The following is a 576,716-nucleotide window of genomic DNA, read 5'->3' on the forward strand; positions in this document are numbered from 1 at the left end:
CTTTGGGCCTGGAAGGTTTGATAATCCGACCTCTACATACTGCGTCCAACAACTTGCAATACTTGTTACTACATGCTCAGTATAACTTGCACTGAATCCACATGTTAATGCACCAACTTGCACACCTCAGCCGTTCTCACCATCCACATTAGGCCAACACACAAACTTGCATCAGTCTGTTGTTCCTCTTCTCCACACACTCCACATTGTGCTGATCACTTCACACTGAAGCCCAACAAGCAGCTGACTTAGACACAATCAGTGTGAATGACGTCTGGTATTTTTATCATAGGAATGTCTATTCCAAATGTTCACTCACCTACTCAAAGCCTTGATTCCAGAAAGCTACAACCTTCAGCCCTTGGATCGACCCTACAGAAAGAAAGGTAACATTTTGGTTATTCACTGATGTTCATAGCCTTGCATGCTCCATCAGCAGCATTTGTTTTGATCTACTACAAGCTCATCTCCTAGCAGTTCCTGTCAGCAGCTCAAATCATCACTTTACCTCTAATCTACTCCTGGATTTATAAGCTTCATCTTGCCCTCTGAAATGGCTGATTTAACATAACAGTATCAACCAGCTATTTAAACATCTTCCCTTCTGGTTTCAGCCTCTCAGTCAACTCACCCAGCTTGACCATATATGAAGGTTTTCCTTTATTTCTGAAGAATACTGACTTAATATCGCTTGCCATACTGTTGATACAACAATGGCAATATCCTGGATATCATCTGCTTAACCATTACTAACCACACCTGCTGTGCCCCACCACACAAGGAATGGACTGACTCTGTTGCCCTCGACCTGATCCACTCCACACCCACCCATTGAGCACAGCTGACAACAACCAAACCGTTTTGCTCAGTCATGGAATTTAATATCAGCGCATTTCATGAGAACCAAACTCTCTCGTAAAATCTTTAGACTTTGACACAGACTCCCTTGTTCTCCGATTTTAACCATTGGATTATTGTGCTTTTCATAGCCCCACTGTTCGAAAATCAAGTCCTTTACACCAGGGTGCACTCCATCAGAACACGAGAGAAGAATAGTATCCAATATGAACGAAACGAGACAGTATGGCTTTGAAGAATTTCTATTGATCTTGCAAGAAGCTTAACGTTGAGGCCTATTTGAACTTACAAACCACAGTCCTGAGCGATTCCTCCATATGAAGCAGAGTACTGTTCAAGGACATCAGTGACTGCACATCCTACCCAAGCCCCACCTCTTGGACAATTCACATAAATGGGCAGTTCCTTCATTAATCAATCAATCAGGATTTATAAAGCGTGGCTAATTACCCGATAATGGGTATTCAGGCGCTTGCACGTCCTAGTGGCTTATTCGAACTGCCAGGTCTTGAGGGCCATTCAGAATTCTGGAAGTGAGGTGATGGTCTGGAGGTGCGTGGGGAGGCTGTTCCAGGTCTTTGCTGTGATGTAGGAGGAGCGTCCTCCACTTCTGCTTCGATAGATGCGGGGAGTATGGGCAAGAGAGAGGGAGGTGGGGCGTATTCTTCTCGTTGTTTGGGGGAAGTTGAGGTAGTGATTAATGAAGTTGGGTCCTTGGTTGTGTAGAGCCTTGTGTGCATGGGTCAGCAGCTTGAATTGGCATCTCTTCTATATGGGGAGCCAGTGGAGTTGCCTGAGGTGGGATGTGATGTGGGTTGGTCACGGAAGGCCGAGGAGGAGGAGTCTGGCTGCAGCGCTCTGTATGGTCTGAAGCCTCTGTAGGAAGTGTGTTGCGAGTCCTACGTAGAGGGTGTTGCCGTAGTCCGGTCAACGAGTGATGAGGGCTTGTGTCACCGTGCATCTCGTGTGTAGGGGTAGCCACTTGAAGATCTTGCGTAGCATGCGCAGAGTGAGGAAGCAGATGGAGGAGATGGCGTTGATCTGTGATTTCATGGTGAGCTTGTTGTCCATGATCATTCTTAGGCTTCTGGTGTGGTTGGAGGGAGTGTGTGCGTGTCCTAGGTCTGATGGCCACCAGGAGTCATTCCATGTTTAAGATAAGTACTTCCGTCTTGTCTGTGTTGCGCTGCAGGCAGTTGTTCTTCATCCAGTCTGCATCATTTGTCATGCATCTGTGGAAGTTGGTTCTGGTGGTGGGGGTGGTCGTGCTGGGGTCGTTGGTGAGTGAGGGGACGAGTTGGGTGTCGTCTGCGTAGGAAATTATATTGAGACCATGGGATCTGATGATGTTGGCCAGAGGCGTCATATATGCATTGAAGAGCGTGGGGCTGAGGGATGAGCCCTGTGGAACACCGCAGTTGATCTCCTTGTGTTCAGAGGTTAAAGGTGGGAGGTGGATCCTCTGGGTCCTTCTGGTGAGAAAGGTGATGATCCATCTGAGCATTTCCCCTTGGATGTGGTGGAGTCTTTTGATCAGTGTGTGGTGGGATATGGTGTTGAAGGCTGCCGAGAGGTCGAAGAGGATCAAAGCTGCAGTTTCTCCACGGTCGAGGAGGGATCAGATGCCGTTGGTGGCTGTGATCAGAATGGTTTCAGTGTTTTGATTGCTGCCGAAGCTGGATTGGGAGGAGTAGAGTAGCTGGTTCTGCTCCAGGTGTGTCATGAGTTGATTGTTGATCTTTTTCAGTACCTTCACTGGGAATGGGAGCAGGGAGATTGGCCTGTAGTTTTTTGAGTTCTCTGGGGTCGACAGAGGGATTTTTGAGTAATGGTCTACTCAAAACCGGTGGAATCAAGAGCCAATACTCCATGAATCCCCATGTAGTGCACCCACATGGTCTCTCTTCAACTGCCCACAGGCAACCATTCAAACCCCCTTGTTTCTTATGAGCATGACCTCATTGTGTCATTAAGTCTAGAACTGGGGAATGTCTCTGACCAATACTCAACGTGGCCAACACCGCCTATATTTGAAGGGTCTTTCCAGACATTGAGACTAGTCGGAGCCACTGCTGACCCAAGCCATCATGGCTATGGAAGATTTTGCTGCCAATCATCCAACTTTTCTTCCTAGGGAAAATAATTGAAAAAGCCATCTGTACCCAGATTCTTTCAGAACAAAACCGTCTTTCTTGACTCTTTGTCTGATTTCATGCCGCAGTTCAGCAGTGGTTTTCATCCCAACTGAACAACAGATTCCAGTTCACCTATTTTTTGCTTTTGTTTTCAAGTGTTTAGACACAGGGCTAACATGCTTATACTTCTGAGTCCTGAACATCACAAAGGCAGAAGGCTGAAAAAACATAACAGCTACATAATATCGGTTTAGTGATACCACAAGCATGCATAGGTTTATCACACTGGATTTTGAAAGAAAGAACATAAATACAAGTTAACAATAGTTTTAGTGCTAAACTGTAAGAGTACACAGATGTAGCGGTGAACAACGAAAAACAGATTTAACCTTTGGCCAAATTGCATTTACAATAGGTATCTTCAAGAGTATTGTGGAAGGCTTAATGTATTAATAGCATACTGAACTTTCAAAGACAGGTAATCGAGTCAAGCAAGATATGCTGAGATATGTTGCGGAGGAAACAGGTTGTTGGTTGTAAAACTGAGTCGACAGGGTGAGAACAGTTTAGGGAGACACATATACATGCCACCTGCCCACTGGTGCTAACCCTGTTTCATGCCTAGAGGAAGAGATGCAGAGGGAAACCGACAACTCCTGAGATATTTAAATTGGAATTGTTGATTGAATTCACTGTTGTATTGGTAGCCCAGAAGTACCTGTATTTTAGGGCTATCTGTACTTTTTGTTTTCGCCCCACTGCTAGAAAGCCGTTTCACATGGTTATTTAAAGTGAAGTCTCCAGGGTTTTAGTTACATTGGTTAGAAAGCAGAGTGCCCCTGTTTTTTACAGCTCTCTGTAGTGTTGCCCGCTGCTGCTCTTTGCATACCGGTTAAAACACTCTCCTGTTGTGCGGTCAATCAGATTCTCACTGGCTCAAACTCATCCCCAGGCCTGCATCCTGACCCTCCCCTCCCCTCTTTCCTGGTCCTGTCAAGTTCCTGTACCATCTTGTTGTGCTCATCCCATAGGGCCGGATTGGCCATTTTGGTGCGCTGGCATTTTCACGGTGGGCCGTAGGCTGTGCTGTTTTAAGAGCAGGATGGGCATCCATGACCCATACATAGTCCCAGCCTCCTGAAGTTTGGGTTTGAAAGTTTTTTGTCAGGCTGATTTTGGTTTCCATTTTGCCCCTGCTTCACTCCTCCCCTTGCTTCACTCCTCCCCCTAATCTGAGTTAATTTAGTCCGGCCCCCCGAGTATCTGCATTGGATATCAAGTTGCAGGCTGGATGTTAAAAGGGTGACTTTCTTTGAAAACTTACCTGCCTTGGCCAGTAAGTGGCTTGGACTAATGCCAGAATACTGCCCTCCTTTCAAAACATCCAATTTTCTACCCTTCTTTACCTAACATCTTTTAAAAATGTTTAACATCCTTTCATAGGATATACAGTTATTACATGCCCTCCTCTTTTACCCTAGTAGCACCACATCCTTTTCTGTGAGCGGCACTGTTACTACTTTTAATTGCATCCCATAGACCCTTTGCCAATGTATCTGCGGATGGTGCTCCCTTCACTCCTGGATGTAAAAATATAGATCGACTGTTTTGGGGGGTGGTTGGTGTCTCTGAGTGAGCTATGTGTTCTCAAATTCATGGTGGGCCCCATAGACCGTCCACCGAGGTGAATGTGCAGTATCTTTCCCTTGCCTTTACTGTGGTATCTGTGGAAATCCTTGGGCCATGCCTACTCTCCCCCAATTACATTCCTTCTGCAGATTTCTCAAAGCTCACCCACACTCGTGGGTTGTGTCTATGACTGATTCTAGGTGGAGTTGATATACCCTTTACTGACTTATTTGTGGAGTGAAATCTCTACAGTGGCTAAGTGGGTCACCATAAACACTCTGCAGAGGGGTCTATGAATTTCCGTGGTTGCGCCTTCACCGCTGTTGGTTGAGTAGGACCCTGTAGAGACTTTATTGAGGTCTCTGCGGATAGTACCGCCACCACGTTTGGGTTGTACATCTACTAAAATGACTCTGATTCTCCTTCATTTACAGCTTCACCTACTCTATGTAAATGCCCTAGACCCTCTATTAATGTGTTTGTGGTAAACCTATGTGTTGCTTCGCCACTGTCTTGGTGGCACAACCTAGACTCTCTACTGTAGTGTCGTGAATTTGGGTTGATCCTTCAACTACACTGGATTGGACCCTGAACACCCTTTACTGAGGTTCTATGGTAATCAATGTGTCCTCCCAGTGCTCAGTCTTAGTGCACCCATATAAACTAATTATTTGGTATCCATGGTATTCCTTGAGTGTTGCTTCCACGGCTCCTCGATGGAACCCTCAGGGGTGAATGTTATGTTCGAGGCATGTGGGCTGCTGAATTCATATCTGTGCATAGATCGCCGCCTAGTGTTGGGTCCAGATGATTGCATATTGTTGTCCTGGAAGAGTCTTCGAAGTATCACGAGATAGGTGGCTTCTCCCTTGGACTACAGTGCGCATGGGCATCCTCTCCATCCCCAGATTGTTTTTTTCCGCCATTGGGTTCAGATGTACTTTCCAGTTCGGAATCGAAAGAAACTTTTCGAAAAGGCCTTCGGAATTGTCGGTATTGTTTGCTATCGGTACCAATAGGTTTTCTTCAACATTTGCTTGCACTCCGGTGGTCGAATCGGGCCGTTAGGCCTTCTCGACACCACGTGGACCGACGGTCGATGGAACGAAGTCCATTCAAATATTGCCTGCAGTGCAACTCCAAGTTCCCGCACACAGATAAGCATCCCGTGTGCAAAAAATGTTTATCACCAGATCATAATGAAGATAATTGCCTAGCTTGTGCCCAATTCCGGTCCAAAAAGACGATCCGGAATCGGCGGGCGGCAAGGCAAGAAATGCAGAGGTCGGCACCGGAGCCCGAGAATATCTTAGACGATGAGGTAGAACTAGCTGACGCCGAAGACCCGGATCAAGAGGAAGATCAATACTCTGAGCACGACTCTGAATATTATATCGACGAGGAAGAACAAATCGTCGATGTCGAATAATACGATCAAGACATCGTAGCTGTCGAAGACGACTCTGATGACAATGGGGGCGAACCGTGAGTACACCGCCCCCTACAGACACTACACCAATATCAGAGACTCAGGTCGAGCCATCGCCAGCAGGCCTTAGCCAAGATCTAAATACTGGTTCTATAGCCCCGCCATACCGCCCAGCTAAGAACATACAAAAAGAGCCTTCTGAGACACGTAATCCGAGGCCGGTTCATTCGAAACCGAAACTCATCGACACAACAGTCTTCGGACCGAATGTCGTCAAACCGAAGGTGATAAAACCAAAGAGCGCCGAGCCGAAGGCCATCGTTCCATATAAACCTTTGAAGCCAAAGGCCGTCGAATTGACCAAATCGAGTTTGACTGCAGAAAAAGTAAAGAAGCCCGTCGACGAAGGCAAAAGGGCTACGCCCAAGGCGGTCGTCAAACCGAAACCTAAGGTAGACCATCCGAAAGCGGTCGAGCCGAAGCCCATCGATCCGAAGAAGGGCATCGAGCCAAAGCCGCAGGCTCAGAGGACACCTCATCAGCCAAAACAAGTTGCCGAACCGACGAAACCGATCGGTCCGAAAAACGTGGTGCAACCTGTAAAAGACGTCGGACCGACAAAACCTGTCGGAAAGCCTCAAAAACCGACCCAGCCACCAAAAGCTGTCGATCCCATTAAAGGCATCGAACCGAAAAAGGTCAAACCTAAAACTACGGCGCCAAGGCCAAAGACTGTGGAAGAGGAGATCATCCATCCAGACCCCTCCACAGAAGATCAGTCCAAGCTATATATTGACCTGAATACTGGGAAAGTGACTGTTTATACAAAAAAGAAAAGACCAGTGCCTGCTGAAGACTTTTCTAGAATTCCACTAAAAAAGAAAAGAGACTGTGCAACCTCTCCTATTCTTTTCCAACCTATCTCTCCAGCTATGCCTACTACTCCATATGCACCATAGACACCTGCACGCTCTGACTACAACCCAGATGAAGATCAGGACGCAGATGTGGGTTTTGGCTATCCACAAAACCCATATGTAGACCCCAATTCACAGCCATGGGGGGGGGGGGGGGGGGGTGTGAGCCAGACACTGAGGGGGCTCTACCCATGCTCTAGACATGGCAGATACAGCTGCCAGATCCATCAACACAAGCGTACTACTTAGGAGGCACGCATGGCTTCGCATATCTGGATTTAAGAATGAAGTACAGGCCACAATTCTTAACCAGCCTATAAATCCTGATTTTTTTGTTTGGTCCAGCAGTTGACTCAATTCTGGACAAAATGAAAAAGGACACGGAGACTGCAAAGTCCATGGGAGATCTTCAGTCCCAACAACACAGAGGCTCCTTTCGTCGCTCCAACTATAGAGGAGGAGCGCGAGGTAACACATTGCAGCAATCCTCCACATACAAAAGTAGCACGCAGACCACATACAATAAAAACACAAACAGGGGTGGATACAGAGGAAATAATAACAAGGGCAGAGGTCGTGGAGGCAATGCCAATAGATAATTCCACTGACACCAAACAGTAACTTCTTGGCACTACCCCCAGACCATATAACACCAGTCGGGGGAAGACTACAAAAGTTCCTGCCAGTCTGGTTAAACATCACTACAGACAAGTGGGTCAGGCAAATTATCCAACATGGCTATTGCCTAGAACTCACATCTACACCACCCAACATACCACCCGTACACCGTCCAATGTCAAAGGAAGATATAACATTACTGCAGCAAGAGGTCATCAGTATGCTGCAAAAGGGGGCCATAGAACCAGTCCCACTCGAACATCAAGGAACAGGAGTATACTCACTATACTTCCTCATTCCAAAAAAGGACGGTTCTCTCAGACCAATATTGGACCTCAGGCCCCTCAACCTGTACATTTTATCAGAGCATTTTCACATGCTCACTCTGCAACAAGTCTTACCACTGCTACGCCAGGGAGACTTCCTAGCAACTCTAGACCTCAAAGACGCATACTTTCATTTACCAATACACCCTGCTCACAGAAAGTATCTGAGGTTTACTATTCAAGGACAGCACTACCAGTTCAAAGTCCTACCATTCGGAGTAACAACAGCTCCACGGGTGTTCACCAAATGCCTAGCAATAGTGGTGGCACATCTCAGGAAACAACACATTCATGTGTACCCATTTCTGGACGATTGGCTAATACACCCGCCATCGGTCCAGCAATGTGCCAGCCACATGTTAGAAACCATTCATCTCCTGCACAGTCTAGGCTTCTCGCTGAACTGCCCAAAGTCACACCTACAACCCTCCCACGTCCAACAGTACCTGGGAGCAACAATAGATACACTAGCAGCAAAAGCATACCCAAACGCAGCACGGATCAACGCAATGCAAATGTTAATCCAAAGGTTCAAACCACAACACTCATTGCCAGCTCGAGTGTTTATGCAGCTAATAGGCATGATGGCCTCATGCATATTCATAGTCCCTCATGCCAGACTACACATGTGTCCGCTACAGGAGTGCCTAGCACGGCAGTGGAACCTGGCTCAGGGACAATTAAAAGACCTAGTGTTGGTGACCAGTCGGGCATACAGCTCTCTGCATTGGTGGAATCCACAAAACCTTTGCAAAGGACGACTGTTACAGGAGCCTATCCCACAAATCGTAATGACGGCGGACGCATCCCTGCTAGGATGGGGAGCCCATGTCCTGCATTACACAGTCCAGGGTCTATGGACAATACAATAAAAGAAGATGCACATCAATCTACTAGAGCTGATGGCGATCTTTCTAGCACTAAAGGCGTTCAAAAATCACTTATGCAACAAGACTGTGCTGATCCGGACAGACATGACGGCTATGTATTACATTCAGAAACAGGGAGGAACACATTCCCCACAGCTATCGCATCTAGCTCAAAGTGTGTGGAAATGGGCCATTCAAAGGAACATGTTCCTCATGGCAGAACACCTCCCAGGCAAAGACAATCAAATAACCGACCTGCTCAGCAGGCACAGTTAACAGAGGCACGAATGGGAGATTGACCCAAATGTGCTCCAACCATTCTTCCGGAAGTGGGGACACCCGGAGATAGACCTATTTGCCACAAGCGAAAACGCAAAATGCCAGTACTCTGCTGCCAGGTTCCCACATCCGCAGTCGCAGGGCAAGCGATATGGATGAACTGGTCAGGCAGATTTGCGTACGCTTTTCCCCCAGCTCCACTAATACCGTTAGTGGCACGAAAAATGCGCCAACATTCACTGACGCTAATCCTAGTTGCTCCCACATGGGCAAGGCAACCATGGTACACAACGTTCCTAGAACTGTCAGTGGTGCCTCATCAAAGACTGCGACTCACACCCAGTCTTTTAACTCAGAGCCATGGAGAAATCCAACACCCAGATCCGCAACAGATTAACCTGGCGATCTGGCTCCTGAAATCCTAGAGTTTGGATACCTAAACTTGCCTCCAGACTGCATGAATATTATCAAAGAGGCAAGAAAACCCACTACAAGAGCATGTTATGCAGCAAAGTGGAAACGTTTCGTCATTTACTGCAGAAACAATTACATAAACCCATTAGATGCATCGACACAAAACATCATTTGCTATCTCTTGCACCTACAACGCTGCAATTTAGCCTACTCATCCATCAGGATACATTTAGCGGCACTAGCAGCTTATCTCCAAAACAGGCAACACCTCTCACTGTTTAGAGTGCCAGCAATTAAAGCATTCATGGAGGGATTTAAGTGAGTAATTCCTCCAACGCACCCACCTTCACCAGTCTGGAATCTAAACATCGTTTTAACCAGACTTATGGGACCACCTTTTGAGCCACTACACTCATGCGAAATACAGTTTCTTACTTGGAAGGTGGCTATCCTTATTGCCATTACTTCACTTGGAAGAGTTAGTGAGCTGCAAGCCCTAACTAATCAAGAACCATACATTCAAGTACATGCAAATAGAGTAGTTCTCAAAACTAACCCTAAATTCATGCCAAAAGTGGTATCCCATTTTCATATAAATCAGACAATAGAATGCCAATGTTCTTTCAAAATCCACAAACAGTAGCAGAAAGGGCCTTGCATACGCTTGATGTCAAAATAGCTCTGCTATACTATATAGATAGAACTAAGGCATTTCGAGAAACAAAACAGTTGTTTGTTGCTTTCTCACCGCAACACAAGGGTAACCCTATTTCAAAATCAGGTATAGCCTGATGGATCGTTAAGTGCATTCAGATATGTTATTTAAAAGCAAAGCGCACATTAACAGTTCCCCCCTAGGGCGCATTCTACATGCAAACTAGGGGCATCCATGTCTTTCCTAGGAAATATTCCTTTACACGAAATTTGTAGAGCAGCCACATGGTCAACCATACATACATTTACCAAACACTATTGTGTAGATGTACATTCCAAACAGCAAGCTGCTGTAGGACAGGCTGTTCTCAAAACTCTTTTTCAGACTGCTGCAACTGGCACAGGCAACCACCGCTAGGGGAGATACTGCTATACATTCTATGCACAGATATGAATTCAGCAGCCCACATGCCTCGAACGGAATATGCTACTTACCAGTATGCATCTGTTCTTGGCATGTAGGGCTGCTGACATTCATATCGCCCACCCACCTCCCTGATGCCTGTCGCAGCTGTAGCATTCGCTCTTTGCATGGACATCTCTTACTGTACTATACTCCATCTCTGCCACAATGGCGAAAAACAATCTGGGATGGAGAGGATGCCCATGCGCACTGTAGTCCAAGGGAGGAGCCACCTATCTCGTGATACTTCGAAGACTCTTCCAGGACAACATTGTGCAATCATCCGGACCCAACACTAGGCCGTGATCTATGCACAGATATGAATGTCAGCAGCCCTACATGCCAAGAACAGATGCATACTGGTAAGTAGCATATTCCTTGTATACGCTGGGTCCTTGTTTAGCATCCTTCACTTGTGCCTTGAAACATTTGCTTGTCTTGTTTTTCTACAATCTTAGGTTTTGTAAATCTGCATGTCCAACTACACTTGGAGTCCTCAAAGCCTGTAACTATTGCATGCCTGTGGTGTGCTACCCTGTCAGTCCCGGGTGTCCTCTGAGGAGCAGTTGCTAAGGTTACATGCGTGGCAATTACTCTGCTCTTGAATAGACTCTTTACATCATTTACAGTTGCTGACTTTATCCAGTGGATGTCCATATGTCTTTAGCCTGTTACTTCGTGTTGGACCCTATAGACAATCCACTGTGGCTGCCTGTATCCACAGCACACCTGGGTGTCACTCCTAGATAAACCCTATGAGGCAGTTATCCCGAGTGCCTGTAATTAGTGCTTGCCATGAGCTGCTGCTCTTTATGCCTGAATTCACAATATAGAATATTTATTCTGACTGCCTGCAACCAGTGCACTTGTGGGGGTTGTTCCTCTGTCCATCCAGTGTTTTTCTGGCTTGCATACCCATGGGCTCCCCTCATCACTCCTGGATGGACTCTGTTAATTTACCATTACTAAATGTATACAGTACATGGCTAAGGGCCCGCTCACCTGTTGGTCTAGTGAAAATACGGGGAGCCTCCACCATGACAGTTTCTATCTAGTGCTTGGGGTGGGCAGCTCCTCTTGCATGGGTTCCATACAGACATGATCAATCAAGCACAACAATCGCACACATCGGTGCAGCAACATACAAGATAATCGCAACTCTGTCATTCATGCTCAACACCAAAACACTTCCTGTGTGGGTCAAACTGGAGTTCAGTCCTCTTCAACCAAGCATTCCCCACAGAGTAGCATGCTACCGAGCCATGAATGTGCTTTGGCTAATAGTCAGCGGTATGAAGCAGTATATAATTGGAATTACAACAGAGTACTATACAATAAAGATACAACACTCACAGATGAAGCCTGGCTTGCCTGGTGTTTCCATGCTGTCTTACCAGAATGCATTTTAGGGTTTTGATTTAAGGTAGATGTCTTTTCTCAGCCTTAGCTAAGACCTGAATTTGAACATGGAGGTTACGGTTTCATTAAGTATGTATCACAACAATGTGGCTGTTGCATACATGCTAGGAGAAGAAAGTCATACTTTATGGAATCATGTTTTTGATGCTTTTGTCACTTCCAATTTCTCGTTCTTTCCGGGTGTCTGCCCCCCGTTCCTCTCCCAGACCCACTCCATTGGGCAGGGTGGTCATACGCAGACGACACGCAGCTTGTTGTCACCTTAGCTGAGAGGCCCTCTACAACGGCCACCAGATTTAGAAATGGGATGGCGGCGGTAGCAGAATGGATGGCCACCAATTGTTTGCAATTAAATGCTAACAAAACAGAGGTTTTGTTGGTTGGAAAAAATGCTACATTGTGGAGTGAGCATTGGTGGCCATTGGCCCTAGGAGACATGCCTACGCCCAAGACAGTGGTTAAAAATCTTGTTGTCTGGATGGACTCTACTCTTAGTTTCCAGACCCATTCAAAGAACGTAGCTGCCACCTGTGTCGGTCTGCTACGAGGTCTTAACCCTCTTCTGAAATGTTTTGATCCGTCAGTACGACAGCTAATCGTGCAGGCAACTATATTATCTCGTTTGGACTATGCAAGTTTCCTTCTTTTAGGGGCTAATAAAGCGGAGATACTTCGGCTTCAGCGTGTTCAAAACTCTGCAGCTAGAATGTTGGTGGGTCTTCCACGCTCTTGTCCTGTGGGTGCCACTATTCGAGGGCTGCACTGGCTTCCTATGGAGAAGCGGATTCATTTTAAATCGCTATGTCTATCCTTCAAGATCTTGAAAAGTGCCAGTCCTGAGATACTGAGCGACCTTCTGATTCCTTATGTCTTCCCCCCCCCCGTCAAGCTATGCCGTGTAGGTGGGCGTTCGTTCCGTTGTCTGACCGCCAGGCTATGGAACTCGCTGCCTGTACAAATTCGGGGTTTGGACTGCTTGCTTGCTTGCTTTTAGGAAAGCTATTAAAACCTTCCTCTTCCCTTCAGTGTAGTCTACTGGTCCGGTGACACTCGCTACGACTTGACCTGCTGTGTGTGTATTGCGATCTCTTGCAGCGCCGGGACGCCTCTTTGCTGGGGCAGCTGTGCGCTATAGAAAACTGTTTAACATAACATAGCAATTTTGTTTAGAGTCCAGCTTGTATTTTTAGTGACTCAGGAGAATCCACTTTAAGATTCAGATGTGCATCATCTGCATGTAGGTGGAATAAGATGGCAAACTCGTTCAATAGTTTACTAAGAAGTACCAAGTACAAGTTTTAAAAGATGGATGACTTTGGGAGCCCTTGGGGACATCACAAGGCAATTTTAATGAATAACAGGAGTTTCTAGTTTTTTTCCCGTTGAGTGCTTTAAATAAGTAAAAGCTGTCTCTCCTTAGCAAAATGCCATCCATGCCTATACTGTTCCTCAGAACGTCTAGGAGTGTCCAGTGGTCAGCAGTATAAAATTCAGTTGTGAGGTCTAATAGGACAAGTAGGCAGGGATTGTGCTGTCCAGAGTTCCTTAATACGTCATCAGTTATCATTAAGTTTGCTGATTTGTGCTATGCCCTAGCATCTGCCCCAAATGTTGTGTGCCTAGCAGGTTATTTTTTATGAATGTAATCACTTAATTATATGCCACACATTTTTCATTGAATTTAAATGTAGGGCAGTAGGTTTCAGTGCTGTTTGGATGTAGAGTCTAACTTTTTTTTTTAATAGTGGTTTAATGTGACCTGTTTTGTGTAGTTATGGCTATGCCTTTTAGCAGTGAAGCATTTGTTTATTTTAAAATCTTTTTATTACTCTTTTTATTTTTTTAACATAAGCAAACAAAACTTAAAATACACTAAGGAGACACCTATACACAGGTTGACCAGACATAGAATAGTATGGTTATGGTAAAGAAACATGGTATCCATGATTTGGATTGGACTTCTGGGTTGGAAAGTGTTAATAAAATCATCATACAGTAAACCAACAGACATTGCAAAGTTTAAGTATCCTTGCAGAGTCAACAGCAGGACCAAAATATTTTATAAATCTGACCATTATTCACAAAGGGGTGGGCACTTAATCCAAAGCAGAGGTAGAGGGTGACTCATCAGTTTTGGTTAGATGCAACATCATTTCCTGGTCACCATATATCCTCAGGCCTCGTCTTGGATTTTGTAATGCTAGCTATATTTCCGCCTGTTCATGCAACATATCTTATAGCCTATAGCCTGCCGTAGTGGGCTATACTGGCCATTAAAGGCCCGCTCCAGCGTTAAAGGACTGAGCCGAAGGCAACAGTTTAGTGGACTTGTTCTTATTAACTATCTTTCTAGACATAGGGGCTATCACTTAGCGTGGAGTTATGGTCTTTTAAGAAGATGTGAACTTTATTAGTTGAACGCCGAGTATGATATATTTGAAAATATTTAATCATTGTCTATCTTTTTAAATGTCTCACGCAAGCATCTTCTCTAAAGAGTTGAGTTTTTTATGAGTGGTTTGTAGCACAAGATGAAAAAATGTACAAGGGAATTGTCTGATCAGTTAATAAGTATAAGATCCTTTGTCAGAACTATGTTTTGTTTTTCATATATGCAATCTAGAATAGAATGAGTTTTTTTTATTATAGCTGTAGTGGGCTGTACTGGCTATTAAAGGACCGCGTGAGGGCCTTTAACAACGGAGCGGGCCTTTAATGGTTGGTAGACCCTGCTACAGAGGGCTCTAAGGCAATTAGAACATTCTGCCCCTAGAGGACAGAACATTCTAATTGGTAAAACAAAGGCCTCACAAAGCCGTGGGGATTGAAATCCCTCTAGCTCTTTGAGGCCTTTGTTCACAGCAATAGATGTGACCAAACATTGGAATGTTGGAGCTCCAGGCTTTTACTGGCCATTACAAGCCTGGAGCACTCCATTGTTTTCAGTGAAGCTCCCAACATTCCAATATTCTAATATAGCCTTATAGCCTGCCGTAGAGGGCTATACCGGCTAGTAAAGGCCCTCGAGAGCCTTTAACAAGGGAGAGGGACTTTAATAGCCGGCATAGCCCAGCTACGAAGGGCTATAAGGCTATTAGAACATTCTGCCACTAGAGGGCAGAATGTTCTAACAAAAAAGAACAAAGCCTTATGGGAGTGCAAGGGGATTGGAATCCCCTCAGGCTCCCTGAAGCCTTTGTTCACAGCCAGAGCTGTGAACAAAGAAACATTGGAATGTTGGAGCTCCAGGGTTATACCAGCCATTATAAGCCCGGAGCACTCCATTGTTTTCAATGGAGCTCCCAACATTCCAATGTTCTAATAAAGTTTTGTTAAATGTCAAAAAGTGGGGGAAAACCAAAATGGCAAAAAATAGTTACTACTGTTTCAATCACCTAAGAAAAGGAAATGGCAGAAGTAAGAAGTGTGATGTAACATGTTCAGTGTGTAAACGAAGGTTGAATTATTTCCTGTCGGAATGGTAGATAGTGATGAGTCTCAGGTTAACTCTGAATTAGATGGTCACCTCAGATGGAACTCTTTCAAAGGATTGAAAGTGATCATGGATACCAGGAGTTTACTTTTTCCTCCTTTCACATTCCATATGTTGGTCTTTCCTAATGCAATAATTGTGAAGTAGAAGTAGGTTGAGAGCTTGGAAGGGTACGTATAAGATAGCTCTCTATTAAGATCAGTCTGTCAAGATTATAGTTTAATATTGTATCTCAAATATTTATGCTGTTGGAGGCAGTGGATTTATTGTTGAACAGGGTGCAGTTTAAGTTGCCTGTTGATGATCAGTTCTGAGAGAGTGCATTTTTAGAAATAAATATATTAGTTTTTAGGTCTCACACCTGGCTGTCTTGCCTGCGAAACCTATAGTCATCGGCTATGCTTTCAAGGAGACAGGGGATGGGCACGCGCCGCATGCCAGAATCGGATCAGGTCGTGCCCGTGAACACGCGCTCCATTGTGACTGTGAACAGCATGCTGGAATCAGATCAGGACACACACGCACAGTGGCGGCTGGTGACATTTGAAAGTGGTAGGGCGTAACGGTTCGTCACTGAAACATTGACACCTGAATTCATCTGTCTTTGTCACTTAATAATACTGACGCTCACTCACTACAGCTCGCTGTCCACACTAACCATGCTCTCCAACATTGCAGCCCACCGATGGAATACGAATGAATGCTCCTGCAGTCCGTAAAACGTAATTAACTAATTAATAAACTGCAGTCCGTGTAGCTTGTAAAACATGAGAAATAGAGAGGAATTAAAAGAAAGGGAAGATTAGACGGACCCACGAGTCTTAAACACTGAACGCGGATCAGAGCAAACTCATCTTGCAAACGAACGTGAGGCAACCGAAATATTAAAGACTCAACCCGGGCAAAGCTCCACCTCGTCGGTCTCCCCTCCAAAACTCGAGCCCGACCAGCCTCGGCTCCAGGTTCTCATTAGAACAATTCTGCCTTCACTTATCTAGCTAGCACTCTGCTCATCAAAGGCAAACTTGCTACCAATACTGAATACACGGCTCGCTCACAGTGGGGGCCAGGGGGGTGGGGATAAATAAAATAAAAAACTTACCTTGTCTTCACTTGACCGGGTCCGCACCATCTCTGCTCTGGGGTCCCGTTGGCGCCTAGACTAATTAGTAATGGCTGCCAACTTGCCGAGACACAGTAGTAGCCAATCCTGATGCTGCTCTCTTTAGAGGAGAGCTGCTCTCTAAAGAGAGCAGCATCAGGATTGGGCTGAGCATTAAAAAAACGTCGTTCGTTTTTTCAGCAATGGGGTACGTTGCATTAGGCAGGCAAACCCCTAATCGGTTGTTTTTTTGAAATCCACCTAGTTTGCTAGTTAAAGAAGCCCTGCCGGGCAAACAGCACATGCGCAGTGAGTGCGCACTGTGCCGGCACAGTCAGTCCAGCGCCACCCAGTGTCAGACAGTGCATACTGTCCATGTCCATGACACACACCACGGCCGCAGGGCAATAATTATCGGGCAATTTATTCGAGCGGCGCGTTAATTTATAAAACTTTTATTAACGCGCCGCTCGAATAAATTGCCTGATAATTATAGGTGGGGCAACGCCCATTCGCCCTAATGGTAAAACCGCCACTGCACACGCACACACACACACAGACACACACACACACACACACACGTGTGCACACACCCCCTCCCCCCCACACCCCACTCACCGGGCTACAGGCTCCCTCACTCCGCTGCATCACCTGGCACACGCTGCTCTTCCTGGAAAGTAAAGGTACAGCCTACCACGCTGGTTGTCCCTCTCTCCCTCGTCAGCGGGTCAGTCTCGGCAGCAGGTGGGGCTCTCCACGAGCACGGGAGCCCCGTTAGCTGACACGCTCACTTCCGGCTGGCTTCACGGGCACAGGAGTGCGGGGTAGGCTCCCGTCTGCTTCCTGTCTTTTTGTGGCCCCGCCCCGTCCCAACACAGGTTGCCTGGCTTCCTGTCCAAGCCGGACTGCGGCGGTGAGTTCCTCAATACGTGACTTGTGTCTTTGGTGGCTGGTGCAGCACGTTTTCGCTACAGGCGACTCTTTTCTCTCGCGGATGTCATCATGGCTGCCAGCCACTAGTGTCGCCGCTCCCTTTCTGCTTATGTTCAATCTCCAGGAAAACATGGGCAGTGTCCTTCGCCACTGACACTAACTGCAGGGTGAGTTCTGCAAAAGGAAACAAGAGGCAGCCAGCGTCCCCACCCACAGGCGCCTGCCCTGCGCAGGGAAGGTGAAGCAATCTCACGCTTATGTTCTCAAATGCTGTGGCTCCCAGTGCCTGTTGAAACAAAGATCGTGGAAGTGCCACAAGATCCCCACTCTTTTGTCACTCCTTCTAGAGTTATCTCCGTTACATTGGTGATCATTGTGCGTGCCTAAAAGCAGCGCCATGTTCTGTAGCGCTCTGCCATCCAGGAATGCGTGTGTACAGCGTTGTAGAATGCATCTGATATCAGTGGAGCAGCTGCTGGCCACGAGGATCACTAACTTAGACCTCCTGCACTGTCGCCCTCTTTTAGCTTCGGGAACCAAGCTCGCAGCACGATGTGTAAAATCATGCAGAGAGCCGAGAATTCACAGGCACAACGGGTGGTTTGTTGTTGTTTTTGAACTGCATTTGTGCTGGGAAGCTGCCTACCCGGATTATAATTGAGCCTTTTAGAGCCCCATGCCGTTTGTGTCATCTACACTAATTGCAGTGGTGTTGCTTTAAAAAAGCGTGTTTCAAAATCACTCATACTTTGTCACGTTTTTTTGTTTCTGTGGTACATTCACGCACTCGATTTATCGGTGACAATAGGTCTTTAAAGATTCTTACAAAAGGCCACATTGTCAGTCCTGTAGAGGCTATCATTATTTCCTAAAATGAGACTGTCCATGCAATGGAATTCTAAACATTTACAGTCTTTTAAGCAGCTATGTTTTGCTGCTTGCTTTTAATGTATATCATTTGACAATATTGTAGATTTTACCTTTCCTTTGTATGCCCTAAACAAGCATTTGCAATGCAATACGTCTCGCAGTTATGCAAGTTTAAGCTATTGGCATTGTAAATGACAATGGCATTAATTTATGTTTATAAAAACAAAAATAAAAGGAATTGTCATTTGCAATGTCAATAGCTCATACTTGTTCTTTTAAGTCTCCTCCTTTTTTATTGTAGGACTATGCTAAGTTAGAGCTCATACTGCCAGTACACAACTGGGAGGTGCTATTTCAATAGAATTGGAATCTGTGAAATAAGGGGTACAAACAAACATCATTGCAATAGGTGTGTTAGCCCATTTATCCATGACTATAGTTGGAACCTGTGATTAGTTCTTTACATACTCTTGAGAGAGGAGGGAGTGCTAACTAGGCTGACTATGATCTAGTCTGCTTCAAGGGGGTGTGGTGGAAGATCTTGATAACGAGAATGGGTAACTGGTGATCAGAGCATTGAAGGAAGATATCCAAAAGTTACAATCCTTGCTTTAACAACTTGCAAACTGTGCAAAAGGTTGGTGTTCTTCCCCAGCAGACATGCATTCTGGAGTCTCACACCTCTACACAGAGCAGAGACACTTTAGCAGATGCCCTCTACAAAGACCTACACACGCTGTTGACATCCCAGAGCACAGAACCGCACCTGCCTGTGCAAACAGACACTCCTACACAAACATCCTTGCACTGAACTTCCGCCCGCCTTGCACAGACTCCTCCCTGTAGAGATTTGGACAAACCGCACCGGCACAATTCAGCCCTATCCATCCTGCAGATAGATACACATACATCCTGTAAAGGAAGGGGGCACACGCTCACTACAATCAGAGAGACCTCCTTGCTTGGCTTGATATATCTCAAGTAACGTAGCACAGCGCAATTTGGTGCAAGAGCAGCACATTGTGCGCCAGTGCTGGGAAAAGACAAGATTGCGCTGTAATATGTTAAATACAGCGCAGTCTTACACTTTCCCTATAGTGCAGCGAGGTGACGTGTGTGATTTTTTAATTTAAATAAAGATGCCTCTAAAGCTTCTTGTCCTCTGTAGAAAACAGCATGTCTCAGCAATACACATTGTTTACCCCTGATTGGAGGGCATCCTCTTTGCTGCAGCCCGTCAAAGGATTGTAGGGGTTTAACTCAATCACCATTGGAGGTCTCTACTGGCTTTTTGTACTGGCCTGTATCAACTTAAGAATCTGCTGCATCATCTTCAAGGTGGTCAACTCAATATCCATAGCATACCTGGTAAGTAGAATGAAGATCTTCAGTGGACTATTTTGCAGCAGCAACACCAGGCTTCAAACCAAAAATTACAGAAAGGAAAAGACTTTGCGACAGGTGTTCCCCCATTATTTACTGAGGATCTTCAACCGCTCCCCCTCTCAGATCCCCAAGATCCCTCCTTCCGGTCAGAATTAATGTTTTCACCCAAAAATGTTGAGTACATATTCAATGACGGTCTTTCGCCAGGGGATTATCTTCTACCAGTATGCTGCCATTTTTTGCCTGTAGTAAGCCCACAATGGAATTTTTAAAACAAAAAACAACAGAACAGGACATGCACAAAGTCAGGCAAGCAAAGCACCTATAGATGCTGTTCCGGGCTTAAATAACCCTTTATTTGTTTATAGTCTTGCTTTGGATTGTGAACCAAGTAGTTATATGCTATAAAGTGTATCTTCACAACTTCATTATTGCCAGTCTTCTGACCTAGTAGTCCATGCCTGTGTATTGTTATAGTATTATATATAGGTCCTCTTGATGCTGAATGCACAGAATTGTTTCATGTCCCTGGATCTGCAGGACACCCATTTCCATCTTCCAAAAGCACTGGATTCAAAGTGGTGTCACAGCATTAGCAATTTGTGGTACTGATTTTTCACTCCATGAGTCTTCACCAAATTTGTGGTGATTCTCTCAAGAGGTCATACTTGGATGAATGGCTGGTGAAGGCGGGTCCCCCCTTTGTGGGTCTTTGACCATCTCGAGGACACTGTGACCAGATTTAAACTCCTGAACGTATCCATACAGCAGCATACATTTCAGCTAGCTCCATCTCAAACATTGACCGTTGACATTGAGAGATCCTGGAGGCGACCTGCATAAGAATGTTTCCTTCATCCAGCATATTCAGGATATGATTTGGATGTTTCAGACTTCAAATCTAATTCTGGTATTGCAGAAACTTCACTAATTGAACTTGATAGCCACTTGCATCTTTTTGGTTCTTCACAGCAAGTGGCGGAAGAAGTTCCTTTGTTAGTGCAACAGGAGGCAGTGGCTTCAGTATCCGTGGAGTCTATGTGAAGTTGGAGATGAGATCTTTGGCTCTGTCCTTCTAGACATTCACTGTTAGGTGTGCCCTTCCAGCTTGAACAAGCTGTACCCCGCTGATGAGACCATAATTAAGATGAAACCAGTCCTGGGTTGTTTGGAACAGGGTCAAGACTTATTTACATATAGGTGGGACCAAACTGAGGTGGCATAGTGTGCAAAATAATGATGGATTGGGATGCGGCCCAGAATGTTTACCAGTGGCTTAGATTAATTCAAGCATTCCATTCATCCCTGTTTTGTATACTTTGGGATACCATGGAACAAGTTTTACTGGCTGTTCCAGATGATCTTCCGGCGCCCGTTACCCAAGCTATTTAGAATGGTCATGAGGCAGCAAAATTTGTCATTTTCAGTAGATTGGATACAACTGACTTCTTGGGGTGAGCAATGGGTATTCTAAGGCAATTCTGGGTGAGGTCTTCAGGCTTTTCCTGGGATGTCCCGGCATCAGTTGAAATGCAGTTTGATGGCTCTTGTATATTCTGTGGAAAAAATGACTTTGCCTTGGACGGTTGAAGGAGAGCAGAGCAACAGCATATTCCTTGGGCCTTTCTGCTCCCACAAGACATTTTCACTTGTGCTCTCGCCATGCACAGTAATATAATTTGAGATGTGGTTAGGGATGTTGTCAATGCAGTCATTGGACATGTCATGAGTGATGTAATATGTTAGGGTGTGAACAGTGCATTCAGAGAGTTCGAGCAATAGTTCATTAGCTCACAAGTTCTAGTTACTTGAGAGTTTCAGTGGTTTTGTTAATTTAAAACATTGTTTTAACTGACAATGTCACCTAACTATATATTTTATAGTTTTAGCATGTATCTGTTTTTTTTAAAAATTCTTTTTTCAGGACACATGGCTGAGTACCCGATACCTAATCTGGTTGGCGCAAAATCTTAGTTGCTGTTGTGGCAGCTAAGCATATCTTATGATCTGCTGTGTCTGCAAATCTTCCATTGCATGAAATATACATAAACCATAATCCTTAATTTCACAAAAAATGCTGAATGGATTTACACCGAATCACAAACAGCCCACTCTCTGGGTAAAGGTATAGCTGTCTGCCAAATTTGGTATAATTCCGTTCAGCCTTGCGGCTGTAGCTGTGTCGAAAGTTTCTATGGGGAAAGTGCATTTTGAGATCTTTTTTTCAGCCTTCACTTGAAAGATCATCACAAAATTAAACAGGACGGAGCTGGAAAGTTTCGTGAACGTACGTCAAATGGTACTAAAGTTATTAGCAAACCAACAAATCCATTTCTTATGTAAACGTGGTCCTAATACATATATATTCATATAATATACGTATTACACAGTGGAGCTACCATTGTGTAGTCAGTCATTTTCCGTAGGAAGAGGATTTTTTTCTTCTGCCGTTTGAAGAATCTGCACAAAACATTAAAGAAAATAAAGTTCATCCACCTCTGTTCCCTCATTAAAAATGTAGATGCTAATCCGTCAAGTGAGGGTCAAGAAAATGAAAAGTCACAAATGTGCAATTTCCAAAATTAAGTATCATAAGACAGTTTGCTCTCCAATATAGGAAAGAAACTGCTGAATGAAATTACACCACGTTTGGCAAACCGAACTTTACTCAGAAAGTATGTTTCTGATGGATACTTCTACCTGTAGCTTCTTCACCTTCCCCTTGAGACTGAATCCAGAAACTTTTTAATAGTTCTCTACAGCAATAAGGGCACTGGCTCCACTTTAGTGCCAGAAGTAGCATCCTTGTGATGTCATTGGAGCTATAAAGGCCCCCCATTGGCATATTGACGTCAGTTTCCCTTTTTCTGCACCATCATCAAGAATCTGAAGTTCAAATGGCACTTGAGATCAGATCGTTATGTAAAGGTATGTGTCTCAGCGCAGTATGCACCCCAAGGGCGTTTAGGAGAGGAAGGTCAAGAAGTTCAGGGCTGCAGCAATGGATGAACGTTGAGAAAGCCTCAAATCCAGGGTGAGGTTGAAAGCGCCAGGGTCTCTACCGTCGTAGAAGAAACCCAAAAAGAGATGAGACCAGCATGAACTCGCCACTCCAAGAGTAAGTCACCAAGACTCCCTCAGTCTCTGCAAGCATCCACATCGGAGCCAGAAGTTGTGGGGGATACGATGGAAGATCTGGCACTTGTGGGTGTCTCGGACCCAGGGCTGGGCCCAGATCCCTCTACCGATTGCGGCGCCAACCCTGTGGTCCCAGACTGATGAGCCTTTCAAGGAGTACCCTGGGACGAATCTAGCTATGTTTCTGAATGCAAAGCACATCATGTTCTGAAGAAACATGGTCCTCTCTGGAGCAGAGACTGGCCCCATGGCTCCAATAGGATTCGCTTTGAGATCTTTTCAGACGCTGTACCAACCGGCTCGCGTTGATCTGTTCCATCCCTGCTACCTGCAAGTTTGTTGCCATGACCAATGCCACCTCAGCTCACTTTTCCATTGGGATCAGCTCCGGATCACATTACCTCACTGGAACCGCTGCAACCTGTTGCTCTAGCTCCACAACAGATGCCAGCAACTTTGCAACGGCTGTCTTTAGCCCCACAACCAATGCCAGTGGTGGTGCAGCCGACTCAATCAGAAACATTACCCCCATCTGAATTATCTCAACACCGTTCATGCCAGGACACTCGCATGTGACAGAGCCATTTCACCCCTTTAGTGGTGCCCTCATAGAGCCCACCTTGACAATTTGGAAGACACCTACGTCCTCTACTGAAATCTACAGAATGATTGCAAGACTCTACAGACTGGCTACTGGAGAACCAGCTTTCCTTTTGTCTAACCCATCACTGGAAAGAAAGCCTGGTGGTTCAGGTAACTTGTTCCTCAAAGCTGTTGCCAGGCGGCTTCCCTACCTCCTCGTGAGAGAAGGAATTTAAAGATGGAGCAATGTGTAAAGGAAGCCTTCTCAGCAGGTAGTATGGTCCTCACGTTGCTAAAGGGCACCTGTCTCCTTGGATGCTATGTATACACTCTCTGGGACATGGCATAGAGGATTCTCCTCAATCTACTAGATAATCTGGAACCCCATTTTCGGAGTTAATAGGGGATGTAAAAGCTACTGCAAATCAAGTAAGCTAGTCTGGACACTGTAGAATCTGTTGTCAAAGATATGGGGTGTGTATTTCTTTATGTTGCCACACATGGTAGAGGAATTCAGGATTATCCCAAGATTGTCAGACAACACTTCTGGACCTCCCTTTCTTGTGGTTCACACCTCTTCCGTGCAAAGACTGATTCTGTCTTCAAAAGAGTTAAGGAAACTAAGGCAACAGCAAGATCCTTGGGTCTTCAGACACGGCGGAGGGATTACCACCAATTTAAGTAATGTCCCTTGTTCAAGAGTTTTTTTTTCCTTTCGGGCCGTTAGCAACAATCTCTGCACAGAAGGCATACCTGCTCTACAGACCATACAGAATCCAGGGCAAATGGGGAAAGCAAGCATTACCACTTTCTTCCCAGCCATTGCAGGGAAGCAGCCCTAGTTTCTTCTAGCAGAGCACACGGAACTAGTTGGGAGACATGTTTTCTCTTGTCCATTATATCAGACTAGTGGGTGGAAAGGGATATGCCCTACCCTTTTATCAAGTTCCTGTACTCTTCTCCCCCCTCCCCCACCCCCTCTGGGTCAGCAGCACGGCTGGACAACCTACACGTCCTGCAACAGAAGGTGGATGTGTTACTCCAAAATGGTGCAGTGGAGTTGGTGTCAGAGCACTGAATGACATCCGGGTGGTACTTCCGGTACTCCCCGTCCCCAAAACAGATAGCGGCCTTCTTCCAATACAAGAACTAGGGGTTCTGAACTGGTTCCTCAAGAAAGAAAAGTTCAAAATGCTGTCCCTGTCTGCTAGAAGCTGTCCATCAACCTGCAGGACGCATATTTTTACACTCCACTCCTGTGGTCGTACAGGAAGTATCTTTTCTGTACAGTAGGGTCTGAACACTATTAGTTTGTGGTCCTTCCGTTCAATCAAACTTCAGCACTACGAGTGTTCACTAAAGAGTCTGCACTGGTAGTGGCCCATCTCAGACTGGTGAGAATCCCGGTATTCCCTTACTGGCATTATTGGCTCATCAAATCCAACTCTTCAGAGATAGTGTTGTGCCACATTGCTGTGCAATTTGGGCTTTTCCATCAACTTGCCCAAATCCCACCTGGTGCCCTCTCAGCACATCCTGTTCATTGTTCACGGCAGTACTGGACACCACAGTGAGTCCCCATCCCCGAAGATTAAGAACTCAGGCTTTGATTCTGATGTTTCAAACAGGAGTGCACATTCCAGTCCTGACTAACTTATGCCTGGTAGCTTCCTGCACTTTGTTGGTCAGCCATGCACTGTGGCACATGATGGCCCTCGAGTGGTGCCTTTGCAAACAGTGGTTCCAACACAACGGCGTTCTTTAAAGATTTATCATGATCTCCAGGGATACTGCAATTGATTAGCATTGGTGGAGTGTGGAAGGCAATCTGTCTCAAGGAAAAAAATGTCAACCCCCATTAGCAGTGGTAACAGTTATCGCTGATGTACCATTCTACGGTGGGATGCTGGAGGAACTGAAGATCACAGGCCTGTGGTCTCCAGAGGAGCAGATGTCCACATCAATCTGCTGGAATTATGGGTTATCTGTGTGGTTCTAAAGGCCTCCGTCCTCTCCCTTTATGGCAAGCCTGTCCAGATTTTAAAGGACAATATGACCACAATGTTTTACTTCTTTAAGCAAGGAGTAGTAGTTTTGCACCTTCTCTACCGAGAAGCTCTATGACTGGTCCTGTGTTTAGACCATCAGATTTTATTGGTAGCCAGCTACCTAAATAGTTTACCTAATGCATGAGTGGACAGTCTGTCTGCATCATCTTGCCGATCATGAATGGCACGTACATCCGGAGGTAGTATAACACATCTTCAGCATCTGGGAAGCACCTCTCGTGGACCTTTTTGCCACTCAAAAGAAAATTCACTGCTCGAAATTGGGTGCCCTCCAGTATCCGATGCAGGGGGTGTTGGGGATGCATTTTGCTTGAATTGCAACTTTCGTCTTCACTATGCATTTCCTCCCATATCCTTGATTCCTCTGGTCTTGAGGAAGATGGACCTTGAGTGGGCGTAAGTCATTGTGATAGCCCCTGAGTGGCCATGAACAATGTGGTATGCCCTCTGCCCTTCACCCTGTCTCCCTCACAGGGGAAAACTCCAGAGTCTCTACTTTCATACTTGGAGACAGGGGGGAGTTACCTGAAATAATTTTGATTACCTTTGACACTCCTCCAAAATGATGTACTCCGGTCAGGGCCGGACTGGGAACCGAAACCGGCCCTGGCAAAGTGCTCGGCCGGCCCCCCCCCCCCCCCTGGGGGGTTGGGGGGTGCGACCGCGCTCTTTGCTAGGGCCGGTTTTCGGCCGATTTTGTTACAGTGCCGTTTTTGCAGCTATGCTGCAAAAAACGACCCTGTAACAAAACCGGCCCCCTGTGGCCCAAAACCGGCCCCCACCCTCGCGGCCGACCGGGGGATTGCCCGGTGCCTGCAACGGCCAGTCCGGGCCAGACTCCGGTAGATGGAATGGGTTTGTAAAGTGGTATCGGAATAACTTTCAGGTCTGCCTATCTGACATCCTGCATTTTGCCCCATGACTAGAGTGTGTGCCACTGGCACATTCAAGCGCTTATTGGCTTTGTTAGACTTACTCTGTCTCCCTGATCAGTTGTCCCTTTTCAAATCAGCCATTGTTATGAGGCTTTTGAAATGTCTCACCAACAAATTCCCGCGGTCACCATTTATAATGCATCAATAGGACCTGAATCTTGTTCTCACCTTTTTAATGTTGTCTCTGTTTGAACCGTTGCTCAGTTTCCCCTTGCGACTGTTTATTTTTTTAACGGTTTTTCTCATTGCCATCACATCAGTAAACACTTTGCAAAGCAATACACTTGGACATGGAAGTGCAGAGGGAATGCCAATTTGCATACTCAGGGGCATATTACCAACAAGTAGCGATATTTATAGCTAAATAGGCTTAGCGACGATTTTTTTATCACTGCCTATCGCTGGATATGTTAGTGTAGAAAACATGCTATTAGCAACGTTTTTCTCCATTGTGATAAAATATCCAGCTATAGCGGCGAAATGCGTGAATATCACTGAGAATACAGCGATATTCATGCATTAGCGACGAAATGCTCTTAGCCATGTTATCCACCTCCCATTGGATAACATGGCTAAGAACTGGTCTGAGCAGGCGTTGTTTTTTGGCGATAGCGGGAATATTTCCATCGCTACGCCTGCCTTGCTAATAGGGGATAGCGACGTTAGCGACTGCTTCCAGTTGCTAACAGGTTGGGTATGCCCACTTTGCATGTCATTAGCGATAAATAGCGCTGACATGCAAAGCGGGCCCCAAACCACTCGCTATCGCCTAAAAGCTGTCGTTAACATCAATTAGCAACAACTTGCTAATAGAGCGGTGGAATTATCGCCGCTTAGCGGCCTTGGTAATATGCCCCTCAATCCTTAAGGATGTTTTTGGTAGAACCAGTCATACAACCATCTCCTGGTCAGATACTTCTAAGGGAATCTATTAAAAAAACAAAGAATCTGCAGATATGTGAGAAAGTGCCATCTTTCTTGCCTTGGTATGCCCCCACTTTTTTTCTGAACTGCTGATGTGCTTTGACTGAGTGTGCCCTGGGTCCCTGCCAATCAGGTACCCAGGGCCTGTGTTCCTTCCCTAAAAACTATACTGAAACAAAATACCCAAATGGCATCTCTGGCCCCCTGTCAGCCCCTAGTAAATGGTACCCAGGGCATGGTGACCAGAGAAGACCCGTGAGGGCTGCAGCACTGATTGTGCCACCGTCAGGGGCCCTGTACCCTGGTACCCACACACTGCCTCTGCAGGCTGAGTGCCTAAGTACAGAACTAAAACAAGAGTCGACATGGCACACATCCCTTTGTGCCATGCCCACAGAACCCACTGCCCTGGCATACCTCAGTGACCCCTCTAGCTGGGTGCCCTATGCCAGCGGTGAGGGCACAGGTGCATGAGCCCTGTGCCCCTACAGTATCCAGGACCATTCCTGGCCACTGTAAGTGCAGTAATGCCATTTAAGAGTATATGGTGCTGGTGGAGAGCCCCCCGCTCTACTGGGTCTGCAACAAAGCACATCCTGGGCGAGGTGCTATGTCTCCTCCCCCCAGGATGGACAGGGGGAAGCTTCAAAGGCATACCGCCTCAGAGCTTCTCCAGACCATTTGCTGTACCCAGCAACCAGCCCCCCACCAGTCCTACCACCAATCTGGCGGGAAGACTGGCGGGAAAAACTACGTCAGGAAGGGGGGGGGGTGCGTGCCAACCTGTGCCAACTCCGCCCCTCAGGTGGAGGAGGCGAGGTGAAGCACGACACCGGGCTCCAGCCATTTTGTAGAAGGGGAGTCCTGCCCAATCCCAGCTAGGCTCCTGCCCCCCCTCCCACAGCAGGCTAGGGGGTGTACTCACCCCAGGACCCTGCCTTTGCCCTAACTGTAACGCCCCTAAATTTAATATTTAGGGGCTCCTTGAACCTTCCTTCAGCAGATCCCGATATCGAAAGAAGAAGACCCGCCGCGCAGCTGCTAACAGGACAACAACAACTGACTTGACCCCAGCCCTACCGGCCTGTTGATCCTGGAAACTGCTCCTGCCTAATCCCGGCGACCTCCGCGGACCGCAACCTGGGGACACCCAGAGGACCTGCCTGCCTTGACCCTCTCGAAGATTGGGACTCCCATCAGCAGAGGCTCTGCTGCAACAACCCACCTGGTGTTCACCAGGAAGCTCCGGACCAGCCCACTCTGCACCAGCCGAACCCGGGCCTGGCCAACCCGAAGCAAGACTATGAGGACGTACCCCCGGCGACTGGGACCCGAAGTCCAGTGCCCAAAGACCCTCCTCGACGAACCAGCCGATGCCTGCAGACTCAGAACCAGGGGCCACCCCAACCGCAACCAGCCGAGGGTAAGCTTTTCCAACCCCCAAAGACACCCCGGCGCCCCGCGGCCCCCTGTTCCTCCCTTTGGGGTACCTACCTGTGCTCTAAGATCCCAACCTACCTCTCGAAGTGCTGGTCGCCCCTGGAGAGTCACCGCCCCCGAGCCTGCAGCCTTTGTTCCTTTTTCAAGATCCTCATTGGCTAACATTGAGCGCCCAACGGCTCAAAAGCACCCTGCACCCAGCTGCCCGAGAGCCGCTGGCTGTGACCTCTTTGCCCTATCCTACTCCCCCCCCCCTTGCCCAGAGCCAGTGACCAGGAGCCCAGCTCCCAGAGCTGCGTGGCCTGCTAGCCAGCAGCCACCAACCGAAGGCCCCCTTTCCCTCATTGGATAACATTGGGCCTACCTACCTCTGCACCCGGCCGCCCCTGTGCCGCTGGGGCTGAACTAACTGTACTCACCTGACCGTGGGGGACCCCCAAGTCTACACCCAGAACCCTAACTTCACCAATCAAGTACTCACCTGGAAACCGGTAATTCACTTACCTGCCATTGGATAACATTTACCCATTTTTGACTCGAAAATGTTCTAAGTGCGAAGTTTTGAAAACTGAAAATATTCCTATAAAATCAGCCAAAATCCAAATTCGAAAATACTCACCTGTGATCAGGGGAGAAGCCAGTACTGTACCTTTCAGCCCAATACTGAACAGCAGAAGTAATCCCTAGCAGGTTCACTAGTAACCTGGATTTTCTCCATAGGAACCCATTGTCTGCTTTTCTATGAAATTTCTTCTAAGTGTCTACTTTTGAAAACTGCAAATATTCTTTAAAAATAGTACGAAATACTGAAACGCAATTACCTACCTGTTTTGAGTTAAGCCCCCAGTGCTGGCCCTAGGAGACTAGTGCTGGGTTACAAAAGTAACGCAATCGTACTTTACCTGTAACCTGAATTTCCTCCCATTGGATAACATTGTCAGAATCATCTTGAAAAGCTTCTAAGTGCGAACTTTTAAAACCGCTTTATATTCAGGAAAATTCATCATAGTAACTCAAACGTTTTTGCTAATCTGGGTTTATCTTAGACCCCAGGACTGAATCTAAGATCTAGTCCTGGAACTACCAAAGTAATCCATAAAGTAATCAACTGTACTTTCCTATGAAAAACCCATTGAGCTGAATGCTAAAGTGTGTTTCAGAACTGTATTGCTTATTGGCTATCCTGTAATTATTGTGTGTACAAACGTATTGCTCTTCTGCAAAGTATTTACATGAGAGTACTCGTATTACGAAAAGTATATTTTTATAACTGTTGGTTCTAAGAATAAAACACCTATATCTGAAGATATAATAACAATTGGCCTGGGGTTCAGTTCTTGAGTGTGTGAAACCTTTTGCTGACTGAGTGTGTACAACAAATGCTTTACACTGTCCTCTGGTACTGCCTTACTGCTCGACCAAGCTGCCACTTTGGAGAGTAAGGTCAGTTCTGACTTTAACCTCCGTTATACCTTTGGGGTTTGTGGAGTCTATACACACTGTACTGCCTTATTGTCCAGTATATATAGAGCCACTTTCTCACATTGGTGGATCAGCGGTGGGATACAAACTTGCATTTGTTGGACTACTTGGTTACCATCTGATCACACGACAGAACTCATAAAATGCCTTTAGAATTCTGAAATTGGTCTTTTCCAAAAATACTAAAAATCTGATAGGGCCTTGCTTAAGTCCCATTAGAATTTTGTGAAAATAAGTCACTGCAAGCTAGGGTAGAGGGTTAGAACTATCAGGTTAGAATGTCTCAACAGAACCCAGCTGTTAGTGAAGATACATGGTGGAGGAACTCAACCTCACACCTTACTTGCACCTGGACTTCAAGGAATTGAAGGCCCTATGCAAAGTAAAGAAAATAACTGTAGGTCTGCATCCAACCAAAAGCTCCAAGAGCTCCTGACTGAGTATGCAAAAAAACACCCCTCTGAGCAGGGAGACACCCAGCCAGAGGAAGAAGGAGTGGATGAGGAGGATGACACTGGTAATCCCCACATCATTCCTAGGGAGGAGGGGGTCTCTGTACCCCTGACTCCAAGAATCAACATCTGGGAGCCTAGGAACTACACAGGTGGACTAGTCCCCAGAGAACACATTGGGGAAAGCCCCAGTGAAAAGGACAGCTTCCTAGCAAAGTTGGTCAAGAGATTAGACCTAGAGACCTCCATCTCTGGTGGCAGCAATACCAATGACGAGGGTAGAGAGCAATCTTATGACCCTAAAATCCTTAAAGGGATTGTCCCTAAATTCGAGGAAGGTGATGACATCCCCAAGTGGTTCACATACTTTGAGAGGGCTTGTGATATCAGACAGCTAAAGAAACCTCTCAGGGGGGCACTCCTGTGGGAACTCTTCTCTGGTAACTGCAGAGACAGACTTCTGACCCTCTCTGGGCCAGATGCAGGGTCCTATGATCTCACGAAGAAGACTCTGATTGAGGGATTTGGACTCAGCACTGAGGAGTACAGAATTAGGTTCAGGGGGGCACACAAAACCCAGACCCAATCCTGGATAGATTTTGTAGACTACTCAGTAAAGACACTGGATGGTTGGTTAACTGGACACAATGTGCATGACTTTACTGGACTGTATAATTTGTTTATGAAGGAACACATTTTGAGTAATTGCACAAATGAAAAGTTACATCAGCATTTGGTAGACCTAGGTCTAATTTCTCCCCAAGAATTGGGAAAGAAGGCAGACCACTGGGTCAAGACTAGTGTGACAAGGACAGCCACTGGGGGTGACCAAAAGAAGGTGGTCACAAACCCCCCCCCCCAGGGGAAAGGTGGTGAGAATCCCCAAGATAAAAAGTCTGAGTCTTCCAAAGGGCCCCAAAAACCTGTTCAGGTGGGTGGGTCCCAATCTACTCCCTATGTGCCTCAGCCCTATAGGGGAAGAAACTTTGATCCTAACAAGGCCTATTGTAACAACTGTAAGAAGTAGGGACATTTAACTGTAGACAAGAACTGCCCCTACAACAAAGCCCCTAAGGCACCCATTCCAGCTACTCCAGGGACAGTAAATCTACAGATGTGAAGAACCGGGTTATTTAAGACCCAGCAGCGCCAGGGGCACGCCCAAAGTCTTCGGGTTCACCTGTCTTAGAATACAGAGACACGGGATACTTCTGAGTGGCGTCAAAGATCAAATTTATTGGCTGCAGCCAGTAACAGAAGTCCTAGAAATCATCACGGTATGAGTTCTCAGGAGACTGCTCAATTTTACAAAGCAAGTCATCCCTTTTTATGCCAAAAATCACATTCCAGACAAATACCTAACATTTACAAACTGTCCAATCACATGTATCCACACCAGAGGTATCGCATGACAGTAAAACCCACTTTTCAGTTGCCCAGCCCATGATCAATCATCGGTCAAACCCAACATTCTTCTTTAGACAGGTCGAACGAACCCATAATAAAAAAGGCCACAACCCAATCATAAATAGACCATAAAGAAAGGAGCAGAAACAGGTGAGAGTAGGATAAGGCATATTTGTGTGCAGTAAAACGTTATGATGTCCTGTGCTCTGATCCTTAATCTTGATCAGCTAAAGGGCAGGAACTGGTTTAACAAGGTCAGCTTCAGGCAACAGGGTCAGTTCACTCAGGTCAAACAGGAGTCAGCACAAACTCGAGCTAAGGTGTACATGTCCTTAAAAGACTAGTTCAACCACAGTCATCGGCCTATGTGAGGGCAACCACAAAATGGCTGCCAAACACAAAATGGAACCCAAGGGTTCAGAACGAAATCCCTAAATACGTAGTGAATCCATCGGTCTAACATGATGAAAACACTCATACTTGCCGCACTAATTAGTTACGGTTCGCTAATATCAAATTCGTAACGAAACCATGACTTTTATGGAACGGGTTCAGAATTCACGGAACCTCAGACCCTCCTTTTGCCCTTACATAGGCAATAACCTAAACTCACGTCAATCTGAGTCCAGGTCTATATTCATCAGATCATTAAGATGTTGCTGGAGCATAATCTGGAGCATAATCCTATTACTTAGTACCTCTCTTGGGACAGGTCTCCTTGCACACGTAGTAGCACAGAGGCCACATATAGCAGGAGTGCACTGCACACAAAGATAGAACAGGAAAAGAATCGCTAAAGCCATCCCAATGATCATCAAAATCTTCCATCCCCAAGTGGATAACAATCCCCAAAACCATCCCATCAACGACCAATCTCCTTCGTCCATGTGTACAGACTCGGAGATCTTATGTAGCTTGAAAATGGCCTGGTACACTGTAGGAGCATTGTCTGGAATGAAAATGCAGCAGCTCGATTGAATCAATTTACATACCCCTCCTCTGTCTGCAAGTATGACGTCTAGCAACTCGATTCTGCAACGTCATAAGACGATCCAATTGGAGCTCAGCAGTCAAATTACTAAGGGCACCGGCAGTCTCAACTATGGTGGACTCAACCACTCTCGTCAATTGCCGTATGATCCTACTATTAACCATAGGTCCCCAAAACGGCAGGAAACCCTTAAGAAAATCTCCCAATTCTTGTCCTGAAGTATCTTCCTTACTGAAGACACCTCTAACTACTCTGGTTCTGTGGTAATCTGCCGCTGCAGTATACGTAGGGGGCAACAGATACGAAACATAACATGTTCCCGAAAAATCAGGGGGCAACCATGTATATGCTCTATCATAGCACACAAAATACGTACCCTTAGCTGCTAAAAACGGTGGGGAAGTCTGGGATGCAGAAACATACGTCTCAGTACAAACACTCTTCCCTAACTGAGCTCTCGGATTCTTGCCATTACCTTGCAGACAGAAATGACCACGATGGGGCACGATCCAAATCGGGGATGATTTTTCCCTTCGCTGCTTTTCACTCAGACTAACACCATATCCAATCACGTTCCAACTAATATAAGCTAGTGTCTCATCTTTAGGGATAGTCTCATAGGAATCGATTCCTCTAATCATATCTACTATTCCTTTCACTAGAGCACTATTACTTGGATTATCTTTCATAGAACGCAGGGGGTAAACTTCATGGGCATAAATAAACATCGTCCTATATGCCCATACAGATCCATTATAGCTGAATGGCAGAACCAGGTAAGGAATACCCTTATCCGTGGTATGAGGCATAAGACCACACACCCAGCAATTAGTGGTGTTCACTACTAACTGATGCTGATGCAGAAGCTGCACAAAGGAATTATTAACGAATTCCAATCTTCTGATAGATTCATGTTCAGGTAAAGGATGAAAAGAATGCGAAGAAGTAGTAGTAGGAAAAGACATAGGTTGTATGGTGGGTGCAAAAGTCACTTGGAAAGAAAAAACAAGATATCCCACTAAGAACATCGTTATGCTAAGTAACATTAAAAGACATGTTATCAAAAAACATTTGCTACTCATTAGTCTACACAGTCTCGTCTTAAAGTTCATTTCTACAACAGCTCTCTCGATCTCAAAAAACTCCATCCTCTAACCGTGCTGTTCACGGCGGTTGGTTTTCTTCTGCTAAAGAATGCTTCTGTCAGCCCAGGGAACTCCCTTAGACCAACCAGAACGGTCGACCTTGCATCTTCGGCTGCACTCTCTAGTCTTTACACCGTGACCCTACAGCTGAACCCGGATGGTGGTTCACAAAAATATACCAAAAAAGTTTCTTGGCTGAGAGAGTTCAGTTCCAAAAATCAAAAAGGAATTATTCACTTTATTAGTTCATTGTCCCTAGGTCGTAGATTATAACGGTCTTTTCCAGGCTTCGTTTGACTTTGGAATAATAGTTCAGGTTCAGTAGTGTCCAATCTTAGAGACAAAGGCACAGCTTCTTGCAGAACATAGTCATCTTCTTTCTCGGAACCTCTCCATACCAACTCAGCATCGCTAAACGGTGCAAACTTCGGCAACCTTTCAGTCTCGGAATCTGCAATACCTTCACGGACCCACTGGTCGTACGGCAGAGGCAACCGTGCTCTCTTACAATGTACGCTGTGGATCCAGTTCTTTTTCCCGAAAACTTTCACTGAGGTCCTCGTAGACAACAAGACTTGGTGTGGGCTGGTCCAGCGGGGCTGATCATTCTTGGTTCGCTGAAAGTTCTTCACCAAAATCCAGTCACCAGGATTGAGGGTGTGACCTGGATCCACAGAAGCTTGCGGCAATTTATCATGAACCTGTTGATGCAAGACACGTAATTTAGTCGTTAAGTCATACAAGTAGTCCACTAGCATAGGATAATCGATGTCACTGAACTTCGTTGGCCTTGGCACTCCCCACACATTTGCCAGACGGCCAAAAACTATCTCATAGGGATTAAGGCCTATTCGGGAATGTACTGTAGTTCTAGTTAACAAAAGTGCCAACAGTAAAGCATCGGGCCATTGGAGACCAGTGCTCGCTTGAATCTTGGCCAGTTTCAGCTTTAGGGTGCCATTATAGCATTCCACTAAACCAGCCGATTGGGGATGATTCGCAGCGTGAAACTTCTGACAAATTCCCAACCCTTCACACACTCTTTTCATCACCTTCCCCACGAATTCACTTGCATTATCACTCCATACTATCCTTGGCAATCCAAATCTAGGGAAATATTCTTTGACCAGGACTTTGGCAGTGGACGAGGCAGTATTATCTTTTAGGGGGTATGCTTCTACCCATCTAGAAAAGGCACAAACAACTACAAGGACGTACTTTAAGCTATTGCACCTTTCCATGTGGATGAAATCCAATTGCAAAACCTTGAACGGATACGTCAGAGGCGCAAAATGACCAGATGGAGTTGGAGTTCCCTTGCCAGGATTATACATCAAACACACCATGCAATTCTAGACCACATTCTCCGCACATTTGGGAATTCCAGCATTCTGCCATACTGGAGCCAACAACTTACAAATCCCTTTCACACTAATGTGAGACAAACCATGTGCCATCGTAACCACCGCAAGAACATACGCATCTGGCAACATCCATCTTTGGTGTTCTGACAATTCAACCCAACAGCCAGTCGAATCCAATCTACCCGTAGTTTCTCTCCAAACATTCTTCTCACTATCAGTAGCTTCAGCCTGTATTGATTTCACACTCTCAATCGTATCTTCGCACATTCCAACATCACCAATCCATCTCGCAGGGCCTGCAACATACATTCGGCTCATCAGATTTCTTGCTGTGTCTTTCGCAACTTCATCCGCAAATGCATTACCACGGCCAACATCATCCGTAACCTTCCGATGAGCACTACACTTCACAATCGCAACTTGCTTCGGCAAAGTAAGTGATTCGAGAAGCTCATTCACCAACTGTCCATGCTGAATCTTAGTCCCATGGGATGTCAAGAATCCCCTTTCTTTCCACAAGCGTCCAAAACTATGAGCAACACCAAACGCGTACTGGCTATCGGTATACACATTCACTCTCTTTCCTTCAGACAAAACACGCTCTCGTTAATGCAATCAATTCCGCTGCTTGTGCTGAATTATAGCTCACTCGTGCAGTCTCAACAACTGTGCTTAATGTCGTGACGGCATATGCTGCAGTCGTATCACCATTCGGAAGCTTGTAGCATGAACCATCAACCCATAACGTACCATCAGGATCCGGAAGAGGAGAATCTTTCAAGTCAATCCTACCCTTCGTCTCCTCTTCCGTCCTCAAAAAACAATCATGCTGTTCCTGACCATCTGTATCCACAGACGTCGGCAACAATGTTGCTGGATTCAATACATTGCATCGCTTGATATGCACATGACTAGCCAAAAGTGTCAACTCATAACCCGACAACCTCGCACTAGTAAGGTGCTGAGTCTTGGTACAATTTAACAAGGTATCCACTGCATGTGGAACCAACACAATCAACGTATTATCCATCACCAGTCCAGCAGACTGTCGGATAGAAACAGCCGCTGCCGCTGTAGCTCTCAAGCAACTCGGCAACGCTCTAGCTACCGGATCTAAAGTTGACGAGAAATACGCACATGGACGCTGCTTATCACCAAACTGTTGAGTCAAAACTGACAGTGCACAACCCTCTCTCTCGTGGACATAGAGTGTAAAAGGCTTACTGTAGTCAGGAGTACCCAACACTGGAGCAGAACACAACGCATCACGCAATTCAGAAAAACTTTTCTGACAATCGTCGGACCAAGGAAGAGGATTCGGTGTATCCTTACAAGTCAATGCCAATAGAGGTTTTGCCAGTAGAGAGACATTTGGAATCCACTGTCTACAATACAACGTGATACCCAAGAAAGCACGCACTTCTCTCTGTGTACTTGGCACATTCATTCGAGCAATCGCTTGAATTCGTTCTGGGGTCAACCTTCTTCCCTCCTTCGACAAGAGATGACCTGAGTAGGTCACTTCTTGGCGACAATACTGCAACTTAGAAGGTGACACTTTATGATGCAAGTCCGACAAATGTCGCAACAAAGAAATAGTAGCTTCTTTACAAGTTTCCTCATCATCAGCAGCCACTAATAAATCGTCAACATACTGAATAAGAGCAGTACCAGCAGGCAGTGCAAGAGTATCAAGCGGAGTCTTCAAAGCCTGGCTATGAATAGAAGGACTTTTGCAATTGCCTTGGGGAGCTCTCTTAAACCGGAAGCTTCGGCCTCCTAAAGAGAAGCCAAAAATATCTCTACTTTCCTCGGCAATTGGAATGCTGAAGAAAGCATTCTTCAGATCTATAACCGAAAACCAGGCAGCTGAAGCAGGAATCAAAGTCAACAAAGCAGTAATATCCGGAACAACGGGAAACTGTGGCACGACAATCTTGTTAGCCTCTCTAAGATCGATCACAAACCTATAAACAGGTGGCTGAGTAGAGTCAGTGCGCTTCAGGACAGGCAAAACGGGACTGTTACACACATTACCTCTCGTTTCTTCAATCACATCTTTCTCAATCAAATCATAGATAATCGCTAAAAGCGCTCTTTCACCATCACTCGAAATCCGATATTGGGGAATACGTGGCAATTTAACATTCGATTTGAGCGTAACATAGGGTGGAATCTCCAAAAGACCCACATCATTAGGACCAGTAGCCCAAAGAGTATCAGGGAGAGAACGCAATTCCGGTGGAAGCCGATCTTTAGACAAATACATCGGAGAGATCACTTTCTTACCCAATGTAAGCTGTACTCCCGAAGGAGAACAATGCAATGTTGCATGCAACCTTTTCCACAAATCCAAACCCAACAAATTCTCACCACAACCTGTCGTTAAAATGAGGTGCTTCCAACTCACAAGGCCCTATAGAAAGAGACAAGGGACTAGAAACTGGGTTACGAACTGGGGCGCCAGAGAATCCTACTGAAACATTAGTTAAGCCAGACAAAGGTGCGCTAGGGAGTTTAGAGTGCATGATAGAACTCTTCGCTGCACCAGTATCCAAAAGAAAAGGATCTACCACACCCGATGTGGCTACTGCAACATAAGGCCCACTCTGATCTACTGGAACCGACACTACTCCCTCTCTTTGTCCATGGCTGTCCTAGCAATCATTATAGTCAGCATTCTCACTCTCAACATAATAGTCATCAGCATAGTACTGAGTCGGATGACCAGATGCAATTTTCTGTTGATCAAAGCAATTCATAGAATTTTGTGGGGGAAAGGAACGCTCGTTCTGAGGAAACGCACCACGTCCTCTACCTCTTGACACGTGCTGAAAACCACCACGGCCTCTCGGGGCCGGCATACCACTCGCGCGTTGTCGTAAAACAGGGCACTCATTTTTATAATGACTTTCCTCCCTACAATACGCACACTGATTTAAACCCAAGGATGGTCTTGGAGGAAAATACCCAGCGTTCTGTTGCGGTCTCTGAAACTGTGGAGGTTGCTGAAACTGTGGGCGTTGCTGTGACTCTTGCTGATTCGAGCGAGGCGGATACGCCTGCTGTAAAAGAACCTTTGTCTTTAAGTCTTTTGTCTTTTTCTCTGCTTTTTCTTTCTCGTCCTTATCCCTATTCTCATAGTACTGTGCAGTTGCCAATATCTGGGCCGACGATGAAACAGCCCAAGAACTTTCAGAATCTTTCAACTTATTAGAAAGTTTAGGGAGCAAATTAAAGACAAATTTGTCCACAAATAATCTTTGCCCACCTTCCTGACCACTATGATCTATAAATGTTTCTTCAAACCTAGTGAAGAAATCAGATACACTTTCATCTTTCTTCTGCTTACATGCTGCTAACTTATCCCAATTCACTCGTAAAGCAGGCATCATCGTCTTCATTAAATTAATAATTCTACCTGGCAATTCCGTAACCAAAGGTTCAGGTTTAGCACCTCCCTGTTGTCTACCATCTGCAGCAATAATATTCGCCCAAGTATCTCCTAATTCTGCCGCATGATTCTCATGACGAATCTTCGCCCACAAAGGTTGCGGAACTACATTTCCCATCAACATGTCGATGTCGGCTAAATTCATAATACACGCATCTACTGTCTGAGACAATTCTTTGTAATAACCTGCAGGATTCTTACGAGGATCAGGTAAGGTCTGCTTAAGAGCCAAGACCTCTGCTCTCTTCCAAGGGACATGTACCCATACTCGCTGAAAATGAGCCGGTGCGGCAACAATACCCTGATTTACGTTAGCCTGAACTGCTTCCTTCCATACAGGAGGAACTTCTCTCATGGGATACTGTCTCGCTTTTCTTCTAACAGAGGAATCAGGTTCGTACAATGTCTGAGGCTGAAGGCTAGATCTAAAAGCCAGTATCGTCTCTACGGCATCTGTAATATCAGATTCCACTATCATCCTTTTAGCAAAATCCGACTCAACATCAAGTAGTTCCTGCGGGATCAAACCCAAATCATTATCTTCCCATTCCTGACGCAGAAACATACACATTACATTAAAAACATACCTTTGCTTGGGCGGTTCCCACTGAAAGAAAACATCCATAACCGCTGGCAAACTATACCTTGAGGCATTCATAATCCATTTACGAGCTAACAAATCCAACACAGCCCGTTCCTCGGAACCAGGAAGCTGACTACGACTCTGCCTATGTCCCGAAACAGGGGTCATATTCAATGACCCAAACAATGCAGACAATAAACTAGAAACAGTCTCTGTCATTCGTTTTCGAACAGAAGGAGAAGAAGCAGACATAAGAACAGGAGAATAAGTATTTTGAGGTAAAGAAGGTGTAGGAATAAGAACAGTAGGAGTCTCAGATGCAGAAGCGGAAGGCAAAGGAGTTTGAGGCAAAGCTGGTAGTGAAGCTTGCGACCCTAGAGCGGGTTGCGCAGGAAGAGGTAAAGCCATCTGTGGAGTACCGGGTGGCTGAGCAACAGCAGGAGGTTGAACCACAGAGGGTGGAACAACCGGAGGTAATAGAGGTGCAGTAGCACCCTGCACATAAGGAGGTGGTAATCTCAGTAAATGAGACATCAAAGGATCTTTTTCAAGATCTTCAGTCGCTTTTGGAGGAGGAGACGGCAAGGCCGGATAACATTTATCTATGGCCATACAACGCTGCCTATCTGAAACTTCACTCGCTCGCTCCTCTCCATCATCCCTATACTGCCTAGCAGCTTGTAGTACCGACATATTCCTATCTTTCCTATCTCGTTTAGCTTGTTTGATTTCTCTCTGTTTGGCTTCTTTATGCCAAAGGCGAAAGGAGTCAAACATTGCCGGCCGGGCTTTCTTCCTAAACAATTTTGTTTCTAGATTATCTAAAATCTCAGTATCAAAACTACCATGTTGGGGCCATCGTAAAACCCCATCTTTCCTAGTGCAACGGACCCATACTTCATTAAACGAAATGGGGCCCACGCCGAGTTTAGAATAGAGCTCATAAGTCGGAGTTCCAACTGGAGGTATCGGGCATGAATCCTCCAATCGGGAATCCCTGTTACAACCACAACAGAATATTCTCCCAATTTTGCTAAGACCAGGCATCTTCGCTCACTAATCTAGCTTCAAACTTCAAGGGATTATCTACAATGATAGTCTCGCAAATATACGAGTCCCTCGACTTTGGAAATTGCAATTTTAAAATCAAAACTAAGGACCAAACAAACTAAGAACCAAAGATCCAAAAACTAAGGACTGGGAGCGACCCACTTATACTTAACTGAGGTCTCAGTCACGCCACCAGAAGACCCGTCTATCGTCTCGCCGTACAAAGCATCACAAATGGGTCCAAGACAGGGCGACAGACAGGGCGACAGTCAGGGCAGCAGTCCTTCGTAGCCGTCAGGAAAGCAGGAAGCCTTGCAGAAAAGACTTTCAGTCCACGTTCGACATGCCGGGGTCGATGAAGTGGTGGCCGTCCTCCAGAATTTCCTCACGAAGCTCCTCACGATCTTCAGGCTTGGATCGGTACCGCTGAAGTCGGCCCACGTTGGAAGCGCCAACTGAAGAACCGGGTTATTTAAGACCCAGCGGCACGCCCAAAGTCTTCGGGTTCACCTGTCTTAGAATACAGAGACACGGGATACTTCTGAGTGGCGTCAAAGATCAAATTTATTGGCTGCAGCCAGTAACAGAAGTCCTAGAAATCATCACGGTATGAGTTCTCAGGAGACTGCTCAATTTTACAAAGCAAGTCATCCCTTTTTATGCCAAAAATCACATTCCAGACAAATACCTAACATTTACAAACTGTCCAATCACATGTATCCACACCAGAGGTATCGCATGACAGTAAAACCCACTTTTCAGTTGCCCAGCCCATGATCAATCATCGGTCAAACCCAACATTCTTCTTTAGACTGGTCGAACGAACCCATAATAAAAAAGGCCACAACCCAATCATAAATAGACCATAAAGAAAGGAGCAGAAACAGGTGAGAGTAGGATAAGGCATATTTGTGTGCAGTAAAACGTTATGATGTCCTGTGCTCTGATCCTTAATCTTGATCAGCTAAAGAGCAGGAACTGGTTTAACAAGGTCAGCTTCAGGCAACAGGGTCAGTTCACGCAGGTCAAACAGGAGTCAGCACGAACTCGAGCTAAGGTGTACATGTCCTTAAAAGACTAGTTCAACCACAGTCATCGGCCTATGTGAGGGCAACCACAAAATGGCTGCCAAACAAAAAATGGAACCCAAGGGTTCAGAGCGAAATCCCTAAATACGTAGTGAATCCATCGGTCTAACATGATGAAAACACTCATACTTGCCGCACTAACTAGTTACGGTTCGCTAATATCAAATTCGTAACGAAACCATGACCTTTATGGAACGGGTTCAGAATTCACGGAACCTCAGATGGGATCAGAGGAGTGCCCAGAGCAAATCTGGGAATACACTGAAGCTAGTCTAGTCTGCTTGGGGAATATGGAGGTTGCCAGTGTGGCTGGGTGGCCAACCAACTGTAACAAATATATGCAATACCCCTCCACCAATGGAACCAGAGTAGAAGCCCTGAGGGATACAGGTGCCAGCATCACTATGGTAAGGGAAAAGCTGGTTTCCCCAGAGCAATACCTGAATGGGAAAACTTACCCATTCACCAATGCTGACAGCATTACCACCCAACGCCCCCTAGCTATGGTAACATTAGGATGGGGGGAGGTCACTAGCCTGAAACTGGTAGTGGTCTCACCATAATTGCCAGCTGACTGTCTGCTTGGAAATTACCTAGAGACCTCAGCCTGGGCTGAAGTTGAGCAAGTAACCCATGCAGCCATGCTGGGTATCCCTAGACTGGTGTGTGTCCAAACCAGAGAACAAAGCAAAAAGAAGAGTGAACAAGTGGGGTTGGAGCCTGAAAGTATGGCCCAACCAACCAAGAGAAAAAGCAAGGAGACTGGGGGACCAGCTTCTACACAGCCAGCCTCTCAGGACCCCTCTCCTCAGGGAGAGGACATGGAAACCCTAAAGGGAACTAAGCCTATGGAGCTTAAGCCTTACCAGGCTGGACTCCTGGGCCCAGGGGGACCCACTAGGGAAGAGCTGTGCCAGGGCCAGCGAGACTGCCCCACTCTTGAAAGCCTGAGGCAGCAAGCAGCTGCAGTAGCCAAGGGAGATGTCAGTGGTACCCACAGTGCTTATTGGGAAGAGGGATTACTGTATGCTGAGGCAAGAAACCCCAATCCTGGAGCTACCAGGAACGTGGTAGTGCCACAGAAGTACAGGGAGTTCCTCCTAACTTTGGCTCATGACATCCCCCTAGCTGGACACCTGAGGCAAACCAAAACTTGGGAAAGGTTGGTTAGCCACTTTTACTGGCCCCAGATGAACCAAAAAGTGAAGGAGTTTGTGAGCTCCTGTGTTACCGGTTAGGCCAGTGGCAAGACAGGTGGCAAGCCAAAAGCCCCCCTGATACCACTGCCAGTGGTGGGGGTGCCCTTTGAAAGGGTAAGTGTGGACATTGTGGGTTCACTGGAACCTCCCGCAGCAGCAGGGAATATTCATTCTAGTAGTAGTGGATCATGCTACTAGGTACCCTGAGGCAGTTCCCCTTAGGGTGACTACAGCTCCTGCAGTAGCCAAGGCCCTCCTAGGTGTCTTCACCAGGGTAGTGTTTCCTAAGGAGGTGGTTTCAGACAGAGGTACCAACTTCATGTCTGCTTAACCTGAAACACATGTGGTAGGAGTGTGGGGTGCAGTACATGTTCACTACCCCATACCACCCACAAACCAATGGTCTTGTAGAAAGGTTCAACAAGACATTGAAAGGTATGATCATGGGGCTCCCTGAAAAACTCAAAAGGAGATGGGATGTCCTGTTGCCATGCCTGCTTATAGGGAAGTGCCACAGAAGGGAGTGAGGTTTTCACCCTTTGAACTTCTGTTTGGTCATCCTGTAAGGGGACCACTTTGTCTTGTAAAGGAGGGTTGTGAGAGTCCTCTCCAAGAACCCAAACAGGACATTGTGGACTGTGTGCATGACCTAAGGTCCAGAATGGCTGAGTACATGGATAAGGCATCCAAAAATCTTGAGGCCAGCCAGGAGCTGCAGAAGCACTGGTATGACCAAAAAGCTGCCATGGTTGAATTTCAACCTGGGCAACAGGTGTGGGTGTTGAAGCCAGTGGCACAAAGGGCTCTCCAAGACAAATGGAGTGGCCCTTACCCTATCCTAGAAAAAAAGAGTGAGGTCACTTACTTAGTGGACCTGGGCACCAGCAGGACACCCAAAAGGGATATCCATGTGAACCGCCTCAAACTCTACAATGACAGGGCTGACCTCACCATGCTGATGGTGACTGATGAGGAACAGGAAGCAGAGAGTGAACCCCTTCCTGATCTCCTCTCTACCAGCCCAAAAGATGGGTCAGTGGATGGAGTAGTCTTTTCAGACATCCTCACTCCCCAACAGCAGGCTGACTGCAAGCAAATCTTGCAGCAGTTTGCTAGCATCTTTTCCTTGACCCCTGGTCTGACCAGCTGGTGTACCTATGATGTGGACACTGGTGACAGTAACCCTGTCAAAAACAAGATCTATCGACAATCAGACTAAGTCAAGGAAACATCAAAGCTGAAGTCAGCAAGATGTTGGAGCTAGGGGTGATTGAACCCTCTGAAAGCCCCTGGGCCAGCCCAGTGGTTTTAGTCCCTAAACCTCATCAACAGGGTGGAAAGAGAGAGATGAGGTTATGTGTGGACTATAGAGGGCTCAACTCTGTCACCAAGACAGATGCTCACCCCATTCCAAGAGCAGATGAGTTGATAGACAAACTAGGGGCAGCCAAATTTCTAAGCACCTTTGACTTGACTGCAGGGTACTGGCAAATTGGCATGACCCCAGGAGCCACAGAGAAAACAGCATTCTCCACCCCTGATGGGCACTATCAGTTTACTGTGATGCCTTTCGGGTTAAAGAATGCCCCTGCCACCTTCCAGAGGTTGGTGAATCAAGTCCTGACTGGGTTGGAATCCTTCAGTGCAGCCTATCTTGATGTTATTGCTGTCTTTAGCTCCACCTGGCAGGATCACCTGATCCACCTTGGAAAGGTTCTGCAAGCCCTGCAATCTGCAGGACTGACTATCTAGGCATCCAAATGCCAGATAGGGCAGGGCACTGTGGTGTACTTGGGCCACCTTGTTGGTGGAGGCCGTCCAACCCTTACAGGCCAAGATCCAGAGCATCCTGGACTGGGCAGCTCCAACCACCCAGACTCAAGTCAGGCATTCCTTGGCTTGACTGGATATTACAGAAAGTTAGTGAAAGGTTATGGGTCTATTGTGACTCCCCTCACAGAACTCACCTCCAATAAAATGCCCAAGAAAGTGAACTGGACTGTTAGCTGCCAAAAGGCTTTGACACCCTGAAAGAAGAAATGTCCTCAGCACCCATTCTAAAAGCACCAGACTACTCCAAGCAGTTCCTAGTGCAGACTGATGCCTCAGAGCTGGGAATAGGAGCAGTCCTCTCCCAGATCAATGAGGAAGGCCAAGACCAACCTTTTGCTTTCATAAGCAGAAGGCTATTCCCCAGAGAGCAGTGTTGGAGTGCCATTGAGAGGGAGGCCTTTGCTGTGGTTTGGTTCAAACTATCCACAGACCTCTCAGATGGCTAATGCAAATGAAAGGGGAAACTCCCAAACTACTGAGATGGTCCATCTCCCTACAGGGTATGGACTTTGATGTGGAACACCGACCAGGGACTGCCCATGCCAATGCAGATGGACTTTCCAGGTTCTTCCACTTAGACAATGAAGACTCCCCATGGCAAGGTTAGTCTCATCACCTTTCGTTTTGGGGGAGGGGGGGGGGGGTTGTGTCTGCCAATCGGGTACCCAGGGCCTCTGTTCCTTCCCTAAAAACTATGCTGAAACAAAATACTCAATTGGCATCTCTGGCCCCCTGTCAGCCCCTAGTAAATGGTACCATAGGTACCCAGGGCATGGTGACCAGAGGAGACCCCTAAGGGCTGCAGCACTTATTGTGCCACCCTTAGGGGCCCTGTACCCTAGCACCCACACACTGCCTTTGCAGGCTGAGTGCCTAAGTACAGAACTAAAACAAGAGTCGACATGGCACACATCCCTGTGTGCCATGCCCACAGAACCCAATGCCCTGGCATACCTCAGTCACCCCTCTAGCTGGGTGCCCTATGCCAGAGGTGAGGGCACAGGTGCATGAGCCCTGTGCCCCTACAGTACCCAGGACCATTCCTGGGCACTGTATGTGCAGTGATGCCATTTAAGAGTATATGGTGCTGGGAGGTTGTCATTACGAACTCCACAGCACCATAATGGCTACACTGAAGACTGACAAGTTTGGTATCAAACTTCTCAGCACATTAAACCCGCACTGATGCCAGTATGAGATTTAATGTAACATGCAGGGGAGGGCATGTCAGAGATGCCTTCCAAAACCTGAACCTACAATCCACGTCTGGGCTGAATGGCTGCAGAGGCTGCCACACAGCAGACATGTTGCTGGACCCCTGGGAGGAGAGCCACCCGCTCTCCTGGGTCAGCAACAACGCACATCCTGGGCGAGGTGCTATGTCTCCTCCCCCAGGATGGACAGGGGGAAGCTTCAAAGGCATACCGCCTCTGAGAGCTTCTCCAGACCATTTGCTGTACCCAGCAACCTGCCCCCCACCAGTCCTACCCCCAATCAGGCGGGAAGACTGGCGGGAAAAACTACGTCAGGAAGGGGGGTGTGCCAACTTGTGCCAACTTCACCCCTCAGGTGGAGGAGGCGAGGTGAAGCACGACCCCAGGCTCCGGTCATCTTGTAGATGGGGAGTCCTGCCCAATCCTAGCTAGGCTCCTGCCCCCCTCCCACAGGAGAGGAGCAGGCTAGGGGATGTACTCACCCCAGGACAGGGCCCTTGCCCTAGCTGTAACGCCCCTAAATTTAGTATTTAGGGGCTCCCTGAACCTTCCTTCGGCAGATCCCGATATCAAAAGAAGAAAGAAGATCAAGAAGAAGAAGAAGAAGACCCGCCGCGCAGCTGCTAACAGGACAACAACAACTGACTTGACCCCAGCCCTACCGGCCTGTTGATCCTGGAAACTGCTCCTGCCTAATCCCGGCGACCTCCGCGGACCGCAACCTGGGGACACCCAGAGGACCTGCCTGCCTTGACCCTCTCGAAGATTGGGACTCCCATCAGCAGAGGCTCTGCTGCAACAACCCACCTGGTGCTCACCAGGAAGCTCCGGAGAAGCCCACTCTGCACCAGCCGAGCCCGGGCCGGGCCAACCCGACCCAAGACCACGAGGACGTCCCCCCGGCGACTGGGACCCGAAGTCCAGAGCCCAAAGACCCTCCTCAACGAACTAGCCGATGCCTGCAGACTCAGAACCAGGGGCAGCCCCAACCGCGACCAGCCGAGGGCAAGCTTTTCCAACCCCCAAAGACACCCCGGCGCCCCGCGGTCCCCTGTGCCTCCCTTTGGGGTACCTACCTGTGCTCCAAGATCCCAACTTACCTCTCGAAGTGCTGGTCGCCCCTGGAGAGTCACCGCCCCCGAGCCTGCAGCCTTTGTTGCTTTTTCAAGATCCTCATTGGATAACATTGAGCGCCCGACGGCTCAAAAGCACCCTGCACCCAGCCGCCCGAGTGCCACTGGCTGTGACCGCTTTGCCCTATCCTACTCCCCCCCCCCCCTTGCCCAGAGCAAGTGACCAGGAGCCCAGCTCCCAGAGCCGCGTGGCCTGCTAGCCAGCAGCCACCAACCGAAGGCCCCCTTTCCCTCATTGGATAACATTGGGCCTACCTACCTCTACACCTGGCCGCCCCTGTGCCGCTGGGACTGAACTAATTGTACTCACCTGACCCTGGGTGACCCCCGAGTCTACGCCCAGAACCCTAACTTCACTAATCAAGTACTCACCTGGAAACCGGTAATTCACTTACCTGCCATTGGATAACATTGACCCCTTTTTGACTCGAAATTTTTTTAAGTGCGAAGTTTTGAAAACTGAAAATATTACTATAAAATCAGCCAACATCCGAATTCGAAAATACTCACCTGTGATCAGGGGAGAAGCCAGTACTGTACCTTTCAGCCCAGTACTGAACCGCAGAAGTAATCCCTAGCGGGTTTACTAGTAACCTGTATTTTCTCCATAGGAACCCACTGTCTGGTTTTCTATGAAATTTCTTCTGTCTACTTTTGAAAACTTCAAATATTCTTTAAAAATCGTACAAAATATTGAAACGCAATTACCTACCTGTTTTGAGTTAAGCCCCCAGTGTTGGCCCTAGGAGACTAGTGCTGGGTTACAAAAGTAACGCAATCGTACTTTACCTGCAACCTGAATTTCCTCCCATTGGATACCATTGTCAGAATCATCTTGAAAAGTTTCCAAGTGTGAACTTTTAAAACCGCTTTATATTCAGGAAAATTCATCACAGTAACTAAAACGTTTTTGCTAATCTGGTTTCAGCTTAGACCCCCAGGACTGAATCTAAGATCTAGTCCTGGAACTACCAAAGTAATCCATAAAGTAATCAACTGTACTTTCCTATGAAAAACCCATTGAGCTCAATGCGAAAGTGTGTTTCAGAACTGTATTGCTTATTGGCTATCCTGTAATTATTGTGTGTACAAACTTATTGCTCCTCTGCAAAGTACTTACATGAGAGTACTTGTATCACGAAAAGTATATTTTTATAACTGTTGGTTCTAAGAAAAAAAAACACATATCTAAAGATATAATAACAATTGGCCTGGAGTTCAGTTCTTGAGTGTGTGAAACCTTTTGCTGACTGAGTGTGTACAACAAATGCTTTACACTGTCCTCTGGTACTGCCTTACTGCTCGACCAAGCTGCCACTTTGGAGAGTAAGGTCAGTTCTGACTTTAACCTCCGTTATACCTTTGGGGTTTGTGGAGTCTATACACACTGTACTGCCTTATTGTCCAGTATATATAGAGCCACTTTCTCACAAGATAGAAGTATCCATCAGAAGAAAAAGATACCTTCGGTAATGATCTTTCAAGTGTATGCACCATTCTACATGCAGATTCCTCACCATCCCACCTACCACTGCTTTATGGCTGGCTCTTAATTAGGTCTGCATTCTATATCTCCAACTGCACTTGTATTAACACTTTCCGTGCTGATGACGGAACCGCTCCGCCATCAGCCACGGTGGCGCTGTGCTGATGACGGAGCGGTTCCGTCATGGCCCGCCCGACGCGCCTGCGTGGCGCTGATTTCGCGCTGCGCGGCACTTATTTCGCGCATGCGTGGCGCGTTCTATTAAGCGGGAGGGGCCATGACGGAACCGCTTCGTCATGAGCACAGCTCAACCGCGGCTGGTGACGGAGCGGTTCCGTCATCAGCATGGGCGCGCCGCGCGGCCCCCACGCCCCCCCTTAGCGCTGCGGCGGAATAGCCGCCGCAGCGATGCGGTTAATGTCATTCTCATCCGTCTGCCTTGAAGGCATGTAAAACAAATGATGGAAAAATTGACGTCTATACACCAACAGGAGCACTTTATGGCTCCAAAAATGTAATAAGGACACCGCTTGTGGGGCTGAAGTGTAGTTTGCACTCATTACTGGCATGGAGAGCTATTGCAAAGTTCCAGATTCAGTTTGATGCCTGAGATAGTCAAAAGATGAGGATTCTGCAGGTAGATAGAGCATCCACCAGAAAGATAGTTACTGAAGGGAAGTAATGTTTTAATTTTGTCATTTGTTGTAAATCATTTCAGTCGTTTGAGAAATTAGCATTTAAAGAGGGATTCAGGGTGGGTGTAAAAGGGGTTAATGATTAGAAAAACCTAGGTATATCATCTGGAAGGTTTCTTTCCCGGTACTTACAAAAATGAAAAACGGGGCCTTCTTGGCTGAGGGAGCTTTTTCTCACTTCGGTCATTTTGCTACCATGATATTAACACTGGTACCGTAGTATGAGGCAGAATGATCGGATTGATGTTATGGCTGTCAGTAGGGAAGTTGTTCCCCGATTTTTGTTGTTTTTTCAGCCCAGAAGGAGGTAGAGTGGGCACACCCTGACTCCCAGGGCCTCGTACGGAAGACGGGGGCCCTCCCTTAAGTAAAATAAAAACAATTCAGGTCACCAGTACTACCGCACCTCCTGCGGTGCCAAATAAAACCCTAAAAAACCACAAGGGTCTAGTCATTGACCCAGACCAATGGAGAGGGAGAAAAACTGAAGAGTTTTGGGCAGTTGGCGGAGTGATTGGATGCAGGGTGTGGCGGGGGATCAGACCAATTGGCACTGTCAGGTCTTGGTTTTGCTTTGCTGATATTAATATTCCGATAGATACTTCTGCCTTTAGATTCCTCAAATTTTTAATATCCCCAGGTGCCAGACTGGCTACAGAAAGGTTTGCCAGTGCTTGCTTTTGCCGGTCGGTGGCATCACTGCCTTCTCTATGTCAAATGCAGCATGGAAGTGACGTCGCTAGAGCTACACACCACCACCCAAACTCCTCTAGGATGATTCAAAGATTTTTGGGCACCAGAGCTGGTTTCTGAAAATGTTTCACATTAGTGACTTGTTGCAGTGCCTTGGATATTACTTAAGAACTAGGGCTACGGTGCTTGTGACAGGGGAAGCTGTCCTTTTCTGACCCTCACAAAATGTTGGTGCATGTGGTGGCAGCACAATTGTAAATTGTGTGACAATTGCAGCATCGTGGACACATAGGTGACAGAGCAGTGGTAGGTGAACCTTTTAATAGCATGTATAAGTGATGAGCAGAGAGCTCCGCATAGATGCCGCATAGATGCCGCTCAAGGTAGGAATAAATGTTGTCTCTTCTAAACATAGGAAGTGGAGAAGACTGTATGACTCCTCTTCAAGACTCCACTATGGATCAAGAGGAAAGTCTCTCTGATGCTCTCCACCTTCAGCTGTTTCCCTCCTACCTGAGTTGGTGGGCATTGCACTAGGGGAAGAACTATTGTTACTCCATGGCTCAGACCGAGCCCTGAGTCCAGTCCTGATCTGATGCCAGCACCCCTTCCAGCCTCTCTGGAATTTCTGGTGCTGAATTGGTGAAGTTCCTGCATGGTATGATGATGGAGTTGTTCAGGGATGCTTCGGTTCTCACTGTTGCGCGTAGGAACCTCATGGAGCTCTTTGGGCTACTGACTGGGCAACCTGTGGCGGATGTTCCTGCTGATGCAACCTCAACCAGCATCTGCACGCTTCTCCAGGGCTGTTGGCCCTGATGTCTACATGGTCACTAACTCTTGCCCCTCCTCAAGGACCTTCCATGCAGTTAAAAGCTATATTGATGAAATTCAGCAGGGAGGAGTAATGTTTCCGCAGAGGAGGCCAAGTACAGGGAAGGAAGTGAATCTGGGTCTCTGCCGAAAACAAAGTACTGGTAAACAATGGAGGATATTTTTGGGGCAGACTGACCAAATGCTTGTGGTCTGGACGCCTTGCCAAAATTGGAAATAGAGTGGCCCTTGGTGGTAGCACAATCAGAGATAGCCTCATTTACAACAGTCTTGAGGAAGTCAACTGAGGTATTAGAGTTACCCACACCCCACAGTTGAGGCCAAATCAACCATCCTCAATGAGATATTGTAACCCACTTCAGTGGCTTCCAAACTGCTTCGTCTATTTTTTTGTTTAAATTGGTCTATTGAATTTTAACATTTTTGATACAATTTGATAAGCTTCTGCTTAAGTCGTATGCATGTGTACATTGCACAATAAAACATATACTGATAGTTAACCTGCATAGCAAGGGCATGCATGTCCTACTTGCACGCGCGCTGTGTAGCATGTATTGTGTGTGTTAATGTTTTAGTGAACAGGGAATACACAAACTGGGACAGATTGGTGTTGTACCACTTGACGTATGTGGCAGACCCTACACGGGTCGATTCCCCGCTGTCCACCAAACTGCTTCTTCTAATATGCAAAGTTCTAATGGAGCAGCACCAGATAAGCTAAACACACTCATTGCCCACCAGTATAGACTCGGACTGGAAGGGATTCAGATATACTCTGTAGCCATCATTTGCCATGAAGTTTGATCCTGCAAGCCATTCCTACTCCAAGCAGAATCTGGGAGTTTTTCTAACCTTGCCTTCAGAGAAGACATGTAAAAAACTGGGAGGCCAACCAAGGCTCTGAAGGTGTTCTCTGCTGGGGTGGACTTGTGCACCGGTTGGTGAGTGCCATGTGCTTGCTAGCCAGGAACACCCATGCACTTGTGGAGATGGTGGACATTTTAGTGCCCAGTCTGCTTGCCCACTTAAAGGACAGTTTTGATGAAGTGGTCAGGATGCCTTCGGACAGATTTCCAGGGCAGGCCTGGCCACTTTGGATTAGGTTGCCAGAGCCAGGAGCTCATCTGTTGCCTTAAGGACGTGTGTCTGACTACATTCCACTTGTTTCTTAGGTGCTGTACAAGCAAGCCTGGTGAATATGCCATTTTACTGCCTCTTACCTATTTGGCAAAAAAAGCATTTTCGCCCCTGGACCGATTTAAACTCCTAGCATCTGTACACCAGACATCTTATCCCATCCTACAGCCGAACAAATTTCTTATCCATTACAGAGGCCAGGGCAAGCTGAAAGGGAGGAAGGCCAACAACCACCCTTCTGCCCTTTGCAAGAAGTACAAGATGCTGTTTCTGGCGTACATGCTTTTAGTGCTGGAAGTAGAAGGTGGATGGTGCCTCTCAACTTACAATATATGTCTTTCCATATTCTGATCCTACAATCGTACAGGAGTTCTCTGTGGTAGGCTCCTACCACTTCACAATCCTCTCATTTCTGGTGGTTCATTTTTAGAAAGGGCATAACAAATCTTAATGCAGACGTTGATCTACTACGACGGAGTCCTCTTCTGGACTGCTTTTCGCTTCTTGTTGCCCACACATCTAATAAAGAGCTGATCGCCAGATCTGAACACCTTTGGCCTATCAACATAAAAGCTGACTGTCCTATGAGGGTCCCAGCAATGTTACTTATCCTTCTCTTTAGTGGGATGGGGAAGGGGTAAAAACGTATCAAACGTATTGGGCTGCCCATATGAAACATGGAAACCACCGTAGGAAATTGCACAAGAGTGAACGTATCGACTTCAGCACCGATGAGGGTAGTATGCAGGGCAGAGGGTTTATGCGTGGTTACATGGTTTTCTTTCATGCATAGCATTATTGCTAGAATTCAGAGGTGAGAAGAGACAGTCATTTTGCTTATTCAGTACTGCAGAATTTTCTGGTCCGACTACTCTTTCAGTCCCACCATCTAGGAGGGGGTAATGCACTGGTATTTATTCAAAAGATGAGAGATCTACAGGTAGTTATCAATCAGAATAATGTTACTTATCTTTGGTAACAATAGTCCTGGTGGATACTCTACTTACATACAGACTCCTCCTCGATCTGGGAGCCACCTCCCAGGTCTGAAGGAAGGTCTTAGGATTCTGATAAAAATAGTTCCAATTTACTACTGTTACCACAGGTAAGTAACTTTTCCAACGTGAATCAAGTTTCTCATCTCTTAAGGAAGGCTGCTATTCTCTTGTCAGTTTTGTGTAGCTACACATACCGTGCATGTGAAGAACTGCATGCTGGTCAAGGGGGCGCTACTTCATTCTGAGGTTGATAAGGAAGCAAGCAGATTCCATCTCAGGTGGTCTTCTTTCCAGCTTTCGGCTATTTTCTCCTACTGGCCTGGTCTCATTTGTCTACTAACTCCATCACACAGCTGCAGGATTCACCCTCTCACCTTTGCATGGCCTCAAGTGTTGTTAGGTATGTCTGTCTGGGGCTGTCTGATTCACAGGCATTCACCTCAGCAAAGCGCAAGCCCAGTGGAAAATATATATATATAAAAATAGGAAGTTCAGGTGTGGCAATGGGCATACAACTATGAAATAGCAGTGCAGATAGTTAATATTGGGAAAGCAGAAAAAGCAGTCTTCTTCTAACCCAAATCAAGAGGGTCTCCATTTTAGAAGCAATTGAGTTCAGTTGCACACAGACATGTATACAGCTTGTTTATGTACATTTTTTAGAAAGTTTTTTATTGTTTTATTAGAAGAACAAGTCACGTTCGTAGTCCTCGAAAAGCCCCAAACCACACCACTTCCAATCGGGAGCAGATCCAGTATAATTAGAGCATTACATAAGGGAATAACAATCATTATACATATTGTAAATTTACAGCCACTCACTGCCCACACCCCGACGTCCCAAACCTTTGCATATTTAGTATATGAGGCACAGGGTTGTCCTGCTGGCTTCTCCTGTTGAGCGCACCAATCTAAGCCTCGTATCCACGTTAAGAGCCATGGTACTTGGAAACCTTCCAGTGAGTCGTAGTGTCTCTTTTAGCAACCACCAGCAGTACCCTGTCGGCCAGTGAGCCCCCCGCCCCCCCCACTCCACTAGCAAATCCCAACAGGATCAAGAGGCTTGTGTATGTATTTAATGGCATATTGTGCGATCATCATCGTGGGTTCCTACGCACAAAGTGGAAGATACCTTTTTGGAGCCAGCTTAAAAATGGAGCCAGCTTAACAGAAGAGGCCATAATTCTCCAGCAAAGCATTCAGTCTAGGACATGGGTGCCCCATGTAAGTCATGTGGCCAATACTTACCAACAGAATAAGTTACTTACATTCAGTAATAGTCTTTCAAGTCGATACTTTTTTTAACTGCAGAATCCTCACCTTTTGAATTTCTCCAGGAACCAGACAGACTACAGAAAACTCTGCAATAGCCCCTGCATGCGTTGGTACTGCTGTCCTCCGCCTTAACTCTGTCTCACCTCCAGATGAATGGACATTGACCTGCATAAAGGTGCAACTCAACCAGGCTGATGTCAGTTTATAATGAACATTTTCTGCACTGAAAGGCACAGACCTGACAATTTGAGAAAATGTGCGAAATTCGCATGAGATCTTATAACCTACCAAAAGTTCACGCCTCAGAACGTGGAGAAGACAGAAATTGATGAGAAATCAGCTGCTACTTTTGGTAACAATCTTTCTGTTGAATACTGTAAGTAACTGATTCTGCTGATGGATATTTCTAACTGCATATTCCTCACGTTTTGAAATGATACCAGAACAGTACCTGACATGGTAGTTCTATAGAGTGAACTTTACACCGGCTCCTACCTTTTCCTGCCAAAGTCATCGAGAAGACCGTCAACAGACAGCTTGCCGCCTTCCTCGAGACGAACGGATCCCTCGACCACTCGCAGTCCGGTTTCCGAGCCAACCACAGCACCGAGACCGCCCTCATCGAAGCCACTGACGACATCAGATCCCTGCTCGACAACGGGGAAACAGCGACCCTCATCCTCTTGGACCTCTCCGCAGCGTTCGACACTGTCTGCCACCGCACCCTAGCGCAGCGCCTCAGCAACATCGGAATCCAAGAGAAGGCACTGGAGTGGATCATCTCGTTCCTCGCCGGAAGAACCCAGAGAGTCCGCCACCCCCCGTTCAGATCCGAGGCCACCGAAGTCATCTGCGGCGTACCACAAGGATCATCACTCAGCCCCACCCTCTTCAACGTCTACATGAGCCCCCTCGTAGCCATCGCACGCCAACACAACCTCAACATCATCTCCTACGCCGACGACACCCAGCTGATCCTCTCCCTCACCAACGACCCCGCCACCGCCAGAACCAGCCTACACGAACGGATAAAAGACGTCGCCGAATGGATGAAGAACAGCCGCCTGAAACTGAACTCAGACAAGACGGAAGTCCTCATCCTGGGATCAGCGCCCTCCGCCTGGGACGACTCCTGGTGGCCCCCTGCCCTGGGCACCACTCCCAAGCCAACGGACCACACACGTAACCTGGGCTTCATCCTGGATTCCTCACTCTCGATGACCAGACAAGTCAACGCCGTCTCATCATTGTGCTTCAACACCCTGCGCATGCTCCGAAAGATCTTCCGATGGATCCCCACCGAAACCAGGAAGACGGTCACCCAGGCACTCGTCACCAGCCGACTGGACTACGGAAACACCCTCTACGCCGGAACCACAGCCAAACTTCAGAAAAGACTCCAACGCATCCAGAACGCCTCCGCACGGCTCATCCTGAACATCCCCCGACACAGCCACATCTCCGGACATCTGAGAGACCTGCACTGGCTCCCTGTCAGCAAGAGGATCACGTTCAGACTCCTCAACCACACACACAAGGCTCTCCACGACCTGGCCCCAGGTACCTCAACAACCGCCTGACCTTCTACACTCCCACCCGCCAGCTACGATCGACCAGCCTCGCCCTCGCCGCCGTTCCACGCATCCGCAGAGCCACCACCGGAGGAAGATCCTTCTCCTACCTGGCAGCCAAGACATGGAACTCCCTCCCCATCCACCTCCGGCTAACCCAGGACCACCTCTCCTTCAGGAAGCAACTCAAGACCTGGCTTTTCGAGCAGTAGCGGACCCCTCTCCCCCAGCGCCTTGAGACTCCGGGTGAGTAGCGCGCTATACAAATGTTATGATTGATTGATTGTGTCCTCTGGTGCCGAGCAGGCAAAATGCCCTCCCCGCATACCTTAGAGTGGATACAGTAACGCCTGCTGATGATGTGTGTGAATTCATGGAAAACAAAAACTGAGAAACCAAATCATGAAAAGCCAATTTTAAGGAAATACAAAAAAAAAATTTAAAAGGAAACATTTTAAGGGAAGGATAATTAAGGAAGAATGCAAAATTACATTAAACTTGGATAGAGTTTATAACTACTGTGGGGTTTTTGTTTTCAGGAATGGGTAAAGCTTAGGGTTATGAGGGTTTTCTAGGGGGTCAGGAATAATTGTGAGTTGAACCCCTTAATAAATCCTTTTCTATGCCAAGATGGGTGGAGTTTAGCAATGATGAGTGGCTTTTAGGGTTCAATGGTATATGAACCGATGCACTTGTGGTATTTATATTAAACTCTTTAAAAATAAAGTTTGTGTCAATGTTTGTGGGATTTGGGTATGTGGGTGCTCGCCTTCTGTCCTCAGGCGAGATAGTAAATCAAACATTAAATCTGCCTTTTCCGACGGGATTAGGTCAATCCACAGACTCGCTCTCAGCAGTAAAAACGCTTTCATCCAATTTGTAGTAGATTTCAAACACAATTTATTTTTCATTGGTTTCAAAAGTTCAAATCAAAATGTACTCCTTGTATAGTATCATTGTATTTTTTCATTAGTTCACATATTTCTCGGGTCTTCCTTATTTACATTGCTTCATCATAGGGTATTGGATGCCCCTATGCATTTCGGGACCTGCCCTACATCAGGGGGTTTACCCTATAACAAAAAGTGCAAAATATATATTCAATGAGAACAATAACCTGTGTTAATGCGTGTTTCTAAACTGTGCGAAATTCGCATGAGATCTTATAACCTACCAAAAGTTCACGCCTCAGAACGTGGAGAAGACAGAAATTGATGAGGAATCTGCTGCTACTTTTGGTAACAATCTTTCTGTTGAATACTGTAAGCAACTGGTTCTTCTGATGGATATTTCTAACTGCATATTCCTCACGTTTTGAATTGATACCAGAACAGTACCTGACATGGTAGTTCTATAGAGTGAACTTTACACCGGTGTCCTCCGGTGCCGAGCAGGCAAAATGCCCTCCCCGCATACCTTAGAGTGGATACAGTAACGCCTGCTGATGATGTGTGTGAATTCATGGAAAACAAAAACTGAGAAACCAAATCATGGAAAACCAATTTTAAGGAAATACAAAAAAAAAAATCGAAAATTAAAAAGGAAACATTTTAAGGGAAGGATAATTAAGGAAGAATGCAAAATTACATTAAACTTGGATGGAGTTTAGAACTACTGTGGGGGTTTTGTGTTCAGGAATGGGTAAAGCTTAGGGTTATCAGAAATAAAAATCCCAAGTCTACTGTAGCAGCACATTTTGTGGAAAAATCACATAATCCCAGCCAACTGAGGTATATGATTCTTGAACAAATAGAAATTAAGGAAGGACGAGACAACAAGAAATTCTTACTTCAACATGAATTATTTTGGATTCACAGACTGAATGCGACACACCCTAAGGGACTCAATGAAAGATTGGACTTTAGTTGCCATTTATAATAGCTGATCCTGTACTTAATCAAAACCATTATTTGTTATTTACAACTGATTATGTTGCTTTATGTATCTAAATGGTTTTTTTTTACCATGATTACCATTTGCATATTTTCCGGTGAAACTGACACACAAGTTGCTAAATCACTGATACACACGTTCACCAGAGGTATCGGAATACTTCCATAGCCGGGGTATTTCTTCTATGTCTACTGATGACCCGCATTGAGAGAAACGAAACGAAAAAAAACACTCTATAAATCTCTCTGTTGTTGAGAAATATTATGACCATATTTTGGAGTGTCATTAACAACGTAGGCTTACAATTGTCCTTTACTAAAACATTCATATACACATAATTACCGCAAACGGGTACCGGAAGTAATATTATACATAACCCGGAAGCTATCGACACACGCACTATTCACTGAAACGCTCACCCGACAGTTGGATGAGCCATTCGGAAAGATTTAACGGACTAAACAACGCCGAATAGACATCAACGGATTCCGAGACAAATCTTGAAAGCTTCACAGGTACGCTATAGTGAAGACTTGCGTGGTACGTTACGGGAGCACTATTTCGCCGAAAACGCGTAACACCGTTAGCCACACATCCCCTCTCTATCCCGAATAGCACATGTAAAGAGTATCTCTACACATTTGGCAATCTCACTCGTAATGTGGGAAAGTAATGTGAAGTTTTTCACGATATACGCGCGATTATGATTATCCAATTGACCCGCACTTGTAATACGCCTACTAACATCGTACAGTTCTCCACATTCTGAACAGTTCTCACTTCCAGTGAAATACCTCTTTAAAAGTCTTCTTAAAGATACCTTGACAGAGCACTATATTAACTTTGAGTTTTTCACTTGCATATACTAGACTCAACGCATTAAAGTGCACAATTTTAATTTATGCCAAGTTTAGAAACACGCATTAACACAGGTTATTGTTCTCATTGAATATATATTTTGCACTTTTTGTTATAGGGTAAACCCTCTGATGAAGGACAGGTCACGAAATGCATAGGGGCATCCAATACCCTATGATGAAGCAATGTAAATAAGGAAGACCCGAGAAATATGTGAACTAATGAAAAAATACAATGATACTATACAAGGAGTACATTTTGATTTGAACTTTTGAAACCAATGAAAAATAAATTGTGTTTGAAATCTACTACAAATTGGATGAAAGTGTTTTTACTGCTGAGAGCGAGTCTGTGGATTGACCCACTCCCGTCGGAAAAGGCAGATTTAATATTTGGCTTTTGGGGTTCACAGAAAAGTGGTGTTTAGGTGTGTGAGGTGTTTAGATTTCAAGGAGGGGTAGAGGGTGTGTTGAAGGATATTAGGGTTCATGGATGGGTGCAGTTTATGGCTGGTGAGGGTTTTTAAAGTTCAATTATGGGTAGGAGCTGTGGGGTCTTTGCTGTAACCTGGGCATAAGCAGAACATACAGAGATTCCTTCAGGGGCAATTGTTTATAGTTGAAATGTAAGGCCAATCAACAAACACCTGTAGACAACAATGTTTAGCATGACATTTTCACAATCAATTTATTTTGTATATAATTATGTAACCAAAATTGTTTGATTGTGAATGATACAACAAATTGTTGTATACAGGTGTAGATTAATTGACCATGCCTATCAACTATACACGTGACCCCCTAAGAAACCAAATTGTTTTCCTATACCATCTACTGCCTCTTTCAAAAAAGAAGTGAAATATATACTCATGGCCAAATTTACCTTATCTATATATACACCTCTTAATATAGTTGCTTGCGAGTTTTAGTTATTACTCTATATTTGCTTGCGAGTTTTAGTTATTACTCTGTATTAGACACAGCCATATTCTTCACTATATTTTGTCCTGTTTCTTATATATGTCTTGTAAAGCGCTCTGATACCCGCAAGGTTCTTGTTAGCGCTACATAAAACCTTCAAAATAAAATAAATAAATATACATATATATTGCCTGGATAATCGGGGTTAAAAGGCCTGCCACATGGTTGTACCACATGTACCCAATACTCCTTGGACTCTGTTGCTTGAGTCCAGTGCCTCTTTAGGCATTCCTCAAGAAAACATATTTGTAACCCGGCACTATGAACAAATGTGATATGAGAAACTGTCATCCCCAAAATTGTGACCACCTTTGTTTTCAGCTGATGTGATGTGTCAAAGAGTAATCGATTTCTGAAATGCTCCAACTCTTCCTGCAGTCAGCAAGGTTTTTTGCCACAAACGAGGTTTGCTCCCAGAGAACTTCATGCAACAACAATTCAATTATTTCCCCCAATTTGTCTTGCATTCAATTCTCCTTCACCAGGCAGTTATCCTGGTGTGGACACATCTACACTCTCTCTGTCAATGAAATTGTGCAGATGCAACAGCTAAACATTGGTAAACACTCTGGGCTAACTTTTTGCGGAAAGGCAGACCTTAGAACTGGTGGTATATGGCAATTCCCACAAACTGCAGGTATTTGAGATGGACTGGATGCATTGTATATTGGCCACATACTACAAATCTCGGGTATATGTGATTGGTAATAAGAATCGAATATGAAAATAGGCATCCAATGTAGTCTTCACTCCGGCTTTGGCATGATTTGTTATAGTTAACTCTAGAGATCCGACACATTTCTATAGGAGACCCAAGTCTAATATAGCTCTCAGCCAGCTGCCCGTTTAAGGTATGAGGAAGTGCACGGAATGGACACCTTTCGATATCTCAGACACAGGTACCTCTTGAATTGCCCCGGTGGACAAGGGGGTGAGCATTTCCTAACAGCAGAAGTCGTAAATGATCTTTGTTGGTCTGGTTTCTTCCTATCGGTTGATTGCCAGACAGTTTGAAATTCTCTGCAATACCCTTTTTGTATGGTTGCCAACACCCACTGATTTCAGGTTACTTCCCTCCATTTAGTAATGTTAATCGTCCCCAGAAAGGTGTTGTTTGATCTGGGGACAAGTGAATGTAGTCAGTGCTTGTAGGCAGAATATCTTCTGAGCCCTCCTAGCTTTTGAACACCAGTTGCATGGAAAATGTCAGCAGCTGTATTTCGGAGTTGTGCCAAAGTCATGTTCCTCATCAGAAGGTGTGCTTAAAACTCTGGTAGCACTTCAAGCCTAAGCCCTTAAATTCAGGGTGAAGCATAACATTTTAAGTAAGTGTTCATTTGTCTGCAGTACAGACCTGCACTATCTAGGACACAGATAATGTCCACATTTGAAATGGTCTTTTTTCATAGATAATTTCTTATATCCTCTTTCTAATGGGCTCAGGAATGTGTTGCAGAATATCTTCCATTTCCTCTCGTGCCTGTGTCCTAGCTGCGCACCTTGTCACTGCTGCTCCGGATGCCATCCTCTTGTCAGCTGCATCCATGTACTTGATCTCCTTATCTGGCATAGGTTAAGAACCACCATGAAGTCTGGAGGACACATCTACGCATGTAAATTAGGTCCAGAAGAGCAGCTTAAATGTGCTCTCTATTGAGGAATAATAACCCTGGCTTCTACAGGACCCTTGAAGTTTTCAGCAGTTAATTTTGGACCGGTCTTTCTATGCATGAGGCACAGGTCCAAATTTAATAAAGTTTTGCATACAACTGTGTGACATAAGTGGCACAGTGCTCTACTATACATTATAAAACCCCACTCAAATTGAGCTTCGTCACTCTAGTGTCTATGCAAGCTTTGTACATTTAGGACAGAGTTTCTATAAAGAAATAGTCTTCCTCTTCCTGAACATGGATGGTTTACCCATACTATAAACACACCCTCTAGATTACAGCATTGTACGAAGAGGTTTCATCTGGTTAGGAAGCCTTAATTGGAGCTTTGTCTAAGAATTGCACTTATCGTTCAATTACGTTAAAGTTGATCTCCGTCCTGCTGTAATTCCTCCTCTGAAACAGTGTGCTGAGGGGAGGTAGGGTTAGGTAGATCAGGTCCTTTTAACTTTTTGGCATCTATGGAATGGGAAATTTATGAATTCCCTTCAAAATGTTTCTTTTAAGGGTTAGTTTCCTTTTTTCCATGGAAGGTCCGCAATAGAAAGAAGACTTTTTGGTGAAATAGTCCCACAATGTATCCTATTTCATGGTCAATATGATTTTTTTTGTCAAAATGCCCACGGACTGCTGGCAGCCCAGGTTGTCTGTAGAAGGCCTTCTTTTTTTCAGAGTTGAAAATCCCTTTATGAAAGTCCGGAGCTTTCCTCCTGTACCATGTCCTCTGTTTGAGGTTGATTTTTAAGGCAAATACATTTTCGCATATCATGTTGAGGCTGAACCAGTTGGTCCCTGCTTCAAGGTTTTTTTGGCTTCAATCCTGCATACGACCCCCCGGTAGCGCCTTGAGACCCTCACGAGTGAGTAGCACACTTACAATTTCCCCAATTCATTGATTGAATCCTCTTTCCAAGGATGATACACCTGGTATGCTTGATCCTCTTTCAGAGATTTGCCTTCCTATCCATACAGATCCCCAGGTCGCTGCACAGTATGCAGCCAGTCCTGTTGTCAAGGTTGATTAGGTTTCAGGGTTAAGGTTTTGGAATAACTGTTAATGTTCCTATAGTACACAACCCAGGTGTAGTGAATGATATAGCATGTTTCTTTGGAGTAGTAGGTTTGCAGCCTCACAGTTCTCAGCCTCTAAACGATCCGCACTCTGGCCTCCTTTTTCAGCTAAATACTCTAGTCGGTCTTATTGTTTTCTTTCTCCGAAATGCTTTACACACAAGACACTCTTTTGGTCCCTTAGCAAAGAGGGGGTACAAACCGCAAGGATGTTAGCTAAAGGAAAACAAATGTTATACGAAGGACAGAATTTACATTGCCTACATTCCATAACCAAGCCGCTTTGAGTCATTCAGGCGACAGCTGATACGAATGACCATTAGATGGCAAATTTAAAAGGTTCCCTAGAGTATCTGGCTTCATAATCTGCCTTTGCCGGTTTGTTGTTCATTGTAGTTTGTCATACTTATTGGGTATGAATCCGATGGCAAAACTGGGTGGGTCTGTGTTCCTGTTCATTGGAGGATACAGAGGACACAATTACGAGTTATGTCATGCATAAACCTGAAACTTAAACTTGGAAAATAAACAATTTGTACTATTCTAAACACAATTTAAGAAGCAGGAGAGGACTAATCCAGCGATCTGCAAAAAAACATGTTGCAAACTTTAAGTGGATATCCTGAAAAATGTGATGAACCAGTCCCTCCTGGACCCATGTTACAGTTCCAAGTCATGCGGTCATTTAGAGAATTTGTTTTGGTCAACACTGCAGCAGAATTTACAGAAAACAAGGCATGTTAGGGGCTCATCTTCTTTTCTAGTGATTGCACAACAAATGTTTTGAGGTTAAAATTGAAGATGTATTGTATCAGAATTAAACAGCAAATAGGGAGAAAAGAATAAAGAATGAATGCAAACTATCTCCTGTTACAAATCCAGCCATAGTTCAAAAGACTCAGAATGAGCTTGGTAGGCCTATGTAGACAAATAACTTTTACCTGACCAAAGAACATGAGAATGCAAAGACTGATTCTGTCCCCTGCATCCTGGTTTAAGGTGGAAATGTGGATGAATGACGAATAAAGATTCACACAGTTATTTTATACAAATGCATTTTTATTGGTTTGAGATTATTTGTAAATACAGCACCTGCTTTTCTTTATAAACAAAGTTAGGATAGTGGTAGAACATTAAACATGAAGACGTGATTCTCTAGAGCAGCCCCATGTCCTTTCCAGATCCTGAAAGCACCTAGTCGCCCCACTTTACATTTTTGCATTGCCTATTAGCTACATTGGGTTACATTCTGCTGACAGGATGAGGCATGTGAAGCAGGAAACACTCTACTACAGTGGTATGGGAATATTAGGTTTTTGTGACTGAAGGGGGGTGGGGAGGGTAGTAACCACATGTAATCTTAGCCGTAAATGTCAGAACGTTTAAGGGCTCCTCAGATCCCATGTATTAGGCTTTCAAGGGAATTGCACACCCTTCCTTAAGATGCACCACAGGCTATTTTTTTTGTTATACATTCACTATCCGTGAATGTATCAACATTTTATATCCTCTCTATGGAAGTTATACCTGACTTGGTAACTAATCGTCTTAAACTGAATGCAAAACACCCAGATCCTTTTTGTTCTGGCCATCTGAAAGACTATTGCTTCCAGCATCGACTGAGCATTAGGTTCTTTTTTCACAGTAGAAGGCATGAAAAGGCACAGCTCTGTTTGGAAAATGACACTTATCTCGGAGAAAGATAAAGTCTGGCTAACCTTTTGTATGGTAACAGTCAATCATCTTGAGACTAAAAAGTACTACTAACCAGAACTAAACAATGGCAGCCATCTTGGAACCAGGAAAAATCTGACAGCAGATGGGAGCCATATCTGCTGTCTGTAAACAATAAGCAACCATCTAAGAAGTATGGAGGGAGGGGCTTCACATTCACTGTGATGAGAACCACTCCAAGGGCTTTGGCCGAGAAAAATAGGGAGCAGAAAAGCACAGACTGTCTACCACAGTCTAGTAAGCGCTGAAAGGTTTAAAGGACCAACGCATTGATACGAACGGGATGAACTGAGGCACATGACACCCGTCACCCCCCCAACGGGTTTAAATAATACACACTTCACGTGATCTTTGGCATCAGATCCATCTTGGATCTCACATGATAAAGGCATTACTGTGGCATTAGTATCAGTTTAATATCTCAACTGACAGCTGTAGCACACCATCACAGTCACAGAGGCCTTTGTTCTAGCATGTATTTTGGAATTCGGAACACATAGGCACTTATGTCTGAAGCGTCACCACTCCCCAACTGAATTCCTTTGGCTGGGTGAAGTAAGAAGTTCAATTTTCGTGAAATTATGTACTGTTACAGTCACATTTCCACCTTTAAATGGTCTACTGAGTGTGTTTAGCGGGACATACGCCACACATCTTAGCATTTGTTAATAATCGACTAAACCACTGCTGTTTGAATCCCCTCTCAGAAGCTTGCATTGCAGTTTTTTCCTTACAGTATTCATTATCAAGGCTGGACATGACCATTCTTAATAATGGGAGAAAGGGAACGGCAATAAAACTGAAGGTTTAATCAAACATTTACCTTGCTAATATACACAAAATCAAAAATGCAAAACAAATGTCCATGTAATGATTATAAAGGATGGAAACTATAGGAACAAAGAAAAAAAATTACCTTGCTGAAACCGGCGGGACAAGCGCTTTAAGAATAAGTGGAAAGACCTGGCTTGTATTTGAGGGCTGGTTTCAAATGTCAATCCCTCCACGATTGGATGTCGATAAAGTGGGGATGAAGTACAAACAGAAAGTAAACCCTGCATCTCGAGAAGAAATTGTGTTCCCCACTTCCTCCCAGGAGTCTGCGTGTGATACTGAAGACCACTGGGCGAATTATTTGGATCTTTTAACAAAATCTTTGAGAAAGGATGTAAGATTCTGTAGGGGATTTCAGATTATAGCAGCTTTTTTTTGTTTCAAGTGACAATAGTCTTGACCAGGTTGTAAATTGTACATTGCCTTGGGAAGCCTAGAGTGACGTGGATGTTGGCTAGAGTGACGTGGCAGTGGTGCGGATGCACTCCATTGGAAGAAAGTTTTTCCTGACTCAAGGTCAGCAGAACTGTTTTACCCTATGTTTTTATCCTTGGCTGATATTAGCTTCAATCACTGAATATGTAACATGATCCAAATATTTTAAGAAGAACTGAAATTAAGATTTGAGCTAAAAGCCTCTGTGATGTTGCCTGCAGCTACAGCTCAAACACGTCTATTGTCGGTCTACTTGATACACAAATAAGGACTCTCACTAGACAAACAGGCTTATGATGCCCATCTCAAGGTATTTAGAAGGAAGACCTTTCAATAACTATTTATTAGAAAAGATGAGCATGGATTTCTATACCTAAATGAAACCATGGTGCAGATCAGAGTCTTGGTGCTGCCAGGGTATCACCCACAGGTCTAGCTCAGAGACTTTGAACAAAAGGTGAAAGAAGGGCGGTACATTTGTAGCACTACCCAGGTAACAGACTTCGAGATTGTTTAAGCAGGCTACATACAGCACAGTCTAACATGGGCGAGAAACAGAATTTAAAGCTCTTTAGGGTCTTGCTCTCTTTGCCATATTTGAGCCCTGGTGAGATGGGTACAAGTGAAAAAAATAAAAAATCATGATAGTACCATTATGATAAAAAAGGCTTAGTGTTCATGCACAGCCAACATAGGCTCATCTTCTGCAGGTAATGTCTAAACCACTTCAGGTTGTGCACTCCTTCCGAATAGAAAAACACTGCTTTTATTTTTCATGGGGAGGGGGTGGGTTTGGGGTGGGGGCAATGGTCTGTTACCAAAAAAAAAATATATATATATTTCTATATCCGGTAGTGTCTCTTACGTTAAATCTAGCTACAGTGACATCGGTAAGCAGAGCGCTGTGATGCACAGTTGTGTGCTAAAAAGAGCAAAAGGGTTTGAGTCTGCTTCTGAAAAAGAGTGTGATCAGTATCTCACTTCTAAGGGAGGACAGAACAGCAAACCTTTGGGAGCATGTCCCAGCTTTGTGAGAATAAATACCATAATTTGTTCATTCAAAGTCATCAGTTTAAATTTATGATTTTATTATATAGATTTCTATACCTGATGCCCTTAGAATGGGCACCTATTTGTTACTTTAAAAAAATGGCTAATGAGAGGGTTGCCCTCCCCATCAGGCAGCCACGAGGGTCCCTGCCCGCTTTGTGGGTGCCATACAACACCATGATCATGCACCCTTCTCCAAGTGAAGGCACTTGTGGTTACTGGTACCACGGTGTTTTGCGTGCCCAGCGCAGCGTGAAACCCGCATCTGTCCGGATCTTGATAGAAGCTGCCTCGGCCTCGCGCACTGTCTCTTTCACCGACTGCATCAAGTTCTGCGCATTGTGCACCAGCATTTCTGTGGCCTGTAAGGAAGAACACAAAGCTAGTAAGTGACCAGAGGGAGTGGGTGTCTATATGACAGCAAGCAAGGATAGTTGTACCAAGGAGAAAGCAAGCTGAAGGAAGGTGAAAGAATAGTTACATTACTTTGAGTGTTCAGGTTCGGCTCTCTCTCCAGGTGTTGTATTTTAATCGGCAAAGCCACTAAGATGGCACCCTGGAAGCTTTTCAAACGATCATGCTGCATGGCCCATTGTAGTTTTCCCTATGTTAGCCTAAATGTGCACATTATAGCCCTCATTTTCTTTTGCACATGTTACTATATAAACACACTGGTTTCTGTGCCACATTGTACTGTCACAGGGAACCTGCATATGTTTTCGCTTTCTGTTCTTTTCCCAGGATTTGGTCTGGACATCAAAGACCAGGTCAAACAACAATGTCCCTTGTTATTCTTTCTGGCCACGCACTAGCATCTAGACATAACAGAGAAATGCAGCTGTTTATGAGCACACATGTCTCCTCATATAGATGAGAACAGGAGCAAAAAACACACTCACATGGAACAGGAGTTCTGAGACAAGATCACTGCATCTGCTGAAATGTAGAGCATCCATCTGTGTATGCTAAGGTACAGGGTCTGCCACTAATTTCAGAGATCTTTTATATATAATCATTTAGCTTCAGTAGCAGGGGAGGGGGGTTTAGGCTACTCTGTCCTATATAATGACAGGGCTTTTCATGGTATACGGTTTAACAATAACAGTATTTTTAGTATGCATTTGTTTTCTAATTATGGCACAAATATTGCATTTCAGAGCACGACAGTTTAAATAAATATTTTAAACTTTCTTTGTGTCTCCTGGTTATCTTATTGTGGACAAATACGAATGAGAGAGTGAAAGACTGTGTCCTGTTACAGAGATTCCTGAGAGGGTCGAGAGTATTGTGCTCTGGAGTGCCAATTCACTTGTTTCTCTGGTAAGGTTTGGAGGGCAAGTGTGGCACTATAGCTAGTCTGACTCGGGCTCATGGATACCAAGGAGGAGGCATGGTGACTCAGTCCCTACATACTGATGTTATATGGTCCCAAGTATAGTTCTGTTACACAACAGAATCCCTGCAACAAGGGCCTGTGTTACGGTGCATCTCGTGTGTAGGGGTAGCCACTTGAAGATCTTTCATAGCATGCGCAAAGTGGGGAAGCAGGCGGAGGAGATGGCGTTGATCTGTTATTTCATGGTGAGCTTGTCAATGATGATTGCGAGGTTTCTGGAGTAGGTGCAGGTTCTAGGTCTGATGGCCACCAGGAGTTGTTCCATGTGTTGCTGCTTTTGCCAAAGATCAGTACTTCCGCTTTGTCTATGTTCAGCTCAAGGGAGTTGTTCTTCATCCAGTCGGCGATGTGTCATGCATCTGTGGAAGCTAGTTCTGGTGGGATCGTCGGTGAGTGAGAGGATGAGTTGGGAGTCATCTGCGCAGGAAATTATGTTGAGGCCGTGGGATTTGACTATGTTGGCCAGCGGGGTCATTTATGCATTGAAGAGAATGGGGCTGAGGGATGAGCCTTGGGGGACACCGCAGGTGATCTCCTTTGGATTCAGAGGAGAAAAGTGAGAGGTAGATCCTTCAGAATCTTCCGCTGAGGAAGGAAATGATCCATCTGAGTGCGTACCCTTGGACGCCGATGCGTAGGAGTTTTTCGATCAGTGTGTGGTGGGATACAGTATTGAAGGCTGCCGAGAGGTCGAGGAGGAATAAAGTTGCTGTTTCTCCTCAGTCGAGGAGGATTTGGATATCATCGGTGACTAAGATCAGGGCGGTTACGGTGTTGTGATTGCTACGGAAGCCAGATTGGGAGTTGTTGACTAACTGGTTCTGCACCAGGTGTGTCATGAGTTGATTGTTGATGATCTTTTCCAGTACCTTCACTGGGATTGCGAATGGAGAGGATGCCGACCCCCCTTGACGAGAAAGCAAAAGACACACAGATGATGGACTGATTGCAGAGCAAATCAAACTTTCCCTCCAGTCAAGAGATCTGGGTTAAATCCATTGGTCTTTTGCTTACCATGCCACCCCAGTTTACACCTAGCCATATGCAAATCAGTCTTGACCCTGTGCCTCATGGGAACAGTCCAGCCTGAACTGCCAAGCCAGGTCATCCATGGACCGGAAACAACCATCATGGGACTGGTTTCGGGTATCACCCCATATCAGCCAGGCTAGCTTGAATCCAGTGACTGCCGAAACTGGTCCTGGGATGCTTATTTCCAGTGCAGGGCGAACCTGGCTTGGCAGTTGGGCTGGACTGTTCCCATGGTGAACAAGGTCAAGAATGATTTGCATATGGCTGGGTTTTAACTGGAATGGCATGGGGAGCAAAAAAATGATGGATTTGGCCCAGATCTCTGTACTGGGTGGGGTGAGTGTATGACATTGTTCTGCATTTGGTCAATCAATTGTTGTTTTTGCATTTGTCACCCCGAGTGGGACAGGTATGTCCAGACGTGGGTCCCGTGCTCTCCATGCCACTGCAGTCAAGCTATCCTGGCTGAAGAGGGGTGAAACCCCAAAACCGGTCCCAGGATGCTTGTTTCCAGTCCAGAGAGGTTCTAGCCTGGCAGTTCGGGCTGGACTGTTCCCATTGGACGCAGGGTCAAGACTGATTTGCATATGGCTGGTTCCAAACTGGAATGGCATGGTGAGCAAAAAAACGATGGATTTAGGCTCAGATCTCTGTACTGGGTGAATGTATGACATTGTTCTGCATTCTGTCCATCAATTGTTCTTTTTGCATTTGACACCCCAAGTGGGACGGGTATGCCCAGAAATGGGGACGTGCTCTCCATGCCACTGGAGCCAAGCTAGCGTGGCTGATTAGTGGTGGAACCCCAAGACTGGTTCCAAGATGCTTGTTTCCAGTCCAGGGAGGTCCTGGCTTGGCAGTTCGGGCTGGACTGTTTCTATGGGGAACAGGGTCAAGATGATTTGCATATGGCTGGGTCTAAACTGGAATTGCATCGGGAGCAAAAAATGATGGATTTAGGTCCAGATCTCTGTATTGGGGTGAATTTAGAACACTGTTCAGTATGTTCTTTTTGCAATTGTCACCCCCCTTGACCAGGGCCATTTGGTGCCTGGATTGGGAGGGGGGGGGAATAGATATGCAGGAGGCGTGTTGCACTGCCTGAAATAGGTATTCTGACACTGGGTGATGCCCACTCTACAAAGGAAGTGGTCATCGAGGGGGTGTAGTGACCGCAGGGGTAAGTAGCTCATCGGCACCACTGCTCCACGGGGTGGCTCGAGCCTTGAGAAGTGGACCAAAGGTGTCCCTGAGTGCCCGAGGATCTCAAGACTCGAACCGCCCTGTGTGTTCTCCCGGACTGGTCCTCAATCCCAGCTTGCAGCCTCTTTGTAACAGGGCCATTCTCCCATTGAAGTGAACGGGACACCAGACACACCTCTGCACCTGGACGCCCCAGAGTCTCCCAAGGTGACTTGTTGCCTCATACTCACCTGAAGTCCTGAAGACCAATCCTGTAAGTCGTTGTTGCGTGCCCGAATGCAATAAATGTTTTTCCTACATAGGATAACATAGCCGAATCAGAAAAAGCACGGTTTCCATTTTTGAAAACTGTAAAAATTCATATCTCGAAACGTACTTGGTATCTAAATTTATATAAAAGTATGTGTTATTTTTAAAAAACTGCCGGCTGATTTATTTATTGAGTGTGGTCTCACTTACTGCCTTTGCGTGAGTGTGATAAATGATTAGCACTACTCTCTGATATACCGAACTGCTGGCCCATTCTTTCACAAAAGAGAGCATTTGGGGTGTCCTTTGTGCCACTGTAATACTTTGGGGTTTGCCTGAACTCTTTACAGTGTACCTCTTTTTGGTCCACTATATAAAGAGCCAGCTTCCTACACCTGGCACAGACATATTTATTGGGTATATTTTCTAAGTGTCTTGCGGAAGATAAGGTGGTTTGTCTGAGTCCTCCAAACTGCTGGGCATACTTCAGTAACCACTCGTCTTGACAATCTGACAGAAGTTTTGTTATTCTAAAAATATGTGGTCTTGTGCTCACCAGACAAAATAACAAGCTATCTTGGTCCCTAAAAACGTATGCAACAGCCGTTCAAGATGCTAGAACTACTGCATCCACAAAAAGCGAATTAACTGTAGCTTCAATAGAATGTACCAAACCCAGTGACTGGGGCAAAAATAGTGATGTAAGCTTTTTTTTGTAGAAATAGGTGTCATACCTATAATTTCGACCTCCCTATGTTCTGTATCCTTTCGGGAGGTTAAAAGACAATCTCAACCAGCTGTACCTGATGCCTACCAATGATCTAAAGTGCTGCCAATACTCCTTCTTATGTGGCATCTTTTATGAGCCAATTGCTGAAGTGGTCTTTACATCCTCAGCTTTGCAGCATACTTGGCGAGACAATATACTAGCTGCTAACTTGGAACAGTTTTACTGCTTGAAACTCTTTCAGGTTCACTTTTTGTGCAATATGCTGTCACTTAGTGGTTGGCTCTGGAAGTTTCCTTTCTGTAGCCTAGCATGTTTCCGTTTGGACATCGATGGTAAGAGGAGCCCACAATGATCAAGTATGTGGCCGCCTTTTTTTTTTTTTTTTTTTTTAGAGTTTTATATAGCGCGAACTTGAACCGAATCAGGTTATCAGAGCGCTTTACATAGCACCAGTTACGTTACATGAGGACACACATTCATATTTTTTTTTTTTTTGTGTTAGGCACGGGGAGATTAAGTGATTTGCCCAGAATCACAGGATGTTTGTTTGGCGTCGTTACCGAGACTCGAACCCAGGTCTCCAGGTCCGAGGTCGAACGCCGTAGCCGTTAGGCCAACTCTTTCTTTCAGATTCTTTGTGCACTTCACTGCTTGTGTTATCCTCTAGTATGAATTCCCTTTTTCATCAATTTCCCTACTGCAGCAGGAAGGTTAGAGGGCCATACATAAATAGAGAAGCGCTTCAAAATGCAGAACTAATGTAAGTAAGCAGGGGGTGCCGCTCGCCTGAGGTTTCAAGTGTCTGAACTTTACCCATTGCTACAGGAGTAGCTTGTTTGTTTCCCAGCTGTTTTCTGCCGACGGAGGGAGGAGGAAATCATTCACGAGGCCGCAGAGGAGGTGAGAGGCGCGGCCCCGGGACTGCGAGGTACAGCGTTCAATACCACCAGCTGTTTCCTCTTCCCGCGTGAGCCGCGCCCCCTCCCAGTGCCCGCCCCCACCAAGGTCTTCATAACCTCTCGCGGCACCCGCTACGCGGGTGCCGCTCGCCTGAGGTTTCAAGTGTCTGAACTTTACCCATTGCTACAGGAGTAGCTTGTTTGTTTCCCAGCAGTTTTCTGCCGACGGAGGGAGGAGGAAATCATTCACGAGGCCGCAGAGGAGGTGAGAGGCGCGGCCCCGGGACTGCGAGGTACAGCGTTCAATACCACCAGCTGTTTCCTCTTCCCGCGTGAGCCGCGCCCCCTCCCAGTGCCACGCCCCCTCTCCCTTTACACAGACTTAAGCAAGGCCATTAACGCGCATAGCGGGACGCGCGCGGGTCGCAGCCCGGGGCGAAGCCCGGGCAAAGGGCGGGCCCTCTGTGGCCCTCCGAGGCCTGAGGAGCCTGGGCCTGGGCCTGAACCCCTGCCCGATTCACCCCAGCCTAAAGGAATAAGTGCTCACAGTAACCGTAAGTCGGACGTCCATTCTTACACTACTTCCATTGACTAGGTCACTTTGCCATCTATATAGGGGTGCCATGAACTCCCGGGAAACCAGAAGCATGGCCGCAGCAGGCACTAAAAAACTAACTGGGACCCTGGATGATTTTATTGTCCGCACCAATGCATTAATCGACGAGGGAATACTACTAATGGACAGGAGAGTATCCCAGGACCTAGCTAATGCCAAGAGATCTTCGTTGGGCCTTATTGCCCAGGCACACACTCCCAATATTAACTCCCGTCATAATATTCATAACTCAGTCGATCACACTGAGGTTACTAGGGAACTAGATGTTTCAAATTCACAACTGGACTTGGAAGCTACCCCTAATCTCAACATTCTGACAGAGAGTGGATCAAACGCTACTGAGCTCGTTAATTTTCCCGTGGTAACTAACGCAAATCAAAGGGGTTTGATAGAAGGGGCAATCCCCAAACGAAGGGCAAACAACCCTACCACCCCCAAAGGGAAAAAAGCTCAAACAGCGCAAACTGTTCGATCTCAACAACCCTCAAACGCAGATCCGGGTATGGTTAGCAATAATTTGCCAGTTCACTCAAATGATATAGGGGGGGGTGCATCCCACAAATCTTGGCTTACCGATTAGTCTTCCAGACGATACTATCCTAGATAACAGTCTGGAGGAAATTCTGGAACTCACTGGGGAAGTCACCAATCTAGCCATACAGAATCAAGATGGCCATGGGCAGAATATGGTCAATAATATAATTTTTAACACGATAAAAAGCCTACTGGAACCCATAGAAGCTAGACTACGCGGCTTGGAGACCATCCTGAAGAATATCCACAAGGAGATAAGCGCTCCATGCTTCTCTACGAATACCAAGACACCTTATGCTGCGAGCACAGCTAACAAGCCATCCTTGGGTAATAACGTCACTGCGCTCAAAACTATACCTCCCAAAGACCCCAGTAGTACTCTAAAACAGGGAGGCACGAAAGCAAAGACCTCTGTTCTCAATCTACAGGCGAACACATCTAATGCTAAACAAACCCCCCAAGCTACTAAACAAACCCCCCAAGTTACAGCAAGCGTTCCCACTTCAGTAACCCTAAATCTCGATCAGGCCCCGCGAACTAAGGCTGTGGCTCGCAGAAACATCCATCTTCCGCCAGACGCCTGTTCCTATGTAGTGATTCTTACTGGAGTCACTGAAATTCCCCCATCGGAAGTAGAATCTCATCAGGCCCTTAAAAACAAGGTGTGTCATTGGCTCACTAAAAACCATCCCCTCCCGCCTAACATTCCTAGTAAAATTCTAATGGTAGAAAGAACTCCATGGGTGGGCGGGAATAGAAAAAATCTGCAAGGGGATTGTGTTGTGGTCACTTTCGAGAATACTCAGGTTGTAGAACACATATGTAGTAGAGCACCTAGACATCAAGCTAGCACTGTTATGGCTAGGCCCCTTTCGTATTTCTATCTACCGGGGAATCAAACAGATAAAAGATGGAGCTGGCTAAGGGGTCTACATGATCAAAAACCTAGACAGAGGTTTACCATCCCATGGGAGGAACAATCATACGGATGGGAGGAGGAGGGTGATGTGGGCTGGAATCTAGTGAGGAGAAGAAGAGGCAGACCACTCCAAGGAGGTTATGTGGTAGGGCCCCAAAATAGTTACCCACAACAGTATTATCAGACTGCAAATGGGCAAGATAACTATTTTGACTTCCCAATTGCTAATCGTTATGAGTGCTTGTCAACCACGGAGTGGGTTGACTGACATACACAGGGTTCACTAGGTGGTCAGCGGTGCCATAATTCCCAGACTCTTGTGTTAAAAGAAGATAGCATCGTGGATGTGCAGAAGACTAACTTAACTCTCTCTCCTGATAATTGCTTGGAAGCTACTGAGGTTAGAGGAGTGCATAACCCGCATAATTCTAATAAACCACTTTGTAAATTCCTTACCTGGAATATAGCGGGTATTACTGCTAAGGCCTCAGATCCTAGCTGGCAAGGGTTTGTTAAACAACACGACATAGTGGCACTTCAAGAAACGTGGGATACATCAACCTGTTTCTCATTAGATGGTTTTCACAGTTTTTCAACCCCAGCCGTATCAGGTGCGAGAGGGAGACCCAAGGGTGGGCTTCTCACATTCTCACTGAATCTGGCTGGGTCTTTTAAAAAAAATAGAACCTGCTCCCAGGAACACGTTAATAATTGAGTGGGCTATTTCGGACCATCAATCCTTTTTAATGATTAATTTCTATAATTCCAGGGATGGTTCCTTTGTAAATGAGTATTTGACTACTCTGTTAGATTTTTTGTCAGTCTATAGACACGATTGCACTTCCGTCCCAGAGATGGTTATCCTGGGCGATTTTAATATTCACCCCTGTGATGGGGACTGCTATAACGACAGGTACGGAGGATCATTGGTTGAAGGGATCCCCCATTTTGAACACACGAAGGAGGGGGAGGGGCTTGAGAGCTTTCTTGCCACTTTAAACCTATTTGAAATGGGCTTTGGCACAAATGAGATCAGAGCACCCACATTCATCGGGAGAGATGCTAATACCATCATTGATTACATTTTTGTATCATCAGGGGTGTTAGCCAGGGCTCATGAATATAGAGTGGTGACCGCTGTCTTTAGCGACCACAACCCTGTCTTGCTGACCATGGACTTGGACTGCCTCCTGACTGGGAGGGAAACAGGGGTGGTAGCCCCAAGGGATCTCACCTCTAAGGAGCAGGGGAGGAGGATAAAGTGGGAGAAGATTGTCCCCGAAAACTTCTTCCAAACACTAGCACAGGAAACAGAGGCAAAGATGGCAGTTTGCCTTGATCCTACTTCCTTGGGGCCTGAGGTTGTGGCCGCCTATACTGAGATATGTTTAAGTATCTCCAAGAATCTGGAGTCCAGGAATGGCCCGCAAGGCAATAAGTATATACACAGATGGTTCGATAAGGAATGTTCGAAAAAACACAGCGCCCTACTGAAAGCACTCAAACAGAGACCCAGAGACAGGACCCTAGTGGCAAGTCTGCGACAGGGATATAAAACTGCACTTGCCAATCGCAAGACTCAGATTAAGGAGGAAGCTTGGGAGAGTTTACTATCTGTAGATATACTGAGAGACAGTAAGAAATTTTGGGCCATCATCAACCAGCCCTTTTTCACTGAGGATGGGAAATCAGACATGGATTGCGTGATTGAAGACGAAAGATGGCTTAATCATTTTAAACAAATCTATGAAACTGAGGTTCCAATCTCTCCAGCTAGTGTCCCTTCGCGGAATACCATGATCATGGATTTTAACATTTTTGAGGTTGAAAAGGCCATTAAAGACACAAGTAAACATAAGGCCCCGGGACCCGATGGGGTACCTGCTGATCTTTACATGCAGTATCCCCAATTCTGGTCCAAAATACTGACCAATGTTTTTAATGCGATACCTTCGGCAGGCTTTCCGTCTTCTTGGTCCACCTCTATAATTGTCCCGATTTTTAAGAAGGGGAACAGGGGGGACCCCGCTTGCTACAGGCCAATCTCCTTGCTTGACTCTGCTGTTAAAATCCTGGGCAGAGTCATTCTACAAAGACTCGGGGATTGGCTTGAGGGGAGTGGGGTCCTCTCTGACCTTCAGTATGGTTTTAGAGCTCACAGGGGGACCATGAACCAATGCTTAAACCTCCACCTCATTATTAGTAAATACACTGTGGTGAAGGAGGGGCATTTATATCTAGGGTTTATGGACTTATCCTCTGCTTTTGATTTGGTTAATCGCTCTAAACTTTGGTTTATTTTGCGGGATTTGGGTTTGGACACTACCTTGGTGAATTTTTTACATGACCTCCATCAGAATTTGTTTGCTTCCGTTAGGGTTACAAGGGAAGGTAGGTGTACTGAAATATTTAGATCAGGGAGAGGGGTCAGACAGGGTTGTATTCTGGCCCCTCTTCTATTCACACTGTACATTAATTCCCTTGGTAAATCACTAAATTTAGCCACCTTGGACGTCCCGCGTATGGGAGGGTCTTCCATCCCGGTCCTCCTGTACGCGGACGACGCCGTCCTAATAGCTCGTACAGGCACGGGCCTGCAAAGACTGTTAGACCATTTCGGATCTTTCATGGAATCTTTAGATTTAAAGATCAATACACTAAAATCCCATGTCATGGTTACTGGCTCACGTAGGAAAAGCCTGAAGATTAAAACTTTTAGTTGCAATGAATCACGAATCTCTAGGGTACCTTTCTTTTGTTATTTAGGTGTCACCTTTGACGAAAAAGGATCCTGGGGACCTCAACTAAAAATGAAGGCAAATGCAGTTGCAAGATCTACTACAGGCCTTATGAACTTTTCTAAAAAATTAGGTTCCAGGCCCATGGAGGCCATGATCCGTATCTACAAATCCAAGTGCCTGGCTATCGCATCCTATGGGGCTGACATCTGGGGCTATGTTCCTTCCCAAGGCATTCAAATTGTAGAAAATAACTTTATACGAGCTTTGCTGTCACTCCCAAAGTCATCTCCTACATACTCTATTCATAGTGAAGTCGGTTTGGGCCACATTGCTGACCTTCTAAAAATGGCCCCCCTGCTATGCTTGGTGAAAACCTGGACAAACGAGGAGATCACGTTGAACCATCTCATACTCAAAGACTGTATGGCCTTGGATAAGGCGGGTAGTATTCCCTGGCTAGCGTATGTTAGAGCGGCATGCGTGAAGCTAGGGCGCCCGGATATGTATTCTTCACCACAGGGCCTCAAGAAAGAAGATGTAGGGTGGGTAAAGTTGCATCTCCGGAACTTGTTGGAGTTAGAAAGGGAGGAGTTTGAACTCAATAAACCCATGGTGAGAACAATATATCAACTATTTCCTCAGTTATGGAACCTTACCTAAAATATGTGACCAAACCATACCATCGTTTTCTTTTATTGAGATTTAGGTTCAACCTTATCCATTTAGTGCTTGGTACTAATATAAAGTGGGGGACCTTTGAAAATACCCCACCTTGCACATGTGATAGCTTCTCAAATCAGGACACAGTTCACTTTATGATGTTTTGCGAACACTATCTGGAGCCCCGAAATTTTTCTTTATATCCCATTCTGAAGGAACTTAATTTTGTCCAGGTAAGGCCTGCACTTTTACACCTGCAAATGCTTAACTCTGTGCAGGTCACATATGGTGTAGCCAGTTTCTTGGTGGCGGCTGCCCGATTAAACAAAACAAGACTTACCCAGACAAATACACATTCTGGTTGATACTTTGTCAACTTTGTTCTGGGGCACTGTATTAAGATCAGTGGGACTTGGAGGTGCCTGTTTTCTCTGGACTCTACCTTATAGTGAATCTATTTTGTATTCAAACTTTTAAAAATAACCTCTTTTAAGGAAGCATTTTAGGAACTGCAACAGGTGTACAAATTGTTTAATTGTTAATTTTTAATCTATTCGTATGGTTTTTTATCTTTAAAAATGAATTGTGTATTGCTTTTATGGTTTTAATCAACCGAATAAAGATATTTGACTGACTGACTGACTGAAGTAAGCAGTTTCTTCTGCAGTGTGAATCTTGTCTAGAATCACATGGACTGTATCAATTCGGTTGCGGTATTAAGCCTTCATGTAGGTGGCAGGATGTGAAGGTGTATCATTTTGCTTTTCCCTCTGTTGTTTAATTCAGGTCTTTGAACAAACAGGTCTACAACTCTTTGGCCTAGCCACATTCACTTGACACTACTTGCTGCCTTCTTCGCCTGTTTACCTCTGTGTTTTGCTCTCGTGGTAAAGGAATTGCACCCATAACTATCCTAGGCTGGCTTAGCCCCAAATCTCCTGTGCTAGTTTTAGGAGTATGTAGGATCTCAAGCCTCTCTAATTGTTCACTGACCTCTGATCATCAGTTTTGCTATGTGTGCACCTCGCCTTGCTTAATGCATCAGTGGTAAGTGGCACCAAGAGTGATGGGCTTTGAACTGTCTGCCTCTCATCATGTTTTCTTGTGACCAACACTTTGTATTTTACTTGTGTAACCAATGGATCGTCCCAGTCCACTCTTCTTTATTATCACTGACGAAAAAAACACTTTTATATGGACATTATGTGTAGTCTTGCCAAGGGTATATATGGGGATCCATGTCATCATAATACATAACCTCATTAATGTCCTTACTCTGAGACATCTAGTACGCCTGACCTGTAAACCACATCCTGTAATTCTAATGCAGCCTTTTGTATGGAAAAGGTCGTTGACTTGACAGTGTCTAGTTCTGCCACCAGCAACACATTCTGCTGTGATGAGCGAGAAGCATTTTTTCAGATTGACTGTGAAACCCTTGCTAGCCAGTCATCTATATACAGGTTTTATTTGGACCTTGTGTGTTCCGCTACCACCACCAGACATTTTGTACAAACACTTTGTGCTGACTATATCCCAAATGGTAGGCCCGTGAGTATGCCCCATCACAAATATGACTTATTTCTAAAGTTCCCTCTCCCACTCTTGAGAGCTTGAGGCAGCAAATTGTTGCAGGGGAAAAGGGTGGTATCACCGGAACCCACAGAGTCTATTGGGAAGATGGGCTACTATACACTGAAGTCAGAGCTGCTAAACCTGGTGCTACCACACGAGTAGTAGCACCTCAGAAGTTTAGAGACATTCTTCACACTGTGGCCCATGATATCCCCTTAGCTGGGCAAAACATGAAGAAGATTAGTCAATCACTTCTACTGGCCAAGGATGTCCTAGAAGGTGAAGGACTTTTGTCAGTCCTGTCTCTCCTGCCAAGCCAGTGATAAGGCAGGAGGCTGCCTGAGGCCCCCTTAATTCCACTTCCAGTGGTTGGGGTATCCTTTGAAAGGGTGGGGGTAGACATTGTTGACCTCCTAGACCCTCAAACAGCCTCAGGGAACTGATATATTCTGGTGGCAGTGGATCATGCTACCAGATATCTTGAAGCTATTCCCTTAGGTCAACCACTGCCTCTGCAGTGGCCAAGGCCTTCCTTGGTATCGTTACCAGGGTTGGTTTCCCTAAGGAGGTAGTGTCAGACAGAGGTACAAACTTCATGTCTGCATACTTGAAACACATGTGGGAGGAGTGTGGAATGACTTACAAGTTCACTACCCCATACCACCCACAAACCAATGGCCTAGTTGAAAGATGTAACCAGACATTGAAAGGCATGATTGGTGGACTCCCTGAAATACTCACAAGGAGATGGTATGCCTTCTTCCATGCCTGCTTTGAACCTACAGGGAAGTGCCACAGAAGTGGGTGGAGTTCTCCCCCTTTGAAATTCTGTGTTGGCTTCCTGTTAGGGGGCCCACTGAGTATTGTGAAGGAAGGATAGGAAAAAACCTCTCAAGAGCCAAAACAAGACATAGTGGATTATGTGCTTGGCCTCCGCTCCAGGATGGCTTAGTACATGGAAAAAGCGAGCAAAAACAATCAGGCCAGCCAGGAGCCCCAGAAGCACTGGTATGACCAAAAGGCTGCTATGGCTGTGTTCCAACCAGGGCACAGGGTAGGAGTACTCGAGCCTGTAGCCCCTAGGGCCCTCCAGGACAAGTGGAGTGGGCCTTAACCGGTTCTTGAAAGAAAAGGGGAGGTCACTTACTTGGTGGACCTTGGTAGTTGCAAATATCCCAAAAGTGTTATACAAGTTAACGGCCTGAAACCCTACTATGATAGAGCTGATGTGACCATGCTGATGGTTACAGATGAGGGACAGGAAGCTGAGAGTGATCGCCTCTGCAGCAATCTAAAAGATGGGTCTGTTGATGGAGTAGTCTTGTCAGACACCCTCACTGACCAACAGACGGCAGAGTCCTAAATCAGTATATTGAACTCCTCTCTATGGCCGCTGGTCAGATTAGCTGGTGTACCCATATGGACACTGGTGACAGCCTACCTGTCAAAAACAAAATTTACAGGCAGTCTGATCATGTCAGAGAGAGCACCTAAGATGAAGTAAGAAAGATGCTAGAATTTGTGTCGTTGAACCATCAGAGCGCCCCTGGGCCAGTCCAGTTGTATTAGTCCCCAAACATCACTCCACAGGTGAAAAGCAAGAAATTACATTTTGCGTGGATTATAGGGGTCTCAATGCTGTGAAAAAAACAGATGCGCATCCAATTACTAGAGCAAATGAATTGATTAACAAGTTGGGGGCAGTCAAGTATCAGAGTACATTTGATCTCACATCTAGGTACTGGCAGATTAGTCTGACTCTGGAGTAAAAGAAAAATCTGCATTTTCCACTTCAAGTGGGCACTTCCAGTGTACTGTGTTGCCCTTTGGATTAAAGAATGCCTCTACAACCCTCCAGAGGCTGGTGAATAAATTCCTTGCTGGATTGGAATTCCTGAGTGCAGCCTATCTGGATGATGTTACTGCCAATCGCTCCACTTGGTAGGATCCCCTGATCCACCATGGGAAGGTCCTTGAGGCTCTGAAAAGTGCAGGCCTCATTATCCAGGCAAGCAAGTGCCGGAAAGGTTGTATATTTGGGCCAACCGGTAGGTGGAGGTAAAGTTCAGCAACTCCAATCCAAGATTCAGATAATTCTGGGCTGGGAAGCTCCAACTACCCAGACGCAAGTCAGGACATTCCTTGGCTTGACTGAGTATTCCAGGAGGTTTGTGAAGGATTATGGGTCTATGGTGGCCTTTCCTCACGGAACTCACCGCCAAGAAGAGGCCCAAGTGAACTGTCAAAAGCCTTTCGACACTCTAAATTATGTAATATGCTAAGCCCCAGTCCTGAAAGTTCCAGATTACTCCAAACAGTTCATTGTGCAGACAGATGCTTCTGAGGATGGGATAGGAGCAGTCCTATCCCAAACATATGATGACCATGCTGTTGCTTTCACAAGCAGGTGACTACTCCCCTGAGAGAAGCGTTGGAGTGACAGAGAGGGAAGCCTTTGCTGTGGTCTGGGCACTGAAGAAGTTGAGGCCATGCCTATTTGGCACATGCTTCCTAGTTCAGACAGACCACAGGCCTCTCAAATGGCTGCAACAAATGAAAAGTGAAAGCCCCAAACAGCTAAGGTGGTCCATATCCCTAGAGGGAATGGATTTTAAAGTGGAACACAGACCTGGGACTGTCCATGCCAAAGCTTTCCAGGTTCTTCCACTTAGAAGATGAAGACTATCCAGGAGAAGGTTAGTTTAATCCTTTTGCGTATTAGTGAGGGGGGCGGGATGGATAAGTGGGGAGGGGTAGTGTGAGACAGTGCCTCGTTTGATATGGTTAGCCCCCTACATTTTGCCTGGAACTTTATTTATTTGAAAGTTTTATATAGCGCTGGCAAGAACGCTTTACATCAGTATATGTTTACAACAAGATAACGAGTGGAATCAGATCAAGAAAGTTAGCTGAAGTCCAAACAGTGGATTCGCATAGCATAGGAGAAATAGTGGGGGTGTGGTGGGTGGGTGTGGTGGGGGGAGGGTTCAGGGAGAACAGAGGGAGGGTGAATGATGATCTACTAGTTGAAGTGTTGGTTGAGGAGAGCCTTTAACAATCTCGAAGCATGAGAAGGAGGGGTCGGTCCTAATGTGTATAGGTAAGGAATTCCAGATTGTAGGGGTGTTGCTTGAGAAGGCGCAAGCCAAAGTGTTTTGATTTTTTACTTTCGGTGGGATGAGGAGCATGGTGTTAGGCTTCTGAGGTTTCTAGTCTGTTTGCCCCTTTGAGCTTATAGGCAAGGTAGGTTAGTTTTCCGGTGTGCAGGGCTGTGTGGGTGAGACAGGCTGTTCTGAAGCTGCAGCGAGCTTCAATTGGGAGCCATTTAAGTTCTTTCAGGGCCAGGGTGATGTAGTCATATTTTTTGATTCCTATGACCATTCTCGTTGCTGTATTGAGAGTGGTTATGATGGGCGCAAGGTGGGCTTTGGCTGTGCCTGTGAGGGTGGCATTCCCGTAGTCCATTCTAGACAGCACCAGCCCTTGTGTCGCAGATTTGAGATCTTCTCGCAGAAGATAGGGTTTGATTTTGTTCAGGAGTTTAAGTTGTAGAAGTCACTATTCTCTATAAGATCTTTCATGGATAGTTTGGAGTCCACAGTGGTGCCTAGAGATTTGATGGAGTTGGCTAGAAATATAGTGCAGTTTGGAGCATATATGGAGTTTATCTATTCTAGCATCAGTGGGGGCTGCTCTCTATGATACAAGTAGAATTTCTGTCTTATCTTGATTTGCTTTAGATCCTTGTGAGATAACCAGTGTTGGACTTCATTGAGTGTGCCATCAGTGGATGTCTTCTAGCGAGGAGATTTCCATGTATGGCTGGGTGTCCTCAGCATATAAATGGAAGGGAATTTTTGCTTGGTTGCGGATGGCAGCGAGAGGTTCCATCTAGATATTGAATAGTGTTGGTGAGAGGACAGAGCCTTGGAGGAACCCATGTGTTATCGCTAATGTTTCAGAGGTCTGATTGTCTATTTTTATTCTTGGAGCGCCGTGTTTTAGGAAGGATGCAAACCAGCGCAGGACCACCCCGTCCGCACCAATTCTTTTTTGGAGGGAATCCAGTAGAAACTTGTGGTCGACCATATCGAAGGCCACCAATAGGTTTAGGAAATCGAGTAGGAAGCATTGGTTCTTGTCCAGGGATTTGTACAAGTCATGGACGTGGACCAGGGTCAGCGGACTCGATAATTCTCGCCTCGGTGCCTACTCTAGTCAGAAACCACAATCGGCAACTCTGGGCATCAGCTTGCCTCATCTTCACAACGGCCCCCCCAGACCGCCGGGGATGCTTGGTCGCACCTTAGAGATACCCATCAGGGACCATCTCTCAGGGTGAGCCAGGATGGGTTCCCCAGCGGTCGAAGCGTGGAGATACTCCTCCGGGAGTCGATTCCTAGCGCTATATAAACCCACAATTAAATTAAATTAAATCTATTATGTTCAGGGTGAACGTCTCCGTGCTGCATTCCTTCCTGAAGCCCGACTGGTGAGGGTCCAGGAGATTATTGTTTTCCATGTGAAGGTTAAGTTGTGCAAGAACACCTCTCTCCAGAGTTTTGGCTAGGAAGGGGAGACTAGAGACAGGTCTGAAGTTATTGAGGTCGTTCACATCTGCTCAATTTTCTTTTTTTTTTTTTATTATTGGCGTGACTTGACTGAGTTTGATACAGTCTGGCATCACTCCAGTTTTCAGGGAGCTGTTTATTATCTTAGTCCAAAGCAGAGTAAGTGCATTAATTAGGGTTTTGGCTAGAGAGACTGGGAGGGATCCCCAAGGTGAGAGGAGGGTTTGGACGTAGCCAGCAGGGAAGATATATCTGCATCCGTGAGTAAGTTGAAAACCTTCCAGCTTCTCTGGTTCATGTGGGAACCTGAGGATTGAATGTGCTCTATGTTGTCCTGTGGGGTGCTCGTTGCTGTGGGTGGACATGGAGTGAGAAGAGGCGTTATTTTTGTTTTTTTAAATGGGCGTCCTCGTTGAGGGGGCTGGTTGAGATCGAGGGAGAGCTTTGTGATTTTATCATTCTAGAAGGAGGAAAGTTTTTCTCATTGTTCTAAGGGTATCTGAGAATTTCTTAGGGCTGGTTTGGGGGTTTGTTGATTAAGGATGGTGAAGAGCACTTTTTGGCCTTATCTAAAGCGCTGCGGAAGGAGGAAGCTTTTACATTTGTCATATGATTTTTATATTTTCTGCGTTCACCTCTGAGCTGGTCCAGGTGGGCTGTGGATGGATTTGTTTGCCAGCGACTTTCAGCTGCTCTGAGCGGCCTTCCTTCAGTATTGATCTCTATACTGAATCAGGATCTTGAGGGACTGTTTCTTATCTTTTCCAGTTTCAAAAGGGGGTACTTGGTCCAGTATAGAGGGTATTGTTGAGTGGTAAAGGGTGAAGAGTTCAGCTGAGAGGTTCTCTTATAAGGAGGGTAGTAGAGACACCATTCGTTCTACAAGGTCATGTCAAGGAACTTGCCTCAAGTTTCCCTTCCACTGGAAGGTTTTTTGCTTACTCGTTTGGTGGGGAGATACTTTACTTTGTTGAAGGGAAATAGGATGATGTGGTGGTCTGACCAGTAATCAGGGAGGATGCAATCAATGGTTACTGTTTCATCCTGAGCTCTGATGGCATCCAGGGTTGAGCCTTTAATGGGGGTCTGACCTTTGCAATGCTGGGAGAGGTTGTTGCTGAGTAAAAGGTTGTTGAGGGATTGGATCAGGGTGTTGGTTTTAACGTCCCAGTGAAGGTTGAAGTAAATTAGGAAGATGTTGGTGTGTGAGCAGTGTGCTATCATGTCTGCTAGGTGTTCGCCAAATGATAGTGTGTTACCCAGTGGGTGGTAGAGGAGATGACAGTTCATTGTTAAGTTGCCTTTCATCCTTATGAAGGTGCTGATATGTTTGAATAAAGTGCAGGTGAAGGTGTTGGTTTCACCCATGTTGATGTTGCTCTTATGTATAATGGCGATGCATCCACTGCGGTAGTACTTCCTGTCTTTCCTAGTGACTGAGAACTCCAGTGGGACTAGCATGTCCAAGATCGGGTAGAAGGAGTCACCTAGCCAAGTCTCTGTAATGAATGCGATATCAATGTCGTATTTAAAGATTGTTTCTGCTAGGTCTGTTGCATGCTTGGTTGCTATCTGTAGTTTGTGAGTATGCATTTGGTCTCTCTAAAGTTAGTAGTATCTTGGGGGGAGGAGGACAGGGGAACATTGATGAGGTGAGCTGGTGGCCTGGTTGTTCATAATGGCATGGGGTATCTCCCTAGTTCCGTGGTAACCTGGATTTTCGATTGGGGGAGGGCTCGGGTCGGGAGTGCCTAATATGTGCCGGGCTGTAGGATTTGGTTAGCTCCGTCGCCTTCATCAGAGACAACATGGGGGTTGTTCTATTCGGCCTCTGGGCTTTGTTGTTGAGAGGTGTTGTGGTCCAGCTGAGTGGCCGTTTCTTCGTTCGTCTTAGAGGTTGTGTACAGTTGTATGCAGGGGGAGGAGTGCGGTTGATGGGTAGGCTTTGAACCTGAGTTTAGGTTCTTAGTGAAAATGTTGAGTCCCTGTAGTAGTTTTTCTAGTTGGTTCTATATGCAAGTTAGCTGTTCATTTAGCTTGGACAAGAGGATTTGTTTATGTGAAGAGTAATTGCGGGTAGATCCCTTCATGTTGTGCGGGATGAGGCGGTCTGCAGTCTGAATCACTGACTCAGAGAGTCTCTTCATTTTGGGGTGGGTGCTGTCGTCTAGGATCATAGAGTGCATGCCAGTGTCAGTTGGAGTCAGAGAGTTGGTGGGGGAGCAGCTGGAGGAGTTACTTAGTTCTTTGTTGATGAGGTCAGAACTGTGGATAAGTAGATTCGGTCTCTTTGCAAGGGTGTCCTCAGTGCATTGGTGGGCGCAAGAGGTGGAAAATGGAGGTTGGGTGCAGGAGCAGCTCTGTCAGCATCGTGAGAGGTCTGGGAGGGAGGGGAAGGGAGTATGGTTTAAGAGTGGGGTGGATGACAAAAGAGTTGAGGGGTTGGGGTGTAGGATTGATGAAGGAGATCTGAACTATGCTGGTGTTGTGATTAGGGCTAGTGTGTGAGTTGGTGTGGAACATGATATGGTTTTGATTAAAAGTGCACAAGGTCCCTGCCAACTAGGTCTCCTGTGCCAGAGCTCCTTAAACGGTACGACGAGTGACACAACTTCAGACACCCCCCCTGTAAGTCCCTAGTAAATGGTACCCCTGGTACCTAGGGCAGGGAGCCCTCACCGAGGCCATGCCAACTGCCAATGCTGCTTGCATGCCTTGGTGCAGACCTGTGTGCCATGTCAAAGCAGCACTGCCTAAGGCATCGGTAAGTCAACTCTCTAACAGGTTTTGCAAGCCTAAGGCAGGGTGCACCATATCTCAGATGTGGGCATGTCTGCATGAGCATATATGTCCCTACAATATTTAAGTCTATCCTTAATATTGCAAGTGCCAGGGAAGCCATAGAGAGTGCATGGGCTGGATACTCAGCAACTCGAGTTCTCCAGCACCATGATGGCTTCACTTAACCCATGAGTGTTTGGTACCAAACAATTACTCTTAATAAACCCACACTGATGAGAGTGCTGGATTTATCAAAACAAGTACCCAGAGGGCGCCTCAGAGGTGCCCCCTGAAAACCAACCAACCCATGTGTGGTCTCTAACTGGCCTTAGGCAGCCTGCCACCTCCAGACATGTTTCTGGACCACTAGATCGAGAGCCCTTGTGCTCTGAGAAACAAAGGCCATCCTGAGAGGAGGTGTCACACCTCCTCCCCAGGTAGGCACAGTGCTCGAGAGGGAAGCTTCAAAGGCCTTGCCGCCTTTGTAATGTGACCCCAACCTCTGCTGCTAGCAGCAGATGGCAGCCACCTGTTCAAACCCCCACTTCTGGTGGGAGAACCGGCGGAAAACCTAAGTGAGGACAGGAAGTGTGGCATAATAGAGGGTGTTGACACCCCAGGTAGGGAACCCATTGGTCCCTACCTGTCACTACCCAGAAACACCACTAAATTTAATATTTAGATGGCACCCCAGACCCTGAAATCATATTCCTGACAACTTATGAAGCTAGACACCATAGAGCCCCAACAGCAATAAAGAAGGACTAATGACTGGCTTGGCGCCTGCCCTGCCGGCCTGTTTGCAGCCTTTCCCCCTTGCTACACAATTCGACTCGTCCTGCATGCCCAGCGGCCTCCAAAAAACCCTGGGAGGACTGCCTGCCTTCAATAAAGATCACAATCTGCTGTGGAAAGTGAACCTGTCCAGAAAAACACAACTTTAAAGAACAAGAACTCAGCCCTGAGGAACCGCGAAACCACCTGCTGCACCCACCTCTGCACCAGATGCCAACGGCCCGTGTCGAAGTGGGCCACCGGTCCTACAAAGGTTTCCCAGTGATTTTAAGCTAGAGTCCATTGTGGGTTGATCCCTGCTGGACTCCATGTCGACGCCTGCAGCCTCTGTGTGACGACCCCCCCACAACCTCAACCTGTTCAGTAAGCTGTTCCCGACACATAAAGACAGCTGTGCACCCAAAGCCTCTGGACCTTGGGAAGCTTGACCAACAGTGTCAAAATGTCCCCTAGCATCAGAATCTACACGGGCAACTGTGGGTTTTCTTCGCCCAGCCTCCTGACCAGAGTTTTCAGCCTTTCTCCAAAACGGAACTTCTCCCATTGATTTGCATTGGGCGCCCAATGCTGTTTTGGCACTCTGCTGCCACTGTGCCACCGAGGGTGCAAGTTTGGAGTTGCCTTGTGGGCCCCCATGTGCTTAACTTAACCCGTGGAGATTGACCCCTGACACCACTTTACTTAGCTGTGAGCAGCGGGTCTTCGATCACTCCAGTCTCTATTGGTTAACATTGGGTGTCTGACTCTGAATTTGATCTCTGCACCCGGCCGCACCAGAACCTCTGGTGGTGCAGTCTTGGTGCTAACTTGAACCTTTCCTAGTGTTAACCACAGACCCTGAAGACTGGATTTGTAAGTTGTGTACTTACCTTCAAAGCTGCATTTTTGTTTTCCTCCCCTAGGATAACATTGCTGAACTGAAAAATTGCATTGTCTACTTTTTAAAGTGAAAAGTATTTTTATTGAAAAATGTACTTCCCTTTGAACCTACATCTTGGTCTTAAAATAAATCGCCAAAGAAGCTTATTTTGATAAAATTGGTGTGGATCTCCTTTTTGAGTAGTGTGACATTTATTGGTCACTGTGTGTATAACAAATGCCTTGCACACTCTGGGGGAATCTCTAGACTCTCTACATGATATAACCAATTATTGGTAAATAACTTAAAGAGCCAGTTACCTACACAGACAGCATCCACTCTAGTGCTATCCTTGCCATGAGACTGCTCTAAGGAAGCCGTTGCATTTGTTCTCATGCAACCTTTGGTAATTCATTTATCCTGGCGGTAAATTGTACTTTACAAATTTGTGCACCTGAGAGTATGCTTTGTGTATTTCAACATCCTCAGGTTTTCTGGATTTGAGGAGGACTATTCCTGAAAAGCTTTTCTGCCTTGTAAAACTTTGGGTGGAATTGGAAGGCACTGTTTTTTATAGAAGAGATAAAGCATCTAGGAGGAAACTGGTCTCTTATTGATAATCTTTTGTTTCCCAAAGGTGTCAGTATGGTGTAAGACTAAATCATCTGGTTGAGAGGGCCTAGATCCATTTCCTCCTATAATGATCTGTCTCTTATATTTTGCCAAATGTCTTAACGATCAGTCTCTCCTGTAGAGATACCTGTTTGAACTCCACAAAAAAATAATCTTGCTTATCTTTTTGTTGCTCCTCTAGGTCAGAAATTGTAGGTGGGATGTAATCCTCTCCGTTAGGTTCGAATTCCTTACTTGCCCTTTTGTTTCCTATTTATTTTAAAAGTGATTATGTAAGGGTTTTGGATCTCCTTTAAATTCTGTCTTTTATTTTTGTTTTGCAGCAAAGCAGCCATTTCGACCTCAATTAAATGTTTTCTTCTCATTGTCAATAGCCTCTTCTTTGGCTTTGACGTCAAACACTGGCATTCATCTTTGTCAAGATTGGTTGGGCTTCTATGTACTTAATCTTAGTCTCAAAGATCTGTCAAAATTGATTCTGAGTTTGGAGGCTTAGTTCCACGGATGTCTTTTTCTTTTAACTCAGTGGGGATACTTTTTCTCCCTGCTTCTCTTGGTTGCAGATTACTTTTCTGTCAGTTTCAATTGAGCTTTTTTAGTCTTAGTTTCCAACCCATACAGCTTTGAAGAACCATCTTTGCGACTTATCATATGCCTATGTGTTTTTGATGCGCAGAGGATCTTTCTTGGCACCTATTTCACCTATATTTAATTCTGTTTACATCTGAATTTTTTGATCCATATTACTCCCTCTGAGCCTTTTCTGTCTGGTTAACTAGGTGAGATGCACTGTCAGACAAGCTTACAAGTTATTTACCTTTGTTAATGCTCTTTCTGGTAGCGGCTCTATCTAGCTGAAGAAGTTTCATCTTTTGAATTTAGCCCAGGCGTCACACTGAATCAGTTTTATTTCCAGCAGTGCCTCTGCATGCCGGTAGGTGGTGCTATGCAGTAAAGTTGTGCACTGGTAGGTGGTTCTGCAATGATACCGTTCCACTCTGGAAATGACATGCGGAACCTATATAGATGCCACTCCCGCGCACTTATAACAGTTGCTTTTGAGAGTGTATGCACCCCTCTGCTTGGAGCCCCAAAAGAAAATTGGTGTGCCCAGTGCGCATATTCCTAGACTTTTGATCTTATTAATGGATGAAGGCTAACCACATTAACGGCGAGGAATCTGTGTCTAGATAGAACCTCTACCACAAAGAGTGTTACCGAAGTTAAATAACTTGTTCTTCTGATAGAGATTTCTAGATGCAGAGTCCTCACTTTTTTAATAGATATTGAAATATTACCTATTTGGAGGGCAGTCTGTGGATGGACTCAGAAGGATCAAGCGATCAAAAGGACCCTTTCAGCTAACCTAACTGTCCAAACAAATGTGCTTTATGAATGTATGGAGGGATGCTCATGTAGCTACCTGGCAGACGTCCAGGACAGGGACTCCACGCACGAACACAGCAGTAGCAGTTTTGGCCCTGGTAGTACGCAGTCCTTCTGGAAGGTGTTTTTTAGCCAATGTGTAGCAGATCGTGATGCAGTGCACAATCCAGCGGAAGATCTTCTGCACAGCCTTGCATTTTTTGCTCAATAGAACTCCACGAGAGCAGATCGTCCACCCCGTGTTCTTTTGTACGTTCTTTGTAAAAGCTATACACTTTCATGGGGTCCAAGCGATAGAGTTATGTTAAATACATTTCTCAAGCGGCCGAATACCTAGAGGCGTCTTGCCGCTAGCTTTCGCTACTATAAAATGAGAACCCAACAATGTTAGAACTAGACAGTATTAAACAACCAGTTTTTCAAAGCTTTTCTAAAGGCAAACAGGTTGGGCATGGCTTTGGTATGCAAAGGGAGGGAGTTACATGCTTCTGTTGCTCCAATCACAAAACTTCTGCCTCCCCAAGAGGATCGTTTGAACCAAGGCACTGTGGCAAATTTGGCCGCCGCGGACCATATTGTCCTACCTGGGATGTACCACTTAAAACTGTTTTTTATGAAATTCCGGGCCTAAGTCATGCACTGCTTTATAAGCAATGCAGAGGGCTTTAAAGATGATCCGTTGTCTAACTGGCAACCAGTGCACTTTCCGGATGGATTTGGATACTGAGCGGTATTTAGGAATCCCCAGCAGTAGTTGTGCCGCTGCATTTTGTAAACATCATTAACTTATTCATTAAATGCTGATGTAAGTTGAGGTACAGGTCATTACTATAGTCAATTTTTTAGAGTATTATAGTTGAGACTATCATTTTTTGCAGTGCCAGTGAGGGTCAGATCTTTTTAATAACAGCTAACGTGTAAAATTCAGAGAAACTGATGGCACTGATTTGGTCTGTATATCATCAATTAATATACCCAAATTCCGAGCCTTCCTAAATAGTGTAGGAAGAACACCCAACTCTTCCGGCCACTATGCGGGGGTCCAAAAAGAGGTCTGTGAACCAATCAACAGAACCTCCGTCTTACTCTTGTTCAGCTTCAAGCACTTTTTGTCCATCCATCCACTGACCACCAGCATGCAGTCACAGAATCTAGACCCTGTTCCATTGTCACTATTAGCCAGGGAGATGACAATTTGTTTGTCGTCTACGTAGGATCTCAGGGAGAACCCAAATGATTTTATACGTTCAGCTAGACAGGTGACAAACATTAAATCTCCACCTTAGCGGGGCAAGGCAGGCCCTAGAATGTCAGCCAGGTGATGCTTTAACCAACTTTAAAGGTGTCACAACTTTGAGCAAGAAAGAGGTCCATGTCCACAAAACCAGCTTATCTGGGAAGAAAATGATGTGCAGCAGGTTGACACACAGAACCTGCTCGCTTCCATGTTGTCTCAATATTATGGAAACGAGGAACACTGTCTTGAGGGTGAGAAGCACCAAACACAGCTGTGAAGTGGCTCAACCGGAGTGCCCATCTGAAATTTGAGGACCAACTTAAGGTCCCACTGTGGCATGACTAAGGGAGAGGGAGGAAACACATGTAAACATTCAAAAAATGCATAACACCTGGAGACTTAAACAATGAGGGCTGATTCAGTAACCCCAAAAATCTGAGAGAGCAAAAAGGTACCTTTTAACTGTGGCCAGAGCAAGGGACAAAACAAACAATAAAACATCAGCTAGCTTTGGCCCAGAGGAGGTCTATCTGTTGAGTAATGCATCAAGCCACAAATCTGTCCCAACAACAGGCAGATACTGTTTCTGTCGAGGGATGTCTGGCTGCCAAGATTACATCAAGCACCTCTGGAAGAATGTCGAAGGTGCTCAATTTCCAAGCATGAAGGTGGAGATTGCTCAGGCACGGGTGCAGATCCCTGCCCTGCTGCTACAACAGTAAGTAATCTCAGAGGAGAAGCATGATTGGAGGACAGATGTTCAAGCCCAGGACTTCTGGATTCTATACTCTTCATGTCCAATCCAGGGCCACTAGGATGACTTGAGCCTGGCAGGGATTAAACTTCTTGAGAACTCTGGGCAGGAGTGTTATAGGCAGAAAGGAACACAGGAGTCCTGAGTTCCACTCAAGAGGAAATGCGTCTGAGTGAAATGCCTTGGAAACCCGAATGCGCAGAAGTACAGACACTGTGTTCTTGCGGTGGCACCTGACTGAACCTAGGTTCTCCCCAATCGTGGAAGAGACTTCGGGTCACATCCGGGTGTAACTGCCACTCGTGATCTGCTAGTCGCTGACTGCAGAGCTGATCCCCCTTGGCATTCAATGATCCTGCCAGGTGGGTAACCACCAAGCAATTTCCCTGGAGGGCCAGCCATTTCCCGAGGCGCCAGGCCTCCTTGCACAGGGTCTGTGACCCCTCACTCTGCCCTGTCTGTCTGTTGCAGTACCACATGGCAGTGGTGTTGTACGTGAGCACCTGAACCAGCCTCCACTTGATGATTGGAAGGAAGGCTTTCAACGCCAAGCAGATGTTCCTCCGCTCCAGAAGACTGATATGGAGCCAGGACTAAGCAGGAGACCGGAGGCCTCGGATCTCTAGCTCACCCAGAAGTCCACCTCAACCCAGAAGCGTTACATCAGTCACCAGGACCGGGGCTGAAAGATCGGGATCAGAGCCTGAATGCCCTGGACTCTCTTTTCTAAGGGAAAGGCACATAACAAAAATGTGTCCAGAGTAGATTAGATGAAGGGGAGTGTCTGAAAAGAAGCCAGGTGTGACTTCAGCACATTGATCTTGAATCGGAAAGATGACAGGAGGTCTGCAGAAGTCTTAAGGTGGTAGTCGACTACCTGGGGTGAGCCCGTCTTGAACAGCAAGTTGTTGAGGTAAGGGAAAACTGACACCCCTGGCCTCTTAAGATGTGCTGCTACCACCACCATCACTTTTGTGAATACTCTAGGGGCACTGATGAGACCAAAGAGGAGCACAGCAAACTGCAAAAGTCCCTGTCCCACACAAACCGCAGGTAAAGCTGATGTGCCTTCAGGCTGAGTATATGGAGATAGGCACCCTGGAGGTCGGCAATAGACATTCTGCAGGTCCAATGTGACCATTGAGTCTCCAGAATCGGGGGAAGACAAAACATGGGCCAATGTGAACATTTTAAATTTTTACTTCCAGAAGAAAGCATTGAGAGGGCAGAGGTCTAAAATGGGACAGAGGCTTCCGTGCTCCTTTGGCACCAGAAAGTAGCGGGAATAACAACCAAGTCTTAATTCTTTTGGGGATACCCTTCTCAATAGCCCCTTTAGCCAAAGGGCTAGCACTTACTGCTGCAAAATGGAAAAGATGGTTCTCGGTCAGTCATTGGGGGAATGATGGTATGTGGAGCGGTGGACAAAGAAAGAGTAGCGTATAGCCGCTCTGAACAATTTGCGGGACCCATCCTGCCTCCTACCCAGTGGCTGTACTCAACTATGGGCATGCTAAAGTAGGGTTTCAGGTGGGGCTGTGGGGAATGGGCAGTCAACTGGAGTCTGTTGACCTAGACAGCAGGCCTGTGGGTACCATGGCCGCAAAACTGCAGGGCGCAGTGATGGATTTGGATTGGCTGACAGTGTGAAGTACCTCAGCCGAAGCCACAAATAGAATGTTTGTGCTGGTGTGGATGGCGAGGTGAAGCAGATAAGCCCATGGAGGGAACAGTGCCCTGTTCTCCTTGATCCACTCAAGAGCAGAGTCTGCCTTGTCCTCAGACTATAGCCAGGTTCTGAGCTGGGATGGGGCAGTGAGGTAAATAACGGTGATGGATCAAGCCCTGATCTTTGGACTGGGTAAGAGTGGTCTGCTTAATTCAGACACTCTGTTCATCACCACCCCCTTTTCTGAATTGTCCTCAGACTGGCGTGTCCCATCAAATGCCATGTCCATCAAAGACAACTTGAAATTGTGTGAAAATCCGGTGGACCAAAGCTAAGCGTGGTGCCAAATGGCAACACTGGTGCAAAAGTCCCGCCTGATAGAAATTGGTGATGTCTAAGATGGAACAAATTTGGAACTTGGCCGTGTTGCAACCGTCCTGTATGGCCTTGGCAAGGACTGGTCAGAGATAGTCAGGGACATCTTAAAGGAATTGAGTGACTGAGTTCCAAAGGGCATGAAAATAACACCCCGGCAGGCAGCGGGCATTCACTGATATGAGTGCCAAGCTGGTGGATGAGAAAATTAGTTTCCTGAACATCTTCACCGGTTTCCTTCGAGAGGAGTAGTCAGAAATATGTTGAGATTAGTTTTGCTTGCAGATGACTGCACCACTAAGCTTTCAGGTGAGGGGTGTGGAGATAAAAATGCAGGTTCGCCCAGGGCAAGGTGCTTAAGTCATGCAATTTAGTGGTTGACCATGGGGACCAGAGCAGAGTTTTGTCCATACCCCGAACAAAGTATTATCAATAAGGTCCTCATTAAATAGTAAGAGGGTCTCAGTAAATGTCTGCGCCAGCTGAGGATCCTCTGTGAGGACACTGGTCTTGACTTAGAAAGTGGAAAGCTGGAGGTCAATGACTTCCGCTGCCATACGCATAACAATGGCGAAGGAAGCACTTTCCTCAGTGGCAGGGCATGGTATTGAGAGGAGTTTGAAGGTATCAAAACCTCCTGCAGATCATCATACAAATTCTCCTTGTGATAAGGTTGGCCAATCTCATCAATAGAATCACCTGCATTCTAATAGTTATCTAAATACGTTCTGAATAGGGAGTGTAGGGTGTTCATTTATCATTTTGGAGGTAGATCAAGTGGAAGAAATGGAGCCTCAATGGCAGTCAAAAGCAACTTTAAATCAAGGCCAACTTGGCGTCATTGACGACAACAGGGGGCTTGTTTTTCGGTGATGACGGAGTCACCATCTTCACTGATGAGCCTGTGACCGGAGGTGGAGTCGACCTTGGTGCCGGAGACGGTCCCAACAGTGAACCTGCCGGACGTAACCTATATGGAGAACTTCTCGGTTCTGTGGCACTGGAAGGTGCACCAGAGGGAGCCGCCAAGGATATGAAGAGTTGGAGCATGGCCTTGTGGAACTCCTTTGTTGCTTAGGAGTGGTGGATGGCCCCGGAAACTAGGGTTGTGCTGGAACAAGTTGCAGGAACAGCTCCAAAGTTTAACAGCTTCAGGAGTGAGAGAGAGATGTAGGACGCCGCCCCTGCACCTTCTCAGGGGAGTGAAAATTGTGGAAAAGGGCCAAGTCTAGCTTAGATATTACCCAAAAACTTTGATCGAGAGGAAGACAGACTCCTAGAACGACTCCTGCGTCTGGATTGAACCTTCAACTTGGATTGTTCTCATTGGGGACTCTTCTGATTCTTGGCGATGTAGAGTTTTGCCTTGAAGTCTTGGATTACCTTTGGGTTAATTGACGTGCAGTCAACGCAGGCCTTTGAGTCGTGGTTTAAGCCCAGGGGCCACATGCAAATTTGGTGAGGATCTGTCACGGGCATTTGTTTGCGCCAGTCCTTAGAGGGTTTAAAACCTGTTGTTTTGAGCAGTGATGTGTCCTTTGCAAAATGTAATACAATTTTTGATCGAGGTGGTGTCTCAAAGAGACAAGTGGTAGCTCCTGATCAGCGTCTGGTGGCGCGGAAAGAAAGGAACCAACGTCAACTCATGGGAGTGGCGTCTATATGGCTCTGTACTACATTTCCTGGGTGGAATGGCATCAGTGTGGAACCGCACCACGCCATTTACCAGCATGCAGAAATATTGCTGAAACGTTTACGGATCCAGTCTGAAACCTGAGGAATATTCAAAAGATGAGGAATCTGTGGCAAGACACTATTAGAAACCACAATTTTCATGCAGTATGGTTTTACTTATTGGGTTAATTGACGTGCAGTCAACGCAGGCCTTTGAGTCGTGGTTTAAGCCCAGGGGCCACATGCAAATTTGGTGAGGATCTGTCACAGGCATTTGTTTGCGCCAGTCCTTAGAGGGTTTAAAACCTGTTGTTTTGAGCAGTGATGTGTTCTTTGCAAAATGTAATACAATTTTTGATCGAGGTGGTGTCTCAAAGAGACAAGTGGTAGCTCCTGATCAGCGTCTGGTGGCGCGGAAAGAAAGGAACCAACGTCAACTCATGGGAGTGGCGTCTATATGGCTCTGTACTACATTTCCTGGGTGGAATGGCATCAGTGCGGAACCGCACCACGCCATTTACCAGCATGCAGAAATATTGCTGAAACGTTTACGGATCCAGTCTGAAACCTGAGGAATATTCAAAAGATGAGGAATCTGTGGCAAGACACTATTAGAAACCACAATTTTCATGCAGTATGGTTTTACTTATTTTATAGTGCAGTCTCCTTAACGCTACTTCTCTCTACCTTTTACTGTCTTCGGTTGGAATTTAGTACTGGCTTGACACCAACACCCCTCCAGCTTATGTTCCTTGGCAGATATTACACATATCTTGTGTGTCCTTTCAGGCCAATATGTGCGACAATTAAGACAAAATCTTCTGGGCGAGGTTTCCATTACACTCTCTTATCAGGTTAATAAGAAAGCCAGGGATTAAGGTAGACTGAATAATTCATTCTAGGACCTTCCAGTAAAAGACGCATCATAAGAACAAGCATTGGCATAGTCAACATCACTTGTCTTCAGTACATACTGGCTTTGTCAATGGTTTAGCTGCTCTGCACAATATCCCAGATGCAAAGCTTATACAAAAAGACTACACGGCGGGCTGCATCATTTTGTAGGCACACGCACCAAGCATGCATGCGTCTACAAGATGACACAAGCAGCACTGTGGCAGGCTTTGACCTAAGAAACCTGTTAACTATGAGTGTTTGCCTGCGGTTTCAATGTATTTGCACTCAATCTTGCGCTTTCACCTATCTGCTTTTATTTTTGTACTATCACTCATGACTTCATAGATCTTCCCCACAACTTTTAATGTTCTGAATCTCAGTGGCCCTTTGATTGACTTTTGAAACCGAGCTCTCAAGCTGGGTTCTAAACTCCACAGTGCAAAAAAACAAATATATCTAAGGACAGTGACATTTGGCCTATCCTTTAAGTCATAGCGAGTTACCAAACTCATCTTTTGGGTGACTCTTGAAATGAAAATGTTTAAGTTACGCAGAGGAAGTTTACAGACACAAATACAAGATGGGGAAATGAAGCACAGCATATGAATGTAGAAGACATGCAAATAACAAGGTTCCAAAGTTAGACAAAAAACAAAGCATCCCAAATTGGTAATTAATCAACAATGAAGAACAATATGTACTGTGCAAGCTAGCAGACAGCAAATATCTAAATACATTTTGATGGAGATCATCCATTTGTCCTTGCAATGATTTTAGTAACTGTGGGCATATATTTGTGGAGAGCCAACAGGTCAAAAACAGGCCCTAGTTTTACTTTCTCTTGTTGGGGGAACATCAAATATCTTAAATAAAACCCTGTTTGATACCCTGATGTCCACTTATATAGCATTGTTTGGACTTTTTACAAGCTTTTTCTTGTGTATCCTCTGGTCTTCATTCTTGTGGTGAAAGGCAGTCTGATGGAAGCCTTGAAAGGCAGTATCACATATGATGGCTCCATTGCTTTTATTGTGACCTCTCTCTTTCATAGGAAAAGTGCAACAGTATTTCTATCACCTAAATTCTGTGGAACTAAGGGACAACAAAGGGGTTTTAATGGACCTGTCCATTACTGACTAGGGCAAGGCAAACCACCTTCGCAGCATGTCTCCCAATGTATCTATCAGGGTAAATGTTTAGGGCTCGGGTTTATCTTGGGGGTGTCAATGAAATATCAACTCCTCTATACATAAAGCCTCATGTCTGTACTGGGAGTTTAGTCACCTTGGTCTACACTCCCACTGGGAGCATAACCAATTTGTGCAAGTTTCTACAAAGCGGAAACATCTCTTTATAAGTTAAGCGTGTACTGGTTGTCAGTGGGTTACATAAAAAGAGAAGGACATCGTCAGTATAGAGTGAGATACGGTCTTCAATAGGCTACTTTACTGAAGGACTCTTAAAAGTTCACCCGGACCCACTCAGCTAATGATTCTTTTGCCAAGGGGAATAAGAGAGTGGAAGAGGAGACATCCCTGTTGCGCATCTCGTTTAATCGCGAATCGGTCGGACAATGCTCGAGTCACCCTAATTCGGGCCCATGGTGCGGAGTATATTGTTCTGAAACACTCTAGGAATCGTTTTGAAAAATGTATCGTCCTTAAGACTTGGAATAAGAAGTTCAAGCTTACAGGAGGAAAGTTTTCTTCAAAGTCGAATAAGGCCAACATATATGGCGGCTTTTGTTTTCTTGTCTGCATGGCTAGTATACTTTTACCATCCTTTATACCTCTGGTTATGCAGCCTTGTCTCATGCATGAGTGAATGTGTAGGTTGTTCCCCTAAGTGGTTACCAAGGTTACTGGGTCTTAATGGAGGCTACAGGCTTTTTCTAGTGATAACCTTCCTTCTGCTGCTCCTTCTAACCGGTTGAGTTATACTGGGGCTTTCAAGATGTACATTATCCAGCAGGTTCAGAAAGGTTCTGTGCTCTACACACCTTCAATATTACACGCTGTTTTTTTTTTTTTTTTATCACCACAAAACTTGAAGTGAACTTCAAGATATAGAATGCAAGATTCGGAACAGGCTTCTCAACTTACAGGGCCTGAATGGGTATTCTTACTTACTGAAGCACTATGACATAAGCGAAGACAAACATTGATAGGAGGGCAGTAAGAAAATCACCAGAAAAGCTGATGCCCAGTCCACCCTTCTCTGCATTCTGCCTCTGTATTTAAAGGGCGGTGGAAGGTGGGGTTTCGAATAGTACGGCCATCTTGGTTCTGCCATCACAAATGGCCATTTGGCAGAATAGCATGTGTTGTAATTGGTTTTAAATTAGTAGTCAAGTTTTAGGGTGGCCCGTCTGATGATATTTCCGAGCCGTCCTCCTGTGCGTGACTGCGACTGGAACAAAGGCTGTCCCTCACAGCAAGCTGTTTAATTGCTTCCAACGGACTGCAAAAACAACCTCTGAGCAGCAGGGAGCTTTTATGTGGGCTCTTAAAATAGCTCCATTTGGGGGGGATGAGGGTCTGTCCCCTACACTCACATCGGTGATAGCTCATCCAGTATACCACCTTGGCAAACATTTCTGGAAGTACAGGAATATTTTAAGATCTAAGCAAGAACTAACAACTGACCCAGAGCGACAGCCTGCAACAACCATCTGATGAGATCTGTTCCAATTTTAGCAGAAAATGTTGCCCCCTAACTTACTGACGTGAGTACACGGGGCACAGCAGCAAACTGTTCTTTTGGAATTTATTGTTTTGGCAGAGTTACACTGGCCACATGGATCCCAAAAGCTTTGGAGCTGGTATGGAGACGTTTATCGGTACTGGTATGAAGTCTTACGTAGCGTTTGTGTGGCTGGAAATGCTTATATTTTTGATTTTGAATCCGCTTTCTTTGCTTACAACCCCAAGCACCATCTTATGAAGGTTGTCATTCACATGACTGGAAAAGCATACTCCCGGTCCTAGAATGGTAGTTCCATAACAATGCTGGAAATTTGTTTTCAAGCCAGCTATTCAAAATAAATGGTGTTTTAAACTGTTAATTTCTTGACACAAGGCTAGCTGCAACAGTAAATAATCATATTAATTATTTATAGTAAATGATCTCCTATCTTATCAGCTTCAAATGTTCTCATCAGGTATTTCAGCAAGTTGCTAGTCAACCGCACTTTGTATAAAATCGAATAAGGACTGCAGTTGAATTTATTTTCTCCTCTGGCCAAAATGAGCAGCGATGAGGAGCACACCATTCCCCCTACAAGTTGCCTATTTCTGTTCTTGGTCTAGCGACACAGCTTGACCGGACAAAGCTCAAAGAAACCTTGCATGTTAAAGTTGTCACTACTATAAAGTCAGTAAGAGGGAAAGCTTTGAACGCAAACAGGTTAGAACCTGGGCTTGATTATTTTTATTCATGGTGACGAGCATGGTATGTGGCTGTAGCGGGGCTAAATAGCATTTACAAAGCAGGAAATAAGTCACGCAGTATCTTTGGGACAGATTATTTTGAAATATTTGCATCTCCAAAGCAAGTCAGAACTTTACTATGCTTGACGTAAGAGTTACTTACCTTCGGTAACACGGGGTGGGGGAAGCTGGGAGGGAACGGGTCACGGTTGGGGGATTCAGTACTCTATTTGTCATGAGATAAAGGAACACTTGGATTTGATGTTTAGAATTTCACGGACTGTGATGCAGGGACTGACGTATGAAGTACTACGCCAAAGTTATGTTTTGGAAAACGGAAAAGACTGACAGTATGTTAAAGATGTTCTGCACATTGTAATAACTGATCCAGTCATGAATAAAGAGTTTAAAAAAAAAAAAAACTTACCTTCGGTAACGATGTATCTGGTAGAGACGATTCTAGCCGCAGATTCCTTAACATAGAATTATCCCCAGGCGTGAGAGTGGATCCAGAATTTTTTTTTGCCACAACATCCTTGTGCATCGGGGTGACGACATCACGACACTCCGCCCTGGCGTTGTCAGCGTACGTGACGTCAGCGAGGTCACATAAGTCCCACCCCGGCGCGCCTACATCAGTTTGCTTCGGAGAACTTCTCCGCGCCACAACGCGGAGCCAACAGACAAGATTGTGAAAGTATAGGAACAGTGTGCGAAAGAGCAGTAAAATTAGAAAAAGAGGATGGTAAGGAGCAATACCATGAGGAGCAGTGCCAGACACTGCAGCACCCAAAGGCAGGGAAAGAAGGCAGAACAGAGCACAGCCCTGAACAGCAACCCCGCCAGTACGGAGATAGCCCCCCTGGAGACAAAAATTATATGAAAAAGCATCATGATAACATGTAGCAGGACTACAACCCCAACCAACCACAATGAAGGGGAATTAGTCCGGAACAAACAAGGCAGGGCAATACTGCACAACAGCCCCATCACAGAACGTGACAACTCCCATAAGGAACAGGGGCAGAGGCCCGGCCAAAAGACCCCGACCTAGAGATAGCAAGGGGCCAGAACCCCTAGAAATGAAAGGGGAAGAGGGGTGGGGGGTAGACGGTAGGCCCCAACCCATGGCAACTAGAGCACATAACATGCCTGATTTTCATAGATTCACATGCCTGAATCATTCCCCGTCGTCGGGGTGAGAGTCCCCGGTACATAACAATAGTAATGTCATATAGACATATACATACTAATAGGCCAGAGGCCTCACATTAGTAACCCATCTAAGTCCTTTTGTAAAAAGGACCAAATTTTGGCCAGGAGCCAATCCGCTACTACCACCCTCTAGAACCTTCCTGGAAGGAGCCCTAGTCCCTCAGATTTTCATAAGCACAGTGCTAAGTAGTACCTACTGAGAGAACCAAGGTGAGCCCTTCCAGGGGAGGCGGGTGGGTTGCATGTGAATCTATGAAAGATACCAATACTGGATTACTGCAGTTACAGGTAAGTAACCTTATCCAGTATTATGGGTATCTTTCATAGATTCACATGCCTGAATCAGAGTAGCAAGCAATAGTCAGCACATTTTGTCTATTACATCATGGAAGACACTTAATAACACCTTATCATTAGTGCAATCCCATGAACCTGTAAACATTATCAGTAGGAAGAAATGTGCGAGAAGGCAATAGGAAGGTGGGATGAAAGGAGGAAGGCTCACCTCTACTGAAATAGATGACGGAACACCGCTTGTCCCACTGCTGCATACTTCATAAGTTCTGAGTCCAAGCAGTAGTGCCAGGTGAACGTATGTGGCGTCTTCCATGTCGCCGCTCTACAAATGTCGACAATGGGCACCCCAGCAAAGAGCGCCATGGAAGTGGAGACTGCTCTTGTGGAATGAGCCCGAACTTTGGAAGGCAGAGGATGTCCCGTCTGTTGGTGGCAGAAGGCGATGGCCGCAGAGATCCATCTTGAAATACTCTGTTTTGTCAATGGATGACCTTTCCTGGGCCTGCTAAAGGCAATGAATAATTGGCTGGATTTTCGAAACTGTTCCGTCCTATGGATATAGAACTTCAGACATCTCTTCAGGTCTAAAGAGTGGAGTGATCTCTCCGCTGCCGTGGAGGGATTTGGAAAGAAAGTTTTTAGAACAATAGGTTCATTGAGATGAAAAGTAACAGAACCTTTGGTATGAACTTAGGATTGGTCCTTAAGATGACTCTGTCCTGTTTGAATTGAAGGAAAGGGTCCTGAATAGACAAAGCCTGAAGCTCACCTACTCCCCTTGCTGACGTGAGTGCCAATAAGAGAGCTGTTTTCCATGACAAGTATTTGATATCTGCTTTATGAATTGGCTCAAAGGGGTGTTTCATCAACTGAGCCAAGACAATGTTGAGTTGCCACGTAGGTGGTAACGGTGTCACTGGAGGGAATGTTCTGAATAACCCTTTCAGAAATTGCTTGACCAGTCTATTGGACCATAGTGACGTTCCAGACGAAGAGCGCCTAAATCGAGAGATGGCCACCAGATGGACCTTTATTGAGGCGTGGGCCAATCCCGAGTTAGCCTGGTGAAGTAAGTAAGGCAGCAGTTGCGCTGGAGATGACGAAAACGGATGCAGTTTGTTAGATTTACACCACATACAGAACCTCTTCCACTTAAGTGAGTACGTCTTGTTGGTACTGTCAGCCCGGGCCAAGACTGCTCTGCACACTAGAGGAATATCTAAGTCCTGGAACTCTCTGAACTCAGGAGCCAAGCCGATAATCTGAGAGATGTCGGATCTGGATGCTGGACTTGCCCCTGGTTCATAGTGAGGAGATTCGGGTATGGCCTGAATGGAATCGGCGGCTCCAGTGATAGAAGGTGGAGTTCTGTAAACCAGTGTTGGCGCGGCCACGCTGGGGCTACCAGATCAAGGTGCAACGCTCTGTTTTCAGTTTCCGGAGAACCCTGGGAATCAGGGGAAATGGAGGAAATGCGTAAGCAAAGACGTGGCACCATCCGATCGAAAATGCATCCCGAGAGATCTTGGCTGGGGAAGCCAGCTTGCATAATGTTGCCATTTTGCGTTGGTTTCCGTTGCAAACAGGTCCAGGTGAGGTGTGCCCCATCGGGCGAACACTGCGTTGAGAGCATGTTGGTCGAGCTCCCACTCGTGGCAAATGGAGCGTTGTCTGCTTAGAGAGTCCGCCAGGGTATTGTCTGCCCCTGGGACATACTCGTCTCGAAGAGAAATGTTGTGTCGGAGTAGCCATTTCCAAATTCGTTGTGATTCTTGAGACAACGTCAGCGATCGAGTACCCCCTTGTTTGTTCAAATAGTGCATTGTGGTGGTGTTGTCGGTTCTCACAAGCACTGGGGAGTTCCTGATCCGAGGCAGGAATGCTCGAAGAGCCAGGTATACTGCCCTCAACTCGAGCAGGTTGATGTGCAGCTCCTTTTCTGCCAGTGACCATTGGCCGTTGATCCGGAGCTCCTGCAGGAACGCACCCCATCCTTCCAACGAGGCATCTGTTATTACATGGGGTGAGATTGGAAGCAGGAATGGAAGGGCCCGGTTCAGATTTTTTGTATGAAGCCACCAGTGCAGGGCTTGCGTCATGCCTGGCGTGATCCTGATCAGATCGTCGAAGGACCCCGCGCACTGGATCCCCTGAGATGACAACGCTTCCTGCAATGGGCGCATACGGAGGCGGCAGTGTGGAATTAGTAGGATATTGGAGGACATCATCCCAAACAATGACTTGAAGAGTCGCACCTTGATGGTCTTTTTGGTCCGAACTCGGCTTGCCAGTGACTGTAGTTTGAGTTGACGCTCCTGTGACGGGAAGGCCTTTCCCTGGCGTGTGTCCAGAGTTGCTCCCAGGAAAGTGAGACGTTGCAATGGTTGAAGGACTGACTTTTCCTGGTTGAGCGTAAGTCCTAGGCTCTCGAAGAGTTGAAGACAGGCGTCGGAAGATCTGGTTACGCCTATCAGAGTAGGAGCCTTGACCAGCCAGTCGTCCAAGTAGGGGAAAACCTGGTGATGGAGTTGGCGAAGGTACGCTGCCACAGGAGACAGACATTTTGTAAAAATGCGTGGTGCCGACTTTAGGCCAAATGGCAACACTCTGAATTGGTAGAGCCGTCCCGCCACTACAAATCTCAGGAATTGCCAGTGACCCTCGTGGATCAGTATGTGAAAGTAGGCGTCCTGGAGGTCTAAGGACACCATGAAATCTTTGGAATTGAGTAGCTGTAATAACTCTTGAATAGATACCATACGGAACGATTGTTTCTTGAGGTAACTGTTGAGGTTTCTTAGGTCCAATATAGGTCTCCATTTTTTCTCCTTTTTTCGTATTAGGAAGAATCAGGAATAGAATCCTTTCCCTCTCTGACCTCGTGGAACTCTTTCCACAGGCCTTTTCTGGAGCATTAGAGAGAGTTATTTTTGAAGGAGATGCAGATTCTTGTGCTGCATAGGACGTGGGGGGTTCGGAGGAGGAGTCTCTACGAACTCCAAAGTATGTCCGAACTGAACCAGCTGGAGAACCCAGCGATCCGTCCTGATTTTTTGCCAATTGTGGATGAAGTTCGATATTTTCCCTCCAACTGCGCAATGTGGAGAAAAAGGGGAGGCCTGTGGGAGAAAGAGGTCATTGCCTTCTGGCTGCGTCCTTTTTTCCTCCTCCTCGCCCTCGAAAGGAAGGCTTGTTGTACGATGAGTGGCCTTGTTGCTGTCTCTTCTGGTATTGCGGCTTGTATTGCTGTGAGGAGCCATAGGAGGTTTTGTATCCCCGATAGCCACCTCTTGTCTGTTGTCCTCTTCCTCTGGAGCCCCGAAAGGAAGCATTTTTGTACTGGAGGGTACCCAGGGCTTTCGCTGTCTATCTTTTTTGATACCTTGCAGCATCTCATCTATATGCTCCCCAAAGGGCAGTATTCCATCGAACAGCATGTCCAGTACTTTGGTTTGTACCTCAGGCCGGAACGATGTGGCTTTAAGCCACCCCTGGCGCCTTAGGACTGCTGCCTCTGCCATCTGTCTAAATCCTGTAGAGGCTATATCCATCGCCACATCTATCATTTCCGAGGCAGATCGTTCGCCCTCAAGGAGTATCTTCTTTGCCTCTTACTTCTGGTCCTCTGGTATTGCTCCTAAATATGGGGCAATATCCGCCCACATCTAGCGATTGTATCGTCCTAAGAGGACCAGGGAGTTTGCCGCCCGGATAGAAAGGGCCGATATGGACGAAAACTTTTTACCAATATTATCGAGTTTACGGCCTTCCTTATCCGGTGGTGCAGTCAATGCGGCCGACGGGTTACTAGATTTACGCTGTGCAGCCTGTGTTATAACAGAGTCCGGTTTTGTTTGGCCTATAAGGCATGCCGGAGCCGTGGCTGGGGCCTTATATTTCTTGTCGAGCCTGGGCGGAACTGAATTCAGAGATGAGGGTTTTTTCATTATCTTTACCCCCTGCTCCCAGACGTATTCAATGATAGGGATGGAGCGCACAATCTTCTTGAATGGTTCTTTGAAGTCATACAGGAAGCAATACTGGGTTGCGGGGTCATTTCAATTTTAAACCTTGCCGCAGCCCTTTCCACAATATTATGAAACCCCCCAATATCCTCTGGGGGCGAATCCGCCTGTGCCTGGTCAGGGGATGCCGGATCCTGAATGACAGTTATTCCATTCATCATCCTGTATTTCTCCCTCCTCCTGCTGTCCCTCCTCTTCTCCTACTACTTCCTCTTCTTCATCAGAAGTAGGAAGTGGTGGTAAAGTGACAGGATCTTTACGAATGACCAGTGGAGGTGGTCTAGGGCGAGGAGGTATCACAGGTGTAGGTTGCTGTACCGGAGGAGGCGGAGTGGGCGGAAACCTTTGTTTGTAGTCCGCTATCAGAAATTGCAGGTCAGTCACTATTGATGCTGGGAGGCATACCATAGGCTGTGAGGAAGGAGGCGGAGTAATTTGACATTCCTCGTGACATTGTCCTTCATCCTGACCCAGGTCTTCATAGTCTGAGCTTTCATGGACCTTAACATGGAGTTCTGATGGACTTGTCGCAGGTTGGAACATTGAACCGTCATCAGAATCCTCCGTGTCCAGCAGATGGGTCGGTGGCAGTGGCTAGACTCTGCTAGGCGACGTCAATTCCGGCGTTATAGTACTCGTTGTCAGTCTGTAGTGTGTATAAGAGTACTTCAGCGTAGGAGACTCTGCAGTCGACGAGCCCGTCAACGGGGTGGTCGTCGACGGTGGAGCGTCAAAGGCCTTAGCAGACGACTCTGCTGTCTTCATCGACTACGATGCTGTAGACGGCAGCGTCGATGGGTCTTTCTTCGTCGACGGCAGTGTCGACGTCGGACCTGTCGTCGATGGCTTCGTCGATCTCGTCGACGTCGATCTCGTCGACGGTTGCGTCGACGGCCTCGTCGGCGCTGGTGTCGACGTCGATGGCTTCGTCGACGATGGCGCCGTCGACGGTGCCTTAGATGCCGTCAATGAGGAAATCGTCGACGACGATGACTTAGTTTTCGTCGACTTGTGAGACGTCGTAGACGGTGGCGTCGACGATTTTTTAATAGCGATGATAGATGCAATAGACCTACTCGTCGACGACGATGCCGTGGTAGACGTCATGGCAGAGAATGACGATGCCGTCGACGTAGATATAGTTGCTGTCGACGTCGTCACAGGCATGGCCGAAGTGACCAGCAAAGGCTTCTTGAAGGTGGCATCCTGAAGAGAACTCTTCCCTGCCGTGGCCTGTGGACGAACCTCTGAAGACTTGGGCGTCTTCTTCGGAGGTGGCTCTGCAGACCGGTCTGGAGATGACTGACTGGGCCTTTTGGATGAGGAGTGTGAGCTCTGAAAGGAACACTCGCTCTCACCTGAAGAGACTGTCTGATCCTTTTCCTTAAGTCTCTTGAGCCATAAAAGCAGGCGCCCCTCTCTGTCCTTCAGGGTCTTGGCAGAGAACGTGCGGCAGACCTTGCAATCCTTCGCAGAGTGGTCAGGATAGAGACAATAGAGGCAGTCCTCATGCCTGTCATCCACATGTAGTCTCAACTTGCTGCATGAAGCACAGGGTCTAAAAAGCCCTTTTTTAGGAGTGTCAGACATGGTGGACTGAAGTACTCCTCTACCAGAATAGGTTCTGTGAGAAAAATATGGAATAAATCCAGAAATACCAGAAAGCTGAGCAGAGCTCAGTGGAGACTCCCTTAGCACGACGTGCGGTAGAAAATCTGAGGGACTAGGGCTCCTTCCAGGAAGGTTCTAGAGGGTGGTAGTAGCTGATTGGCTCCTGGCCAAAATTTGGTCCTTTTTACAAAAGGACTTAGATATGTTACTAATGTGAGGCCTCTGGCCTATTAGTATGTATATGTCTATATGACATTACTATTGTTATGTACCGGGGACTCCCACCCCGACGACGGGGAATGATTCAGGCATGTGAATCTATGAAAATCAGGCATGTGAATCTATGAAAGATACCCATAATACTGGATAAGTATCTATAAACCTATCCTCCAATGCGCCAAAAAGGGAGGAAGGAAATGATAAACAGGACAAATCATCCTGTCAGAAAGAGCAACAAAATGCACTCACTGAAGACATAGCCACCCACAGGGAAGCAAATGCATAAGATCAAGCCAAAGGTCCTCGCAGAATGGGGAGGAAGGGCAGGCCGTGAAGGAATCTGCGGCTAGAATCGTCTCTACCAGATACATCTTTACCGAAGGTAAGTAACTCGCACATCTGATAGAGACTACTAGCCGCAGGTTCCTTAACGTAGAATAGATACCCTAGCCATACTCAAGGGGAAGAGGGTCTGCGAGAGGACCCCACCAACCTGGACATAATAGGGAGTCCCACAGGGGACGAGGCCAATGGACAGGCAAAAGAGCCCTGTCCCCTCCAGGCAAGGGGAACCCCTGCATCCAGAAGACTACCAACCCCAGAGGGGATGCGGGAAGACAAGAAGAGAGGCAGCCTGCTGTCCATCAGCAGGAGAAACGAGGGTAAGGTGAAAGGAAGCCAGAGCGCCCCACACCCATTCAAGGTATCAAGAACCTTCCCCAGAAGCCCCAAGAAGGAAGAGGAGCACCTAGGAAGAAAAACAACATAGAGACTTCAAGGAGAAGAGATAGAGCAATGGCAAGCTCCCGCACTGAGGACACGCCCAGTGAAGAGGGCAGCCGAGCCTAACACAGCCAGAAGGCAACAGGCCAAACAGAACGGCGCCCTCAACAGTAGGGCAGGCAGAAGCAGTCAGGGTAACCCAAGGACAGACTGCGCCCCAAGAGGGACAAGGAACTAAAGAACCAGCCCAACCCCTAGGGAGGACAGGCAGAACTGAAGGCGGGGCCCACTGGAAGAAGCGGCAAGGCAAGGAGGACTGTCTCGCCTAAGTACTAGAAGGCACAATAGTGCAGAAAAACAGTAGGACGGCACCGGCATGCACGGCCAGACGCAGACAACACCACAGAGCGATGCACTCAGGGCAAGCCAGACGCAAGCCAAAGACAGAGACCAGGAAGGCCAAGAAGGGTCCGGACACGTCCCCAAGGGAGGAGTCCACACACACAGCCCAAAACAAGTCGGACTAGGCAGAGCCAGGCCACAAGGCCGCAGACAGCAGGCCAACAACACAGCGACCCCGGAGAAAACAGCCTGGGGCGCAACTCAAGCCAATCCAAAACTACCAGCAAGTGGATCACACCTGCAACATACCTTAACGCCACGGAGAGCAGAGGCCTGAAAGCGACCACACTTCTCCAGCACATGATAGAGCTATATGATAGCTACCATCACACCACATAGGGCGTGTCACGTCCCAAAACATGGGAACCCCCTTAGGAAAAAACATTCCGCAGCAGAGGACAACAGAAAAACCTGCTGAGAACCCGCAGACTGCTTGCCAATCAGCCAATAAGAACAACAGAAGGCCCAGTCTCAGAGCCAACACAGCTAAGTAAAAGCCAAAGAAGACAGTCAAAAAAGGGCCAGCCAACAACACCCTAGTCCGAAGAAGGACTAGAATGCACAGTAAGACACAGATCACACAACTGGGGCGACCCACCCCAACGGAAGAACACTTCCCGAAAATGAGATCAACTCACAGGTCACTGAGGGGGAGAAGAAGGAGGAGGAGGCCGAAGCCCAGCCAAGAACCTCTGAATGTCCAAGTCCACAGGGGCGTGGAACAGAAGAGTGCCATCGAAAAGGAGGTCCACCAACCATTCTCGAACATTGTCTGGGAACACACTGTCTCGGAGCCAGGCATGTCGACGAAGTGCGACCGAAGAAACCATGGCACGAACAAGCACCTCCGAGATGTCTAGAGCGGAGCAAAGAATATACGCCGCCAGCTCCCGGCCATCCTACACATGGTGCCACAGATCCACACAGGCACCCTCCTGAGAAGCGGCAGACATAAGGGACTCCGCCGAGTCCCACAAGCAAGAAGTGGCTCTAGCTAAAACACACAAAGTGTTAAGAGCCCGCAGAGCCGCACTGGTGGAGGTGAATACATTACACCCCCAGGAGTCAAGCCAGCGGGCCTCCCGCGACGGGGGAGACAACAGCGGTGGCAGGGAGGGGAAGGCATTCTGCAATAGAGGGCCCCTTGTAGAAGGGTGGAGGGAAAGACACACCGGATCACGTAGCGCCGGATGGTGGCAGTGCAGAAGGTGTTGGGGCACCGGGTACCCGTGGCGGGGCCGCCCCAGAAGAGAGGAATGGAGCGAACCCTCGAAGGGAAGCAGCAGCTCCCTACCACCAGAACCCTGATGGAGGACCGCCAGAAGATGGTCCGCGGGGAAATGCGCAGCTGGATCACCCATGCGCAAGATTCCCACAGTCGTGGAAACAGCGCAAGCAAAGGCAGCACCCGCCTCTGTAGAGCCCGCGGTGGAGAAAGCAGCTCCTCAGTAGGGGACGGCTGCAAGCTAAGGCGCCCATCCCCCAAGCCAACCAGAGGAAGGAAGGGCCAGGTCCGGAAAGGAGGAAGAGGGAGACGCCGGAATGACCTCCGCCACAGTGCATGGCGCAGGAGACCGGGGCTGGGCTGGAGCCGGGGCGGCGAGGGAACGGCCCTGGAAAGGTGTCTATCCAACCTCCGACGAGGCAGCCGCCTGCGTTGAGGAGTGAGAGGGACGAGGGGACCCCCCCAGCCTCGGCCCATGACGGGACGAGAAGGGCCCTCTGCCATCCCCTGTGGCGCCGCCCGGGCCAGCAACAGTCGGCGCCTAAGCGAGATCACCTCGGGCAAGGCCACCGCCTGTTCAGAGGACCGAGAGGGGCTCGGGATGCGACCCGAGCCCCAGCGACCTCCCGCAAACCACAGGGACTCCCGGAGGAGTTTGCGGCGAAGCAGAGGCGCCGTGGTCCGAAGGAGAGACCCCCGAAGAGCCGCACCCCAACGGCACCACATCCTCCGAGCCTGGATCCGAGCCAGTCGGGCTGGAGCCACCAGCGATGCCGCGGAAGGCCCCGCACACAGCAAGGGATCTGCAGACATCCCAGGAGGGGAAGGAGGAGGAGGGGAAGCCAGCGAGGCCTGCAAGGCCGCCGCATATGTCTCCATCTGGGCTCTAGACGCCTCCACACCGGGAAACGGCGGATAGGGGGACGACACGCGGCGCCACGCCACCCGCGGAGAGCCCATGCCCCCAACCAGCCCTCGGGGACAAACTGCGACACTTACCGACAGGTGAGCGACGCTCTTGCGGCCTGGGAGAAGGGTGATGTCAAAGACGGAAGCGGCTATTACTGAAACCCTCTGTAGGGGCCGGGAGTCAAGACGCCGCCGACCTGGACATGTGGGCTGACAGAAGTTTCATCCGGCGCTCACGCCGGGACTACGGTTTCATCTGCTGGCACGCCTCACAATCAGTGGAGTTGTGGGTCTCTCCCAAACACAACATGCAGATGGTGTGAGGATCAGTTGCCGACATCTGGCGCGCACAAGACAAGCAGGTCTTATAACCCGAAGGCATTTGCACACTATTCCCACACACACAAAACAAGCAAAAGGGAAAGGCCGGAAACAGGCCAGAGCACGATCAAGATCCACGTTGCACGCGGAAAAACGGTAGGCGCCCCGGGGTGGGACTTATGTGACCTCGCTGACGTCACGTACGCGGACAACTCCAGGGCGGAGTCGCGTGATGCAGTCACCCCAGCGCGGAGGGATGTTGTGGCAAAAAAAGTCCGGATCCAGTTTCAAGCCTGGGGATAATTCTAAATTAAGGAATCTGCGACTAGTTGTCTCTATCAGATTAAAAACACAACAGCACCATTTTGCAATAAATCTGAAATACATGCAACCTGAGTGGGGGATAAAGTGTCAGGCAAGCATTAGGGTGAAAAGGGACTGGAGAAGAGGAAGATGGGGTAAGTAGAGAATGAACAATTGCTTTTAATCTGGCCAGTCACTGGGATCCATGTCTAGTTTTACCAGGCTGAATGATATTAATGCCAGCAGAGTCTCTCTTGCTCGGGGGCACCCCTTCAAAAATTGGTTGCACATGAATGGTTTAGATTCAGATATACACCGAAAAGGTTAATTTAATACTTAATCTGGAAGCACAGAATCTCTCAAAAAGCAACCCATTAGTTCAGAATCTTTCATAAGCATGTTAAGCATCATGCCTCATAGTGATGAGAATCCTCTATACATAAAGTGATCTTATGACAACAATACTGTCTTAGCATTGAAGTAGTGTCTAGAGCACAAAATCTACAATCAGATAAAGAATCTTTCTTGCTGGCTGTGCACAGTGGAGAGGTGAAACAGAGCGAGTTTATGGTATCGGTACGGAACTCATTAAATATCGTGCAGTCACACCAAATGCATACGAGGCATCCCTCCTACCTAATTTTCGGTGGGGAAGCAGTCTGGGTGTGTTCAGGACAGCACAATGCAGTAGAGGATGTTTTTGGGAAACCTTGTTTTGATTTCCAGAAATCATCATGGCTTCACCATTCACTCTTTCAGAACTTGGCTTAATTCTCCCAGTGTGGGCATACAGCAGTGTCTTGTTCTAGAAGTAAATTTAAACTCTTCGGCGACATTGTCTCTTTCTTCAGAAAGATATGCCTGAAGAAGTTCTTTGCTGACACTGAGTTACCTGATTTGAGACACTTCAATGCTTCAGGCCTTTTGTTACCCTTCACTCCCCCTCTTTGGAACAAGTGGGCTTAGACGTTGCTATTTTTGAGAGAATTGTACTCAAGAGATTTAAGGAATGTACTAGATACATTTCCAGACTAGTACCAAACCTAGAAAAGGAAGAACACACAGCCCTCAAGAAACAAATCACCGTAAAGAACAGTAACAAGGGGAAGGTATAGTGTTATTAGATATAGATCAGTAGATCAAGAAAATGTCACTGATGTTGAATAATACAGAACACTTTACCAAGATGCATTGCATTTTTAGGAGCAACCTCTCCGTTACTAAAGTCACCTCCCCCTCCCTCACTTCCTGTGAACTCTTCAGCCTCGATATCTCCAGTGAGGGCAAACCAGTATGTGCCTTACATCTCATCTATCACCCGCCTGGGGACAACCTCACCTTCACCCAACAACTCATGGACACGATCACTTCCAACACTGGTTGGCAGATCACTCAAATCTACCTGGGTGACTTTAATCTCCACTGGAACGATCAGAAAGACGCAGTGGTGAACAGTCTCAAAACTTTCCTTAATGCGCTTGACCTCACCCAAATATGCAACAGCCCAACACACGATAAAGGCGTGATACTCGATCTCATCATCACCAAAGAGGACTCTACCCAACAGGGGGCAATCCAACTTTGTGACTGGTCAGACCACCACATTATCACCTTTTTTATCAATGAAAAAGTCAAACCTACCCCGGCTCAACCCACCAAATCCAAGATCTGGAAAAGGGACATGAAGAATCTTAACCCCAACTCCCTGCCTCCCCACACCTACAGTCTCCTCCTTCCCCCTTCGGGCGCCTCTGATGTTCAATCACTGATCGACCTCTACCTCGACTCTATGAACTCAATAATCAACGAAGTCGCCCCACTGCAACTAAAGAGAGTCTCCACCAAGAACTCAAACCCTTGGTATGACGGCAGACTCAATGAAGACAGGCGTGTTATGCGATTGGCAGAGCGCACTTGGAGATCTGACCCCTCATCACTGCATCGCAAAACACTTAAGAACAAGAGAAATGCCTACTTTAGGAAAATCAAGCGTGCAAAATCTGACTTCTTTAGCCTCCAGCTGGACCAAGCAAAAAACCGACCAAGAAAACTGTTCGAACTAGTCAAAACCCAAACCAAGACGCAATCCTTACAACCAAACAACACAACAAGCGATATCCCACACTGTGAAGACTTTTCTGTTTTCTTTAAGCTAAAGACCCACAACATAAGAACTGACCTCCTCAATGATGTAAGCCGATACCCTAGCCACATCAGAATGTCTAACACTCAACCTAAAAACAACGCATCATGGACGACCTTCGACACCTACTCTGAAGAAGCAATACACAAACTGCTCGGCACCTTGAAGCCCTCTAATCACCTCTCAGACCCCCCTACCTGCTAATGCTGTAAAAGACTTCACCCCCTTGCTCCTCCCACTCTGGACCAAAATAATTAACAGCTCCCTTCAACAAGGTCTCATCCCTGACTCCCTCAAGGCGGGGCAAGTCACGCCCATACTCAAGAAACCTACAGCTGACCCGTCTGACCTAAACAATTACCGCCCTACCACCAATATCCCCACCTTGGCCAAACTGTTGGAAAAATGTGTACAACTCCAACTAACAAAACACATTGACCAGTTTGACCTCCTCAACCCTCATCAATCAGGCTTCCGAGCGAAACACAGCACGGAAACGGCCATGACACACATAATTGATGACGCCCTCCAAATCCTTGACCGGAATGATTCATGCCTCCTCATCCTTCTTGACCTCTCCTCAGCATTTGACACGGTCAAACACGAGAACCTACTGGAGCTGCTAAACACTAGAATGGGTTTATCCGGGACTGTTCTCAAATGGTTCACTTCCTTCCTACATAACCGGTCTCAGAAGTTCAAGATCAACAATGTGCTGTCCTCACCTGTGCCAGTAGATTTAGGCGTCCCACAAGGATCCTCTCACCCACACTCTCACACACCCTCTCACCCACACTGTTCAACCTCATCATGGAACCACTCGCCACCTTGCTCCAAGCATCCAATGTACACTTCCATATGTATGCTGATGACACTCAACTTTACCTAAAGGTTCAATCCCCGGAAGATATCAAACTTCTGAACTATACACTTAGAAACACCCAATCGTGGTTGGCCGATAATCACCTCAAACTAAATGCTCTGAAAACTGAGTTCCTTCTGATATCACCCCCTGCGAAAATTACCACCACCCAAATCTGGCTCAATCACCTAACAGCACTCAATGTCCGACCACCATCGTGGACTCTGCGAAATCCTTAGGCATCACACTTGACGCAAAGCTCAACATGCAACAGCACATTAGCAAAGCAACGAAAGGAGCTAATTTCCAAATCAACACATTGAGGAAACTTAAACCCTTCCTCCCAGTCAAAGACTTCCAAACTGCTGTACAAGCCCTAATCATCCCCCGCATAGACTATGGAATTGTGGCCCTCAGCGGACTCCCTCTATCAACAACCGCACCCCTAAGAGCCTCCTTGAACGCTGCCGCGAGACTCATTACTGGCTCAAGAAAACACTCTCATATATCCCCTGACTTGAAATCCCTGAAATGGCTGCCCTTTGAAGCTAGAATACAGCTGAAAATTGCCGTTATGACACACTCGGCCGTACACCACAAGGCACCCAACTACCTCACTCAAAAGTTGACTATATCAGGAGGTTCGAGATCCAATAGAAGTACAAAAAATCTACTCCTGAAACCTAGCAGATTCCGGAAGGAAAAAACTTACAAACGCTCCTTCTCAGGAATGGCACCCAGGATCTGGAATGCACTTCCCCCTGAAACCAGGCTTATCTCCTCCACTGCATTCTTCAAGAAAGAGGTGAAAGCCATCCTTATGGCCAAGTTCACCTGAACTTTATTGTTGTTGGATCAGAGACTTTGCACCGCTTTTGTATCACTGGCTACTTGACTGTTTAATGTTATCATATTCTTATTTGATTACGATCCTATTATGTTACTCATTCACTACCTATTACTATACTGTACACGTTAGTTTGTTGAATCACCCCCTTGATATCCCTACCCCTTGTTCTCTGTAACGCTAAGAAAGTGGTATATGCCATCCTTATAGCCTAAGCTCTCCTGATATCTATCGTAGTTGGATCAAAGACTTTGCAACGTCCTATATTATTGCTTACCTGATTGTCTATTGGTATTTTATCAGCACATGACTGCTATCCGATCATGCTTTTGACTATTATACTGTACCCAATAATATGTTTAGTCACCCTCCTGTTGCCATCACCCCCTGTTTCTGTGAAGCGCTCTGATATCTGCAAAGATCTTGTTCGCGCTATATAAAACTTTGAATGAATAAATAAATAAGATCATCATTGACCCAACAAATCAAGTCTCTAAAAGAAATTCAGCAACTAAATAGAGGGGTTTATGAATGCAGGTACTATCTGTACAAAAAAATATGATTTCTCATATGTTATCAATCCACGGATGGCAAGTATTTATGGAGTGCCCAAAATCGACAAAGCGATCCTCCGTATATACCTATAATTATTAGGGTCCATTACTGAGCCAAAATCTAAGTATGTTGATTCATTTTTACGCCCCGTAGCACCACTTATTAAATCATACAGCAATGATACGAGACATATGATTACATCTGTGGAAGGTATTAACTTCAATGAACATAGAGAAGGCTGGTCTCAGACAGATGCATTAAATAACATCCCACAAGAAGCAGCTATCAATGAGATAAGGTTGTTCATGCAACAACATCTGAGAGATGCCCCTAATGCCTTTATTACAGATTGTCTAACAAGTGTCCTTCAAGAGAATACATTCAAATTTGGGGGAGAACTGTGCCAACAGATCAAGGGTGTTAGGATCAAGGTTGCTTCTTGCGCCTCGAGTGTAGCCAACATTTTCATGCATCATTTTGAAGATAAACATATCCATAACAAACTTGTACCTTTCTACAAATCAGTCAATGCCTTGTCACGTTACATAATGATATTTTTTCATCTGGAAAATAGAACAAGAAGATCTGAAAGCTTTTCTTTTTAATGGCTGAATCTACGCAACCAAAATCTGAGATTTATAGCTAATATCAGTAAGGATTAGGTAAAATTCCTGGACATTTGAATCCGTCAGAAATCAGGGTAATTGAAAGTAGACATATTCGTTAAGCCAACGACACAGAATACATCTGTCTCCATTTCAACAGTTTCTTTCTCAGAAGTCAGAAACCAAGCATTCCTTTTGGCCAGTTCCTGAGGTTAAGACGCAATTGTACTAACGCACAAGTTACTACTTGTGTAACAATGTATCTGTAAGAGACATTAGTTAGTGATAGATTCCTTACCTTAGAATAATCCCCAGGCGTCAGACTGGATCCGGAAAGTTTTTGCTTAGCAGTACCCCTGCGCGTCGGTAGGTGGTGTCTTGCGGCTCCGCGTCCGTCACTGGCATCGTGAGCGTCGAGATGACGTCACAGAGACTACTTAGGCGCCACCCATGCGCGCTGACGTCAGTTCTGTACACGACTTTCCGCGCTGAAACGCAGAGCTATGCAAGAAACCTGATTCTTGGTGCATAAAACTAGGGCCCTGAAAGGGGATGACCATAACCCTAGTAATCCGTTTGCAGAACGGGGAGGATGGGCGGGGCGGTAAGGAATCTATTACTAACTAATGTCTCTTACAGATGTATCGTTACACAAGTAGTAACTTGTGCATCTGAAAGAGACACGTTAGTGATAGATTCCTTACCTTAGAATAGATACGTCAGCAATACCAACCCCGGTGGTGGGTCTGCGCACAAAATTACACCAGGAAGTCACGGAGTACAGAATGGCCGAAGAAGCCGTCTCTCCGGACTTGACTGTCAAGGCAGTATTGCTTCGTGAACGTGTGCAGCGAGGCCCACGTTGCTGCCTGACAAATATCCGGCAAGGGAACGCAGCGTCCCAGGCAGTAGTGGCTGCAGTCGCCCTGGCTGAATGGGCACGCAGCCCCACATGAGGCTCCCTTCCTGGCCAAGGAGTAACATGCTTTGATGCACAGAACGACCCACTGGGAAATGGTCCGTTTGTGCACAGCCCAACCTTTTTTGGCGCCCACGTAGCCAACAAAGAGCTGATCATCCACCCGGAACTGTTGTGTACAACAACAAAAATGCCTAAGCACACAAGAGCAAATTAGGTTCATGTGAATAGCCAGTTGAAGGACACAGGAGATCTCGTAAGGATGGAAGGAAAAAAGTCTTGTGGTAATATGAAAGCAAAGTTCAATCAGGTAGATTCTTTTTTATTCCGTTTCAACAGTGAGGGTACGTGGAACAAGCCAGCAGATACGTGTTTCGTTGCACAGTGGAGTAATGCTCCGCGACTTCTTCAGGGCAAAAGGCCGGTGATAATTCCAAACCGGCCGGGCTAAATTTCTCAATAGGGAGAAGAGGCGGATTGCATGTCAATTGAACTACCTTCACTTTCTAATCTAGTGCTGTGAACCATTAGAGTTGTAACAGCCACTTGCAAGAGGGGAAGGACCTAATTTCATCCTTTGTGCCTGTATCCTCATGCAGTGAGCCCATGCATTTAGAAATAAGACTATCAGTTTCGAGAGGCCGTAACAAACTAGAACCGGCTATTAGAAAGAGAGCTGGCAAGGGCAGATAATTTCCTTGGTGTTGAACCGTAAAATATACGAAGGAAGGTAGAGGGTTAAGTCAGAGCTCAACATCTTACATTTTATTGTTCCACTGTTTCCTAGTAATTTTTGAGGGAGTGCCACCTGAACCCCATGCAATATTGAAAGATGGATGGCTGCCAAATAAAGAAACCTTGAAGTGTAGTTTCATCCACCCTTGGATAAACTTAACATATAGAGTGCACTCTCTCCCAAACTTAGCCTCAGTCCTCGGCGGATCATAAGCACCTTTACTCATGAGTTTGACATTTTTCAGCTAGAACCTTTAAGTCCCCCCCAAGGTCCTGAATTGTGGCATTCCTGAAGAAGCCTTTAGCCTAAAGGTGCGTTGAAGGGAATCAATATAACCCACAATAGTGTGTAAAAACAATTTCACGTTTTTTATCACAGCATTTAAGCAGCAAAAGGGAGTAAAAACTGAGTTTTTGACAATACACCTGTATTTACACAGAGTAAAAGGCAGATAAAGAAAAAGTGTTGAATGTTGTAGCATTGTATAGAACCTTATGTAAATGCTCAAGATCTATGTTGTAATAGTTCTAAAACTGTTTTATGGTATGGAGGAACGTATGCAAATTGGTATGTATGTATGAAACATGTGGTACGAATGTAGACTGAATGGAGTGTTTTTAAACTGATCATTCACGTTTTCTTGTGTTGACCTGTAATGAGAATGCTGAGGAGAAATACCTATGTGGATATGAATAATTAACACATTGAGCATCATTTTGATTCACCTCTGAAAGTGTTTATACAATATACCAATAAAATGATAGAAATAACAAAATGGTTTTTTGTAGAGTTTTATATAGCGCGAACTAGACCCGAACCGAATCAGGTATCAGAGCGCTTTACATATTTCCCAGTTACGTTACATGAGGACACACTTTCATTTTTTTTTTAGGCACGGGGAGATTAAGTGATTTGCCCAGAATCACAGGAGGTTTTGGCGTCGTTACCGAGACTCGAACCCAGATCCCCAGGTCCGAGGTCGAGCGCCCTAGCCGTTAGGCCAACTCCTCTCCCCGTTGGGCATTTATGTCTGTATGTGAGGTTTATGAGCTTGGATATAAAGATAACTTTGCCAGGGAATTTTGCTCTAATGATTGTTTTGCCCTGCCCTAGGGACTGTTAAAATAAGAAAGAGGTCCTGTACTAAATATTGTTCTAGGAGTAGACCATATGTCCAACTGCTAACTTCTGTCACTATGCACATTAATCTTGAACGGAGGAGACATGGCTTCACAACGGTGTTAGATCTAGGCCTTACTTCCCAGAATATAAAATATGGGAACAGACACAGTCTACACAAAAATAAAGCAGTCGCAAAACCTCAAAAAAGTAGAAAAAATGCTTGCACAGAAAGGACAGAGATGATGAAGCATTTGTTAGTCCCAATTTTATAAAAGCATCAAATTAACGAAAATAACCCTTGGGTCGAAGTACTAGAGGGTGTTCTCTGTCTTAAAAAAAAAAGCAAAAAAAATTGGAGTGAAATCCAGTTTTGGATTCTGAATCAGATGTTGACACGGCGAATTAAAAAAAAAGTACAGATATATATTTTTTGTAACCAAAAAACGTGTTCGACAAATTATTACTTGTGTCAGAGAATTATTATAAATTTAACAATCCAAGGAGTATCATTTGCTTGGAATGTTCACCTATCCACCATACTGTTCAAAGAAGCTCACAACAGCCCAAAGATGTATAGTATGAGCACATCCTTCATTGAAAGGTCTAAAACTTAAAAACTTCAGGTTACATGAAAACGCTGTGCATTCAGTAGAGCGACGAGAGAAGGCAAGAGAGAAAGTGAAAGACAGAATGCATGTGCGTGTGTCTTGCACCACTACTCCACAAAATATAAATGTTCAGTTTTTGAAAGAAGGGTGTACTTCAATGTCCAATTTTCTTTAGCGCCTCGACTATTCCACTGCATCTTTCAGAAGGCTGAAATATTCTCTAGTTACTGGTATCCTTAGAACAGACGGTAGGGTAATTGGGGGTGGAAATGGTAAGAGAAACAAATTCAGCCTCAGGCTCATACGCTCAGTTATTTCCTAGTGCCCCAAAACTTGGAAGAGTGCGTGGAGAAGAAGGTGCAGTTTTCATCCACAGTATGAAGCACACATGCTATATTACCTGCTCGGACTCCTCCTCGCTGATGTTGGTTCTTCCCAGCATGGTCGCCTTCACGGTAGACAGAATCTTCAACTGGGTGCTAATGGTGGGAATTCGCTCACAGACCTGTGGAGGACAGAGACTATGTAAAGGCATAAAGGTGTACCCTTATTACAACTTCTCATATGGAAAAAAACATAACCTCTCTAACCTAGGGGTGGTGCCTTCCTTGCCAGAACATGCATAGAACAAAATGGATGCAGATCACAAGACTACTAAGACAACTTCGAAATACAAAAAAACAGATGACTCAACATTTTCTCAGCTGCTCCCTAAAAAGTATAGGAAGAAGTGGGTTGTGGGAGGTTGATGGAAGGTTGTGCCACAGCTTTCCAAACTCTTATTGACTACAATGCAAGGAAGGTGCAGGATTTGTTTACAAGAAGCGGGAGAGGAGGAAGTGTGAAACAAGGGCAGATACTTCAGGGATAGGATGGGGTACTGGAAGTTTAGAGAATGAACAATGGCATTACAGAGGGTTACCCTGTGGAAACTCGGCAACCCAGCTGGGAACCCAATGATGAAGCATGCCACCAACTAGGTTGGTGGGTGAGGGTTCTTCTAATAACCTTAATGGTTTACTGCACTCTAGTATCCAGTAGCAAGTAGGACATTCCTTATGAAATAACCTACAAGTTTGTCCAAGTTGTTATATTCATTACAGAGGGTTAAACACAAGGAAATGCTAGGAGGGGTGCAGAAAAGAGGAGCTGCGGACTCAAAAGAACCATTGGTAGCAAGCAAGGTTTTGGGGAAGAGGATTTAGTTGTAAGACACAATGTTTTTAGAACAGAGAAAGAGAGGCTGTCATGAAAAGGCAGGGTACAAGGTATGGAAAGAGAATGGAAGAGGGATTTAAGGGCAGAGGAGGAGAGTTTCAGATGGAAATAGGACAATGTCTGGACATGATGAAACAGGTGGGATATGTGATGAAAATCAAATGACTAGAAGACAAAGGACTCGAAGAGCTGGACAGGAGGTAGCGCTGACAGGACAAAGTAGGACAGATAGTCTCTGGTGGAGATGGAAAGGGTGGTGGTGCTGGAGAGACAAGGAGTCATGGGCAGATGATGTTGGTAAGAAGTACAGAGGGAACGTTTAGCACATTAAGACGATCAAAGGAGGCCACATAAGTTTCCATTGTGGAAATTAGTGGTGCACCTGTAAACAGGGATTGTGTAACAGACAGCACCACCATACAAGGTATACCTGTCAGCAGTTAAAAAGCAAAGTGAACCATCAGATCAGTCTCATAATCCACTCCTCCGTAACTGGCATGGGGGAATTTTTGGGGTGGAGGGGAAGTATATTGTACAGTGATTGATAACGAACTGAACATGCTCTGGGCATTAGACAGTCTATGGCGAAGATTTGACGGCCAGAACTGTAGAAAGGAAAGACATAATTACATCAGCAAGGGAATACTCAGAAGTAGACAAGCAAACCCGTATATAGGCTGGTGCAATAACACAAATGTCACTTGGCACCAGTCTAATATTGATAGCTCGAATCTTTTCTGAATTTTTCAACAGAAATTGAAATAGAACATTGTGTAATTGGTAGGTTCTACTTATAGTTCCTTGGAATTTATTGCCCAAGGTTTTTTTGACAGTATTTAAAAAACACAGATCCTTTGTTTCATGTGCTGAACCAACCCCTTCATTTGTGTTCATTCCTAGTATTAATTTCCAAACTTCTTACAAAAGTGCTGTGTCTAGCCAACACATTGTGCCCATTATTAGTAGCACATGGGGATCTCTCAAGGCTAAACATTAAAGTAAATGAACACAGCTACACAGTACCATACCTGATGCTGGTTAGGAATCGTGCGAAAACCTTGAGACACAGGAAATAGTACAATTTGTGCATATTGTGTCTAAAAATGTAACTCTTAGCCTGGAGAAAAGCCTGTCAGCAACGGTGAACCATGCTGCTTACCAAGCAGTCACACCTATACCATTTGATCTTTAAACTTATCTGTAACTTTATCAATTGTTTCATATTTAGTAGTAAAATGCTAGTATTGCCGAACTTTTTCTGGACATTTGCATTTTATATGAGCTTGATTCCTACGTATTTCTGCTGTTAGTCTAACACAAAACGCCACTGAAGCACTACTCCTGAAATGGCACCTACATTTTCTAACACCCAACAAACTACAATATATTAGACTTTTTCTGCAAGAAAAGCCTTTACATGTACAGGAAAACAACTTTTATCAAATCATTTAAAATCTCAAATCTTACCTAATAACAGCTAATAACAGCGAATGAATTTAGCTGTTTTTATTGACCAGCATTGAATTTAGGTGGCAATTCTACCACTATACCATTTTAGGTCACAACATTCCACCTTCACAAAATTCCACATAATGGTAACAATTGTACTTTCTTACCCCACGTTTGAGAGTTGGGGGTATATGTTTGAGAGTTGGGGGCATTCAGTTCCAAGAGAACCACAATCTTGTTTTCAAGGTCGTAAAACACAGGGGTGATACAGAGACACCATATCAAGTGTAATTCTGCCTAGTACTTCTAGACAATCACACTTTCGAAGGTTTCATGCCGAACCTTCTTGCAAAATTCTGTGCCCTCTGAAGAGTACCCGAAAGATAATCTGGCAAACTAAGGCACAGTCTATTGCACAAACTGAGTTTCATAAGGACACGGGCGACAACCATGGAGGCATGGTTTGTTTTAGACAGAAAATTTAGTATTTGCCACATGTAAATACCATAACTTGCAATTTCGGACCTGCACATGTAGAGATGCCTCTTGCAGTAATAAAATCTCTAATGATTTTGTTTTAGGAGCCTAGAGGTGGGGCGTGTGGGGGATGTTCCAATGCAGGAAGGGCACAGACTACCATCCCAGTAGTCAACATTATTTCCCAAGATGAGCAGTTCTGTTTTCTCAGCATTACGGTTTAAGTGATTGCAGCCCATCTACAGATGGATATCTGCCAGGTATTTTTTCAGCCTCATATTGGACCTGGGGGCATGCTTGCCTAGCCTGGTTAAACTGTGTAGCTCAGTGGCAAAGGACAGGGTGCTGCACGCAATTTGAATTAGGTCAGATAGAGGGTAGACGAACATTGAAAAGGAGGGGCAACAGGGATAATCCCTGTGGGACTCCACACTGGACTGGAGATTTGTTGTACTTGAATGGCAGTGGTGACCGTCTGAATGATTCAGACAACTCAGTAGCACACAATCTATCCAATTTTCTTCAGACTTTGGTACAAGATCTAATAGCACTCAGAGATTTCATTGGTTGAAAAATCCAAAAGGATTACTCCTAACGTATCTCCACAGTCCAAAATTATTTTAATCACAACCAGGAACAGAGAGGATTCCGCCCCATGCATTGATAGAAACTCATGCCACTAGTTGAGGACATTAAAGTCTTCTCGATAGCTAGAGAGCTGTATGGTTAACAGCCTAACATTTTTCCCAAAGGCAATAGCAATAGGATGGTCCAATGTTGTTCATGTCTCCTGAATCAGAGTGCGCCTTCTCCAGGAAGGGAGATACCACCCTTATTTTCCATATGTCTTATACTCTCCCCACTCTAAGGCCTATATCAAGCAAAAGGGCAACAGTGCCGTCTATTCTGGCAGCCAGAGAGGGAAAGATCGCAACAGGACATTGGCCTTTGGGAGAACCAGGATTTATACTATCAATGGCAGCTTTCACTTAGTTTCGAGAACCAGGAGTAATAATCAAGCATGAATCTGGCAAGGTTTTGGGGGGTAAATTGGAAGATAAAGCAGTGTTGCAATGGCATGTCACAAGATAAGTCAGACCTCATACCTTAAATTCCTTTCACCTTTTTGTACAGTCTTAATTTGTTGCAAAAACTTTGGGATTGTCATCTAGCCCTCTCCTGAATTCAGGATGCCATGTCGAATAAGTTACTTACCTTCAGTAATGCCTTATCTGGTAGCTAAAGGACCTAGCCACAGATTCCTTATCTTAGTAGTAGTAGTATCCCCAGGCGCTAGACTGGATCAGTAAAGTTTTGTATAGCAGTACTTCTGTGCTTCGGTAGAGGGCGTCGAGTGACTCTGTAGTGACAGCGTCCCTCGGATGCAACGTAAACAGAGTCCATATAAGCCCTCCCCTGACGCACAGACTTCAGTTACAAAAAAAGAGACAACTTTGTGTCAATCAAATATGAAGTCCTAAAGGTCTAGGCTAAAAGTTTACTTAGGCCAAAGATCCTGGCCCTCTTTCCATTAGTTCCAATAGGGAAAGAAAGCTAGCCATAAAGGGAAGAAATGCCTCATGGCTATAAAAGAGATTTATGATGGCTACGGGTGGAGGAGTTGTTAATAACGCACTGAAGTGCTGCAGAACTCACAAACATTTCATGGTCTAACACAGGTAAACTGAAGTCCCAAAAGGATACTGAGCAACAGAAGTAGACCTTAACATGCCCAGAAGTCATACCGTGGATGGTGCCCGTAGTACAGAGAACAAGGCAACAGTGCATCCAGACAACGCAACCAAAGTGCCCACTATAGAATAAGTACTAAGGTAGAAACACTAGCAAGAAACCAGTAACGGGTGTACATAACGGTACAAAATAACATACATCCCAGATAACTGGAAACGTAACCTGTCACTGACACAATGAAAAGAATAAAAGTAACTGCAGCATTCAGGAACACCTCACTGGGTATCACCCTAAAAGAGGGAAGTTTGAAAAGAAAAGAAAAGCTAATGGGCATCACCCTATGAATCACATGCAAATAGAAAAGGGAGCTTTCCCCCAAACAAACCTACCATGAGTGTATCAGGAAAGCAGGAAGAGTTAAGAACATGCTCCACCAAATGTCTAAACCGCCGCAAAGCAGAGTTAGCCTGTGGTTGAATAGACAAACGCTATCAAATGCAAATCAATCAAGGTGACCTGAACTGCCTCTGAAAACCCTAAGGTGAGCAACCAGTCAGGTCGAAGTAGTGTTGCTGAAGAGGCCATAGCCCGACCTACAAAATCAGTGGTGTCCATACCACAGCAAATATTTAGTTTAGCAGCTTGTTGCCCATCCCGTACAAGCAGGTAAGATAGTTTTGAGTCTCTTCCGGAAGGGAGGGCAGCAGGCGCTCCAACGAGTTCCATGATACTTGGGAGAAGCGTCCAAGGACACACAAATATTGAGAGATCGCAGTGAAGAACTGTTAGAGGCGAAAATATGCTTGCCACAGGTATCTAATTTCCTGGCTTCTCTTTCTGGGGAACATATACATATTTTGGGAAGCAAAGGAAGCCTGAACCACAAAACTATGATGAGTTGTATGTCTAAGACATGTTGGATCTCCAGAGGTCTTGCTAATGTCTGTGAGAATGCAAGCGATACACAGAGGTCCCTGTTTCAGGCTTAGCCCAAGCCCCCAACAGAACATCAAAAAGAGCCTCACTATAAGGAAGCACCAGCTCCACCCCTGATTGGCATTGGTGCAGGACACAAATTAACAGATCTGTCATTTCCACAGAGGGAAACGTCACTCCCAAAAGGGCAGAAACTTGCCTGAGCATAGTCCACCAGAGCGGAGCTCAGCCCCGTAGCCAAACCAGGAGGTGACAGGAGGCCAGGGGCTGGGGAAGAGTCCGAGCCACTACTTTCTCCTAAGCCAAACAACCAGCTATACTCTATAGGAGTTTGAATCATACCAGAAATTGGATGGTAAACCTCCAAACCCTCTGCACTACCTCCATTATCCATGATCCTTAGCAGATAAAACAGGAGGGAAGACTTCAGAAAGTACCAGCTTCATCGACGCCGCATCAGAGTCTGATGAGGCGCCATCTCGGAATGGAAAAGAGGTGGAACGTCGAGTGGCGCCGACCATGCAGTCATCAAGCCAGACCTCAATGCAGTCGTCTGAGTCTGTGGACCAGACCCCGACTCCGAAGGTGGTAACCCTGAAGGGCTGTACACTGACGTTGAAACGGTATTGGATATGGCAACCAGACTGATTTCAAGGACGAACCTGACGGCGTGGACACAGTCATGGCCTCGTGCACCACCTTGAGGCCCCAAGGACGCTCCAGGGGAAGGTGAAGACCCAAAGAAGCTTCATCCGACATTTCTTTAGTGCATTCGGTGGAAGTCATTGACATAAGTTGCATGACTGAGAGTCCTGGTGCTCCCCTGAGCTCCACATACAAATAGAGTGAGGGTTTGTGGCTGACATTTGTCGCCTACAGGATCCACAAGGTTTGAACCCCAAGGACATATGAAAGACACACTGTTCCGTTCAAAGAAAGAGTCAAGGTAGGCCGAAAACATGCCCTGGGGAACTGCAGGATCGGATCCGCATTGTAAGCGCGGAAAGGAAGAAACTGACATCAAAGAGTCAGGGGAGGGGTAATATAGACTCAGTCGACATCACATCCGAGGGAGGATGTTGCTACAAAGTTGCTCGATGCCCTCTACCAACGCGCAGAAGTATTGCTGTACAAACATTTCCAGAGCCAGTCTGGCACCTGGATAGAATTCTAAGATAAGGAATCTGCGGCTAGAGGTCTCTAACAAATTCCAAAGTACCTTGATGAATTCTTAAATGCTGAAATGCAGATGGCCTACAAACCAGGGTTCCATGCCCAGTCAGTGCTAGTAGTCTCAGATTTACACTGCAAAAAGACAGATCTGATCCATAGAGTCCTGCACCGAACCAAGATAATTTCCAGTAGTGATAGGACACAGTTAGCCTGCTCAGCTGGTCTGTAGATTCACTTTTGTTTCTGCCAGATAAGCAGTGGAAACAAAGTAATTCAATGTCAAATAATATGTCTCTATCATTTCTGCAACCCCTAAGGCCTCCTATTGGCAGAAGCTTTGCTAGATTAACAATGTTGCTTCTAGAGATGTAATTGCCTAATGGAAGTAACCCATTCATCCAATTGAACCACATTTATTAGGTTTCTGCCCCAAGGAGTCCACCTCCAGGGCAGTATTCATAAAGGGGAGGGTTGTGGCCGGGCCCCTGTTCCCGAGCCATTAAAGCCCCTAGGGAGTCCACTCTTGGAGCTGAAATTTGCATGTAAGTGAGGAGACGGTGCGGCCCCCCTCCCCAAGCCTCCGGAAATTAGTTTATATGGGGATTGGGGCTGCGCTTCCCCCTCCCTGTGCCCTTAATGGGCCCGGTGACCTCCCATCCCTTAGGGTGGCTAACAAGCTACGTCCCGGGGAGCCCATCTCCATTATGTCCCAGGGAGCCCATCTCCATTACATACATCTCCATTACATAGCAGTTTCCCTACCCACACTGGTGCGGGCAGGAAAATCTATGTTCTCTCTTGCTTGGCAGAACCAAGTCTGCTCCCAGCGGGTGTGAACTTTGAAAATGCTCCAGTCTTCTAGAAGCAGAATTTTGATCTGTTTTCCTGCCCGTTTCAAAATATTGCAACTGCTTGAGGGGAGCAGCATTAGTGCCGTCTTCGTCGGGTGAGAGCAATGCTGGCTCTTGCTGCAAGCATTTGGGAGGTCATGAGTAATGTGTTAAATTATGTCACACAACATGTCATGAGAGATGTAGTATGTGAGGTCATAAGCAGTGAATGGCGGGAGCGCAAATCACAGTTAGCTCTGTTAACTATAACTGGTGAATTTCTGTGTTTTATTTTAGTTCAATAAGTTAATGTTGTCACTGACAAATTCAACTAACTATAAAGCTACTTTAGCTTTTGTTTTCTTCAATGAATATGTGTGTGGATGTATATATCTATATATAAATATCTATGTACATACATATACACACACTTGTATATGTGTTTGTGTGTGTATTTATACACACACACACACACACACACACACACACATGCATACATACAAACACATCCACATTCCTATTAACTGGCAAAAAATAAAGAAAGTAATGTTCTAGTTGGATACAGTAATATAATTACATTACAGTAAACAAACAAAATTGAAAACGAGAGTGCTGAGGAATGACAGGCAGATAAATTAGAGCCAACCTCCTCCCCCAATCCCACACATTCCCATCTCTTCTGCATGAGAATGCAATCTACTGTTTCTTTGGCATATGTCACTCTAAATTTCCAGCACCTCACCTGGAGGAGATTGGTCCGGATCCGCTTGTCAGTGCACTGCTTAGCAACCTCCTTGGCAAGACGTGTAACCTCATCCGAAGCCTTGGCAATGTCCTTAGCACACTGGATCAGGGCACGTTTGTTTCCACTCACCCCCCTGACCAGGCGTGACATCTCTGCCATCAGCAGTGCCATTCGTTTTGCTGCTGCAATGATGTCGTTACCCTGAAGGGGAAGAGAAATAGCCATAAGTAACATCACTGAAAGTTCAAACAATGCAAAATTGTTCCAGTGGTGAAAACCGCCATGGAAAGAATTCTTGATCCTGAAATTCTGGGACAAAAAACACACATTATGGATATAAAACAAACAAGGAGAGGAGGAATTCTGTCCTCAAAAATATAGTTGCTTCTCAACCCTGGACCAAACTGCTGCTCAAAGACGTTTTAGATTGGAGTCCCTGGTTGACCAGACATCTGATGGGATATGAACTTTGATGACGAGACTATAAAGTGAGACTCTTTGCACAACATATTTGTAGATTAAGGGATTGGGACAAACACAATCTTGACCATTCTTCCAGGTAAAGAGACAAATTTGGTCTCTAGAGGCAGTCTTGTGTTTCTCTCGTTCAACGAAAGTTACAGTTTTCAGATCACACTAAACGTGCACCAAGAAAGGTTAACAGGCTGCGGAGAGTGAGCCCAGCACACTAGGCGACAAGTTTCCTCCCAGAGTCATGGTACCGAAATGCTGTGGTAAATGTGATTACCTTCAAAGCGAGAGCCGCTTTGTGTCTTTGGAGAGATTTATTTTGGGGCGGGGAACCTGCTTCTATGAAAGAACCGGAGACAACTTTGAAGGCATTTGCTCATCAGAGTGGGATTTAGAAAAATAAATACGTCTACAGTCATTGACTCACTAGTGGTGTGATGTAATTTTCTTATGTGGGGACTATCCTTATCAAATCAATTATTTCCACAGAAAAGAAAGTGCTTGATCTAGGTTTATATTTGGGAATGTTTGCATAATAAAAATTGCTTTAATGTGGAGGACTACGCAGTGAACAACCTACTTAGTCTTCTTAGGGAAGCGCGTTAACAAAATATTTCTTAAAGATTTGCTAACATTTGGCTGAGCTCTGACGAAACGAATGACAATATCTTCACTCTGAATTCCCTCTCTAGGAGACGCAGAGCAGCCTGATGAGTGCTGGGTGATTGACTTGTAAAGCCCTTTCTAGGCAGTAGGTAGAAGGATGGAAAGAGACAGCCTAGATCTCCCAACACAAAACCGGAACCATGCTTCATATCACATGAACAGACCATGTGAATGAAGGCAAGAAAGTAGTCACAAACACCAACAGAAATCCTCTTTCCTAGAAAGACAGCAAGTGACACCAACAGCAGGAGGGGATGAAGTGCAGATGACCCCGTGGACAAGGATGTTCTTTGCAGATGCTCAACTGGATGTTTAATGGAGAGTCCGAACTCCACCAGCTTGAAATGCTGGATGTGAATGAAGATTTACCTAATATTAGGGGCCTTTTTTAGGGTGAGTTTTTGTGGTGGTCAGGAATCACTGGTCCCTTGACATCTGATAGGATATTACTAAAAGCACAAAGAAAATGTAGTGCCTCGCAAGACCACAGGAAGACAAGGTTGGCAATTTTTTTAAAAAGTCATAATTTCAAATCAAATCTGGGAAGAAAGGAGTTTAATCCATGAACTTTTACTACAGGATATTAAAGGATTTGTGCTGAATGGGTGCACTAATCTACCGTCAGCCAATGGACGCAAATACAGTCAGTGGTTAGTCTGGGCCATAGGGACCACCGAACAGGGAGGTCAAGAACCTCCTGGGACGGAATCCAATGCACTTGTGCCACATCCACAAATCACCCAGCCATTGAGGTCACCCACGAGAAGAACAAGGGGAAGTAATCCAACACATCACAATCTGACACTACACACACTCACGTTCCATTGAAGGAAACAAGAACTTGTGTGATTAGACTTGCAGTTACTCAAGGCAAACATGCTCACACTGCTTTATGTGTCATATCAATTAAACAAGTGAAAGGTTAGTAGGAACAAGCTGTAAAACTCACGTAAGAGCAAACAAATGAAACATGCTATTCGTGTTCAACCTGGGGTTAGTGCTCCACACCAGGAAGAATGTCTGCAGAAGTCAGGGAATACCATTAGTTTATTGGGCAGTGTTAGGACGCAGCACAGTCTACTGATATAATATAGAAGCCTTGTTCAGGCACATCATTATGTTCAACATGAACTCCGATTCCATTTACTGTTCATCTTCACGAATATGTTGACCTTTGTTTAGAAGAACAAGTTACTTACCTTTGACAATGCCTGTTCTGGAAGAGGAGGTAGATGGCATCGCGCAGCTCCCAGTTGAGTCTGCCCTATCTCAGATGTGGCATCAGGGTCATTATATGTGCACCACTTCCACATGCTGTTGTCAGATACTTTCTGATCTTTGGGCCGTCAAATGCAGAGCCCACAGAAATCAGAATGTGCCAATGCGGAGATCTGCGATTCCGGAAGCTCATTAATGGACTGTATGAGTCCATTCCACGGATTGTGGAGGAGGGTGGGTCTGTAAAGAATCTGCTGTTAGATGGAGTGTCTACCAGAAAAGGAATTACCAAAGGGAAGTATCTTATACTTCTGATAGAGACGTCTATCCATAAAATCTTTACCTTGTGAATGGATACCATACCGGTGCCTCTCCGGCTGGTGATTCTAGAATAACTCTGACCAGGACATCCTGCAGGACAGATCGAACTAAGGGCCCATCCTACCAGACCATTCAATAGTGTTCCATGAAAGTGTGGCAGGACACCCACGTGGCAGCCTGGCAGATATCCAAGCCTGGCATATTGCCTGCCAGCGCAGTACAAGCAGGCTTTGCTCTGGTGAAATTAGCGTGAAAACCTTCTGGGGGCTGCTTCTTGATTAGCCAATAGCAGATCTTTAGGCACAATACAATCCATTAGAAGATAGTGCTTTTTGGCTCCAGAGAAGCCCAAATAAAGGAGATTGTCTAATGTATGGACTCTGGTACGATCAATTTAAAACTGAGGGCCCTCTTAGTATCAAGACGGTGGAGTTGCTCCTCTTCCTTGGACGGATGAGGTCAAAGTAATGGATTGCCCTTTGTGGAAGGGCATGACTACCTTTGAGAAGAAATACATTTTGTCTGGAGGACAGGTTTGTCTGGAAAGAAAGATGTGTAAGCTTCTTGGATGGACAAGGCCTGAAGTTCCCTCACTTGCTTTGCAGAGGTGATAGCGATGAGGAATACAATCTTTATCATCAAATGGCTGATGGGACATCTATACACTGGTTAGAAACAATGCACATCAAGTAGAAGAGAACTAAATGGGGCACTTCAAAAGGGGTTGGCAGGAACCTTTGGATCAGCCCATTCAGGAAACGTATATCAAGAAACAAATGACAACTAGGTGATTTGAAAAGTGATGGCAGATCGGGTAAGTATAGGAAGGCTATAAGGACCGAAAGACAACCCTTAACTTTTGCCACAGCAACGCCTTACTGGGTTAGAGATTGACAAAACAATAAATTGTCAGACAACTTTCCCTGTAAAGGCTGAATGTAACAAGAGGAACACCAGACAACAAGCCTCTCGAACTGTCCTGCATGTATAGTTTTGGTGGAAGGACACTTGACTGACAGGATGACACTAACTACTTTGTGAGGAAGATCGAAAGCCATCAACTGTTGCTGTTCAGTGTCAAAGGAAGGAGGTTGTAGGTTGTGTAGGCTTGGTGCAAGTCCTGATCCTGCTGTTGTGACAGGAGGGCCTCCTGAAGAGGCAGCAGAATCAGATGACATACTCATGCCAGAAGTTCTGGATACCACACTGCTACCCCAGTTCGGAGTCACCTGGATTACTGGAACCCAGTCTTTTTTTTTATCTCTTTCAATATTCTGGACTGGAGAGGTAGGGTCAGAAAGATGTACATGAGTCCCAAGCTCCAGTCCAGGCAGACGACATCTCCAAGAGAGATTCACCTTGGTAACTTTAAAGTTCAAAAGGAAGACACCCTGTTCCACCTCCGTGTGTAATTGCCATTTGTGATCAGCAAAGCAGTGTCCACGGAGTTCGTCTGCCCTGGCATTTAAAGATCCTGCCAGGTTCTGGGCAAGCAGCGAGATGCCTTGACCATTCAGCCACTTCCATTGACTTAGAACCTCCTGGCACAAGACCCACAACCCCACACTGCCCAGTTTGTTGCAGTACCACATAGCTGATATGTTTTCTGTGAACACCTGCAACTCACTGTCTCCTGATGGTCAGAAGGAACACATTCTGTGCCAAATAAATCACCTGCAACTCCAACAAGTTGATATGGAGATGGGTCTCCGCCAGAGACCAGAGTGTTTTGATCTCCACCGCTGCCAGATAATCTCCCCAACCAAGCAACAATGAATCTGTCATGACCATTGGCTCTGGGAAGGGTAGAGAGAGGGATCTGCTGTCAGTCCAATTGCAGCCAAGCAGCCACTACAGCAGGTCTTTGATGGTCTCCTCTGACACCTGGATGGACTCTTAAATGTCCCCTTGGTGCTGAGCCCACTTGGACTTTAGGTTCCACTGCATAGCTGGCACGTGCCCCCTCACATTGTCTACAAGCAGGGTGAAGGAGGCCAAGACGCATTAGAGCGGCTCTCACAGAGACCCAGGTCAAAAGTTAAAACATTGGGATCATAACCTGGATGTACTAGACTTGTTGAGGTGGAAGGAAGGCTAGGAAAACACTACATCCAGGATGACTCAGATGAATGGGTCTGTTGTAAAAAGGGTCAGTTGCCACCTGGAGGTGGTCTACGACTATTTGAGGGTACCCCTCCTTCAGCAACCAGTCGTTGCGGTATGGATGGACTGGTATTCCCAACATCCGCAGATGGGCTGTGATCACCCTCATCATCTTAGTAAACACCAGGGGTGCACAGGTAAGGGCACAGGTAAGGCCAAAGGTAAGCACAAAGGAGTGAAAGTCTCTTGGCTTTCCAGAAAGCGCAGGAAACGCTATCAACCAGTCTCCTAGATCCTCGGAATACAGAACTTGGGCCACAGCATTTCGAATTTGTCATTGCAAGGAAAAAGTTCAGAGGACAACATCTAAGATGGGGCGAAGACTTCTGTCCATTTTCCACACCTGAAAATAACAGGGGTACGATACTTGGAAAAGTAGACTTTAAAGCTCATCAAGCTTTTACTTTTTTTTCCATATAGTTTTTTTATTGTCACATTTTTCATAACTTGCAACACCACAAGAAACCAGTAAAAAATGCACACAAGTGTATTGCTAATGTATTGAACCATGCCGTCATTCAATGATCTCTTTAATACTGGGGCGAAACGCTATTCAGATAAATCATTGCACAAATTTGTATACACCGGTCAATTTTCACTGAATGAAAATCTGTCCAGCAATGGTAAATCTTTCAAAGTTAGTGTCAAAATATTCCACCAATTGTTTCAATTATTGACATTGCACAGTTTGCCCAGGAACTGCTCTGTCTGCATCTCAAAAGATATGTAGGACCCTCGTTCCACCCACCACATAGCCTAATTTATTGGCATTCAAGTGCTTCCATCCTCCTACTGTTCCAGATGACAGTCCACGAAGGTCAAGTTACTTAACTTCGGTAACGCCTGATCTGATAGAGACATGATCTAGCCCGAAGATTCCTTACCTTTGAACTTCCAGGTTTCAGGCTGGATCTAAGAGTAGATGGCGTTGGTCTACTCAGTGTTAGTCATCGGCATCGTGTTCATTGTCATCTACGTCGTCAACATAACCGCCACACTGACGTCAGTACTTATCACAACTTTCCACGCCAGAAGCGCGGAACCATAAAGTGAGTGACCATGGTGTGTTAAAACGACAACTAGGGCCCTGAAGAGGAACAACTCTGACACCAAAAACCATTCCACAGTGCAGGGAGGATGGGCAGGTCAGTAAGGAATCTGCGGCTACATCATGTCTCTACCAGAGAAGGTGTTATCGAAGGTAAGTAACTTGTCCATCTGATAGAGACATCTAGCTGCAGATTCCTTACCTTTGAACAGATATCCAAGCAATACCTTCCCCGGAGGTGGGACTGCGGAAAAGCTTTATACCACAAAATCCTGCAAGACAGAGCGGCCAAACAGGCCCTCCCTGAGAATCCAGGCAATAGTGCCTAGAGAACGTGTGCAGAGATGCCCACATGGCCGCTTGGCAGATCTCAGCAACTGAGACACCATTCTGGAGTGCCGTGCTGGCTGTCTTCGCTCTAGGAGAATGAGCCCTAAGGCCTTCTGGAGGTTATTCCTTCCCTAAGGCGTAACATATTTTGATACAGAAGATAACCAAGCGTAATATGGTCCTCTTTTGGACAGCACGCCCCTTCTTTGCTTCCATCTACCCTATAAAGAGTTGGTCATCCGCCTGAAACTTTTTGGTGCGATCAAGGTTGAAGTCTCTTTTTGTGTCCAGATGTGGAGAAGCAGAGGTGCATAGAAAGTGGGCAGAGTAACAGACTGTCCCAGATGGAAGGGTGTTAACACCTTTGGCAGAAAAGATGCCCTAGTCCGGAGTACAACTTTGTCCGGAAAAAGGCTGTGATGACAGTGCCTGCAGTTTGTTCACCCTCCTGGCAGAGTTGACTGCCACCAAAAAGGCTGTTTTGATAGTGAGCAGTCGCAGAGGGCAGCTGTGTAGCGGCTCAAACGGTGAACACATCAAGAAGTTAAGGACCAAATTAAGGTCCCACTGTGGCATAATAAAAGGGGAAGGGGGAAACAAATGGGCTAAACCCTTCAGAAATCTCTGCAAAAGAGGATTTAAAAATTGAAAGGCTGATCTGGCAGCTGAAGAAATGAAGATTTGCCTGAAAGGTAGCCCTTCAGAGTTCCCAGTGCAGAGCCCTGCTGGGCCAAGGAAAGAATAAACATGATAACATCTGAAAGAGAGGCAGTTAAGGGCTCAATAGACTTTTCTGTACAATATTTACAAAATGTGTTCCATCAGCAAGGGTATACAGACTTTGTGGAGGAACGCCTGGCTGCCAGGATAACTTTGCAGACTTTGACAGGAAGGTCAAAAGATGTCACCTGTTGCTGCTCAATCTCTACGCAAGGAGGCTGAGAGTGGACAGGTTCAGGTGGAGAACTCCTCCCTGCTGCTGTGACAGAAGATCCTCCCGAAGGGTCAGCAAAATCGAGGATCGATGCTCATGGACAGAAGCTTGGAATGCCAGACTCTCCGTGCCCAGTCCGGAGCCACAAAAATGATTTGTGCTCGGTCACTCCTGATCTTCCTGAGCACTCTGGGCAAGAATGGTATGGGCGTAAAGGAGTACATGACGCCTGAGCTCGACTCGAGATGAGAAGCGTTGTCGAGCGAGAGCCGCCTTGGAAACTCCAACACGTAAAACTGCTGACATGTGTTCTCATCGGAGGCGAATAGATCTAACCAAGGCTCTCCCCACTGTTAAAAGAGACCTTGAACCACCTCCAGATAGAGACGCCACTCGTGAACTGCAAGAACCGGTCAGATGTTGAACCACCAGGGAAATGCCCTGTTCCAACTAAGAAAAACCAAAGGTGGTGATGGACGGAGCGTTGACAATACAAACACTCACCCCCAGTCAACTGATCTGGGTTTAATCCATCACCATTCTTTAGCTCACTCCGCCACCCCAGTTCAGACATGGCCATATGCAAATCAGTCTGACCCTGTGCCTCATGGGAACAACCAAATCCAGAGAAGCAGGGCCTCTTGACAAAGGGTACACACCCCTACTCAGCCGTCTTTGTTGCAGAACTATAGGGCAGCAGTCTTTTCCATGAACACTTGAACAAGCCTTCCTTTGAGGGATGGTAAAAAAGGCTTTCAGTGCCAACCGGATCGCCTGAACCTCCAACAGGTTGGTATGGAGCCAGGCTTCCACCACAGACCAGAGTCCTCTGATATGCACCTCTCCCAGATGGCCACCCCATCCCAGAAGGGACGCATCTGTCACTACTGTGAGGTCTGAGTGGTGAAGGAGAGGGGTCTGCCTCCAACCCAAATACGGTTTGTTAGCCACTACTGCAGGTCTTTCGCAGTGCCCTCCATTATCTGAACAAGTTTGGTGAGATTTCCTAGTTGCTGTGCCCATTGGAAATTCAGGTCCCACTGCAGAGCCTGCATATTCCATCTGGCATGGTCCATAAGTTAGATGCAGGAGGCCATGAGGACCAACAGCCTCAGAGTCAATTTCACCGAATTCCAGGATAGAGGCTGAAACATCGGTATCATAGCCTGAATATCCTGGACTCCCCGCTCAGGAGGATAAGTCTGAAACTGCACGGTGTCCAGAACTGCCCCGATTAAAGGGATCGTCTGCGAGGGAGCCAGGTGCAACTTCAGCATGTTGATAGTGAACCCCGGGGGTGCAGGAGGTTCGCCGTAGTCTGGAGGTGGGAGACGACTGCTTGGGACGAGCCCGCCTTAAGGAACCAGTCGTCGAGATAGGGGAAGACTGGGACCCCTAATCTTCACAGATGGGCTGCGACCATCGCCATCACCTTAGTGAACACCAGAGGGGCACTGGTGAGGACAAAAGAGAGCACAGCAAACTGAAAGTGATCATGGTCCACCGTAAACTGCAGGTAGCGCCGATGGGCAGGCAGGACTGGAATATGTAAAATAGGCATCCTGCATGTCTAACGCTACCATCCAGTCTCCAAGGTCTAGAACAGAGAAGAGAAGACCTGAGCAAGGGTAAGGATCTTGAAGTTCTCCTTCTTGAGAAAGTAGTTGAGGGCTCTGAGGTCTGGGATAGGACAAAGGCCTCTGTCCTTTGGAACCAGAAAATAGTGAGAATAACAATCACAGCCTATTTCTGGCCTGGGAACTCTCTATAGCTCCCTTGGCCAAAAGAATCTGGACTTTCTCATAGAGTAGGGCAAGGTGATCCTCCGCCAGCCAATCTTAAGCTGAAGGCATGGGTGGAGGGGTAGTCTAGAAGGGGAGGGAGTATCCCCATCAGACTATTTGCAACAGCCACCTGTCTGAGGTGATGTCCTGCCAGTAGTGGAGGTGATGGTGTATCCTTTCCACCAACTAGACATTTTGGATTCAGGGGGATCAGACCAGGTAGGTTTTGCAGTGGGGGAGGGGATTGTGGCTTGGCTAGACTTCTGGCCGTCCAAACCGCTGGGTCGAGGTGAACTGAATCCACGGCCCCGCAAAGTCCTTAAAACGCTCAAGCGCTGCGTCTGCCCGGTCTCCAAAGAGTCAGGAGCCATCAAAGTGCATGTCTGTAAGATTAGCCTTGATATACCCTGAAACTCCAGATGTCCTCAGCCAGGCGTGGCGCCGTTTGGCCACTGTCGAGGAAATCGCTCTGCTTAGCTTGTCTGTAGTGTCCAAGCCTCAGCGAACAGTGAACTTCGCTCCATCTCTCCCGTCTGAAGTAGCCTGGGAGAGCAGAATCCAGTCATCCTCTGAGAGCCTGGGCAGCACCTGCACAACTGTATTCCATATCAAATGGGAATAACGGCCCAAAAGGCATGCGCTGTTCACCGACTGCAATGCTAGACTGGCGGAAGAGAAACTTTTCTTCCCAAAGGTTTCCACTCTTTTGGATTCTCCGTCCTGAGGTACGGAAGGGAATGTGCCAAGGAAAGTGGAACCTTGGACCACAAAGCTTTGTGGCGTGGGGTGGGCGTTGAGGAAGGCTGGGTCGCCTGGTGCAGGGTGATCGCAGTGTGCAATCGTTCTGTTAACAGAAGCCCCTGCGCTGGGCTTGGACCAGGTGTCCAGAAGAATGTCCGTCAAGGCCTCATTAAAACGCAGCAAGGGGTCCAAGGTGGAGACACCAGCCTGCATGACCTCTGTCAAGATGTTAGCCTTGCCTGCCATTGTAGGAAGCACCAGGTCCAAGACCTCCGCAGCGATACGGGCCACACTGTAAATGACACTCCCTCCTCCTTAGACAGGTATGGGGAAGCAGCATGCCAGAATCTGGGGAGGTATCCAGGCTACAGGCATCACCCAGTTCCTCATACCAGTCTATATCTTGAGGCTGTGGGATCCTGCTCCTCCTCCCAATCCTCTTAATCCATTCGTAACCGTTCAAAATAGGTTAGGTTGAACTGCATGGAGCTCCGTTGGTGCCGTCTTAGGTGGATGCCTGACGGGCTCTGCGTCATCCAGAATGATGATTGGGGAGGTGCAGCCGGTGGGCGCTGGCGATGCAGAGGCCTCGGCGTCAGACACGGGGAAGGTTACAGAGATACGGGACAAGAGCTGAAGGTCGCAGAAAGCGCAGGTCTCCTTCATCAGATAGATCTCCATTGGTCGTCACGCTGCCACCGCCGTCATGCGGAGTCGACAGACACCATCTACCAGCGTGCAGGGGTACTGCTATCAAAAATCGTCCAGATCCAGCCTGACGCCTGTAAGTTCAAAGGTAAGGAATCTGTGGCTAGATGTCTTGTTTACTAACATTCCACTACCAGAATTAACATTATGGAAAAGGGTCAACCCACCTCCAAAATGATCTTTTGCTTTATGCAGTTTGATCCTGAAGCTCTTGTCAACTTATTCTGGTCATCAACTACTTTTCACTCCAGAACTTAGCGGGATATTATATGGTAGCTACTCATTGCATTTTCAAAACATTCAGTCCTACACACAAAGGATGTCTTTTATTTTTATCAGCACACCTTTGTGTGTCATTGCTTTAATCACTTCAGAGCTCTGTCCGCATATTCACTCTTGAGCACCTGGCATAGATGGTGACTGCTCGACATAACACAAGCAGGCACAAGATAAGAGTCCGGTATTTTGAAAGTCTTTGGTGTAAATAAAGTACCACCAAGGCCACTTCAATGGAGCTCAACAGCTCAGTGCAACAGCAGCCTAGGTCCGCAATTTTTAGAGGACGTCCTTTCCTTCTGAAAGTAACAGTTCATTGGCGGAGAGTAAGGGCTTCCACCAAAAAGCTTAGTGTGAAACATTCCCAGCCTTTTTCTTTTTAAAGTAGTTTCCCAGTAAATTATCAATTTAGCACAGCAACACAAGGGTTTAAAGGTCGGTGCTAAGCTTGATGACCCATTTGGTTTGTAATATGAATCAATTACATAGAGTCCAGTACCAGCTAGTTTTTTGTTTTTTTACTTAATTATATATTTTCAAGAGTCTTGTGTAATAGACATGTCTGTCCACACATCAGCGTTTACAGGGTCCCCTGAAGTCTGTTCCCACAGCATGGTTGAATAGGGAAGGGACTCACAAATCCTAGACTGTTTACTTCACTGTCATGGAGCCATCTATCATCTTTACTACACAGATTAAATCATTATGATTTCTCACTATGATCACTCAAACCTACATCAAATGTTTGTTAATAAACTATCCAGTTAAAGTAACTGATTTCCAAACGTATAGTATCAGAAAGATGAAGGAATATGCTACTTACCAGTATGCATCTGTTCTTGGCATGTAGAGCTGCAGAGTTGTACACTTAGCAATAGATTGCCACCTGGTGTTGGGCTCGGATGATTGCAGGTTGTTGTCTTCTTGGAAGAAGTCTTTGTAGTCACGAGATAGGTGACTCCTCTCTTGGACAATACTGCGCATGGTCATCGACTCCATCCTCAGATTGTTTTTCACCATGATGGGAAATTATGGAGTTAGTAGAAGTAAAGAGAAAGGATGTCCATGCGTGTGCATCTAAGTAAGATGAGTACTGGAACGGATACAAGTCCCGTGGAGGCGGGAGGGCGTGTACAACTCTGCAGCTCTACATGCCAAGAACAGATGCATACTGGTAAGTAGCATATTCCGTTCGAGGCATATGAGCTGCAGATTGTACACTTAGCAACGATTGTGCAGCAGTGTCTCCCCGAGCGGTGATCGCTTGTATCCGTTGCAGCATACTGAAATAGTGTTTTAAGGACAGCTTGACCTACTGCTGCTTGCTGCTTGGCTTGCACGTCAACACAATAGTGTTTAGTGAAGGTGTGTATGGTAGACCGTGTTGCTGCCTTACATATGTTCTCTAGTGGTATGTTTCCTAAGAAAGCCATAGAGGCTCCTAGTTTGCGAGTGGAGTGCGCTCTAGGAGGAACTGTTAGTGTACGTTTAGCTTTTTGATAGCATATTTGAATGCACTTTACAATCCATCTGGCAATTCCTCCTTTAGAGATGGGATTGCCCTTGTGTGGGGAAGAGAAAGATACAAATAGTTGTTTTGTCTTCCTGAAGGATTTAGTCCTGTCTGTGTAGTATAAAAGAGCTCTTCTAACTTCTAAGGTGTGTAAAGCCCTTTCCGCAACAGAGTCTGTGTTTTGAAAAAACACTGGTAACTCTACTGATTGGTTAAGGTGAAAAGGAGTAATCACTTTTGGCAGGAATTTTGGATTGGGTCTAAGAACCACTTTGTTAGGGTGTATCTGAAAAAATGGTTCTTCTATTGTGAATGCTTGTATTTCACTAACTCTTCTGAGAGAAGTGATGGCAACAAGGAAGGCAGTCTTCCATGTTAGGAATTGCAGTTCAAACTTGTGTAAAGGCTCAAAAGGGGGACCCATAAGTCTTGTAAGGACCACGTTTAGGTTCCATACTGGTGCAGGTGGTAACCTAGGTGGGATTATTAGTTTTAATCCTTCCATAAATGCTTTTATCGCAGGTACTCTAAAGAGAGATAGATGCTGTCTATTTTGTAAATAGGCTGCAATTGCTGCTAGGTGCAGTCGTATGGAAGAATAAGCCAAGTTGGACCTTTGTAGGTGTAGAAGGTAGCAAATAATATTTTGGATGGAAACATCCAATGGATCAATGTGATTGTTGTTACAACATATTGCAAATCTTTTCCACTTAGCAGCATAACATGCTCTAGTGGTGGGTCTTCTAGCTTCTTTAATTATATTCATACAGTCTGGTGGTACGTTTAAGTAGCCAAACTCTAAGACCTCAGGAGCCAGATCGCCAAATTCAGTTGGCTTGGTTCTGGGCGCCTTATTTCTCCATGGTTCTGTGTTAACAGGGATGGCGTGAGCCGTAATTTCTGATGTGGAACCAGTGAGAGATCTAGTAGCGTGGTGAACCACGGCTGACGTGCCCATGTGGGGGCCACTAGTATTAGTTTGAGAGACTGTTGTCTGAGCTTGCGTACTACTAGTGGAATGAGTGGGAGTGGCGGAAAAGCGTACGAAAATCTGCCTGACCAGTTCATCCATATTGCATTCCCCTCCGACCGTGGGTGTGGAAACCTGGCGGCGAAGGTTGGGCATTTTGCTTTTTCGTGGGTGGCAAACAGATCTATTTGTGGCTGCCCCCACCTTTGGAAAAATGGTTGGAGAACCTGTGGGTGCAACTCCCATTAGTGAATTTGTTGTGACTGACGACTCAACAGAACTGCTACCTGATTGTGAATTCCTGGAAGGTGTTCTACAGTCAGGTGTATGTTTTGAGGGATGGCCCATCTCCAAATGTTCTGTGCAAGCTGGGACAGTTGCAGAGAGTGTTAATACGTAGCTGTCATATTGTCCGTCCGGATTAGAACAGCTTTGTTTTGTACTTGAAAAGTCTTGAGTAGTAGGGAAAATCACTAGCAACTCTATGATGTGGAACAGTTTTTGTTGGCTGTTCCATTGGCCTTGAGTGGTATAGTGCAGGAGATGGGCTCCCCATCCTGTGAGGGATGCATCTGTTGTTAGCACTATCTGTGGAATAGGGTCTAGGAACGGCCGTCCCTTTGTCAAGTTTTTGGTGTTCCACCATTGCAGAGTGCGATATGTACGGCTGTCCACCAACACCAGGTCTGTGAGCTGACCTTGAGCCTGATTCCACTGTTGTGCTAGACATTCTTGTAGTGGGCGCATTTGCAGTCTTGCGTGAGGAACTATGAAGATGCAAGACGCAATCATGCCTATTAGTTTCATGAACACTCTGGCTTGAAGAGAGTGCTGGCATTGAAAAAGGGAGACTAAGCTCTGAATGCTTTGAATCCTGGCTTGACTGGGATAAGCTAGAGCTGTCGATGTGTCTATGGTGGTTGTATGATTTTACAACGCATTCCGTTGTAACGCATGCCTTTACCACGCATGCGTTACAACGGAATGCAGTCACCACGCACGTCCTTTACCACGAAAATACCTTTTACACGCATACTTTTACAACGATTTTCGTTGTAAAAGAATGCATGTAAATGGTATTTTCATGTTAACGGATTTTCACCCTATAAATGTACTTTTTTAATTTAACTCCCTACTAGAACACCCGCTGATTCCTCCTTACCTCTCCTCAATTTTCCGTGGTGACGTAGTACGTCATTAAGAGGAAGCGGAAGTGTTTTTCCGTTTCCTCTTAAGACGCTGATCTCCGTCACATCTTTTTTCTCAAACAGGTGCGTCTTTTTCTTTTTAAACCCACGCTTTTATTTTGTTGGGGGGAGACCCCCCCAAGACCCCCCCTTTGTTTTTTTTTTACTTTACCACACATGCCTTTACTACGTTTTTCGTAGTAAAGGTATGCGTGGTAAAGGTTTCTCGTTGTAACCACGCATGCGTTGTAATGCATGCGTGGTTATGGTGTGCGTGGAAACGGCCGCGTTGTAGTGGTCGTTTCCCGTCTATGGCAGCTCCTAGATATTGGTGAACGTGCGAAGGCTCTAGGTGCGACTTGGTGTAGTTTATTGTATTTTGGATTATATATACTGGATGAAATGTATTTTAATTGTCTTTTTAACATGTATTGTGCTTAAGTCATATTCGATTTTGTAATTTAATTGTATTTTTATTATGTGTTTGTTTGTTTGCTTTTATGAGTAATACTCTAATAAAGCACTTAAGAATTTGATTAGAATTTGTAAACCCTAAGTCGTGTAATGTTTGTATTGTTTGTTTTGTGTGTTGTACACACTGGTTGAACGATCTTGCTTTTATGAGCCAGTCGTCGAGGTAAGGGAAGACATGTATTTGTTGTCTTCTGAGATGTGCTGCTACTACTGCTAAGCACTTTGTAAACACCATTGGTGCTGTTGTGACCCCGAATGGAAGGACTTTGAACTGATAGTGTTGTCCTTGTATGACAAATCTTAGATACTTCCTGTGCGCAGGATGTATAGGAACATGAAAATAGGCGTCCTTTAGGTCTAGTGTTGTAAGAAAGTCTCCCTGTTGTAGTAATGGGAGTACTTGTTGTAAAGTGATCATGTGAAAATGATCCGATTGTATGTAGTGATTTAGGGGCCTGAGGTCGAGAATCGGTCTTAATGTCCCGTCCTTTTTGGGTATTAGGAAGTACAGGGAGTAGACTCCTGTTCCTTGTTCCTGTAAGGGGGCCACTTGAATAGCATCTTTTTGTAGAAGTGCTAGAACTTCCTGTTGAAGCAGGGTTATGTGTTCTGTGGACATTGGACGCTGCCTGGGCGGTATGTTTGGGGGGGGGGGGTTGCTGTGAGTTCTAGGCAGTAACCATGTTGGATAATTTGTCTTACCCACTTGTCTGTTGTGATGGAATTCCAGACAGGTAGGAACTGTGATAGTCTGCCCCCCACAGGAGGGGAATGCTGTAGGGGAGGCAGAGGGAAGTCACTGTTTGGGAGTGGAAGAGGAGCGGTTGTTGTTATTACCTCTACCTCTTCCCTTATTGTTGTTGCCTTTGTACCCTCCTCTAAAGTAGCCTTTATTAGAGGGGGTTTCTGTATGTGTTTTAAAAGATGATGTGTTATCTGCTCCCGTCTGCTTGGAGCCTCCTCTATAAGAGGAGCGACGAAAAGAACTTCTAGTCTGGGTGGATTGTAATGCCCCCATAGACTTAGCAGTGTCTGTGTCCTTCTTCATCTTCTCTAGTGTGTTATCTACTTCTGGCCCCAACAACTGGTTCTGATTGAAGGGCTGGTTTAGGATGGTAGTTTGTACTTCTGGTTTGAAACCTGAAATCCATAACCATGCATGACGTCTGAGGATAACACTAGTGTTGACTGCTCTGGATGCTGTGTCAGCTACATCTAGTGCACATTTAATTGAGGCATTAGATATTAATTTGCCTTCTTGTAAAAGCTCTGCTGCCTGATCTTTGTATTGATCTGGTAGATGTTCCATTAATTTTTCTAGTTGGTCGTAGTGAGCCCTATTGTAGCGTGAGAGTAAGGCTTGTGTGTTTGCTATGCGCCATATGTTTGTTGCTTGCGCAGCAATCCGTTTCCCTGACGCGTCAATCTTTGATTCTTTGTCAGGCGGGGGTGTGTCACCAGAAGTCTGGGAATTGGCTCTTTTACGTGCATTTGACACTACCAAAGATGTCCCTTAATGTGGACTGGATCAGCTGGTGCTGGTCTATACTTTTTCTCTATTCTGGGATTTAGTACCCTACACCTTACTGGATCTTTAAAAATCTCTGGAGCATGTTTAATGACCCCTTGGATCATAGGTAGTATTTGAGTAGACCTTTGTGACTGCTCAAAAGTGTCTAATAAGAAATCCCCCTCAATGGCATCAGAGTGCACAGGAACCCCGTGGTAAAGTGCAGCTTTGTTTAATAGATGATTGAACCCAATACTATCCTCTGGAGGGGAAGGTTTTGTTGGGTAGTACTGAGGATCAGGGATGTCTGGTGCATGATTTGGTGGAAAATTATATGCATCATCGTCTTTGGGGTATTCTGGGTTGACATCTTCATCCTCATCTAAAGGGTATGTATGTGGCTCTGGTACATCATCCCCCCCACCTAAGTCATACTCTTCGTCAGTGTGGTGTGATGATGCAGGAGATTGAGCAGGAGAAGTGATAGGCTCAATATAAGGAGTGATAGGAGAGGAAGAAGGTGAAGGAGAGGAAGGGTGCATTGGAGAAGTTGCACAATCCTTTTTGGCAGGAACCACAGTTGGAAGTGGTGTGTCTGCTGGTCTTTTCTTATGAGGAATTGCTTCCACATGTCCAGTTTTTGGATTAATATAGACTTTTTCTGTTTAGGTCTAAACAGATCTTCCTCTTCTATAATCTTCCTCTGCGTCAATTTCTTCGGTGCCTATAGTGGTTGTTTAGTGTCTTTTGCCTTAGGAGGAGTGATTGAGTCCTGTGGCAATTTCTTCGGTGCCGAAGGTTGTTTAGGCTTGTCTGTATCAGGCCTTGGAGTCTTTGGTACCGCTATCGAAGATTTTGGCATGGAGACAGGTTTTGTTGGGCCTGCAGCGCCAGAATCTAACTTCCCTTCTTTATTTTTGGAACCAGATGGTTTCGGGGTCGAAGCTTTCGGGTCCGTTACGGTTCTTGGTTTCGGCACCAATGCCTATTTAGGTTTGGGTGCCGAAGAGTCTTTGGGCGCCGAAGGGCGTGTACGCTTCGGTGCCGAAGAGTCCTTCGGTGTCGAAGGATGTTTTGGTGCCAACGGAGGAGGTGGAATCGGCACATGTGGTTTTTTCGGTGCCGAGGCACCGGAAGGCGTAGTCTTTTTCCTCTGAGCCGAGCCCGAAGGCGGGGCGTCGGAGGGTAAATTTCGGTCTCGACTGGGCCCCATGGGCGGAGTGCTGACCGTTGCCTTTGGTTTGGGCATTGTCTGTTGTGCAGGGGCAGAGGTACTCACGGGTTGTCGAGATGGAATCGAATCGTCCGAGTCCTTTGCTCCCAATATGATCTGGAGATCAGGCGAGTCTTCCTCCGCGACGAGTGGAGCCTCGTCCTCGGAGATATCTTCGAGTGGGTTCTCGTCCTCGGAGACGTCTTCTTCGACGATCTCCTTCTCAAAGATGGCCTCCGGTGCTGGTGCTGATCTCCTCATCTCGTGTCGACGGGCCCTCCGATCCCGAATGGTCAGGAGGCACAGGCTGTGCAGGTCGACTCGTCGTGTTCCGGCGATAGACAGAGGTTGCAAACCTCGTGATGGTCGCTATGAGGGAATTTTGCTCGACATACCGGGTATCTCTTGAATGGAGTTCTGTCCATGAGGCGTAGGCCGTACGGCGCCGATAGGCCCAACGGCCCGCGTTGACGCACGGGATGTAGCTGGTGATGTCGAAAAGTTTATTTGATGGCAAAAGTTGTTTGTCTAAAGTTTCACGCTTCGAAAATGCCAAAAAGAGTCTTTTCTAGCCGGAGCAGAAAACTTTCATCCAAACCCAGTGGCGGAAAAAACCAATCTGAGGATGGAGTCGATGACCATGCGCAGTATTGTCCAAGGGAGGAGTCACCGATCTCGTGACTACAAAGACCTCTTCCAAGAAGACAACAACCCGCAATCATCTAAGCCCAACACCAGGTGGCGATCTATTGCTAAGTGTACAATCTGCAGCTCATATGCCTCGAACATACCTTTAACACTCTACAGCAACTTAACTTCTGTCATTCAAGCTAGGGTCATATTGTGCACTGACTGTAGGAACATGCCTTGTGGTAAACGTTACCTGAAACAATCGGTTAGCGGCCTGGAGTGCTCTAGATTACATTGTCTGCAGACTGCGTTATCTGTCATCTTTCAAACTGGTTGGCCCTACAGGGCCAGAGATATCACCCTTTAAACCTAAGACCTGCAGGAGTCCCAAACGGAGAATGAAACCTGTGACGTTCTGCCAACTATTTCTAAATTCCCATAGTCCCCAGGCAAAGGTCATCCTCTGAATAATTATTTTTTATAGGGAGGGGCATTTCTGGGGCCTCTTCTCTGAACCAACTTTGGCCCCAATGACCCCATCCTATGGGGCCCGACACATACATGTTAAGGTCCAGGGGACACATCATCATAACTGAAGGGGTCATTACATGGCATAATGCATGCTGGGCAGGGCAGGGTATATCAGCCTCATCTCCCAGCCTGCGCTCCTCCTGGGCACGGGAAGTGCAGGACTCCTGCTTGTGGGTGGGAGCAAAACAGAAACTTCTACCGCCAAGAGGTAACAGTTCTAGAGATGTGCTGTCTCTGTGCATCGCACAGGAGGTGTGCGCTCTCAAGGGGAGCTGGCTGGGACTGCAAGAGCCTAGTAGCTCCCCCCATGAAGTGGTAGAACGCACATTGCTTTGGGAGTTGTTGGTAGAAATTCTAGAATGTAGACCCTGAAAATAGAGTTCTGCAGGGCAACTGTCCCGGAGATCTTCAAACTGAGTTACATCTGAACCCATTAACCTCATGGCTGCTGGAGCGATTCCCCTGCAGTGCTGGACCGTAATAAAAACGGGTGTGGTCATGGTCAGTTGTGTGGTGTGTACTCAATGAATGCTGTTACATAGCAGGTCCTAGCAGGATATCACCACCACCCTCTTTAAGAGCTCTTCATCTGAAGCAAGACTAACGGTGGCAAAAATTCTATGATCACATTACATCCATTTTAAAAGCACTTGACACAGTCCAAAACAGCCTGCCCCACATACAGTGCAGTTCACTGCTCTATGCCTCTATCCGCGGAGTTGCTGAAAATCTTTATAGAGGATAAACTTAAAAGCAAAGACACCATAAGACTGAAACCTCCGGATGTCTAAACCAAACACGTGCTCTTCTTAGACGTTCAGTATTATGGCCACTTCTGTGACTTTATAGGCTCAATCATCTCTGCTTTTATCAGAAAGCAGTTCCAAACTTTTCTCTTTCACAAACACAATGAGAATGCCGAACTGTAATTTAGTTCTCTCTTGACTATCTCTTGACTCTACTTTTGACCTCCCTTACTTGAGATTTGCTACTGCCACCTCTACTAGGCTGTATCTGTTCTGCCCATATCATACATACTACATGCTGCACACAGGTTTAGTTCTCTTTCTTTCCGCCAGGCCTCTAAATTGATATCTTTGCTGTCTTGCATCCACTCCATCTCTTAACGCGATTACCAACTTCGGCTGCTGAAACACTTGGTTACCAGGGAACCGATTAATTGTAAGGAGACTCTAGCTCCATCTGTTTGTTATAAAGAACTCTGAGGCAGGCTGGGCCTCATCTGCATTACAGATAACAAATATATAAATAGGCTACAGAGTGCTGGCACTGTAAGGGTTTCAAAAATACATATAGAAAATCAGGAATCGTTCTTTTTAAAATGAAAAGCATTAAGCTTGATTATTTAATGGTGATTGTAAAGATAATCAGTTGCAGATTCCAACAAGCATGTGATCCTCATAAGCATAAAAGCAGATTTGCAATTGATTAAGGACATTTAACAGCAAACTGCTGCACCACTTAGTGATTTAACCATCACAGCCATATTTTTGTGTCAGACCTCCACATCGGACTGTCCTTTCATTTCTTAACTCTGGCAACACAAGAAGCAGAGAGGTGCACATCCTTCCAAAACGCCTAAGCTCAGTATCACATAATGTAGCCAGGATATGAGCATACAAAATCTTGCAAGAAAACCTAAACAGAATTTGCAAGCTGTTCGCGAGAGAGGCACCAGCAGACACTCTTCCCTTCAAGCCATTCCAAGCCATGCCCAGTGCTCAGTTAACGCTCAACAAACATAACACACACCCACACCCATTTTAATATGGCATTCTCTGGCTGAACAGCCAGGGGAAATCAGTGGAAATCTGGCCCCTGGCAGCTCTCATGGGTGGTACGTGTGGAACAAATAAGGAAAAAGACTGCCATCACAGGCCTGGAAGAAAAGGACAACAGCAATCGAAAAGCTTTCCTTTAAGTGACCAACATGAAGCTTACAAATGGCAAAAAGCTTAAAAATGACATCGGCAGAGCTGACAGACTTGTGAAGCCACTCTCAGTCCTTAACATGAAGTGCAGACAAGCTTAAAATTAATTGAATGTTGGGGGGAAATCACTCAGCGACGTATGGGACCCAGCAAGGGTCGGGGCAATGCAAACGTGTCGCCATTCCGTCTAGCCGGGCACCACTGGACGCCCAGGAGTACCTTGCTGGACCACTTGGTTGCCTCCCGATGCAAGGCCTGGGCGGCGGCAAGAATGGGCTGGTTAACAAGCTGATTGGGCGGCATTAGGAGCAGCTCAGGCTCGTAATCGTCTTCCATGTCTGAGGGCAAAGTGAACTCAACATCGTCTGCATCCTCATCATCATCCTCCTCTACCTCTGGGGTCACGTCAGGCTTTGCGGGTGACCAGGAGGGTGGAGAAACAGGGACACAGTTAGTAGGAAAAGCAGGAATTGCTCAAGAAAATGTAAAAAAAGAAAGAAAAGTGTATCAACCAAGTTTTATTGTAATGCACCCAGATTTTATCCCATACTCAGCACACAAAGCAGTAGAGGGGTTATTAAGGAAAGGAAGGCATGGGTGAGAGTGAAAAAAAGGAAAAGGAGGAGATTCAGAAAAACAGGTTAAAAGAAATCCATTCATCCATGAAGGTGGTAGGGAACAAGGAGCAAGACAGGCTCTGCCCACAGCATCCTGAGATGGGACACTCTAACTTAATCAGCTAGACAAATTTGGCCATGAAATGAACCGAACAATCTGTAGGGGCAAAGTAAATTCTATATGTACATTCAAACAAGTTACTCACCAGAGTAAGTTTTGTAGCCTAGAACTCTTCAGTTTTCACAATTCCATGTAGAGGAAGCACATCCAGTTACAGGTTTTTCTGAGCATTTTGGTGCTTGTAGTCCGTAATTCAATTTGTAATGGGATAAGCAGGGCAACAGGTACCAAAATGCAAAACTTATACTGGATGAGCACCTCACCAAGTAACCTGTGAGCTATGTTACTGTTAGTCTATATAGCTGCCCACTAATTTTTCATATTCTTGATTGTTATAGTGGTAATCAAAAGAGTACTTGCAGCATCGGCAAGGATCCTTTTCTCTCAATGTACTAGGATGACATTCTCAAAGTACTCTAGTAGACTGCTTGGTGGGTACTAAGTCTGTTGTATCCCGAGCAATAGAGGTCCAATATATTCAGAAAAGTAAAAAAAAAGTGCGTCCACGAGTAAACTTTTTCTTCTCCTTTTATTTCTTAAAACAGCATTCAATTGGATCCTAGCCAACACGTGTTTAGTCTTTGAGCGGAATACGCCATAGACTTCATCAGGGCAATTTTATCTAAAGGTGTTTCCATACGCCAAAGGTCAGTAACAACACTGTATAATATGGTGTCTAATACAGAGCTCCAAGGAGAAGTCAATACATTTAAAGTGATACGGTTCAATGTAGTAACATCAAACATCCAATGAAATTCTGTACAACGTGTGTTCACAGAGTGTCTCCTCATGTCAAGAGATTGACCTCACAATCCTGAGATCCGTATCGAGGTGAAAACGTAGCGAGCTCCAAAAAAGCGGGTGGGTGTTATCATGGGGAAGACTAAATGGCTGAGTGCAGGGTTCACTAAGATGAGTACCTGAACTAACTCTAACCACCTCATCCTGTATCTTTTAAATGACTGAGAAGAGTTGCATTCATTCATATTGTGGGAGGCTGGCAGACACAATATCCCTTAATAGTTCAAAGTCCATAGGTTTCAGAAATGCCAGCACAGAGAACCATAGAGTTTATGCAGAAAAAACAGCAGGGACTGCAGACAAATTCAAACCATTCCAAAGGGAAGTGGGAATACCACATCGGTATTTGCACACCTGAAGTATCAATAACATATGTATCTGTAAATATCTGCTGAAAGTGAAAGTCATTAGGAGACTGACCCTGAGAAATGGAGAACAACATAAGGGAATCATTTGTTCTGCCTTTGAGTGCACTACCCTCCCCCTTGAATCCCCCCCAAAACGTTCTTTACTTTGAGGTTTCCTCTGGAACATTTTATTCCTGGCTTAGATGGTAACTCGTGTTACTACCGGCACTGGAGATTATAGGCCACCTGTAATAGGTATATTCACTAGAAAGCAACTACAGTGCTGCGTGCTTCTTCATCGCAATGTCCAGAGATGTTCCCCAAATAGGAACATGGGATTTCCTACATGTGTATTTTACATTGGATCAGAGTATGGTGTTATCTTCATGTGTACACTGCCATTCAGATGGCAGTAACTGAGCCAGCTCTGTGACTGACAGAAGCACAAAGCTATCTTCATAAGTACATTGCCTTCAAATAGGTTCTCTCATTTGTTACATTTTAAACAATTCAAGAAGCGTTCTTCACCCTACTTCCTTCATCAGCTGAAAATGACACTTCTATTTATTCTATCCATTCTATTCTGCCTATCTCGTCTTCCAGAAATATTAGGAGCTATGTGCAACTCTTCCTTTTCCTTTATTCAGCACATTCATTCAGGTTTCAGGTTATCACATTTGATGTTTTAGTTATATCACATCAGAACAATATGCTCAATATTGACCTTTAAAGTTACAAAACTTTTAATCCAACTGCTGTTTTTAATTTCATGTGTTTTTTACCATCTCAATTCATGCGTTACCCCTTTTTCCCAAAACAAACAATGGTCTTGTCTCAGTTTGGAGCATACAGTTTCCAAGTAGGAAAAAAATCTTACAGCTCTAACCATACATCATTTTCTCACTTCTAAGGCAAAGCGGTCTCTAAAGGTATTATACCAACCTCAGACTAGGAGTAGATGTTTTGGTAAGATCTGCATAGTTCTAAAGTGCTGCCTAAGGAAGAGTAGGCAACAATAATCTGGCGGTGTATTCATAAAGGAAGATTTTAAAGAGAGCACAGAAGGCATTCCCAATGAAAAATGACAACACTCACTTCATCTAATTCTCTTTATCCAGCAATGGTCAGAATGGACTAAAGGTCAAGCAGGTAACAAAAACCTACTCGACCTCAGGAGGGAAAGTACCATGGTGAGGAGCAAGCAAACAGGAGAGAAGGATGAGAAGGAAAGGAATTTGTGTGCATGCTGGGCTTGTAAGGGAGCAAGAGATCAAGTCAAATGACATCACTCACATTGCAAGGTAGCCAATGGCTCAAGTGGGCTTCTCTCTGCTGTGGGGTGCGGAAGTGTCATGTGTATGACAGTTGAGTAGACTAAAGGATGAAATGTGTGTGTGTGTATATATATATATATTTTTTTTTCTCGAGAAAGCCGCGGGGCGAAACACGTCTGTCAAAGAAGGGGGGGGGGGGGGGGTCAGCACCAATAAAGCATCTTTGCTTTAGACCCTTCGTGTGTGCCTTTTCTATTTTCAAACAGCAAGAAAGTTTGACGTTGCAGAAATTATATATATATATATATATATATATATTATATATATATATATATATATATATATATATATATATATATATATATGTATATATATATATATATATATATATATATATATATTTGGTGTCTATGAATTGTTTTGACTTGCGACTGGGCACTCGGGTAAACAAAGTATAATATATATTTTTTTAAGACGAAGGAGACGAGAAGCGTGATATATATATATATATATATATATACACACACATTTTTTTCCCCCACACGATTCCAAATAATCACGCGCTCTCTGAGAAAGTGTAGCGTTTAATACTCAGTAGTTACGCGTTACGACAAACCGTCTTGATCACATTGTGTGATCAAGACTGTTTGTCAAAACACGTGCATGGACTGAAGATGGACTGTGCTATTCGGTTTTGTTTTTGACAATAAAACAGTGTTAAAACCCCGGACCGGTCTAATGGTAAGGCTTAAACTTCACAACATCTTACAAGAGAACTCCCTCAGCTCTAAGCGTGAATGCACTCTCAGAGAAACCGGAAACAAAGCTAATTTTGACACTTTCATGGCACAGAAACAAGCGGTGGTATCAGAGTAGCTCTTCTTTTTAGAAGATTTCAATTTCAATTAATATCTCAGTTCTATGTCCGAATAAGCCAACATATTATCCGACTGGAATACTTTGCCCCAAATATTTATAATAATATCGTCCTTAGATTTTCAATTACTCCTCCAATGGAGCGATATTTTTGTATCTACGACATAATACTTCTGTCAGACAAGCTTCGAAATCTGAACACACTTGAGAAGATGATATATTCCAAAGGCCTAGTAGCTGAAAAATAACAACAAATTGCCTATCCCTATGCCCGTCTTTAACTACTGGAACACCTTCACATTAGGAGTTTTCTGTGAAAAAGAAAACACAATTCCTTTTTGTTCTCTTTTATGTAAAACAAAAGTGCTTAACCTGGTTCCAACACTGTGACTGAGGTTTATATTTCTATGTAGCTGCTGAAATGGAGCTCATCTCTTTAGGTTAAGTACAAAGAAATGTTATTTTCACAGCTCTAGTCGGAGAGGGTGAAAGTAACTCGATTTCATCCCCAACATGCAAGCTATTGCCAAACGATAGAGAAGACTTTACTGGTCTCTAAGCCCGTTCAGCATTCTTGTATCCTTTCGTACTCTGGGATTCCCATACCTTTGATGAAGCAGGACAGCAGGACAGTGCCCTTTAGACAAAGGTGCAGACACAACGACTTACTAAGCAGGCAGGAAGATTTCAATGAGCAATGAGCCAATGATCGGTTTGTCTTGGGGAGTTCTGCATCTCTTGCCCATCCTTTTGTTTAATAAATTTTGTATGCCCTAGCTGCACATTTCAGGACTGATTCTAATCCCAGCAGGGAAAAAGTAGCATCTATTTGGTTTCCCTGTGGTAAGGGGGCACTCTGGAAAAACAGAGGTCATGTTTCAGAGCACAGTACAGTGCACAGCTTATATAAACCAGTGCTGCATATGTTGAGGATGAAGAAAAACATCACTACAGGATGGCTCCTCTTCCTTTGAACCTCAGGCGTACTGGGTACTGCAGAGATCTCTGTACCATTCTAGCCCAAAAAGGACAGGACACCACTTGATACAGATTCACAGGTGATGCATGCTGAGTGAGGGTGAGCTTCAAGAGTAGATGTGTTCATGTGAATCTATCCTTGAATCCCATGTCAAATGGTATGTGCCCAATGGCGAAAGAGGGAGAGATATAAAATGTAAAAATTAAACATTTCCCAAAAATATTTTACAATTAAAAAAAGTTCAAACTATATTTAAGAACCAGTAAAGAAATGGGATCACTTATCTTTAAAAAAATAAAAGTAACCACAGAGATGCTTCCAATCAATAAGAACCTACAGTGGATGTTAAAGGAGAAGTTGGTGCCTGACTAATGAAGCGATATGCAGTTGTGGCCCTTAAAAAATATATTTACCAACAGTATCTCGTCACAATTAATGATACTCCTCTGGGTGAAAATGCTAGGATAAACAGAAACATGCACACAATAATAGATTCTATCCAGCAGGAGTAGGTAGATACCCGCTCCACTAACACACAAGTTCTTTTCTCAGCATCCCCTCACCCTTTCAAAACCGCTCTCTCCATTTAATGCATCATCACATTACTCAAGAGCAGCAATGCACTGACACTTGTGTAGCATAAGACATAAAAGATTGTGCTGCTTACAGAACACATAAGGGATCAAGGCTCAACACAAAGGCAAAAACTTCCTCGATGCCCTCAACCTAACCCAAATATGCAACAGCCCGACCCACGAGAAAGGTTCTATCCTCGACCTGATCATCTCGAAAGAGGAATCTATCCAACTCGACTCCATCCAACCCTGTGACTGGTCAGACCATCATACTGTCACATTCTTTATCAATGAAAAAGTTAAAGTTAACCCGGCTCAAGTACCCAAACCCAAAGTCTGGAAAAGAGACATGAAAAAACTCAACCCAGACTCTCTACCCCCTAACAGGTGCAATCTCTTACTGCCACCGACAGGCGATACGGACGTTCAAACACTGACTGACCATTATCTCAACGCTATGACCTCTATAATTAATGAGGCTGCTCCTATGCAGCTAAAAAGAGCCTCTACTAAAATCTCTAATCCATGGTACGACGGGAGACTCGATGATAGACGAGACATGCGAATGGCAGAGCGTACCTGGAGATCAGCTCCCTCGGCAATGCACCTAAAAAATCTGAAGAAAAAGAGAAACGCCTACTTCAGGAAAATAAAACGCTCAAAATCAGACTTCTTCAGCCTCCAGCTCGACCAAGCAAAAAACCGTCCGAGAAAACTGTTTGAGCTAATCAGATCACAATCCAAGGATCAACCCCAACCACTCATCACTGCGCGTGAGGCACCATCCTGTGAAGACTTCGCTGCTTTCTTTACCCAAAAAACTGACAACATAAAGAGCGATCTCCTCATTGACGCAAGCCTCTACTCCAAACCCCAGTGCCTAGCAGCCACTGAACCAAAAAACAATGCCACATGGTCAACCTTTGGCACATACTCAGAAGAAGAAATTGGCAAACTGCTCAGCACCCTGAAACCATCCAATCACCTCACAGACCCCCTTCCTGCTGCAGCAGTAAAAGACTTTACCCCCTTTCTTATCCCTCTCTGGACTAAAATTATCAACAGCTCTCTCCAACAAGGAAGCATACCTGACTCCCTAAAAGTTGGTCAGGTCACACCTCTCCTAAAGAAACCTACAGCCGACCCCTCTGATCTCAACAATTACCGTCCCATTACCAATATTCCCACTCTCGCCAAACTGCTGGAAAAATGCGCACAACTACAATTGTCTAAACACATTGAAGAATTTGATCTCCTCAACCCGCACCAGTCAGGCTTCCGAGCGGGGCACAGTACAGAAACGGCTATGACTCACATAATTGACGACGCACTTCAAATGCTAGACCAAAACAACACCTGCCTCCTCATCCTCCTTGATCTCTCCTCAGCATTTGATACCGTTAAACATGAGAATCTACTTGAGCTCCTAAACACAAGAATGGGCTTATCTGGAACTGTTCTCAAGTGGTTCACCTCCTTTCTTCACAACAGGTCGCAGAAATTCAAGAGCAACAACCTGATGTCTTCGCCAATACCCGTAACGCTAGGTGTCCCCAAAGGATCCTCTCTATCCCCAACTCTGTTCAACCTAGTCATGGAACCGCTCACCACCTTGCTACAAGCATCCAATGTACACTTTCACATGTACGCAGATGATACCCAACTTTATCTCAAATTACAGTCCCCCAAGGACATCTTGCTCCTGAACTCAACGATCAGATGCACCCAATCCTGGCTGGCAGATAATCATCTCAAACTCAATGCCCTGAAAACAGAGTTCCTTCTGATCTCACCTCCAGCGAAGGTCTCCACCACTCAAATTTGGCTTAAAGACCTAACCGCACTCAATGTCCAACCCACCATCGTGGACTCAGCAAAATCCCTAGGCATAACACTCGACACCAATTTGAACATGCAGCAACATATCAGCAAGGCAACAAAGGGAGCAAACTTCCAGATCAGCACTCTGAGGAAACTTAAACCCTACCTCCCAGCCAAAGACTTCCAAACAGCAGTACAAGCACTAGTCATTCCTCGAATTGAATACGGCAGCATCGCCCTCTGGGGACTCCCCCCAACTACAACCGCACCCCTAAGAGCTTCTCTAAACGCTGCAGCGAGACTCATCACTGGGTCAAAAAAACACTCACATATTACCCCTGACTTGAAATCCCTGAACTGGCTGCCATTTGAAGCTAGAATACATCTGAAAATCGCCTGCATGACACACAAGGCGGTACATATAAACTCACCCGGGTACCTCGCTCAGAAACTGACAATCTCTGGAGGAGCTAGAAACACCAGAGGCACAAACAATCTTCTGTTGAAACCTCGAAGATTCCGGAAGGAAAAAACATATAAGCGCTCCTTCTCGGGAATGGCGCCTAGGATCTGGAACTCTCTCCCGCCCGAAACCAGGCTTATCTCTTCCACCACACTCTTTAAAAATGAAGTAAAAGCTATCCTCATGGCTAAATACACCTGAAATATTATCTTGACCACTGTTAGTACTCTGCACCGATCTATACTACATGTTTGACCCTTTTGATTATTTGTATGAACTGTCTTATTACTCACATGTTTGGCTTTGTAGCCACCTATTTGTACCATTCTGTACTCATGTCATGTTGGGCTTAGTTGCCACCTATTTGTATTAATTGACCTATTGATTTATCTGTTAACCATGCTCCCTCATGTACTTCTCTTTGTAAAGCGCTCTGATATCTGCAAGGATCTTGTCCGCGCTATATAAAACTTTCAAAATAAATAAATAAATAAACACTCCTCTCCTTGCTCACAGAACAACAACACAGAACAGAACATACCTTCCCACAATGCAACAATCCAAAACAACACAACTTGATAGCCCTAGAAGGGTGCCATGTGTGTGAAAACCTAAGGAATGCAGGCAGCGCTAAGCACTTCGAAAACTTCACAACTCCCATTTTGCAGATTGAAAATGTACACACCTGTATACCCAACTCAAGGTCATAGCATAACTCAATGAATGTCACCCTGAAAGACAAGTGGAGAAAGCAATACGTTTTATAGATATTTTTTTAAGTCCTTGAAGGACATTATACCCTCCTCCACAGACCGTTATTTTGCAATCCTATCAAGCTTTCATCAACAGTGCTGCCCCAATGGACTTTAAGATGCATTATTCGCTACTAATTTGCCCACGATTCCATTTGGAGAAAGCCCGACTTTCTACTCCTTGGGAAAATAGAAAACATCACCCCATAGAGAAATTCTAATCAAAGAGTAGCACTTAAGATTGCAGCTGTGCTGCACAGCCTCCTGTTTCTGGAAGCATATAGGTCCCTTTCCTGCAGCACAGCCTGCTCGTCCAAAGGGGCTCAAGAGGTTTATTTTGCTGCACATATCCATTTTATCTCCGGGGAATTCATGTGTGCCTGTTTTGCTGACCTGCCTCCCACTGCCAACCACAGGAGTGCATACAATCATTTCCTGATGCAGAGTTTTCACTTTAGGAGGGCATGGCTACTTCTCCTCCCAAAGAAAACCCATCTTCATTAGTACACTGTTTCCTCTTGCAGCACTGCCCAGTACCCTTGGAAGTAATTGTGTTTTTCAGATGCTTCCAGACCCCCCCACCCCAACACCTCCAGGAATGCATAGGTTTATTTTGTGCTGCAGGACTACCCTTTTTACTGTAGGACTATATGAACGTTTATTTCCTGTTACATAGTTCTAATGCACTTGAAGTGCTTGGGTGTCTTTCCGGCACCACACCATACTCGCAATGCCATTCAAAGCAGTTCACAGGATGTTGCAGAAAGCCCAGTTCCAGGAGGTCACGACTCTCTTCCCTGCTGAAAGACACAAGGTCTTTTGTAAGCCATGCACACCCTCCCACCGTGCTGCAAAGTCCTCCCTGCAAAACGGATGCACTGTGTCCTTTCTAGCTGCACAGCCACCCCTCAAGGAATGTGTTCCTCAACAGATCAGGGTACCCAATTTCCAGGCGTATGGTCCATCTACTACTGCACACGCAGTCACAAGTGCTTGGATACTTTCTGTAATGTATCATCCCTTACCCCTGTTGCCTCCCCCCCTTGGTCTCCTGGAAAGGAGTAGTTTCTTACCTGTAACTCCAGTTCTGTAGTAGGGGTATCTCTGTTATAGTCATAATCTAGTGAATAGTCCCGCTCATGTGCGGGGACCCTGGAGCAATCAAACATAATCTCTTAAGTTGTCTTCTTTGCAGTCCTGCATAGACACTTAAGAGAGAATTTAAAGACAAATAATGCAGCCTATACATGCAAGGCTACACTGTCCAGTACTTCAACTAGAAATGCAAAGGATATTCCACCAATATCACATTTAAACCTGTCTGCCAGGTTTCACCATGGAAAACGCTTCCCCCTTCACCAAATCCTTGGAATGATAGAGAGGAAGGGCAGGACAGACAAGCCCCCATTGGCTGCCATTATGTGGCTTAAAAAGGGATAGCGTACCTTTAAGAAAACTTTCCAGAACTCTCCTGGTATCCTAGAATGCACAGCAACTCCCTCCACTTTCAGTTCTTTTTGGAGGTGTATACAGCTAGACCTGTAGCATTCATTATATTATCCTTTCTCCACCGGGAAGGAGGGCAGGCGCTTATGACTATAACAGAGATACCCCTACTACAGAACTGGAGTTACAGGTAAGAAACTACTCCTTCTGTAGTAGGGGATCTCTGTGTATAGTCCTAATCTAGTGAATAGAATGGCAAGCCCATCCAAAAAACAACCTGGCGGTGGAGAAAAATAAGGCAACACCACTACTGTGCAAACAGATTTCTCAATGAAGCCTGCCCAACCTGAGCATCTGCCCTGGCATCCGAATCCAGACAGTAATGCTTAGCAAAGGTATGGACCGACTTCCAAGTGGCAGCCTTGCAGATTTCTGCAATGGGAATGTTACGAAGCAAAGCTGTTGTAGTCGCATTGCCCCTGGTGGAAGAGCCTTAGGCTTACCTCCTAAGGTCTTATTCGCTTTCTGATAACAGAGCTGGATACAAGACACAATCCACCTAGAGATGGACTGTTTCGAAGTAGCCAGACCAGTCCTAAACGACCCATAGTTGACAAACAATTGGTCGGATCTGCGAATGTCTTTGGTTTTATCCAGATAGAATGTCAACACCCTTCTGACATCGAGGGAATAAAGAGACCTTTCCGCTGGAGTAGAAGGATTCTGGAAAAAAGTCGGTAAAGTTATAACCTGATTAACATGAAAATCAGAAATCGCCTTGGGAAGGAACTTAGGGTGAGTACGCATAACAACCTTAGCAGCATGAAACACAGTATAAGGTTCTTGGCAACACAATGCCTGAATCTCACTCACCCTGCGGGTCGATGTAATGGCCACGAGGAACGCCGCCTTCCAAGACAGGTGCTGCAGTGAAGCCTTGTGAATAGGCTCGAAAGGCTCCTTCATCAGCCTGGACAGCACCACATTCAGTTCCCATGCTGGCGAAGGAAGCCAAACAGAGAGGGAACACCTTCTTCAACCCTTCCAAAAACTCCTTAATCACAGGAATCTGGAAGAAGGATGTCTGTGAAGGGCATTTTCTGTACGCAGTCACCGCCGCCAGATGAACTTTAATGGAATCGAAATTAAGTCCAGACTGAGCTAAATGCAGAAGGTATGGAAGGATGACATCTTCCTTGCAGGTCGTCGGATCATAGTTCTTAGACATGCACCAGATGCAGAATCTCTTCCATTTGTAAGCACAAGAGGTCCTAGTAGATGGCCTCTTAGCCTCCTTCAATATGTCCATGCAATCCTCAGGAAGATTCAAGTGGCCATACTGCACTATCTCAGGAGCCATGCCGCCAAACAACGACGAGAGGTTGGGGTGCACCATCTGTCCCCCGAACTTCGGGAGAAGGTCCAGCCTGCACGGCAGTCGCATGTGAGAAAGGAGAGACCGGTGCAGAAGGGCCGTGAACCACCACTGTCTGGGCCATTCCAGAGCAATGAGGATCATCCGCGCCCTGGACTGGGACAGCTTGATGAGCACCGCCGGAATCAGGGGAATGGGTGGAAAAGCGTACAGAAAGCTGTTCGACAAGTTAATCCATAACGCATTCCCAAGAGTCCCCTGCTGATAATACCTGGATGCGAAGTCTCAGCATTTCCTGTTTTCGGCGGTGGCAAACAGATCTACGTCTGGAGTGCCCCACCTGGCGAAGATGTCTTCGAGTACTTCGTCATTTATGACCCACTCGTGGTTTTCCTGAATCAGTCTGCTGACGGCGTCCGCCTGAGCATTCTGCACAACTGGCAGATGGGTGGCCGTTATCGTCAATCCTCTGGCTAGCAGCCAGTGCCAGATCGCCTGCGCTTCCTGTGACAGTGTGCGCGATCTCGATCCCCCTTGCTTGTTCAGATAATACATTGTGGTCGTATTGTCAGTCTGTACAAGCAGAGAGTTTGTCTTGAAGGATGGAAGAAAGTCCTTCAGTGCCAAGTGAACAGCTCTGAGTTCCAGGAAATTGATGTGGTATGTTGACTCCGTCTGGGACCACAGTCCTTGGATCTGTAACTATCCGGAATGCGCTCCCCATCTGCGGAGAGAAGCATCCGTCACGATAGTCTGAGAGGGAATGTCCTTGTGGAACGGAACCCCCTTGAGGAGGTTCTCCGCCGAACACCACCACGTCAGGGACTGCTGAGCATGCAGAGACAACTGTATCCTGTCGTCCCAGGTCCCTCGTCTCTGGTCCCACTGATCCTCCAGACATTGCTGCAGAGGCCTCATGTGCAGGCGTGCATGTGGAGTGAGGAAGATACAAGAGGCCATCAACCCCAGTAGAGAAGACACCGTCCTCACTGTTGTAGATCGAGCAGTCGTGAGAGTCTAAGCTTTCCGAAGGATCAATAAGCGTCTCTCCTCCGAAGGACACACGCTTGCTGACAACGTATCGATCGATGCCCCCAGGTATTGTAGGCACTGGACAGGAGTCGGGACCGACTTGGACATGTTGATATGCAAACCCAGCTGGTTCAACAGAGCGGCCGTCTTGTTGAAGTGTAGTTGTGCTTCCTGGAAGGTCGAGGCTTTGATCAGCCAATTGTCCAGGTATGGGTAGACAAACACCTTTTTCTTTCTCAGGTGTGCCGCCACCACCGCCATGCACTTTGAAAAAGTCCTTGGAGCAGACTTCAGTCCAAACGGCAGTACGGTGTACTGATAGTGATTGGTGCCGACCAAGAATCGCAGGAACTTCCAGTGTTTCCGTGTGATGGGCACATGGAAGTACGCATCCTGCAGGTCTATCGCGCAGAGCCAGTCTCCTCTTTGCAGCTGAGGGTAAATCTGGTGCAAAGATAGCATGCGGAACTTCTCCCTGTGAATTTATTTGTTTGCTTGACGTAAATCCAGAATGGGCCTGAACTCGTTCTTGTCTTTCTTGCGCACCAGAAAGAAGCGTGAGTAAAGACCCTTTCCCCTCTGAGACATAGGGACGTCTTCTATCGCCCTTTTCCTTAACAGGGTATCTGCCTCCGCCTGGAGCTCGCGTAGCTGGTACTGCGAGCAAACCGGTGGAATCGCTGGAGGCGGGCTGATAAAACGAAGACTGTATCCATTGCAAACAATATTCAGCACCCACTTGTCCTGAGTAATGTTTCTCCACTGTGCCAGGTAATGTTGGATGCTTCCCCCCCACCAGAGCGGGTAACGGACGAGGGAGAAGTAGCACCTCAGGGCTTAGACCCGGCCGGGCCCTTATTCGCTGCGAAGGACTGTTGTCGACCTCTCCCCCTCTGGCGCTTATGGAACGGTCGCCTCTGGTATTGCTGCTGCTGCTGTTGCTGCTGTCCAGCCTGCCGACCCTGTCCTCTGCCCTGTGCCCCGTACCGCCGTTGGAACGGGCGGTAGGTCTTCCTTTGCTCCTTCGGCTTCTCTAACCCGACAGCCGTCAGGGTCTCAGCCTCCGCCTTCATGCGGCCCATCTCCTCATCCGCATGTCTGCCGAACAGGGTAGCTCCAGAAAAGGGCAGATTGGCGACCCTCTGTTGAGCTTCGGGCTTCAGCGACGTCAGACGCAGCCAGGCGTGTCGGCGCAGGTTAATACCGTGGCAGTACCCGTGGGCTGCCAACAGCGAGGAATCTGCCGCGAAGCTGATTATCTGGTTAGAGACCATCATCCCCTCCGTGATTATCTCCTGGAAGTCCTCTCTGCGTTCCCTGGGCAGATGTTCTGCGAACTGCTGCGAGGACTCCCACAATGCTCTATCGTACCACCCCAACAACGCCGAGGCACTGGCGGCCTTCATGGACGTGGAGGCTGTACCACATACTCTCCTGCCTGCTGAGTCCATTAATCGACTCTCCTTGTCAGGAGGCACCGTCGGTGATGGCACGGTGGAATGTTTCCTTGCTGCCGTCAAGAACACTGAGGCCGGTACAGGATCCACACGCAGAAAAGCAGGGTCTGACTCAGGAGCCTTGTACTTCTTTTGTAGCCTCGACGGTGCAGACTTCGTAGAGGCAGGCGTAAGGAAGAGGTCCAAGGCTGGTTCTTCTAGCCCTGGCACCAAAGGTAGTAGAGGACGAGACAGCTGCTTTTTATGTAGAGTCTCGAATATAACTGAGGTTGAAGGCGTAGGAACCGTCAGCGTGATGCCCAGTTTTGCCGCTCCTCGCAACAAGACCTCCTGAAAGAGGCAATGTCGTCCACCGGAGACACCCTCGTCTGAGGGGAATCCGAAAGCGTCGGGGAAAGCTCAGACGTGAGTTCCTTGCTCACTTTGCCACTGGATTCAAACAAGCCGGGCTGAAGACGGCTGTAATGCCAGAAACCGGTCCTCGGAAGCTTGTTTCCGGGCCAGGGAAGGCATGGCTTGGCAGTTCGGGCTGGACTGTTCCCATGAGGCACAGGGTCAGACTGATTTGCATATAGCCATGTCTGAACTGGGGTGGCAGAGTGGGCTAAAGAACGGTGATGGGTCAAACCCAGATCTTTTGACTGGGTGTGAGTGTTTGATTGGTTCAGATGCTCCGTCCATCACCACCCCCTTTTGTACCGCTTTTGGCCGCCATAAGTGTGGCAGGGTATGCTCAGACGTGAGTCCCTTGCTCACTTTGCCACTGGATTCAAGCAAGCCGGGCTGAAGACGGCTGTAATGCCAGAAACCGGTCCTCGGAAGCTTGTTTCCGGTCCAGGGAAGGCTTGGCTTGGCAGTTCGGGCTGGACTGTTCCCATGAGGCACAGGGTCAGACTGATTTGCATATAGCCATGTCTGAACTGGGGTGGCAGAGTGGGCTAAAGAACGGTGATGGGTCAAACCCAGATCTTTTGACTGGGTGTGAGTGTTTGATTGGTTCAGATGCTCCGTCCATCACCACCCCCCTTTTGTACCGGGGAATAGTCCCTGGCACTAGATGACTCCGTGCGGCGGGACCTGGACCGGTCTCTCCTGTGACGTCGTCTGGATCTAGGAGACGACCGCCGATCATCTCTGGACCTGCTCCGTCCGGAGCGGGACCTCGGTCTCCTTGGGCTTGGCTGATCCACTGGCCGTACAGGCGCGGGTTGTGGACGCTGAGGCGGCAGCTTAGGCCATGGAGGGCCTGAGGGTAGCGTAGGTAGATCTAATGAGTAGGACCTCAGAGGAGGAGGTGGAGGTGGAGGAGGAGGAGGAGGAGTTGGAGTCCTCGGAGGAGATGTAGGTATCCTCGGGGGAAGGCCCCTAGGTAACGGAGGAGGCGGTGTTCCATGCCTAGAGGGTGAGTAGGCTTGTGAGTACCCCGAGCCCGGGGACTTACCCACCCTCTGTCTCTTTGGCTTCCGTACCCTTGAAGGAGACCTTGAGGCCGACCGCTTCCTTGACGAGCGACGGCGCCGCCGCGACCGTGAGCTCGTGGTCGAAGAAGAAAGGCTGATAACGGAGCCTTGGGACTCTGTCCTGGCATTAGAACGTCTTCGGGACAAGACTCTCTTCTTCTTGACTCCAACAACAAATGCCGAGTTGACGACGACCGTCGGTGTCGCCTCGACGGCGAGCGCCGGCGTCTGAGAGACCCCTCTCGACGTCGGTGGTACCTCGACGACGAAGTTGTCTTCGACGTCGACCTCGTCGGAGGTCTTGACGTCAATCCCCTCGACGACGACGACGCCGCTTCGACCCAGACCCCTGGGGAGAGGGGGAACACACCATGGTCATGCCTCTCGACGCCGAGGCCATCGACGTCGACGGAGAACGATGTCGTTTTCTGGCCTTTTCTTTACTGGGGAGCCCCTCAGAGGCCTCAGCAAGGGCAGAGGAAGGAGCCCCTTCATGCCCAGACCCACCTTGGTAACGCTGTCTTCGCTTCTCCAATCCTTGAAGCCGAGTCTTCTCCCTGTCCCTCAGGGTCCTGTTGGAGAACTGTTGGCAGATCCCGCAATCCTCTGGGACATGAGAAGGGGGAAGACAATGAATGCACACCCTGTGCTTGTCTGATTTGGCCTTCTTTCCAGCACACTCTGGACACCTATCAAATAGGGATGGCATATTTGATCAAAAGAGTAGCTAAACTTACTAGAAAAACACCAGCAAGAGCAGATAGGGCCAAAAGACATCGAGTGAAAATACTCTGAACACTTAAAAGTGCAAAAAAGATTAGAATAACACCCAAAAAGGGAGAGCTCAATGCTCCAGGGTCCTGCTAGCAGGAGCTGGAAAAAAGAACTGACAGTGGAGGGAGTTGCTGTGCATTCTGGGATACCAGGAGTGTTTTGGAAAGTTCTTAAAGGCACGGTATCCCTTTTTAAGCAACTTAATGGCAGCCTATGGGGGCTTGTCTGTCCTGCCCTTCTTCTCTATCATTCCAAGGATTTGGTGGGGGGGGGGGGGGAAGAGTTTTCCATGGTGAAACCTGGCAGACAGGTATACATGTGATATTGGTGAAATATCCTTTGCATTTCTAGTTTTAGTACTGGACAGTGTAGCCTTGCATGTATAGGCTGCATTATTTGTCTTTAAATTCTCTCTTAAGTGTCTATGCAGGACTGCAAAGAAGACCGCTTATGAGACTATTTTTGATTGCTCCGGGGTCCCCGCACATGAGTGGGACAATTCACTAGATTATGACTATTCACAGAGATCCCCTACTACAGAAGCGTGGTTTCCACCTGTTACAAAGCCCAACTCCAAAACCCTCCACCCAGTCCAAGAGAGAAACATGTACAACAGGCTCCCTGGGCAGAAAAGTGTTAGTTGCCATTTCGCACACCAGTAGACAGGAACAATGCTTTATGAGCACCAGCATACATCCATCCAGGTACAAACATTAGAACATAGGAAACAAAAAGGATATAGTAAGGGGAAAAAGGTGAATAATAGAAAAGCATAAGGAAGTGGACATACGGACGCAAATTAAAGTGGACTCTTTACTAGGCAGAGGGAGGTTAGGAATGCTGTGCACCTCTTAACTTTAAGGCACATGGATATCCAGATCACAGGACCATGTTGTTAGCAGTCATGCTGGTAATTTGGCATCAATTCTAATAATACTGGTATTGCTGCTGCAGCAGCCAATGAGCCAGAGGAGATCCCCCGAAATGGGCATGGGAGGTCATTTACAGGACTTCTTCAGCATTTACACTCAACACCAAAAGCCTTACCCCCAACTCCGATATTCCCGCTCTAGCTCTATTTGAAGCCTAACCAAGCATCATTCACCATACAAGACTTGAGTGAGGTGCTGCAGGACACGGATGTCAAAAATCACAAACACTTTACCACAGAAAGGTTAAGAGTATGTCATTTTTGTAGGTTCTGGTATTATCAGGGACCATGAACTATAAAAAAAATGTGTTCCACTACAGCCTGGATCTCTGGCTCCAGAGAGATGTTGGATCAATAAGCTACCTAAACTCAGTAGCCCCTTTCCTTGTCACTAGGATTTTCAGCAAATGTATTACTTCTGTGAATAGAACCCTTAGAAACAAGGAAATGCTCTTGCTTATGTTTTTGCAAAACAGAATGGCTTTACAGCAATACATTCTTTGTTAAACATGCTGCTCTGGAGCAGGTTTATATTTTCACTCTCTTGAAAGTCTCTTTGTTGCGTCGTGCAGCAGAAGAGTCCCAGACAGTCCCTTGGAATGGTGCAACGGATACCTTAGAGTATAAATTACAGAACATTCTCGATATCAGAATGGTGAATAGTAATGTATCTTCTTTACTTGAAAGTCTAAATGCAAAGAACCGGTTTACTGGCTGATACGCCTCAGCAAAGGGAAATATCCAGCACTGAAAAGTCAAAGTGGTTTGTCACAAGAATAAAAAGAAAGAGTTCTCCTAGGGCACACTATGGAGCTCTCAGAGCGGATGCAGAATTTGAAGAAACAGTACAGTCCTAATATACATATTGGATATTTGTCCGACAAATAAAGTCATAAAAAAGGAGGACGCAGCCAGAATGGCTACATCCCACCATGCAGAATGAAAGATAAACCTTTATATTAGTCGGTTAAGGCTGTGAAGCAGCAACACGAGCTCTGGGCACTGACAGGGTTTTGTTCGATGGATGAATTTGCTGAGTACTCTTTACCTTGCTAGACCACTTCCTGGCCTCCTCGTGGAGCTGCTGGGCTGCCACCATGATAGGCTGGTTGACAAGTTCCCCAACTTTCAGCTCTGGGAAATCCTCATCCTTCTCTTCGGGAGGAGGGGGCCTGGGCGGAGGAACCTCTCCCTCGGGTAGTGGTGGTTTGGGCGGAGCAGGTTCATCTGTCAGCTGAACAGGTAAAAAAAACGTTGAAGTCAGAGAAGCGCACTAGATGGAGGCGACAAGGGACTTGTGTTAATGATGGAGACAGAAGACAATGGTTACAAGCAACACATGTCTGATTGGAGCCATACGAGTCACTTACATGAAGCTGTTCAAGATCAGGAGGAGGAGGGAATTCAGGCTCTGGAGGTTGGAAGGACTCACGGACTCTAGCCACTGCTGCCAAAATCCTGTATCCAGAATCAAGGAAACCTTTCTGCAGATCTAAAAAGATAGAAAAGAGCTTAAACACACAATACAAACACTGCTCAGCCCCTAAAAAAACCACCTCTAATCTCGGCACCAATTCCAGCTGTTGGAAGGTCTACACTACAGTGTTACCAAAACACTGAAGAGCTGTGTTTAACTAGCTAACAAAAGGGTTCAGAAACTTCCAGTGAAAAAACAAACTGAAACAAAAATGATAAACAACCAGAGATCAAGGTAGGATCAAAAGTAATATGCAAGTGAACACCCAAACCAAATATAGGTGTTTGGAAGTAGTACTTAATGGCCCGAGAACATTATGGACCGGGAGGCATGATGCACATGCAAAATCAATATAACAGAAAAGAAGCCATAGGTATGTCATTGATGCTCATCAGAATGTACAACTAGACCTCTCTGGGGTGACTGTTCTTGCAGAAACAAAAGCACATCAATCTGATCATCTTTTGTTTCTTCCCCATTTTTGTTTAATATCTGTTTATTGAATACAAACAAATAAAAAGCACGTCGCAGTGAAGGAAAAACAAGGGTGAGTAGGCATCACAGGCTCGGCTACACAGTAGGTTTTAAGTTTCCTAGGGACTGTGCACTTCGTTTTTTTGCCAGGAGAGGGAGTAAAGTTTTATTCAAACAGTATTGTTAGATTTCAAGTTAGTGAGGTCGCTGGGACCTTATATGGTCTGCTAGTGGTTGGTACATGTATATACACTGATTGGTTGTTGTATCTGATGTTTCTATTGGAATAGGGTTAGTGTCCTCATTGGTTGGGTATTTGAGTGTTCTGATTGGTTTCTGGGTCTGTGATTCAATTAATGTAGGGTTTGGACTAGGGCTTGGGTTAGGATTTCTATTGGAAGTAGGGACTAGGATTTCCTGTGTTATTGGTGGGTGGGACTAGGGCTAGGGTTAGACTTTTAATTTATTTATTTATTTATTTATTCATTTTTAAAGTTTTATATAGCGCGGACAAGATCTTTGCAGATATCAGAGCCCTTTACAGAAACAGGAGGTAGGGTAAACAAACTCTTGAAAACAGTATAATATTAGGTAGTGAGAGAGTTACAATGTAGGGTAGCAATCGCATAAGAGTATACACAATAATAAGAATCAGGAAACCAATAATAAAGAGGCCGTGCAATGTCTTTGCTCCAGTAGCGATCGAATAAGATTACAGCCCCCCAGAGGGGGAGTAAACACACTGTTGAAAACAGTATAGTAGTCAGTAGTAAGTGGATTGCAAGTTAGTAGAGCGATCAAATCATAGTGTAAACCCTAATAAACAGTCTGGAAACCAGTAATATAGAATCCGTGCAATGACTTTGATCCAGTAGCAATCAAACAAGAGTATAACACGGATAAACACTCAGGTAGCCGATAATATAGTAGTCGTGTAATGTCATTGTTCCGGTAACAGTAGGGTTCAGGTGAACTTAGCCATAAGGATGGCTTTTACCTCTTTCTTGAAGAGTACAGTGGAGGGGATAAGCCTAGTTTCTGGCAGGAGTGCATTCCAGATCCTAGGTGCCATTCCTGAGAAGGAGCGTTTGTATGTCTTTTCCCTCCGGAATCTACGAGGTTTCAGGAGGAGGTTTTTTGTGCTTCTGTTGGATCTTGAGCCTCCTGATATAGTCAGCTTGTGAGTGAGGTAGTTGGGTGACTTGTGGTGTACGGCCGAGTGTGTCATTCAGGCAATTTTCAGCTGAATTCTAGCTTCAAAAGGCAGCCAATTCAGGGCTTTTAAGTCAGGGGATATATGCAAGTGTTTTCTTGAGCCAGTGATGAGTCTCGCGGCCGCATTCAGAGAGGCTCTTAGTGGTGCCGTTGTTGTTAGGGGGAGCCCGCTGAGGGCCACAATTCCGTAATCTATGCGAGGAATGACAAGGGCTTGTACAACAGTATGGAAGTCCTTGGGTGGTAGGAAGGGTTTAAGTTTTCTCAGAGTGTTGATTTGGAAGTTGGCTCCTTTAGTTGCTTTGCTAATATGCTGCTGCATGTTGAGATTGGAGTCAAGTGTGATGCCAAGGGATTTCGCAGAGTCCACGATGGTGGGCTGGACATTGAGTGCGGTTAGATGATTGAGCCAGGTTTGGGTGATGGCCTTTTTTGCAGGAGGTGAGATCACAAGGAACTCAGTTTTCAGAGCATTTAGTTTGAGGTGATTATCGGCCAGCCATGCTTGGGTGTTTCTTAGTGTGGCGCCAGAAGTTTGATGTCTTCCGGGGATTGTAACTTGAGGTAGAGTTGAGTGTCATCGGCGTACATATGGAAGTGTACATTTGATGCTTGAAGCAAGGTAGTGAGTGGTTCCATGACGAGGTTGAACAATGTGGGGGATAGGGAGGAACCTTGCGGGACGCCTAGTGTTACGGGCACAGGTGAGGACAATGCGTTGTTGATCTTGAACTTCTGAGATCAGTTGTGTAGAAAGGACGTGAACCATTTGAGAACAGTCCAGGATATGCCCATTCTGGTATTTAACAGCTCCAGTAGATTCTCGTGTTTGACCGTATCAAATGCTGAGGAGAGATCAAGAAGGATGAGGAGGCAGGACTCATTGTGATCAAGGATTTGGAGGGCGTCATCAATTATGTGTGTCATAGCCGTTTCCGTGCTACGTTTTGCTCTGAATCCTGATTGGTGAGAGTTGAGGAGGTCAAACTGATCAATGTGTTTTGTCAATTGGAGTTGTACGCATTTTTCTAGCAATTTGGCCAGAGTGGGGATATTGGTGATAGGACGGTAATTGTTTAGGTCGGCCGGGTCCGCTGTGGATTTCTTGAGTATAGGCGTGACTTGCCCTATCTTGAGGGAGTCTGGGATGAGTCCTTGTTGAAGGGAGCCGTTGATAGTTTTAGTCCAGAGTGGGAGGAGCAGGGGGGTGAGGGCTTTGACAGCATTGGCAGGCAGGGGGTCTGTGAGGTGATTAGCGGGCTTCAGGGTGCCTAGCAGTTTGTGAATTGATTCTTCAGAATAGGCGTCGAAGGACGTCCATGCAGCGTTGTTTTTAAGTTGAGTGTTAGTTATGGAGATGGAGCAGGAGTATCGACTTACATCCTTGAGGAGATCACTTCTTATATTGTCGGTCTTTTGCTTGAAGAAAGCAGAGAAGTCTTCACAGCTTGGAATATCATTTGTTGAGCTGTTAGGTTGTAGAGGTTGCGTCTTGGTTTGGGAATTGACTAACTCGAACAGTTTTCTTGGTCGGTTTTTTGCTTGGTCCAGCTGTTGGCTAAAGAAGACTGATTTCGAGCGTTTGATTTTTCTGAAGTAGGCGTTTCTCTTATTCTTAAGCGTTTTAAGGTGCAGTGCTGAGGGGTCAGATCTCCAGGTGCGCTCTGCCATGCGCATCGCACGTCTGTCTTCATTGCGTCTACCATCATACCATGGGTTCGAGTTCTTGGTGGAGACTCTCTTGAGTTGCAGGGGTGCGGCTTCATTGATTATTGAGGTCATAGTGTCTAGGTAGAGGTCGGTCAGAGAATGAACATCAGAGACGTCCGTCGGGGGAAGTAGGAGACTGCCTGTGTGGGCAGGCAAGGAGTTTGGGTTAAGATTCTTCATGTCCCTCTTCCAGATCTTTGTTTTGGTAGGTTGAGCCGGGTTTAGTTTGACATTTTCATTGATGAAGAAGGTGATAATGTGGTTGTCTGACCAGTCACAGGGTTGGATTGCCTCCAGCTGGGTAGAGTCTTCTTTGGCGATGATAAGGTCGAGGATGGAGCCTTTTTCATGTGTCGGACGGTTGCAGATTTGGGTGAGGTCAAGCGCATTGAGGAAAGTTTTAAGGCTATTCACCACAGCGTCTTTCTGGTCGTTCCAGTGGAGGTTGAAGTCTCCCAAATAGATTTGAGTGATCTGTCGACCGGCGTTGGTGGTTATCGTGTCCATGAGTTGTTGGGAGAAGGTGAGGTTGTCCCCAGGTGGGTGGTAGATGACATGTAGGGAGCATACAGGTTTGCCCTCGCTAGTAATATCGAGGCAGATGAGTTCGCAGGAGGTGAGGGAGGAGGATGGACCTTTGGTAACAGTGAGGTTGCTCCTATAGATGCATCCGATTCCCCCGCCCGTCTTGCCATTTCTGTCGAGTCTAATAATGTGGTAATTGGGGGGGGGACTAGTATGTCCATTATAGGTGTGGAGGCTTCAGTTAGCCATGTTTCAGTCAGAATGGCTACATCGAGATCCATAGATAAGATGAGATCCGCGATGCCGGAGGAGTGTCTCGGGGCCGATCTGCAATTGAGCAGGATACACTTTAGTCTGGGGGTGAGGAGAGTGGACGAGTGATCTAGGGAGAGGGGGACTTTCCTGAGATTACTGGGGACAGAGCTTCTGTTGCTCAGTGTGGGGGGCCTGAGGGGATTTGTGAGAATCGTGGGTATGGGAAGGGGTGTGGTGGGTGGGTGTTTTGTGGGACCTGGGCCATATGAACGGAGTAGAGTGTGTAAGTCTCGATCAGAGAGGGGGTTTAGGGTGCGACGGGGGCGGCCAGTGGCCTTGCAATCGGGGATAGAGGGCCAGCGTGGGGAGTGATGAGTGAAATGGTTTGAGGGGCGGGTGGTGTACTTGTTGGGCGCGGAAGTGGTGGGTAGGGGGTGTCTGGGGTGTGCGAAAAGAAGTTCTTTGATGGAGTGAAGATCTTCTTTGACTTGTAGGAGGGTGGATATGATCATGTCCAGGGTTGGATTGGGGGTGGTATTGGGACTGAGAGCAGTAGGTGAGTGATGGAGTGGGGCAATGGGGTGGGCAATGGATCGATTGGGGCGGGATGTGCACGCGACGGTGCAGGGCTCTGCGGCCGTAGTGGGTGGGGTGGCATTCGATGGATGAGAGAGCTTGTGAGTAAGGGGCATGGATGAGGAAGGGGGGAGGTTGGTAGCGTAGGTGATGGTGCTGGTGGTAGGCGGCGCAGGTGAGTTGAGGGATGAGTGTAGGCTGGGGAAGGTGGGAGTGACAGTAGGATAATGGGGGCTAGGAATGGGGGGGCTAGATGATAAGGGGTTAGGATAAGGGAGGTGGTGTGTTCCGAGAGTCTGGGGTAGTGGGGAGTGAGAATGGGGGGGGGAGATAGGGTGAGATTTGGTCATGTCGCGGGGCGTGGGAGATATGCTCAGTGCGGTGGAGGTGTGTTCTGTGAGACTAGTTGGGAGAGTGGGGTAGTGGGGAGTAAGGGGGGGGGTAGGGTGGGAGATGGACCTGTCGCAGGGCAGGGGAGAGAAAAGGTCGGTGGTGGGTTCTGCATGATTCGTGGGAGGTGAGAGGTGGGGGGTAGGGAGGGTTGGGGTATGGGGGGTGTATGACGGGGAGTGATCTTCCTCAGCGAGTGAGTGGGAGATGGTCCTGGCACGGGACGGGGGAGATAGGATCAGGGGGGAGGTAGGTTCTGCGGGACTCGAAGGAGGTGTGAGCTGTGGGCTAGGGATGGTGGGAGTGTGGAGGGTGTAGGAGTGAACTTCGCCAGTGAGTGAGGGGCGAGGGGAAGTTACCTCGAGTGGGTGACTGACTACAGCGCTGAGAGGAGAGGAGAGGTGTGTGTCGTTCAGGTGTTGTGATCTGTTAGATTGATGATTGGAAGTAGAGGGTGTTGAGTAGTCTGAGGTGTTAGGAAAGGGAGTCCGTAGGTTGGAGATATGTTCAATGAAGGTGGGGAACAGGTTGTCGAGTAGGACAAGGTTCCTATCTGTGGACTGGAGTAGGATGATCCCGTTGTTGTAGATGGTGATGGTGGCCTTGCCTGGGAAAGCTTGGGATGGCGTGATAGCGAGCGTTAGGCCATGAGCAGATTTTCTGGTGGTGGGGACAGTGAGAATGGAGAGGAACGCTTTCCTCCATTGTGCTCTCCGTAAGGTGTAGAGGATGATGTCGGTGCTCGTGGCTCCATTGATCAGTGAGAAGTAGGTGTCCACAAACGGGGTATCAGGGTGGGCCTTCAGGAAGTTGTGTTTGAAGCGTTTGGCGTTTTTTTTGGTGCATTCAGGTGGGTAGTTAATTTTGTATGTGTGCTTGCCCATGCGTTCCATGGTGGTGGAGGTGTTGGTTGGGGAGGGGGGGGGGGGGCGTGTGTGAGTGGGTGACGTTACAGTGCTCTAAGAGTGATAAGAGAGTGAAGTGAAGTGCCCCTGCATTCGATGGTAGAGGAGGCGAACGTTGGGTAGGTTGGGGAGGGGGGGTGTGCAAAGGTGAGTGGGTGACGTTACCGGGCTCTAAGAATGATAAGAGAGTGCAAAGAGAATGAGGAGATGGGGATAGCCATAGGTATGGGCAGTTTAATGAGGATGACTAGTCAAAGATGGCCACCAAGGTTGTGGACTAGTCTAAGATGGCCGCCAAAATGGAATATAGGGAGACAAGAGTAGTAGTCCTTTGTCTGTTATTGTTGGGATTTATAGGGTTAAGTTTCCCTTTCTACTCTGGGGCAGTCGAGTTGGTCAAGCTTCTATGTTGCTAGTTGGGGAGGAGAAGACCAGCTTCTATGTTGCTCGGTCGGGAGGAGAGAGCCTTATCTCCGTTTTGATGACCCCTGACCGCGTTGGTATGCTGCCTCATGGTCATCTGTGGGCAGTGGAGGCGATTTATTGCAGCAGTTAATGGCCCCCGCCATTTTAGACAATGGGGAGTGGAGAGAGAAAAGGCTGTTATGCCCGTGAAGAAAGTTTGAAAGTTTCTGCAGTTTTTTTTGTTTTTTTTAAGAAGTTCCGGGCAGAGAATGAAAAGCCGGCATGGGTGATAGAATAATAATTTGCATGCCAGTACCTTAAGAACTTCAGGGCATCGAGGTTCCCGGGTTGATGTTACACGCAGTGAGCCCCAGAGAAAAAACTCCCCGAGGCGAGCCACTGCACAGACAGGTCAGGCGATCCCCAGGGTCCTGGTCCCCAGTGCAGGCGATCTACCAGTCAGTCAGGAGGAGTCGGGAGAGCTGAGGGGCCGAGGGGCCGGGCTCGCTGTGAGCCCCCGCGAGCTCCTCGAGGCGAGACTCTGCCAAGTCCGTCTGCTCCGGCGCCCCACCCCGGTCCGGACTCCCAGAAGCCAGTCAGTAGAACGGGAGAGCCAAGGGGTCGGGATAGCTGAGAGCCCCAGAAAGCCAAGGGGTCGGGATAGCTGAGAGCCCCAGAAAGCTCCTCGAGGCGAGACCCTGCACTGCACTCACCGATACAACCAGCCAGCTCCGTGCAGCGAGGCACTGCCAAGTCTGGAAGTAGCGATTAGGGCTTCTGGTGTAATTGGTTGCTGGACTAGTTGTGGGACTAAGAGCAGGGTTAAGCTTTCTATTGGAAGTAGGGACAAGGGCTTCCTGTGCCATTGGTTGCTTTGACTTGGGTTGGGACTACTGGTAGGGCTAGGGCCTCTACTGGACATAGAGATCAGGGTTTTTGAACTGATTGGGTGCTTGGACTAGGGCTAAGATTGGCTGTAAGGTCCTGGTCTCCTATTGGTTCTAGATTTTTAGGGCTAGTGTTGTGATTGGATAGTGTTAGGGCTAGGGTTCCCATTGGCTGACGGGGTCACATGATTACTAGGGCTATAAAAGGCCAGGGTTAGAGCGGTCTCAGCCCGGGCGTCGAGGCTAAGGGCGAAGAGTACAAGGGCAGTTGCATGTTCGAGACTGACCAGGGTCAGGGCCAGAAATGCTGCCCAATTACATACCTTCTTTATGCATCTATGCACTTTCAATGTACTTACGGATCTATATATTTATCACTTTCTTCTAACTTAGCATTTCCAAAGCACTACCCTATATCTCAGCCTATATTTCTCTCAATATATCTTCTAGCCCAACTTTCTGACTCATCTCAAACATTTCTACTACTCTTTCCAATGCACTACCATATCTCCCATCCTATACATCTATCAATATATCCTCTACATCCACTCTCTCATTTATCCCAACCCCATACCACTACTATGATCCCCAAAATAACCCTTTCTATGCTCTCTCCTACTCTAGCCCTCCTTACATCATCTGACACCTCTTTTACTATACCGATCCATCCAAAAAAAACTTTCTAAACTTCCCTCTTTTCTACCCCTCCCCAACCCTTTTCAATCCAAATAACTGATTAACATATACACCACTAAAATTACTTTAATATTTCACTATACTAATTCAACACTAATCCTGACGGGTTCCAGAGTAGCGTGCTACTTGCGCTTCAAAACCCCATCAGGGGTAGCAAGCACTATATAAATACAAACCTCTTTCCCTTCACTATCCCACCACCTACCCTTCTCTACCCAAGTAACTGAATAACATATCCACTACTCAAATCACTTCATATTTTACTGTACTAATTTTCAACACTAATCCTTTATTGGTTCCAGAGTGGCGTGCTACTCGCCAGAAAAGCGCTTCAACATCCATCAGGGGTAACAAGTGCTATATGAATGCAAACCTTTTTTCCTCTTTTATCCCTCCGCTATCCTTCTCACTCCAAATAACTGACTAATATCCACCACTGAAATTACTTTCATATTTCACCATATTAATTCACCACTAATCCTTTATGGGCTTCCTGAAAAGCGTGCTTCAACACCCCATCATGGGTAACAAGCGCTTTATAAATACAAACCTTTTTTCCTCCTCTATCCTTCTGCTATCATTCCAAACCCAAATAACTGACTAACCGATCCACCACTTAAAATGTACTTGCATGTTTCACTATACTAATTCAACACAAATCCTCTATGGGTCCCGGAGTAGTGTGCTACTCGCCGAAAAAGCGCTTTGACGCCTCGTCAGGGGTAGCAAGCCCTATATAAATGCAATTACAATACAATACAATACATGGGGCCCTCCCAACTCACAATCGGCAGCGCCAAAAAGAAAACCTCCACCTGGACCAAGGGAGGGAGTATGAGAGGAACAAGAGGGCAGCAGACAACCAGGGTTCGATCGTCCAGTAGAAGGATGACATAGCACCTCAGCTAGAGAGGTGTTCTCCATTTTTAATTACACCTAAAAATGTACCTTTTCCATCACTCCAACTAAAGGCACCAGACATCCACACCAGACTCTGGAACCATAGACTTCATTCTTCTTCAGCTGGTTGAACATTCTGCACCTTACCTTAGAAGCTCAAGTCACAAAGGCTTTTTTGAAAACCACAAACGACATCCTCAAAATGCTTGAGGATACAGTATCAAACTCTGGTGAGGAATGAGCAGCTTGTGCTGAAAATCTGTAAATTCTTACTTGGATCAGAAATATTCCCTGCCACAGCTTTGGCGTCCATCACCATGGGTGAGATGGTCTTGCTTAGCTCGTCAGATGCATTTTTCACAGCTTCACGGAATTTGGGGTCCTCGGAATTCTCCACCTCTCTTTTGGCCACCAGGAGGATGCGGTTGGCACGACGGGCAATGCTGGTGGCACCTGCCACCAGCATCTGGGGCTGCACATTTGCCATGGCCACCTTGCATTTGTCAATATCCTTCTTGATGGCCTCCTCAGATGCATCCAACAAAGACTTGGTATCAATTGCTTCATCCACAAGACCTAGGTTGAGAAGTAAAAGAACACAGACTAAGAACAGTATTCATTGCAAAAGAATCCCAAACTGCATCAATGCAAGTCATAACACCTCTGTAGGGAGATTCATACATTATTTATATACGTGAAAGTTATTGATGCCAATATCACATGGTCATGCTTAGAAGAATGGCTGAGAAGAACTCTTGGCTTGGGAGGGCAGGAGGGAAGGATTTGGAGTAAGATTTAGAGGGCGGTGTAAAAAAGCAACCAAGCCTCATGGGCCAAGAAGACTCCCAGCAGCAGCTCAGGTAAGCCCACAAATACAGCCAGGAAAGAGAGCCAAGTAGATTTACACAGGGGCCACACCAAGAAACAGGAGAAAAAAAGAAAAAAAACAGCCTATGTAGGGAGTGATGGGACGAATTGTAATCCGTAAAACAGTGGTGACTTGCTCGGTTAGATTTTACTGGCCTGCCATATGATTCCTGCTCAGTCTATTCAACAATCTGAACAGTCAGTGAAATGGACATACGACAACAGAATATCTGCAAAACTGCAAAGGGGTTGGGTTACTCAAATTGTAACTAAAGCTGTAGCTGAGGTAGCTAATTATCCCTTATACAAGGAAGTGATGGGGCTGATGGTTAACGGAAGCTGAATGTCAATCCAGTGACACAGTTTGTTTTTCCTGACATTGCTGGTGGGGAGTAAGTGTGTGCATGCAACAGCAAACCGAGCATGGGTGAAGGGTGTCCCTGAAGGACACAGTTTGATGTCAGCCAGCACAGGATGGCGATTTTTCTGCTAGCTGTTCTTTCTGTGTGGATGTGACAACTTTTATATCCTTTGTTCACTGACAACAATCCATACATGGAAACTGTAGTTCTCTGCTTGTGCTACCCTGCCACACCAGTTTCCTTCCAGTGAAGCTTAACCTCAGCTTCCCGCTACCTTTGGCGTGCTGGGCATTTCTCACCTACCAGGGAAACTTGGCTTGCAAGAACCTCCTTGGCCTATCCATGCTAGCCCAAAATCCCAGACAGAGATTATAACGCCCAGAAAAGACACTTTCTGAATGAAGTAGTGCTTGAATTTTGAATGACAAGTAAACTTTGTGAAGCTAGCCTCCATGGAGCCCTTACTGAGCTTCATCCACCTTGGATGCTTCCTTAGCCAGAGTTCATCATGCAAGGGAAAATCCTAAAAAAGCTACAGGTGTTCTCTGCTACAGTAGGTAGATGTCTGTTCCTGCCTAAAAGTAAACGCCCAGCTTGCACCTCTATATGGCCCAGCTGTACATATATTGTATAAATGCAAATGTGTTAAAGGATGTGTGCAAATGTGCAATTTTAGGTAACAAATAATGAGCGTGAATTAGTAATATGATAAATAATAGTCATAACCACTGTATTAATGATGTAGCATTTGAAACAAAATTAATAGAAATATTTAGAAGTATGATTAATTATATAGTTTAAGTATGCCACATTTTCGTGAAGGCACCATTTTAATAAAATGGACGCAGTTTCTAGTGGTCTGTTAGTCTTGCTACTGCTTATTACCCCTCCCAATCAATGACCCCATGCAAGGCTTCTCTCCCCACATTTTCCACAGAGCACAGTGCAGTGTGATGGAATTGTCTGACTCTTTAGAGTGTATATATTGTGAATGAAGCTTTCCATTATGTTCCTGATGTAACTTTTCTTGGAAGGAAATTTCCACTGGTGGAGCAGATACTGGTTTGCTAGCACACTAATATATTAATTAGTCTTTTGCAAGAGAATGTCTCATATTTTTTACATTACAGGATTTCTTTTGCGGTGGAAGGTAATGGAAGATTTTTGACTTTTCATAGAAGTGGAATAGCGCTATAGACTTATTTGTGATGATCCATTTTCTGATCTGTCTAAAATGTACTTTCGCTAATAACGCTATGCTGAATCTGCAGTTTTTCTCATTGTTTATGCGTAAAAATTGTGTAACACCTGTTTTTATGTGGGGGAGGGTGACTTTTACTTTTCCACACGGAACTCTGTTCGTTTGGGCTTTATTTTTCCCATAGAACTCTGCTCACATGGGCAAGACTTTAAATGTCCTCACAACCTTGTAATCTTTCCTTTAAAAATAATGTTAGCGTTCTTTATTTGAACCTGACCGTTCTGATTTCTGACTTTGCACTTCTGTATCTGAGCCTTCATGGCAAGCATGGATTTATTTGTACTACCTATCTTAATTTGTAATAAAACTCTTCAACTTCTCCCTGATCTAGTACTCAGTTCTTGAGCGGTCCCAGTTATTACTTACTTTATTTTGGATTTTACTCTATTTATTGGGATGAATGTCCTGTTATGTTATTTATACTTGATATAGCGCACAAATCACCAGATAGCCATCTCGGCGCTGCGGTATTGAGCAGATAGCATTTGCCACCGGAGGTCACATTAGAAGAGGTACGCTTTCAATGAATTCCTGAATTGGCTGTGGTTCGGACAGGTGCAACGGAAGCCCATTCCAATTGACAGGGGCCAGGTAAGAGAAAGATCTCACCCCACATCTAGCCCGACAGATGCAGGGGAAAGCACAATAGGACTTTATCCTTTGATCGTAGACTTCTGGTGGGAGCATAGGCTTTAACTCTCTGTTGAAGATACCTAGGACCTGCTCCTTGTGAGGCCTTATAAATGAGACCGCCTATCTTGAACATGCTCCTTTTCCTGACTGGTAGCCAATGCAGTGTTCTCAATAGAGGAGCCAATGGGGTACCTGGAGGAAGATCTAGAATAAGTTTAGCTTCCATGTTTTGCACCACCTGTAGTTTTTTAATCAAAGTCTCATTTGCTGTTGCCAGTAGTGAATTCCCATAGTCTAGCCTACTAACTACCATGGTTTGAACTAAAGTTCTTCTGACCGAAGTCGGAAGATAGGGCTATAGTATGCGTAGAATTTGCATATTGTGGCAGCACACACCAGGGGTAGCCAATATGTGATCTTTCATGGAAAGAGTCTGGTCTATTTTTATGACTAGTTCCTTCACTGATTGCTTAGACAAAGGAGCCAATCCTAGCTGAGAGGTCCACCATCCACTAGACCACAGAGAGGTAGCTTTGCCAAACAGCAGGATAGCAGTCGTATCTGTATTCAATTGTAAACAATTATCGGTCATCCAACACAAAATGGCTAGCACTCCCTTAGCAAAGCGATCTTTGGTTATATCCAAGTTTGCATCAAAAGTGAAGGTCCAATGAGTAACGTCAGCGTGAGATATAATTCCAAAGCCAAAAGGCTCGACAATCTTGGCCAAGGATGCCATATAGATATTAAACAGTGTGGGGCTCAAACATGAGCCCTGTGGTACCCCTTTGTCTATGAATCTTACAAGAGGTGTAAGGGCAAAGAGTAATAGTTTGGAATCTGTCATCCAATAAGTTGGATAACCATCTAAGAGCAGTTTCTTGAATGCCTACCTCATGAAGTCTCTTCCTCAGCCTAGCATGGGAGATCATATGAAACGCTGCAAAAAAGATCCAGCACCACATGCATAGTAGGGGTTCCTGCATCCAGTAAGAGTTTCAGAGAGTCTGTGACTACCAAAAGGGCTGTCTTTGTACTATGTCCTGGTCTGAAACCAGACTGTGAAGAGTCCATCAGACGATTGTTTTCAAGATAAGCTGTTGATTGTTTATTTATTAGACCTTCTAGCAGTTTGCCTAAGAGTGGTACCGAGATATCGGATGGTAATTTGCTAGGATGCTTAGAATACAGGTTAGCTATCTTTAAGATTGGTAGGACATGCGCAGCTTTCTAGTCAGAGGGGATTTCCACGGAAGAATTAAATAGGTCATGAATGGACGGCCCATGGTATTTGGAGAGTTAAGCCATGACTCTACGTGGCCAGCTGTCAAGAGGGGAACCTGATTTAGCCGTTCCTTGAGACCTCTGGACCTCCTCCAGAGAAAATGGCTAAAACCAAACTAGAGCAGGGTCATTGCTCCTTCCATACTTATCGTGTTACACAAGATAAACGGCTTGCTCATAGTAAGGTTGTTGACATTTAAATAGATGTGGGATTTTCTCTTGAGAAAAACGTAGCAAGAGAGTCAGATGATAGATTCTGTGATACTAAAAAGGGCTGCGTACACGCCTGAGGGTTTCTAAACTTCCAAATAATCTTAGGAAGTGCTTTAGGATCATTGCCTGCTTGTTCAATTTGATGGGTGAGAAAAAAACTTGCATTCAGCTCAAATATTAGAATGGTATCTAGCCAGGGCACATTTATGAAAATCCTTGTCCTGTGGATTTTTAGTTTCACACCATTTCCTATCAAGATTTTTACAGGCCAATTTTTCCATTTTAAGCTCTGTAGAATAGGAACAGAAGCACGTAGATTAAAAGAGCACATCTTTTTTGGAGGTAATGTTTTGTCCAAAGCTTCTGTGAGGGCTGTTTTAAGATTGCCCAACAAGGCACTAACATTGGAACTACTTGAAGGAGCATCAAGCTGAAATGAAATCCTTGTTAAGGAGTCCATGGAGAATGTGTGCCAAGGTCTTTGCAGCGTATTCTCCAACCATCTTTATTTTTCAGTAAGTTAGTTTTATGTGAGGATTGAATTTGGATAGGTATTCTATAATGATCTGTGCAAATTAAAGGCCTCAGTGATTCACAAGAAACAGTCTCACTATTAGTAAATATCAAATCTAGTGAGTGGCCCAGTGACTACTTGGTGCAGACCTAAGGTTGCCATGTAAGCCATAAGCCGCTCATGGAGAGTGTTGTATTTTATCATTAGATCAAGGCCGCTAGAGAAAATTATCAACAAGGCACAATTCGAGCACATGAAAACTCGATGCAAGGTATTTCAGTCACTGAGTAACTCACGGTTAATGGGTGAATAATACACAAAGAAACCTGCAAATAGTACCAAAGATAGCTTCACACAATTATCCTTAAACCCTCGATGAAAATCAAACGACTCTCTATGGTATGTTACATTCTGGATAAATAAAATTCTGTATACTTTTTCATACATTAAACAACACACATCTTTAACAGAAGACATGCCAGAGGTCATAAAATATGAGTGATCAAGCACACAAACATAAGAAAAGTGTCCATACCAGTCATCTTCTCCACATTATCAATCCATTGATTCTTCATGGTCTCAAAGTGCTCATAGGCAGCTTGGTTTCCTGGGTTCCGGAGGAGGATACGTGCTGCAGACACCACCTACCAAGAGGAACGTATTTGTTAGTGCTGGAATGGATAGTACCTGCTACAAAAGTGAGAAAAGGTCCCAGGATACACTTATCAAGCAACCACAGCCTTATACCTTATACCTTTGATGAACCACCTCCTACCTTTGTCCCCAATGTGCTTCAAACTTTAGGGCCAAGGTTGTCTATTCTGAGGCTCCTTGGTCTACTTCAAGAAGGAAAAAGCTACCTACCAGTATGCATCTGTTGTTGGCATGTAGAGCTGCAGAGTCTCACACTGTGCATTAGATCGCCACCTTGTGTTGGGCTCGGATGATTACATGTTGTTGTCGTCTTGGAAGAAGTCTTTGTAGTAACGATAGGTGACTCCTCCTCTAGACGATAGTGCGCATGGGCATCAACTCCATCCTTATCGATTGTTTTTCGCCATGATGGGAAATGATGGAGTTAGTAGAAATAAAGAAGGGATGTCCATGTGTGTATATCTAATTAGGATAGAACTGGGAACAGATACAGGTCCCGGGGAGGCGGGTGGGCGTGTGAGACTCTGCAGCTCTACATGCCAAGAACAGAGGCATACTGGTAAGTAGCATTTTCCGTTCGAGGCATATGAGCTGCAGATCTCACACTGTGCATCGATTGTACGCAGTGTCTCCCCTAGCGGTGGTCACCTGTATCTGTTGCAGTAGTTTGAAAGAGAGCTTTGAGGACAGCTTGGCCTACAGCAGCTTGCTGCTTGGCTTGCACATCAACACAATAGTGTTTCGTGAAGGTATGTGTTGTAGACCATGTTGCTGCCTTACAGATGTCTTCTAGGGGAATGTGCCCTAAGAAAGCCATGGAGGCTCCTAGTTTGCGTGTGGAGTGCACTCTAGGAGGAACTGTTAATGTACGTTCTGCCTTTTGATAGCATATTTGTATGCATTTTACAATCCACCTAGCAATTCCAGCTTTCGAGATGGGGTTGCCTTACTGTGGTGGTGAAGAGCTACAAACAATAGTTTTGTTTTTCGAAAGGTTTTGGTCCTGTCAATGTAATAGAGAAGGGCTCTCTTAATGTCTAGGGTGTGTAGAGCTATTTCTGCTACAGAGTCTGGGTTTTGAAAAAACACTGACAACTCTACTGATTGGTTTAGCTGAAATGGAGTAATGACTTTAGGAAGGAATTTTGGATTTGTTCTTAGGACCACTTTGTTACGGTGTAGTTGTAAAAATTGTATAGTGAAAGCTTGAATTTCACTTACTCTACTGAGAGAGGTAATAGCAATAAGGAAAGCTGTTTTCCATGTGAGGAATTGCAGTTCACATTTGTGTAAAGGTTCAAAAGGGAGTCCTATGCGCCTGGTAAGAACAATGTTTAGGTTCCAAACTGGAGAAGGTGGTAGCCTAGGAGGAATGATTCTTTTCAATACTTCCATAAATGCATTAATTGCAAGTACTCTAAACAATGACAGATGTTGTCTATTTTGTAGGTACGCAGCAATGGCTGCACGATGAAGCCTTATAGATGAATATGCTAGATTACATCTTTGTAAGTGTTAAAGGTAGCAGATAATATTCTGGACAGAAGCATCCAGCGGATCAATTTGATTATCGTTGCAGTAAATGGCAAATCTCTTCCATTTCGCTGCATAGCAAGCTCTAGTAGTAGGTCTTCTGGCTTCTTTAATGATATTCATTCAGTCTGGTGGTAGGTTAAGGTAACCAAACTCTAAGACTCCAGGAGCCAGATCGCTAGATTCAGTTGATTTGGATCTGGATGTCTGATGTCTCCATGGTTCTGTGTTAGCATGGATGGTGTCAGACACAGCTTTTGGTGTAGAATTATCGAGAGTTCTAGCAGCGTTGTGAACCACGGTTGGCGTGCCCATGTGGGAGCTACTAGGATCATTTTGAGAGACTGTTGTCTTAGCTTGCGCACTACTAGTGGTATTAGTGGGAGTGGCGGAAAAACGTACGCAAATCTGCCTGACCAGTTCATCCATATCGCATTGCCTTTGGACAACGGGTGTGGAAACCTGGCGGCGAAGGTTGGGCATTTTGCGTTTTCGTGTGTGGCGAACAGATCGATGTTTGGATAACCCCACTTGAGAAAGAATGGTATGAGAACTTGCTGATGTAGTTCCCATTCGTGAATCTGTTGTGTCTGCCGACTTAACAGATCTGCTATCTGATTGTGAACTCCTGGAAGGTGTTCTGCTAGCAGATATATTTTTTGTGGAATGGCCCATCTCCAAATGTTCTGTGCAAGCCGGGACAGTTGCAGAGAGTGTGTCCCCTCCTGTTTTTAAATGTAGTACTTGGCTGTCATGTTGTCCGTCGGATCAGGACAGCTTTGTTCTGTACATGTACTTGGAGGGACTTGAGTGCTAGGAATATTGCTAGCAGCTCTAGGTGATTGATATGGAGCACTTTTTGTTGAGTGGTACATTTCCCTTGAGTTGTATGATGTAGGAGATGGGCTCCCCATCCTGTTAGGGATGCGTCTGTTAGTACAATTTGTGGAACAGGCTCGAGGAACTGCCACCCTCTGAACAAGTTTTTGGTGTTCCACCACTGCAGAGAGCGATGTGTGCGGCTGCCTACCAACACCAGGTCTGTAAGTTGTCCTTGAGCCTGGTTCCACCGATGTGCTAGACATTCTTGCAATGGGCGCATTTGCAGTCTTGCATATGGAACAATGCAAATGCATGATGCCATCATGCCTATTAGTTGCATGAACACTCTGGCTGAGAGAGAGGTTTGTGTTTGAAACTTTGTGACTAAGGCTTGAATGCTCTGTATCCTGGCTGGACTGGGATAAGCTGGAGCTGTAGCTGTGTTTAGTGTAGCCCCTAGGTATTGATGTAAATTAGAGGGCTGAAGATGTGACTTGGTGTAGTTGATTGTGAACCCTAAGTTGTGCAATGTTTGAATGGTTTGAGATGTGTGTTGGACACAGTGATTGAATGACTTGGCTTTTATGAACCAATCGTCTAGGTATGGGAAGACATGGATGTGTTTTCTTCTGAGATGTGCTGTTACTACTGCTAGGCACTTTGTAAACACTCTTGGTGCAGTTGTGACTCCAAATGGAAGGACATTTGAACTGTTAGTGTTGTCCTAGCACAAACCTTAGATACTTCCTGTGAGAAGGATGTATGGGAATGTGGAAGTAAATGTAAATGTAAATGTCATGGTACTTATAGAGCGCACTGTCACCAGACGGTCACCTTGCGGTGTCGCCTATTCGGCTTCCTGGCGCTGATACTCATACCGCTGTGGAACCTCTCCTGGCTTTCCCGGTGAAGTGTCCACTCCTGGGCACCCCCAGGGTGAAGCCAGGCATCCTTAGCGCTGTTGGGGCCGGTGTGGAGGCTAAGCAAGCTATTGCCCAGAGTTGCAGCGTGGGGCCCGTGATTAGAATAGGCACCGAGGCAAGAATTAACAGGTCCGGGGAAATTGAGCCCGAGACCCCGCCGAGGCGGGAATCGAACCCTGGTCCCTGGCCAGAACTCTGCATCAGGGTCTGCCGCTCTAACCATTGAGCCACACTCCTCCAAGTAGTAGGCGTCCTTGAGATCTAGTGTAGTAAGGAAATCGCCTTGTTGCAACAATGGGAGCACTTGTTGTAAAGTGATCATATGAAAATGATCTGAGTGTATATATAGATTGAGGTGCCTGAGGTTGAGAATTGGTCTCCGTGTCCCGTCTTTCTTGGGTATTAGGAAATACAGCGAGTAAACCCCTGTTCCTTGATGTTGTAATGGAACGGTTTCTATTGCGTTTTTTAGAAGCAATGAGAGAGCCTCTTGTTTGTGCAGCGTTAGATGTTCTGTAGACATTGGACACTGTCTAGGTGGTATATGTGGAGGGGCAGGTGTAAGTAGCCATACTGGATAATTTGTCTTACCCACTTGTCAGTTGTGATGGAATTCCAGACAGGTAGGAACTGTGTTAGTCTGCCCCCTACAGGAGTGGAATGCTGTTGGGGAAGCAAAAGGAAGTCACTGATTTGTGTTAGGGGACATAGGATTACTGTTATTTCCTCGACCTCTTCCCTTGTTGTTGCCCCTATAGCCTCCTTTAAAATATCCTCTATTGGAGGATGTTTGTGTGTTGGTTTTAAAGGAAGCTGAATTGTCTGCTCCAGCTTGTTTGGAGCCTCGTCTGTAAAAGGAGCGACGAAAGAAGCCTCTTGCTTGGGTGGACTGCAGAGCTCCCATAGATTTGTCTGTATCAGTGTCTTTCTTCATTTTCTCAAGTGCTGTGTCTACCTCTGGACCAAAGAATTGTTGGTTGAATGGCTGATTTAAGATAGATGTTTGCACCTCCTGCTTAAATCCTGAAATGCGTAGCTATGCATGTCGTCTAAGTAGGACACTAGTGTTTATTGCTCTAGATGCTGTGTCTGCTACATCTAGCGCGCACTTGATGGAGGCATTTGAGATTAGCTTCCCTTTCTGTATAAGGTAATTTTCCTGTGGTTTATATTGGTCAGGTAAATGTTGTAAAAGTGTTTATAACTGATCATAATGAGCCCTGTCGTATCTTGCGAGGAGGGCTTGTGTGTTAGCTATGCGCCATGTATTGCTAGCTTGGCCAGCTATTCTCTTGCCTGAAGCGTCTATTATCTTTGACTCCTTCTCAGGAGGTGGTGCTTCTCCTGATGTCTGCGAGTTTGCTCGTTTTCTAGCGTTTGAAACGACTAGGGAGTCTAAGGGTAGCTGTCCCTTAATGTAGGCAAGATCCCCAGGAGCTGGCCTGTACTTTTTCTCTATTCTTGGATTTATGATCTTAACTCGTACAGGATCTTTAAACACTTCTGGGGCATGCTTGATGACCCCTTTAATCATAGGTAGTATTTGAACTGACTTTTGGGAATGTTCAAAAGTGTCTAGCAAAAAATCTTCTTCTGCCTCATCCGAGTGCATTGTGACATAATGATAGATGGCAGCCCTATTGAGTAAATGTCCAAAATCTATATTGTCTTCTGGAGGAGATGGTTTGGACGGGTATGGATGTGGATCTGGGATATCTGGCACATCGTGTGGATTTGGGTATTCCCAGTCTGGTGTATCACTTGGGTAGGGAAAAGGCTCATTTGGGTCTCCCCCTCCCCTATGGTATACTCATCATCATTCTGAGGTGGTGTATGTGGAGGTGAAGAATGAGCAGGAGAATTTTGAGGTGAAAGGTTTGAAGGAAGAGGAGGTGAAGGAGAGGGTACAGGAGAAGAAGGGTGCATAGGTGATGTGGCAGAATCCTTCTTCTTGACAGGCACTGGAGGTGTAGGTGCTGTATCTAATTTCCTCTTCCAGTGTGGCATAGTAGAGACATGTCCTGTTTGTGGATCAATGTAGATCCTTTTTTGCAAAGGATCAGGCTGAAAAAGCTCCTCTTGTTGAGGAACCGCTTTCGGCGCAGATTTTTCGGTTCCTGGCATGGTTGTACCTTGTCTTTAGCCTTAGGAGCTGGTATAGAGTCATTTGGTGTAGTTTTTGGCACCGAAGATGTCTTTGGAGTTGAGGCCCGTTTCGTGGGCTTTGAGGCATCGGATGTAGGCTTTGTGGGTTTCGGCACCGAAGATTTCGGGCTGGAAGCAGTTTTGGTCGGCTTGGAAGCGTCGGAAACAAGCTTCATTATTTTCTGAGCCGTCTTGTCTTTAGGAATTGACGGTTTCAGAGTGTACTTCGGAACCAAGACTTCTTTTGGTTTCGGTGACGAGGGAGCTAGTGGTATCGGCACGTGCGGTTTGCTCGGTCCCGAGCTACCGGAAGGCTTTAATATTTTCTTCAGAGCCGGGCTCGATGGCGGGGCTTTCGAAGCAGTGTTTCGGTCGCGACTGGGCCACGAAGGCGGAGTTTTGACCTTTGGAACCATTGTCACGATACTGTGACTTTTTCTTAAACCCTTTGGTGCAAAAAACACCCACGTACATAAAAGACACCAAACATTTGTTACAGGTCATAGACAAAATGGACTTCAACCCTGACACGCAACTCCTGGTGGGGTTAGATGTGGAGAGCCTATACACCAGTCTCCCACAGGACGCAACTTTGAAAGTTCTTCACGACGTCATAATGGCATCCCCCTGGCCCTACCACACCCCTAGGGATTTCATACTGGCGTGTGCCACCCTGGCCCTTAAACGAAACTATTTCGAATACGAAGGCAACTTCTATTTACAAACGAATGGTACGTCCATGGGCAGCGTTTTTGCCCCCAGCGTGGCAGGATTGTATGTACACCACTTTGAAAGCACCAACATCGCCACGGCCACTAACCCGTTCAACCATCACATCCTGAAATGGCACAGATACATTGATGATATCCTGGTTATCTGGCAAGGTTCACAGACTGACCTTGACAGATTCATGATCTGGCTCAACACCAGGGATCAATATCTGAATTTTACAGGGACAGCTAGCAATGAACTACTGCCCTTCCTGGATTTGGACATCAGAGCAAAAGATGGGACCCTGATCACGACAACATACTACAAACCAACCGCAAGGAATGCTTTGCTTAATTTCACAAGCTTCCACCCCCGTCCTCTCAAGGAAAACTTACCGTTTGGCCAGTTCCTAAGAATCCGGAGAAACTGCACCAACGTAAGTGACTACAAATCACAATCAGCCGATCTGGCCACAAAACTAGAAAACCGTGGCTATCCCAAAACCATCGTCCGTAGAACCCAGAAAAGGGCGAGAAATCAGAACCGTGATGCCCTTCTCGAGACCCACGTAAAGGAGGATCAGGAACAACCAATCACTTGTGTTACCACCTACAATACGGCGTCAAACGAAGTAGCAAAAATCATTAAAAAACATTGGAGGATAATCAACTCTGGCCAAAGAAAGTGGGACACACCAAGATTTGCCTACAAGAGGAACAAGAACCTCAAGAACCAACTGGTGAGCACCCGACCCAGACCACCGCCCAAACAACCTATGAACACCATTTTGAATGCGTGGGGACTGCCCAAAGTCATCGGACACTACCCCTGCAACGACTGCAGTGTATGTCACCTGACCACACACACCAAAACCCTGAACCTTGAGCCCAATAAAATCTGGACCCAGCTCAACCACACCAATTGCAACTCACGCAATGTAATATACCTTCTAACCTGCACGTGTGGCCTCCGTTACGTGGGGATGACCACACGCAAAATCAAAACCAGAATCACTGAGCATCGAAGTACCATAAGATGCAAGAAAAATGTAAGCAAACTAACTAACCACTTCATCACCCACTGCCACACACCCAATGACTTAAAGTGGACAGTGATTGAGCAAATCCCCGAAAGTACCATTGAGAATGACAAGAAACTCCTGGGCAAAGAACAGCGATGGATATATCGCCTTTCAACATCTACCAATGGCCTTAACGATGCCATCCCCTGGAACTCCCTGGCATATACGTGACCTTTGGACCATGTTGCCAACTTCCCGACCCCACTAGAAACCCCTTGTATGGTTCCCCTGGACATAGGGTCTCATACCTCAAAATATTGTTGTTACAAATTCCACCTTAATCTATGGCCCTGACTGTGTGCCACCAATGTCTGAACATATCATGATATGTACCAAGGCGGCACTCATTAGATACTTAGACACCACCTCCCTACATATGCGCGAATGCGGCACTTATTAGATTATTGTGATCGCGCATGCGCGAATATATAGCGCACATACGCTCAATGAGGCGCACATGCGCGGAGATAACACCTTTCCGCGCAAGCGCAATGCTAGCGCATTGTACCACTCATGCGCGAAGCCGCACCACTGCTCCTCGCACACCTGAGCGCTCGCGAGCACGATGACTCGGCAGATCGAGTCTCTCTACCCTTTCCCCTACTATGCAGGTGATAACAATCATACAATCAACAACAGTATAAAACCTCCACCACTATGGCCATTACTCACCGGTTCTGCAAAGGAGGCACTACAGGTCCACAGCAGGCTCTGGCCAACAATTCTGTGAGTATCATGATCGACCATCCTCATCACTGGTAAGCGTTTTCTCTCCCACAGGTTTCCCCTTAATCTAAGTGGCAAAACCCTTGTTTTTCACCCCACAGGGTCAACCCTTGCCACTTCTCAACCTTGAAGTAGCACATTTCTAAAACTAGCGTAAGAAAGAATTCTTGTGTTCTTCTTTTCTAGCACTATGCACTATTTATGTACTTACCGTGTTTTAGCCACTTCACCTTCGAAATCCAGTGCGAACCCCACAATAATGGTATCAACAATACCATTACACTATAGCCGCTTATAGGCAGCACCAACAACGCTATAAAGTCGGCAACCAGATGTATACATTGCTATACAGTCAAGTGACTCTATTTTCTCCTTGTATGTTTTGTCCTTGTTTTTATATGTTATATGTACAGGTGTTTTGAGATGGGAATCCCCCACTCACACATAGAAAAACACTTTAGGGCGTGTATACACATAGTCTGAAATATACACCCACTAGTTTTAATCACACACACGTATTTTATCTGTCCTGAAGAAAGCCAGCATAGTCATAAGGCACTGGCTGAAACATGTTGACATATCCCAGGATGTGGGAGGTCGTAACCCGCCTCTAACATCCAACAGCCTTATTTTTAACCGCTGACGGTGACCCATCTATTAAAGTATAATTTGCCTTCGGGCACTGGGATCCCCGCCAAGCCGTTTTAAACTCACTTTCCATAACACTCTTCACCGCACACTCAGCGACATACCTGCTCCGCTGTAATCAGGCGTCGAAGCACACCCGGGACACGCTAGGTGTCACTGGGTGGGCCCGATGATGAAGCATGCCACCAACTAGGTTGGTGGGTGAGGGCTTCATGAGCACACCTACCAGGTGCCACTAACCCGTGACAAAGCATACTTGAGTCCTTGAACTAAAAATTAAATTAATTTTTGTTATCTTTACCTATTTCGAGCTAGTCTCTTTTTGATTAACTACATTGAGTTTTGACCTTTGCCTTCGATTTAGGTGTAGGTGCTGGGGCAGGGGCAGGGGCAGTAGTACTCACACGTTGACCCAAAGGTATGGAGTCATCGGAGTCATCTGCCTCAGATACGATTTGGAGATCATCAGAATCTTCCTCTGTGACACATGGACCTACGTTGAAGATATCCACCGGTTCCGGAGCCGATCTCTGCATATCGTGTCGACGGGCCCTCCGATCTCGAATGGTCTTCTTGGATTGAAAGGATGCACAAGCTGTACAGCTCGACTCGTCGTGTTCTGGCGATAAGCACAGATTACACACCTCGTGATGGTCGCTGTGTGGAAATTTTGCTCCACACTTGGGGCATCTCTTGAACGGCGTCCTTTCCATGAGTTGTAGGCCTCACTGTGTGGATAGGCCCAACGGCCTGCGTCGATGACCGGAATCGATGGGATGATGTCGAGTCGATAGTTATTGATATTGAAAGTTGTTTGGTAAAGTTTTTACGCGTCGAACTTCTGGAAAAGTAGATTTAGAACCAGAGCGGAAAAGTTACATCCGAAGCCCGTGGCGGAAAAAAACAATCTAAGGGTGGAGTCGATGCCCATGCGCACTATCGTCCAAGGGAGGAGTCACCTATCTCATGACTACAAAGACTTCTTCCAAGACGACAACAACATACAATCATCCGAGCCCAACACCAGGTGGCGATCTAATGCACAGTGTGTGATCTGCAGCTCATATGCCTCGAACATATATTTTCTCTGGATTGACACATTGCTCAGATGCATAGCCCCGTTTCCTGCTCACCCATTACCTCACAAATACATGATGGAGGTAGGACTGATTCAGTTTTTCCACTAGAAGCTCTATCAATCATTTAAATTTCTACTCTGAAGATCTCACCTTTACGGCAATTTCGAAGCAAGATGCAAATTACTAGAAGGCACAAATCAGTTGATATCTCCTACTGGATGCACAGGGGTGCTCAATGTGTCCCTCTTAAAGCCATGACAATCTCTAACAGAGATTATTAAGGCACACAATGTGAACTAGCTTAAGTGTGCTCAACCTGCAGTGGCACTTTCTGCTCTAGCAGAGTCTCACATCTTTTGTTTCTGAAAGTGAAACCACAACTTTACGAACCTGTCAATTTTATTAAAGTATCTATTTTCTACAATATTTTTTAATATTTTGTTTTACTTCCAGGAAGGACATTGATTCCCGTAAAGGATTAGAAAGACTTTTGGTTTTTAGCATAAGTCTTATCACTTTCAAATGGACTATTATTGGTAACGCAGTATGCCCAACAATGACAGTCTCCATTGTGTGTTTTTTACATGATTCTCTTCTTCGACCTGGCCATGAGATGGCATTGGGATGAAAGCTCCTTGGGGATTGTTTGTTGTGCCACTGTGCCCTGTATTTATATTCTCTCTGAATCTTCTCCTGGCCAAACCAGTAGGGGTAGCATCACAAGTATACCTCAAACCTATCCCATAATGAACATCCACTTGCTTAGGTCACAAATAATAAAATGTGTAAGTTATAAAACAGAAATATTCCAACTGTCTCTATAGGGTCAATTTTCATAAAAAAATTACAATAATTTATGGCATGAAGTCAGACAACTGAATATTCAATCGGTAAAAGAGCTAGGGGTAAGAGGTAAGAGGTAACGGTTTGGGCTGTTAATCTGACCCCAAACCAAGTAATTGTCTTATTCTCCATTCCTTGGTAAAGTCAATTAATAACTCATAGTGAACAGCTGGTTACTGCAAATGCAAAGACATATAGTGGTTTGTTTTGATAAGTAAACATTTTTGACTATTAAAAGATTCTCTGAATGTTAGTGTGCATGTTTGACAAAATTCAAATGTCTGGGCAGAAATCCAGAGACCAGCATTTACATCCCAAAGGGAATGTCCACTGTTAAGGGCTTACACACAAATGTGCATTTAGGAGAGCAAAATTGACATTCATATTTTTGATTTTATCTGGCATCCTCATCTGAATTTTCCACTGAAAGCGAATCATTTTAGGAACTGCAACATGTGTATAGTTTGTTTAATTGCCAATTTTAATCTGTTTGTATAGTTTTTATTTTTAAAAATGAATTGTGTATTGCTTTTATGGTTTTAACTAACCGAATAAAGATATTTGACTGACTGACTGAAAGCAGGAAAGGCCGTAATATGTTCAATGTTGTAGAACAAAGTAAGATATAATTTCTTTATTTTTTACACACATACTTCTTATTGCCTTACTAGCCCTTCTCTGCCACCTAGAGCCTTTAACCTTGTGTTTAAGCCACTTAAAGTTTAGATCTAAAATAAAAAGTACCTTATTGTTAAGAGTCTGACCTCATGAACTAGCCTAGCTGTTTTATCACAATCGCTCAGAAAGAAGAATAAAACCATATGCTTCCAATGAACATTTTTTTTAAGTGGGGAAATTTAACTGTGTGATGAGGATAAATATTCGGAGGAAATCCTTCTAATGTACAAGCATAGATGCAAAGTGGCTCCATTTTATTGTCAATGCAACAATGAAGCCCCCAGTGTGCAGTCACTGAAATAATGACAGCTCCCAGTGTAAAGTCACTTCCGCCTAGCTCAATGAAATTTGACTCCAAGATGTTCTATGAAAACAAATACAGATTATGTGGTAAAACTATCAAAAGGATTTGCTCGATAAAATGTTGAAAAAAAAAATCACATGTTCCCTTAAAAGATATAATGTGAGATAAACGGGCTCTTCACACATTTTCCACTGTACAGAAAATCAGCTGACTTTGCTAGGGTACTGACACAAAACCATATACAAACCCAGGAGATATGTGCTGTGAGGGCCAACCCACCTGGGGAGTAAGTTCTCTGGACGTCTTGACGGTAGCTTGGATGCCTTCTACCGTAGCGATATTAGCAGTCCCTACTGCTGCTGCTTTATCTGCTGTAGCTCCAAGTCGAGCTGCATGGTTCTCAAAGTTAGCGGACCGTTCGATAAACACCTATTTCAACAGAAGAAAACAAGATACAGTTATCACAAGCTGAGAATTAGAAATGAGTGCTGGGAGAGAAAAATAGAGGTAAGGCCAGAAACAAATGTCACAACAGAGAGAACGCCACTGGAGAGAAAAGGGAGGTGAGCACAGCAAGGAAGTTAGGTGATATTGCGTAGAAATGGGATAAGCAGTACTTACTTAAAATGAGAGCACCACTATTGACCTGCAGACTTTGGCTCTTCACTTTGTACTTAAGTTTTAATTTCTTAAATATGATCCTTCACTATCACTGTTATTGTACTCTTTCAATTTGAATTATAATTCTTTGGAGTAGATGAAAGGGGTTTCAAATTGTTCTGGTTATAAATAGGGCTTTTTTATTAAACATCAAGTTGAGCTTTAATGTGCCCTTTAGAGTTTATTTCGTACAGTTCATTCGTAGAGTGGCATATTGTTAGTGGTCTGAAAATTCTACTTGTGTATGTAAAACTAAATCAGATTCCATGAGCTAGAGAAGGAATCCACTCTATTTTCTTGGTTTATGCTGATAATTAAAGTGACTGGAATCCAACACTGACTACTAAACGTCGTTCTTTGGTGACCTGGAACCAACTCAGGTACTTTTGGTCTCCCCATGGAATTTCAAGTCTTGAGTTCCCCATATGTTTCAAATATCCTGTCGTGAAATGCCCATATGGTTTAGAAATTATATATGCTAGCACTCCTGTATGTTTAGAATTTTAATGTCAAGTATTTTTGCATTCCCAGAAATCATGCATTGTTCATTACTTAGCGACTCCTGGAGGATTCCTACAGCCCAGACCCAAGCTCAGCTTTTTTTCTGTGTTCTCTTCCTTGGCCAGCTTTGCTTGTATATCTGTATATTCGGAGACCATAATTCTGCTCAGTTCCTGAATTTTCCCTCTTTCATGATCAACACAGTACACATTAATTTCTTATGTAGTATCTAGGGAGTCTATCTTAGCTATAGTGTCTGTTTATTTTAGTCAATACACATGAGGTTTCTTTGCTAGGTTTGCTATATCAACTGGTAGTTGACGGTCACAGAAAGCTTTTAAGATACTGCACTTATGTATGGGGTGAAGGAAGCCAGCATTAGCAGTTGAGGGAAAGGCACAGACTCCGAGGCTTCAACTCTTCATCGCAGAGTCCTTGATATTAGTTGGGTTGAGCACAAAACAAGATGAGCAATCAACATACCATTATCAAGGACTGTTTAAGAGAATCCCTTTGAACTAGATTTAGGTTTTCTTAGGCGCAGATATAAGCTTTTTTAAATAAAATAGTCTGTTAAACTGCAATATACATTATTAAATTAAATAAACGCTATTGAAAAGTTAAGCAAACCAATTGCAACATGTAAATAAATGCATAATAAGATTCATAGTTATCTGATGTGGTAAGATGTTATATTTTATAACTAAGGGCTTCAAACTTTTTCAAAACAGTAGAGAATCCACACATGGGAGCATGTACACTTACTATAAATATGCATATACAATTCCAATTGTTCATTTTAATGGATTACACCCTCAATGGAATTTTAATAAATATTCTGTAGTCTGACATGCAATCTATCTGCGGGAAAGGTCTTCATTTTACAAAAATGGTAAAACGAATGAGATTGACGATCTCTTGGTAAGATATTCTAAATCCTTTTTGACTGATATCTCAAAGGCAGATCTTTTTGGAACACATTTGGTAGGGAATGGTTCCCATGTCTCTATCGCACTAAGTGCACTGCTCTGGTCTCTACACTCATTTATCTGAGTTGCTAAAGTCCCTGATCATTGCTTCTCACGTATTAAAACTTATTTTAAGTGTGGACAGGTGATCATTTTTAAATGTTCATTGTTGGACAAGAATTGAAAAATATTTTACCATACACCAACCCTCCATTTTTGACCATAGGATAATTCAATTTACACTTTATTGCCTGAACCATCATGCTGGAAGGCAGATTTTAAAAAGTTCTAAACTACGGCTCTCATAAAACGCAAAGAACGTTTGGGTCCCATATCAATATCTCTACTTCATACAAGACCAGCAGTGGGCTTAGGCCTCTTAAGTGATTAGGATTAGCAATGGAGATAGAGCAATATTCATGATTAAATTGAACTAATGCACCTGATGTAGTCATGGTTCTAAAAACCACAAATTATCTAAATGCTCTCATCAACTAGATTTATGGAACATTAAAAAAATAGCAGTTTATTCACAGGAAGCCAAAGAAGGTCTTTAAATGAAGAAAAAACCACAATCCTAATGGCATAGTATGCAACACACATTCGGGACGTTGTGAATTTTTTGAGATTGGAAATTTGACAGAGCTTTCAAAGACTCCAGCTGGTAAAGAGAGAAGATCTTTTACCACAAGAGAGAGGATGTAATGTAAATAACAAATAATAACATGTTTCTCTTTAAAATGATGGACCAATTGGAGTTTGGGGGGCACATTACCTATACAAACAAAATGAAATGACTTCAAAATATAGTTACTGCTAAGTGGAACAATCTGGACACCAAGGATCTACGATCCCAGTGAGGGTGCCCCATTTATATTTTCTCGGAATTTAGTTCAAACTGGTTTTATCCAATGCTGCAACACCAGTAAGGTCAGCTGTCGGGGCTACAATGATAAGTGATATTTCAAGAGACCAACGCTGCCCACATGTAGACCTCAAGGTTTAAACCACTAGACTATGAAGAGATGTATTTATGTTATGTGCAGAAGCTCCTGGCCACGCAAAACAAGTACAGAAACAGAAAAAGCAGCTTCCATTGGTATTTCCCCTACGCTTGAGTGCATCAGACAAAGCTGATAAGCTATGGAAATTATTCAATTTTCAGTCAGAAATGTACATCTTTCTGATCTTCATGTACCTTCATGGACGCATCAGAGAAAGAAGCTCTCTGCGGTGTAACCTCATAAGGAAAGTATCTATTATGTTTTACATTGCTTTTACAAAAGTATGGAGCCAGTTCTACTAAGTAATTGTGCAGGTTGCAAATAAGTCGATTTGCACCCATAAAATGGATTTCGGTTATCTACTAAACTTTGCAAAGTTCAAAATGGGCTTACTGACTTATTGTGAAACATAACTGGGAAGGGGCAAGAAAGGATCATTCCCTCAGAAGTGTGACTTGCAATGAAATTTATGAATCTTTTTTAACAGTTTCAGACTACTTAAAGGAGGAGGAGGAGGTAACTCATCTTCAAGGGGAATGCGGTCCCTGTTGTATTGCTGCCAGTGACGTCTTCCCAAGGAGTAAACTTTTTTATTTAATAAAACATCACCTATTCTTTTAAGTACCAGGAGCTGCTTTAAAAAAAATAAGTTCTAGTTGGGCAATGCAAACATGGTGATGGATTTCTGCTGTTCTTTGAAGACCGCCTTCCATGTGTTTGTAGCCAGCCACAGGTGGTGGCAAATAGTGACTTGCGTAATTAATATTCATTAGGCAGGCCTTTTTGTGATTCTCTGCAATGGTAAATTCTGCAGCGCAACTTATCCATACAGAGGCTTCATCGCAAAATCAGAGATAGTCACAAACAGTCGTACACTATTTCCCCTCTGAGTCTTTTAAGAGATTCAGTAGGCAAGGAAATATCCCATTTATTCTTGATGCTCAATGACAGTAGGCTCATGGCTCACTTTAAGCAGAACCTACCAATGTCCACCCAAGATGGACTCTTGCAATTCACCCCCACCTGTGTCACACAACACAGTTTTTATAACTTGGAGAGGCTACAGATTGGATGGCCAAGCGCCTGTCTGATCAGAGGCAAATTCTACTTCTCTTGCAATCAGTAATCTCACTCTACCGTGTGGTGAAGAACAAGATAATAGAAAGGATAGTGAGGCACACTTCATTTCAAACCATACAAAAGAGGTAGTGCACTCAGTTTCCTGTAACTAGCTTTACTTTAGGCAATTCAGACCAATGGATGCTGCTCACAGAGATAGAGGATTTAAAGGGTGAATATAGATAGGGTCTGCTCACCTCCTCCCGATTGGGAGCATCCGGAGGGGACGTAGCTGCCACAGCTAGTAGCTTGATGGGTGTCGTAGTATCACTGAAAACATCGGACACCTCCTGGGTCATTGCCTCTTGCATCTTTGCTTTCAAATCCTTTCAAGGTCAGAGAGAAAAGAAGAAAAAAATGTTACTTTTTAAGTAAAGTATAACATTTAGGATCCAAAAGTCAATTCCTTCCACACACGCATCACACAATAACAGAATGGCAACACTAAATCAAAAATATAGGACAACAGCAAACTATGGGTTGGCCAGACAACACTATTTTGAACCAAGATGGGTACTAGTCTATGTACTCTACCAGCCTTTAGCTCTGGCTGTGTATATGTCAGGCCTCTATGTGGTTGGCACATTTGGGCTGAGGGCAAGGATCTATCTCTGCTACTCAGTCATTTGTGTGCAAGATTGGCAGGCTGGGAGAGCTGACTGCTAACATTTGGGCTTGTGTAAAGCTCAACACTTCGGGCAGTACAGTGGTCTTTGCCCAACACGAGGGAGTTGTGGTGTGTGTAGCAGGCTGTCCTCTACACTTAAGATCTGGTTTGATTGTAAACAGTCTTCTGATGTCAAATCCTTTGGCATACACAACATTCACCTTTAAAGACTCCTGCAGCTGAGCTGCAACTGCCCTGGCTTGGGGAGAGTCTCCCTCCCCTCTAGCAGCAAGCTCTGCCAGATGTCCAGATAACTGCTCCACTCGGTCACACTTTGCCAGCATGTCCTGGCGGTAGGGACCCGTCATGACGTTTGCCAGCCGACGGCCTTCAGCAACTAGACCTCGGATAGCCGCCTGACCTGCAAAGGAAGAAAAACAATGTTATTGATCTAAAGATGAGGAGGATGTGTGGTTATATTTTCCTAATCAGCCACAAGTAGTAGCAAAGGGATAACAGAGTCAATCAAATGCTACCTAGAGGGAGAGAGGAAAAACATAGGATACAAGATTTGTAGATCTTATAAATAAAACAATTCTGCTTTCGCCAGGTTTTATCTCTTCTTTTTTTGGTGTAGAACTGTTTTGATTCCCTGTCGGAGGCTGACCACAGACAGACAATTAACTATGTATGTGTGCGCGACACAAATAAATAAACCTATCAAAGGCCAAAAGTTCAGAATGACAAAGCAGGGATGGTGGGTTTACCCTATAGTGGAAAAGAAGCACTGGGGTTGGAGAAGAGTATGCAATCCTTGACTAACTCAGGATGCTCCCGCACCTCATCCCGCATCCTTCCCACCAGTAGAAAGAATAACAAGATTTCTGGGGATCACCAAGGACATGGGGAGGGTAGAAGGCCCATCACATTAGACAACCAAGCTCTTCAAAGACTGTTCCAATGTGTGATGCTTGTAGGAGGCACACAGAGCTGCCACTGATGCGACTTTGCACCTGTCTGGATGCACATAAATGCACTGGAAGCAAAAGATACTTGGAGGAATAGTATTTTAGGATGCTAAAGCCTTCCCAGTAAACTACTGTGATTTAGAGGCCTGCTTTCCAGCAATGGCCTGCTGGACATGAGGTCTCAGAGGGAAAACATCTATTACAACGAAAGGCACTACAACGAGTGCCTTTACAAAGCAGTCAGTGCCATGAGTATGACGTTACCACGAGTTCCATTGCAACGCAAGTCATTACGACTTGCTTTAGGAAATGCGGTGTTGGATTTTAAGTCCAACACCTTCCCTACTGATAAACCGACTGGAACTGGAATAGTAATTTAGGCTATTCCAAAGTCCAGCGTTTCCCTAAAACAAGTCATTGTAATAAGTTGCGTTGTAATGGAACTAATGGTAACGACACAATCATGGTATTGACTGCCTTGTTAAGACACATGTTGTTTTGGCATGCGTGGTAATAGATGCTCTTCATCTCAGAGGCTGTCGAAGGCAAATAGCCAATTGCAACTTGTGGAGCACGCTTTCAGCACATGTTGAAAGAGTGAAAAGAATGCCTTTTTAGTGTCTCCATCTTTACACATGGCACACCACATTTCAAAAGCATTTTCTTCCAGGAGGCCAGGCACTCATTGAAGCTTAACAGAAATCTGTGACCGCTTGATTATTACATCCTCTTCAGAAAGCATAACACGTCTCTCCTCTTCCATTTGTTTTTGCCTCTCTTCTCAGGTCTTTTGTTCCACACATCTAGATGATGTGGAGATAAATAAAAAGATAACTATTTCCAGGCGTTTCATGGACGATGTTATCCGCACAATTCCCAAGGTAGGCTAGGCCATTTTATTGGACATTTGCTGCATGTGCAGGTTGCTGGTGCAATTAGCAGTGGTTAATTAGACCTTTTTATAGCACATTTCCACAGTATCACTATGTCAGAGGAAAAATTTAGAAATTAGCCATACTGTTTCAAAGCAGCTTCCAGAGTGTATAAAAGATTGTCTTGTGTCTCATTACTAAAGGGGCTTATTCAAAGGGAAGGAAACTGCACATGAAAACGCCTCTTCTCCATGGTAGCCACTTTAAACAAGGGGACCCCTAACAAAACATGCCACTGGGCATAGAGAAGGCAAGCCTTTATATAGCTTCACGCTTCACTGTGCACTGAGGTTGGTATTACTCCAAATACACACTGAAACACTAGTGAACCTTATTTGAAATGTTTGTCTCTAGTCAGGCCAGCAGCGAACTGTCCTTAGCTTCTCAGGGATCACATTTAGATCTGGCTTGGCAGCGCAGCGGACACTAGAATTTCTATGATCAACAGGAAAAAAGCTTTAAAAAGCTCTGTGGAGCGATAGAATTGGGCTTTGCCCACATGTCAATCTTCCTAAAGGATTTAACTGGGGAGAAAGTTGCATACATACACTGAAAAAGAGTGCTTGTGTTGCACAAAAGATGCTGCATACAGTAAGGTTAAGTTTGTTATGGTGAAAAGCCAATGATAGAGTTTGTGTATTGTTTTGCCAACTGTAATTCAGTACATATTTGTAATTGTATAACTGTGTTATATAACTTACTTCCTTTATGCATCTATATACCTTCCATGTACTTATGCATCTATATATGTATAACTTTTCTTCAAATTCAGCATATCGAATGCACCACTTAATTGCTCACCCTATACCTCTCTCAATATATCCTCTACCTCAACTCTCTGACTCATCGCAAACATCTTTCTACTACTCCTTGCAATGCACTAACCTATTTCTCACTCTGGACCCCTATCGATATATCCTCTACCTCCACTCACTCATTCATCCCAAACCCCATACCACTACTATGATCTCCAAAATAACCTTTTCTAAACTCTTAGCTACTCTACCACTCCTTGCATTATCTCATAACTCTTTCACTCATCCCAAGCCTTCTCCTACTGCTATGACCGCCAAAACAAAAAATGTCTACATCCTTCCCTCTTCTATCCCTCCACTATCCTTTTTAATCCAAATACCTTACTAACATATCCACCACTCAAATTACATTCATATTTCCCTATACTAATTCACCACTAATCCTTTATGGGTTCCAGAGTAGCGTGCTACTCACCGGCAAAGAAAGTTTCAACACCCCATCAGTAGCAAACACTATATAAAATACAATTACAATACAATACAATACATAAATGCCCTTTGCAGACTTGTTGTGCAACAGCAAAACATATGGATTTCAAGTACAAAAGAAACGTATGATTTTCTGCTGCAGCTTAGGCCTCCACGCCATCAAATGAAAATAAAATAGCATTCTAAAGGAGATTGGCTATTAAAGCGAAAAGATCTAAGGAAGCCTTAATGACATGCAAGGAAAGGGCATGCTCTAAGAAAGACTGGCATCAATAGCATGATCTAGTATGTCATATATCACAAATTTATCATCTGGAGAAGAAGACATTGGAATCTTCAACATCTTAGAGATTGATTATAATTTAGAAATTACATTGTTCAAAGTTCTTCCAGTCAGAATCAGATGAAAATCAAATTGTCTCCACAAAAACAATGACCTCATGCAATTGGTACTCTATATTTAGGAAGCGGAGATCTAGAGAGGGTGTTCCATTTCTATATTAGGCACACTTAAAAAAGACCTATAGTGTTTTGGTTTTACTTTAGAGTCCCCAAGATTTTCCCTCAAGGGATGTCTGCACATCAAACTGTTGTAGACACCATAAGTGGATTTATGCCAGGTGACAATCTTTTAGACACTGATCTTTTCCTAGTTGTAGAAGAGTGCAGAATTACTAGTATTTCAGGGTTGTGGGTCCAGACAACTAAGATGATATTCTTCAAGGTAAATATGTGCTAGTATCAATGACGGTTGCAACATAAAAGATGGTTTTATCAAGTAATACATTCCTCAATGCAGGAGTTTTGGGCACTGAATAGAGATGGTATATGTCAACTGATCCATGGAGTAGATTCCTCAATGAGTCCATGCTGGATATTGAAGGAAGTCTCAGTATATTCTGAGGGAAAGAACAGGGATTTCCTCTATTACGTGGCAGGCAGCTAAACTGAATGCTTGTCTATCATTTCCTTTTCAGCAGAAGCAAAGGGTGGTGATACACCTATGTCAGAAGAAGCCAGAGTTCCCGGAAAAAGATTAATTCTAGTGTGAATAAGCCTCCCCTTCGCTCCATTTAAGAGTTTCAAATGTAATGCATATTTACAGCTCTGCAAGTCATGTTTGTAAGAGGCGAAAAAGAAATGGAGAGGCTATTCCTTCGGCCAAGCTTCCTACCTTATTTTGAACTGTATTAAGATGGAGAATTTTAGACAGAACAAACTAAGCTTCTGAAACAGAATCAAAGGAAGTGAAGTTAAATTACAGAAAAAAAACATTAATGGGAAAAGACAGATTAAAAAAAAGCTAGGCAACATTCAAAAGCTTCCTCCCTGAAACCTCAGGACTATGAGGAGCCCAGACCTAATACCACCCTGAGACGAGGAGGGTCGGACTGAAGACTGTACGAACGTACCTGTTGCAAGGGAATGTATGAACGACCCATCTCCCCTCTCTTTCTTCCGCAGCCTGAAGCCTGGAAGGATGCAGAGCCGCAACCATATTCACGAGAAGACGACAATGGTCCGTGTTTCTTTAACTGGGCCGAGTTTTCACCAAGCCCCGCCCCCTCGGATGACGCGGAGGACGCAGGACGTTCAAATCCAGGAAGCGGATGGAGTCCCGTGTGTTCCACCACCGGAGGAGAGGAGTTCGAGAGCGTAGAGAGAGCGGTGAAGCTTAGCGAGAAGAAAAGAACAGACGGAGAGCCGACCGGAGTATCAACCCACAGTCTACTGGAGCCAGGAGGCCAACGACACTGCGACTCGCCCAGCCATACTTCCGAAGAAGCGTGGCTCACACAGGTACGATCGCGTATCTCGGGTTGGGCGGGGAGGAAGGGATTCACGAAGCCTTAATTGCCTTGATCCGGAACTCCCGATTTTCCTGCCCTGAGCACCACCATCACCTATTTGTTAGAAGCGTGCACCATGTGTCTCCTCACTACCCTTCCCTCACGCGTTTCACATTTTGAGCACCAGACTAAATCCAGTCTCTCCCTTTTCTCTTTCACGCCGGACCTCTGCGAGCCCCTGCCAACGACTACGTCATCCTGGAGTGGAAAAGACACGGAAAGAGTTGGAGCTCCTCGCTGGGCTTAATCTTCGGCCTCATATTAATATCGCCACTCATGTCAAAGGACATATTCTGGACCAGATTTGGAGCACCAATATTGACATAGCCTCACTTATCTCTCCGTGTATCTGGTCGGATCATTTTTTGATCCAGTTTAGCATTTCTGAGCCCAAAACTAATGCGACTACTAAACAGGGACTTATCAGGAAATGGGGTACTTTTGACACTCCAGCTTTTCTGGAAAGTCTAAATTACTCTCAACCGGGCCCAAACATCGACCTTAATTCAATCGCGTCTGATGTCTCCAACTGGCTCAATGTCGCCAGTGACATTCAGGCTCCTTTAAAAGAATGCAAAACCATTCGTCATTCTAATGCCCATAAATGGTTCTCGTCTGATTTGAGAGGAAAAAAACGTATTGTCCGACAAAAGGAGCGAGCTTGGAGGAGGACTTATAATACTCTTGACAGGACCAGTTATCTGGCCGCACGTGCTGACCATATGAAAACTATTTCGTCATCCAAAACCAAGTTCTTCTGTAACTTAATTGAACAGTCTAATGACAATCCCAAGGAGATTTTCTCCATTGTCAATAAACTGTCGAATCCGAGTAGAACTGAGTTCACGCCGGTTGCCAATCAAGATTTCTGTAACACCTTGAATCAATATTTTCTGGACAAAATTGCCACAATTAAATCCAGCATCCCTGCCACTACCCTTGTTTTGTCTGCCCCCGCTCTTGCCTCTAACGCTCTAACTCTGGACCACTTTCCTCCACTGGATGTTCCAGCTTTAATATCCTTATTGAATAGGGTAAAATCAGGTTCCCCCCGTGACTGCTGTTCCCCTTATATATTAAAGATGGTATCTGCCGCCTTTCCTACCCCGGCTCTAACACTTCTCAATACCTCCTTGTTCCAAGGGATAGATAGTACCCAAATCCTTTAAGGATGCAGTTTTGTTGCCCCTTTTGAAAAAGCCGGGAGTGGATCCTACTACTCTCTCGAATTACAGGCCTATATCTTTGCTCCCGTACCTGGCCAAGGTACTGGAAGCACACGTCACTTCCCATCTTTCAAATTTTATCGAACAGTTTGACGTTTTACACATTTCTCAGGCCGGCTTCCGTCCAGCCCATTCGACTGAGTCAGTCATCGTAGGGGTCCTAGACTCTTTGCGTTCTAGTGCAGACTTGGGAATCCCTCAGGCGCTGGTCCTACTTGACCTGTCGGCCGCGTTTGACACTGTCGACCACAACATCCTTCTCGACCGTGTCAGAGCCGCGGGCATTTGTGGCCTGGCCCATGATTGGATTAGATCTTTCCTCTGCGACCGCACTCAGGCGGTCGGCCTACCCCCTTTTTCCTCTCACAAACTGCATACCACTTGTGGAGTTCCCCAGGGCTCCTCACTGTCACCTGTTTTGTTTAACATTTATATGCTTCCTCTGCTTCAGTCTCTTCAGTCATTTAAAGTTACCACTTTTAACTAAGCAGATGATCTGCAACTCACTTTCACAATTGATAATTCCCCTGATTCGATTCACCAATTTCAGAACACCATGCTCCACATCTGCCAGTGGATGGATGAGAACCAACTCAAATTAAATCCGGGTAAGACGGAACTGGTTTTGTTTGGCAATAGTCAATTGCTCTGGGGCCCTCACTATTGGCCATCTACATTGCCCCCCCCCCCTGTTCCGTCTAAATCAGTTAAAAGCCTAGTGGTGCTCATTGACAGTGAGCTCTCTTTAAAACCACAGATCAACTCAGTTGTGTCTACCTGTTTTTTCCAATTGCGGAAAATAAAAAAGATCAGTCAGATGCTCACTCGACCAGCCCTGACCCAGGTAGTAAGGGCACTGGTGTTGTCTCATTTAGACTATGCCAACGCCATCTATCTTGGCCTCCCCCTCACACTCAGCAAACGTCTGCAGATGGTACAAAATCAGGCGGCTCGACTTATACACCGCCTCCCGCGTTGGCAGTCAGCCAGACCTCTTTTGAGGCAACTTCACTGGCTCCCGATTCAACACCGTGTCACCTTCAAATCGGCCTGTATAATTTTCAAATCCCTTCACACCCGCAGTCCTAAGTTTATTCAGAAACTTCTGCTCAGATACACTCCCTCCCGTAGCCTCCGGTCTGCGTCCCAAACTCTCCTGATTGTTCCTCGTTTTAAGCTTTCGCGAAAGGGAGGCCGCAGGTTTGCCACTCTTGCTCCTAAGCTGTGGAATTCTCTCCCCTTGGAGATTCGCTCCTGTATTGCTCTCCTTCCATTCAGGAAGCTTTTAAAGACATGGTTGTTTACCCAGGCCTCCGCCTAATGTTTGATGGTCTTTATAGTAGAGTTAGTCTCCTGTTGGTTAGCTCCATGAAACCCTTGGGTGAGCGAGCGCTTTATAAAACTTTGATAAGATAAGATAAGATAAGAGTTCCCCCAGAGGCCGTGATTCACCAGAGAAAAACACCGAGCCACCACTACCTTATTACAGACTTGCTACACGCAGGAAACGTATCCTAAGACCAATAAAACCCAGTTTGACCCCATCTAGTGTCCCTGCGTTTTCATCAAGCCCGCCACAAGTGGTGGAGAACGCGGGCACTGAAGTAGCAATCTGTACACCTAAGATGGAGGCCTCAATTCAACACTTGGTGAAGTGACCAGAGCAGCTCCGATAGGCTGTGGAGCAACCACTAACTTCAGCCCAAGCGGACAGAGACACTTTTAAGAACATGATTGCAGCCCAAATAGAGGGGTTACATAAAATGATGGTGGACCCACCTACCCCCACATATCGTGAACCAAGGAATCCTCCTTCAGGGCCCTCTGGGATATCCCTTCAGAAATACGTGTCAGGGGAGGACCCGGACGCCTTTTTGCTTAATTTTGAGAGAGCCGCCCTAGCTTGCGGGGGGCTGGTAGAGAAATGGCCGTTTTTTCTGGCCCCTCTGTTAACCAGAGAAGCTCAAGCCGCCTACCAGGTGGCCAATGCCACAGGGAACACCCCCTATGCCACCATAAAAACCATAATATCGGACCATCTTGGACTCGACGCAGAAGCGTACCGGGTGCGCTTCAGAAAAGAGAGGGGAGCGCCAGGAGAGAACCCAAAGACCTTGTTCTTTCGTTTAAAAATGGCAGCGGACAAATGGCTCAGCCCAGCTTCCAGCTCCAAGGAGGAGATAATGGACAAGATTTACCTTGAACAATATTTAGAGGCCTTACCTTACAATACCCAAAAATGGTTACGCCAGCATTCCTATTTAACCACGGCCCAAGCAATGGAGATGGCGTCCACATACGCCCGGGCCCAACCTCGGCAAAATCCATGGAACCTCGAAAAAACCACTTGACACCCGACAATCAAAAATGAGAAAAAAACACGCCTGAACCTTGAGACGACCACCCAGCACCCCATAAGCCAAAGATTCCCAGCTTCAAAGGACCTCAATGCTTTGAGTGTGGGGCATGGAGACACATTGCCCGACTCTGTCCTCAAAGAAAGGCGACCGAGGAGCCTATGGAGGTGGGATACGTCCCCAAGTCTGTTCTTTACTACGCTGAACTGGGAAGCGCATACCATGTAAGTGTGAATGGGAGAAAGATCAAGGCCCTCCTAGACTCAGGTTGCAAGCAGTCGGTTATACAAGGGGTATGTATAAAGCCCAGTTAAGTTATTCCCAATACCATGGTCTACATCAGATGCGTTCATGGAGATGTAAGGCCTTATCCGGTGGCTAACATACCCTTAGACCTATCTGGAGGCAGTACACATGTCATAAGGGTGGGCGTCTTAGAGACACTACGAGAAGAAATAATCATTGGGACAGATACTCCCAAGTTCCTCGAACTTTTTGCACATACCCTGAAGCTCCATGCTCCCAAAGAACCCCAAGAAGCGAGAGAAAACCTCCCAATCCCTGCTTTCATAACTCCGGAACCCTGGACATCCGATAGGAGTTTTAAGTTCACCAAAGCCAACAACGCCACCCTTTATAATGCATGGGAACAGGCACACATCACAAAGGACATCCCTAACCCAGGGTTTACCCACTTTCTCATTAAGGATGGGTTGCTAGATCGGCAGGGGAATAAGGATGGCCCACTCCAACTCCTTGTCCCTATCACTTTTAGAGAACAGATTATGTTCTATTCCCATACTCACTTATTAGCGGGCCACATCGGAAGTGAAAAAACCACAGAGAACGTGTTAAGCATTTTTATTGGCCAAGTATCTATAAGGATATGAAAAAATCATTCTCAATCCTGTGATATCTGTCAAAGGAAAAATACCCACCGTCCCCCAGCAGTACCCTTACAACCTCTTCCGATTATAGGGACTCCCTTTGAAAGAGTAGGGATGGATTTAATAGGACCCCTGCTCAAAACCAGGAGAGGGAACCAGTACGCTCTCGTTATAGTGGACTACGCCACTAGATTCCCCAAAGCCTTTCCCCTGAAAGCCCCCACCTCACGTATTATAGCTGAGAGGTTTATTGAGCTGTTCTCCCGTGTGGGATTCCCAAAAAAGATCTTAACTGATCAAGGCACACCTTCTGTATCCCGACTGATGCGGGAAGTGTGTAGACTGTTGGATCGCCGACAAGTTAGAACCTCAGTATACCACCCCCAAACGGACGGTCTCATCGAGCGCTACAATGGGACCCTCAAGTCGACATTAAAGAAGATGCTTTCCATGAATGGGAGAGAATGGGATCTGATGTTACCTTTGGCACTATAAGTAATAAGGGGGCAGACTCAGAGTAGCATTGGTTGTTCGTCTTTTGAGATGCTTTATGGACGCCAACCCAGAACGCTACTTGAGATGACCAAAGAAGCGTGGGAGAAAGAAGAGGCAGGGGAAGAATGCGGCATCCTGGAATACACCCAGACCCTAAAAACCAAATTGGGGGAAAAAAGGGAGTTGGCATATTCCAATTTGGAGAAGAGTCAGGAAAAACAAAGGACCTGCTACGATAAAGGGAAGAGATGGAGAAGACTCGAGTTGACGATTGGGCACTGGTGTTATTACCCTCATCCACCAAGAAGTTCCAGGCGGAATGGATGGGACCCTACAAAGTTACCGGGACCGTTGGAAAGACCAGCTACAAGATCCAGATATCTCCCCGAAAGACCCAAATCTATCACATAAACATGCTGAAAAAATGGATTGGGCCTCCGCCAAAGAATGCCCATCTCACCTTACCAACAGATTCTCCCTCTACATCTACCCTGGGACAATTGGTGATAAATGACGACCTCAGACAAAAAGAGAAAGAAAGCCTACATGAAACCCTGTTACCTTCTCATCCCTTTTTTCTGATACTCCTGGGAAGACATCCGTAATAGAACAAAGGATTGAGACACCCCCTGGGGCTATCGTCAAGCAACGACCATATAGGATACCCGCGGCCAAAAGGCTGGCGGTTCAAAATGAAGTTCAAGAAATGTTGCGCCTAGGGGTAATAAGACCGTCCAGGAGTGATTGGTCTTCACCAATAGTAATGGTGCCAGAACCAGATGGAAGCACAAGGTTCTGCATGGACTTCCGCGCTCTAAACAATCTTTCTTCATTCAACGCCTATCCTATCCCCCGAATCGACGAGCTTATCGAGAAGCTTGGAGAAACCAGATACATTAGCACGTTGGACTTGACCGAAGGATATTGGCAAGTACCATTACGGAAGGAAGACCGCACGAAAACGGCATTTGTAACACCAGATGGCCTGTTCGAATTTAATGTCCTACCCTTTGGCCTACATGGGGCCCCGGCAACATTTCAAGGCCTAATGAATGAAGTCCTAAGGGAGTACCAATCCTTCACATCCACCAAGAAGTTCCAGGCGGAATGGATGGGACCCTACAAAGTTACCGGGACTGTTGGAAAGACCAGCTACAAGATCCAGATATCTCCCCGAAAGACCCAAATCTATCACATAAACATGCTGAAAAAATGGATTGGGCCTCCGCCAAAGAATGCCCATCTCACCTTACCAACAGATTCTCCCTCTACATCTACCCTGGGACAATTGGTGATAAAGGACGACCTCAGACAAAAAGAGAAAGAAAGCCTACATGAAACCCTGTTACCTTCTCATCCCTTTTTTCTGATACTCCTGGGAAGACATCCGTAATAGAACACAGGATTGAGACACCCCCTGGGGCTATCGTCAAGCAACGACCATATAGGATACCCGCGGCCAAAAGGCTGGCGGTTCAAAATGAAGTTCAAGAAATGTTGCGCCTAGGGGTAATAAGACCGTCCAGGAGCGATTGGTCTTCACCAATAGTAATGGTGCCAGAACCAGATGGAAGCACAAGGTTCTGCATGGACTTCCGCGCTCTAAACAATCTTTCTTCATTCAACGCCTATCCTATCCCCCGAATCGACGAGCTTATCGAGAAGCTTGGAGAAGCCAAATACATTAGCACGTTGGACTTGACCGAAGGATATTGGCAAGTACCATTACGGAAGGAAGACCGCACGAAAACGGCATTTGTAACACCAGATGGCCTGTTCGAATTTAATGTCCTACCCTTTGGCCTACATGGGGCCCCGGCAACATTTCAACGCCTAATGAATGAAGTCCTAAGGGAGTACCAATCCTTCACATCGGCTTACCTGGATGATATCATAATATTCAGCCCCAGCTGGGAGAGTCACCTCAAGCACCTACAGATTATACTTGGAGCACTACAGAAGGCAGGCCTGCACGTAAACTCAAAAAAATCCCGAGTGAGCTATCAAAAACAGAAGTACTTAGAATATGTACTAGGACAAGAAGTCATCTAGCCCCAAATAGAGAAGATCAGGGCGATTGCAGAGACCCCTTTTCCCAGGAATAAAAAAGAGATGAGAGCTTTCCTAGGACTAATAGAGTACTATCGCCGATTTATTCCCTTGTTTTCGGAGATAGCAGCACCCTTAACAAATACCCTAAAAAAGGAGTCCAAATCTCAAGTCCATCTCCATCCCACCCCTTCCATGTGGAAAGCCTTTAACTCTTTAAAGAGGGTGATAACCACCAGTCCTGTGTTGTCCTCGCCTAACTTTGCCCGGCCTTCTATTCTCCACACTGACGCCTCGGATTATGGGGTAGGGACAGTTTTATCCCAACTTTCTCCAGAGGGTGTAGAGTATCCCATACTCTATATAAGTAGGAAGCTTTTGCACAAGAGTTAAAATACCCCACAATCTAGAAGTGCCTTGCAATAAAATGGGCTGTAGATAAACTGAGGTATTACCTCGAGGGCCACCCATTCACCCTCTACACGGACCACGCCCCTCTCCAGTTGATGAGCCGAAACATCTCTCATAATCACAGGGTCCTTTGTGGTTTTTGTCCCTCCAACCGTTCTCCTTTATGGTGTGCCATCAAAAAGGAGTGGAGAACGGCAGTGCGGACTACCTCTCAAGGTTTCCTCTCCCCGATCGGGAGAATCCAGGGGGGGTGGTGTGCGACGAGGAGGGTCGGACTGAAGACTGTACGAACGTACCTGTTGCAAGGGAATGTATGAACGACCCCATCTCCCCTCTCTTTCTTCAGCAGCCTGAAGCCTGGAAGGATACAGAGCCGAAACCATATTCACGAGAAGACTACAATGGTCCGTGTTTCTTTAACTGGGCCGAGTTTTCACCAAGCCCCGCCCCCTCGGATGACGCGGAGGACGCAGGACGTTCAAATCCAGGAAGCAGATGGAGTTCCGTGTGTTTCACCACCGGAGGAGAGGAGTTCGAGAGCGTAGAGAGAGCGGTGAAGCGTAGCGAGAAGAAAAGAACAGACCGAGAGCCAACCGGAGTATCAACCTGCAGTCTACTGGAGCCAGTAGGCCAATGACACTGCGACTCACCCAGCCACGCTTCAGAGAAGCGTGGCTCACACAGGTGCGATCGCGTATCTCGGGTTGGGCGGGGAGGAAGGGATTCACGAAGCCTTAATTGCCTTGATCCGGAACTCCCGATTTCCCTGCCCTGAGCACCACCGTCACCTATTTGTTAGGAGCGTGCACCGTGTGTCTCCTCACTACCCTTCCCTCACGCGTTTCACATTTTGAGCACCAGACTGAATCCAGTCTCACCCTTTTCTCTTTCACGCCGGACCTCTGGAAGCCCCTGCCAACTACAACGTCATCCTGGAGTGGAAAAGATGCGGAAAGAGTTCCCCCAGAGGCAGTGAGTCACCAGAGAAAAACACTGAGCCACCACTACCTTATTACGGACTTGCTATACGCAGGAAACGTATCCTAAGACCAATAAAACCCAGTTTGACCCCATCTAGTGTCCCTGCATTTTCATCCAGCCCGCCACACACCCTCATCTTTGAATTTACACCCCAACATCGGTTCTCCCTTCTAAAGACTAAATACCTTGTTTTTGTGAACTATTTCTGCTACAAGATTTGTAAAATAGACAATCTTTTCCCTCTTGTGTTTTTAGTTTAATACGGGACTCTGGATTCTTGATCACTGGCCTCGAAGGTGTAAAAGAAGCACCAAAAGGAATATGCTACTTACAAGTATGCATCTGTTCTTGGCATGTAGGGCTGCTGACATTCATATCTGTGCATAGATGGCCACCTAGTGTTGGGTCCGGATGATTGCACATTGTTGTCCTGGAAGAGTCTTCGAAGTATCACGAGATAGGTGGCTCCTCCCCTGGACTACAGTGCTCATGGGCATCCTCTCCATCCTCAGATTGTTTTTCGCCATTGTGGCAGAGATGGAGTATGGTACAGTAAGAGATGTCCATGCAAGAAAGTAAGAATGAATGCTACAGCTGCGTCAGGCACCGGGGAGGAGGGTGGGCGATAGGAATGTCAGCAGCCCTACATGCCAAGAACAGATGCATACTGGTAAGTAGCATATTCCGTTCGAGGCATGTGGGCTGCTGAATTCATATCTGTGCATAGAATGTATAGCAGTCTCTCCCTTAGCGGTGGCTACCTGTGCCAGCTACAGCAGTCTGAAACAGAGTTTTTAGAACAGCCTGTCCTACAGCTGCTTGCTGTTTGGAATGTACATCTACACAATAGTGTTTTGTGAAAGTATGTATGGTAGACCATGTGGCTGCGCTACATATTTCCTCTAGAGGAATGTTTCCCAGGAAAGCCATGGATGCCCCTAGTTTGCGTGTAGAATGCGCTCTTGGGGGAACTGTTAAAGTGCGTTTTGCTTTTAGATAACATATTTGAATGCACTTAACTATCCATCTGGCTAACCCAGTTTTTGAAATGGGGTTGCCTTTGTGTTGTGGTGAAAAGGCAACAAACAACTGTTAAGTCTTTATAAAATCCTTAGTTCTATCAATGTAGTATAGAAGAGCTCTTTTGACATCTAGTGTGTGTAGAGCCCTTTCAGGTACTGACTGTGGATTTGGAAAGAACACTGGCAGTTCTATTGTCTGATTGAACCTCGCCAACCTTGGACTCAAGCAACTGGTGAACACCCCCACCCACTACGCCGGACACACGCTCGACCCAATCTTCTCCTCCAGCAAGTACATCTCCTTGAGCCACTCCACCGGACTACACTGGACAGACCACAGCTGCGTCCACTTCAGCTTCAGAAAGACCACGACTCACCACCGCCCACAACAGGTTTCCCGCAGGAGCTGGAACAAGATCACCACCGACCAGCTCACCACATCACTGAACCAGAACCCTCCCACCAGATCAACGGACCCCAAACAAGCAGCCAACAACCTCACACAGTGGATCACCAACTGCGCTGATGACCTCGCACCCCTGAAAAACCATCCCAGCAGGCCCGGAAGCAAGAAAGCCTCCTGGTTCAACGACGACCTCAAGAACTCCAAGAAGAACGCATGACCGCCCTCAAGCACGCCACCCGCAAACACCACCAGCTGATCCACACCACCAAGAAGTCAGCCTTCAAGGACCGACTAGACAACAACGCACACAACAGCAAGGAACTCTTCAGCATCGTCAAAGAGCTCTCCAACCCCAGCGCCGGTAACAACGACATCACTCCCTCACAAGACCTCTGCGACTCTCTCGCCTCGTTCTTCCACAGCAAGATCGCCGATATACACAACAGCTTCAGCGAACAGACCATGCACCCAACCACAGAACCAACGCCCCCCACCACCACCCTACGCGCCTGGACCCCTGTCAACACCGAAGACACCATCCGCACGATGAACACCATCCACTCCGGATCGCCAACCGACCCATGCCCCCACTACGTCTTCAACAAGGCCGACTCCGTCATCGCACCCCAACTCCGGGACATCATCAACTGCTCCTTCAACACCGCCACCTTCCCGGAAAGCTGGAAGCATGCCAAACTCAGCGCCCTCTTGAAGAAACCTTCAGCAGACCCCACCGACCTCAAGAACTACCGCCCCATCTCGCTCCTCCCGTTCCCCGCCAAAGTCATCGAGAAGACCGTCAACAGTCAGCTTGCCGCCTTCCTCGAGACGAACGGATCCCTCGACCACTCACAGTCCGGCTTCCGAGCCAACCACAGCACCGAGACCGCCCTCATCGCAGCCACCGACGACATCCGGACCCTGCTCGACAACGGGGAAACAGCAGCCCTCATCCTCCTGGACCTCTCCGCAGCGTTCGATACTGTCTGCCACCGCACCCTAGTACAACGTCTCAGCAACATCGGAATCCAAGAGAAGGCACTGGAGTGGATCATCTCGTTCCTTGCCGGAAGAACCCAGAGAGTCCGCCTCCCCCCGTTCAGATCCAATGCCACCGAAGTCATCTGCGGCGTACCACAAGGATCATCACTCAGCCCCACCCTCTTCAACGTCTACATGAGCCCCCTCGCAGCCATCGCACGCCAACACAACCTCAACATCATCTCCTACGCCGACGACACCCAGCTGATCCTCTCCCTCACCAACGACCCTGCCACCGCCGGAACCAACCTACACGAAGGGATGAAAGAAGTAGCCGAGTGGATGAAGAACAACCGCCTGAAACTGAACTCAGACAAGACGGAAGTCCTCATCCTTGGATCATCACCCTCTGCCTGGGACGATTCCTGGTGGCCTCCGGCCCTAGGCAGCGCACCCAAACCAACGGACCATGCACGCAACCTGGGCTTCATCCTGGACTCCTCCCTCTCGATGACCAGGCAAGTCAACGCCGTCTCATCATCGTGTTTCAACATCCTACGCATGCTCCGAAAGATTTTCCGATGGATCCCCCCCGAAACCAGGAAGACGGTCACCCAAGCACTCGTCACCAGTCGACTGGACTACAGAAACACCCTCTACACCGAACCACAACCAAACTGCAGAAAAGACTCCAACGCATCCGCACGACTCATCCTGGATGTCCCCCGACACAGCCACATCTCCGGACACCTGAGAGACCTGCACTGGCTCCCCGTCAGCAAGAGAATCACGTTCCGTCTCCTCACCCACGCACACAAGGCCCTCCACGACCTGGGCCCCAGGTACTCCAACAACCGCCTGACCTTCTACACTCCCACCCGCCAACAGCGATCGACCAACCTTGCCCTCGCCGCGGTTCCACGCATCCGAAGAGCCACCATGGGAGGAAGACCCTTCTCCTACCTGGCAGCCAAGACTTGGAACTCCCTCCCCATCCACCTCCATCGTACCCAAGACCACCTCTCCTTCAGGAAGCAACTCAAGACCTGGCTGTTCGAGCAGTAGCGGACCCCCCTCCCCCAAGCGCCTTGAGACCCTCTGGGTGAGTAGCGCGCTATACAAATTTCTTGATTGATTGATTGATTGATATGAAAATGGTATACCACTTTGGGCATAAATTTAGGGTTTGTCCTAAGAACTACCCTATTTGCATGTATTTGGATGAATGGCTCTTGAATAGTTAGGGCTTACGGCTGGATAACTCTTCTAAGCGAAGTAATTGCTACAAGAAAAGCCACCTTCCATGTTAAAAATTGTAATTCACATGAATGCAACGGTTCAAATGGTGGTCCCATTAGTCTGGTTAAAACGATGTTTAGGTTCCAGACAGGTGAAGGTGCGTGTTTTGGGGGATTATTCGTTTTAGTCCCTCCATGAATGCTTTAATTGCAGGTACTCTAAACGGCGAAAGATGCTGTCTGTTTTGAAGATAAGCTGCAATGGCAGCTAAGTGTATTCTTATAGATGAATAAGCCAGATTGCAACGATGTAGGTGCAAAAGATAGCAAATGATATTTTGCGTTGAAGCATCTAGTGGGTTTATGTCATTGTTATTACAGTAAATGACAAAGCGCTTCCACTTTGCAGCGTAACAAGCTCTGGTAGTAGGTTTTCTTGCCTCTTTGATAATGTTCATACAGTCAGGAGGTAAGTTTAGGTACCCAAACTCTAAGACTTCAGGAGCCAGATTGCAAGATTCAGTTGTTGCGGATCTGGGTGCTGTATGTCTCCATGGCTCTGAGTGAGAAGAGTGGGTGTTAGCCGCAGTCTTTGATGAGGCAACACAGAAAGTTCTAGGAAAGTTATGTACCATGGTTGCCTCGCCCATGTTGGAGCAACCAGGATTAGTGTCAGTGAATGCTGGCGTAGTTTGCGTGCCACTAGCGGTATTAACGGTGCTGGGGGGAAAGCGTACGCAAATTTGCCTGACCAGTTCATCCATATCGCATTGCCCTGCGACTGCGGATGTGGAAACCTGGCGGCAAAGTACTGGCATTTTGCATTTTCCTTTGTGGCGAACAGGTCTATCTCTGGTTGTCCCCACTGTTGGAAGTATGGTTGTAGCACTGTGGGATGAATCTCCCACTCGTGCATTTGTTGGCTGTGTCTGCTGAGCAGATCCGCTATTTGGTTGTCCTTGCCTGGGAGGTGTTCCGCCATGAGAAAAATGTTTCTTTGAATGGCCCACTTCCATATGCTTTGGGCTAGATGTGATAGCTGTGGAGAGTGTGTTCCTCCCTGTTTCTGTATGTAGTACATTGCTGTCATGTTGTCCGTCCGGATCTACACAGTCTTGTTGCATAAATGAACTTAAAACGCCTTCATTGACAGAAAAATTGCCATCTCTAGCAAGTTGATGTGCATTTTCCTTTGTTGTGTTGTCCATAGGCCCTGCACTGTGTACTGAAGGACATGGGCTCCCCATCCTATCAGGGATGCGTCCGTTGTCAACACTATTTGTGGTACAGGCTCTTGGAACAGTCGCCCCTTGCAACGGTTTTGTGGATTCCACCAATGCAGAGAGCTGTATGCACGACTGGTCACCAACACTAGGTCCTTGATCCTGGTTCCACTGCCGTGCTAAGCATTCTTGTAGCGGACGCATATGTAGTCTTGCGTGAGGGACTATGAAGATGCACGAAGCCATCATGCCTATGAGTTGCATAAACACTCGGGCAGAGAGCGAGTGTTGGGGCTTGAACTTTTGGATCAGCAGTTGCATACTGTTGATTTTTGCAGTGTTTGGGTATGCTTTTGCTGCTAGAGTATCTATTGTTGCTCCCAGGTACTGCTGTATATGGGATGGCTGAAGGTGATATTTTGGGTAGTTCAACGTGAAGCCTAGACTGTGCAGGAGGTGAATGGTTTGGGACATGTGGCTGGCACATTGCTGGGCTGACTTTGCTTGTATTAGCCAGTCGTCCAGGTACGGATGGACGTGAATATGTTGTCTTCTTAAATGTGCAGCAACTGTCGCTAGGCATTTTGTGAACACCCTCGGGGCTGTTGTCACACCAAATGGAAGGACTTTGAATTGGTAATGTTGATTTAGTATTGTGAACCCGAGATATTTCCTGTGAGCAGGATGTATCGGTATATGGAAGTATGCGTCTTTGACGTCCAAAGTAGCGAGGAAGTCTCCTTGTTGCAGCAGTGGTAGGACTTGTTGTAGGGTGAGCATATGAAAATGCTCTGATAAAATGTATTGATTTAGGGGCCTGAGGTCCAATATTGGTCTGAGAGACCCGTCCTTTTTGGGAATGAGGAAGTATAGTGAGTATACCCCTGTACCTTGATGTTCTAATGGTACAAGTTCTATGGCCCCTTTTTGCAGCATGCTGAGGACTTCTTGCTGCAATAAGTTTAGGTGCTCTACAGACATAGGACGGTGTCTTGGTGGTATGTTGGGTGGTGTGGAGGTAAGCTCTAGGCAATAGCCATCCTGGATAATTTGCCTTACCCACTTGTCTGTAGTGATGTTTTGCCAGACTGGTAGGAACTGCTGTAATCGTCCCCCGACTGGTGTTGTATGGTCTGGGCGTAATGCTAAGAAGTCACTGTTTTGTGTTGGTAGAGGATCTGGTGGTATTATTCCCTCGTCCTCTGCCTTTGTTGTTATTGCCGCGGTATCCACCTCTATTGTTTTTATTGTAGGTGGTTTGCGTATTCCCTTTGTAGTTTGTGGTCTGCTGTGATGAGTTACCCCGTGCAGCACCTCTGTAATTGGAGCGACGAAAGGAGCCTCTATGTTGTTGGGACTGTAAGGCTCCCATAGAGTTAGCCGTCTCAGTGTCTTTTTTCATTTTGTCCAGGATTGTATCTACCACTGGACCAAATAAATAGTCAGGATTTATTGGCTGGTTTAATAAAGTAGACTGGACTTCATTTTTGAAACCTGAAATGGGAAGCCACGCATGTCTCCTGAGCATAACACTGGTGTTAACAGATCTGGCCGCTGTATCTGCCACGTCTAGGGCACATTTAATGGAGGCGTTAGTTATTAACTTTCCCTCCTGTACTAGGTCTTCAGCCTGTTCCTTGTAAGGTTCAGGTAAATACTGGAGAAGTGTCTCTAAGGTGTCATAGTGTGCCCTGTCGTACCTAGCTAACAGGGCTTGCGTATTAGATATTCGCCATATGTTAGCTGCTTGAGCAGCTACCCTTTTCCCTGATGCCTCAAAGATCTTTGATTCTTTGTCGGGAGGTGGAGCATCTCCAGTTGTTTGAGAGTTTGCACGTTTTCATGCATTGGATACCAAAGGCAGTTGTCCCTTAATATATGTGGGGTCTACTGGTGCTGGCCTGTATTTCCTCTCTATTCTGGGGTTAACGACCCGTGCCCTAGTTGTTTCCTTAAATATGTCACCTGCATGTTTAAGTACCCCTTTTAACATAGGTAGTGTATTGACAGATCTTTCTGATGTGGCAAAAGGTGTCAAAGAGGAAATCTTCCTCAATGGGGTCTGCATGCATTTCTACATTGTGATGGAGGGCTGCCCTATCTATTAGTGCATTAAAAGCAGCTGTATCCTCTGTAGGAGAAGGCCTAGCAAGGTATGCAGGTGTGTCTGGAATGGGTTGAGAGTCACCAGGATGTACTGGGTCAACCCATGGTTGAGCTTGACTGTCTTGGTCATGGTCTACTGGGTAATTGTATTCCTCATTATATTCATCATCCACCTCTTCATCTGAGTGTGTGGGTGTATATGTACGTGTCAGGCCTAGTTGGTTTGATAGTCTCAAATAGAATAGGTGAAGTAGCACAGTCCCTTTTCTTTTTGAGTGGGATGATACAAGTCTCTTTCTCAGTTTCTGGTCTTATTTTTCTTTTGTAGAGAGTGACTTTGCCAGAATTAGGGTCAATGTAAAGTTTTGACTGTTCTTCTGATGAGGGGTCTGGATATAAGATCTCCTGCTCAGTAGTTCTTGGCGTTTTTCCCCAATGTCTTTTGTTTTGTTTGTTTCGGTTCGATACCGCTTTTCGGGTCGACCGCCTTAGTTTTAGAGGAAGTTGGTCGGCCGAACTTGATCTGTCCGAGATCCCTCGGAGTTACAACAGTCTTTTTAGGTTGTGCCTGTTTCTTCGGAGCCGATGTTTTTATCGTTTCGACGTTTTTCGTCGGGTCGATAGCACCTCTCTGACCTTGTAGCGTCTTCGTAACCTGTGGTTTTGGACCGATGTTTTTTTGTCTCGGCTCGATGGCCTTCTTCGGGTCGATTTTGTTCGGCTCGATCGTTTTTGGTTGCACAGCCATTGGTTTGTCGACTCTCTGTTTGGGTTCGACAACCTTCTTCGAATCGAGCCCCTTTTTTGTGTTGTCGGCTGTCGGCGCCGATCTTAAAGGTTCGACGGCTTTTTGTTTTGGAGTGGATATAGGTGCGCTGGCCTTCAGCTCGACGACCCTTGTGTTCGACTCCGATGGATCGACATAGTTTGGTCCAAAGACCGTATTGTCGATGATCTTCTTTGGGTTCGACTCCGATGGATCGACGTAGTTTGGTCCGAAGACCGTGTAGTCTATCAGTTTCGGTTTTGTTTTTGGTTCCATAACTTTCGGTTCCGATATCAACAATTTAGGATTACGTTGATCCGATGGCTCTTTTCTAATATTCTTAGCCGAGCTGTATCGCGGGGCTATAGAATGGGTTTCGAGATCTTGGCTAAGGCCTTCTGGCGATGCCTCGACCTGAGCCTGTGGAACCATAGAAGTGTATGTTTGGGGCGTCGTACTCACGGTTGGCCCCGTTTCATCACTGGAGTCGTCTTCGACGGCTCCGATCCCTTGTTCGTCGTCTCCTACCTCGACGATGTCTTCTTCTTCGTCGATATAGTAGTTGGAGTCATGCTCCGAATCTTGATCCGACTGTTGATCTGATTCTTCAGCTTCGGCGAGATCGTCTTCATCGTCAAAGATATTTTCCGGCTCCGGCGCTGTTTTCTGCATGATTAACCTCGCGGCCCGTCGAGTCCGAAGTGTCTTTTTGGATCGGAATTGGGCACAGGCTAGGCAGTCGGATTCATTATGTTCCGGAGATAAACACATGTTACATACAGGGTGTTTATCTATATGTGGGTATTTCGAATTACAAAGAGGGCATCTTTTGAATGGACTTCGTTCCATCGACGACTGGTCCCTTTGACGTCGAGAAGGCCCGCGGCCCGATTCGACGTCCCGAGTTGAATAAACTGTAAATAAAGCTGTCGGCACCGATCGTAAACAATACCGACGAGACCGAAGGCCTTTTGGCCTCTTAGAAAAGTTTGTTTAGATTCCGAACTTCGAGTAAAGGAAAATACATCCGAACCCAATGGCAGAAAAAAACAATCTGAGGATGGAGAGGATGCCCATGCGCACTGTAGTCCAGGGGAGGAGCCACCTATCTCGTGATACTTCGAAGACTCTTCCAGGACAACAATGTGCAATCATCCGGACCCAACACTAGGTGGCGATCTATGCACAGATATGAATTCAGCAGCCCACATGCCTCGAACCAAGCCTTCTCTACGGTACACCCATCCTTTCCACAATCCTGGCATAATTTCTGCAATGTTAGTGGCCAGTCCCCCATCCTTGGTTTCTCACCCACTCCACGGTCTTCAATGCTGGGGTTGTCGATCCATCGCTGAGCCTGCTCAATTTTGCCCTCAAGGTTGACAGCCGCTTTGGCAGGACGGCTGTTAGCTACAGCCCTGTTGGTCTTAGACTGTAGATTTTGCAGGGAAGTGGCAATTTGCTTGGCTAAAGCTCGAGCTTCTGGAGAGTCTCCTTTTCCCCTGAAAAATTTAAAATAGAAACACAAAAATGCTTTAATAACATGAGACTCAGGCGTGCATTGTAGCAAAGCACACAAATGTCATGGTGCAAAGTTAAAATGTGTGGAAAAACACTGCATTCATTATTTTTTTCCTTTTAAGGACATGATCCATCCATTGTGGCTCGACTGAAGTCAGAATGACAGATGGCACTGCAGGCATAGCAAGGCAGTATGGTTGCAATGCACAGAGACAGAAGATTGAATCAAATCAGAGTGTGATCACATAAGCGTTTAGGCAACTATGAATCAGTTGGACAGGCAGAACAGAAAGTTTCTTTTTAGTGTAGTTAATTAACACCACACTTGTGGGAGGGTCTAGAGGCCGAACCCTTCTTTGAGATAAGAGACCTTAATTAGTAAATGTTGACATCTTCTCAGAAAGACTGTCTCACCTTCTGGAGGGAGAGAATAGTTTCATGGCAGCTACTAAGAAAAATGCAAGGCAGTTCCTCTTTTGGAAAACAGCAATGCCATATTAAATTAAAAACATTCAGCCCTGTGTCTACAATTATTTTATTTAATGTATTTCATGGTAACGTAGAGAAAGTCTTCTTTAACAAACAATGCCTATAGCTTTTTAAATTCTGAGGTATATATCACACCTACACTTTTCTAACCACCCCTTCCTCCCCCCGAAAAAATGGTCCTCTGGGCTCCATGAAGTTTGCAATCCCAAACATATGTAGGGGCAGGTGGCAGAGGGGTGTTGTGCAGACACCATTATACATACTGTCGCCTTAGATCAGACAGCTTGGCTGTCTGCATGGCTATTTCCCCAATTGATCGCAGGATATCTTCTCTCTCTTTGGGGTCCTCGCACAGGTCCGCAATCCTCTTTGCTTCAGCCAGAATACCTCGGATGTTCTCCTCCCCTTCAGGGCCCCCATTCGGGTCAGCTAGCCAGTTCTATAAAAGAAGAATTCGGAAAATATTTCCATGCACTGTCTTTTTGCGTTTGAGATCTTAAATATGTGTATGTTCACTCACACAATAGCACAAAGACCCCACCTAGTAACAGCCTACTGTCTTATTTTAGGATTTGAATTATATTTCTAACGATCCACTAAAATATTAATAAAAGGGTGATATCTGCACACATCCACCTCAACTTAAAGACACCATAACAAGTAATCATGGAACCATTCATTTTAGTATGGTGTGGATGATATTTTACCAATCCAAAGCTGTAATACTGTGCCTGGAGTGGTAAAGGGCTTTGGACATTTTACAGCTCGGCATGGATAGCACTGTGCTAATCCTATGCTTAAAGACCTTGTTGTAGAAATGGCAAAAAACGTTGTCACTTTCTATCTCAGCATGGATGGAACTGTGCTAATCCTATGCTTAAAGACGTTGCTGTAGAAATGGAAAAAGACTTTGTCCCTTTCTATTTCGGCGTGGATGGCACTGTGATAATCCTATGCTTCAAGAATAGGATAGAAAAGCAGACCTTTGAGGTGAGCAAATTTAGAGTGTTGCTGGTGTTGAGAGAGCTCTATACTGGAGCTGCTTTCCACCAAAATTTGAGAACTACCCAGAGTTCTCAGCTTCTTTTTTTTCATTATTTATGCGTCACTCTATGCCTGAAGGGGTATTGTTTTGACTTATACAGGGTGTTAGCTGGTGTCTGGACAAAGCTATACCTTTCTAAAGCACTCTAATGAGAGCAAAACATGAGTAAGGGGTTGCTTTTATTAATTTCAGGTTGGCTTAGATGGTATTTTACCAATGGTGCACTATCATTTGACAAAAGATAATCAAGCAAACTATCAAACACAGAAGGCCAGCTTTATGACAGTAGATCTTTTTTGGGTGGATGGCATATAGCCCAGACTGCTGATAAAATTTGATTTCAAATTTGCGTAACGTGTCAGATTTACAGAGCCTTTCAACCAACTGCAATGGGATGGGGGTTTTAGAAGCAAAGTTCAGGTAAGTGTCAATCACTTTTCTAGAGGAGGGCAAGCTGGGACACTAAAGAGATTGCCCCCAGAATGTGCAGGCTGCAAGGCACGAGTGGGCTCTTTCGTCAGTGTTATTTAGCACTGAAGACTATCTTGAAAGGATCCTGCGCCAATACTAGATTAATTTAGGCAGGTGGCAGATATTAGTGGACAGGCACATTTGTAGACACCTGGACGTGCTATGTCTGAATCCGAGAAGCACACTGGCTGTGGGATGTCCATCGCAGCGCAGGGGCACTTGAAAGGAATGTTCAGAATGAGGTGAGAATGCTAAAATAGTCATTCATAGGCACCCTTCCATGGAGCTCTTTCTCCCACAAAAAGAAAATATATGGGAAAGCTACAAAATGTACAACATATCTTCTGTGTTAGCTCAGCCAATGCGAAGGTCAGACATGAATGGATGTTGCTGATGCTCTACCTTTTCTTCTGATCCTAATTTTTTCTGGTAAGGATGGAAGTATTTTTAGACTTTTCTTGTAAGAATCTTCAAGGAAGTTGACAGCAAGGAATGACACCTTTCTTGGCATTGTGAATTTTAAGGCTCTACTTGCCTGGATTTTACTGCCCTCACTGCAAAATGATAGCTCATAAGATGGACATGTTTGTGAAATGATGGTCAAAAAGGCTCTAGTATGTGTACACACGTACCAGCGGAACCAATACGAGTCTGGGCCTGGGCCTTTTTACACTTGTTTACAACTTATGATGGGATCTTTTCAAAGGATAGACTCTGAGCCTTATCTGCTCTCTGACAATGGGCACAATGACTACGTGCAACCAGTCTCAAAATCCTGTTACCAACAATCTAAGTGCAGTAGCAGTAGACAAGAGACACTCAATGCAGAAGGAACACTTTCATGCATGAGCATCGCAGACTTTGCTGACCTTGGTACAATAAATGGCCAGCACTTACCTATTTTAAATCTCCAACATCTCAAGATGAAAGTGAGAGTTTCCCTTTGGACCTATTCCCATTTGTCTTTTGTGATGCATTGTTCCTCAGGCAACGCATGCAAAGGGAGTGCAGATTTAGCAGGTGTTTTGCATATGCAAAACTCCCAAAGCAACAGATCCAGACCTAGGTAGGTCAGCCACAAATGGTTTTTATCCACTTACTCTATGTCTCCCAAGTAGGCTGAGAGTCAACTCCCAAGCAGGTAGAGCAGCTGCCTTTGCGACGAAGGCCGAGGCAAATGTACTGCAAAAATAACTGCACGTTCTGTGAAAAAAGAAACACACCTGTGCACCAGAAAAATACCCCTGGAAAATCTCTGAAGAGGTGCAGTCCAGCACTAGTTCTAATCCTGGTGGTCAGCAGAAAAAAAGTGTTGAGGGCAGCAATTACTGGGCAGACGGGCAAATGATGCACAGTGTATGAATAGGCCTCAAGTTCTTTTCAAACTGCTTTGGCACCATCTCGGATCATAACATGTTGCTCAAGTTTCCAATATATTAAAACAGAAACACAGATTTAGACAATGAATAGAAGCTGTAGATAATCAGAACGCAGAATCATCTGTTCATCATCCCTTTTAAGCATATAATTTCTGATTGTAAAGTGCCTCAACATTCAATATGTTAAGTCATAGTTAATCTGGAAAGGATTCCCATCTCATTCATGGGTTTGTTCATTTCAGTTCCTGGCGTCAATGCCAGAACCCCAGCAAGGGGGCGCCAGTACAATAATCATTGACTTCATTGATCTGTTCGAGTATTGATTACTTTGGAATTACAGGCCTAAGCTTGAAATGCTTAGCACTCTGCATTCTAAAACGCCAAGATTTCATCAATTTAGGGTGCAGAACACTTGGTCATAAGGAACTTACTTCATGTTTCTCCGAAAGGAAACAGAAACTCATCGGCATCTTTGTTGAGAAGAGAAACAAATATAAGCTGATTAAATTAGGAGATGTTCCCTGGAGTGGAGTCCCTTGCAATGGAAGATGTAACATGTATATGCTGATGAAAGAACCACTAAAACAGGCAACAGTCATTCTTGGGCTGAATCATTGATGTAACAGACACAGCCTTAATTTATTTTACAGTAGCAGCTTATGAATATCCCAATTTAGTAGATGATACTGGTGTGGTGTACAATATTGATCAATCCTCCCAAAAATGTGTAATGAGTGAATGAATCATAATTTATCATGTCTGGAACCCACTCCTCTGCACTCAGAACCCCTTCCTCATCACATTAAGGAAGCAGGGTCAGATAAAATATTCCTTACATTTAAATATACATATATTCTAACTTACTCTGACAGTCCGGCACGCAGCCTAGAACCAAGCTTATGGGTCTAAAGACCACGCAGAGGAGGGACCAGGGGACGACGGTGACACTGTTAGCCATGCCCTAGGAGAAGAAACCCAAATGTAGAAGGCAGTCCCTCAGCTCTTCTCTCCACCAACATGCCCTTCAATTGTGGGCTGGCAGCGGGGGTGGGAGAGTGTTAGGGGGTTGTGTAGGGGAACATTGAGGGCCTATCTGAAAACACAGAACACAATTGGCAGAGTGAATGCAGGGAAGTGCTTGACTGGATTCTCCGGGTTACGTTACAGGTCCACTCATCCTCATATCTCAATTTTGCTTCCAACCTCACCTCACCTTGCTTCTGAGTGCTCTTCTTGAGGGTGATGTCTCGAAAGGAGTCTTTTGGAAGTGTGCTGGCAAGCACCTTCATAATTTCTATGGCACCTACAATTTTTCTCATCCTTACTTCCAACCTCTTTCTTTTGTTTATCTGGCTCTCTAGCACTTCATAAAATGCTCCCAGCCATTCCCTTTGCTTTATATTTTCTCTCACTTTACACATTTCCTAAACACACTGTATTCTCTCCTTTTCTTTTAGGTTTCTGAAGTGTTGCTATGTGGTTAACAAACAATAAGCTGGAGCTGTAAAAAGCCACCACAATAAATAACTAATCTGGGCAAACCACTCATCACCAATCCTACACCTGGTCGATTTCACTGGTTACCTGGCCCTCCTTTTGCACTCCTCCCATGTTTACTCTTAACTCTTCCATCACTCTGAACTTTGAAACATTCCCCTTTGTCACCTGCTCATCATCAATTCCCTAATTCCTGGCCCTATCTTACTCCCAACTCCATGTTCTAAATGCCACAGATTCCCTTCATATCTCCTCTTACCTGCTTTGGAGTTCCAAAGCACTCAAAAGAGGCTGAACAATGAGATGATATAGCTGTACGAAACGCAAAACAAATGAATGTGGGGTAAACTGGCAGTAGGGGCGACAGTGAATAAGCAAGTGAAATGAGGAGCTTTAACTGGTGGAATCGGACAGGCTCTTTGTTTGAATGAAGCCACATATGTAAGAGCTAGGGGTGCTGATATGGAGTGAGGTTCTGCAGACCTAGAAGTCAAGAATCACAGGAAAAGATGCACTAGCTTACGAGTGTTTTTCAAAGAAAGTCTCTACCTCAGCCAAAACCGTTACCCACTAAGCACAGAATGTTCCCTCGGATATGCCACTATTTCTTCTAAAACCCAGTCACTGGTCAATTGTTCTTACCACTGTGCGCTATCAGGCCAAACTACACAATCACTGAAATTCACAAATAAGCAGCTCCCAGTAAGTAAAGGTACGCTCAAGATATTAAATTGTGGAACACGGTGTCCTCTGGTAGCACATGTTCTTCACAAAGAAAGAAAGCCTCTGGCTTAGTTCACCCACCACCTATGAATGTATCCATTCATTTCTCTTTAGCTCGCGGCCCCAGCTGTATAGTCTGCATAAAGCAAATTTTACATTTTTAGGAAATCGGTCTTCGGTCACTCCATTAAGCCTTAGGGAGGAATGGTGCTGAAAGTCATTAAGGTGTGATTAGGATTTCATGTTTATGGTTTCCAACCTTCTATTAACCCTAGCTACTCTGGCTCAGGCAGTTCTGGAACAGTGGATGGTAAAAAGCACACTTAGCAGAACATCATCTATCAAGTTCCTGGGCTTGCAAAATGCACAGGGCGAGAGGTACATGCTACACGTTTTTCGGATTTAGTCCAGTCTAGGAAGGGGTTGGCTATAAAGAGACAAAGCTTGGAAAATTAGTGAATCGCAGAAGCTTGGCTCACAGAATCCTACTAAGTATATTTTGGTTTGGCAACTGGCTTTCAGTTGTGTGCCCTCGTGATACTACTCGCACTATGAGGATCAAAGCCCTCTTGTTTTACTGAAGGGGCATTTCCTACTCTGCAGGAAGCCCCTGCAAGCTTTGCACAAAAATCAATTGACAACAAACTGTCAATGAAAGAAACTAAATTCAGTTTCAGAGCAAGATTGTTGGAGAAGATTTTTTTGCAATGGTTATGCCTTCCGTCCCCTTGTTAATGCAAGTCTCAAACACTGATTGTAGATCCTGTGTCTTTTCAAAACTTTTTTAAGTACTGGAAACGCTCAACGGTTTGTTTACTGGCAATGCTTCATAATGCAAAAAATACAATGTTGAGGTTATTTTCAGTCTCACCTCGGTTTACTAACATTTTATCTAAAGTCTCGCTTTAGCAAATCTAAAACAAATCTTGGTGCAATGGCATTAAAGGTAGAAATACATAGCATTCTGCAGAAACCTATTGTCTCCTCAAATGTAGGTTAAGACATCATTTATCCCAGTAAGTCTATTCTACCCTCTTGTACTAACTCTGGTTCATTGCCTCTCTCTCTCTGCACCTATTCTAGGTCAATCTATCAGCACCAGAGACTGCTTGGATTATGCTAGCGTGCACTATAAGAAATGTAACATAGGCCACATCACCCCAGTGCTCAAATCCCAACATTGGCTAACAAGGAAACAACACATCAACTTTAAGATGCACTGCCTTGCTCATAAAGCAGTCTGCAGCTGCACTCAAACTCCTTGAGGACAGCATCCAGAGCTACAAGCTGAACAGATACGTCAATTTCTATCAATCTGCCAGCATTCCCCTTGTTTTAAGCTCAAACCTTCTAGAGGTAGATTTTAAGCTACCAAGCATCATCCCTATTAAACTCATACACCCTCAACTGGAACCACACAGTGTGCATAAAGGTGCTGAAGATTATCCTGTTATGCTCTCTCCAAGGAGAATAGCACAGCCCCTTGGATTGATCTCCTGTTAGTCTTGGCCACATCACCTTAGCTGGCAACTAACTGGTATGAGCGTACATTAAATGAATACAAATAAATGAGGAGACTGTTGTTCACAAAACGAATAACACTCACAGGGTACATGAATGTTTTTTTAGCTCTCTTCAGAGATTCACACAAAGCATCCATACCTGTGCAGCATCGATTTTCTTGGCGATTGCCTGTTTGGAGTTGGTCATGGCCTCCAGCTTTCCAGCTGCGTTCTGCACCTTCGCGGTCAGCATTTCCAACCCTTGTGCAATCTGTTGAGCTTTCTGCATGGCCGCTGGAGAGGCCCCTTGTCCCCTGGGCAGAACAGACAGAGGAGGAGAAGGAATGAATTGACAGCAGAGAGGCAAGGAAGGGAGAAAGCAAAAAATGAAACGTGAGTCCCATGAACCAGCCAGTTGTACGTAACCCCTTGACCTATATCTACAACACTCTCCTCCGTATTATCGCTTCATTTGCCTAGATCAGTTCACAGCAATGTGCTCTTCAGCTTTGCTCCTTTCATATCAAGTTAACAACGCTTAGCCCAATATTACTATCCTTTCACGTCGCTCGGATCACAACGCTTGACTTTCCATTACAGTCTGCTTACCTAGCTCGGAGGTCTGACACTTGGTCAGTCATCTGCCCCAGAGTTTTGCAAGTTCCAAGGATGTCCCTGCGCTCGCGTCCTGCACACAGCTCTCCCACTTTACCAGCTTCGTCCAGGATTTGTCTGATGGCCTGCTCCCCGGCATCTCCTAAAATACAAAAGCCATCGCACATCCAACTCTGGATTTGGAATGCAACACAACAACAAATTCTCTGCAGCGCTATATCTCTCAGTGCCAGCAGCGCTATATCTCTCAGTACCAGCAGCACAAGTTTGTGTTATTGAAAGTTAGCAATTGTATAGCACACAATCTTCCATCTGTGCAACATTGCAATGCATTACAGTAGCCCATGGTGTGATGTTTAAATACTTCCATCACAGACTGGAGGCTGATTCGGTTTTGTGGAGGTCTGCGGTCAGCTGGGTGAAAATGCTGGTTTCAGCGAGTGGCACGTTATGCTGGGGGATGCTGGAAAGTGCTCACAGATGCTTCAGGGGTATGCTAGGGGAGCCCAGAGAACATGTAATCCCTTGAGGTTCTGCAACTGTCATCCAGTCTGTTCTAGCCCCAATGGTTTATATGAGATGGGTCTTTTCAGCATTCATACATGTGCCCACATTCCAAGTGCAAGGCTCCTCGGGAGTTCCTCTGAGATTTCATTCGCTACAGAGGGAGGAAAACAGGACTTTTCATATTCTGATGCCTTCCTGCTATATAAGGGGAATTATAGAAGTTGACAGGTAGGTGAATAGTTGAGACTTTTTTTTGTTTTACTTATTTCTGGCCTGATCAGAAATAAAGGGATATCGTAACTGTTACTTAAGCTGTGCAAATACCAAGGATTTATCAACATGACGTCAAGCAGGTATGTAAAAGGATTATTCCACACGAACAACAGACAGATATAGACCGAGAATAGCTAAAGGCACTAACACAGCCACTTGGACATATCTGCGGACACTAATAAACTAATACAGAGACAGGCATGGTTACCTACAAAACAGACTGTAACACATGAGCAAATGCATGCTCAAAGAAATAAAAGAGGGGAACTGATACACAAAAGGATTATAGGCAAAAAGGCAGACAAACATGTACATTCAAAGTGGCACACACTGTACAGAGACCACGAAACTGCAAAATACAATCATACAGGCATTGGCATCTGAACCTTTGTGTGCGTGCGCGCACATACATACACATACATACATACATACACACACACACACATATACATACATATGCACGCTTATACACAAAAGAACACACACACACACACACACTGCCATGCAGACAGGCAGAAGGATTTGCTACTTTGAAATGAATGTTTAACCACTTAGAATGCTCTCCACGGCAGATTTACATCCTACATCTCCCTTTCAGAAGCAAGGTGCTCTCCATGTAATTCTGATGCCCTGTACCGTGTCACAAAGTATTGGATGCTCACCTTGGCAGCACAGAGAGCTGCCCTGCTTCTTGCGATGTATCTGCTGACAGCACAAAAAGGGATGCGTTGAAACTTTAATTAATCCCAAATGGTACGCAAGAAACCCTGGACCAGTTTGGGCCTGGTTATTCTTTTGCAGGCTACTATCTAGAGTTTTCCTCGACTGTAAATCTACTCTACACAAAAGCAGCTCTGGTGGTAATGGTGTGCATTTCACTGCAGCTTAGTGTCCAGCACCTCCTTTAGGCAACCTACATTTCCCGAGGAAGGGATTCATGGCAGCACGGCCTTTCATTGTCTCTGCTTAAGGTACATGGGGTGCAATACACTGCACTCACTGCCCACATTTTCACCTCAACCTTTCAAGCAGTACCACAGGGCACCACAGCTCTTACCTGGTTGGGCGTTGGGATCTCTGAGCCACTCCTTAGCCTGATTGATCTTGGAGTCGATGAGCGCCAGGGCCCGCTTCATTGCTTCGGTGTCCTGTAGTAAAGTCGAGAGGAGGCATCATTAGCAGCCTTACTTATCATCAAAGGAAAGGGAACTAAGGGAGCTTGTAGGTCCAACATACGAGCCCCTTAAAAGTATTAATTGTAACAAATAAGTATTCAGTTCCTTTAGACAAAGTCACAAAATAAGAATATAGGTTTGATAGGTCTAGAGTCCAAAGGGGCGTATGGGAGTCCGCTGCTTTTGGAATTGGGGCCTCCACACACCCAGTTACGGCTTGGAATAAAAGACATCCAACAAAGAGCCCCTATATGGGTGCCAGTCAGGCATTGCAGCGCTGGCCCGACGAGGAGCAAGCCTGATGATGAAGCAGAACACCCAATTGGATGTGTGCGAGGGCCCCAGAAACAAAAAGGAGCAGACTCCCATCCACTCCTTTGGACTCCAGACCGACTAAACATATACTCTCTTTTTGTGACTTTGTTTAAAAGAACTGCATACTTCTTTGTTACAATCATTAGTGCCTGCCAATCCTAGGGAACGTGCTGTGACAACACCACACAGCCAGCGTGCAGAAGAGCAACAAAACACAATACCCGCCCCACAAGAGGATCACACCACCATCCAGGGGGAGAACTGTAACCTCATCACTACGCAGTTTGGCTTAAGGGCAACACACAACACACTCAGGATGCCGCCTCCTGCCACAGGTGTAGGGCATTGACTTCATGGAGCAGAAAGCAACAAGTCACACAATGTTCGTGCATAACAACAACGCAAATCACTGCAGAACACCCCCTCCCAACCCCCAGGAATTACAGTCTCTACACTGTGTCACATGCAAAGACATTTTAAGGCATGGCCCCAGCCGTTCAAGAGGCCCCTGATAGATCCGGCTATATTCTTCACACAGTCCTGTCCTGATGACCTTGAATGATTTTCGAAACATAAGATTATTTTAAATACAATGTCCTTTCTTTTTAATAAGGTAATATGTGGGAGTCTATACAGGCATTCTACAGAGGAAAGTTGTGGGTTTTTTTCAACACCATGCAACATCCATATAAAAGTTCCTTTTAGATCAAAACAGGCCCTCACATATGAGAAATGGCAGTGGGTCTGCCGCTATATTACAAAATTGAAAATCACTATCCCTAAATATTAGATGGAAACACATTTAGATGTTGGACCAGTGTGCCTGAGCACCACTGTCAGTGACCTGGACAAAGTGGGCACGAAAAAGCTGAAATTAGATCATAAATCCAAAACTATGTCAGGCCCAGTGGCCCGAAAATCCTCAAGATGTCCATGGTTACATATTCCTACCACCCAAAATTACTGGTGCTCATTTCCTTTCCTCGTGTGTGTGGGGCTTAGCCCACTTCAAACACAAATCCATAAATCCAGTCAGAGGTGCAACTAGGGTGAAATTTCGGGGTTGGGTGGGGGCCTTATAAAAATGTGGGGGGGGTCTAATTCTTCCAGCACTTGGTGAGTGAAGATGCAGGGGCTCTAAGAAGGTATGAAAGAACAACATAGCCTCATTAACAAGCAAATGGTATCTTAAAGACCTATGAAGAACTCGGGTGCGGCTGTGTGTGGCCAGGAAGCTGTCTCAGCCCGGCTGACACACGATGGTGGGGCTTAAGCCCTTTGAGCCCAATGGGCGTTGCGCGCCTGACTCCAGGGCACGCTACCTTCAGCTGGCACATTCGCCAAGCTGAGATCTCTCCAGTCACCCAGAAGGGAATCCGCTTTATCCCAAAGAATCCCCAAGAATATCCTGGAACCCCAACTATTTCGCGGGAAGCAACCCAATGATTAACTGCAATGGTATATAGGCAGGAAAAGGTGCGTGAAAAGGCTGTGTCCGGCCATGCACAGAACTAGAGTTTCAGCAAACAATCTCCGCGTGCCCAAGAAGAAAACAAGTTACTTACCTGTAACTTCAGTTATCCAGTATTGGTGTCTTTCATAGACTCACATGTCTGAATCATTCCCCGCCGCCGAGGTGGGAGTCCCACGGTATATAAAAAAGCAGTGCCAAAAGTAAATTACAGTAGTAGGCCCTATGAGAAGGCCTGAGGCCTAGATTGTAGTAGCCTATCTACCTCATTATGCTAAAAAGACCAAAGTCTTTGTTCCAACCAAACAGCTTACAGCACCCTCTAGAACCCTCTGTGGAGAGCCAGTTCTTCTCAGATTTTCGTTAGCCCAAGTGGGAATGAGTATCCCAAAATTAGAGAACTGACTCTCCGGGGAGGAGGGTGGGTGCATGTGAAGCTATGAAAGACACCAATACTGGATAACTGAAGTTACAGGTAAGTAACTTGTTTTCTTATCCAGTATTGGGGTATCTTTCATAGATTCACATGCCTGAATCAGAATAGCAAGCAGTAAGCCAGGCAAAAGTCGGTTGCGGATGGTGGGAGACTTATTGTGGTGCACCCCCATAAACTTATGTTTAACAACCAACAATTGCAAAGTAAATGATCTACTAATAAAAACATGACTAAATTCAAAAGAGTAGTCATCTAGTATTCCACAGAAAAAGAATATTAGCATAGCGTAAACAAGCAATCTGCTAAACATGCCCTTCTTTTATATCAACAAAAATACTGAATAGTATACACACATTATAAAATGAACCAAACATTGTTACCTGAATATGTTCTTATGGAAACAGGTGACGTAAAACCGCTTGACCAACTGCCGCATCCTCTTGATTTGCTGATTGCAGGCAGTAATGTCTTGGAAACGTGTGGACATTCTTCCATGTCGCAGCACGGCAAATGTTCTCTAGCGTCACTCCTGCAAACAATGCTGTAGACGCTGCTACAGCCCTTGTAGAGTGAGACCTCACAGTCTTTTGTAGTGGTCGGTTAGCCTTAACATGGCAGAAATGGATCGCAGAGGCTATCCATATGGAAATTGTGGCTTTAGTGACCGCTTTCCCCAGTGTAGTTTGGCCATAAGCCACGAACAGCTGATCTGACTTTCTGAAGTTCTTTGTTCTTTGAAGATAAAACTTTAATCATCGTTTAATGTCCAAAGAATGTAGTGTTCTTTCCGCTGGGGTTGTAGGATTTGGGAAGAAAACCCGCAATTTCACTGGTTCATTCAGATGTAACTGAGAAGGCACTTTGGGTATGAAAGTTGGATTCGTTCGAAGAGTGACATACTCTTGAAAAAAATGTAAGAAAGGTTCTTTGATCGTGAAAGCCTGAATTTCTCCTATTCTCCTGGCAGAAGTTAGGGCTAAAAGCAGGGGCGACCTTCCATGTCAAGAATTTGAGGTCGGCTTTGTGGATCGGTTGGAACGGGTGCTTCATCAGCTGTGAGAGGACCGTGTTGAGTTCCCATTCCGGTGGTGAATGTTTAACTGGAGGATAAGTCCGGAAAAGTCCCCATATGAATTGTTTTATCAGGGACGAAGAGCATAGTGATGGAGTGTCAGCCACCTTCCTGAACCTGGATAAAGCCGCTAAATGGACCTTTATGGACGAGAATGAAAGACCGGAGCGAGCCAAATGTAAAAGATAAGGCAGAATTGTTTCCATTTGAGCTTCGATAGGGTGTAAAGCGTTTGAAGTACACCAGGAGCAGAAACGCTTCCATTTGAGACGGTAAGTCTTCAACGTGCTCTGGGCTCGTGCTTTCTTCAAGATGTCCCGGCAGTCTTGAGGAATTTGTAGGTGGTGAAATTCTAAGAAGTTAGGAGCCATGCGTGCAATTTCAGAGATTGAGGGTCTGGGTGAAGTATCTGACCCCCGTTGCGTGACAGTAGTGTTGGAGCCGGTAGAAGTTTGATCTGAGGCTCCTGTGACAGCAACATGAGCTCCTGAAACCAATATTGACGAGGCCATCTGGGAGCAATTAGAAGGAGACGGCAGCTCTCCAATTTCATCTTGCGCAACACTCGCGGAATCAGAGGGATCGGAGGAAAGGCGTAAGCATAGATCCCTGCCCATCGCATGGACAGGGCGTTCCCTCTTGACCCATGTTGTGGGTATCTGCTGGCGTAATACCGGCATTTCTTGTTCTAGTGGGTCGCAAATAAGTCCCACGTTGGTTTGCCCCAAGTCTGAAACACCTTGATCAATTGCGTGTTGTCCAGCTCCCACTCGTGGCAATCCGACAAGGATCTGCTTAGTTTGTCTGCCAGGGTATTGTGCAGACCTTTGACATGTTCCGCCTTGAGAGTTATGTCGTGAAGCGTTAGCCATTCCCATAACTCTTGAGCCTCTATTGATAGTGTAACTGACCTTGTCCCTCCCTGCTTGTTTACATAAAACATGCTGGTGGTATTGTCCGTTCGGACCAGGACTGAAGACCCCACGATTCTGTAGAGATAGGAAGATGGCTCTCAACTCTAAACTGTTGATGTGGCATTTCTTGTGTTTCTGAGACCATTTTCCTTGCACCTGCAAGTCTTGGAGATGGCCTCCCCAGCCCTCCATGGACGCATCCGTCGTCAGGACGAAGTCTGGAGGAGTTTGCAAGAATGTGAGTCCTTGTCTTAGATTGTGAAGTTGTGTCCACCATTGAAGAGCATCCACTATGCATGGGGTGACTTTGATAATGTCCTCGAAGGAGCCTGTCGCTTGCTGCCATTGAAGATGTAAAGGCCACATTTTGAGACGTGCCAGCGGAATGAGATTTATGGCTGAAGAACGCATTCCCAGAAGTGAAGCAAAGAGGCAAACAGAAAGTGACTTTCTTTTGGATAGCTTTATGGCCAATGCCTGTAGACGGAGCTGCCTTTCTTGAGACAAGAATGCCTTGCTTTGTATCATGGCCAGACAAGCTCCTAGGAAAAGTAGGATTCTTTTCGGAACCAATTGAGACTTCTTTTCGTTGACAGTGAGACCTAGGGATGCAAAGAGATTGCGGCACACTGTTATGTCGTTCTCCACCCTGCATTTTGATGGACCTTTGACTAGCCAGTCGTCCAAGTACGAGAAAACCTGGATCCCTGATGAGCGTAGTTCTGCCTCTACTGGGGCCAGGCACTTTGTAAAAATCCTTGGAGCCGACTTGAGGCCAAATGGGAGTACTTTGAACTGATAATGGCGCCAGCCACAGTGAAACGGAGATACTTTCGATGTTTTGGATGGATTGGGATGTGGAAGTATGCGTCTTCCATGTCCAAGGAAGCCATAAAATCTCCCTCGTTGAGGCAATTTAAAATTTCCGAAAGAGTGATCATGCAGAAACCCTGCTTCTTGAGATATTTGTTGAGATTGCGCAGGTCCAGGATCGGTCGCCATTCCCCGGATTTCTTTTTTATGAGGAAAAAATGGGAATAGAAGCCTGTCCGCCTCTGATGTACTGGAACTTTTTCTACAGCGTTCTTGAGGCGCATTGAATGAACTTCCTTGAACAATAAGTGAAGACAAGGGGAGGGGGACCCCTGGGCGGAGTTATTGGTGGTTTGGTGACAAACTCCAGGGTGTGACCATGTTGTACTAAGTCCAGTACCCACTGATCGGATGTAATCCGCTGCCACTGTTCTTGAAAGGCAGATATCTTCGCGCCCACAGGGAGGGAAGGAAATAAGGTTGGCGCCCGGCTGATCTCACTGTTTTCTGTGAGTGTCTCGCCCTTGATTGTTTGTGCGCTTTCGTCCATCTTGGCGAGAGAAACTAGCTGTTCCGGACTGGCGATAAGAAGACTGATAACTTTGCCGGTACTTAGGCTGATATTGTCTGCCTTGTTGGTAGTAGTTTCCTCTAGAGGAGTATCCACGTCCTCTAGCACCTCTAAAAGATCCTCTCTTATACTGCAATGAACCTAGGGATCTTGCAGTGTCAGTATCCGTCTTGATTGCCTGGAGAGCCTCGTCGATGTGTTTCCCAAATAGAGACTCTCCATCATAAGCCATGTCCAGAATCTTAAGTTGGACTTCGGGCCTAAAGGTGGTAGCCTTTAGCCAGCCCTGTCGTCTGAGAACTGCAGCTCCTGCCAGCTGTCTAAAGTTCGGTTCGGTAAAGATGGTTTCTGCAGCTGCACGTTCCCCCTCCATTAAGATCTTGCGTGCCTCCTGCCTTTTATCCTCTGGGATTGGATTAATAAAACCAGCCATCCCGGACCACATTTGGCGATCATAGCGCCCTATAATTGCTAAAGAATTTGCAGCTCTGATCGAGGAAGCAGACATGGTGGAATTTTTTTTACCAATAAGGTCCAAACGACGCCCCTCCTTATCCGGTGGTTTAGTGATGGGGGTGGCTGGGTTTTTCGATCTTTGCTGCGCGGCCTGCGAGATGACCGAATCCGGCCGCGGGTGTCCAATGAGGCATGCAGGACTAGTGAGAGGAGCGCGATATTTTTTATCAATCCTTGGTAACACTGCTGGCACTGAGGCAGGGTTTTTCATCACCTTGACACCTTCTTGCCAGATATAATCTATAATAGGAATGGCTCTTGACACCTTCCTAATTTCTTCTTTAAAATCATGAGGAAACATTCTGTCTGCTCCACTGTCACCGGCAACTGAAATCTAGTTGCAGCTCGTTGCATGAGATTATGGAATCCACCTATGTCTTCAGGCGGTGAGTCTGAAGGTTGTGGGGTTGGTGGAGACGGCATGGGAATAACATAGTCCTGCCACGGATCTAACGGAGGATTATTAGGTAACTCTCCTTCCTCTACTTCTTCATCCGAAGAAGTGTCCGGGGTCTGGGTCTGTGTAGGCAAAGCAGGTTGTGGAGTTTCCGTGAACAGAGACCTGGGCGGTGGAACTTTAGGTTGAGGAACGGGGACAGCAGGTTGGGCTGGAGGCACAACCTGTTGAGGTGGAAAACGTTGTTTATAGTCTGCCAGCATAGCCTGTAAATCTTGGATGAGGCTTGGTGGTAAATGACTGGCTCCGAAACCTGAGACCTCCTCCGGTATTCTGTATGATGATGGACTACAATGTCCTCCTGATAATAATGCCCGGAATAAGTATCTTCTTCTTCATCGTCCTCCTGGCATTTAATATTTAATAGTGAGGGATGGTGAGCTATTCCAAAAGCTCCCTCATTGTCATCATCCTCAAAAATATCCTCTTCGTCATCAGCATAAGTCTCTAGGAGATGAGAGGGCATAAGTGGCGAAAAGTAAGATTCTTGCGGTCTATGGTATGATACAAATTGAAAGGTCTTTGAAGAAAGCGGGGTAGAAAAAGCCTGTTTCACAGCTAAAGGCTTAACTGAAGCAGTATATATTGGTCTTGATGACACCGGTGATAATGGTGTCACAGTCGTCGACGACAGGTTCATCGTCGACGGGGTCGACGACGAAGGATTCATCGTCGACGGACTCGTCGTCAACCGGCTCATAGTCGATGGACCTTTGCTTCTTCGTCGACGGTACCGTAGATGACTTCGTCGACGAGGGCTTCTTTGTCGACTAGTGCTTCTTCGTCGACGAGGCTGTTCGCGACGGGACGTTGACGAGAGTTCTTTTAGCCACAATGCAGATTCTAGTAGACAGGATAGGAGAGGTGATGGCTGTAGTAGAGATCATAGCCGTCGAAGAAGAAGAAGTTGAGATGGTAGTCACAGGTGAGGAGATCAAAGAGCTCTTACTCACGGTTAACTTTGAAGATTCCTTGAGAGCTGAGGCTCCAGAGATAGAAGATGGAGATCTCTGTGAAGCCTGAAGTGGAGTGGGAGGTTTTAACAAGTTTTCTCCCCTCGCTTGGATAATCCTCTTGAGATTTCGCTCTCTTACTGGAGATAGAGGCTCTGTCTTCATCAGTAGAAGAGGATTTTAGCCATAAAAGGACTCTGGCTCCATATCCCTTAGAGTCTTAGAAGGGAAGGTGTGGCAGATCTTAACATTTGTTGCCTCATGTTTGGGATAAAGGCAATAAATGCAGTCCTTATGCTGGTTATCAACATGGACCCTTTTCTTCTCGCATATTCTGCAAGGTCTAAACAAGGCCTTCTTGTCAGACATCCTGAAGATTAGAGAAAACTGAGTCAAGACTCAGGGAGACTCCCTTCCACTCGACGTGCGGTGAAAATCTGAGGAGAACAGGCTCTGCAGAGAGGGTTCTAGAGGGTGCTGTAAGCTGATTGGTTGGAGCAAAGACTTTGGTCTTTTTAGCATAATGAGATAGATAGGCTACTACAATCTAGGCCTCAGGCCTTCTCCTAGGGCCTACTACTGTAATTTACTTTTGGCACTGCTTTTTTATATACCGTCAGACTCCCGCCTCGGCGACGGGGAAAGATTCAGGTATGTGAATCTATGAAAGATACCCCAATACTGGATAAGCTGAAATTCCGACTTCACAGGGGCTCACAGCTACAAGAAAGCAGTAGACGTAACTGACACCATTCTGCCACCCTGCGGCCAGCTACGGTTTAGCAGGAGGTGAGGTGGTGAAGAGAGCCGACGTACACTGACTGGCACGGCAGTTACCTCAGACTAGTCAAAGTATATTTGATAAAATCACTGAGGCCAGAAAAAGCACAAAGGAGCAGCGCCTTGCTGTCGGTTTTACGCGGGCAGCAGGAAGTTATCGGCAAAACAGTGCGACGCCAGTCACAGAGCGGAATTAGTTGAAATATTTTGAGATTGGCCAGTAAATGTGCAGCACTGTCGCACAATATAGTATGCCATCATCCAATTCAGGAGCCAATCAAAGGAGGGTCAGGGAGAGCCCCCTACTGGTTAAAAATCGCCTTCTAACTAGGCTTTTTTACACCCGGAACCCAGGCTTTGAAAATCATTTCACTGCATGTTAATTCCCCATACAGAGGTGACAGAGAATAGTCGGTTGACTGTAAAACGTGCACGCAGTGAGATCAACTCGCACTGCAAAAACACGCATGTATATATGTAAGCATGTTAAAAAAAAGACCCCACACAGTGCTCCCCAGAATAATCGATATTTACAGCACAATGCGAATAATGCCGGATACTGCACCATTTGCCCTCCTGAAAGGCCCTCCACATAGACTCCACAAGCTTGTGCTGGCAACTAAAGATGAGGGAGGGGCAACTCAGTGGCAGTCCCCCACTAAGGCGGAGGAGTGTCGCCCGACTGTCTTCAAGCAGGAAAAGAAAGGAAACAAGCATTAAAAATGCAATAGGTCTCGCCTTTCATTAGGTTTAAGCCATTTGCTTTGCTATACAATACCATTAGCAAAGCAAATGGCTATAACTGAATCAAAGGCAAGACCTATTGCATTTCCAATGCTTGTTTAAAGGAGGCCTCGAAACGGGTCTCTATCGGGCTCTGTTTTGTGCCCTGGCACAGGCGGTAGTTTTTTTTCCGGACTGCAGTGACAGCAGGCACATCCATGTGCGTGTGCTCACACGGCTCACTTCTCACTAGTGGAGAAGTTACGGCATGACGTCATGCCAGGTGAGCATTGTAGGGAAAGGGAAATCCTTCAAAGAGAGACATTTTCTCTCTGGATTTACCTTCTCTTTTTGAAACTCAGGAGCAGCAACATTGTTGTTGTGTCACCAGGGCTTCAAGTGGAAGCTTTTTCAATATTGTATACAAGCCATACTTGCTGCTTATATATCTTAAGCAACTAACAACCATTGACAAAGCCAATAGTCCTAACTTGCTGTAGGTATGATGTTACATGTATCAAATAGCTGGATGCAATGGCATAAATAGCAAAGTACAAGTCAGGTGGTACACTCTGCTAAGCACAGATTTTTACCTGGTGTTTCTAAGCCATGCCCATAATTACTTTGGCCACGCTCCTTTGAGAGCCCCCATGTTTTTTTCATCCCACTTAAAGCCTTGCCCGGGCCTATTTTCTTTCAGTCTCAATTCGACCCTACATACAGCAACATGTTGCACTGAGGGAGCAGAGAGCATTCTCCTTGCCCACACCTTTAAATCCAGTTGTTACCTCTGCCGCCTAAACGGAAAGGGCTCCTGTGTCAGTGACATGTGTCTGCTGTCACATGCAGAAGTCTTCCATTTTTCGCGCTTCTGTTGGTAGAAGCACGCAGAACCGAAACCAGTATCTTGTATATTGCTAAGGTGACTTTCGTGTAAACAACTGCTCTAAAAAATCCTTTTCCTAACTCACTACTGTGAGATGGTTTCACTATGACCTAGCAAAAATGTTTATGAGAACCGCTACCTGGATGACACAGAGTGCATTCGAAGAATCAATCCAAATGTGTCAGGGACCTATGAAATATGCCTGTGCTCTCACCTGGGAGGATGCTGCCTAAAGTGGCTTTAGATGGATTCATAGCTTTCTCCTCGCAGTCTTCAAATGTCCTAGTGATTTCCAGCCCTAATGTTCTAGGAATATTGGCACTTTTTATAAACACGAGCCACTGTATTCGAGTGAACATTGACCGGAAGCCGCTACGGTGCAGATACAAACACCGCCACGAGCGGCATTCAGCGGACGTGCACGCTGGTGGCTTCGGCGTCTCTTGTTTAGGCGCCTTTGTTCCGTTCCGGTGGGTTCATTGCGTATATCTATGCAGCACCTACTCACCCTTTGAAGTGCCCGTGCATCTGCACACGCTAGAGCAAGCAAACACACTTACATTTTATCTGGTTTGAAAGCAGTTTTCTCAGGTGCTGATCGCGCAAAACGGACGTGTGGACGGACGCTAATGACAAAATACCTTTGCCGCCTGCGGAGTAAAAAAAAGTTGCCAGTGTGTCACGCTGCCAGTGAAGCATCCAGTCCCCGCGTGCACATCTTCTGTCCATGCGAGGGCCTTTTGGAATCCGTATCGATTCCAAATGGCCCTCGCATGGAGAGAGTAGCGCATGCACGCTGCCAATGCCAGGAGAGACCTAAAAATAAAATGATAATGTAATGTTATCATTTTATTTTGTCCTCCTGCTGCAGCAGCTTGTACGAGGGGGCGGGCGGGGCTGTAGAGCAGGGGAGGAGGGTACAACCCTCCTGAGTGCGCAATGACTGTTTGGTCGGCCCTCTCGGGCCACCCAAAACAGTCATGCACACTATCCCTGTTCTCCATGCAGGCTGCATTACAGCCTGCGTGGAGAACATGCCGACCCCTTCAGCCCCTGGCTGAGCGCCGTGTCACAGCGCTGAGACCAATGACAACACTGCATTGCAATGCTGCGATTGTTGGTCAGGGGTCCTCAGCAATTAGGGAGATCTGAGATAAGATAGCATATAGACCACAATAGGCTGCTATATGGTTCCAATGCCCAGCCGGACATGGATTTTATTTTATGAAAGTTTTAAGAAATAGAAAAATGAATATCAATAACAACAAAAGTTGTCGTAGGGCACAAGCCTGTACCTTACTAGGGGGAGGGGGTGACAAACAACAATTAGGGTTTTTTCAGGCAAAGACTGAGCGAAAAATGGCTACTCGTTAATCAGTATTCCAGTAAGTATAGCCAAAAGTGGAATAACACAACTATTTATACACAATGGTTGGTTGTGAAACCACTAGAAAAGGTCGACGTTTCGATCCCTTGCTCAAAATTATACGGGATCATCATCAGGACATAAATATAACATTTGTACACAATATACGTCCACGGCAGAGCTGAACATGTAAATAACCCACAACACAGGCTAACACAGAGAACATCTAAAGACTGACACCAAGGCCACACCAGAGGACAAACAAAATGAGAGGCCTACAGTGGAGACAGACAGTGCAGATCCAACCACAGGAAAGAGAGGCATTAAGTACAAAATACATAAACCCACAGCAGAGGAACCACCACCAAGACTGGAGACATCAAAATCCACTGTGACTGCACTAAAGAGGAACATACCTTTTTGTAGGCCTATGCATGTAACTCCAAATAAAATACTAGAAACAAGAGTTGACAAAGGGGGCAAAACATAGGTGACACCAGAGAAACTGCAGAGGTCAAATCACAAGAGATTCGGAGTTCTGGAAGCCGGAGCATTAGCCAACATAAGGAAGCACAGACATCACCCAGAGGAGTCAAAGAACAGTATCAAGCGCAGAAGCCAGAGACATCAAGCCAAAATCAGAGGCAAACACACCTAAACAGACATCAGTCAGACACCCGAGTCCACCATAGAGGCCTCCAACAGCAGATTTTAGTGAATGATAGGCATATTTTCACAACTAAGGCCGACACTGAGGAGGAAAGCAGAGCCAGGACACTGTACACAAGAGATGGAGCAGAAATATTTTCTGAGAGGTCTTCTCCAGTTTTCACTTGTGGGCCAACAGTTTATCACTCAGAGGAAGCAGGCAGCCACAACAAAATGTAGATAAGGGGACACTCAAACTCTCATTAAAAGGAGGACATGTAACATATTACTACAAGGAGAATACATAGGTCTTCTGGGAAAATTCCAAATACAGTTTACGAAGCACAGCTACTGAGCCACCCCCTAGTACAGGCAGCACCTTTATACAAGAACAGATGATGGGATGGTGCACTTGGAAAGCATATGAGGATAGTATGGATGGATGGTTGGGCAATCAGACTTTAAAAGCCTATTGAAAGCACTGCCTCATACCCCTTTCTCTACATCAGAAAGCAGGGCAATTTGTTAGGACACTTTCCAATGTTACAGGGATTACATTTTGTCTCCATTTTAGTATTCCTTTTTAACTTAGCATCTTTTCAAGATGGTGGTTTGAACATATTTTTCACTAACGCAACAAAATGCCACACGCATTTATTATAGTTAGACCTTGTTGTTCTGTAATCTGTACTGTTAGTTTCAGGGACACCTCCTAGAGTGCAATGTCAAGGTTTTTTTGTGCGCGTAGGAGACAACCCTTTTATCCAGACTCAGTAAAGCAGTTTCTCTGCATCTCTAGTAGAATGAAAGACTGCCTTGTGTTTTATTACTTAAACAGCATCCATTTTGAATTCAGCGAAGAGGCACTTCACACTGGAGTTATCATGGATGCTACGAACAGCAGTGAATGAGATGCAGCTCCGCAGGCCTCCACATACATCATAAGAAGGAAGGTAGCTGTGTTGGCAAGCTGTGCAGGCTTGCACACTAAGACAGAGTGCATTCGTTAATGCACAGAGGCTGGCTTCCTGAGACATTACATCAAAGTATGGGGTTAGATCATTCCAACTGGGTCTGACCGAAGGATACTCCTACAATGCCCTTGCTAGTGTAATGGTATTAGTGATAGATGGGAGTAATAATACATATAATCAACATGGTCGAATTAGTCGTATGTTTCAGCATTCTAATAATGATGTGTCTCATCTGTCAAATAATAGCAGTTCATGTTTTAATTACAAGGATTGCACCTTTTCAATAAACATTTGAAAATGTATTATTGTCACTTCTCTTTGTGAAACCTTGGCCATGCAAAAGTGATACATGAAAGGGTTAGATCGGTTTCCAAAAAGTCCTTGAGAGTAAAGACTGTCATGATCGAGGTTGCCGACCCCATGTATAACTCTGGAGGTTTAGGAGTTTAGATGCAATACTGTGAGCTAGCCGGACCAACATTTACTGATGATATAAGAAGACTCCACTCAGTCTCTGTATTATGTTTTGTTGATCCAATCCAGTCCTACTAAAATCGTAGGAACCGTGTAACACCACATCTAATGATTAACAACCTTGATTTCATTCTAAAGTAAGCTGCTATAACTGCATCAATGCTTTCTTTTGACTGAGACTGAGAGGTGGGCCACCTCAGAGAGCTGGGACTGCCTGAGATCCCCACTCATAAGGAGTTGTGAACTAGTGCAGAGATGTGATTGGCTAGTAACTAAATGAAAAGCCTTTTCAAAACAGCCGTCGTAAGTCATAGAATATCTAGCAAAATGCCAGCCAGACGAACATCGTGCAGCTGTGGGTGTGTGCAAACCCTGCAAAGTCTCGAGGTCCTAGGATGCTGGTACATCCAATTGGCTCGGCACAGGATGTGAGGAAGTACAGCAGGGCGACACAAGCACATAAGAGCACTTATGTGACAACTCGGTTACCAGATGCCACACAGCTTTTGCTGAGGTCTAGGAGACTGGTATCAATAATAAAGCCAATGGTTACAGACCAGTCCTTTCCAGTAACTCCTCACTGTGTCAAATGACAGCCTACATGTGGAAGACCTGAATGAACTTTTTTCCAGATCCATAGCTTCCCAATATCCTGCCGATAACCCCTTTGCCCAATCAAAACGAACAATCCTGTAGTTAACTCAGTATGGCCTAAAACGATATGGGAATAGATTAAGAAAGACATGTGCCCACTGGTGGCTGATACGCCACAAACTATGGCATGAAATTCCTGGCCTTTCAGGGACACCCAAGACGCCTCGCCTCCAGATGTTCCAATTTAATAGTCACTCAACAGCACCCCCAACCCCGGGCACAATCATCCCGTTTCACCCATGGTCGTCATTGCTAAATGCATCTTCAACTCTTGAGAGCATCCAGCTGCTTACTTAGAAGGCCGGTGGCCAGTAGCCAGCTGGACAGAGGGGACAGGAACCTCCACCGGGTCCAGGCACTTCATGCGGTTTTTGGATCCAGCTGGCAGTCAACAGAAGAGTTAGAGGAAACCACAAACAGTCACTTTTAACGTTTTTGCTCATTCCTTGCAGTCTGCCTGGGTGACGTGTTTTGAAATATCGCTCACAGTGGTGGCAATGCTGAGGAAAGTTGGCGTGAAGCTGTCCTGCTTCAAAGCTAGACAAGATAACATACTTCCTCTATTTTCTCCTAAGCGTGCATTAAAGCGTGCATTAAGATATGGTAAATTTTGAAAGTCAAGGTCTCTAAAGGAGATGAAGAAATTGGAACCAACTTGACAGTGAAGAAAATAAAATGGACAGAATTCATTTAGCGCATACAAATATTACACCTCCCTACCGTACCACATATACTATTATTCAGTATCAATCAGTGGATATATATTTTCCCTATTGTTGTAGGTAATAGATGCTATAGTCAGAAGTAATTAAATCATTGGTTTGGAAGTATTTCTGGTACGTTGTGGAAATACTAGGTCTACAATCATTCTGGAATATATTTGTTATTATCGGCTAACATTATTGCTTAGTGACCTTCTGAAGGCGCCCTTGCTTTCTCCTCTAGTATGTCAGTTTTCCTGGACTTCATGTGTTTCATATTTCAGTTCTTACAAGCAGTACACATCCAGTTGGAAGAGTCAGATAGCAAACAGACACATTCCTCATGGTCTCAACTGCTAGACATATTCCTTGAGAAGATGGAGTAAAGCATCAACAGAGTTCTTTCATTAATAAGCACCCCAAAACAGATCATGAATTAACAAAAATAGTAAACACATTGGACCTGTAAAACTTGATATCAATATGTACCCAGAGTCCATCAACGGAGAGTTTGTGGATGTAGTTAAAAATATTTTGATAGAGGTAAAAAAACACACACACAAAAATTAAGCCCACAGATTCTTGACCACAATATTAGACAATAAAAACTCATTTGGGTGGAGTTAAGTGTTCATTCAATGTCATCAAGATCCGATTACAGGCGGTTCTTCATCTGATGCCTCTAAGACATTGCTGAACTTTGATAATGACTAATATGGATATAACTTCAAGGTGGCTGGATATGCAAAACATGAGAATCTATCAAAAATGCATGATTCAAGCAGATACATTCCAATCCCAGTAGGTTTATACATGACCTACATTAGGTAAAATGACTGGCAAGTTGTAGGCAAGAGACCTCAAACTAGATGGGGGCGTGGCCACGAGCCGAGCATGACGGGCGAGTTCTAGGCGAGCTCCGTCCACTGCCCGAGTAAACTTGCAAATTATCCTAACTTACGCCCCCCCTCGGCCGCCTCACTGCTCCCCACGATCGGAGGGACTGCCACGGACACTCGGTGGCGACGGCGGGTCCCGCACTACACGGTGGTGCGAGCGCGACACCAGGCCCGAACGGGGCCTATCATCCTGAGTCAGACCGCGGTCTCGAGTTGCGGAGAGGGCCGGCCGCGATCCATGCATTGACTCCTGGGCTGTGGCGGAGACGGCCGAGCAGGGCGACATCACGGAGTACAGTGGCGGCCGCTGCGGCCACTCGAGGACGGGCAGAACACGTGCACACGGGGTAAGACCCTTTGCAGAACGGGCGGCTCTCCTAGGCACAACGGCAAGGGCACCTGAGATAAGGCGGGCGGAGAAGCAGAGATCAGCGGCCCACCGAGCGGAGTATCGGCGAGGATCAGACGGTTGGTCGGAGGACTCACAGACCCATTGAGAACTGCAAAGGGAGCCCGGGGGTGGCCGCCTGCGAGCTGGTGCTGTCCGGGGGACCCGAGGTTGGATTGGCGTAGTCGCGGCTGACCAGGGAGAGCGGACGCCATTTTGGGCTCACCGCGCAAGCTGCGAGACACCGCTGGCCTGACAGAGAGCTGCCAACGACCAAGCGGGCGGCCTGAAGGGGGCTGCCAGATACACCTCAACACAGGCAAGGGGTGGTGCACTAAGTGGCGATTTGTAAGACACTGGACTGGTGCGATCTATTGCCCTTGCTGCCCGTCAAAGGTGAAGGGAACATTGCATGTGTGTTGCGGTGGCAAACAAGCGGAGCCCTTTGAACAGCTCGCAGCTCACCAAACGTAAGGGTCTCAGGGACAAGAGGGCTGCATAGACTTGGTGAGGGCCGGGGATTACCAAGGAACCTGCAGTGAGCGGTACGCCGGTCGGATAGGGGCGGCACCGAACACGCTATTCACAATACTCACGTACTTGGTAGCTGGTGATCAGCCTGTGCTTACACGCTCCGGAGCGCCATTAAGCCCGACTACGACGCTGGTGAGGGTGTCGATTGTGGAAACAACGCTGTAGCTCGCTCTGGGAGAGATAGGGATATCGTTGCCGCCGGCCCGCAGCTGGACATAATGGGCAGGAACAGAGTGAAGACGCAGGATCAAGGCGCCACAGCCGATATGCAATCCACTGGATCGGAGGACCCGTTGGCGTCCTCGAGTATGGAAATGATACCACCAACGGGCAAGTGTTCGCAGGACGCCAAGTTGGACCTTATCCTGGCCGAAATCAAGGCATCCAGAGAAGCGCTGGAAATGAGGATGGACAGCATGGCGACCGGCCTATCGCTTCTAAGAGCCGACCATAACAAACTGGCGGAGAAGGTTTCGGTACACAGGATTGCCCTAGATGATCTAATTCCGCAACAGACGGACCACTCCACGAAAATTGAATCCATGGAAAAACAGATTAAGATGCTCTGGAACAAGATGGACGATGCGGAAGGGCGGGCCCGTCGCAATAATGTGCGAATACTGGGTATTCCAGAACGAAGCGAGGGGAGGAATCCTACGCAGTTTGTCGAAGACTGGCTAAAGAAGGTGGTGGGCCCGCAGGAGCTTACCCCGCTCTACAGTGTGGAGAGAGCCCACAGAGTGCCAGCGATTCCGCCGAAACCGGGAGCACCGCCACGTAGCACGTCTGCTGAACTATAAGGACAGAGACTCGGTGTTGAGAGTGGCGAGGGAGAAGGCACCGCTGAGGTTTGAAGACAAAACTATCTCAGTGTACCCGGATTTTACCCCGACTGTGCAGAGGGCTAGATCAACATTCCTTGGAATCAAGCGAAAATTGCGAGATAGGAATTTAAAATACGCTCTATTGTTTCCAGCCCGCCTCAAAATAATGCATGACAACAAATCCTTGTTCTTCGACACGCCGGAAGAGGTGGCGGAATGGATGGAAGTGACTCTGACCCCGCCTGCTACACAGGACCCGCCGGAGGAGAATGGGGGGATGCAGCCTTCACGCAATGGGAGTCGTCACCGTGCCACCGGCCAAGGAACTCGTGGGAAGGACTTGTCGGCACCTGGAGGAACAGGGGCTGCCCGTTCCGGAAAGACAAAGGCGGTGGGCCAACTGACAGAGGCTGCGCTGGCTGCCCACGATGCGGGGGATACACTGACCGCGGACAGCCACTCCGGTACACACTCTGAGGGATCGGGCTCGGCTGACAGTCTGCAGCTCTTTCCTCAGATCACAGCCCAGGAGGCGCACGACTTGTGAATGGGAGTTTTGGACGAATCCGATTGGTAACGTATGAGACTTGCCAGGGGGGCGGTGGGGTGGCTAGGGGAGAAGAATAACCTTGACTATGACAAGCTGATACAACACCAACTGGCTTAGGGCAGGATGCGTGGCGCACACGTCCCCAGTGCATAGCCATGTGCCAGTTTTATCTTTGCCCCTGTTGGGCACTACTGTTTGGACCTCAAGAGGTTGTACTTGGGGACCTTGATGTTAAGGGGATGCAAGTAGTTCAGGCACTACAGTTACCGGCTTTCCGCAACACTTCAGTACTGGTCTGGGTCCCGACACATGTAATTCTCGCAGACCGCAATGGGAACGCTTAACAAGTACAAACTGTGCACCTGGAATGTCCGGGGTATGGGGTCAATACATAAGAGGCACAGGATTTTAGCACAGCTCAACAGGAGGAATGTAATGATAGCCTGCCTCCAGGAAACACACCTGAACCGTGCAGAGGGTTGAATATGCTACTTACCAGTATGCATCTGTTCTTGGCATGTAGGGCTGCTAACATTCATATCTTAGCATTAGATCGCCGCCTAGTGTTGGGTCCGGATGATCGCACATTGTTGTCCTGGAAGAGTCTTCGAAGTATCCTGAGATAGGTGGCTCCTCCCCTGGACTACAGTGCGCATGGGCATCGGCTCCATCCCCAGATTGTTTTTCGCCATTGTGGCAGAAGATGGAGTGAAAAGTGTAAAGGATGTCCATGCTAATGATTGAATACAATAGTATATCTGCAGCTGCGACAGGCACCGGGGAGGAGGGTGGGCGATATGAATGTTAGCAGCCCTACATGCCAAGAACAGATGCATACTGGTAAGTAGCATATTCAGTTCGAGGCATGTGGGCTGCTAAATTCATATCTTAGCATAGAATACATAGCAGTCCCTCCATCAGCGGCGGTTGCCCGTGCCAGCTGCAGAAACCTGAAAAAGTGTCTTGAGAACAGCCTGTCCTACAGCAGCTTGCTGCTTGGAATGCACATCAACACAGTAGTGTTTTGTAAAGGTATGTGGGGTAACCCACGTGGCTGCTCTGCAAATGTCTTCTAAAGGAATGTTCCCCAGGAAAGCCATGGATGCCCCCAATTTGCGTGTGGAGTGCGCCCTTGGGGGTATCGTTAAAGTGCGCTTGGCCTTTTGATAACAGATTTGGATGCACTTAACGATCCACCTGGCTATTCCTGCTTTGGAAATAGGGTTGCCTTTGTGCTGTGGTGAGAAGGCAACAAAAAGTTGTTTTGTTTTCCTAAAGTGTTGTGTTCTGTCTATGTAGTACATCAACGCCCTCCGTACGTCTAACGTATGGAGCATTCTTTCCGCTACCGTTTGTGGGTTTTGGAAGAATGCCGGTAAGTCAATAGTTTGGTTGAGATGAAACTGTGACACCACCTTCGGAAGGAATTTGGGGTTAGTACGTAGCACTACCCTATTTGGATGAATCTGAATGAATGGCTCTTGGATTGTGAGCGCTTGTAGCTCACTAACACGCCTCAGTGACGTAATAGCAATGAGGAAAGCTACTTTCCACGTTAGGAACTGGAATTCACATGAGTGCAGTGGCTCAAAGGGTGGTCCCATCAGTCTGGTGAGGACCACATTGAGGTTCCACACCGGAGCTGGCGGTGTTCTTGGGGGAATGACTCGTTTCAGACCTTCAAGGAAAGCTTTAATGGCAGGCACCCTGAAGACAGAGAGATGCTGCCTATTCTGAAGATAAGCTGCGATGGCGGATAGATGTATCCGAATAGAAGTGAACGCTAGATTGCACTTGTAAAGATGTAGCAGATAGCAAATGATGTTAGGGATAGATGCATCTAGCGGGTTGATGTCATTGGCTGTACAGTAAATGACAAAACGCTTCCATTTTGCAGCATAGCATGCTCTGGTAGTAGGCTTCCTTGCCTCCTTGATGATGTCCATGCATTCTGGAGGTAGGTGGAGGTATCCAAACTCTAGGACTTCAGGAGCCAGATCGCCAGGTTGAGCTGTTGCGGATCTGGATGCTGAATGTCTCCATGGTTCTGCGTTAAAAGTCTGGGCGTGAGGCGCAGTCTTTGATGCGGCACCACTGAGAGTTCGAGGAACGTGGTGTACCATGCTTGGCGCGCCCACGTTGGAGCAACCAGGATGAGAGTCATCGAGTGCTGCCTTAGCTTTCTTGCCACCAGCGGTATCAGAGGGGCTGGCGGAAAAGCGTACGCAAATTTGCCTGACCAGTTCATCCATATCGCATTCCCCTGCGACTGTGGGTGAGGGAACCTGGCGGCAAAGTGTTGGCATTTTGCGTTTTCTTTTGTTGCAAACAGGTCTATCTCCGGATGACCCCACTGCTGGAAGTACGGGTGGAGTACAGATGGGTGTAACTCCCACTCGTGCATTTGATGGCTGTATCTGCTGAGCAGATCCGCCATCTGATTGTCCTTGCCCGGGAGGTGTTCTGCCATGAGGAAGATGTTCCTCTGAATGGCCCACCGCCACATGCCCTGAGCCAGATGAGACAGCTGTGGCGAGTGGGTGCCTCCCTGCTTTTGAATGTAGTACATCGCGGTCATGTTGTCCGTCCGGACTAACACTACCTTGTTGCACAGATGTACAATGAAGGACTTGAGCGCCATGAAGATTGCCATCAGTTCTAGATAGTTGATGTGCATCTTCTGTTGCTGCGTCGTCCATAGTCCCTGCACTGTGTAAGTGAGCAGATGAGCTCCCCATCCCTGGAGAGATGCGTCCGTTGTCAGGGTAATCTGTGGCACTGGCTCCTGGAACAGTCGGCCCTTGCAAAGGTTGTGTGGAGTCCACCAATGCAGAGAGTCGTATGCCCGACTGGTAACCAACACTAGGTCTGTTAATTGTCCTTGAGCCTGTGTCCACTGATTTGCTAAGCACTCCTGGAGCGGGCGCATATGCAACCGTGCGTGAGGGACTATGAAGATGCAGGAGGCCATCATGCCTATCAACTGCATGAACACTCTCGCTGGAAGTGAGTGTTGTGGTCTGAACTTCTGGATCAGAGACTGCATGCTGTTTATCCTGACTTGGTTTGGTTGAGCCATGGCCGTCAGGGTATTGATCGTCGCACCTAGAAACTGCCGGACATGTGCCGGCTGAAGATGCGACTTTGGGTAGTTCAACGAGAAACCTAGATCGTGAAGGAGGTGAATGGTAGTCGACATGTCCGCGGCGCACTGTTGTTCCGACTTGGCTTGAACGAGCCAGTCGTCCAGGTAGGGGTAGACATGGATGTTCTGCCTCCTGAGGTGCGCTGCTACTGTCGCCAGACACTTGGTAAACACTCTTGGGGCTGTGGTCACTCCGAAGGGTAGGACCTTGAACTGATAATGCCTGCCTTGGATAGTGAACCTGAGGTATTTTCTGTGGGACGGGTGTAGTGGTATGTGGAAATAAGCATCCTTGAGGTCTAAGGTTGCTAAGAAGTCCCCTTGGTTTAACAAGGGAAGAATCTGTTGCAGTGTGAGCATATGGAAATGTTCTGACAGTATATACAGGTTGAGGGGACGTAGATCTAGAATGGGCCTGAGAGATCCGTCCTTCTTCGGAATAAGGAAGTACAGGGAATATACCCCTGTGCCTTCCTCCTCTACTGGCACGAGCTCGATTGCGCCTTTTTGCAGCATCACCACTACTTCCTGCTGCAATAAGTGCAAGTGCTCTGCGGACATAGGCCGTTGCCTTGGTGGGATGTTGGGTGGAGTGGATTTTAACTCTAGACAATAACCGTACTGGACAAGTTGTCGCACCCACCTGTCTGTGGTGATGTTTCTCCAGACGGGCAGGAACTGCTGTAGTCTCCCCCCGACAGGTGTTAAGTGGTCGGGGGGCAGTGACAGAGAGTCACTGTTTGCTTGGGGCAGAGGAGCGGGAGTTGTTGTTCCCTCTGCCACGTCCTCTGGTGCTGTTTCCTCGGTAACCCCCCTTGTTCTGTTTGGGGTACGAGGATTGTGCTCCACCTCTAGAGAATTGTGATTGTTGACCCATCTGTCCTCTGGTGACTCCACGTGCACCTGAGCGACGAAAATTGTTGCCACGAAACTGTTGTGATTGTAGGGCCCCCATAGACTTAGCAGTTTCGGTGTCTTTCTTAATTTTTTCTAGGGTGGTGTCCACATCTGGACCAAACAGTCTATCAGGATTGACTGGCTGATTAAGTATGGTTGTCTGAATGTCAGGTTTAAACCCCGATATGCGGAGCCATGCCTGTCGTCTCAGCATGACGCTAGTGTTAATGGCCCTAGCTGCTGTGTCTGCGGCATCAAGTGCACACTTTATGGCTGCGTTGGAGATCAGTTTTCCCTCTTCTATAAGCAGTTTGGTGCCCTCTTGAAACTGCGAAGGCAGGTGTTCTAAAACCCGCTCTAGGGTGTCGTAATGCGCCCTATCATAACGTGCCAAGAGTGCCTGTGTATTTGCAATACGCGAAAAATTGGCAGCCTGTGCAGCTACCCTTTTGCCTCCTGCCTCTAGCACCTTGGACTCCTTATCCGGGGGAGGAGCTTCACCCGTTGTTTGGGAGTTGGCCCTTTTGCGGGCATTTGCGACCACCAGGGAGTCAAGCGGCAACTGTCCCCGAATGTATGCAGGGTCTGCAGGTGCTGGTCTGTACTTCTTTTCGATACGTGGATTGACCACTCTCGCCCTGGTAGGTTCCTTAAAGATGTCCGCAGCATGTTTGAGGACCCCTTTGAGCATAGGCAGTGTCTTTACTGTCCGTTCAGAGACTGAAAAAGTGTCAAATAGAAAGTCTTCTTCTACTGGGTCAGCATGCATGTCCACATCATGATTAGCAGCTGCCCTTTCAATGAGTGCATGAAAACCTGCAGAATCTTCTGTTGGGGATGCACGTGCAGTGAAAGGCTGTGGGTCTTGCCCCACATCTTGGGTGCCTTGGTCACCAATGTCATCATATGAATCCGGCTGTGCATCTGGTTCATTGATGGGGAAAGTGTATTGGTCATCTTCAACATATCCCTCACCCTCAGAGTGTTCTGGGGAAGGAGTTGGGCTCCTTCTTGGAGGAGGCTGGATAGGTTCCATGAGGCCTGAAGCGTCTTGAGGAAGCCTTTTTTTCTTTAGGGGGATGACATAGGAGTCCACTGGCTGTGAAGTGATCCTCCTCTTGTAAAGGGTCAATTTGCCCGTGTCTGCGTCGATAAAACGCTCAGAATCCTCTTCAGAGTCGAGTACCCGACTTGAAAGTGCCCCTGCCGTTGAAGAATCCGACTTGTTTGGCGTCGATTTCGTTGAAAAGGCCTTTGGCGACTCTTTTGGCGGCAGAAGGAAGAGAAGTTTACCCGCAGGCTTCACCGGAATGTCCATCGGCTTCTGTGGCGATGGCATCGGAGCCGGCGTAGCAGAGGCCTTCTCCCTGATTCTCTGTAGTGAAGAGGCGATGGGGGACGCGTCACTTACAGTGGCCTTTGGCGCCGATGAGGTCTTGACCTTGCCCTCGGATCCGACGTCCTGTCGGCCCTTCTGAGTTTTGGACGATGATGCCGCAGCCTCCGACCCAGAGTCCTTGGACCGATGCGCAGATGTGCCAGCCTTCGATCCGTGTGATTTTGTCGGCTCCGTCACCACCACGCGTCCGACTAACGGAATCCCAGTCGGAACCGGAGCCGTGTCGCTGGCTTTGGCGGGCTTTGACGGCGTCGCAGCGGTTGACCCGTGCCGACCACCCTTCTTAGAGGATCCCTCCTCTGGCGCCGATTTCGACCCTGTGGAATCGACAGATTTCTTCGACTTTTGTGGACAGGAGGTCGACGGAGTCGATGAAGCAGCGGGTGTAGTCGTTTTTGGTGGTACGGCCGCCATCTTCGGGTCGCTCGAATCGATAAGTTTCGGTTTCGTTTTCGGGTCGGCCATTTTAGGTGTAGTCGATACCGTAGGTTTCAGTTTCGGTTTCGATACGGGCTGCGCAGCAAGTATGTCCGTGGCCGGGCCTGAAGGCGGGGCCGTGGCTTGCGAAACGGGGTCTTGGGTAAGGCCGACAGGCGATCCCGTGACCCGATCTTGATTTTCGTAACCTTCGGGGCATAGCTCGTCCCCTGAGCTATCTTCCGCGGCCCCATAAATCTCTTCGACGTCCCCTACCTCGTCGACGTATTCAAGGCCTTGATCCACGACTCCGTCGTCGTCTTCCGGATCTGCCTCGACCTCCGTCTCGGGCGGGGAGATTTGAAGATGATGGCTCTGGTCCTCCTCTTCTCGGTCGCCGAAGATGTTTTCTGGATCCGGGGCCGCTTGTCTGACCTCAAGGCGCACCGCGCGCCGAAGCTTGAGTGTCTTCTTTGACCTGAATTTTGCGCAGGCCCTGCAGTTGTCTTCGTTATGGTCTGGTGAAAGGCATTTGTTACAGACCGGGTGCACGTCGATATGTGGGTATTTGGACCCACAGAGCGGACAGTACTTAAACGGACTCCGCTCCATGCTGGAAAGTTGCGTCGTGTGGCGATGAGAAGGCCTCGATGTCCGAAGAGTGCAAGCACTCCGTTGATTCCGACTCCAAGAGACGGAAGAACTCAAGACCGTGCGCAAACAATACCGTCGCAAAGAATACAAGGCCTTTTGGCTGTAAAAAGTTAGTTTTTTTCGGTTCCGACAGAGAGACGTCGAGACCGCATCCGAACCCAATGGCGGAAAAAAACAATCTGGGGATGGAGCCGATGCCCATGCGCACTGTAGTCCAGGGGAGGAGCCACCTATCTCAGGATACTTCGAAGACTCTTCCAGGACAACAATGTGCGATCATCCGGACCCAACACTAGGCGGCGATCTAATGCTAAGATATGAATTTAGCAGCCCACATGCCTCGAACACAAAACTCCTTAAGAAATGGAGGGGACAGTTATTTGCTACCTCTTACTCTGCCTTCTCTAGAGGGGCGGTGGTATGGATCAGGAACTCAGTGCCGTTTAAGATGTTGGAGGAAAGGTTGGACAAAAATGGCAGATATGCATTTGTGTACGGGTTGTTGGATGGCTCCCCCGTGGTACTCGGGAGTGTTTATGCCCCGAACACGGGCCAATCAGACTTTCTGACTGCCTTGAACGGGGTTTTGGCAGATTGGGTTGATTACTGTTGGATCATAAGCGGGGACTTCAATGCGGTGTTGGACATTTCTTTAGACAGATCGCACCCACCTATGCACAACACTGAGAGCAGAAGGCAGGCAGCAGCGCTTACGAGGTGGGTGGAGGGGTGGGACCTGCTGGATGCTTGGCGCTACAAACATCTGAGGAATAGGGAATACACATTCTACTCCCCACCTCATAGACTGCACACCAGAATTGATCATGTCTTCTGTGCTACATCACTGCTTGGGGCAATAGAATTAGCGGAACACATGGGCAAGACTCTTTCGGATCACAATCCGGTGGAGGTCACACTACAGTGGGGGAAGGCCCCGACCCCTATCCCGACGTGGCGACTTCAGCCGGAACTGCTGGAGGACCCGGTATTTCGAACATCCATGGCTGACGCAATCACAAATTATTTTCACTTAAATGCAGGCACAGCGAGCTCAAGACAAATAGAGTGGGACGCCTTCAAGGTGTACATCAGAGGGGAAGCTATGAGCACTAAAGTGGGCATGAGACACATTGTGATGGACGGGCTTAGAGACATAGAGGGGCGTCTGGCACTGCTCGAAAACGAAGCTGCAGGTACGAACATACCCTTTACACCGCTACAGCAGGCACACATACGACACGCTGAATTGTTGGAAGAGCTGAGGGTGCTGGATCATAGGGAATACACGAGCAGACAGCATGCGCAGGCGGAGAGGTCGGGACCCCTACTAGCCCGGATGGTTCGGGACGACCCGATACCTGTGCCCATCACGGAAGTGCTTGATAAAGAGGGGACACATGTTGGGACACAACTAGACATTAATAATGCCTTCAGGGACTATTATGCAACACTATATGGCTCACATCCACCACTGTCTGAACCTGCTTTTGAAGAGTTTATGGAGGGGCTCAATATACCGAGGCTTAAGGAACAGCAGAGTAAGGAACTGGCGCGCCCTATCTCCATTGCGGAGATACGTCAGGCCATGACTGCACTCCCACGTACTAAAACCCCGGGGACAGATGGCCTACCGGCTGAGTTCTACGGGGCCTATATTGATTTGCTAGCCCCGCGTTTACAAGTAATGTACCAGGAGGCACTGGAGTCGGGGGGTCTACCGCAATCGACGTTGCAGGCACTAATAGTATCAATGTTGAAGCCGGGGAGGGACGGCATGCATCTCGCAAACTATAGGCCCCTGTCATTGCTCAACACGGATTTTAAGATTCTGAGTAAAATTCTAGCGGTGAGACTGGCTCAGTGTATCCCACAACTGATTCACCCTGACCAATGTGGCTTTGTGCCCGGCAGGAGTACGGCTATGAACCTGCGGAGGCTTAGCCAACTCATGCTCGGCGAGCAGGTACAGTCCGGTACGGAGGGCTGTGTCTCGCTGGATCTGAGGCAGGCATTTGACTCCCTTCGATGGGATTATATGCTGGCGAGATTCCGGAAATTTGGTATTCCAGCCGAATACATCGCATGGGTCCGGTTGCTGCATACCCGACCGACGGCCCGGGTCCGTACAAACAGATGCATTTCAGAACCGTTGGACATAGCGAAGGGGACAAGGCAGGGATGTCCGCTGTCTCCGCTATTGTTTATTCTAGCACTAGAGCCGCTGCTCTGCAAACTTCGCACCTTGGCACAACATAGAGGCATCCGTAGGGCTGGGACAAGCCACGTTGTATCGGCATATGCGGATGACCTCATTCTTTACCTCCATAACTTAAGAGGAGATCTACACCCTATTCCTGCTCTTTTTGAAAGCTTTAGGGCACTGTCGGGCCTCACCATTAACGAGAGCAAATCATACGGGTTTTGCTTCGCCGCCACTGGAGCGACCACCCAACTGCCCTTCGAGCCACACGCCTTCCAGATGGCAGAAACAACGTTCCGCTACCTGGGCATCCAAGTGTACAGGGAAGAGAGGGACATGATAGACGGGAATCTAGGTAGGGCAATATCGGCGCTGAAATCGCAAATACAGTTCTGGACTGCGCTGCCACTGTCAGTGGCGGGCAGAGTGGCCATCTCTAAAATGGTGGTCCTACCCCGCCTTATTTATTATTTCACGAGCTTGCCCTTCAGGATACCGGCCCCATTGTTTACAAGGTTAAATACCTTGCTAATGGAACTGGTATGGGACACGGGGAGGCGACGGATTAGCCTAGCGAAGCTACAGCTTCCCACGTCGATGGGCGGAATGGGGGTCCCGGACATGCGGGCGTATAGCTACGCTTGTCAACTACAGTGGCTGGCGTACTGGCTGGCGGGCCGCAATTTACATGAAATCGACATGTCGGAAGTGGAATGGAATAAAGGAAAGGTCCATGCTTTGTTGCTGCCGAGGGCGGAGGTGCCAGATACAGCACCCCCACTGCTGAAACTAGCGATCACCCATTGGAAGAAAGCGGTGAGGTACTCCTCGTCTGCGACGTCCTATGCACCTACGATACCGCTTCTGGGACTCCCCCTAAGATCGGGAACGCTATCGAATAGGGCTCTCACCGCGTGGCACGAGGCGGGGGTGTCGCATATAGGGGACTTCTTCGCGGAGGGTAGAGTTCTGTCCTTTGACGACTTTAGAAACACACACCACACCCCAAGGGGGACGTTTTTGACGCATGCAAGGATATGTCGTTATATAGCACTGACTTGGGCGCCGCGGGGGGAGGAACCCGATACGGACCCGCTCCTGACAATGCAATATCTGATGGGCACTGGTAGTCACCTGACTAAGTGGCTCACGAGTGGCATCAGAGAAGGGAGAGCGATAACATTACGGCCATTACGAGATAGGTGGGAGGAAGATCTGGGGAGACCACTCCGGGACAAGGAATGGGAGAGGATCCTTAAATTCCCGAAGGCAGTGTCGAGAAACCCCAAATTAAAATTTATACAGCTTATGCTCTTACATAGGGCGTACCTGACACCGCATCGCTTACACGCCATGTTTCCCAACACAGCTGACACGTGCCCCCGGTGTGGAGTGGAGAATGCGCGCTTGCTCCATATGATGTGGGACTGCCCAAAACTAGGATATTATTGGAAGTCAGTGCAGGATACTTTGACTAAGCTGGCCCCCTCCAAGCCCCACGCAGCATGGGAATATGTCATACTGGGATTGGGACCAGTAGAACGTAAGAAGAGTGTGGACACACGTTTCCTTGGCCTGGCTCTGCTACTTGCTAAACGCACCATCACAATGAAGTGGAAATCGGCTAGACCACCAGACCCGGCAGTATGGAGGGCGGAGATGATACGATGGGGGAAGGCTGAAAGCGTGACATTACAGCGCGAAGAACGCAGAGGGCTTAGGAAAAACCCGATATCTTTGGAGTAGAACACACTACTGGGGTCCTTCGAATCCGGGGAAGGCTGCACATCTGATGACTCGATAACTGCCCCTTAGGATGCGAATACCTTGAAAGTTGGGAGTGTCACGCAGTTTAGTGGGCGCTGCCTCATGTCTGGAGGGACAGTTGTAGTTCTAGGAGCACGGTGGGACGGTCTTACTACTAGGGACTTCAATACAGCTCCCAGGGTGGAAGCGATGAACACACAATGTACGATGACCGTGATGGGATAGACCGGTTTTTATTTCTGAGTTATTTACGACTGAATGGAGTGCGGGAAATGGAAGTGCTGGAAGGGAGGTGACACGGGGAGGGGGAATGTTCGTAAGATTGTTCATATTAAAGAAAAAAATTTATATCCTCATATGATACAGACATGTACAAGGAATGCGATCTTAATTATGACAATTTGCAATGTGCTGTACTGAGTCTTTTTTGTTTGTAACATTTGGCAATAAAAACAGATTTTCAAAAAAAGAGACCTCAAACTAAGGCTAAAGGGAGAGGCCCAGTACAAACATTGTTAGCAGAAATCTTATTGGAGCGACAGAAAACCCAAAGCAGAGGTGAAGGGTTGCTAGGTTCATAACAGAATAGATGGCTGCACTAACAATCGGAAAAGGAGAATCCTTTGGAGCCAAGATTTGCAGCATTAACCCAAGGACATGCCGGGTAGAATATCAAGAAGGTCTGGCTTCACGTTTTTTTTTTTTTTAAGAGGACATTCATCTAATTTTTATTAAATGCACAGACAGTGTACTATTGATAAAACTCCCACACACATAATGGCCATTCCATGCAAACCCCACAACTACACACATACACACTTATACAGACACACATGGCTGACAGATCTGGGCCAGGTTTTGGATCACTGGGGATGGTAGCTGGTGCTCGGCCAACAAATAGTATCTGTGGTGGGAGATTTGCACTGCAAACAAACACAGTAGAGAAAACCCAAACTTCAACAGCATGCTACAGGGAGGGGCGATGAGGGCAACGGGAGAGGCTTACCTTCTAAAAACGGGAAGAAAGTGGAGAGGTCGAGGATAATGGAAGGAAAGAAAGATGCGCAGAGCGGTCAGAATGAGGAAATAAAAGAAGCGTCCAAAGAATGTGAGAGCAAAGCGGAAAAAAAAGAGGAAAGGCAGAAACAAAAAAGGTAAATTAAAATTTTAAAAAAGAAATGATGCACAAAGTAAAATGTTTTTAAAAACCCCAAATTAAATGAATTGTTGAGAGTCCTAACCCTACTGGAAATGAGGGAGGAGGGGGGGGGGGGTGCTACATCCAGTCAATATTCCATGGTTCTCATTTTACCAGAGAAACTGGTTATAGTCTAGGCCGGTTTATTGTGCAAACAAAAATGAATTGCTAAAGTCCATATCTATGCCCAGGCTAAAGACTGACAGCAGCTTAGAAGCTTAATGCAATGGTGAAAGGAAGGAGCAGTGCCCCCCGTGTTTACTCTGCTCTAGCCTAGAATAATCCATAATTCCTGGCAGTGTGTTGATGCTGCCAACACACAATCTACACTTCTCTGCACATGCAGTATGTGTGCCAAGCAGTGCTCAGGTGAAACCCATCACAGCCTTCATACAGCGGGCATTTCCATCACATAAATACTCCAAAAGTGCAGACTGCTATCTGATGTGGCGAAGAGCACCCAACAGCTCACATGCTGTATACTGTTCATGCTGGCAGTGTGGCCCCATGAGTAGACACTTAAACCTCCCCTCATCCATCATGGTGCTCCTTGTGGGAGGCCCTTCAATGCTCTTCCTCGCTGACCCAGAAGTTATCATTCTACAAGATCTGCACATGTGATTATCTCCCTCCAAAAGCTATTCTTTTATTTCTTGGTTTGGTGGGGGGGGGCGGTCTTTGTTGATGTGGTACCTCCCACAGGCTAGGACCCCTCAGGGAATGTGACATACTTATTATATTTTGTTGGCTTAGAACCCAATAATCTCCCCAGTAGTCCACCCTCTCACAATCCTCAAAGTGCCATTGCTCTCCATGACCTACTTTTGGCCAATCTAACCTCGAGCAAGGTACCAGTTTGGTGCAGGCAGGAGTTCTCATCTGTGAAAGAGTCTCTGTTGTCCCCTGCTCCAGGATCTGTCCACTTCCCCCATTCTGTACCCGATTTGCCCATGTATTTGTCTATGTTGTGCCACTAAAGAAGCTGACCTCCCACACTGTAGTTTATCATCACCCCCTAAGGTGTAACCTAAGGAGCTTCATCCTCATTATATCTTGTTGACTTTGCGTATCCATAGCATGTCTGCCATTCCAGATTCCCCACTCCTTAACTACTTGCCCTCCACACTATCTTGTTTGCATTGTGTTCTAGTCTTGCGAGAAAAGATGGTGCTCTCCTGCAACAATTACAACCAATGTGTACTTTGCTGTCCCAGCATCATCCTCCTATGAGCAATGTCGTACCTTTGACTGGTCTCCCCCACATTGTAGGGTGTTTCCCAGTCATCCTCATTTAAGGAGGTATACGGTCTCGGAGTAGTCTCCCCAAGATGTATCTTAATGGCCTAAGTGTCTTCATCTCAACTAACTTCACTCTGTACCTTGTTGGGCCAGGTGTCCTCGTCCCATATGGATTTTCCTCCCACCTAAGCGTGATCGCCCTGTACTTTAACTTCTTGGCTTAAGTGGCCTTGACCCTGCCCCATCACAACCTTCACAGAGCAGCTTCCACACACTATCTTTTGGGTCGAGGTGTCATCTCATGAGAGAAGTCCACTCCACCACTAGAAGCAGCCTCCCTATACCATGTATAATTGTTAAAAGGCTTCTCATTGCATTAGATCACCAGGACCCCTATCAAGTTGTTTAACCACACCACACTACATTGACACTTTTATTCAAGGAGTTAAACACTTGCCACCCCACTCAACCCCGCCACTCTTCCATGGAGCAGCCTACCTTTGCTGTATTGTTGGCCCAAACATCTATGTCCCAAGAAGAACTGCCACCCATCACAGCAGTCCCTCAACACTGAACCTCACTGGTCAAGGTGTACTCGATCCATCAGGACCCACCCCACACAGATCTTCCTACACTGCACTTTGTTGACCCATGCATGCTTCTATCTAGAGGTACAATCGATTCACCTTCACCCATCACAAGCTGCTCTTTCACACTCCACCCCGTTGTTGTGGGCTTTCACGTCCTACGAGGGACCAGACTTCAACCTCTTAGGATGACTCCCTGGACCCCACTACGTTGGCCCAGGCCTCCCCTTACGTGAATAAAAAGCTCTTCACCCCATGGTCTCCCCTACATTGTAGCTTGTTGGCCCAGGCTTCACTCTTCCTATTAGGTAGAGCCCTCAACTAACCCTAGACCCTCAATGGCTCCCCCAACCTCTTCAAGCTTTTTCCTCACACTGTACCTTGTTGGCCCAGGCTTCACTCTTCCTATTAGGTAGAGCCCACAACTAACCCTAGACCCTCAATGGCTCCCCCAACCTCTTCAAGCTTTTTCCTCACACTGTACCTTGTTGGCCCAGGCTTCACTCTTCCTATTAGGTAGAGCCCACAACTAACCCTAGACCCTCAATGGCTCCCCCAACCTCTTCAAGCTTTTTCCTCACACTGTACCTTGTTGGCCCATGCTGCTCTCTGCCCATGAGGTACACCCCCTCCACTAACCCCAGACCCTCAATGCTGCGCCCACCTCTGCAAGCTTTCTCCTCCCACTCTACCTTGTTGGCCCAGGCGTCCTCGTCCCAAGAGGTCAGCTGCAGCACTCGGATGATCTCATTGATCTCGTAGCTCATCTTCTCAACCGTGAAGTTGCGGTTCTTCAAGGCTTCTTCAATTCCTTGACTTCTTGAGTTCTTTGTGGTCACAAAAATCTTCATAGCTACAAGATGCAAATTGAGAACAACAGAAAATAGTATGAAATCAGAACAGGCATTATCTGGAGATGCACCAGAGTATTGGCTGCAAGCAGAAGACAAAGTGTCCCTCGCAAAAGAACTAAAAAAGGGGGCTCGCACTTTGTAAGTCTGTTACGAAGTCTGAAATACAATGTAAAGGAGCACAAAAGACAAACACTAAAATAGCATGACCGACTCAGGCATGAAACACCTTGCATTTCAGAACTTGACAGTATGAATCCCACACACACATTTTTCAGGAGTTGTAAATATACAAAATATAGCACAGGCTCACCATTTGTAAGTGAGATATGCTCAGATAGTTGTCATTTATTTAGTGCCCTTATTAAAGCTACGAATTTCTACATTGCTAAATTCTAAATTAGTCACGAGAACTAAGTTTGCATTTGATGTCAATTATTTGCTTTTAGTTTATTAAAAATATAGACTGATCATACAGTGCAGCAATTGTTGCATATATAGTGAGCTCTTCGGGTACCTCCTTAACTTTCGGCTGAGACTTGTATTTGTTGCCACATTTCGCCCTTTTTCTGGAGACAAGGATAATTATGTGTATTAGAATGATTAAATAAGGGAATGAGTTATGCTAATATAAATAAAACTAAATAACTTAAAAAAATAACATTCTGCAAGATCATCTTTTGTTCTTAGAGGGTCATGACGGAGGTAGGAGGGAAGGGGAAACACCTGGCTGTCCCAAAGAAGTTAGTGCGCTGGGACGTGACTTGTTTGGGGAATGTTAAAATGTGTGGTCTAAAACCTCATCTACTAAACCAGTGCCCAGACTTCATACTCTAGTTCTTGGGAGAAAATATTAACCATGTGGACATTTAGTGAAAATACACTTCCTGCTACTAAACTTAGTGTTATCCTACTTTCACGAAATTTTTATATTCACAACATCATGGAGAATGGTACCCACTTTAGGCTCCTAAATACATACGATACATCAGTCATGACGCACTGAAAAGAAATTTAGACCGCAGATGGCGTGCAATCTGAGAAGTACAAACGCTGCAGATCAAAGTGCTTTGTTCTCCTCGCTGAGTAACATCGTTGGCCCACATATGGGAAAATATGGCCTATTTTAACATTTTGTACAAACAAACCCCTTTGCTTCAGATCTACATATTACATATTTACCTTAATCCATGACCACAAACAATTAAGTTCTACTGCCCCTACCACTTTAGCAAAACACTGCAAATGAGCAAGGGACCAGAACTCGAGTTATTGAGAGTCTGGCCCAGTGAGGAGAGTGTCTGGTTCCTTAAAAAGAAGTGGATTCGTTTATTTTTTCCCCAAAACGGACCCATGTAAAAACGAATGTATTACGAATATGAATTAGTAGCAAAGCCAGGTCATCGAATTTATAAGTGAGGATACAAATCCTGAACAATACGCTTTGGGGGAAAAAAAGAGCACCAGCCCCCCCTCCCCCCCCCCACCCCATGAGACCCCCAAAGAAGACAACCGTTCTTTGCCTCTACAAAGTCCAGTTCTGGTGTTCTCCCAACCTCCAGCCATTGCTCACTGTCACGAACCCTCAATTAGCCACAGTACCAAAACGGACAAGACGAGTAGTTTTGTTTTCGTATTACAAAAAGGTTTGCTCAAGCTTTACACTACTGCACACAAAAGATGCATCATGGATATATGTAGTCCAAACCACCCACACAAGTACAACACACACAACTGAGGCACATTAACAGGTAAAAAATGCGCAGAAGTAATGCATACGTTCTAACATTAACAGGCAAACAAAGAATTGGCACAGCAAGTGCAGCTAGGGCGCAAGATTCCACGACACACATTGAACAAATACAGTGTAAGCTTCCTTGCCCAGACAGAACAAGTCTAGCACAGCAGCAGTGCAGGCCCTAAATGCATACACAAGGACGCATAAACATACAAGAAAGAATGGACAGCAGCAATTCAACTCTGCCTCACATACAGTATCAATACATCATGGGTAGCAGCAGGGAAAGTGTCCTTTATACGAATAATACGTTTGAAGAAAAAGTTGCAATTACAGGACAGCAAAGTCCACTTCTTACACTAAAAAGATCAGTAGCATCTCCTACTATTATGGAAACACCTTTTGAAGTAATCAGAGCGACCCGTCATCTGGCTGTTGAAACACTAGTCCAGATACATAGCTAGATGACCAGGCTTGTAGAGAAACTCTGGGTGTTGCTATACAGTAATACTTTCGGAAAATGAAGGGACAGCCTCCTATGGATTGCTAGAATGGGAGGCATTTAAAGTGGTGGTCGGGGAGGCACTGTACTAAGGTGACTGCGGAGTAAGGAAAGATATGGAACAACAATTAAACACTTTAGATAAAACCCTGCATTATATAGAAGGGAGGGTAATTTATGATTCCTCCCAAGCAGTGGCATAGCGAGACATAAATAACGGAGAGTGGAGGTTGGAAAACAGTAATTAAATTAGAACACGAGCAGTGGATGGACACTAGGGGAGAATCAACAGATGCCAGATTCCGCGGGCAAACTGACGTGATGCTTAGGTGATGTTTACGTGATGCTTACGTGTGTGTAATTATGTGGCACTGAGTGGTAATATAGTAAATGTGACGTGTGATTATGTGGTACTGAGTGGTATTATGTGGTGTGTATTTATGTTGCACTGAGTAGAGTGTGATTATGTGGCGTGTAATTATGTGGCACTGAGTCGTATTATGTGGAGTATGTTGCATTCAGTAGAGTATAATTATGTGGTGTGTAACTATGTCGCACTGAGTGGTATGTGGAGTGTATTCATGTTGCATTGAGTAGAGTGTAATTATGTGGCGTGTAATTATGTGACACAGTGGTATTATGTGGAGTGTATTTATTTTGCATTGAATACAGTGTAATCATGTGACGCGTAATTATGTGGTACTGAGTGGTATTATGTTGATTGTATTTATGTTGCATCGAGTAGAGTGTAAATATGTGGCGTGTAATTATGTCACACTGAGTGGTATTATATGGAGTGTATTTGTATTGCATTGAGTAGTGTGTAATTATGTGCCGTGTAATTATGTGGCACAGTGTTATTATGTGGAGTGTATTTATGTTGCATTGAATAGAGTGTAATTATGTGACATGTAATTATGTGGTACTAGCTGGTATTATGTTGAGTGTATCTATGTTGCATTGAGTAGAGTGTGATTATGTGCTGTGTAATTATATGTCACTGAGATGCAGTGGTCATGATGAATGATTCTGAGTAATGCTGTGGTGGCGCCGAGTAATGCTGTGGTGGCGCAGAGTGATGCTGTGGTGGCGCCGAGTAATGCTGTGGTGGCGCCGAGTAATGCTGTGGTGGCGCCGAGTGATGCTGTGGTGGCGCAGAGTGATGCTGTGGTGGCGCAGAGTGATGCTGTGGTGGCGCCGAGTGATGCTGTGGTGGCGCCGAGTGATGCTGTGGTGGCGCCGAGTGATGCTGTGGTGGCGCCGAGTGATGCTGTGGTGGCGCCGAGTGATGCTGTGGTGGCGCCGAGTGATGCTGTGGTGGCGCCGAGTGATGCTGTGGTGGCGCCGAGTGATGCTGTGGTGGCGCCGAGTGATGCTGTGGTGGCGCCGAGTGATGCTGTGGTGGCGCCGAGTGATGCTGTGGTGGCGCCGAGTGATGCTGTGGTGGCGCCGAGTGATGCTGTGGTGGCGCCGAGTGATGCTGTGGTAGCGCCGAGTGATGCTGTGGTGGCGCCGAGTGATGCTGTGGTAGCGCCGAGTGATGCTGTGGTAGCGCCGAGTGATGCTGTGGTAGCGCCGAGTGGTAGCGCCGAGTGATGCTGTGGTAGCGCCGAGTGATGCTGTGGTAGCGCCGAGTGATGCTGTGGTAGCGCCGAGTGATGCTGTGGTAGCGCCGAGTGATGCTGTGGTAGCGCCGAGTGATGCTGTGGTAGCGCCGAGTGATGCTGTGGTAGCGCCGAGTGATGCTGTGGTAGCGCCGAGTGATGCTGTGGTAGCGTCGAGTGATGCTGTGGTAGCGTCGAGTGATGCTGTGGTAGCGCCGCGTGATGCTGTGGTAGCGCCGCGTGATGCTGTGGTAGCGCTGCGTGATGCTGTGGTGGCGCTGCGTGATGCTGTGGTGGCGCTGCGTGATGCACAATGCTGTGGTGGCGCCGAGTGATGCTGTGGTGGCGCAGAGTGATGCTGTGGTGGCGCAGAGTGATGCTGTGGTGGCGCAGAGTGATGCTGTGGTGGCGCAGAGTGATGCTGTGGTGGCGCAGAGTGATGCTGTGGTGGCGCAGAGTGATGCTGTGGTGGCGCAGAGTGACGCTGTGGTGGCGCAGAGTGACGCTGTGGTGGCGCAGAGTGACGCTGTGGTGGCGCCGAGTGACGCTGTGGTGGCGCTGCGCGATGCTGTGGTAGCGCTGCGCGATGCTGTGGTAGCGCTGCGCGATGCTGTGGTAGCGCTGCGTGATGCTGTGGTGGCGCTGCGTGATGCACGATGCTGTGGTGGCGCTGCGTGATGCTGATGCTGTGGTGGCGCTGAGTGATGCTGATGCTGTGGTGACGCTGAGTGATGCTGTGGTGGCGCTGAGTGATGCTGTGGTGGCGCTGAGTGATGCTGTGGTGGCGCGGAGTGATGCTGTGGTGGCGCTTGTTGCTTCACGATGACAAAGCAGCAGCAACCCAGACATTTCTACATCTAAAAATACACGCTAATGTCTTGTTCATGTAGTGCTCGCTGCCAGTCTTTGTACAAAGCTGCAGCGTGAATCCATCACTGAAACTGTAGTGAATGTCAGTCAGTGCGTGCTGTTCTTGCTGTGACAGGCAGGTTCTCACGCCCTAACCCTTCTCCGTGTACTCTGCTTTCCCTTTATAGCAGATATTAGTGAAAATCTGAGGCAACTTCGACTCTAAGCGAAACACTTTTATATCACCCAGGAAGGGGATTTACAGTTTTAGTTTCCACGTGGTGAAAGTGTACAACAGGCAGACAATTACACAGAAAGAATGCGCGCTATATATAAGGCCTAACATCACAACATATGCTGCACATGCCAGTGTTTAATGAGGTGCGATTTAAAAATGTTATGTAATCCGAACTTGTAAAATGTACATATACCCATAGGGTTTTCGGGCATTAGTGAGGAGACAGAAAGTGACAGCAGTAACAGGGAAAACAAGCGCAGAGTTTAACAAGAAAAAAACGCGAGCACCATCTGTTTGCAATTACCGCCAATGCCATAATTGGAAACAGATGGGGTTAAAACTTGCTCCCGCGGACCCTAGGTCGTCGACCAATCAAGGCGGGACAATCTCTCGCCTTGCACCAATTGGGTGTAGTATTTTTAAAAAGACACAAGCACAGGCCAATTGCGGGGTAAGAAAAAAAAAACACATGCACGAGCGTGTGTTCAGAGCTTAAAAGCCCTTACTTAATGCCTCACAGAGCAGCGCATGCGCACTGGCTCAGGCGAGACCTAAAAAGGAAGAATTATGCTGTTCTACCGGAGACGCCTCAATTACATAGAATACATGACAAGTTCACACAGAAAGATCAGGCTGGGCAGACACCTTCACGGCTGACCAGATTCGAGCAAATAGGGGAACCGATAACATAGGTGAGGAATGGACTAAGAGCTATAGTGCACCTGTAGAAAGACTTTCTTTGAGTACTAAAAGTCTACCAGAAAACTGAAATAGCAGCACCAGACACGATAGAATTCTATCTATACAAAGGTGGTTCTATTGTTATGAATTAGGTGCATATGCTACCCAATATCACCAGGGGCAGCCGGGAGCCAGCATGATTTGCGGGGCGGGCGAGGGAAGGGGGGGGGGTAGAAAAAAAGATAACACTTACCTTGCCATGCATGTCCTGCGTCTCTGCTCCTGCTCTCCTCATCAGAGAGAGGCACAGGAAGCACAGACAAGGCTCCATGTCTCTCCTCCTTGCTCCTGCTCTCATCGCGGGACAGGAAGCAAGGCTCCCCATACCAAATACAATGCTGCAGTGTAGAATTGTGATTGGTTTTGAGCGTCCTGGTTCGACGCTCAACCAGGGAATGGGGGCCTGGGCTTATTCTCCTCACAGGCTGTAATGCAGCCTGCATGGAGAATGGGGAAAGTGCTCATGACTGGTTTGGGCGGCCCAAGAGGGCTGACTAAACAGACAATGCACACTTAGGAGTGGGCAAACCACTCCTCCCCTGCCCTGCTCTGAGAGAAGAGCACCGCGCCAACCTGCCTACCCACAAAGCAGCAGGACACATAAAATGATAATAACTTATCATTTTAGTTTCCTTTACTTTGCAGTGCACTGATTAAAAACAGTGGGGTGATGCTCCTCCGCCATAGTGGAGGAGCCGCCCCTGAATATCACGTCGGCTCCATCCAGTCTGCCCTTCACTAGGCCAATCCTACCTTCCCTAGTCAGGTGCAGTAAATTGACCCCAGGTGACTCCCAGTATCTGAGCTCTATGGAGAGTGGAGGAATAACCAGTGGCAGACAAATGACCTCGTCATCTGCATTACAATTTCATAATTTCTAATTTAGTGAGACGTGAGAGACGAAAGGAAGAGTGCTTGGGGCCCCCTCCTTGGGATGGAAGAATACATCTTAAACCCATTAGCAATTGATACCATGCTCCCGATGTTCCATGTTAAGAAAGTTTATCTGTTTGGGTTAGACATTAAAGCCTGTTTGTTTTGGTCATCACAAGCCATAAGCTATATCCCCAGCCTCATGTCTTCACAGGACCCAATGTGGGATGAGGAACTCTTGTACTGTATCCTTTATCGACTTCCAAACTTTTCGTTAAGGCTTAATACCCATGACCGAAATCAAACTACCCCAAACTCCCGGGACAGAACCATAACTGCCTTTTGTCCACTCAAACCTAATTAAACAAGAAGTCCTCTCCCCAGTTTCAGAGGAAGAATTTAAGGCAGTGACCACCACTGTCATAGTTCACCTCCACAGTGACAGCGTGCCATCTCCTTTTCAGATATGTAAATATGAATTATTGCCTTTGGTCCCTCCCCTCAGCAGGGGGCGTAGGACCAGTGCATTCTCCTATATCGGGGGAGTCACGTAGGCCATCTGCAGTTCTGCGAATCACAGTGGGCAGCTCAGAATCTTCACCCAAGGAGCAGTCAAAACCAGAGCCAGTGCTGGGGTCCACAAGGATTAGCGTTCGCTCACTAGTTGGTGATTCGCCACTCTGCCAAGTGTTTACTGCTTTGAAGACTGCTGCTCTCTCAATTCTGGCTTGGCTGTGTGTGGGGCATTTTACATTGCAGGACCTCTGCAGCTTTGGGGGCTGGAAATTCAACGGTCCATGGTCTTTCCCCGCTTCATACAGTTCAATCCAGCCCCAACCCACCTTGGGTTCAGTGAAGAAATAGGTTTTAGCTCATAACTATTCTGACATCCAGCGCCCCCCCCTCCCCCTCCCAGCAAGTCGTTGTTCCGACTTGCGGAGTAATGGCATGCAGGGTTCCGGTTTGCAGGAAAATTAGACATATTTGTTCGCCCATAGGTTGAAACCTCAATTCCTTGACTCATATCCCCTTTACTTAAGCAGGGCTCGATAATTTGCTCTGTGGTCCTGATGTACTCTTCTGTTATTTAACTCTCTTCAACTTGCCCAGATTTTAAAAAGGTAAAAGGATGTGAATCTTAGTGATAAACAGAGTGGCAAGAAGTGAACCGAAGATATACTGATTGGCAGATTTTTAAAAAAGGAGTAGGAGTATAGCAGCTTGGATTTTACAAGGCAGTTGGGGGAAAGATCAAGCTTTGCTTGATTTACTAGAGTGAGAAGTTTGAAGAGGGTTCTGTTTTAGGCAGAAAGAGAATCCGCTTGATGATTAATGGATACAATGGGGGTGTGCTATGGATATTGGCAAGGTTTCTACCTGCAAATTTAATATTTTGTCAGGAGGAGAAGTATTTGAGAGAGGCCCACAAGCCAGTTATCAGAATGGTGCCATATACTGAATATATGTGAATAATCAGAGATTTGGAAGTCCAGAAAAGGATGAAAATTATGGACTGGTGTCATGTTCGGTACTTGACATCATCTATACTACGAAGGATAAGCATAGCAGGAACTACATAGAACACCAGGTTTTATGCTGCAAGTAGTAAACTTAATGGTGTATGAAAGAAAACAGATGGTGTTAGGTAGGGGACTGGGCTCAGATCAAGATACAATGCAAGTCAAGGATGGAAGTAGTTTTAGTTCCAACGTAACTTGGGGCAAACTTTAACAGTAAAGAGCCAGCAAAATGAACAAATCCCAACCTGTTGGGTCAAATTCATTCAGAAGCAAGAGAAAAGACTCCAGTATGATATGAATCAGGTCTGAGAAACAAAATCGATTTCTTCTGTATGGTTAACCATAATAATGGATCATTACATCAAGTAGCAATGATTTTCCCAAGGAAAGAACGGTCATGTCTATGCAAAATGAGAACAGTTGCAAATTTGTCTGGAGGCAAAACAGGTAGGGACGAAAGACCCCACTGATACAAGTGAAGTGAACCCACACCATTTTTGAGTTTTGATTTGTGGAATACTCCTGGGTGGCAGGGGGAATGGGGGGGGGAGGAGGGGTTGGTTCTGATATTGCCAGATGATACCGGAAGTTGTATGTTTGAAGAATTTGTCACCCTCCTAAAAAGCTGACCGAATGAGTACCCAGGTAACCATGCTGAATGTTCCTTATGAAGAGTTTGTCAAACTCTACTCTATGGCTCTACGATTTCAAAAACTTGACACTTCCACAAGGAAGTCATAAAACACTGTTTGGAAGTCCGGACGGAGAAAGGTGAATCATGAAAGAAGAGCAAATATTGTTTTTTCCACAGGCTTTAGACAAAGACCTTTCAGAGGGGAATGTGGGAAGCCAGCCTTGCACCCATTCTTGTAAAATGTATCAATATCCTGGGAAACGGGTAACTTTTCATCTGTTCCTCAAACGTGGCTCCTGCTGCAAAATATTTTTGGAAACTTTTTCTTGCTTTCTCCTTGTGGTGAGGGAGGGTGTTACCTGGAATTTCCCTGTAAGGTGAAAATCGAATCTGTTCTAGTTACTAAAGCATGAAGTAGAGGGCACTTCAAAGGGCCCTGTACCTGGTTTGGCTAAGGTGCCAGTCAATGATTTGGCAGCCAGGGCATCCAACAGACTTTTGGCTTTCTGTTTGTGGATAGACACTGCAGTGTCTTCCCAGGGCTTTTTCCAGGGCCTTCAAAAGAGGTATGATTAGCACTAATGATGGGGTATCCATCTACCCCTTCATTCACATCCCAGGCTTTTATGTCCACATGACAAAGACCGGAACTGGGCAGCATGAGTGTATTTTGCTCTCCTCTAAGGCGGTCTTGAAGTACCCTAACTTATGATGAGATAACCAGTATGACGCCAGGCCCAAAAGATGGGTCACAGTTTCCATTGTGATTCCCCAAACAGGGGAATGTCCAAATAGGCCTATGGATCGAGGCGTCAAGTGCATGTATGTAAATACATGCATTTACATACACCCACGTGATCCTTTTAAGAAACCGAAGGAAGATCTCTGATCGATGGAGGCAAATATGCTGACACCGGGAAGCCCAAAAACAGATTCCCACCTTCCTGCTCAGCTAAGCCACAGTGGTGGTTTTTCGGCTTCTGACCTCCTGCATTTAAGAAACAATAGAGGGGTACAGTCTAATAACAGAAAGCACGAAACCAGGGTGGAACCAAGTGGCATCTCTTGGAGTCAAGTGTTACAGCCAGAGGTCATTACAAAACCACAAGCATTTCCAAAGCCTGTCGATCTAGGCTTTTAAAAGCAATGCAGACCTACTGGCTTTGCAGAAGCTTTTTTTCAGCAAAAAGAAATAACATTCTTGATTGGCAATGTCAAAAAAGCGGTATGACATGTACATGTGACATTATGCATGCCCACATATGACCCATGATGCTAGGGGCCCAGCATGCTGACGTGTACATGTGCATGCATCACCATACATGCGTCTGCATATAGCATGATGAGGTCACCCATTGTTTTTTAATTCACAGTTGCAGTCTATCTTAGAGGGGTAAATACATAAAGTAAAATCTGCGCAAAGGCCCCCTCACATATTTTTTTTACATTATGAACAGTGGTAGTTTTTGGTCCCTTTGACAAAAGCCAAAAGTCATCATTCCACATCTATATCTGCCTAACGAAGATAAGGATATCTGTTTTCTCTTCTTTCTGTTTTCATATATGGTATGTCATCCAGTGTTGAACATTTGTAAGGCATTCACGTAAAGTGGTGGCACTGGTGCTGGAATCTCCATCCACTGCCTTTAAAATCTGCGCATTGTTTGCATACATAGGGCAATTAGGCCAAATGATTGAGTCATCTGGGCAAGTGGACCCATATTAGGTTGAATAATAACAGAGAGAGCATTCACCCATGGGGCACTCCACAGGACAAGTGTGGCCCAAGTTCGACCTACACATTCCAGTCAGTTCGAAAGCTTTTAAGCCAATCTAAGGCAGTACCCCTGATACGGAAACCAACTAGCTGCTGTAACGGCGCTAGATGGATTGTTCAGCAGCATTTGATACCATCAACCTACAGGATCAGCGACACAGGTTCATTTCAATCGGTACACTGTTGTGCATCATCCAGTAGTGATGTGATAACACTGTGTGCTACATCCTGCTTGAAATCCTGCTTGAGTAGGATGAAGCAATGCATGACATACGGCACTGTTCCAGTCCTAGAGTCATTCCACAGTGATGCACCAACATTCTATCCCAAGGATTCCATAAGCCAGCAACTCACACCAAGCCAACAACAGGTACCTTTAAAGGAATGAGGGCAGTTTATACTAGTGCTGGTGTATCCAAGAGTAGCAAAAAAGCAGTGTATGCTAGTTCTGGGTTACCTGTGATGGTCACTTAAGAGCTGTATGCAAGCGTCTTAGTAATGAAATAAAGACCTGGATTAGTGATGGCGTACGAACGATAAGCACAGAAAGTAACGCACTGTAGATTTGGAGACCGGCAGGTGTGCACAAAGGAGCTTTATATACCGCCACTGAAATGTCTAAGATAACACGGACCTGGCAGGTAACTGTTGAAATCAGCAGCGGCTGCTATGGGGCCGTGGTGGTGGGGCGGGCGGGCGGGGTGGTTAAAAAAAGTAAATTGGAAATACCTGGCCACCGCCTCTCTTCCGGTCCTTTTACTTCATTGAGACAGGAACAGGAAGGAAGCACATAGGCTCCCCAGCCAATCGCAACATTGCTGATTGCAGCGTCGTGATTGTGGGAGTGGGAGCCTGGACATTCATCCAGGCAATAATGTATCCTGGGTGGAGAACAGGCAAATCGCGCATGAAGGTTTGGCCTGCCCGAGTGAGCCGGCCAAACACTCCTGCCCAATTTAGTGCACATACCACTCCTACCCCTGCTGGCTGACAGCCCCATCCCTTAATCAAAACTGTGCCAGCTCAGTACTGTAAAAATAAAATGATAATAACGTTCGGTTAGGAGGAGCCGCCACTGAGATCAGAATGGAGCACAGGAACAGTGTACTCTAAAGCTGGGATATGAGCCCTGAACTCTCAGAGCACCATAAACTAGTGCTTAAATTTCAAAGACGAGCAGAGGACAGAGTACATTAATGTAAGGCTGGGTCATGTGGTGGCAGTGTAGGTTAGTGCTGAATTACATAAGATGAGCAAAGACAGCAGTGTATGTTGCAGCTCCTATACCTGAGATGAGCACGGGGAGCAGTTCCTTCACAGTGTTCATGGAGTTCACCAGCATCACACGGTGCTCCTGGTGAGTCAGCTCCTGCTGCCGCTCGTCAATCATTTTGGCCATCTTGGTCATTCCTGTGTTAAAAAAGTGACAAGAATTCAGCTCGGCCATAGGCACCTTCAAACTTGTCTCTTGCCTTCGGTTCCCCACTTAAATCTACCTCAGTCTCAGGTCCCATGCTCACAAACACTTTTATTGGGCCACGCATCCTCTGCCATCTCATCAACCCCCTGCCCAGGCTCTTAGTCACCTTCACAAGGCCATTTTCACCTCAAGTACACTGTCTCCTGGGCTCTCAGCCCTGTTTCTATTCCCTCTCTCAGTCTAGTCACAACATCCCTCGAATCACTTTGGCATGTATCTACCACCTTTCTTTTTGCATCATTCTTTCATTATAACCATGGCACCCTGCAACCAAAGGCCATTCTCTTAATCCTTCACCACTCACTCACAAAGCCATCCCCTCACACACTACCCAAGCTCCCCTCACACATTATCCCAACTGCCTACACCGTAGCTATCAAAAATCCTACCTATGACCATCACATTAGCTCATTAAGTCCATCACTGCAGTCTACCTTGCCATTCATAGCAGCCGAGTCACACACCGGCCTGGGGGCGCCTCGCTGTCCAGTTCACTCACCAGGTCCCAGGTTCTTGGTGTAGGTCACTAAGTCTTCCATGCTCTCCACCACCTCAGCCACAGTGAGGTACTCCAGGATCCCTTTACACACACGAATTATTTTTCGTACCTGGAAGAGGTAAGAGTGCAAAATGTAGGTGAAGTAAAGTAGACCCGCCACAGGTTCCTCATTAAAATATAATAATAAATGACATAATAAACTGGCAGCCTGCCTGCTCAGGATTTTAACATGCAATGTGAAAATAAAAACGATTTTTTCTAGTGCCAAACTAAGTCATCAATCTCTAAACTATCAACCCCGTTACCAATTTACCAACACCTCTATCAGAACAGCAGCAAGCATATGCAAAGCAGAACGCCAACTTCAGCACTACCAGAGAACATTCCTGGCCCTCACGCAATACGGTCCAACTCTGCTCACTGACTTTTAGAGTCAGACTTCGAGAAAATGTTTTGTACATAGCACTTTATTTGTTTAATAATAACCTTAAATTCTCTTTAATCTGGCATTAGAACCCTTCCTTTCCAAGCTCCGTCAAAACCCCTCCATCCAAGGTTTCCAACTGTCAGACTCCCACATCAAATTAGCCGCTTATGCGGATGACATATTGCTATTTGTCTCCAATCCCTCCGTTTCCATTCCTGCTTTTCTTACTGAAGTCCATGCTTATTCCCAAATATCCGGCTATAAACTTAATAACGATAAATGTGAGATCCTCCCCTTAACTAAATTCACTTTTAAACCCGATTTTGCTGCCTCTAATTTTACGTGGAAACCCTCCAATATCAAGTACCTTGGAATGCATGTCACTCCTACCATCCCAGATACCGTTTCCCTGTGCATGTCCAAATGCATTCAAAAATTAACGGACCTCACATCCAAGTGGCATCCCCTTTATCTATCCTGGTGTGGTCGCCTCGACACTATCAAAATGATGTTGACTCCCATTGTTCTCTACACCCTCTCCAATATTCCAGTCCCTGTCCCATCCAAATTTTTCAAAAAAATCAACTCTATTCTAATGTCCTTTCTTTGGAGTAAAAAGAAGTCACGAATGTCTCTAGCACGTCTGATTCGTCCTAAATCTGAAGGAGGGGCCAACTTTCCTGACTTCCCAGCCTATCACAAGGCGTTTCAGTTGAGACAAGCTTCTTTTTGGCTACTAGATCCTGACATCCCATGCCCTCTATGGACCAAATTTGAACGCCTTCTTCTTTCTCCCTTCTCCTTTGCTGAGTACCTTTCCTTTTCCCGCAAACCCACTTCTATCTCTACTCCGATTCATAAGTTTACCACTAAATTACTCCTCTCCTCTACGCACTCTCCCCCCACTACCATTGCTGATTTCCTTTCCTCTCCCATATGGCATAACACTTCCTTATTCATCCGTAACAGACCCTTCTTTTGGAAAACTTGGCATACTCGAGGTCTGCAGTGGATCTCCCAACTATTTTCTCATTCCTCTTTCTTATCTTTTGACACCCTTCGCTCCCTCTATGACTTACCTACTTCCTTTGCACGTAAATACCAATTGCTTAAAAATACAGTCCTACCGAAATATAATAACCTCTCTCAGCCCTGCCCTCCTCCTGCTCCATCCACTCCCGCTACCGCACTTCATTCCTTCTTACGCACCACGCCAAAGGCTACTGCTATTTACAAATACCTTCATGCTGGTGAGACTCCGAGACCCAAATCTAAAGTAGAAGAATCTTGGGAGCATGATTTGTCTACCTCTTGGTCGGTTTCCTTTTGGGACAAAATCTGGACTAAACTCCGCAAATCTTCCAGAGCAGCAACCCTTACTCAGACTTTGTTCTTCATTTACAATAGACTCCTCTTCACACCCTCTGACCTTCACAAACGCTTTCCCACTACTCCCCACACATGTTGGTCTTGTTCGTCACCACAAGCCAATTTATTTCATATGTTATTTTTATGCACTCATGTACGTGATTTTTGGTTACAGGTTTGGGCTCAAATTAATTTAATTTTTCACACCTCTATCCCCTTTTCTCACACCCATGTTTTTATGGGCAGTCTCTCTCCTTGCTGGGATGGCATTGAGCTAAAACCTCAGATTGTTGATTTATTACTTGCCGCTGCCTTCCAACAAATAACAGTCAACTGGAAAGACTTCTCTAAAATTTCCTTCAAAGCGTGGTGGTTTAATGTATGCCATAACCATAGACTCGATACAGCTCATGTTTTCCCGGCATGTATGGCTACGAAACGCATGGACTTATGGACTCCCGTCACACTTTATCTGGACTCATGCAGTAAACGTTTGTTTCACCTTCCACCTCCACAACAGGAAGTTCCTAAACCTCCTTAATTGCCTGATACATTCCACTTATCCTTCATTGTACCATCTTTATTTATTTTTTTCCAATGTTCTTATGCTTTTCATATTTTATGCTTACCGTAAATTCTTTTCCTTTTCCCTTTTTCTCATCTTGTACCCAGATCTTTTTTTTTATTATAATGCTTGCATTTGTATGATTGTATTATTGTGCTCAGATTCTTACTCTGATATCACGTTGTATTTTGTTTTGACACCTGGTTTTCTCTCTTATTACTATTAATAAAATTCTCTTGAACTTAAAAAAATAATAACCTTAAATCAAATTTTGCAGGGGGGGGGGGGGGGGGGGGGGAGTATTTGATATTGATGTGTGTGATTACATGGACACATTCTTCTATATGCTTATCTATCCAATATTCTCCCCTAACTCCCTCCATCCATCCATCAGTCAGTCAGTCACTCCACCACTTCATTCCATCCCCCCTAAAGAGTGAACTTACTACAGAGAATTTAAAAAAAACGATGTTTCTTGCCCACATCTGAAACGGATTCAAGCATCTCATAACTTGAGGTTACACAATTCAGACACCAAACTCATTCTTATGAGGGCGTAACACAGCTCAATTTTAATAAAAGATTTACCGCCAATACCCATTATAAGAAAATACACTTCCTCTTGGACATCATTCATGTCTGGTTGCCATCTGCAAATCTTCTATAGCTTAGGTTTATAAACTGGATTGTCTGTTCCATGACCAGTATGTGCAACCTTTTTTTATTGCCCACTCAGTATAGATTGTCTGCCCCAGTCTTTTTATTTTCAGTGAGAAGTGCTTATTTTCATGTGTCAATATTCCATAACAAATTTCAAGCAGGCATTGTGATTTCCTTGAGGACACCAACTCCTGAGTCTCCAGGAACTAGCACAGGATACCTAAATATCTTTCTTTGCCTTAGGTCTTCCTTTCAGAAAATATTACAATTGGAATATGTTCATCCTTTTGCCAGGACACTACTTTCTCTTTCTTTATTCTTACAAATAGTGTGTGGAACATACCGAGTAGCTTCTGAATAGTGACAAGTCAGTGCATATGCTTTTATAATGTGCTTTGTTATTAATGTCCATATTTCATATTTTTACCAATGTCTGCCCAGAGTCCCCATCTTTAAATTCCAACTTCTTCATCTCTACCATTGCTCTAACACACTGGTGGGAGATCAGGAGTTTATAGAAAGCTGATTGATGAAAGTCAATTAGAGGGGAGCGGAGTTTGTCCAACTCATTTCTCAAACCCTATGGGCTCTTCAATTGCTAGCATTTAGTATTTGAGTGTAACATCCATTATTTCATCTCAATCTATTCTTATCTGGTCAGTGACTGGGATCCCAAATACTTTCTTATATGTCTTAAACAATATTAAAGCTCTATTACAACTCATCTCTGTGATTGTGTGGAAATTGCAAAAAAAAGCTCTGAAATGGACCCTCAGTAAAAGAATGGATATTGCAAAAGATAGAGGTATTTGGTGAAGGGAATGATGTCAGCGTTTCAAATTTCTAAGCTCCCCGGATTAGGACTATTGTTTACAGTTTCATGTCTATAGGTTGTTGAACCTACTAGACACCTACAGGTCAACCCCAAATTTGCAAGGACTACGCCTGCCCAAATTTCTAGTATTCCTTCCAGACTGCATACACAGTTCCCTAATCTGTGAGGATTGGAAGTACGTAACAATGACAGGAAGCGCTAGATAGCATATCAAGGTTATTTGTGATGCTTGCCTCCATCATTACAGGCAGCCATTCAGCAATTTTCACCACATAGATTGGATGAGTCTGCAGTTTCTGTATTCCTAGCTCAGAATTTCTCACCATTACCTTTATGTTGCATCTGTTCCCTCCAGCATGTCAGCCTGGTCCTCTACTAATCATTCCCAGGACATATGATGCCCCGTTTCTATGATACTAGCGCCTTGAGACCCTCACGGGTATGTAGCGCGCTTTAGAAATGCAGTGATTGATTGAAAGTTGCACCATAGTTCTTTTCCTTAAATCTGAAGGCGGTGCCGCAGTGATAGGTCCAAGTATACGTCATTTTGTCACAGTTGAGTTTTTCCATAATGTGACCAATTTGCAGACTGAGTTGAAGTGATTGCCTTATGTGAAGTCCTACAGTAAACTACAAGAATAGGACTCAAATGTAACCTGATTTCTGCTGGTTTCACTCAGGACTCTGTTTACAAGGTAGTGTTGGAATTTGAATTTTGACAGTGTATCCATCTAGCTTGTTTAAAATTTAGCAGAGTATGTCCCAAGTTGACCAATAATTCATAGTGAGCAATTCTAGCTGGATCCTCCCTATGGAAAGAGACCCTTGACAAATCCTGAGATTTTGTCTGCTCATGGGATCATGTTCACTTCTACATAATAACAAGAAACCCCCAAAAGAAAGAGACATCCTATTAATGTTGGCTTCTAACACAAAACTCAACCTATGTATGAACTGACAAGTGTCTCAACACAAACTGATGTAGGCACACGAATCAACAAAAATACAATTAAACTAAGGCAGACATGCTCACAGCAGCACAATAATAACACACCTTTGTGAGCACGGTAACCACACAATCTGCAGACCTGATAAGTTTCCCTAAAGCAGTAATATTCCACGAGATAAAATTACATCTTCTGTGGCCAACTACTCACATCCCTCCTCAAATTTCCTGAATCATTTATTTCTAATATGATCTATTTCAATTATTTTGGTAGGTACAAAAATGTACTTTTATTCTTGTACGTCAACAAATATTTAAGGATCTTTAAAACAGTAGAGAGGTCACAACACTAGACTGCTGCCCTTGTGTTGTACCTGCTTTAAGAATGGTGGTGCCCAGCACCTACACTATGGATGGAGGGGTGTTTGTAGTCTTAGTGGAGGTGCTCTTAAGTGATAATCATACTCGAAAAAAACAACAACTCCATGACAGTCAGCCCTGCACCAGTGTTCCAGTCTTAGCATCTACTTTGATTGAGAACTTGCATACTCATGATGCAGTTCCAATTAAATACATTTCACAGCGAGACATACCCACGCCTATGTTAAACATACCAGCGCTGCCTCAGTAGGCAACCGCTTCCTGAGTCATGGTCCTGTGGTTTCCTCTGGCTCAACAGAGGGGAAACAGTGAGGTGCATTAGTGGCAGAGATAGGCTGGACCGGTAATGCAGTAGGAAGTGTGATGGTCAGACAGCACTGCAGGATAAGAATACAAGACATCCTTGTCACTGATGACGGGAGGGGCTGTGTTCTACATCATGAAATTAGGCAAGACAATTGGCCTACTTGCACAAAGCAGCCCAACCATCTGGCAGCACATAAAAGGATGGCAATGTGTCAATTCTAGATACAGTAGATACAGACCTTCTTATAGGACTGTTTGCTTTGAGCAGACTAGGACGGTCACTGCAAGTGGTGTGAGGGCCTCAGGGGTCAGAGAGCTTGGCCTTCATCGCTTAAGAAGCAGCCCAAGAACATAACATTTTATTTTTACTGATTTGATAAGGCCCACCACCACAACCATCGACCTGCAGCCAATGCAGCACAGCAGTGACAATTGTGACTGTACGTGAATGGGAGAAATTCTCCTTGTGTTCCTGGGTCTGCTGCCAGTTTTACTTGTTTTCACCACAAAACAGAGCTCTGTCCCTTCAGGCTCTAAACTGGATAACTTTTTGATCTACTGGGCATTTAAAAAGCGCAGTACCTAGAAAAGGTGTCCTCGCACCAAGCTCAAACAAATGGCTTAATTAAAGAAGATTCAAAGGGAGTTTCAGTGCAAATAGTTAAGTTCGGAGTTAATTCCAAAAAGAGAGATAGGCGGTTGTCCTGCGAAGGCCAGTTGGAAGGTGCTTCTGGACTTTAGCTGTCACATGACTAAAATAGTTACCATTAAAGATTTAACAAAGCACAAGCAAATCTACTCACAGGGGCTGAACGCAGTGTGAGTTGGTAGTTTCAGGGCCTAAATTTCCCTTAGAATCTGTGTACACTTGTAAAATACATGATTAAAGGCATTCACTAAATCATCTCCACCCGTTCTCAACCCAGGAAAAGGTCAGAAAGTTTCTTCTGACTGGCCCTGGGAGGAAAAAAAAAAATAGAAAAACGTATTGTCCTTGACCACAAACAATATTTGCGCTGAACATTGGGCAATAGGAATTGCACACCTCTAACCATAAATACTGCAGTCCAGCAAGATATGCTTCAGTGCCCCAGATTTCACAGCACTGTCTTACAAAAGGTCCAGCTTCAGTCTGGACCACCAAGTGGTGGAATGCCATGCCTGGGGGAGGGCATCAGCCTTTCAAAGATCTCCAATCTAGAGCTAACAGGGAGGCTGTTGCTGATGAGTCATCTATCTACAATTCTGCTGGTTTCCTCTGTAGCAGTCAGGCAGGGATTCAGGTAAAGAGGTGAATATGGTGACATGTCACATAGACCTGTGCTACAGGCGTTTAATGAAATGATCCCTCTTCAAGTCCTGTATGGATCAGAAGTACTTTGTCTTAGTGGCAAAGATAGCCGGGACTCTGAGGAGGGAAAATGCCTGAAAGCCCTACTTTCGCTTCCCAGTTCAGCAATGGTCCAGGCAATCAGATTAGAGTTAGGTACAACTTCATGGAGCATACAGGCCCAAGTAAATTTACTAAGGCTGTGCCGACGACAGGACCCGGGGGGAGGGGGCGGGGAGTACTGAAGGTCTTCCTCTGATGTAGGAAGGAGATCGAATCTAGCAATTTAAAATGGGCCAAGGAGATAAGAAAGAAAATGATTAAGGATGTAGAGAACTTAAAGGTGAGATTTTGCCAACAGTCACTCCAGGCGGAAATCACCAAGAATGATCTCAGGACACAAGGCCTTGAGCTTTTTAGAACAATTGATCAAGGCTATTTGAGCTTGAAACCATCAGTTCAATTTATGACTGCAGCCTGGCTACACGAGTCTTGGTACCCCTACTTGGACACCCTTCCGAATAAGTGGCTCAGCTGTGAAATTTTAAGAGTTAGTATAGGCATTAACCCCTGGCTGAAAAATCAGAGGGAGCAGGTCAATAAGCTCCACCCGGATGGGAATTGTAAATGCCTGCTGGGCAATAAGGGTGATATGCTGCACATATTGTTAGACTGTATTGCGCTTATACCTCAGCGTAAATTGCATCTGAGACCTGTTTTTGTAAGATATGAAATAAGGTCCCGTGCTCAGTCGGTTGACTTACTCACAGAAATGCCTAACCTCGAGATTGCTATTGCAATCGGAAATTATATGAAGTCTGTAAAAAGCTCATAGCAAAATATTGTATAATATTGTTAGAATTATACTGGGTTTTAGTGATTTTATGATGATTATTTACTATATAAATTTTAACCTAATATGAACTAAAAAAAATTCCGGTGCCATACGGGTAGAATTTTAATGAGTAATTACGTTTTTGCATTTAGTATTGTGGACCCCAGACTGAATACGGTCATCAAAAGCACATCTAGGAATAAAAATGTATTGACGAATATGTTTTTATTGTCTGTTATTGAATACGTATTTATCCTTGTATCCTTGTTTTAATGTTTTATATTGTTGGGTATTGCAGTTTATAGACTAAGGTCTAAATAAACATTGCTGAGGTAAAGAGGTGAACAACCCCACATAACTACACAAGTCTAGCACAATGTCTCATTCCAATAGGGTCAACTAAACCACAAAAAAAGAAAGTAGATATGGCCTTGAAGGTATAAAAAGCAGAGTCACCAACCCACAGCACCCGACCTCATCACTCACCTCGGCCTCATCAAAGGTCAGCAGCAAGTCAGATGTTCCAGACAGGATTCCTCTGGAGCCATCTATGAGGTAATCTCGGGCAGGGACAGAGTAGGGATCCGCATGCAGCATCTGGGCAGCCTGTACAAGCTTAGTGCAGGCATTCTCCACCCTGTGGCGGGAATAAGAAATTATTACAGACTATATCACCAATTCCATTGTTACAGAGTTACACTACCTTTCACAGTGTACACCAGCGGAATATTATTGATGATCACCCTGAATACCACAAAGAGCAATCCAAATGCCTAACCCTCTGAATGTACAACAGAAAGTAGCATCAATGCCTTTTTACCCGGTGCGCAGCACCAGAGCAACAGAAACAGTGCCACCCAACCTGTGTACTCTCAAACCTTCTAGGGGTCAGCTCTAATATTCCCACTTCACTTGGGCTAAATATATATCAAGCAACAAAAAGTATATAGTGATGAAGGAACACATTTCTGAAAGTATTTAACCTTAAAGATTACCTTAATTAATCATAGGTGCTTTTACATACTTCTAGCACATTTATTTTTTAAGTTTCGCTCAGGGTTACACTAAACACCTTCCGCATGCTTTGTACATTTTGCTTAGTGTCACACAATAACATTTATATACATAGAAAAAGACATCAAATTTAAATGTACATATACTTGACCATAAACATACAATACATGGAAAATGTTTTAGATATTTATCCTGTACATATATTCTTGTCATTCTTCTCGTTCTTCCTATCGATTAATCCGAAGTAGCTGTGTTTTCTAATTCCTACACAGTCCACTAATGGAGATAGCCTACATGTGGCGCGACTTCAAAATAACCAATTTTCTCCAGATGTATAACTTGGTGAGCCACAAGTCCTTAGTCCATTTATAAGAGAAAGGGTTCCTCCAATACAACTGTCAGTCGACGCATTTCGGCTTTGTTATTCCTGCCTCTTCAGGACAAATGAAAAATGAGGAGTCTGTAAGCAAAGATATGTACAAACTGAAAAGCGGGCGAATTTGCATCTGTTTGCCTTCATAGACACAAATGGAGATCCCTATACAGAACTCCACAGCACACCGTGACACTCTATGTATAGGATATATATATAAAACATGTTCTATGTTTGTTTACGGTCAAGTATATGTACATATAAATGTGATGTATTTTTTTAATGTATATAGAGGTTATGTGTGACACTAAGCAAAATGAATAGAACATGCCGAAGGTGTTAAGTGTAACCCTGTGCGAAACACTGCAAATAAATTTGCTAGGAGTATGAAAAAGCATCTATGATTAATAAAAGTAATCTATAAGGTTAAATACTTTCAGAAATGTGTTCATCACTACATACTTTTTGTTACTCAACCCGGAGTACAACACAAAGCAACATCAGGGTATCTCATCCAACAAAGAGCAATGTGTTTGCGCTGCACAGAGCAAAACGTTGATTTCTTTCACGCAATTTAGAACTTATCATCTCTAAATACTGGCTCGCAATAGAAAGATTATTGCCCCGGGTGCTGAGTGAACACCCAGCGCGGTCCTTTTGGGAATGCTGGATAACCTGGGTGGCAGTATGGGGGCGTGCGCCCTGATAGGAAAGGACAGGCTAAATGTGGAAAGGGATATCGCACAGAAAAGGAAGTCCTCAGAAACCCCCACACTGACAAGAGTGGCATGCAACAATGGACTGGTGCCCAAAGCAAGAGGTTGTCCTTGTAAACACTGTAAGATATGGGGACGCTGGAGGGATAATGGTCTTGCTAATGAATAAAGTGATAGAGATCAGCAAGATGTAATGGGGACAGCTGTGGCAGCAATGACTGTATGTACTGGATGCTGCATGGTTTTGTTTTAGCAGAAAATGTATAAATTGTCTTATAAAAAAAGCTGTCCCTTCCCCCGAAATCCCTTCAGTTTGCTTCTTTGACCATGAATGAATGAAATTGAAAAGCGCACAGCTACTCAAAACTGAGGCCCCGGCGGAGACTGTTTCTATCTCAATACTCAAGTCTCTCAATACTCAAGTCTCTCCACCTGAATGTCGTCAAGACTTAACATTGTAGTCTCCCTTCAGCCTAAAGAACCTAAACCAGCTACTACACTTCACTCAAATATTAACACATCTCTGTTGCACTCACCTTCAAATTAATATACCAAAAGGATACTATAACATTCCTCACGCAGATTTTAGACGTGAGCTTATCCCACTTAACTCTTAGCACAAAACATCTTCCTAATTGCATGTGCTAGGTGGATTATTTGGGCTATAAAGAAGCCAATGAAGTTGTAAAAAAACACACTGACTAGGGTTTTCACAACCAGTGTTTTGCCCAACCCACTCTGCAGACAGATGGAAGAAATACAACCTTGCCCTGCTTGGCATCAGCAAAACCAGATGGACACAGTCTGGACAGAAAAGACTGGCTCCAGGAGGAATGCTCCTATATTCTGGACACGTGAAAGAGAACGCCCCACATACTCTGGGAGTAGAAAGGATCCTTACGCCAGCAGCCAACACAGCTCTGATTGGACGAGAAGCTCACGGTCCCAGAATAATCACAGTGACCTTCGCACACAGAAAAAGAGGATCAACATGAATGTTATATAGTGCTATGCACCTACAAATGACAGCTAAGAGGAAACAAGCATTTGTAATGCAATAAGTCTAGCAGTTACGCAAGTTTGAGCGATTGGCATTCTAAATGGCTATGCCTTTTATTTTGGTTTTTAAAACAAATAAAAGGCATTGTCATTTACAATAGCAATAGCTTAAACTCGTGTAAATGGAAGACCTATTGCATTGCAAATGCTTGTTCATAATGTGGACACTACTTTATGTGGAAGAATGCTGTGTGTTCTCATCAACCCCCCCCCCCCCAAAAAAAAAAATCATTGCCTTAAGGCAAAAATATTTTTGGGGTCTCAAAAAAACCACATTGCCTAAGCAGTCCCTGAAACTGAAAGAACCACTTGGCATGTAGATGTGCTTCTACTGAAAAAGCGGAATGCAGCCACTCACAGTCAGGGCTTTATTTGGGACGGATCTCAGGTTAGCAGTAATTAAAAAATGGCTTTGGAACATGTCCCCACCAGGCCGTATATTCAAATCATCTTACAGGCATAAGTACTTTTTCATACAAAAGCAGACTGTTGTATACTGTGTACTGTGAACTCAGTCCCCTCTAGGCATCTGAGTGAGTTTAGGTCATGCGTTGGTGTTTATAACCTACATGGCTCAGAACTGTAGAATAGAAGCTGAATGCAGCGCAAGTTTCCCAAAGTGTTTGTCAGTGGCTCATTAAGGTGTTCAAACTTCATTCACTACTGGATCCATTGCCTCTTTGTGCAGCTCAAAGAGGAATGGCCACATATGTGGGAACTGTGATTGTGAGTCTATAGGAATGTGTGTAGAATGTACAAATCTGTCAACCGACAGGATAAAAATAGAAGAAAATGCAGTGAGTAAAGGTGAGAGAATGGGTGGGGGGGCAGTGGTGTGAAGGAGATGCAAGGAAGCAAGTGCATACGTGGACAGCGAAAACAAAAGGGCTAATGAGGTGCGAGATATTCAAATGAAGATTTCAGATAGACAGGAGATTTTTTTTTTACATGTTTAACAGTGAGACTGCAGAGGAAAACGGTGCAAGGATGACTGGAGTGATTGACACTCTGAAAACCTTATCAATTTCACAGACCTTTGTAACGCTTCATTTAAAGTCTTATTTTTTCAAAATTAAAACATTTTAGATTTTTCACAACAAAGTGGTATTCATGTATCTGATTCTGATGACACACACTAGTGAAGCCAATGTGTATGGCTTGTTTTAGACATCGGTCCGTTATTGTGTGATAGGTCTAGGCGCAATAACAAAGCTTAAAGGGGCACCAACATTTTGATCAGCTGCCACAAACTGGGAAACTGGATTTTAGTTACCATGTTTTAAGCCACACTCCTAAATACGTAGACTGGACTCTTGGAAAGAATTTCTAGCTACACTTCTTTGGATACTCTCGTTTTCGATCATACCCCCCCCTCACACACACACATTTATTATTGCTCTTAGAACCCTGTCCACAGTGGAGTAATAAGCCCCTACATTATGCATATAATTCTTCAACTCTACAAGGGGAAGTTTGGGCATGGTTGTCAGGACTGAGAGGGCAGGGGGAGTCACGAGGAGGATCCAACTTCATACACATTGCGATAAAAGCATCTGAAGATTCTGACCTAACGAGGAGCGACCAAAACACCGTCAAGCACCGAAAAACAAATGTCTTTACTGGTGAACGCACCACATGAGAGTGGTCCTGTCACTTAAAGTCACTGCATGCTCCTATACACATCTCGTTTCCAGTATACGGGAGGTGGGAGCTCGGGAGGTTTAATTAGGGTGTGTTAGCAATTACTTCAACAAGCCGCGCCAGGCATCGGGGACCTGCTCCTCCAGCCGCTGTCCGGTGTAGACCTCCGCGTCCGACCTGGGGCCCTACTGCCGCCTACGAGCTCCGAGCCGGTGGGACTGCTGCTTTTTGCGCCAAGGATTGGAGGGCTGTTGCCGGGACTGACGCCGCCGCCCGGCTCCCTGTTGCTTCCCACTGAGACAGAGAGCGTTGGGCTCAGCGGGTGAGGGTGCCCGCCATCTCTTTGGAGCAGGAAGTGGACCGTGTCCAGGATGGGCTGCAGAAGCAGACGGCCCTATGCGGGAACAGGACATGTGCACGGCGTGTACATCTCCTGTCTGTATGCGTGCACATGTCCTGTCCCCCTACTGCCAAGAAACCGACGACTATATGTCTCGCCAAGGCGAGCAACGCACGCGCTGCTCGCTAGGCGAGACCTAAAAAGCAGTTTTACAACAGACACGAAGTCCATTCTGGATCAATGCCTAGAGAGAGGCATCATCATACTGTTGGGGGACCTCAATGCCAAGATTGGAAACAACAACTCTGGGTACAAAGACATCATGGGCAACCATGGCCCTGGCATAAGAACGAGAATGGTGAAAGGCTTGCATATCTCTGTGTCCTGAACAGTCTAGTGATGGGAGGTAGTGTATTCACACACAAAAGAGTACATAAGGCTACAAGGGTGTCACCAGACTGTTCAGCAGCGAATCAGATCAACCATGTCTGCATTGATAAGATGTTCCGGAGGTCCCTACAGGATGGGACAGTGTTGAGAGGAGCAGAAGTGGCGTCAGACCATCACCTTGTCACTGTCAGGCTAAAGCTAAAGCTGAAGACAGCATGGACAGAACCGACATACCAAAGCCAGCGATAAAACACCACCCTCCTCAAAGATGCACAGAAACGGAGTGAATACTCAGTCACCCTTAGTAATGAGTTTCTAGTCCTGCAAGAACTACACAACAACAGAGACCCAATAGAAAACCAGTGAGAGAAGATCAAAGAAGTCATGACATCAACCTGCCAGGACGCACTGTGTCCCAAGAAACACCAACATAAAGAATGGATTTCCACGAGACTCTCTGAAAAATCCAAGGGAGAAAGAAAAAGAAAGCAGCCGTTAACACCAGCCTAATAACAGCAGAAAAAGCTCAAGTTCAAGGCAAATATACCAACAAAACAAGCATTTACAATGCAATAGGTCTCGGGTTAATTAAGTTTGAGCTATTGGCATTGCCTAATATTGCAACACCAATTGCACCAAAAGTCTATAAATTGTAGGCCAAAAAAATGTGTATTTATTTTTGTAGCAGTGGTGGCATGCTGCGCTTTAGATGAATATGTTTCAAAGTAAAGTGCGCCATACTGCGATTGTTACAATAGTTATTTGTGGATGCGTTAACAATTGATGTGTGCACTGATGGCTGGTGGTGTGTGTGCCTGTAGAAATTGTGCACTGATGGCTGGTGGTGTGTGTGCCTGGTGGAAGTGTGCACTACCGGCTGGTGGTGTGTGTGCCTGGTAGAAGCGTGTACTGACGGTTGGTGGTGTGTGTACCTGGTTAAAGTGTGCACTGACGGCTGGTGGTGTGTGTCTGATGAAAGCGTGCACTGACAGCTGGTGGTGTTTGGGCCCGGTAAAAGCGTGCACCGACGGCTGGTGGTGTTTGTGCCCAGTGAAAGCGTGCACTGATGACTGATGGTGCCTGTGCCTGGTGAAAGTGTGCACTGACAGTGTGGTTGTGTGTGTGTGTGTGTGTGTGGTGCTGTGTGTGTGGTGGTGTGTGTGTGGTTGTCTGTGTGTGTGGTGGTGTGTGTGGTGGTGTGTGTGTGTGGTGGTGTGTGTGTGTGGTGGTGTGTGTGTGTGTGGTTGTCTGTGTGTGTGGTTGTCTGTGTGTGTGTGGCTGTGTGTGTGTGGCTGTGTGTGTGTGTGGCTGTGTGTGTGTGTGGCTGTGTGTGTGTGTGGCTGTGTGTGTGTGGCTGTGTGTGTGTGTGGCTGTGTGTGTGGCTGTGTGTGTGGCTGTGTGTGTGTGGCTGTGTGTGTGTGGCTGTGTGTGTGTGGCTGTGTGTGTGTGGCTGTGTGTGTGTGGCTGTGTGTATGTGTGTGTGGTTGGCTGTGTGTGTGTGGTTGGCTGTGTGTGTGTGTGTGTGTGGCTGTGTGTGTGTGTGTGGCTGTGTGTGTGTGTGTGGCGGCTGTGTGTGTGTGGCTGTGTGTGTGTGGCTGTGTGTGTGGTTGTGCGTCTCGAGCTGTGAATCCTTTTAAATAAAAGGAGAGGCGCCTGCACTGGTGCAGTGTGCGCTTCTGGGTATGAACATAGACACATACTGTCTCTCACTCTCACACACTCTCACATCACATACACACAAACACACACACACACACACAGACTGTGCTGGGGCAGGGCACAGGACCTGCCGTTCTTGCCTTGAGACTCCATAGAGTTAGAGCGCATGTCCCCCAGGAGGCACACACAACACAGGCGTGCATGTGCGCCTCGAGCTGGGAATGCTTTTAAATACAAGCATTTGCAAGCTTTGTCCAAGGAAAAGTACACAGGTGATGTCCCGATGTCCGTGCAGTTATTTTACCTGCACCAGAGCTAATAGTACAAGCATTTGCAATGCAATAGGTCTCACATTTGCGTGAGTTTGAGCTATTGGCGTCATAAATAGCAATACATTTTATTTATATGTTTTGAAAATTGCAAGCTGTGCATAAACGCACACTATGTAGGTTTTCTGAACACAAATAAAATGCATTGTCATTTATAATGCCAATAGCTCAAACTGTGGTAAAAGCGGGACCTATGCATTGAAAATGCTTTTTGTTGTTGTTGTTAAGGGTGTCCTGGTTCTCCTCAGTTGCTGCAATTGAACTCCTATTTGAAAACAACAATGATTAATAGTAAAGCATTCCGTCCTTGGTAACACGGAGTCCTATTGGAAGCTTATCTGTAGATTTATTTTTACTGTGCATGGCGGCATACACAAGTGTTGTTTAATAAGTCACTGAATGCCAGTTACACCAACATAAAAATGAGCTTTCTTGCTCTTTTGCGATTGAATAACATAGGGGTTATCTAACTATTTGGACAGCCATGTCTTATGTAGTATCAGGTTGGTTAGCATGTGGTTCCAAATTCGACATGCAAGTTTCTAATGACCACTCTTTATTAATACACTAAACAATGTTTTTTTCTGCAAAAGTAGAGACGGTGCAGATACCTCGTGTGGCTGAATAATGCCAAGTGAAAACCTAGGCTCAAATCCCAGCGTCCCCGCTTAGCCAAATTGTGTGATCCTGGGAAAGCCACGCTACAGTGTAGTGCCTCATGTTTCTACACTGCCAAATTTAGGAACAACCAGAAGTGATTCTCTTCAGGTTGTATACTGTAGAAACTCCATTCAAATATGTTTAAAGATACTAAAATGTTTCTCTGTATACGAGGCCAGACTATGAGCGGGGTTGGGCCAGGGACTAGAGTGTGTGCAAATGATTTTTCTAGATTGCCCCACTACGTGCACTGTTGTATTTAAAGCGTTGTGGAAACGTGTTTCTGCCCCTCTCACATAGCTCAGCTTCATGCCATGCTCGACGCATTTCACGCACATCCTAATAAGCTCCACAGACACCCAAGAAAACACTGATTCTACCAACTAAGCACAAAAAAAGAGTAACTGTTACCCAATTGCCTAAAAAGCGCTCTGAAGCCTTGCTCGTCATGGAAAGCGCTATTCAAAATAAAATGGCGACATAAATTGATAAAACTGCACTCACCTCTGCACCTCCATGCAGCACCAGCACATGGGGGTTCTCCTGCTTCTCGCCATCACTAACCGGGAGGCGAGCCACCAGTCCGCCCACTCTCCATCCACTGTGGACACTGTGTGGGCCGCGCCGCTCGCCACATCGACCCCAAGTTTGGCCAGTAAGAGGCAGACCTGCTTACACCCAACGCACAGTCCTAGTGCTTCACCGGACTTGTGCACTTTGCTGATTACTGGAACAGTGTACACTATGGGGGGTGCCTCGACCTGTACTCCCCGACAGTACCTGGATGTATGCACACGAGCTGTGCCACTGGCCTGTGGAGAGCGTGGGCGTCTCTGGCCTGTGCACACCCGGGTGACTCGGTGCAGAGCTCCTCTAGGCATATTCTAAAGTCACCGGCCAGAAACAGGAGCAGGAACCGAGGCTCAGACAGGTGAGTCACAGACAAGAATAAGGAGCCTGTCCTATGGCCCAGCAGCAGGGGCAGGGGTTGTGTCCTAAATGCAAGGAGTGTGTCCTGTGCCCAAGAGCATGAAGAGAACGGTCTGTCCTGGCAGCGGTAACACCAGTCTGAGTACAAGGAACAGGACACTGACGGTGCTGCAGTAAGGGGCACGGCGCATGCGTAAAGCCGAAACCTTCCATGGGGCACGGCGCATGCGCAAGCAGCGGGAGGTATTGCTAGCGTCTCAGCTTCCGAGGAGGACAGCGCGTTCACGCGCGCGTGGCCGGCGCAAATCGCCTTGCGCGCGGCCAGGACTGTCCTCCTCCTGGAAAGCTGACACGCTGACTATAGGTCTTTGGCGAGAGCGAGCTTCGCTCGCTTCACCGAGACCTAAACAAGGAAGCAAAGAGAAGCTTAAGAGCAGACAATCGAAGATTCCTCGATGGTCTTGCCACAGAAGCCCAGGAAGCAGCAAGCCATGGAAACTTGAAAGAACTCTACAACATAACAAGGAAACTCTTCAGCAAGCCAGAAAGACCTGTTGAGAAGACTATCATGGGTAAAGAAGGCCAACAAAGAAGATAGGTGGAGCACTATGAAGAAATGCGGAACCAGCACGTGCCGCAGTCTCCACCAGACATACAGCCAACAGGCAAGGATTTACCAATAGACTGCAGCAGACCAACCAAGGAAGAAATACGGCAAGCCTTCAAACATTTGAGAAATGGGAAGGCAGCAGGACCGGACAACATTCCTACAGAGGCACTGAAGGCAGACATTGAAACATCAGTAGACATGCTCTACCCCATGTTTGAAAGGATCTGAGAAGAGGAAAGGATGCCATCAGGCTGGAAGAAGGGATATCTGATCAAGATCGCCAAGAAAGGTAACCTGGGTAACGGCACAACTACAGAGGGATAACTCTTTCAACCCCAGGCAAAGTGTTCAACAGTCATCCTGAACAGAATGAATGAACAAATCGACGCTCAGTTACGTGACTAGCAAGCTGGCTTCCACAAAGATAGATCCTGCACTGACCAGATTGCAAACGGCACATTATCACTGAGCAATCAATAGAATGCAACTCCCTCCTCAAATACCAACTTCATCGACTATAAGAAGGCATTTCACAGCGTGGACAGAGAGACCTTTTGGAAACTCCTCTGCCACAGCGGTGTGCCAGATAAACTTGTAAGAATCATCAGATACTCTTACGAGAGAAAGACTAGCAATGGATGACAACTCACAGAAGCCTTCTGAGTGAGGAGCGGAGTCCACCAGGGTTGTTTACCCTCACCTTTTCTCTTCTACTGGCCAAAGGCTGAATCATGAAGACATCCACAGGATGGAGAAGAAATGGGATCCAGTGGGCACCTTGGACGCAGCTCCACAACCTGAACTTTGCAGAAGACCTGGCCCTACTATCCCATACCCATTTGCAGATGCAAGAGAAGACCAACAAAGTGGCAGCCTCATCATCACAACTTGGCCTAAACATCCACAGCGGAAAAACTAAAATCCAGCCAGCACAACTGCTACAACTTTTGCAGGCGATGCTCTTGAAGAGGTTGTTCACCCTATGAGGGAAGGGTATGCCCAGACGTGGGTCCCGTGCTCACTAAGCCACTGGAGTCAAGCTATCCTGGCTGAAGAAGGCTGATAGGCAGAAGCCGGTCCTAGGATGCTTGATTCCGGTCCAGGAAAGACATGGCTTGGCAGTTCGGGCTGGACTGTTCCCACGAGGCACAGGGTCAAGACTGATTTGCATATGGCCATGTCTGAACTGGGGTGGCTTGGTGAGCAAAATAACGATGGATTAAACCCAGATCTGTGACTGGGGGTGAATGTTTTGCCATTGTACAACATTCCGTCCATCATCTTGTGTGTTTTGCTTGAAGAGGTTGAGGCCTTCACCTATAATGGGCAGTGTCCTGGACAGGAAGGGCGCCACAGATGCCAATGCCAAGGGAAGAATAGGCAAAGCAAGGGCTGCCTCTATTCAGCTAAAGATCTGGAGCTCTAAGGACCTAATGCTGCAAATCAAGATCAGGCTTTATAACATCAATGTGAAATCTGTCCTTCTGTATGGAGCAGAAACTCGGAGGATAAAAGTGAATGGAGCAGAAACTCGGAGGACAACAGTGACCACCACCAACAAAGTCCAAACCTTAATCAGCACCTGTCTGAGGAAAAGCCTCCAAATATGCTGGCCAAACACGATCAGCAACAATGGCCTATGGCAGCAAACTTTCCAACTCCCTGCTCATAAAGAAATCATGAATAGGCGCTCGGGCTGGAAAGGTCACACTCTCCGCAAGCCAGCATTAAACACCACACAAAAGCCCTAACCTGGAACGCTCAAGGGAAAAGGAAAAGAGGAAGACCAAGAAACATCTGATGTCGAGGCCTCAAGGCTGACTGTAAGGAGATGGGCTACACCTGGAGTCAAATTAAATGAAAAGCCCAGAAAAGAGATGGCTGAAGAGTCCTGGTTGATGGTCTATCCGCCAGTTGGGGTAGTAGGCATAAGTAATACACTGCAGGCCATACCTTTAACTTCTTGTGCCCTGAACACCCTAGGCCAGGCTTTACAGCAATATCTTTCACGGACCTTAACCTGATAACCATTGTTAGGACTAAAACACCATAATTCCAAAAAGGATACAGTAAACCACCTCTTGCCTCTGTAATAACCACTGGAAGGACCTGTCCTCAACCAAATTCTTAGAAACCACCAGGAGTCTGCCCAATTTACTGAGCTGACTCCAATCTAGCCACCCTAGTATATTTCCATTCCCTCCACCAGAACTTCACAAGGACACAGAATGCTACAGCAACACCTTTGCCTACAATTATCCAAACCAGACATTAAAGTCACAAATAAATGGTTGACACACATCTGACTAACCTAAAAAGAAAAGGAGCGATGCTACAGAAAAGTGGAGGGACCCTATAGAAGTCTCAAGATGCTGCCAACATACTAGCCTGGAAAGTCCATTGGAGAAGTGAACACGCATCTCCTTAGAGAGCGCTGAATGTGCACTATATGGAATGAATTAACCAATCGACAAATCAAACAAAATAATTGTTTAAAATCTTTCAAGCAGCAACAAAGATGACCAACAATACTTCAGAGTGACTGAAAATCTGCTTCCATTCTTTGACAAGATGCTCAATATTCAATCTGACATTGAGGAGAAATAACCATCGCATTTCAAAGCATGTCAGGCACCAATTTGAAAGTGCACCCTGATGAATCTTCACTGACATAAATGTGGAGCAAGTATATAAAGCTGCAAAATACCAAGATCGCAAATTTCGAAAAGTTAGAGGATGGAAAGTTTACAAGACTAAAGGGCCTGAACATCCCTTCTGGTTCCCCATGACCTGTTACAGAGAAAACATTTTTAAAACAATCTTCCGCCTATCGATTCCAATATTTACATTTGCATCTGTCCCTATGCAGAGGCCAAGTCTATGCAAGGCTGAATCAGTGCATGTAAACACCCTTGTTAAAGAAGCATTCTCTGGATCTGGAAAATCTAGGGAACTCAAATACCATTTATCAGCTGTAATACCTTGCCAAACTCATCAAGAAAAGAAGCATGCCTGATTACAGGCGGTTATTGAAACCAACAAGATTTTACACTTGTTCGGGTTAACTTTCGGCTGTGTACGAGCATGGAGGTGGTAGTTGTGGCTCCATGTGATAAAGCCATAGTGATTAATAACATGGGCAAGGTAGCCACCCTGGTACTGCTTGGCTTCTCTGGGGTTTCGATATTGTGAGTCATGCCATCATACTTGATTATCTGGTGAATCTGTGAGTCCAAGATCTATCTATTTTCAAAAAATTTCTGGATGACTGTAATATCTTCTTGGGAGACAACTGCCAGCATCAATTGGAAACATAGCCATGGTCATTGGAATTTTGCGATTTTGCGGCTGCAGCGTTATCCACTTAACTATGGATTTGCCACATAATCCATAATTTACTGCTTTATCTGCACATTTTTACCAAAATAGTTTGTTATTCAAATTCCTCAAAATTCACGAAATATGTGGTTAACACGTGTTGCCACATGGAGGAAGACCCTTCGTAAAGTTTGAATGGTTATCTTTCTACAGCTGGTTGGTATTTGTGTGTCTCAGACTGCTACTGAGGTGAAACCTTTCCCCAGATAGTGTTACAAGGTGTTAATATTACAAAATAATGAGGTAATACTATCACAAAATGAGCTGCAAAATGCTGCATAATTTAACTTATTTGGTCACATAATTTAGTCAACCATGCTGCATAATTAGGCCCGCCCCAGCTAGATAATTCCAGCGGTCATGATCATCGCTCAGTATCCTAAAATTCAAACTCTGTAAACACCTGGCTCTATCCGTGCTAGTAATTTTGAAAGGTACTGTTGCAGTGCCCAAATACACACACTTTATAAATGCCATTAACATGCCAGACTGCAATTCCAAATGCAGACAAATTTTATTGACATTCATCTGCATCTGGGCAAGCCTTCAGATTAGGAAACCAATTTAATACATCTGAAACAAATTCACCAGAGGACGAAGAAGTCATTTCCACTTGAACAGACCAAAAACTGAAATCCTGATAATCGATGAGACACGGACAAGTAATTTCCCATTCAAGCGGTTGAGGGAGTAAGTAGCAGTTAAAAAGAAAATCCTGGGATATGGTTACTGTTAGAAATGGGATCCCTGGCTGGCCAGGGCTTGCGCCAAAGTCAGTCAGAGACCACCACTCCTAAGTCAGGGCAAGGGAGTTACACGCCAAGATAACCCCTGCTCACCCTCTAGGTAACGTGGCGCGAGCAGCAAGGCTAAACTTGGAGGCGATGTGAGTTAAGTATTTGCGCACGCACCCCAGCAACAACACCCAAAGGCCCACCACAAAGGAAACTCCACACAAGATTATATAAAAATAGCCTTTGTATTACACCAAAACACATTAGATAAAAACACACGCTTTACAATGTGCCAACAGGCACGGGCAGCATTTACAGGGGATATATACAAGACAGGGCCACCTGGACCACTGTCAGGAATCAGCACTTTTAGAAGTAACACTTTTAGAAATAGCACTTAGAACACAGAATATAAAAATAGAGCACACAACCAGTATCTACTGGTAACCAGGACCTCACTAGCACCACCTGTACTAGGAAGAAAAACAACCACCTAAGTATCACCGTTGCTAATTCCGCATATATTGCTATTCTATCCTATTGTGTCTAACTCTGTTGTAAAGCGCTCTGATACTCCAGGGTCCAGCAGCGCTATATAAAACCCTTGAAATAAATAAATAAATAAATATCACAATACCTGTAGGGGTATAAGCACAGAACACATGATGCATAACATACATTCAGAGGTGTATCAACAAGGCACATGATGCATTAAAACATTCAGAGGTGCAGCAAAAGAACAATTGCGCCAAACTCACATAAGTCACCACCTGTGACTGTCCATAGGCCAACTGGCCTCTCTAGGGCTAGGACGCCCTGTGTCCCAGTGTCCAGGGGCCTAAACGTAGCAGTTGCCCACAAAGTGCTGGGCAACTGGTGCAACAATGTTTGAGCCTTCCAGGGCTCAAGAACAACAATGGGGCCAATGTGGGAGCCCCGCTGGGCTCTAAACAATTGACTGGGCCCTCAGGAGCTTCTCAGGCTCCTAGTAAATAAATGGCCCCTGAGCCTCTCTGGGCTCTCAAAGATACTTGTGGCGCCTGAGCCCCTCATGGGCTCTCAGTAAATCAAAATGCCCCCTTGAGCCTCGGGGCTCTAAGAACACTTGCCCCGTCGTTGGAGTCCTTCGTGGGGGACTCGAAATACACTTGTGCCCCCAAAAACAAAGGTAGGACTTAGCAGGAGGGGGGCGGGCATCGGCAATGTGCCCAGACTCCCCCTCTAGCAGTAATTGCCCCTGGAGCCTCTCAGGCTCGTGAAACCATGCTGCCCGCTAGAGCCTCTCTGGGCTCTCCGCTCCCGCAATGCCCCTCGAACGTTGGAGTCCCTCCGGGGGGGGCTCGACATGCAGAGGACGGCCCCCCAGAACCGGAGACACAGAGCAGCACTCACCGGGACTCTGGGGGGCGGTGGCTCCTCCTCGGCTCCTTTGCTGGGTCTCCCGGGGCTCCGTCTGCTGGCGGCGTGCTGGGCGCTCTCGATGGGGACTCCGGGCTCTTACTCCTTTAAGCCGGTCACCACGGGGCTCTCCCTCACTCCTGGGAGCCCCGTGGAAGGTGCCGGTTGCGGGCTTCTACTCTCTCTAGTCAGGTCCCGGGCCGGCAGCCAATCAGAGCGCGGCCCGGGAAATGATGTCACGGGGTGTCCCGCAGTCCCGCCCCCGGCCTGCCTGACTTCCTGGTCGCGGCCGGGCGGCCCTGGGGACAATTTCGCGCACTTTGCGGGGCAATTGCCTGGTGGACACCGGCTTCAATTAAACTATAAAGCGAGGTGGGCACTTGCTCGGGCCCCAAACATAGAGGCAAGGTCCCTGGCGGGGTGGGCACCTGCCATGGGTCTTTAAAATTGGCAAAATAGACAGACAAATGCCGGGTGGGCACCGGCCGTGCAAAAAGCGCTCCCAAGCGCTTAGGGGCGGAATAGAGCGCTCTCAAGCGCTAGAGGTCCAGATGCAGCGATTCCAGGCGCTGGAAGCCAGCAATGTCCAGGCAAAGTCCTTCAGCAAGGCAGGGGGGCAAGGCTGGGCCCAGAGCCAGCTCACTGGGTCTCCAGGCAGGGAGACAATCCAAGTGGCGGTCCTCTGGCCCAGCAGCAGCAGCAGCAGCCCCCTCAGGCAGGATCCTGGAAGAGAACAACCTCTGTGGGGACACAGCCCCATTTTTATACACCACATTCCTTTGTCTGTAGGTGCAGGGTGGGGGAGAAACCAGTCACAGCTGGTTTTGGAGCACCCATGATGGGCTCAGCCCACACTCTATTCACTGGCAGGGCTAGGGTCATTGGACGCACCACATTAGACGCACCACAGGGGGCGGAGCCAGCATTGTGTGGGGAAAACCCAGCCTCATTCAGGACACAGGTGCACTCCTCCCCAGCCATCAGCATGCTAATATCCCACTCACCACCGGGCAGACCCATCCAGCCTTCCTGGAGCCAGGCTCACCAGCCAGCTCCAGCCAATCACACTCCAGGCATATTTTACACTAATATGCCAACTCCTAGAAGTGGCATTTGTACACAAGACACAATCATGCCACATACATCATTGCGAAGCATTCACTCTCACGAGTTCGCACATACCCAATTCGAGCATGCACATCTCACGCATCAGGAACTACCAGGGACACAGACATTCCCCATGCATTCGTATGGGAGGACAGGCCAACCTTACTCCACGCACTCAGAGTGCGCACGCACTTTCCACTGGGACACAGTGAAAGTGCGCAGAAACCAAAAATCACTACCACCAATTCACATTCCCAAAGCAAAAAGTTTAGGGGTGAACCTGCCAGAAGGGCCAAGTCCAACACAACCCCCTTCCAGCCAAAACGCAGGGGAGAACAATCACCACCGTGATGGACTTCCCTGCTTGGGGCGATAGAACACGGACGCGGGCCCGCAAATGCAGGGACACCCTCCTGTTCTATGCCACGGTGAACCCCTGGGGTTCTTTCTAAAACTACTGTAGGGACTAACTGGGCTACCCCACTGGTACTCTCCAGCTGTCCTCGGCCAGGACCAGGCCCTAGGCTACCCAGGTGCCACTGGTTCCTGCCTACTCGCAGAGTGGGGGGTAGTAACCCCTGGCACATAGTAGCCACTCTCCGCTCTTCCTGTCTGCAAGACAGGGTTAGACTGCCACTGGTTCTCCAGCCTGGGGTCTACAACCTCAGGCGGACCAGGAGTCTCAGGGAAGACTCCCCTGCCCCTACCTCTTCTCCTAGGGTTCCTCCTCCTCCGGCGAGGGGTACACCTAGCACGCCATTCCAACCCAGGGTTTAACCCCTCAGGTTGCACCGGGGTCAGAGATGGGCTCTCCCACCCTCTGCACCCCTTCCAGAGTCCTGCTCCCTCCCAACCGGGACGGTACCTCTGGAAGAAGAACTGGTCAGGACAGTGATTACAGTAGTCCCACCCTTCAGGTCAGGCCGATCCTGAACCTGGCCTTCCAACCTCGGATCTAGAACCTTTGGTGGAATAATTGCCTGGCACTCCAGGACTTCTGGGGATTCACACACCATCCCCCTGAGGCTGACACATGACCCATGGGTCGTGTGACTGTCTGTCTGGCGCAGATCTCCCAGAACAGAAGTGGCGCCACCCGGGTCCCCCCCAAGAAGGTCTAGCCCAACTGGCTAGTCCCTGGTCCACTGGTGCATCCACTGGGAAACTCATCCCCCAATCACTCCTCACTTCGGACTTCTGTGCCCTCCCTCCTGGAGTAGCACTGCCGGACACTGGAACCCCTGGAGCTCTAGTTACAGATGCTCCAGGTTCCCTAAACACTAGGAGATCCTCCTCAAGTGTACTAACAGGACAGCCTAGGTCCCCACCCTGGTGTTCCCTCAAGAAACCACCCAGGTTCTGAAATCGGGCTTCGGGCATCTGGGGACTCTCAGCCTCCCACTGACTCCTGCTCCACTGAGCCAGGGAGTCAGCCTCTCCACCCCTCTCACTATACTGGGACCTAGCTGGGCTACACTGAGCCTCTTCCACCTCGCTGGGCTGGAAGATACCTGAACCACTACTTTCAGAATTACTCACTAATGACTCTGCTAAACCTCTGGCCCTTTCCCAGCGCTCTGCTTCCTCTGCAATGGTTTCTGGATCAGTCATCCCATATTCCAACAAGTGTTGGCGCAACCCTGGCAAACAACTGCTGAGCACCTGCTCTCTGAGAACCAGATCAAACAATTTGACAAAATCAGATTCCGTGTGAACCACTGACCAATCAGACAGTGCATCTTGACATTCATCCACAAACTCCCCCCCAAGACTGTGAGACAGTTTCCTACTGCCCCGGAATCTTAACCTATACTCCTCCTCTGGGGAAACAGGTACCATACTCTGGGAACTGGGAATGGGATTTCCTGCACTGAGATTCAAATAGCTGCCACCACTGGACTCAACCCTCCCTGGGGAATCCAGAAAATTAAAACTGCGCTCAGGGGACAATCTACCCTCCTGAGCTAATCCCTCTCTGGCAAAGGCCCTCTCAGCCTCCGCCATCCTTTCCTGCGCTAAGACCTTCTCAGTCTCTAGCCTTTGTTGCTCAAGGGCCAATGTCCTAAGACTCAACTCATGAGCCCATAACGCCATTTTCTCCTCTAAGGCTAATCTCCTATTCGCCTCTGGGGACAAGTAAAGGGATGAGGCGCTGCCTCCTACGCTGGACCCAGCAAGGGACTCCCTATCTATGGGGTCCTCACTATCTGCTGGTGCCCATCCACTGTCATTTCCATCCTCCTCTTCAGACTCTTCAGGGCTCCCCACAGACCAACCACCCACATGGTGTGAGGCCCGGGCCCTCTCTTTCTCACTGTGCTCACGTTCCCAGTCAAACTTCTGCCATAGGATCAGGTTATCCCTAAGCTTGGACTGGGTGTCTGACTCATTCACTGTGATGTCTCTCTCCTCACAAAACTGCACCAACTCATGCATACTGTACCTAAACAGGCCACAGAGGTTAAAAGAAGATTCCATCTTGGCAGGATGCTCACAGACACGTGCAACACAGGGGACCTAACAGTCTCAAGTAAGAGTACACAATTCAAAGTCTAAAGCAGCTCCCTATCAAAGAGAACTCACATTCATTTGTCCAGGGCAACACACCATTCATCCACACACAACCCTCCCCTCGGACTGGTAAGGCAGTTTCTACCACCCCTGACTTCTCAACCTGACCACACGTGACACAGGTACCGACTCTGGGCGCAGGGCGGGGGACAAATGTACTGGACACAATTATCAAATGACACTCTTCAGGAGAAAAAATAATGGAACTTCACCAAAAACACAATAATCCCCAAAATGTGATTATCTAAAAATGTAGAGTTTTGTAGTGCGGCCAGTTGCCACTGTGGTACAACGCAAACACAAATCCTTATCCTTTCCGCTGCCGCCAATGTTAGAAATGGGATCCCTGGCTGGCCAGGGCTTGCCCCAAAGTCAGTCAGAGACCACCACTCCTAAGTCAGGGCAAGGGAGTTACACGCCAAGATAACCCCTGCTCACCCTCTAGGTAACGTGGCGCGAGCAGCAAGGCTAAACTTGGAGGCGATGTGAGTTAAGTATTTGCGCACGCACCCCAGCAACAACACCCAAAGGCCCACCACAAAGGAAACTCCACACAAGGTTATATAAAAATAGCCTTTGTATTACACCAAAACACATTAGATAAAAACACACGCTTTACAATGTGCCAACAGGCACAGGCAGAATTTACAGGGGATATGTACAAGACAGGGCCACCTGGACCACTGTCAGGAATCAGCACTTTTAGAAGTAACACTTTTAGAAATAGCACTTAGAACATAGCATAGAACTCACTGTAGCACAGAATATAAAAATAGAGCACACAACCAGTATCTACTGGTAACCAGGACCTCACGAGCACCACCTGTACTAGGAAGAAAAACAACCACCTAAGTATCACAATACCTGTAGGGGTATAAGCACAGAACACATGATGCATAACATACATTCAGAGGTGTATCAACAAGGCACATGACGCATTAAAACACATTCAGAGGTGCAGCAAAAGAACAATTGCGCCAAACTCACATAAGTCACCACCTGTGACTGTCCATAGGCCAACTGGCCTCTCTAGGGCTAGGACGCCCTGTGTCCCAGTGTCCAGGGGCCTAAACGTAGAAGTTGCCCACAAAGTGCTCAGCAACTAGTGCAACAATGTTTGAGCCTTCCAGGGCTCAAGAACAACAATGGGGCCAATGTGGGAGCCCCGCTGGGCTCTAAACAATTGACTGGGCCCTCAGGAGCTTCTCAGGCTCCTAGTAAATAAATGGCCCCTGAGCCTCTCTGGGCTCTCAAAGATACTTGTGGCGCCTGAGCCCCTCGTGGGCTCTCAGTAAATCAAAATGCCCCCTTGAGCCTCGGGGCTCTAAGAACACTTGCCCCGTCGAGTCCCTCGTGGGGGACTCGAAATACACTTGTGCCCCCAAAAACAAAGGTAGCACTTAGCAGGAGGGGGGCGGGCACCGGCAATGTGCCCCGAGGCCCCCTCTAGCAGTAATTGCCCCTGGAGCCTCTCAGGCTCGTGAAACCATGCTGCCCGCTAGAGCCTCTCTGGGCTCTCCGCTCCCGCAATGCCCCTCGAACGTTGGAGTCCCTCCGGGGGAGGCTCGACATGCAGAGGACAGCCCCCCAGCACCGGAGACACAGAGCAGCACTCACCGGGACTCTGGGGGGCGGGGGCTCCTCCTCGGCTCCTTTGCTGGGTCTCCCGGGGCTCCGTCTGCTGGCGGCGTGTTGGGCGCTCTCGATGGGGACTACGGGCTCTTACTCCTTTAAGCCGGTCACCACGGGGCTCTCCCGCACTCCTGGGAGCTCCGTGGAAGGTGCCGGTTGCGGGCTTCTACTCTCTCTAGTCAGGTCCCGGGCCGGCAGCCAATCAGAGCGCGGCCCGGGAAATGATGTCACTGGGTGTCCCGCAGTCCCGCCCCCGGCCTGCCTGACTTCCTGGTTGCGGCCGGGCGGCCCTGGGGACAATTTCGCGCACTTTGCGGGGCAATTGCCGGGTGGACACCGGCTTCAATTAAACTATAAAGCGAGGTGGGCACTCGCTCGGGCCCCAAACATAGAGGCAAGGTCCCTGGCGGGGTGGGCACCTGCCAGGGGTCTTTAAAATCGGCAAAATAGACGGGCAAATGCCGGGTGGGCACCGGCTGTGCAAAAAGCGCTCCCAAGCGCTTAGGGGCGGAATAGAGCGCTCTCAAGCGCTAGAGGTCCAGATGCAGCGCTTCCAGGCGCTGGAAGCCAGCAAAGTCCAGGCAAAGTCTTTCAGCAAGGCAGGGGGGCAAGGCTGGGCCCAGAGCCAGCTCACTGGGTCTCCAGGCAGGGAGACAATCCAATTGGCGGTCCTCTGGCCCAGCAGCAGCAGCCCCCTCAGGCAGGATCCTGGAAAGGAACAACCTCTGTGGGGACACAGCCCCATTTTTATACACCACATTCCTTTGTCTGTAGGTGCAGGGTGGGGGAGAAACCAGTCGCAGCTGGTTTTGGAGCACCCATGATGGGCTCAGCCCTCACTCTATTCACTGGCAGGGCTAGGGTCATTAGACGCACCACAGGGGGCGGAGCCAGCATTGTGTGGGGAAAACCCAGCCTCATTTAGGACACAGGTGCACTCCTCCCCAGCCATCAGCATGCTAATATCCCACTCACCACCGGGCAGACCCATCCAGCCTTCCTGGAGCCAGGCTCACCAGCCAGCTCCAGCCAATCACACTCCAGGCATATTTTACACTAATATGCCAACTCCTAGAAGTGGCATTTGTACACAAGACACAATCATGCCACATATATCATTGCGAAGCATTCACTCTCACGAGTTCGCACATACCAAATTCGAGCATGCACACCTCACGCATCAGGAACTACCAGGGACACAGACATTCCCCATGCATTCCTATGGGAGGGCAGGCCAACCTTACTCCACCACTCATAGTGCGCAGGCACTTTCCACTGGGACACCGTGAAAGTGCGCAGAAACCAAAAATCACTACCACCAATTCACATTCACAAAGCAAAAAGTTTAGGGGTGAACCTGCCAGAAGGGCCAAGTCCAACAGTTACAAAAAAAAAAAAAAAAGACAACACACCAGATCTAAACAATCGTAAAGAAAAAATGAATTTCCATCTTGTGATGCTTAAAAGGATTCTCCTTCTCCTCTAGCTTACACACTAGGAACCTGGGCCTCTCACGACTCCACTGCTGCAAATTAATTTATTTAAAAGCACACTAGAAAGATATACTGAAAATGGAGAGGATACAAATCCGAGCACACAGATTATGCCTTAATCTCAAAAGGTGGGAACACATCACCCAAGCTCTCAAAGAACTTCACTGAATCAAGGTGATTTAAACAATTATGCTACTGTACAAAATTTTTAAAGCACAGTGTGCCCTGGACTACCTGTTAAACGTAATCCTGCGATACATCATCTGCATTGTCGGATCAATCTAGGCAAATATGACTGTTCAAACCAGATTTACTCAAAAGACACACAGGATAAGAAAGCAGAGGACTAAGTGCCAAACTGTAGAATTTTCTAAGTCTGATACACGAAACCAACCATATTTGTCATCTTTTAAAAGGGAATTGAAAATGAGCTGTTTCAAAGAGGTTTTATCAACCTTCTCGATGCCATAGGGACATGCCCTTCTAACAAAGAACAGGTTACCATTAGGAACTTTTCTCTTGACTATGAAGTCCAATGATAAATTTATACTAAAGGTTATCACCTCCAGGACCCTCATTGATAAATGGCGACTCAGAGCGAGGAGTCATGAAAACTAGCAAACAATGACTTCGCGGGAGGAGTCATGAAAATGTTCACCTATAACTTTTTAATGATGCAGAGCTACAAACAGGCTTCCTTATAACAATACTGTGTAATATAAAACATAAAATAACAAATAGTAAATCAGAAATCAGAAAGTAATAAGGGATGACATGGGAAGGAGTGGTAGAGGGAAGGAAGGGCTGAGAAAAGAGCAGAGTGAAAGTGCTGAAGACAAAGAAGATATAGAAAAGAAAGGAAAAGAGGCAGAGAGAAAGTCAGAAGCTGTGACTGGACATTTTTCTAAGTCACGTGTGAGGAGCTTGTGCAATTCAGTTTTTACTTTACTATCTGCATTTGTAGTTTTATATTTCATGTTATAAATACATGACTATAATTACCGGAGTCCAAAAGAAAGAAAACAAGCATTTGCAATGCAATAGGTCTCGCATTTACTACAGTTTGAGCTATTGGCATTGTAGATTACAATGCCTTTTATTAATGTGTTTGTTTGTTAAACAAATAAATAAAAGGCATTGTCATTTACAATGCCAATAGCATAAACTTTCGCAAATGCGAGACATATGGCACTGTAAATGCTTGTTTAAAAAGAGATAGGTTGTCAAATAAAATCCATGAATAGGAAACTTTGTGTTTTACAGACTTGGAACAATGCTGTAATCATAGTGGGAAAGCTTGAGATTAATCAAAAGAAATGTGAGCACGTGTGTACTGAACACGTTAATTTCCTTTATGTAGAGAAGTAAAGGAGAAAGCTATAATTGTATAGCGACTAACAGCAAGGGAAGATAAAATGGCAAATGAAGGGGTGGGGGGGCACAGGAAAATATTGCTGCAAATTAAAGCAGGAACGAGAAGGCACGGTGAACAGGAGGATGGAATATGGGGAGGAAAGAGAGAAACACAGAGGAAGGGATGAAGGGGAGAGAGCTAGAAAAGAAGGGCTAGAGGGAACATGATGGTAGAAAGGAGCAATGCAGAGGGGAGGGGACTGGATGGATAGACAGAGGGTGAGAGGCACGGTGAAAGAGGAAGAGTGCGGTTGAAAGCAAGAGGGGACTCAAGCGGTAGGTGGAGAGCGATAGATGCGAGGGAAACAGCGTAAGGGGGAGAGGGGAACAGCGATAGAAAGGGAGAAGAGAGTGAGACAGCGGGTAGGGAGGGAGAAGAAACTAATGGGCAGGAGCGCGAGAGGCATGGATAGGCAGAGGGGCAGGGGAAGCGAGCGGAGGCTGGCAGGTGAGTGGAAAGACAGGGTGGTAAGCCATGTGTATGTGTGTGGCGGGGGTGACTTAATTTAATATGGCAGCATGGCACCGAGGTAGACCAGGGGCCGCCGTAGATATACGGCTGGTCTGCTGAATTTGTGCGAGCGGCGTTATTACCACACAACACGGAATACAGTCTGCGCCCTAATCCTGGTATTACTGCAGCACTAAAAAAAAGTGGCAATGAGCAACGTAATATTCAACTGCCTTTTTCTGAAGTTGGTTTGGCACATTACGAACTTCATGAGCATTTGAACCCACACAGTGTTGCTTAAGAGGTTTAGCAAGGCACAAGGTTGTGGCACTGAAGCACATTTTGTAACCTAATTAACAAGTAAAGTAGTATAGAATGAGAGATCGAAGTCAAGGTGAGAAAGACAGGGCAAGAGTAAGAGAGGAATTAGGTCAGCTATTGGAAAGAAGAAAATAATGAAGAGGGGAGTCTGAGAGAGAAAGAGAGTGAGGGCCAGAAAGAAACAACCAGACGTAGGTAGATACAGAAGGAACCAGTCAGGTATTGAGAAACTCACCGCCGCAGCCCGGCTTGGACAGGAAGCCAGGCAACCTGTGTTGGGACGGGGGCGGGGCCGCAAAAAGACAGGAAGCAGACGGGAGCCTACCCCGCGCTCCTGTGCCCGTGAAGCCAGCCAGAAGTGAGCGTGTGAGCTAGCGGAGCTCCCGTGCTCGTGGAGAGCCCCCCTGCTGCTGAGACTGACCCGCTGCCGAGGGAGAGAGGGACACGCGTAAAGAGCCCGGCGAGTGGGGGAGGGGTGAGGGGGGATGTGCGCGCGTGTGTGTGTGCGCGTGTGTGTCTGTGTGCGCGTGTGTCTGTGTGCGCGTGTGTCTGTGTGCGCGTGTGTCTGTGTGCGCGTGTGTCTGTGTGCGCGTGTGTCTGTGTGCGCGTGTGTCTGTGTGCGCGTGTGTCTGTGTGCGCGTGTGTCTGTGTGCGCGTGTGTCTGTGTGCGCGTGTGTCTGTGTGCGCGTGTGTCTGTGTGTGCGCGTGTCTGTGTGTGCGCGTGTCTGTGTGTGTGTGCGCGTGTCTGTGTGTGTGTGCGCGTGTCTGTGTGTGTGCGTGCGCGCGTCCTGATCCATTGCGACTGTGAACAGCATTACAGAATCGGAGCGGGTGTTCACGCGCGCGACCTGATCAGATTCCGGCATGCTGCGCGTGCCCATCTCCTGTCTCCTGGGAAGCAGAGCCGGTGAGTACGAGAGAGAGAGAGTGAGAAAGAGAGAAACAGAGACTCTTCAAACCCTTTACTCTACTTCAGTAACTAAGCTAAATCCGGTCTGCAACCACAACCCACCTGCACTAGCATCCATCTCACAATGTGCGACACTTAACAATCCTCGTGCCAGTCCCAGATTAGTAGCCTCTATCCATCTTCCAAACCCCTGTATTAGTCCCTCACTATCAATGTATGCACCAACTCCATAGTCACCTCCGTGAGCTGCCACCTTCTGCAGCCTTCATTACCCCATATTTAGCCTAGCACCCACTTCCAGTTTCCGTGCACCGCCAACCGCTGTAGTACCAGCCTATCAAACACACTCCAGGCAACCCACCTGACCCAGAACCAGAGCAAAATACATATCTCTATGCATTCCTAACCATTACACAAGAGTGTTACCTATGCTCCTACGTCTGTCTGATGCAGTCCTGAAAGTCCCACAGGTGATGTGATTTCATTTCCTGTGGTGTTGTTTCCAGAAAGGTCACTTCCTGTACTGCCATTTTTGTGAAACCACTACCTGAAATGCCACTTCCTGTGATGTCCCTTCTAAAATGCCTTTAGAATACGTCCTTTACCGTCCATCCTCTGGGGTGATTTTTGAAGGTGGAGCCTCTGTCTTCACCCATCTAACATATAGAGCATGCTGGTGTCTCCAGTACTCTATATAACACAGAACAATGTCAGTGCATCTCCTCGTCTGCACAAAAAACATTGCTTCCTTGGCAGGCCACTAAAGGAAAGTGTATGCCTCCAACCATGTACAACACAGTGGGTGCCAACGTTGGTGTCTCTTGCATTTTTGTGCACAAACAACACAAATACCCTTTAAGCCTTCACGCTGTACTACATAGCGATTAAGATAGAACTGCCCTTACATTATTCTTTAGCAGAGGACAGGGTTTCCAGGTGAACTTACTTGGAAAATGCTGGAGGCATGTCCCGCTTCATGATCTGGTCCTCCGTGGTCTGCACAGTTTCCTTCCCAACCTAAGGAAAGCCATAAAAACAAAACCATAAATGCGGGGCGGAAGTGAATGACAGAGAACAGAGGTCATAGGCATCAGCATTACATATATGTGAACAGCAGGGCGGATATTCCATCACAGCACTTGCTTAGAAGGCAACTTTTGGCCACAGCACAATGTGCCACAAAACGAAAGCACCACTTCCATGGTCGAAACCAATCCTATACCATCAAACTAACTATTCAAAGCCTAAAAAAGACTTCTGCTGAATGCCATTGACCATCCTGCTAGGCCCAGCCACGAAGCCCAATTCCTCTTCATTACTAAAAGCAGTGCACGGAGACTCTCTCATACCAACACATGTGTGAGGTGAGTTACTGTAAACTCTGCATTTATGATATAATTAACTATTTCTGATAAGCTTTATAAAAAAGTAGAGCCCTCCAGTTAACCCGAGTAGGGTTTTAAAAGAATGGACATACAATATCAAGAGTGAAAGGGCAACACACTGAATCAACTAAACTTCCCTCACAGAGGGCAGGATTTTCCAGGGACTACCAGATCTCAGTCAAATTTCTGATGCTGATGTAAAGTGATATCAGCGAGCTCTGACTCGCTACAGTTGACTGACTTCAAGAGGTCCACTCATAGGAGGAGGACAGGTCCTTGGATGAAAGACAAGAAGTGTCAGAGTTGATGCCTCTGTTTTAAGTGCATAAATGAAGCTGTTGGCATGATTAGGTCAGGAGAACTATGGTCAAGCGAGAGCCATTGGCTTTTGCCCATGCTGGTTTCCTTTATATGCGAAGTAGCCAAAGATAATGTGGACCCTTTACTGAACAGTACAGTTACCAACTAAACAGAGAACCAGCCTTTTCGATACTCGGCAGAAAGGTTAAGTGTTTTAAAATGTATGGCTATACGCTATGTGTCATTCACGCTTCATTTCAGGAAAAGCAGGGGGGTTGGGGGGGACACACTGCCATCAGACAAAGTTACACAAGTCATTATATTCAAGTAGCATTGACCTAGCAGGTAAAGAAATCTCTGTTTAAACGTGTGATGTGCTCTGCCCTCGAAGAGAGCAGGAGATCTTGCTGGAGTAAATTTGTTTGAGATCCCAAATGCCAGATTGTTCTTTGTGATGACGATAGGTCTCAAGAACTATCTATCTGGGTCTGCAGAGTAGTGCTAGGAACGAAGAATGACAGGCAACCGATCACACAGGGCTACCTGCCCAGTTATCAAGTGTTTGGGCATGGCTGTATCAAACATGAATAATCATAGCACAACCAGGCTGCTTAGAGCCAGGCCAGCTCCCAGATTGAATCAAAAACCCTTTACCAGTAGTTAAATGTAGAGCAGCCTAGCGGAAAAAACTAGTACTTTCAGGTGGCAACAGGTCTACCAGGAGCTCCAACAATCTTCTTCTGAAACCTCAACGCTTCTCCAAGAAAAAAACATACAATCGTACCTTCTCAGGAATGGCACCCAGGATATGGAACACTCTACCACCAGAAACGAGACTTAACCTATCTACGCCCTATTTCAAAAATGAAGTTAAATCAATTCTCATGGCCAAATTCACCTGAACTTGTCCTATACACTACTGCAGCTTTGTGCTAATCTTTAATTGTTCCCAGTTCTTACTGTATTCATATATGCCACTGTATTTATATTTATATGTGTTTATATGCCATTACCTATACCTGATCTGTAAAGCGCTCTGATACCCGCAAGGGTCTTGTTCGGGCTATACAAAACCGCCAAAATAAACAAAATAAAAAATAAAGGTTGTCATACGACCAGGGCCGTCTAAATTAAATATCTTGCATGCCACAGATTGAGTACCAGTTGTATGTTGAAACATCGACTACAGTTTTGTGCTATCAAAATATCATGGACCAACATTTTGAGAAGATATGCGCACATCGGTAAGTATACTTTTACTATTCTACACGCATCCCCATACCTTAATATCACACACACACACACACACACACACACGTACACACACACACACGTACACGTGGAGTGCATTAAAGAAACCCATGCTTGGCCTCTCGATTTTTAGGCCATGATATTCTAGAAGCATGATATTCTGGAGTCGATATTAAAGTAGAGTAGTATGGACACCACATTGTACCTTGCAGGCATCACTTCTTCTGTGGTCCATTTGCTCTGCTTTCCTTCTCTCCCCGGCATCATTTCTCCCTCTAACATCGAAGCTTCCTCTCTGTTCCCCCTTTCCTGTGCCGATTTCGGACATTTCTTCAACCTCGTCCCCTCTCGTGCCCCTTTTCCACATTTCCTGTCTCATGCCTTACCATGCATCGCCACTCTCCATTGCCTATCTTGTGCCTCGTTCTCACTCACCCTGCCCCACTCATCCCATCTCCCTCGCCTCTCTCACATCTTTCGATTTAGGCTGCCAAAAGTACTTGTGAAAGTGGCAAGGAGGAGGACATTGGTCAAGTTTTCCGCTCAATCAGTATTTACTTCATTCGATTTTATAAAATAAAATCACACAAGTGACATGTAATAAAGTCCAACATGATTTTTTACATAAAAGTAGTACGACAAAGTTACATAATATAACTAGTAGAGAGGCTGTCAAAAGCCAGTAAACCCCAAAATCATTCACCATCGTGCAGCACTATAAACTTCCATAAGTGTTGTAGATATAAAAAGGCAGGTCTAGCCTGATAAAAGTCCAAAGTTAAAGAAAAAAAAGATTTGAAGAACTTCTACTACTATAATTTTGAATCCATTGGAAATATTATGACTGTATGCATGGTTGTTGGTACCTTATCTGCAATACAGGAGGCCACATAACAGCTGGTTATGGTGACAAGCCAAGGGTAAAGGTTATAGGCTTGACTCATTCACTGGGGAAAAGTGGTCTCAGATGCCATAGGTCTGTTCTATGAAAAAAGTAGTAATTCTGACTTACTTACTGTGGAATACATCAATTAAAGTCAATAGACATTTAAGGGTGGATTGTTATTACACTGCGCCGAGGGCTGTAGACTGGTACTTTGTTGCATAGAATCCCATAGTGTAACTTAGTAAGAAAGGGTCCAGATGTTGGTTACTCCCTCAGATAACCCATTTATGGGAAAGAATTGCACTGTAATAATCCTAGACTTTCTTACATGGGGTGTAAATAGTTTTGCCCACTGGACATTTGTTCGCATTAGTAATTTTGCTAATTATTTGACTTTTTGCTGCCTTCTGAGAATGTTTATGCTGGACAGAATAGATCTGAGTTGGTGACGGGGAAAACTCATTGAGAACAGTTTTAAGTCCAATTGTTTCATTTGTGAAAATTATGTCAGTTGACACTAGCCTGGTCTGTTTATTGTGAGAAGTTAGGCCTCAACTTATTTATTGTAAAAAACATATGGTAAAGCCAATAGACCCTTAAAGGTAGACTGATACTACACTGAGTTAAAGATTGTAGAAAAGTAGTTTAATACAGGGAATGCCAGGCCTTTGGGGATGGTCATCAGTGACAAAGCACAGGGGTAGATTTGCATTTTGATAACCATTGTGGTACCATTTTAGGAGAGGCTGTATATTGTTCGGACAGCTATAATTCTGGACATATTTGAAATGTGATCACTGTATGCTGATGGCTGCTTTGTGGTAAAGCATGTGAATAAAACAGCAGATTTTGTTCTTTTACGGTAATCATCCAATGATAAAGGTAATAGATCCGATTGGTTCTTTTGGGAAAAGTTATGTCAGATGCCACAGGTCTGATTTGTTTATTATGATACTGTGACAAAAGACCTTTACGGTTGGATTGCTATTATACTGTGTTAAGTGCTGCAGACAGGTATGACCTTACATGGATTCTCACTGATTACTGTAACAGGCTAGGGGTCTGATGCTGGTTACCTCTGACAAAACCCTGGGGGTAAATGATTTGTATGCGTAGAATCCTTGTTAGGCTCTCTCAGAAGGGGTAGTATATTGTTTTGTCATCTCTAAATGTGTACATATTTCTAATTTTAGGACTGCATAGTTGATGGTTGCCTTGTAGGAAGGCTTAAGCCCAATAAAGAATGCCTTATTTGGCGATGGCCATGCGTCAATGATAAAGGGTATAGGTCTGTTTCATTAGTAAAAGTTGCTTTACAGTACACAAGAGGAGCAGACTTCAAGCAAGAACAGTTTGCTGCTGGTAGCTGTATAGTGCAAATCTGGATATCAATAGAGGCTCTTGGTGCTCGAAGCGGACAGGTTTGCAAGTTGCTTAAGCAGTTAAGAGTTGTGTAAGCTGTGGACTGTCGTATTTATTTAGGCAAACTTGAGTGTAGGGGAAACCAGTCAGATTGAGGGCCAAGAGTCAGAGCTGTTGGCTGTACGTGTGTCTGCTATCTTATGGTTGTGTGACTATATGTACTGCGTACAGGAGGATTGTTTGCTGGTGTTGCAGGTCTTAGATATCTTAGGCAGCTCAGCGCCTGGTGTTGGAATAGTGCTGGTGGGGATTTGTGCTGTGTATTTGTTAGATTGAGTGCTGTGATGGTTCCCTGTGTTATCTTGAGCAGCTCAGGGTGAACGCCACATGGGAACATGCATAAGGGACAGAGTTTCAGGTATATTCATGGGGCACTGAGAATGACAAATACCTGCTGCAAAGAGTAGGTGTCATCTATAAACCTACACGTTGCTAGATGGTTAGCTTTAGCACTCAATGTCTGAATGTGGTTTCTAGAATTGAACCCTGTGGCGTACGTGCCTGTGAGGCACAAAACGAAAGGCCTACAGGCTGTGTACAATACAGAGGGGTGAGCAGTGTGGATGCTGTGTTGAATTCAGCATATTGCCATATAAGCAAGTTCCATTTGGTGCTGTGGTAGGTGCTGAAACGAAAACATGAAAAGGACGTATGGGGTACGTAATGTCTCCCAACATGTGGGCACATCATTCATGCTTTGCGTTTTGGAGACATACATTTTTTTAAATCCAATGTTGAAAATTAGGCACACTTCTAAAGTGTAACTTGACAATTACTCAGTGAAGGAAGAAAAATGTTTGACTTCCTAAATATGATGGGTCAAGTAGCCAGAATGTTCTTCTATCAAAGGGCCTGTTAGTAGGTACGTTGTTAGAACTGGTCTATACAATGCACGAGAGGATGTTCAGATGTGCCTCTGTTTTTTGTGCTCTCTGGAAGGCCAGGCACCAAGAGAAGGAGCTGAACTGCTTTTTGTCTTCTACAGAGGTGTGTAGCCATGGATCCCAGAGTGTGCATGTCAGGCGGTTCAACCAGCTGGGCTTTATTGAACTTGGGACCTTCCCTACATATTACAGTGTGCACTGAAAAACAGTAGTATGTAGTGCAAGGGTGACTAATTAACTAGGCCCAAGGCCAAGGAGGAGCCTGGTCACTGATCTTTATGCACTATGGATTCTGTAAACTGAAGTCACCCAAGTCTGTTGGCGTTACTGTAAAGCATAATCTAGACAAGATAACAGAAACCAGTTTGCTGAAATTGAAAGAGCTCTTTGTGAAATCCTTAGTGTTCTGTGATGGAAAAAAAGCTTCCTTCACTACAGAAGTGGCAAACACAAGTAGATGATGGACCGAGCGCTGAAACTTTTCAGACACTCACCCCCAGTCACAGATCTGGGGTGAATCCAGAATCCTTCTTTAGCGACCTAGCCATATGCCAATCAGTCTTGACCCTCTTCCACATGGGAACAGTCCAGCCCAAACTGCCAAGCCAGTTCTTCCCTCAACCAGACACAAGCATCCTGGGACGGTTTCGGGGTAACACCCCTCATCAGCCAGGCTAGCTTGAATCCAGTGTCGAAGTGAGCAAGGGACCCACTTCGGGCATACCCTGCCAACTTAGGGCAAACAAAGCAAACACTCACTCTGCCGGGACACCGGTCCCAGGATGCTTGTTTCTGGTCCAGGAAAGCTTTACATGGTGTAGGCCTCATCTATCTTAGAAGGAAGGTTTGCTTGTACAGGCCAACTCACGCCATGCGCTACTCTTCACTTGTCCCCAGCGTTACTCTTCTAGCTCGCGCCCTGCGTTGCTCGTCCAGCTCGCGCCCTGCGTTGCTCGTCCAGCTCGCGCCCTGCGTTGCTCGTCCAGCTCGCGCCCTGCGTTGCTCGTCCAGCTCGCGCCCTGCGTTGCTCGTCCAGCTCGCGCCCTGCGTTGCTCGTCCAGCTCGCGCCCTGCGTTGCTCGTCCAGCTCGCGCCCTGCGTTGCTCGTCCAGCTCGCGCCCTGCGTTGCTCGTCCAGCTCGCGCCCTGCGTTGCTCTTGCAGCTCCCTAGGATATGGGAAAGCTGAATCAGTGCCTATTTTCCTGCTCTAGTGCTAGGCTGTGGAACTTTCTCCCTTTTTCTCTTAAGCTCCTATCCATCTACCAGTCTTTCATGAAAAATGTGAAAACTTGGCTCTTTCAACAGTCCTAATTCTGTTCTGCTCATTGTTTTGTTATTAGTGCCAGGACGCCCCTTTCTGAGGTAAGCAGTTTGTGCTTTATAAATGTCATTCATTCATGGGGTAACTGTCAAGCGAACTGGCCACAGTTCTGGGTATGGCTGCATGGGACCTCTATAGGTGAAATTCTGCATGGGGTAGTCTGTTGTCCCTGCAGTTCCTCTCAAGGACAGATGGTACATGGACAGATTTAGTGAGCAATGGGAAAAAAGTGGCAGGCCTGACGCACTTACTGTGAAATGGATTGCTTGAATCCAATAGAGGTTGGCGTAGGGTGGAGGACTTCCGCCTGGAATCCTCTACCCTAACATTCATTAATAACTTCAGCCTTGTTCCTTTCTTCTCTTGTAAATGAAAGACAACAAACCATGCAGTCTGCAGCACAATATAGCGGTCATCACACAATGCTGGCCTTGTACTACAGCAGCCGGGCTGCTATTCCCTCCCATGATGCACTTGTTCCACTCACATTCTAACTAACGTTTTCCAATGATATGAATTTCCCAAGACCTCGGGCGTGGGTTGAAATATGAGGAAAATAAAGAACGCGATCACAAGGAAGCAGACTTGCAACAGGAAATATGTTAACAAACCGGACCCTGCTGCACAGATGCCTGGAAGACCTCGCTCATTGGGCACCTCGCTCATTGGGCACCTCGCTCGTTGGGCAGAACTAGCCAGAGACCGCATTATGAGACATGTTGACCTCTGAACAAGCGTGGGATAAACAGCATCAAATCAGGAGACGATGCAGGAGTTTCAACAGCCCCCCCAACAAGAGGCATCAACAGGCAGAGAAACAGGTAGGTTTCAACAGGCAGAGAAACAGGTAGGTGTGAGGACCCATTCACACATGAGAAATTAAGCTGGGAACTCCCTCACCAGCAAACATCAGATTGTGACCAGCGATTTCAAAAGCAAATAGCCTTTCAAGGAGCAGGCACGGCTAAAGCTACAGGGGTCTAATAGAGCCAGCGTGCTGTCAATTTCAAAACCCACAAAAGGTGCAGGTGGACCGGTTCATTCACAACCCCAAAGTACGACGAGAAACAGCGCCAACTAAATACATTTAGAAAAGTATTGTTGTTTTTTTAAAAGGCTGGAACAGTTAATCCGAAAAACCAATCTATGTAGCAAGAGAAACTGTGTAGTGTTAATCTACAAAGCCCAAACTATGTAGCAACGACGACTGGGCCAATTAATTCACAACCCTAAATGTGACGCGAGAGGCTGGGCCAGTTCCAAGTAATTACAAGTGAGGCAGGGCCCGCTAACGAACTATGAACAGAGACACTGGACTAATTGCTATGCAAACTCTTTGACTGAAATGAGAGGCGAGAATGAGCGAGTTCATCACAGACAAAGAGGGACAAAAGGGAGTGAACTGAATGAATTAATACATAGGACTAGAAACCGTGAGAACAGAGGTTTGGAGAACAAGTCAATTAACTAAACCTCAAAAGTACCACATAAGAAGCTGAAGAAGCATTTATTTTCAAATCCACCATCTACCCATAAGAGTCTTGATCTATACAGTTCTAAAACGCCAGCATCTGGTACTCTAAATGATGGAGAGTAGAAGTCCTTCAGCCCACAATCAACCACAGAACAGACTAGACCCAAGAGTTCATTAACAAATAAGCCTCGCAGTATGCACATCTGCAGTGCAACTTCCCTCACACACACAGAACTGGTATAATAAGGACACCAGCAATGCAATTAATTCATTCACATTCTCTCTCTGTCTTTTTCTCTCTCTCTCTCTCTCTCTCTCTCTCTCTCTCATATTCTCTCTCTCTCATTCATTCTCTCTCTCTCTCTCATTCATTCTCTCTTTCTCTCTCATTCTCTCTCCCTCTCATTCTCTCTCTCGCTCTTGTTGTTCTTTGACATGGTGGCCCAACTGTGCCACCTGAAGTGGCAAGCACTCCTAAATCAATCTAGGCATGACTGGCCACCATCAATAAGGGCTGCGAGCTGACAACTGCTGTGCTGGTCTGGACCCAGCAACAACTCCACGAAGGCCGCCAGATGGAGGTGGGGCGGCTGGTGCAGAAAGAGGTAGTGAAGGGTACAGGGTTCCTAACAAAGACAACACTGTCCCTGAACTGAACACTACTGTCCCACATCAGGTCTAACCCAGGGAGGGCAGGTCCTTGAAAGGCAGTGGCTTGGCTTGGATGCCTATGGCTTCAATGCTTGTACAGGCAGAGGAGCATGGTGGTCTCCTGCACTCATCATTTTGACCGTGGTTTGCATCATGGCAGATGAGGATGAAAGCAAAGTCTGCATCTATTCCATATATGGTTATTTTTTAAGGCATTTTGGTTAAAGAACTTCCAGTACTGTTACTCATTTTCAACATGATTAGCCATTTTATTCTAACTATATATTTTGGCCAAATAACTCTACAAGTACAACAAATGAATGCCCAACAGATAGTCCGAAGAACCACAGCAGTTTAATATGCCCCACTAATGTGCACATTTAGTGAATGAAATAACTTTTTTTTATTAATGCAGTTTATTATGGTATCAATTACTTAGCACTGCAAAAAAAAAACAGGTATCACCATTACTAACATCAACAAGTCTCTTTATTGACTTCGGAAGAATGACCTCACAAGTGTGTGGATGTTCACCAAATTTTTCAAATTGGTCCATCAATAAAAGCTCACAAAGCCTTCACTGACCAGGTGGTCACAAATGGGAAATTCAAATCCCTTTTTGGCAAATCCCATTTGAGAGTGCAAGGCCCTGACCATTCCTCATTCTGTAAGGTTAATGTGACATTTTTTTCCATTGTGTATCCAGGGCACGAGGCGGGGGTACACGCTGCTGGACGGCGTCCGCCCACTATTTTCACAGGGTGGACGCCGTCCACCCTGCCAAGAAGTTGGATCCCTCTGAAAAATATGCCGAATTCGTCCTGGTGTTATTTGCAAACACCTGAACACATTCAGCAGCGCCTGCACGTTGTCTGCTTTCAATCGCAACAACGTGCAGGCAGGAGGAGGATTTCTTAGTTCAGACTCCTGCTGGGCCCATAACAATGCCGAATCTGAGGGGTCACCAGGCCTCCTTTTGTTCGAGTCTCTGGGCTGGGAGCACTCAAGAGCCTCACACCTAAAAGCAAATGCTGCAGAGGGGAAACAAAGGTTCACACCTTGAAAGCACTTCACACATACTTAAGATAGGCAGCTTTTCACTTGGTTCAGACCCTGTTTCCAAGATATGCATGCACTGTAAGAATGTCAGATGCATTAGTCTTTCCCTTTATTTACACAAAATAAATCTAATTTATATAGTGCTTACTACCCCTGAGGAGGCGTTGAAATAATTTAAGTACCACTATTTATTCTTGTAAAGCACAATGGGTAGAGGAAGTTCGCGCTGACAAAAGGCAACACTGTTTTATGCGCAGCTTTCAAAAGTGTGAATCTACTGCGTCAATCAGGAGGGTTTGCGTGTATACTCGAAATGTGCTCTAATGTACTCATGATAGACCTGCTAAACATATATGTGAGGGCTAAAGCTCTGATGTCACTTCTTATAATGCCACTTCCAGGGATGTCACACGCTGTGATGTCATGCACCGCGATGTCACACACAGCGATGTCACACGCCGTGATGCCACTTGCATTCTGATTAACTAGGTTAGTCCCCCCCGCTTCTTTTTTTAGGACTTGTACCCTTTGTGTATGTATCTATGTAGAAGTTGGGGGTGATCAAGAAACGTTTTAAGAATTGGGTTGGGCGTTTACACTGCTAGCAGATTCATACTGATTCATAGCACTGATCTAACATGATATACTGATATAGCACTGATATAATATGCAGTTTTTATCCTATTCTTTCTTCCTCTACTTTGCAAAGTGTCTGTATCAAGGGCACTCCTGCTGTAATAAGCCAATCACAACTTTTAATTCTAGAGACATGCATCCCTTCAAAAATGGCCCACCTCCTCATACAGACAGGTGGCAGGGCAAGGGACTGCCAGTAAACAATGGAAGACCTCACGTGAACAAGGGAATGATAACCAAGGATTCCTTCTCTCAGGACCTTTCTGCCAGGTTCTGCAATATTTTCTGCAAATCCCTCAGTTGTTGAAAATAAAAAACACTTTATCTATCATGTCTACCAAGAAAAGCCAGATTCCAAACTCTGCGAACTTTGCAAATCTAACAATTCAAACATCCTACCGTGCTTGCACGGAGTTACTTGTGCTCTCATTTTGAGTTTCAAGCTACTAAATTTGCAACAACAACAAAGGCCCATTGATCGATTTGAAAGCCTGCAGCCTCGGCATTAATAATTAACACACACCTCATGTAACCTTTTTTTTTTACTGGACTTCCGCGACTTCAGCGATGAGGGCGTGGTTGCGTTTCCCGCCCACAGACATGAAAGGAAAATTCTAGATGCAGCAACATTTATTCTGTTTGAATGAGGCTACCTTTTAAGTGTGTGTGCATCACTTCTTCTTGAAAGGGAAAGATTCTTAAGCACAAAAACAAAACGACAGTATTTCTGTGATGTCCTGTACCATTGCACTATGTGTGGCTTTTGCAAGATCGTTGACCTGAGAACCCTAGAGTTGCTTCTATGTATAATGGACTGCAAAGATGGTAGCTCCCTTTATTCGGCGTTTAGTATTCTAGCAGCAAACATGCAACACAAGAAGCAAGCGTTGGCAAAGCCAATATGTCTGGCATTCGTTTTTCTAATGCTTGTAGTGTAATGGTTTTTGCAAAACTTTGTTGGGTGAGCTGCCGGGCCCTTGCCCTGGGCCCGTATGAAAAAGATATTGGCTAAAAGCAAAAATATTTTTGGGTCTGAGAAACACACATAGCCAAAGTACTCTTGAGCACGGAGGGAACTACTTTGTGTGTGAGTGGTCGAATTTTGCCTTTTCATCAGGAGGACACCCAAAGTGAAGGTATGGCAAGGAAAAGCCTTTAAATGAAGGGATGGGATACTAAAAGCCTTAAGAGGACCCCTCACCCCATGATGTAGTGGGTCGGAAAAAAGTGAATGGGATGTCACAACATCAAATTAATGGATGTAGATAGAGGGCTGGCTGAAACAAATAGCCACAAGTTGTTCCTTATACCCTTGTCCTGATTAGGCCCGAATAAAAGGGCTGAAACGCGTCGACAGTTTAAGAAAGGAGGAATCCACAAAATTGCAAATATTGTGTTAAACATGGATGTGCACACTATTAAAAGGTTGTGGAGGTGTAATTGGTACCTCAAGTGTGTAGAGGATTACCTCACAGTAGATTGCAGCTAATTCGAAAGTGAACACTTTATTGTAAAATCAGGGGGTAGGAAACAATTGTTGTTTGTTTGTGATTATTTATGCATTCTTATGTGCTCTTTGTCTATTGTCTTTTGATGTTGATTTAATGGAGAACAATTATAAAGAAATTAATAATTATTCCAACCAGGAATAAACAATTGTATGTGGCTTTTTGAGAAGTAGATACATAAGATGGGAGTATGCACCAAGAAATAGGAGTAATTTGTCGTACCCTATGTCTACTTTGAATGTATTCATCCCTCCACATCACTTATTGTATGGCTGAAACAAAAACTCTCTCCCTCTCTCTTACATTTAAATGAAAGGGAGGATAAGAGGACTATTTCAAGTAAGGGAGAACACAACAAGATCACAAATTAGGAAGCAGCTATAGTATAGGGATTCGAAGAGCCTGGAAATGAAGGGATGAGACAATCCTTATAAAGGCACGGGAGGATAACCAAACTCTGCACAATGGAAAGGTACAGTGAATAAGGCAGGAAACGACAAGATAGCTGAAGGAAAGAAGATAAATGTCACCAGAAAGGGAACAGATAAGTCTGGAGAAAAGACTCGGGAAGAAAGAGGTTCATAATGGAGAAAAGAAATCGAAAAAGTGTCTTGGCCATTAAGGAAAGACCGAAATGAGCCTTGTGATGAAGTGGGTAAATTAAAAGGAGGTCAGAATCACTGTGAAGGGATGAAGAATAATGTAGAAAAAAATCTGTAAAATTAATGAAGCAGACTTTAAAACGAAGGGAAGAACCCTATGGGATAGGGAAGTGGGAGGAGGCAAGAACCTGTTTAAGGTGAAAGTAGCAGTGGAAGAAACCTCTTTAAACGTGGTGAGGCCAGAGAGAGCCACCAGTCAGCACTTATACATGCAGACGACTCCCTTGTGGTTCCCGCCACATTACGAACCTTGCTCCCTCCTCCATCGCTTCCACTCACAATAACAGAAGACCTGGTTGGGAAATTTTCCAAGCCTAAACTCTCATCCACCAAAACTGAAACTGTTTCAAACTTTAGAAACTTAAAACCCAAGTAAAACAGCTGCACCGGCTCCAGACAGTCTGGGATAGGCACAGTGCCCACATGTGGGTAGGGCCAAGGCCTAGCCCAGTAACGCTCCTAGATGCAAAGTATGAACTCCCACATGTAGCGACATTGATATCCCGTCGCCCAGACGTTTGCACAGAACCCCAGGTGCCGGTCTCTGCGCTTGACCACAGTGAATCATAACTCTGCTACCCGACAAAGGGACCTTCTGATTTCGATACTACATCCAGCAAAGAGGGACCGTGCACAGGCATGTTAATCTGCACCCTAATAAACTGAAATTGCTACTTTTCAAGGCAACGAAACCAGGGACAGTGGCAAGTCCATTATCTACGTAGGAAAAGAGATACATGCATGCTCTTCCTCACTATAACACAGGGCCACAAAAAGGCAGAGCTAACACTTCACCCAGCCTGCTCGTCCCTCTTGGTACTCCTGAGTAGAAGACACACAACAGCTTCACCCAAACTTGTGAGTTACGCACTCAAAGACTAAGATCGGATTAGCTGGCGCTTGGCCCTAGTGTGTGTGTGTGTGTGTGTGTGTATGCTTTTCTTTTTTTCTTCTCTCTCCCTCTCCCCTCCCTCCCTCTCTCCCCTCCACTGGTGCAGAAGGTGTAGTGGCACTGGGGCCCAGAGCCCAGGGGTCCTACTGAACCCTGATAAAGGCCATATTTTATTACCTCAATAGTAATAAAAGGGCCCATTTTCTGGCTTGCTCCAGGGACCATGGTAACGTTTGAAATGGAAATACAAAAGCGCTGGTACTCACCCTTAAAAGTTAAAAAAAAGTGTAGGTACTCAGTACCTGCGAGTATGTGCCTATTTAAAGTACTGGGCCATGGCATCCTTGCTACACTACTGCCCCCCCCCCCCCCCGCCCCTCACACGCATGCGCATTTCCAGCGGCCTGGCCAAGTGCTACCCCTGAGTGAAAAGTGTCAGACAAATACAGGTTCTGCGCCGCCCCTTGGCTCGGCCCTCGCTTCCTGCATTCCCGGGAGTTTCTATAAGAGGACGCTTCCTTTATAGCATCTCTTCACAGCTCTGAAGAGCTGACAGCTCCCTTTGTGGTGGGCATACTGCTATTAATACCCGCTGGATAAACACTGCAGCAGTTGCCAATGCGGGCTTCTCTGGTTTCCAGTGAGAGACCCCCGGGCCTGTGACCTGGCTTTACTCGCAGTTACACTTGTCAAGGGCCAGGAGAGACAAGTCATAGAAAGGAGTGGTTATTCCCGGCTCTCACTCGTTTCCGGAGAGCTTAATGATTGAAAGGGAGGACGGAGGTAAAAGAAGGGGAGACAAATAGATAAAGGAAGAAAAAAATAGGTGAAACAAAAAAATTGAATATAAAGAAAAAACGCTCCTCCGCAAAAAAAAAACAATAACTCACCTATATTATATGAAAATATGACTCAAGGGGTGAGCAGATCACTACACTCGTACATCCCCACCCTCCCAAGAAGACTTCAACATCTCGCTGTAGTAATTGCCTAAGGCATAAGCATGAGTTGAGACTCAATCGTGAGAAAAAATGAGTTTATATTTTCACTAAACATTTTAACACTTTTCCCTAGGGTATTTTATTTGAAATTTTGGGCGTTTTGGACAAAGGCCCCTTTTACTTCTGAATCGTGTACTAGCAGAGCCCTTTACAAAATAATCCTCACCTGACAGGACTAGAAGGGTCGAGATTCTTCTCTAAATACACATTCACGCACTCCTCGGGCCGAGAGGGGCACACATCCGCCATGGGGGATGGAGTCTCTCCCGATTATATGTAGGAAGCCAAAAATATTTGACAAATCATGGCCTGAAAAAAGCATGTCTCTTGAACCAGAAGTCAGTGGTTCACAAACAAATAAATGTTTGTGAACCCACATGGTTCACAAGCTGCAACACCTACTTCAAGAAACACCGTGCCAATCAATACCAGTGAATGCGATCATCTGCAGCTCCCAAACCCAGAGTCCGCATTTGCCACCATTAAAAATATATATACACACTAAACGGATTAAAACAAAAAAATCTAAACTGAAAAACACACTAAGGGAAGCTTTCGATAAGACACAACGGTCATTGCCACACAGGCCAGGCCACATCCTGTTGGCTGTGTATGGTGCAAGCTCATGAGCCAGGAAATGGGGCACAGGACTGCACAAAAGCCAATGTTCCGTGGCAAGTGTTTTTTGGGTTGTATAGCACGTGGCAACACCTGCTTTAAGAAAAATCACCGATATCCACACCAAAAAAACCCAGCTAAATGCATTTTATGACTGTTTATTCACATTAAAAAATGCATTGTGTTGTACGCCGCCATTACAAAATTTCTTAACAACTTCTGTTCAGTCACATTTATGGTCAAATTCAAATCAACTATCATCATCCTTGGTCTTTTCCACAAGGAGGCAATAGATGCTATAATATAATAATATATATATATATATATATATATATATATATATATATATATATATATATATATATATATATATATATATATATATATATATGAGGCTTGGCTGAAACGTGAAATTGTGAACACGTTGCATTAAATTCATATTTGCACAAAGAATTGGAGTCTGTACCAGAGTCTAATTCAACTGAGCAGGATGTTTGCAGAGATCTAGATTACCTACTGGCGTTTGCCAGTTGGTAGTTATAGTAGGTCCTGATTTCTATTAAAAAGCTGTTTTTCAGTTGGCTCTCTCTCTGGCGTCGTTTGAAGATATTCATGAAATTTTCAAAGCTGGTTTGACCCTCACCTCAGCTGCGGTCTTTAAAATTTTGGGGCGATCTGTCAAGCGGGGCTGAGAAAAAGGGGGGTCCCAAAACGCCTTTTCCCCATGTTAATTTCCAGAGGAAACTTAAGACACGGCTACAGCTCAAGCTGCTGAACGGAATTAAACCAAATTTGGCAAAAATGTAGCTCTTGTTCCAGAAAGCGCCCTTTGTGTTAAATGTTGTAAATCCGTAAGTAGTTCCTGAGAAATTCTTCCTGTTATCCCGAATAAGTCCCATGCAGCGGGATTGCAAAGAGGTATTTGGAGGCCACACCCCCTTAACTCCACCACTCTGCAAATGCAGCTCGTGATGCATCATGTCCACTTTACTGCTGAGGGATCTTGGGGCCGAGAAGCCCTCCTGTAAGTCCTACACAGAGGGATTTCTGAGAGCTGGTCGGAGGCCCAGCCCCCCTTTCTCCACCACTCTGCAAACGCGACTACTAGTTAAAAAACCTTAGAAATTCAATGAAAAAAACAAAGGTTACAAGGACGTTATAGTTATAAAGTAGTATTTAAAAACCTTAAAAATTCACTGAAAAAAACAAAGGTTACAGGGACATTATAGTTAGGGTCAGATTGCACTCATACAAAATCAGTCAAATTCAACAGTTATAGTTAGCCGAGCCAATTATGATTTATGCCCACCACAATGCACTGCTGATGACCTCACATATTAGATCACTCATAACATGGTCAGTGACATCACTCATGACTTCACTCATGATATCTCAAATGCTATCACTGATAGTTCCTTAGACTAGCAACCAGCCAGGTACACCTTAGGCGAAAATATAGGGGAACTTCAGGATGAGAAAAAGAACAAACAAAATTAAAAAAACAGCACAATGGGACAAACATCTGTGCACTTTGTCCCTACACCATCCAAAAGTAGTCAGTACCAAGGTCATTTCCCACCATCTTATCATCCCCAAGCATAATGGATAAAGCTGCAAAGGTTCCCTAAGAGGACCCAGAGGGAGACCGATCCTTGGAATGGAAACAGGCAAGAGTGAAAGGCTGCGTCACTAAGAAACAAAAAAAACCACACACAGATCAAAGAATGCGAACAAAATCACACATCTGCTTTGATATGGCATTTCCTCCAAGCTCGAAAATATTGCGCACTTGCCCCTAGCCGTCGGCCCACAAGTAATGACCTACGAGATGCCGGTTGAAGTGTGGTGGTCATTTCTCCTTATATTTTGGTAGTTCGCCAGATTCATGATATTCAACTTCTCTGATACAGAAGGCGATGCAGTCAGCAAGTTTATTGTATCTGCCTCGGGTTTGTTGTACAATCATAGATGACCTCAGCCACACATGGCTATAAAATGCACAGAATAAAGGTCAGATGATGACTGAGCTTCCACAGGTCAGATCTCCTGAAGCGTGAAGGTCTCACACGTTCACTGGCATCTCCCTGCCAGTCTCTTTAATTTTCCACACTCACCTCCTTGGGAGACGCATCATCTGACCCCATTGCTTTACTGTTTTATTAAGATCAAGATCACATTTTGCAATCGCCATATACCATTTATGGTATTTTAACTCATGAGCGCTAAAACTATCAGTATAAATTATTATTTTTTTCCCCGAGTACTTCACTGTTGAAACTGATGGTACCTAAATGTAAGAAATTTGAATTGTGAGCAACTAACAAAGATGGATTTTAACATAATGCTGCTTGAAGTATGGCTACTGAATACTATTAATAAGCCATTTATTTGCAAATCCCTCGGATTTAAAATCACTATTTAGGCACAGTGTGTGCCTCTGTGTGTAAGGTGTGTGTGTAGTGTGTGTAGTGTGTGCAGTGTGTGCAGTGTGTGCAGTGTGTGCAGTGTGTGTAGTGTGTGTGTAGTGTGTGTAGTGTGTGTAGTGTGTGTGTGTGTGTGTGTGTGTGTGTGTGTGTGTGTAAGGTGTGTGTGTGTGTAAGGTGTGTGTATGTGTAAGGTGTGTGTGTGTGTGTGTGTAAGGTGTGTGTGTGTGTAAGGTGTGTGTATGTGTAAGGTGTGTGTATGTGTAAGGTTTGTGTAAGGTGTGTGTGTGTGTGTGTGTGTGTGTGTGTGTGTGTAAGGTGTGTGTGTGTGTGTGTGTGTGTGTGTGTGTGTGTGTGTGTAAGGTGTGTGTGCGTGCGTTGTTAGTGTGAAATTTCGTGGCATTGTGATTAGCCATGTTAGAAATATTTGTACACAAAATATTGATACTGGGATTTCATATACAACCTTTTGTTTTGGAAACCGCTACCACTACAATCTTTGGACCCCTTGATCCTTAAGTGAAAACCTTTCAGAAATCATAGAAAAATAAATTACGTTTTACAGAACAAAGTTCGTTAACACCGAATGTCACAATGGTACACAATGTGCTTACACTGGACCTCGCCACAAAAAAAGCAGTGTGTGCATGAGGACAAAGTGGACAAATGAGCATTTTACAGAAATGTATAGTTACAATATGAAATAGTTACCCATACACCTGACAATGTTTTATATGATAAGATAAACTTTATGAGGTCATAGCGTGCATCCTAAATGTTTGATGAAATAGAATATTTCCTATAGGTAATTACATTAATCACGAGTGAAGGTTCATATTAGATGAAGTATTTCATTTTAGAAAGTTGATCTTGGTTAATGTAAGGTCAAGTCGCCCTGCAGGAATGAATGCAGGTGTTAAGTGATATTTTTTCAAGTCTCGCAAGCAGTTTGACAGAAAAAAGAAAACCTACACGTCTTGGTGAAGTAGTGGCACCCCAGCAGAAAACCATCACACCTCACAGAAGAAATAACCCAACAAGAAGATCTGCACATCTCATCCAAGCAGGGTCCACTAACATATTTGCAAGCCTTACTACAGAGCTAATTATTCAGAAGACCAGAACATCTCACTAAAGAAATAATGAAAAAATAAAAGATCAGCAGACCTCTGGAAAATAATTACCCAATGAGAAGCGTCAATCACCTGACCAAGGAGAGAGAGCTACTTGCTTCTCTGTAGAAGTAATGCCTGACAGAAAGCGGCTAACTATACTTGCCAAGTGCATACAGATGCACGGGAAGTATCACACTTATCGCAGAAATAAAGACCAAAGAAGAAGCAAAGAGTGGGAAGCAGGCCATATTTCACTGAAAACAATTGTTTAAGTCCAGCACACACACACAGTGGAAGCAGAGTCCAAGGGTACTCTGACACACCCAAAGACAAGCATCTGCAATACAATAGATTTCGCATTTACGAGGGTTTGAGCTATTGGCATTGTAAATGATTATGCAGTTGATTTATGTTTTGGTTTTAAAAACATAAATAAAATACATTCTCATTTACAATGCCAATAGCTTAAACTCTCACAAATGCTAGACCTACTGCATTACAAATGCTTGAAGGCATCGCTGAGTTAGCCCCTCCTGTCTCCCATGGCCCCTGAAGAGCACCCTGTTTGCTACGAGTTGCCGGTGGTCACAACTGCGCACGAGAAATCCTCCTGCAGTAAGAGAAACTCATTAAAGATAATAGTGCTTACAGACTAAACAAGACGCACCACGTAACAACCAAAGTAAAAGGGCCAGTCCTCATGGAAGGTTACAAATGAAGACAAGGCAGTACTAAGGAGGGACTAACAAGCCTGATAACGAATCAGAAGCCAGTATTTATGAAGGACAATGACACAAGCCAATGACAAATATGTGCGGAGAGCGGGCCTGGCTTCAAATACATACTTCAAAACATGGCTCACAGAGCAGCTTATGCACTGCCCAGGCTCAACGTAACAGACTCTAGATCTCAAAAGGGCTGCCATCGAAATCTACACCAGAGCCCCTTTCAAGGACACACTACTATGGTTTTTCCCACTGTAAAATCTCCACTAATCTTGTTCATATTATTGAACACTAAAAGTAAGTACACTATGATGAGACTCCTTATCACTTATTGAAGAGATGGATCTTGATAACCCTACAGGTTACAGGCAGTTGAAGTGCCCTTTAAAACAATGTGTTCTTCCCTCATCCTCTATCTTCTTTTTATTGTTTTCATGTTCTAGCACCTTGGCTTGCAGTACAGAGCACACACTGGGAAGGGTGGAAGAGATGCAGGAGGGAAAACCAGCAGGAGCCTGTGTATTGAAGAGCAACAGTAATAAACTTTGGAGTACCACCTCTTACAAATACACGTTATGTTATGTTGTTACTTCCACGTCCAAGTCTTTACTATAAAAAGAGAAAAACCCCACAAGTACTACTTAGTTCCTTACTGGCATAAGTTAGGGAAAACAGCAGGCAAAGACTTGAATAACACCTGCAAACATACATTTTATTGAACTGATCATGTAAGGCTAATGCAGCTAGACCAGTATTGCAAATCTAGCTTTCAACTAAAAAAAAAAAGTCAATGCGATAAACTCTCCTCCAACTTGCAGTGTCAAATGAGAACGTGAGGGGTTGATTTGATCTATGCTGCCTCACTGAAAATGAAAGTTCTCAATCTGGTCTTTTAATCAGCCCATGAATAAAATGTACCAAGCAAGGTGTGGTCATGAGTAACCAAACATCACTTAGAAACTGCCCGCTCAGACTAGAACTTCGATGCGGTCACTCAAGTGGAGAAGTGTGGCTCAATGGTTAGAGCTTCTTACACTAAGGAGTTAGGTCCTTGGCCGTGAAGTCGGCTAGACCATCAGTAAATTGTACACGAAAAATAATTGCCAACTTCACCTCTTCTTCACGCCTCTCACTTGAGGAAAAACAAACCAAAATAACTCTATGGTCTGTTTGGTAGATGTACTTCATACCTTTTTGTTTTTTTATTTATTTCATTATATTCATAAAATAATTAGGTACAAAAAAGACATTTGCATGCATTCGACAATTTCAATATAATTCAAATATCATTCCACATTACATATATGAACACCACACACTACATATATGAACACTACATTACTTACATTACATATATAACATATTGATTTTGATCAACTATTAAACTCACATGAATGAGTTGTAACTAAACAAAGGACAAAGTGAACATTTGAATACTATTATTAAGCAAACAGCAAATTAATGCATTTCAATATGTCAAAGTCATTAAATATACTGCAAATTAATGCGCTCCTGATTCAAAAAGCCGACGCGTTTCAAACCCATTCCTGTCACTTGATGGGTTCTCATCAGGGCTCTGTCTCTTTTTATTAATCTACAGGATATATGTAGAGAAAGAGTTTTAGTATTTGGTTACATTACTTGTCAATGTCCTCACTATCATTCGCGAAATGGCAAAACCTGTACCTGAATCGTTGCCGGTCATTCGTTCTAGTATTCACTTTATAGATCGTATATTTCTTTATCTATAATATAAAGTAACATAGTCAGGAAATGTATCTTTCTTTTAGGAGCTTGGGAACTCGTTTGCAAAAGCATTGCATCACAGCCTACCTTTAGTGGCCTTTCTCTTCGTGTTTGCACCCTTATCAATCTTTCGTAACACAATCTGATGCTGGGAACAATGTGGAAAAATTAATTTTATTATGGGTTTTCCATTTGGTTTGTTTAAATACTTGTCCCTCCATACAGGTAACTTTAAAAGCATACCTCTATTCACTTCAGCGCCTTCATGTGCGGGGTGCTGCACGTCTCGATTTTATTTTATGTGGTAGAGCGGGTGATCCTCGTATTCCTAAAAGTTATTAAAAGAAAAACGGGGGAAATTCTGTAACCCGTGTGGGTTCGTTTCAAAAGTGTATCTCCAAATAAATTCGGTAAGGCATACCTTCTCTCTTTCGTTGCGCGGTCCCGCGCTGTGTTTTAATGGCGTCTTATTTTATTTCGCAACTATATCGATCCCCTCCATCTCCGGTCTCCTGCGATTACAAGGAGACACGATTAAAGTATCTGATGCCTGAAACTTAGTATCTAATTGCATGAATATATCACGCATCTTACCTCCTTATCGTGCACGCCGAATATAAGTGCGCTGTGTCCATAGACATCGCGGCCATCTTGTAACATGTTATTTAAAGGTATGCATGCCTTCAGTAGGTGGGAGCCATCTTGGAACGGGCTAGTTGATAGTGTATGGATATAATACTCACATTTTATCATTAAATGTTCCAATGGTTCCCTATTTTAACACTCTCTACTTTTTAGCGCACATATGGCGGTCAACAGTGATTGGTTTATCTGATATATTCGGGTTAAGACATTCGTTAAAGTCGCGAAACCTCGGACAACGTGTTCAGTCCGGTTAAAGCACTATTAAATTTCAAAATCAAATAGGCTTCTTTATGCAGAAGTAATTTTTCGGAGTCAATAGGACATTTTGACTGATTTACAACGTACAAGACCGACCATTTAAAATCGGTCTCCCCATGCTGTTTATCAATAAAGTGTTCAACCATAGGGGCTGATGACACCTTATTTTTGATGTGTGACCTGTGTTGTGTTATTCTCACATTTATTTGCTGATTAGTCTTCCCTATGTAGATTTTTGGACAAGGGCATGTGACTACATACACCACATTCTTTGTTCGACAATTGACAAACGCATTGGTCAGACTGTAGTCCGTGCAGAAATCGCTTTGGCTAAACCCAAAAGCGACTTACTTTCCAAATGGGGGCTAAAACCTATTGTGGGACACCACAAGTGTGGTAATTGCGTATCCTGTGCCAACACAATCTAGGGGAAGAAATTCGAACATAATAACATCAAATGGAAGCATAATGGTTTTTCCAATTGTCGAACAAAGAATGTGGTGTATGTAGTCACATGCCCTTGTCCAAAAATCTACATAGGGAAGACTAATCAGCAAATAAATGTGAGAATAACACAACACAGGTCACGAATCAAAAATAAGGTGTCATCAGCCCCTATGGTTGAACACTTTATTGATAAACAGCATGGGGAGACCGATTTTAAATGGTCAGTCTTGTACGTTGTAAATCAGTCAAAATGTCCTATTGACTCCGAAAAATTACTTCTGCATAAAGAAGCCTATTTGATTTTGAAATTTAATAGTGCTTTAACCGGACTGAACACATTGTCCGAGGTTTCGCGACTTTAACGAATGTCTTAACCCGAATATATCAGATAAACCAATCACTGTTGACTGCCATATGTGCGCTAAAAAGTAGAGAGTGTTAAAATAGGGAACCATTGGAACATTTAATGATAAAATGTGAGTATTATATCCATACACTATCAACTAGCCCGTTCCAAGATGGCTCCCACCTACTGAAGGCATGCATACCTTTAAATAACATGTTACAAGATGGCCGCGATGTCTATGGACACAGCGGACTTATATTCGGCGTGCACGATAAGGAGGTAAGATGCGTGATATATTCATGCAATTAGATACTAAGTTTCAGGCATCAGATACTTTAATCGTGTCTCCTTGTAATCGCAGGAGACCGGAGATGGAGGGGATCGATATAGTTGCGAAATAAAATAAGACGCCATTAAAACACAGCGCGGGACCGCGCAACGAAAGAGAGAAGGTATGCCTTACCGAATTTATTTGGAGATACACTTTTGAAACTAACCCACACGGGTTACAGAATTTCCCCCGTTTTTCTTTTAATAACTTTTAGGAATACGAGGATCACCCCCTCTACCACATAAAATAAAATCGAGACGTGCAGCACCCCGCACATGAAGGCGCTGAAGTGAATAGAGGTATGCTTTTAAAGTTACCTGTATGGGGGGACAAGTATTTAAACAAACCAAATGGAAAACCCTTAATAAAATACATTTTTCCACATTGTTCCCAGCATCAGATTGTGTTACGAAAGATTGATAAGGGTGCAAACACGAAAAGAAAGGACACCAAAGGTAGGCTGTGACGCAATGCCTTTGCAAACGAGTTCCCGAGCTCCTAAAAGAAAGATAAATTTCCTGACTATGTTACTTTATATTATAGATAAAGAAATATACGATCTATAAAGTGAATACTAGAACGAATGACCGGCAACGATTCAGGTACAGGTTTTGCCATTTCGCGAATGATAGTGAGGACATTGACAAGTAATGTAACCAAATACTAAAACTCTTTCTCTACATATATCCTGTAGATTAATAAAAAGAGACAGAGCCCTGATGAGAACCCATCAAGTGACAGGAATGGGTTTGAAACACGTCGGCTTTTTGAATCAGGAGCGCATTAATTTGCAGTATATTTAATGACTTTGACATATTGAAATGCATTAATTTGCTGTTTGCTTAATAATAGTATTCAAATGTTCACTTTGTCCTTTGTTTAGTTACAACTCGTTCATGTGAGTTTAATAGTTGATCAAAATCAATATGTTATATATGTAATGTAAGTAATGTGGTGTTCATATATGTAGTGTGTGGTGTTCATATATGTAATGTGGAATGATATTTGAATTATATGGAAATTGTTGAATGTATGCAAATGTCTTTTTTGTACCTAATTATTTTATGAATATAATGAAATAAATAAAAAAACAAAAAGTTATGAAGTAAATATACCAAACAGACCATAGAGTTATTTTGGTTTGTTTTTCCTCAAGTGAGAGGCGTGAAGTAGAGGTGAAGTTGGCAATTATTTTTCGTGTACAATTCAATGGTTAGAGCGGCAGACCCTGATCCAGAGGTCTAGCCCGGGACCAGGGTTCAATTCCCCGCCTCGGCGGGTCTTGGGCTCAAAAACTCCACGGACCTGATAATTCTCGCCTCGGTGCCTATTCCAATCATGGAGTAGCTTGCTTAACCTCCACAACGGCCCCCACAACGCTAAGGATGCCTGGCCTCCACCTTGGGGGTGCCCAGGAGTGGACACCTCACAGGGAAAGCCAGGATGGGTTCCACAGCGGTATTCGTACAAGCGCCTTGAGACCCTTGCGGGTGAGTAGTGCGCTATACAAGTATCAATTTACAAGAGAACCTACCATTTGTTAATCAACTAATAAAACAGTAGAAGATGTCAAATGCCTTCGGTTATCATGTGTAATAGGGTAAAAGTTGAACTATAAACTGATGGTTTTAAGTTCTCATTTCGTTTTTAAGTTCCATTGCCAAACAAAATAGGAGAGCAATCAAAGCTTTTGTATCAAACATGCAGAACACTTCATTCTTGCCAATTTCCCATTTCAAACAACAAGATCTGAAGTTGTACCAACGACACTCCAATAGAGCTAATGCATGGAGATGGAAAACACTGCAATAAACAAACAGTGACAAAGAAAGCTAAGGCTGGATGAGCATAACAAATAAAAAAAAAAACACCAATGCCTTTCTTTGTTCAATTGCCTGGAACAGTTTTCGCTAAAGAGTAATCACATGACAATATAATTGTTGACATATGTTTCAGCTCTTTTTGAACAAGGTCTGCCCGAGGCCTTCAGCGGGGCAATGCTATATACAATTAAAAACATAGCTAGAGTACTGAAAACAATATAGATTTTGGCTTTTGTGTTCTAAGTAAATGTTTGCAGTAATCACATACTAGAGAACACTGCTAACTATATTCTACTTTTATTTAAAGCGAAGCACCTACTTGCACTAGATCCTAAGTTATAAGTGATTTTAGTGACCATGATTCTCATCTTCCAATATTCAATTCAGTAGCTCTTATATAGCGCATGGCTACCAGACAGGTCCTCCCAGCGTTGTTGACCAACATCTCCAAGCTACCATGAAGAACCAATTGACAAGCATCCAGTCTTCAGAAAAGAAGTGTTTTTAAAGATTTTCAGAAGCATATTTACGACTGCTGACTTGCAAGGGATGCTGAGAGTATGTTCCAAAGCTTGGATAAAAGGTACACGAAGGAGCACCCACAGCTTCTCATTCTTTTGATCTTGGGTACCGACGGAAGTCCCTGATTACTAGATCGCAGGGTCCTCCCTGGAATATACGAGTTGAGTACGTTCCAGATGTTATAAAACAATTATGCTTCTACGAAAGTGAGTCAATGCAGTACCAACTACGAAGTCGTGCAATTGACTAAAGCAAGGACTTGCAACAAAGTCTTGGATTACTTCTCAATGCAGGACATTTATTTCAGTCTGCCAAGTGCATAATACAACCACAGAGTATCCTCATTTATTTTTCATAGTGTAAGCCACTGGCACTCCCTGTCATCTGTTAACCATCCCTGAATCTGAGCTCCTAATCATTACTGGGAAGAACAGGGAGCAAAGCGGTCAACTACGTATGCTAGGAGATGGTTTGATCCCACAAGATTTAATCCCACGGACACCATTGAAGTTCTGAATGAATGCATCGTCTCCTGCTTGATGCAGATGACTTGTTAAATGGAAAACATTAGCACCTCCATCGACTGGTTATTAGTAGATGCTTGTCTCCCTTTCCCAAAGCCAACAAAAGTGACTACTGAGCTACAGAGGTAAAACAAAGAAGAAAGTAAATAAAGCGAGAATAAAAGTGCCATTACTCCCAAGAAGAATGGTGCGTAAAAAAGATGGAAGCCGAATACTCTAATCCAAGTTAAAGAAGACATCACATTCAAAGTAAACTTGGGATCAGCTCAGCAAAGTTTGAAGCTATGCAATAGGTGAGATGCATCAACAGCAGAAACAGCACCGTAGGTTACCCTAAATTCTTATTTAAATCACAAGGTCCAAAAATCCATTAAAAGGTGAAACTACCTCGAAGAAAACCCACAGTCCTGATTAGATCACAAAACAAATGATCCACGTCTTATAAAACACACTAAATACTCAATGTACACCAAAGCAAACAGATCGGAACAGCCAACTTGAAGGCTATCTTTTTATACAACTTCAGGAGCTTATGCCATTAATGGCATGGCACGTATTCTCTCCCTTTTAAAACTCTAAGGGTACATAGTAATTAATGGCCCTGTAACCGTCTATCTCTGTGATATGTCACAGATAATCGGATGTCAGTGACTTCATGCATGAGGATGCATTATGTGCGAAGCCTCTAGAAATATCAACAATGTCTACAGTTCTCAGTTTGTTTTCTTATGTTTGTAGATAAACTGTACCGCTGAAATCTCCCATGCTACCTTTGCCTTCAAAAATGTGTTTCAAGTGGATAATGTGGGCTTTTGCCCAAGTGGCACTGTGAAAATCTCAATAAAATATGTTATCAAAAAAGAGAAATATCAAACATGTCATGAGCAGTGAGGAACAGCAATGAGCCTGGCATAGCTCACCATACCTGTTGAATGTTTGTGTATTTTCAGCTGGGATTGTAATCAATTTCCTGCTAACAGATTTGTTTGTGGAAATTCTTACAATATTGCAATATTCACGATCTCTGTATTTAGCACAGAATTTATGTTTATTTTTGATAGTTTTTTAATGCGTAACTTTTTATTTTCTCAAGCTCAGTTACCCTGCCTCCATAATAGGATCAGCTGGGAATGGCCACGGCTGCCCCTAGCGTTTGCCTATCCACAGAGCACAGGCTTCAGTTACACCCAGTGTTCCATCTCCAATACACTCTAGCTATGGCCTTCAGTAGGTGTGGAACATAAGATGTTACTTATGCATACCCTTCCTCATGGCCCTGTCATAAACTAGCCATGCATGATGTGATCAAAGGATAGCCACTGCAACTGAGGCTACTCCTACTGCAGGGGATCCACCAGTGAGATGCCAGTCCCATCATTGGTGCTCTCCAGACTCCACAGTTATAACTCTGTTAGACAAAGGTGGTGCAGTGGAAGCCATGAACATATACAGAGTAGGAACTGAGAACAACTAATGGATAGCAACACTTACAAACCTTTAGAAACTGATCCCACAGAAGACTTGAAAAAGAAATTAAGAACATGGGTGTAAAGTACAGGAGCTTCAATCTCATTGATGAAACAACAGCAGATATACTTGTTCATTCCGAACCAAGACCTGGAGGATTTTATATGGTGCCCAAAATACACAAAATGAAAAACCCTGGTCGTCCCGCCATCTCTGGCAATGATACATCCACTGAGAGGCTATCTTTATTTGTTGACCTACACCTCCAGTCCATTGAGCAGGAGTTTCCATCATTTGTTAAGGAAACCAGTCACTTCCTTCGTATTATTGAAAAATTAAAACAAGCCTACACATTTGATGAGGCAACTCTTCTGGCTACATCTGATGTTACATCATTATACACCAATATACCACATGAGGATAAGCTTATGGCATTATCTGAAGCTTGGAATAAAAGAGCTGTGAAAAATCCATCAACGAGCGTGCTTGGCAACTCTGCCAGAGTTATTCATAAGTCCTATAATTTTTCCCTTCCAAGGTAAACACTATCTGCAGATATAAGGGACTTCCATGGGCACTCGGATGGCTCCGTCCAATGCAAATATCTTCATGGGGAAACTAGAGAACTATATACTTGCTACTTCTAGCATCAAACCACTGGTATGGCTAAGATACATTGATGACATATTTAGAATATGGAATGCAGGAAGTGGAAAACTGAAAGAATGTACAGCTTATATTAACAGTATCCATCCAACCATCAAATTCACCAGTGGAAATACTAAACAGAAGCATCCTCTCCCTTTTCTTCGTGTGCTACTCAGCATGCTCATTTTGTTCTAAACTGGATTCTATGTCACCTACACCACCTTAAACTCAGCATCACCTACAGCCAAACACCTGGAATAAAACGCATCTCCAGCAATGAGGACCCTTGTAAAGAAAATCTAGAGAGCTAGATTTCAAATGTGAGGCTATCATCTGGACATCATACAGAAACAAATTGCCAAGTCTTTGCAGATACCTAGGGAAGCACTTATTTGGAATACCAACAGCAGAAACACAAGTGAAAGAATACCATTTGTGGTTGGCCATCATCCATCAGCTCCCAAATACAGAAATCTATTGCAATAAACATTTTCCTCATTATCCCCTAATGGAAAATTGCAAAGGGTTTTTCTGAAACCGCCAGTCACTGCTTACATCAGAGGTCCCAATTTATAATCTCTTATTGTGAGAGCCAAACTCTAACAAATGCAGGGGTTTATTGCTGTGATTCTAAAAGGTGCATCACATGTGAATATATTTTACAAACATCAAACATTAACTAGTTCTGTTATGAGCAGGACCTCTGGAATAAGACAACATCTTACATGTCGCTCAACATGATTTATTTATGTGATTCAGTACCAACGCCAAAGCTGTAAAAAACAGTATGCAGGTCAAACAGTGAATGGCCTCCATACTTAATTCAGGAAGCACAAATAAGCAATAATTAATAAGAATCTTAACCAGCCTGTAGCCCATCATTTTAACCTTGTGGACCATTTGCTATCAGATTCGAAGATTTTCCCTGCGGAACGGGTCTTAAAGAAAAAACAACTGGACCCCAGAGAAATCTTCTGGATGTACAGTTTAAAATCACTGCAGCCAGATGGACTGAACATCACTGACAATACCAACTGATCACTGCAGCTCTCAAGAGATCTCAGGGCTACATCGATTCCACATTCCAAATTGAATCTTCATTCATGATGCTTTGTGAAAATTCAGCACTGCTATGCTCATGGTGACCTGGTCTCGTCATAACGGCTCTGCTCCGCCCACGCACGGTAATTCCCTGCCTGTGTGGGCGAATTAATCAGTGGGCGGGGTCGTGATGAGACCAGGCCGTCATGAGCATTGCTCCACCGTGACTCATGACGACCTGGTCTCGTCACGAGCACCGCGTTCACCCCCACCACCCCCGCACCATGGGGGAATTACTCCCACAGGGTTAACTGTGTCATGTGGTCAAACACTGCCACTGAGAAATTCTGGGGTTCTATAGTAAATGTTACCATAACCCAGAGATGGCAATATGTGACCATATCACACATGGGCGCTGGGAACGGTTCTGTCTTTATTATATGACACGGTTATTTTGGAGTAGTTAGCTGCATTTTAATGATTTTTTTTTTCATCAAGCCAACATAGTGTAATGACTTGAATTAGAATATCTGTGGTTTACCTTTCACAAACAAATTGTAAATAAAACAACGGTGAGGTGAGCAGATTTATGAGATTCTATAGTTGTGGGATTTACCACATAACTATGAATTTACATCTACTGCCACAATTTGCAGATTAGACCAAAAACGTTTCTAACTCTAATGGATAAAAATAATACTGCCAGAGTATGCGCTGCATTTGCATTTCTTGCCACATAACTTAGAAAACCTTACAGTATAATTTGGTCATCCATGCGGCATAATCCAAGAAGCCCCTGGCAATGTTAAAGTCATGCACAGTGGTTTGGGGGGTGTCGTTACCATAATGAAAAAAAACAGTAAAATATTTTCCATAGTGCATGGTTCCCTGTGATATACTGGTTTTATAGATTTTTAAACTCCTTTGTTTTGTGTAATCAAAGCAGTCTCTTCAATGTGACTTTTATCATACTGCACAAATCTATCCCCTTACATCCTGATTTTGGTTACAAATATTTTTTTAAACAATTACACATGAAACAATATATGGAGATCAGCAGAATAGGGTATACTATTTCTTACCATTGCCCTTACTATTGAGGGAGGAAGGAGCATCACGTCCCGCTCAAAGCTTATTAGCCCCTCTGGCGACTCATGGCCCCTCTCCATACTCTACAATGGTAATACATTGCATTTTACACTCTGTGCATCCCGTATTTGCAATATGTCGCCACAGTGGATGGGACCCTGTCACTCATACACTTAGCCATGGAAGAGGGCTGAGGCAGTTGGTGGCGCAGTTACCACTACTGGCTGCAACGCTGGTATATCAGACACATTACTTTCTGCTTTCCATGGCTCAGTGCATTCAGCACTTTATTGTGGGAGGTGTGGCTTTACAGTGGCTATAAATGCCAACAGGTGCACATTATAACACGTCACGATTTTCATATCCACCAGATTCCAATCCAAGGCCAACGGTTTCCCAAGCCTTGCTTTTCCTGTCATTTAAGAGCTCACCTCCTCCTCGGCCACAAACGCGCCCCAACCCCTCGCCTCCTCCTTGTGCCAGGCCTTGATTTGAATCCAGTGAAGTTTCAAGTAACTGCAAGATAAATGACAACAGACAGCAGCTGAAAGAAGACACCGGGCTGAGGCCCAAAATACCCGAAAACTAGCCTGGCAACAGCTCCGTCTTCTCCGGGGCGGGCCGAGATGGGCCTTCCTCGGGGAGAGGGGGGCCAGCAGCTGACCCCTGTAAAACCAAGGCCTGGCGCACTAAGGGTCAGGCACCCTCCCCCTAGCCACACCCCGCCGTGGGTGACAATCACTGAGAGACGAGACATCTGTGGGTCCGAAATGACCTGGTCAGCGACCTGTGTGGCCCGGGGTCGGTAAATACTGCTGACCATGGGGGCTTCTATTGGAATGGGTGAAGTATTAGGGGAATTACGACATGGGGGTGGCAAGGAGAGGGTTGACGACACCACGTGGGCTGCTCAAGCCAGGAATGCCTCCGCGCGCCTTGAGTGGGCAAAACCAAACATCGTAACAGTAGGGGGCGCTGCGTCACGGACAACACTTGTCTAGTCCTAACCCTTTAGAATACAGTACTCTGCATGCTGGGGTTATAAAGGCTATGCTACAACCAAGGAAAAAATAATACAAATATAAGGTCCAGAATGCAAAGTGTTATTAGCTAAGGAACAAGGGCTGGCTGACAGTTATACCGGATATGGGGCCAATTGGCAGTTACACCACATTAGGAAGGCGAGAGGGTGCGAATTATTTACTAGGATGAGGATGACTAAACCATGTTCGATGGGCAGCCTTTGAGCTCTTATCGGAACAGCCACGCCACAAACAATCAATCAATCAATCATTGACACTTATAGAGCGCGCTACCTACCCGTAGGGTCTCAAGGCGCTGGTGGGACGGGGGGGGGGGTGCCGCTACTGCTCGAACAGCCAGGTCTTCAGCTTCTTCCTGAAGGAGAGGTGGTCTTGGGTCAGGCGCAGGTCGGGAGGGAGGGAGTTCCAGGTCTTGGCGGCCAGGTAGGAGAAGGACCTTCCTCCTGTAGTCGCTCTTCGGATGAGGGGGACGGCGGCGAGGGCGTGGTTGGCTGATCGGAGGTGGCGTTTGGGAGCGTAGAAGTTGACTCGGCTGTTGAGGTAGCTCGGGCCTTGGTCGTGTAGGGCTTTGTGTGCGTGGGTGAGGAGGCGGAAGGTGATTCTTTTGTTGACGGGGAGCCAGTGAAGGTCTCTCAGATGTCCGGAGATGTGGCTGGTTCGTGGGATGTCGAGGATGAGTCTGGCTGAGGCGTTCTGGATCCGCTGGAGTCTCTTCTGGAGCTTGGCGGTGGTCCCGGCGTAGAGGGCGTTGCCGTAGTCCAGTCGGCTGGTGACGAGGGCCTGGGTGACGGTCTTCCTGGTCTCGGTGGGGATCCACCAGAAGATCTTCCGTAGCATGCGTAGGATGTTGAAGCACGCCGAGGAGACGTTGTTGACTTGCCTGGTCATGGAGAGGGAGGAGTCCAGGATGAAGCCCAGGTTGCGTGCATGGTCTGTCGGTTTGGGTGCGGTGCCCAGGGCGGGGGGCCACCAGGAGTCGTCCCAGGCGGAGGGTGAGGAGCCCAGGATGAGGACCTCCGTCTTGTCAGAGTTCAGTTTCAGGCGGCTGGTCGTCATCCACTCGGCTACCTCTTTCATCCCTTCGTGCAGGTTGGCTCTGGCGGCGGCGGGGTCATTCGTCAGGGAGAGGATCAGCTGGGTATCGTCGGCGTAGGAGATTATGCTGAGGTTGTGTTTGCGTACGATGGCCGCGAGGGGGCTCATGTAGACGTTGAAGAGGGTGGGGCTCAGAGATGATCCTTGAGGGACGCCGCAGATGACTTCGGAGGCCTCTGACTTGTACGGTGGTAGGCGGACTCTCTGTGTTCTTCCGTCGAGGAAGGAGATGATCCATTCCAGTGCCTTCCCCTGGATTCCGGCGTTGTTGAAACAGGTGAAACGGATTACGGTTTTACTACTGCAAAAAGTAGCTGAAACAGCACTACTCTGAATCAATGGCCTCCTCTTTCTAATAAGAACCAGCCGCGGTCAGACGCAATACTATTATGGTACGCAAGCAGACAAGGTTCAGTTGATGTGGGCAGTATCCGTACCGCCGGCGGGGCTTTAAGTGTACCGGATCCTACCGGTGCTCAGCACCGGCAATTCTTTCTTAAAAGCAGGTGCTGAGATGGGTCCCTATTGGGCTCTCTTTTTGTCCTCACAGTGAAGAAAAACCTTAACTCTGCAGAAGTGCCACCCTTCACTACCTATGAGGTAAGTTCAAAGAGACTCGTTTTAGGTCTTTTAGTCTTATTTCAGAAATGTAGCATTTTCAATATTCTATAGCCACAGTTGTTGCTTATTTATCGTATTCAACTGACAATCATTGACAACGCCAATAGTCCTGGCTTGTTGTAGGTATCATGTTACTTGTTGTATCATATATCTGGATGCAATGACAGAAACAGCAAAATACCAGTTGCGGGCACACTATGCTAAGCACAGATTTTCAGCTTGGGTGTTTTAACGCACGCCTTTAATTACATCGGCCACGCCCCTTTACGAGACCATCCCGTTTTTTCATCCCACATAAAGCCTTGCGTAGCGGACACTCGCTTTCAGCTATTACCCCCACTCCAAGCGGATAAACAAGTTTCTACTCCATTTATTAATTTGACTAGCCAGGCGCAACAAAGGAACAGGGTACCCTGACTCCGGGAAAAGGTTGAGGGTTCAGCACTTACAAACAGTAGAAGACGTCAAACATGCACAATATACTTAATGTCCAGTCCAAGCATTGCGATTTGTTTTTTTAGAAATAGGAAATATTGGGTAGTTAAAAAAAAATTATCAACAAAAGAAACCATACGTTTCTAGCTACCACTTTTTGGGCTGAGAGATGACAACTAACACTTAAGGCACTTGCATGGAAAAGAGCTACAGAGGAAATTCTCTGAGGCTGATTGAAAAAGTTCTGTGGAGGGAGCTGCGATCTGCTATCTTCGAAGCTCTTCTAGTCTGAGGTAATTGACGCTGCAGCGATTCTCTGTGGTCCCAGCCGAGGGACATACTGCTTCCTACCAACACTCCAGGATGGCCATGTCATGCCTTCTCCTTATGGAAGATTCCCAGTGGCTCTAAGCGCAAGGACGAACAACTCTGGAGACTTGCCCTCAGTTTGCTGATAAAATCCAATAAGTCAATAACCCATCCACCCAGAAGTGGTTGAACAGCCCCAATCCACAATCATGCTGCTGATAGAGTGTCTTTAAGTGGGACCAAAGGAATCTATCTTGTAGTCAGTGATAAAGGTAGGATACTGTTCAGGGAGAGGCCAGTTGCAGCTCCAATGGGCCTTTAAAGTAAATGTTCCACTAGGGATGGGTGGAAATTACTACTTGGCAGGGAAAGGACATTACCTGCACACAGTTCATTCCCCAGGAATACCCGGCTCTCCTAAACAGCTGGCCTTTGTTAAAATGTTCAGGCAGCTTGCATCTAACGCGGATATGCCTAAACTTTGCAAAACCATGGATGCTACCTGCAGCCATTTTTGTAACTTCAGCCTACACCCATCATGCAAGAGTTCAACATGAAGATCTGTATAAAGAGGGGATAGAGAGAGGAAAGCAATGCACACCCAAAGATTTTTAACATCACAAAGACGGTAAATCAATAAATATCGATTTGTCCATCCTAACTCAATTCTAAATGCAGTTTAGACATACAGTGATGTGGGGACCACACTTCTTGAGAGCAGAGAATCAGCCTTAATAAAAGAGTATTTGTCTGTGCTAGATCAATATGCAGCCACATTTAGGATTGCGCTACAATAAGAAGCTGGACTTACTGACAGAGGCTATATTCTGTACCCTATGTTCTGATACGGATGTGCATGTCTAAGGCACACCTATGTTCCTTAGTCACGCACCGTCATGGGACCTCCGCAGAAGGACCGCCCGACCTGGATTCCAGTTGGAATCCAGCGGGCGGTCTGACTAAGTGTTTGGCGGACTTGCAGCGGGGCAATGGCGTGGCGACCAGCTGCAAGACCAGCAAACTGGTAATCAGGCCTTAAGTGCTTTTTATATAGAGCTTAATATCACATTTCTGCCTTCTCACAGAGTTCTACCTAGGAGGTCTTAATTTTTTCTAGCACACTAGCGTACGCACCACGTCACTGCGAGTGGAGCTTTCGCAGCCATACACAGGCGGTTTGCAAACATGACCCCTATCCGGTACCCCCTTTCGCTTTAGCCTCGTCCCGGAGAGCAGCAGAGTCCTGAAACTTTTCTGGACACACGAGTCCTAAAACACTGCTTTGTACTTTTCTGTCTCAGAAATAAACCTTGAAGCCCCGCGACAGTGGAACCTCTTGGTATTTATCATGTGGACAGGGCAAGTGGGCTAGTAGAGAGTGAAACATTTTCTAGCTTACACGCCAAGTATTTTCAATTATATTAATGACACGGAGGCGAGAATAATGCGGTCTCTTTCTTCGCTGTTTGTTAACATTTTCACTGCAGGCAATTCAAATTCAAACATTTCAAAAACTACATTTCCCAGCAATAACATGACATCATTCGCCATGCTTCTGCCTATATTATGACATCAATTCCTCTTTCTTTGCCAGCGACAGTGAACAGTCTTTTGAACTTGGATATGCTGAAAACCGTTTGAACTGGAAGAACCAAACTGTCGACTCGATTGAGGAACTGGAGCGGAATCTCCTGCCGGAACATCCAGAACTATACCTGGAACCCAGTGTCAACCTGCTAGTAGAACACGCCTATTCCGTTGTCTGCTCAAAACCTGAAACTTAAATTCCTCTAATCAAGCTTCTGATCAGAATCTGGGAAGGACAAAGAAAAATCACTGCAATACCCAATGCTATTTAAAACCAAATGCACTACCAATGAATACATTGGTATTCAATACTCAGTCATGTAGGGTTAATACACCACATGAGTACATAGAAAATAATACCCAATGTCATGTTGGGTAAACACCACATATGAATATATTATTACATGAGGGTGAGACAATAGAAACATTATAACACTCCAGCATGTTAAACAACATTATTTAACAAGTAAGGATGGGATAAATCCTCTCCTCCGAATCCTTAATAGAAGTGAAACATTTTCCACGCGCTAGCTAGAATAAATTTTATTCTGTCAGGATCGGAGGCTTCGGATTATGCTTGTTCAAAGCTGTTGCCACACAATCGAAGTCACATTTAGATTCGGTTTGTAGTAAAAATATAGAAAAAAACCCCATCTGTAAACCAGTTCACTTATTCAATGGTGTCCTTTAGAGGAGAACGTAGACCTTACGATTGAGGCATATGTCCTCTGACTACATACACTCCAAATTAGATATCATCACCCGCTTGGCGAGAAACCATTTCAACCGGCATGCTAAAGTAACAGAAAGGGTTGAAACGAAGATATCTGAAGGCCGGTAAGAGGAGACCCCCAATATTACTGAAGCTCCCTAGCACAGTTATTGTGTCTCCCCTAACATTCAGTCTGCTCAATCTGAAGTTGTCTGAAACTTAAGCAAATAGACTGCTTAAAAAATGTTCTGTGACCCTCTTGTAAAGATGAAAAACACCAATTCGGAGATACAAATTAAACATACCTGAATGATCCATTGCATAGTAAGTTGCTGCCAGGACAAATCAGAGGCATGCCGTCTTTGTATCAACCTGACAATAAAGTTGACATCTCACAAAGGACCGACCTGGTTGGAAGAAAGATTGACTAAGGGAATACCCTACGCATCTCTATGGACTAGAGAAGCGTCGTCAATTGGCCACTCTCTATGAGAAAATAATATTTTGAAAACTGCAGACATTAGATAGGCACAAAAGGTTAGAAAATCCATTGGAAAGTTCTTCTGCCAGGAAGATGTTGACTGGAACTTGAACCATAAGGGTCCCAAACTCATGCGCCGAACCAGCCTAACTAGTACTTTCAGGCTGAGGCATACCACTTGTGGGCAGAATTTGATAAGATGTTGCGGATCCGCCAGCCCAACCGAAACTCTGTGAGGGAGAGGAATTGAACTGGTCCATTGCCGGATACCTCAGAAGATCCGGGAACAGAGTGAGACTTCCTAGTGAAGTAACAGATAACTCTGATCGGGCACAGAGAATATACTGACACAATGAGAATTACCAGAGAGGAAGTGAAAGCGTACAGCAAGAACATTTTCCAGAACTACAGGGACGTGCCTGTGGAGAGGACTAACGGAGTTGCGCTCTCAGTGAAGAGCTCCTGCATCAGAGTGGACAGGCAAGATGCCAAGGCATACCACTTGGTATTGACCCAAACTACCCAGGGATACTCAAACTCGAGAGATGGAGCTTTCCTTGCTGTGATCCTAGAGCTACAGAGTGATAGATCAAAAGGTCAGGTCCACCCATACCTACTATTAAAGACAGGATCCCGCTCTCCTAGTTTGTGTGTGTACTGGACCATCAAGATATCGGCCACTATCAGCCGAACGTGCCACATCAAGTAATGGCCCAAGTTTCATTGTATCAGAGACTAACCTCTCTGAACAAATCGCGTGAAAGAGCTGTGAGGACCACAGACTCCTTTTGGAGATCCGTCCGTACATGGCCAGGCGCCATTACACCTGGATGACTGCTTCTAAATGACGATGAAGAAATTGGAGCAGGGAAGTGAGAGTCTGAGACCTTAACTACTAGGCCATCAGTGCCACGTTTTGAAAGCAGAGACTGGGACTGTCGTTCCTAGCAGTTCTGGGTAGACCAAACCCAGAAGTGGGGCTTTAGCCTAGCTTCTGGGATCACAACTAACGATGCAGAGTAAGTTACTCACCTCTGAAGAATCATAGGTGTTGAACTGTAATGGAGAGAGGGCCGGAAAGGGGGGGTGAATATAGGAACTACTAGACACACCATGTCTCGATAAAGAAAAGCACAGAACGTAGCTCATTTGGAGTGAGGAACGACTGGTTGACACAGAGTCGGTCTGAAAATCAAGTAACCGTATGCCGGGAAGTGACAACAAGACTAAATTCCATGTACACGGAAGCAAAATGTTCCAGTCCGTAGGACGTGGTTTGAGCCGCTCAAAATGCTGGAGCTAGAACTGCATGTTTGGTGTCTTCAGAATACAATATTAGGTGAGAAGGGGGGCTGAAAAGGAACACTTTGAACTTGTGCAATCAATTGCCTCACACAAAATGAAGAAATGTTGGCAAGAGAAAACAATATCAGGGTAGAGGAGTCATCGTCCTAGGAGACGAGACGTACGCTCCATAAATTTCCCCAGAGGAGATCTCTAAGAGGGAAAGACCCTCCACCAAAGAAACCTATCCGGTGTACAGTCACTGCCACTCGGACTCATGGTTCGGCAATTGGATAAATTCTATTCAGGAAGAAAAAGGTGTTCAGAGTTCCAATCCTCAAGTCAAACGGAAGATGGTATTGATTTGACGTTGGTAATTTACTCTGGTATTTTTTGGCCCCAGGAGAGGAAGGAACATTGCCCGTGGTGGCACAATCACTTCTTCGCGGTCTGATGGGGTAGAGGATGTCCCCGGCATGGGAGGACTAGTCACAATCCTTGGAGAGATGAGGTGACTGCGGACCTCCCACTCGTGTGCGGCTGGTTGACCGCCCTCCAAAAGGGTCGGACCCGGCTGAAAAAGCGTTGTTTGGATATTTAAACAAGCATTTGCAATGCAATAGGTCTCGCATTTCCGAGAGTTTAAGCTATGGGCATCGTAAATGAAAATGCCTTTTTATTTATTTATTTTGATCATTAACACATAAATAAAAGGCATTGTCATTTACAATGCCAATAGCTCAAACTCTGGTAAATGCGAGACCCATTTCATTTTAAATAAGTGGCCGCCATTGTCGCAGGCTGCTTGGAAAGTGAAAGCACGCATGGTGTGCTGAATGTTGCACAAAGGCATGTTGTGCCTGCAGCAGAAAAATACTCATTAGTGCTTACAGACTAAATAAGACAGTGTGTAACAAAGTAAAAGGGCCAGTCCTCATGGTAAGTTCCAAATGAAGACAAGGCGGTACTAAGGAGGGACTAACAAGCCTCTTTCCAAATCAGACACTAGCATTTACTAAGGACATTGACACAAGCCAATGACAAATATGGGCGGAGAGTGGGCGGGGTTTCTATGACATACTCCACTATAACAAGTCTCCCAGATCAGCGCATGCTCGCTGACTCTCTGTTCAACCTAAATATGACTGCTGGGTCGTTTCAGTAGTCATAAATGTGTGATTAAGGGGGTGGTCAAGTCTCTGATGAACCAATCACCGGAAAGTATATAATCCGCAATAGGGCCCATCCTTGAGGCAGTAAGCCCTGCAAGTTTAGGATCACTGCAGATCTCTGTGAGACCGTGTACTACAGACTGTTCGCTACCTAGTAAGCCCAACACTCCTTGAGCCCATCCTGAAAGAACGTCAAGATCCCTCAGTTTATCTGTGTTTATGTCAAAGACTGCTATCTCTAGTATTTACCACAATGGGCACTTTGACAGGGTATCCAAATTAGGGGCTAGTACCATTTTATTGGGGGCGTCTGGCCGAGAGCAGTCTGAGCGGAGAATGGCATGAATGTCTCTGTCCAAACTTTTCGCAGGACGGTCGTGGACATGGTCTGTGACAATATGGAGGTGTGCCCAGTTAGAGTGGGAGTGCATGGTCACATTAGGTTCAAAGTCCAGGAAGGATGCAGGAGCCAAAGGGGGATAGGAGGTTTTGAGGGCCCCAGTGGCCTCGTTTGCAACTTAGGCTGGACACATCGTTTGAACCGGAGAGGACGGAGTCAGGGTGATTGTCATTGCTTGAAGAAAGGTGGGCAACGAAACCACTAATGGAAGGACTGTGAGGTAAGGGTAAAAAAAGGGTAGGGCTGGTTATGTAGGAGCTGGTGCCAGTATAAGGTGCAAAAGGTCGTCCATAGGGGTTGCAGTGTCCAGTCGGGGCAGGAATGGCGTGACAGGGAAATCTAATAATAACAGGGACCGGGTAGGCGAAATAGCATGCTCTGAGAATGCGTGTTGTTCTTAAGTCAGAGAGCAAGATGTCCGAGTGCGACTTGCTAGTGTCATGGGCCCAGGCTGTTGCGGGGGCCCTCTAGACTGATTGCGTGATTGAGGCGTCAGAAGCTTTCATCCAGTTGTCAGCAAGGAGGTTCTCTTCCTCCATGGAAGGATTATAGACAGCATCCTAATAAAATGATGTTCTGTCAGTTAACTTTTCCATTTAGCATGCCTATAAGGCATAGGTTAAATGCTGAGCACCAGCAGATGCTGGGCGGGGGCAACCTCAAGTACTCTGAGGCTGCAAGGAGGCAAGCAGAACAGAGAAACGGCAATTGGCCCTTTAATCAAAGCCTGGAGATGTTTTGTACACTTGCCCACAGGGCGCAGGAGAAGTTTTTAGCTATGCCCTCCGACAATCATCAATACGAGGGAGGTTCAGGCTCTAACTTGTGAGGCAGCGTGTCTTGCTCAACCCAATAACACCAGGGTTTTACCACAGCACGTGTACCACGCGGGCGGCGAGCTAGAGGAGGACAAACTGTCCTAGAAAGTTCAGGCGCTCTGCTTCCCGAGCACCCCCGTCAGGTGCTGAATCGGTGGAGGGCCCAAAGGGGTCCTTTTTTAACATTCGAAATCACATTAAGAAATAAAACCATAAGCACTATAGTAAAAGGGAAGTACTTAGCCTAGGGCGGAGCAGCAAAGAAAAAAAAATTGATATGGCGTCCTGTCATTGTATTAGTAGAGCATGGCCTGATTGGTGTGATTCCTGATTGCTGGGAAATGTATTTCTTGAAATGTTTGAATTTTAATTGCCTGCTGTGAAAATATGTTAATAACCAACAAAGAAAAAGAAAGCATAACCCGAAGCCTCTTATCCGGAAACAGAAATTCAGAGATAGCTTTGTGAGGTACAGCTCAGAGTAAATCCACAGTTGAAGGTTAGTCTGGGAAAACATGACTCTAGTTGATGGCATGTCACAGGCTTGGAGCCCTGATATAGATTTGTTTTCCAAGTTCAGTGTTTTTAAGTGTCATGATAACCCACTTTGGGGGGGCGTGGCTACAGCGCCGACCGGGATGGCTGCGTGAGCGAGTTGCTCCGCGCCATGCCCCGTCTTTTCTCCTGATTGTCCGTCGCCCCGCGCTGCCTGGCGGCAGAATTCGTAGTCTGGAGGGCTGGTGAGCATTCGAGGAGCGTTCGGCTCCGTCGGGACCCTGGCCGGTGGCAGCGGGCGGACCTGGAGCCCGGCGCGACTATCGAGCGGACGAAGCCAAGATGGCGGCGCCGCCTCCCTGAGGGCTCCAAGAGCGGTGTGTTGTGGCGCACTGGAGCGGCCACAGGCTCGGGCGGAGCATTTCGGCAGCGGTGTGCGGAGCGGGGGCTAATCGGAGCGGACCCTGAGCAGCGGGGGGGCCCGGCGGTGCTTTGCCGGTGAGTGAGGCGTGTGAGGCGCCCCTCCCCCACCTACTGCTGAGAAGGCAGCGGAGCGGAGCCTGCCCCTGTGCTGGGCCACCGAGGGCGCTGTGGGCTTGGGAGGCCATCCTCACACCGGCCACCACACCGTGGGGCCAACAGGTCGCAGGAGTGAACTACCGGCCGGCGGAGAGCTGGGGAGGGCGGCCGCCCGCGGCGCTTGGACGTCCCGGGGCCTGGCGGTTCGGAGGTGGCAGTCCGCCCGACCAGAGGTGGGGGCCCCGCCCGCTGGGCGGTGAAGACGCGCCGAGCTGGAGGTGTAGTGTTGGGCCCTACAGCAAGTGGTGTAGCGGAGGGGCCGGTGTAGCTGGGGCCTCGCCGGATTCGCGGCCCGCCCCTCTCGCGGACTCTGTTCCCACTGACCCGGGTGGGCTGCGGGTGTTCCCTGAGAGGCTGCGGGACACTGTGGAGCGCACTGCCGCCCGGGAGCTGATCGAGGAGCTGTGCGTGGGGTGCAGTTGGCACCGCGGACACTCGCTTATCCTGAGGATTGGTGCGTTGGGCTCGGCTGGGTGCCTCTGGTGGGCCTCGCCTTTGATTGAAGGGGCTGCTCGTGCGGCCGAGTACTTGCATCCAAGATGGCTGCACAGGGGCTTGGCGGCGCCGAGCCTGATGGACTGGGGAGCCGGAGGCAGGAAGATCTGGCTGGCGGCTCCCAGACGGAGTCCTCGCCGCAAGAACAGAGGCTCAACCTCCGCCTAGACGCAATTTTGGCCGCGATAACCGCCACGAAAGAGGAACTGCGCCAGGATATTGCGCAGGTGGCGTCGGGGCTCGGCCTGTTGCGGGCGGACCACACCAAACTTTCGGACCGGGTGAAATCCAATGAACTACTGCTCCAGGAACTGAAACCGGCGGTGGTCACGGCGGAACATAAACTTGATGACGTTGCCCGTCGACTGGCGACCTTGGAGCGTAGGGTGGAGGACGCGGAAGGCCGCAACCGCCGGAACAACGTGAGGGTGGTAGGGCTTCCGGAGAAGATTGAGAAGGATGATGCAGTGGCCTATTTGGAGGACTGGTTCCGCACTGTGGTGGCGCCTGAGGGCCTTTCCCCCTTCTTCTCCCTGGAAAGAGCGCATAGGGTGCCCGCAAAACCTCCCTTGGAGGGCCGACCGCCTCGGCCGATGGTGGTCCGACTGCTGCACTATAAGGATCGGGATCTGCTGATCCAGAAGGCGAGGGATCGTGGCCCCTTCCAGGTGGACAACAGTAAGGTGACCATCTTTCCGGACTACACGCAAGAGGTGCAGCGGAACAGGGCTTCTTTCCTGTCTGTGAAAAAGGAGCTGAGAGAGGAGGGGATTCAATATTCCTTGCTTTTTCCGGCCAAACTGCGGATTGTCGTTGATGGCAAGACTCACTTTTTTCACGCGCCCGATGAAGCTTGGTCCTGGCTGGAACTGTATCGAGCAGGGACGGATCGGGCACACAGGCCAACCAGGGATCGGGAACAGCCGGTCAGGGTCCGGAAATCGCAGCGCATCCGCTCCCGGAATCGACGCCAACGGGCCGAGCGAGAGGCGCAAATGCTGGCCGATAGACGGAGTGCGTTGGAGGCCACAGCGAATATAACGGGGTCGCAGCAAGAGGACGCCTCCAGGGGTTCGGCATCGGAGAGTGAAGGTTTGAAGACTGGTGATGAGGACTCGGAGGTGGGGGGAGCGCTGGGGCCGGAGGTTACTCCACAGACATCCGATGGTATCTTTAATGGATGAGGCCTTTGGTGGATGGACTTTGGCATGGCCTGGACGCTCCTGATTTTTCATGGACTGCCAGGTATGGGGCTGCAATGGCAGCGAGGGGCTGTGGGCGCGGGGTGGTTGCTCTGTCGTCCTGGTTCGGGGCTCCATAGTCCCCATCGGACCCCTAAGGTCCTCTGTGGTGCCGACCACAGTTTAGTATGATGTGTGGGGTGTTTGAGGTTTGGAACGGGGCTGAAGCTGGGTTACTAGGCCCTGTCCTGGGGAATGGGAGGGTGGGTGTTGTAGGGGATGTTTTGAGGGGGTTGTACAATTGCTGCGATGCGGGTCACATTTCTTGGCATGTGCTACTGTTGGGTTTGATGCTCTATGGGGACGTTACCTAATCTGAAATGTGTCACATGGAATGTCCGGGGTCTCCGCACTATGGTCAAGCGCCACAAGGTGCATGCCTACTTGGTGAGGCGGGGCGTCCAGATAGCGATGCTTCAGGAGACTCACTTGACACAGCAGGAATGCGGGGCTTTGCAGAGGAGGTGGCGGGGCCAGGTGTTTGGCACGACTTACTCAGCGTTTGCCAGAGGAGTGTTGATATGGGTCAGGGCTGGCACGCCATTCCAGGTCACGAGTCAGGAGATAGATCCGGAGGGTCGTTATGTAGTGGTGGAGGGACGGCTGTATGGAAGGGAAGTAGTGCTATGTACCATTTATGCCCCCAACGCTGAGCAAGCCCACTTTTTCGAGAGCTTGTCGCGCTCACTGGCGAGCTACTTGGCAGGCCCTATCCTCCTGGCAGGTGACTTTAACTCTATTACGGATGTGCAGTTGGACAGGTCTCACCCGCCTTTGGTGGATTCCCCGGTGCGCAGGCTTGCGACTCGTAGGCGGGAATGGCAGGACAGGTGGGGTTTGGTGGATGTATGGAGAGCGCAACACCCCGACACCCGGGATTACTCCTATTTCTCGGCGCTGCATGATCTGCATGTTCGTTTGGATTCGGTGCTGTGTTGTGAGTCTTTGGCGAGGGTGGTGCAGCACACTGAGTACTTGGCTAGAACCGCCTCGGACCATAACCCGCTGCTGATTTCGGTGCAGTGGCAGTTGGCGAGATCGGCGGTCCCCACGTGGCGACTCCGTCCAGAGACGTTGGAGGACCCAGCGTTCTGCGATACGGTCCGTCAAGGCGTTGACGACTATTTCGCGGTCAATGCTGGGTCGACGGCGACCAGAGCGAATGAATGGGATGCGATGAAAGTGGTGGTGAGAGGGGTATGTATGGGCCGGTTTCTGACTGTGAGGGGTGCCGTGCTGGCTGATCTCGCGAAAGCGGAGTCGGTGCTGAGAGAAGTGGAACTGCGGCGTCCGGAGAGGCCTGAGCTGCAGGACGACCTGTTGCGTGCTAAGGAGGCAGTGGCGACTGAGACTGAGAGACTGCGGTGCTATGACTATAAGTTGTATGCGGTGAAAGTGCACGAGGAACGTGATAAGGTGGGCACGCTCCTTGCGAAGTTGGCTGATCCGACCCCTAGGGGTTGTTCGGTGCTGAGTATACGAAGGGGGGACGGGGTGGTGGTTTGCTCGCAGACCGCGGTCCTGGAGCGCTTTCAATCCTACTACACGGGCCTCTATACCAGCCACCTTGAGGTGGAGGCCACGGCCATTGGCGATTACTTAGATCCGATTCCTCTACCGGTGTTGGATGAGGAGGACGCCCAGGATATAGGAGGCCCTGTCACCCTGGCCGAAATTAGAGGGGCGATTGGCCACATGGCGCGGAATAAGACCCCGGGGGTGGATGGGCTGCCGATCGAGTTCTATGCCAAATTTATCGATGTACTAGCGCCCAGGCTGCAGGCTGTATATGTGGAGGCGAAGGAGCTGGGGCGATTGCCTGAGTCCATGACAGAGGCGCTGGTGGTGCCCCTGCTAAAACCGGGCAGGGATGCTTTGGATGTCGCCTCTTTCCGTCCGTTGTCTATGTTGACGGTGGATTATAAGATTCTGAGTCGTATCCTGGCCACCCGTCTCTTGCCATTGATGACCTCTTTGGTACATAGGGATCAGGCGGGATTCATCCCCTCCAGGAGTACCTCGATGAATATCCGTCGGCTGATCGGGGTTATTGATAGTGCTGCCTTGTCCGATCCGGGCCCGGTGGTGCTGGCGGTCGATATTGAGAAAGCGTTTGATAGTTTGGAGTGGGACTTTTTAGATGGTGTGCTGGCGAAGTTCGGGATCGGGGACGGGTTCCGAGGCTGGACAAGAGTGCTCTATTCCTCGGCCAAAGCACGGGTGCGGTTGGGGACACTGGTCTCCTCGGTTTACCCGGTGTGTAGGGGTACGAGGCAGGGCTGCTCGCTATCTCCTTTGCTCTTTGCTCTGGCGATGGAACCCCTAGCTGCACAGGCGAGGCTGGGAGTTGCTTACGACGGGATCATGCAGGGCCTTGACTCACATTATATATCGCTGTACGCTGACGATCTGTTGCTGTACCTCGCGGACGCTGGAAAGGCTCTGGAAGGCGCGGTGGATATGTTGAGCAGGTTTGGGGAGCTGTCAGGCCTCAGGGTGAACTGGACTAAAACTTGTGTGTTTCCGCTGCGGAAGGCCACGCGCTGCCCACAGCTCGTGGGGTCTGTGAAGTGGGAACCATCTTGCTTTCTGTACCTGGGGGTACGCATCTACCATGCTACAGCGGACCTCCTTGACGGGAATGTGGGACGCTGCATTAGAGCGTTGAGAGGTAGTATGGACTTCTGGGCCTCCCTCCCGCTGTCTGTATTGGGCCGAGTGGCGCTGTTGAAAATGGTGGCACTCCCGAGACTGCTCTACTATTTTAGAACGTTGCCGGTGTGGATCCCGCAGGGCATATTCAGGGAGCTGAGGGCGATGGTGACTGGTTTTCTTTGGGGCCATGGTCGCAGACGGGTAGCATTGACCACCCTGCTGAGACCCAAATGTGAGGGTGGGATGGCCGTCCCCGATTACGAGTTATACTATTTGGCGGCGCAGCTCCAGGTCCTGACGCAGAATGTGGCTAGAGAATTCAGGGGGCCCGAGGTTGGTCGAGGGGTAGGCGTTCAGCGACAGGTCTTGTCGTCCATTGTGATGCAGCAGAGGCTGGCCAGTAGGGAAGTCACGATGGAAGAGTGGACCCTCAGACTGTGTTGGAATAGATATATGAAAAGGGCGGGGAAGCGCCGGCCGTATGCCCCGGAGATCCCGATAGGTATGCTCACTATTTTGCCGCACGGGGGTGATTGGTCCAGATTGTTGGAGTGGGAGGACCTGGGCTTGCTGATGGTAGGTGACCTGTATGTGGATGGGGCGTTGGCCCCGTTCCAGACGTTGCAGGAGCAGTTCGGCCTGCCGAATGGTTCCTTCTTGCTGCATGCGGCGGTGGTCGCGGCTCTGCGACGGCACTGGGGGGGCGGATTGGCTGAACCAGAGGTGTCGGGGTGTGCCAATATGTGGTGATGGCTGCGGGCACCGTCAAGGCGGTGACTTGCCTTCACAATAGGATGCTGAACGAGGGTCTAGCTCCGTTGACTGAGTTGAAGTTGCGTTGGGAAGCCAGCATCGGTAGGCCCCTTCCGGACTCTGTTTGGGGTCAGGTGCTACACAGGGCCTGGAAAGAGACGAGGAATGCGAGATTCCAACAGGTGCATTATTTTGTGCTCCATAGGGCGTATTTGACCCCGGAGAGATTACGTCGCCACTTCCAGGTGCATGATGCCATGTGCCCGAGATGTTTGGCGCCCGGAGCGGATTTTGACCACATGCTGTGGGGCTGCCCGAGGTTGGGTGACTACTGGGCCGAGGTGGGGGAACTCTTGAATGCTGTCACGGATCGGGAGGTGGACTTTGACATGGCCACGTGTCTGCTTCTGTGGTTCCCGCATACCAAAAAGACAAAGGTGACGAGTAAATTCATTGGGTTAGGTCTGATATTGACGCAGCGAGAACTCACTTGGCATTGGAAGTCTAAAGAGGGGCCGTCTGTACGGAGGTGGAGGAACGAGTTGGTGAAGTGGTCGGGCTGTGAGAGTGTGTTACGGATGCGCCAAGCGACTAGAACGGGTAATGAGAGGAGCTTGGATCTGGCACGGTCGTGGGAGATGGTGGTGCAGGCGTTGAGGGACCACTTAACTGACAGTGATGAGACCGATCAGTTATGAGTCAGGATTCCATGTGACCACTTGTTCGTTACAACTTCCTGATGGTTGTCACCCTAGAGCAGGAGGGGCCTGGAGATACCCGCGTTAGCAGCAGTTGGGGGTGGGCTTAGAGTAGGAGTTGTGGGATGAGGTGGGTTGCCAGCGACTTCCCGGAACCGGTTGACCCAGGAACATAGTCGGGCTGATTTTGTGATATGACATTGCAGTGACCGGGGATTGGGTGGGGAGAAGATGGTTGGTTGTTTGGGGATAAAAGCAGGAACGAAGTGCTGTACTTGACCCGTGTCCGGCATTGGGCATGTACCAGGGTGCCTCCAGCGAATTGTTTTATTGACGCGCCGCCCAGCCTCCGGGATGTGGGCTAATCGGCTGTGTATTGCATTGCTGGACTGCTGTCTGATGGGACCCGTTGGTACTTGGGTTGGTTTGTTGGCTATGTTTATTCCTGATTCTGCAATAAAAATACATTTAAAAAAAAAAAAAATGATAACCCACTTTGTTTTGCAGGAGAACAGTGGGAGCACCCGGTGTCGCATTCCAGCAGCCAGTCTAAGGACAGGAAAAAATAAATAAAAAGAACAGACATGGCGGAGGGTGGGGGCAGTTTATATAATAAAAATAAGTAACAGACTTGTGTTTCAGAGGCCTGTCAGGAGGAGAGGATGCCTCACTAATCTAAGGACTGGGACAAGGGGTCCTATGAGGGGGTTATGATGGAACTTTAAGGACCACATTACATTAGAAAAACTAGAATCCCTCCCATCCCAGAATTACTGTTATTGGGGGTCCTGGCGATTTCGGAGGTGGAGGCCAAGCCAGAGAAGCCTTCTATTCTACTGGGCATTTCTCCAGTAGGCTCTGGCACTTACAGGCCGGATTTGGAAGTCCAGGGCTGCTCCTGGCGCCTATGTCACTTTCCCCAGTTTCCCAGGATGATTACAACCCTGTTTTTTAAAATAAAAATAAAAAATGGGAGGGGGGCCATGCGGCACCCCTTCAAGGCCATTCTCTGCCCCAGAGACCGCCACCTCCCCGGGGCCAGCCACGCTCTGCACCCCCACCCTCCTTTCCCTAATAAAAAAAAAAATAATTAAAAGCTGGGCTGCGGGAAGTCGCACAAGGCCCCGCCCCCCCTTTCACCAGCACTCTGCAAATACGCCTTCTGGCACACTACTAGTTGAGGGATGAAGTCCCCTTTATGCCGGAGGGTCTTTGGAGGCCAACTACCTCTCCTGTTACCTCCAGTAAGTCCTACACAGCAGGATTGCTGAGAGGTCTTCAGAGGCAACACACCCTTTCTCCACCACTCTGCAAATGAGCCTCCTGGCGCACTACTGGTTGGGGGGTGAAGTCCTCTTGGATGGTGAGGGTCCTTGGGGGCCAAGAAACCCTCCTGTTACCTCCAGTAAGCCAGACCCAACAGGATTCCTGAGAGCTGGTCAGAGGCCCGCCTCCTTTCTCCACCACTCTGCAAAGGCAACTACTAGTTAAAAAAAAAACATAGAAATTCATTAAAAAAAAACAAAAGGTTACAGGGACGTTCTAGTTAGGAAGTAGAATTTGAAAAACCTTAGAAATACACTGGAAAAAAACAAAGGTTACAGTGACGTTATAGTTAGGCTCAGATTTCACTCGTACAAAACCATGGAAATTCAGCAGTTTAGTTACCTGAGCTAACTATATCTTATGCCCTGCAATGCACTGTTTATGACCTGACATATTACATCACTCATTACATGGTCAGTGACAGCACTGATGACATCTCAAATTACATCCACAAAACCATTTACACACCCACTCACAACTCTATACAACCTCTTTTACACCCACTCAGACACCCAGGCAACCAGTCACATACCCATTCATAGACGTATTCAAGTACTCATACATCCATTTGCTCATCTATAGAGCCACTCACACACCCACTAATACAACCTCTCACTCACTGCTACAGCTACTCAAACAACTAGTCACTCACACATACAGCCATTCACAAAGTCACACACTCATCCAAACAGCCACTACACACCCACCTATTAACTTATACAGCCTCACACACTCACCTATACAGCCTCTCAACAAAGACACTCAATCACCCATACAACCAATCACACACACTCACCCACCCACACAAACACTTACATACCCATTCACACATCCATAAATGTACTCACACATCCACTCACTCACCCATACAGCCATTCACACAGACCCATACTCTCCAATACAGCCACTCACACACCAAATCACTTAACCAAACTCCCACTTCAAGAGGACTCCCAGTCACTCAGTCATACAGCCATTCAGGTAGCCACTTATCCATACAGTCACCCACACACTCACCCACTCACTCACACCCCCACTTATACACCCATATAGCCACTCACAAACCCATATATCCACTCAGCCACTCACATATGAATACACAGCTATGGTTTTGTATGACTGAAATCTAAGCCCAACTACAACATCCCTGTAACCTTTGGCTTTTTCAGTGAACACATACATTCACTGAAAAAACTAAAGTTTATAGGTACATTAACTGGTCAGAGGCCCCGCCGCCTTTCTCCACCACTCTGCAAGGGCCAATACTAGTTTTAAAAAACCCATAGAAATTCACTTTAAAAAAAGACAAAGGTTACAGGGACATTGTAGTTAGGAAATAGAATTTAAAAAACCTTAGAAATTCACTAAGAAAAAAATCAAAGGTTACAGGGATGAAGGAGATAAGCACAGATTTCACTCGTACAAAACCAGTGAAATTGAGCACTTATAGTTACCTGAGTTAACTATAACTTCGCCCCGCAATGCACTGATTAAGACCTCCTATATTACATCACTCATGACATGGTCAGTGACATAAAACTGCATCACTGATGACATCATCAAGTAAGTGTTTCTAAGCGTTAAACATATATAGTAACATATCAGAAAAGCTGTCATTACAAATATTTGGATAAAAACATGTATACTAACCTACTACAAAAGTTAAATGTGTTACCTAAGTGCACTACTACTGAGTGATACTACTTTAACATATATTATGTGAATGGCTATATGACTGTATGTATCCTTGTACGTGAGCTTGTTTTTACGAGAAGGGCGATAGTGAAGTCCCTGCAGAGTGCTGTTAAGGTCCTCAGAGACTGATACTATGCCAGCGATTTTTCTCCAAACACTTTCACAGCACTCTGCAGTGTCATGATGGCTAGGACATTGGGGACCCAGGGGGACCGTGGCACGAGCCAGTGTCCCCCTGGGGAATTTCGGGCGGTGGAACAATCCACCTTAGCGCGATTGGCCAGTTAGGTAGGAAAGGGGGCGGGACTTAGTTAGGGATTAGGAAGTGGTGGAGCGGGATTTGGGTTTCAGTAGCAAGACGGGAGGCGGGTGACGCAGTTCGTTTGTGCGGCGCGTCCCCCCTCCCGTCAGCTGAGGTGTCCTCATGGCTGAAGAATTTCAGAGCAGTCTTGGCGGCGTTGCCATGGCGAAGGACGACACCGTGTTGAAGGCAGTGCGCCAGCGGGTGGAGGCACAGAGGAGTGACCGTCTCCGGCCGGGCGCCACCTTGAAGAAGAAGGGGCGTGAAGTGTCCGAGACATTTGAGGCGGCGTGAGGGGTGAGTCGAGCATTTGCGACGTTATGCCGTTTGCTGGCTGCGTTTATCCTCGACTTCCCCCGACGGCTCCTGGGGGGCTAAATTTGACGGAGTGACGAGCGCGCTCCTCAGGCGGGAGTGCAAGCAGCAAATTTTTTGCAGCTGCGCTTCTTCAGCTCCAGCTGTAGACAAGGTGCGGCACAGTGCTTGGTGGCTCACAGCACTCTACAAGCACACATTTATTTATTTATGTTATTTATGAGTTTTTATATAGCGCGGACTTTACCCGAAGGCGTCAGAGCGCTTCACAATAGGAACAGAAAATTTACAAGTGAGCAAATTACAAAAGCAAACGATAGGTTACATGTGGTAAAAGTACCAATTGTGAGCAAAACAAAATACATGAGGTAGTAAACAGTGCATTACAGGGGGAAAGAGTGACAAGTGTGCAGGTTACAAGAGACAACAAAGTACAATTAGAGGTAATATAGTGCAATATATGCTAGATACAGAGGCACAGGAACAAACGTTACGTAGGCAATGGTGGCACGCTGGGGGTTTTGCACAGCGCACGGGACGTTGTTACAATTTAATGTTTCAAATGGTGGCTGTCAGGTAGGGGAGCTACAAGTTTGAGTGTCAAGTGGCGCGTTATTATTACAAAAGGAGGCAGCAGTGCAGACATTACCCCCCACCTTTCCATTATATACTTTTCCTAGAGGGGCTGCTGCCATTGAAATAGCTTCAACAGTGTTGGGTGGGTCACATAGCGGCGTGTTTAGTGGTCTATCCCACTGACAGCGAAATTGAGGAGTAGTGAGTGGAGTATGGAGAGGTATTTTCAGTCTCAACAAGTGGACCTTGTTTTTTCTGAGAGAGGAGTAGAACCACATGAGTGGGTCAAGTGCGCAGACTGTATTGGCCCCATGCCCTGAGGCCCCCACAGGGTCACGGACCTCTGCAAACATTCACAATGTTATGCTAATACTGAATTGAGTTCCACAGAGACTATTACAGAGGTGGAGGTTTTTATTAGACCAAGGTATGGTATGGGGCCTCAATGGGAACACAACCAAATGCAGGTAAGGGATTGCGGTCAGGAGACGGAGGTGGGGGCTGTATTTTCGGAATCCCGCGGCCCACCCTGCCCCCTTAGGGGATTCTGACTCTGCCTTTGGTCCACATTGTGGTCAATGGGTGTGGTTTTGAACATGCTGATATATACCATGAAGACACATCTGGACAGCAGGGAGTTAGTGTTGGGTAAGTCTTAGGCAATTTCTGGCCGGAGCGGTGTGAAATTGTTGGCGGACCCTGCCTTTGGTCGGGTTTTAAGAGTTTATTTTGGGGCAACGGCCAGGTTCTCTCAGCGGAGACTTGTGACCTTTCTGGGCATTTTTATTTGAGTCAAAGTGATATATTTTATGGGTATGATAATGAAAGGAATTTAATTATGTGGTTTTGGTTCAAAGGTGGCTCCTTCAGTGGGCACTGAGGAGTTTTGGGTGCGGGGGTTTTGGGGTAGTTTCGCATCTGCTAGTATGTTTCAGAGCTCAAGGGTGAATTTCTCAGCGGACCGAATTCAGCACGTCAGACATCGTGAGCGCAATGATCCACAGGACTTTCCGTCGGTAAAGAAATGGTTGGCGGACCTTGCCTCTGGCTGGGTTTTTAAGATTTCATTTTCAACTGTATGAAGCATAGTGCGGCTTTTGGTAGGGAGAGGTATTCACAACGATTTTCTTGTGCAGATTTTTTGGGACAACGGACAGGCTCTCAGAGGAGACTTGTCCCCTTTTGGGGTAGATTATGATGGTGGAATTGGGGTGGTGAGCTGCCAAGCACAAGTGATAATATGAGACATGTTACTTGGGTCAAAGTGATACATTTTATGGGTATGATAATGGAAAGGAATTAATGATGTGGTTTTGGTTCAAAAGGCGGCTCTTCCAGTGGTCACTGAGGAGTTCGGTGCGGGGGATTGGGGTAATTTCACATTTGCTAGTATGTTTCATAGCTCATGGGCAACGGTTCAGATACAGTACAACAGGTGACGGATTTGTATAATACCAATTCAGGGACATTCAGAAGTTTATTAGTAATACACAGGCCTCCGGTACTGATATGAGTGGGACAGAATTACCACATATGGGTTTAGCTATGCTTTTGGGTATGCAGCTATCTGATATAATCCGACGGAAGATTTGGAATCATGACTTTGTAGATGTTTTAGACGATTGCACAGAGACATTTAGGTTAGGGAGGGTTCAAAGGAGACGAATGGGAATTGGCTGGTCACATACTAACATTGCTGGCAAGCTTTCAGGGATTTCCTTTTCTGGACTTTTATGTTTGGGATAGAGTTGAATGGTGGTGTAATATTGCGGAGGATGTTCGAAGGTTTTAGTGAAGTGAGGGCCCATCGGTTGCCTTTGTGGGAGACAAATATTTTGATTTGTTGCAACAGCTCTTAGTGTATTTGCCTAGTTGCTATTTTGATGGGTGGGAAGTTCTTAGTTTTCAACTTTGTATGATATGGAGGTTTTTGGGGCATTTAGACTATAGGAATTGCTAGTTTTCCCGGTCTGACAGGCATTCAAACCATTGACATATAGGTTCACACTGGTTGTTTGAGGATTTGGTTGAGACAGTCAAATACAGAGCATAGGGACAAGGATTCCATTGAGTGGGAGTGGCATTGTGGGTTGTGGTCCACTGAGCAATTGGGAATCCTTTTTGGTATCCCTTCACTTTAGACACGAGGTGGTTTTCAGTCATCCTAATGGGAGGTTGTGATTTGTTTCCAATTACTTGCTGTGTTCATGAAGGTTTTGGCTTTTGCCAGGAGAAAACCCACGGTATTTTGGACCATTTCTTTTAGTATTGGAGCTGCTATTGAGGCGTCCAGGTTGCAATGGGGTTGGGACGGGATACAAGAAGTAGGTAGGTGGAATTCTTATTGTTGCTCTCGTTATATTCGACAATGAATGCAGTTGTTTTGGTAGGTATACTAGATTGCAGTTCTCTTTCTCACGTTAGGTTGATTTCTGCCTTGGCCACGTAAATGTGGATCTGGATTCTGGGATATTGTCTGTAAGTGATCGGCCACCTTGATGAACGACAAAAATTGTGGCAGAGCTGTGGGTGTACACAGCAAGGGTCATGGAGTATTTTAGAAAGGGTTGGGTGGGATGGAATGGGGAGATTATTTCCGTTGCTTTGGCACTTAGCAAGGGAGGGGATTTCCAGAGTTCTGGTTTCCTCAGTTGTGAGAGAGTGCTTTGGTTGAGCTAGCAGGTTTAATGCTACTCAAGATAGGGAAACTGGATTTAGCTGTTTCTGAAAAACAATTGGTCAGGTACATCTTTCATATGGACGGATTTAATTTATCGGCATTGATAGAGGGGGCTCAAATTATTCGGCATTGGAGACAGTCTCGCAGAAAGTTAAATTAGAGCACTGGAACCTTTTTGAGCAGCAATATGGATTGGAATTTTGGCTCATGAAAATATTACAGGTATTGAACAACACCTTTTCCGTGAAGATGGGTTACACTTGTCCCAGTTGGGACAATCATATTCTCTAGGGGAATTGTGAGAGTTATTTAGCGGGTTTTTGGGGGTAACATTTTGTGGTGTGATAGGATTCTCAAATGATTTTCATTTCATTTTCCTTGGGGTGTGGCCAGGAAAACTCTTTGGTTTTCCTGGGTGGCGCTCTGTGGGGGTCGGGATAGTCTAGAGCGGGCTTATCCTTGCCCTCTGGGGGTAGGGGGAGGGTAAGCGAAAAAAATGGTGATGAAATATAATGAGGAGAAAATAAACAATGTTGGGGATTGTACAGTATTTGGGGGTATTGATTGATAAGTTGTGGGAAATGTTTACGGTTGCCATTTTATTCTGGAAATGTTTGGTGAAAAATGTAGTAAGGGGTGTTCTTGCTATCGCAATAGATGCAAAGAATTGGATATCTGTTTTTGACTGTCTTAAATAAAAGTGACCTTTTTTGCTATAAATAACTGGTGTGGATTGTTCTTATCTTATTGCGCGATGGGGACCCAGGGGGACCGTGGCACGAGCCAGTGTCCCCCTGGGGAATTTCGCGCGGTGGAACAATCCACCTTTGCGCGATTGGCCAGTTAGGTAGGAAAGGGGGCGGGACTTAGTTAGGGATTAGGAAGTGGTAGGGCGGGATTTGGGTTTCAGTAGCAAGACGGGAGGCGGGTGACGCAGTTCGTTTGTCCCTCCCACCCTCCCTCTTTTTAAATGTTGTTTTTCTTTATTTATATTTTATCTAATAAAAAAATAAAATAAAAAATTCTGTCACTTTAGGACAGTCGTTACAGTGTCCTTTCTTGGTTCATGTTTGCATTAGGCGCTCTGTCGGGGTCGGGATAGTCTAGAGCGGGCTTATCCTTGCCCTCTGGGGGTGGGGGGAGGGTAGGCGAAAAAATGGTGAGGAAACATAATGAGGAGAAAATAAACAATGTTGGGGATTGTACAGTATTTGGGGGTATTGATTGATAAGTTGTGGGAAATGTTTTCGGTTGCCATTTTGTTATGGAAATGTTTGGTGAAAAATGTAGTAAGGGGTTTTCTTGCTATCGCAACAAATGCAAAGAATTGGATATCTGTTTTTGACTGTCTTAAATAAAAGTGACCTTTTTTGCTATAAATAACTGGTGTGGATTGTTCTTATTGCGCGAATAAAATGCTGCGCTCAACCCTAGGAGTAATGATGAAAAAGGCAGAAAGCCATCAGTGTGGGTTGTATGTGAAAGTCTGCCAGCAGCTGAGCTCTACACTTTGGTCATGTAATTGACTTCATTGACTAGATTAAGCCCCCCCTTGCCTGAAATCTCTCAGAATTAGTCAAAGGAAGCAGAGGAGATCAACATTAAAACAGTGCAGTCGGTCTTCCTTACTTTTTTATTCTAGAAAGGTTTCTTGTTTCAACTTAACATCCAACACGTGGAGTTACTTAACAGAATGAACTGATGTAGCTTCTCAAATAATTAAAGATAAAGCATAAGTCATTGACTAGAGTGGGAGAGAGTCACCCATCCAGTGGCTGTATTGCACAACGTGAAACCAGGAAACCTGAGTTCAGTCCCGCTTTTGCTGCTAGACCAAATTGGGGGACCCTCGGCAAACACCTCATTTCATTGTGCCATCTTCTACTTTATCATCACATTTGAGAACAGTTTGAAATACATCCGTATGGATCTACAACGTAACAAAAACACTTATATACGTTTAAATAGACTTTTGCTCCATTTACAATGACAACCAAGCCCATAATTACCTTAGCACACTAACAGCATTCTTGTCAGAGCACCGTGGGTAAGAGGGGGGGGGGGAGGGGAGGGTGACTTGAATGTTGAAATTCTTGCTTACAAAATTACCATTCTAATATATGCCGCTGAAAGCAGTAATTAAATATAATGTCCTTAAGTGAAATGCTTTCGCATGTTAAAGAAATAGATTTTAAATTTTGAAGAGCTTTACTCCGATTTTTAAATGGCATTTGTTGCAATGTTTACATGCCAAATATGTTGAAGGCTCTGCTCAAGTTTGGATTCTTAGAGCAAAGTCAGATCCTTGGCATGTCTCTACTTTAGTTCTCCTATTCATTTTCTGGCTTGCCCACATGTAAGTGGTACAAGAACATTGGAATGCTGCGAGCTACAGTGAAAACAATGTTGTGGCTCCAGACTTATAATGGCTGGTGTAGGCCTGGAGCTCCAAGATTCCGATGGTTGTCTTCATGTTTCTCCCTTTTTAATTTAGATCATTCTACCCTTAGTGGGGAGAATGTTCCAATAGCCTTATAGCCCCTCTTCCTCTGGGTAAACCGGTTGTTAAAAGCCCTCTCCCTCGTTAAAACCCTTGACTGTGGCTCAGGCCTATAACTGTGGTTCAGGGCCTTTAACGACCAGTACAGCCTTCATCAGCAGGCTATATCAGCACACTTCAATAAGTAAACCCATACACAGGTTCACTACCATTCCTAATTTAGTGTTAATGGAGGCTCCTTTCTAACTCCTGGCTTGCAACAAAGAATCTGTTTCTGCTCGGCCTTGGGGGGAGGGGGTGTGGGGGGTAATATGAACTAAGGACAATGCTCCTTGCACGTCCCCAGTTTTGTAACGAAAAAATGCAAACCGTATCAGTTGAAATGCATTCTAAGATTATACAATACTGACAACCTGACCTCTTTTAAGAGATAGTTAGCTCTTAATTTTGCTCTTGTGGCACTTTCACGTCCTCCTTGTAGGCCAGTAAATCAAGACTTCCCAGTGCTCCCAAGTTCAGGCGAGTTTCAAACAAGCGTGTTTTATTTAAAACTCAGGGATAAAGAGGCCATAGAGTGTTCCATTAGCCATACTGTTGCCTGTTTTAAAGGCGCACAACAGAAATGTAATAGGCTCTTCTCTAATTTATTGCAGCACCAACAAGTCATTCCTCCTTAGTTGTTTTGAAGTTAAGAATGCACTATTTAGAATTATAAAATGTCAACACGATATTACAATGCATCTGTTGCATGACTCACACGATGGTCTCTCGATGGCTCTACTTGTACTTAGGCTCAAGCCGGACCGCTGAAGCAGCTTTTCGTAAAAATGTCCTAACTGCCAACTGCGACCACCTAATACCGCCAGGAAATGCGGCGCCACCGCCGGCTGTCTCTGGGCGCTAATAACAGGCGATACCACTGCCTAACTCAAGTGATTTTGTTTTATTCACCTAAGAAGGATGTAAAACTGAATCAACACACCAGAACCGTAAGATATTAATCTGCAGTCAGACTACTTACCCTAACGCTCAGCGGTTTAGCTGGGATGTTTCCAAGATATCTAAACGAAGCAGGAGGCAGCAGGGACAAGTGAATGGCACTTGAAGGTATCATCAGAGGCATTAAGGGGCAACGTGGGAAGTCAAGGAGAAGGAAGGTAGACTACTTAACGCAACTGGAAATGCAAATGACGGGGTACATTATAAGGCTAAACACAGATTCTGGTGTATATTCTGTACATTTTTATCAAAATCAAAGAGACCACAAAACTATAAAAACAACATACAAGTTGCTTAAGAAAGAAAATCGCACACATTCAGGATACCCTTGCAAAAGTGTTAGTCACCAATAACTTATAAAAGGGTAGGCTTTAGTCAACACATACCAGTTAAGTTCTAAAATTGGTCTTTCATTTTGATTTATTTTATTTACCATCAATGTCTCTCACTAAGAAGCACTTTAGGGTTTAAGAAACAGAGCTGCGACAAGAGATACAATATGGATGCAATACCTCCAAAGCCCGAGGGCCCTCTTAAAATAACTGCTGATTTGAATATAGAAATCACAAGGAGATGATGGACGGAGCACTGAAACCCACCCCGTCACAGATCTGGGTTGAATCCATCATCGTCCTTTAGCTCACCTCGTCCTCCCAGTTCAGACCTAGTCATATGCAAATCAGTCTTGACCCTATTCCTCATGGGAATGGTCCAGCCGGAACTGCCAAGCCGGGTCTTCCCTGGACCAGAAACAAGAATTTTGGGGCCTGTTTCATGATAACACCCCTCATCAGCCAAGCTAGCTTGAGTCCAGTGGCAAAGTGAGCAAGGGACTTTGTGTTTGCTTTGTTCACCCAAAGTTGGCAGGGTATGGCCAGATGTGATTCCCTTGCTCACTTTGCCACTGGATTCAAGCTAGCCTGGCTGATGAGGAGTGTTACCCCAAAATCAGCCCCAGGATGCTTGTTTCTGGTCTAGGTACTAGTACTACTACGATTAAAACAGTTCTGCATGTGAATGAAATACATTTTGGGAATTTTTGCAGAGACTTTATCATATTTAACAAGTTTTTTTGCAAAATTTCTCTTTTTTGGCGAGTCAATTTAATTTCTGAAACAATACATTCATGATAGAGAGGCAACAAAAAAGTAATAAGACAATATGCTCTTGAGTCTTCAGTGTAGAAGGCGAAATGTTTCTTTAATATATATTTTCCTACATGAAGCCTCTTTGAAGGTGAAACGCATTGGCTGCGTTTGTATGAAAATATATATTAAAGAAAAAATGTTGCTTCTACACTGAAGACTCAAGAACATCTTTTCTTATTACTTTTTTGTTGCTTCTCTATCATGAATGTATTGTCAATCAATAAATCAAGCTTTGTTGGATTTTTACATTAAAAAAGCATCTATGTAAAAACACATATACATAAATAATTAAGAATGATTGCACAATAATCAGTTTAATAACACTTTGTTGAAAGCAATTTATATACTCCTAACCTATAAGCTGTACTCTGTTCATATACAGATAGCCTTTCTGCATGTAATTGTGCTTTTTAAGGATAGTGCGATTGATTTTGAAAAACATTAATTATCTAAAAGTTGCAATGCTAAAATGCTGGTCAACATGGTCTCAGACCCCACAATTTTAAAATGGGTAAAATCCACCTCCTCCTTTGTATAGTGTATAATTTACAGAATAAAACTACATGCATTGACGACTGCAGAGACATTTCGTCACACGGGCAATTACTCAATGTTTTTGACCAGTCATTTATTGTGGGGAAGATAATCAATCGATGAAAAATACCCAGTCTGAGGCGAATCAGTACGAATCTATCGTACCCACTCGGTATAGTAAACAGATAAGGCTGAATACCGGGAGTACTTAAAATCATTTGATTAGATTGTACCAAAGAGTGTGATGCCTCAGCGGCAAATCTGATTGCCTCCAAGTGTGACATGCAAAGACTTTTAAAAACCTTTCTGGGGATAGAACACACAGCAGGTGGATCATCATAATTTTCAGGAAGGCCCAGATCAGACATACAATCTTTTATGTATTTTAATCAAGGAATCTTCAGTACCCAATCAAGTTTAAGACTGCCTTTTATAATATCGCGATTGAAAGACGTTTTGGTGAGGTCCAGATCCGGTGCCGTCAGAGAACAGTTGGGATTTTATTGTATCTAAAATATACGGTAATCCTAACTCTGCGTGTCTTACATAAGTTGTGGTACTACAGGGAACTGCCACCAAGACTTTTTAAAAGGCGTTTTCAATCTGTTGCATAGGTTTTATATCGCAGTATCACCACATGCCTGCACCGTATATGGCCGTCCTGACACATTTAGCTCGATAAATGTCCAGCATCTTCCTAATTTCTTTGCGAAATTGACTAGAGCAGCCGGGGTTTTCAGAAAAAGTAATTTTCTAGTCTTGCCAGCCTGGCACCATGATCCCTTGTGAACAAATAATATTCCTAAATTGGGGTATGTGGTAGTAGTTTGGACATTTTTACCGTCAACAAATATATCCCCACATTTCGCGCTACCTTTCCCGCATTTCATTATGAAAGTTTTAGCAGTGTTCGCTCTCAAACCCAGGAATGTATCGTCTATAATGTATGGTCTATGAGCAGCGGGCCATTGAGTTGGGAAAAACTGTTCCTTACGAATTTTCTTGTAAACTATTAAGACGTATCAGGCAGTGTGACTTTGTATCCCTTGGCTGCAATTTGTGTTTAATTTGTGAAACTGCCTTTTTAGGAACAAAGCACAAAAACGCATTTCAGTCTGAGGGTCACCCTGACAAATGGGGATCTTGAGAAATGTACTCTGTTTAAGGCCTATTCACTGTCAAGCACAGGATAAGATCTTTTCACAGGAAAGAGCAGGCCACGAGTGGGGGATTACGAGGGGAAAACATGGCGGCCGCGAGCTAGAGCGGCTCGCGCGCAGGTGATGGTCTCTCCCCCGGAGTGCTGATCTCAAGGCAGAATTACCTGCATCAAGAGTCGTGCCGTGTTCGGTGTCCTGGTATGGGGGACAGCTTCGGGTGATTTTCGGGAAGTCGGTGACTGCTCGCGGACTCTCCTCACTGATTCGAGCGTGGCTGGGAGGACTCGGATGTGTGCAGTCGCGGCTCCTGCCCCGCGTCACCCGCCCCTCCCACCACTTTGCAGCGGTGGTTCCGAGCAGCCGTGGAGCTGCGGCGAGGACGTCGGGTGGCGGCCCGCGGATGCCTCAGAGTTGGAGGGGGTGAAGGGGGTGGGAAGGCTTACCCACCGACGGCATCCACGGCACTTGCACGCACCCACATAGGAGGCGGAGAGCTCGGGGCTGTGAAGACGGCCGCTAGAAAGCTGAAATTGAAAGCGGCTGCATTCTATGAAGAGACCACTTACGGGACCAAAACAGCAGGCGAGGATTGCGACAGTGATAACACCTACAGTGAAAGTAAGGAGAGGGGCTGGACAGATAATTTAGAGGGTGGTGGTGGGGTAAAAGCAGCCCCGATTTTTGACAGCAAACAGGGCTTGAAACTGACAAAAAACACTAATTGCAGCAAGAGAAAAGAGGCCTTGAAGAGAAGGGGTGGTAAAGGAAAGAGGAAGGGAGCCAGCCCAGGGTGCAAGGGACACTGTGCGGAGGACCCCCTAGAACTGACAGACCAGAGCGACAAAAGTGGCGGCTTTGGAGAAGGGACAGCCAAAGGCACTGTCGGTGAAACGGTTGGCTATTCAGGGAAACTTTGGGAGCCCGGACAGGGAGGTAACCAAGTCCCTGATTCAAACATTTTGACAAGGGGGAAAGATAAGAAGGCTCCAGTCTCGAGAATAACTCCCTCGCTGCGTGCCTTTTTTAAGGTGCTGCCTCAGGTCCTCAAGGTCACTCACAGTCCAGACAACCCAGTTATTCAAGCCCCTGAAATTTCCACACAGAAGATGGCAGAGTTGAGGGGCCCAGAGGAGGTCACGCTAGATGTACCTGTACAACTGCTTGTGCCTGAGGCAAATTCATTACCAACAGAGGCCTCTGGAGGAGTGGTGGATAGGTGCACAAGCGATGTAGAAGAGGGGTGTACAAGGTACACAGAAAAGGAGAAAGAGAAGGAGCTGGGGGAGGAGCAAGAAGGGACCATCCTAGAGGATCTGCTAATTGCTATGAGAAAAGAGATAAGGATTGGTTTTGCAGAATCCAAACAAAATCAGAGTGAGATCAGGACAGCCTGCGACACCCTGGAGCGAAAAGTAGACGGGCTCTCAGAGAGAACAGAGACACTAGAGGGATCTGTAGGGGAGTTAAAAGCCAATCTGGAGTCAGCAGAAGTCAGGATCCAGTCCCTAAGGAAAGAGGGGGATGAGTTGAGGGAAAGGGTCGAATCTTTAGAGAACTTCTCTAGAAGAAACAACTTACGAATCTTAAAGGTTCCTGAAGCAAAGGAAGGGGGGGACCTTAATACTTACGTAGTATCTCTATTAAAAGGCGCCCTCAACTTAGAAGAAACTGAGGAAGAGTTGGCCAAAGACATTCAGAGAGTCCACAGGGACCCATTTCGCCTCAACTCTGGGAGAGTGAAGCCAGGGAAAATTCTTATGAATTTCCTGACATACTCCCTGAAAGAGAAGATTCTCAATCTTGCCCTGAAGGCCAAGCCATTAAAAGCTCCGGACTTTTCATTTGAGGTGCGGTCAGATTTATCAAAGGTCACCTTAGAAAGGCAGTGGGAGTTAGGGCAAAGAATGGACAAGTTCAGGGCAGTGGGGGCAACGGTACAAATGAGGTTTCCTGCCTTTCTAAAAATAATGTACAACAATAAGATGTACAACATCCGCTCCCCCAGGGAAGCAGATGAGTTAATTCTCTCCATCTCTGAACATGCGGGGAGAACAAAGCTCTAGGAACAGGAAATATACCTTATAGTCATTCGGTGGGGGTGAAGTACTAGCCTCTAAAGGAAATAGTGGAAATAATGAGTAAAAATCCTAAAACATAAAATGTAGCACAAATGTAAGGGAAAATAGTAAAAAAATAATAAAAAATAAAGAAATAAAAAACATAAAAAAATCAAAAGGGAAGGTATAAGGTTATAGAGGAAAAAACACAAACCATAATCTAAAAACACACTAAACATTAAAAAAAAAAAAAGATACAAAATTAATAAAACCCCCCTTCTTTTCTCTTATTTACTCTTATTTAAAGGGGGATATGGAAGATACCACTTCTAAAATTAAACATAAATAACATAGAAAAAGAAGCAGGTAATCAGTCTCACCGTTAGAGGGTAGATGGGGATAGAGACCAACACACCTACGTAAACCTGGCAAACCAACATGCCAGGAGAAGTGAGGGGGGGGTTTTCTAAGGGTGGGGGGTGGGCGGGGGGGGCAATGAAAAAACATCAGATGCCTGTACTCAGTTTCTTTTTTATAATCACACCCTTAAGTTCGCTCACAAACAATATCAATTGACATCAACTAATACCACAATGCCACCTCGAGAGAGATTAAAAACTGTGCTAAAGAAAGGGGGATATAAAGAGGCGTGTAGGCTCAGAAGAGGAGAAAAAATATGACAGAAATACACTTTCTATCCTGGAACATCAATGGGCTGCGAGTGAAGGGGAGGAGAAACAGAATTTTACAATACTTTAGGGATTCCCCGGCCCAGATAATAGTGTTACAGGAGACACACCTGCTCAAACAGGAAGTAGAAACAATACTGAAAACACAGAAGTGGGTTGATTTATTTATTTGTACAAATCAGTCCGCCAATATCCGCGGGATTCTCATTCTGTTTAAAAGATCAGCGAAAGCACAAATTTTGGCTTATGAGGAAGATCTTAGTGGCAGGTGGCTGGTTTGTAAAATAACGTTAGATGGTCAACATTATACACTTGTAGGGTATTATGGTCCGAACCAGGACGACCCATCCTACCTCCAAAAAATTCAAGGGGCATTAGTCACATCGAATCATCCTATCATATGGGCGGGGGACTTCAACATCGTCCTAAACCCCAAGTCCCCAAACTCCAGAGCGCTGGTATCATCTAAATCAAGACAGGTTATGCTGTCCATAATGTCGTCCCTGGGGTTGGCAGATGTATGGAGAGATAGGGCTGGGAATCCTCTCGGGGTTTCGTTTAGGAACCTTAAGTACAAACATGGGTCGAGGATCGATTATGCTCTCTTTAGTTACAGTATTCAAGAGACGGTGAAGGGGCTACGGTATTTACCCCCACACCTCTCAGACCACTCAGCAATAATGTTCTCTTTGACACTCACGCGACAAAACATTTTTTCGTCATGGTCCTTTGATCGGACGATACTTTTAGATCAGGTGGAGACCGACCTGTTGGCAGAAGAAGTGTCAAACTTCCTGGAAATTAACCTAGACTCTGTGGAAATAAGTATAGTGTGGGAATCCCTCAAAGCTTTTTTAAGAGGGCATATTACAAATCGTGCATCATTTAGAGGCAAAGTTTACAGGGAAAAAATCAGGAACCTAGAAAGGGATCTGGTTAGTCTAGATAGGATTTGTGGGTCCTCTGGGGGTACCTCTGCAGAGCAGGAAGAACGAAATAAATTGAAGCAGGAACTGAATAAGATTCTACAGGAAAGAGTAGAGAAGAGGTGGGAGGCAAGCAAGATTTCGAACTTTGAATACGGAGAGGCGGCGGGTAAGGTTTTAGCTCTGAAAGTCAAAATAGACAAATCTAAAAAGTTTATAAAGGGCATCCGTAAGGAGGGAGACACTACTGTTAGGAACACCAATACCGAGATCGGTAGGGCTTTTCAGGAGTTCTTCCAAAACATATATACCGAAGATATTGAAGACAATCCCCAGGCAAGAAATCTATGGTTAGATAGGATTCAACTACCTACCCTTTCTGGAGATCAGATCGACCGCCTTGATAGGGAGATATCAGAGGAGGAAGTGAGTAAGGCGATAGGTCAATTAAAGCAGGGGAGGGCGGCAGGGCCAGATGGCCTCCCAGGGGAATTGTACCGGGTTTTGTGTTCAGAGTTAGTAACAACATTGACTTATTTATTTAACAACATCTTTACAAAAGGGTTAGTGCCTCCTGCATCATGGAGCGAAGCAACTATAGTCCTTATACCAAAACCAGGTAAAGACCCAACTGACTGCGGGTCCTATAGGCCGATCTCGCTGCTGAATATAGATTATAAGATCTTCGCTGCAGTTTTATCAGCACGTTTGGCAAGTGAGATCGGCTCTATAATCCATGAGGATCAAAAGGGCTTTATCAGGGGACGTCAGATGGCGGACCTAACCAGGGACTTGGTTGCGGCGATAGACATCGCCACAACTTTTTCCTTACCCCTGGCCACCCTAACATTAGATGCCACAAAGGCCTTTGATAGGGTCAATTGGCCCTATTTGACAGCTGTCTTAAGAAAATTCCAACTAGGCGAGAAATTTTGCCGTACTATCCAGCTTCTATATAGAGCTCCTACCGCTAAGTTACTAGTAAATGATACACTCACTGAGCCACTTAAGATTTCACGAGGAACTAGGCAGGGCTGTCCCCTTTCCCCGCTTCTGTTCGATCTTTATATAGAGCCCTTTGCGCAGATAATAAGAGAAGAACAGAGTATTATCCCCTTTGAGTTCAGTGGGTGGGTGAAACGTCTGGGCATGTATGCAGACGACATCCTGATATATACGTCAGATCCCATTCAGGCATTCCCAACAGTTGTTAGGAGAGCTGAAGAATTCGGGGAAATCTCGGGGTACCAGATAAATGCGGGGAAAACCGAAATAATGGAGTGGAATATTAACAATTCACAATTGGACACAACCTCCTCAATGCACTATCTGGGAATTACGATCACCCAGGAAGTTAAGAATATAGCTCAAGTAAATCTGAATCGGATATCCCGAGAATGTCGGGCGCTTCTTAAAGCTTGGACATTCCTCCCACTGACGATCTATGGGAGGGTAAGCCTTATAAAAATGTCAATTATACCGAAGCTTACATTTATATTTAACAGCATTCCATTAGCTTTTGATTCAAAACAAATCAAGAAGTGCCAACAGGACATTAACTCGTTTGTGTGGAATTACAAAGCAACTCGGATAGCATGGAAGAAACTGAGGAGGAGGAGGGAAAAGGGTGGGCTCTCCCTTCCAGACATACAATACTACGCCTGGGCCTTTCAGCTATCATTCTCAAGAATGCTACTGAAGACCCCAACGGACTCAACAGAAGGGAGAATGTTTAAGGCCATGTTAACTGGAACGGGTCTGCCAATGGCGGGTTTTTATTCAAATTTGGAGAACAGAAATTTTTCAAGAAGGTGAGGTTGAAGGTCTTGCAATCGTTGGCCAGAACCTGGACAATGATAAAGAGGTCAACAAGGCTGGCCTACTACTCAAACTGGGCTCCAATGTGGGGCTCCCCGGGGCTCCCACCGTGTTTATGTGACAACCTCTCGACGCCACTAAGAGAAGGGGGAATCACGAGATGGGGGGACTGGTTAGCTGGTGGGGCACTAATATCATGGGATAATTTGCTTGAAAAGGTAGGCCCAGGACTATCAAGGTTTAAATACATGCAACTAGTAAGCTGGTCTAGAGAGCTCTTCAAAAAGAACGCCTTGGTGGGGAGGTGTAGCATGTTAGAACAACAACTGGTGGAGAAACCACAGGGAAGCAAAGAAGTGGCACAGTGGTACTGGGCAATTTCGGAGGAGGTGGACGGAGACTTCGACCTTCCTGACGAAAAATGGGCGGAGGATATGCTCCCTCAAGGAGAAGATTGGTGGATAAGATCATTCACACTTTTATATAAAACTGTCAAACCGGCATGGTTAAGGCGAAACCACCTCTTCACACTACACCGAGCCTATTGGTCACCACAAAAGCTGGCAAAATTCCAAGCTGGTAAAGGTTGTAATAAGTGCGGTCTTCAGGGCGCATCGGACGTTCACATGTTTATGGACTGCCCACTAATCAAAACTTTCTGGGCGGAAGTCCTGGATACACTGGGCTCGATACTTAAAGTATCCTTAACCTGTTCATTAACACTGATAATTTCTGGAATGGCTGATAATGTGACTGGTACAGCAAGGTCGTTACTGTTTTATGCAATTTTACTTGCCAGACGTCAGATATGTAAATTCTGGGTGGACTCAAAGGCGCCAATACATGCCAGCTGGCTATCATCTTTAATTGAAACATCAAAAGTAGACCTGGCTAGATCTTGCAGTAGACAAAACCTCTCTTTTTGGAATTTGTTATCTTCTTGGTGTTAGAGTACCGGGGTTTTTTTTTTTTTTTTTTTTCCCCGGTCCTATGATTATGCCTCCAAACTTCAGAGTCCACTGTGGCGGTTCCGTTAGACAAGAAAAGGACCTCGTGGTAGTCCCTACCTTGATGGAGTCTGTGTCGGGTATGGCTGGTCGCCACTCGTCACAAAATACCTCAGTAAACCCAGATTCGGTCTCCCGCCAGAATATTCTCCAAAAAGGTGGAGTTTGTGAGTGCGTGCTATCCCGAGTCGCACGAATAGGTGGTTGGCTATAAAGTCCGTGGGTAAGAGGTACAGGCAAATGAGGACAAAAAAAAAAGGAAAGAGCAGGCCACATTGTGACACAATTTAACAGTACTTAGTTCTCACTTTGATGTGTAAAGCATACGCCTTATTTATGACATCAGTGGCAAATCGTTTTGAAAAGTTGGAGCAGTTAAAAGACACTTTTTATGAAAGCTTTTGTGTTTATGTTTAGCTACACAATTATGTATTCCGTCTGCAACTGTGCCTTTTTCGTAACACATTTCTGGTCATAAACAGTTTCTCATTTGTCCTTGCAGGAACTAGGGTCATGATTTGAAGGCAGCAGTTGGTGCTGTGGCAAAGGGGCTAAAAGGTCTAGGAAATCCACTGAAGCCAATTATTGCTATATGTTGCTACTAAACAAGCATTCACTAGTGCAATTTCCTTGCAGGCACTAGGGTGATCATTTGAATGGTTCTACAGGTGCAGTGACGGGGTCAAAAGCTCTAGGAAACCCACTGAACACCGATTCTTGCTATATTTTACTACAAAACAAACAGCCACAAGTACAGTTACCTTGCAGGCACTAGGGTCATGCTTTCAATGGTGCAGCAGGTGCAGTGGCACAGGGCCAGAAGCTCTAGTAAGCCCACTGAACTCTGATTATTGCTCTATTTTACTACTAAACAAGCAGTCAAGTGATTTTACCTTGCAGACACTAAAGGTCATGATTTGAATAGTGCAGCAGGTGCAGTGGCACAGGGGTCAAACGGTCTAGGGAACCCACTGAAAAACGGTTATTGCTAAATTGTTACTACTAAACAAGTAATTACATGTGCAATTACCTCGCAGGCACTAGTGTAACGATTTGAAATGTGCAGCTGGTGCAGTGGCACAGGTGCCAAAATCTCTAGGCAACCCACTGAACACCGATTATTGCTATATTTCACTACTAAACAAGCAGTCACAAATGTAATTACCTTGCAGGCCTTACCGATCCGTCCCAAAATACAGTGATGTAGTAGTGCAGCAGGTGCAGTGGCACCGGGGACCCAGGAGTGTTAGAGGCTCACTGATCCCAGATTTGGCTGTGTGACTATCCAATCAACTGAAAGGGAGGCCTGTGTTGCTACCTGCACCGGGGCCCGTGGCACCCTGGATACTATATTGTTTCTCTCCGCCCCTCTAGCTCTACAAATCTCACCAAGTCACCTCCAGGAAACTAAAATGGCTTTGCTGACCTCAGCGTTGATTAACCTGGCGCCTCTGCAGGAGGTATTTATTTTAATCCCTGGATATGGTTTAAACAGGCGAGCCAACAGTCTCGGGACTCTGGTGAGTTTACGGTGGAGGCTCACCCCCGCCCCATGCCCACATATCCACCAAGCACAACCCTCTCCGCTTGGCATGTCCGGGTACCCGTTGACAGATCCGGCTATGACAACACCAGTCGCTGCTCTCTGCCTTTCCCTGTGTCCTACTAGCTCTTGGAAACCTGCTTCGGTGCCGCAGGGCACTACAATACGGGTCAGTTTAACTCCTTTGGAATCATGCTCTTTGGTACCGAGGTAGACTTAGAAGTGTTAACAGTGTAGCATTTGGCACCATGTTTTAATTGGCCTGACTGAAGAAGCCGCTGTCGAATCTCGGTGCTGAGGATCACAGTGTGCGTGTTTGGTGCTTTGCGAGGCTGGTGTTACAACACTTTCCGGGGCTGCGTTGGCTTCCAGTCCCAGCTTACCTCTGGTCCAACCATTCCATACATGTCAGTAAGTGCCATGTTAGGGACTGGCACGCGCTGCGATGGTTTCTGAAATGATGAGCCAATTTACAGGGCTTTGAACTTCACACATCACCCCCAAGGAGCGTATATGTAAACTTCTGCTTACAGCTCCCACTGATAGCGTCTCTTCTAGGCGCTATGATGCCATACTATTTGCAGGATGTGTCAAATGGTAGTGTACGACTTTAAATTGAAATATAGAGGTGCAGGTACTCTTAACTTAAGAGTGAGTACCTGTTTGTCCCTGAGAAGTGCCAGTACTCTCCCGTTAAAAGTAGTGGAGCAGTGCTGAGAAGTGCGGGTACTCTCCTTTTCAAAGTAAAGAAGTAACAGACAGTATCTGCCCATTGAAGGCATTGGCACCTTCGCTTTTAGTAGTTTGCTCACGCAGTGCTTAATTTGTGCCGGTGGTTGCTTGCAGGTTGTTGGGGCCCAGAATTACTTTTCATCATTGGACTTTGACCTGCAGCAGGAGAGAACACGTCAGAAGGGGTAGGTAGGATGAAAAGAAAGGCGGGAACGCTGCAAGGATTAAACTCAGGGTTGAGAGGAACCTGCACGAGTGAAATGGAAACAAAAGCTGTCGAGCGATGGAAGAAAGAGGCACGGATGGAATAAAAAACTATGCTCCCTCCTTAGTCGGCAGCCCTGCATTAATTTTAAAAATTAACCTGTGGGGTTTTTTTTTTACGAGTTTTATATAGCGCGAACTAGACCCGAACCGAATCAGGTATCAGAGCACTTTACATATTTTTCCAGTTACGTTACATGAGAACAGACTTTCATTTGGTTTTTTTAGGCCCTGGGAGATTAAGTGATTTGCCCAGAATCACAGGAGGTTTTGGCGTTGTTACCGAGACTCGAACCCAGATCCCCAGGTCCGAGGTCGAGCGCCCTAGCCGTTAGGCCAACTCCTCTCCCAACGGGAGACGGGCTATCACCTGTGGTGATAGCCCGTCGCCGGGTGGGAACCGCCCTTTCAACCAGCAGCAGATAGAACTGCTTGTTAAAATACTGAGCATCGGTAGGCATTTTTACGGAATGTATTCGGAATGCCAATCGTTTCCAAACTGTTTGGTTATTCACCATTAGTCTAATATGTTGTGACGTCACGCGACTGACGTAGCCGCGTGCTGACGGAGGAAGCAATGCTTTACCGATATGTCAAAGCTTTTGTTCAGTTCGCTGCTGTTCTCGCTAGTGCGGCGAGAAACAGTACAAACACAGCGGTTGCATGGAGTGTGCGCGCCCCGTGTGGTGAATGACCGATGCGCAGACGCCTCCGACGTGAAAATAAATCAATGTCTCTTAAGATATGATATTAGCATTTCCTCACTGTGGAAAGATCACGGCTTTTAGCGAAGATGGGATGTGGCGGGTAGAAGAATGTTGAGCGGGCAGGGCAGTAAAGTCCAGGGGGTGAGGAGTTGATGAACAAAAGGAGAAAGAAGTGAGTGCGACAGGCATCTATGCGAACACCAAAGTTACAGCTTGAAGGCGTCTTACGAGGAGGGAGTGGGTCAAGAAAGTAAACAGAACTATTTCATTAACTAGCACGGCCGCGCGAAAGTGAAAGCGATCGCGCTAAGGCACCATTATTTAAAAGCACGCTGCCATGCGTGTGTGTACGACGGGCGAGCTATGACAACAAAATGGTGTGGGACTGTCCACTGCCCCACGGACATGCGCATGCTGTCTGCTTTGGACAGATGGCAAGAGCAGCCATCTTTGTCCATGCAGACGCGTGCATGAGCCCACGGGGAGAATTGATTTCCAGAAGGTCCTCTCTGGCGAGAGCAACGCATGCGCTGCTTTCGCCAGGCAAGACCTAAAAAGCACTTAAACGTTCTATAAAGTATTTCAGAGCTGTATAAGAGCACCGGTTATATTGCACAAAGACACTTTTTTATGGCACTTGGGAGATCACATGATTTGATTTGGCCAAGATCACAGCATGTTGTGCCGACGGCGACATTCGAAACCATTTCCCCAAGTAAACAGCTCTTTCCGTTATTTCACATCTTTATTATAGTCATCAGCAATGTGTACAAAAAAACATTGACAAAGAAAATAGATTTTGCATGGGCAAAACCTGTTAGCTTTGCTAATGCATGTTCTTTATTTGTATTATTATTATAATATATAACACGATCTTGAAATACATACCTTCAAGATGTGCGCTGCATGAAAACTTTTACAACATTTGATTTTACTAAAATGTTGTCCTTGTAGAATAGCAACCCAGGCCATCCAAAGCGGGCACATGACTGATTTGCCTCTTCGTTCACTATTGAGATTGTCAGGGAGGGTGGAAGCATGAACGTTTCAAAATTCATGTTTGAAAACGATTCTTTAAAAAAAATATGCCAATGTCTATTGGTTTTGCCAGTGCTTGTTTAAATGGAGGCGTTATATTCTTCCACCATTGAAATCAGCGAAATATTTTTTCATTTGACTTTAAGAACTCCTTTGAAGCCCCTAGCTTTCCTCTTGTTGTAACACTGCTTCTCTCTCTCCCGCTCATCTGTTGCTCCCTCGTCCATCTCTTGTACCGTGCTCGATTGTTTTTTTTGAGTGCTTTAAATTTAAAAAAATTGAATATGTACAAAGTTCTTGTGCAAGTGCCCAACAGTTTCACACTGCTATTGGGCTACTTGCTTCTTTAGCATAAGACAGCACATAGGAAATGGCATACTGCTCGATGGTGAAGTTCTTTCCAGAAACGTCACATTTTTAAAATGTACTGTGGAGTTTAGGGACGATATGTGACAGACCGATATCAACCTTCCAGCCTGCCGCGCGTCAATTACATTTTTATAGGACTATGGGTAAAATACTCATTGATAATGTTGGTGAAATAAACTAAGCCCATAAAATGAATTTCAGTTACTTAAAATATCAGATTTTAACATGCCATTTTAAAGATATTTGCCTTCAATATTGCATTCTCAGATTTCTGGTAAATGTCTGTATGGTGCGTTTTCTATCCTGACCAGCAACAGCAGTAATTGCAAAGAAAAATATAAGTAACGACAATGGGGACTTGGGGGGCAGCCGACCACAGGGAGGTCTATCGCCTGTGGATTTTTGGGTAAGTGATGCAGTCCAGGGTACTGCACGAGGGTTTGTGCTTGTTTTGGGCTATGAGGGTTGCCCAACATATATAAATGGCTGTCATTTTGGGTGCCAGCCACCATTTTGCTGTGGTAGCATGGTCGCTGGTACCCTGGCAGGTTCTTTTGTCCCCTCCCTCCAGTCCCTAAATTCAGTTGTTAGAGGGCGTTTTCCCCCCTTTTCCACTTGGTCTCGGTTTGTTTTGCTGGGACAGGTGCGCAGCGGAAGCTGTGTGTTCTGGTTGTCGCTTGATTCAGGCGCACCAGCAGTTGGCTCAGAAGTTTTCATGATTTACATACGTTTGTGTGACAGCTGCAGTTCAGGCAGAAGGGAAATGGGTAGAAGGTTTACACCTGAACGACATAGGAAGTTCAGGGTTAGGTAGGAAGTTAAATGTGGTTCAAAGGGTAGTTGATGTAAGAAAAGGGACAGGATGGTGGAGGTCGCACAGTTGATCCGCTATGATGCAAGCATGTTATTGAGGTTTGAAGTAGTTATGGGGAAAGGCTAATTTATGGGTGGGGGTAGGTGATCATAGGTGATTAAAGATGTATAGGGTGGTTATAGTTTTGTAAGGCAAAAGGCCCAGGTTATGTTGTAATGTGCACCGGTTTTAATAAAGCTGCCTTTTTCACACTATCTTTGTGTCAGTGGTCGTGCTGTCCCCTTCTTCCCCAAAGCTTTCTGCAGCCTCTTAACACATTTAGCATGAAAGGCCAACAGTTCCTGTTTGCCAGGCCTAAAAGCCAGCCCAATCCGCGGAGCGAGCCAGCAGGTGTCAACTGTAGGGGGGCATGGGTGCAAGCAGCGCGCCGGCTTCCTGCGGGGAGGCACAGGAATAGGAGAGCGCGGCAGCTCCCAGCCTAGGCCGCATTTAGCTCGGTTCTGCCGTGTCCTTGGAGAGGCTCCAGACCCAGCTGGATTCAATCTTATAAATACAAAGTCTGGGGACGCCCCTGCATCTGTCAGGTGAGTCATCGCTGAGTCGGAGAGCGCCCTGCCAGGGCTTCTAGAGGGGGCGGGGTGCAAGCGTCACAAACACGGGGAAGGGCAGGCCTCGGAGGGGATGGGCGGCTCAGCGCAGGCCCCGGGCCCAAACTCCTGGTCAGAGTCATGGGCAGCGGAGAGGAACTTCACTCTTAAGCGGACAAGCCCACAGCAGCCACACCATGCTGGTTAGAGACCCCTTAGCACTTCAGCCAGTGATTACACTGGAGAGGCCCCTCTCGCCGCCGCTTCTCCCATGCTTTGAAAGCAAAGGCTGGTCAGTGGTCTAGGGTGTGATGGAGCGAGATAGAAAACAAAATTTTGTTTAAACTCGCAAAGTCACATTTCCATAACATGAATAAATTTATTAATGATTTGTGATATGTCGTGCTAATACAACCTAGATTAAACTTTACACGTGGGGGGACTAACATGTGTGCTCATAAACGTGCATAAATGTTGCATCTTTTTGTTCGTACAAAATAATAAAATAATTTATTGTTTTCGTTTTTGTCATTACTAACTGCTGCATACTTAAAATAAGCATGTGCTTGTTTTGCTTTTTCTTGTCTGTGTGATGTCATTTCTACTATTCTAGGTGCATATGGGTCTCATTGAAAAACGGAGACTGGTAAATATAAACGCTGCTTTATTTGTTTGCAATGGCTAGGTAACATTTTGATTAATCGGGTGGGTTAATTATTTAGTAAACCATGGGGTGGATACAGAATATACTTTATTTCTTACATTAATACTTTTCTTGTGTTTGTTTTATACTAGAAATCATAAGTTGCCTGCTTTTGAGGCCTAACTATTTGAGCCGCACAAAAAGAGCTAATCCATATTTCTGCAGAAAGTCACGAGACGCCCATTCTGAATTAAAACGTTTATTGAAGCTGCATTCACAAAGCAAAAACTGATGAGCTGACATCATTCTGTCGGACATGGCCAAGGTCGAAAGTGAACTTTTTGTCAGTCCTTAACTTGGCATCCGCGGAAGTTGTGCTGTAAAACTATGGAAGCTGCGAGGATGTCTTATTACAAAGTTGCAATCGCAGGAAGCCTCTGGCTTCACGTGGAAGAGACAATGGTCTTTGTAAGACATGATTTTGTGGAACTTTTTAAGAATCGGGTGACATGTCACTTGTCACTCTCAGCCAATGGGACGTCGAGTAATACTGAAAACTTTCCTTTGCTAGTTTAGTTAGCGTAGAAAGGTATAAAAAGTCATGCCCTTAGGGTTGGGCTGGCTGCTGCTTTCTGACTTTCCGATGAGGGTGATGTGCTGCTGGACTTTGCGTGGAGCACGTAAGAATCCTCAAAGAACTTTACTTTAATTTCTGTCTATTTAGCTCAGTTAGGGAAATAGGTTTTAGAAATGCTAAACTTCATATAATTTCTTTAAACTGATTCAATTGCTTAAATTGTATTTTTCTCAAAATCCTTACCATCATGCTTGCTTTATTGCAAATAAATTTCATTTATAAAACTTACAACTTATATACCATAATTTAGAAAATAAAATCTTACTTTTGACAAACAAGCTGGTCTTGGTTATTTAGAAGTATAGGTTACCTTTAAGCTAGATCATGTCGCCTATGGTGGTCGTTTAAATGGTTGGGTTTTATTCTAATGACAATATTCTTTCTGCAAATGTATAAAATGTTTATATTTTGTAAATAATGTGTATATAGATTTATTTGACCACCAGATTCAGTAGGCCCTAAATATATCAGGTTCATAAATGGGTCCATGTATAGTTTAGAATTTTGTTTATAGGTTATGAAATTGGGTAGCGTTGTTTATGATATATTTTCTATAGCCCGCTGGATCAATTATCTGGTAGCAGAGGATGGTTGCTAAGGGGTAACCAAGGTAACATGTTGGTTGCTAAGGATTGCGTCATGGTATGCAAATAGGATTAATGTTTTAACACTTGTTAAGTTCGTTTTTCGTGCCTATCTGTAAGCTATACCGGTATAGATTGTGTGGCGAGAAATTAGTCACGCAAGCCATCTGTTCGTTTGTAGTGATATCGCCGAGTATCACAAGAGGTATCGCCGTGTACCATAGTGTTGTCGCCGAGCAACACAGTTTTAGGGCTAGGTCTGAATCTTGTATAGTGAGGATTTTCTAAGAAATCAAAGCAGCATGAGAATAGGGACAAAGCGCCTTCCATAAAACTCACTGTGATGAGAGTATTAGTTATATCCGAGCTTGAGTGAAGGGTAAAATTTAACGTCGGTGCATGATTATCTATAAACAGGTTAGAGTCCTGTACGGATACATGTTTCATATCTATAAACAGGTGAGAGCCCTGTACGGATAACGTCGTTATTTTGCTAACGGTGCATGATTTCTATAAACAGGTGAGAGTCCTGTACGGATTTTGTGTGTGTTTGAATTTAGGGAATTTTCCGTGTAAAAGTGCGAGTTTGAATTGTATTTTATGTTCAAGTGGAACTCTTAGAACTTTCACTTCGCGGTGGGTTCAGAGCAAAGCGAGTTCATAATTATACGTGTTAGAAGGGTGGGGTAAGGTTACTCTACTGACAATTGAATATTATCCTTAGTGTGAATAGCGCCGTCTATTCCGAAGTGTGGATACTTGAATGTATGTAAACTATCCTAATTAGTGAAACGAACAGATGTTGTCTTTATAAGTCATTGTTAAGAGTTAATTTACACTGAAAAGTGTTCTTAAAATGGCGCTGTGAAAAGATTTTGTGAAGGAGGGGTAAGCGCCAGGAGTGAGAAACGAGAAACCGCAGCTGCTGTGTACGTCACAGAGCCGCGCTGGGATTGGGTGACCTACGTCACAAGCTATATTCTGATTGGCTCCTGAGTCTCTGACGGCCTGTGAGCTGAATGGTCCTTAGGAAAATCTCCAAAATTATTGGTCGAGCTGAAAAGTGACGCAGCTCAACTGCCATTGGCTTGTTGGTGTGTTTCGCGCACGGATTGGTTGTTTTGCGGAACATCCCGGAAATATTTTACGAACGATTTTGTGAATTAAATTTTACTTTTGAAAATGAGTTATCATTTTAAACATGTTGAGAAAAAGACAACATTATTTCAGAAATTTAAGAATTTATTTTCACCTGACAAGAAAATCGAAACGCGAGGTGGTAAACTACTTCATAAGTATAAAACACCTGCAGCGTACATGGAAGGTGAATACGGATATCATACTGTCTTATGGTTCGACAGTTGGAAACGTTATACTAAAAACGATGGTGTTTTGGCTTGGCCTGATGATGGTTCATTTAATGTAAGAGTTTTAAGAAACTTAAGAGAGAAAATGAATGCTCTTGTTCCAAAACCGAGACCAACTCAATTTGAAGCTTTAGTTGAGTGGGAAGATGAAATGTATCAGTTACAAAGAGAAGCTAGTGGAATTAAAAGACCTTCTAAAAATCCATCATGGAAAAGAGAAACTCATGAAGATAGATTACGAATGTGGAGACAGGGAAACATGAGTGAAGGATTATATTTAATTCATGAAATGGTAATGGGTTCTCCTACAGGAAAATCTATGGAAAGTGAATCTGAGGATGCAATTATGGAAGAAATATATACAACTGCTAGAAATAAACAGCCGAATCAGCCTTTGAGACCTCCTAGATCATGGTCTACTCCGGTGGTTTCTACTGAAACTTCACCGAGTGCACCTCCAATTAATGAAGCTCCTAAACTTTATCCAAATAATTGTGAAATCACTGAAACTCCTAGAAGATCAGAATTTGAGAATGCTCGAAATGAGGGTAGACATTTTTCAATGACTCCAAGAGCAAGGGAACCTCCAAAAGATTATACAAGAGAGACAAGAAATGTTGAGGATGATGATTATAATGAATACTTAAGGTCTAAAGAAGAATTAATCAAAAGAATGACCAAAGGCATGGAAGCTGTTACAGTTCCAGTAACAATAGGTCCTGTTCAGCCTGTATTTGATCAAAGAAATACAAACAAAACTGGATTAACTATTCCTTTAAATACAGAAATTCAAAAGCCTGCTGAAAAATTTTATTCAGAATTGACAGAATTAAACACTTCTAGATCGAGAATGCCTGATTTAACCTTTAATGAGGATTTATCTCCAAAAACACCAATGGGTGCTATGTCAGATGTAGGAAGTCCTGAAGTCAGGGTAACTACACCAAAGCTTGATGTGGCGAAATTAAAAGCGAATATAGAAGAATTAATAATTGGAACAATTGGCCCAGATAGTTTAAATTACTATCGGGATGATGAACTATTATTCATTTGCAAAAGTATTCAATGGAAAACGAAAAATAAATATGATCAATTAGAGGATCTAGCTGCAGAACTTGAAATCGATGTGAGTAAACAAAAGAATTTTGCAAAACATTATAGATTAGATTTTTCAGAAAGCGACATTGAGAGTTTGAACTCAATGGGAAGAATAGTTCACATTAAAGATTTGATTGTCTATATCAAAAAGCTAGGAGAACTGAACAAATGGAGAGTTAAATGGACCAAAAGGAAGGAAGATGAAAGATTAGAAAGAATGTCAAAACAATTTCCAATGAGAGAAGTTGCAGGTGGAGGATATGTTCATGTCCCATGGTCGAGACAAGACATTCTGTTATTCACAAATGATTTTCCTAAATTAAGAGAGAAACCTGTTGAGTGGTACAGGCAAGTCGATAGATTTATCAAAGTGTCAAAAGTTCTATGGATTGATTTGGATGGATTTTTTGACATTGTTGTTCCATCTGATCTTTGGACAGAATGTAAAATATCTATTAGTTGGCCAAAAACAGAACCTGAGCGAATCAAAGAAACAGGTGCCCCAAATCCACTTGTAATGGATTTTTATGAGAAAGTAATTGTTTGGATGAAAAACAAAATTCCACCCAAAGAAGTTGATTGGGTTAAAATAGAAAGAACAGAGCAGGAAACAAAAGAATCAGTTCATTCTTTTTATGAAAGACTACTGTTAATCTTTAAACAATACAGTGGTTATGAAAAATTAGATGAGAAAGACATGAGTCATTTTATCTATAGATTTGTTTATGGACTAAAACCTGAAATTGGAGAAATGATCAGAACTAGTATTGTCGGATGGCAAGCACTATCTATAGATGATATTCTGAGAAAAGCAAAATATTGTAGCGATGAATTAGAAGTAAAACAGAAGAAGCTAAAGGAGAAAGCCATGTGGGCACAGGTAAAGGTAGCTGAGCAACAGATTGCCAGCATGGGAAATAAGAACACTAATTTTGTTCAAACTGGAAATACGAACCAGATACAAGGAAAGTTTAAAGGTAATAATTTCCAAAAGAAATTTAGCCCAAAGATAGAAGAGCTGAAACAAAGATTACCTTGTTTTAATTGTGGCGAAATTGGACATTGGAGGGACGAGTGTCCTCATCCTCCTAGAAACTTAAAGAATCCCTTATTGAATCCACAGATGCAGAATGGTGTTAACGTGCAGCAACAGCTACAGATGCAACAGGGGTTAAATGAATTTAATATTCAGCGACAATTACAACAACAGCAACAACAACAGGTGAATAATCGTCAGGACCAGTTGCCACAACCACCTTTTCCGAATTGTGGGGGAGTTCAAAAATATAATCCAAACGTGGGATTTCAGGGATGTGAACAGGTAATAAAACCACAAAAACAGCAAAAGCAGCAAAGGGTTCAAATGCAAAATGCTTCACAACAATTTTTATTAACAGAAAGCCAAGACAGTGATTCTGATGATTATTGCTGACGGTGCCCGAGAGAGGAGGAAGAGTGTGTTGTTGGAGCCACTCTTGAGGTTGACCAGTCTGGTCCTTATGTAAACGGGAAAGTTAATGATGTAGACATCACTTTTCTAGTGGACACTGGTGCTACCCGTTCTACTGTTAGATCAGTGGAAATTGAAAACCTACCTCTCTCTGGGGATACCATCCAAGTTGTCGGAGTAAGTAATCAGCAAATTAAAACAGACTTAACTGATCCAGTACCAGTTGAAATTGGAAATTACAGAGACAAACACAGATTTGTGGTTTGTAATAGTAGTCCAGTAAATCTATTAGGTAGGGACATCCTATGTAAAATGAATTGCAGAATATATTGTTCTCCTGAAGGAGTTGAATTACAAACAATGGAGGAAGATGGTTTGTACAGAATGACAATGATGATGATGGAAGCAGAAGAAACAAAATTGTTTCCTGCATTTGAAGAAAAAGATTTACCTGAAGAGCTAAAAGAAACAGTGAAATCTGAAATATGGGATTTTACTGGGAATGAGATGGGTCTGATGAAAAACGTAGATCCTGTTAAAATTGCATTGAAGCAGGGAATAGAATTTCCAAACACTCCACAATATAAAATGAAAACAGAGACAATTGAAGGTATTACACCTGTAATTGAAAAATTAATCAAGCAAGGTGTATTGAAAGAAATGAAGAGTAGCTCTTGTAATTCACCAATTATGGGAGTTAAAAAGGCTAACGGAACATTTAGGATCGTACAAGATCTGAGAAAGGTTAATCAAATTGTTATTCCATGTTGTCCTGTGGTTCCAAATCCAGCAGTAATTCTATTTCAGATTCCATATGATGCTGAATGGTACACAGTCATTGACCTTTGCAATGCATTCTTTACTGTTCCTCTACACCCAGACAGTTATGAAATCTTTGCTTTCAGATTCCAAGGTAAGACCCTTGGATGAACAAGAATCCCTCAGGCTATACAGAAAGTCCTTCAATCTTTAACGAACTGTTAAAAAGATCATTAGAAGATTTAGACTTACCAGGTAGGTCTACGTTGGTGCAGTATATTGATGATTTGTTAATAGCTGCAAAGACAAGAGAAAATTGTGTAACAGACACAATAATTTTGTTAAATCGCCTTGCAGAAGAAGGACATAAAGTGTCCCCAGCAAAACTACAGTTTTGCAAACAGGAAGTGAAATATCTTGGTCACAGAATTGCAAAAGGAAAAAGACAAGTAACAATAGAGAGAATAAAAATGATTCAAGCAATGTTACCGCCAAGAACACAAAGACAGGTCAGAATGTTCCTGGGAATGGTAGGTTACTGTCGACAATGGATAAGTGGATTTTCAGTAATTGCGAAACCACTACAAAGACTGACCAAATCAGATGTAAAAGATCCAATTATTCTCAATGATGTTGAGATGGAATCTTTTGAAAACTTGAAAAAGAGCTTATGCCAAGCTCCTGCTTTGGGTATGCCAAATTATGAGAAAGATTTTGAACTGTATTGCAGTGAGAGAGAAGGATGTGCATTATCTGTGTTAATTCAGAGACATGGAAACCTAAAGAAACCTATTGCATATTTCTCTGCAGTTCTTGATCCAATTGCAAAAGCATTACCAGGTTGTTTAAAAGCAGTGGCAGCTACAAGTATCAGTCTTGAACAAAGTGAAGGAATCATTATGGGATTTCCTGTAAAAGTTTTTGTGCCTCATTCAGTTGAAATATTATTGACAAGAGGTAAGACTCAACATTTAACAAGTAGCAGATTGACAAAGTATGAGAAAATCATACTGGGAGCAGATAATGTTTCGATTTCAAGATGTTTGAATCTGAATCCTTCTACATTACTGCCTGATTCTGAAATTGTTGATGACATCGAGACAGAACATGAATGTTTAGATGTCATGGAATTCTGCACAAAACCAAGAAAAGACATCAAAGACAGACCTTTGCCTGAATCGGATTTTGTCTACTTTGTAGATGGCTCATGCTTAAGATCCGAAGGTGGTGTCTTGAAAGCTTCATACTCAGTTTGTACAGTCGAAGATGTTGAAGAAGCATCATGTCTTGAAGGAGTTCGTTCAGCACAAGTGGCTGAATTGATTGCTTTAATTCGTGCATGTGAAATATCAAAAGATATAAGAGTTACCATCATTACTGATAGTCAGTATGGGTACGGAGTTGTGCATGATTATGGACAACTCTGGTCACAGAGAGGATACATGACATCAACAGGATCACCAATTAAAAATGCAGTTTTCATTAGAAGATTAATTGAAGCAATACAATTGCCAAAAGAAATTGCCATAGTCAAGTGTGCAGCACACACTAGAGGGACTGATTATATTTCCAAAGGAAATGCCTTCGCAGATGAAACAGCAAAGTACTGCGCAAGGAAAAATTATTCTTACAATCGGAATAGAAGTACAGAAACTGATTCAAATTCATTAATGCTAACAACTGTTGTAGAAACATGGAATGAGATTAGAGATTTACAAAACGAAGCAGATGATGAAGAAAAAGACCAGTGGTTAAGATCAGATTGTAGACAACGTGATGAAGATGGAGTGTGGGTTTACAAAGATGGCAGAGTAGTTTTACCAAATTGCATGATTTCTGACATGGCCAGATTATATCATGGTCCTGCACATTTAGGAAGAGATTCTATGGTTAGACTGTTTAAAGAAACATGGTTCAATACCAAGTTTAGAACCATTGCAGAATCTTTTTGTCAAAGGTGTTTGTCATGCCAACAAATGAATCCAAACAGAAAATCAGTGGTGGGGACAGGAATAATTGGTCGAGAGGGTGGTCCCTTTACCAGGTTACAAATAGATTTCATTGAAATGCCCTTACACAACTGTTTGAAATATGTACTTGTAATTGTATGCTTGTTCTCGAGGTGGGTAGAGGCTTTTCCTACACGACATTGTGATTCAATTACAGTAGCAAAACTAATGCTCAGAGAAATCATCCCAAGGTACGGTTTTCCAGTTACTATTGAGAGTGATGGAGGAAGTCATTTTTGATAACAAACTGTTGAAGTTAATTTGCGAAGCTATGAGTATTGAGCAGAAAATACACTGTGCATACAGACCAGAGGCATCAGGTGTAGTTGAACAAATAAATGGAACTATCAAAAACAGAATTGGGAAAATGTGTCTAGAGACAGGAGTGAAGTGGACTGATGCTCTTCCACTTGTTTTGATGTCAATAAGAAGTACACCAGATAAAAAGACAGGTTTGAGTCCTCATGAAATTTTGATGGGAAGAGTTATGAGGCAAGCTTTTGTACCTGTAGGTAAACTGTTAAGCATAAATGACAGTGCAATTTTGGATTACTGTAAAAGGTTATCTGATATGGTAACTTCTGTATCTAATCAGGTGGGAACTGAAGCACAATCAAATGACAAAGTTTTGACACATGATCTGAGACCTGGAGACTGGGTCAGAACGAAAGTACATCGGAGGAGGAATTGTCTATCTCCTAGATGGCAGAAACCTAGGCAGGTAATCTTGATCACTACTAATGCTGTAAAGTGCAGAGGATTGAAGCGCTGGATTCATCCAAGTCATACTATTCCAATACCAACTCCTGAGAATTCTGATGTTGAAAGTGATACCACAGATGACTCTGATTCTGAAGCAGAAGACAGAACAGAAGGTGAAGTAATTCCAGATTCTGAAGATCGACAAGAAAGTCGACATCTGGAAACTGTGCCAGTGAATGGAAATCTGACAAGAAAAGACTTAGAAATAATTGAAATAGATTCTGAAGGTGAAGAGAATCTGTTAAAAGGAAAGATAACTGAGGATTCGGTTGTCTATATTGAAGACAAAGAAGCTGAACCAAAAGAAGTTTCAGACCAGGAGAGTATCGAAAGGCAGAGAACAAGCTCTGAAGTAAGGAACAAAAATCCGAAATCTGGGAAGCTAGAGGTAATTGAGGAAGAGGAAGAGAACGAATTACCGAGTACCAGTGATGGAAGACAAAGTGAAGTTCCTGAAGGAGTGAAATTGCCGTATAGAGAAGTTCCTGAGTCAATTGAAATTTCAGACTACGAAACTGAGGAAAGTGACGTGGAAGGTGGAAGTGAAAACGGAAAGAAAAGGACTTGGAAGTCAGAATCAAATAATTCTGAACCAAAGAAAAAGTACGTGAGAAAAGCAGACTTCTGGCCTGGTGGAAGGTTGAGAGTGAGATTAATCAAAAAGCCAATAGAACAAGTTGAAGAAATAAGTAGTCAAAAGAGTCCTGGAAAAGAAGTTGGAGTTGGGAGGAAAATAGAAGTGATATCAAGAAAAGGGAAGAGAATAATTAGACCAAACCAGAAATACAAGTCTCCTGAGTGGACTTACTTAGTAATTCCACCTGTTATAGACATATATGATAGTAGTGAAGAAGAAAACGAAATCCAAGAAATTAGTGACAATGATTGAAGTACAAAATTATTAAATTGGCATAAGGCTGAAGAAATCCTGTTAGTTGACACAAGGTCGAAGAAAATCTGTCTAGTAGAAGAAAACTTATGTATGACATAAGGTCGAAGAAATCTTGTTTAGGGTTATAAAAGAAAAATATATTTTAAAAGGGGGGTGTATATAAATTTTAAAATTTATTTTTATTTTTATTTTTTGAGGCTAAAACTAACCTAAAAATGCCTTACATTAAGGAGAGCACTTCAAAATGCTCTGTTTTTAAAAGATGTTGTAAGATGACTCTGGTGTGTCTGCTCATTTTAGTTCTGCTCTGGTTGGTACTAGCTGTGATCATACCTTTAGAAATGAATAGAGAATTACACAAAGTTAACTTAACAAGCAAAACTCTGGTTAGCCAAACTAAACATAGTGCATCTGTAAAAGTAATTGATCATCAGCCTAACATTCATCAAGATAAATCAATAGGTGATTTTTCAAGCAATACTTTCACAAAGCTTTTGAGTGAATATGTAAAGGTAATGGATGCAAAGGATTGTTATGTGTGCGTTAAGTTACCGGCTTCTGTTTCTGAGGGAGTAACATATAATATGCTTCCTCTCACTTATGCTGTTACATGTAGTGTATTAACTAGTTTATTTTATCAAACTGGTCGTTTAGAATATTACTACTCAAATTATGATGAGATTTTTGCTAATGTCAAGATTGATAATGCTTTAAATAAGCATAAGAAAGCTAAACAATTGAGAGAATATTTCCTTGTTACTAATGAACTCACTTATGAGTATGCTTACAAGAATAATCTAACATGTAAATTAAGTGCTGAAGGGAAGAAATTTCTGAATATGGTTGAGGAGAGAAGAGCAATTTATAAGAGAAATGAATTAGTCAAACAGACTAAGTCATCATTCTGGCAAAAAGAGGATGAGAAACTAAATGGCAAAATGCTTGAAAATATTGCAATTCACATAGACAAACCTGTTAGTGGAAAGCTTTGCATTAGAAGAGATAACACACTTTTTGATAATTATTTTGTAGGTGCAAGCAACTGTGAAGATACTTATCAGATTATGGGAGGTTGGGGATTTAAAGGTGGAAAAGATCCTATCTTTCCTGGAATTTATTTTGTTTGTGGTGACAAAGCCTACTACAACCTTCCAGATCATTGGTATGGAACTTGTTATGTGGGAATTGTTTTTCCTAAAGTGTTTCATGTTGACAGAGATTCAGAAGGATTATTTAAAATCCATAATTATGTAAATAGAGCTAAAAGAGAAACTTTTACTGAAGTTCTGGGAGATATTTTTCAAGCTGTAATACCTTTTGTTGGTATAACCCTAAATGCAGGGAGAATCAGAAAATTGTCCACTATAGTTGATAGATTATCAACTGACACTGCTGATGGATTTCAATTAGTGAATGTTGAAGTTATTGCAATTAGATCCATGGTAATTCAAGACCGTCTTGCTTTAGACATACTCTTAGCAAAGGAGGGAGGAGTCTGTGGCATTTTACATGTCCAACATTGCTGTACATATATACCGGATGAAAGTAAAAATATTGAAATGTATATTAAGAATATTACACAAATGCATTCTGAAATAATTCCTTTAGAAGAAGAAGATTTTACTGGGAAACTTTCAAATAGGTTTCAAGCAATTAAAAACTGGTTTCATAATATCGGAAGTTCAATTCTTGGCAAGATTCTGGCACCTTTGATTATAATTATATTCATTTTTATTTTGACTAAAGTAGGTTGTTTGTTACATAAAAGAAAGAAGCATTTGAGAGAAAAGAAGAGAATTTATAAACTCAGAAAAGAAGAGGAAAGGGAGATTGAGTTGCAGGAGTTACATAGAGAGCGTCATGTTAATTGCAAGGATTATGCTGAAACAGACTTTTAGGTTTACTAATACAATGAATTTGAATCGATTTCTTATAAATTAAATTTACCAAAATTTTGAGTGCTGGTGTGGTGATTTGTTAATCACCAGATGAGGGAGTTGATGGAGCGAGATAGAAAACAAAATTTTGTTTAAACTCGCAAAGTCACATTTCCATAACATGAATAAATTTATTAATGATTTGTGATATGTCGTGCTAATACAACCTAGATTAAACTTTACACGTGGGGGGACTAACATGTGTGCTCATAAACGTGCATAAATGTTGCATCTTTTTGTTCGTACAAAATAATAAAATAATTTATTGTTTTCGTTTTTGTCATTACTAACTGCTGCATACTTAAAATAAGCATGTGCTTGTTTTGCTTTTTCTTGTCTGTGTGATGTCATTTCTACTATTCTAGGTGCATATGGGTCTCATTGAAAAACGGAGACTGGTAAATATAAACGCTGCTTTATTTGTTTGCAATGGCTAGGTAACATTTTGATTAATCGGGTGGGTTAATTATTTAGTAAACCATGGGGTGGATACAGAATATACTTTATTTCTTACATTAATACTTTTCTTGTGTTTGTTTTATACTAGAAATCATAAGTTGCCTGCTTTTGAGGCCTAACTATTTGAGCCGCACAAAAAGAGCTAATCCATATTTCTGCAGAAAGTCACGAGACGCCCATTCTGAATTAAAACGTTTATTGAAGCTGCATTCACAAAGCAAAAACTGATGAGCTGACATCATTCTGTCGGACATGGCCAAGGTCGAAAGTGAACTTTTTGTCAGTCCTTAACTTGGCATCCGCGGAAGTTGTGCTGTAAAACTATGGAAGCTGCGAGGATGTCTTATTACAAAGTTGCAATCGCAGGAAGCCTCTGGCTTCACGTGGAAGAGACAATGGTCTTTGTAAGACATGATTTTGTGGAACTTTTTAAGAATCGGGTGACATGTCACTTGTCACTCTCAGCCAATGGGACGTCGAGTAATACTGAAAACTTTCCTTTGCTAGTTTAGTTAGCGTAGAAAGGTATAAAAAGTCATGCCCTTAGGGTTGGGCTGGCTGCTGCTTTCTGACTTTCCGATGAGGGTGATGTGCTGCTGGACTTTGCGTGGAGCACGTAAGAATCCTCAAAGAACTTTACTTTAATTTCTGTCTATTTAGCTCAGTTAGGGAAATAGGTTTTAGAAATGCTAAACTTCATATAATTTCTTTAAACTGATTCAATTGCTTAAATTGTATTTTTCTCAAAATCCTTACCATCATGCTTGCTTTATTGCAAATAAATTTCATTTATAAAACTTACAACTTATATACCATAATTTAGAAAATAAAATCTTACTTTTGACAAACAAGCTGGTCTTGGTTATTTAGAAGTATAGGTTACCTTTAAGCTAGATCATGTCGCCTATGGTGGTCGTTTAAATGGTTGGGTTTTATTCTAATGACAATATTCTTTCTGCAAATGTATAAAATGTTTATATTTTGTAAATAATGTGTATATAGATTTATTTGACCACCAGATTCAGTAGGCCCTAAATATATCAGGTTCATAAATGGGTCCATGTATAGTTTAGAATTTTGTTTATAGGTTATGAAATTGGGTAGCGTAGTTTATGATATATTTTCTATAGCCCGCTGGATCAGGTGACCAGATTTTGTGACCAAAAAAACGTGACTTTTCGCAAAAATAGAGGAAGGACTACCATTTTACAATAACGAAGTGACAAAGAATAACAGCCCTCTTCAACATAGAAACACAGAAGAAGCACCAAGCAAATAAATAACATTGAATTTTTTTAAACCAGCATCTTACCTGTTAATAAAAGTGCTTACTTATAACAGCTGCTAGCTAGTCCTGCTTTGTAACACCTAGAAAAGTGCCTCTCACCGTTTTCAGTTGACCCTCTCTAAAAACCGGGACATGAACCAAATATGCCGAAATGTGCCAGGACAAAAACCCGGGACTGTCCCGGGAAATCGGGGACGCCTGGACACCCTAGACCGCCCCTCCCCCTTTCCTCTCGCAAGCACTGGCCAATGGTCTGTTGTCGATGGCATAATTAAAACATACGTAAATAAATAACGACATCAGGAAGGACATAACAGCTTTTTAGAGATAATCAAAATCCCAACTCCCTGAAAGGAAATCCCTGTGCCAGCCCTGTGCTGTGCAGACAAGTTACAGTTGCAGCTCCCAGAAAGGAAATCACAAACCCCATCGTGAACCTCAAAACTATCAGTTCTTTAAGTGAAAGGAAAACGAAGGCACAGTTGGCTCAGGGGGTGGGTGCTTTGAGGAGCACAGATGCATTACAATTCTGCCCAGTCTGCCTTATAAAGGCAATTTTAGCTCGCCAGATCAAGGCTCTGTAATCAGGGCAGGCTTACCAACTATGCTTTTTGGGATGTTATCACTTAGGATAGCCAATGACCGCTTTGCAGTATGGTTTGCTGAAGGGAGACATCATAAGAGTGTGCAGATGGCAATCGAATGCTTACTGGAGTTATTTCAATACTCCATGGCACTGACCGCTAACCTTACTTCCAACAGGAGAATCTGTCGAGCAGAAAACAGTGGGGTTGGAAGGGCACCCTACAAACCACAGGCCCAGAAAGCAGAAGTACAGTGGCATGTGGCTCTCATACACACTGACACGGTGATTCGCCAGACCCCTGATGAGATGGAGGGAACTGGTGCAGACACGACCTGGCATACTGAAGGGCCAGCACAGGCCCAACGTACTAGTGACTAACATGGGCAGGGTGGGGAGGGATACTAAACAGCCTCTAAGCAGGGGACAGTTAGTCATGGCTGTGTTGACAAACATAACGTTCATAGGTAGAATGCTCAAGCCAACCTGCGTCCTCTGGACCTCACTCCAGGTTACAATGGAGGAGCACCAAGGATCAGGGGATAATATAGAAGTAAATGAAGAAACTCAACATTGCAATGAATACATTGCAAGAGTGAGGTTTGGGAGTTTACCCTGCACAGACTGATCACAGTGACTAGTTACTATGCGGAAGACGAGGTCCACCTTCCACTTGTAGGGAGAGATTTGTTTCTTCTGAACATTGCAGGTGCATTGGACCCAGCAGCTTCTTCCTAGGTTCACGAAATGGCAGAGGGGGAACCACCCTGGGACCACTCCCAGCGCATTTCTAACACAAGCTCATATCAAATGTCCATAATCAATGAATGCCATAAAAAAGGATGACATTACAGACATTTCCCAGAGAGGGCTTTTCAGACCCTGGACATTTCGTAAATCCAAAAAAAGGATATAACAGTCTTCAGAGACGATCACAATCCCAATTGCCACAAAGTAAACCCTTGTCCATGCTCTGTGGTGGCAAGTTACAATCACAACACCCAGAAAACAATTCACAAACCCCATAGTAAAACAACCAGTGCTCTAAATGGGAGGTTTATAAAAGGAGTGTGGCCAAATCGTAACTAGGAATACTTTCCAAGAAGTGAGGCATATGAAATTAAAGGTGGGGGTTACAATAAGTGAACAAAAATCCTGTGCTTCACAGAGCATGGCCCCTGATCACGGTTTGGCAGCCCTTCTGAGTTTACTTTTATTGCATACAGACATATTACCCGACAATGAACATATGCCTAAAATAAGCAAGTTAATATAAGATAAATAAGTAATAATGCTTTTGTGCATAAATTAAATTGAAAAAGATTTAACTTCAGAATATAGGAGCCTGAATTAAAAATTATTAAAAGGTATGTGTAAGGGGTAATAATCCTAAAAGCATCTCTTCTGACCAGTTCTCCCCGTCACACTACTTTCCCCTGTCAGACACTTGCACCTTTTTTCATGATATCTTTTGGACATCCACAAGCAGCATACCTCAAAGATCCTTCCTCTTCATCACTGTCTTTACACTCAGTCCTCCATGTACTTCCTTGTGTCACCAGCATTTAACCATGCTCTCTCTCATACACAACCTCTCTCTCTATCTCCTTACCTGAAAACACAATTTTCTGTACCTTATGCACAGCCTATATTTAGACAATTGAGTACCACCTTCATACACATTTCCAAAATTATAATTGCCACTTAGGAGATCCTTTCTCTGGGCGCCCTGCAGAGAGTTCAAGGACTGGATGTGTTTGTAGTCTCACATACTCACAGGCATTGTGAAATGTTCACACTGCCTTTAACCCCTTCGGCGCTGATGACGAGCTCAGCTCGTCATCAGTTGCGCCGCTCGCACGCTGATGACGAGCTGAGCTCGTCATGTAACGCTGCTTTTTTTAAAAAGCTGCGTAGCGCGAAAATCGCCGCAGCGCGCATGCGGTTAACCTCAATTTCAGAGCTCTCAATCGTGCCCCATCATGAACAACCACAGACAACCTGAAATCACCTAGACACCTGGAAGCAAGAGGAGGTGAAAATGTGAAATATCAACATGAACTGCTATACTTACACGGCAGCAGGTCGAGGACTGTTTTTTTGCCTATGACTATAGGGCGCAGAAGGAACATAATTCAAAGTCACCAAACTTAAAGCACCGACAATAAGCACATCCCAAACAGGATTTCTTAGCCCTTTGATTTTTTTAAGGGGGGGTGAGAGCAAGCGGTTTTTGGAGAGCGATCCAATTGAAATGAATGGAGATAAAACATTCTTTGAAAGGTGAACAAGGTTTTCAGAGCAGGTCATCCAACTGAAAACTCTAGGTGACATTTTGCTTACTAAGAGGTTATCGACGATCCCAAGCGAGGAGACACCCCCTATTAAAGGGTAAGGGAAAGCTATGACAACCAAAAGTAAAACAGTCAAGTAAAACCATCCATTCCCAAAATGGAATTGAAAGCCGCGAAAGGCAGGGTCACAAGGACCAGAACTTAAAGGTAAACGTCACCACCACCCAAATAAACAAAGAATGCATACATAGACCACTTTGTACCCTGATGAAGTTGTAAAGCACTCTTATTGGCATCAGGTGTGTTAGCACGCTTGTAGACTGCATGGTGGAAGAAGGCAATAGTTGCAGTTTGGCCTATATGCTACACGAAATGTGTCAAGTCTAAAAACAGACTCATCAAGGTGCGCTAGCAGTGCTGTGCATAAGCACAAGCACTGCATGGTGTTATGCAAATGGATACTTATCTTTCTATTTGAATCTAAGATTAGATACAACCACTGAAGTGGATCCATGGTCCACCAGTGAAATACAATATTATGAATAGCTAGGAAATGATAACGGCCCACTGTTAAATAACCAGGGTGTAGTGTATGGAGTCAAGCCACGAGAGACAAACGTCCAACCAATGGAAACACTGTTAGCCAGTGAATTCAACATGTGGAGTCACCCAGTAGCATTATTCTTATTCTTGCAGAGATCGCCTTCCATATGTTTTGCTATTTGAAAGGACTTTCCATTAGTGTGATTTTTTTGGTTTAGAAGGATTGGGTGGCTAAACAGGAGAACGGATCTAGAACAAAGAGCCACAGATACAGAGTCCATGCTGGAGGAAGAGCAGCACAGGGCCATGAATTGCAGAATGAGCTATGCAAACTGCTTTGAAATATATATCTCTGAGGAAGAGCAGTCAGGGTAGAGATTGAAGAGCTGTTGACATACGAGATGAGATATGAAGGTAAAGGAGTTGTCTCGCAGATACTTTTTGTATTTACTGTAACATTCTGAATCACATGGAGACAGGCTGCGAGGTATATATTCAATTTCCAAAGTCTAAACGAGACCGCTTAATTCAATGGTGCCTTTTATCATTTGAAGTGAATGCCTGATAAAGACATCTCTTTATCTAACTTGAGATTCACCTGAGTTATAAGGGAAAAAAATCATCACTATGCCTTCTTGGTGTGAGGAGGACGAAGGTTAGCCAAGCACTTTAGGCCAGAAGGTGAATGTGTTGTAGGTGGTTCATTCACCACAGGTTAGCAGCCTGTTTAACTTGAGATGGCTTGTAGCATCCACTGTTCAGCAGTAGCGAAAACCACAGTCCAAAGAAGAGATGTTTCTACAAACTCCCCTCGGAGTAACAAGACTAGGTGTGATTGTACGGTTTTCCCCACTCACAGTCCTGTGACTGCTAAGGTGTAAACACATTCCTTCCTTTCTGGGATAGCACTACCCATGGGAGCAAACTCTCTAAGGCCAGTCAACATTAATACTCGCAAAATGACAGACGCCAAAAAGGCAGGGAATAAACTATAGGTAAAGAAGGCAGATAGTGCATGGGTAGGCAGGGTGGGTGGAGTGCAGTTGAGGAGGAAAAGCACCTTCATCAGTCAGGGATGGGATGCAGTGTAAGAGGCAAAGCCTCAGACATGAACTGAAGCCATGGCCCCTTTCCACCGGCATGGAGAGAATGTTGTTAAGTTGGTAAGTACTCCAGCAGCGAGAACAATTTTTGCAGATATGTGAATTAATTAAATTGAAAGCACCAATGATAAGGAAAGGATTAATCTGATAAATAATACATAAAAAGACCTCTCAGAGCTACGAGTCCTGTGGAAAGGAGGATACTCCAGTACCACCTGTGCCAGTTCATCCAGTGAAAGGAACTGCCTAACGTTTCAATTCATCCATTATATCCCTGTGATTAAAGCCCACATCACATTTCACCAACTCTTTACCACATCAGCATCAAGTACTCAACAGCAGGATTGCAAAACAGAACACCTATACCCCTGTCTCTGAAGGCAGAGCAATGTAAAGGGGTGGCTGATCGATTAATATCACTCGATTTATTTTTAAAGGGCCAACGTGGTGAAGGTTAAACTAGATGGAATGCGTTTCCATACAATGACAGCATTAATTGAAGGGAGCCTTACAATGTTTATTCTAACACAAAACGAATCAAGGAGTTGCTAGATAGAAAGGTCACCAGCCAGTCACATAAAATTGCCAAAGTTTCCCCAACATTGTTTTTCTCATTCAACTCTCAGTAGAGATTCTGAACGTCAAAGGCAAAAGTAACAATTTCCAGAAGTAAACAATTGAGCTGAAGATGAGGAACATCTAATTAAGACATATCAGTGGCAGAGGAGGTCACTTCTTCCATATACCCGACAGGCTGTAAATCTGATGGGATAGCAGATCTCGGGGCCAAGAGATTTTACACAATATGGATCAACCATTAATGACCCTTGGCCGTGGGTGGCCTTAGATCCCAGGCGTTGGGGGAGGTCTTTGGGAGAGAAGTTTAGTTTTGGGAGTGTCACAATAAGGTTTTTCAAAGTTCCACTCTGAGGTACTGTATTTTTAGATATGAAACTTGGTTCTTATGTGACTAGACGGCTGTAGGAGAGAGCATGTGAAGGCACTGAAAAACTATTAAAAAAAAGGGTTCAGACATAAACCTGATAGGCTTTGCGCCGAGCACTGATCACAGACATCCGGAGGATTGGTTTATTAGCTGGTAGTGCCTGGCATTCACATTACCACAGGTAAAATGAACTCTGTGGTTGAAGTGCTCTTCCACCGTGCAGCACGGAGGAGATACTAGGACAGATGCAGTTCGAATATCTAGATTTCAGATACACCAGAAGAAGAAACAAGATTTTCATGTAATACATGAAGCAACTGCGTGAACTAAGCCTCAAAGGGCTTGCAAAGTTGAGACACTTTCCCACCACTAGGGAGAACCCAGACAAATCCTGTGACGACAATGTAGGTGAAGGGTCTAGAATGGGACAAGACTCCAGGTGTGGCACGCAGAACCTGATCATAATACTTTGGATAAGGCTTTACAGGGGCAGCGCACAATGTACAATGGTACACAATCTTCTTTATCTGCTAGCTGAATCTCCTCCCCAGCATCCCCGAAATTTCCTTCCTTTACCACACAGCTGTGTCTTATTGCTTATCAACTTTGAAATCATCAGATACTCCAGATAAAGCAAAACCGGCACAGCCGCTGCTGCTGTGCCAGTTTTGTGCGTGTGACAGAACCCTCCAAAGCCATTCCTGTTTTGTGTATACAAAGGTAACTTACTTTCTGTGCTATAAGTTGTGTATGCTTCATATGCATGAGGGAAACATAATCTGCTGCTGTCTAAACCATACTGTTATGTTTCCTAACCTTGGTCTAAGTAGCAAAGTGACTTTTACCCAGATTTTCCTACCTTGCTCTGCATAACGGTTCCAGCACTGACCTTTTCCCAGATATGTGCTGAATAAATGTTGATTGGTTTCCTTGAAACGGGCCGAATTTATTATGCATGAGGATTCTTAGTAATATCCCATGCACATGACATACATAACAGGATTAACATACACATATACAAAAGTAATCCCCATCTTCACCAGAGGGCGACAAGGCTACTTTGCATAATTACAATTATTGATTTAGAGTCATCTACATAATCGTACTAATAACCTATCAATTGAGGTAGAACCCAGAGGCTATATTTTGGGTATAAAAGAACTGCATCTTCACTAGGTAACTGGAGGAGACGCTTCTACACTGACACAAGACATGGAGGTCCCTGCACGCTGAAGCTTCAACACGCAGTGGTCTGACATCCCTTGTGGGGTGTCCAACTTGTGACCAAGACGGGGTCCTTCATTCCCTCCCATCAGGCTCTTTCCTAGGTGATTCTTGGCTTTGCGCCCACATACATGCTAAGTACACTTAGATAGGGTCCCCACTGTAGGAGTATGCTTGATTACGGTCATGTTTTTATGCCGGCATGTATTTGCTGTTTTAGCACTGTGGTATAATTCAACCTTCTATTTATTATGTTGGTGCTTGTAATCTCTTATGTTAGCTTCTGTCTATTCATTGTCGCAGCAAACATGTTTTAAACTAGAATGACACTGGTTCAATAAATGCTTATTGAAAACGTCCCCAACATTTATTCTGTGTATCTCTCTGCGACTAAGTAAGCACGATTGACTGAGCGAAAAAAACTGTAATGGTGGTTGTCGCCTTGCCCCTGCCGCTGCCTGGTGCCGCGTGAGTCCCCTCTGCTGATCGCTGTATTTTTTTTAATTTTGTGATTTCTTGTTATGCCTTGTACCCCCTTTGCCTTCTGAGCCCCCTTGTTCCCCCGTACTGCCTGCCGTGTCCTGTCCTCCGTTTTCCCCGGTTCCCTCTGTGCCTTCTTCCCGCCGCTGCGTCCCTGCGGCCCCGCCACCCGCCGTTCCCATTCGCCGCCCCACTCCCGCCTCCCAGCTGCTCCTCCCTCCCACAGCCACTCATATGGAGGCCGCACAGCGGGCACGCCGCAGGCGCGCCAAAGGCAAGCACGTCTGCACTTGTCGGCGCCTGGGCCACGCCCAGCGCCACAACCCCTGGCCCCCGTCGGAGCCAGGGAACTCGACTGAGGTACGACTCCCCCACCCTCAACGCACTCAATACCGGACGACAACCCGCCTGCTACAGAGCGACCCCGAAGCGAACACAGGGACCTTTCACCTGTCAAGCCTGCAAATTCACCTGCCTCCGAAACTGCAGACCAAACACCGGACCTAACATCAACAACAACCACCTCAAGAGCATCCTCCTCAACACACGCTCCGTCCACAAGCACGCCGTCGAACTCTGGCACCTCCTCGACACAACATCACCAGACATCGCCTTCCTCACAGAGACATGGATGAACACTTCCTCGGCCCCCAACATCACCATAGCCATCCCGGACGGCTACAAGATCACCCGGAAGGACCGCATCAACCAAACCGGAGAAGGAATCGCCATCCTCTACAGGGACACCATCAACATCACGACCAACGCCGAAGACACACTCTCCACCTCCGAACACCTACACTTCCAGATTCACACTGACCCCAAGAGCACCCTCAGAGGAACGCTCATCTACAGACCCCCGGGCCCGCTCACACAATTCAGCGAAACCATTGCAGACTTCATCAGCCCACACGCCCTGGCCTCACCAGAATACATACTCCTGGGGGACCTGAACTTCCACCTGGAGAAAAACAACGACAACAACACCACCAGCCTGCTCGCCAACCTCGGACTCAAACATCTGGTGAACACCCCCATCCACCTCGCTGGCCACACGCTCGACCCCATCTTCTCCGCCAGCAACCACGTCTCCTTCAGCCACTCCACCGGACTACACTGGACCGAGCACAGATGCATCCACTTCACCTTCAAAAAGAATACATCACACAACCGCACGCAACAAATCCCCCGTAGATGCTGGAGCAAAATCACCACAGACCAGCTCCTCTCATCACTAAGCCAGAACCCGCCAGCCGACACCGCTGACACCAATGACGCAGCCCACAACCTCGCACAGTGGATCACCAACTGCGCCAACGACCTAGCTCCACTGAAGAACCCCCCAGGCAAGACCAGCAACAGGAAAACCTCATGGTTAAAAGACTCAAAGAAATCCTGCCGAACCCTCGAAAAAACCTGGCGCCACGAACGGATAACAGAAAACCTGACAGCCCTCAAGAACGCCACCCGCGAACACCACCAGCTGATCCGCACCACCAAAAGGGCATCGTTCAAAGAGCGGCTAGACAACAATACCCACAACAGCAAGGAACTCTTCAGCATCGTCAAAGAGCTCTCCAACCCCAGCGCCAGAAACAATGACATCACCCCATCGCAAGACCTCTGCAACTCCCTCGCCACGTTCTTCCACCGCAAGATCGCAGATATACACGACAGCTCCGGACCCAAGCCACCGCTTCCAGCCACCGAAGCATCGACCTCCACTACCACCCTCAGAGCCTGGACCCCCATCAGCACGGAAGACACCACCCACGTCATGAACACCATCCACTCTGGCTCCCCCTCTGTCCCTTGCCCCCATCATATCTTCAACAAAGCCGACATCATCATCGCACCCCACCTCCGGAACGTCATAAACAACTCCCTCACGTCAGCCACCTTCCCTGAGAGCTGGAAGCACGCAGAAATCAACGCCCTTCTGAAGAAACCCACAGCGGACCCCAAAGATCTCAAGAACTTCCGCCCCATCTCTCTCCTTCCCTTCCCGGCTAAAGTCATCGAGAAGACCGTCAATAAACAGCTGACTGCTTTCCTCGAGGCAAACAACTCGCTCGACCCGTCCCAGTCCGGATTTCGAGCCAACCACAGCACCGAGACCGCCCTCATCGCAGCCACCGACGACATCAGGACCCTGATGGACAACGGCGAAACAACCGCCCTCATCCTCCTAGACCTCTCGGCAGCCTTTGACACCGTATGCCACCGCACCCTAACAACCCGCCTCCTCAACACTGGGATCCAAGGAAAGGCCCTGGACTGGATCACCTCGTTCCTCTCTGACAGAACCCAGAGAGTCCACCTCCCTCCCTTCCACTCAGCGGCCAGCGAGATCACCTGCGGAGTACCCCAAGGCTCCGGGGTCAGCCCTACCCTCTTCAATATCTACATGAGCCCCCTCGCCGCCATCGCACGCAAACACAACATCAACATCATCTCCTAAGTCGACGACACCCAACTGATACTCTCCCTCACCAAAGACCCAGGCACCGCCAAAACCAACCTCCAGGAAGGAATGAAAGACGTCGTAGAATGGATGAAGCTCAGTCACCTGAAGCTGAACTCAGACAAAACGGAGGTCCTCATCCTCGGACAATCCCCATCCGCCTGAGACGACTCCTGGTGGCCCACTGCACTGGGCTCCGCGCCAACACCCACGGACCACGCACGCAACCTGGGATTCATCCTTGACTCCTCCCTCACGATGACCAAGCAAGTCAACGCCGTCTCGTCATCTTGCTTCAACACCCTGCGCATGCTCCGAAAAATCTTCCGATGGATCCCCACCGAAACCAGAAAAAACGTCACCCAGGCCCTCGTCACCAGCCGACTGGACTACGGAAACACCCTATACACAGGAACCACAGCCAAACTTCAGACATGACTTCAACGCATACAGCGCACGACTCATCCTCGACATCCCTCGCCACAGCCACATATCCGCCCACCTGAGAAACCTGCAGTGGCTCCCAGTCTGCAAGAGGATCACGTTCAGGCTCCTCACCAACGCACACAAAGCGCTACACAACAAGGGCCCCGAATACCTCAACAACCGCCTCTCGTTCTACATCCCCACCCACCAGCTCCGCTCCACCAGCCTCGCCCTCGCCACCGTCCCACGAATTCGCAGAACCACCACCGGAGGAAGATCCTTCTTCTACCTGCCAGCCAAAACTTGGAACTCCCTCCCCGTGCACCTACGACTGACCCAGGACCATCTCACTTTCAGAAAACACCTCAAGACCTGGCTATTCGAGCCGTAGCGACACCCCCCCTCCCTTCGGCGCCTTGAGACCCTCACGGGCGAGTAGCGCGCTCTGTTAATGTAATGATTGATTGATTGATTAATGTTTCCACGATCCCTAAAGGGCCAAGGGTTGTCATGTTCAAGGGTTGCCAGAAACTGTTCACTCCTTGGTAAAGTAAGGGGGCTTGTGGTGGCACTGTGAGCTAGCTGGTCTATAGGATAACATATCCTGTGTGGGTGTACAGAATCAGTCTGAACACCAATCCCTTAGTTTATGTTGTCCAGCAAAGGCACAGATCCGATATATTTTTAGAAACTACACAACAGTACCAATTGTGTACACGCAAGGGAAGCTTGTTCTGAAGCTTTCAGTACTATGCCTGTTCTGTTTCTAAAGTATTCTTGCACTGGAAAGGCCCCATTATATCGGCTGTGTCCATGTGTGAGTGAGACAAGCGTGACTATGTTGTATGATGGAAGCTTGCAAGACTGCTGCCATGATGTTTGTCAGTAAAGCTTCCAGAAAACCTTTTCATTTTTTTAAAACAATTCTCTAGAACAAGGCTTTTTGGGTATTAGAGCAGTGCACTTGTGAACACTCCATATGTATGTCCGTCCATGATGAACATCCTAGCCCATCCATCACTATTCTCTACCTCAGTTGTGCTATTTATCAAACTTGTAGCACTCACAAACAGGTGGAACACCAGTAATAACCAGAATGCATACTGCAGCGCCACAGACACCACCCTCTCAAAGCCCACCCGAACCCCAACCATTCACTGCCTCAGCTCCACTCTCGCCTCCACGCCTGTGTGTGTCTGTGAACAGAACAGCTTTATCTAAACAAAATCTTTTCAATGCTTGCAAGTGATAAAGGTGCATACCCTGCTTTTAGGCTTGCCCTTTTACAACAGCAACCGATGTATTCATATGAAATGGAGTTCACACCATCTTGATGATGTCAGCTAAACCTGGAGTTTTTATTTTCACATTCTTACTGTTACAACTGCTTGCACATTGGTAACGTGGGGTGACACCTTTAGGTGTTCTTGCTAAATGAGTTAATGTGTGGCATCTTTTGATAGTAAGATAAATACGATATCACAGCCTTCTTAGTTTACAACTACGGTAGCACTAGACAAAATATGTGACTTTTTTGCTTTTCTAAAATAAAATCACGAAGGCCACAGCCTAATTCAAATAAACCAGAAAATAGGGGACTATCAAAAGGCAGAAGTCTGAGGGCAGAGGAAAAAGTCTAGTAAAACTACTTCAGAACAAATAAATGTCTTGCTCTCATGACAGATTTGTACCACCTGCTGTCAAACTATTTCTTTGGCTCTGTGTTCAATCAACAGTTTTCAAAATGTATTTTCTGGCACCGCAGAGCCAAGACCTGCGCCAAAATAATATTGTATGCAACATGTGGAAATTTCTGCTTCTCAAGAAATTGATGCTCAAGAATTCGATCTGTATACATGAGGCGAAACAAAAAGGAGTTCGGTCTCAATACCCGCGAATGATGCCCAACAAACGCCACTTCTTGGTCCTTATAACCACAGACTAAACCGGACCAACTCGGCACCGGGGCAAGGCAGGGAAGGGCCTGATATTTCTCCCCATCTTTCCCATGACTGAGGCAGCAGGGGACGCCGGAAAACACTCCCCCTCTCCCCCCCCCCCCCCCCCCCCCCGAACCCCAAAGTTATCAAGCAGTCCAAAGCCCCCCACTCCCAAAAGCAGACACCCGAGACCGTTGCTCTTTTAGAGTGCGAGGATGAGCAGTAACAGCTGACTGCAGAGGACTGGTAAAGAGGACGTGGGGAGCGGAAGACACCGGAAGCAGGGAAAAGGCAGAAAACAACGTCATACTGTTCATCTGGACACAATGGACCACAGTAGCCTGATGAAAGTTTCCACCGCTTTCAGCCAACTAGCTGCTATTTCAAATGCGAATTTTCTCACTGTAAGGATCTCTCTTCCAGTCTTACCAACTAACATAGTGCTAAAAGGCTACATCTGCAACAGTCATGCGCTATACAAATAACAGTATCTTAATGTATATCATCTAAAGGTCGATCTTGCAGAAGGCACAACCAGAGGCCATATCAGTCTGATGTTCGAGTCTGAGCAACAGGGGGGGGGGGGGGGGATTGGGGAGGCGAATTTGCCATCTGAGATTTAAGACAGCAAGATACGAAATCCAAACGGAAGGTTTGTGGCCACTGTGCCTGCACAATGTGTGTAACCTGAGGAATAGATCTGGTGCCTGAGTGCGAGAAATGTGTGCGAGATCGAAGGGATACATCTGATGTACAAGATTGAACTATCTGTTTCAAGATTATTTTATTCAATTATCAATTCTTTGTGGCAGTCGAGAGAGCATGAAATGCCACTTCCTGCCATCACCCAGAAACACATACTTTTTTTCACTTATTTTTTTACAATTGACCTCTAAATGTAGGAGACCGCATACCTTATCCATGGAGCCACTGACCTTCAATGAAACAATTGGTTGAGTGGGAACCCCAAAATGCACTGCAGCTTTAATAGTGGGGACGCTAGGTCTCCCTGTCGTAGGTTCAATACCAACATGTAGAAGAATGGCAAAGGCCTTCAGTTTAGCCGGAGTAGATGGGGAGTACCACAGGCACTCACAGTCTATACAATGGATAGACCTTTACATTGCACATACATAGCTGTGATGTAATGACCTGCTCTACAAGAGTAAAAAAAAAAAAAAGCTCAAGTACAATTAGGATGGGAAACCAGATTAGTATGGAGTACTAGGTAAAAATAAAGGTATCTGTGGATTTAGGATTGCTAAAGGAAGAGCCTGACCTAATGTTTGGGCAAGCCTGGTGTGTAATGTGATGTTACTCCAAGCCCTTGGATCACATCCTGAGAAAACTTGCCTTCAGAAGTTCTCTTTTTAGTATTTCTTTAGTTCTAGTCTGGTAATTGCTCCTCCTGTTGTGGTTGATTCATGCGATAGTACTTTTTTTAGGGAAACAAAGAGGTGCCTTAGTTGGGACCACTTTGGAGGCAATGCAGCAGGTCTTTGAGGAACTGAAGTCTTGCAGACATAGCACCTTTATGATGGGGGACATGGGCTTTTGTCTCTTGAGACTTTTTTGAGGACTTTTTCTGGTGTGAAGAGTCTCAAATATTCCCACAGGTCATGAAGCTGGGCATGTTCTCAGCGTTATACCAGCTTCGAGAAACGTGTTATCCTGGAATAAGGGATTTCACAAAACAACTTGTGTATAATGTGGCAAGAGAAAACAAAAGCCTAGAGCATCTGATAGGTGACCGGACAGTGAGAATAGAGCCCCAGTTGCTTTCTAATCAAACACTTACTAAGCCAGTCCAGCCACTTGACTGAAGACACAACCCAAAGGACCAACAGTAAGTCCATAAGACCATATTGAAAGATTAGAGAACCAGAGAGACAATCAGAAGAACCATCTGAAAGCACCTAAGAAACAGTCTGGTAGACTGAAGAGGCAGCCAAAGGAATCAAAAAGCTATCTCTGTGTCCAACACAAGAGGAGGGGTTAAAGTTATTTTGACTCCTGATACAGCCAATTTTGCTTTTAAAGAAATTGCCTGCAGCCATTAAAGGCCTCACCCAGCACTTCCATGAGATTTTGAAGAACTATAAAACGGTAGCAAGGTCGGCCAATGGTAACCCATTCAAATAACCAGTGCACAATCCCACCTGCCTCGCCTTGCAGGTGTGTGACCTTCAATTGTGCATTAAAGACTTCTGTGCCCTCGGCCTCATCAAGGCACAGTATCACTTAAGTCTATGCAGACACTGGGATATCCAAATCCTACCCTCGCATGGTATTCCACGCGGTGAAGGCTAAAAGAAGAAGGCACCTAAGGTGACCAGTGCAGCCACCTCTCATTACAGTCAAGCGACACTCACTTGCAGTTTGACTGCCCTCAGGGTTATCGCCACTGCACAAACCATTGGAGAAAACACCGTAATACAAAATAAAGGGGCAGCACCCAAACAGATGGCGCTCCAGTACAATATGTGACTGGAACAGAATGCACAGGGAGTAGCTTCCCGTCTGGTTGGCAGGGAGTTGCAGAAAGCAGCTCACAGTTACACAGAATGGAGAGGTGCACAAACTGCTCACATGACAATGTAGTGCATATAAGCCATAGACGTTACACACCGGGCGAGAAGGGTCAGAGCAGAACTCGGGTGCTATGCCATTTCATAGCAAGTGCATCCAAAAAGACTGAACTTTAGAGGCCATCAAAACTGCTCAAAGAACACACTGTTACTAGTCCCAATTGTACATGGCGACCAATTTAATCAGTAACCATGCAGCATAATAAACACCTACAGTTTAAGTTAGTGGGTGCATGGAGGAAACCACCCTCTGTAGAGCTTTGCATGTACAGTTATGCTATTTGGTTTTACTTTGCAGTGGTCTTCTGGCCCTCACAATCAACTTACTCTGACTAAAGATATCACATCCCGCACAGAAGGCAGGGTTTTGTGGATTCACTGGTATTTAAAATTGCTCCCTCCTCGAGGACCTAACCTGGTCTCTACCCAGTGTTGAGCTTGCTTTCTGCCAGATCAGAAACACATCTTTCTTGCATTTGCACTCCACAATGTTTTATTTGACAAGAACTCTTCTTTCTGCAGCGTACACAGTTACCTCCTTTAAGGGGGGGTGTTTTTCTTTAAATTAAAATTATTAAATGAAAATGAAGCAGATGGATGAGTTGCCACCAGTGAAGGTGATGTGGCTACAGATCTCTAGGGATGGGCTAGTGAGATAACAAGAGACCTTACAGTTTTAAGTAGTGGATAGGCAGCCTGACAAGCAAGGTGGATGGCCATGGCTGGCTCTATGCATTTCACATACGTTTCACTTCTTAGACCCACTGCAATTTTGTGTTATGTTAACTTATTATATATGATGTCCCCTCAATCTCTCTCTTACTAACAAGCTACTTGTAGGTTAAAACCCTTTGCTGGTTGGTAACCCATCATTACTACCACTGGTCGAGGCTGAACTAATAAGTGTCAGGGTAAGACGTGGTCAAAACAGCAAATTGCTACAATCAGCTTTTTTACAACCTATTACCTGTCCCATCCAGGAATTATTTATGGTGTTGCTTTAACTCTCAGTATGTTGTTCGCTTTAAGCAACTTAGGAACTCGTTTTAAAAATACAAAACTGACCAGCATGTACAGTTACTGGGCCAAGAAGTCTCTCACATTTACTCTGGCCGAACCAACTCTACAGTTGTTGCCCCAATCAAGAGTTAACTTAAAAATATTATCCAATGCTCTTCGGGTCATTCTAAGCTTTAACCGTGCTTTGAAACGAGCATGCTAAAGGCAACTGCTCCACGAAGGAACCCTACCACTATCATCCACTCAGCACCACTGTGTAGTTTGCGAAGACCACACCTATTGCTGAAAGAAGATTTTTTTTTTCTGGTCTTGCACCCATAACTACAGAATATTTTATATTCTCATACAGCAAGCACTCAATTACTTAAGGAAGTTTAATGATATGCAGACCGTTTTTACCATGCAGAGTAGCCATCAGTAATACCCTTTCCCCTCAAACCAGCCTTACAACTCTTTACTCCTTCTTTTCAGTCTCTCCACTGCATCAGCAATTGGTCCGTCCATCAGCCTTCCTTATCCCCGATCTAACCTTCCAGTTAACTTTTTGATCAGTTGCTCTTATCCTTTACCAGTGCCACCATCCGCACCCCCTCTAAGGGAACAGGAGGAACTGTACTGTTAATCAGGTGAAATATATACATTGCCTTCCAACAATACAAAGTGAGGGATCAAGAAACTCTGCACTTTCCCCCTAATTGCAGCTTTTGAGGTCTTGAAACATTTGTCCACAGGTCCCTTGGCGACCACACCCCCACTCTCTGACTCACTTACCCGGACGAGGTTACTGACTGCTGCCTGCACAGCAGCTACAGGGGCGGTCAGCTCAGGGATTGCCTTGCCGTCCACCTCTCCCTCCTCGTGCATGATGACCAGGTGCGAGATCTGTTGAGCCACAGGCTCCAGGATGCTCTCGATGGTTTTTGTGTGGAAGACCGGCATGGTGGCGGATCCGTGATGCCCGAAGGCTCCAGCAGAAAAAGAGTGCCCAACTCAGCCCAAACGATACCTCACAACTTTACTTGCAGAATCTTCACCCCGTTCTTCTGACGGGTGGGGCTGCCCACTCTTGATGTTTCTACTGGACTCTCTTTGAGCTTCTCCCTGTGCCCCTGAATAGGTATGGCTTCTTTTGGGGAAAATCTTCACTCTAACCAACGTAGAGAGAGAGTTGTGTTCACTCAAGAGGATGAACGCTCAGCTATCAGAGAATCCCTTTTCCTTCTACAGGTAGTACCGCCTCAAAATTCTGAAAGTTTTTTATGCTGCTCTGACTACAACTCACATAGGGTCTTCTTCCTACTCCTAAATGTCTAAATATACCCTCACAGAGGTTCCAACACTACTAAACTGGTTTCTTCACTACTACATGAGATCGGTTTCCAAACGTTCCAATTTCTCTTTCAAGCACTGTGAAAGGACTGCAGTTACTATCTACCTCCTGCAGCTTGACAGGATGCCCCCTCCCTCCAGTAAGCTCCTCTCCTCCTTATTTGGAATTCTCCTTCCCTTTTCCTGGAACGTCGCGACCCTGTCCACGGGACGTTCTGGGAGTTGGAGGACCTTCCTCGCTTGCACCCTCCTGCCTTGCCTGCTCTCTCCCGGGAACCCCAGCTCTCCCGGGAACCCTGCTTTCTCCTGGGCTGCTCACCACTACCCACACCCCTCTGCCTCCAAGGTGCCGCGCTCCGGACGAGCTACGTCACCGCGAGCCTGGCACGGAGGCGGGGCAACTCCCAGACCCTCGCAGGCTCCAAGGAACTTTCCTGCCAATCAAAGCAGAGCCCGCCTCTGTTGCCTGCGTTCCAGGCCTCGCTCTTAGCATACGCACGCCTTTTTGTCGTTGAGGTGGATGATGTGAAGGCGTGATCATAGTTACAGTACGGCCTCGGCCCGGCCTCATAGTAGCAATTGGCCAAACGTTCCGTCACTCGGGATTCCAGCACGCCTGACGTCGTGCATTCTGCTCGCCATAAAAGGCAATGCTCGGTGCTCTGTATTTTTTTCCACCAGGATTCTTGAGGACAGACAGTGGTGGTGTGAGTTGATTAAATTAGGCGGGCATAGACGGAGCAAGAGAAATAGGCTCTTTGGAAGGAGCGGAACTGGATTTCTCTTACCTCCACACGGGGCGCAGCACCCATAGGTGCTTGAGGACTTCGGCGGGGGAGAAGAGTTGGGCAAGCCCACACGTAAGGAGGGGAGAGCCGAGCCGAGCTAAGGTTCTGCCTTGGTTCTTCGAACCCGTGCACGAGCCCCCACCTTCTGAATATAGTTGGCATGTATTTAACACACATCGTGTAACACGCACTAGCAATGCCAATAGGTCTGACATGTGACAGATTGGTTTAGGCACTGATTAAGTAATCAGACAGGAAGTTGTTCTCATATTTGCATCTATTCATCCATCTACTGACTCTTTCTTGTATTCACTCTGTGACAACCACAAAAAATACACACAAACTCAACAACACATGCAAGATAAATTAAAGGAATACAAGTAGGTTAAAGAAAACATGCTGCTGTCTAAACACAGTGAGCATATGCTTATAATAACAAAACTAAATAGCAATTCGTGTATGTCTTGCAGTGGCATTTCCACTTACTTTGGCAAGTCAGATTTTTTCAAGGCACTCTTTTAGGTCTCGCTGAGCCAACGTGCTTGCGTTGCTCTGCGAGAGTTAAGTAAGGGGCTTTCAAAAGTACTCCCAAAGGCTGCAGGCGGATGAGGTACAGTACATGTGCGCTGGGCGTGCACACCATTTGTCAGCCTGCAGCCTTTGGGAGCATTTTCGCGGCCGCTTTGATGTTCTTAGTGAGCCGCGTGGCCACTGAGAACATCAAAGCAGCCACGAAAATGCACACCATTTGCCACCCCCTCCCTTATCCCACTTCCTGCTTGTTTGTAAAACATTTACAAATAACGATTGCTGGATTAATACGCAGTCATTGCTTAGCATTGTGTAAAATTGTGTTGTCTTTGAGACAACTGTATTTTATTACGTAACATCAGCAGGAAAATAGTGAAGTGCTTTAAAGTAACACCTTCTGTTTTCCTGCATTGAATGTTAAGAACTGACGTGAGATTATAGTTGCCTTATAAAACCGATTGAGTTGATGTACACAGTTACTTGAAAACCCTCTTGCTCCGTCACTCTGCGAACACGTTTAATGCTGTTCTGGATCCACGTCACTTTTGTGGTGTATTTCTTCGCCCCTTTGGACGGTTTCTCGGTGACTGGAGGGACCTGGCTGCGGCTGGTTCCAGTTTTAGGATGGCACTCGCACATGCTTCCCGTCTCCCACTCTCGTGCCAGGAGTGCCCTTCCCAGCTGTCGCGACGGCGTCTTTTCAGTTCAACAAACCCTGGAAGTTCTGTCTTTTTCACACGTGCGTTAGGAGAAAAGCAAGTGTTTTGCCTGATTTTAGTTTTGTTTACTGAAGTGCCGTCCTTTGCTTTCCAGGGAACGTGCTTCTAGTGAAAGGTTAAACTTGCAGATCTGTTTTTACCATCGTGTTTTAGCTTAACGATTAGCTACAGCTAAACAAACAATATTGGTTTGAGCTGAATCCAGGACCGCCTCTTCTTCCAGACCCCTCGACAGTGTACCTCGAGGCCACTGGCCTGTTAAATGTTGTCACAGAGAGAGCCATTCTGGATAATCCTGGTAAAAGTACATGTATCCCTTCTAAATACCCCCCTCCCCGCCCACTGCTGTACTTGTGAGATATCCTGAGCCACAGTTAAGCACAGCTTGCACTGTAATCATTTGTTTTGTGATCCAGGCTCATGGTTGTGACTAGCTTCTACCTCTTACGAGCCTATTTAGTCACACACCTCCATATTTTTCTTGTAGTTGAGGGGATTGGCAGCTGTTTTTAAAAGTGGTGATTCTCTGCTTAATAATTTCTTGTCCTTCCTGGGACAAGTCACCTTGATTTGGTTTTTCCCTTTTGGCATTGATATCTACTTCATTGGTCTCATTGACCTCAGATTCACGGTTACTTGTTATTTCAGGACCGTGGGCCCTCATCCATACTCATTTTCGCTCCTTCGCCCTGCCCCATACAGGGACAGTGGTTCTGTGTCTAGAACTTTGTGCAGACAGTACTGTAGGCAGTGCAGTGCCCGGGTGCATCGTAGGACTAATTCGGAACCACAGTCTGTAATTTTTGTGTTCTTTGGTTGTCCTTTCCATACAGAGGCGATCTTGAAGACTATGGCTAATGGTCCTTGTACTGCGGTGCCATTTCTGGCTGACTATTCTTGAATGAGTCAGTCTAAATCTTACTCATGGGGTTTACCAATGATTATAGCAGTAGTGTGCTGAAGTGTACCCGTGGGGTCAACATGTGATCCCCTGGTACAGGCTGAAACTAATTCTGCTGATTCCCTCATTGCACATTAAGCTGAGCTTCCCTTCTTCTATTAATCTATCACCCTCACATTATCTATCTATTGCCCTCACTCTATCTATCTATCTATCTACCTATCTATCGCCCTCACTATATCTATCCATCTATCACCCTCACTCTATCTATCTATCTATCTATCTATCTATCTATCTATCGCCCTCACTCTATCTATTGCCCTCACTCTATCTATCTCCCTCACTCTATCTATTGCCCTCACTCTATCTATCTCTCTCCCTCACTCTATCTATCTATCGCCCTCACTCTATCTATCCCTCTATCACCCTCACTCTATCTATCTATCGACCTCACTCTATCGACCTCACTCTATCTATTGCACTCACTCTATCTATCTATCGCCCTCACTCTATCTATCTATCGCCCACACTCTATCTATCTATCGCCCTCACTCTATCTATCGCCCTCACTCTATCTTTCTATCTATCTATCTATCTATCTATCTATCTATCTATCTATCTCTCTATCGCCCTCGATAAAATTAGCAGATGGATACAGCTACCGCTTTCCATGGCTGACTGTATTGCGATTGTGAAAATGAACATCTTACCTAAACTCCTTTATTTGTTTAATAATATTCCCACCCCCCCTCCGAGAGAAGTGTTTAAAAGGATTACATCATTAGTGCTCAGATTAATTTGGGCAGGTAAACAGGCGCGGATAGAACTTCAAACATTAACACTCCCATATGCCAGGGGAGGCTTCTGTGTTCCGGATTTCCTCTTATATTACCTGTGTGTGCAAGCTCAATATGCTACCTACTGGTACCATAAGATACCATACTTAACACACACGGCAGTCGAAGAGGGGGACGCGTCACCAATCCCCTTGACAGCCATAATAACGCATAGGCGGCCGCCACTGCATGCTGAAGACATTAATACTATAGACGCTACCACTGATGCGTGGCGAAGACTGGGACAGCTGGCGCACAAGGTACCGTTATATGCACCAGCACTACCGCTACACTATCACCCAGAGCTATCAGTCACAGGGGAGAAAGTAGGTATGGACTTACTACACCAGGTGGGAATTGACAAATTTGGCGACCTTTATAAGGAGGGCAGTTTTCGCCCATTGCAGGACCTTACTTACATTCACAATCAAACATCATTGTTCCAATTCACATATTATAGGCTGCAAAGAGCAATTAAACAGTTATATCCTGACTACCCTGCTGAACCAGCCAGTTTAGATACCCTCCAACTACTTCTGACATCGACAAATACAACACATCTGGTCTCTCGCTTATACTCAGTAGCACAGAATGAAATACCGTACACAACTAACAGGGCGATGTAGAGATGGAATGCGGTACTACCTGAACCACTAACTGAGGAGGAATGGCAAAGTACCAGTGCATTGGTTCAAATGCTCATACCTAATGGTAATCTAAGGCTTCTGCACTTCAAATATCTGCACCAAACATATTATACACCAGCAAAACTCCATAGATACAGGTTACGAGCAGAGGCAAGTTGTAAAAGGTGTGGTATTGAAGTGGCTGATTGTATACACCTAGCCTGGAACTGTTTGAGGATACGGGAATATTGAGAGTAGGTCACCTCTACTCTTACAGTAATGGTGGGAACAATGATTGGTTGCAATATAAAGACCTGTTTATTGGGTATTCTGACAAATGTGAGAGTGGTGAAGCGAAAATTTGTGTGATAGCGTCAAATAGCACAAAACTGGTGTGGGGTGGGTATACCAAGTGTTCCACAATGGATACGTGACATGGTTTATTGTAGAGATACTTTATTAACTTATGAAGAAGAATTGCCGGCAAGGTCCCGTCCGAAAGATTATTGGTTCTTACTTACAGATTATGTACGTGATACTACCATGGTCTCAAAGGTGTAACCGATAATATGTCTCACTCCTTAGGTACAAAGAACTGTAAGCACAGACTGCCCTCTACCATTTGCTCTTTCTATTTTGAAAATGTATAGATTACACTTGGTTAATGAATGCGGAAATGTAATGGTCCGATTTACTGTTTAATATGTATTTTTGCATTTGACAAAACTTTAATAAACAGATTTTTTAAACAAAATCTCTCTATCGCCCTCACTCTATCTATCTGTCTATCTATCGCCCTCACTCTATCTATCTATTTATCGCCCTCACTCTATCTATCACCCTCACTCTATCTGTCGCCCTCACACTATCTATCTATCGCCCTCACTCTATCAATCTCCCTCACTCTATCTATCTCCCTCACTCTATCTATCTATCGCCCTCACTCTATCTATCTGTCGCCCTCACTTTATCTATCGCCCTCACTCTATCTATCGCCCTCACTCTATCTATCGCCCTCACTCTAGCTATCGCCCTCACTCTATCTATCTATCGCCCTCACTCTATCTATTGCCCTCACTCTATCTATCGCCCTCACTCTATCTATCTATTTATCGCCCTCACTCTATCTATCACCCTCACTCTATCTGTCGCCCTCACACTATCTATCTATCGCCCTCACTCTATCAATCTCCCTCACTCTATCTATCTCCCTCACTCTATCTATCTATCGCCCTCACTCTATCTATCTGTCGCCCTCACTTTATCTATCGCCCTCACTCTATCGCCCTCACTCTATCTATCTGTCGCCCTCACTCTATCTATCTGTCGCCCTCACTCTATCTATCACCCTCACTCTATCTATCACCCTCACTCTATCGATCTATCGCACTTGCTCTATCTATCGCCCTCACTCTATCTATCAACCTCACTCTATCACCCTCACTCTATCTATCTATCGCCCTCACTCTATCTATCGCCCTCACTCTATCTATCGCCCTCACTCTATCTATCGCCCTCACTCTATCTATCGCCCTCACTCTATCTATCGCCCTCACTCTATCTATCTATCTATCTATCTATCTATCTATCTATCGCCCTCACTCTATCTATCACCCTCACTCTATCTATCACCCTCACTCTATCTATCACCCTCACTCTATCTATCACCCTCACTCTATCTATCTCCCTCACTCTATCTATCTCCCTCACTCTATCTATCGCCCTCACTCTATCTATCTATCGCCCTTGCTCTATCTATCGCCCTCACTCTATCTATCTATCTATCGCCCTCACTCTATCTATCGCCCTCACTCTATCTATCTATCTATCTATCTATCTATCTATCTATCTATCTATCGCCCTCACTCTATCTATCTATCGCGCTCACTCTATCTATCTATCTATCTTCCTCACTCTATCTATCTATCTATCGCCCTCACTCTATCTATTTATCTATCTATCTGTGGAGAAGTGTGGCTCAATGATTAGAGCGGCAGACCCTGATGCAGAGGTCTGGCCCGGGACCAGGGTTCAATTCCCGCCTCAGCGGGTCTTGGGCTCAATTTCCTCGGACCTGATAATTCTTGCCTCTGTGCCTATTCTAATCATGGCTCCCACTCTGCAACTCTGGGCAATAGCTTGCTTGATCTCCACAACGGCCCCAACAACGCTGGGATGCCTGGCTTCACCTTGGGGGTGTCCAGGAGTGGACATTTCACAGGGAAAAGCCAGGAAGGGTTCCACAGCGGTATGAGTACAGTGCCAGGACGCCCCTTTGCTGGGGCAGCAGTGCGCTTTACAAGTACAAATTCATTCATTCATCTATTATCTATCGCCCTCACTCTATCTATCGCCCTCACTCTATCTATCGCCCTCACTCTATCTATCGCCCTCACTCTATCTATCGCCCTCACTCTATCTATCACCCTCACTCTATCTATCGCCCTCTATCTATCGCCATCACTCTATCTATCAATTGCCATCTGTCTATCTATCGCCCTCACTCTATCTATCGCACTCACTCTATCTATCACCCTCTATCTACCTCACTCTGTCTATCGCACTCACACTATCTATCGCATCACCACAGCATCACTCAGCACCACCACAGCATCACTCAGGGGCACCACAACATCACTATACGCTACCACAGCATCACTGAACGCCACAGCATCACTCATGCCACCACAACATCACTCAGCCCCACCACAGCATCAATCTGTGCAACCATTCAACAATAACTGGTTCAAATATGTTCTCCCAATGTTTCAAGCTTTATTACAAATGTCACAAAAAGATGTTAATATTTCACTTCTGTTCTTGGATTTTTGTCACTATAAAATACACTGAACATAATCTTCACAAAAGTTATTTACAAAAGTTGAAGCTATTGCCATTATAAATTACAATAACTTTTATTTAAGTATTAATTATTTAAAAAAATTAAAAGCCATTGTTATTTGTAATATCAATACATCTAAGTCACGTAAATACAACACATATTGCATTACAAATGCTATAGGTGTCACATTTGCGAAAGTTAAAACTATTGGCATTGTAAATGACAAAGCTATTAATTTCGCTATTTTCCAAACCAACACATAAAAAAAAATGTGTCATTTACAATACCAATAGCTCAAACTTTCCTAATGCAAGACCTATTGCACTGCAAATGCTTGTTTTTAGGGCCTACTAGCCTGGTTTGGCATGGTGATAAAGAACAGGTGTTCTGTTCTCTCAGTAAAATAATGTCCAATAAAGATGCCTCTAAATCTTGTTTTCATCTTGTCACATTTGCTCTGTGTTCAGAGACAGAGGTCAAATGTCAGTTTGTGTCTTAAAAATTGCAGGCAAAGAAAGAAAACTAAACACATCCTCTAAGATAAAATAAGCAACAAAGTTAAAGGATTTTGTCAAGTGAACTGTCTGACAGTTGTACTATACAAAGAGTGTGAAATGAAATACTGTAGGATGTCAGTTTGTTTCTATTACACAGCCATTAAATAGCTTGCAAATGAACTGTAGAAACCTTTCCAAATATATTTTAGTATTTATTTATAAAGTTTTATATAGCGCTAACTTGATATACGATGTATAGTTTTATCAGTAAAACTGCATGTTAGTGGGAACGTTTGTGGCCATTTCAATGGAAAAAGTGCTGTTTGTAAATGACAGTGTGCTACCAAATCATGCTTTAATAATACATTTATTAAAAGTGAGTTTTCAAACATGAGCTGAAAAAAAAACATTCCTATGGGTCAAGTACATCACAGTTAGGTTGAGTAGATTTTTCATGTCACTAGACCTACAGGTCTAGTAAACTTTTTATGATTTTTGAGGCCTGATTGTTGCTTTTAAGTTCATGCATTGCTGCTGTGGTGAGAACTAACGTGTTGGCCATCTTTGAAGTGTCAAACAATTATACACTAAGGACAACATCATTCCATACTGATCACCTGGTTTAGAGGAGTGGCCATGCGGCATGCTGCTGATAAAAAGAGCGACAAGCAGGTGGCATGTAATCATGTGAGCTGCAGTATCCTCTAAAAAAAATAAAAAGAGTAGAGTCAAAGAACTGAAAGGGTAACTATAAAATAAGAAAAATGAAAACTAAAGGACTGGCCAACCAGCCCTGAGACTGAAGCGCATGGTGGATGTGCACATGTGATCAGAAAATGCTGTCATTCACAGGGTGAGAGAGCCAATTACTGAACCATTACACCATGCAGTATGCTGTTATAGATGGAAGCAGTGTGTAAATAACACTGAGACCGGCCAAAGGCAGAAAAGGACAGACTCAAAGTCTGTGTATCTATTTGGATATCTATTTATTTATATATGTATGCATTCTTTAATTATTTTTTATTACACTGCAAATCTTCTAATTTTAGGGTTTGTCCGAGGGCATAATCAACAACAAAACCTGTGAAATTTCCTGTAACAAAATACCTGACTGAAGGTTTTCAAAACATCTAAAAGCAATTTACATTTGAAGTCCCAGTCTCTTTAACACATCTGTTCTATAGTAAATGAATCAGGCCTATTGCCTTTATCATAACTTTATATCTTTTCACAATAAACAGATCAGACCTATGGAATCTGGCTTAATGTTTCCCAGCACACAAATCGGGTCAATAGCTGGTACTTTAAGCGTTTCACGATAACCAACCCACACCTACTACAGTGAATGTAATATTTCTCACAAGTTGCAAAAATAGAAAATCCCTATGCACTCAGAGTATAGAATCTCAAACTAACAGTCAAAGATAACCATGCCACACTATATCTAAAACCACTGTGAAGTCACACCAGATTTTCTTCAATCTGGTGTGACTTCACAGTGTTTTTAGATATAGTGTGGCATGGTTATCTTTGACTGTTAGTTTGAGATTCTATACTCTGAGTACATAGGGATTTTCTATTTTTGCAACATATCTTTCCCCTGTCCCTGATTGGATTTTCTAGGGGTCCTCTCTTTAATTTTTGTTTGATATTTCTCACAAGGCAACCACTAGGCATGCAGTCATAACATTACATCTGTGTGTAAAACTGCAGTTGATAAAGCAAACTACTATGTCTCCAAAGAGGTTTGAACATAGATTCTCACATATCTTCTATACCCACGATTTGTCAGAGGGGGAAACAACACTGAAACTCTTGCCTACTACCGTAATCTGTGAATACACCTCTGAAGGCTTAATTCAGAGTAATAACTCACCTTTAAATGTCTTTTGACTTTAATATATGCTTTTCACAAACAATAGGTCAGGCCTATTGCCTTTATCATAACTTTTCCTAATAAACAAATTACGTTAACCATTGGCCTGTCATAACTTTCCCACAAGGCAACCATTAGGTATACCATAATAAAATTACAAATATGTGTTCAAAATTACGGGTGTCAAAACAATATAAAATCCCTCCTAATAGAGCATAGTGCAAATATTATATTCCTGGGGTCTATCCGTATGGGTCACCAACCACACAAAATCATGTCTACTACTGTAATCTGCAACATTCTGTATAACAAAATACCAACCTATAGAGTTTAAGACAGTATAATAATAATATACCCTTAAAAGGTTTTGCTATTAACAAATGCTTTTCACAATAGGTAAGTCAGGCTTACATGCTTTGTCATAACTTTTTGCTATGAACAGTTCAGAATGAAAGCTATTTTCTTGTTGCTCACCTAAGGTCTGGTGAGAGCTGTGCTTCAAGATAGAACTAAAAATATGATAAAGTCTTCCCAAACTTCAGAAAACTGTATTTAACATACAGAAGCTTTTCACTTCTGTACATCAGATCAAACCACTGCATTAAGAGGTATTTATAAAAGTAATAGTTTTTAAACGTTAACTAAGAAACATTCCTAGCCCCTATTCGCCATAACGACAGTGCCATTAGTGAACAAAGAAGCACGTCAGTTGTCACCTGTACCCTATATGTGGCCTATATTCTTATTAAACATGGAGAAACATTATAGTCAGGGCCACTGGAATTATGCAATTCTGGGGCTGCAGCTGTTTTTGCATTATAGTGGATTAGTTGCATGTGCCACATAATTTATCATCGGCTGCATTATATGCAGATTGTAACAAAAAAAGATTGTTTCTAGCTCAAATGGAACAAACGTTAGTAAAACGTTCAATGTGTTTGTGTGCAGTGTAAGGCTATTTGGAAAGGTTAACTGGTCAACTTTCAGTTGGTTAGTAAATTGGTACTAATGAGGTGTAATCTATGCCCAGACAATATCACCATGTATAAACATTTTAAAATAATGAAGTAATCCAAACAAAAAATGTACTGCATTATGCCACAGAATTAGCCTTTGATTGTTGCATAATTTAGTTAACTCTGCTGCACAATTTGGTTCTCTCCTGCCGCATCATTCCAGTGGCCCTGATTATAATATATTAAATCAAACACAAGTTTTTTTTTTTTTAAATAAAACGCATATTCTGAACTTACACATTTGAAGGTGCTCTCATATGTGATAAGGAAGAAAAGGGGGCATGTAAAATAAAGTATTTGCCTAGTATCATACAATTTGATGAAGCAGGGAAACCACTAGATGACTATCTCATATTTTCCTTTTTAACATCAAAGGTGTATGCTTTGTTTATAATTCTTGTCATGTGTAGATAATGGGAGGTTGGTGGATGCCACATGAAAGCTAGGCCTAATTTGCGCTTGTAGGAGGCTGGCTTAGGAATATGGTGCTCACTTATGTATGTGTAGCACTCTGCACTGATCCAGATGACCCATATGGTGATTTTAGTGGTCTTAGACAACCCTACAAAGCTCTCTAAGTGGTAGCTGTGGAGAGCAGTCTCCAGGCTTAGTCCAGAAGGAGTGTAAAGCAGCTTGTTTTACCAGTACTTAATCTTATGGTGTAGGTTAAGTAAAAAAGAACCACACTTTGTAGTTATAAAAATATGTATTTGATTTAAACACTCATTAACACATTGCAATCTCTCCTACCCGGAGATATAACCACAATATACACAATACTTGGATAATAGAACACGTAAGTAGCACAAATACACAGTGGTCTCCAGGGGAGACCAAACCATATACTAAAATAGTGGAATGCATACCAAGACTTAAGTCGAGACTGGACCCAGAAGATGTAGAAGAGTTGGGTACCCAAGGAACCACCCAAGGTAAATATCTAGGAACCCCACAGAGGCCATGTGTAGAGTGGGAACACAACTGTGTGATCAATACAAGTCAATAGGTAAGTCGCATTTGCAGTTTTAAAGAAAGAGGACCCTTCCCTGTGGACCCTGAAGACACCCCGTGGAAGACGGAAGGTTGGAGAGTTACCCCACCCGTGGATACCCCAGAAACCAGGAAAGCTACACCTGGGAAGCGGGGTGCATAGGTGTGAAGTGATGTCGGAAATCACCGTAGACAACAATGCAGGACTTTAGAAAAAATGCTGCTGGCAAAGAAGACGAAAGAGTCCTGTGGAACCAAAAGGTTAATTCAAGATGAGAAGTACCTGCAAGGAGAGGGGACAGAGTCTATGCCACTCAGAAGTGACCAGGAGGCACGGAAGACGAATGTCCACCGATGTCGGAGCTACAGGTGAGTTGATGGTGCCCTTGAAGTTGCAGCTGTGCGGACCAGGCACTTGGTCTTCCATAGAGACCAAGCGCCTGGTCCGACCAAAAGCTGTTCATGAGCTGGTTTTCCACAGAGACCAAGCGCCTGGTCCGACCAAGAGCCGTTCATGAGCTGTCCCACGTCGGATGTCGAGAGCTAGGGGTCAGTGTCCCACAGGGGCACCAACAAGCCTTGGCAACGGCAACCAACGTAGTAGTCGAAGAAGGTGAGTTGTTGGGACCAGAAAAGTCCAGGTGACTTTGTAGTCTGAAGGTCCAGCCAGGTAAGATGTAGTTCAAGATGTTTTATTGAAGTAAGATACAAGTTCTGCAGAACAGCCCCACCAGGAGCAGCCTGCTTGCTTTTCAGCCCACTCTCAACTGTCACTTCACCTCACAGGCTCCCAACATTCCGAAGTACATAATCACTCCAGCATTCCATGAAGCACACAGCACAAACACACTGGCTGAGCAGGTGGTGAAAATCGCATAACATTAACATGGACAGGATACTACATCTCCCCTTTCTTATACAACAGAAGCAATAGTTCAATACCTGAATGTGATATACCAATAAGAACACCAAAGAGGAAAAACATAGAGAACCACAGAAGCAACAGAAGAAGTAAGGAAAATGAGGACAGATAGGAACGAGCGAATAGATAGTAGGAAAACTAAGTGGAAGCAATGGGTAAGTATACACAAATGGAAATGACTCATAATCTCCAACAACAAATTACAAAAGAGAAGAAAACAGGAAAAAGGCAAAAGAAACAACCAGTTAGCAGAAAAACATAGACGAACCAAAGACTACCCCCAAACACACCCACTGGCCGGGCAGGCAAGCAAGGAAGGAAAGTAAAGGCACGACACGACCTAAACACCAGCCTTACACACAGGCTCACAAAGAAGAGAAGAACGGATCTCCTCCTAAACCAGCAAGAAATAGAATGAAGATACAATGAGGGAAAGGCTGGGGACAAGGAAGACTAACAACCAATATAGTGCAGATACCAAGGATGAAAAGAGTATGTGACATCACGAGAAGAACTGAACAAGTAAGAAAACAGAGATGAGAAGAAAATCAATGAGTATAACTCATCCTCCCCCATTTTCAAATTGACAATATAATATTATAAGAATAACAGTGAGTTTTCAAATCGACAATGTAACATAATATAAGAATAACATTGCAAGAAAATAACAGCAAATGAGACTGAGACCCATAAAATGATAGCCCATGTAAGGACAACCCCGTGTAGAGGTCACATTTTGTAAAATTTAGTAATGGGACTATAATCCATAAAACACACCCTGTGTGAGGGTAAAAGTGTAAGCAAAGATGGGAATAAAACCCATAACCTATCCCTGACATAAGGGTGTAAGCTAATGTGAATGGGACTGGCCCCAAACAAACACACCCTGTGTGAGGGTAACAATGTACGAGAAGATGGGACTGAAACCCATGACCTACCCCAAGACGTAAGGGAGGTTAGCTACAGTAAATGGGAACTGAACCAATAGCGTATCCCTAAGCATAGGGATGGTTAGCTAAATTGAATGGGACTAACACCCATGCAACAATGCCTTGAGAGAGGGTTGAAACCGTAAGTAGCCCATGTAGGCAAGTGTATTATGAGCAAATGGGGCTAGAACCCATTGCCATGCATAAGTAGGGAAGAACAACGTTTAAACAGTACATATGTAAAATGAACAATGAACCCCTGAAGGTGTGTATCCAGAGTCCATGAACGTACAATGATGAGCCAAGGAGAACCACTATACAATTGAGGATAAATGAGGATAAACGCGATTCCATTGTGAAATGTACAAAAAGCCAAAACATGAATGAATGTTGCGTAAACACAGCCAAGCATAAAATAGGTATAGATACTGAATCGCATCAACATTTAATTTGCTGACTGTTAGAGATTAGGGTGTAATCCATTGTGCTTTGCACGCGTGGGTTCATATCCCGTCATCGTCGCCAAATAAATATAGTAATGAAGGTCCACGCAGGTAAGATGTAGTTCAAGATGTTTATTGAAGTAAGATACAAGTTCTGTAGAACAGCCCCACCAGGAGCAGCCTGCTTGCTCCTCAGCCCATTCTCAACTGTCACTTCACCTCACAGGGTCCCAACATTCCGAAGGGCATCATCACTCCAACATTTCATGCAGCACACAGCATAAACACACTGGCTGAGCAGTTGGTGAAAATGGCATAACATTAACATGGACAGGATACTACAGACTTACCATGAGCAGGTAAGTCAGAGCAGGCCCGAGCAAGCAGGGGAGCCCACTGGAGCCAAAGAAGACCCTCAAGAGGACCCACGGGCTGAAGACACCGGAGTCGCAAGAGGACCTCGAGCAGCTCACCAAAGTATGAAGGCCCATGGTGCAGAGGATGCGGTGCAGCCAAATATCTTGGCTGCAGGAGATGCTTGAGGCTGGAGCTTCTTGGAGCCCGAAGATCTCTGGTGAAGAGAGTCAACAAGCCTTGGCAATGGCAAGTCGACGCAGTGCACAGGGTTACTGCTCCAGCGATTCTGGCGATAAACTTGCTAAGAGCACAGTGCAGGCCTCGAGGGAGTTGCAGAACCACCGCATGTGTTGCTGACCATTGTAGAGTCCGTATGAGCTCAGGAACAGCAGACTGGTCAGTTTCGTTGCAGTGCCTGCTAATGCAGGGAAGTGACTCCTTCACTTCAAGGGCTATTCCTTCAGTTGTCTTGGATGTCCACAGGCCTGTAGAAGAACCTGTATGGAGCACAGGCACAGACAACGCAGAAGACTGGAAGGACAACGAGAAAAGGAGCAGCAGGAGTCTTCCCAGGTGCAGTCTCTGTTCCCAAAGTGGAGTCCAACATGCCCAGACGGTTAACGATGAAGTAGTTTTGGATCTGAATCTTGTCCCACGATGAATCTAGGGACCCACCCACAGGTAAGCCCTTAAGTACCCTAAGGGAAGGGTTGGGACGATTCAGGGGTTCTTCCCAGAGGAGGGGCCGGACAGTGGGGAGGATACTCTCATGTCTTTTGTTCAGTTTCATGCCAGAGCGGGAGCCTACGGCTCCCTGAACTGGTTTCAACTTGAGCATACAAGGAGGACACCAAATGTGCCCTTCAAAGCAGTCTAGTGGTGTTGGCAAGCGCCCCACCCTGTACCATACACTAAGTCTTGTCTGGGAGGTGATCATACCTCCCTGTGACAGGAAACCTATTGTCCTGCCTTCCCTTGCTCGTTCTTGGCTGAGCAGTAGGAAGGCAAAATTGTGTCTCTGGTCGGCAGCAGCCATAGTTTGCTGTCCGCGTCTAGAAGACTGGTACAGGGAGCACTCAGGGCCTCCCAGAGGAGCTTTAAAGTGAATAGAATCATACCTCCAACACCGTTTACAGTGTTGGGGTATGATTATAATATGTTTGATACCAAACACGAAAGGGTTTGATCCAGCCAGTTTAGAGTTAGCCATCACATAATGACGCATGGCACTCTATATATTGTAATGGCTGATGCACTTACAACCCGATAGAATGGACTCCGTGGGTTGTATGGGTACCCTGCTCATGCAGGGACACCCACACACTTCTAACCGGGCCCCCTGCTTTCAGGATTGAAAGACCTGCCTTAGGGGTGACTTATAGGTTTTAAGTGACCTCTGATATAAGAAAACTCATATTTGTTGTAAGTGGTGCTAGCACCAGCTTACACAGTCTGCAATGGCAGGCCTGTAGTCACAATTCGAGTTGTCTCCCATGGGTGGCATAATTCATGCTACAGCCCATGGGGGACCTCCGGTGTATCTATGTCCCGGGTACCTTAGTATCATATACTAGGGACTTACAAGGATACCTTAGTAGCTAAACTGGGGTGGGGGGGTACCTACGTACTCACCATATCCAATTTAGGGAAGAAGCACACAGACTGGGGTTCTGATTAGCAGGATCCAAGTCAGACTAGTCAGTAAAACATAATAACACCAGCAAAAAGTGGGGGTGACCATGAAAGCAGATCCTGCTTTTCTACAGAGCTTGAGGGCCTAACAGGACCTCAAGCCGTGTCAGAGTTAGGCCTCTGCCTGAGGCCTTCAGTCGTTCACCCACCTATATTGGGGAGGTAGTAAGCATAGCATTTCTGTAGGTAGCTGATTCTTTATATGTGTGTAGGAAATGGATTCTTTTTGCATGGTTACCCCCTAACCTTTTTCAACAGATAACTTATGCTAACTTGACTGAGTTTTCTCTGGGTCCCTACCAATCAGGTTCTCAGGGCCTGTGTTCGTTCCCAAAACTGTACCTGTGTTTCCACAATTGGCACACCTCTGAGCCCCATGTAAAAGGTACCCCTTGAACCAAGGGCCCTGTGGCCAGAGAGGGCCTTTGAGAACTGCAGCAAGTATAATGCCATCCTCAGAGACACCTCACGTCAACACTCACACACTGTCATTACAGGCTGCGTGTTTTGGTGCAGACCAAACTGAAGAGTCGACATAGCACACAACCCTGTGTGACTAAATCAATCAGTATTACCCAGCACACAACTGAGTTTAACAATTGTACCTAACAATTAAAACTTGCACTAGTATATGAACAGTGCTTGCTTCTGTGATTAAGGGATCAGCCTATATTTAAAGTGCGTTTGAAGCTTTTGCGTCTCAACATTAGCACTGAGTCACGTGATGTGGAAGGCTTATTTGTCACAGGTCGGTGAGTGTAGATGAAGAGCCTGGTACATTTGAAATATGTATCTGGCATTAAGTGTATTTTACCTGTTAGTACGATTGCCTTTCTCACAGGCTGATCCTTGACGTACATCTTTCGGGTAAGAATTTCTATTTGGGCTTCACATGGGGTGACTAGCGCACGTGCGTGCCGCATTGTTTACCATAGTTAATTGGCCGCTGTTCACGTTTGTTTTGTAGTTCCAACATTTCGTACGAATTCACCACCGGTAAGAGTTACATTTAAAAAGTGATATGCACGTTGTATTTTTCAGTGAAACAGTTCCCAGTTTACTCGCACGCCTTATCGTTAGAGCTGTGGGTACAAGCACGCGTCACTGATTCACTTATGGCACATTTTCTCTTGCTTTCCGTGTTTCTTTTCTCATTATGTCTATAGCAGTGAGGGATGGCTCCGTCTTTACACACACAGAGGGTGATACTGATGGACAGTGAACACTGGATTTCACAGTGGACGCACAAACAGATTTTTCTATTTTTCGCTTCTTATTGGAAGTTGTTGTTGTACATTTTGACACCAATTTAATGTTTGTTCCAGCAGGAGGCAACTGATGATGATATGATTGAATGCTACAGAACGTTAAGCGTTATGCCCCTGACAAACGGTTTTTTATACCCGAAATGCATTGGGTTTTGTTGTGAAATTGCATTCATATACTTTATGAAACATGTGACTTTATGTTGTATATGCACAAGGATTGTACAATCAGATTGAATGGATATTACATTTATTTGTTGCTCATTGAAGTTGCTCACTATGTAATTTTTTGAGAACCTCGAAAATACAGATGCAATAAGAAATTGCTTGAAAATAAGTATTGGTTGTTAATGTGATTAATCTTTTGAATTGAGTTCACCTTCATATTTTGAATGAAACCTTCAGGACCTTTTGCAGTGCTCTGTGAACAGGTTCGGAGATTCTCTGTGCCTTTGAATAACTGTTGAATCGTACACATCCCACTGTGCCATACCCACCAACACTGCCTGTGGCATGGGTAAGTCATCCCTCTAGCAGGCCTTACAACCCTAAGGCAGGGTGAACCATACCACAGGAGAGGGCATAGCTGCATGAGCACTATTCCCCAACAGTATCTGGGCAATCCACAGACACTCTAAGTGCAGTGAAGCCATTTTGGGTGCATGGGCTGGGCATTGGTCAACACAAACTCCACAGCTTCATGATGGCTTTACTGAAAACCTAGAATTTTGGTACCAAACTTCACAGTATTGGATCTATTATAAAATGCACTCGGAGGGCATCTTAAAGATGCCCCCTGAAAAACAACCAACTTCTAGTGTATTGGCTGACTGGTCCCCGCCAGCCAGCCACCACTAGACAGGTTTCTGACCACATGTAGTGAGAGCCTGTGTGATCTCAGAGGTCAGAAACAGAGCACGCGTCGGTACGGGCCAACAACAGCGTGAACAGACTTGTTAACAGTACCTTTCTTAGTGCGGCTCACACAGATGTGTGAGTCGGTCTTGGCATCCGTCGCGGTTGCGATGCAAAGTGGAAGGGGTGCACGGTGCAGTGCGTCTCTGTGCGGTGCGAGCAGCGGCTCGGTGACGATTGTCCAGACAGCGTCGGTGAGACCAAGGCTCGCGGTGCAGGGCGAGACGGTGCTCGATGCGGTGCTGGCAAGTTGCGGTGCAGGTGACAGAGCTGGTCGTGGCGTCTGTCGCTTTTACGGTGCAAAGTGGAAGCGGTGCAGGGCGCAGTGTCCTCTGGATGCGGTGCAGGCAGTGGCTCGGTGACGATCGTCCAGACTGCGTCGGTGAGACCAAGGCGTGCGGTGCAGGGCGAGACGGTGCTCGATGCAGTGCTGGCAGGTTGCAATGCAAGCCGGCTGGCGTGAATTGGCGCTGGCCGAGCCGGATAGCTGTGCGTGACGAGGCGGTCACGAGTGTCGAGCCAGCGGCGATCGTGTTGGTGAGACCAGGCCAGCGAAGTGAAGCAAGGCAGTGCGGGTTGCAGTGCCTCTTGATGCGGTGCAGGCAGCAGCTCGGTGACGATCGTGCAGACGGCGTCAGTGAGACCAAGGCGTTCGGTGCAGGGGGAGACGGTGCGGCCTGCGCTGCCTTCAGGACACAAGGCGAGCGACGGAGTCAGCCACGGTTCCCTCTTCTCTGTGGCAACTGACACAGCGGTTCCAGGAGCGGTACCCAGAAGTTGGTGAAGTCTTTGCAGTCGCTGAGACTTCTTAACAGGAGGCCAGCTCGGTTTCAAGCCCTTGGAGATACTCAGCACAAGTACAGAACGTTCAGTCCAGTCCTTTCACTGCCCAAGGCAGAAGCAGCAGCTGCAGGCCAACCCAACAAAGCAACAACACAGCAAAGGGGTAGTACTCCTCCTGGCAGCTCTTTCAGCTCTTCTTCTTGGCAGGTTCCTTGATTCCAGCGAGTTCTAAAGTCTTGGGGTCTGGGCCCCAATATGTATACCAGCAATTCCTTTGTCTTCTGAAGGCAGAGGGGCCTGGACCTAGTTCAAACCAGTTTGGGGTTCATTCTGCCAGTGTTCACCTTCTTCCTTTGCCAGTGTGGGCCAGGGTCCTCAGACGCACCACAGGAGGCGGAACCAGCATTGTGGAAGGCAAGCCCAGCCCTATTCAGACCCAGGTGCAACTCCTCCCTCCCATCTATGCGTAGAGGTGTCTATTCAGCCCTGTGCTGACTCACCCTGTCTCCTGGAGTCTCCCCCAGCCCCTGTCACTCACAAACCAGACAGACAATATACAAGCTAGCAGAGGCAGGTTGGATGGTTAGGTCAGAAAATACCTACTTTCTAAAAGTGGTATTTCAAACACAGAATGTTAAAACCAACTTCACTAAAAGATGCATTTTATCATACTGAGTTCAGGCATACTAAACTTGACTTTCTACCATGTTCCCTGGGTCAGTTAGGATTATAGGATGTTATAATCAAACTGCCCATCCTGGCCTATGGGGAACAGGTAGCCTTGCAATAGTGAAAAACGAAGTAGGCTGTAATTCACTATCAGGACCTGCCACACACACCAGGGCATGTCCTACCTTTCACATACTATGCACCCTGCCCATGGGGGTACCTTGGGCTTACCTTAGGAGTGACTCACATGTAGAAAAGGGAATGTTTAGAGACTTCCAAATGTATGCACTTGCCAAGTCGACATGACAGCCCCAGGCTGCACACAGGCTCTGCAATGGCAGGCCAGAGTTACACTTTATGGGCTGTTTGTGTGGGTTGATCAATCCAGTGCTGCAGCCCACCAACAGCATTTGATTTATAGGCTCTGGCATTCGTAGTGCACTTTATTAAGGACTGACAAATAAATCAAATAAGGCAATCATGGAAATACCAATCCATAACACATTTTACAACAGGAGCACTTGCACTTTACCACTGGACAGCAGTGAGAAAAGTGTGCAGAATCATCACACCAGCAAAAACAGAGTCAAAACCGGGAAGGGCTAAAAGCAAAAACTCAGGGGAAACACGCCAAAAGATGCCAAGTCTAACAACAATGATATATAACACTGAGATATATTATGCAAGGACTCTATGGGTTCCCTTGTAAGTGGACAGGGGCTTACTCTAGCAATCCCAAAATGCTCTTCTAGGGGGTAGTGTGGTTGAGCAGCCATTGGCTTATCGGAGGGTAGTTTTAGACATAAAAAATACACACAATAGTCAACAAGTGAAACACACGACTCAATAAGGAGAGCCACACCAATTTATAAAAATAACACACATCTTTATATATATTTAGGTACCAGAACCAGTTCGATCAGGTAAGTACATTTTTCAACGGAAGTAAGTTTGTAATTAAAAAGTCTACACAGCACAGTATGCAGAAGCTGCTATGTTATCCTATGGGAGGAAAAGCTAGTGTGGCATTCAGGTACAGTACCGCGATACATGGGACCAGTCTCCAGGAGTTAAGGTGAATGGTGGGCAAGGTACGAGACAGAACCAGCTGAACACCACCAGCGGCACTAGGGCGGCCGAGTGCAGGGGTGCAAAATAGTGCCAGGTTCCCAATGTTACTCTATGGAGATTGGTCTTCGCGTAAAGAGGCTGCAGGCTTGGACTAGGAGGCCAGTTGGGCTGAACCAACAGGGGGCTCAGGTCTCACAATGCTTTTTCTCCACGGCCCAGGGTCGACGGTTGCAGAGGTGTCATCAGGCATTGGTTTTCCTTACCAGGAGCATTTGCGGTAGAAGGGGCCTGCATGAGAGGCTGCAGGCAGCGTTGGAGAGTTCACTGTGGGTGAAACCATGGTGGACTCCTCTGGAGGGCTAGGGGAACACAATAACACCCATGGCCCTCTTCATCTCAGGTTTTGAGCAATAGGTGCAGTGGTGTCTTCAGGGGTCGGGTTTTTGCGGTCACAAGCCTTTGGTTGCCTGCAGGATGCAGGGAAGCTGGTCCGCTAATTATTGTTCTTGGTTCCTGGGTGAAGTGCTTGCAGGTCTTCCGGGCTGTTGGGGCTCAGCAGCCACAGTACAAGTCCTCTTTTGGTGAAATTGTCGAAGTCAGCGGGCAGGCCGGCAGGTTGGTGCCAAGTCATTTGCTGGGGCTTCAGTTCTAGCTCCTTACAACGCTTCACATTCGTCTTCTTCTTTTAGGTCAGCAGGATCTGTTTCTCTGGTGCCAAGGGCCCCCATAATACTGAATTTAGTGGTGTTCGGGGAGTGTAGGGTAGTAGCTAATGGGCTACTTACCCATGGGGTCACTATGCCCACCATATGACTACTTCCCTCTCAGAATTCCTAGGTTTGCTTTCACAAAGTTGTGGTCACTTCAGTTAGCCCATCCGAGGGGTGGTACTGACCTGAAGATGGGCACGCCTACCTGACTGATGAATTTTCCCACCTGTCTAGGTATCAAAGGGCTCTGGACTAAGAAGGTCAAGTCAAGTCAAGTCAAGTCAAGTCAGTCAAGTCAAATAATTTGTATAGCGCGCTACATACCCAGAGAGTCTCAAGGCGCTTGAGGAAGGGTGTGGACTTACTTGGCGAATATCCAGGTTTTAAGTTGCTTTCTGAATGCTAAGTGGTTTTGAGTGAGGCGGAGGTGTGTGGGGAGGGAGTTCCAGGTTTTAGCTGCCAGGTATGAGAAGGATCTTCCTCCCATGGTGGTTTTGTTGATGCGTGGAACCGCAGCAAGGGCTTGGTTGGAGGAGCGTAGCTGGCGGGAGGGGGTGTAGAAGGAAAGTCGCATGTTGAGGCAATCGGGTCCAAGATCGTAAAGTGCTTTGTGTGCGTGAGTGAGGAGGCGGAATGTTATCCTCTTATTGACAGAGAGCCAGTGGAGGTCTTTAAGGTGACCAGAAATGTGGTCTTTGTGCGGGATGTCTAGTATGAGTCTGGCTGAGGCGTTCTGGATGCGGTGGAGTTTTTTCTGAAGTTTTACGGTGGTACCGGCGTAAAGGGTGTTTCCGTAGTCCAGGCGACTCGTAACTAGTGCGTGGGTGACCGTTTTTCTAGTTTCGGTGGGGATCCAGCAAAATGTTTTTTTGAGCATGCGAAGAATATTGAAGCAAGATGATGAGACGGCGTTGACTTGTTTGGTCATCGAGAGTGAGGAGTCCAGGATGACGCCCAGGTTCCGTGCGTGGTCCGTTGGGATGGGTGCTTTTCCTAGGGCCGCTGGCCACCAAGAGTCGTCCCAGGCGGAAGGGGAAGTACCTAAGATGAGGACCTCTGTTTTGTCTGAGTTCAGTTTAAGACGGCTGTGCTTCATCCACTCAGCTACTTCTTTCATTCCTTCATGTAGGTTGGTTTTGGCGGTGTTAGGGTCTTTGGTGAGTGAGAGGATCAGTTGAGTGTCATCAGCGTAGGAGATGATGTTGCGGTTGTGTTGGCGTGCGATGGTCGCGAGGGGGCTCATGTATACGTTGAAGAGGGTGGGGCTAAGAGAGGATCCTTGTGGCACGCCGCAAATGACCTCGGTGGCTTCAGACTTGAACGGTGGGAGGCGTACTCTCTGAGTTCTTCCGGCAAGGAACGAGGTGATCCAGTCCAGTGCTTTTCCTTGGATTCCAATGTTGTTGAGGCGTTGTACAAGGGTGCTGTGGCAGACTGTGTCGAAGGCTGCGGAGAGGTCGAGAAGGATGAGGGCGACTGTGTCTCCATTGTCCAGTAGAGTTCGAATGTCATCTGTTGCTGCGATAAGAGCGGTCTCAGTACTGTGTTTGGCTCTGAAGCCGGACTGTGAGTAGTCGAGGGATTTGTTGGTTTCGAGGAAGGCGGCGAGCTGGTTGTTGACGGCTTTCTCGATGACTTTGGCCGGGAATGGTAGGAGCGAGATGGGGCGGTAGTTTTTGAGTTCGGTGGGGTCTGCTGTGGGTTTTTTCAGAAGGGCGCTGAGTTCGGCGTGTTTCCAGCTTTCCGGGAAGGTGGCGAAGTTGAGGGAGGAGTTGATGACGTCTCGGAGGTGTGGTGCTATGATGGAGTCTGCTTTGTTGAAGATGTGGTGAGGACAGGGGTCTGTGGGGGATCCTGAGTGGATGGAGTTCATCAGGCGGATGGTGTCCTCGGTGGAGATTGGGTTCCAGTCAGAAAGGATGTTCAAGGAGGGTGAGGGTTCGGCAGAAGGTTGGGTGGGTTGGTCTCCGGGTTGGTTGTCAAAGCTGTTGTGGATGTCGGCGATTTTGTCGTGGAAGAACGAAGCTAAGGAGTCACAGAGGGTTTGGGAGGGAGTGATGTCGTTGGAGTTGGCAGTGGGGTTAGTAAACTCTTTGACGATGTTGAATAATTCCTTGCTGTTGTGGGCGTTGTTGTCTAGTCGGTCTTTGAATGCTGATTTCTTGGCTGTCCGGATCAGTTGGTGGTGTATACGGGTGGCGTTTTTGAAGGCGTCCTTGGTGCTAGTGTTAGGGTCTTTTTTCCAGACCTTCTCAAGGGAGCGACAGAGTTTCTTGGATTTCTTAAGATCATCGTTGAACCAGTGGGCGTTTTTGCTGCCTAGTTTGATTTGGCGTTTTTTCAAGGGTGCTAGGTTGTCGGCGCTGTTGGTTAGCCATTGTGTGAGGTTAATGGCTGCTTGGTTAGGGTTCGATGAATAGGCAGGGGGGTTTTGAAGAAGGGATGTGGAGATCTGGTCGATGGTGATTTTGTTCCAGTTTCTTCGCAGAGTAGGTTGTGGGTGGTTGTGGATTGTGGTCTTTTTGTAGACTAAGTGAACGCAGCTGTGGTCTGTCCAATGGAGAGATGTGGTGTGATTGAATGAGATGTGTTTGCTGGAGGTGAAGATAGGGTCAAGTGTGTGTCCAGCGTTGTGGGTGGGGGTGTTTACAAGTTGTTTGAGTCCGAGGTTGGCGAGATTGTCCAGAAGGGTGGTGGTGTTGCTGTCGTTACTCTTTTCCAGGTGAAAATTGAGGTCTCCCAGTAGAATGTAGTCCTCGGAGGGAAGGGTGTGTGGGGTGATGAAGTCAGTGATGTCTTCACTGAATTGTGCACGGGGTCCTGGTGGTCTGTAGAGGAGTGTGCCTCTGAGTGTGGTTTTGGGGTCGGTGTGGATCTGGAAGTGAAGGTGTTCGGCGCTAGCGAGGTTGGCGTCCGAGCTGGTTGAGATGCGGATGGAGTTCTTATGGACGATGGCGATGCCTTCTCCTGTTTGGTTGGTGCGGTCTTTTCGGATGATCTTGTATCCGTCCGGGATGGCTATGGTGATGTCTGGAGCTGAAGAGGCGTTCATCCAGGTTTCTGTTAGGAAGGCGACGTCTGGAGAGATGGTGTCAAGTAGATTCCAAAGGTCGATGGCGTGTCTGTGGACCGAGCGGGTGTTGAGCAGGATGCATTGAAGGTGGTTAGTGTCGGATCTTTGTTTGGTGTTTGTGGGTGTGGTGTGGGACTTGGTGCAGTCGAACTTGCAGGAGTGGCATGTGAAGGGTCCATGGGTATGCCCCGGTGAAGCTTGGGCACAGTTGGGGAGTGTGCCCGGGTTAAGTGCTAGGAGGGTGGATGAGTTGTATGTAATGCGGGTGGGCTGGGAGTTGCGGGGACCAGGGGGACTGGCGCTGGGCGCGGTCCAGGCGCTGACGGGCGTAGACGGGCTTACCTTTGGCGCACCTTCGGCGCGGCCGCAGCGCGTTGGGTCATTGGTCATAAATGGAGAGAGGAGGGGGGGCGGAGCGTGGGAGGGGCCGCTGGGAGGCAGTAGCGGGGAGGGTAGGTGGGCCAGGGGAATGAACAACAGGGAAATGGAGGGCGGGATAGAGAGTCAAAACGGGGGGGCAGGAGGATTGAGGGTCCGAGCAACAGCAGGGAAATATTACAAAAGTAATTCAGTTAGCATACAAATGAAGCATTCAGCGAACCCAGCGCACAATGTAAAAAGCTAAAGGCAACAATTACAGAAAGCAACAGGCAACAATTACAGACAGCAAAGTCGCGCTATTAAGGATGACTGCAGCGCGATGCTCGGCGCTATAATCTGGTGAAGAGCTCTAAACAAACTGAAATGCACACGATACCAGACACCAGCGTGGTCGAGTCAATGGCCAGGGAGGGAGCGTGGGGGGAGCGACCGGATCGGATCCGGACGGTCACAGCTGCAGAGAGGAGGAGGTGATCTCTCTGTTTGTGGGTGGGAGGGGCAGCTGGGAGGCGGTAGCGGGGAGGGTAGGTGGGCCAGGGGAATGAACAACAGGGAAATGGAGGGCGGGATAGAGAGTCAAAACGGGGGGCAGGAGGATTGAGGGTCCGAGCAACAGCAGGGAAATATTACAAAAGTAATTCAGTTAGCATACAAATGAAGCATTCAGCGAACCCAGCGCACAATGTAAAAAGCTAAAGGCAACAATTACAGAAAGCAACAGGCAACAATTACAGACAGCAAAGTCGCGCTATTAACGATGACTGCAGCGCGATGCTCGGCGCTATAATCTGGTGAAGAGCGCTAAACAAACTGAAATGCACACGATACCAGACACCAGCGTGGTCGAGTCAATGGCCAGGGAGGGAGCGTGGGGGGAGCGACCGCTTCGGATCGGATCCGGAAGGTCAGCTTCCTCTCCTGTGAGAGGAGCCAGATTTGCATTTCAAAGACAGGGACTTCTTTGATGCCCCCTGCCTTGGAATGATAATGAGCAGGTCATCCTAAGGGAGGGGGTGTCAACACCCTCTTCCCTTGCAGGCTTTGTTTCTGATCTCCCGAGAGCAGGGACCCTCACTCTAGGAGATTAGAAATCTGTCTCAGGAGGCAGGCTGGCAGAGACCAGTCAGCCAACACATCAGAGGCTGGAAGATTTTCAGGGGACACCTCTAAGGTGCCCTCAATGTGCATGTACGCACAAATCCACCATTAGAATGAAAGTGGGTTTGTGAATATGAGATATTTAATACCAAACATCTCTATTTTCAGTGAAGCCATCATGTAGCTGGGAAATTCGTTTTCACCATTGTCCAGCACACGGGTTAAAATGGCTTCCCTGATCATTTGTACTGGTAGCAATGGAACTGACCAGCACACAGGCATATCTGCTCATGCAAATATGTCCTCACGTGTAACATGAGGCACCCTGCCTTAGGGCTGCAAGGCCTGCTGTAGGAGTGACTTACAAATATTACATGCAGTGTTAGGGGACATGGCACACGGGGATGTGTGTCATGTCGTGTTTTCACTTTTGTCTGCACCAAAACATGCAGCCTGCGATGGCAGCCCTGCATGCGTTTGGAGAGTGGTCCCTTTGGGTAGCACAATACGTGCTGTAGCCCTTGGGGGCCCTCTTTTTTTTTCTTTCGGAGTTTTATATAGCGCGAACTAGAACCGAACCGAATCAGTTATCAGAGCGCTTTACATAGCACCAGTTACGTTACATGAGGACACACTTTAATTTTTTTTTTTTTTTTTTTTTTAGGCACGGGGAGATTTAGTGATTTGCCCAGATTCACAGGGTTTTTTTGGCGTCGTTACCGAGACTCGAACCCAGATCCCCAGGTCCGAGGTCGAGCGCCTTAGCCGTTAAGCCAACCCCTCTCCCCTCTCCCTCTTTATACCTCAGGCCCTAGGTACCTGGGGTACCATTTACTAGGGACTTACAGAGAGTGCTAAAGTTATTGCCAATTGGGGACACAATTGTACAGTTTTGGGGGAAATGATCTGGCACTAAACACCTAGTTAGCAGGAACACAGTGCACTTCGAGGTGAAATCACTTCTTGTACTGGGCAAAAAGTGGAGGGGCCATGTCAAAAAGGGGCACTTTCCTACTGTTCCCATACACAGCTTGTATTAAAGCAGTGGCAGGCACATCTGTGCACTGATGTTTTATCATATTGCGGTAATTTAATTTTTAGTATTCAGATTCTACTATTTAATGACTATTCAGAAGTACTGAATTGTAGTAAAATTTAAGAATTAAAGGCACTAAGTATCTGCCCATTTAAAGTGCCAGGTCTATCTATGTTAGTAGTATTTTGTGCATTTGGACCAGTGTTGCACTCTTGCTATTGTCGCTGCACCTTGATGTGTAGTGGAGTGAAAAGCATGAGAGATGGAATGCTTGGGCTCATTGATGCTAATGAATGAATGAATTGAAAGAAAGGGCATGAATGGAGTGTGCCTTATGTGGAAGTATTTATTAATGTGCATGTGTTGCGGAGGCTGTTCACATGGTTCTGCAAATTGTAGCTGCATTATGTGAGAAGTAGAACAAGACATAGTGACAGATGATGGCGCATGTGGTAGATCTATAGGGTCCTTTAGTCAAACTTTGGGTCAGTGTGGGCACAGTTCTACTTACAACACTCCTAGTAATGGCAACTGTTTGCTTATTGTGGGATCATCTTGGTAAAGACAAGTCTTTGTTGTTTTCCTCAATTCCAGGTGGCATTTATTGTTTCTTGTTGTGGATGTTTCTTGTCTTTGATGTTTCTTGTCTTGGATGTTTCTTGTCTTTGCCAGGAGAGAATGCCAACATTGATGTGTATGTGTTGCGGAGGCTGTTCACATGGTGCTGCAAATTGTAGCTGCACTCAAGTGAGAAGTAGAACAAGGCATAGTGACAGATGATGGCGCATGTGGTAGATCTATAGGGTCATTTAGTCAAACTTTGGGTCAGTGTGGGCACAGTTCTACTTACACCACTCCTAGTAATGGCAACTGTTTGCTTATTGTGGGATCATCTTGGTAAAGACAAGTTTTTGTTGTTTTCCTCAATTCCAGGTGGCATTTGATGTTTCTTGTTTTGGATGCTTCTTGTCTTTGTCTTGTCTTTGATGTTTCTTGTCTTGGATGTTTCGTGTCTTTGCCAGGAGAGAATGCCAACATTTTGCCACTTTTACAAAGGTCGTTGCGTTGATTCCTTTCTTTTTTTAGGGATGGATAGTCAGCAACAGCCACGGTCCGTGGAGGGAGTTGCGGTGGGGCAGAAAGGCGGGGCGGGGGAGGGGCAGGGTGGGGGGTGCTAAAATACGGAATATGGATAATTGGAGGTAAGTAAACAATTTAATAAATAAAACGAATTTCGTAGCACGCCCTGCATCCCAAAATGCGATGCAGCCCGCGCTACAAAATGTGTTTTATTGATTAAATTGTTTACTTACCTTCAATTATCCATATTCCGGTTTTTAGCACCCCCCACCCTGCCCCTCCCCCGCCCCGCCTTTCTGCCCCACCGCAACTCCCTCCACGGGCCGCGGCTGGTCAGCAAGGGTGTCTATCTGGACCAAAGTGTTCTGTTCTTTGAATCTTTTTGTAGCCTTACTTGGGTGCAGTAGGTTCCATTGTCCTAGATGACCATGCCTGTGATGAAGAGAGTTATGAAGACCGAGCATCTGACAGCAGATAGCTATTGCTGCATTTGGAGAGCAGGTGAGATGTGTTCCCGCAGATGGATATGTTTAAGTTATCTTCCTTCTGCATTTGAGAATCTTTGCAGGTTCTGGGTCAGAAAAAGCTTCGCCCCCTGGTAGGGTCCATTCACATTGTGAACGTGAGGTAGGTGGAGCATAAGGTAGGCTGGAAGTTCTGCAGAAAACTTAGATGTAGAAAAATTCATAGTAGGATCGATAGCTCAATTTTCTTAGCAGAACGGCATACACTTAAAATGCCTGACTTTTCAGAAGTTGTCAGATTGTTCCGTTTTTTCCCCCTGGGACTGCCACTTCATGTAGGGCCCATTGATTCACCACTAAATTGGTGATTTGATAATTTGCCAAAATAGAGGTTATCAAGCCTATAGACATCAGGCTGCTCTTCTCCATTCTGTGCTTTATCCGCAAAATGATGTATACCAGCGTCACACGCTCCATAGATGGTTTACTCTCAACAAAGGTATCCATGTGACGACGATAGAGCCAGCCTCATACTGTTTCTATACCTAGCATGGGGGGGGGGGGGCAAAACCAGCCAACATACCTGTCCCAGCCTCTCTCATTTTCTTGCGTATTATACTACCATGCAGAGCAGGGCGACACATCTAGTGCCCCCAGTACTATGCAATCTGCATGCATTTCAACTCCTACTTCCCAATGTGACATGCTGGTCCTATCTGGGCTTGTAATCAGAGTCCTAATGAAGTACACTTTCCTGGATGGATGAGGTCATTGTTTATTATTTTTCTAGAGAAATGGCAATAAACCAAGACAAATGGAGCCACAAGATTTATTTTCAAATGTTAACTCTCCTCAAATCAGAAATGGGTGCATCTTTCTGGAGGCCAGCGGGGACATTAGTATCTATTGGTTAACTTATGTGAATTAGCTTTGACTGACATTGGCCAACATTTCTGGTTTGCTAGGTGACAGCATGTCATAAAGTTGAAACTGCGCTCAGATATGTTACTAAGCCGAGGTGGGCTCGTCTCCGAAAAGATGTATATTCTGCTGGCCTTTCTGATGACTAATCATCTGCATGATAACTAGGGCCGACGCCCTATGGTAGCAATATAGACATTGCCACACCAAGGGGAAGGACAAAAACAAATCAGAGAAGAACCACCATGTTGTGCGGGTACTCAACGGGACCTCCACAGAATACCTTTCACACTGCACACCATCAATTTCACTTCCTCTCTCTCTCTAACACACATACACAAATACACACACTCTCTCCAACACAAACCTTATCGGGTAAAGTAAGCATACCCATTTATCGTAAACTGCAAAAATGTAATATTTAATAGACTTTTCAACACTTCAACCACCACCACCACAGATCACTCAAGAAACGCATTCTAAAAAATACAAAAAGATCAGAGAGGTCCATTAGAAGACACTAAAACTGTCTTCCCTTGTCTATACCCAAAGAAAACCTAACGGAAGACAGCAAAAAAATAATGCAATTGCACGCACCTAATTCTAGACCTCAATACTTAAACCTCCACGATATCAGAGCTCTTAGAACCACCCATCACATACAAACACTCATGATAGCTCCCATAGAATAACTAGAAAACCAGCCCTTTCATTCAATTAACAACATTGATCCAATGCTGTATAAGCAAAGAACTGTTGTAGCTGCAAATGTACAAAAAAGAACTCCCACATTTAGCTTCAGGAATGGTTAGCAATGTCCTAATAAACCACGTTAGTTTTGAGTAATGGCAATGCTTTCCCTTTTCTCTCTAACTTGTCCCCACCTTCTTACTGTTCTTTTCATTTTAGTAATGTGGTGACAACAAAAAAAAATATAAAGTTTGGTGCTATTCCTGGTATTTAGTTATAAAAGTATATGACACAAAGCTTGCTTAATTGTCGTAGTGTCGTCTGTGTGTTCTGGTGCATCGTTAGTTTTTTGTTCGATATGTTGTCTGCCATGCTTGGATCAGCACTTTTTACAATAACGTTTTTAATAAAATTATGAAAAAACGCTTGACATAGTGGTCCAAAGTGGGATTCCAAGCGCTGGAATCTCGAAAATAACGTTTTAAGAGGTTGAGTTGCTCTTGAGAGTGGTTTGCCTGAAAGACCGAGACTGAAGCCCTGGAAGTGAAATCTTATTAGCATTGCAGAAGCACCCTGGAAAGCTGCTAACGAGCTGTGCCCCAGAGGCCTCAGCGGAAGCTTGCCACATTCTTCGACAACCATAACTAACCGGTGTCACTTGTCAAGTCACAGCAACTCTTCGCGCTGTGCCGTTTCCAGCACTTCGTTTGGAAAACATGAAGGCTGGCAATTGGGGGTAATCTGGAAGAATGTGTTGATTACTTTCCTACAGTAGCACCCATAGTTGGGCACTCTTTTATTTAGGTGTTCCAGATTGTAATGCTAATATCCATTTTTGAGACATTTGCCCCAAATTATGTGAAGGCTCGTCAGCCTTAAAGAGTCAGCACATAGTCCGTCGTATTTTAAGATTAATCACCAGCCTTCAAACTTTACTAGTAACTTGCTGCAAAATGCCTCCAAACATAGGGCCAAATATAAGACCTGATTACGATGGCTGTGAACCCGCCACCGGCATGTGGCGGGTTCACCGCCATCGTAAGGCCATACACTGCCCGCCAGATTGTGATGGTGGGCGGTGTGCTGGCGGGCAGAAAGCTCGACCGCCACGGGTCCGACAGAGACAATTGTTACGATTGCCTGTTGGACCTGCCCACATCCACAGAATGGTGGCACTGCCTAGCAGGCACCGCCCGCCAGATTTGGATGCTGGTTCCCCATCAGCCTTTCCATGGCGGCTCCCCTGCCATGGAAAGGCTGGCGGAGATGTACTTTGGGGGCCCGTTGCGGGCCCCCCATGTGCAGGGGCAGTTGGTGTGTGCCCTTTGGGGGCACCTATGGTCCCCTCCTACATTTCCCTGCACTATGTGGCAGGTACCGTGTGTTGCATGCCACATAGTGCAGGGAAATGTCAACAGTGCATTTTTATCATTGTGGTGGATGCTGCAGCTATCAGCACCTGCCACAATGTTAAATGTGGCCACGGTGGCGGTCGCATCGTAATACCCGCCGTGGACCGCCGCCTTGTAGGCGGGCTGTCCCACTCCCCAACTGATGTCCGTCCGCCATTGTAATGACCCCCATAGATATTAGAAATGCCCTAAGAGCCACAGAATTATGGAACAAGTAAATCAGATTTGAGAAAGCAAATAAGTTGTCGTATAGTGGATACCTGCTTGTTACTGTAGGCAGTGCCGAGAGGCCCTAGTGTGATTTGAGCGCTATATTAAATATAATTAACATAAAATATGATGCATCCTGTCTTTCAGGGCAACCACTCACTGTAACTCGGCCCTTCAGTGGGGTTCTTTTAACGTATTATATTTTAAAAACCTCTGTGGTGTCTGAAATAAAGCAGGTGAACCCAGGTAACTAAGAGGTGCTTGGAGTTACTTTTTTAAGTCAGTGTATTTGAATGGGTAGTAAAAATGGGTATGGAGTTCCTCAGAATCAGAGTGAATGAACGTAAAGATGCAGGTGGAAGTGGCACCAATTGATGGTCGTCCCACCTGGAGTAGAAAAAAGGGGGGAAAAAGGGGGGGATCTCCCTTGTCGGAACTAGGGCATCCAGGGTACCTACCTGAATACGTGGTATGTATATTCTCACTTATCATGTTGTGTAGATAGTTTCTTTGGTCCTGATGAAGTGCTTTGATCCTCCTGACGCTGAGAGCATGAAACATGTTGACCATTAGAGAATAGAGCATACATAGCTAGAATCCTAATATTTAGTTCACTGCCACTCTTCTTGTTTTAGTCAGGCAGTTTACCTTCCCAAATAAAATAATATTAGGACAAACTGACCTGTTTTAATCGACTCACTTCACATCTACACACACTAGGCCTCTTACCCCCACTACACCCAACAGCAGCAACAGAAGATTCCCGCCAAAGATCCCCATACTGGGTGCCCGTCAGGTATTGCAGCGCTGACCTGACGAGGAGCAGGCTCATATGATGAAGCATGACACCTAGCTTGCTAGGTGTGTGAGAGCCCTAGTTCCGACAAGGGAGATCCACCCTTTTCTCCCCCCCTGTTTCTACTCCAGGTGGGACGACCATCAATTGGTGCCACACCCACCTGCATCTTTACGTTCATTCACTTTGATTCTGAGGAACTCCATACCCATTTTTGCTCACTGTACATGTGGGGCATGTGTGTTGGACCTTGTTAAACTTGCCCCATTGTCCCTAATGTTTGGTACAGTATTAAACATAGTGGTCGCGGCAGTTTGAGCAACTATTCAAACATTTGCAATAGCACACAAACACAACACAAATTTAAATGTGGTCAGTGGATCCACTTCAGTGTCTTTGCATTGTTCCAAACTGTCAGATGCAGTACAAATCAAAGCAACTAGAAATATGAGACTTACAAATGCTCAATAGAACAAAAATGCAAAGGATTCTTATATAAACAGTGCTCAGGGTGACATGGAAAAAGAAGAAGGTGGGGATGAAGTGTTCACGTGTGGGTAGGGGACAAGGAAAAGTAGTGGTGACATATATACATCAGTATAATTTGCTGTATACGTTTCCACCCCACCATTGATGTATATCGGACTTTGCCCAATTTCAGTGTGTGTTTTTGTGATTGTTTTTGATGATGTGGGTGATGCCTATAGTACCGGCGTACAGGCGCGCATTTGTTGTTTAAAGGCATTAACCGGCCTACGACAAGTTCCTCCCTACCCTAGCCACTGCACCATTGATGTTAAGATATTTGGCCTGATTTGATCTTACATCCGTTGTGGTGTATTGTGTCTTTAAAGTTAACTAATCTAGAGGGAGAGTCCTGGCCTTCAACCAACTCCAGACATAGCGCGCACCCAGATTCCCACCCCTGTGACTCGTCCATTATGCCAGCAGATTACGTCCTTATAAGATGCACTCGTACGCGATGCACAACGACCCGCGGTTGTTCACGGGCATTACCTTTAACTGCTTGCATTGAACGCGCAACCACCAGCAGCAGCCACAGAATATGAGCTCATTTCTGTTGGCAAGTGTTTAACTCAAAGTCTTCCTTTGTAGAATTGTAGATGTTAGTCTCCATACATACGTAGACTTTGCTCTTTTCTTTCAGCTTAGAAGGGATTGTTCCCTGGACCTGTGAGCCGACCGCGCCGCAGTTTGCCTCTACATATATTTACATATCTCCATATTGTTGCCAGGAATTCATATCCTGAGGCATATCCTTTAATCCATTTGAAGTGAGTACTGATTTTTGTACTACTCTAGAGTTATTGAGATAATCTATCTCAAATGCCACTCACGGCCCCCCCTTTTTGTTTCTCCCCTCTTATTAGGAGCGTTTTCCCAGCCCTACATCCATACAGCATACGGTGGATTTTTCCACCGCGTTGCTCACGTAGGTATTTATACCTGATCCCTTCCATTTAGCACAGACACCTTTGTAATATATACCCCCTCACACACTGTTTGTTTCCCACAGGTGCTCCACCAGTCCTGAAGAAGACCCCACCTCAAGGACTACTACCTGTCCTGAACCGCAGGGGTCGAAACGTCGACTACATTCCTAATACAAACTCTAGCGACACCTCATAAGATAAAGTCAGGGTCCTGCGGAGTTATGTATGATAATGGGAACATTTTAGTCATGTATGGAAACGTATACAGCAAATTATACTGATGTATATATGTCACCTCTACTTTTCCTTGTCCCCTACCCACACGCGAAGACTTCATCCCCACCTTCCTCTTTTTCCATGTCACCCTGAGCACTGTTTATATAAGAATCCTTTGCATTTTTGTTCTATTGAGCATTTGTAAGACTCATATTTCTAGATGTTTTGATTTGTACTGCATCTGACAGTTTGGAACAATACAAAGACACTGAAGTGGATCTATTGACCATATTTAAATTTGTGTTGTGTTTTTGTGCTATTGCAAATGTTTGAATAGTTGCTCGAACTGCCGCGACCACTTTGTTTAATACTGTATTTGTTTGACCCAGGTCAGGTAGTAGATATGGGTTGCTCCCCTTTATATATAACACTAATGTTTGGTACAGCACATAACACACGCCATAACTCATGGCTTCTGCAAGGCACACTTGTTTTCCATTAGCACTGATAGTTATTTAGAGAACAACATGTCAGACACATGTTGTTTGCGCTCTTTACCATAACTGGTGAATTTCTGTGTCTTTACGTATTTGAGCTGTATGATATGTGGATACTTACAGTGAATTTCATTGTTTTTTTTTATGATGAACTCAATTTCCAACCTCCGCTGCCCATAGCCTTTGCCTACAAGAGGTGATGTGAGTAGTCAGAATAATCACCAAGTTACTATCATGCTAAAAAAAAAAACAGACTAGAGTTTTAAGCTTTATTCATAAAAGTTCAACGAAAAGATCACAACCTGACAGTAAGAAATATCTAGCCTCGTACCTGGACAGATCATTCCATCATCCTCTTTAATTACTCTAGTCCTAGAGTGCCAGTGGTAGCTGCGGACAAAGCCAACTCAAATACTTATAAAGCCTGGAATAAGATGGATGGGACTGTGCTCCAGACATATTTGGATAAGTCTAGACCCACGCTTAGAACAAATGTAGTCTTGGCAGCGAGCAATTACACAAAGTGTCTCAATGAAGCCTTTAAGGCCACAGTACTGATTGGAAAAACTTCAAGTAATCGGCAATAGCCCTCTGCCCCTTGGTTTACAGAGGCATTGCAACAGGAAAAATAAAATTGTTGCAGATTGGAAAGACGCTGGAGAGCACAATGTGACCCTCTTGAGAAAAGTAAGTCTGCACTGGCCAAATACAAGGCGATGCTGATCGCAGAAAAAGGATGTTATTTCACTGGACAAATTGCGAAGGCTAAGAATTCAACAATAGAATTGTTTGGGATTGTAGAGAAGCTCAGCTCCCTACCTAGTAAGAAGACCACAGAAAGCAATCAAAGTTTCTGTGATAATATAGCCGCCGCATTCAGGAACAAAGTTAACAAGATTTATGACTCCTTTGAGGCCTCTGCTTCACAGGAGCTTATTGAGGATAACCCGAACACTGACCACTGCAAAAATACGCTTAGGGTGTTCTCACCGGTCACCAGTGAGCAAGTGGAAACTCTCATCACGGAAATGAAATCTGGATCTCCCATGGATCCGTGCCCTCCTGCAGTTTTAAAAGTTATAGATAAAGAGGTCAGTCCTATTCTTTCGAACATTTTCAATACTATGTTTACCTTAGGAACCTTTCCCGTAATTTGGAAGGACGTATCGATCCACCCTTTGATAAAAAAAACAAGCCTGGATGCATCAGATCCTGGCAACTATCGACCTATTGCTAGGCTACCCTTTCCAGCCAAGATAGTGGAGAAAATCATGAATAAACAACTAGCGCAGTTTGTTCAGGAAAACGACCTATTTGATCCCTCACAATTTGGTTTTCGTCCAGAACACAGCACGGAACGGCCTTGATAAAAGCCACTGAAGAAATCAGGACAGTTATGGGCAGGGGTGGAGCTGCCACTCTGATCCTTTTGGCTCTCTCGGCGGCGTTTGACACTTTCAATCACCACCTGCTGCGATCCAGCCTGAGAAAGCTAGGGGTAAAGGGTCTAGCTCTGTCTTTGTTAACATCTTTTTGACCGAAAGAACACAAACAGTGACTCTGGATCATTTTAAATCAACACCCCATGTCCTGCCATGTGGGCTGCCACAGGGCTCATCGCTTAGTCCATCCCTTTTTAATATCTACGTGTCAGATTTGGCTCTTCTGATCCAGCAGTTTGGCTTTAGTCAAACATCATATGCCAATGTCATGCAGATTGTGGTAGCGGCGTATAAATAGCAAGACTCCCTGGTGCCACAATTTAGAAACTGTATGCAGGAAATTAATTAGCTGGATGAACAAGCATTGTCTTGCACTCAATTTGGAGAAAACCGAAATAGTGATTTTCTGCAACCTGCAACCAAGATGGGATGGCATCTGTTGGCCTACAGAGATGGGAGAGTTTCAAAACCAGTGGAAAAAGCAAAAGATCTGGGGATTCTAATCAATAAGAAACTAACATGCGCCCAGCAATCGAATGCAACGGTCTCCACCACTTTTTACTTGCTCAAGAAACTAAGGAAGGTTCTTCCTTATATCCCTATGGATTCTAGGAAGATGGTGGTGACTGCACTAGTATTATCAACACTGGATCATTGTAATGGGTTTTACCTGAATATGCAAAAACAACATCAGTGAAAACTGCAAATGGTGCAGAATGCAGCTGTAAGACTCCTCTTAAATCTGCCCAAGTATGAGTCAATCTTAACCAAAATCCGTAGACTCCACTGGCTTCCAGTAGCAAGTTGCGCAAAGTTTAAGATGCTCTGCCTAGCTTTTAAGGCCTTGAACAACATGAGACCGATGTTCCTAAGGAACATTTTTTCTTGGTACTGCCCGGGTAGACAGCTTCAATCTCTGGCACCAAACTTATGCTGGTTCCCAGGATTTGCACATCTAACTGGGGTGGACAAAGCATTGGCTATGGCAGTGCAAAGCTCTGGAATACGCTTCCTATACACATCAGGTCTGCAAGTTCATTAGCCTTAATTAGAAAGAGTCTGAAGACATGGCTATTCCTGAAAAAACTACGATGGGTAGAGAGTCTCGGGGAAAAAGTTTAAAGACCTCCATGGATAAATTCCCTAGTGCAATTACATAGAAAACAGAAGATACGCTGGTCTATAGAACTCAAAACAGAGATCTAGAGCACCATCAGTGCAAGCTTATACCTCCTACTCAAAAATAAGGGGAGTCCTATTAAAAGGATGGAGCCCCATCGCCCACAGAGGTGGCATGCTTCATCATCTGGGATCTCCTCTTGGCCACAAATCCTAGTGCAACCAAGGGCTACAACCCCCTCACTGTGAGGGAGGAGCACAGGGATGTTTTATTGATCAGTTGATCGGATCTCCTAAAATCTGTTTGATGTGAAGCCTAAAGATGTAAAGGGTGATGGTTGCAGTACAAATAGTGGTGATGTGATTAGTGATATAAAATTCCCTACCGAGAGAAAAAAGAAAAATGTATTTAATTAACTCTTGGTGTCAAGATAAAAAAAAAAACAGTGCAAACACAGTCTGAATTTTTTTTTTGACTGCGATGATCTAAACAACAGGTCTAGAAGTTTCAGCCGTGATAATCAATACTTGATTGTGGCATTCCTCAGGACCTATATAGTGATTGCTTCTGCATACTCTGTCAAATTTAGAATGCAGTATTCAAAGATACACCCTACAGAACCTGTGTTCTCGTTGTTGTAGACTCCACAGGACTTCTGTTGACACTTGTAGATGTACGGGTGGATGCCTCGCCTCACCTGGCAACAGCTCAGGATGTGAGGCACCGCTCTCTCCTTCAGTACCCCGGACCTTCAACAGGCTGCCACTGGTGGCACCAAGAGTTAACTCAATAAATTTTTCTTTTTTCTCTTGGTATCCAATTTTATATCACTTATCACATCACCACTATTCCTGAATTAAGGCAAGAATCTCCAAGGCTTACTGTAGTTCCTTAGCTCCAGGACACCTCCGGGTATTCGTGCGCTCAATAACTTATATTAACATAATATAACATGTATGTTTTATTTATTTTTAAAAATGTATACTTCACAAATGTGTGACAAATCTGAAATGATAAGCATATGTGTTTTACAATTGGGACGAAAAATCTATTTGGACAACATGAGCTTAGTCCATGTGTTAATTTGTGTGCACTAAAAGCACAGGACACAAATATCAACTGAGCCAAGCATTTAAAAGTTAATATTTTTATGACCGGCAAGAATAGGGACCCAATTATCATCAGATCATCAAAGGTTGTGATCTAAGCGTGCCAAAACAAAAAGAAAATTCAGACCAATTTGTTGAAGAAAATGATACTGTAAAAAAAAAAAACTTTAGAAAGTTTCAAACTGAAATGTTTAGTGAGTGCTCCGTTTTTAGCTTTTGGACCTCTGCATTTTTTCACTTTTGCTGTTGGCGGTTTGTTTACCAGGCCTCAGCGGCTCATGCTCTGTTAAAATGGTTTTCTCTTCTATCTCTTAGTGCTGTACATGTTGCAGTGTGACTGGCTTCACATTTTTTCAGGTCACCAGGTTGACAGTGATGAGTGCTAAACAGTAATAACTTCATATTATAAGGTAACTGAAGCAATTTAGGCCTGCTCTACGTTATGTATAAGTATCCAAGGCATTGTGGCTATAGCGCAAGCTAATTTTCCACACCAAAAGTTATGATCTGGGATGACACAGAGAGCTGAAGGGTGGCTTGACACCTCAATATCTTCTGAGCTCATCATTCGTTATTTCATATCCACACCGACAGTGTGGCGGCAATCAAAATATTCTTATTCACTGCGTGTATGTGATTTGGATTCAGTGTCAGTGACCTGGATTCAGTGTCCGAGGTACAAAAGTTAAGCCTATCCCCATAAATTACTGGAATGGTCCCCGCTACGGGCGCATCTGCCAGTTGAACAATATTAGGGTCTTTAAATTGAGAGGAAAAAAATTCCACCCATTCCACGGAGGAAACATAATTTTCCGGTGTAAGTGAGTCAGAGCCCCTACCCCACCTGACTAACTCCCAAAACTTGATTTGGTTGGACGACTCACAGGCTTTGAGGAGTTCAAGCCAGTATGAGTCATCCCATTCCCTTTTGGCTTCCCAAATGATTTGTTTGTAGGCCTGTCTCGCTATCCTAATGTCTGGAGTGTTTCTAGATTTAACAGCAGCAATTAGAATGCTGTGGGCTTCTCTACAATTTTTGTTATACCAACCTTTGGGTGGCTTCACTTTCTGTTTTCTACATGGCCTAGTGAGCAATTCTCTAATGGCCACAAAACATGCCTCATGAAGATCAACAGTAATGGGCTTTGCCCTGTCGTTAGGTGATAATACACTCATCTTATCTCTGGTTTCGAGGACCAGTTCTTCTATTTGGCAGACAAGCTCCTGATCGGCTATGACCCTCGACCATTTAACCCTTCTTCTGTTGTCGCTCAAAACTAGGTCTGATGTGATGCAGGCTGTTTCTGCCAGGGGGAGCCCTAGACCCGGGAACTTAAATACAAGTGAAAGTGGGTTGTGGTCACTCTCTGGCCTTATTTCAATTGACATGTCCATTACAATATCCCAGGAGTCAATATTGACCAAAATGTAGTCAATGCGACTCGTACTAGACCCATTGTTAAAAGTTGGTTTACCCACCTTGTCAGATTGGCTACGCCCGTTCACCGCCCGGAACCCCCATTCCAGGCAGAGTCCAAGCCAGTGGAGAGCAGCCTCCGTACCCCTGACTCCCTTAGTTATTGCTAGCGGGGGAATATTCCAGACAATATCATCTTCCATCCCTACATCCTCAGCAAGATTCAAGATGGGTTCGAATGAGCAGTTCAGGTCACCGGCCACTAAAACGAGCTGGTCACTTTTGTGCTCATTTAGGAGGTCTTCCAAGTCCTTGAGGATGGGTTGCTTTTTACCACCCTGGCAACCTCGGGCGTAGATATTAATTAGAACAATGTCCTTACAATTCTCCTTGCTTAGAGATAAACAAAGGAGATCGGGGTTCTTCACCAGGATTTCCCTCACGCCGAAACCAAGTGTGTTTTTTATCCATATGGTTAAACCACCCGAAGCCCTACCCCTGGGGCCCTGCAATGCAGGTTTATAAAAATTTAGGAAACCTACTCTATACAGGGGAACAACTGACCAGGTTTCCTGGAAAGCGATGATATCGTGAGTAATGATGTAATCAACCCAATCATCGTTATCCAGGCGACCCATTAAACCTGCTATGTTCCAAGAGGCCATTTTAATTTCATTAGCTGGATTACTAAGGCTAGGAGTCTCAGGTTGTCCCAGAACTCCTAACTCGGCCGAGGTTGAATCACAAACAATGTCCTGTGTTGATCGTGGGCCTGAATAATATGTTATTGCTCTGCTATCTGCTTTGCTTAATAAACTATGTCTGTACAGAGAGTGCTGAAGTTTTAGGAACAACACGATACAGAATTGTTATGAGGTCTGATCTTCACGACTTCATAGTCATAACATAAGGGCAGGCTCTGCCAACTCTGGGCTTCAGGCGGGTTTGATATTGCTTTGCTACACACACATAGAACACACTTGATGCGGTTCACAGGAAGGGAGAGCTGGTGTATGCTGATGTGATTCCTTCATGCTAGGAAACTAAGGTATGGGCCCGCCCTAATACAACCCAAAGAGACCTTCTTAGCAAATAATATAATATGTGTGTTAGGGAGGGTGAGATATAAGTGTTGTTAACTCTTATTCATTTACAGCATGTTACCATGCTGTCACCATTCGCTTTTTATGGATTAGTAACTATGCTGGTAATTTTGCTACTGATAATATGTTTACTTGTATTATCTAAGATACTGCGCCTGAGAAGACGGCATTAGTAAATAAACATTTCAAATGCTCATGTGTTCTTCTTGACTCCATGTTCTGGTTTGTCTTGGTAGTATAACGAAAGAGTGTTCATGAGTTCCACGTATCCTGAGGTACTGTAAGTTCATGTTCTGGTTTGTCTAAACATTGGGAGTTTGATAAGACCAATGAGACACTGTAGCTAGCTCGGTAAGGGGTAAGTTGGGTACTAAGGTGAGTTTTGGGTCACCCTAATTCGCCGAGGTTCCAATCCTCTGTGCACAGTTCTGTGTGAGAACAGAAACCCTGCGACATGGCGCCCAACGTTTTCGGTGGTCTTATATCATGACACTCGAGTAGTATATCGTTCAAACCTTAACCCCTTCACTTCCGTTTCCGGAAAACGGGGTGTCGGTGAAACCTACCTATTTTATGGAAATAGGTCTTTTTCAAGCTTGATTCTTACTAAAACGGTTTCTTTAAATTACTACCCAGTTGTGCTACAAAGTATTCTTTGTTTTTCAGTATTTCCGGTGATATCATGGCGGTGGCCATTGCGCAACATAGCCGAATTGCGGTGCGCAACCACTTGCAGACTTATCTTGTCCCATTGGAGGGCATGGCTGTGGTTTTTGTGGTGTGTGCAGACCCGGCGTACCCATTTGAACTGTTTTACTCTTGGGTTACGTTTCCGGAGGTGGATGCGAATTCTCAAGTGTTCCTCCACTACACACCCTCCGCTGTACCGGCTGAATATACTCCGTACAGGGCCCTGGAAATACCTATTAATCATTGGCAGCATCGCGTTTGGTTTGATGGCGCCCTCCCCCACTCTTTGTCAGCTGCGCGGTTAGGCCCACTCTCAATTCCAGGTGCTGATTGGCCTGCTTTGGGGGGCTTTACCCCGCACCCGAATCACGGCGCTTGTCCTCTGGCGGATGTTCGTAGACTACATGTGGTCGCGATTGCTGTGATTCGAGCGTTAGTACAATACATAGGTCGTCATCTCCCGGGAGGTCCACCCGGGGGTGCGGCCGTTCAGATGGAACGTGGCGGTTTAAAATTGAATCCAGTTATGGTCAATTCGGTTTTTGGTAAGCGTCCTGATGATAAGGATGACTTTCCCTTTTGGCTTGCCGAGAAGTTTGACCAGCTGGAAGCTGTGTTCCCAAATTCTACTCCTGCTGATAAACATAGGATGTTAACGATTACTTTACCTAAGGATTTAGCTCCCGAACTAGTTGACTGTGAAAGCTGGGGAAAAACTTTTGCGGCAGTTTTTACGAGGTGCTTCGGCACCCCGTCGATGACGCAGCTGCCCGAGATCGTCAAACGTGTTCAGGATGATCACGGACCGGAGGCAGCTGTTGAATTGGGTATGCGCCTGTGTGGTTCGTTTGAGATCATTAGCGATCTCATCCTCTCCAATGTTAAAGGAGACGCAGTGAACTTTCAGGTGTCTAATGCTTTGGCACTTATACCCGATGCCGAGAAACCCTGCCAGTTGGCGAAAATTGTAGTGGCCGCTTATAAAACAATCGGTCGCACAAGTAAAGGTTTGAAGTATTTCGCAGTCAAGGAGAAGAAACAAACGCAAGTACAGTCTGCTGCGGCAGACGTACAACCAAAGTCCAAGAAACAAAATTGGCCTCAAAAACAGAAACAGGGGAAGCAACAGCAGCAGACTCAGACTTCATATCCTGCACCACAAGTTCCTGCGCCGACTGAAAAAGTTTATGATTTGCGCGATCGTGCAATGATTAAATCACCTGATCGTTTTCAGGGTTCTGATCAACGCTCTCCTCGTTCCTTTCAGGACTCATCGGCCCCGAAGACCGGTGGTGGAGGAGGCGGACGGGGACGTGGTGGCCAACAAGGACGTGGCCAGCCCAGCCAGACAGACGGCGCAGCGAAGCAGGAGGATTCTGCGCAAAAGCGACCGCAGTTTGCGAAAAAGAAAGTCGCAGCCTTAACAGCGCATCGATATGCCACAGATAGTGAGAACGCGGCTTCGGAATCTGACGTGGGCTCTGACCTTGCTGGACAGCGCGGCGGAGATTACCATAGTGAGAGAGGCGCCGCGTCCACTACTGAGGGTGACAGCGACTGATGTCTACGTAGTCATTGAAACAGCAGACACGAGACTTGCTCCCCCTGAAAGACTTTATGAAATTGTCCTGTTAATTGAAGGTGACATACAGCGTACCGTCAAAGGGGTATTTTGGGAGAATCTTTCTTCTACATATGATATTTTGCTTTCGGAGGCTGACTGGCCCCCACCTTTTGTGCTCGCGGCGCCGCGAGGGGAGGAAGTAATCCTCCCCAGTTTCGCGAACACTGTCTCGACAGCGCATGCGCAGCATTTTGCAGAAGAGTGGGCTCGGGCTCTCGCACCGGCTCTGTACCGTAACCAATGTGGTTGGGATAAATTGTCGCCTTGCCACGAAATCCCGTTGCGGTCTGAGCCGCAGCCTCAGCCTCAATATCCCATACGGCGTGAAGCAAAAGCTTCCGTCGCTGTAATCCTTGAACAATTGGAATATCAGGGAGTTATTGAAACGTGTGTGTCACCGATGAATAATCCCCTTTTCACTGTGACCAAACCTGACGGATCATATCGTTTTGTATTGGATTACCGGCATTTGAACTCGCATTGCCGTAACTGTGCAGTACAGAATACTCACGGCTCTGCCCTAGTGGATAGTCTAGTGCGTAAGCGTTTTAAAACAACGCTTGACATATCCAACGGTTTCTATGCCCATAGATTGGATAGCCTTAGCTCCCAATGGACAAGTTTTACAAGCGCTGGTGTGCAAAAACGCTTCCGGCGACTCCCAATGGGCTACAAGAATAGTCCTGGTGTTTTCACCTCCAGAATTGTCACTCTATTGGAGGGAATCGACCCGGATGCATGTTCGTATGTGGATGACATTTATCTCACAGACGACGAAATTTGGATGCATCTGTGTCGAGTGAATTCGATTATTTGTAACTTTGCAGATATGGGTTACAAATTTAATTTTGCAAAATCGCACATTGCAGAACACACAGTGTTGTTCCTCGGCTATGAGCTGAACAATGAAGGTAGAGGTTTGGCTCCTCACTTCTTGGAGAAATGCGCTCAATTGCGCGCTCCTACAACACTGAAAAAATTACAGTGTTTACTGGGCTTTTTGAATTTCGGAAGGACATACATTCCGGAATATGCCCAGCGTGTCAAGCCGTTGTATGCATTAATACAACCTACTTTCTCGAAATCAAGCTGGCTGCCTGAGCATTCAGCCATTTTGCAATCCTTGCAGGCTGATCTGCTCGCTTCTAAATATTTACTGACTCGTGATAACCACACCAACCTGGTAATAAGAATAATTCCTGGAACGGTGGGTTTCACGTACCTCACTTTTAATGAAGGAGACACGGTACCTATTGCTTACAAGTCACACTTGTACACTTCGGCTGAATTGCGGTTTCCCACTGTGGAAAAGGTTTTAACTGCTGTACAGATGGCGATTCTTAAGGAACGAGCACTGTCGCAGGGGAAACGCATGTTAGTGGTAACACCCTGTCCTCATTTGGAGGCAGTCACGAAAGCCAGTGTACCAAATTCAAAAGCTTTGCACCCTCGGTGGATTCAATGGGCTGCGTCCTTGACGTCCACGGATGTCACGTTTATTTTTGACGCCTCATTACGGTCGCAGGAGTACTTGCAGTATGAGTTTGTTCATCCTGCTCCTCTATCTATGCGGCCTTTGGAGGACTTCCATTGCATCATTTACACTGATGGTTCGGCGCAGGTTGCGCATGGCTCTAAACATGCCTACGTTTCCGCATGCGCCATTGTGGTCGGTGCTATGTTGAACGATGAGTTCATTTCCAGTGAAGTGCACACCTTGCCCCTGGGCGACTGCACCGCACAATTAGCAGAGCTTCGTGCTCTTTTACTAGCGTTGGAGTACGCAGATCCAAGTGTTCCTACTCTCGTTGTAAGTGATTCTTACTACTGTGTCCAGTCTTACAATGAAAACTTGTTCTTTTGGATTCAGAATGAATTTCGTGATTCCAAGGGTAGCACAATAAAACATAAGATGATCTGGGTTCGAGTGGCGGAACTTAAGGATAAGTTACCACTCGTTTATGTGATTCATACTCTTGGCCATCAGCGCGTGGGAGTCCACGCTGTCGGTAATTCGCTTGCAGATGACGCGGCGAAGTCAGCAGTATCTACATACTTAGTTGCTGCAGTTACTAGATCCAAAACCAAGATTGATAGCGACATCTTGGCGGCAGTTGCTGCCTCTGAGAGGGGAGGTAAACATCCTTCGGGATTCCCTTCGAAGTACAAATACCACTTAAGTCCCGAAAAGGTTCCTTTTGTGACAATTCCTGATGTTGGGGAACGGCTGATTCCCAACTCGGATCGCAGGGCAGAATTGATTACAGCGGCGCATGAAGGTGTGGCGTCTGCGCATGCGGGCGTCTCAGCCACTGTATCTCTCTTACAACAACGTTTCTGGTGGCGGGGACTGTACAAACAGACGCGTGATTATGTCCTTCTTTGTGACATTTGCCAGCAGATTAAACCTTCAACTGCTGCGCGTCCGCCACAGACACAGTTGTACATTTCTAATATTATTTAGATCACTGCGGTCCTTTTTCATCTGATACTGCGTATAAGTACATCTTAGTAGCAGTTGACTCATGCACACGCTTTGTGTGGGTATGGCCCCATCGCAGCGCTGATTCACGGACTGTCATTAGAGATTTGCGTGTCTTTATAGGGATTTTTGCCTGTGGTACCTTCCATTCGGATCAGGGTCCGGCTTTCGCCTCTAAGGCGTATAAGGATGCCATGAATTCGTTGGGGGTCCAAGTCAAGTTTTCGTCTCCCTACAGACCTGAGGGTAACAGTGTAGTTGAGCGAATGAACCGTGATTTAAAGCAATCTTTGACAGCCCGAGTTATGGGCACTGGCAGAAACTGGCTGTCTCACCTCAATGGCGTACAGCGTGCTCTTAATAATCTCCCTAGAAGGTCTCTGGGTGGGCGGACCCCATACGAAATGCTCTTTGGCATCAAGATGTACGTCCCTGTTTTACAGAATCTACAAAAGACCAGAGACAGTCTTGCAAAGGAACATTTGCCCTCCACGTCGGATGATGCGTTGCAGATCCCGGTAGTTGGCTGGCTACCCCAAGTTGGAGAACTGGTTCGAGAGAAGATCGATAACAAGAAAGAATTTGGTCCTTCCTATCGAGCTCCGGTTCCAGTCCTTGGAGTGAAGGGCACAAGAACAGTCATTTTACCACCACTTCCTGGTCGTAAGGAAAACAGGTTTATTTCAATTGACAATGTCAAGATACACAGAGTGGCCGATTCTTCTTAGCATGACACCGGCTGTTTCCTGTCCTTCCATTGTGAGAAATTCAGTTATGCCCACTGCTTCTAATATTGAACCTGAAGTGGCCATCGAATTACCTGCTATTTCCAGTCCTTTGTTAAATAATTTACCCGGAACTAACATTGATGAGATAGACTATGCCTACCCCACTGATTTGTCCATGCCTGACCTGCAAGCACGTTTAGCCACGGAATCCAGATTTTCATTTGACTCTGCTTCCCTTGCCTCGAAGAAACCCTCTCGTATTGCAGTTTATGCTAGCCTGTTTAAAAAACATTTTTTGATTCCCCCTTGGACATACATTTGGCTGGTCCTTTTTTCAGTTTACCTTTTTATGTCAATTGGTTTTGTGTTTTATTTTTTTCGAATAATCAATGGACATTATGTCGAGGAAAGAACTTGCATTACACATCTCAATGGAACTTTGGCCCCAATTTCCTTGTCCCATTCTACGCACAGATTAAAAAGAGACTTGACTTTGGTTAACATCACAGCATGGCCTGTCCTTGATGGAATTGTGTGGGATACTGTTCGGTTTCAAATTCATGGCCCAACGGAAGTCGTTAATGTTCCGAATGTACTTAGAGTGAATATGGGGGATGTGGTAAAACAAAACATTCGTTCTGATGACTGGGATGTTAATTCAGTGGAAAGTTTATTTTCTGATTTGCAATACTATGCTGCCTTTGATGCTGAGGATTTATATTTAGATTCTGCTAATTATGGTGATTTATTCTGCTACCAACATTATGGCAATCACTTCTTACACAAAACATCATCCCGAAGAGATACTGTTAATTTTACACAGTGGGAACATTGCCCAGCGCCTACACTAGGCAGTTCAGAAACATTTCTGAAAAAGTATACTTATTTCACTGACTTTAACCAGTCCAATCCCGAGTCCTTTTATTTTAAATTTCAAAAAAAGCCTATGTCCAAGGTTAGACTTACCGATACTAAGTTATTGTATTCGAAGGCCTTCCTTGATCAATTAGTTACTGGGGGCTACGAGTTATGGAAAGAAACAATAGACCTTAAATCAGTTTGGGGTTCACGAGCCTGGCAGGTACAAGGCACTGAGGCTTTGCACCGTGCATGTCTCATCCCGAATCATATGTTGTTTTTAAATGAAACAATTTCCCAGACCACATGCTTTGGATTGGCTACTTCTAAAAAGTTAAACACTCCTACTTTCCCGGAGTTGGAGGAATATGATGGTTGGAGTAATTTTACTCAGTTGTCCATTAGGGAATTACAGACTCTACTCCTTAATTCCTCCTTTAACATTTCCAGTATGAATCCGAGGGGTTGGCTGCTTTGGCACCGTAGTGCTGATTCTTGCCGAAATAGATTTTTGGGTTTATCTGACGGTTTTAAAACTGTTAGATCTGATCCCCGTTTTGACTTGGTCCACACTGTCACAACTTATTCTGTAGGTAAATTGTGTCAAAATTGGCTGAAACATTCAACTTTACCTGCAGTTAAAAGTCACCTTTCTAAACCGAATGCAGACGTGGATTTGAATGATTTCATTAAAGGCCCGGCTAGTGGCAGGTCGAAAAGGTGGATATATGCAGTTTACAATGAAATTTGGAAACTATCACAGATTGAGGCTGCTACACGCCTTAGGGCTATTGATCAGGCGAATCTTGAGAAAGTGCTTGCAGTTGTTGACAATAGTATTAACGTGCTTTCCTCTAGAATTTACACATTGGATAATATTGTGTCATCAGTTGTCGATATTGTGCATGATGAAGTGTCAGTATTATACCATGGTCAGAATCAATTACGATCAATCATGCAATTTGCCTGGACCCTTCAGACTCTGAAAAATGGTAAAGTTCCCTGGGGATACATGAACGTTACTTCTTTATTTGCACCGTTTAATTTGACTGACAAACAACGTTTGCTTTCAATGCGTGATGCTTCCTTTTCTATGTTACATATTGAAAGGTTAGAATCTTTACCTTTTTCCGTGGCAGAGGCCACTGCTGCAACGTGGCTTATCCACGGTTTAATAACGCTGCCTTTTGCTTTATATAAGTTTTCAAATTGTATGAAATATGTACCCATTGGTCGTTATGAACCTTTAGGTAGCGGTTTCCTTCATGAAGTCTGGTCGCTTCCATACACATACAGATGTTTCAAGGATGACCAAGAAGTTTATCTGAATGGGGAGGAGTGTACTGAGACGCCAGATCATTCATTAATGTGTAGACACATACAGTTACACGGTTCATACAACAAAGACCGACCGAATATGGCTTGCGTTTGCAAGGCACACCAGTTCCTGCTATCATCCCCACATTTAAATTATTACAAAATGGTAGTTATTTAATGCTCAATAATGAAGACTGTTGCGGGCTAATTAAAGGTATAGCTTTTATCGTAACAGTGAGTGAACGGGTTATTTGCTGCAGAAATGTTCTGTATCCTCCCACACATGACAATAGGGAGTATTCCATCTGGCCACAAATACCAACCTTGGGAGCAGACTTCAACGGCATGGCAAGAATAAGGGCTCTTTTGTCCCAGAAAGAGGTGGCCTTGAGTTCGGCTCGTGAAACTTTCGTGCTTCACATAGCGAACACCCGTACAGAGGTTCAGGCCCTTTTAAATACTGATTTGCCTTTGCATTTCAGCGAGATGGTTCGGACTATCTTTAACGCGTCCTCCACAAAGGGCCTGGCGCATTTTTTAAAAATTGTTAGCAGTGGTCTCGTGACTTCATTTGAGAAGATTTTTGGAGTCATCCCTGCTTTCTTTCATTCTATTTTTTCCACTTTGTTTGGTGGATTCCCATTTTTACTTGCATTAGCAGCGGGCGCTCTAGTGGTTTTTTGCATTTTTAAATATGGATGTCCTTCCTGTGCAAGGTCCCGCCCCGCAGCTGCTGACGCTGTTCCGCAATCGCATGCTTGAATATTATGGCACAATGCCGTTGGCGATATTGAGCACGGCATATGGATTATCTTTTCGATTCTCCTACTTCACCTGTGTCCAGCCTGTATTTCACTGCCTGACCTGTGATTTCCATTGGGCCATTGATTTGTGTCTCTGCGGACCGGTTTCTCCTGACGTCGATTTTAATCAGCTGATGAGTCCTATCATTGCTCACGAGTTGGTTTGTTCTGGCGAGAGGATTATGGCCTTAGCAGTGGCGCATGGACTAATTGGCCCCTGGGATATTTTGTCGGCAGCACGGAATTTCTTGGAACTGAGCTTTCTTGAAAACCCACCGAGCTGTCCTCTGATGGTTATAGAGGATCCGGTGCTGGTAGAACACGTATGTTCTTTTCCACTTTTAAATTGGATGGCTGAACTGTTTTCGGATGAAGACGGTGATTTCCTATTGGAGGCTGTTGCTGCTTATTTTGCATACACAGTTATGTCCTAGACATTTTTTGTATATTTGACATGCTGAGTGCTAGCATATCATAGACATTTATTGACTTATCTGTCCCGTTTTTTTTTTAATTTCTTCGTTTGCCTATTGGCTTGAGCCTCTATAAAGTTTTTGGCTGTTTTTTAGCATTAATTTTGTACTAATTTTAGGGCCATGCTCATATAATGTTGCAGTCTGCTCTCATGATTTGGCACTTATGTTATCTTATTCAGTCCGTTCTCGGATCATGGGGGGGTGTCATGTAGCTCGTGGATATCTTTATACCGTGTTAAGTTAGCATGGGCCCATTAAGGGTTTAAACGGCATTTTTCCTTTTTGCAGCTTTGCACACGACACTTAGTTGTTGATTTAGCTTTCAACCTAGTAGTTCATCGTGATTTACATGAGAATAATATGTTATTGCTCTGCTATCTGCTTTGCTTAATAAACTATGTCTGTACAGAGAGTGCTGAAGTTTTAGGAACAACACAATACAGAATTGTTATGAGGTCTGATCTTCACGACTTCATAGTCATAACATAAGGGCAGGCTCTGCCAACTCTGGGCTTCAGGCGGGTTTGATATTGCTTTGCTACACACACATAGAACACACTTGATGCGGTTCACAGGAAGGGAGAGCTGGTGTATGCTGATGTGATTCCTTCATGCTAGGAAACTAAGGTATGGGCCCGCCCTAATACAACCCAAAGAGACCTTCTTAGCAAATAATATAATATGTGTGTTAGGGAGGGTGAGATATAAGTGTTGTTAACTCTTATTCATTTACAGCATGTTACCATGCTGTCACCATTCGCTTTTTATGGATTAGTAACTATGCTGGTAATTTTGCTACTGATAATATGTTTACTTGTATTATCTAAGATACTGCGCCTGAGAAGACGGCATTAGTAAATAAACATTTCAAATGCTCATGTGTTCTTCTTGACTCCATGTTCTGGTTTGTCTTGGTAGTATAACGAAAGAGTGTTCATGAGTTCCACGTATCCTGAGGTACTGTAAGTTCATGTTCTGGTTTGTCTAAACATTGGGAGTTTGATAAGACCAATGAGACACTGTAGCTAGCTCGGTAAGGGGTAAGTTGGGTACTAAGGTGAGTTTTGGGTCACCCTAATTCGCCGAGGTTCCAATCCTCTGTGCACAGTTCTGTGTGAGAACAGAAACCCTGCGACAGGGCCTGGATGATTTATTAAGGAAACATCAGGTCGGGGGCCTAGGCTGTACTTATAGACCATTTGTGGAGGATCTCCCAGTGGCTAGAGAACGTGGAGACTCTGTAAGCAGAGCTCCAGTAGTTCTGGTATCTGGCAGTACCACTCCAGTTGGGAGGGTGCAGAAGTCCAGGTGGAGGGGTGAAAGGGGGAAAGAGTCCCCAGAAGGAGAACCAGTGGGTCAGAGGCCAGCCAGCAGGGCTGCGTCCCCAGGGAATGACCATAGTGACACCACTTCTGTCCTGGGGGATCTTCGCGCACTGTCAGATGGACAGGGGACGGGAGATCTGCGCCAGGCAGACTGTCACACAGCACAGGAGTTATGTGTTACCCTCAGGGGAGGCATGCGTGCTCCCAAGGAAGTCCTGGTGCGCCAGGCAAGTGTTCCACTGCAGGGTTGGGTCCCTGAGTTGGGAAGCCAGGTACAGGGGTTACCTGACCTGGAGGGAGGGACCACTGTAATCAGTGTCCTGACCAAAATAGCTTCTTGGGGTACCACTCCAGATGGGAGGGTACAGCCATCTGGAAGGGGGTGCAGAGGGAGGGAGTCCTCGCCTCTGACCCTGGTGCAGCTTGAGGGTTTAGACCCTAGGTTAGAGGGCCAGGTCCAGGGTGTCCCTCCTGACCTGGTGCCCCAGTTGCAGCATAGCACCCCTGAACTGGTGGGCGTATTGTGCAGATCACCTGCCACAGGTGCCCTGACAGTTCTGGAAGGGGGTACCACTCCAAGTGGGAGGGTACAGAGCCCCAAGGAAGAGGACCGGGTGTGGGAGAGCCCACCGCAGTCTTTGGTCCAGCCTCCGGGTACAGGCCTGGGGCTGGTGGGTCAGTGCCAGGATGTCATACCTGACCTGACAGGAGGGAGAGTGGACAAGGGGTGCCAAGCCCCTGGGGCTACTGCCCCCCCGCTCTCTAACGCTACCGAGGTTTGAGAGCCCTGAGAGGCTAAGGCCTGGGTCTCATCCTTGACTACTGTCAGTGGCCACTGTGTCTTGATGTCTGTCTGTTGGGACACAACTGTGAGCAAGTTAAGGTTAGAGGCTGCATAGGTGGTGTCCACGCATGAAGAGAAGGGCTCCCCATGGATTGGCTTGGTGGACCCTGAGAGTATGGACAGAGGATTTGAAATGGGTTCAGATTGGCGTAGAACTGGAATATGCCCCTGCTGTTGCGGGTCAGGTCCATGTTCTATCGCCCTAAGCAGGGAAGCCCATCACGGTAGTGATTGGTCTACCCTGTGTTTTGGCTGGAAGGGGGTTGTGTTGGACTTGGCCCTCTTGGCAGGGTCATCCCTGAACTTTTTGCCTTCCTCCAATATTCTCTCTGACCTGTTTTTGTTGGTTTAGTGACTCTGGGTACTTTACCACTGCTGACCAGTGCTAAAGTGCATATGCTCTCCATACAGTAAATTGCTATATGTGATTGGTTTCCATGATTGGCTTATTTGGTTTACTGTTAGTCCCCAGTAAAGTGCACCAGGAGTGCCAGGGCTTGTAAATACAAATGCTGCTGGTGGGCCTGCAGCACGGGTTGTGCCACCCACAGAAGCGGCCTAGTAAAATGTGTCTAGGTCTGCCGTTGCAGAACCTGCGTGCAGTCTGGTACTGTCATGCTGACTGCGCAAGTACACCTACTTGCCAGTCCGTAAACCTTCCCTTAACTTCATATTAGTCACCCCTATGGTAGGCCCAAGGGCAGGGTGCATTGTAGGCATAAGGTGGGACAAGCCCTGATGTGTGTGGCATGTCCTAATAGTGAATTACAGCCATTTTCGTTTTTCACTATTGTAAGGCTACCTGTTCTCATAGGTCAGAATGGGCTGCTGGAATTATTACACTCTATAATCCCAGCAGGCTATGGGAACATGGTAGAAAGTCAAGTTTCGTATGCCTGAACTCAGAGTAATAAAATACTTCTTTTAGTAAAGTTTTTTTTAATATCATGTGTTTGCAAATGCTACTTTTAGAAACTTAGCATTTGCTTGCCTGACTAGTTCAGCCCGACTCTGCTAGGATGTGTATCTGCTGTCTGGTTTGTGTGAGTTACAGGGCTGGGGAATTCCAGGGGATAGTCTGGGCTACCAGGTGGTGTATAGAGGGATTACCCCCAGGATAGGTGGGAGATGTGCCCCTTAACTCTGAATAGGGCTGTGCTCTGCCACCACAATGCTGGCTCCACCTCCTGCGGAGCGTCTGATGTCCCTGCCCTGCACCCTGAAAGAAGGAGGCAGCTTCCTGTCAACAAAGTGCTCCAAAACTGGGTTGAAACAGGCTCAGACCCCCTGCCCTGTAAAGACAAAAGAAATGGTGTATAAAAGAAGGAGCCCTGCTCCCACGAAATTAGATTCTGTTTATGCCAAGAAGAAACTCTGCCCGAAGAGAAGGACCTGGGAAAGCTGCATGGAGGACTACTGTCTCTAGCCTGAGAGATTGGCCTGTGGTGGGTGCCTTGCTGCAAGAAGGAGAGAGGAGAAAAGACTGAAAGACTTTTGAATCTACTTGTGCATCTCTGTGAACAATCTCCAAGGGCTTGCTGGTAAATTTGCCCCCTAAGCTGTGCCCCAGGAACATTGGGCGCTACCCCCCCTAAAAGAAGAGCTGGTGACCGTGCTGCTTGTCTTTGCAGAGCTGCCCACAGAAAACGGAGTGTGCTGTGCGCCGCCATCGCGCACTCTGAAGAGTCTGGGCCAACCCCCCTGTCCTGCCAACGCACCGTGACTTCTGCCGCCGAGCCGTAGCTCACAACGCCAAGGAAAGGACCCGTCCGGTCTAAGCATCGTGACCCTCTGGCCCCCGAGCCGTAGGGTACAAAGTAAAGCCGGACTTCGCCTAAACTCGCCCCCCGTGCAACGCCCTGCTGGAAGCGCCTCGCCGCTGACATCGCATCAAGTCGCTGCAGCCCCCCCTCCAGGACCGGAGCGTACGCCGAGATCGAGCGCCTGCCCACAACGCATCGCTGCCCTCAACGACCAGAGCCTGCTGAGCCATCGAGCCATAGCTCACGTCAACAGAGGAAGGCACCGCTGCTTGGAACGTCAGACCTTCTTCTCTCCGTCCGCACCGAACAACCATGAAAGGTACTGTGCCTCCTGAGCCCCGAACTGTGCGCCGTGCAAGTCTCGCTCCCAACAACGACTCGCACGCCTCTCTTTTGAACCTGCCCCGAGTACGTCTGGATCGCACACCGCGTTCCGGACTGCCGTGTCCGCGCGGCACGTGTACTTTGAACGCCTCGAATTGTGCGCTGTGCCCCGCTCACAGTTGAATGCTTGTGTTCTCTCCCCGCGGTACGAGCTGCACAAGTCTGGTACGACTCATACCCCTTGTTTGCATTGATTACATCGTACGAATATCACACGAGGCGCGTGAGGTTTAGCGAGGCCCTTTCCCTTTAAACGTACGAAGCGCACAGGAGCGCTACGAAGCGCACAAGCCTTAACAAACAGCGCCACAACGATATAGACAGTGCCTGAAGGGCAGTGAAGCCATTTTTAGAAGTATTTAACCCCTTCCAAGTACTGAACATTGCAACTAAGGCCTACATCTTGCTTTGAACATTGTGGCATCATTTTTAAGAGTTACTGGGACCATTTTGAAATACTAAGCCTGTAATCTGAAGTCTGCTGAGAGTTTTTATATAAAGGATATATTTTTACAGAACAACAGTCTTGTGTCTCTGTGTGGTGGGTTGATAAGTTATTGTGTGTATTATGACAAATGCTTAACCCTATGTACTCTGGAGATTAGCCTTGTCTGCTCGCGCCACGCCGCCTAGAGGGTGATCAGGGGTTATTTCGAGGAGTAGTCCTTTGCCCTGACTAGAGGAGAGGGTCCCTGTTTGACACAAGTGTATACCTGCGCCAACCAGAGACCCCCAATTCTAACAGAGAGGAAGAGAGCCAGCGAGAGTCTTGTGACTATCCCACTCATTTTAACAGGGGGGCCTTGGAAGCTTGGGGCCCTAGGTCATTGTCAACGTAGCCCCTGTCCTAAAACACTGACACAATCCGAGGCACTCTGGCTGTCAGGGAAGAATTCTCTGGGTCTCTAGACGACTTGTGACACGTATTGCTGTTGTCCCCAGAGCCTAGGTCGAGCTCACTGAATTGCCAAGTTCCACATTTAGGCTTTGCCTTTCAGCGGGTAGCAAATTCGAGGAGAAGGCTCCCTCGTGAAGCTTGGTTGTTGGGAAGAACTTTATTTTCAGCTGAACATGTAATTTACCAAATATCTTGAACGAACAGGCAGTGTTATGTCTCTTATAACATAACGGAATCTTTATTTCTGTTATGCAAGGGCCCACAGGAAGTATGGCGCTGTCAGTCAGTCACACCCTGCCACCCAGTCTCACCTCTCGGGTTTCAGTTATGTCTAGGAGCGCTCCCAGGGCTGGGCTACCCGGGATGTGCGAGGGAAAAGCAGCCAAAACACCGTACGTAATTCCAGAGGGGAACACGAGCGTCAACAGCTTTTAATCTCCCTGGCACACACAGTGATATCGGGGAAGCAGGCAGCGGGGGAACCACGGCACTCTTGCATTGGCCTGTGCCGGAAGCAGCCACGTTCACCAAGTTGTCACCCAGAGCTACAAAGGCAGCAAACGGTTTTTGAGAGGCAATGACTCTGCCGTCTTCAGTATTAGACACATAAAGGGAGAAAGGCTGCAGAGACAGGTGCAGAGTCAGTTGGTTTGGCGACCCTCAAGGTTAAGGAGATAAGGCTCTATCCACAGCTTGAGCAGAGCTGGGAGATCCGAGGGCTCAGCAGTTTTGAGACAGCCAAGTCACAAAGCGGGAAAAGCTGTAGTGTCTGGGTCCTGCATTAGTGAGCTAGCAAAATCTTGCAGGTTGTGTTAGCAAAAGGGTGCTCACCCACAATGAGTCAGTGCAGGATGCGTCAGGCAAAGGAGGTTAGATGCCTTGGGGGAACCACCACTAGTAAGACAGATTCTGGGTGAACCAGTCTGCAGCTAGATTACAACGAAAGGGGAGAGTGGGTTTTGATAATGCACATCAAACTCACCAGTCTTCCCCAACGTCTTCAAGACTCTGTCTGTGATCACCAAGGATGCAGTGGTCATCCGGGGTCGCGATGGGCAGTGGTCACATCAACTGGGCCGGAAAACAAAATTCCTCACAGCATCGCATTGAACAGCTGGATTTAGGGCTCTGGGTTGAATTAAGGCATGTTTTCCACTGCCAGCCCCTTTCCCTCTTTCTCTTTTCAGGATGCAGCAGCAAGCTTTTGTTTCTTAGTCGGGAAATATATTGCTTTCTCCATCAAGGGAGGAAGACACGTATCCTGACTCTGGTCAAATCCTCTCTCTGTCCAAGTATATAGAGGTTCATCAAGTGCAAAGATGAACTCAGAGCTGACATGCAAGACCGGTTTATATCTAGACGCAGTGTTGGCTGGATCCAAGCCAACCTGTCACTAACATTCAAAGTTAACCCCAAGCCTTTGGAAGTAACCAATGGTTAACCTTGCTCCTTTCATGTAGGTATTGTTCCTTACCATTTCAAGCAGTGACCAAAGGTGCACTGTCACATTGATTTCCCTGGAAATAGGATACGTTCCATAATGTCCACCTTTCGTCCTAGCCGTGACTCATCATCTCACCTGTTTCTTCCAGCACCCCACACTCCCTGTCTTTTTAGCTCGCTCTTGCAGGCTCATTTTCATCCCTGAATTTTCCCTGTTTCACTTTTATTATAGCTTTCTGTTCCTATATCCCTTTCTGACTTTCTCTCTCTCTCCCTTTCGTGCTCTGGGTCAAAGTGTGGTGATGAGAAAAGAGTCTAAGTCTCAGTGTCGGAGCCCACCACCTGCTACCACTTGCTCAAATCAAGCAACACCTTTTCATCATCATAGAGCTATTTCGACCCCAGTGCTCGCCTCCCACCTTTGCATCAACCTCCGACAAAATAAAAGGATTTCATTTTACTTGGCACATATCTGCTGCTCAAAGCATGTCATGCGTGTTCGAGTGCTTCACAAACTAAAATTCAGAGCAAAATTAAATCAAGCACAATTAAACAAGTGAGAGGGGACACAACAGTACAAAACTAAACTTCCGCCAGGAAACAGAAAAGTAAACTTGTGCATTTTCAAGTTCTCATATAAGTGCAGATACTTTGAGAGTAGACGTAGCTCTGCGGAGACGGGATTCCAGACCCTAGTTGCTGCACCAAGTGCAAGAGTGTACTCAAGTCTTTCATTTATAAACCCAGAGTTTCACCAGATGCAGGATCCTCCGTCTCCATAAAAGTCGCGGACTCCCTTAGATTACTACCTTATAAAGCAAAAGTACTTTCCTGACACGATGAATTGTCATAACAAATGCCAGGCCCACTGTTCTCAAATCATCAGCTGACATTTAGGACTTCAGGTTCAGTTACACGGAAACTGAAGATTTCTCAAATTCCGGATGTAGCTTTATACATTTGGACCTGAATCCAGTTTATGACCAAGCGTCTTGTTATGATGGGCTAATGTGGGTCCCATCCATAAACATCTTGCTCAGCCACTGCAAAACTAGTGACATCGACACAGATAAAGAGAAGTGTAGAAACTTCTTGTGGGTGCTCAAATGTAGGTGATGAAAGGCCGCCCAGACCTTGATGGCACTGAGACAAATCCTATAATCTAAAAAAATGGAACCCATAGAAATGATTGGATATATCCACATATTGATGTACCAAAATGTTGACAGAGTTGAAGAAGACTCTAGGTGGCTCAGTTTGCATTTTGAAATGGGATGGAGCAACAGGTGATCACCAGTGGCGGCTGGTGGATGGGAAAAAATTTAAGGCAGAAAGTAACAACCCAAGTAGAACATTCGAACGAGCAGGAACTGAAAGGAGAGGGTGTGGTGTGCAGAGTGGGGAAAGGTGCATTTCACAGCACACATTTCTAGAAAACGTAATAGGAAATTGAACATAAGGAGTTCAAATGGTGCATTTTACAGCCAAAATATGCCTTCACCATAATCCCCAATCTCCGAAATGCCATCCAAACCCTAAGTCAAGCTCCCACCTACACAAACAAGCACACAGTGTTTCCACCTGTAAAGCCTGCCTTGCACATTCAGATTAGGTTGATCTACATTCAGCCACAGATTGTCACAGTGATCTTCTTTGAGGAACACAGTGTTGTAATGTCGCACCAAAAGCTATAGCTGCTGCACTTTGAGGTCAGACCACTTATTTTAGGAGGAGTACATAGCTACGCTATCATATACTGCTGGCCCATTCAGTCACAGGCGGCAAATATAATTCCTGGAGTTTAATTCTGCCCACCATACTGCAGATAAATCCCCTCACAGCTTCATGTAATGCGCCTCTGTGGTGTGCTACTTGAAGGCTCCCACATTACACTATGAAGAATGCCATGGCAGAGTCGCACTTTTGTTTTATATAGTAGGACGTGGCAGCATGCGGAAGTAAAACATAACATTTTTCAGCCCTTGGTTTTCATCGGCACACGTTCTGCACTTTCAGGTGGGATATTTTTACCTGCTTCAGTCGCTGTCTTCCCTCTATTCAGCTACGCACCTTTCTAGATGTTGCACCCTGCTGCTACCTCATGTTCGAAATATGGAGAAAAGCGTTTCCACAGTGCTACGAGGGATGAGGCCTGTGAGAGTCCCTAGTCACGTGCAAAAAGGACAGAACTATGACCATTACAGTCGTGGCCGGCAAGCAAGGTGGGGGAAGTGTTGAGCGGGGGTGGGGGGGCAGTAGTTAAAATAAAAAACGTACCTTCCTCGACCTCCGGATCAGCAGCGCCGCCACCTCAGCTCCAGCCTGCCGCTGCTCCTGGCCGCGTTTTGCCTCGGCAGCCTCCCTCCCCTCCCCTAAGCCAATCACAACGCTCCAATGGCAGCGTTGTGAATTGCAGAGGCCGCCTCACCCTCCCAAAGGGGGGGGAGGCTCAGGGGCCGGCGCCATAACCCGCGCCATGCCCCCCCCAGTGAAAAACCGGTTCTGGGCGCTTTAAAGCGCCCAGAAGCAAACGAAAGGTGGACGCCTCCCGCCAAAAAGGGAGAGGGCCCGATGGCGCCAAAAAGCGACCAATGGGCGCGTTACGCTATGTTCGAACCCCCCAATCAGGGGGTACCACCTGAGTTCCAAGGTGGCAGAAGTGGCCAATATAAGTCGCCGCTCGCCCAGGTAGCGCCTAACTTCGTGGAGCAGGACGAGCGGCGCACCGACGGAGTTCTGCAGAGAGGCGAAACGAGGCGACGAGGCGAAGCTCTGCTGGAGGAACCAGCTAACTACGGACCATCGCTGGGCTGAAGGACCATCGGTGTGCTAGCGGGACCGACTGACGACGGATCATTGCTGGACTTAGAAGAGCATCGGTGCGCCGGCAGGGCTCGCTGTGGCAGAGCAGGCAGTGACCCAGACGTTTCCACGAATCCGGGCCCGACACCTGACAAGGCCGCCTCAAGCCCGGTAGGACCCACGGCATCTCGCCTTTCAGCGCGCATTGTGCCGCTGGGGGGGGAGGGGCAAGAACCGGGTGAGCAGGAGGCGCAGCATCAAGAGGCAGCGAGGGCGGCAAGCGGAGGAAGTGAGAGCCCGGTGTGACCTCACCCACGTGTGCATAGAAGCGTCTGCCTTGTGGCGAGGCTGAAAAAGTGAAACACGAGGCAGACATCGCTAACGAGCGGCCGGGAGCCCTCGGAGAGTAGCTCCATCTAATATCTCCATCACGCGCCTACAGGAGCCGAGCTCGTGCGACCAGCGGGGGAACACACGGATACACCTGCGGTGGGGCAGAAGCAAAAGACCCGGACGGGCGCTGTGCTTCTCAGAAGTCAGCGCGAGCGGCTGAGAGCCCTCGACGGGGATCGACATCGAGAGAAGAACTTGGGGGTTTAAAGCACGTTACTGGCATTGCGAGCGGCGGGGGAGCCCTCGGGAAGAGCGAACGGGCAATTAATTGATTACTGGCAAAAGGAGCGGCGGAGAGCCCTCGGCCGGAACTAGCGCACTCAGAGGGTCTCGCCCGGCGCCGCAACCAGCTGGACGAAAAGCAGGGCAAGCGTGCCTCTCTGGGGGGCCGAACGGCTAATCCATCACCTTTTTGACCAACTTTTGGCAGCAGTGCCCGCGCAGCACAGTGTGTGCACAGCGGACCAGCATCCCTGGCGGTGGGGCCGGTCCTGATCAGCTGATTAATTGGTTTTGACGTTGCGCATCCAAAGGCGGCAGTACCCAGCGAAGGGACATGGCCGAGGGTCAGCCAGAAGAGGTCGCTGAACTACTAAAACGGATCCGCGAAGTATCGGCGGTCCACGGCAGCGAGTGGCTGCAGCCGCACCTGGAGCAGGCCGGGGGCGCCGGCCCGGAAGCACGAAAGGATGAAGAGGCAGGCCCTTCTGCGCCCAAGAAGCGCAGGATCACACCGCAGAAGAAGGCCCCCAGGAAGAAGCCCCCGAGGAGGGAGCGGCCGAGCGAGGGCTTACCACCGAGGACAGGGGACCACAGCGACGCTACCGGCAGCATGGCGAATGGTGAGCATATTACAAACATTGTAAAATAATGTATTAGGTCCTTGGCCCCTTCATGGCAGGATGGTACAGGTCAGGGGGCAGTGAGGTCAGAAGTACAGCGCGCAGAGGAGACATCAGGGCTACCATGGCACTTGCTCGATCCAGGCTGGGCGCGACAAGAGAGAATACAGGGGCAGGTGGCGCAAACAGCTCAAGGTGCGCAGGGATCCCCAGTGGCAGCATGGGGGTACAGTAGTAATGCAGGCATCACTCAACCAGAATGTCCAGTCACTGACCCTTACACCAGGCCATCTCCCGGCCCGGCGTCACTTACCACAAGGGCCACCGGGTTAGCTTGCCTCATCCCTCTGGCAGTCAAGGAGAGGATATGGCTCAAGGAATTTATAGATATTTTTTCCTGCTGAAGATTCAGCTTGAGGGCCTAGACCTCACAACCTGTGATAGAAGGGATGAGGACAGAAGGGAAAGGCGCGGCGCTAGGAAGGAAAGAAACTTCGATAATTGGCTGGACGCATTCAGAATTATGGCGTGCATTATAGTTGAAAAATTCCCGCGCTGCGCCTCAGATTTATGGCTTTACGAGGCTAATATCCATTGGGCACAGAGGCAGTTCCCCGGGGATGCCTGGCTGGAGTATGACAAGAGTTTCAGGCTCAAAATGCAGCGACACCCCGAGATGGAATGGAATGAAGAGGACGTCTCAGGTTTTATACACAAAATTAGTAGCGAAGGAGGCTAAGGCATGGGCGGGAAAAAGCGACCAGTCCTTTCGGAGCTCCTACCACAAGGGGAAGGGAAGAACATTCCACAGGGCAAAACATAGCACAGGGAAACCCCCGTCCCCCAATGGAGCCACGTGTAAATTCCAACACACATGCTCAAACTGCGGAAGGGGGCACCCGGCAGTGGCATGTCGGAACAAACGCGAGTCCAAAAAGGATAAAAAAGATAGGAGCAAAAAACATTAGCAAAAGGACAACAGGTGGGGGGATCTGAGCGACATACAAGATTGCCAGCTGGCCAGATCCCCAATCAATACACAACAGCTTCGCAGACTGGCTAATAAGTACCCTAACAGAGCAGACGCCACGGTCCTAGTAGGAGGCTTTGAAGAAGGTTTTGTGATCCCATTTATCGGCCCGCTACCACTAGAGGGGGCAAACAACCTAAAATCCGCATTGCAACACCCCGATGTAGTATGCGCCAAACTGAAAAAAGAAAAAGCATTAGGCAGGATTGAGGGCCCCCTTCCGCCACAGTTGCACAAAGGTATAGTTGTGTCCCCCCTGAGAGTGGTCCCCAAGAAGGAACCAGGTCAATTTAGGCTCATACACCACCTCTCATTCCCTGAAGTGTCCTCTGTGAATGATGGGATCGCCCCGAGGCTTGCTCAGTGGGCTACGCATCTGTTGACGATGCAATTGACCTAGTAAAGGCGGCAGGTAAGGGGGCACTGATGGTCAAAGGCGGACATTGAATCCGCATTTCGCCTCCTGCCTGTCCACCCCTCCAGTTTTCACCTCTTGGGCTTTCAGTGCGGGGGAGACCTGTTTATTGACAAAGCAATGCCCATGGGTTGCGCCATATCATGCGCATATTTTGAACAATTTGCCTCTTTTCTGGAATGGGCCTTGCACGACAAGCACCCGGCGGAGGGAAAACTGCATTACTTAGATGATTTTATGTTTACAGGCCCCGCAGGGTCTCCCACATGTGGGAACACCTAGCCGCTTTTGAAGAGCTAGCTAGGACACTAGGGGTCCCTTTAGCGCCCCAAAAGACAATGGGTCCAACCACAAGGCTCACGTTCTTGGGTACAGAACTAGACTCCATAGCCGGGACGGCCAGGCTCCCCCCGGAGAAGGTGAAGGATTTCAGGGGCGAGGTCAGGAAACTGTGCGGCCGGAGCAAGGCCACACTTCGCGAACTGCAAGGCCTGATTGGAAAACTCAATTTCGCGGCTAGAGTCATCCCCGTGGGAAAAGTTTTTGCAAGGCGCCTGACTCAACTGACATCAGGTATCACCCACAAACACCACCACATCCGGCTAGGAGCTGGGGTCAAACAGGACCTGCTCATGTGGGAGGGGTTCCTCAAAAATTTTAACGCCATCCTGATATGGAGAGAGGGTTGGGTGACAGCCAAACAGATAGCCCTGTTCACGGACGCCGCTGGGAGCTTGGGGTTCGGCGCGATCCTGGGGAAGCGGTGGTGCGCAAGCCAGTGGCCGGAAAGCTGGCACAGGCGGGGCACCACCAGCAATATCACATCTCTAGAACTGTTTCCAATAATAGTAGCATTAACAGTGTGGAAACAGGAGCTGAGAGACATGAAGCTGACCCTCTGGTCTGACAACAAGGGGGTGGTGCAGGCTATCAACAAAGGCGCAGCAAGGTGCCCTGACACGTTGAGGTTAATGCGTCAGTTGATTAAATTACAGCTGGAAGGAAATCTGGAGCTGAAGGCTCGCCACGTGCCAGGGGCAGAGAACACGGCGGCGGACGCCCTTTCGCGAACCCCGCTGAAGCAATTCAGAGAACTGGTGCCAGGGGCAGACAGGGAGATGACCCCTTTTCCAGCATACCTTTGGGACCTGGGGGGATAGACTTATCCAGACTGGTGAATCAATCACTTACCCCTGAGGCAACCAGAAGATACAAGAAGTATGCAACCACTGTAATGAGAATTGGGGGCATACAGTCACTGGGCAGTAGGGCTGGGACACAAACAGCAGTGGAAAAATGTATCCAGTGGGCATTTGATAACAAGAAAACGAGGTCGTGGGCACAGGCCCATCTGGCAGCCAAGGCCCACTTTGCCAAAATCTTCACAGGGGAAGATCCCACAGCATCCCTGTACATCAAGACTGCATTAAAAGGGTGGAGAAGAGCTGAGGGGGTAAGGGCGGACACCAGGTGCCCCATTGACTTTAAAAAGCTGGGACAACTACTAGAGGCACTGGAAAGGGTTACAAAAGACAGCTTTGAGCTCGAAGTCTTCAGGGCAGCATTTACCACAGCATTCTTTGGCGCGTTCCGCATCAGCGAGTTGGTAGCACCCAGCAAGCAGGACCCAGCCCAACGGTGCCTACAGGCCACAGACATCAGACCTTTAGGAAAGGCAGTAGAGATGATATTAAGAAGGTGAAAAACTGACAAGGCAGGTAAGGGGGCGACCATACGGCTGCAATGCATCCTGGAGTCCAGTTTGTGCGCAGTATGCTGCCTGGTCAAATACATGGTGGCACACCCAGCGGGCGAAGGGCCACTCTTCAAACACCAGGATGGGAGTAATTTGAGCAAGTTCCAATTCACAGCGGTGATGCGCCAGGGTCTCGCGAAAGCCGGGCTCCATCCAGAGTTCTTTGCCCCCCACTCTTTCAGGATCAGCACAGCCACCTCGGCATCGCAGCATGGCATGCCAGAGGAAAGAATTCAAGCTGTTGGCAGATGGCGGTCCCAGGCTTACAAGACGTACATACTCCCACAACTATTGTAAAACAACAGCGGTCAGTGGGGGAGTGGAGGGGGTCGGTCACTTTGGTATGCCGCACGGCAGGGTGACAGAAATCCCCTCCCACACTCCAGACTGCAGACAAAGGAGACGGTGCGCAGCAGGCCACCTTATTTTAGTATTCTTCTTTTTTACAGGAAAATGCCCGCAGCTGGTATGGGTAGTGGTTCACTCCTTCGTGTCCAGGATGGAAAGCTGGTGGCGGCAAGCGGGGCATAAGGTGGAGAATAGACCCAAAGTGACGTGCATCCGCTGGTTTGGGCAGCCAGGGATGAAATGGAATCAACTACCCGCGGTACTGGACAACTTATTGTGGGACTCGGCATGGCATCCGGATGTACTGCTCATCCACCTCGGCGGCAACGACCTGACCCAAATGGGATGCAAAGCATTGGGGCAGGCCATCCAGATGGACCTCACCAGGGCGGCTACGTGGTTCGGTGGCACGACCATCATATGGTCCGAGATGGTCAGCAGAAAGCATTGGAGAGGCGCGGAATCCAACAAGGCAGTGGACAACGCCAGGAGAAAGCTGAACATTGCAATGCACAAATTCTGCAAGACCAACGGTTTGGACTCCATCAGACATGGTCTGATTCATCCAGGACGCCCAGAATTGTATGGACCGGACGGGGTCCATCTCTCCATCACAGGAATGAGAGTCTTTTGGGACAACCTGTGGGGCGCAATGGCCCTCGCAGGTTGCAGATAAAAAAATAAAATTAAAAAAAAGACCCTATTGGGGGAGGGGGGGGGTTGAGCCGCAGGAAGACGTGCGCCTCCCTGCGGCATGGCGGAAATTGGTGTAAGGATTGGCTAAGGAGACACACCGGCGGGCGGTGTGTAGGATCGGGGCCACTCACTTTTGGATGCCGCACGGCAGGGTGAGGTGGCCGCGCCAAGGAGGAGACTAGCAAAAGGAGACGGCGCTCGCGGCCCAGACCCCGCCGGACGGCAGGGCACAAAAGGTAGCGAGCTGGGGGCCTAACTCCAGAGACAGAAGCTACCCTCCACGACACGCAGAGGGCGTGGGCGATCAACCAAATGGTGATCCCGGAAATAACCGACAAAGAGGACCACCATTAACTAACAAAAGGAACTGGTTTTGGGGTGCCATTTACGAACTGATAGGTACCACAAGAGCATCGGCCCAGAAGCGGGCCAGGATGGTTTATGACATGTATGATTTATGACCAACCTACGGCAGTTCGCAAATGACAAATGTTTAACCAGTATGTGTACATTCCTAATAAAACTGCGGCCAACAACGACCACAACAGACGCACGTATTGTTGGCTAATTTTGTGTGGATGGTAGGCGGGCGGGGGGCATACGTTTTCACGGAATGGGCAGTGCGAAGGTTATTGCAGAGGCCGCCTCACCCTCCCAAAGGGGGGGGGAGGCTCGGGGGCCGGCGCCATAACCCGCGCCATGCCCCCCCCAGTGAAAAAACGGTTCTGGGCGATTTAAAGCGCCCAGAAGCAAACAAAAGGGGGACGCCTCCCGCCAAAAAGGGAGAGGGCCTGATGGCACCAAAAGGCGACCAATGGGTGCGTAACGCTATGTTCGAACCCCCCAATCAGGGGGTACCACCTGAGTTCCAAGGTGGCAGAAGTGGCCAATATAAGTCGCTGCTCGCCCAGGTAGCTCCTAACTTCGTGGAGCAGGAAGAGCGGCGCACCGACGGAGTTCTGCAGACCGACCCACCCACACCTAAGGAACAGCAATGTCGCAGGGCTGGTTAGTGGCAAGGGTGCTTGCGGAAATTGGTGTAAGGATTGGCTAAGGAGACACACCGACGGGCGGTGTGTAGGATCGGGGCCACTCACTTTTGGATGCCGCACGGCAGGGTGAGGTGGCCGCACCAAGGAGGGGACTAGCAAAAGGAGACAGCGCTCGCGGCCCAGACCCCGCCGGACGGCAGGGCACAAAAGGTAGCGAGCTGGGGGCCTAACTCCAGAGACAGAAGCTACCCTCCACGGGGCGTGGGCGATCAACCAAATGGTGATCCCGGAAATAACCGACAAAGAGGACCACCATGAACTAACAAAAGGAACTGGTTTTGGGGTGCCATTTACGAACTGATAGGTACCACAAGAGCATCGGCCCAGAAGCGGGCCAGGATGGTTTATGACATGTATGATTTATGACCAACTCACGGCAGTTCGCAAATGACAAATGTTTAACCAGTATGTGTACATTCCTAATAAAACTGCGGCCAACAACGACCACAACAGACGCACGTATTGTTGGCTAATTTTGTGTGGATGGTAGGCGGGCGGGGGGCATACGTTTTCCCAGAATGGGCAGTGCGAGGGTTATGGTGAGGCACAGAGAGCGCCCCAGCCGGGCCATTTTCTCTGTGTAGGCTGCATGCAGCAGCCTACATAGAACAAACATTTACAATGCAACGGTTTCGCCTTTGCAAAAGTTAGAGCTATTGGCATTGTAAATGACAAACGTTTTATTTATGTGTTGTTTTTGAAAACAGATAAATAAATGGCATTGTCATTTACAATGCCAATAGCTTAATCTCTCGCAAATGCGTGACCTATTGCATTTGCACCCACACACACACAGAACCACACAGAGCCACACACACACACACACTGAGCCACACGCACCCACCCACCACACAGACCCCCTGGTTTTAAATGATATCGACCCCCCACTAACATGCTGGACTTGCACCTCAGTCACTGCTGTGACCCGTGGGCACAATTGCAAGAAGACACCTTGCTCTCAAATTAGATGAGCAGGGATCAGGAGAGGACCAATGTGCCGTGGCCTGGCTGTGAAAGACTGGTGCGTGCAGTGCCCCCTGTTCGTGGCCTGAGAGCGCCCCAAGAGCCCCCACCTCCGCACTGCAGTTGCCCACTGGTCTCTGCCCCTGCCCAGCGAAGGCCCTGGTGGGGCTCACCTTGCCGACTTTGAGGTATTCCCTTCCCTGTGGGAGGAGGGGGAGTCACCTTCACCACTTTGTGCACCTTGGTGGTCTTGAAGCAGTTCTCTTTCAGGAATGTCGCGATCCTGTCGATGGCGTCTCGCACCTGGGAGTTGAAGTTCTCGTTGGGCTGCAGGCGGTGCTCGATCCAGGCCTCCAGCTTGTTCGCCGGGGTCTGGTAAAGCTCCAGAATCACCGTGAGTTGCGCCTGCTGCTCAAACATCACTTGTATCTGATTCAACGCCATCCCTGCTGCTGCCGACTCGCGCTGCCTGTTCAAGCTCTGTCTGTCAGTGGCAACTGTGCACGGCTCTCGCTGGCGGCTGGGTCTTTCACTTTGAAACTCTGACAGGATATTTTGTGTCAGGCTCTCTCTGACGACAGCCTCCGTCAGCCTTGCACTACACTAACAGGCTCTATCAGTATGTCTTTTCAATCCAAGGTCCGTCAGGATTGCTCTCAGATGACGCTCTCTGCCAGTCTCTCTCTTGAGACAGGGTCGGTTGCTTTCTTGATGGTGATAGGGTCCGTCAATCTCTCTGGTGAAAGGGTCCGTCAGTTTCTCTTTCTCACGATCTGTCCCAGTCTCTATGGTGAAACCCTCAACTAGCTAAGGTGACCCGGCCTGATATATTTTTTTTATTGTTAAGGGTCCGTCAGTCTGTCTGGTGAAAGGGTCAGTATGTCTCTGTCCGTGATAGGGGTTGTCACTCCCTCTGGTTCTGCCGGTGTCAGAAGATCTTCCTGCAGTCTGTTTTTCTTCTGGAGATCTCTCTGGCTGTCTCTGCTCTCAGACTCTTCCCTGGGACGGGATCTCCGAAGCTCTCTCTGGTTACAGGTGGTTGGTGCGGCGAGATGCTCTCTCAGGCTGACTCTCAACTCAAGATGAGATTCGTCAGTGCTCTGCTTTTGAAGCTTGCGGCCAGCCACGCCCCTCAGGGTTGGCTCGGTAGGCCGGAGCCCTTAAGGTGGACCAATGAGATGACACATTTGCAAGCAGCACCAACAGACACCCGTGAAAAGAACAAACTGGTCGAAGTCACGCGAATTTAGGGAGTCTTATTAAAATAGGACTAAAGCAAAAAAAAAAAACAAGAAGTGAGCACGAAGCACTACATCTAGCTGGTGGGTCTCCAGGCACACAGGGCCCGTCTCTCTCTGGATCACCGGCAGGACACTGCTTCCTGGCTGCTGCCCAGCCCTCTGCTGATGCCGCACTTGGCTCAGCTGCACACAACTAAACTGCAGTTAAAAAAAAGGCCACGGACAGTGGGCGGGCGGGAGGGAGGAGGCACGGACAGTGGATGGGCGGGAGGGAGGAGGCACGGACAGTGGGCGGGCGGGAGGGAGAAGGCACGGACAACGGGACGGCGAGAGGGAGGGTGTGGGGCGGGACTTAAAAAAAGACACGGAAACGCCCCCGAATCGCGTTGTGACGGGGGAAAGAGTAATTGACAACCATCTCTTCCAATGGCTAGCCTCCATTTATGGAGCTAGCCAATGGAAGAGAAGGCGGGACAAAGCCCCACACTGTAGGATCATAAGATTTCGCCTGCGCGAGCACTGCTGCGCAGTGCTACGGCCAGGCGAAACCTAAAAAATGGCGTAGTGAGCATGACTGCTTTGTTCGGCCCTGGGGCCGACCAATCAGTCAGTACCCACAACAGTGGGTAAGCCACTCCCCCCCTGCCCTCGAGCAGGACCGCCCGCCCACAACCAGGCACTTCTTTTTCTCGCAGTGCAAGAAGCAGAAACATAAAATGGTAGTTTTACCATTTTATGTTTCTGCCTTCTCGCATTGCAAGAAAGCAGTGGGGCGATGCCCCACGCTCCTATGGGGGAGCGGCCACTGGGTGAACCCTGATGGATGCAGTAGGGAATGGGAACAAGACCTGCACAGAAATTACATATCCTTAGCACCTGAAAGTGGCCAGCCACAAAGCAGGACACAGACTATGCACTGGTCTATCAAATTCCAACAAGACTCAAAGATTTGCAACAAGATTCCATTGTAAATCACATCGAAAGACACAATACATTCATTAACAATGACTAGCATACATTTCCTAAATTCAGTATTTGGAGCGCATCACTATGCATCTACATGGTGGCTGTGCCTACACCTGCCTTAAAAAAGGGTTTGGGACCTTAGCAAATTGTTACCAGCCACACATGTACTGAACTGAGTAAGGGCTCAGCATTCTACAGAGTTCACCAGCCTAATGTGACCGGCAACAGGACAAAAAATTATATGGTTTCCATTGAAAGTGCACAAGGTCCCTGTCAACCAGGTCCCCTGTGCCAAAGCTCCTTCCCTAAAACTGTACCACAATTGGCCACTTCAGCCCCCCTGTAATTCCCTAGTATATGGTATCCTGGTACCTAGGGCATTGGGGCTGAAGAGGATCCCCTAGGGACCCCTCACCAAGGTCATGCAAACTACCACTGCAGCCTGCATGCCTTGGCACAGAGAAAAAGGACAGTCGACATGGCACACTGCCTGAGCGCCAGGCCCAGCAGCACTGCCTAAGGTATAGGTAAGTCACCCCTCTAGCAGAATTTACAAACCCTAAGGCAAGGTGCACTATAGCTCAGGTGTGGGCATATCAGCAGGAGTAGGTATGCCATGTATGCAAACTGCCACTGCAGCCTGCATGCCTTGAGCCCTCCGGTTCAAACCCCCACTTTTGGCAGGAGAACTGTCAGGAAAACTCTGTGAGAAAAGGAGGTGTGCCCCCCTTTGCCAACTCCACCCCTCGGGTCCTGGAGGTGAAGTAAAGCACATTTTTCAGGTCCCACGATCTTGAAGATGGTGAAACGTATCCAATCAGTGTTAGGGCTATGCCCCTCCACCACAGGAGGGTGGCATAATAGAGGGTGTAGACACCCCAGGTAAGGTGTCAGGGTTCCGTCATCGGAGTGCCGCTGTCCGCGTAATGCGTGACAAAGGGCACGCCGGTCTGACCGAACTACAATACCCAGCAGCATTGCGGTGACGCAACGCTAGGACGTCCGTCACGCACACACACCCAAGGACTCAAATGGAGATGCGGAAGCACAGGAAGACGCCGATAATTCTCCCTGAGTAAGCCGTTACCAGCGTGTCCGTGAGTAAAAAACCCCTCCCTGTGTTATGACAGCCTTGTGTGACGCCCGGCTGGGGGTCACAGAGTTGTAATACCGGCAGCTCCGAGAGTGTAATTCTTACCCGGTAAAACGAACTGTTTACGCGGGTAAAATCTGTGATTGGTTCCCTGTTGGACGAGAGGAGCGCCTGCTCTCTCATGCAGGGAACATAACATTGGAACTCTAGTAAAGGAGACTGAGGTGTTCCGTTCTGAAGTATTTGGTACAATTCAAATCTTGCTTTTTTGGTTCAGGCGATATTATCTTCAAAGAAGGTTTTAAGTGCAAATCGCCTCATTTGTGTATCAGTGACTAAATAATGATATAAAAGGATTCTTGCCTCTTCACGAACCCTTGGGTGAAGCAAGACAGAACTGTGGTGATTTCAACCTACAGTGTCCTCTTTCATTTCTTTGTTTGCACAACCTTTTTTTTTGCATTCTTTTATCCAGTGCAGGAGAGAACATTCCTTGGGGGGGTATTACACAGAGCACATGAGCAGCCCAAGTCAGAACACAGCAGTATGTGGTAGGTTATGTCTGAAAGATGTTGTGTATGTAACCCTATGGATATACTGCATTTCTACTTTATTGTTCCTTTTGTAGTTGGTTGCAGTCTCTGGTAATACACCTATCTCTCCTGTATACACCGCCTACAGTATTTTCCTTTTCAGGTAGGGGTTATGTGATAAAAGTGATTGCATAAGACTTGGTAGTGATAGGAATCCAAGTAGGTTACAAAGGGGGGGTTTCTTCTAATTGTAGTGTCTTTTGTCGTTACAGATCTCCCTCCCCGCTGTCCCCTTCCTTTCCCGCGCCCGCGGAATGGTTCCGTGAGTCTGTGTACTAAGTCAGGCTCCGGAGTTGTTGTGTGGGTTTGGACTTTTCTGCACAGTCCCGAGGAGTATATCGACGGAGCCTGACAGAATTATCGGCCCAAGAATACTATCCTCCTCTTGGCTGTGTTGAAAAGAAATGGCCACGCTTGACGATGTACTGGCAGCTTTGGCGTTGGTTCAGACGGAGTTGGCTGCTTCCAATAGAGAAGTGGCGGCTTCTAGAACTGAGAACGCGCAATTACGGGCTAGGATGGATAGAATGCAGGGGAATCCCTTTGATGTAGGGAGTCAAGCTACCCAACCCCCCTCCTTAGTCGTGGAAATGCCCACTCAGATACCACTAGCTCCCCCTGAACGGTTCTATGGGGACAACAAGAAGGTTTAAGTTTTTCTGACTCAAGTGTTACTACACTTCATGTGTAAACCAAAGATGTTTTCAACGAACCAGGCTCGGGTGGCTTTTCTAATCTCCTACCTTGGGGGGGAGGCGGCTCAATGGGCTGTACCAGTGGTTAGGAGAGATGACCCCCTGCTCTATGATTGGGACGAATTTAGAATCGAGTTCGAGAAGACGTTTGATCGAAGAGCTGAAACGTTTTCAGCAGACCGAGAGTTGTTGGCCCTTAAACAAGGCCATTCTGACTTGGTGACGTATCTGAACAGTTTCCGTCGCCTGGTAGCAGAAACAGATTGGCCAGAAGCGAAACAGTCAGCGTTATTTTATCAGGGTTTGTGCGACGAAATGAAAGATGTGTTGGCACACATTGACCCTCAACCTCGCACATGTTCCGCTCTTATTGATCTTGCCCTTCGCCTGGATCACAGGATCAGAGAACGAAAAGGCGAACTGAAAAAGAAAGAACCAACAGTGGCGGCTTATGAGAGAGGCGGAGGAGAAAAGACCACCTCGTCGTCTGACTCCATGGAAATAGGAGCAGTCAGGGCTGCGTTAACTCTGAACGAAAAAGAATATCGTAGGAAGAACGGTCTCTGCTTATATTGTGGCAGGAAAGGACATTTCCTAAGGGATTGTCCGGTGAAGCCCAAGACCAGCAAATACAAGGTTGGACAAGCAGCCGCAGGAGCGTCTGACAAAGGAGCGGAAAACTGCAGTGCTTGAGAGAGAACGGAGGGGGACTCTCAAGCAAGAACATCATCCCTTCGATTAATCCTGGTAGTGAACAAGAGAGGAACCACGTGTTCTTGGCCATGTCCCTGATGGTAGATTCGGGAGAAAAAGAGATCAACGAGATGGTGGACTCCGGGGCGACTGGATGCTTCATGGATTACGCAGAAGCCACAAGATTGGGCATACAGCTAATCACCAAGAAACAGCCGGAATTAGTGTATGCCGTGGATGGCAGCGAGTTGATAGCAGGACCCATAAAGTATCAGACGCCGGAGTATAGGCTAGTGTACAACGACACGCATCAAGAAACTATTTCATTTAACATCATACAAGCCCCACAATATGGGGTCATCTTGGGGTTGCCCTGGCTCCAAAAACACGAACCTCATATTCAGTGGACATCCAAGAAGATCCACTTTGTTTCTGATTCCTGCAAAGAGCACTGCCTGGTAACAACAGATGGCCCATCAAGGAATCTGGCCCTGTTACATAAGGTCGCCACGGCCGCAGAAAAGGATGTGGAGTTGCCTTCTTGTTATACCGCCTATAAACAAGTGTTTAGTGACAAACAAGCCGAAGAACTTCCTCCACACAGGCCCTTTGACTGTCGGATCGACCTTATTCCGGGATCCATCGTTCCGAATGGAAGGTTATACGCCCTAACAGTGCCTGAAAACGACTATCTGCGCACCTACCTGGACAAGTATTTGGCCATTGGGTACATCCGTCCGTCGAGATCACCAGCTTCGTCTCCTTTGTTTTTTATCCCCAAAGCGAACGGAGAGAAGAGGTGCTGTATCGACTATCGCGCCCTCAACGCCATTACCATAAAAAACCAATACCCGCTTCCATTGATTCCGGTTTTGTTGGAACAGGTCAGAGCAGCCACGATATATACAAAGCTTGATTTGAGAGGAGCGTACCATTTGGTTCGTATTAAAGACGGGGATGAATGGAAGACAGCCTTCAAGACGCGGTACGGGCTCTTCGAATATCTGGTGATGCCCTTCGGGCTTTGCAACGCCCCCGCCGCCTTTCAGTATTTCCTGAATGAGGTGTTGAGAGAATTCCTGGATATCTTTGTGGTCGTCTACATCGACGAAATTCTGGTATATTCAGATTCAACAGAAGAACACCGAAAGCATGTCTGTAAGGTGTTGGGGGCCCTGGAACGTCATCGTCTTTTCTGCAAGATCACGAAATGCGAATTTCATGTAACCACTGTCGAATTCCTGGGGGTAATGCTCACCCCGTCCGGTCAGGTCATGGCCGAAAGAAAAGTTAAAGCCATCAGAGATTGGCCACGTCCATGCACTGTTAAGGACATCCAGTGCCTGTTGGGATTCGCCAATTTTTATAGACGTTTCATCTCTGGGTTTTCTGCTTTGGTTACCCCCTTGACCCGTCTCACCCGAAAGAACGTTCCTTTCCTCTGGGACGGTGAAACGCAAAGTGCTTTTGATGGATTGAAGGAAGCATTCACACGGGCGCCTGTTCTAACACATGCCAACCCGGAACTGCCCTTTATAGTGGAAGCAGACGCCTCTGAAGTGGCGTTAGGGGCTGTACTATCACAAAGACACCAGACTACCGGTAAACTGCACCCAATTGCCTTCATGTCTCGGAAACTTAGTCCTGCAGAGGTCAATTACACCATAGCGGAAAAGGAGCTGCTTGCGATAAGGGATGCTTTTCTGGAGTGGAGACATTGGCTCTTAGGAGCAGCCCACAAGGTTACAGTATATACGGACCATCGCAATCTGCAATTCATCAGGGCAGCCCGTCATCTTACCCCCAGGCAGCTACGTTGGATGATGTTCTTTGAAGAATATCGGTTCATCGTTACCTTCAGACCCGGAGTACACAACAAAAAAGCGGACGCTCTGACCCGGCAAGAAAATCCCAGTATGCATGCCATAACCCCGCATCGTTCCATCATCGATCCTTCTAAAGTGATAGGGGTCACACAGTCAAGAGACTTCCTGCAGGCAGTCCGTTCAGGGATACAGTCTTGTGTTTGGAGAACATGGCTTCGCAGACATCCCGAGTGGAGGATAAAGCAAGGAGTGGCCATGAAGGGGTCACAGGTCCTTGTACCTACCAAGGCTTTACAAAGAACTGTGTACAAATGGTGTCATGATACACCTAGTGCGGGACATATGGGATGGGCGAAGACTCTCGAGAAGGCATTGAGACAATTTTGGTGGCCATCCATACGCCTTGATATGAATCTTTGGGGAAAAAAGTGTGTGACGTGTGCTCGCATGAAATCTGACCGTCAACAACCTCAAGGCTATTTACAACCTCTACCCATTCCTGAAGCACCGTGGGAGAGTTTCTCTGTGGACTTCATTGTAGGCCTCCCCAAAGACCAAGGCAAAACATCCATTTTGGTTGTAGTGGATTTTCTCACAAAGATGGGTCATTTTATAGCTTGTGACCAGGTCCCTACAGCAGGTCGTTTAGCCCATCTCCTTCTAACACACGTGGTGAGGTTACATGGTCTCCCGAAGTGCATAGTATCAGACAGAGGGGCCCAGTTCACTGCGCGCTTTTGGAAGGTCTGGTGTGAGGCATTGCACATTTCCTCTTCCTTGTCCACAAGTTTTCACCCTCAGTCCGATGGCCAAACGGAAAGGCTCAACCAGTCCTTAAAGCAATATCTCCGTTGTTACGTTCAGGCTGATACAGATTCCTGGGTCGATTGGCTGTGGGTGGCGGAACTGGCATACAACAGCACCCAACACTCATCCACTGGTCATTCACCATTCTTTAGTTCATACGGGCATCATCCCAGAGTCAATCCCCTGGTACTACCTAGTAACACTGTGAGGCTGCCTGATGTCAAGACAAGATTGGTGCGCATTGGCAGAGTACTGCTGGAGACGCGCAGGAATCTTGTGCGGGCCAAGGGGAAGTACAAAGCCCAGGCGGACAAACATCGCAGGCCGTGCCCGATGTACAAACCGGGTGACCTGGTGTGGTTGTCTACCAAACACATTAGATTTCGGAAATATAGTGTGTTTAATCCCAAGTTCATAGGCCCCTATCGGGTGGTGAAACGGGTGAATCCAGTGGCTGTGAGGTTACGATTGCCTGCTCACTTCAAGATCCATCCCGTTTTCCATGTGTCTCTGTTGAAGCCCTCTGTTGTCCCTGTTCGTCGTGTTCCCTTGCCAGTGTGGGTGCAGCGTGAATGCAAATATGAGGTGCGGAGGATCCTTGATTCCCGGTGGGTGAGAGGCAGATTACAGTACCTGATATCCTGGAAAGGCTATGGTCAGGAGGAGAATTCATGGGAACCGTCGGGTTCGGTGCATGCACCCCGACTTGTGTCGCGTTTCCATGTGCTGCATCCCGACAGACCCGCTCTCGGACAGCGTCCCTTGTGAAGGGGGATGTACTGTCAGGGTTCCGTCATCGGAGTGCCGCTGACCGCGTAATGCGTGACAAAGGGCACGCCGGTCCGACCGAACTACAATACCCAGCAGCATTGCGGTGACGCAACGCTAGGACGTCCGTCACGCACACACACCCAAGGACTCAAATGGAGATGCGGAAGTACAGGAAGACGCCGATAATTCTCCCTGAGAAGGTGCCTTGGTCGGTAAGCCGTTACCAGCGTGTCCGTGAGTAAAAAACCCCTCCCTGTGTTATGACAGCCTTGTGTGACGCCCGGCTGGGGGTCACAGAGTTGTAATACCGGCAGCTCCGAGAGTGTAATTCTTACCCGGTAAAACGAACTGTTTACGCGGGTAAAATCTGTGATTGGTTCCCTGTTGGACGAGAGGAGCGCCTGCTCTCTCATGCAGGGAACATAACATTGGAACTCTAGTAAAGGAGACTGAGGTGTTCCGTTCTGAAGTATTTGGGACAATTCAAATCTTGCTTTTTTGGTTCAGGCGATATTATCTTCAAAGAAGGTTTTAAGTGCAAATCGCCTCATTTGTGTATCAGTGACTAAATAATGATATAAAAGGATTCTTGCCTCTTCACGAACCCTTGGGTGAAGCAAGACAGAACTGTGGTGATTTCAACCTACAGTGTCCTCTTTCATTTCTTTGTTTGCACAACCTTTTTTTTGCATTCTTTTATCCAGTGCAGGAGAGAACATTCCTTGGGGGGGTATTACACAGAGCACATGAGCAGCCCAAGTCAGAACACAGCAGTATGTGGTAGGTTATGTCTGAAAGATGTTGTGTATGTAACCCTATGGATATACTGCATTGCTACATCCTGTTTATTGTTCCTTTTGTAGTTGGTTGCAGTCTCTGGTAATACACCTATCTCTCCTGTATACACCGCCTACAGTATTTTCCTTTTCAGGTAGGGGTTATGTGATAAAAGTGATTGCATAAGACTTGGTAGTGATAGGAATCCAAGTAGGTTACAAAGGGGGGGGGGGTTCTTCTAATTGTAGTGTCTTTTGTCGTTACAGATCTCCCTCCCCGCTGTCCCCTTCCTTTCCCGCGCCCGCGGAATGGTTCCGTGAGTCTGTGTACTAAGTCAGGCTCCGGAGTTGTTGTGTGAGTGTGGGTTTGGACTTTTCTGCACAGTCCCGAGGAGTATATCGACGTGCGCCTCCCTGCGGCATGGCGGAAATTGGTGTAAGGATTGGCTAAGGAGACACACCGGCGGGCGGTGTGTAGGATCGGGGCCACTCACTTTTGGATGCCGCACGGCAGGGTGAGGTGGCCGCGCCAAGGAGGAGACTAGCAAAAGGAGACGGCGCTCGCGGCCCAGACCCCGCCGGACGGCAGGGCACAAAAGGTAGCGAGCTGGGGGCCTAACTCCAGAGACAGAAGCTACCCTCCACGACATGCAGAGGGCGTGGGCGATCAACCAAATGGTGATCCCGGAAATAACCGACAAAGAGGACCACCATTAACTAACAAAAGGAACTGGTTTTGGGGTGCCATTTACGAACTGATAGGTACCACAAGAGCATCGGCCCAGAAGCGGGCCAGGATGGTTTATGACATGTATGATTTATGACCAACCTACGGCAGTTCGCAAATGACAAATGTTTAACCAGTATGTGTACATTCCTAATAAAACTGCGGCCAACAACGACCACAACAGACGCACGTATTGTTGGCTAATTTTGTGTGGATGGTAGGCGGGCGGGGGGCATACGTTTTCACGGAATGGGCAGTGCGAGGGTTATTGCAGATGCCGCCTCACCCTCCCAAAGGGGGGGGGAGGCTCCGGGGCCGGCGCCATAACCCGCGCCATGCCCCCCCCAGTGGAAAAACGGTTCTGGTCGCTTTAAAGCGCCCAGAAGCAAACAAAAGGGGGACGCCTCCCGCCAAAAAGGGAGAGGGCCTGATGGCACCAAAAGGCGACCAATGGGTGCGTAACGCTATGTTCGAACCCCCCAATCAGGGGGTACCACCTGAGTTCCAAGGTGGCAGAAGTGGCCAATATAAGTCGCCGCTCGCCCAGGTAGCTCCTAACTTCGTGGAGCAGGACGAGCGGCGCACCGACGGAGTTCTGCAGACCCACCCACCCACACCTAAGGAACAGCAATGTCGCAGGGCTGGCTAGTGGCAAGGTTGCTTGCGGAAATTGGTGTAAGGATTGGCTAAGGAGACACACCGACGGGCGGTGTGTAGGATCGGGGCCACTCACTTTTGGATGCCGCACGGCAGGGTGAGGTGGCCGCACCAAGGAGGGGACTAGCAAAAGGAGACAGCGCTCGCGGCCCAGACCCCGCCGGACGGCAGGGCACAAAAGGTAGCGAGCTGGGGGCCTAACTCCAGAGACAGAAGCTACCCTCCACGGGGCGTGGGCGATCAACCAAATGGTGATCCCGGAAATAACCGACAAAGAGGACCACCATGAACTAACAAAAGGAACTGGTTTTGGGGTGCCATTTACGAACTGATAGGTACCACAAGAGCATCGGCCCAGAAGCGGGCCAGGATGGTTTATGACATGTATGATTTATGACCAACTCACGGCAGTTCGCAAATGACAAATGTTTAACCAGTATGTGTACATTCCTAATAAAACTGCGGCCAACAACGACCACAACAGACGCACGTATTGTTGGCTAATTTTGTGTGGATGGTAGGCGGGCGGGGGGCATACGTTTTCCCGGAATGGGCAGTGCGAGGGTTATGGTGAGGCGCAGAGAGCGCCCCAGCCGGGCCATTTTCTCTATGTAGGCTGCATGCAGCAGCCTACATAGAACAAACATTTACAATGCAACGGTTTCACCTTTGCAAAAGTTAGAGCTATTGGCATTGTAAATGACAAACGTTTTATTTATGTGTTGTTTTTGAAAACAGATAAATAAATGGCATTGTCATTTACAATGCCAATAGCTTAATTTCTCGCAAATGCGTGACCTATTGCATTTGCACCCACACACACACAGAACCACACAGAGCCACACACACACACACACACAGAGCCACACGCACCCACCCACCACACAGACCCCCTGGTTTTAAATGATATCGACCCCCACTACCATGCTGGACTTGCACCTCAGTCACTGCTGTGACCCGTGGGCACAATTGCAAGAAGACACCTTGCTCTCAAATTAGATGAGCAGGGATCAGGAGAGGACCAATGTGCCGTGGCCTGGCTGTGAAAGACTGGTGCGTGCAGTGCCCCCTGTTCGTGGCCTGAGAGCGCCCCAAGAGCCCCCACCTCCGCACTGCAGTTGCCCACTGGTCTCTGCCCCTGCCCAGCGAAGGCCCTGGTGGGGCTCACCTTGCCGACTTTGAGGTATTCCCTTCCCTGTGGGAGGAGGGGGAGTCACCTTCACCACTTTGTGCACCTTGGTGGTCTTGAAGCAGTTCTCTTTCAGGAATGTCGCGATCCTGTCGATGGCGTCTCGCACCTGGGAGTTGAAGTTCTCGTTGGGCTGCAGGCGGTGCTCGATCCAGGCATCCAGCTTGTTCGCCGGGGTCAGGTAAAGCTCCAGAATCACCGTGAGTTGCGCCTGCTGCTCAAACATCACTTGTATCTGATTCCACGCCATCCCTGCTGCTGCCGACTCGCGCTGCCTGTTCAAGTTCTGTCTGTCAGTGGCAACTGTGCACGGCTCTCGCTGGCGGCTGGGTCTATCACTTTGAAACTCTGACAGGATATTTTGTGTCAGGCTCTCTCTGACGACAACCTCCGTCAGCCTTGCACTACACTAACAGGCTCTATCAGTATGTCTTTTCAATCCAAGGTCCGTCAGGATTGCTCTCAGATGACGCTCTCTGCCAGTCTCTCTCTTGAGACAGGGTCTGTTGCTTTCTTGATGGTGATAGGGTCCGTTAATCTCTCTGGTGAAAGGGTCCGTCAGTTTCTCTTTCTCACGATCTGTCCCAGTCTCTCTGGTGAAACCCTCAACTAGCTAAGGTGACCCGGCCTGATATATTTTTTTTTCTGTTAAGGGTCCGTCAGTCTGTCTGGTGAAAGGGTCAGTATGTCTCTGTCCGTGATAGGGGTTGTCACTCCCTCTGGTTCTGCCGGTGTCAGAAGATCTTCCTGCAGTCTGTTTTTCTTCTGGAGATCTCTCTGGCTGTCTCTGCTCTCAGACTCTTCCCTGGGACGGGATCTCCGAAGCTCTCTCTGGTTACAGGTGGTTGGTGCGGCGAGATGCTCTCTCAGGCTGACTCTCAACTCAAGATGAGATTCGTCAGTGCTCTGCTTTTGAAGCTTGCGGCCAGCCACGCCCCTCAGGGTTGGCTCGGTAGGCCGGAGCCCTTAAGGTGGACCAATGAGATGACACATTTGCAAGCAGCACCAACAGACACCCGTGAAAAGAACAAACTGGTCGAAGTCACGCGAATTTAGGGAGTCTTATTAAAATAGGACTAAAGCAAAAAAAAAAAACAAGAAGTGAGCACGAAGCACTACATCTAGCTGGTGGGTCTCCAGGCACACAGGACCCGTCTCTCTCTGGATCACCGGCAGGACACTGCTTCCTGGCTGCTGCCCAGCCCTCTGCTGATGCCGCACTTGGCTCAGCTGCACACAACTAAACTGCAGTAAAAAAAAGGCCACGGACAGTGGGCGGGCGGGAGGGAGGAGGCATGGACAGTGGGTGGGCGGGAGGGAGGAGGCACGGACAGTGGGCGGGCGGGAGGGAGAAGGCACGGACAACGGGACGGCGAGAGGGAGGGTGTGGGGGCGGGACTTAAAAAAAGACACGGAAACGCCCCCGAATCGCGTTGTGACGGGGGAAAGAGTAATTGACAACCATCTCTTCCAATGGCTAGCCTCCATTTATGGAGCTAGCCAATGGAAGAGAAGGCGGGACAAAGCCCCACACTGTAGGATCATAAGATTTCGCCTGCGCGAGCACTGCTGCGCAGTGCTACGGCCAGGCGAAACCTAAAAAATGGCGTAGTGAGCATGACTGCTTTGTTCGGCCCTGGGGCCGACCAATCAGTCAGTACCCACAACAGTGGGTAAGCCACTCCCCCCCTGCCCTCGAGCAGGACCGCCCGCCCACAACCAGGCACTTCTGTTTTCTCGCAGTGCAAGAAGCAGAAACATAAAATGGTAGTTTTACCATTTTATGTTTCTGCCTTCTCGCATTGCAAGAAAGCAGTGGGGCGATGCCCCCACGCTCCTATGGGGGAGCGGCCACTGGGTGAACCCTGATGGATGCAGTAGGGAATGGGAACAAGACCTGCACAGAAATTACATATCCTTAGCACCTGAAAGTGGCCAGCCACAAAGCAGGACACAGACTATGCACTGGTCTATCAAATTCCAACAAGACTCAAAGATTTGCAACAAGATTCCATTGTAAATCACATCGAAAGACACAATACATTCATTAACAATGACTAGCATACATTTCCTAAATTCAGTATTTGGAGCGCATCACTATGCATCTACATGGTGGCTGTGCCTACACCTGCCTTAAAAAAGGGTTTGGGACCTTAGCAAATTGTTACCAGCCACACATGTACTGAACTGAGTAAGGGCTCAGCATTCTACAGAGTTCACCAGCCTAATGTGACCGGCAACAGGACAAAAAATTATATGGTTTCCATTGAAAGTGCACAAGGTCCCTGTCAACCAGGTCCCCTGTGCCAAAGCTCCTTCCCTAAAACTGTACCACAATTGGCCACTTCAGCCCCCCTGTAATTCCCTAGTATATGGTATCCTGGTACCTAGGGAATTGGGGCTGAAGAGGATCCCCTAGGGACCCCTCACCAAGGTCATGCAATCTACCACTGCAGCCTGCATGCCTTGCCACAGAGAAAAAGGACAGTCGACATGGCACACTGCCTGAGCGCCAAGCCCAGCAGCACTGCCTAAGGTATAGGTAAGTCACCCCTCTAGCAGAATTTACAAACCCTAAGGCAAGGTGCACTATAGCTCAGGTGTGGGCATATCAGCAGGAGTAGGTATGCCACGTATGCAAACTGCCACTGCAGCCTGCATGCCTTGAGCCCTCCGGTTCAAACCCCCACTTTTGGCAGGAGAACTGTCAGGAAAACTCTGTGAGAAAAGGAGGTGTGCCCCCCTTTGCCAACTCCACCCCTCGGGTCCTGGAGGTGAAGTAAAGCACATTTTTCAGGTCCCACGATCTTGAAGATGGTGAAACGTATCCAATCAGTGTTAGGGCTATGCCCCTCCACCACAGGAGGGTGGCATAATAGAGGGTGTAGACACCCCAGGTAAGGTGTCAGGGTTCCGTCATCGGAGTGTCGCTGTCCGCGTAATGCGTGACGAAGGGCACGCCGGTCGGACCAAACTACAATACCCAGCAGCATTGCGGTGACGCAACGCTAGGACGTCCGTCACGCACACACACCCAAGGACTCAAATGGAGATACGGAAGCACAGGAAGACGCCGATAATTCTCCCTGAGAAGGTGCCTTGGTCGGTAAGCCGTTACCAGCGTGTCCGTGAGTAAAAAACCCCTCCCTGTGTTATGACAGCCTTGTGTGACGCCCGGCTGGGGGTCACAGAGTTGTAATACCGGCAGCTCCGAGAGTGTAATTCTTACCCGGTAAAACGAACTGTTTACGCGGGTAAAATCTGTGATTGGTTCCCTGTTGGACGAGAGGAGCGCCTGCTCTCTCATGCAGGGAACATAACATTGGAACTCTAGTAAAGGAGACTGAGGTGTTCCGTTCTGAAGTATTTGGGACAATTCAAATCTTGCTTTTTTGGTTCAGGCGATATTATCTTCAAAGAAGGTTTTAAGTGCAAATCGCCTCATTTGTGTATCAGTGACTAAATAATGATATAAAAGGATTCTTGCCTCTTCACGAACCCTTGGGTGAAGCAAGACAGAACTGTGGTGATTTCAACCTACAGTGTCCTCTTTCATTTCTTTGTTTGCACAACCTTTTTTTTTGCATTCTTTTATCCAGTGCAGGAGAGAACATTCCTTGGGGGGGTATTACACAGAGCACATGAGCAGCCCAAGTCAGAACACAGCAGTATGTGGTAGGTTATGTCTGAAAGATGTTGTGTATGTAACCCTATGGATATACTGCATTGCTACATCCTGTTTATTGTTCCTTTTGTAGTTGGTTGCAGTCTCTGGTAATACACCTATCTCTCCTGTATACACCGCCTACAGTATTTTCCTTTTCAGGTAGGGGTTATGTGATAAAAGTGATTGCATAAGACTTGGTAGTGATAGGAATCCAAGTAGGTTACAAAGGGGGGGTTTCTTCTAATTGTAGTGTCTTTTGTCGTTACAGATCTCCCTCCCCGCTGTCCCCTTCCTTTCCCGCGCCCGCGGAATGGTTCCGTGAGTCTGTGTACTAAGTCAGGCTCCGGAGTTGTTGTGTGGGTGTGGGATTGGACTTTTCTGCACAGTCCCGAGGAGTATATCGACGGAGCCTGACAGAATTATCGGCCCAAGAATACTATCCTCCTCTTGGCTGTGTTGAAAAGAAATGGCCACGCTTGACGATGTACTGGCAGCTTTGGCGTTGGTTCAGACGGAGTTGGCTGCTTCCAATAGAGAAGTGGCGGCTTCTAGAACTGAGAACGCGCAATTACGGGCTAGGATGGATAGAATGCAGGGGAATCCCTTTGATGTAGGGAGTCAAGCTACCCAACCCCCCTCCTTAGTCGTGGAAATGCCCACTCAGATACCACTAGCTCCCCCTGAACGGTTCTATGGGGACAACAAGAAGGTTTAAGTTTTTCTGACTCAAGTGTTACTACACTTCATGTGTAAACCAAAGATGTTTTCATCGAACCAGGCTCGGGTGGCTTTTCTAATCTCCTACCTTGGGGGGGAGGCGGCTCAATGGGCTGTACCAGTGGTTAGGAGAGATGAACCCCTGCTCTATGATTGGGACGAATTTAGAATCGAGTTCGAGAAGACGTTTGATCGAAGAGCTGAAACGTTTTCAGCAGACCGAGAGTTGTTGGTCCTTAAACAAGGCCATTCTGACTTGGTGACGTATCTGAACAGTTTCTGTCGCCTGGTAGCAGAAACAGATTGGCCAGAAGCGAAACAGTCAGCGTTATTTTATCAGGGTTTGTGCGACGAAATGAAAGATGTGTTGGCACACATTGACCCTCAACCTCGCACATGTTCCGCTCTTATTGATCTTGCCCTTCGCCTGGATCACAGGATCAGAGAACGAAAAGGCGAACTGAAAAAGAAAGAACCAACAGTGGCGGCTTATGAGAGAGGCGGAGGAGAAAAGACCACCTCGTCGTCTGACTCCATGGAAATAGGAGCAGTCAGGGCTGCGTTAACTCTGAACGAAAAAGAATATCGTAGGAAGAACGGTCTCTGCTTATATTGTGGCAGGAAAGGACATTTCCTAAGGGATTGTCCGGTGAAGCCCAAGACCAGCAAATACAAGGTTGGACAAGCAGCCGCAGGAGCGTCTGACAAAGGAGCGGAAAACTCCAGTGCTTGAGAGAGAACGGAGGGGGACTCTCAAGCAAGAACATCATCCCTTCGATTAATCCTGGTAGTGAACAAGAGAGGAACCACGTGTTCTTGGCCATGTCCCTGATGGTAGATTCGGGAGAAAAAGAGATCAACGCGATGGTGGACTCCGGGGCGACTGGATGCTTCATGGATTACGCAGAAGCCACAAGATTGGGCATACAGCTAATCACCAAGAAACAGCCGGAATTAGTGTATGCCGTGGATGGCAGCGAGTTGATAGCAGGACCCATAAAGTATCAGACGCCGGAGTATAGGCTAGTGTACAACGACACGCATCAAGAAACTATTTCATTTAACATCATACAAGCCCCACAATATGGGGTCATCTTGGGGTTGCCCTGGCTCCAAAAACACGAACCTCATATTCAGTGGACATCCAAGAAGATCCACTTTGTTTCTGATTTCTGCAAAGAGCACTGCCTGGTAACAACAGATGGCCCATCAAGGAATCTGGCCCTGTTACATAAGGTCGCTACGGCCGCAGAAAAGGATGTGGAGTTGCCTTCTTGTTATACCGCCTATAAACAAGTGTTTAGTGACAAACAAGCCGAAGAACTTCCTCCACACAGGCCCTTTGACTGTCGGATCGACCTTATTCCGGGATCCATCGTTCCGAATGGAAGGTTATACGCCCTAACAGTGCCTGAAAACGACTATCTGCGCACCTACCTGGACAAGTATTTGGCCATTGGGTACATCCGTCCGTCGAGATCACCAGCTTCGTCTCCTTTGTTTTTTATCCCCAAAGCGAACGGAGAGAAGAGGTGCTATATCGACTATCGCGCCCTCAACGCCATTACCATAAAAAACCAATACCCGCTTCCATTGATTCCGGTTTTGTTGGAACAGGTCAGAGCAGCCACGATATATACAAAGCTTGATTTGAGAGGAGCGTACCATTTGGTTCGTATTAAAGACGGGGATGAATGGAAGACAGCCTTCAAGACGCGGTACGGGCTCTTCGAATATCTGGTGATGCCCTTCGGGCTTTGCAACGCCCCCGCCGCCTTTCAGTATTTCCTGAATGAGGTGTTGAGAGAATTCCTGGATATCTTTGTGGTCGTCTACATCGACGATATTCTGGTATATTCAGATTCAACAGAAGAACACCGCAAGCATGTCTGTAAGGTGTTGGGGGCCCTGGAACGTCATCGTCTTTTCTGCAAGATCACGAAATGCGAATTTCATGTAACCACTGTCGAATTCCTGGGGGTAATGCTCACCCCGTCCGGTCAGGTCATGGCCGAAAGAAAAGTTAAAGTCATCAGAGATTGGCCACGTCCATGCACTGTTAAGGACATCCAGTGCCTGTTGGGATTCGCCAATTTTTATAGACGTTTCATCTCTGGGTTTTCTGCTTTGGTTACCCCCTTGACCCGTCTCACCCGAAAGAACGTTCCTTTCCTCTGGGACGGTGAAACGCAAAGTGCTTTTGATGGATTGAAGGAAGCATTCACACGGGCGCCTGTTCTAACACATGCCAACCCGGAACTGCCCTTTATAGTGGAAGCAGACGCCTCTGAAGTGGCGTTAGGGGCTGTACTATCACAAAGACACCAGACTACCGGTAAACTGCACCCAATTGCCTTCATGTCTCGGAAACTTAGTCCTGCAGAGGTCAATTACACCATAGCTGAAAAGGAGCTGCTTGCGATAAGGGATGCTTTTCTGGAGTGGAGACATTGGCTCTTAGGAGCAGCCCACGAGGTTACAGTATATACGGACCATCGCAATCTGCAATTCATCAGGGCAGCCCGTCATCTTACCCCCAGGCAGCTACGTTGGATGATGTTCTTTGAAGAATATCGGTTCATCGTTACCTTCAGACCCGGAGTACACAACAAAAAAGCGGACGCTCTGACCCGGCAAGAAAATCCCACTATGCATGCCATAACCCCGCATCGTTCCATCATCGATCCTTCTAAAGTGATAGGGGTCACACAGTCAAGAGACTTCCTGCAGGCAGTCCGTTCAGGGATACAGTCTTGTGTTTGGAGATCATGGCTTCGCAGACATCCCGAGTGGAGGATAAAGCAAGGAGTGGCCATGAAGGGGTCACAGGTCCTTGTACCTACCAAGGCTTTACAAAGAACTGTGTACAAATGGTGTCATGATACACCTAGTGCGGGACATATGGGATGGGCGAAGACTCTCGAGAAGGCATTGAGACAATTTTGGTGGCCATCCATACGCCTTGATATGAATCTTTGGGGAAAAAAGTGTGTGACGTGTGCTCGCATGAAATCTGACCGTCAACAACCTCAAGGCTATTTACAACCTCTACCCACTCCTGAAGCACCGTGGGAGAGTTTCTCTGTGGACTTCATTGTAGGCCTCCCCAAAGACCAAGGCAAAACATCCATTTTGGTTGTAGTGGATTTTCTCACAAAGATGGGTAATTTTATAGCTTGTGACCAGGTCCCTACAGCAGGTCGTTTAGCCCATCTCCTTCTAACACACGTGGTGAGGTTACATGGTCTCCCGAAGTGCATAGTATCAGACAGAGGGGCCCAGTTCACTGCGTGCTTTTGGAAGGTCTGGTGTGAGGCATTGCACATTTCCTCTTCCTTGTCCACAAGTTTTCACCCTCAGTCCGATGGCCAAACGGAAAGGCTCAACCAGTCCTTAAAGCAATATCTCCGTTGTTACGTTCAGGCTGATACAGATTCCTGGGTCGATTGGCTGTGGGTGGCGGAACTGGCATACAACAGCACCCAACACTCATCCACTGGTCATTCACCATTCTTTAGTTCATACGGGCATCATCCCAGAGTCAATCCCCTGGTACTACCTAGTAACACTGTGAGGCTGCCTGATGTCAAGACAAGATTGGTGCGCATTGGCAGAATACTGCTGGAGACGCGCAGGAATCTTGTGCGGGCCAAGGGGAAGTACAAAGCCCAGGTGGACAAACATGCAGGCCGTGCCCGATGTACAAACCGGGTGACCTGGTGTGGTTGTCTACCAAACACATTAGATTTCGGAAATATAGTGTGTTTAATCCCAAGTTCATAGGCCCCTATCGGGTGGTGAAACGGGTGAATCCAGTGGCTGTGAGGTTACGATTGCCTGCTCACTTCAAGATCCATCCCGTTTTCCATGTGTCTCTGTTGAAGCCTTCTGTTGTCCCTGTTCGTCGTGTTCCCTTGCCAGTGTGGGTGCAGCATGAATGCGAATATGAGGTGCGAAGGATCCTTGATTCCCGGTGGGTGAGAGGCAGATTACAGTACCTGATATCCTGGAAAGGCTATGGTCAGGAGGAGAATTCATGGGAACCGTCGGGTTCGGTGCATGCACCTCGACTTGTGTCGCGTTTCCATGTGCTGCATCCCGACAGACCCGCTCTCGGACAGCGTCCCTTGTGAAGGGGGATGTACTGTCAGGGTTCCGTCATCGGAGTGCCGCTGACCACGTAATGCGTGACAAAGGGCACGCCGGTCAGACCGAACTACAATACCCAGCAGCATTGCGGTGACGCAACGCTAGGACGTCCGTCACGCACACACAGCCAAGGACTCAAATGGAGATGCGGAAGTACAGGAAGACGCCGATAATTCTCCCTGAGAAGGTGCCTTGGTCGGTAAGCCGTTACCAGCGTGTCCATGAGTAAAAAACCCCTCCCTGTGTTATGACAGCCTTGTGTGACGCCCGGCTGGGGGTCACAGAGTTGTAATACCGGCAGCTCCGAGAGTGTAATTCTTACCCGGTAAAACGAACTGTTTACGTGGGTAAAATCTGTGATTGGTTCCCTGTTGGACGAGAGGAGCGCCTGCTCTCTCATGCAGGGAACATAACATTGGAACTCTAGTAAAGGAGACTGAGGTGTTCCGTTCTGAAGTATTTGGGACAATTCAAATCTTGCTTTTTTGGTTCAGGCGATATTATCTTCAAAGAAGGTTTTAAGTGCAAATCGCCTCATTTGTGTGTCAGTGACTAAATAATGATATAAAAGGATTCTTGCCTCTTCACGAACCCTTGGGTGAAGCAAGACAGAACTGTGGTGATTTCAACCTACAGTGTCCTCTTTCATTTCTTTGTTTGCACAACCTTTTTTTTGCACTCTTTTATCCAGTGCAGGAGAGAACATTCCTTGGGGGGGTATTACACAGAGCACATGAGCAGCCCAAGTCAGAACACAGCAGTATGTGGTAGGTTATGTCTGAAAGATGTTGTGTATGTAACCCTATGGATATACTGCATTGCTACATCCTGTTTATTGTTCCTTTTGTAGTTGGTTGCAGTCTCTGGTAATACACCTATCTCTCCTGTATACACCGCCTACAGTATTTTCCTTTTCAGGTAGGGGTTATGTGATAAAAGTGATTGCATAAGACTTGGTAGTGATAGGAATCCAAGTAGGTTACAAAGGGGGGGTTCTTCTAATTGTAGTGTCTTTTGTCGTTACAGATCTCCCTCCCCGCTGTCCCCTTCCTTTCCCGCGCCCGCGGAATGGTTCCGTGAGTCTGTGTACTAAGTCAGGCTCCGGAGTTGTTGTGTGAGTGTGGGTTTGGACTTTTCTGCACAGTCCCGAGGAGTATATCGACGGAGCCTGACATAAGGAACCCATTGGCCCCTACCTGTCACTCCCCTGTAGTGCCCCTAAATCTAGTATTTAGGGGGCACCCCCAGACCGTGAAATCAGACTCCTGATGACCTAAGAAGTGCCGGACACTACAGCATCACACCAGCAGAGAAGGCTGTAGAGACTAACGGACTTGGCCCCAGCCCTACTAGCCTGTCTGCAGTTCTTGAAAACCTGCATCCAAAGAGGACCCGCCCTGCAGCCCAGCGGCATACAAAGCCTTGGGAGGACTGTCTGGACTGCCACAAAGATCAAGATCTCCAGTGGACAGCAGAAGTGTCCAGAAGAAACCAACTTTAAAGAACAAAGAACAAAGAACTATGCCCTGAAGAACCGCAAAACCACCACCAGGCCCACCTCTGGAAACACCACGCCCATTGCCCGAGTCCAAGTGGCCCACCGGTCCTGTGAAGATTTCCCAGCACTTCTGAGCAAGAGTCCACCATGGGCTGACCCCTACCAGACTTCCTCTCGACTCCTGCAGCCTCAACTTGAAGACTCCCCCTGACCGCGACCTGCCCGGTAAGACTTTACCAACGCCTAAGGTAAATAGTTACCAGATCAGAATCCAGCACTGAATATTATCATGCCCTAATCATAAATAACGTATGTGCGAAATTGTATAGATTTTCTCATCCTTCACAAAAGTCTATTTTTTCCTTGCCATATCAATTTTCATACTTTCTTGTTTAAACTTAAAATGCTTCTTCATAAATGTAATTTGCAGAAAACAGATAGAGGGTCATTAGCGCATGTGGTAGTGGAGGCCACACCTCTACAGACCATACAGCAGTCCACCTACCGTGTTTTCAGTAACATGCCACGTATGCCTGGCATTGTAGAAGAAAAATGGCTCCAGTAATACGGGGAAGTAATTTTTGCACAAATGTAATGAAGGGTGGTCCGTCATATCACGGAGGCGACTCAGTATTTTCCATTTTGTTCTGCTGTGATTACGAGGTACTTCTGACACATTGTTTCTGGGGGCCAGTGATGGATGGGCCACCAATTAAAGGTTGCTGATAATAGGGCCAACCGAGGATCTGCCACTGGAAACCCACCAGTCCCCTCACCTAGAAATGAGGCAATTGAGGGTTTGATGGGTGTGGCATCCACCAACCTCTATGACGCACTGGTGTTTTTCTACTGCACCATGCCATCTTAGGAAAGTCCTGAAAAAATATACATGCACTAAAAAATTCTGCAAACGTTTGCCATTCTGCTCAAATAAGCTCTGAAAAAAGGTTTTCTTTAAGAGAAAAATTCAATTCAGTATATATTTCCCAGATTGTCTGAGTTTAAATAGATTTAAAAAGATCATGATACAATGGAAAACAACGCGTTATGTTGAGAAAAAATACTTAAGGAAGAAGGCGAAGGTAACCTGAGAAAATATGCAAGCTTTGTGAAGGGCAAAAATAACGGGAAAGAACAGTACATTCTTAATACTGAGCTGTATGGACCACAGGGCTCTGTAGCTGGTATCAGTCTCCGCATAACAGGTCAATACAATCAGGCTTTGTGCGCTGTTTACTTTGATTTTAAAATCATGGCTACATATAGCACAAGACAAAGCTACCCGGCATATAAGACCCAGTCGATGCAGGTATAGAAAAACAACGCACAGAACGATGGGAAAAAGACTGCACCATAGTACACTACGGGCCTGATTCGGGGATGGATTAATCATTAAGCAAAATAAGCATGTGCGTAGGGCATCAAGGGAAGGGGGGACACCAGAGAAATGTTCCTATGCCGGATTTACGATGGACCATATGGTGCAAAACTGCAAATGGTGCAGCTGAACCTATAAATAAAGGGAAAGTATAGAAAAAGAAACATTATTTTCCATCTTACTGTAAGTTTTGGTTCATTTCGAAAAATAACTTTTTATTGTATGGTCTATTATTGTTTATATTCTGAATTAGATATATATGGGGGCACCAACATCTGTCAAGTTATTAGGGCTCTAAACGTCTTAATCCACAATCCATCTGATTCACAAATATTTTGTTGTGACTTACTCTTCTGGTACTCTTGGTTTATTCCTGAGCGGTAGGAGTCAGCCAGGAGAGATACAAGAGTAAACCACAGTTACTCATAGCATTTCTTATTAACTCAAGCCCTAGGTTTCCACTATTATATTTACAAGCACAAAACAAGAAATAGCTTTTCTGCTAATCAAATACCTGTCACTACAGGTATACGTATAAAATACTGCCCGGAGTTGTCCTGGATTACTTAGGCTGAGGAATGATTTGCGCTAAGAGGTATTGTTAGCTCAAATGGTTGGGATTTGCAAGAACATAGCCAAACCATTAACAAACTTCAGTAGAAAAAAAGAAATAATTAATCACTATTTGAGCCCCATTAAAGGTCACAATAAATTATTAAAATATACTGTATTAATATTAACTCACGTATTTAAAATAGTATAACACATTTATTGGAAAACAAAACATGTAACCCATACAATATGCACTAACAAACACAATGATTAATCTTGGAATCACAATTGCTGAAAAAGTGAACGTTAATTAACTCTTTTCAATATATTACAGTCGGCACAGTTCAGGAATGCTGCAAGCATAAGCTCCAAATCTACTATAAGAGATAAGGGGTCACTACCACAGTAAGCAATGGTGTTTTCTGATAATACTGCCTCCTGGTATTGTTGAACCTCTCAGGTGTCTTTGACAAAATCAACCATCCCACCCACATACGCACTCTGAAGTCTTGAATTTACTTTACTAGCAATGTCCCTCACTGGTTCTCCTACCTTTCAACCACCAATAGTTTGCTCACCAGGGGTGTAACAAAGGCCCTCGCAGCCCGCTCAGTGCAGGGTGTCCCCAGGCTTACCCATACTTGGGGGGCCCCCTTAGCCCGTACTGATGTGAGTGTGAGGGGGGCCTTCAGCATATCTTGCAGGAGCCCCCCCTCACATTTTGTTATGCCACTGTTGCTCACATGGGCACCTGCAGGTACTAAAAATCCCTACCACCTCTGGAGTCCCTTAGGGTTCCCATACTGCCTCTTGTCATCTTCAACCTCCACATGGAGCCACTTGGTGCCCTACTCACAGATAACAGCATCAAATTCACTAATATGCAATGCTACTTGAAAGTCTCCTCTGCGTCAGACGCCCAATGTCTCAAACTCTGTGTGCACATCACCCAGACCTGGATGTCCATTGCCTACTGGAAACGCAACCCAACCAAGTCAGAATTTATGTTATTTAGGCTGGGTCTGGTGGCTTAGTGGACTAATGCATCCACTATAGGAGCCTGTGTTCGACCTCATGGTCACAGGTTCAAATCCCAGTGGGTCCACTCAGCCTTTCATCCATGTGAGGTCGATAAAATGAGTACCATTGAGTTGGGTAACAATAAACATCTGTTTTTCAGCGCCTTGAGACCCTATCTTGGGTGATACGTGTGCTTTACAAATACACATGTTATGTTATGTTTATTATTTACCAAGTACAACAAGCAAGAAAGAGTGCAAACCTGGCTCAATTACATGAACCCTGACAACTTTGAACCACAACGTTAATCACAAGCTAAGCCTATTGGATTCACCCTGGACACCAACCTCTCCCTCAGGGACCATATTGCCCAAAAAGACAAAAGGTGGTACCAGCTCTCTCTTCTAAAGAACATTAAACAGTTTTCTTCCAGAAAACAACTTCAGTACTGCTGTTCAAACTCTCCTACTCTTGTATCTGGATGGTCATAATGTTCTGCTCCAAGGTTTTCCATACCCCCCACTGGGCTCCCATTAGCCCACTCCACACACCATAACACCTCTCATCCAGAGCCTGAAGAAATATGACCGGATCAACTCCATCCTGATGGAAGTCCATTGTCTCCCCTTGCTGACCTGAACCATCTTCAAAGCCAGCTGCATTATTTAGAAAGCCATCATGAACAGCACCTCCACTTACCTTGCAGACACGCTCACCACCTCTGGTAATTCTTGGCACACCCACAGCCTGGAGACCATCAGACTGGAACTAAGAAGTGTAGACATTAAAAACAAGGTAGCATGCCTTTTCCATCTATGCACCCAGGATCTGGAACAGCATCCCCCTATCCAGCACGACCGCCCCAGTGCTGCTCCTATTTGTAAATGTAAATGTATTGCGACTTATATAGCGCACGTATCACCCGAAGGCATCAAGGCGCTTGCCTTGGGAACCCGTCCTGGCTTTTCGCTGTGAGATAACCCCTACTGGGTATCCCCAGGGTGAAAGCCAGGCATCCCGCAGCGGGTGGGCCGCCGTAGTGGAGATTAAGCAACTATTTCCCAGAGTTGCAGCAGGGGACCCCATGATTAGAATAGGCACCGAGGCGAGAATTATCGAGTCCGTGGACATTTTGGGCTCAGGACCCTGCCGCGTCAGGAATTGAACCCTGGTCCCGGGCCAGACCTCTGCATCAGGGTCTGCCGCTCTAATCAGTGAGCCACACTCCTCCTATTTAGTAGGGAGTTGAAGATCCACCTCTTTAAAGTACACTACAACACAATGCATTAACTCTCCACACCTCAGCTACTTGTCCTCTCGCTTGTTGACTTGATGCTTGCCTTTGACCATGTACAGTGCTGTGTTTCCTTTTGTTTGCACTATATAAATACCACATACATAGATGTAATACATACACTTTTGCACTATACAGAAATATGACTGCTGTCACCAACTGTCTGCAAAGATCTAAGTAAAGTATTTATGTGACAAATGGGGCGGTTCTCCTTTGGTGATGCTTGAAATCAGAACACTAAAATCGAAATTGATATTTAATCAGTTGATGGGGAGCTATAACATTTGGATAAATTACCAATTTATGGCAAATTCAGTTGCAAATAGAAAAGCTTTAGAATGAGATCAGAATTGTCATAACTGATTAATACGTCTTTCTTACACTAAGCTGAGATTGAAAACAAATCTGGGTACATTTTTCCAAGATCTGGATTTCCACCAAATTCTTGTGCTGCTTCTGAATGATATGAGACAACATAGGAAGTAAATTTCGGGGACTTATGGGTCAAATGTATAGTGGGCCCCCTAAATATGGAAAGCAAAAAGATGCACAATACAGGAAATATGCTCATTTATGTGTCGAATTTATATAACTCAGAACAGACTATGATATTTAGAATCAATATTTACAGCGTCCTCCTATCTGTTAAAATACAACTTTTCTTTCACTTTTTAGATAGCATTCTTCTAAATGTCTGACAAATCTCAATAATCTCGTGTTATTGTTCTTACGACCTTACACATACAATAGACCACGTTAGCATTACATCTGATGTCCACATCAAAAGTTACTCATTAGCTTGATTTCTTATCCATAACACATAAGCATCTAAGTATCTGAGACCTCCACCCTGAAGTTTTTAACTGGCAGGATTTAAGATTTTAAAATGAAAATATATTTGCACCCTGCTTAACATTTCTGTTATAGGGATACTTATTTTGGTTTATGCAATCCGCTCAGTGCTGGGTGATTTTAATAGCCTTTAATTCTATCAATATACAACCATTGCCTGAAGCTATTGAGTTTTTGGGGACTATCTTGTCATTCTATCATATACAACGGCAGATTAAATTCTTCTCTGCAGGCTTCTTGGCACTTGCTGTCCAACATCCTTCTGTCTTTGCCTGTACCTTTGTTGAACAATGTTCCCCTCCTTTATTCAATGACTTCCTTTTGTAAAATGTTATGCAAATGAATACCAAATTGATATCCTAAATGGAGAAAACAGACAATCCCTGTTTTATTTCCACCGTTTTCACATTTAATTTTTTTTAAACACATTTAAGCTGTCTTCAGCATGACTCTACGATTCTCTCATGTATCCAGGTCTGCATTTTCACTTTATGGATTTCAGCGGGCCAGACTCTTGAACCTGTAGTCTTTCTTCAAATATGAGGGAAATGTGATTCAAGGAGTAGGCATCTGCTTGCCCTTTAAAAAATATGGAACGTCCCTCTAAAATAACTCCTTAGAAATATGAGGTCTGCTTCTGAAAGTGATCTACCTGTGAAGAAGACTTACATGTGCAAACAGCCTGTTTAGGAGTGTAAAATCTGTTTATAGCAGACAAACGTTTGGTGGGCGCTAGTGAATGGTTTTCCTCATACAAATAGTTTCGTGTGAGTACATCTACGAGCAGAGGTGGGGAGAGTGTGTCACATTGAGAGAATACCATGTGCGTTTGGGAACATCCACAAAGTCAACTCATTCATTTACTCTAGCTGCAAAAGATATAAAACATTTCACCTTTCATACCTCCAAAAATCTAAGAGATGACTGCATTCTTGTTTCAGATTTGAACACTGACCCAGGTATAGATGCTGTACCAGCAGATCTTTTTAAATTGAATTTAGAACTATGGGTCCCTTATATAACAACTTTAGCAAATTCTATTGCAGCAGGGGCAAGGGTACCACAATCCTGGAAAGGGGCTGAAATACTTCCTGTCTATAAGAAAGGGGATCGATCTTCACCGAAAAACTATCGCCCCATTAGCTTGATTGATACCATTCAGAAAGTGGTATCAAGAATGGCCCTAGCTAGAATACAGGGGTGGATTGAGCAGAACAATATACTCTCCCCCATGCAAGCAGGGTTCAGATCAGGCACCAGCACCCTAGATCAGGTGTTTCGCCTAACCATGCTGTATTGGAAGGTGTTTACAACAAGGGGTGGTGAGGGACAGAGTCTCTGAATTAAACAGAATACTCTCACCCAGTCAAGAGATCTGGGCTAGATCCAACACCGTTTTTTAGCTCATTGCACCATCCCAGTTTCAGAACCTGGCTGTATGCAAATTAGTCTGTCCCTGGCCCAGTGCATCATGGGAACAGGGCAGACCAGACTACAAAAGCCAATTCTTACACTGGGAAGGAAACAAGCTTCCGGGGACCGGTTTCTGGCATTACAGCCGTCTTCGGCCCGGCTTGCTTGAATCCTGATGGTGCAATGAGCAAGGGACTCATGTCTGAGTATACCCTTCCACGCTTAGGGTGGACAAAAATATTTACAACAAGGGGTGGTGAGGGACAGAGTCTCTGAATTAAACAGAATACTCTCACCCAGTCAAGAGATCTGGGCTAGATCCAACACCGTTTTTTAGCTCATTGCACCATCCCAGTTTCAGAACCTGGCTGTATGCAAATTAGTCTGTCCCTGGCCCAGTGCATCATGGGAACAGGGCAGACCAGACTACAAAAGCCAATTCTTACACTGGGAAGGAAACAAGCTTCCGGGGACCGGTTTCTGGCATTACAGCCATCTTCGGCCCGGCTTGCTTGAATCCTGATGGTGCAATGAGCAAGGGACTCATGTCTGAGTATACCCTTCCACGCTTAAGGTGGACAAAAATATTTACAACAAGGGGTGGTGAGGGACAGAGTCTCTGAATTAAACAGAATACTCTCACCCAGTCAAGAGATCTGGGCTAGATCCAACAACGTTTTTTAGCTCATTGCACCATCCCAGTTTCAGAACCTGGCTGTATGCAAATTAGTCTGTCCCTGGCCCAGTGCATCATGGGAACAGGGCAGACCAGACTACAAAAGCCAATTCTTACACTGGGAAGGAAACAAGCTTCCGGGGACCGGTTTCTGGCATTACAGCCGTCTTCGGCCCGGCTTGCTTGAATCCTGATGGTGCAATGAGCAAGGGACTCATGTCTGAGTATACCCTTCCACGCTTAGGGTGAACAAAAATATTTACAACAAGGGGTGGTGAGGGACAGAGTCTCTGAATTAAACAGAATACTCTCACCCAGTCAAGAGATCTGGGCTAGATCCAACACCGTTTTTTAGCTCATTGCACCATCCCAGTTTCAGAACCTGGCTGTATGCAAATTAGTCTGTCCCTGGCCCAGTGCATCATGGGAACAGGGCAGACCAGACTACAAAAGCCAATTCTTACACTGGGAAGGAAACAAGCTTCCGAGGACCGGTTTCTGGCATTACAGCCGTCTTCGGCCCGGCTTGCTTGAATCCTGATGGTGCAATGAGCAAGGGACTCATGTCTGAGTATACCCTTCCACGCTTAGGGTGGACAAAAATGTTTACAACAAGGGGTGGTGAGGGACAGAGTCTCTGAATTAAACAGAATACTCTCACCCAGTCAAGAGATCTGGGCTAGATCCAACACCGTTTTTTAGCTCATTGCACCATCCCAGTTTCAGAACCTGGCTGTATGCAAATTAGTCTGTCCCTGGCCCAGTGCATCATGGGAACAGGGCAGACCAGACTACAAAAGCCAATTCTTACACTGGGAAGGAAACAAGCTTCCGGGGACCGGTTTCTGGCATTACAGCCGTCTTCGGCCCGGCTTGCTTGAATCCTGATGGTGCAATGAGCAAGGGACTCATGTCTGAGTATACCCTTCCACGCTTAGGGTGGACAAAAATATTTACAACAAGGGGTGGTGAGGGACAGAGTCTCTGAATTAAACAGAATACTCTCACCCAGTCAAGAGATCTGGGCTAGATCCAACACCGTTTTTTAGCTCATTGCACCATCCCAGTTTCAGAACCTGGCTGTATGCAAATTAGTCTGTCCCTGGCCCAGTGCATCATGGGAACAGGGCAGACCAGACTACAAAAGCCAATTCTTACACTGGGAAGGAAACAAGCTTCCGGGGACCGGTTTCTGGCATTACAGCCGTCTTCGGCCCGGCTTGCTTGAATCCTGATGGTGCAATGAGCAAGGGACTCATGTCTGAGTATACCCTTCCACGCTTAGGGTGGACAAAAATATTTACAACAAGGGGTGGTGAGGGACAGAGTCTCTGAATTAAACAGAATACTCTCACCCAGTCAAGAGATCTGGGCTAGATCCAACACCGTTTTTTAGCTCATTGCACCATCCCAGTTTCAGAACCTGGCTGTATGCAAATTAGTCTGTCCCTGGCCCAGTGCATCATGGGAACAGGGCAGACCAGACTACAAAAGCCAATTCTTACACTGGGAAGGAAACAAGCTTCCGGGGACCGGTTTCTGGCATTACAGCCGTCTTCGGCCCGGCTTGCTTGAATCCTGATGGTGCAATGAGCAAGGGACTCATGTCTGAGTATACCCTTCCACGCTTAGGGTGGACAAAAATATTTACAACAAGGGGTGGTGAGGGACAGAGTCTCTGAATTAAACAGAATACTCTCACCCAGTCAAGAGATCTGGGCTAGATCCAACACCGTTTTTTAGCTCATTGCACCATCCCAGTTTCAGAACCTGGCTGTATGCAAATTAGTCTGTCCCTGGCCCAGTGCATCATGGGAACAGGGCAGACCAGACTACAAAAGCCAATTCTTAGACTGGGAAGGAAACAAGCTTCCGGGGACCGGTTTCTGGCATTACAGCCGTCTTCGGCCCGGCTTGCTTGAATCCTGATGGTGCAATGAGCAAGGGACTCATGTCTGAGTATACCCTTCCACGCTTAGGGTGGACAAAAATATTTACAACAAGGGGTGGTGAGGGACAGAGTCTCTGAATTAAACAGAATACTCTCACCCAGTCAAGAGATCTGGGCTAGATCCAACACCGTTTTTTAGCTCATTGCACCATCCCAGTTTCAGAACCTGGCTGTATGCAAATTAGTCTGTCCCTGGCCCAGTGCATCATGGGAACAGGGCAGACCAGACTACAAAAGCCAATTCTTACACTGAAGACGGCTGTAATGCCAGAAACCGGTCCCCGGAAGCTTGTTTCCTTCCCAGTGTAAGAATTGGCTTTTGTAGTTTGGTTTGCCCTGTTCCCATCATGCACTGGGACAGGAACAGACTAATTTGCATATAGCCAAGTTCTGAGCTGGGATGGTGCAGTGAGCTAAAAAACGGTGATGGATCAAGCCCTGATCTTTGGACTGGGTAAGAGTGGTCTGCTTAATTCAGGCACTCTGTTCATCACCACCCCCTTTTCTGAATCATTTTGTCCACCATAAGCGTGGAAGGGTATACTCAGATGTGAGTCCCTTGCTCATTGCACCATCAGGATTCAAGCAAGCCGGGCCGATGAGGCTGAAATGCCAGAAACCGGTCCCCGGTAGCTTGTTTCCTTCCCAGTGTAAGAATTGGCTTGGTAGTTTGGTTTGCCCTGTTCCCATCATGCACTGGGACAGGAACAGACTAATTTGCATATAGCCAAGTTCTGAGCTGGGATGGTGCAGTGAGCTAAAAAACGGTGATGGATCAAGCCCTGATCTTTGGACTGGGTAAGAGTGGTCTGCTTAATTCAGGCACTCTGTTCATCACCACCCCCTTTTCTGAATCGTATTGGAAGGTGGTCCTTTTGGGCGGAGGTGTCATCTACGCCGCCTTTGTCGATCTAAGGTCGGCATTCGACTTGGTTCCCAGGGCTAAGCTTTGGGATGCCCTTAGACTCATGGGCCTTCCACCTGAACTATTAGAGCTGGTTAGGCGCTTACACGAGGATAATTTTGCCCGTGTAAGATGGGGGAAACAGGGTCAGGTGACCGCTAACTTCCCTGTCGAACGTGGGGTCCGGCAGGGTTGCGTGCTGGCCCCCACCCTGTTTCTCCTGTTTATTAATCGAGTGGTTGCTTTCTTTAGTGAAACACAAACAGACGCTCCCACCCTGGGGGGATCAAAGTACCCCATGTTAATATTCGCTGATGATACCCTGCTCCTTTCTAAGACCCGGAGTGGCTTGCAAGCAGCTTTAAATAGATTTGCAGAATTTTGTACAGAAAATGACCTTCAGATCAATACTGAAAAAACTAAATTTATGGTTTTTAATAAAAATAAACAAATTAAGAGTTCATTTTTATTAGGAGGTGTCCCAATCGAACAGGTCAAAGTCATGACCTATTTGGGCGTGACTCTTGACCATCAACTTACTTGGACCCCCCAGTTGGAGGTTTTAATTTTGAAATTCGTTCGCCTCACAGGATGCTTGCTAAAGGAACAAAAAAAAACCTTGACCAAACGCATTACACCAGCGTTAAAAATCTATGAGGCCAAGGTTAATGCAGCTACCCTATATGGTGCGGACATATGGGGCTACAAAGGCTTGTCAGCACTAACCATAGCACAGAACAGGTTCTTTCGGAACTTAGTTGGGCTTCCTCAATCGACACCCATTAAACCATTGCTTTTGGACTTAGGCTGCAGACCCCTGGATGAGATGGCACAGTATCGTCTTGTTGCTCTTTGGCGACGCCTTTGGACGACCCAAGAGCTTAGTCTTTTTTCTCATGAATTGGGTGAGATTAGATCATTGTGGGGTGCTCTGAAAATCCCTTGGTTGCGGGAGGTCAAACATATTTTGTACTCTATGGGCCTCCCCGAATTATGGCTACATCCCGAATGTTCTAGGTTCCCTTCCAAAGTGGAATTTAAAGAGTTATTTTGGGCTACAAAGAAATCTGCACTGGTCTCCCTTTCATCAGAAAATAGCTTAACGGGATTGTTTTTAACACATAAGATAACACCATCCCTTGAGCCCTATTGGTATTTGATATGCAAAACTCTCGACCGTAAGCTGTACCATCAGTTTCGGGTGGGCACTTTGCCGATCAATTCCTTTACTGCAAAATGGGCTAAGACCTCAACCATCAAATGCCCATATTGCCCGGACCAGGTCGAAAGTATTGGCCATCTGTTTTTTGCTTGCCCAGCATATCGATTGCCCCGACTAAAATGGTTGAAACCAATTTGTAAAACCTTAAATTGTGAGGGGAATAGTACAGCCCTGCAGAAATTACGTGACATGCGTACTGAAAAATCTGTGATCTGTGTTGCTAAATTTTTGGGGTGGATGTGGCTGATTCGCGCAAAGAACTTGTAACCCTGTTTTGATTAACTTGTTTTTAATGTTTGTATGTTGCTTGAGGGCAAATTCTTTTTATATCTGGGGTTCCACTGTAAAATGTAAAAATGTTGATACTTTGCAAATGTTTTATTTTGTGGTCTTTTATGAATTTTATTCGAAATAAAGACTAAATGAACTGAACTGAATAACATATTATTCTCATGTAAATCACGATGAACTACTAGGTTGAAAGCTAAATCAACAACTAAGTGTCGTGTGCAAAGCTGCAAAAAGGAAAAATGGCGTTTAAACCCTTAATGGCCCCATGCTAACTTAACACGGTATAAAGATATCCACGAGCTACATGACAGCCCTGAGACTGGGTTTCGGGTACCTTGGGACAGAAGCACAAGTTACTACTTGTGTAACGATATATCTGTAAGAGACATTAGTTAGTGATAGATTCCTTACCTTAGAATATCCCCAGGCGTCAGACTGGATTCGGAAATTTTTGCGTAGCAGTACCCTTGCGCGTCGGTAGGCGTCGTCAGCGGCTCCGCTTCCGTCGTCGGCGTCGTGGGCGCCGTGATGACGTCGTCGGAGTACTTAGACGCCGCCTCCGCGTGCTGACGTCAGTTTCTTAGACACAGCTTTTCCGCGCCAGAAGCGCTGAGCCATGCCAAAAACCAACACTGGTGCCATTGAAACTAGGGCCCTGAAAGGGAGTAACCTTAACCCTAGATATCGGTTCGCAGAACAGGGAGAATGGGCGGGTCGGTAAGGAATCTATCACTAACTAATGTCTCTTACAGATATATCGTTACACAAGTAGTAACTTGTGCATCTGAAAGAGACACGTTAGTGATAGATTCCTTACCTTAGAATAGATACCCCAGCAATACCAACCCCGGTGGTAGGTCTGCGAACCAATAATCACACCAGAAAGTCCTGGAGGACAGAACGGCCAAAAAAGCCATCCCTCCGGACTTGGCTGTCCAGGCAGTAGTGTCTTGCAAACGTGTGCAGCGATGCCCACGTAGCTGCCTGACAAATGTCTTGTAAGGGCACTCCCCGGCCCAGGGCAGTTGTAGTCGCCGTGGCTCGGGTGGAGTGAGCCCGCAATTCAACAGGGGGCTCCTTTCTAGCCAAGGAGTAGCATGCCTGGATACACAAGATGATCCACCGGGAGATGGTCCTCTTGTGTACCGCTTTCCCCTTCTTAGCGCCCACGTAGCCAACAAAGAGTTGGTCATCCACCCGGAACTGGCGTGTGCAATCCAAGTAGAATGAGAGCGCACGTTTTGGGTCCAGACGGTGGAGCCGCTCTTCCTCCTTAGAGGGGTGCGGTGGCGGAAAGAAGGTTGGCAAAGTGATGGACTGCCTGATGTGGAAGGCTGTGACAACCTTGGGCAGGAAAGATGGCTTAGTACGCAACACAACCTTGTCCGGATGGACAGAAAGGAAAGGAGGAGTACAAGAAAGGGCCTGGAGCTCACTCACTCTCCTGGCAGAGGTGATGGCAACCAGGAAAGCAGTCTTCAGAGTAAGAAGGCGGAGAGGACAGTTGTGAAGTGGCTCAAAGGGAGCGCACATCAGAAACGTAAGAACAAGGTTCAAGTCCCACTGAGGCATCACAAACGGAACAGGAGGGAACGTGTGTGTGATGCCCTTAAGAAATCTATTGACAATGGGGGACTTGAACAAAGAAGGTTGATCAGGCAGCCTCAGAAAGGCTGAAAGGGCAGAAAGGTAGCCCTTGATAGTGCCCAGAGCAGAGCCCTGCTGGGCAAGAGAAAGAAGGAAGAGGAGAACCTCAGAAAGAGGGGCAGAGAGGGGATCGACAGCCTTTGCTGGGCACCATGCCACAAATCTGTTCCACCTGCAGGCGTATACCGACTTTGTGGAGGGACGCCTGGCTGCCAGAATGATATTACAGACTTCAGGAGGCAAGTCAAATGGCCTCAACTGTCGCCGCTCAATCTCCAAGCATGGAGGTGGAGACTGGACAGGTTCGGGTGGAGGAACGTCCCCTGCTGCTGCGACAGAAGGTCCTCCCGAAGAGGCAGACGAACCAGGGGATCGACTGACATTCTGAGTAGCTCTGGATACCAGTACCTTCGTGCCCAGTCTGGAGCCACAAGGATGACTTGGGCCCGGTCGCGCTTGATCTTCTTCAGCACTCTGGGCAGAAGTGGTATAGGCGGAAAGGCGTACAATAGACCGCAACTCCACTCGTGACGAAAAGCGTCTCCGAGCGAGTGCCGCCTTGGAAATTCCAACGCGCAGAACAGATGACATTTCGCGTTCTCTTCGGTGGCGAATAGATCTAACCAAGGCTCTCCCCATTGCTGAAAGAGGCCTTGCGCCACGTCCGAGTTCCGAGTTCAGACGCCACTCGTGATCCATCATGCACCGACGGCTGAGCTCGTCCGCCCTGGCGTTCAGAGAACCTGCCAGGTGTTGAGCCACCAGGGTCACGCCCTGGCGTTCCAGCCATTGCCAGAGGCGCAGAGCCTCCTGACAAAGGGTCCACGACCCCACCCCGCCCTGTTTGTTGTAGTACCACATGGCGGTAGTGTTGTCCGTGAACACCTGCACTACACTCCCCCGGACAGAGGGGAGGAATGCCTTCAGTGCTAGACGAATCGCCCGTAACTCCAACAGGTTGATGTGGAGCCGGGCCTCCGCCGGAGACTAGAGGCCTCTGATCTCCGCCTCTCCCATGTGGCCTCCCCAGCCCTGGAGGGACGCGTCCGTCACAACTACGTGCTCCGGTTGGGGAAGGGAGAGGGATCTGCCGCTGACCCAATCGCGGTCCGTTAGTCACCACTGCAGCTGTCTCGCAGTGCCCTCCAAGATCAGGACGTGGTCGGACAGGTTGCCCTGATGCTGGGCCCACTGAAACTTCAGGTCCCACTGCAGAGCCCGCATCCGCCACCTGGCGTGATGCACCAGTAGGATGCAGGACGCCATCAGCCCCAGAAGCCGCAGCGTCAACCTGACAGAGACCCGGGATAACGGCTGAAAGATGGGAATCAGAGCCTGAATATCCAGGACCCGCTGGGTGGATAAACCCGAAACCGCGCCGAGTCTAGAACCGCTCCGATGAAGAGGAGCTTCTGAGAGGGGCACAGGTGTGACTTTGGCACATTGATGGAGAACCCCAGCTGGTGCAGGAGATCTGCCGTAGTCTGGAGGTGGCTGACGACTGTCTGGGGCGAGCCCGCCTTCAACAACCAGTCGTCGAGGTAGGGGAAGACTGACACCCCTAACCTGTGCAAATGAGCTGCAACCACCGCCATCACCTTTGTGAACACCCGTGGGGCGCTGGTAAGGCCGAAGGGGAGCACGGTATACTGAAAGTGCTCGTGGCCAACCGTGAACCGCAGGTAGCGCCGGTGGGCCGGCAGGACGGGGATGTGGAAATAAGCGTCCTGCAAGTCCAACGCTACCATCCAGTCTCCTGGGTCCAGGGCAGATAACACCTGAGCCAGTGTCAGCATTTTGAACTTCTCCTTCCGGAGGAAGCCGTTGACGTTCCGTAGGTCCAAGATAGGGCGTAGGCCCACTTTGCCCTTCTTGGGTACCAGAAAGTAGTGGGAGTAGCAACCACACCCTACTTCTGGCCCAGGAACGCGCTCGATGGCCCCCTTGGCCAAGAGGGACGTAACTTCCTCCTGCAGAAGTCGCAAATGATCCTCCGATACACGGTGGTTCTGCGGTGGCATGGCTGGAGGAGTCCCCTCGAAGGGGAGGGAGTAGCCCCTTCGGACCATCTGCAGCACCCACCTGTCCGACGTGACAGTGCGCCAGTGGAGGTGGTGATGGCGAACCCTGCCCCCCATTGGCGTCACATGGGCCTGAAAGCACGGACTAGGAGGGTTTTGAGGCGGATGCTGCGGGGGAAGGTGTGGACTGACCTCGCCGTCGACCCCGACCGCCGCCACGGCGGTTTCCACGTCCGCCACCGCGTTGGGTATTACCCTGCGGAGCGTGGCTGGCAGCACGTGTGGGTACAAACCTTCCGTGGCTACGAAAGGAGTGAAAGGCAGCCGATTGCTGGCGCTGAGCCGAGAGCCCCAAGGACTTGGCCGTAGCTCTGGAGTCCTTAAAGCGCTCAAGCGCATGGTCTGCCTTGTCGCCAAAAAGGCGACGGCCATCAAACGGCATGTCCATCAGCGTGTTTTGGACATCGGCCGAAAAGTTGGCGGACCTCAATCAGGCGTGGCGTCTGACCGCCACTGTCGTTGCCATCGCTCTACCTAGTGAGTCGGTGGTATCCAGCCCACACCGGATAGAATATCTGGCTGCATCCCGGCCCTCCACAAGTGCTTGGCCGAGTTTGGCCCGTACCTCCAACGGACACTCTGGCAGCACTTCCGCAAACGTATCCCACAGAGAGTGGGTGTAGCGGCCCAAGAGGCATGCGGTGTTGGATGACCGCAGTCCCAGACTAAGGGAAGAGAAGATCTTTTTACCGTACTGCTCGTACCTCTTGGATTCCCTGTCCGGCGGAGCCGACGGGAATGCGGTCTGGGAATTGGAGGCCTGGATGACCAGGCTCTCGGGGGTGGGGTGGGTGGACAGGAAACATGGGTCGCCCGGAGCCGCCGTCTGGCCACGTTCCTATCTATGGGCGAACCCGTAGCGAGCTTGGACCAAGTGCCCAAAAGAACGTCGGTTAAGGCCTTGTTAAACGGCAGCAGAGGCTCGGCTGAGCATGACTGCGGCTTAAGGACCTCAGTGAGGAGGTTAGTCCTCACGGCCGCGACGGGGAGCTCAAGGCCCAAGGCCTTGGCCGCCCTCATCAACACCACACCATAGGTTGCCCCCTCCTCAGTAGCCACGGTAGGAGGTGAGACAAAGCCAGTGTCCGGCGAAGTGTCCAGACCACTGGCATCTCCCAAGTCACCTGTCCAGTCCTCCTGGGACTGACACTCCCGTGTCAGAGGGTCCTCAGACCCCTCCCAATACTCCTCATCACCCATCTCCTGGTACTCAGGGTTATAAAATGATGGGTCCGGTTCATGGAAAGTAAACTCTCCGAACGGCGTCTGAAGCGGTGCCGCACCGGCGCCGGAACCGGGTCGAGGGAGGCATCGGGGACGGCGCCGCCCGAGGATGGCGCGGGGGGTGACACCTGGGGGTCGGCGCCGGGGAGGTCGTTAAGTCCACCGGCGGCAACTCGGATCCGGATCCAGCGGGGCCCTGCGGCGCCAGCAGCGTCGGAGCCGAAGCACCCGACGGCGTCGGGGCTGAAGCCCCCGACCCGCTAGGACCCCCAGACGGGTCCGCTGGGCCCGAAGCCGCCGTGGAGCCCGTCGGAGGAGAGAGGGACCTCATGGCCATGAGGAACCGCTCGATCTCCTCCGGCGTCGCGTTGGGCCCAGGGACTGGAGGGTATGAGGCCGGACGCGGCGCCTGCGACTCCGACGGAGCCGCGTGGGCGGTGCCACCTGAACCCCCGGCCGCGTCGCGCGAGCGTCGGGGGGAGTCGGAAAAGCGATGACGTCTCTTCGACTTCTTGTGCTTACCTGACGACTTCGACCCTGAGGAGTGATGTCGACTCCCGGAGCTATGATGGCTCCGCTCCCGCGACCGGTCCCTCGACCTCCGTCCGGACCGGGACCTCTCTTGGCGGGGGGCCGACTGCCGGAGTTCGAGTCGCTTACGGGACCGCTCCCGTCTAGCCTTCGAAGTCAGGGCCCGGCAGTTGGAACAGGTCTTGTCGTCGTGGTCGACGCCGAGACAGTGGAGACACCGACGGTGAGGGTCCGTGACCGACATCAGCCGGTCGCAATCCTCACAGGGCATAAAACCAGGCATCCCTACCGGCACCGTTTCGGAGTCGAAGACTCGAAAAAGGAAGATCAAAAGATCAAAAAGTTTTAGTCAAAAAGTGACTAAGGTACCACTTTTTCCGGATCTGCGGTGCTGGCGCGGAAAAAAGAAGAACTGATGTCAGCACGCGGAGGCGGCATCTAAGTACTCCGACGACGTCATCACGGCGCCCACGACGGACGCGGAGCCGCAGACGACGCCTACCGACGCGCAAGGGTACTGCTACGCAAAAATTTCCGGATCCAGTCTGACGCCTGGGGATATTCTAAGGTAAGGAATCTATCACTAACGTGTCTCTTTCAGATCGCACACTCACTCCTCCTCATCTGAGACAGGACGTGAGCCCTTACACCCCTCCCGCTATATTGGGACCTAGCTGGGCTACACTGAACCTCTTCCATCCCACAGGACTGGCAGTTACCTGAGCCACTCTTGTTGGAATCACTCCCCAATGCTTCTTCAGACCCTCTGGAACCCACCAAAAGGTCAGCCACCAATGTGAGCTCCCTGGGGTCAGAGAACTCACTCTCTAACAGGTGTTGGCATAGCTCTGGAAAACAGGGACTTAAATTATGCTCTCCCAGAATTGGATCATACAGCCCCCTACAAGGGTTAACCAAACTATCCTTCACCTCACCATCCAGTGCCTCACATACATACTCCACACCATTCTCCTGAGACTGGCAAGACAGTATCTGACTGTCTCTGTCACACAACCCACACTCTTCTGGACAGTCTCCATACTCACATTCCAGGACCTCAACTTTGGGGGATCCCCTCTCCCGGTATCTCTCATCTAGAGTCAGTAGAGTGTCCCTCCCACTACTAGGACCATGAACCCCTACGCCAGTTACCCTATTCCCTTCAGGGACACTGTGCACTACTGGAGCTACCTCATGTCCTTGAACCTCCTGGTGTATGTTAACCCCCTCTAAGTCAGGTGCCACATCTCTGGGTGTGTGTACTACTCTCCCAGCACTAGAATGTTGCTGCCATCATCTGAGCTGGACTCCACCTCCAACTCAGCAAAGCTCAATCTCTGAGCTACACACATTTCTTGTTTCTGGGCTGAAGGCCTCATTGCCTCAAGCCCCTCGAGCTCCAAATCAAGTTTCCTCATTCTCAAGCCATGCGCAAGCTGCATTTTCTTTTCTTCCAGGGCTAACTTCCTAGCTTCTAGCTCCAGTTGCCCATTTATTTCCAGTTTTGCCATCTCTATTTCGTGATCCCGGGATGCCTATCTGTCTGCCAGCTCCTCTGGCGACAGACATCGGGCAGAAACACTGCCACCCAACGGGGAGGTTGCACCCCTCCCTTCTGGACCCAGTGGTCCCTCTAGCTGCTGCTCTACATCCTCAAATTCAATATCCTTTCCAGGGGCATTCCTTGCCTCGACCCAGGCCCTCAGCGCCTCTTGGAACTGCTCTCTTCTGGAGAGTCCGGTCATGGAAATTTTCACATTTTTGCAGAAGCTCCTGAGCTGTTTCTTGGTGTAGTTTTCTTGTTTCTCCCAATCACAGTCAATAGATGAAATGGGTGCTGCCTTTTCCATTCTCACTGAACCAGGCATGACTTTTCACAACAACATAGAGATCTCTTGGCAAAACAAAAAATAAAAAGAGTATGTGGCTGAGTTACTGGACTGTATTCACTGTGCTATGGTCAACAATCACTGTATATATACTACAAATGCACATTTGTGATCCTCACCGCTGCCACCAATGTTAGAATTGGGGGTCTCTGGTTGGCGCAGGTATACACTTGTGTCAAACAGAGACCCTCTCCTCTAGTCAGGGCAAAGAACTACTCCTAGAAATAACCCCTGCTCACCCTCTAGGCGGCGTGGCGCGAGCAGACAAGGCTAATCTCCAGAGTACATAGGGTTAAGCATTTGTCATAATACACACAATAACTTATCAACCCACCACACAGACACAAGACTGTTGTTCTGTAAAAATATATCCTTTATATAAAAACTCTCAGCAGACTTCAGATTACAGGCTTAGTATTTCAAAATGGTTCCAGTAACTCTTACAAATGATGCCACAATGTTCAAAGCAAGATGTAGGCCTTAGTTGCAATGTTCAGTACTTGGCAGGGGTTAAATACTTCTAAAAACGGCTTCACTGCCCTTCAGGCACTGTCTATATCGTTGTGGCACTGTTCGTTAAGGCTTGTGCGCTTCGTAGCGCTCCTGTGCGCTTCGTACGTTTAAAGGGAAAGGGCCTCGCTAAACCTCACACGCCTCGCGTGAGAAGCGTACAACGTAGTTGTTGCAAACAAGGGGTATGAGTCATACCAGACTTGTGCAGCTCGTACCTCGGGGAGAGAACACAAGCGTTCAATTGAGAGCGGGGCACAGCGCACAATTCGAGGCGTTCAAAGTACACGCACCGCGCGGACACGGCAGTCCGGAGCGCGGTGTACGATCCAGACGTACTCGGGGCAGGTTCAAAAGAGAGGCGGTGCGAGTCGTTGTTGGGAGCGAGACTCGCACGGCGCACAATTCGGGGCTCAGGAGGCACAGTATCTTTCTTGGTTGTTCGGTGCGGACGGACAGAAGACGGTCTGATGTTCCACGCATCGGTGCCTTCCTCTGTTGACGCGAGCTACGGCTCGATGGCTCAGCAGGCTCTGGTCATTGAGGGCAGCGATGCGTTGTGGGCAGGCGCTCGATCTCGGCGTACGCTCTGGTCCTGGAGGGGGGGCTTCAGCGACTTGATGCGATGTCAGCGGCGACGCGCTTCCAGCAGGGCGTTGCACGGGGGGCGAGTTTAGGCGAAGTCCGGCTTTACTTTTTACCCTACGGCTCGGGGGCCACAGGGTCACAATGCTTAGACCGGATGGGTCCTTTGCTTGGCGTTGTGAGCTATGGCTCGGCGGCAGAAGTCACGGTGCGTTGGCAGGACAGGGGGGTTGGCCCAGACTCTTCAGAGTGCGCGATGGCGGCACACAGCACACTCCGTTTTCCGTGGGCAGCGCTGCAAAGACAAGCAGCACGGTCACCAGCTCTTCCTTCAGGGGGGTAGCGCCCAATGTACCTGGGGTGCCGTTCAGGGGGCAAGTTCACCAGCAAGCCCTTGGAGATTGTTCACAGAGATGCACAAGTAGATTCAAAAGTCTTTCAGTCTTTTCTCCTCTCTACTTCTTGCAGCAAGGCACCCACCACAGGCCAGTCTCTCAGGCTAGAGACAGTAGTCCTCCATGCAGCTTTCCCAGGTCCTTCTCTTCGGGCAGAGTTTCTTCTTGGTGTAAACAGGATCTAATTTCTTGGGATCAGGGCTCCTTCTTTTATACACCATTTCTTTTGTCTTTACAGGCCTGGGGGCCTGAGCCTGGTTCAACCCAGTTTTGGAGCATTTTGTTGACAGGAAGCTGCCTTCTTCTTTCAGGGTGCAGGGCAGGGACATCAGACGCTGAGGTGCAGCCAGCATTGTGGTAGCAGAGCACAGCCCTATTCAGAGTTAAGGGGCACTCCTCCCACCTATCCTGGGGGTAATCCCTCTATTCACCACCTGGCATCCCAGACTACCCCCTGGAATTCCCCAGCCCTGTCACTCACACAAACCAGACAGCAGATACACATCCTAGCAGAGGAGGGCTGAAATAGTCAGGCAAGCAAATGTTAACTTTCTAAAAGTAGCATTTGCATACACAGGATATTAAAATAAACTTTACTAAAATAAGTATTTTATTATTCTGAGTTCAGGCATACGAAACTTGACTTTCTACCATTTTCCCTGAGCCTGCTGGGATTATAGTGTAATAATTCCAGCAGCCCATTCTGGCCTAACAGGTAGCCTTACAATAGTGAAAAACGAAAATGGCTGTAATTCACTATTAGGACATGCCACACACATCAGGGCTTGTCCCACCTTATGCTTACAATGCACCCTGCCCTTGGGCCTACCATAGAGGTGACTAATATGAAGGTAAGGGAAGGTTTAGGGACTGGCAAGTAGGTGTACTTGCGCAGTCAGCATGACAGTACCAGACTGCACGCAGGTTCTGCAATGGCAGACCTAGACACATTTTACTAGGCCGCTTCTGTGGGTGGCGGAACCCGTGCTGCAGGCCCACCAGCAGCATTTGTATTTACAAGCCCTGGCACTCTTGGTGCACTTTACTGGGGACTGACAGTAAACCAAATAAGCCAATCATGGAAACCAATCATCACATATAGCAATTTACTGTAGGGAGAGCATATGCACTTTAGCACTGGTCAGCAGTGGTAAAGTGCCCAGAGTCATTAAACCAACAAAGACAGGTCAGAGAGAATATTGGAGGAAGGCAAAAAGTTCAGGGATGACCCTGCCAAGAGGGCCAAGTCCAACACTCCCGCTCTCTACCTCTCTCTGACTCCCTTTACCTCTTCTTCCATCTATCCCTAAGCCACCACTCTCCACTTTTCTACGTTTTCGATCTGTACCTCACACATTTCTTGCTTTTTACGTTCTCTCTCTACATTGCTCACTCTCTTTACCTCTCTCCACTATTTTGTGTTGCCTTTCTACCTCTCCCTTCTCTTTCTACCTCGCCTCTAGCGGTTTCATCTCTTTCTACCTCTATATTGTTGTATCTTATCTCCAGTGCTTTAAATGGGCCGGTACTCACCGGTACTGAGTACCGGCACTTCTTCATTTTCTCACCTTGAGTACCAGCACTTTTTTCTAGAAGAAAGAGAGTACCGGTACTCATGGGGACTTGACTTTAACCCAGGCAGCGCTCCTTTCATCCCTCAAGTGATACCACGGCAGCACTTATAACAAGCACTTCACGGAATTCCGAATAAATCATAGGTGCTCTTGTCACCAGGACACAGCGTGAGCTGCTATAGAAGTAATCAGGGCAGGGGTGACAGAGTGATTAGCGCTTCCATTGATCTTTCACAGTGGGCCTTAGAGGGGTCTGTACAATCAAATGGGTGGGGTGGGACGGACAGTTCAGGACAAAACAAAAGAATGTTTGCTAATGCTTTAACCATCGCCACGCATTTGAATTGCCTACTTGCATGTGTAAATAAGAATGGATCTTGTTACCAAACTCACCGATCCCTATTTTATCAACCTTGGACAGACTGTATGTCCAATAAAAAATGTGGAGATTGGCACCTGGTTCCCTAGTGCAGACGTCAGCTCTAGCCCTAACGCAAATGTTCCAGGAGAGACTTGTGTACTGGACAGATGGCTCAGTGGGCTGTAGGGCACAAGTTCGATTTAAGGCAGGCTGAAGCAGCATGTCATCCTTAGGCGGTCGATAAAATGAATGCGTTTTAGTTAGATTATCAAAACATCCGTCATGACCTCATTAGTATTCAGACCTTGAGGCTTGATACATAAACTGTCCTAATTTCTTTGGAAAGCTTCACATTACGAACTTTATTTTAAACCGTTTGGAAGTGCGAGTGGTTCCCTTTAAAAAGTTCTACTTTTATGTACAGAATGCGAAATCGAAGCAAATGGGAAATATTTGCTGAAGTGGACTTTGTGGATGCTGTTTTCCGAAAGGAAAGTTTACTGAAAGTCATAGTAAGTGACAGTGGAGGCAACTTAAAGCTGAAACCTCCTAACAGTGCAGAAGTGGGTAAATCTGCCTACCCCCCTAAAGGAAATTGGAGTGTGCAACGGTTTAACAGCGAAGATAAATAGGTTATTGTGTTAGCACCAAAACAAATAAACTGAATTGGGAATAAGAAGTAAAACCAGCATTGGCAAAGCCAATAGGTCTTGTAATGGGACAGTTCTAAAGAAGTTTATGAAGCAGACAGAAGCAAAAATGGAAGGAATGGTAGTGGTTGGGGGTAGAAGAAACAGGATGGGGAGAGGTGGAGGGGAGAAGAAACAAGATGGATGAGGGTGGGGAAGGTTAAAAAAGTGCTGTGATGTGGCCAGCATTCACAGTGTCATATCATTAAAAAAACTAATGGACAGATACATCCCACATTCTAACAATATATGCAGATTTCTTGCATACAATCTTGGCACGATCAAAAAGCTAACCCCGCCCCTTGTTCTGCCTTAGCACCGCCCTTGTGCCCACCCTAAACTCCGCCCACTGCTCCTTTTGGTGAGTACCTGCACTTATTTTTTTCCATTTAAAGCACTGCTTATCTCTCTCTACTTTATAAATTAGTAAATTCCGGGTTTTCTCCTTCCATCTCTCACCCCTCTCTTTAACTCAACTCTCTGAAAAACACCACACATTAGGGCTTGATTTAGCTGAAAATTAGTAATATAATAAAAGTTATTCCGAAATGGAGGCCACAAAATATGTCTTGCCTGAGGCCCCCAAAATCCTTTTTTTAAACCCATTGAATTACGTACCGCTGTTCCTGTCTAGGTGAGCATTTCCTTTTCTCAAAAAACATATTGATACGTTTTAACGTTCTATAACTCCTGGAATGTCCCTCTTACTCGGAGCTTCTGGGAAAATCGACCCCTCCTTGCCTGGAAGAGCAACGGCATCTCGCGCTTAAATGTTTGCAAGTTCGTGGAAGCTCCCTTTAAGGTGTGCGGGAGGGGAGGACGGTTCATCTGGCGGCGGCAGTGTGCCTCTCATGGCATGATTGTGAAGGAAGTAACCCCCTCCTTTGGCTCTTGTTGGAGACATCCAGCTCGCGCTTGCCGGGTCTGAGCAGGGCTTCCCGTCCGTCCCTGGAATGCAGACTCCCATATTTGGAAATATTTCGTTTACAGACGGATAATCTACGCTCTTTCTGTTTAGATTCCACCCCCGCTTCCCTTCTGCACTGGACCAGTCCATGCTGCGACACACAGAACAGACATCGCACACTGGAATCCCCAGGGCCAAAAGTAGAGAGGCTTTTCCAAACTGACACGTCACTCTGAGATACTGGGCAGCCTTTGGCTGTCTGTCCTTGTCCGACATGTGACTGACGGTGCACCAGCCTCACTGGCTTTGAGGGGCTTTAGCCCCATATGTTACTCAGTGCTGGAACTGAAAAAATATCATGGGAAGCCATACATTGAGGGTAAAAGAGGAAAGGGGGGTGGATTCATGAAAAGGGGAGTCTGGCAGTCAATTTATCCATTTATTGTTTTTTATCTACCAAATTGACAACAACGAAAAATGGGACAGTAAATCTGCTCTGCTTAATTAATTTGCCACAAAGAGGTGTGGTAGCGCTCTAGTGTTCCTTTAGCGGAACAGGAACCACGTCACAGGATGTGGTAGGCGGGATCATTGTTCTCTGGCGCTTACCGCTAGAGGAAGCCAGCCCCGGCGCTCTGTGAATAAAGATACCGGTACAAGTACAAAGCGGTGTCCGTTCCTTATTACAATGGCGACGAGTCGGGATATTTAACACCCGCACGCACGCGACCCCTAGCGATTGCACGCATTACGCGTGAGACGGCAAAAAACGGACACGGAGCGCGGCAGAGGAGCCGGCGAAGCGGCAAGAAGCGCGGAAAGAGCGCCAAAAACGCACACAAGCCAGGAGGGGGCCCTACACAGTCACCAGAGCCCAGAAAAGACCACAGCACAAAGAAATAACACCCCGAGGGGGTAGGGTGCACAGCAAGGCAGCAGAAGACACCTCTGGGGTCCACTAAGTACCTGGCCAACATCACAGCAAGCCCCAGTAGTGCCTTAGCACCAGAGAGAAGAGGCGCACGCTGGCGGAGACCGCAGGCCCATCGAGTACTAAGGCAGGAGGCAGCTCACGAGCAGCATCTCTCACCACAGAGGGTGGACTGGGAGAGGACAGCGAGGGAGAGCACAGAGAGGACGAGGGAGACGAGCAAGACGCCCCAGGGAGTCCATCCAGGCAAACAGTCAGTGTACCGAAGCCCAGGAGGAACGCCCCAGCCATGGCAAGCCAGAGCACGTCCCTCACCCAACTAGTTCCATTCCTCACGAAAAGCGGAGAACCGGAAAGGAAATGGGAAGACTGGAAGAGGTACTTCCTTAACTATCTGGAGGCGCTAGAAGAAGAAGGTGACACCCCATTCACGAGTAAGAGGAAAAAGAAGATTCTGCTCCACAACTTAGGTCCAGAAGGGCTCAGGATCTACGACACCATTGTGAAAGGAGAAAGAGCCGCAGCGGATACGGAGGTATTTGATCATGCCATCGAAGACTTAGACGCACATTACAGGCCTGTGGTGTGTGTCGCCATTGACAGATTCAACTTCTTTCAGAGGAAGCAGAAGAGCGGAGAGTCTGTGGACGAATACGTCGTAGCACTGAGAAAGTTGGCTGTCACGTGCAAATTTGGGGGACTGCATGATGAATTCATCAGGGACCAAATTATTATGCATACCTCTAGTGCCCACATACAGGAGAAATTGTGGGTGAATGGCGACGCTCCACTCAAGGAAATCTGGGCGATGGTTAAGAAAGCAGAGCTATCGAGGAGGTGCGCTCAAGCAGCGAAGAGAGACGCCCAGGAATCGCAAGCGGTGTGTAGAATAATGGCGCCAAACAGAAACGACCGTTGGAAGCAAAATGAGACGCGGAAGAACCAGGGTGGAAATAGAGCTGATTTCTCCACCAAATCACAGGCGGACAACAAGTCACCCAAAACAGGAAAAAACCAGTGTTACAGGTGTGGGAGCAATAACCACCTAGGAAACGACAAGGCGTGTCCTGCCTTCAAGGCCAGGTGTTCTTACTGCAACATCTTTGGACACTACGAGAAGGTGTGTCGCAGGAAACCGAAGAATGCTGTCGTGCGGTTGGTGGACCAAGATCAGCGAGACGATTCCAGCGATCAGGACGACAAAGGGGAAGAGGAGGAGTTCCTGTACATTGACGTCCAGATTCTGGAGATGGATGGATCCAACTCAGACAGGCCCCGGCTCGACATGCACATAGGGGGCATACCCTTGGAGATGATCGCGGACAGTGGAGCGCCCGTCTCGATCGTCCAGAGGCAGGTATGGGAAGACAACTTTGCGTCAAGGATCAAAGAAACACTCCTACCCATGGATGTGAGACCGGTAACGTACACTGGACAAAAGATCCCCATGCTAGGCTACTGCCCGCTCTTGTTTGAATTTAGAGGCCGTCACGCGCAGTGCAAGTTGTACGTTGCAGAGAGAGGCCCGTCCGTGCTGAGTTGGAAGGACCAAGGAGCCTTGGGGATCCAGCTTAACCCGGGAGGCATAGAGAAAATCCTGCTCAAGGATATGGAAGTCAGGGAAGACGTGCAGCTGTGGCGGAAGACATATCCCAAAGTATTCAACGGGCAGATCGGCGAGCTGGGCAAGTACACACACCTCATCAAACTGAAAGAAGGGGCAGTGCCAGTCGTCCACAAAGTAGGGAACATTCCGTTCCGCAGCAGGGAGGCAGTACAAACAGAACTAGAAAGGTTGGAAAAGGAAGGAGTCATCAGGGCGATAGAGAGTGCGGAGTGGCTGTCTCCCCTGGTTGTAGCCCAAAAGCCCAACGGCAAGGTACGTCTCTGCGTGGACTTAAGAGAGTTAAACAAAAACATTGTCATAGACAAATTCCCCTTGCCACGCATCAGTGAAATGCTGGCGAAAACGAAGGAAGTCGCATGGTTCTCCACGGTGGACCTCTCGTCGGCCTACCATCAGGTCAAACTTCATCCGTCGTGCACCCACCTCACGTCGTTCATCACGCCATTCGGGTGCTACGAGTTCGTGAGGATGCCCTTCGGCCTAGCTTCAGCCGCTGCCGTGTTCCAGAAAATCATGCACAAACTCCTGAAAGACCTGAAGGACGTCCTCTTCTTTCAAGATGACATTCTGGTAATGGGGAAGTCGAGGCAAGAACACAATGTGAAACTTCACAAAGTACTACAGAAGCTGCAAGACAGCGGATTGACCGCCGAATGGACCAAATGCAATCTGGGCGTCCAGTCAGTCACATACCTCGGACATGAGGTGAGTGGACAAGGAATAACTCCGAAGAAAACAAACATGAGAGCCATCATGGAGGCGCCCACCCCGGAAAAGAAGGAAGATGTTCGGTCATTCCTAGGAATGGCCGAATACTACAGCAAATTCATTCCTCACTTCGCTACAAAGACACACCACATACGGCAACTGCTCAAGGAAAAGAACAGGTTTCAGTGGGGGAAAGAAGAGCAAACAGAGTTCGACGCACTCAAGCAAGAAATGGGAACAGCCATTCCCCTCAAAGGATTTGACCCCAAGGCTGAGTCTATTCTCACCACAGACGCCAGTGATCGAGGCCTAGGAGCGGTACTGATGCAGAAAGAGGAGTCAGGAGAGATGTCGACTGTCAGCTTCGCCTCCCGCTCGCTATCACCCAATGAGGAGAAGTTCAGTGTGGTGGAGAAAGAAATGCTGGCAGTGGTCTGGGCGGTCGAGAAGTTTAGACAATACTTGTGGGGCGCCAAGTTCCTCGTGAAAACCGATCACAAGCCTTTAGTTCGCGTACTGACATCAAGCGGACATGACCATGCTACACCCAGGATAGCCAAGATGACCCTACGGCTATTGGACTTTGTATATGAAGTCGAGCACATTCCAGGACCACAGAACAGAGTAGCCGACTTCCTAAGTAGGGCAGCTGCCATGGAAGAAGCACGGAACGAGGAAAGACAAGAATGGGATGGGTACGTGGTAGCCACCATCCAGGACACTGAAGAGGTGATAAGCGCCCAGGAATGGGAAGAGGCCTACAGGGAAGATACAGACCTGGAAGCTGTAAAAGGATATGTAGTTCACGGCTGGCCAGAGAAAAGACACTTAAAGGAGGAACTGAAGAGGTACTGGGAAGTCCGAGAGGAACTGTCCTTGGCTGAAAACCCAACGTTCTTACTCCGAGGGGACAAGGTGGTACCGCCCAGGGACTTGTTGGAACGACTGATGTCCTTGCTGCATGAAGGGCACCAGGGAATCACAAAAACGAAAGCTTTGGCCAGACAAGCATACTGGTGGCCTGCCATCGACGCGCAGGTGGAAAGACATGTGCGCTCTTGCGAGTCTTGTGCAAAGTCGGACAAAGCTCAGAGCATGCTGAGGCCACCGCTGGGAAGATTTCCGATTCTGGATGGGCCATGGGAGATGTTGTCGGTGGACATAATGGGACCAGTCCTGAACAAGGAGGGCACTCAAAAATATGTGGTGGTTGCCATTGATAGGTATTCCAAATGGCCTGAGATACAAATCTTGGAGCGAGTGGACACTGAAGCCGTGATAAAGTTTTTGCGCACCACGTTTGTCAGCGAAGGTATCCCAAAGATCATCACCTGCGACAATGGACCCCAGTTCACTTCGGAAAAATGGACAGCCTTCACCAAAAGAAACGAAATTGAAGTGAAGCACACCCCGATCTACCACCCGGCGGGGAACGGCCAAGTGGAACGTTTCAATAGGGTGATAATGGGCACCATACAGGCAGCCATTGAAGATGGAATGGATTGGGAAAGGGAGCTTGAGAAGATGATTTGGGCATACCGAATCACACCGGGTAGCACAGGCTATAGCCCCTTCAAGATCTTAAGAGGCAGAGAAGCGTTCACCAAGGACAATGCAGCATGGAGGAAGTTGATTGTCCAGAGTAAGTGGTCACCGGCGGTGGTCAGGAAAAACTTGGAGAGAGCTCAGGAAGTCTACACGTCGCACTACAACAGAAGACGGAACACTCACAGCACAGAACTTGACAAAGGTGATTGGGTAAGGGTGAAGTTAGCCATCATGAAGAGAAAAGGAGAGAGCAAGTTCTCACCTCCCCTCAAAGTGGTGGAACCCTACGCCAGATCAGCTCTCCTGAGCGATGGTAAGATTTGGTCGATGGACAGAATGGCTAAATGCAGCAAGATACTGAAGTGGGAAGATGAGGTGGAAGCTGAACAGAGGATGTCTTGGAGGAAGGAGAAAGTGAAGGCGGAGAAAGGCAAGGAAGGAATGCGAAAGGAACAGAAGGACTAATGGCAGGTACAGAAAGAGAGCGGAGTGAGACAACGGAAGGAAGAAGCAGAGGTGAAGGAGGAAGGGAAAAGAAGACAAAGGACGAGGAAGTAGAAGGTACGAGAGAGAGAAGAGAACACGAGACAACGGGAGAAGAGAGAAAGAATGAGAGAGTGGAAACTCGAGCAGGACGGAGAATTAAGGTACCTGAGAGATTCAAGGACTATGAAATGGACTGGAAGTAAGACATTTGTACATTTGTTTATTGTGCGTAAAGGGGGGAGATGTGGTAGCGCTCTAGTGTTCCTTTAGCGGAACAGGAACCACGTCACAGGATGTGGTAGGCGGGATCATTGTTCTCTGGCGCTTACCGCTAGAGGAAGCCAGCCCCGGCGCTCTGTGAATAAAGATACCGGTACAAGTACAAAGCGGTGTCCGTTCCTTATTACAAGAGGCTGCATTTGAAAATGTCTTCTGGGTTAAGGTATTTTCTCCAGAGATCTTTGTGTGCCTGGAACATTTCAGGGGATACTATTGGTAAGATAGCTCTGTTGGTTAATACGCTTGCTGGAGACATCTCTGTTTTGTCGAATCCCAGTTTTTACTCATAAACTAGCATATAGGGTTACTGTGCCTACTGCAAGCCTATAGTGTAACATGGAGAGCACGGATTTGTATTTTAGATTAGTGGGTTAGTGCTTTTGACACAGACATACTTTTGTTACTTCCAGTTCATAAACTACAATCCTCATAATATCACAAAGTGTGCTATTAAATGGCATCAAGGAGCTGCATGCAAACTGCAAGCCATGGGTTTTGATGAAATTCAGCGGTCAAATGTGCTTCGAGATCAAAAGCCATTGGACAATGTGAAGACCCATGCAGACCAGTGTCAGAGACAACAGCAACAGGGAAAGACACCAACAAATTCCACATCGACTGTGTACTAAGTGCAGTAACAGAGAATCCAGCATTCATCGCACCCTCAAATGGCTGCCTTTTTCCTTCCTGCAAATTATGTTATTACTCTTGTCCACTGGTGACGAAGGACTTCTTCCTATTCCTTCACTTGGCTATGTACAATCTGCCTGGAGGTAAGTACAAAAAATGTACAATATAATAAAGTGTGTGAGGTAGTCCTTCCATGGGTGCCCCCAGATAATCTGTGAAAAACTGTGGCATAAGGAGTGCTAAAGGTGGTTCTGTTCAGAAAAAAAATCAATGTGGTTAAAAATCCGCCACCATTTCCACTACACACACTAAAAGATTGACAGTGGTATAGAAAGTACAGAGAATTATGGTCATACACACAAGTTGGTTGACAGAACCCATTTGGGGGCCAAAGGGTTACTGGGCCTCGATAGTGGTGTTGGACGAGGAATATGGCGGATCCGGCAACAAAGCAGCAGATGCTCACGTCGTCCCACCACTGACACAATAAAGAGCCCCCCAATGTTGGGGATCACAGACCCTCCAACCACAGTGTTAGCTCTGGGCAGAGTCAGCATAAGTTGGCCCGATTCTGATGTGTTGCGTTCATGCAGGTGGTCATGCTCTCATGCTGGCAGCTGCGCAGGTCTATGAAGCTAGATCAGGAAAGACTGTGAGACATACTCCTAGATATCGATCCATGGTGGGCACTAACACTTGATTCACTCTGCTCTTGTGGGCCGTCTCACGCTCTGGGCACAACAGCTTGGCTTCTCCTTGGGCAGGATTCTCCCTGCAGGGTCAGGCAGTGCTTCACCTCTCCCAGCAAGGCTAGGCAGATTCCCAAGATCCAGGCTGATTCACAGTTCTTCCACCAAAGGTGGTGCCTCTGGGAGGCTGACACCAGCCTTGGATCTTTGTAGTTCTTCGAGTATTCTGCAGAGGTATCCCTCCCTTGGTTATGAAAATTGGAAATGTAACCAAGTGGGTTAGTTTTGGTCCTTTTCCAGACAGGTGATGTTAAATCCTCTGTCACTGTTCCTGATCAGTTGCAAGCTGCTCCTTTTCAAACGTGCCTTTTTGCAAGTGCAAAGCATTGCTGCTTTTGTTTCTAGGGGCCTATGTTGTAGCACCATTGCAAAACCGGCCCCCAGTAACAAAAAAACGGCCCCCACTGTTGCAAAACCGGCCCCCCTCTTCCAGCCTCCCTGGAAAATTCCCGATGCCCGCTACGGCCAGTCTGGCCCAGGTTCAATGTAATTAATCAGAAAAAAACTGTACGGTGCCCCCACTTTTTATTTTATTTGTGTCCCACCACAAGAACGGCGGTCCCATGGTTGAGCAGTAAAGGCACTTGGTGCACCTCTCCAGACACCACCTTAGAGTCAAGCCCTGGGCTTCATGGTCAAGGCCTAGGTCCCCACATGCGCACAGGATTGGCAGGTGTTTTGGGGTAAATATGTTTCAAAACCAGATAACCTGCAAGTGTGCATTTCTGCATTGCCATGGAGGGGGTATTCCCGTCCCAACGGTGATCCTGTGCAAGGGTTCAAGAATATCTGGTGGAACCACGGGGTTTGATAAAAAGAATTGCATTTATCTGCAAGCACATGCATCCTTACTAGTGTTCCTTAGACTGCTCTCTGAAGGTATATGTACAACGGAGCAAACATTTTTCTACAGTAATGGTTTGATTCGGGTGTGAAAGGGTGACCTGCGTGTGGCTTTCAGCCGTAATTCTCTCTAAATGCTCAAACTCGGTGTTGGGTTCTGGTTCAGCTGTGCTAATATTATCATTGTATGTCAGGCTGCCTATGTTCCCAGAGCGTAATATGCATTGTTAGCCTTTTAGCGCTAGATGTGTGTTGCCTACTGTCCAATTGATGCAGAATGTGCGTTGATTTAACGGCTGGCAAGAGCATCTTAGAATCTGGAGCCTGACTGGGCTTTCATTTGAGATGATAAATAGGATAGTTTAGAAGAGTGGTGAGATAGGCAGTCCCAGGCTCTGAGGATCCTATTGCACCCGAATCAGGCTAATACTGCTTGAAAATGTTTTAGCTGTTACATATGAGGAAACAAAACACCCCAGATGGCGTTCAGCTAGTGAGAGGGGTGTATTTGCTAAAATAAAAGTACCAGCTGGTCTGGAAGTAACAGAGTGATTGTACTATTTTTTATGAGGCATTTTCTATGAAAAACTATCATACTTATAAATCATATTGTGAGCAATTTCATGGAATCGTGGTTCCCTTTCTTGAGAAATGCATTAGTGACCCAGGCCTGGCAATGTTTGAAAGCTGTGATCTTCTTAGAAGTATTGGCAGGGCACTGAGAGTTTTGAACACATTTTTTATGTGGAATTTATGAAACATTACCGAGCATAAGGTACTTAAGTCTATGATCGGTTCAATAGAAAGAGCACGAGAACAAGACACAGGTTGACATAGATAATGATGATGATGACATAGATATTGTTTTCAGAATAGGCACAACATGAATACTCCTCTCTGAAACATTATGTAGGATAAGAAAATCTAAAATACCACAGAAAATGTAAGTTTATGTCAGGACCTTGGATAATTTAAACGTTCTGACCGGATTTTTTCTATTGCATTATTTCCTTTAAGGTTGATCTGTGATAGAGTGATCTTAAACAGCTCACCTTCTGGCTTGGTGCCAGAATGGGATCCAGAACTCGGTAATCTCATTTTAGCCACTCAGTGCCTAGTAACTATTTGAAATTACAATGTAAGAGCCTTGGCTCCTTCTCTATCCGGTTGGGCATATTTCTCGACCAGGAGTTACTGTGCGTTGCAGAGGTCACAGTTCCTCATTTCTGGTAAAGAACAGAGACTCCACTACTAGGTTCTACAAGGACACATCTAGTAATAGGCAACCTGGTGGGTCGTGAAAGACTGCACAACATAGTCCAAGATGGCCTGGTGGACAGTCAAGTAGGTAATCAACTCATGCTTAACTTAGTAAATACTTTTTACCTACCTGCAGAAAAAATAAACTTTCAGCTCTAATCATGCTCCCCCTGGCGCCACCAATGGATGGGAAGGATAACCACTGACATTTCTGAATATGTGGCAAATATCACATATTCAGCTTGTCTATTAGTTGCATTGAGGCCCCTGTTACATATTGAGGGGGCTGCATCCTTTTCAGTTTCATCTCTAACAGGTCCTTTTTGGAGGCTGTGGTTTGTGATTTTTCCTCAAAATAACCTTGTCGAGCATAGCAAGTACCCAACTCTAATCGGCTGTATTTTCTAATTCCTCATTTTGAGAAACTGACACACACGCAGGTTGTGGTTAGAAGGCTGATGCTGTGTCACTCCTTCGGTGAATATATCATAGTGGGTTTCTAGGTTTTCAAGAAGGCTTTCAACCTTAGTAAGCCAGCATTACACAGGCACATATTTTATTTTATTTTTTTAAATTTATAAAGCACCTGGTTACACTAAGAACAGTGTGTCCCCGCGCTGTGGAAACAGAAACCCAAAGGCAATAATGTCTATCCGGTCAGAGCTAAGGGGGGTTCAGGAGTGGAAAAAAGGTCCTCAGTTTTTTGGGAAAAGGTGAGTTTTCAATTTCTGACGGAACCTCCTCTCAGATGGTTCCATGCGCAGCTCAATCGGGAGCACATTCCACTGTTTACTAGCCAGGTATCTGAAAGAGCGGCCGCCCATCCGCACTCTGTAGATACGTGGCACCTGGAAAAGCATACTCCCTAACGATCTCAGAAGCCGCTTAGGATGGTATACGGTCAGCAACTTTTGCAGATAAATAGGCCCCTTTCCCTGAGCAATGCGCTGAGCCATGCACATTGTTTTAAACAGAATTTGTTCCTGGATAGGCAGCCAGCTTAAAGAGGCTAGTACCCGCTTCCCAGAAGATTTACGGAAAGATTCAGTGCCAGCCTGGCGGCCGTATTCTGCACGCATTGAAGTCGCTGCAATCCTTTTTTGCTCAAACCAATGTATAGTGAGTTCCCATAGTCTACATGGGGGGTGACAAGTGCATGAATAAGCGTTTTCCTACTCGTAGCGGGAAGCAAGTCCAAAGTTTTCCGCAGGCTTTTTAAAATGCCATAGCATTTGCCGGCTACCCATTTGGTGTGGTCTTCAAAGGATAGATTGCTATCCAGTCGGACCCCCAGGTTTTTCACCTGCTTCGAGGGGGTAGGGGTGGACCCCAGTTCGGATGGCCACCATGCAGATGACCAGATGGATGGTGCTTTCCCGACCACCAGAAGCTCAGTTTTACTTGCGTTGAGGCGCATGTAGTTGTTACTCATCCAACCTGCTAGTTCCACTAGACAGGCGGAGAAATTGGCTGCAGCCTCATTCTGGGGCTGGGATAGTGTCACCACCAATTGCGTGTCATCCGCATAGGACACAATATCCACCCTGTAGGCTTCTACTACCTTCGCCAGGGGTTCCATATATAGATTAAATAAGGTAGGGTTCAAAATAGAGCCCTGCGGAACCCCTTGCTTTAGTGAGCGTACCTCTGATTTAAAGGTGGGGCAGTGGACTTGGAACCTTCTGTTCGCAAGAAATGAGCGCAACCACTCATGCGCTGGCCCTACCACCCCTGCCTCCCTTAGGCGGGCCAGGAGAACAGGATGCGAGACGGTATCAAATGCCGCACTTAAATCAAGTAGCAGCAAAGCGGCCGTCCGCCCTTCATCTGCTCTCGCACGCATCAGCTCCGTGGAGAAAAGCAGAGCCGATTCCGTGGAGTATTTAGCTCTAAAGCCAGACTGGGAGGGATGGAGCAACTGACCCTCCTCCATATGTCTGATCATCTGAGCATTCACAATTTTCTCTACCACTTTAGCGCAATACGGCAGGAGCGAAATGGGGCGGAGGTTGTCCAGATGGGACATCTCAAGATTAGCTTTCTTCTTGATTTGAATGACTTGGGCTGTTTTCCAGTCCTGTGGCATATAGCTCGCTTGGAAAGATAGTTCTGCTAATCGACCAATATGACCTATCAGAAGTTCAAGCGAACTTCTAAAGACCTTAGGTCGGGCTGGATCCATCGGAGATCCTGACTGGATGCTATAGGCTATTTTCATAAGTTCCTGTAGGTCCGGGACTATGAACTTATTGAGGCAGCTATCGGCCCTTGGCTTCACTTCTCCAGCCTGTCCTGGGGGTAGCTCCACCATTCCCATTGGAAAGGACCTATATATGGTTTCGACCTTTTGTACAAAGTGGTCCGCGATCGCCTCACAAATCTCTTTGGAATAGGTATCTGGGGCCACAGTCCTGTTCAGTGATGTGAGCTCTTTGTATATGGAGAAGAGCTCCTTAGTTGAATTCTCTGCTCGCTCAATTTCTTTCTTTAGGAATTCTCTTTTGGTTCTCCTTATCAGGCAATGATACCCTTTTATACTGTCCTTATATTCCTGCTTAGCCAGCTCACCATACGCCATACGCGCTCTAAACCTTTGCATGTGGACTTCGCTGCTTTTAAGTCCGCATTAAACCAGCGAGCTGTCTTGGTACACCTTGCCGGGGCGTTGTTCGTCCACGAAGCGACCCTATCTAGGGCGCCGGTTAGCCAGTCCTCGTATTCCTTCCATGCCTTATCCAGGTTATCTCCCATCAGGGGGCATCCCTCCTTCAAGGCAAGCTCTAAATCAGCCTGCTTGAATTTCCCCCATTGCCTCCGTTTATGCGCCGTTGGTCTACATTGCGCAGGGCTTTTTGGCATGCCGGGTATCGAGAACTGAATTAGATAGTGATCTGACCATGGAACCCTAATTGGGGGCTGAACCACCACTTCATCCCAATTGGCAAAGATCGGATCCAGAAGATGATCCGCTTGGTGAGTAGGTACTCCAGATTGGAGTTTAAGCTTAAGTAATTCCAGCGATGTAATCACTCTTTGAGCTTCCTTGTTCTCCACCTTCTCAAAATGCAGATTGAGGTCACCTAAAATTAGGAGCCTCTTGTAACGGAGGGCAGGTTGCACGACTATTTCCGTCAGGCTCTCTATAAATTGTAGTGATCCTCCTGGTGGGCGGTAAATCAGAAAGCCGTTTATGGTCAGCCTAGGTGCAGGTTTGATTGAGAAAAAACCTGCTTCACTATTGCTAATGCTCACTGCCTCTAAGGTGCACATCACCTCAAGTTTATGCACCATAGCAATGCCCCCTCCCCGTTGTGTGCCCGGTCGACTCTTAGTATCCCATAATTCTGGGGAAGTGCTTCCAGGATCTCTGTGGCTGACTCCTCATCCAGCCAGGTCTCCGTTAAAAACAGTACATCTGGCTGTTGGTCAATCAGGAGATCAAAGATTTCCATTTTATGTTTCTTGAGGGAGCGGCAGTTTATCTGTACCATAGACAGTGTCACCTCCTTATTTTCCTGCCTCAGCGTTTCCCTCGGGTTGTATAGGCAGACCTTGCACTTTGAAGGCAACTTTTCCACCCACATGTTATGCTTACAGGCCTCTACCACCGGTGGGCGCAACCGCTCCATCTGTTCTTTAGAATATAATATTCTTAGGGGAGGCCCGAGGGGATTTTGGGCAGGGTTTCGGGCCCCTAGCCCCGTCTGGCCGCGGACGTACGCAGACGGGCTTGCCTTTGGCGCGCCCGCTGCGCGCGTCTGCTGCGCGGCCGTTGTTCTCTCTGCATTAAATAGAGGCAGGACGGCGCAACTAGACTGCTACCCTCCTTCCTATGGACCCGGAAGTGATGGTCTCCTCAGCCTCACCCTCCGCAACAAACGCCCACAATGGACGCGGCGAACATATGTGTTCTTCACTCATTTTTTGACCTATGTAGGTCTTTCGACAGACAGCTCTAGCTGTCTGCTGGTGTCAGACACTTTTGGGTGGCCCACAGATCTGACAGGCGATACTGTGCGCCAACCCTCATTTGCCACTGGTGTCCTGTGGTCTGTCTACTGTGGCTCGGCACACTGGGCAAAGTGCATCATTTCAGCACTTGACTCTCAGGGCAGTAAGTGCGAGAAGTCAAAGGCTTCTCAACAAGGTAATGTGGGGATTGGAGCTCAGAACTCAACCTCCAATCAACAAATGAAAAAGCTGTATAGCCTCCATCTTATTCCATGCTAATACCAGGGGCCATCCAAAATGGATCTCTCTGGCCCCAGTACTCAGACTCATACTACACACACACACAGCCCTAATACGTCACATGTGCTATTCTCTCACGGCACATTCTCTCACTTGAAAAACAACAAATGTCAGCGACGTAAGGCTCTGGGGTTCAAATAACAGGTGAACTTTACATGGCAGAGATCAGTAGGCTTTCCTATCCCAACACAGAGAAAAAAAGGTATTGTCACACCACTGAGCCAAAAAAACTTGGTACGCTGCCACCACTGCTTTATGTTATCCACTCACGCATGAACAGAAGTCATACGTGCATTTTGTTCTGTCCTGCCGCAGTTCTGGATCTCACTTTGCCTAAGAAAGGCCAAGGCCTCTGCACATACACTACATTGCCATGATGCCAGGGCCAAAATAAAAAGTTGGGATAACAGTTTACTTAGTCGGGTACTTAGGGAAAGGGTGCTGGCCCGTTTACCATACAGGGGATATTTCTGTTCAGACAAATGGCAAGGCCTATTGTTTCCAATACATATGATATACTTACAGTGGGCTTTGGGTCTGTCCCTTGATTATAATTAATAACCTTTCTGTTTGTCTCAATTCCCAGCTCCTGATCTGATGGCTTTCCTCCTTGTTTTTTTATCAGTCCCATCCAGGAGTATTTCCGTATAGCAGAGTTTTGATTGAATAATGTGTCTTTCCATGTCAGACCTTGCTTTCTTCCAGTCCATAGGTGGGACATTTTCCTTTCCGTCAGTCTCTCTTTCTGCTCTCCTTCCTGCCTATCGCCTTCTCTTGCCCCTCCTACCTTCCTCGCACCCAACGTTTTCTTGCCCTACATAGAACTTAAACAACAAAAATCTTTTTAGGCGCCTGGCCTGCTATTGGCACGCAACTACTCTTAAAATAGTTATCTAACCTTTCAAACATGGCTGCCTGCCCTCAGCGTGCACATGGCCATTCATGCAATGTAGGCATCTACGGGTGGTTTTTCTTTACTTCAAGAAATCCCACTCAAAGATGACCATCAAAAATATGTGTGCATCAATGGTTACCATCTTTGAATTCAATTTGTAAAGTATAACAAAAGCCTGTAGGTCCCAAAGGCGAGATGTATTGGCTTTGCCAGTGCTTGTGTTAGATTCAGCTTTGCCACAAACCCCAAGGCATGGTTCATGTTGTTACTGCATGAGTCTTCGCTCATATAACTGCCTCACCATGACTGACTGGCATGCCATGTGCGTCATGAGTTGTTTTATTGAGGACTACCTGTGGTAGATCTGTGTTGAGGGAACAAGACCAGGCTTGGAAGGCCATGCTTGCTGAGGTGAGGGTATCAGGCAGCAGGTGCAGTGGCATCGGGACTCAGAGACCTGAGGTGCCCCATGAACCCTGATTATTGCTGTATTTTATCATTCAAATATCAGAGAGGAGGCTCATTTCCTCTCCTTGCATTAGGGCTCATAACATGCTGGCTCCACTACTGTCAGGCAGTGCCCCATGTAGTGTGGTTGGAGGAGGAGTCACAGAATGGGGCTTGAGGTTTGGATGTGGCTTCTGGGTACCCCTGAGCAGAAGGTGAATCTGTGGGTAGTTGTGGTGAAAGTTAAGGTTCCACTGACTTTGGGGCTTGCTCCGGAAGTCAATGATCTTGAGGTTGCTGTGAATGTTTTGTGTTTCCTCTGCGCTGACCACACTACACATATTTGTGTGCAAGCTCAGATAGAGCTGCGATAAAATAAGCAACACGCATGGCTAGTTGCAAGCAGGGGCGGAGCTGTCAGTAGTGCAGGAAGTTATGTGGCACTGGGGTCCTGAGGTATGAGTGACCCACTTCACTCCAATGAGTGGCTGATTTCCACTAACAAACCTGAGTGGGGAGGTCAGATGTCCTTTCTTGCACTGGGGTCCAAGGAGGCTATGCTATGCCACAGATGGCAAGCAAGACATAGATAACTTGCCGGCTCTTGTCAAGGCTCCTGGAGCAGACGGGTGTGCAACATTTTACTGCGAATGGTGCATAATTACGCGAAGGGGCATAATGGCATAATTTCAGGAAATTTACGTAAACAGGAGTGACGTGAAATTCCCAAATTTGCTCAAATTATACCGGTGTAATTTAAATTTTGGCCAGGCCTAACAGTACGGCCTTGAAACCGTTAGACTCTTAAATAAAGACAAGATGCTCGACTTAGAGAATTACTGAAACATTATGACCGGCAGCTCTGGGGTGTCTGGAGGCATAGGTGAGAAGGGGCAGATCAACTCTATTACAGCATTGCTTTGGATGCAGACAGAAGGAAGTGGGCAGGGCCAGAGTGCTCGCACAGATTACTCATGCACCTTTCCAATAATTCCATCAATTGATGTCATCTTGCCAAAAAAAGTCTGACTGGGGACCCAGCAGAATAGCTTTTTTTAAATCTAGATGTCAATGTTGGGGTTACATATTTTGCCCATTCATAAACTAACTGTAAAGCAGAGATTATTTTTAAGGGGAACACTTTGACCTGAATGCTCCTCGCGCAGCTCGTTGCCACGAGGGAATGGCTCACGCTCGCGAACCCGCTGAGGAGAAGCAGATGATGGGCTTCGTGCTACAATAAAGACTCCATTACCCCATGAATAGTGTGAAAGGCCCAATTTATTAGGACATGGTTGCACATTAATAACATTTATTAACCATTAACAATCAACTTATAACTTTAAGACAACAAGACCCCCAACATCACGCGACCAGTCACATCTCCCAGCAACTTTCTACCCCAACCATCCTTTCTCATTCCATTCTGTCCCGACAAGGTACCGCCCCCGGTTTTTCCTCCTGTGCACTGTTCACCCCCCTCTAGCCCCCCACGCCCCTCCCAGGGTGTGAAAGAGCTCCATGTGACTTTTCACCCTCCAAGACTTCTGCTCTACTTGCTAAAACTGCAACCCGTCCTAATATTGGCAGAAACAAACTTTACTAACACGCTAAAAGCCCCCACTCCCTTGACCACTCCTTTGACCCTGTCACAATGTAGGTTGGGTGGGTGGAGAAATTAACTTTTTCCCTACACTTAAACCCCCCTACCCTGGTGATCCCCAGGGTCCGGAAGAGGCCGTTTACGCCTTGCCGGGCCCTTATATTCAGAAAGGTGACCCGCCCCTCACCACCTGAAACAACCTATCCCCATGTCCTGTCCAAGCACGAATTACCCCGGGGAAAGACTAGACTGCGCCTTACTTTCTCCAGGGGCTGTCATTGTGTATGAAGTGACTGCGTGCGGAGGTGTTCCTGTATCAGTGGAAGGACGTCACACTAGTCAGGGGCCAGGACTGCAAAATGTATGTCACTCCCAGCCATGTAATTGAAGGTAGTGGAGGTCAGTTCACGCAGGGGCTTTGCTTTGTACCACACATATCAAACAGGAGGCATGAGTTATTCTGTAAAACCTATACGCTGAAAAAACACAACTACTGTTACGCGTGAAACATCTCATTGTCCTTTAATAGGTGTGATTGTGTACAAGCAGGCATGCGCACATGAATCTTCCCATGTGCATAATCTGCTCTTGAGGTGTGGTATGTGCCTCCCCACTTCAGGGTGGGATGTGCAGAAATCAGCACCAGCGCTAGCCACAACTCTTGCCTATCTACTGCAGTTCTCCAACTGAGTGGAAAGGTGTGGTGCAGCGGCCAGGGCAGCTGACTTTGGAGCACAAGGTTCATGGTTTTAGCTCCATTATAGGCGCAATACCCCACCCACACCACAACAGAATAGGCATGCATGAATAAATACACAACACAACTTTTTGTTTGGAGAAAATATTGCTGCAGGTTTATTCCATACAAAAGTATGCAAATACGGTGGGTTATCTTACGGGCGATCCAAGGGCAGGCAACTGTACCAACCTATGCTGCCCTGCCCGCCTGATGAGCCAAGCACTGTGTAAAACCCAATCAGCGCTACCCTTATAGGGGTCATCCCCTTACTGGATCACGTGACACATTGGTCCCTTATTACTCACGCCCCTTTCAGGGTGGAGCGTAACACGGCAAGCCCCTGGTTGTTCAGGCCCACAACCGCCCGAAGGACTAATGGGGCGCCGACGTCATTGTTCCGGGACCCTCCCATGAGGCTCCTAGGATTTGGCTCTGGCACCCTTATTGTGCTCTTGCAGAGGTATCCTTCTGTACCCAAACTCCTTCCAGATCGCCCTGTAACTCCGCCTGCAATGACAAATAAAATATTACAATGTCCTCTGTGGTTCGCATGCCTGTCCCATGCCGGGTACGCGGTAGGGTGGGAGACGGCGCAACAGGCAACAAAGAGCATCTAAAGTGGAGGGGCAAGGCCTAAATTCCCTCCCCATCCCCAGGTGCGCCCGGCATGACGTGTCTGGCGCACCCTGTAAGGGGACTCATCCTGGAGTCCCGCAGTAGAAAGTGGGGGTGGGGGAAACGCCCAAATGGAACTAAGGTTGTCCTCCCTCTGAGGTGGCCCCCTGCGGGGCCGTGGGTAGCCGCAGATCCCTGGCTTCGGCGGTAGCTCAGCTCAGCACCATGTGACTCTGGGCAATAGCTCCCTTAATTTCCAGGACAGCCCCCAGCGCCTTGAGACCCGTAAGGGTGAGTAGTTCGCGCTTTACAAATATGGATTTACATTTACATTTAACCGTGGGTGGGTCAACTCTGATGAAATGCGGAGAGGGTCATTTCTAAATGCATAGCCGAAAAAATGCTGTGGCCCTTACATGAGTAAAGGATGCTGCAGCCGCACCGAGGTAGTTTTCCAATTTTTTAACTAGCTAGTTAGCTGTTTTCATGTGACCACAAGCTTCATCATAGGGTCGGCTCCTCACCATAGAAGGATACTGTTGTCCCAGATGAACTCATGAAGACCACTTGGGGGGTTGGTATGTGTTGTAAATAAGATAGAAACTCCAATAGGCAAATAACAGGAGTTTATTGCAGCACGAACAACAGTCTCCCTAACACTTGCTGGCCAGGCACAGAACTGACTCTCACAGCATTCTACATGAGTCAGAGCCATCTAGAATATGGAATGCATAGTAAGAACATTGAAAACAAGAGCCATAGAGTTATAGATAGAAAGTAATATACAACAGTATGTGTAAATCTGAGCCTTTAATTGTGCCTCATATTTCCTTAATTTTGTGCCCAGGCAGGGGTGTAGTTTCATCTGTGAGATTCAGGGGGTGTGAATCTCACATTTCCCAACTAAACAAATGGGACAAACCAATGCCAGCGTAGCAGACCCGACTGTGTGCCCCCAGTCCAGACCCAACAGTATTGTGTCCCCTAACCTGTGAACTGTTAGCTCAGGAAGTGCTAATGGTACACGGGTTAGGGGCCACAATATTTGCTTGTAAAATTTTGCACCCCCAAGACTTTTTCGCCCAGAGTAAATGCCCCTGTGGAACTCCCACACTACGCCACTGCCTCTACATGTCCTAGTAATTCCAGCGATTATGTGGTTGTAGGCATTGGAGCTTGCTAACAAGAGCAGGCTCCTATCACTGCACCCATGTGGCTCTTGAGAGCACATACTTAATAGAAAGGAGGAGCTGGCTGCTTCTATTGGATGTTGTAGGCCAAGGCTGAAATGGCGAGCACAGCGTCTGCGCTTGCTGCTTGGTTCTCACCCTGCCCGCAGGTCCTGACCGTACAAGTTTGTGACTGCAACTGCACAAATTTCCAAAGTAGCCAAAGTTCCTTCTTAATACTGGTTATGTCTTTCAACTGCTTCAGCCAAAGTGCTAATTACTTTTTAGGTAGACCACTCTCAAAAAATAAATAATAGATACTTCTCATATATTTATTTCACTGTGAACGATTTTAGGTATCGTGGAGAGTAATCAACTCCAGCTTGAAAGGAGAGTTAGTAAGCATGTCTTATCTGCACCAAAGAAGCATCTTCCAGTCCCTTAATTCTCGCCCTTTCCCTCCCCTCTTATTGAGTGCACATTCGGATTGGCTGCCTGGGGAATTGGGGTTGGGGTAATATTAAGTGCTTCCTGCACACGTATTGGTATCTGTTTCCCACCTTACACTGCTCTCTGCCGCTCAAGAAAAAAGAGTAAAAGTGGACAGATGAGAGGACTGACACAACTTCCATCCACATGGAAGGCAGGCAAGGTCTGGGGTGACACCAGGGAGCCCCAGAAATGGATGTGGTGGAGAAAACCTGGTGAAAAAGCTTGGCTTAGTCTTTATTTGTGCAAAACCAATAGCTATTTCCTTTGCACATACTACAAATCTCCTCTGTGTGGCTTTCAGCCCATTTCTAAAGAATCATATAATGTCTAGACTCTCCCAGAAGCAAGATCTCTGCTTGTGACCTGTTCAAGCAGAAAAAGATTTCTTTCATCCAGTAGAATGCACGCTAGACGTTCTGTGACATTTGTCTGGCTCCTCCAATCGTTCAGTAGACTGTTAATGTGAGTGTTGTAAGCAGTTATTTGGATGTGTACTTCATAATGCTCTGGTATGTGTAAACATGATTATCATAAGGCTGGAGGTCTCTCTGTACCATGAGTCTGCAGTGATTCCACCAATCTCCTGTGTTCCTGTGTTCTGTAAATGGTTTATGACCCTTTGGTCCTCATGCAGAGATTTACTATACTTGTTAAGTGTTTTCTTATTAAACAAGCATTGGCAAAGCAAAAGGTCTCGCTTACGAGAGCTATTGGCTTTAGCAATGTTTTCTAGCCATACTGTACAGCAATGTGGATGCTTTTCAGAGTGGCTAAAACTAATTTTAAAAAGCACTATGACACAGTCAGGACTAATGAGCTTTTTTTTTTAAAGTGCAGTGGCACGGATAGCATCATAGTGATTTTTTAATTGTTATTTTTAGCCATGCTGCTCAGCAGCCACACTGCTATACAGCATGGCTACAAATCATTGCCCAAGTCAGCGATGCTCATGCTGTACAGCATGGACGAAAGGCAATGGCAAATTCAACAGTCACAAAGACGCAATTTTTTGGCTTTGCTAATGCTTGTTGGGTTTCAGCCAACACCCCTGTGATTCTGAGCAAATCAGTTAATCTCCAAATGGGTAAAAAAGAAAAAATAGACATTTGGCAAAACATCCTATGACATATAGAAAGCAATTGTGCCCATGTCCATGTCTTAGTAAACATATATTTGGAAGCAGAAAACATCTGTTGTCACAGTAAACATCCATTTCAAAGGCGAAAGGGCCTCTTTGAAGTGAGTGTGGCATACTAAAACATAGCTGCAAATGGCAAGAGGTTCAACAAGAATGACAGGGAAGAAGAAAAAATGAAAGTAGTACCTCAATCACAGCTCAATCAGCGGATGGACAGCAATCAAGCTGAAGCAATCAGTGCTTGGTCGGAGACTCCAGCACACCCTGGACAATTAGAAGGCAGCAAATAAGAGTGACAATAAAGCCAAGATATTTTAAGCAATGGATGGGCTGCAAGCCCCTTGTTGTGCTCAACATCTCTTGCAAGCGAGAGCACATGCAGTGCATGCTCTGTCACAGGCAAGACCTAAAAAGGTTGTAGTCCCGCACCTGCATGCCTTATCAAAAGGACACTCACTAATCAGCACCGGGAGGGGGCAGGGTGGGATCATCCTCCACTCTTTTTTGTTTTTAGATCAGGTTTCTCTGGAGTGTGAAGGGTTGTAAGAAGCAAAAAGTGGGTTAAAATTGCATTGAGACAGGATAATATGAAATGTTGTATTATGTATGAATACTGTCTCATACAAGGGTAAAAAATAGAAAGAAGTAGGGTGGGTGGTAACTATTATGGTGCCTTATTTCGGCCATCAATGTTCCAGCCCTTGTCGGTGTACCATTACAACTATAGGCATACTTCAGGCCTGAACAAACCCTCTAAAATCTCTTGTCCTTTAACCCCTTCGCTGCGGGGGTAATTCCCCCACGGCGCAGGGGGGACGGGAGGGGGCGGCGCCGTGGTGCTCGTGACGAGCCCAGCTCATCATGAGTCACAGTAGAGCTGTGCTCATGACGAGCTGGGCTCGTCACGACTCCGCCCACTGATTAATTCTCCGGCACAGGCAGGGAATCAATCGTGCGTGGGCGGACCGCGGCAGTTATGACGAGCCCAGCTCGTCATGAGCACAGCTCTACTGTGACTCATGGATGAGGTTAAGAGTTCCTTATAAGTAAGAAAAGAAGAGGATTAGTAACCCACCTGTTATGTTATATCTGTCTTTAAGATGCTAATATAGAATCCTAACTCTCTTTATTATTACTCTACAAGTGACAAGGGGCAGAACACACAGCCTACCCCGTGCAATACTACGCAGGCTATAAATTGGTGTTTTCTCAAGCAGTTTGCCTATACATGTTCTGATGGTCTCCAGTTTGTCAATTGCCACTATGTGTGTCAAAGGGAGCACTTATTTTTTGAATAGTTGAGGGCAGATTTAGGATTCCTACAATTTTCCACCTGTGGATTCAACAGTCTGTAAATCTAATGGAGGGGCTATGTATTTTTTGACAACATCCTTAGTAAACACAGCTCCGCTTTTCATAGGGTGTACCAAAATGCAGCCCCAGCAGTTCTGTGAATACTGAAAAAGAGTAAACTTACACAAACGTTTAAGTTTAACTTTGTGAATCAGGCCCTTAGTCTCCCGTGGAAAATCCCTCAAAACGCCCATAACATCTTCTCCCCATGCTGTGTGCAAGGATTGGGTTGTTTAGGGTAGCACAGATGTGCAACGAGATACTGACTCCTCTAGAGGGCTGGGTGGGAAAGCCTTCCACCTGCATAAACAAAGTCAAGATAAAATCAATCTGAGTCAGCATGTTCTAGATTAGTATATAGGGCCATATGCATGAACACATTTTCCCATAGACACAGAATGGGCAAAACCCTTTGATGCAGCTGGCCCATAGTGCGCGCTATGGACTTGCTGTGCAAAATCTCAGACGTTGTTCCAAAAAAACAAAGATAGAAAGGTTATGGAAGTTTTTTTGAACTTTCTTAAGCCTGTTGTAATGGAGCCCGGCAAAAAAACTTAAAGGTGCGTATTTAGCCATTGGTGGGCTGTTCTCCTTTCTGCAATGACAGTGGAGGGATGTACTCTGCTGTCCGCCGTGTTCAGAGAGTCCACCTGCCTCAAGGAGATCTGTTCAACTTTCGAAGGTTCACCACTACCACGACTCCTCTGAAGGCGTCAAAGCTTTGCAATGTGGGCGCCATGCTTAGGGCATCCACACAGAAAAGTATTTTTTTTCCCAAAAACAAACCCGAAATTTTTTTTTGCTGACCGCTGGGAACTTTGCCCCCATGTGTGGGAACCATTTGTTTCCCTGACTTCCCCAAACGCAATAAAATTATGTTGGAGTGTACTGCCCTAATGGGATGAATGATCTGAGGTACTTGGATCAGTGGCTCAATGTCAGCCATGCCAACAGTTACAGGTTTCCACTGGCAGGGGCAGTGGAGGCACTGCCAACAGAACGGTTCACCTAACACCAAATTGGCAAAGTACTCCGCCAAACTATAACTAAGGCCCTATGTTCTGTACTGATGTTCCTCCTTGCTATCTCAAGTGTAAGTAACCTAGGACAGATAATGTACACATGTTCTTCAGGTCTGCTGTCCTGAAGAAGAACTGGAGTTTGGTGCTTTGATTGATTTGTGAGATAATTGGGAAGGTGGTGGGTGTGTCTACCATATTGATATTTTTGAGGTAGTAAATAATGGGAGACAGTGAGGTCTATCTGCACAGATGTTGGTGTTCTATCTGGTTTTGGTAGCAGGGTGTTGAGGTTAGAGGGCAGGGTCTACATACAAGTCTGGAACCATTCAGGCAGTTGTAAGTTCTTTATTACATGTTAGGCTCTTATCCTACAGCAACAGTGGGTAGGTTCTCTTAGGGCTCATCCTCCCAACTGTCCCTGTCTCCTATCTTCTTCCCCACACCACACACTAACAATTTATTACAACATTCATTCTCAGCCTTCAGAGACCAGCTCAGACATACGTGGAATGTGGTCTCGGAGGATGTCACTCGGGGTTCACATTTGCCTCGAGCGGATTGATGTAACACTACCCACTTTTGCTAAGCAGCGTCTCCACATCTGGCACTGAAAGACATCTTTGATTCAAAGCACAGGCTGTTCACACAACAGGACAAAAAAATTAAATATAGTTCGTTTTTATTAAGATCAACATTACCCTATGACACTACCCTAAAATGAAAGACCTAAGGCAAATCATTTTAGAACATTTTTAAAGAAAAGATGAATTAATATTCTCACATGTCTTTACATGCCTGTTTTTAAAGCTAAAAACGCAGTTTTGGTACAGATTGCACTTAGGTTTACGACAGGGAGCTAGTACCTTGCTTATACGCAGGCTAATTTTCTAATCCCTTCCCGCGACAAAGAGAGTACAGGCTTCCACACTTGCACATTCAAATCCCTTTAGCCCTGACCCCAAAGGGCTATCTTGATTCCTACATGAAGTACCATGTTGTATCATTACAGCACCTTGCATTAAACTGGGTGCATGTGGGCTAGTGTGACCATACTCAAAATGGTATTAGGATCAACTACATGCAGATGAAAAGTCATTTCTCAATATACCAAATCAGTGCTTTATTTGTGCCAGTGATTACAGGTGGTGGGCACCAGCACTCACTTTAGAGGACCAAGACTTTCTTTACTATCAGACTTTGATCCTAAACAAAAAGATGAGAGAAAGATAGGAAATAAGTGACAAACAGAAAAGGCAGGGATGAAAAAGAGTCTACAAGAGTGAAATAAAGAGACAAGAAGTGTAGGATGATGGAAGAAAGAGGTATGAGGTGAAATCTTCACTAAGTGGTCTTGGTAATCAGCAACTCTGGCATTCAGCAGTGACACCAATGGACCCTAAGAAAATATTTGGGCCCCTGCACTTATATGTTTTACAAATTAAGAACTAGTACTTCACTGGTAGGTGCAGCGGCGGCCTGCACGGATCGGAGGTAGGGGGCGGGAAAGGGGGGATATGGGGACAAGCGGTATTAAAAAATAAAATAAAAAACTTACCTTCTCGCCTCTTTCTCGGCGCGTCTCTCCTCCATAGTCCCTCGCTCGGCCTAAACAGGAAGCACACCCAGGCTCCTAGTAAGCAGATCACAACACTGCCTTAACAGCATTGTGATTGGTCTGCGCGCCATGGTTTAGCGCTCAGACGCTGACTGGGAGCCTGGGCATGTTCTCTAAGCAGGCTGAAATGCAGCCTGCATGGAGAGCACCCGAAGAGCGCATGACTGTTTGGACGCCCTGAGAGGTCCGGCCAAACAGTCATAGCACACTAAGGAGGGTGCTACCACTCCTCCCCTGCATTGCTCTGTGAGTAAGTAGAGCATCCCTGTATAACTGCCGGAAGTGGAAACATTTTAAATGATAACCATGCAAGATATTATAATTTTATTTTCCCTTTATTTCACTGCTAAAAAGCAGTGAGGCGATACTCCTTCGCCTTAGCAGAGGAGCCACCACTGGGTAGGTGGCTGCAGCTGTGCAGGCATCTTGTAGGCATCTTGTAGTCGCTTGTACAAATGTTGATATTATATTCTCTAGATACCAATGGGCGCCATCTACCTTGGGGTATTCATCTGTAAAGTGACCCATTTCAATGAGGGATGGGTCAAATGCGACAGGAAGTCTAGTAAAAAATATCCAATGTCTAGAATTCCTCATAGAATCAAGAGAAACCACTGGAAGAACAAAATGAAATGCAGGTAAAGCGCACAAATCAGAGATGCAAGTCAGAGGTTTAAATACTAGTACTTCCGGACTGTCTCAAAGGTGCGCGTCTAGATGCGGGTAAAGAATACTGGCGTTAGCGGGGCCGGCAAGCTCAGATCCTGAGCTTGCCGGCCCCTCTAACGCCAGTATTCTTTACCCGCATCTAGACGTGTACCTTTGAGACAGTCCGGTACCGCTTGGGGTTTCGGCATTCACCTACCATGAAGATTGTTTGCTAACTGGCTAGATAGAGCAACAGTATAGAGATCACCACACAACCCCTCTCCAGCACAGTTTTCTAGGAGGGGCTGTTTTGCGCCAAGGACACTACCACTCTATAATGCTATCTTTTCCCGCCCTTAGGGTACCCACATACGGGGTGCCTAACACGGGAGAAGACCGTTGACACCACTACTTGCTTTTAGTAGGGTGAGACTTGCCTTCCTTATTTTGAGACACCCCACCTTATGTACCTGACTTTCAATTTTGATTGTTTGTGTTATCATTTCATAACCTAGCTTGAGTCGTTTTTAAAGCCTGCTTTTAATCCCATGACCTTCTGACTAGGTCTGGTTAACATTTGCTGAACATATAACGTGCAAATCAAACCAAGCACTGGTGAGCTAGATTGCTGATGACACTGACAAATATAATTTCCCCTTTTTTTCCTGTCATCCCCTTCTAGGTCCCACTAAGATGCAGCAGGACCTCCTGGCCTGCTCCTACGTTTCCTGTGGAAGGTAGTATTCACCCATCCCACAGCGTGTAGGACACAGTTAACCCCTTAGGTCCTGATGAATTGCTATAAGAGCATGAAACATGTCGACCATTAGGTAGAACATACTTCTCTGGATCATTGTACCAGTGTGTATTTTCGCCTCACCGTTTTTAATAAGGTAGCTAACCACATCATTAAAAATACATAGTGGATTATCTAACCTTTTTTAATCACTACTTATCCCTCTACGTCTACACTTCCCCATAGGCCCTCAAACCCACATGCACCAACTGGCAGGAACAAAAGATCTCCGATAAGGAGCCCCTTCATGGGTGCCCGTCAGATATTGCACCGCCAGTCTGACGAGGAGCAAACCCCAGATGATGAAGCATGACACCTAGCTCGCTGGGTGTGTGAGGGTTTTTAGTTCCAAAAGGGAGATTTTCCTCCCTTTCACCCTACAATTGGGGCCTCCATCAATTGCTTGGTTCTTCCACTTTTGTCACTCTGGGGAACAGTGTACCCTTTTTTGTTTACATAGTCTCAGGGCTTGTACACTGGACCCCGTTAAAAATAGCCCTCCCGGTCGGTCCCTCTCTTTGTTGGTCAGGAGAAACATGACCCATGAGGGTCCAGGAGAAAGAAGAGTTAGAAGAGAAGGTACCTTAATCTCCCCTTAAACTGCAGAAGGCTGTCAGAGTTCCTGACATAGACGGGGAGGACCAGCTTTAGAGATGGTGGCGCCCGGTGCAATCATCTTTTTTGGTGCCCTCCCCTCCTCAAATATCCGCCTTCTCCAGGGATTCCCTCACTTCCAACCTCCAACAGTGGTCCTCATCTCTCCATTGCCCCTCTCTCACATTAATTTAATTTTTTATATCACTACTCATGCCAGTGTAGGGTGTTAGAGAACTCTACATCACACACTATACAGAGACAATGAATCCCAAAATTCAAGGTCCCTGCGTTAAATCAATGTCGATAGTAGTCTTACAGATGATAGATATTTCATTATGTTGCCACATTAGAGCTTGTAATGGTCGAACACCTTCTGATCTATTACTAAAGTCTACCTTCAAAAGGGGCAACTCTTTAAGCAACATAGATTACGTATTCTTACATTTATACTCCTGCCCTAACCTTATTGAAATGGAATTGTTAGAACGATATGAAAGTGATTATTTCCCATCACTACTTGTTCTCCAAGGCACGGCTGACCCCCCAGACCGGCAGCCTAAAGTACAAACAGCTGAATTAATCGTTACTAACAACAGAAGAAATGTCAAATGGAAGCAATAGCCACCAATGAGGCGACTTATTCACAACTTTATCTGCATCTGAGTGTAATGATGTCAGAAATGGCTGATCACAACTTTTGCCCCCAGTCCATCATGAACTCTCACAATAAGTGCTTTGAGGATTTAAACATTTTTTTTCACTAAATCTCCCCGAGTCAGGTTTCTATACCTGATACCAAGCCTAACTTGTATAATAGAGCGTGCAGAATAGCTAAGTATAACCTAATTAAGGCCATTAAAAGTAATGTCACAAGTGATGTCAAGATAGCTAGGAATAAATACAAGGAAGCCCAGAAGCAGGCCCAAATTTCTTGGGACACAACCCCCTGGGGTGAAAAAATGGATACCCTTCAAAAGGGAAACCAGACAGGCTTCTGGCACTTGATTAGCCTCGGTGGTAAATTAAACAAGATGAGACCCGAGAGTAATATTCCCCCGAAAGATTGGAACAGCCACTGCCAATCTCTATATGGTGAACGCAATAGGGGCTCTATAACATCTAACTGCCCACACCCTGTAGGATTGCTCCCTGATCAAAGCGCAGAATCTTCTCCTGAGAATGCTACACCAATAAGGTAGTTGGAAGACAACTTGGTTTTCATCACCTTGACAGAAACTCGCTGTGCGATTAGAGCTTAGAAATTTGGTAAAGCCCCTAGTCGCATAAAATTCCTGCTGAACTATTTAAAGCAGAATTTGACATCTGGACACCATACTTAAATTATATTTCTAATGCCATAATGGCAGGTGCCCAAATACCTGCTTCCTGGAGAGGAGCAGAGATAGTACCAATTTTCAAAAAGTGTTCCAAATCTGACCCAGCCAGGTACCGTCCGAACAGTTTGATTGACATAGACCAATAAATATTCTGTAAGCAAATACTGAACCATCTACTGACATGGGTAGAGGATAATTAGATCCTTTCCCAGTTTCAAGCAGGGTTCAGACCAAAGACAAAGACTGGTGGGCAGGTTTTTGACCATCTACTGACATGGATAGAGGATAATTAGATCCTTTCCCAGTTTCAAGCAGGGTTCAGACCAAAGACAAGGACTGGGGGCCAGGTTTTTTGATTCCAGCCGCTAAGGTGGAAAACAGTAAATAGCAATCAAGGTAGTCTCTACATCGCATTTGTCGACTTGATGGCAGCCTTTGATATGGTCCCCAGAAACAAACTCTGGGGTTCCCTGAAAAGTACGGGGATACCACCTCCTCTGATATATATAATGGTGCGCCTTCATGCAGATAATTATGTGCAGATTTGATGGGGAGCAAATGGGGAAATTACAGACCCAATAAGGGTAGATAAAGGAGTGATGCAAGGCTGTATCCTTGCCCCAACATTTTTCTTGCTGTACATTAATGGCTGCATGGATTTTCTTATGGACTGCGGAAACAATTCACCAATGTAGAGGGGTACAAAAATTCCGGCTTTATTATTTACCGATGATACTTTATTAGTATCCAGAACCCCCAAGGGTATTGTTGCACTACTTAGTAGATTCAATTCTTTTTTGCATCAGTCATGGCCTGCTAATTAATACTAGCAAGACCAAATACATGGCCATCCATCCGCACAGGCATTTTAGAGGGGTTGTTAGCTTTGAGGGAGGAAATCTTGAAAGAGTGATAGAATCTGATTATTTGGGAATCCTGGTGTCTATCTAGCACAAACTCAGATAGTGCAGAGATCTCTCATCCTTAACCACAGGGCGACAGCAATCCTGGGTTTTGCAATAAAGACATCTTTCCACCCGGTATTCCCATTACTTGAAATATGGAGAGCCCAAGCACTAGCTGCTGCAATATATGGCCCTGATCTCTGGGGCCATAACAATGTCAATCCACTGGGGGTGGCAGAAAATACATTATTGAGGGCACACTTATACTCTCCTAAAGTACCCCACTAATATTTAAGATGGACTTAGATATAGATTCCATAGCAGATACTGCCAGACTTAAGCCAATCCTTATTGGGTAAGGATTTGGTCGATGGAAGAATTTAAACCTGGACTAAAGGAAATTTTGGGCATGTCTAGAGCAGTGACGTTGTCCCAATGGTTGAAATACATTAAAGAGACATTGACTGGACTGGGCTTAATTAACCTTTGGAGCCCGCCATCTCTCATCAATTTTTCCTCCATTAAGCTGGGTAAGACTGCCTTCTGGATGGAAGAAGAAAAGAAACGTACCCACTACCAAACTTGGGCATAAGTTCTTCTGGCCCTTTTACTCCAGGCAACGTAAACAATGGATAGTGTCCCTTTGTTGAAATCTGGGAATCCAGCAATTTAAGATACTACTTAGAATATGCAGGTCAGATACTGCATTGTTTATTGTTTTTTCTGTTGCAAAATACCTAGAATGTATTTGGCCTGTCTGGTCCAAAATTTTATGGCAAGACCGGAGGCTCCTATTATGCTTTCTTATCTTGCTTTATTTTCAACAGCAGCCAAGATAAGTACTAAATACTGCAGTTCCCAGAGGGCCTAGAGAAATGCTGGCCAATGGGAATCCTCAAAAGCACAACATCATAACCAATCCAGTCATAGTAACATGTAAAACATCATATCTGACTGCAAACAGTCCTCTTTTCTTGCTGCTCGCAGTCAGATAAGTGCCTTAACTTTATTGCGCTATGTTTAAATGCATTGTTATTGTTCATTTTCTAATTTAGGGACATTGGTTTTGATATTCCGTTCATATATACCTCTGTGTTCCCTCGCTTGCCGAGTTATTGCATTTTCAGATGCTTTTTCGTGCTCCGTAGCGCTCAGCTGTTTTCCCCTGCTCGCACGCGCGTTGACGGTTGGTTTAAACGCGTCGCACGGCTTTTGTTTATCGTCTCCTTATCTCTTGGAGAGCGAGTCTGCTTTCTGACGACGTCTCTTCTTGCCGGTTGCTTCTTGGAGCCTCGTTCGGCTTTCCCTTTACCGCTGCCTCTGGTGGGAGTGTTCCGGTACTGTTTTCAGCCCGGTTTCCGTTTTCAGCTCCTCTGTCTTTTCAATTAACCCCTTCCACACCGTGTGGCTCTTCTTTAATGCCTCTAATGGAGGTTGACAGCTCACCTGGAACAGACCTAAATACCGAAGAAGGCGAAGCCTTTAAAAGTGATTTGAATGCCTTTATTAATACTTCTGTAGAAAATGCTGTGGAAGCTTCCATGAAGCATTTTTCCAAAGGAATGGAAAATTCTATGTTAAGTCTGTTGTCTAAAGCTTTGGCCCATTCTGAGGGGGATAGCAGAAAAAGAAAGTTGGTATCCTCTTTGTCTTCAAAAACGGAATCACGTTTGGCTAGCGAGTCCCCCTTGAATCAGAATGAGGACTCTGTTCCTTCCAGGCCTCTATCCAAGGAGGGGTTGTCTACTTCTGATGGGAAAAGGAAATTAAAATCAAAACATGTTGAGGTACCTAAAAAAAGGGTGATTTCTACCATTCTAGACACAGACGATGATATGGGTGACGCAGATGATGATTTTGGTGATATTTTTGACATTGCAGACCCTCATTCCCCTGCATCTAAGAAATGCAAATTGGATTCCTTTGCTTTTTCTCCTGTTTTAGATTCTGATGGGGTCCCCATGTTTGACCCTTCTACCATCTGTCACCCGAACTCCACGGAGTGGTTCCCTACTTCTCACGTGGTATTTCGGCCAGACTTTGGCTTCCCCTCGACAAATCTGACCGTTCTAAATTGAAGTCTAAATGTCCCAAACCTTCCTTACCTTCCAATATTACCACTTTCCCTTCTATTGACCAACCTCTTTTTATGTTTTTCTCCAAGTTTGGCAAAGACCCCCGTAAAGGGGTGGACAAAGCTTGGTCCACATGTCAGGACAAACTTTTGGATGTTGTGGGTCCCTTGGCTCGCATATTCGATCTAGCTGAAATTGGTTGCCTGGAGGGTCAGGACTCGAATGCTGAAGACATTTCTTTGTGGGTCCAAAGAGCCTTCTTTCATTTAGGTAATGCCAATGCAGCTATTACCCATGAGTGCCATAAAGGGCTTCTTATCAAGCTTGACCCTATGTTAGCTAACCTGGCTCCCCTAGATCCCGGCATCAAGGCGGACGGTCTTTTGTTTGGAGATTCTCTAGTTAAAGACCTCAGTAAATTCGTCACTACTTTTGCCTCCCTGGATAAGGCTCAACAGTCTATCAAAAAATTATTTTCTCCTCTGGTTTTTGGACGGGCCGGCAGAGGCAGGAGTCGCTCTACCGGCCGCACCTATCCGAATCAAGGCTCCAGAGACGCTTCTAACTCAGGCTACCAGGAGTACAAACCCCAATTTTACCCCCAACGAGGACGTGGGTACAGAGGTCATGGTCCGAACAACTTCAACAACCAACAAGGTAGGTGCTTTGCTTCCCCCTGTGGGAGGTCATTTGAAACTTTTCATCCAAAAATGGCGCACTCTAACCGCTATCTTATAGAGTTCTACGAGCCACCATTCCAAACAGTTTTCCCTCCTCGGTCGGTCTTTTCAGCAGACATGTCTCTTCTCATTGCCATGGAGATTCAAAGTCTTCTTCAAAAACAAGCCATTCAGATAGCCCCTCTAGATCCTTCACGTTTCCTCAGTTCAATTTTCCTTCTCCAAAAGAAAAACAAGAAAATGCGTCCCGTCATAAATCTAAAATGGTTCAACCATTTCGTGGTGTATTGCCACTTCAAAATGGAAACTATAATTAATTTACGAGACACTCTTCGACCAAACGACTGGATGGTCAGGTTAGACTTGCAAGACGCATATCTCACCCTTCCCATTCACGCCTCTCACTCCAAAGTCCTCCAATTCCAATGGCTAGGGATAACCTACCGGTTTTGCTCTCTTCCGTGCGGCCTATCGTCAGCACCGTGGTGCTTTACAAAGACCATGAAACCGGCGGTGTCGTATCTACGGTCCCTCGGATCAGGTTAATCATTTACCTAGATGACATTCTGCTTATGAACTCGTACAAACAGAATCTCTTGTCAAATTTGAACACCACTCGGTCTCTTCTTCTAGACCTGGGTTTCCTTCTCAATGTCGAAAAGTCAATGCTCATTCCTTCCCATAGCATCGAATTCCTGGGCTTTCTCATGGATTCTTCCACAGCATCTCTTCTCCTGCCAAAGTAAAAAGTCTCCACCAAAAAGTCAGAAATCTCTCATGTCCTCTCTCGTGTCCCTCAGACCTCTCGCTCGGATTGTCGGTCTTCTTTATGCTTCCATTCAGGCCATCTTTCTAGCACCCCTTCATTATTGCGCTCTCCAACGCCTAAAGATGTGACATCTTCACAAAGGCTTGGCCTACTCCGAACTTATCGCTTTGGATCAGGAGTCTCGCATCAAACTACAATGGTGGATTGACCATTTAGATGCTTGGAACGGACAAACTATTTACACTTCGGCCCCAGATCTTGTGTTAGAATCCGATGCAAGCCTATTGGGTTGGGGCACCCGTTGTGGTCCAATTTTGACTGGCGGTACATGGTCTCACGAGGAGTCCAAAATGCACATCAACTGTTTAGAGATGCTGGCAGGCTTCTTTGCAATCCGAAGCCTCACAAAGAACAGAGTCAGTTGTTCCATTCTCCTTCGCCTGAACAATGTTTTTGCGGTCCACTACTTAAACCATCTAGGTGGCACCAAGTCCAAACCTCTTGCAGAGCTAGCGAGGAGTCTTTGGGAGTACTGTCTGTCAAACAAACTATCTCTCAGAGCAGAGTATCTTCCGGGAGATCTCAACTCCATAGCAGATTGGCATTCTCGCTACCTTCGAGACTCCAGCGATTGGAAGCTACTTCCATCCGTTTTCCAATCTCTTGCTCACAAATGGGGCCCTTTTCATGTCGATCTTTTAGATTTTCGCCTCAACACCCAATTACCTCGCTTTTTCAGTTGGCTCCCGGACCCTCTGGCCCTAGCGACGGATGCTATTCTCCAGGACTGGTCCTTCCATTTCAATTACGCTTTTCCTCCTTTCTTCATGATCAACACAGTACTTTCTCACATTTGTCGCCAATCGACTTCTCTGGTCATAGTAGTTCCCTTCTGGCAATCACAGATTTTGTTCCCGTCTCTTCTCGAGATGATGGTAGACTTTCCAGTTCTTCTCCATGTCTGCTACAATCTGCCTCTGAATCCCTTGGATCATCCTCACAGTCTCATCCTGGACAACTCCTTGGTTCTGTCGGCCTGGAAAGTCTCCAGTCTGTCCCGTCGGACCTCATCGTTTCACAAGAAGCTTCTCTCTTGATCAGCAAAGCCTGGGCTCCAGGCACCTCCAAAGCCTACAAGTCTGCTTGGTTTTATGGGCAAGCTGGTGTGAGGAAAGACATATTGATCCCTTTTCAGCCCCTTTAAACTTTGTGGTTAATTTTTTGGCTTCTGAAGCCAGTGCAGGTAAGTCTTATAGAACAGTCAATTTGTATAGATCAGCCATTTCCTTTAATCATTGCCCTATTGATGGCAAACCGGTTGGAGTACACCCTCTCATTTACCGTCTTCTTTGGGGAGTTAGATTTTCCAAAACTCCGTAGGCTAAGTATTCTAAGTTATGGGATGTTAATTTAGTCCTTAAGTTATATTCTGATTGGCCAGACAACTCTGCCCTTTCTCTGAAAATTCTCTCTGCAAAACTTACTATGTCACTTTGTCTGGTTTTCATTAAACATGTTTCAGATGTCAAAGCTCTCAATGTTTTTTCTAGACAGTTTGCTCCTAATGGTGTTTTGCTTCAGGTTACTAAACATACCAAGACTAACTTGAATTCTGTTTTTTATCCCTATTTCCCGTCTCATCCTAAGTTATGTGTAGGTCAATGTCTCAAGGTATGCGAGCAAAGAACCTCTGATCTCAGAATGTCCTCTCATTCCCAACTTCTCATTTCCTTTCGCAAACCCCACCTTCCCGTTTCCTCTGCTACCCTGGCCCGTTGGGTTCGCTATGTTATGTCCCTTGCGGGCATTGCTGTTTCTGTTTTTGGTGCCAATTCCACCAGGGGAGCCATGGCCTCCAAAGCTTTTTGGGCAGGCTCTCGCTTGGAGGACATTCTGAGATCCGCAGATTGGTCTAATGATAATGTATTCCGAATGTTTTATTGTAAACCGGTTGGTTCTGCTGTTTCTTTCGTTATTGATATGCTTTGAACAATCATAATAGGAGCCTTTGGTCTTGCCATAAAATGTAGATTTTGCTAATAGATTATGACGGAAAGTCTTAATTTTATTAAAGACACGGAGGCGAGTATTATCCCGCCTCTACACTTCTAATTTGTGTTTTCTCCCTACCTACAGCGGCCCCAGCATTGCCTCCCCATTCCTCGTGATGGGCTTCGTTTTCTGCAAAAGTGTCCTGCTACTCTTCATGATACCTCTTCTTCTTGTTTGGCTTCCGCAACATGGATTTCTCCCACTTCTGCGACATGGTTGAATTTTGGTCAAGATATTTTTTCTTGGACTTTGGCCTTTTGCATTGTTTTATCTATTGTTCCAGTTTTTATTGACTCTATCTGAGCTGCCTGTCAGCGTAAAGAGGACTGTTCGCAGTCAGTTATGACGTTTTACATGTTACTAGGACTGGATTGGTTATGATGTTGTGCTTTTGAGGATTCCCATTGGCCAGCATTTCGCTAGGCCCTCTGGGAACTGTAGTATTTAGTACTTATCTTGGCTGCTGTTGAAAATAAAGCAAGACAAGAAAGCATAATACTTGCCTCCGTGTCTTTGATAAAATTAAGACTTTCCGTCATAATCTATTAGGAAAATCTACATTATCTCTGATTTGGTCACGTTTTAGTGTCTTTGCTGTAATACTCTGATGGCCAGGTCTTACAGGATAAACAGACGAGACCCTAAAAGAGAACAGCTAAACTTGTACATAGGTGGTACAATGTATTATTTTAAAACGGTATTTAACTAGCCACTTTATTGTAACTGCATGATATTTTAATTGTTTATGAAATTTTAATGCTGAGTGTAAATTGTATTTTTATGATTGATTTTTACTGTGATTAATCATGTGGCTTTTAAGCTCTTTGACCCAAATAGAGTGCTTGAATGACAATGAATCATACATGTGTAAATCAGTTTATAGGAAATGTTCATAAGGCACTGAGGATTACAACATGTAGGAGTCACATGTCATCCATACTATTAGGCAGTATACTGTAAGAGTGTTTGGTCTGGAGAAGCACAAACTCTGGATTGAGAATGCACCGCAGTGGCTGGGGCTGGCTTTACTAATAACCAAGAATGTATTTCTACCTAAACGAAGCCTTTTTTTAACAATATTAGGATAATGATATACTGGGAAAAACACATACAATTCTAACCTATACCATGCAGTTTGCAAGCAATTATTTGATGACAGTTCATAGGTCCCTTTGCTAACTTTGCTTTGTAATTTATGAACAGCAAGCAACCAAATGATCTCAGTGGTAAAAGCAATAGCCCACTGAGCCATACATCTGTTATGTTATGTAATATTATATTGACATGTTATAGCGCGGCAACTCAAACTCGAAGGTGTATCTTGATGCTTCACTAACTCAGGGCCAGCACACTACCTAGAACAGCCAAGGCTCCAGGATTTTTTTTAAATTTGCCCAGCTCAGTGCATGAGCGGATTTGAAAGGGAAGTTTCTTCCAATAGAAAGGGGCTAGGTACAAAAAGGACCTACCACCAAGTCTCGAGGTGAGGATTCGAGGAATCTGTAATAAGGCTTTGTCCTTAGATCTAAGCAGTCTGACTGGGCAGTAATGGCTAAGACCTCTGTGCAGCTAGATTGAGCCTTTACTGCTCAGTGACTTATGAGTGAGCCAACATAACTTAAAGACAGCACGTTTCCTGACTGGCAGCCAATACAATGCACTTAAAATGGGAGCTAAGGGAAAGCCTGAGAGAAGACTACTTACTGGTCTGTCTGCTGTGTTTTGTACAACCTGAAGTTTGGATATCACTGTATCATTGGCGGCTACAAGCAAACTGGTTCTGTAGTCCAAGTGACTCATAATTATGGCTTGTACTAGTCTCTTAGAGGATGGTACAAGCCACTAAAATGATTTATTCAACAGGTGCATAGTGGCAAAGCATATGCCGCAAATAGTCGAAACATGGTCCTTCATTGATAGATTTTACCCTGTTCAGATCATGTCCAAAGGAGATGACTAATTGAGTGTCATCACTGTAAAATATCATCTCGAAGCCGCATGCTTTGGCAATCTGCACAGGGAGGATACATAGATGTTGAATATTGTGGTACTCAAAGAAGAGCCCTAGGAAACTCCCTTATTGACAAGCATTGTACGCACCTTAAAAGACTCCATAGAGATCGTCTGTGTCCGGTTTTTCCAGAAAATTCACGAACCCTTGTATTGCTTTGCCATAGATGCCTGCATCATACAGCCTGCAAATTAGTATAGCATTAAAGACAGTGTCAAAAGCTGCTGACAAATACAACAGCACCAGCATAGCTGGAATACCTGTGTTATAAAGTAACATTAAAAATCAATCTCTGTGAACTGTATGGTACAACTGCTTTAGGGCAGGTCTATTAAACCTCTGTGCTACTGTATGATGAGCTGAAACCAGGCACTAGATAAAACTCCAATCTCTCTCCAGTACTTCTTTTAGACCATGGGTTCAATTACACATCAATCTTAGCGTCCTTTGTGGTATATATACTTTCATCCTCATCTTCCAATAAAGCAAGACACCCTGATGAACATGAAGATCATTGTGACCAGTGCTGAAGCAGGGCACTTATTTTTGGGTCCTGGGATATTTCCAAGTGCAAGAGAGGGAGAAACGCACAGGTTGGAAAAACGGAGGTAAAGAAAGGCAGCAAAACCATCCCAAAGGAAGAAATCAGGAACCTGCAAGAGTGAGAAAAGGGGTATGAAGTTTCTGATAGGGAAAAAAGACTACATGCCCCGACATTCTTCTTTCACAAATTAAGCACTGGCTGTGAGTGCCTCAAACTTCCGCTGACTGGCCACCAGTGAATCCTAAGTAGGGTGCTACTGTAGTGTCACTCTCTAGTCGTTACGCTGCGACGTGATGACGTAGAGCGTGACAGCCATTTTGAGGAGAGTGAGCTGAGCCCGCGAAGAGCGCGGACGTGTTCCTGGCACTCTCCTAGCGTGATTTAATAAATTAATGTACTCACCTGCAACCTGTCTCGAGTGGGTCATTCTGAGGTAATAGACCTCCTACAATTGGCAACGAGGTTGGAGAAAAAAAACAGAGAGAACACGAGGCGCCCCTTGCCGTTGTGTTCAACCAGACACCCACCAATACCCACGGCCACGAAGAGACGGCGAACCATAGGCTAGCAATACGCAGAGAGGAGAGTGCGGCAGAGGACAAAGCTGCAGCCATCAGTGCAGCCCCGCCGCACGCAAGAGCTGTCCCAGGGGTCGGAGAGGGACCGAGTCCAAGCCTAACTGAAGGGGGAGAGACTTGCATGGCTGGGACAGCAGAGAAGGGGGATTCAACTGGGTACCAGGGCAACGCACCAAGCACATACCTCGAGCGCAACCCCGGACGGAGGGGGGGAACACCACCCACAGTGAGTACAAAGGCCCGCATAAGGAAAAGGGGGCAGGGCAGAGTGACACCCAGCGGTGGGCAACAGCGCCAAGCACCACGGTCAAAGTAGACAGCCTGTCCGCTCGGGGCCCTGGCGGAGCAAACACGACTCAGCAGAGGGGGCAATCTGCACCACAACAGAGCCCCAGACGCCAACACAGACAGAGTGTGCCAGGCAGTCCCAGAGGGTAGGAAGAACTACCCGAGAGACGAGTAGAAATATGTGCCCAAGCCACCTCCCTCACAAGACCTATCCCCTTTCTACCCAAACCAGGGGATCCCTCAATGAAGTGGGAAGACTGGAGAGAATACGTCATGAACTATCAGGAGGCCCTGGAGGATGAAAATGGGGAAGCATTTACCAGCAAAAGAAGAAAGAGAATTTTACTTCACAACCTAGGCCCGTAAGGCATCAGGGTTTTCCAGAATGTAGTCCCTATACCACGATAAGCAGCTGAGAACGACGTGTTTCAACATGCGATTGATGACTTGAACAACCACTATAGACCGGCGGTGTGCACGTCTATAGACAGGTACAACGTCCTAAAGAGGAAACAAGCTGTGGGGGAGACTATAGATGAATATGTAGCAGCATTAAAGAAATTGGCGATCACGTGTAAATTCGACAACTTACACAATGAATTCATTAAAGACCAAATTGTCATGTACACCACAAACTCTGCGATCCAAGACAAGTTGTGGGTAACCTCCTACACCTACTCACGTTTGCACCGAGTTAATCCGGCCATGACATGTGCCAAAAAAGTTTTGTATTGTTTACAACCAGCCTTAGAGTTGTTCAGTGGGTCCAACAAATGTAGTTCCACAATAATCCAACCTTAATCCCACAATGGCTCCAGCTACTGTTGATTCCTTCATCCACTGCAGTCAAGGTCCTAATCTGGAATGAATTCGGACATAATGGCAAGTCTTTTTCGAGTACTTAAACTGACCCTCCATACTCACCTAGTTGCTGAATACAATCCCACATTTTATCAGAGAGGCAGATGTTGGTATCTCATTAATTACCATTTATGGCACACATTTAGGCTATTTTTGATGGATTTTAGGCCTTCGAGCATCTACTCAATTGTATTTCTGTTAAATGCCAACCTTAATCCTACTTCCAGTGCTGAACATGGAATAGCAGTCTGGACAGAGCAAAGGAGTTCACCAACATCACATCACATCACGCAATGGATCAGCAGCTGGGTTACATCTGTGGATATATGAAGTCCTGTCTTTCTGGAAGCCAGAAGATTGTGTAATGCTTCATGTGCATGTTAAGAAGCACGTAAACCAGAGAGGTGGAGGGGCTACACCTGCAAGAGGCATATACCACATACATTACCACATGTGGAGTTCCACAAGCCAGGCCTGATTAGTACTATGTCTTAAAACAAATCTAAAAGCATAAAAAACGATGGTGCTCAGAATTATGATTTCCTGATTTCTTGAACTGTAGCAAAGTGGGGATTCCATGGTGACCATAGACATGTTACAGTAACTATTAAGGAGTTAATTTAAAGGGAATTTAAAGGGAAAAAGACTATAAGCAATAATCCAAAACTGGAGCTCTTAATATTTATGTGGCCTCTAGTAAGCAACTGGGTATTGATGAAGAAAAACTTATGTTACCCCTAATTTCAAGAAATAAAACAATAATGTACTTTGGTTTTATGCCCCTCAAATTCGGTTTTGGACTTTGATTGACAGTAAACCTAGAAAGACAAATTGGTATATATGAAGGGTGCATTTCACTGCTCTGTATATTAGCATTGCCCACGTGGAGACAGTTTTGATGTGAACCATGCCAAGAAGGTGGCAGTCATAGTGGCTTACAAAGTCATACAATTATTAAGCCTGTCACTGGCATCAGCAAAAAGAAAATAATGCTGTGGACGTGGAGGCCATTTATTTTTATTTTACCGTTCCAAGATGGTGGCTGCTAATTTTAGAGCAGAATATTAAAAAAATGTGCACCAAATATCAACAAGGAAAAGGTTGTATGATGTTACAACTCATTCCGTTGCAACGCATGCCTTTACCACGCATGCGTTACAATGCGAATGCCATACCCACGCATAACCTTTACCACGCATACTTTTACAACGATTTTCGTTGTAAATTCATGCATGGTAAGGGCATACTCTTGATAAAGGTTATTCCCTCCTCCCTAAACCTGTCATACAAATACCACTCCCCTGCACTTAACCCTAAAATCGGACACCTGCTTTATTTTTTTTAAATCTAAAATTCCCCTTACCTTCCCACGTCGTCTCTTCTTCATGATCTTCCGAGTTGACGTTGCACGTCGTGAAGAGGAAACTGAAGTGTCTTTCCGTTTCCTCTAACGACGGCCATTGCCTTCATATCGCTACTTAAACATGTGCGATTTTTTGTTTGGGGGGACCCCCCCATGTCCCCTTTTTTTGCACGCATTTTTTAGGGCGGGGGGAGACCCCCCTAGCCCCCGTTTTTAATATTAGCCTTTAACACACATGCCTTTACTACGTATCTCGTAGTAAAGGTATGCGTGGTAAAGGATCTTCATGGTAACCACGCATGCGTTGTAATGCATGCGTGGTTAAGTTAAGTTATGCGTGGAAACGGCTGCGTTGTAGTGGCCGTTTCCCCAAGGAAAAATGAATGGCCAGGTAGTAAATTAAAGCTGCCAGGCCATTAAAAAATGACAACAACGCCTTTAAATAAAAGGAATATGATGGAGAGAGAGAGCAACGGAGGAGTGAGTGGGGTCGGTGCTGCTCACGGTGGAGCTGGAGACGGGCTCAATGTAGGAGTCTGGGGCTGATTGAAGAATGGAAAAATAGTGCCAGGCGGGGTAGCAGCAGATGTTCTAGACTCAGAAGAAGGGGAAGTAACACTCTCATTGAGTGCTGAAAACAGAAGAAATTAGGGGAATCTGCACATAAAGGATGGAGCAAGCACACACATGCATGCAGAGAGAGAGCTGAAATCAAAAGGAAAAAAGTAGTTCCTGGCGGGGAACTCCAGAATGTTACAATTCATCGGCTCAAAAGGATGGAAAGAAGTAAACAAGTATTGCTTCAGGGAGGGACAAACATAAGTGCAAGGAAACCATCAACTAAGATGCAAGCAAATGAGATATACAACAAAACAAACAATGGAAAGCAGTGGGTAGACTCAAAACCCACTGTAAGTATTGGAACTGTCCCCAATTGGTCTTCGACAACCGACAACTAAAAGCTGCCTATGGGCGAGGCCTAGTGATTATTGGTATTGTCCACCATACCCTTAGACAACAGACAGTTTAAGGGTTGCTGCAGGCGAGGCCTAAACATGCCTCGATTTTATTACAGGAGGAGAAAAGCCTGGCCCTGATTAGATGTCCTTTATGTGGCTATCGCCTGTGAATTGGGCGAGCATCCAAAGACATCCAGTGCTGAGTTTTCCACGCCCAGCCTCCACTGCCACGCCTGTCTGCCCACACCATTCATGGATGCATTCGAACAAGGAAGTGTTTGCCTGTGAGATGCATGCTGGCGCGAGCTGCCTGTGTGTCACCCTGATGGAATGCTTCGCGGGCTTGGAGACGGAGCGCCGTGCAGAGATGTCTGTCCCTCAGGATAAACAGACAGAACCGCTCAGCCGAGTGAGCTGAGGCACACGGAGGACGGGGTATCTGCAGAGGCGCGCTGCCCAAGCGATAAAGTCAAAGGGTTGAGCTGACCTATTACAGACCGTTTCCCCCTGGGAGTGAGAAACCCTAGAGGCGAGAAATTTAACTCGGGTGTCAAGTGGCCCAGTGTCATGGGTGACACCTTCAGTCAGTCCTCGCTTTTAAATCGGCGACGATTTTTAGCCTGAAATTTTGCAATTAAACTACAAGTACCAAAAGGCAGTGGGATACGGTTTAAAAAGTGGCCATAGGCATCATACAGAAGAACTAACAACCACTTGGCGGTTTTGACTGGGCTTTCTGTAGTGCTTAGGTGTATCGAACGGTCTTCCGGTGGTATACTAGGTCGTGCTCAAAATACACTATTATTTAACGTGATTACTACTAAAAGGCCGGGTTCGAGCCCTCAGCTTCCTGTGATTTTAGGCACATTACTTAATCTCCCCGTGCCGAGCGAACATGAATGTGTCCATGTGTAAGGTAACTTGTTGTGTTCATGTAAAGCGCTCCAATACCTTCTTGTCGAGTTCGCGCTATATAAAACTGCAACAACAAAAAAAGAGACGATAGGCATAGCCATCGTTAGTGCAGCAGGTACAGTGGCACCAAGTTCTAAGGGTGTTGGGAGCCACGATTTCGGTGGTCTTTTGCTAACCACCTATACTTGCATTAGGCCCCGTTGCACTCTTTCTAGGCCCTTCGTCCAGCCTGTGCGTGTCCTCAGCGCCCATATTAAATGACTCCGGGATCAGCGTCTTTTTAGCCTTTAGCACCACAGCTACGGAATTCGTTATTTGACTCAGAAGATAGGCAAAAGATAGTTTAGGCCGGAAACAACCCATTTTGTCACCCGAATAACCTTTCATCAACATCATCTCTTTTCTTGTATCTCAATTCCCATTAGTGCTTAGAGTCCCAGTGGATTAACAAGCGCTTTATAGGTCGAGGACTTTAAAAAAAGACCAATAAACCTACGTAATCAAATATGAATTTGTCGAAAATGTGGCTGTCTGCCCTACACGGATATTTAGAAGTTTTGAGGGTAGGCGAGTGCCTCTCATAAGAAAGTGAGACTGGAGCAAAATCAACATGTGATGTGAAGTGGTATTTTGAACACACCGCACTCTCTCCCCCCCCTCTGGAGGTGGTGCTGTAGGGGATTCCCATCTAGCGCTGCTTTAGTTGGAACCAGGCCAGACCATTGGCTTCATGTCTAGGATGAACTGATGGCTCCATGTCACCAGGGCGCCATTTTTGTATGCCTGGACTTTGCTTTTAAATATCCAATTCTTATGGGAAGTGTATTCGTGGTACAATTCTATTCTATTGATCTGATTCGACTAACATAGCTGATAACCATGACATGTTAAAGCAACTTCTAGGAATGGACAAGTGGTGTCCAGGTGACAGGAAGCCCTCTGGTCCCTTCTGAATGTCAGTCCACTCACTCCACCCCCGTCCTACGAATTTGCTAAAGACTCTGTTCTACTGTGAAAACTTGTGATCAGCGCATAGGCAAAAACTGAGAACGTACTGGCCATCTTTGTGATTCTTTCACTCACTTCATTGGTTTGTTAAACACCCAGATGTTCCTCCAGTTGGGTGGCGAGCTGTATGTATCATCACAGAATGTATTGCCGTGCATGCTGAATTTGCTAAATTGTGTGGGCAGATGCTGATAGACTAGATAGCATAGACCAGATAGGGGTGATGGTTGCAGAAGGTCAGGAAAAACTATGGAGTTTGTTCATCTTTTTGGCCTGGTGCTCGTTCACCCCGCGCTACTCATATAACAACCTTGCACTGAAAATGGTCTCAGAGCTCTTGATGGATCCCCTGGAGAAGTTATGACAACAGCGGATCTTGGAGGATCCTTTGTAAACAACTTTATGTCTCTGCATTGTCAACCTAGATCTTCAGGTAATCATGGCCAGTGCTGCAGCAAGGCAACCCTAGGCACTTTCTTAAGGTGTCACTAGCAAGGTGACACCAGATGAACCCTAGAAGCATCCAATATGGTTCCATTGCCAGAGGAGAAGAGGATGGTAAAAATGCACTTCACTTGGGTACCAAACTCCTTACACTAGACATGGACACAATCACAGCTGGTTCAGAATGCTGTAGTCCGCCAGGTGTTTAGCCACGCCTGTCACCATCAGCAGTGTAGTAGCAGAGACAGTGTTCACAAGGAACTCATTTACTTAAAGAGTATTCATTTTAGCAGCTATTAATATATCCTGCTTAACTCAATTAGTAAACAAACAAATCAAGAATGGAACCTTAACTCAATAAGGCCTGCAATTATTGTCACAGGGATTTACATCAAAGGTCCACAGAACAAGATTTTTTGTAGTCCTCACCTCAGCCGTGAGTGTTATTTATTTTGCAAAAAAGAATTTAACAAACAAAAGGGCAAAACATATTTTCTGTCTGTGTATATACATTATATACATTTATCACATTTGAAAGTGATTTGTGTACCCCAGTGTAGTGACCATAACCAAGTAAGTGACATTCATATAGGGATACTGACATTTCGACCCTCTCGCAATACGGGGTCTCTTCAGGACAGAGATTCAGGGGATGAGCAACACAATGGCTGCCTAATTTGCAGAAGTCCTTCTAATTATTCTGGGTCTTCTTAAAGTCAGTAAGAAGACTAGATTCCCTTTATATGTAAGCCATGGCTAGGCTTCAGTTATAGTTCAAAGTCCCAGTGATGGTCCAAAAGTTAGAGAGAGTAATGGGTTTCGGCCGTGCTTCATTAACCACTTAAGGCCCGTTGTCATGAACAAACTAAGACCAACAGGATCGCTGTAATCTGTAGTCACTAGGGAGGATCTATTCCTCTCGTTGAAGTATTGGCCGCAGTTGTCGAGGTGCTGCTTCAGAATGAGAAGGCAAGGTGTGTGGTAATGAGTAATACCGGCAAACATCAGGGAACTAATCCGCAGGACGGGTGTGGAGAATGGTGATGCTCCCTTTTGTAAGAATTGTCATCATCAGCAAGCACTCGTCTACATATTAGTAGGTTAGAAACTTTTTTTAGGTCTTGCCTACCAGTCAGCACAAGCTGTCTTTTGGCAAAAATACCTATTGTTAGCTTGCAGAGGATTTAGAGCCCTCCTATTGTTTACCATTGATTGGCTTTACTGTCACTCTCATTTAATTGTTTTATATTTGCTAACTTGAGTGACCTTTTCGGCCTCTTCTTGTGTGTGTCCCTTCCTGGGAGCATGAACACATTACTTGTATACTTCCAGTACCTGCTTTTCAAGCTCTTCTTTTTTCTCTTTTGGGTTAAGCACTATGTGAGAGTGCTTGTGTTTTCCAGATGTCTCCTTTAAGTGCTTCTCTTCTCCCTCCACCACGTTCCATGTTGCTCTCTCTACCCCGTGTGCTTCTTCAGCTCCTCTCACCGTGATGCTCTCACTCTCATGTGCTTCTCCCCTCGCTTTACTATCTCGTCTGTGTGCTTTTCCCTCGCCGCTCCACGCTTTCTATCACCTGTTGGTTTTTCTCCACCCCACCTTCTCTATTGCTTCCGTCCCTCACCCTCCGAGTTGCGTCCTCTCACACACACACGCTCCATGTTGCCTCGCCCCACCCATGCCCTTCATGTAGTTTCTACCACCCATGTCCTTTGTAATGCATCCCTCCCACCTGCACCCACCTTGTTGCTACCCCTACCTGAGTTAAAAAAAACCGCCTTTATGCTACTTATTTTATTTTGTTTATTGATCCAACTAGGTATATAAAAAAAGTGCTTGTGCAATTATGTAGGTGTGTGCGCCTACAAAATGACACAGCCACCACGTCATGCAGCCTTTGTTTGTTTTGCTTTGTTTAACCATCCTGCACAGCATCGAGAATACTGTACATTAACCATAGGCAAAGCCCGTACGTCCCAAAGGCGCGATCTATTGACTTTGTCAATGCTTGTTAAAACTCTCTTTACAGCATCCAAGACTGTGTATGATACTGCTCAACCATTCGCAAAGGATACATTCCCATCCTGAAATCCACACTTGGCAAAGGTGAACTTTAAGCGGAATCACAAGTGCCAATGTGAGGGAGGGCCTTCGCGGCGCTGGCGTGAACACATTGGAACCATTTATCATCACTTCAGATGGAAGCTGACCCCTTACGCTTCAGGAAACACCTGTCAACTCACTGGCCGCTGGCAGCATTTAGAGATATGTGTGTTCTTTCCTAATAGGACCATGAGTCCAGGGGGCGAGTGAGTCCTCCTTCAAAATATTTAGATAGGGCAGAGCTTTAAGTGGGGGGGTCCTGTGGGGGTCTGAGCACCCCCAGTTTTTTTTGGGTACCTCAAAAGTGATCTCTAGGGGGCTCTATTTTCGCGCCTCAAAGGTCAAAGGTAGGGTGACCAGACGTCCTGGTTTTTGTCGGTGTTTCGGGTGAGCTTGCCCGCGCACTGCTTAAGCCATGACGTCATTGTAGCAGGAAGGGAAATCCTTTGAAGAGAGACACTTTCTCTCGGGATTTCCCTTCTCTCAGCGCCACCTACGTCATCGTGCCAGCCATCGTCACAACAACAGCTGGTTAGAACTGGCACCACCCTTCAAGGGTTTTGGGAAATCCTGCAATAGATTTCTAAGTAATGTAAATAATTTTTACATGTTTTTAAAGTGTTTGGTATTTTATGGCATATACTTAATAAATATACCTTTTTGCCTATTTGATTATCCTTTGCTGGATGCAACTTCATAATTTTCTCAAGCACACAATGCTAGTTATCTTGATTTAGACCACTGCCCTACTCGGATAGGCAACACCCCTTAAAGACATTTGCCACGCCCCTTTTAGAGCACCCCCAGTTTATTTTCCCACTTAAAGCCCTGAGATAGGGTATACATGTGCCCATGGGGGGAGTAGCTATCAATAGTGCAGCAAGTGCAGTGGCACCAGCACCAATTGGCCTGATTCCCCTTTGGGCCCCAAATATGGCTGCACTTGGCGATTAGCCTGTGACTGGGGTGGGTGCCTTTTCCTGCTTGCAAAAGGGCCATGTCTTCCTTGCTACCAGGGCTGGCCTGGGAATCCTAAGCAGCCCTGGCAATTTTATAGACCAGCCCGGGAGGGGAGGTGGGGTTTGAAGTGTGAAGCACTACTGCTTTTGTTCCTGGGGGCCAGTGCTTTAAGTGGGATGAAAAAACTGGGGGGGTTTCCCATAGGGGCGTGGCCAATGTAATTAAGGGCGTGGCTTAAAACACTTTAGCTAAAAATCTGTACTTAGCACAGTGTGCTGCCCCACTGGTATTTTGCTGCTTCTGTCCATTCATCCAGATATATAACACAAGTAGCATTACATCTACAATAAGCCAGGACTATTGGCTTTGTCAATGGTTGTAAACTGCATAAGATAAATAAGCAACAACTATGCGTTTGTTGTATAAAATATTGAAAAGGCTTCTGTTCTTGTGGGCGAGCTTGTGGCTAAGGCTAGTGCTACTGACTTTAGAGCTGAGAAAAATTCGAGCCTCAAGTCGGCTCAACATCCGGTGATTCAAAACATGAATATGTCCTTGTGTAATTTAACTGGTGCTTATGTTTACTCAAAGTTTGCACTATATAAAAGTGAAAAATAAGTCTCTTTGAAGTTACATCAGGTTGTACTGTTGCAGAGTTAAGCTTTTTTTTTCCCCCACCCTGAAAGTAAAACTGAAGAACCTGGTAGGGACCCATCTCAGCCAAGGCCAGACTAGCTGTAGTGGGCTCTGAGTGTCTCCCTGGTGGGTCACCAGGGTGGGGCAGGTTTTAGACTTCTGGGGGGGCGGCGGTTTTGCAATGTGCAATCTCGGCCCCCAGCAACAAAAAAGGCACAAAGTTCCGTTAGCTGATCACTGGCAGGACCCGGCCCACTTAAAGCCCTGTTGGGAGCTGATATTGCAGCACTGCGGCAAAACCGGCCCCCAGCCTTCCAGCCTCCGGGGAAACGCTCGATGCCCGCCATGCACAGCCCGGCCCTGCTTGTTACTCTGCCTACAGTTAATGCTAATAATGTACACCATACCAGCAAGGCAGGGCGCCTACATTCATATTTTGGTTGACTGGGGGTTGCAAACGCTGGTACTGCAGCTATTTTTTTTATTTCGCTTTATCTCTAAATGCTCTCTGCAGTCAGTAGGAAAGCGCAATGAATTATATAAAAACGCCAAATGCTGAAATAGTTCAATGCTGTCCAAAATTGGCAGTATGTTTCAAAATATGAAGGCCGACGGAACTGCGTATATGAAAGAGCACTTGGTCAGAGTTCAGGAAAGATTTAGCACAGAGTGTGACGACTGTTTTCTGATCTAACAAAAGAGCGTATTCACCGCATAGGGTGTTCTTTGTCCCACGTGCGAGCCATTAATTGTGAAAATGACTCTATTCAAGGAGCATTTTACATGCCTGTTTGATGATGTGATGCGCAAATTAACATTCATGGCCATTTTCACAGCAACAGTTTGGAAGTGACTCAGACTGTGCAGCATAATGTGTAACCAAAATCTTCACTGACTTCACCGGATGACCCCCAAAAAGTGTCTCTTACTTTTACACTTTGCCAAAAAACACACAAGTTGGACACAAATTGCTAATTAGGAATCGCAAAAGCCCACGCATGTAGCAATCGCTATAAAAATAGAGATTCCTACACTTTCCTTAATTGCGAGTCGCAAATTGCGAGTCGCAATTAAGGAATACCTCCCCTAGAGGCCCATAGGAATGAATGGGAAGACATTCTCAATTTGCGATTCGCAATTAGCGAATCGCAAATTGAGAATGCAATTTCAAGGGTGCAGGGGTGTCCAACACCCTGTTGCACCCCTGAAATTAATTTGTGCACATATGTTGCACACACACATGCCCTAAGGGCATGTGTGTGCGCAACATGAAACTTTGAAAACTGCACAAAAGTGCGTTTTTCAAAGTTTTTGCAAATTACCATGAAGTTCAACTTCATGGTAATTTGCTCCCCCTATTAGCGAAATCACAATTTTTTTAATTTGTTGCATTGCATTTAAGGAATCTCACTTTAGAGATTCCTTAAATTGCGATTTTTGCATTTGGGATGATGCATCCCAAATGCAAAAATACAGGTCGCAAAGGGGCAGATTCTGAGAATCTGCCCGTTTGCGACCGGTTTTTAGGTTGATGCATCTGGCTGTAAGAGTTCTAAATATTTTGTTGGGGCCCTCATGGAAAGATAAGGAGCTGGCAGGCCCTGTCCACTATTTCCAATGGCGCCCTCCCTACAGTCAAATGAAAGTGTTATCCCTACTAGTGCTGAATTTGAAAAAAAAACAAGCACTGGCAAAGACTATAGGTATGGCTTATAATTAAATGAAAGTTCACCTTCTGACACTGATGGGTTTACGTACTCAATAAGTCATCATATATACGCCTGCATCCATTCATTCACCCACAGACTCATTCTTGTATTCATTCATCTTTTACACAGGCACAATGAAACACACACACAAACACAACCTATGCATGGTGGGCATGTAATTGCAATAATAAATAAAATAGTACATAGCAGTGGGAGGATGTGTTGCAATGGAACTGTATGTAATGGATTGTTTCTAAGTTCCATCTTGATAGCCGCGTTTAGACCCGACATTTTGGCCACTTGGAATGTAAACCAATTATAAACAATGGGCAATTGTATTTAATAATGGTTTCCTAGCTTAGAAGCATTTGCTGTACACGATGCTGCAAATTACAGATAAAATGAGTGGCAAGCAGGCAGCACTGTCTGGGGAAGCTGTAGTATGTTGTAAAAATGGAAATCAAAAGAGGAGAAGGAAATATGAACGTGGACCCATAAAAGGAGAAAAATACAAAACGAAAGCACTGTCCACAGCTGTGGCACAGAAGCACACTAATTTCCAAGCAGATGTGCACACGTAATCAGACGCACACACTCTTGCTCACTCTCTCTCTCTCTCCTTCCTCCTCTTCCTCCTCTTCCTCTCCCTCTCTCCCTAACTCAAACAGATGGACTCACCAAAGAACAGTTGCTTTTGTTTATGTCTATATATTTATATATGATGTGTGTATTTGTGTGACTCAACAACACATTATTTAAATCATCTATACCAATAAACACACACATTCACACATTTATTGTTACAGTGCAAAGGTCAAATTCGATATTCTTACTACAGTACAGTACAATTTAAAAAAGTAAACTACAGATTGCATTTAGTATTTCCTTTACCTAGGGAAAAATACATTTAATCAGGCCTATCAGCTTTTTCATTACTTTTCATAATAAACAGATTAGGCTTTTGGAATCTGACATTACTTTTCTCAAAGAACCAAATCAGACCTTTGCTTATGCTTTAACCCTGTAGCCAACACAAGCCTACTGAAGTGTGCATAAGCTGGCAACCATCATGCATATAGATATTAAAGTACAAACATGTACAAAATAGAAGTTGGCGAAATAATATACAACCTCTCGCAAAGGGGCTAATTAGGACTATTTAAGTGAAAATCTTCTATCCTGAAGGTTTGTCAGAGGGGGGTGACCATCAACAAAACTCTCTCATCCTATGGTAATACAGGTAAGAAAAAACGTCTCGGCAATCTTTAATACAGAGTAATAACAATTCACACTTAAATGTCTATTGGCTTTTTATGTGTGCTTTTCACAAAAATAGATACAAATCACATACAAATAAATGACGGGCCCAAAGTATTTCTCTGGAGTTTGACGCTGGCACTGCCTTGTGCAGGTGTCATTAAATACACAGAAAGCCTAGTTGTGATTCCACCTCATCCATCTTTGTTTCCCTACCCTACACTGTCTCTTTCTCTAACTCGTGTAGTTTTTTAGGTCGAGCTATTTATAGCGTAATCAACAACAAATGGCCTGTCCCTCCTGACACTCTTATTCTTTTCTTTTTTCAAGGGATAAAGCGGTATACAATTTTTAATACCACAAGCCCACTATTTTCAGGCTATTCATACCTATGCATGTGTCAGAAGCTAATAAGGTACACACAAGATACTGATAAAATTATCACAATACCATCACCCACCAAAAATTTGATGGAAAAAAGTGGGAGAAAGAGTGAGCCCCTCACGGAAGAACCGCCAATGGGGTTTTCTGGCTAGCAATTGCCAGTATACCCATTTATCATCATCGGTAACTCACTCTTATAAAAGTGGAAAGGAAAGACAAACACAAGAAAAAGACCGACAACATAAAACAGTGCTTTTTCTCAACATCAGCCCCGCAATCTGCTGATTTGCTCAGACCATAGCAAGTCGACATGAACCCTTGCTATTTTAATGTGCACATACACCACACCCCTCGTGAGAAATGAAAACGTGAATCTCACACAATTAAAATTGAAGAGTTCACTGGCCACTCTGGATTTATTCTGGGCTGTGAATCCTCCAAATTAAAAACGACTCACACAAAGCACAATCTCGTGTGAATCATTGTCGCCAACATGTTTAGTTGCTCGTATTTTCCGCAACTTCTTCAGGGCAAACAGGGATTATCTACTTCAATTTCCACTTTTTTTGTAAACCACACCTGGGGTCAGCGTC

General features: G+C 46.2%; 1 protein-coding gene across 2 annotated transcripts; it reads right to left on the bottom strand.

Annotated features, from left to right (window-relative positions):
* Positions 1-63,482: 63,482 nt before the first annotated feature.
* Positions 63,483-413,398, bottom strand: VCL (vinculin). Of its 2 annotated transcripts, XM_078642749.1 has the most exons (22): positions 412,444-413,398; positions 309,366-309,436; positions 283,777-283,927; positions 275,638-275,746; positions 274,946-275,068; positions 263,024-263,184; positions 230,792-230,882; positions 228,949-229,096; positions 228,500-228,653; positions 221,986-222,161; positions 221,024-221,214; positions 198,792-198,991; positions 198,161-198,289; positions 193,991-194,140; positions 182,100-182,208; positions 176,704-177,006; positions 167,386-167,507; positions 167,064-167,249; positions 149,134-149,325; positions 128,272-128,475; positions 120,155-120,259; positions 63,483-66,856 (listed from the first exon to the last, which is right to left on the bottom strand). In XM_078642749.1, exons 1-22 carry the CDS (start codon positions 412,609-412,611, stop codon positions 66,710-66,712), a joined length of 3,390 nt encoding a protein of 1,129 aa, XP_078498875.1. In that variant the 5' UTR covers positions 412,612-413,398; the 3' UTR covers positions 63,483-66,709. The 2 variants fall into 2 exon arrangements, with proteins under 2 accessions (XP_078498875.1, XP_078498876.1); XM_078642750.1 differs by lacking the exon at positions 149,134-149,325.
* Positions 413,399-576,716: the final 163,318 nt, after the last annotated feature.

This window comes from Lissotriton helveticus, chromosome 5_1 (assembly GCF_964261635.1).
Source record: "Lissotriton helveticus chromosome 5_1, aLisHel1.1, whole genome shotgun sequence".
NCBI classification, from domain to species: Eukaryota; Metazoa; Chordata; class Amphibia; order Caudata; family Salamandridae; genus Lissotriton; species Lissotriton helveticus.

Bases quoted from the DNA above. Each gene is read 5' to 3' on its own strand.
- VCL (XM_078642749.1), bottom strand. From the start codon at position 412,611: ATGCCGGTCTTCCACACAAAAACCATCGAGAGCATCCTGGAGCCTGTG. The intron at 229,097-230,791 runs GTAAGAGCTGTG...TTTGTATTTTAG, and splicing joins AGATCCCAACGCCCAACCAG to GAGATGCCGGGGAGCAGGCC. The intron at 194,141-198,160 runs GTGAGCAGACCC...CTGTTGAAATAG, and splicing joins ATGCTCCCAATCGGGAGGAG to GTGTTTATCGAACGGTCCGC.